This window comes from Dasypus novemcinctus, chromosome 1, assembly GCF_030445035.2.
Source record: "Dasypus novemcinctus isolate mDasNov1 chromosome 1, mDasNov1.1.hap2, whole genome shotgun sequence".
Lineage (NCBI taxonomy): Eukaryota > Metazoa > Chordata > Mammalia > Cingulata > Dasypodidae > Dasypus > Dasypus novemcinctus.
In genome coordinates this window covers 98,935,045-99,511,760 of record NC_080673.1, presented here as the reverse complement: position 1 = coordinate 99,511,760, position 576,716 = coordinate 98,935,045, and the positions used below count along the sequence as shown (strand labels likewise).

The 576,716-nt window shown below is 35.8% G+C and overlaps 1 protein-coding gene, 1 long non-coding RNA gene and 2 pseudogenes across 10 annotated transcripts; 3 read left to right on the top strand and 1 right to left on the bottom strand.

Annotated features, from left to right (window-relative positions):
• Nucleotides 1-91,510: 91,510 nt before the first annotated feature.
• LOC101428641 (uncharacterized) lies at nt 91,511-188,070 on the bottom strand. 8 transcript variants are annotated; one of them, XR_011648893.1, is made up of 8 exons: nt 187,667-188,070; nt 139,948-140,063; nt 132,250-132,363; nt 128,702-128,934; nt 126,639-128,499; nt 122,511-122,752; nt 105,548-105,616; nt 91,511-93,231 (listed from the first exon to the last, which is right to left on the bottom strand). It is a non-coding gene; the product is annotated as an uncharacterized lncRNA (long non-coding RNA). The 8 variants fall into 8 exon arrangements; XR_011648902.1 differs by having other exon boundaries at nt 126,639-126,893; XR_009185355.2 differs by having other exon boundaries at nt 126,639-128,934.
• A 10,703-nt stretch (nt 188,071-198,773) lies between these two features.
• Nucleotides 198,774-570,535, top strand: BANK1 (B cell scaffold protein with ankyrin repeats 1). Of its 2 annotated transcripts, XM_058294915.2 has the most exons (17): nt 198,774-199,002; nt 229,190-229,588; nt 288,786-288,940; nt 300,479-300,617; nt 317,214-317,353; nt 343,022-343,127; nt 372,767-372,963; nt 494,207-494,285; nt 497,857-498,165; nt 502,335-502,637; nt 527,435-527,503; nt 552,321-552,499; nt 554,430-554,493; nt 565,929-565,958; nt 567,001-567,056; nt 569,169-569,233; nt 569,490-569,620. In XM_058294915.2, the coding sequence occupies exons 1-16, from the start codon at nt 198,933-198,935 to the stop codon at nt 569,226-569,228; spliced, it is 2,355 nt and encodes a 784-aa protein (XP_058150898.1). In that variant the 5' UTR covers nt 198,774-198,932; the 3' UTR covers nt 569,229-569,233; nt 569,490-569,620. The 2 variants fall into 2 exon arrangements, with proteins under 2 accessions (XP_058150898.1, XP_058150897.1); XM_058294914.2 differs by lacking the exon at nt 569,169-569,233 and having other exon boundaries at nt 569,490-570,535.
• On the top strand, nt 280,785-281,318 carry LOC139436419 (mitochondrial import inner membrane translocase subunit Tim23 pseudogene; annotated as a pseudogene).
• LOC139436366 (fructose-bisphosphate aldolase B pseudogene) lies at nt 465,157-466,232 on the top strand (annotated as a pseudogene).
• Nucleotides 570,536-576,716: the final 6,181 nt, after the last annotated feature.

Genomic DNA, 576,716 nt, shown 5'->3' with positions numbered 1-576,716 from the left:
CAATCAAATTGTCCAATGGCAAGGACAAGGATAGGGTTTTGAAATTTGCAAAAGAAAAGCAACATATTATCTACAAGAGATTGCCAATAAGATTAAGTGCCTATTTCTCACTAGAAACCATGGAGGCAAGAAAGCAGTCATATAATATATTTAAAGTGCTGAAAGCAAACAATTGTGAGCCAAGAATTTTATATTCAGTAAGAATTTTTCAAAAATAATGGAGGATTTAAGACATTCTGAGACAAAAGCTGAGGGAGATCATTACCACTAAATGAGCTATAAAAGGAAAGCTAAAGGAAATTCTTCAACCTGAAAGAAAAGGACACTATACAGTGGACCAAATGTCATAAAAAGAGAAAGAATTCCAGGAAAGGTAGCAATGTGGGCAACTATAAAAGCCAGTACTGTTTTATTACATTTTTTGGTATATATAAATATACTTCTTACTTTTCGCAGGTGATAAAATGCAAATGCACAAAAAGTGATGATAAATCCATAGTTTAATATATAAAATGCACAAAGATATAATTTGTAACAAGTACCAAAACAAGGGGGGAAGTAGATGGGCATAGGAACAGTGTATGCTACTGAACATAACTTGGTATCAATTAAAATAGGAATGGTACAGATTTAGGATGTTAAATTTAACAAAAATATCTGGAAAAAATAGAAAGAAATGAGAAGAGACTAAAAAATGGTACAATACAAAAAAATCATGGAAGTAAGCATTTATGGATGAATTAAAGATCAAAAAATGTATAAGACTTACAGAAACAAAATAGCAAAATGGCAAAAGGAAGTTCTGCATTATAAAGTTACTTTTCATTTAAGTGGATTTTACTCTCCAGTCAAAAGACAGAGATTAACAATAGATTTTAAAAAATAAAATGTACCAGCCAGCTCTTTACAAGAGCTTAAATTCAATGACATAAGTAGGTTAAAAGCAAAAGGTTAGGGAAAATATAGTGTGTAAGTAGTAAACAAAAGAGAGCTAGGATAGCTATTCTAGAATTAGATAAAATAGGCTTTGTATCCAAAAATATTATGAAGGGGGAGCAGATGTTGCTTAAGAAGTTGAGCTCCTGCCTCCCACATGGGAGATCCCAGGTATGGTTCCCAGTGCCTCCTGAAAAAACAAAAAGACCCAAAGAAACAACAAGCAAGGCAAATGAAAAAAATAACAGAGAGAAGTCAATGTGGCTCACTGGTTGAGTGCCAGCTTACCAAATACGAGGTCCTATGGTCATTCCCTGGCCCACAATACCTAAAAAACAAACAAACAAACAAAAAAACATTAAGAGGAACAAAGAAGGTCATTATATACTGATAAAGAGATCAATTCAGTAAGAAGACATAACAATTATAAATATGTATGCACCTAACAACAGGGCTCAAAAATATATGAAGCAAATATTGACTGGTTTGAAGGAAGAAATATGGTTCTATATTAGTAGTTGGAGATTTCCATACACCACTTTTCAAAATGGATAGACCCTATAGGTAGATGATTAATAAGGAAATAGAAGGTTTGAATGATGCTCTAAACTAGCTCATACAACAGACATATGAAATATGTCACTCAACAGCAGTAAAATACACGTTATTCTCTAGTGCCAATGGGTCATTCTCCATGATAGACCACATATCAGGCCACAAAACAATTTTCAGTTAATTAAAAAAATTGAAACCATGTAACATATCTTATCCAAGCAAAATGGAATGAAGCTAAAAATCAATAACGGAGAAATGGAAAATTCATAAATATTTGGAAATTAAAAAACATACTCTTAAATAACAAATGGCTTAAAGAGGAAATCACATGAGAAATTAGGAAATATCTTGAGTCAGATGGAAATGAAAACACAACAAAACATGGAATGAAGCAAATGCTGTGCTGAGAGGGAAATTTATAGCTCTAAATGCTTACATCAAAAAAGAAGAAGATATCAAATCAGTGACATAACCTTAAAATTAAAGGATTTTAGAAAAAATAGAGCAAACTAGACCCAAAACTAACAGAAGGAAGGAAATAACAAAGATTAGAGTGGAGATAAATTAAAGAATTTAAAAAAATAGAATCAACAAAACCAAGTTGGTTCTTTGAAAAGATAAATAAAATAGACAAATCTTTAGCTAGACTGACAAAGGAAAAAAGATAGAGAATACAGATAACTAAAATCTGAAATGAACAGAAGTCATTACTACTGACACCACAGGAAAAAAAGGACAAGATGATACTATGCAGACCAGTCCCCCAACAAATTATATAACCTGGAAGAAAGGGACAAATTCCTAGAAACCTATATTGACTAAAGAAGAAATGGGAGATCTCAACAAAATAACAACTAGTGAAGAGATTGAATCAGTAATCAAATATCTTCCAACAGAGAGAAGTCCAAGAACAGATGGCTTCACAGGAGAATTTTGTCAAACATTCCAAGAAGAATTAACACAAATCCTGCTCAAACTCTTCCAGAAAATAGAAGAGGAGGAAATGCTTCTTCCTTACTCATTCTATGAGGCCAACATCACTATCATAGCAAAGCTGGATAAAGCTACCATGAGAAAATAAAATTACAGACCAATATCCCTTATGAATGTAGATGCTCAAATCCTCAAGACAAACAAAAACAAAACAAAACAAAACTAGCAAGCCAAATCCAGCAGTACATTAAAAAAAAACTATACACCATGATCAAGTGGGATTTATCTCACTTACACAAGTTGGCTGAACATAAGAAAATCAAATTAGTATAATATACCAACTTAACAGAACAAAAAGTAAAGACCACATGATGATGTCAAATGATTCATTTGATGAAAGCAGCACCCTGTCATGACAAAAAAACACTTAGAAAACTAGAAATAGAAGTAAATGTCCTCACCACGATTAAGGGAATATATGAAAAACCCACAGTTAATATCATAATCAATGGTAAAAGACTGAAAACTTTGCCTTATTGCAGGGGTGATCACTGTTACCACTTTTATTCACCATTGTAGTGGAGCTTCTAGCTATAACAATTAGGCAAGAAAAAGAAATCCAAATTGGAAAGGAAGAGGTGAAATTTTTCCTATATTCAGAAGACATGATCCTATATGCAGAAAATCCACAAAAAAATCTTGAAAAATCCACAACTAGAATTAATAAATGATTTCATCAAAGTGGTAGGGAATAATATCAACAAGCAAAAATCTATAGTGTTTCTATATACTAGTAATGAACAATCTAAAGAAGAAATCAAGAAAAAATTCTATTTATAATAGCAATTAAAAGTATCGAATATCTATGAAAAAAATAAGAATGTAAAGAACTTGTATGATAAAAACTATAAACATTGCTAAAAGAAATCTAAGAAAACCTAAATAAGTGGGAGGACATTCCATTTTCATGGATTGAAAGACCAAATATTATTAAGAAGTTAACTCTTTCTAAAGTGATTTACAGGGAGGGAGGGGGCAAGATGGCGGCTGAGTGAACATCCTTGTTAGGGTCTTCTGCAGGGAATCGGCTGGGCGGCGTTGGAGACTCTTTGGGACCGGATTGTTTCGGGATTTTTGCTGGTCCAGAGATGTCTGGACATCGATTTGGAGGGAAGGTAACAGAGAGGATCCGTCTGTGAAATATACACGGAGATTCCAGCTACCTGTAGAGGATTCCCTCCTTGGGTAGGCGGAGACGAGGCATCTAGCCCCACTCGGTGGGGCTGAGCCAGGCCGGGCGCGCCGGCGGCGAGCGGGGCCGGGCGGGGCCAAGCCGGGCCGAGCCAGGCCGCGGCTGCGTGCGGAGCTGGGCGGGGCCGGTTCAGGCCGCGGCGGCGGGCGGCGGACGCCCGAGCCGGGCCTGGGCCGCTGTAGTGAGCGGAGCCGGGCGTAGCCGGGCCGGGCCGCGGCGGCGTACGGAGCCGGGCGGGGCCGGTCCAGGACGCGGCGGTGAGAGGCGGACGCCGGAGCCGGGCCGGGCCGCTGTAGCGAGCGGAGCCGGGCGGAGCCGGGCCGGGCCGCGGCGGCGAATGGAGCCGGGCGGGGCCGGTGCAGGCCGCTGCGGCGAGAGGTGGACGCGGGAGCCGGCTGGGCCGCTGTAGCGAGCGGAGCCGGGCAGAGCCAGGCCAGGCCGCGGCGGCGTAAGGAGCTGGGCAGAGCCAGTCCAGGCCTCCGCGGCGGGCAGCGGCGGGCGGAGCCGGGCCTGCGGAGGCGGAGGGGTTTCTGTTCTTTGTTTTTTTTTTTTTTTTTTTTTTTGGAGCATCTGCAGTACTGGGGAGTTCGTGGGCCCTGGGCGGCCTATTGGGGGTTTGTGGGAAGGGAGGTGCTTGCAGACCCATTTGGGCAGACAGACGGGGGTTTTTAGGGCAAAGCGGGGGTAAGTTGTTGTTTTAGATAGTGTTGCAATTGTGACACGTGTATACCTGTATCTCTCTTCCCCCTATCAGTTCCCCACCGTTTGCCCATCCTCTTTTTCTTTCTTCCTTTCTTCTTGTCTTTCTTTTTTTCTTTATTATAATTAGTTTTTTTGTTTTTCGGTTTTCTCTTTCCCTCTTGTCCCTCATCTTCCACTTATTTTATTTTAATTCAAGTATACAATAGGTGCTACAGGGAACACCTCACATTTGCTGGGGTTTTCCCATCCTCCACTGTCTCATTTCTGTGTGAACTGATTTAGGCTACCTACACTATCCCCCTTCCCCTGCATCTTGATATCCACTATCATCTACTGTCTCTCCTATATTCCACCCCCCACCTCCCGTTCTTTGATCCACAAAGTGTCTAACTCTTAATTTCTAATACCTTTGTTCTGTTTCCTGTCTGTTATCCACTCTTGAAACTATTACCTTTCTTTTCTTTTTCCCTCTCTCATGAAAACAATAGCTTTGTAGTTCATACCATATTCCTCCCATATTCAGTCATCTACTTCATAAAAGGTACTCTACCTACAGCTATAACTCTATACAATCTACACGAATCTAACCTCCATCCTCCCAGATCTCATATTCTTGCTTTGTTAACATACATCACCAATACTACTTTACACTTTTCCCTTGCTTACACAATTGCCTTTCCCCAACACTAATACTTTCCTCTAAAGTGAGCTAACCAACAACAAGTAACTAGAATAAGAAGAAAAAAGTGACAAAGAGAAGATATAACACCTATGCAAAAATAACAACTAATTAACCTCCAAGAGCAGACAAAGAAGCTAAGGAACTGATTAAATTCGTCAAAATAAAGAGATGACCAGAAAGCAACAAAAATCTACAAACCAAACCAATAATCAGGAAAACATGGCTGAATCCAATCAACAAACCAATAATCACGAAGGGGAGCAAAACTTGGCACAAGCAATGAAAGATCTCAGAACATTTATCACCAACAAATTTGATGCAGTAATGAAAGAGGTTAACAACATGAAGACATCACTTGGAGGGGAAATTGCAGACATATGCAAAAACATAACAGATATGATGGGAATGAACACCACAGTTCAAGAAATCAAAAATACACTTGCAGCAAATATCAGCAGAATAGAAGAGACAGAGCAGAGAATTAGTGATGTGGAAGACAGTACATCAGAAATCAAACAGATAGTAGAAGGGGTTAATAAGAAGATAGAAAAAATCCAATTAGGATTTAGGGACCTGAATGACAATGCAAAATGCTCAAACATACGTATTATAGGCATTCCAGAACGTGAAGAGAAGGGAAAGGGGTCAGAAGGAGTGTTGCAGGAAATAATGGCTGAAAACTTCCCAAATCTACTGAAAGAGACAGATGTACATATCCAAGAAGCACAGCGCACTCCACAAGTCATAAACCCCAACAGGCCCACCCCAAGACATATACTTGTCAAATTATCCAATGCTCAAGACAAAGAGAAAATCCTAAAAGCAGCAAGAGAAAAGAAAACCATCACATACAAGGGAAGCTCAATTAGATTAAGTGCTGATTTCTCTTCTGAACCCATGGAGGCAAGAAGACAGTGGTATGATATAGTCAAGGTACTAAAGGAAAAAATTTTCCAACCAAGAATACTCTATCCAGCTAAACTAGCATTCAAACATGACGGAGAGTTCAAAATATTCGCAGACAAACAGAAACTGAAAGAGTATACCAACAAGAAACCTCCCCTTCAAGAAATTCTAAAGGGAGTTCTGCAGGAAGAAAGGAAAAAACAGGAAAGGCAAAGTTGGAGGAGAGTATAAGACCAACAACAACAAAAAAAAAGACAAAAAAATATATACAAACAAAATATGACAAACACAAATCCAATCAAAATATGGCTAACACAAATAATTCCTTGATAGTAATAACACTGAATGTCAATGGATTAAACTCACCTATCAAAAGATTCAGACTGGGACATTGGATAAGGAAATATGACCCATCCATATGCTGTCTACAAGAGACACATCTTAGACCCAGAGACAAAGAAATTGATGATCTTAACAAACCAATCACAAGCAGAGAGATAGAATCAGTTATTAAAAATCTCCCAACTAAGAAGAGCCCAGGGCCAGATGGCTTCACAGGTGAATTCTACAAAACATTCCGGAAAGAACTGACACCAATCCTGCTGAAACTATTCCAAAAAATCGAAACAGAAAGAACGTTACCCAACTCCTTCTATGATGCCAACATTACCCTAGTACCAAAGCCAAACAAAGACATCACAAGAAAGGAAAATTACAGACCAATTTCTCTAATGAACCTAGATGCAAAAATACTTAACAAAATACTTGCTAATCGTATTCAACAACACATTAAACGTATTATACACCACGACCAAGTGGGATTCATCCCAGGTATGCAAGGATGGTTCAACATAAGAAAATCAATCAACGTAATACACCATATAAACAGATTGAAAGAAAAAAATCACATGATTATATCTATTGATGCAGAAAAAGCATTTGACAAAATACAGCACCCTTTCTTGATAAAAACACTCCAAAAGATTGGAATACAAGGGAATTTTTGAACATGATAAAGAGTATATATGAAAAACCTAAAGCCAATATTGTTTACAATGGAGAAATCCTAGACTCCTTCCCTCTAAACTCAGGAACAAGACAAGGATGCCCACTGTCTCCACTCCTATTTAACATTGTCTTAGAAGTACTTGCTCGAGCACTGAGGCAAGAACCAGAAATAAAAGGCATTCAAATTGGAAAGGAAGAAGTCAAAATTTCATTATTTGCAGATGACATGATCCTATACATAGAAAACCCTGAGAGATCTACAACGAAGATTCTAGAACTCATAAATGAGTTTAGTAAAGTCGCAGGTTATAAGATCAATGCGCAAAAATCAGTAGCATTTCTGTACACCAATAATGAGCAAGATCAGGAGGAAATCAAGAAACAAATACCATTCACAATAGTAAATAAAAAAATCAAATACTTAGGAATAAATTTAACTAAAGAGGTAAAGAACTTATACACCGAGAACTATACAAGATTGTTCAAGGAAATCAAAGAAGACCTAAATAAATGGAAGACTATTCCTTGTTCATGGATAGGAAGACTGAACATTATTAAGATGTCTATCCTACCAAAACTGATCTACACATTCAATGCAATCCCAATAAAAATCAATGCAGCCTTCTTTAAGGAACTAGAAAAACTAACTATGAAATTTATTTGGAAAGGAAAGAGACCCCGAATAGCCAAAGACATACTGAAAAAGAAAAACGAAATTGGAGGAATCACACTACATGACTTCAAAACATACTATAAAGCTACGGTGGTGAAAACAGCATGGTATTGGCATAAGGAGAGACACATAGACCAATGGAATCGAATTGAAAGCTCTGATATAGAACCTCACATATACAACCACATAATATTCGATAAAGCCACCAAACCCTCTCAACTGGGAGAGAGTGGCCTATTCAACAAATGGTGTCTGGAGAACTGGATAGCCATATGTAGAAGAATGAAAGAGGATTACCATCTCACACCTCATACAAAGATCAACTCAAGATGGATCAAAGACCTAAATATAAGAGCCAAGACCATAAAAACCTTAGAAAGCAGTGTAGGGAAACATCTACAGGACCTTGTAATAGGAAATGGATTTATGAATATCTCACCAAAAGCACGAGCAGCAAAAGAACTAATAGATAAATGGGACTTCCTCAAAATTAAAGCCTTCTGCACCTCAAAGGAGTTTGTCAAGAAAGTAAAAAGGGAGCCCACACAGTGGGAGAAAATATTTGGCAATCATATATCTGATAAGAAACTTATAACTTGCATATATAAAGAACTCCTATGTCTTGAAAATAAAAAGATAAACAACCCATTTAAAAAATGGGAAAAAGACTTAAACAGACACTTCTCTGAAGAAGAAATACAAATGGCAAGAAAGCACATGAAAAAATGTTCCAAATCTCTAGCTATCAGGGAAATGCAAATCAAAACTACAATGAGATACCATCTTACACCCATAAGATTGGCAGCTATGAAAAAAACAGAAGAATACAAGTGCTGGAGAGGATGTGAAGGAAGGGGAACACTCATCCACTGCTGGTGGGAATGCAGAAGGATCCAACCATTCTGGAGGACAGTATGGTGGTTTCTCAAAAAACTAGCCATAGATTTGCCATATGACCCAGCAATACCACTGCTGGGTATATACCCAGCAGAACTGAAAACAAGGACACAAACCGATATATGTACACCAATGTTCATAGCAGCATTGTTCACTATTGCCGAAAGTTGGAATCAACCCAAATGCCCATCAACAGATGAGTGGATCAATAAAATGTGGTATATACACACAATGGAATACTACTCGGCTGTAAGAACAAACACACTACAAACACATGTGATAACATGGATGAATCTTGAGAACCTTATGTTGAGTGAAGCAACCCAGACATTGAAGGACAAATACTACATGACCTCAATGATATGAAATAAACAAGCTGCCCTAGATAGCAAGAGACTGAACGATAGGCTTACAGGAAATCAGAGGGTGGAGGAAGGATATGAGCCGATGTCTGCAGGGGTGGAATTTAAGACGAGATGGTGGTAAGTATGAACACAAAGAAGAGATAAAAGGGGGGCAAGGGGTTGCCTTTGGTTGGGGCTTTGCGGGTTTGAGGGTGGCTGGGGAGGGATGGATGGGTAACGTTGCCCAAAAGTGGGGGGAGGGAGGGGTAGCATACGAACACAGGAGAGGGTCAGGTGTTGGTGGAGAGTAAAATGCCGAGAAAATCATATCAAAATATAATAAAGAGGGTTACCTGTTTAGAATGCTCGGAGGGGAGGGTCTGATGCAGGACGGGCTCCTGGGGAATGTCTAAATGCTCATTCTGCCAGAGTGGGTGACACCATGGCGTAGAAACCCAAGTAGTGAGAGTGGGGGTGGACCCACATCCTGGGGAGGACTAATGCCATCCAATAGAGGGAACTGTATCCCTCGAGAGAAAGGGTGGCTCCCAGGGCATTGGGGCAGTTGAGCAAGTTAGGCCCTGAACACTATTCCATCTATCTCTGGAAGGGGCTCCTCAGGAAACGGAGGTTGGCTGTCACTGTGGGCACCAAGGTGGAAGGGAAAATGGACGTTAAATGTGTGGAACCAAGGTAAATGGGGGGTAAGAGAGGAGTTTCTTGAGAGTACACAAGGATGGATATAAAACATGTAATATTACACCATAACATATAGGAGATGACAGACTGATAATGTAAACCATAATGTAAAACATAGGCTAACTAAGAATGTAAAAAACTGTGTATCCTAAAGTATGCACCATAATGTAAGCACAGATGTCACCTTTTTAGAAAGCTAGTGTCTCAGACTCTGTACATCACGTTAAGTAAATATGATGTGAATAGGGTGTAAGAGTATCACTTGTGAAGGGAAAAGGTTTTGTGGTGGATGTATGGAAGTGCTGTATTTTATATATATGCATTGCTGTGGTCTAGGGCTCCTGTGAAGAGAAGCTGAATAATTAGGGGGGAAAAAAAAAAAAAAAAAGGAAAAGATAGGATGTAGAATTTTTTCCAAGTAAACACGTGTTCTTTATCTAACCTTTAAACTCGTCGCTATATGCCATTCCCTAGTAAGGGACCCTGACATTATATTGGGCTTCAAATTTCAGGTAGTTCTGGATCACAGTGTTTCAACAATGGCAATGGAGGGATACTGGTATGGGATACCAATGACAGGTGATATATGGCTGACAGGGAGCTGTACAGAACATATGTCCAGGGTGCATGGTAATGTTTGGATATACTCATAGTGGCAACAATTAAAAACCACAGCAGGGGGGGTACTGGGTTCCTGGCCAGTGGTGCTCTGTCGTGGTCCCTAGGGGAGCAGCGACAGTCTCCCAGGTACAGTGGCGGGGACCGGGAGGGAGTGAGGGTTCAACAGTGAGCCCCTGATGCTAATGACTATGCTTGTGAGCTGATAAACCTAAAATAAGAACAAGGCCTAGAGCAACATTGTGCCTGGGAATTTCCTCCTGTCAGCCTTCGTGTTACTCAAATGTGGCCAGTTTCGAAGCCAAACTCAGCATGTAAATGCAATGCCTTCCCCCCAGCGTGGGACATGACACCCGGGGATGAGCCTCCCTGGCAACAAGGGACCACTATCAACTACCAACTGATGATGCAACTGGAAAATGACCTTATATGGAAGGTTCAATGCGGATCAGCAGAATATCCATGTCTACATAAAATACCATGACTTTAAAATGCTGTTTGACCTAAAGTAAGGGGGAAATGGAAAGGAGAAATGAGTTTATATGGCTACGAGTTTCTAAAAAAGAGTCTGGAGGCTGGCAGAAGGATTGCCCTCATGCACAACTGAGCAGAGTCAGAGAGACAGATAAAGCAGATACAACCCCCAGATATTGGTTCCTTTGAGGGCTAAAGAGACCCATGGGAGTTATGGTCATGGCCGATGGGGTTAACTACCAGGGCAGATGGCCCCTCTTTGGAAATGGTGTTTATGTGTGATGAATCTGGACTCAAATGGGATCTCCCTTCATAAGACTTTCATGCTAATGTGCTGGAGGTGCAGTTAATGTTGGGGTTTAAGATATATTTAGGGGATTTGAATCTCTGGACTGACAATGTGATAGCCAGGTCCTGAGCCTCAACAGACTCCAGCACCTACAATCTGATCTATTGGACTTACCACACTCAGCTAAGATGGAGTTGAAGAAGGACAACCACCACACCATGGAGCCTAGAGTGATTACAACTGAAAATGGGAGGATTGCATCCAGCATCCATGTGGAATCTGAGCCTCCTCTTGACATAGAGGTGCAATGGACACAACCAATCCAATGTCCACATAGAAGAGGTGACATTGGATTGGGAAAAGTGGACATGGTGGACGATGGGTATGGGGAAAGGCAGGAAGAGATGAGTGGTGAAGGCGTCTTTGGGACATGGAGCTGCCCTGGATGGTGCTTCAGAGGTAATCACCAGACATTGTAAATCCTCACAGGGCCCACTGGATGGAATGGAGGAGAGTATGGGCCATGATGTGAACCATTGTCTATGAGGTGCAGAGGTGCCCAAAGATGTACTTACCAAATCCAATGGATGTGTCATGATGATGGGAACGAGTGTTGTTGGGGGGGGGAGAGGGGGGTGGGGGGGTGGGGTTGAATGGGACCTCACATATATATTTTTAATGTAATATTATTACAAAGTCAATAAAAAAAATAAAGTGATTTACATATTCAATGACATCCCAATCAAAATTCCAACAGCTTTATTTGTACAAGTGGAAAAGCCTATCATTAAATTTATATGCTATGGTAAAGGGCCCTATATTAGTCAGGGTCCTCTTGGGAAACAGAATCAACAGGAGATATCTGTGTAGTATGAGATTTTGTAAGATTCTCTCACATGACTGTGGAAATGCACATGTCCAGATTCCACAGGCAGGCTGCAAACCAGGTGCTCCAATGAAAGTCCAATGAAGGCCCCAGATGAGTTTCCAGGAGATGTTAGCTGTCCAAAGACAAGCTGGGAAATTCTCTCTGAATGCTGAAATCACTTCCCATTTTAAGGCTTTCAGCTGATTGGATAAAACATCACTCATTGCTTGATAAAAATCTCCCTGCAATATCCCCCTGTTGATCATAGATGTAATTAGCCATCTATGCGGTAAACTAACTGATGATTAAAGCCCATAAATGTCCTTGTATTAAAATTAGCCCAGTGTTTGCTTGATCAAACAACTGGGCACAATTACCTGGCCAAGTTGACACATTAGCCTGAACATCACAGTCCACCCCTTGTCAAATTGGCAGCCAAACACATTACCTTAAACCATACTTAATCTTTAAGTAAAAGCAATAATGACATGCATATATATTTTTGCCTAATCATGTTCAACTCTCCTTCATACAACCGGAAACACATTAATTCCCTACAGAATAGGGTCCAAGTCCTTGGGTAATAGTCATTCTTAAATGTGACGTCCTTAAATATTACGATATAAAACTAATATAACTTGTTATATGATAAGGACAAAGTTTCAGGAAGAAAAAAGAAATTCATTTTATGTACATATACAATAATATTCATAATGAAACAAGGAATAAAAATTCATTACTATTATAGTCCTCATTTCTGTAACTGGTCATGTGGCCGAATTTTATATTTATCAATACCTTCTTCCAATATTCATTCCATGCTCCCATTACCCTCAATAAGCACTTCAGCTGGCTGTGGTTCTTTGCCTGATGTGTGACCCAAACTTTCATTCCTGAAGATTCTGGGCCATTGTTAGTCCTGCTTGGATTTGGCTGTTGCAATTTTCCATTGACTTTAATCACAGGGCATGACAGTACTAGGAGACACCACAGAGGATATCCTATATTCCAGGCAAACTGTTCTTTAACCCCATTATGTAGATGCAGTTCTATTTCCCCTCAATAGTCAGGGTCAATCACCCCAGCCATTACAGTAATTCCCTTCTTGCCTGTTGGTTCAGAAGTAAGAGGAGCTCAAAGTGGCAGTCTTTACTTCCAGTTCAATGGAATCATTGTTGTGTACCCTGGTGGCAAAACTCCTGCTGTTGGGACTAAGACCTATAGACCTGCAGAGCTTAAGGTTGCCAGGACAGGGAGCAAAAATTTTCCTAGTGGATAGCTAGGGGTAATAATGAGTGGTGTCACTCCCATTTCCACACCTTGATTCCTGGACCCATAAATCCTGGTGTATTAGTCAGGGTTCTCTAGAGAAAAGGAATCAACAAGAGATATCTGTCAATAGTATGCAATTTTATAAGAGCCTCTTATGCAACCGTGGGGTTGCACAAGTCCAGGTTCTGCAAACAGGCCACAACCAGGGGCTGCAATGAAAGTCCAATGAAGGTTTTTGACCTTCTGGGAGATGTTGGCTTTCCAAAGACAAGCTGGGAAATTCTCTCTCAATGTTGGAATCACTTTGTCCTTTAAGGCATTCAACCGATTGGATTAAGCATCACTCACTGCTGATGGCAATCTCCCTGATTGACGTAATTATAACCAGCTATCTATGATTTACTACTGCAGTAAAGTCAATGATGACTGAAGTCCATAAATGCCCTTGTATTACAGTTAGCCCAGTGCTTGCTTGACCAAACAACTGGGCACAATTACCTGACAGAGTTGACACAATAGCCTAACCATATACATTACCTTAAACCATACTTAGCCTCTAAGTAAAACAATAACAGACATGCGTATATATATATATTTCTGCCTAACAATGTTCAACTCTCCTGCATACAACTGGAAACGCATTAATTCCATACAGAATAGGGTGCAAGTTCTTAGGTAATATTCAGTTTCAAACTTGACGTCCTCAAATATTATGACATGAAATGGATACAACTTGTTATATGATAAGGGGAAAGTTTGGGGAAGAAGACAAATTCATTTTGTGTACATATACAATCATCATCATAATGAAACAAAGAAGAAAGATTCATTATAGTCCTCATTTCTGTAAATGGTCACATGGTTGAAGTTCATCTTTATCACTACGTTCTTCCACTACCCATTTCATGTTTCCGTTACCTGCAGCAAGCATTTCAACTGGCCGTGGTTCTTTGCCTGGGGGGGTAACTCAAACTTTCATTCCTAAAGGTTCTGGGCCATTGTTAGTCCTGCTTGGATTGGGTTTAATCATAGGACATGGCAATACTAGGAAATGCCTGATTTGCCCTGGTACACAGTAGAAGAGGGAATTCAAGACTTAGGGAGATTGGAATGCTAGAATTGATTTACAATTTGAGAGCTGCCCACCCACCCAGGAATGTCCAGAGGACACACCTTTAACCAGAACTGTGAGGAATAAATTTGTAAGACTAATTCCATCTTCCCTGAAGAGCTCTGTGTTTGCTCTTCTCTGTAGTACAGATATTACTGTAGGGAGGGCTGTGATAGAATTAGAATCCTTAAACATTATGGGGATGATTGGATGTTGGTCTGGTAAAAGTCAAGTATCAGCAGGTAATCACCACAGTCAAGGTGGGCCTGGTTACTGCAATGAAAGGCAATTCAAAAAAGCACTCAAAATACTCTGAGTCATGTAGAGTTATGGCATTGGCTAATACATCATGGGGTACCTAGAAGTGAAATAGATGGGCAGTCTACTTAATTTCTTCGGGATCTGTATAAACAGAAGAGTCCTGGGTCAAGTGAACGAAACCCTAACTCAAATTACAGATGCAGCAAATCACGGCCCCTTAATCAATTCCCAGACTGGAGACAGTTTACAGACCAAGAGGCCCTTGAATGAGGAGGAGATCAGGTCTCCCCGGAGAAGAATCCTGTTAAACTGCCAAAAATTTGTACTGTTAATTTTCCTCCCACCTTTCCCCAAGGAGATCTATGGCCTTTTATCAGAGTAACAGCATTGGGGAAAAGGAATGATCAGACATTTTGGGGATTATTAGACACTGGCTCAGAAGTGACATTAACTCCAGGAGGCCCAAAATGTCACTGTGGTCCACCAGTTAGCATAGGGGCTTATGGAGGTCAGATGATTAATGGAGTTTTAGTTCAGCTCCATCTCACAGTTGGTACAGTGTGTCCCCAGACCCATTCTATGATTATTTTCCCAGTTCTAGAATGCATAATTGGAATAGACATTCTCAGTAGCTGCCAGAATCCCCACATTGGATCCCTGACTTGTGGAGTGAGGGCTATTATGGTTGGAAAGGCCAAGTGGAAGCCACTAGATCTGTCCCTACCTAGCAAAATAGTAAACCAAAAGCAATACTGGATTCCTGGAAGGATTGCAGAAATTAGTGCCACCATAAAATATTTGAAGGATGTAGAGGTGGTGATTCCCACCACATCCCCATTCAACTCTCCTATTTGTCCTGTACAGAAAACAGATGAATATTGGAGGATGACAGTAGATTATTGTAAACTTAACCAGGTGGTGACTCCAATTGCAACTGCTGTCCCAGATGTGGTATTATTGCTTGAGCAAACCAAAAAGTCCCCTGGTACCTGGTATGCAGCTGTTGATTTGGCAAATGCTTTTTTCTCAATTGCATTGTAAGGACCACCAGAAACAGCTGGCTTTCAGCTGGCAAGGCCAGCAGTATACCTTCACTGTCCTGCCTCAGGGGTATATTAACTTTCCAGCCCTGTGTCATAATATTGTCCACAGGGATCTTGATCATCTCTCTCTCCCACAAGACATCACATTGGTCATTATATTGATATCATGTTTATAGTACCTAGTGAGCAAGAAGTAGCAAAGATTCTAGACTTAATAGTAAAACATTTGCGTGAGAGATGATGGGAGATAAATTCAACAAAAATACAAGGCCCTTCCACCTCAGTGAAATTTCTAGGTGTCCAGTGGTGTGGGGCATGTCGAGATATTCCTTCTAAAGTGAAGGATAAGCTGTTGCATCTGGCTCCTCCTATGACCAATAAAGAGGCACAACACTTAGTTGGTCTCTGGATTTTGGAGACAATACATTCCTCATTTGGGTGTGCTACTCCAGCCCATTTACCAGGTGACCAGAAAAGCAGCTAATTTTGACTGGGGACCGGAATAAGGAGAAGCTCTGCGACAGGTTCAGGCTGCTATGCAAGCTGCACTACCACTTGGGCCATATCATCCAGCGGATCCAACAGTGCTGGAAGTTTCCGTGGCAAATAGAGATGTGTCTAGAGCTTTTGGCAGGCCCCTATAGGAAAATCATAACACAGACCCTTAGGATTTTGGAACAAAGCCTTACCATCCCCTGCAGATAACTACTCGCCTTTTGAGAAACAGGTCTTGGCATGCTACTGGGCCTTAGTACTGAACACTTGACCATAGGCCATCATGTTACCATGAGACCTGAGTTGCCTGTCATGAGCTGGGTATTGTCTCACCTACCAAACCAAAAGTTGGGCATGCACAGCAGCACTCCATAATAAAGTGGAAGTGGTATATACAAGATAGGGCTTGAGTGGGTCCTAAAGACACAAGTAAGTTACATGAGGAAGTAGCCCAAATGCCCATGGTCACCACCCTACCTTGTTTCCTTCTCTTTCCCAGCCCACAGATTTGGTCTCTTGGGGAGTTCCTTACAAACAGTTGACTGAGGAAGAGAAAATTTGGGCCTGGTTTATAGATGGTTCTGTAAACCATCATGATATGCACATACCACCTGAAAGTGGACAGCTGCAGCACTGTAGCCCTTTTCTGGGACATCCCTGAAAGAGAGTGGTGGGGGCAAATCCTTCCAGTGGGCAGAACTTTGAGTAGTGCACCTGGTTGTTCATTTTGTTTAGAAGAAGAAATGGCCAGACGTGCATTTATACACTGATTTATGGGCTGTTGCCAATGTTTTGGCTGGATGGTCAGGGACTTGGAAGGAACATGATAGGAAAATTGGTGACAAAGAGGCCTGGGGAAGAGGTATCTGGATTGACCTTTCTGAGTGGGCAGAAAACATGAAAATTTTTGTGTCCCATGTGAATGCTCACCAGAGAGTAACTTCAGCAGAGGAAGATTTTAACAATCAAGTGGATAAGATGACCTGCTCTGTGGCTAATGCTCAACCTCTTTCCCCAGCCACTCCTGTCATTGCCCAGTGGGCTTATGAACAAAGTGGCCATGAGGGCAGGGATGGAGGTTATCCATGGGATTAGCAACACGGACTTCCCCTTACCAAGGCTGACTTGGCTACAGCCACTGCTAAGGGCTCAATCTGCCAGCAGCAGAGACCTACACTCAGTCCCCAATATGGCACCATTCCTTGAGGTGATCAGCCTGCTACCTGGTGGCAGGTTGACTTCATTGGACCACTTCCACCATGAAGGGGCAGCACTTCGTTTTAACTGGAATAGACACATACTCTGGATATGGGTGTGCATTTCCTGCATGCAATGCTTCTTCCAAAACTACCATCTGTGGACTTGCCAATGTCTTATCTATAGCCATGGCATTCCACACAGCCTTGCTTCTGATCAAGGAACCCATTTCACAGCAAATAATGGGTGGGAATGGGCACATGCCCATGGAATTCACTGGTCTTACCATGTTCCCCATCTCCCTGAAGCATCTGGATTAATAGAACAGTGGAATGGCCTTTTGAAGAGTAAATTATAATGCTAACTATGTGGCAATACCTTGCAGTGCTGGGACAGTGTTCTCCAGGAGACTTCATTTTTGGTGGGAATGTAAAATGGTGTAGCTACAATGGAAGGTAATTTGGTGGTTCCTCAGAAAATGAAGTATAGAATTAACCTTATGACTTGGTGATCATACTTCTAGGTATATACCCCAAAGTATCAAAGGTGGGGACTCAATCAGATATTTACACCTTGATGTTCAAAGCTGCCATTAGTCATGTTAGCCGAATGATATAAGCTGCCCAAGAGTCCTTTGACCAATGAATCAATCAATAAAATGTGGTATATACATACAATGGAATAGTATTTAGACATAAAAAGAAATGAAGTTCTGATAATATGCAAAAACATAGATGACCCTTAAGATATCATATTATTGAAATAAGCCAGACACAGAAGGACAATTATTGTATGATCTCACTGGCAGGAAATAATTAGAATCAGCAAATTAATGGAGTCAGAAAGTTGAATACAGGTTACCACGGACCAGGTAACCTCTATTAATGGGAAATTCATACTTAAATTGCATAGAATTTCCATTTGGGATAATGGAAAAGTTTTGGTAATGGATGGTGGTTATGATAGCACAACACTGTCAATGTAATGAACAGCACTGAATTACATATTTGAACTTGATTAAAATGGGAAATTTCATATAAACAGATATGTTCCTGGAAAAAAATAAAATAAACAAAAAACCCACAAAGGACTGTAGAAAACAGTGAAACCTAATATAAACTACTTACTATAGTTAATAGTAAAATTAAAAAAAAGTTCTTTCATCAATTGTAACAAATGTGCAACATTAATGCAAGTGCTAATAATAGGGTAGAGTAAGGAACTATGTATTTTATGCATGAATTTTTTGTAAACCTGCATCTTCTCTAAAACAAAAAGACTCATTTATCAGTGTTCATGGTCAGGTTGAGTTAGGTTGAGACAGTAATATGATATTAGATATTATGTTGTAATGAAGGAATTAGTTGGGAACCTTGAAGTTATGTGTGATATAAGGCTTGTTGAAAAGGATACACAACAATTACAATGAATGTTTACTGTAGTATTTATTCTCATATTTTTGGGAACTTGCAATAGAAACAACTTGTAAAAACTAAGTCATCTTATTCTAGCTGTGTGACTCTGATTTTATCACCTCATTTATCTGAACACGTTTGTTCCTTAAGAGTAAAATTTATTGTCTAATACATGAAATGCAATATTTTTTAAAGTGCTAACATAGCGCCTGGTACATAATAAGACATTAGTATATGAATTGAGTAGAATAAATGATATGAAAATTTGAATGAAATAATGAATCTGTGGAATAGAGGTTTTGTAATGAAGGCTGATAAAGTGCCAGGCTCCCTTATTTCATGACTATGTTGCTGACACCACTTAAGCACCTCACAGTTAATTCAAAAGAGCACAGCCTTCAAATTGTGCTGACTGGCTGATTTAGGTTCCAGTCATTCACTACATATATAGAGCTTCGGCTCATTACTTGGTTTCACTGTGCTTCATTTTCCTTACCTGAAAAGTAATCTATATTCAGATTCATGTTGTAAGGATTAACTAACATAAAGCATGTAAAGAACATAGCACTATCTTTGGGTCATGGTATTCACTGAATAAACTTTAGCAGGTGATCACATGTGTGAACTAGGGCAATGGTTTTCAAATTGGGGTATACATATCTCTTGGGGCACATAATGACTTTTGAAGCATGCATGGAAACAGTGTCAAGTGAAGTGACCAGACATCTTCATTTGCCCAGCACAGTCTTGATTCACGCCTGTTAATTCTGGCATATTATTAATATTGTTCCCTTTTACTTTCAAAGTGTTCTGATTTGGCCAGTAGTATGGTCACCCTACTTTTAAAATTACCCATTTATATAATCCCAGCTTTCCTCTAAGCTCCTTCCTAAAATAATTTTTCTAAAAATGCTCCTGTGGTCAAAGCCATGACAATTGTTCTTTCCCATGTTCCCTTACACTTCCAATACTTCTCCCACTTTATAAAGAAAGGGATAACTTTCACTCATCCAAATCCTTGCCATGATACATTAATTGCTCCAGGTTGAAAACCCATCTGAGATTTCAAACATTAAAAATAGTTCTTTTAATCAACACACCAATAAGCCTTGGTAAGGCTTTGGTCTTTACTTACTCCATATAAATGTCTGTTAAAAAAGAGAGATGCATTTCAGATAAAATCTTTGGCCTCTGTTGAAATGTTTTGAACTGAGATGTAGTTTAGACTATGGCTGTGGGAGTGATGAAAATTTTCACCTAATTACCTCATGTTTTCTAGCCTCCAATTATTATCAGAGAAAGCATCACTCTGGGAGAAACCTGAGAGAGCAAAGGGGACATTGATGAGGATTTAACCCAAATATCTAACTTATTTCAAACTTCCAGATCTATTTTTCTTAGAGTTGGAATTCAGAAGTGATATTTTTGCCATGGGACTGTATATTATAACATGTATTTTAATTTGAAAATGAAGTCATAGTGTGTCTGATTGGAAATAAGTCTCATTGGTTTGATAATGAGGACACATGTATTTTAATTTGAAAATGAAGTCATAGTGTGTCTGATTGAAAATAAGTCTCATTGGTTTGATAATGAGGACCAGCTTTGCCAGTTGCAAACTTTTTACAGTTTTAATGAGCTAAATGTGCAGTTCCACACTTTGGAAATTTTCATATTTAAAACATGTGATAGGATAAATAATTTCTTTAAAAAGTAATGTATTGTAAGTGTGTAATAAAATTTAAAACATTTGGTATTATCAACCTTTTCTAAGCATAGCATGTTGGTAAGGTAATTCTAGTTAGAGTTAGAAATATAATTAATAGTTATTTGGTAAATCTTTCTGTATTTCTCACACCTTGTGTAAGTGAATGGTTCACAATAACTGGGTAAGAAACCTTCTGTAAGTCAGCTAGTTTGTACTTTGCTTTAAAAAAAAGACAAAAAATGAATTGAGCTGCTCTCTCAAACATAAAGAAGTCACAATCTGAGTAAAAATTGTTACCAAAAATAACATATAGTGTATTAGGGAGAAATAAGACCATAAATTCCAAAAGAGATTCATTGCTTACCTGAAAGTTTCATAGCAACTCTTTATTGTGTGGTATGAAATATTTTCTAAAAAAACTAGGATGATATATGTTGCTTATCCCCACAGAAAAATTAATGAATTAGATTCAAATTCACTTACTTTTAACAGAGCTTTGGTTTTCATTGGGTTATAGAGGCCCATGAGGTGCATACAAATTTGAAATTATAGAACTCACAAATTTACACAAACAGGAAAAAAAAGTTTTTAAATACTTGGGCAGTAGCTCAAGGAAGGAAAAAGAGAACTGCAAAATAATTACCTTGGCTTCTAGGTGTGATAGTTAGGCTAATGCATCAACTCGGCCAGGTAATAGTGTTTAGTTGTTCGGTCAAGCAAGCACTGGGCTAATTGCATTACACGGAGTTTTATAGATTTTAATCACCAGTGAGTTGATTGCATAGATGGCTGGTTCCATCTACAATAATTTGAGGAGATTGCCATCAGCAGTGAGTGACATGCTGTCCAATCAGTTGAAAGCCTTAAAAGCAGAAATGATTTCAGCATTCAGTGAGAGATTCCCCATCTCTACTTCAGATAGCTAGCATCTCCTGGCAACTCATCAAGGACCTTCATTCGAGCCCCTGGCTTGCAGTCTTCCCTTGGAATTTGGACTTGTACATCCCTATGGTCTTGTGAGACAATTTTGTAAAACCTCATACTATTTACAGATAGCTCTTGTGGCTTCTGTTTCCTAGAGAAACTTGGCTAATACACTAGGTTACAAGAAAAGAAGCATAGGAATGTGATTAAAACCAGAAAAATAGAAAAAAAACTAAGAACTTCAGGACTTCTAAAACTTTAGACAACTTAAAAACTCTATTTAGTACATAAATGTAGAAATTAATTAAGACAGTATTTCTTATCCTGGTAAAGCCTTGGAAAAATTATATTGGCTTAATAGCTTTTATTTAAAACAATGTATGTAGGAGGGGATGCAGCTGTACTGGTTGAGTGCCAGCTTCCCAAGTATGAGGTACCAGGTTCGGTCCCTGGTACTGCCTAAAAACAAACAAATGAAAAACTCCACTCTCACTGGGGAGCAGATGGAACTCAGTAGTTGAGTTCCTGCTTCCCATGTATGAGGTCTTGGGTTCATTCCCAGGACCTCTTAAAAAAAAAGAAAACAATTTATGACATCTCCCTTATTTTATTACAATGTGAAGATGTTAATATAATGTTTGTGTTTATGCAAGACTTGTCTTCATTTTCTCATAAAAAGCTTAATTTTTCTGAAATGTCTAATTTCTTAAACTGGTCAAGTGATTTGGATTCATTTCCATAAAATGTTTAGGTAAAATCTAAGTGAACAACTAAACTAAATTATAACAACAGCATATTCTAAAATGGTTTACTATTTAAACTTCAATGATTACTTATTCCAAATATACTATCTGGATAGAAATTGCATACAATAAAGAGTGGCTATCAGTTAATAAGTTGAAAAGGATATAAAATACCTTGCATTAGTATATATGTTAATTATTAACCTTAAAAAATTTAAAAGGGATGTATATTACTATACCATGATTCAGTTGGGTATTACTACAATAACACTGCCTACTATGCTGCATACTTAATCACCCAGAAACTCAATAAATTAAAGACATAAATATTTATTTTCATGCTCGAATATCTTCAGATAGACTTCATATTAGCTAGTCTGGGCTGGATTCCCAGCTCTGAGATTCAGGCTCCACGACACAAGTGTGTTTGTTCTGGGGAATAGACTGAAGGGGCACTGGCTACCTCAAGCATATTTGTCTGATTGCAGATCTCTGGAGTTCAAGAGAGCATACCCAACTGTGAAAGAACATTTCAAGACTCTGCTTACCTCATGTACAATAACATCTCAGTGGCCAAAGCCAGGCGAGTGATCAACCCCAAGTCAAAGGATGAAGAAGGATGTGGTCCACCACAAGGCTATGATGAGTGAGTGAAAGTAAAACACTACAACAGAGAAATGAAGAATTGGAACCAATAGGTCACATCAAACTCATGTAGATGTGTATAATGGTGTGTGGTTGTTTATGGGACTCTGCCACTCTGCTACTGTGCTTGTATATGACAGACAGCTCTGTTAGTTCTAGTACTTTTTGACCTGGTACACAAGTTAGTAAGTTCAGTTGAGTTGAAATTAATATTTGTGGTTGAGACTCTTAACAAATACAATATTGCAAAGAAATATGAATATGTATGGAGAATAATGGGTTGGCCTATTATTTATTAAGGAAAAAAGAAGGTAAGTAAAAAATTTATGGTTACAAAAGATGATAGATAGACTAAGAAAATTGAGACTCTACAGTAAAATTGAGAATGTCTAAAGTCAAGTAAACTATATTTGCCTTGATTTATAATACCTAAATAGGGAGTTTAAAAATCAACAATAAAATGTATTTAATTTTGACAGTTGCCTCAGTAATGATGAATTTATTTTTAATCTACTATTGCTCTCCCCCACAACTGGTATTATTGCTGTCTATACTTATCCTTCAGGCTTCCCTCTGTCACCAGCCCCTGGGCGACTTGTCATTCTCTACTGTTTGCTTAGCTCTGACTACAACTCCACACATGGTCTCCTCATTTAATTCATTAGTTTAAATGCTTTAGAAAAACCTCTGTGTTTCCTGCTGTGATTTTTACTGATACATATTTATTTATCTTTTGTTTTGTTTTGTTTTAATGTTGCCAAGTTGTCATGTTTAAACTTTTATTCCATCATTGTTAGGTGTTTAGAGTGGAGGGAGAACCTCAAAATATAATCTTATGATGCCATTTTGTAAATTTTAAAAAGATTGTTCTGGAACATGTACATCTATTTAACCCAAAGCTTCTTGAGGATTTGTTTTTCATTTTGTCATTCAAAAGACAGAAAAGTGTCTCTGAGGTTGGGATAAAAATAAACTCATTAATGATCCTCTTGCCTTTACCAGAGGGTAGAAACAAAAAGAAAGCACAACAATTTCCTGGCAATTTAGGATCCTTTAATCCATCTGTTATTTACCTTCCCCCTTTCTTTGACTCCCAACATAACCCTTTACTCTGGCACCATACTTTATCTGATGAGAGGTCCCATGGAAATCTTCTGAGTCCAGAAGAAAAGAAACATCACATTTGGATTTGTAGCTTTGGACATTTTCAGATGGGTCTCAGACAAAAAGGAAGCATGGCTTTAAATATTTCTGCTTTTCCTGGAAAATGTTTTGATAGTTCTTCACTTCTTTGTCTTGAAGAGAAGGAAATATTAAAGAAAAAAGGAGTATTTCTGGGGATCATTGTTATCTATCAAACAACAATGTGAAGGACTAATAAACAACCCATAACTTTGACAAATACAATGGGAACATGTAAATTCACTAGTTAAACAAAGCTGGGTTCAAATCCAACTTGAACAAGTTATTTAACTCTTATAAGAACCTTCTTTACAAAGACTCATATCTACATTTCCTCACTGTGTCACATAGGAAATGATTACCAAAGAATATTTTTTACTAAATCTTTCATCTACAGAAACATTTTATAAAACTAAACTGAATGATGCTTACAAATTGTCTGGATGTTGAGACTCTTCTTACCCATTTTGTTCTTTGCTACTTGCAAACTTGAACAAATGATTTATGTTTACATTACTTCAGTGTCTTCATCTTGTAATTGAGTTCACATGTGCCAGGCACTTAGAACACTGCCCGACACATACTTTTGAGAAATGTTGCTATTTTTTTTTCACTGTTTTTGTTATTAAAGAAAACACACAAAAAATGAGTAATAATTTTGAAACAGTGAGGATAGAGAAGAGGGACCCTAATTTATAATACTGAGAAATATCCAAAGTAGAATTATTTAGAGAAATAAGAACATATTACAGCCTGAGCTTAGTGTAATTATTTTTTTCTCCTTCAAACTTCCGTTGGCTACCATAAAATCAAGTTCAGAGCTCAGATGCAAAATGGCAGACTAGGAAGTTTGTACATCGCTCCCTCTACCAGAAAAATGAATGAGCAGAAAAAGAGACTGGAAATGACTACCTGATAACCTTGGAACAAGATTGGACATTGACAACAGTGGTGAGAGTGCCAGAGGAAGAATGAGGCTGCTGAGAGTTCACCTTTTAGAAGTGAAGTGAACTAGCAACCACCTCCCGTTCCTCAGTGGCCCTGCCTGTGGAAATACATCCCAGATTCTGCGAGTAGCTGTTTAGGACCAAGGTGGGCAAAGAAAACCTTACCTTTTGAAAGTTGAGGTTGGAGATTGAGGTCAGTCTTGGGGATCTCTGAGGGACCAGCAAAGATGCTAGCTTCAGTTTTTGCCCTCTGCAACTTATGGCCTTGTACTAGCATCCACTGGGATGTAAAGAGCGAGTGCACCTTCTTGGCTAATTTACTTACTTTTGTGCATGAGAGTTTCTTGGTCTGGGTGGATCCCCAAGGACTCAGTGTGGACACTAGCCTCAGTTTTTGCCCTCTTGGCAGCAATGACTCCTGGTTCATAACAGCATCTACTAAGATGTTAAGAGCCAGAGCACATTTTGGGGAATTGAGTTGATTTTATTTTCTTCTCATTATTGTGTATTTGGTCTGGCAGGTTCCTCAGGTTCAGGAGCAAATGTTGACCTCAGTTTGGGTTTCAACAACAGCATCTTCTGGTTTCCCATAGGGGTCTACTGAGAGATCTAGAGAGATAGGCCATGGTTTTTTTCTTTAGGTGTTTTTTCTGTTTGTTACTTTTTAATTTCTCTCTCTCTCTCCCTCCCTCCCTCACTCTCTCTGTCTCTAAGGCTAAGGAAAGGGAGAACTAGATTTCTAGAGTAATCATAAAAAGGTATTCAAAATAATTCTCCACAAAAATTGCAAAATATACAAGGTAGAAGAAACAAAATGATCCAATTACAAGGGAAAAAAAAGAATTCAACAGAAACTATCCTGAGGGAAGCAGTCCCTGGAATTACTAATCAAAAATCTTAGATCAAGTTTTTAAAATAGGATCAATTACCTAAAGGAAACAATAGACAAAGAACTAAAGGGAATCAGGAAAACAACATACAAACAAAATGAGAATTTCAGTAATGAGATAGAAATCATAAAGAGGAAACAATGGGAAATTTTGGTTCTAAAAGTACAATAACAAATGAAAAATTCAATACAGTGGTTCAGTGGCCCACTAGAGCAGATAGAAGAAAGGGTCAGCAAATATGAAGATAAAACAATTTAAATTGCTCAATCTAAGGAGCAGAAAGACAAAAGAATGAAAAACAAAATGAACAGAGGCTGAGGAATCAGTGGGAAAATATCCAATGTACCAATATACACATCACAGAAGTCCCAGAAGAAAAAGAGCAAAATGGGGCAGAAAAAAATAGTTGAAGAAATAATGGGAAATTTCTCAAATCTGATGAGAGATATTTATATACAAATATAAGAATCTCAAGAAACTCCAAGCAGGTTAAACTCAAAGAGATCCACACTGAAACACATTGCAGTTATATTGGCAAAATCCAAAGAAAAAGAAAATATTGAAAACAGTTACAGAGAAGTGACACAAATACCAACAAGATACCTTTAGTAAGATTAACCTTTGATATATCATTATAAACCATGGAGTTTAAAGGCAGTGAGATGACATATTTACTTAAAGTACTAAAAGAAAAAAATGTTAACCAAGAATAATATAGCTGACAAAACTTTCCTTCAAAATTAAGGGATAAATTAAGACATTTCTGAGTAAACAAAAGCTTAAAGAGTTCATTACTAGTATATCTGCCTTAAAAAAATGTTAAAAGGTATCCTTCATGCTGAAAGGAAAGGACACTAGACATTCACTTGAAGCTGTATGAAGAAATAAAGACCTCACCTATAGATAATTTTGAAGGTAAATTCCAGTATTATTGCATTTTTGCACTTGCAAAGCCATATCATACTTCTTATTAGTATAATTTTATGGTTAAAATTCAAATGCATAAAAAAGCACCCATTAACATTTGTTACTGGGAGGCAATGTATGAAGATGTAATTTGTTACAAGAGGAAGAATGGAAAGATATATGAACATAGTTTCTGTAGGCTATAGAAGTAAAGTTGATATCAATACAAACTAAATTATAATAGATTTAGGATGTTATCTTAATATCCTAGCTGTTAAAAAAATTAGCAAAGTGGGTTATCAGTAATTACCTTAAATATAAATGGATTAAACTCTCCAATATAAAGACAGAGACTGACAGAAGATAAAGAAGAATGATCCAACTATATGCTGTTTAACATAGACTCATCTTACATTCAAAGACAAAACTATGTTGAAAATTAAAGGATGGAAAAGATATTCACAAAAATAACTACCACAAGAAAGCTGAGGTGCTATGCTAATATATGAAAAAAAATACACTTTAAATTAAAAAAAAAGTCACAAGGACAAAAAGTGGCATTATATATTGATAAAAGGGTCAATCCAATAAGAAGATACAACAATTATGAACATATATACATGTAACAACAGAGTCCTAAAATATATGAAGCAAATATCAGCAGAATTTATGGGCGAAATAGACAGTTCTGCAACAGTAGTTGGAGATATCAATATGCCACTTACAAACATCTAGACAGAATATGACAAAGGAAATAGAGAACTTGAACAATAGTATAAATCAACTACATCCAATCTGGAACACTTCACCCAGCAGCAGAACACATGTTCTTTTCAAGTGGACATGGATCATTCTTCAGTATAGATCATATGTTAGGTCACAAAACAAGTCTCAATAAATTTGAAAAGATTAAATCATTAAAAGCAACTTCTCCAACTATAATGGAACAAACTTAGAAATCAATAACAGAATAAAAATTAGAAAATTTACAAATAAGTGGAAATTAAATAACACACCCTTAAACAACCAATGAATTAAAGAAGAAATTACAAGAGAAATTAGAAAATACTTGTAGATGAATGAATGGAATGGAGCAAAGGCAAGGCTTAGAGGGAAATTTATAGGTGTAAAAGTTAACATTAAAAAAGAAGTAAGATCTCAAATCAATAACCTAACTTGAGGGGACAGAGAAAGAAGAGCAAAATAAACTCAGAGATAAATGAAATAGAGAATAGAAAAAGAGTAGAGAGAACAAACAAAATTGAAATTTGGTTCTTTGAAAAAAATCAATTAAGTTGATAAATTCAACTACACTGACAAAGAAAAGAGAAAAGACAAAAATACTAAAACCCGAAACCAGCCCATTGCTATTGACCTTAAAGAAATACACAGGATTATAAAAGAATATTATAAATAATTGTATGTATACAAATTAGACAATCTAGATGAAAGGGGAAAATTCCTAGAACCACACAAATTGCTGAAAATGACTCAAGAAGAAATGGAAACTTACATACAGTGAGTAAAGAGATTGAATTAATATTCCAAAACCTTCCACCAAAGGAAAGTCCAGGAGCATATAGCTTCAGTAGTGAATAATACCAAAAATTCAAGGAAAAATTGATACTAGTACTCCTCAAACTTTTACAAGAATTCAAAAGGAAAGAACATTTCTACAGAGCTAGCATTACCACAATACCAAAACCTGATAAAGACATCATAAGGAAATAAATTTACAAACCAATTTACCTTATGAATATGGCTGTAAAACACCCTTAATAGAATATTACCAGACAAAATCTAACAGTATTTTTAAAGATTATGTACCATGACCAAGTAGGATTTATCCTGCAAAGTCAAGGGTGGTTCAACATTTGAAAATCAATCAATACACCACATAACAGAATGAAGGGAAAAAACATCTAATTACCTCAACAGATGCAAGAAAGGCACACGAGAAAATACTGCACCCTTGTTAATTAAAAAATGCCCAGAAAACTAAAATGGAATTTTCTCAACATGATAAAGGCCATTTATGAAAATCTCAGAGCTAACATCATATTCAATGGCCAAAGACTTTATACTTCCCCCTTAAATGCAGAAATAAGACAAGAATACCAGCTTTCAACATTAGATGTTCTATACTGAGATATTTAGCAATAAAAAGAAATAAAAGGTATCCAGATTGGAAAGGAAGAAACAAACCTATCTGAATCGGAAGATAGCATGATTTTATATATAGAAAATCTAAAGGATCCCATAAGAAAAATATGAGATCTAATTTTTAAAAATCAGCAAAGTGGCAAAAATAAGTTGCATTTCTATATACTAGCAATGAACATTCCAAAGAAGAAATTAAGAAAACAATTCCTTTTACAAAAACATCTCAAAGAATAAATTTGAATAAGGAGATAGTTTTACACTGAAAACTCCAAAACACTGTTGAAAGAAATTAAAGAAGGCCTAAATAAGTGGCAAGAGATCCCATGATTATGGGTTGGAAAACATAATATTTTGAATAAGTCAATATTCCCAAAGCAATCTACAGACCAATCCAATCCTTATAAAAATTATAGAAGCCTTTTGGCAGATGTGAAAAAGCCAGTCTTCAAATTCACAAACAATGGCAAAAGGCCCTGAAAACCAACAAATTTGAAAAAAAAGTACAAAGTTGGGGGACTCACATGTCCTGATTTCAAAATTTACTATAGTTACAGTAGTCAAAACTGTGTGAAACAAGGATGAACCTCAAGGATCTTATATTAAGTGAAGTAAGCCAGTCACTAAAAGACAAAAATTGCATGACCTCACTGATATGAACTAGAATATTTAGCAGACTAATGGAGGTAGAGTCTGCAAGGAAAGGTTACCAGGAGATAGAAAGGGACTTTGATAAACTGGTGCTTAATCTGATCTGGGCAGAATTTATAAAAAGGCTGCTGGTAACAGTTTGACAATGGACAGAGGTGATGATGATGCCCCAATACAAGTGTAATTAATGGTGCTGAAGTGTGAGTGTGATCAGGGATGAAAAAGAGGAAGTTTTGGAGAATCCATGGTGCTAGAAGGAAAGCTAGAAGATAAAACTGGTAACTGTACAATGCAGTGAATACTGGTGTGGCCAAAGAATGTAGTTAAGAATGCAATTATAAGAATGTTCTTTCAGGGCCTATAACAAAATGTTACTAGTACTGGCTGTTGATAGTGGTAGAATATATGGGGGAAAATGCACCTAAGCATACTTCTATAGGATATGAATGTATTTGTGTTTTCAGGTATGTTTTCTCAATAGATAAAGGCCCATAAGTAATAAAAAATAAAAATAAAAATTAAATTCCCATTCTGGGGAGTCCTGCTACTTTCTCAAATAATATGGGAAAAATTTCTGGTATATATATAAACAGTGCCTAATAAAAGGAAACAGGACAAAACACTAAGCCTTTGATCTTAATGCTTGTACTTATGAATCTCGTTCCTGTAAAAATGAAACTTAATCTAATAATAATTAATGCCTAAGAGTTACCTCCTGAAAACCTACTTTTTACTCAAATGCAGCCTCTCTCTAAGCTAAATTCAGCAGATAAACTCACTACCTTCCTGCTGATATGGAGCATGATTCCCAGGGACGAGCTTCCCTGGCACCAAGGGATTATTACTAAGTGCTCACCAGCAATGCATTTGGAGAAAGACCTTAACCAAAAGGGGAAAAATAAAATAAAAAAGAGGTTTTTTTACAGCTAAGAGATTTTAAAGTGATTTGGGAGGTCATTCTGGGGGTTATGTTTATGCGGGTCTCAGGCAGATTTCATTAACTGCTACAGTGAACAAAGCTTCAAACAAAAGTGCCTTCAAGGGCTCTAGGGACATCCAGACACTAGCTCAAGATACATAGCACATAGCTTCATGAAGTTAATAGTCCCTCAGCAGGCCCTATTTGGGAATATATGAAAATCTGTTTCCCCAGTATAACTGAGTTAGAATCATTTATAATTTTCCTACTCATGATTCTTCTACCCCTTTTATTTGACCCTATAAATATTACTATACCCAGTGAATATATGTCTCAGAGACTTGACTCTTCAGACTGTTTATGTACTGGTTGAGCCCTGAATCCCAGCAGAGTTGTGACCAATACCTACTGTCCAGTTCTTGCCCAGGACAACTAACAAAATGATGAGGATGGACAAGTCCCACCCCAAAAACCAAGAAATATCAATTATTGCAAGCAAAATACCTCCTTTCATTTACCCCACAATATCCAACCTCCCTCTCAATTTGAAGCAGTCAGAGCATACATCATCCCAAATTCTTCAAGATTGAGGAATGAGCAAACATAATGGGAGAGTGTAACCATGGACAAAAGTATATTTATTGTTATTGTAATTATAATATGTGATAATGGAAAAACTTGTAACATTAATATAAAGACAGTGGTTACCAGATATTCAGAAGGGAGCAGGAGGGATGAACAGATGGAATACAGGAAAAATTTAGGGCATTGAAATTGTTCTGTATGATACTGCAACAATGGGTATATGGCATCATATGTTTATCAAAGTCTATAAAACTGTGCCACACAGAGTGTAAAATGTAGACTTTGGTTAGAACTAATCCTTCAGTGTTGGTTAATTAATTGTAACAAATTTGCCCAACTAAGGCAAGATGCTAATAAGAGGGAAAATGTGTGTGTGTGTGGGGGGGGCAGTTTATACAGAAATCCTCTATACTTTTGATGTAACTTTTCAGTAATCTAAAATTACTCCAAAAATTAAGTTTGTTTTTTTAATTACAAAATATCCCCAAACACTGTGGTATTTTAATAAAGACAGACAAATAGAATAATGTAATTGGACTGAAGGTCCAGAAATAGAAATAAATCTATAGCCAGTTGATTTTCAACAAGGGTTTCAAATATATGCAATGGGAAAAGAATAGTCTCATCAACAAATGGTTTATGGAAAACTAGATATTCCACATGCAAAAGAATGAAGTTGGACCCATATCTCATGCCATATAAAAAAATTAACTCAAAATAGATCCATGACCTAAATATAAGAGCTAAAACCACAAAATCCTTAGAAGACTAAAAATAAGAAATAAAACCATAAAACTCTTAGAAGATGACATAGGGTCAAAATTGTACAACCTGGAATTCAGCAATTATTTCTTAGATAGGATACCAAAAGCAAGAGGAACAACAACAAAAAATTAGATGAATTTAATTTCATTAAAATTATAAAGTTTGTGCCTCAAAGGATACTGTCAAAAAGTGAAAAGAAAACCTACAGAATGCAAGAAAAGAATTGTACACCATATATCATAAGAGGGCTTAATATATAGAATATATGAACAGTTTTTACAACACAACACCAAAAAGAGAAAAAACTGAATTGAAAAGTGGGTAAAGGACTTGAAAAGATATTTCTCCAAAGAGAATATACAGGTCATCAGTAAGCACATGAAAAGATGCTCCACATCATTAGCACTTAGGGAAATGTAAATCAAAATGAAACTCAATGAAATGAATCACAATGAAACTCCACTTCACACCAAAAATGATGGCTAGTATTTTTTTTTTTAATCAGAAAATTTGGAGAAATTGTTGAGAAATTGGAACTCTGGTGCATTGTTGGGAATGTAAAATTGTGTAACCACTATGAAAAGCAATAAGGCAGTTCCTTAAATGTTAAATATAGAATTACCATATGACCCAGCAATTCTACCCCTAGGTATATTCCCCAAGGATGTCAAAGCAGTCTCAAACAGGTATTTGTATACCAATTTTCATAGCAGCCTTTTCACAGCAGTAAAAATGTGGAAATAACCCAATTGTCCATCAAAAAAATATATGGATAAACAAAATGTGGTACATACATACAATGGAATATTATTCAGTCATAAGAAAGAATGAATTTCTGATACATGCTGCAATGTGGATGAACCTTGAAAATGTCATGCTGAGTGAAATAAGCAAGACATGTAAGGACAAATATTGAATGATGCCAATATAGGAGATAGAGAAACAGAAAATTTTTAGTCAGAAATTAGATTATTAGGGGTGGGGGAAAGGAAAAAAAGGAGTTTTGTCTTGGTGAGTATGGTGGTTTGAAACTGTATGTACCTCCAAATATCATGTTCTTAAAGCTCATCCATTCCTGTGGGTGTAGACCCACTGTAAATGGGACCTTTTGCAGGGCTACTTCAGTTAAGGTGTGATCCACCTTATTCAGGATGGGTCTTAGATCTCTTCCTGGAGTCCTTTATAAATGCAATGAAGAGAGAGATGGGAGGTGGGAGAAGGGAGAAAGAGAGAGAGAGAGATAGAAGAGCAAGAGAGAGAAAGCGCCATCGAAGTATGAAGCTTAAAACAATGATTCAAGGAAGAAAAGAGAGAAACCAGTAGATGCCAACATGTGCCTTGCCATGTGACAGAGGTGCGAAGGGTTGTTGGCAGCTGATCTTCCAGAAGAAAGCATTTGGACATTTGGACATTTTCTCTACCTCAAAACTATAAGCTAATAAATTCCCATTGTTCAAGCCAAATCATTTCATTGTATCTGCTCTAAGCAGCCTAGGAAACTATAACATATGTATAGAGTGTGTGTAAGTAAAAATTAATGAACAAAGTAAATACAGAAAAACACTTGAGATTACCTAGGTAAAGTGCTATAAGGTGGCAATTTGTACTGTAGAGTCATTCAGAAATTGAAAAGAAATTTTTTACTTTGGTAAAATAATTATGTTCTTATATTATTTTCATGGAATTTTAATATTTACTTTAGGAGAATGCTGACAAAGTATATTAAACTTATTCTTCTTGGACACACATATTTAAACCATAAGTTCTTTATTTTATTTTATTTTATTTTATTTTATTTACTTTGTAATAATATTACATTAAAAATATATATATATGAGGTCCCATTGAACCCTACCTCCCCCACCCCACCTCTCCCCCCCCTCAGCAACACTCCCTCCCATCATCATGACACAGCCATTGCATTTGGCAAGTATATCTTTGGGCACCCCCGCACCCCATGGTCAACAGTTCACACCATGGCCCACACTCTCCCCCATTCCATCCAGTGGGCCCTGTGGGGATTTACAATGTCCGGTGATTGCCCCTGAAGCACCATCCAGGGCAGCTCCATGTCCCAAAGACGCCTCCACCTCTCATCTCTTCCTGCCTTTCCCCATACCCATCAGCCATCATGTCCACTTTTCTCAATCCAATGCCACCTTTTCTATGTGGACATTGGATTGGTTGTGTCCATTGCACCTCTATGTCAAGAGGAGGCTCAGATTCCACCTGGATGCTGGATGCAATCCTCCCACTTTCAGTTGTAATCACTCTAGGCTCCATGGTGTGGTGGTTGTCCTTCTTCAACTCCATCTTAGCTGAGTGTGGTGAGCCCAATAAGTCAGATTGTAGGTGCTGGAGTCTGTTGAGGCTCAGGACCTGGCTATCACATTGTCAGTCCAGAGATTCAAATCCCCTAAATATATCTTAAACCCCGACACTAACTGCACTCCAGCACATTAGCATGAAAGTCTTATGAAGAGAGATCCCATCTGAGTCCAGATTCGTCACACATAAACACCAGTTCCAAAGAGGGGCCATCTGACCTGGTAGTTAACCCCATCAGCCATGACCATAACTCCCATGGGTCTCTTTAGCCCTCGAAGGAAAACCATAAGTTCTTAACATTATTTGTTGTAAGAAAATCAATCTGTTCTACTGAAAACAGACAAAAAGATAGATTACACGTCTTCGCAATGAATTTGGGGTTTTCATGAATTTTTAAAGTTTATGAATAAAGAAAAGGATACAATCCCAGTAGTGAGTAGGAAGTTTATGATGAAGGATGACATATGGATGGATGTCAGCAAGTATCAGGAACATTCAGGCAGAGATAAGGGAAGAAATTGTGTAGGAGGACCTGCTTCAGCTGTCTGTGGGTGACAGAGATGATGGACCAACTTAAGTATCACCGAACTTCTGAATTCTGCCGTATTCTTTTTTATATTAAGTATGATAAAATGTCTCTTGGGAATTTTAATTGAAAAATATTTTTCAGTATAATAAAATGAATCTCCCCCTTCAGTTATAAAGATTTTAGTCTACCATGAATAATAACAAAGCAATAGCAACAAAAATAACAATATCAGTTTCCACTCATTTCCCTCTTGTGCCATGCTCTAGCATTCTCATTGCATGTCACAGCAAAGCTATAAGAAAGATATTATCACCCTTATTTTACATATGTGGAAAGAGAGGCTTATGGAAGTTACGAAAACTAAGGTCACATAGGCAGGAAATGGTAGATCAAGAATTCAACCTCAGATCTGTTCACTTCCAAAGCTGAATTTTTAACTCCTCTCTAATGCCATCTGTAACTGGTTTATATTTACTATTTATTAATGAAATATTTTTATAGTGTTTCTTATAGTTAGTGTTCTATATTGTCTATCAGCAATGAGAAGAACAGATATAAAACTTGTGAACTATATTGGCTTTAACTGCTACCCACTGCTTAGCCTCTTGAAAATGTTCCAAAACAATCCACCAAGAAAGTCAAGCTGCACAAAATATGATTTATATACTACAGAATATTGGCTGAATATGCCTATAAAATATTTCTATGATAAACAAGTGATCTTTCTCAAATGATAGAAACAATAAACTTATTTGAAAAGATATCATATTTTTAAAATATTTTCTGAAGTATACTTAATTTTTTATAATTCTGAATAAATCTCTGGATCAATAATTAGATGATAAAGTTGACATAATATAAACAGGTTAAATTAATGAATTACATTTTCTTTCTTTTATTCCTCCCATTCCCCAATACTTCCCCTTCTATACGTTTTATTTTTGGCCATTTCTGAAACATTTGACTGTCACTGTCCTTGATGTAGAGAGAGATGTCTTCACTTGCCAGGGCTACAATAACAAAGTACCTCAAGATATGTAGCATTAAACAATAGAAAATTACTGTCTCACAGCTCTGGAGGATTAAAATCTGAAATCAAGTTATTGGCAGAACTATGTTTCCTCTGAACTCTGTAGGATTCTGGTTGTGGCTTGCCAGCAATCCATGGCATTTTTTGGCTCATGGAATAATTCAGTCTTAGCTTCAGTCACATGAAAGTGTTCTCTCTGTCTGTGTCAGTTTGGCCTCATCTTAACCAATACATCTTCAAAAATCTTATTTCCAAATAAATGGGACCTGGGGTCAGAACTTGAATACACCTTTCTGGCAGGCCACAATTCAATCCATAATGAGAAACAAGGGCACAGTGGCAGGATGTTTAGTTTAGAGTAAAGCATATGCATGGTGAATGAGTTTTCCTAACTATTCGTGATGTCTTTATTATTGACTTCAGAAATCATTCTTAGCTGTAAGAATCATTAAGATGCAGAAAGAACCAAATGGATTAAATATATGCTTCACTTAATTGAATTCACAAAGTCCTGTGGACAAAGATTATGAACATTGATTCACACTCAGCTGAAATTTTAAGCCTGATAACAGATTTTACTAGTAAGGAATAGTCTTAAAATATTAAAATATTTGGCCTATGTCAGGTTTTCTGCTAATATCTCAGAAGACATATTCCTTTAGGATAGTTTTCTCTGAAAAATGTGGGTTTTTTTCAGTGAACACATTTATTTTTATTTGGAACCATTTAATGAAATTGCCTCAGAGTACAAGCAAAATAAAAACTTAAATAAGAAATTTGAACAGCAGTGTGAAAGGCTGCTCTTAAAATATCAGTCCTTAAAGTCACACGGTTGAATTATGTTTTTTATTCATCTTTGAGGCCAACGAAGTTTGTTGGGTGAAAAGAGGCAGGGAATTTTAAAGATAATAGAGCCCATGTTATATTAAATGTGAATCCACAGTCTTAAAGAAACTTAGTTACTTGAACATACTACCAACATCCGGTGCTTGAAAACCTTGATATTATTATGGACAAAAATGAACATAAATCCTTACTTCACACTGTACACAAAATTTAATCTGAAGTAGATGAGAGATCTAAATGTTAAACCTAAAACTATAAAAATTCTAGAGGAAAATCTTTGCAACCTTGGAATAGGCAAAGGTTTCTTAAAATACAGAGGGAAAAAAACAACAACCCCAAGCCCCAAAAAACACACACACAAAAAAACTTGTTAAATTGAAGTACATTAAAGGGAAAATTTTTGCTCTTCTAATGATCTGTAAGAAAATGAAAGACAAGCCACAAACTGAGAGAAACAGTCACACAATTTATATCAGGCAAAGTCTTGTATCCAGAATATATGAAGAAGCCTTAAACTTAATTATAGGAAGAAAAACAACCTAATTAAAATATCGGCAAAAGATTTGATGAAACATGTCATGAAAGTAGATTTATAAATAATCAATAAGCACAGGAAGAGATGCTCAATATCATTAGTCATTTGGGAAATGGAATTTGAAATCAAAGTAAATAACTATTAGTGTGGCTACATCCATTCAAAAGAATGGCTAAAATTAAAAAGACCGATAATAACAAATCTTAGCAAGGATGTGGAACAACTGGAAGTCCCATACTCTGAAAGTGGGAATATAAAATGCTACAACCACTTTGGAAAACAGTTCAGCATTTTCTTGAAAAGTTAAACTCATATCTACTATATAACCCAAGAGAAATGAAAATATCTGTCCCTATAAAGACATGGATATACTTGAATGCTAATGCTCATAGCAGTTTTATTTGTAATAGTCCCAAATAGAAAATGCAATTATCTCTCGACATGTGAATGGATAAACAAAATGTAGATCTAAGTAATTACGGATATTTAATAATGGAAAAACCGCTATTGATAGATGCAACAAAAATGGGGTAGCCAAAATGATTAAGATGAGTGAAAATAAGCTGGGCAAAAAAGTACATACTCTACATTTCCTCTTATATAAAATTCTAGAAAATGAAAAATAACCATATTGTCTGAAAGCAGATCAGGGTGACCAGAGAGATGGATAGCATGAGGAAGCTTTTGGGGCAGTAGAAATGTTTGAAATGATGATTATGGTGATGATTTCACAGTATAATATAAATGCAATAAACAAAATTCTTCCCAGTTTCGACCCTGGAGCAGAAAATTCTGAGGCACGTTCTACATATACAGGTGTGGAGGTCTACTTGACTACAACATTGACCATCTTGATATAATAACCCTATAATGGTTTTCATTCCTTTCCTGTCCCCTCCTCCTGTTCCCTGGGATTACTTCCCAAATAAACTACCTTCATGTAAGCCTTTTTTGTCAGGGTCTGCTTTCTGCTGGGTACCCAGTGAAAACAACTGTGTCTTTCCATCAAAGTCTCCCTATGCTGTAAATATGACTGATGCTGAAAATGCTGAAGGTCTAGTAAAACCTTTCTCTGCAGAAGATATATTTTAGTGATGCCTTCAAATAAGGAAAATATGTCTTCTGTCAATTTCTGAATAGGTTCAATTGAATTATTCATTTGAAGCTTCTCCATCTTTAAGTTATTCCTCAATTCATTTTATGTGTGTTAATGTAGCATGATGTTAAGAGAAATATTTGCAGCATATCTTAGTGAAAGTATTCACTTGAGTGCCTGTGTTTAATGAGAATTTGCAAACTTGCAACCTACTTTAGTGTGAAGTGAAACCAAAATGTGTTTTCTGCTTTTCATTTAAGGATATTACTTTGCACTTTTATTTCCCCAAGGCCAAAACAAATGGGTACTATGTATCTTTCCATCCAAATAAGAAAATGTTCCTCAGCAAAGCTCTGGGTTGGTTTGTTATTGAGACATCCTTTTAAAGTGGTAAAGGATGTTTGTTACATGTAGTTTGGAATTAAGCCTGAAATTAGGAGATATTGTCAGGGGTGTGCGGGAGTGGATTCATAGCAGTTCCTGAGAGCTGAGGGTTTGCATCTTTTCCAAACCTGGAGTTTAGTGGCATGACACAGTTGGCTTGATATTGGTTAAGGTGGGAAATTTATTCCATGGACATCGATAAACGCTACAAAGCAGGTCTTCCCTTCTCTGCCCAGCCAGTTGAACAACCCATCACTGGGTATATCAACTAGAAAGCAAGTTCTGTGCTGTGGCACCACCCTTAGCTTATTTATTCCAACTGGCTGATAACTGAACTACCTATACATAGAGTAACCAAATTTAGACGTGAAAGGGAACAGAGACCTCTTTTAAAATGTTCTTACATGCAAATTAAAAAAAGGAAGGCCAGAGAGATTAGATAATTTAGACAGCATCACACAAATAGTGGCAGAACTTGGGCTAGAATCAAGCACCTTGACCATTAGCTACACGCTGGGAAGTAGATTTTCTAACCATTGAAATTTGGAAGGTACTGCTACAGTTATGTGGATTCACTTGACTAGGATGCCAACCAAAGTTTTCAGCATATTTGGGCCCCAAACCTATATTCATGTAATTCATTATGGAAATCGTAAAGCCCACTGCAATTTTTTTTTGTTTCATTGGCAATTTAAGATTTTTGAGAGTTTAAGGCCTCCAGTTAACTCTCTGGAAGCACTAATGTAATTATACAGACTCCATTGAAAATTGCAGTGCTGCTCCCCATGTTTCTTTTTTTTTTTTTTTTTACTCTTTTTTTTAAATTAAAGTGAATGGATCACAAGAAATGTTACATTAAAAAAAAAAACATAGAGGTTCCCTATAACCCACTCCCCACCCCCCACCACATCATTTTTGTAAATTGTGTTTTTTTGAAGATATATACATCACAAAAAAAATGTTACATTAAGAAATGTAAGAGGTTCCTGTATGCTCCCCATCCCCCCACCCCACTCCTCCCACACCAGCAACCTCCCTCATCATTGCGGCACACTCATCGCACTCGGTGAACACATTTTGGGGCACTGGTACGCTATACAGATAATAGTTTGCCCTGTAGCTCACACTCTCCCCCCAGTACATTCAGTGGGTTATGCCAGGATATATAAAGTCCAGCATCTGACCCTCCAATATCATTAAGGACAACTCAAAATCCCAAAAATGCCCCCACATCTCATCTCTTCCCATGTTTCTTGAATTTAATTATTTATAACCTTGTGGTTTATTAGAGCTAATGATACAAGAAAGTCATAAAATAGATCTGACCTTAAACATCTTAATGCATAAACAAATGATAAAAACAGTAGACTGATATAAAATATCTAAGATCAGAAAGACACTTTTGTACATACATATGAAAATAAAGACAAATACAAACAAAATATCCTCAGAATCTTGGACTCATAGAGTTAAAAGAATTTTGAGAAAACCCTTTGTACAACTTTGTTAGCAATTTGGAAAATTGATGCTTGTTGAATTGAATTGAATTTTGGGGGATATTCTAAAACCTACCATAGCAACTTTGTTAGCACATTTTAGTGTTTCTAGGTATTTTGCATACTATAGAAAGAGGTTGCAAAATGAGAGTGTTAAATTTCAAATAACTTTATGGGAAGAAGAGCAGCTAGTTGGGGGAAGTCTTCCTGAAGGGAGTAATGTGTCCCTTCTCTTTATCTGTGGACTATGAAATTTTTCATCACTGTTGCTTGGATAGACTGTGGGAGCTCAGTCCTCTACACATCAATGGTAAACTTTTGGGATGCAAATACTTACAGGTATGTTCTGGATTCACAAAACCCTATGTGACCCCAAGAAAGATAAAAGCAAGAAAAAAATTAATGAGCTATTTTCTGGCAAGTTAATTGGTGGATCAATGAGCAGACAGTAAATAGTTGTTTTATTTATTTTACACAACTTTAATGTTCAGTTTGCTTCCCTGAGTTTATTGTTATTATCCAAAGTGTTCTATGGAATATTGGAATCATTTATGAGGAGCTCACTTGAGCCAAAACATATATTTAACTAAATATGGAAGCTTCTGTCTATATATAAAAATTCTGTAGACTTTTTAGCAACAAGTCTCTGAAATGAGCATGTAGAATTCTATTTTTAAGTGACCAGTTGGGTTTTTGTGTGTGTGTTTATGGGTGAAATATGTGATGTCAGTTTTCTAATATTCATTTGAAAACTTTCGTCTGGACACAAAAATCAGTAAAAACATATATTGTCATTTGACTTGAAGTTTTCATCAAGTGAGCTGATGAGAAAGCAGGTGGTTACAATGAGGCAAGGAAAGCCTTAGATTGATGCAGGCATGACTCACTGTGAAATACAAGTGAGCAATGAATGAAAGGAGCAAAGAATTGAAAGGATGGGATAATTTCATATTTTAACACAAAGTATTGCCTAGGATTTTTTCCCTATTCAAAACGGGAAATGTGACCTTTTGTACTGGCTCATAAACAAGTCTTTTCAACATTTCTCAGCATGCATACTCTTTCTTACCTTGCCATGGGGAAGCAAAGAGAGTTTAGGACAGACAAATACCCTAATCCCTCCCAGACTGTTTGAGAATAACCTAGGCTCTCAAAGTTCTGCTCTTGTTATGGAAGCATTTTTTTCCAAAAGAAATTGAAAGGAATTTTTTTTTAAGGAGGAAAATAGAGGGTGTACTGAATGAGATATGGGCACAGAGGGAGATTTTCATTCTGCAGGTATGCCTGATAAGCTTGGATGCAGATAGTGGGAATGTAAGTACCTTTGGGGAATTGAGTTTCATCTTGAACATCAAGCCACAGGATTCTTTCAGATTCTTTGGGGTAATTAATATTTTAATAACGAGTTCAATCAGGGGAGAAATATGCTATCTTAATAACCCTGATAATCTTAATGACCTTTAAAGACTTATTGGCACATCACAATTAGTATGAAGAAATCCTTACCCATGTGACACATCAAAGGACTGTGTTGGAGTTGGGAGTCAGAAAGACTACAGTTCAGATGTGGCTCTCCTACTTGCTACTTGTGTCATCTTGGGCATTTGGTTAATTTGTAACATGTATCTTTCCCAATTTCTTCCTGGATAAGATTAGAATAGCAACAATAATTGCCTTTTAGGGTTATTTGTCAAGATTATGTGAATTAATGGATGAAAGTGCTTAGCACAAGAATTAGCACATGGTAAGTAATCAGTGCCTGTTAGCTCTTGTTATTAGCTATCCTGTGAGTGGTGCAAAGAGGACAGTACTGGAAAGATTTCTGGAGTCCTGGTGCTGCCAGAAGCATTGGCAATTAGGCAATTAACCCCTCAGCTTTTCAGGTTAATCATCTGCATCATGGAGTGACTAATTGGTTATAGTTTATATGACCAGTAATAAGGAAGTGTTTAATAAATTGCAGCATAATAACTGACATTTATTGGGCACTGTTTTAAGCATTTTCTATGCATCGACTCATTTAATCCTGACAATTGTATAAGATAAGGACTATTTAAAATGTCCATGATAGACTTTAAGAAATTAAGACACAGCAATTAGGTAACTTGACATAGTTAGTAAATGGCAGACCTGGGGTTAAGTGGGCTAAATATATAATACGATCCCATTTCTTTCTTTTTTTTTGTAAAAGCAACTATTATTAAATATCTGTGTATATATCAGCATGTACATATATACATAATACATGCACACATATATATGTGTTTGGAGTGATTTTTCTCCAAAATGTTAAAAGGAAATATCTCAAAGCCCTGGAATTTCAGGTTTCCATTATCTTCTTATTTTTGTTGCTGACTTTATTAATCCTTCTACAGTATATATATATATATATATATATATATTGCTTGAATAATAAAAAATACAAAAATAGACAAGCGAATTGGACTAGATGAACTTTCAGGTCTTTCCTTACAATAATATTCTGTTATTCCACATACCAAATAAATATAGCAGTAGGTGATTTATTGCCATAGGAGGATGGACTCCCCATTATCTCTAAGAATGTCAAGGACTTGTCCAGGGAGTGTCATCCTTGCCCCTGCTGTTGACATCAGGAGAGATGCTGACATGGAAGGACTGCTACTCTGTTGTGACTCCAGTCCAGCCTGAGGTTGCCTCTCTTTGCCTCTGGGCTGGTTACCAAAGTAGCAGAGGAGTGGTTGGAAGAAGTTCTGGGGAGGCAGTTCCATGGTAGTTTTGGGAGGGTCATTATTCAGTGACTTACAATTCCTTTCCACATGAGGTGCAAAGTATGTTTTTGAAATAGGAGTCTAAGGAGGAAAATAATTCTTAGGTTAGAAGAAAAGAAGATGGACTCAGTTTTCCTAAGATATTTCCTTTTTCTTAAGTAAAATGGGCAGATCCAAAAAAAAAAAAAAAAAGGATGAAGTCCTAACAGTCAATATTTTTTAAAGGATGGAAGAAGTATGTGTTAGAAGAAATAAGCTTGCTTCAGAGAATCTAGACAATTGAGTAACTGATGAAGCATTTGAAAAATGTTTAAGGATTAATAGATAGTGACAGGAATGGAATCAATTAACTTTGTTTAAATTTGTACCATGGTTAATTATTTGCATGCATTTTGAAAGAACAGGTTCAGAGCTCAGACCTCCCCTGTGCTCCCTTTCAATTTCACTGCTGGGAAGAGCTGCAAACTGACCAAGCATGAGAGTCTTACTTCCTTAAGAGAGACAAGACATTATTATCATAGTATCCTAACCCCAATGAAATTTAGAAAGCATAAGTTTAATACTATTTAAATGGAGATTTAATGAGTTGACACAGAAAAGTCATCTAAGATAAAATGGGCTTGCTCTGTTGATGATTGTTTATTTAATAAAGGAACCAAGGCTTTGGCATGATGGTACTAGCACACCAGAGCCTAACCTTTTAGATAATGGCAATGAAGTCTCAATTCTTGGGCAATGCCCAAGGGAAACATGTCTTCTTAAAATTTTGATCAATTATCAGCATATCATTCAATCATTCAATAAATGTTTATAAGCGCTTACTATATGCCAGGCAAACCAATTTTCTCTGATGAAAGATCAAGAAAAAATAGATGGTTAATGTATATCCAAATATGAGGGCATTTGTTTTTTCCTCTCTCCAATTTTGAGCAACATCACTGTCGGGACTTATATGTCCCAATTGGTATCTGTCCAATTAACCAATAAAGCTAGGTCAAATTTTATTGATTCTTGAATCTAATATAACACAGGAATCTCATAAGCCTCTATTTTTCTCAAGTATCCAATATTGGTAGAATATGATTATTATTTCTTCTGAAAAACTCTAAGAAATTCACTGAATAAGTGCATGTCCCAGAAATAGTTGTTACGCATTTGGTTTACAAAGTAAGATTAATGAAACCATGTAGTTGGTGATGACAAGGTCATGCTGAGCATTCATTGGAGATTAGGTTGTTGCCATCTGTTTTTCATGTGATGTCTTAATAAACACCACCTCCTACATTGAGGTGTTATTACAGAGAACCTCCTGGATATTGTAGATCAAGGGCAGTAGGGCACAACTAAGGAATTGTTGCTGGCACATATTCCCTGAGTTACCATGTAGAATCTTTGTGGACTATACTCAAACAGTGGACCCATTTTAAGGTTCTTGCTTTCCTTCCTGCAAAGAATATTTGATGAAGGGACTCTAAGTATGAAAAGACTAGAATAAAGAGGATGTTGAACATAGAGATAAGAATTCAGACGTATGAAAATAAGAAGAAATGATATCTACAGTCTTTTACAAGAAGGAATTAAGCAGAGGAAATCCTGGTTATACATTACATTTGATATGAATATCATACTAAAGAATTCTTATGATTATATTCTAGTTAAAGCAGCCCATGACAAATATATGCATGTATGTATGTGTATATGAATATATATATAGATATATATATATATATATCATGCCTTCATTCAATATGTATCTATGGACATCTACTATATGACAGGAGAAGAGTTTTCTCTGATGAGAGATAAAGTATCAGAAAAAAATAAGTAATTATACACACACATACGCACACATACATAGCTGCTGAATGGCATACAAAATGCAATGAATTTATCAAATTCTGTTTCTTTTTTATAGAGATAGTAACAACACATGTATCTAAAAGTCAGTTTTCTGGAACATCACTTAACTAGTGAACACAGATGAAAAACATATTGAAATTAAAAATACATGTGTAGGATAAAAGAAATGTACTTGAATTTCGGCTCTTGTGCCTTATTACTCTTTTGCTTCATTCATAGCATATAACTTTTAATTGCAGACAACATGACAGGTTTGATTGGCTACAGATTATAAGGGACAAACTCAGGGAGAAGAAAAAATAAAGGGACTGTTAGAATGATAATAGTAAGTGAGTGCTAACAGGCTGACAAGAAGAGAGAAAATTATAAAAGTAGTCATAGTAAATAAATAAATCTTGACTCGTTAGTTCAGAGTTAATTCCTGTGCATGCTTCAGCAGTACCAAGATTCATATTGCTTTTCCAGCAATGTATTATAACTGCTGTTTTTAATAATGAGTTTGAGCCACTCAGAGAAAGTTATTAGGTAGATTTGTTTAGGAAGGCAGGAACTGTGTAATCATTCCATAAATATTTCCAACTAAAATTGTGAACAAAAATTAAAAGCTTCATTCAAAAACTATTAGTGAAATTTGCTTATTCAGAAAATCTTGTCTTTGACTATGCATGTAAATGGGTTTTTACTATGCAACACTCAATCATTAAGAAAAACAACTCAAAAATGGTTCTTTTTTATTTTTTTTATTCTTCCAAATTAAAGAACTTCCTAAGCACCACAAATTCAGACTAGGTCTCATTAGCACAGATCTTTCACATTGGATGAATGTAGATTCCCTCTAGGAGCTTATTTTTAAGAAGAGTCTGTGTTTTTGAGGTCCTGGATCTGGAGATGCTTCAGTTTTGAGGGCCTGGATTTGGAGATGCTGGCTTGAAGATGCTGAGTGGCCACTGACATTGACCATTTTCTCTTCTGAAAGTCCATCTCAAATGCAGGTGCAAAGCTAGGCAAGTGAGACAAATTTTGCTCTATCTTCATATTTATAGGTAGTAAATCTCTTAACCTATCTTGTGCTTTTAGCCAGTTCTCATTTATTTACCTCCTTGCAAATTTTCTGCTCAATTCTGTATTTTAGATCCTTTGTTCTAAGTTGATATAGTGTTCTTATATTGCTTTAAGTCCGTTATTTTAAAGGACAGATGAAAATGATTAATGTCCTAATAAGAAAGTGCAAAATCCTTTCCTGTGTTTCTGGGCCATGTCTTCCACACTTCTTTTCAGGCAAGAAAACAGAGCCTAAAGCATAAAAGTCACATTGAGAGGTTTGAGAGACTCAGGTCTTCATAATGAACAGTTGGCTAATTATAAGTTACTGTTACACACAGAGGGAAATGGCCATTGTTATAGCTTTTATAAACCCTGGAGTGTCTATGTACTTTTTTGAAAAATCTCAGTCAAATTCCAGTGACTTTCCTCCTCTATTAGCTACTGCCGAGACTAATCAAAGTGGAAAAAGGCAAAGGGAAAATCAAACCAATCAACTGGAAAAGTAGATTGGGGATTGTCTTGATGCTGTGAAATAAGCTAGCAACAGATCCATCACTGCTATGCCATGTGTATGTTACAAAAGAAAAAATTAGAAGTACAACTTCGGAATTTAGAAACTTTCCTTTTGCTATTCAATTTACATTCAAAGTTGATAAGGCAGACTGAATGCAGGGATGTTCTCTGTATGTGTGTGTTTTCTCTTTTTACATGCAGTGCCCTGCAGGGCTCTGGAACTAAACTAGCTTCCTTTGCTTTTTGTGTTCTGCTTTACTGTTTCCTTGGAAAGATAAGACACAAGTCCTTTAGAGAAATGGGTAGCAATGTGACTGCATTATAAGGTGGTTGCTGAAAGAACTTTGGTAATCTCAGCCGAAATTCTGACTTTGCTGAAGATTGTGCTGACTTTTGAGGCCTTCCTAAGATTTCAGTTTAAATTGTCGCAGTAAGATTATCTCACCATATTCTGCTCAACTACAATTCACCATACCTGTAGAACAGTAGACTATTAACCCTCTCTGAAAAAAAAGATAGAAAGGGAACTAAATTCCCTTTAAATTTAGTTCTTAAATTCAAAATGCCAGGAAAAGTTACTTATTGTTCTGATGAAGTTATTTCAATACGCAAAAATCATTGTGCTTTCCTGTAGATAATTCAAAGCAGCCTGGTTATGGTATTTTATTAAACCATGTTTAGGGGCATAATATGAAGTGAAAATATCAATGCACCCACAGTATTAGCATCTCTAAAATTTGAAATAATTTCAGTGTAAGGTTGAAAAATTCTACTTGTTTTTGTGTTATGTGGAGTAGCAAATAGTAGTTATAACTCCGATTTTATTATAGAACTACTAGAAATCTTTAGGAGTAAAGTGTGGAGTATTAACTATCCCAAAATATTAACACATCTTGATTATTTTTATTGGAACAATTCATAATGAAATGCATTGTTTTCTTTTCAAAGGACTTTATGTTTTAAGTTCTAAAGTTTCAGCAAGACATAATACATTTGAATAAACAATAACAATTAGTAAAAAAGGTTATTCATTAGCTCTTTCAGATAAATTATTTACTCTTAAAAATGATTGGCCCTAAAACATTCTCCCCCAAGTCCTAAAAACATAGATATATGTAGAACTTTTTTTTTTTTTTAAGATTTATATATTTATTTATTTAATTCCCCCCCCCTCCCCCGGTTGTCTGTTCTTGGTGTCTATTTGCTGCGTCTTGTTTCTTTGTCCGCTTCTGTTGTCGTCAGCGGCACGGGAAGCGTGGGCGGCGCCATTCCTGGGCAGGCTGCTCTTTCTTTTCACGCTGGGCGGCTTTCCTCACAGGCGCACTCCTTGCGTGTGGGGCTCCCCCATGCGGGGGACACTCCTGCGTGGAGCGGCACTCCTTGCGCGCATCAGCACTGCGCATGGCCAGCTCCACACGGGTCAAGGAGGCCTGGGGTTTGAACCGCGGACCTCCCATATGGTAGACGGACGCCCTAACCACTGGGCCAAAGTCCGTTTCCCTGTAGAACTTTTTTAAACCAACAATGATGAAACCATGAAAAATATTTAGGTTTTTTGTGTTGTTGCACATTTTAGAGGATTTCCTAAATTCTGAGTCAATTGCTTATTAAAACAGTCATAACTGTCAAGTATTTTTATGGTCTGCCTTATAATAGAAACTTTATATCTGTGCTTCTGAGCTAACAACATAACATAAATAAGAACATGTTCAAGATCATCATTTATTTTCCCCCAAATGGTGTTATATTGAAGCCAATCCTCTAAGCTATTAAAGGCTATTTATTTTATGCAACATTTTATGTAAGCTAAGTATCTTTTATAAATAAATAAAAAATATTTTTAAAAAATATTATTTATAAAAAGAATGTTGTGATCAAAGTAGTATTATAAATATTGTGTAAAGCTTCTCAGTTCAATTAACTGGGAATATGGGTCTACAACAGAATGATCATTTATCAAATTGAAACCCTTTTATCATAACACATCTCATGAGGTGCCATGATGGTCTTTGAAAGTTGCTTACATACACACAAAAAAATATGATGGAGTTAAAATTTGCCACTAAAATGATAGATGTATTTCAATTATGACATTTTTAGGGAGCTAAGTAAAATAATATAAAGTTCCCTCACTTCTTAATAGAATATTTATATTATACTTTATGTCATAATATGTCTTTTCCAAAAATTGTCTGTTGATCACCTATATGAACTTAGTGTTGACTTAGGTGCCAAAGTATATTTTTATATAAGTTAATAATATATATTTCAGACTCTTCTTGTATATTTATTTATTTATTTGAGAATTTGTGAGTTAACAAAACAATCCTGCATTCCATACAGGATTTCCATACATTGCCCCAACACCAATACCTTACATTGTTCTGACACATTTATTACGGATGATGAAAGAACAGTGAACACTTATTGACTCTTAATACCCACAAGACCAACAGGATAATTTGTTAAGCAAGCAAAGCTTGGTTTGTTAGACTGAGTGCATTTAGGGAGAATACCAATCTGGTAGAGTTTTAGTGAGAAATGAGACCACGTACATCAATGAGACTTACCTTTTGGGACTAAGAACTAAGATGATCTGGGTTCACATGACTTTGCCCTGGGAAATCTTTGCTCAGGAAAGATAAGACTGTAACCCAATAAATACCTTCATGTGTGCTTTAGGAATTCATGTAAATTATTTTTCCTGAGACAATAGTCTGCTCATCTTGGTAAACAGTTTGCTTGCAGACAACAATTTACTCATAAAGACTTACTCCAAGACTCTCACCCTGTGGTATAAATATAAATATTTTCCTCTAACTTTCCTCTTCTGAGACACTGCCAACATTGTATGTTGCCTAACTGCAATGAGTTCTAATAAATTTAGCTTCATACTAATTGTTTAGAGAAACTTGGAGAACTCAACAGTGTTGTCTGAATAGGCAATATTAAGGAAGAGTATTTTTATGGATTTAAGGCTGGGTGATCTTAGCATGAGGTTTACAAGGTAGGTAACTAACTAGTATTGGGCAGAATTTATGGATAATAGTTTTGGATTGGTGGGCACAGCAAAACAAGGGTCTTGAAAAAAGTCTTTATAAGCAAGCTATTAGTCTTAATAAATATGGTCCTTTCACTGGTGAATAGTTTTATATTTAATGAGCAAGTATATTTCATTGAGCAGGCAGATAATTTTTTAAAACTTAGTCCAGGTGCTATTTAACATAGGTATAGAAAAACTTTGGACTGTTTCCAACTTTGGTCTGTTTAACAAAAGGCAGGGAATTATGCTGGTTTTAGTTATCTCAAAAAATATAGAAGTAATATGTTTTCCTTCATTAGAATAATTAGTTATAAGAGTATTTAAGAAACAAAGTATTTGTAGGCATTTAAAGAAAGAATATTAAAAGAAGATTGCTAGGTTAGACAAAAGGTGGTTAATGTCCTACAGGAAAATAAAACCATTACCTTTGTGGTTATCATTTCTATGTGACAGATATTATGTAACTTCACAATGACTGATTCTTTACTTACATATCAACAGCAAGTTAAACCAAAGTACATTAACATAGATAATTAAATAATCTTTGGTTGGATCTTTAAAAAAAAAGTTCCAATGTGACATTAAAAGGGCATTATGTCTTCCATTTGCTTTATTTTAAGTTTTAGATAATTTTAAATATATCGATTTTGTGTCATTTGTAAAAGAAATAAACTGCCTCATTTGGGTATCTACACTACAAGGTCAAAACCACCATCTCATTAAAGGTCTTAGTATGCTGTGTATACTAAATGTCTAAGAAATTCATATTGAACTGACTTCCCTTCCAGTTATAAAACACTGTGGATTTCTTAATTTAAATATAGTCTTATTACTTCTGAGATTTATAATTCAAGGTATTTACTATTTACTGCCTTACTCCCTACTTTACTTTCCCTCTTCCCAGTGACTGCCATTATAGCTACTACAATCAGAATGCTTTAACATATACCTGAGTAAGAGGAAAGATGAATGACTGCTAATGGAGCTTAAATGAAATAATTCCCACAATTAAATATGAATAATTGAAAGAAAACTTAAATAGCAAAGATTTTATAAATTACACATGCAGTGAACTGAATATTTAAAGTTGAGAATATATATTTTCTTAGCTTCCTTGATGCTATGACAAATACCACACAATAGTTTGGCTGAAACAGTGGGAATTTATTGGCTCACAGTTTCAGACGCCAAAAGTGCAAATCAAAGACTTCTTCACAGTATCAGTAGCATTCTGGCTGGCTGGCAATCCTTGGGTTCCTTGGCTTTCCTATCATGTGGCAAAGTCTTTTCCTCTCTCTTATAGGTTCTGGCTGACTTCTAGCTTCTGGTTGCTCTCCACGGCTTTTTCTTCTGTTCCCAATTTCCTTTGCTTATTAGGACGTTAGCCATATTGGATTAAGATCCACCCTCATTCAGTTTGGGCATACCTTAATTAAAAATAACTTCTTCAAAGTCCTATTTATAAGTAGGTGCATACCCACACTAAAAGAGGTGCAGGATCTTAGCATGTCTTTTGTGCGGGACGTGATTCAAACCTCAACAATACTCATACTTTTATTTTCCAGGGATAATCACCCATGATGTGGGTTCTCAAGTATGTGGTATGGTTAACAAATGTCACACAAATTAGGAAGAGAGTGAAGCAATGGATGTCAAAATGATTTTAAGAAAGAAAGGTTTTGTATATACAATTTTAGTCAGAAGAACAGAATTGTCAAAATCTTGGACATAAGATTGAATCTGGAATATATGTGTATGATAGTGATGGAAGGGGGACATGAGCCAAAAATTGGGGGAAATGGTAAGAAAACTTATTGAGGGAAATATTTATGTTTTAAAGCAAAAGATGTTTGAAAATATAAGTGAAACCAGTTTTTCACATAAATTAATTTTATCTGAAAATAGCCAGAATAAGAAATCTGATTTGATTTCTTCAATGTTGAAAATATTGCTGTCATATATTAGAAAACTAAACTGAGCACAGTGTTCAGGATATAAAAGAGGAGAAACCAAAATTAGATTGACTGCTTCAAAAGCTGTTGCAATAACTCAGACAAGAAACTGTGAGAGTTTGGATTAAAATGAAAGGACACATCTTAGACATTTTGATGAATAGGTTTATAGGATTTGATGACTGATTGGATATATGAAATAAAAAGAAGATAAGAATCAAAGATAAAAATTTTAATGTTAATCTGATGTTGGGAATTTGGGTTGTGAAGGAGGAATAAAGGTAGAATTGTGAATTAAATTTGGACATACTGAGTTCATGGTTTGGATCATTCAAATTGTTAGGTGGATACTGGGAAAAAAGTTTCAAAGCACCAGAGCTTAAGATGTTGATTTGAAAATTAGGCATAACTTCATCATGAAAGTAGGTCATATTTCTTATGGAAATAGTACAGTAAATTAAGAGCAGATGGCAAAAGTCTAGACCATAAGAGAAGATGGATTCCTGGAGTTCCTTAAAGCAGAATGAAATTCAGACATATAGAGAGAAAGCCACAAGGAGTAGCTGGAGAGTGGCCGTTAGTCAGAACCTGGAAGAGAAAGGAAAGGTCATTTCCATATGATGGGAAAACCAAGGAACCCAACAATAGTTAGACAGCTAGAATGCTACGCTTTCAGGAGAAAGCATGGTCTGACTAATGCCTTAATTCAGACTTCTGGCCTCTGAAACCATAAGCCAATAAATTCCCATTATTTAAGCCAACCTACTGTGTGGTATGCACATAGCAGCTGGGAAGGAAAGATTGTTGAAGGACAGCATTAAGTTAGAGAAAGAGTGAGTTCTTTCAGTTTTCAGGAAAGAATAGAATTGTGATAGTAGAATTAATTTTAAAAAAAAAGATATTGTTTTTCAAACTGGTTGCAAAGATGAGAAGATAAAAATTAATTTCATATATTCGTAAGAAAGTATAGAGCAGTGAAAACTTACATAGAATCCATTTGAGTAAGGCAAGATGTCACTTATTTTGGAGTAAAGCAGTGGTTGGTTGGAAATAAAAGGAGATGGGAAAGAAAAAAGAGCTTTTATGTAATGAGAGTGTGTCTGGACATATTTAATAAATCAGTGTGGAGAGGTGACCTGATGCTGTTTCTTACTACTTGCTGCAATGGGGAGCTGGAATTCTTGGTGAAAGTCTTCAAAGATTTGTATTATGAGCACAGAAATCTTTGGGGCAGGAAGAGGTCAAAATGTGAATCACTTTTTTGTGAAGTAAACAGTAATTGAAAAGGTTTTGAATAGATCAGGATCATTTAACAAAGGCTGGGTGGTAAAGAAGGTAACATGACAGCTGAAACAGGAGAAAGAGAGGAACAATAGGCTGTTAGAGGTGGACAGTTGAAACTCTCTTATGTGTCTTCCACTGGAACTCAGAAGTCCTGCTGTCAACCTATGTCCTAAGGAGGAGCCATGCAAATGAATAAGTAAAAATCCAAGTTATAAAGGCTTATAATATTGGGGGCTTAGATCTTCTTTTATAGGCAGTACTTGTTGAGCATACAATGGAAAAAAGGTGTATCTTCTTTAGCATGCAAGAAAACACTATAAAACTGGCAATTGTGCTGAAAGTACCTTGCCCCAAACTGCTGGGCTCTCCTAATTTTAGTAATGACACCTGGAATTATTTCTTATGACAAGTATTAAAAATATGCTGGAAGAAACCGAGGCCATGAGGGGGTGCTGCACAGATGTCAGGTCCGAAAAGATTGGTCACAAGTGGCACATGTGATTTAGAGGGCAATTTTGAGCCTCTATTTTTTTTTAATATATTTTTTATTTTTTTTAGAAACACAAAATGTTACCCACAAAAATATAAGGGATTCCCATATACCCCACTCCCCCCCCCATACCTCCCACCCTTCCCCATATTAACAACTTTCATTAGTGTGGTACATTCATTACAATTGATGAACACATTTGGGAGCATTACCACTAAGCATGGATTATAGTTTACATTGTAGTTTATACTCTCTTTGACTCACTTCTGTAGATTATGGCAGGATATATAATGGCCTGTATTTGTTGTTGCATTGTCATTCAGGACAATTCCAAGTCCCAAAAATGCCCCCGTATTACACCTCTTTTTCCCTCTCCCTGCCTTGAGCACTTCCAGTGGTCACTGCTTCCACACCAATGATATAATTTCTTCCATTACTGGAACACCAATAAGTCTATAGTAGAATACTAGGAAGTCCACTCTAGCCCAGATTTTATTCCCCAATCCTGAGGATTCTGGGATGGTGATGCCCACTTCATCTCAAATTGAGAGGGGTCTTAATCCCATAAGGCTGATGGATGAAACTCTCTTGCTTGCAGTTGTAGACCTTCTGGGTTCTTTGGTATAGTGGTTGTCCATTTTCACCTCCTTGTTAGTTGTCCTGGGTGAGTACAACAAACTGGAGAGTATGTTTTGCAACTCTGCTGAGGCTCAGGGCCCAGCTGGCACATGGACAGCCCAAAGATTCAAGTCTCTTGGATGTACACCTACCAATTCCAGCACCAACTAGTCATTCAAATAGAATGGAGAGGAGAAGCTTGCGTAGAGAAGTCACATTTGAGTCCAACTCTGTCACACTCAGGAACGCAAACTCCAAAGTAGGGCCCACTGGCAAGGCACCAAACTCCAGAGCTATCTACCATGACTGTAGGACCTGGGTGTCTCTAGAGCCCTTAGGAGCCCCACTATTTGAGGTAGTAACTACTATGGCAGTCTATGAGATCCTGCTGAGACATGCATAAGCGTTACCTCTGGGATGACCTCTCAACTCACTTTGAAGTCTCTTAGCCATATAAACTCATTTGTGTTTACCTTTTCCGCTTTTTGGTCAAGGTCTTTTTCCATTTGCATCATTGAGACTCTATTTTTGCAGCACTTTAGAATTCATAAATTTGGCTAATAACAGATTACACCAAAACTAACCATATTTGTTTAAAATAGGCAAAATTGAGTTAGGGAAATTGATGTACTACTGCATTTTTTTAAAGATTTATTTTTATTTATTTCTCTCCCCTTCCCCCACCCCCCCTGCCCCAGTTATCTGTTCTCTGTGTCCATTTGCTGTGTGTTCTTCTGTGTCCACTTGTATTCTTGTCAGCGGCACCAGGAATCTGCCTCTCTTTTTACTGCGTCATCTTGTTGTGTCATCTCTCCATGTGTGCAGCGCCATTCCTTGGCAGGCTGCACTTTTTTCACGCTGGGCAGCTCTCCTTGCAGGGCACTCTCTTTGCACGTGGAGTCCCCCTATGTGGGGACACCCCTGCATGGCACGGCACTCCTTGTGCACATCAGCGTGTCGCCCACTGCACGAGGGCCAGCTCCACATGGGTCAAGGAGGCCCTGGGTTTGAACCCTGGACCTCCCATGTGGTAGGCAGATGCCCTATCCATTGGGCCAAGTCTACTTCCTGACTGCTGCATTTTATATACAATATCCGTAATGTCTATAACAATTCTGCAAATGGATAGCACTATTCCTATTTTACAGGCTCAGATACTAAGTCTTGGAAACTTAACAGAGTAGTAAGTTTTCAAATTAGGATTTTTAACTCAGACCAGTGTCCCAAAGCACATGTTCTTTCCATTATACCATACTTTTGCTTTAGAATAAATATATGATGAATCTAAGCCCTTTTCTACTCCATTTTCTTGTGTAAGATACTGAATTGATTTTCATATTAGTGATATTTGTTGGCTTAATCTGATAGTACCTACATAATTTTTAAAAATTCTAATTTTTTTTTTTATAAAAGAATAGAAACATAGGACACTCAAATGCCTTCATTTCTTCTGCTCGTAATACTGCTTTGCATAGTTCTTACAAAGAATAAACTAATGCATTCAAAATCTCTGGCATATTGTAATGACTCAAAGCATGTTGGATAGTATGATAATGTTTATTGGCTAGATTCTCAACCTTATGTTTAAAGCTATGATATGATTTATCCAGCTTTAAAAGAGAACTGGGAAAGTAGAATATGAAAGTAATTACCTTTTATCAGTTTATCATAATTGCCATTCTTATTTATAATCCTTGAGTAGAATTTACTTTAACTAGTCACATTATATGTCTGTATCTGAGTGTTCCTACCTAAAAGAAAATATTTTCATTTGAATTAATTCTACAGTTTTCTTCTTGCTTCTTCCTCAAGATTATAAGAAGCCTCATGGTGAAATAGAGTGATGCTACTAAAGGTTCTAGTTCCGTGGACTATTTTCCCTAGGGTGAGTTCACAGATTTTTTTTCCCTCCTTTACTTTTTTGGAATAGAAGTGAAAGGTCATACTGTATTCTCACTTTATCTTATTTAGCTGGGAATTTTCATACAATGGGGAAACTCACTGGATCTGGCTCATTTGTCCAAGTCTCTTCAATTTAGGGTTCAGAAATTTAAGATTAAGACTAAGAGACTTTTCCAAGGTTGCACAACCGGTAGTGGCAGAGCTGAGTTAAAACCCAATCCTGGTGACTCAATCTCTTGACATTCCCAATTCCCTGTTGCCTCTTGGCTGGTTTCCCAGCTGTCATTCAACTCATTGGCTTAGATACATACTCATTTCTGTTAAAATAAAAAAAGACAAAACAGAAACAAAATCTTTGTCCTAATCATAAAATATGTTTATTTTTTTAAACAATCAACAGTGAAACAAAATGCACATGGGTTCCAAATTTCTTTTAAAACTTTTTTTGTCCACCTCTCCTACTTCTTTTCCTATCATTTTTTTGACTGGTTGAGAACATACTTTGAGATATAGGTCTTGGGGGTAGAGGTAATAGCTGCCCTTCCAAAAAACCTACAGACTAGGGATTTTCAGGATGCAAATATAGGTGTTAGATATGACTGAGAAAAATGCTGGATATAGCAGGTTCATTTTTATCCCTGATAATTTCAATAAGAAACTCAATTTCTTCCTTCCCTTTCCTGGCTATAAAAATCTTTTGAATAATCGATCAGAATAAATTCTCTCAGCCTAGTTCAATTAATTAAGAGAAATCTTTTTCCCAAAGCAAGGGAAAGTTTGATATCCAAAATATATATATATATATTGAGGCTTTGGGTGAAAATATAAAGAGAAAATTATCTTATGAAAAGGACTTCTAGTCATCCCAATCTATTTTTTTTTCAATTTAGTCCTTTATAGTAGCTCTAAAAAATGAATTAAAAAATAGTCCAGAATGCTCAACATTAATAACATTTTAATAAAAATGTTAAAAATGTTGAACTTGACTTTGAAATATTGGTATGGATAGCTTAATTTCTTAAGCCAAGTTTCTGAGTCAAAGCTAAAGGGCAAGATTTTCCAGTTCTGGTTTATGAGGTCTTTTCCTCATAATGGCTTTTTTCAAGAAGGAAAGCTACCCAAAAGGGGAAGAGGGAGGATTATTGGGTGGAAATGATGATTCATTACCACAACTCGAAGCAATAGAGAAATCCATTCACACAGTTCAAAGTCATCTGTTTTCCTATGCCATTATAATAATGAATCACTGTTTATTTTTTGGGGAGTAGCACCTTTCAACACCTGTGAGAAAGAACTTCTGTTTGAAAACTGGCTTTTTGGATAGAATGCCAATACATTTTGTGACATGCTCTTGTTCCAAAAACCTAGTAGCAGAAAGGACTATATTCATATTCTAAACTTGCAGAGACTGTGATTCACTTAGGGAGGGACTGTGTTCCTTCTGGAAAGATCTCACTGGAATGAGATCTGAGCATGCTTGGATCACTGTCACTGTCAAGCAAAACAGAACTGACCTAGCATTTGCCCATGTTGATTCAGGCTTATTGAAAATAGACAAGTATAAATAAGGACATATAACATGAAAGTTTTAACATCTTAGAGAGAATTTATTATGTTTTGTATTCACTCTATTGACAATATTCAGCCTTTATACTTAGAATATTCCAAAAAGTTTTCCCCATTAATCTTGGTCCACAAACCCAGGCTTTAGAAATTAATTTTAAAAGCAGTAAATTTTTTTTAAAAGTTGGAAAATGTAATAATTTGAGCTTAGGAGATATCACATTTAACTGTAATTAACCTAGAATCTTTTGCCCAGAAGTATTGTTCAGTTCTTTTGTTTCTCACAATTATATGATAAGGGATAACAAACTCCATATTCTGGTCCTTTGGAGTTGGTGGGTGGGGTGTATCAGAATATGGTGATTTATTTTCATGATTCTCTAATAATGTACATAATTATTTGCCTCAATAGATCTTTCTGGTAAGATATTAGGTCATCATTTTTTGCATATTTGAGAATTCCATCTACATGAAAGTAACTTTAATAGAAGGGATTCTCTTTGAGCATAGGATGCAGGTTTCCCAAAAGAAATAAATGAACCTGGAATACAAATTGGGAGACCAGAATAAACACTCTATTTCTCTCATAATACTAGGGCAATGAGCAGCCTTAGTATCCTGGGTGGCAAGTCCCATAACCAGCAGAAATTGTTCTCTAGATAGAGGTAATATCTCCAGTTGCAAATGAAAAGAAGTAAGTATTTCTGAGAAATTGTTAGGGATTAAATAAATCACAGTTCAAATAATCTCTTTCTTTTTAAGTTGATTACATTTGTTTTCTGAGCAAATGGAAAATGTATCTTAGAATTATTATTTCTGCTACTCTGTGTGTGTGTGTATGTGTGTGTGTGTTTAAATCATTTTAAGCCTAGTCATAGTTCCAGGTGGCCAGCATGGAAATTGCTTAACTCACTGTAGAGGTAGAACAGAATTTACAACTGGGTATTTCATAAGATTGTGTTGTATTCTGGAAATACAGAATATTTTAGGACTTTAATATGTCTGAATATGGTACAGAGATATAGTATATAGACATAGGGTAGCTATATTATGACAAAAACAATTTTGTAGAACAGACATTACCAAATGCATGGGTGTAAAAGACATCCATCACATCAGCACTTGATTGCCCATAATTCAAGTGGATTCTATGGCAAAGTAATATATTTTTCACTCATGCCACCTGGGGTGGATTCATTCTTTCAGAGCATTGACAGCAGCAGTACAAAGGATTTAAATATTGACCATTTCCATGGGGATATTACTTCCTAATGTATTGGTATAGGCTATTGCTCCAAGGCAATGAAAATCTATGGATTTATGTGGCTCTTGTTTGCTGAAAAATCTGATAACACAGCAACACATCTCAAGTTACAATAGCTTACCTAAATCATTCTTTCTTGTATGTCTGTTTGGAAACATTATATTTCTAAATTTCCTATAATCACGTATCATTCCAATATATTGAAGCATCTGACCATTACTTTTGGGAATAAGTAAGTAAGTATAATGTCCCTGTAGAGTATGGAGTTCAATTCTTCATTCAATTTAGGAAATATTTATTTAGCACTAAATACATAGTAGGTATTTGCCAGAAGGTATGACCTAGGTCCACCAATCTATTTGAAGCTTCCAAAATTGTAGATCAAGTAAAGCCATGAGATTATACAAAGACCCTTTGTGTCTTCAGAATAGATGTCTTCATGGGAGTTGGAGGGGATCACAAAATCTCTGAAATATTTTTGGGCTTTATTAACTATGGACTATCCCTTCCCACCCCAGCCTCATGTTAATTTGTAAAATGGAGATAACATCTTTCTTTCACGGGAGTTCTGAGGACTATGTTTAATGTATATGAAGCACTCAGTGCAGTAACTGAAAGACATATTATTCTAATGCCCCTCGTTATGACCATGCTCAAGTAGAAAAGTGGGAGTTTAAAGTACAGTGTCATGGTTTTGATTTGCTTGGAAGTCATTGGGATTATGGAGTCAGATTATAAGAGATCTATGGGGCAGACATGGCCCTGTTCCAGCCAAATCCTTCACAAAAAGGAAGAGAGATGAATCTTTCCTGAATTCCTTTGGAGATGACCTTACTGAGCAGTGAGACCTCTCCTGAGACAGAGATTCAAAAGATGCTTCCTGTTTTGTTTTGTTTTTTTAAAGATGCTTCCTTTTGAATTCAGTGAAGAAGCTATGCTAACACCAAAGGAAAGAGTGCCACACTCTGCTTCTTGGTCCAGCTTCTGAGCAATTTTGCCTCATTCATTCATTGTACTAATATTTATTGTATGAGTACTAAGTACCAGTCATTTTCCTGGATGCTGAAAATCAAGCAGTGAAAAAACACTGGTAAAAATGTGGAACTTACATTGCAGTAGAGGAAGAAAGGCAATAAATACAGTAAATAATACATTATGTATGAGGTATGAAAAAAAAGGGATAAGTGCTAAGGAGAAAGGAGTTCTGGGAGTGGCATTTTAAGTAGAGTGGCCAGGGTAGGCTTTAGCGAGAATGTCTCCCCTTGGCAAATATTTGCAAGAAACGAGGGATAATTTGAGAAAAGAGTATACTAAGGAAAGGACGCAGACACTGCAAAGTCCCTGAGGTGGGAGCTGCTAGTGTATTCCAGCAATAAGATAGAACACAGACTACTGCAGAAGAAGCAGAAGGAAGAGTGTTGGGGAAGATACTAGGAAACCAGACCTCGTGGACCTGTATAAGGATTTGGCTTTTACTTTCAATCATGTGTGGAGTCATTGGAAGATCTTGAGCAGATGAGTGTCATGCTTTGACTTACTATTTTTTTAAGTTATGCATTAATTATTGTATGAGAAGAGTCTTCAGGGGAGGCACAATGGGATAAGGACAAAATCAGGGAGACCTCTAAGGAACGTGTGGTTTCTTCTGTAGAGGAAACTGTTCTAGCCATAAGAGCCAGGCTATCTTGAAAGACAGGATCTTACAGTTCTAGCCATTCAGTGTCAACTGAAAACCCATTCCACCTGAACAAGAAGAGATTGTGACTTGCAGCAACCACAGAGGGTTAAAATTAGATTCTCAACCACTGCGCTGACTGGACTCCTAGAAGGTAACAATGGACAGTGCCTCCAGCGCTAAATAGCCTTGTCGAGTTGAAGTTAGGAAGCAGGGTGACGATAGATGCAACAGAAGGAGCATGGTACAACCAGCTGCAGGAAAGCAAGTCCAGAAGTGTGACTGTGGACTTCTGCCTTTACACCCATGGTCCTAGTACCCGAGGTTAAGGACCAGATTAACATCATGGTTTGAAGTATCAATTTGGATGGTTTTACAGCAAATGAGAACAGACATTGTGGGGGATAATATTTTGTAATATTAACAAGTGATCCGGGCATTTGGAGAATTTGCAGTGTCAATTGCTTTAGGGAAAGAATGCTACAGGAGAAGCTCAGTGGAATTTCTAAAGCCCTAAATCCTGAGAGAACTCAGCGCAAAGAAAAAAAGTCTGATGAGTCACAACGAATCTTTTGTTTCCCCAAGGCTTCAGGTTTGATAGATGAGGAGAAGAGACAAGGACCAAGCACAGGGGATATTCATTGTGGCTATCTAAAAAAAGGGAGGCCTTTTTCCTGCTGCCCACCCCCAAACTGAGATTCAGCAGTGAAGAATAAAGTCCTACAGTTGTGAGGGTGTAATTGCAGAGAGTATTAATAGTTGTCTTCCAGGTAGTGCCCAAGGAGCTCATAGGACCTCTGAGAGGAAGGGCCTGAGTGATGTTTCAAGGCAGATGTGCCTGAGAGTCACAGAGTTCCCTGCATCACAGCATGGGCAGGAGCAGAGGGAATTTCAAAGAGCCAAAAGAGGCCAAAAGATACAAAAAGAGGGAGTGAGCAAGTGTACCCTGGTGAACCCTGATGGAGCATGAGGAGGGGTGTATCTGGGACCTGTGTGAGACAATCTCTGAGGTCCTCACAAGGTGGTAGACATCCCAGAACATGGTAACTCACAGTCTGGCTTCATCCACTTTCCAGGACGCAATCTTGCTAAAGAGGAATCACAGGCAACGCCTGTCCCCGGACTTGTTGAACTGACTGGGATTTTCCCTCCATTCTGAGGTAAAATGGCTTGAAACAGATGTTGACTTTCTTGTGCACTTCTATTTTTGAATTGAGACTTGTATTTGTAATACATTTGTATAGTCCTACTTCATTTTAATCTTCAGGGTAAATAAATAGATATGGGGCTAGGGGTTTCTTTTTTCCCAGATGCGCACATCTTCTACAAACCACCACAATTAAAAAAAATACTAGGAAAGTCTTTAAAAAAGGCTAACCAGGGACCCCATGTGCATGTCTCACCCTGTAGCATCCCCTCCCCCCACTCATGTCTTGGGTTGTGTACTATCTCATTTCTAGTTTTCTTGTTTCTAATAAACTCTTTACTCTTTTGCCTAAATAAATAAACAAATAAAACAAACAAACAAAAAATCCCCCAATGCAATTGGGTGGACACTTTAGGCAAATATTTCTTAGATTGGTAATTAGGCTTTTGAAATTTTCCCCTCAGAAGTGAGAAAAGAGGGTAGGGAGATGTGGGCAAGAAAATGTGACTCTATTAAAGGCAGGGAGGAAAGGAAGTAGTATATGGATAGGGAAAGATGGGCTTGCTAATGAAGAGGAGTAAATGAGGACACAGATTGTCCCAAATCTGGGAGGAGCAGGTTCAGAAGGAATTAAGAGTCTGCGTGAAAAAGGAAAATAAGTGAGGGAATTTATGCTGGTTGTCTGTCTCTCTTTGGGGAAGGTAGGAGTCAATTCATCTGCTGAGAGTTGGAATGGGGTGGAGAGAGGTGGACTGGGGAAAGCAGGTTAGAGACCTAAGGAAAACAAGGCCGGCTAGAACAGCTCTCTGGAAAATATGTTGTATAATCAACAAGGAAAGAAGAATTGTCAAACAGCTGTGAAAGTTCATTTGAGATTAGATAACATGAATTTATAATTTGCCAAGGTAGATATTTTTCTCTTTTTAAAATTTTTCCTTTATTTTAATGGAAGTTATTTAACCTGTTTTTGCCACAAGGAAAAAAAAAAACTATTGGTCATTTTTATTAGTAAATATACTTTTATTTTGCTCTAGAACTTGAAACCCAAATTATTTTAATCCATTGAAAGAACATAAAATACAGACTTAGGTACTTTTCATGCAGTTGTTTTTGTTTTTGTACATAATAAACATATATAGATCACATTTATGTTATATATATATATATATATATATATACACACACACACACATATAGGCATGCCATCTACATCAGTAACATCACTAGATCCTAGGAAAAAAATTTTTAAAAAAAGGAAAGGAAAGCAAATTCAAGACAAGAATTTAAGAAAAAGGAGCATGGTTCAGGTTTTGGGCATCATCCTCACAACTTTCCTCTTGGACATACAATAATATATAAGGTAGTTTAAATGTTTGAGGAGACCTTGAATAAAGAATCCTCTTAATCTTAATTTTTTAAAAAACTTATAACCTCTAAAAAAATATTGACCAAGAAGGGGATCTGTGCCTTGAAGGCAAGAGCAGACTTCTGGAGCTGGATAGACCTAAAGCTAGGCACATAACAGGCTCTCGATAAAGAACAATTGTCACTGATTTTTAACATACTGTCAAGCCCTCTCTTCTAAGGCCAGTTCTTGCATTGTAGGAGTGGAGGCCAAGAGGAGAACTAGAAAGTGGAGGCTCCACATTTAGTGGTTAGGGTACCTCTAGGTGACGGCTCATGACATGCCAGGGGTTGTCCTTCCTTATGATGAGAGGCAAAAGTATGTGCACTAACCAGATCTGTGGGAAGAGAATGGTGTGTGGATGCTCAGAGCAGCACAAGGCAAAATAATGGAGAAAGTGGATTTGATCATCAATAAGCTTCTACCTTTGTTTAAAAAAGCACCTTTGTCAAAAAAAAAAAAAAGAAAAGAAAAACAAAAGGAAGAAAAAATAGAAAAACCATTTGAACCCTTACTTTCTTTTCTATTTTTATCTTCACCCTATCAAACACATACAGTTCTTACACTTTTAGTTTTCTAATTTGTTAGTCCCTTGACAAGCTTATTTAACAGCTAAGCTTTTCTTATCTACCAATTCTTTAGTTTCTTGCCAAGTTTATTTAACAGCTAAGATTTTCGTGTAGTAACAGCGTATTTACAGGAAACTCTTGCCTCTGGGTTAGACTGTTTCCTTGCTCGCCGTGTCCCAGCACATCACTTTTGTCTTATTTCCAGGGCCTGTCTTATACAAGTTGGGCTTATCTTCACCGGCATTTTTAAGAATTGAGGAAAGGAGATAATGTCATTTTAAAACCTTCCTCCTTGAACTATAGTACTTATTTCAGGAAGACAACCTAGAAGCCTGACTCTTAAGAGTTCTTCTACATTCGCTCTTCAGTTTCATTTGTCCTACCCTCCTCCCTTCACAGTCCTGCCTAGTCCTGCCTATTCTCAACTCGCTTTCACTTGAAGGTAAAAGAGATATTGTAGCTCAGCCTTTAGAGACACATGATTGTATACAGAGGAGGCCTCTGGCCTGGCAAATCCATCACTTTCATTTGGTTTCTAATACTCACTGGAACCTTGACAGGGAAGACTGCAAGTTGTGAGAATCTTCACTAGAAGCAAAATGCAGTTTCTCAATATAACTGTTGCCATTTTATCAAAAGGAGACTGAAAACACCTTGTGAACACATACTCATATCTAGCACAAAAATAAATTATACCTAATAATTTCTCAGAGGGCTATTAGCTTTCCTACACTCCAATAAAAGCTGTCTCATTCTTGCACTGGGCACAAGTAATGATGTTCTTTGGAAATTGTCCAGATAAAACAGTTTAGAATTATGGAAGGGTTTTCATGGCATCAAGAATGCCTCTCATTAATTCCAGGAGAGGCACGTTTCTTACCTACCTCTAGCTTGGCTAATATAAAAAGAAAAAAGATTTTTCTTGAAAATGTCAGGTCTCTAACTTAATCTGAATTAATCAGATCTCTAATTAGCAGTGTATAAAAATGTTTAAAATACAGCAAATGAAAGAAAAAGAGTAAATTTCTATCCATGGTGCAATTACATGAAGAATTTAAAATTCTTCATGTGTAAGGATAACAAGGATTAGAAGGAAGCACAGCAAGTTTCCAGGCACATGGAAGGGTCTAGATAAACATTTTATGAGTGAACTCTTAACACACATGAAAACATAATCAATGGTTTATTAGGGTACTGGGATTGTCACTAAAACTGTCCCATTTCCTTTAAATGCTATATTTGTAAAGTAAGTTAGGTTCTTAAAAATTAATTGCTCAGATGAAATTATTATTAAAGCAATCTATCTTCTTAATAATGTCATTCTTTTCCCACCTGAACTCTTTCTAACCTTTTATAGACAGTCTCTGGTAGAAAATAAGATCCCAACACTGTAAATAGGACAGTTGTTCAGATGATGCAAGGTAGAATACTAGAGTTGTGGACATAGCTCTCAGATTTACAACTGACCAATTAGAGTGTAAATAGCTGGAGAAATATTATTTCAAGGATTCTTGGTCTTAGTACCTTAATGTAAATAAAGTTGTCATATACTTTATTAATTAGGTTTTGATAAGGAAGAGGAAAGAGCATGAGAATATGGGAGGGGGAAGTTGGGTGGAGAGAGGACATTTTGAAGGGAGAAAGGTCAAAGAAAGGAGAGATAAGAAGACCCAAGCTCTGTCTACAGTTTATCCTGTTGCCCAAAAGTTTGCATGACTCAACTGCAGCTGGAACCATTAAAGTTACTGCCAAAATGTTCAGTTATTGAGAAAGTGGTCTGGAAACTTAAGGTTTGGCTGCAACTATGACTTTGAGGTGAGTACATATAGGTCCAAGCTGCCTCTTGGTCAAAGAGATTCCTGAAGCAGCATTGAGTCTATTTAGGGAACAGGATTTTACATTTTCAGATGGGATTTAGTGGTCATAATGCACATCCAGGATCATGGCACATTTAACAGTTATTAACAGAATACAAGGAGAAAATTAAGACAAAATTTCAGGACCCTTCAGACAATTTTCTGCTTTACATTATGAATCTACACATTCCATCTCTTCACTCTCAATAACTAAAGAAATATCTTCAATGGCACTTATATGGTTTTTGTCTATGCATCAATACCCAGCCTCCAAATAATACAGTGGTTCCCTTCCAGTAATCTTTACTCTGTACTATCCTTTAAATGATTATCAGTTTTCTACAGAACTATAGACAGAAGAACTATATTGGTCTTACTTAGAAGTTCTTACTTCTCTATGTAATTAATTATGGAACCAGTCCCTGTTTGAGGCCATCAGAGAATGAAACACGAACTGAACCCACATATCAAGATCCCTATAATAGTTGTTTTACTTAGCTTAAAGAAAGTGTGTGTGTGTGTGTGTGTGTGTGTGAGCAAGCACATGCACACATGCTTAAGTGTGGATATTAGGGTGAGAAAAAAAGACAATATAATGTGCAGTAATATTTTTAAGTGTTAACTATGTGCTAAGCTTTTTTAGGTGCTACTCCTTAAATTTTCAAAATGACAGCATAAAGTAAGTACCATTCTCATTCTCATTTCATATATTTTAAAATGGACTAGTTAGATCATGTGACTGTGTTTTTACTATAGAGAAAGGAAAGACAAAAACAAGGGAGATTAGAAAGGAAAAAGAGAGGCAACTCTCATGTTCTTTCCTCTTTTCAGAGCTGTTTTTAAACTTGGCAGAATAAAAGCAGATAGATTTTCTGGGAACAATAGTTTTTCCCAAGGGCAATATTGCAAAACTAGGTGAGCTATACCTGGCTTCTTAGCTGCAAGTTGACTTCCTTACCTTTTAATTTAAATCCCATCAAATTAGGTCAGTAGTTGTTTACTTCCTTTGCAGAAGAGGGTGCTGCTTATGACATGACATTAAAATCCATACCAACTTAGAATGCTGCCCATAATCACAATGCTAATTTTGATAGAAATATTCCACAATGAGTCTGATATGTGACATGTTGCTTTCATAGGCATAAGAGAACCTGGTATCAATATAAAGCTACATCTAAGAAATTACATCCCCAAGATTTGGTTCCAGGTCCAAAAAAGGAACATTCTGTGAATATGTTTTCAGTCGGACAAAATAAATACATAGATTTTTATTCCATTTTGCACATACACATACACAAACCCCTATGTATAAATATATCTGCAAAAAAGACTACACCACCAAAATAGTGAATGGCTATTTCTGATGGTGAATTTACATTTCTTCCTCTCTTTGATTGAATTTTAAAAACCGTCCATGATAAAAAAAAATCCTCAATTTTGCAATAAGAAAACTTGTAGAAGTCAATTAACCAATATTTATCACATGGCTACCAAATAAATGATACTGTGCTAGGATCTTTGTAGAAGGTATAATGATATATTAGGAGGTAGGGTTCCTGCCCTCTAGAAATTGTTTATATATTATGGTGATAGGCATGAAAAATAAAGGCAATATATGAGCAGTGCAGATAGTGATTTCTTTAGCTAAAGAGTGTGAAATCTCTGAGAGTTGGGTTGTTCAGGGAAAATTTCAATGGGAAAAAAGGAAGCAGGCAAGAGCTAAAAGATAAATCCAAGCTTTGGGGACATGTGAATAGAAGAGTGGGAATTCCTGTTGTCTGTAATGGCTTTCATAAAAGCACAGAGACAAAGTAGCATTTATTTGTTTGAAGCTGAGAGATGGATTTAGTGGTGAGAAGAGAAACAGTATGATTGTTCCAACCTATGGAAGCTCCTGAATATCAGAATCATATCTGCTCTGGAGATATGTGCTTCTAAGATATCATTTTCAGGAGTGAGGAAATGAGATAAGGAAATCTCAAAATTTCAGAAGTGCTCCAGGCTCCATTCTCTCTATTCCTCTGGAATTTTCTCCTTTGCCTATCTCTTCGCCTAGGCCACTGCATAATAGCATCTTTTTAAAAAATTTATTCTTTTTACAATTTATAAAGAAGCTTTAAGTTACATAAATATTATCAAAAAACATAAGAAATTCCCATATGCCCTACCCCCTCCTCCTCCCATACTTTCCCACATCAACAACATCCCTCATTAGTGTCCTATGTTTGTTACAATTGCTGATCACATATTGAAGCATTGCATAATAGCTTCTTAGTTTCAAATTGTCTACTTTGTTCTGATCTGGAACTTTCTCAAGATACTGTTTCTTGAAATACCTTCCGGGTACCACAGGTTAACAATGTCATGCTCTCACACCCGAGCCAGGGCTATAAGACACCCTGCACACCAAAGCCTCATTTTGTACTAGCATCTACTCACCAAAGGAAGGAGATGAGAAAACATACCTGTTATTTATTACCAGGTAATAATTAGCAACTTAAAACAGCAAACAGTTATCCCACAAGTTTCTAAGGGTTAGGAATATAGGAGTGATTTACTGGGTTGTCTCTCATGAGGTGACAGTCAAGCCATTGCTGGGGCTGCACTAGGACTGGAGGATCTTCTTCCAAGCTTATTCAATGGTTATTGGCAGGAGGCTTCAGCTCTTGCCATGTGGGCCTTTCCATAGGGCTGCTCACAAAACATGACTTCCCCCAGAGATAGTGATCCAAGAGTGAGAGAAAAAGCACAAAAGAAAGCAATCAAGATGGAAGTTGAAGTTTATTTTGTATCCTAATATCAGAATTGACATGCTGTCATTTATGCCTTATTCTTTGGATCACGAAGACCAAACTTGGTATACTGTGGGAGTGTGACTATAGGAATTGAAGACCACTGGGGAAATTCATAGTGTCTGACTACATTTGACAGCTAGTCAAATTTTTTGAACCATACTGTGGTATTTAAAGTACATTTTAAAACACAAATCTGACAATTGCATGTGCTATATTTCTACGTTTAACATGATGAAACGGAGTCTGTACAAAAAGTCATATCTGGCCTATTTGGCACTATTTAGTCACACTAAGAAATACATGCTTCATTGAAATACCATTTTCTAGAAGAATGGCACAGTACTTTGTGCAGAAATGCCAACTGCGAAGCAAAACCTACACTCCAATGTAGCAGGGAGCTATGTCATCCTCCCTGATGTTGGAATATTTTATGCGGAACATGGAGCTGGAGAATGTGTAGGCATACCATATTTTTTGAGCTGCCATTCATCTGTTATTTTATTTTTTTGAAGTTGAAATCGTTTTTCTAAAAAATATTTTTAAAAAAGAAAGAGAAACTTCACAATAATTTCATACTTGTATACATGTATATGTAACAGAGTTCTGCCACCAGGTGAGTCCAGTCACCAGGTGAGTCCAACATTTTGAGGTTAGATTTTTCCTTAACATTTGTGAAAATGCAATTCACAGCCACATTCCACATGCCATGGAAAGGTCACTGTTTTTCCCATGATTTCTGGGAATTTTCAGGGATTTATACATCCAACTCTCAATTCTTACTGAACATTCAATCTGATTAGCATGTCCCATGAACTATCCACCCAAGAGCAGCACAAATATGGAGCACAGCTCTTTTCTGTGGTTATTGCAAAGCATAGCTCACAGAGGATACTGTCTGCAGCATGCATTTTATTGGAGGTTATTTGGGAAGGGAATCAGATGCTACTGAAGAGGTGACATAACATCACATAGCAGAGAATACTACACAAATTTTACTATTTTTATTATAAGTTTCTTCAGGGATTTCTAACACTAAAGGGATCCCTGTGTTTTCTTCTGATCTTGGCCTCCTACTGAATTGCTGGACCTATTTTCTTCCTATCTATTCCTTGCATCACCCTACTTCTGCCTTACCTGTTATTATTGTTATGCTCTCTTTGGATTTTCATCCTATCCTGACCCCATTTCTCACTCCATGCACATCCTTCTTTTGTTCCTTGTTCTCCTTCAAGACCATGTATGGAGGACTTCTTTCATATCTAAAGCAGCCAACACAGTGTTTTTCTAAATGAAAGGCCATTTCTCCTCACACTAATGTATTATCCCTTGGTATGCTGAAATCCATTTCAAGGCATTCTTGTATTAGATGTCAATCTATCATTTCCAAATGTAATAGAAAATAGTAAATCAGAAGGAAGAAATTAAGGTAAACATTTAATTAATGTGACATTATTTCAGCACATTAGCACTTAAATATTATTATTTTATTTTAGTAAAATAATGCATTTAAACTCCTGAAGTTCTTTAGAGGTACAATATTTTTAAACATTGTTGCTTGGTTTGTTTGATGAAATAAGCCTTTCTAACAGATGACAAATAAAGTAATTGCAAATATCTAACAACTTATTCTTATTTTCAGTAGTTATGCATTATTACTTTAAAGCCAGTATGTTACGTCATACAAAAGGAGATAATTGGCAGTGAAATGACACAACTTTTTATTATTTGTTACAATAATTCTTTTAAATATGCAGTCACCTACAAATGTACAGCATTTATTCCATATATTTCATCTTCAAAATACTATACTTCTATGAATTAATTCATTCCCACAAGCACCTCAGTGAAACATAATTATTACCCTCTTTTTCAGATGGTTGTATGAGACAGAAATAAACTGCCCAAAATCCCACAAAGAAAAAAATTGGGAATAAGATATAAGCAAGACTTTCTACTGTATTGTAACTTTAGTCTAGAGATTAGAATTTTTCTCAGAGACAGTGATGCTGGCTTCATTCTGTGGTTCTTCCTTGGATCTGTTTTATGATATCGCTTATACCTAACCTTCATTTTGCCTTTGCTTTATTAATTTTCAAGATAGCGACAGTTGTAGAGTTTCATGACAAGATATTTGTGATGATAAATACCAGAAAGCAAAAGTCAAATTCAGTTATATGTTAAAGCTTCCAAAAGCATCATGAGAAACTTCCAATACATTAAGAACTCAGTCAAATAGGAAGCTCTTATCTCTGATGATCCCCTAGTTGTGCTTTTATAGAATATGTTTTGTGCTACAGGAAACTTTCTTTTTATTTGAATATTGGTAATTCTCCAAATATCAAAATTTAATTTTTTAAATTAAATTTTTGTGTGTAAGTTATTGAAAGAGATGAAAGCTAATAATCTTTTTTACTCAGGTAGTTAATAATGGATGATTGTTTTCAACATTTGATATATTCTTAAAATTTTAAGTCACCTCACTCTTCTGCTCAAAATCCTCTGATGAGTTTTCATTCCTCTCAGGGTAAAAATTTTAAATTTAGTCACTTTTAAGTGCCTTTGCCTATCCCAGCCACACTGACTTTTCCTTTTCATTCCTCAAAACCAGAGGGTACAGGCCCCTCCACACTGTTCCCCTATGGCCTGTGCACCTATTTTTCCCTCTGCTTATGATTCTCCAGAGATTGTCTGACTTTGGTATACTCTGTACCCTCAAAAGTCAACCCATTCCAAATACATGTTGTCTTAATTTCCTAGAGCAGTCATAACAAATGACCACAAATTGGATGGCATAAATTTATTATCTCACAGTTCTGAAGGCTAGTAAGTATGAAAACAGGTTTTCAGCCAACTTATGTTCCATCTGATAACTGTAGAGGAGAATCCTTCCTTGCTTCTTCAAGCTTCTGCTCTTGTCAGCAAACTTTGGCATTCCTTGGCTTCACTTTGCCTCCTCTACCATCTCGTGGCCCTCTTCCCTGTGTGTCCATCTCTGTGTAAATGTAAACAACTGGAGAGCCTTCTCTACCTCTCCCCTGGTTTAGAAACCTACTATAGCGCAATGATTAAAAATGTCCTCATATTCTGAAAGACTGACTTTATCTCTGAGCACCTGTCAGGAATCAAATTTACCTCTGATTACCCTTCCAAGTGTTTGGGGCTGAAACTATTTGGAACAGATTTAACTCGAATGAAATTTATTTGTTCTGAACATTTATTTCCAGATATGTTGAATGTAGTCTCTCAATGTGCCTGCATGAATTTATGGTGTTTTGATATTGTGAACTCAACATGGTAAAAATAGGAATATCAATGACCACACTGTTTTAACTACACTACATGTGGTATATGGACAAATGACTAGCCCAAATACTTGCAAAATATGAATTTGCAATAATAATAGCTTCTTATTCTTTCCTACAACTCCCTAAGGAAACTTAACTGAAAACCATTTCAAGAAATGTAATGCTCTGCCCTTTCCTTAAAATGACTGCTCTAAAAGACCTATTAGTACTACAGGGATTTGTATTTTGCTTTTCAAGGTTAGGTTTAGGAGACATGTGCGGAGAGTTCATTGAATGAAATTCTACTGAGCTGCATCTTCCAGCATGTTTGAGAATGTCAGTTGCAATATGACAGATTTAATTGTTCAGCAAAGTAGAAATGTATGCTGGTTAATGGTGTTTCTTTAAAGCAGAGTCAGATTTAATGTGGAATTTTCCAGGAAATCCACCCTTAGAAACAAAAGTTATCAATTTCTTCTTTATTAATTAGTGTGAGGTAAAGTTATCTGCTTTAATATCTTCAGAAACTAATCTAGTACAGAATTAGATCCTTCAAAAACTTTTTCCCCCCTGTTGGGGCCATTAATCAGATGCAGAGTACATCAGTAAACTGGGATTAAGGAGATGGTTTCAGACAACCAGACTCAGTGATAACTCAGTTATGATACTCCCAGAAGAGCAGAAAAAATGGAAATATTATTATTTATTGGGTCATGCAAATAACAATGCTAGGAATCTGTTCTATAATTCATAGGTTAAAAATGAAATAAAATTGTGTCTGAGACATTAGAGAACTGTATTTGCAGAAATGGAAATGGTAACAAAAATCCTTTGCTCTGGGAGTTTGGAAATCTGGCTTCCTTAAGATTTTCTTTTAAACAAAATTCTGTTCTAAAACCAAAAGAAGAAAATTTTTCTAAAAAATAGTTGTAGTTGATTTTCATAATACTTCTTATTTATACTTTTTAAAGATATTTGCTTAATAAATCAAAATGAAATTGATTTAACAATGAGTTTAACATTGGAGACTTATGTCTGACAGGATTTCTGCTCTTTCAAAACAGACTTAGGCATCTATCTGTGATTTGATATTGGCCCTGGAATTCAAGAATATCACATAGGTTTTAAAGATGTTATGATTGTACCATTATGGAGTTTACTGAATGGCTATGGAGAAGACAAAAGATTAATGATCAATTGATATATCCAGTTAGAGGGATGTTGAATCAAGCACATAAAGATAATGACACAGATGGAAGAGTGGTACTAAGTTCTCAGGAAAAGTCCAGGAGATATTTCTGATGTTCCTGATGTCATGAACAGAGGTGGGGTTCTTAAAGAGATTGGCTGAGTCATTCTCAACCTCAAACACTGTGGAGGCATCCTATGATGTCCAGAATAGAATATACTTTCTTGGGATTTTTCTACTGGGTCATGTTGAGGTCTGCTTGTGGGGATTCTTAGAAGATTAACTGAGCATCAGCTCATGGATGCCTCTCAGACATTTAATCTGGATTATATAATCCCAATAAAATGAATATTAAATCATTCCAGCTTTCTTTCTTCAGTGGATAAAGCATGTCATAGGACATGTATTAGGATACTTTCAGCTTCAAGTAGAGGAAATCCATGTAACAAAAATTAGGGTATGGCATTTCCATTGCTGGTTAATTCAGCAAGTTAGTAACAATATCAAGGACCTTTATATTTTTCTACTCTGTCATTTTCAGTCTGTCATTAAACATCTCCCTTTTTAGAATAAGCAGAGGCCTTTCAGCATTTAAATATTCATATCTCATTTGACAGAATTGCACGTTTCCCCTAGTGCTAACCTAATCCGTGGCAAGAGAAACGAATGGGTATAACTGACTTAGACAAATCCAAGGGCTGAGTCCATTGAAGCTTGTCTGACACTGAAGAAAATGAAGTTTCATTTGGAAGAGGGTAAAATGGCTATTGAATAAGCAGATATAGGTGACAAACTATAAACTGAGTTCCGTTTGTGCCTGGAAAAGAATTAAACTATATGAAATTGTGAAAAATTTGAGGGAATCATTTTAGACAGAGAAAGCAGCCATGATATCCATGAAGGAACAAAAACAGGAGAAAATGAAGTGAGGTACAAAACAGAATATTCAGGAGGAGTGAGAAAAGAAATATGGACAGATATGCAGTCAAGTTCCAATGGTTTCATCCCATGAATAATTTATTTGGTTTAAATTCACAGATTTTTTAGGATATTTTTATTTATATTTTGCAAATGGTAAATCCACTACATGTTTTGTGCATTGACAGTTAAATTGATTGTTCTGTGATTTTCCCCCCCACATTCAATCTTGTATGGCACAGTGCATAAGAATGGGAATTGCAAAGCAGTATTGTCTGGTTGGGATCCCAGCTCCAATAACCATGTGACAAACGTGACATAAAAATTTTCTTCCCCAAGTGGTCATGGGTGATCACTGATCAAAGTTTTTGATTTTCAAATTTCGATTGCTGTGGGTCTGGCTTTGAGGGCAGCTATTGTTTGAACCCTCCCCAGACAAAGGTGATGGCAGCAATTTTTTTCAATCCTGCCCTGGAGAAAGGCAATAGTAGGCATTGTTTCAACCCTACCCAGATAGGGGTAGAGGTGGTAGGGATTTAAAGATGCTTTGTGTCCTCAAGAACTGAAGGGAACGGTTAGCTAAGGTGCTAAACTTGCTGGGCAAGCTAAGAAAGCTCAGCTTTGGGGAGTCACTGGAGAAAATTTTGGCCCTTCCTGATCTCCTCCACAGGGTACTTTGGGGCTGGTATGCATCCTCATTACGGGTTGCTGTCCCTGTTTTGGCTGGGAAAGACTGACTTGGGAAAGTCACCTCCCAGGTTACTCTCCTATAGGCAAAAGCAGAAAGAGACAATGAAAGGAGTGTAAAAAAGATGCAGATAGTCTGTGAAAAAGGCTTACCAGCTTCAAACACCAGAGAAAGGAAGGTGGTCTATCTTCTGGAAAATGGGTGGAAAAACCAACTTCTGTGAACAGGAGAACTCCCGAACAACTAACAAGCAAAAGGCCAGGAGAAGATAGGCACAGAAAGATAGGGAAAACCCTGCACACTCCATTTACCTTAGGATGACCTTCCTGATAGGAGGGCTGAAGCCCAAAAAATCTCTGACTTAGCACCAGCTGGTTACAAAACCAAGAAATAGACAATAGTCCTGTATTATCAGTAGTGACTTTAAATGTAATAAATGAAATTTCCAGTCAAAAGGCAGTCAAAACAACCCATATGTTGTTTTCAAGAGACTTACCTTAAATTCAAAGAAACAAGTAGGTTGAAAGGGAAAGAATGTAAAAGATATACATACCATGCAATTAGTAATCAAGAAAGAGCTGGGTGGCTATACTAATGTCAGATAAATTCATCTTTAAGTTAAAATAGTTATGAGGAACAGTCTGTCATTGTATATTGATAAAGGGGACAATTCAACAAGAAGATATAATAATTATAAATACATATGCACCCAATAGCAGATCTCCAAAATATATGAAACAAATACTAACAGATTTGAAGGGAGAAATTGAAGGTTCTACATGATAGTAGAAGACTTTAGCACACTGCTCTCAATAATGTATAAAACATATAGTAAAAAAAATCGATAAAGAGGTACAGGACTTGAATGATACACTAAACCAACTACACCTAACATATATATACATATGTATAGAACATTGCACCCAAAGTAAACAGAATACGCATTCTTCTTGAGTGCACATAGATCATTCTCCAGGGTAGACCAAATGATGGGTTGCAAAACAAATCTTTAAAAATTAAAAAGATAGTTGAAATCATGCAATATATGTTCTCCCACCACAAGAGGATGAAGCTATAAATCAATACCAGAGAGGAAATGGAAAATTCACTAGTATGTGGAAATTAAACAACATCTCATAAACAACCAATGAGTTAAAGGGAAAGTCAGAAGTGAAATTAGGAAATATCTTGAGGCAAATGAAAATGAAAATACCAAAATTTATGGGATACAGGTAATACAATGCTGAGGGAAATTTATAGCTCTAAATACTTTGCATTAAAAAAGGAAAATGACTTCAAATCAGAGACCTAACCTCAAAACTGGAAGAACTAGGAAAAGAATACCAAATAATACCCAAAACAAGCAGAAGGAAAGAAATAACAAAGAGTATAGTGGAGACAACAACAACAATTAAAAAATACAATAGAAGAAAAGCAAAAGTTGGTTCTTTGAAAACATCAATAAAATTGACAAAGTTTTAGCTAAACTGTCAAGAAAGAGAGGGTATACATATAATGAAAATCAGAAATGAAAAGGGTGAAATTATTACCAACCCACTAAAATAAGAAGACTATGAGAGGATACTGTGAGCAACTGTATGCCAATAAATTGGGTAACCTAGAGGAAATGGACACATTTTTAGAAATTCACTAACTACCTACATAGATTTAAGAAGAAATTGAAAATCCCAACACACCAATCACTACTAAAGATATTGAACCAGTAAATAAATCCTCCCAACAAAGAAAAGCCCAGATAGCCTCACAGTGGAATTCCACCAAACATTCCAAGAAGACTTAACTCCAATTTTGCTCAAACTCTTCTAAAACTTTAAAGAGGCAGGCATAGTCTCTGACTCATTCTATAAGGCCAACATGACCCTCATACCAATGCTAGATAAATATACCACAAGAAAAGAAAACTACAGACCAATATCTCTTATGAATATAGGTTCAAAAATCTCAACAAAATACTAGCAAATCAAATCCAACAGCATATTAAAAATTTATACATCACGACCAAGTGGTATTTAACCCTGGTATACAAGCTTGGTTCAATATGATTACTAGTTCAATCTCTTTACTAGTGATTGGTATGTTGGGATTTTCTATTTCTTCCTGAAACAATGTAGGTAGTTTGTGGGTTTCTAAAAACTCACAAGGTGGTTCAATATAACCAATTAATGTAATTAACCATATTAACAGAATGAAGGGGGAAAAAGCACATGAATATTTCAATTAGTGCAGAAAAGGCACTTAACAATATAGAGCACACTTTCTTGATAAAAACTCTTCAAAAAATTGGAATAGAAGGAAACACCCACAATATCATAAAGGGTATTTGAAAACCCCACAATAATGATGAAAAACTGAAAGCTTTCCTTCTAAGATCAGGAAAAAAGACAAGGATGCCCACTCTCACCACCATTATTCAACATTGTACTAGAAGTTCCTGCTACAGCAATTAGGCAAGAAAAAGAAATAAAATGCACCTAAACTGGAAAGGAAGAAATAAAACCTTCCACTATGCATATCATGTGATCTGTATTAATTAGCCAAAAGGATACTGATGCAAAATACCAGAAATCTGTTGGCTTTTATAAAGGGTATTTATTTGGGGTAGAAGCTTACAGTTACCAGACCATAAAGCATAAGTTACTTTTCTCACCAAAGTTTGTTGCCACATGTTAGAGCAAGATGATGGCCGATGGCTGCCAAGGTTCAGGCTTCTGGGTTCCTCTCTTCCCAGGCTCATTTCTTTCCAAGCTCAGCTCCTCTGTTTTTTCCACAAGGTCAGTTGTAGACTATGAGGCTTTCTAGGCTTTGCCTCTCTCCACAATGCCAGCTATTAGGTGACTGGCTCTGTCTCTCAATCCAGGGCTTGATTCCCTCTGGGCTCAGCTGCTCTGCTTCTCTGTGTGCTTACTTCCTGGACTCCAGCTCAAAACTCCAACATCAAAACTCCAACTAGCTCCTCTGCTCTGCCACATAGTTTTAACTTTCTGCATACATGGCCCAATCAAAGCCCTAATCATAATTTAATCACACCCAGGAACAGACTGGTTCACAAACATAATCCTGTATCTATTTTTGGAATTCATAAGCCATATCAAACTGCTATGTGATCCTATACACAGAAAGTCCTGAAAAATCCACAACAAAGCTCTTAGAGTTAAAAAATGAATTCAGCAAAATTACCATGTACAAATCAACACCCTTAAATCAGTAGTTTTTCTATATATATAAGCAATGAACAATCAGAAGAAGAAATCAAGATGACGAGTCCCATCACAATAGCAAATAAAAGAATCAAATAGCTGCTGGTAAATCTCACCAAGGATGCAAAAGGCCCGTGCACAGAAAACTACAAAACATTGCTAAAAGAAATTAAAGAAGATGTATCTAAATAGAGGGTCATTCTGTGTTCATGTTTTGGAAGGTGATATATTGTGGAGCTGTTAATACTATCCAATCAAAAATACAACAATCTTCTTTGCAGAAATGGAAAATCCAATTATCAAATTTATATGGGAGGTTAATGGGCCCAAAATAACAACAAAAAAAAAATCTTGAAAAGGTACAAAAGCACCAATTATCAAAACAGTATGACACTGGCACAAGGACTGACATAAAGACCAATGGAATAGAAGTGAGGGCTTAGAAATCACCCTTACTTTTCTGGCCAACTGATTTTTAACAAAGTGGCAAAGATTTCCCAACTGGGAAAAAATAGTCTTTTCAACAAATGTTATTGGGAAAAATTGAATCTCCATTTGCAAAGAAAAGGAGGACCCCTACTTCATATCATATACAAAAACCAACTCAATATGGATCAAAGACTTTAATATAGCAGCTAGAACTATCAAACTCCTAGAAGAAAATGTGGGGATGCATCTTTAGAACACTGTGTTATGAAACGGTTTCTTTAGTCTTTCTATCCAAAGCACAGCTACAAAAGAAAAAATAGATAAACAGGAGCTCATCAAAATTAAAAAGTTTTGTTCCTCAAAGGACTTTATCATGAAAGTAAAACATCAGCCTACACAATGGGAGAAAATATTTGAAAATCACATATCCAATGAAGGTTTAATATCAGAATATTTAAAGAAGTTCTTCAACTTAACAACCAAAAGACAACCAACCCAATTAACAAATGGGCAAAAGATTTGAACTGATATCTCTCCAAAGAGGATACCAATGGACAGAGAGCACGTAAAAAGATGCTCAACATCATTAGCTATAAAGAAAATGAAAATTAAAACCACAATAAGATACTGTTTCATACCCATTGGAATAGCTACTATGAAAAAAAAGAAATAAGTGTTGGAGATGATTTGAAGAAATAGCAACACTCGTTCATTGCTGGTGGCAACAAAAAAATGATGTAGCCACTGTGGTAGACATTTTGGTGGTTCCTCAGAAAGCTAGTTTTTTTTTTTTTTTCCCCTGACAAAATAGACTTTATTTTATTTTATTTTTTACAAAAGTTTTGTTATAATCCGTTTACTTTGTCTTATTTTTATTTTATTTTTGATTATCTTTTTCAAAATTAATAGATCACAAAAAATGTTACATTAAAAAATATATGAGGTTCCCATATATTCCCCCAACCCCTCTCACCCCACTCCTCCTACATCAACAACCTCTTTCATCATTGTGGTGCATTTATTGCATTTGGTGAATACATTTTGGAGCACTGCTGCACCACAAATGGATAATAGTTTACATTGTAGTTTACACTCTCCCCCAGCACATTCAGTAGGTTATGGCAGGGTTTATAACATCCAGCATCTGTCCCTGTAATACCTTTTAGGACAACTCCAAGTCCCAAAAAGGCCCCCACATCACACCTTTTCTTCCCTCTCCCTGCCCTCAGCAACTACCATGGCCATTTGCTCCACATTTATGCTACAATTTCTTCCATTACTATTCAAAATAGTTTCATAGTAGAATATCAGTAAGTCCACTCTAATCCATAATTTATTCCTCCATCCCGTGGACCCTGGGATAGTGATGTCCACTCCACCTCTATATCAAGTGGGGGGAAACCTAGGTATAGAACTACAGTAAGATCCAGCAATCCCACTACTAACTATAAACCAAAAGAACTGAATGTAGGGACTGGAACAGATATTTGCACACCAATGTTAATAGTGGCATTATTCACCACAGCCAAAAGATGAAAATAACTGAAGTGTCTATCAACCAATATATAGATAAATAAAATGTGGTATATACATATGATGGAATATTATTCCACTGAAGAAGGAATGAACTCCTGACACATGTGACAATATGGATGCACTTGGAAGATATCATGTTGAGTGAAATAAGCCATACACAAAAGGACAACTATTGTAAGATCTCACTAATTGGAAACAATTAGAATAAGCAAACTCACAGAGTTAGAATCTAGAATATAGGTTAACCAGGGCATAGGGCGGGGATAGGGAATGGGAAGTTAAGGCTTAAAATGTGCAGGGTTCCTGTTTGGAATGCTAGAAATGTTTTGGTGATGGATGGTGGTGATGGTAGCACAACATTGTGAATGGAATGCAATTAAAAGCACTGAAATATATATCTGAATATGATTAAAAGGGGGAAATGTTAGATTGTATATGTGGTGTAATAGTTTGAGACTTTTGTGGAACCCAGAGAAGATCATATCCTTAGAGCTGGTCCATTACTGTGGATGTGAATCCATTGTAGGTAGAACATTTTGACTAGATTATTTCACTTAAGGGTCTTTGATTAGATTACTTCAGTAGTGCCTGATCTGGGGTGGGTCTTATTCCTCCTACTAGAGTTCTTCTAAATGGGTTGGAAAAGAGAGACAGAAGCACAGAAAGGAATCCCAGAAGCTGAAAGAGATTGCAACAGGTGGAGCAGCCAGAAGCTGAAAGCAGTGGAGCCCAGAGGAGATTGCAGAGACTAGCAGACACCACCACACGCCTTCACATGTGACAGGAGTCTACCATCATCTGGACCTGGTCTTTGGGGAGAGAGCTTCACCTGATGATCTTTGGTTTGGACACTTTACTCAGCCTCAGAACTATAAGCTTGCAAGCTAATAAAACCCCATTATAAAAGCCAACCCATTTCTGGTATATTGATTTCACTAACTTTCAGCAAACTAAAACATATGGTAATAGAATGAAACTGTTTTGAAAAACCATGGAACTACACTACACAGTGAACCCTAAGTTCAAACATGATTGTTAATTAATGGTACAATTATAAAAATGCGCTGTCATCAATTGTAACAAATGTTCCACACCAATGTAATTTGTTGGGGAGGGTGTATGGGAATCTTATATTTTGTGCATGATTGTCCTGTAAGCTCACTACTTCCCTAATAAAGAAAAAAATATTTTGCTAACATCTGATAATTTGATTCAATTTGACTTTTTCAACTATAAAATAGTTCATAAGTATATATAACACAAATAATGTGCATATATAAACTAGAAATACTAATAAAATAATCACCTTCATATTGACAATGCAACTTAAAAACTAAAACATGAACATTGCTGTTGAAGAACCTTGTGTGCCTCTCACTGAATTTTTACTTTATCAGTCTGTTGCTTTTTTTATACACTTACCTTATATTTATAGCTCCTAAGTAACATAATCATTTAGTCATGAACTTTATGTAGTGGTATTTCCTCTCTATATTTTTCTAAGACTTGTTTTTTAATTAAAAACCAGTATTATGTTTTTGATATTTGCCCATGTTAATATGTGAGATACATATTTCAATCATTAACATTTCTGTAAATATTTATTATATGACTTTATCTCCTAAAATTTATCTCTTCACCTTTTTAAGGACATGTGGGCTATTTCCAATTGTTTGCTTCCAGAAAGATGCTTCAGTGTGCATGTCCTCTGGAGCACATGGGAACCAGAATTCTATTGGAAAAAGATGCCATCTTAAACTTTCATAGCTAGAGAGAAGTAAATGGTTGGCTTCAAAACTTCAAAAGACAGGCTGACTTTCTTGTTAGGGGGTAATGCAACTGGAGTTTTAATTTTAAGCCATTGCTCATTTACCATTCCAAAAATCCCAGGGCTTTTAAGAATTATGCTAAACCTACCCTACCTATACTCAATAAATGGAAAAACAAAGCCAAGATGACAGCACATCTGTATACAACATGGTTTACTGAATATTTTAAGCCCACTGTTGACATCTATTGCTCAGGATAAAGATTCCCTTTATAATATTATAATATTACTGCTTCTTGGCAATGTACCATGTCATCTAAGAGTTCTGATGGAGATGTAGGATGAGATCAATGCTGTTTTCATGCCTGCTAATGCAATATCCATCCTGCAGCCCATGGATCAAGGAACCATTTCAACTTTCAAATCCTGTTATTTAAGAGATACATTTTGTAAGGCTATAGCTGCCAGACATAGTAATTCCCCTGATGGATCTGGGCAAATAAATTGAAAACCTTCTGGAGAGAATTCACCACTCAAAATGCTATTAAAACCATTTGTGAATCTGGTAGGAGTTCAAAATATCAACATTAACAGGAGTTCTGAAGATAACTCCAAGTCTTTTGGATAACTTGGAGGATTCAAGTCTTCAGTGGAGGAATTTACTGCAGATGTGGTAGAAATAGCATGAGAACTAGAATTAAAAGTGGAGTCTGAAAATGTGACTGAATTGTTGCAATCACATGGTAAAATTTGAATGGATGAGCATTTCTTCGTATCGATGAGCAAAGAAAATGGTTTTGTGAGATGGAATCTCCTTATGGTGAAGGTGCTGTGAATATTATTGAATGAGAAAAGGATTTAGAAAATTACATCAACAGCAGCACGGTTTGAGAGGATTGACTCCAATTATGAAAGAACTTCTTCTGTGGGTAAAATGCTATCTGACAGTATCATGTTCTACAGAGAAATCTCTCATGAAAGGAAGAGTCAATCCATGCAGCAAATGACATTGTTGTCTTATTTTAAGAAATTGTCACAGCCACCCGAACCTTCAGTAAGCACCACCCTGACCAGTCGGCAGCCATCAACATTGGGGCAAGATGCTCTACCAGCAAAATGATTACAACTAGCTGATGGCTCAGATAATGGTTAGCCTATTTTAGCTGTAAAAGATTTTTATTACTGTATGTATGTTTTCTTTTTTGACATAATGCTATTGCACACTTAATCGACTGCAGTATAGTATAAACATAACTTTTATACGCATTGAGAAATATAAAAATTCATGACTCACTTTATTGTGATTTTGCTTTATTGTAGTGGACTGGAACCAAACCTGCAGTATTTCTGAGGTATGCCTGTAGATCTCAAATTTATTATTTATTTATTTAATAAATTTTGTTTTTTGACTTTTAGGTTTGCAAAAATATTTCATAGTGAATTCCCATACCCAGCACACAAAAATAGTTTCCCCTACACAATTTTATTTTATTTTTCCCTTTTGAATACCACAATTTTTTTAGCACAACTCTTCTGAGATTCAGGGTTCAACTGGCATATGATTCAATAGCAGAAGATTTCAGTCTCTGGGACATATATTTAATGGGTATAGTGCTAATTATAGGTTCAAATAAAATGGGCAGAAAAAATATGTGTAGAAAAATTATAAATGAGCCTAAATCTGATACACTGAGGAGATGGGTTATCATATATTTCAAAGTAAGGCCCACAGACAGGGTACCAGTTTTCTGAGGTTGTCTGCCCTGACTATAGTGTCTAGATGTTTCTAGAGCCCTCAGGTGTATGCCTGCTTGAGGCATTGTTTACTATGGCAGTCAGTGAGATCCTCCTGAGATGTGCATAAGTGTAACCTCTGGAATGACCTCGTGACTCACTTTGAAATCTCTTAGCCATAAAACTCATTTCTATTTAATATTTCCTTTGTCAAGGGTTTTTCCCTAATGCATTGCTAGCTGGTGCTTGGTAATAATCCCTCGGTGCCAGGGAGGCCCACCTGAAGAGTCATGTCCCACGCTGGGGGGAAGGTAGTGAGTTATATGCTGGGTTAGGCTTAGAGAGAGGCAATATTAGAGCAACAAGGAGCCTTTCAAGAGATAACTCTCAGGCAATATATATTACTACACTAAATTTCAACTTCACAAGAACAATGTTTATAAGTACATGCATCAATACCAAAGGCCTGACATATTTGTTTGTCCTCCTTTGTTAGGCACTGCCCATGTGCTTTAGGGATTCTTACTACTCTGTTAGAGAATGTACTAGGACTCCCCAGGATGGGAATTCAATATTCTTTTGGTTATTGTGTGGGTCTTCACCCACTGAGGCAATAGCCCATGACCCCTTGAACGTATTCATAATCCATAGAGGCATGCCTCAGGTGCACCCCTTCCAACACATCCCACTTTCCCCCACCACTGACACCTCATACCAGTTATCCTCTCCTGCCACAAATGCAGCTCTTCTGTAATCTAAACCTCCCCCAAAACATAGCCAATGAATCAATGAAAGTAATAAATATACCAAATAAAAATACATTTAAAATTGAAAAATAAATTTTTTTACATTGTGTCTTTATTCCTGTAAAATCTTTTATCTTTTATGTACAGTGACATTTCTTCAGTATGTTCCCCCAGTGTCTTCTTTTTTTCAGCTTATTTTCAAAGAAGTTTTAGGTTACAGATTAGCCACATAGAAAATGTAGGGTGCTCCCATACACCCAAACCCATCCCCTTCTCACATTTTCTCCTGTTAATAACATTTTACATGAGTATGGGACATTTATTACAATTGATGAACAATTATTGAAGCATTGTTACTATCCATGGTAAATGGTTTACATTATGGTTTACATTTTGCATCGACACTTTTATAGGTTTTGACTAGATGTATAATGGTCTGTATATGTCACTGTAAAATTATGGAGAACAATTCCAATGCCCTAAAAATGCCCTATGGCATTTTCAGGACTTCAAGTTGTCCTGAATGATATTGCAGGGACAGATGCAGGACATTATATATCCTGCCATAACTCATTGAAAGGACTGGGAGAGAGTGTAAACTACAATGTAAACTGTAATCCATCCTGTGTAGCAGTGCTCCAAAATGTATTCATCAAATGCAATGAATGTGCCACACTGGTGAAAGAGGTTGTTGATGTGGGAAGAATGGGTGGGGTGGGGTGGGGAGTGGGGGTATAAGGGAACCTCTTATATTTTTTAATGTAACATTTTATGTAATCTATATATCTTTAAAACAAAAGATAATAAATTTTAAAAAAAGAAAAATATTCTATGTTCCATCTATTCTTCCTTCCCCCTCCCCTTGGAACCTATGGTAACCACTAAGTTTAAATTTTTGAAGAATAAATTTCATAGTTACATGCATTAATGTGGGGGCCTTACATACTGGTTTGTTTTCTTTTTATTAGGCATGCTTATGTACTTGAGAGATTAATTTGATTTCTGTACTTAATGATTCTGAAAATACAAAATATTTATGTATATAATTATATTTATTTATTTTACATATCCTTGCTAACATACTGTTGTCATCTTACGGATTTTTAAAAAATTCTTATTGTAACCTATGTGTGTTAGAACTTTATGTCTGAGGATTTTTGAGGCTTTTCTGAAGAGATGACATCCCTTTACTTCTGTAAGCCACAGTGAATCCCTTCCTTATTTGGACCACTTTACTTTGCTTGTTTGTTTCTCTTTTTTATCCATAAAGATACTATATATTCATACATAGCAATTAGTATGTAATAGCTGAATTCTACTTATAAATTCTCAGGGAATGCTTCAACCACTCCACCTCCCACCTTACATGTATTAGGGGACAAGATTATTGTAGACTGGTTTCCTTGTTTAGCTTCCCTGTGAGGCAGCCTTTACCTAGTTCATTATTGTACAGAGGAGGTAGCACATATAGGGCTCCCAGTTTTATTGGTCAGTCTTCAATACAACAGACTTCCAAATGTCATGTCTTTTGTCTCCCGTATGGCTTTTGGAGTTACATATCTATGTTGCTGGAGATTGGCAGATGCCCCAAGGTGGCTGCTGGCTTTTGGGCCTGCTTTCCTCTCTTGATTCATAGTGCTACTTCATTTTTGGTCTTTGAGAATTTTCATTTTTTTCTAGTTCAGATATATATTAAAAATAATTTTTAAACATTTTTGTACAGCAATATTAGATCATTTGAAGTGAGTTTATTTTTCAGATACATAGTTAAATATTAAAGGAAAGGGTCTTGTCAATTTAATTTTGATCTTGCCTATTTCAGTTTGTTTTCCTTATATTAAAAAATAAATAACTTTATAAAGCCATTATTTAAACTGAGTCTTTCCCTTTGTACCAAACATTTTGAAATTATTTTTAATTTGCTTTTTCTTAATCCCCATGCATTTAAGAAACTGCTTCTTTACTTCAATACGTACTGCAGCAGTTTGTTATTATTTATTAATTCCAAAAAGAGATATTATGTCTGTAAACTGGTCTGTTCCTCTAGGCATGATACCCTTTGGTTGCATTCAATTAGAAGGTTTTACATTTACTTGACTATGTTAAGATTAAGGCTTTGATTTGATCATGTGATTGGGCATGCAGGGTTGAGTCTCTGCCCCCTTGGTGGGCTATACAAATGGACACTCACTCAAGGAGAACAGAGAAGATACACATAGGAACAGAGAGAGCTCCACAGATGCCAGAGGAGAGAACTTTGTCAGATTTGATCCTGTGGCCCTAGGAAGAGAGCTGAGTCATTTGCCTGATAGCGTGCAACTGAAGAGAACAGAGCAGCTGAGCCCTCTGCCAGCCTACAGATGAGATACACAGAAGCTGGGCCCACAGAACCTCAAGAGGAAAGAGGAAGGTTGAACCCTCACAGGCATTGCCTGCCATCTTGCAACACGTGGCAACTGATTTAATTGAGGAAGTACCTCTTATGGTTCCTTGAGTTGGGCTCTTTAGGTTCTTGTAACTGTAAGCTTCTACCCCAAACAAATACCCTTTATAAAAGCCAACAGATTTCTGGTGCTTTGCATCAGCACCCCTTTGGCTGACTAATATACACACACACACACATTCTTTTTTCTCAGAAGTTAAGGTACTACTGGAAATGTATAGAGTCAAGTTTTCAGCTTGTAGTTTTATTATACAGTATTATAGCTTTCACATTCTAAGGTCTCTAGTAAGAAATTAGACACACTGAAAAACATCATAGACCAAGTACATAGTAAAATTGTGTTAAACTAAAAACATTTAGTATGCTGAACACAGGAAAACCAATTGGTTTGAAATACAGTTATGTCCTTATCAGTCAAAGAAAGTATATTGCTTAAAATACAGCTATGTAACTTTTCTTTTGTTTTTGTTTTTGCCTTGATTAGTCAGGTATTTATAAGAATTTAATGTGTGTGGGAAGAACTCTGTGTATGTTTGTTATAGAAGCAACATTTAGGAAGGAAAGGGATAAGTTAACCTTGATTAACATAGAAGCAATCACTACAATTTTCATGGCAATATAATAGTGGGAGCTGAAAACTTCCTCTCCTTAAGATTCCTTAATAGTTTTTAAGTACATTTGATCAAGTACAATCCAGGAGTTTTTAAAAGAAACTATTTTTTTGGGAATTATTTTAATGTGGGCAAATTTAGCACTGTCTCATTTTCAAAATCTGCATTTTATACATTTTTTAAGGAAAAATCATTGCATTGATAGCTCCCTATTTGATGGTATGGTAGGCATTCACCAATGTCAATTTCTCTCTCATTTCTTTGCATAAGGAGGACTGTACTTCTCCATCCTATAAAATTTGGGGGAGGTAGAGTAATTTCCTTTGGCCAGTGAAATGTGAACAGGAGTGATATGAGTCATTTCCAGGCATGAACATTTACTTTCTAGGGCCTCAGTCTCTGGCTTTCTCTTTCCTGACATGATGATTTTAGAAGCTTAGGATTAAATGCTGCTTCCATCATACTGATGCAGCCCAAAATTCTGAACCTACACAATACAGTTTTCCTGGGACTTGCCCAGATCTGCATACTGTATGTGAAAAAATTTAAACTTCTGTTGTATTATGGCACTAAGATTTGAAGTTGTTTGTAATTGCAACATAACTTATTTTGACTGAAATGGGGGTAAAATATGAAATAACTTTATACAAATACAAAAGGAACAAATTAAAACAAATGCAAACTGTGAAGGTCAGGCTAATGTGTTATCTTGGCCAGGTGATGGTGCCTCATTTTTTGGTCAAGGAAGCAGTGGGCTAGTTGTACTACAAGGGCATTTCATGGGGTTTAATTATCAATGAGTTGAAATTCCCATCTCTACTTAGACAGCCAGTGTCTCCTAGAGAATTCAAGGAGGACCTTCATCTGAGACCCTGGCTTACAGCCTGCCCTATGGAATTTGGACTTGTGCATCCCCACAGTTGCATGAAGCAATTTTATAAAATCTCATACTATTTGCAGATATCTCCTGCTGGTTCTGTTTCCCCAGAGAACCCTGATTAACACAAGCAAAAAGAGAACAACTGAGGTTAAGTATTTTATGTTAAGAAGCATTATCCTGGTTTAAAATACAAGATTTTAGGTAAATTTTGTTTATTTTTATAGCACTTATTAAAGCAAGTTGAAATGCTAGCTGACCCCATTTTCTCAATGTATTAGTCAAAGGGGTGCTGATGCAAGTACCAGAAACACGTTGGGTTTTATAAAGGATATTTATTTAGGGTAGACACTTACACCTACCATGTCCTAAAGAGTCCAACTCAAGGTACCATAAGAGGTACTTTCTCACCCAAAGTCATTAGTCATGTGCTGAGCAAGATGGCTGCCAGTCTCTGCAAGGCTTCAGCCTTTCTCTTCCACCTAAGGCTCCGTGGTCCCAGTTTCTTCTGATGTCAGCTGTAGGCTGGAATCTCATCTCTCTACCCCGGGCTCGGTTCTCTCTGGGCTCAGCTGCTTTGCTATCTCCACAAGGTCAGCACTAGACTATCAGGAGAAGGGCTCATCTCTCTTCCTGGGGCCTCTGCATGTCTGTAGAGCCATCTCTATTTCTCTGTGTTCTTCTCCTGTGTGTTTACTTCCCAAGGCCCAACATCAAAACTCAAACTCTTTCCTCTGCCATGCCATTTTCTCTGTGAGTTCCTTTGCACCAAGAGAGTGGGGATTCAATGTCCAACTGACTTGGCCCAACCAAAACCCTAATCTTAATTTAATCAACTAAAAGTGAAACCTCTGAATCTAATACAATCTAATATGCCCAGAGAAATAGGCCAGTTTACAAACACAATCCAATATCTATTTTTGAAATTCATAAACAATCTCAAACTGCCGCATTCAATTTCAGGAGTTTAAATTTGCTCTGTGTATACTGTAAAATTTTATCCTGAGATTAGGCCTATAAGTATGTATTAAATAGTTTTTATATGTTAATATTCTTTGCTAAGCACAAGAATTACTTATTGAATTAAATTATTCTGGCCTGTTACTCTATTATATTCTTCCCAGCCTGGGGTTAGCTCTGGAACAGATCTCAGTTGAAATGCTAGAGGGGTTGAGATGGGGAACAAAATTATTTCATATTTGTAGGTGGAATAGACATTTTGTTTTGTTTTGTTTTTCTTTGTTTTCTTCTTTTGCTGTTGACATTTAAACTCCCTGTCTGTGCTGGGAGCTTCGCCACTTCACACATCTTGCTGGGAGAGATCTGTTTGCAAGTGGTGCACAATGCTGGCAGTTGGGCAGCAGGGTTCATTCCAGACCATTCCTGCTGGCTATTGTGCCCTGGGTCTTACTACTAACCTTGCTTTGCCATATATTTTTCACACCTGTGTTCTCTAGCATGCAAAGGGGTTTGAAAGGCTATCCTGAAAATAAACTCCTCGCCACCTTGAAATTAGTCACTTTCTGTCTCTTTTAACTAAGAATACTCATGATCAAACTCAGGATTTCTTTTAGTTTCTCTCATGAGAAAATACTGAGATTTTATTACCTAGGTTCAGAACAAATAGAACTTGGGCTCTTACAGGTATGCATTTGATTTCTTTTAATATTATGTTTCATACATTAATTATGCTTTCATCGGTTAAACACTTTATTTTGCCATACAAAGTGTTGCTCTGTTAGGACACAGGAGTGGCATTTTATATGACAGTGTGGATGAGTGAAGGATGCCTGATGACTTGGGAGAAAAATTGTGTGTGTGTTTGAGTGTATAGAGATGCATTACATGAAATACCTTCAATCTTAGCATGATATGGTGAGTTCCCTATTAAACGGATCTCTTGTTTCATGTAAGAAAATTATCCTTGACTTCTTACAAATGCCTAGAACAGTTTGTGTTAGGAGAGGCCTAAAGTCCTCATTGGGAGCAGAAGCTTTGGATTGGTTATCAGTTTTAGGAACTAATACGACAAATCAGTGGAAAAGATCATTCCTTGAGAGGTAAAATTGAAAGAATAATAAGCTTGGTGCTTCATATTAGTCTGAGTTTTCATATCATGCTATGATACCTGGGGCACCAGGGAGAGATGAGCCATTCACTTGATATTTTGCAGCTTACCTTGGGAAGGGAAGCTATAGAAGACCTAGAAAGAAATGAACCCTACACCAGGAGACAGAGGAATCCCTGAGAGACAGGCTTATGCCAGGCTGCTGTTGAGAGAGAGAAAGCCCAGAAGGTAAGGCTAATTTAGAGATTAGCAACAACCTTGCTTTAACACACGGCAACTGACTTTGGTGAGAAAGCAACCTTGAGTTAGATTCTTTAGGGCCTTTTATTTGTAAGCTTTTACCCCAAATATATACACTTTATGAGAACCAATAGATCTCTGGTTCTTTGCATTGGCACCCCTTTGGGAGACTAATACAGAATTTGGTACCAGGAGAGTGTGGTACTGTCTGTTGCAATTACCAAAAATGCTGGAATGGTTTTATTAATAGATAGGAGGTATTTTAAGGAGAAATTCTGAGATGCTTGATGTAAAAAAACAAGATTTCTCTGCAGAGATTGTTGGTAGGATTATGGAGCCTAAAGTTATTTCTGATAAGGCCTTAGAAGGAAATGATGTAACTATTATTGGAAACTGGAGGAAAGGTGTTCCATGTTTTAAAGTTGTAGAGAACTTAGCAAGATTGAATCCTGATGTTTCGTGTAATGCAGAATTTGAAAATTATAAGGTTGGACATTTAGCTGAAGAACTTTCCAAAGTAAACTTGGAGAATGCAGGCTGGCTTCTTCTTGAAGCTTATAGCAAAATGAGAGAGGACAGAGATAAGCTGAGAACTGAATTGTTGGGCACAAAGAAGCCAGACACCGATCCTGGAAATTCCTAGCATCTGGAAATCAAGTCCACTGAAGATAATGCCCAATTTGAGGAATGAACTAAACTTGGAACTTGCAAGTCAGGATTCAAAATGTAGTTACCCAGGAAAGGCTTGTGGAAAATCTTACTGTCTAATGCTTGGACCCCTTTTTCCCGCATGTTAAACCAACAAGCTTTTTGCGAGATCTGTATGAAAAAAACCACTGTCAGCTCTGGACTAAAACAGACTGAGAAGGGAGAGATGGAAGGTAAAATGGCTTTATGAGGAAAACCATGGAAGCTGAGGTCTGGAATTAAGTCATCTCCTTGGGCCAAGAAAGGGACCCCACCCATGTGTATGGAGAGGGTGCTTGTCCTGGTATTTAAAGAGGGTGGATGTTCCAGCCCATTGTTCAGGAAGAGTTTGGGCACCCCAGACTACAAAGAGGATGAATTGCATTCCATGATGGTTGGGGACAGTGAAGTTGCCACCCCAGTGTTCTGAGGGGGGTGAGCCTGTTCTCCATAGGCTGGGGAGAGTAAGGTCACCGCTGTACTTCTCTGAGAAAGATGGGCCTGTTCCTCATTGAATAGAGAAGGCCAGGTCACCAGTTCACTGGTGTTTGCGCAAATAATGAAGGAAATGGACAATCCAAATACGGTGTGAGGATTGTGGAAAGATGGCAACAAACTAACAGGCAGAGCTGAAAGCTCTCACAAAAACAACAGAGAAAGAGCCAAAAGCTGTCTGAGGGACCAGCTTTGGAGGTTAGCAGACCAGGATAGTGCTACACAGCTCCCAGGAGGGTAAGTGACAGAGAGATGAAAAAGCTGGAATGACAAACATGAGTTACCAAGACCTCAATGTGGCTGGGAAGGGCTCCTTTCTGCCACCCCCAAGATACTAAGCTGGGGTAAAACACCTGGATCACTGCAGCTCACTGAGGGGGGAACACACATCTTCCTCCCTGTCAGATATTTCAAGGGAAAAGGGAGGGGAGGTTGGAGTGTTTTTCTTCAGTGAGTCTCCGATCTGGAGATTCAACACAGACTGAAACACCTCTGTCAGAAAGAGTGCTGACCAGCACCATCTGCTGGCAGGTCTGGAAATTGCATGGACATGAACTGTTCATGCTCTCTATACCCAACACCTAGGTGAAAATGTGCCCCATTAGTGAGTCCCTGGTCCAATTTTGAAAATTTAAGCTAAGAAATTGTAAAGACTGAGAATAAGCTGACCAAATATCAAAGAAGACCTGTGACAAAAAACAATAGGCAAGAGAGAGAAACTGGCCATCAGAGTAAATTCACCAACATATTCAGATGCCAAGACATCAGCAAAAAATTACAAGCCATATTAGGAAATAGGAAGTAATGGCCCAGTCAAAAGAGCTAACCAAATATCCTGAAGAAATACAAGATTTAATACAATTAATCAGTGATAATCACACAACTCTACTAAATCACTTCAAAGAATTTAAAGAAAATATGACTAAAGAAATAAAGGATAAGAAGACGACACTGGGAGAGCATAAAGAACAATTTGAAAGCCTGCAAAGAAAAATAAAAGAACTTATGAGAATGAAAGTCACAATAATGAGATTAAAAATACCTTAGAGGCATATAAAAGCAGATTTGAATTGCTTGAAAACAGAATTAGTGATTTTAAAGGCAGAACATCTGAATTGGAAATGACAGGAGAACAGAAAGAGAAGAGAATGGAAAAAGTGGAACAGACTCTCGGGAATTGAATGGCAATGCAAGAGGCACACACATTTCCATTTTTCCCGAATGGAAAAACCAAGGGTGAGAGATTTGGAGAAGAGTTTAGAAATGAAGATTATTAGGAATGGTAAACAAAAGGATAAGAAAGTAGACCATAGAATCATATGGCAACAGAAAGCCAAAGAACAAAATGGATGAAGTAAGTAATGCCTTTACAGTAATAACACTTAATAGATTGAACTCCCCAATCAAAAGACATAGTCTGATAGAATGGATAAAATAATATCAGCCTCCCATATGTTGTCTACAAGAGATCCACCTCAGATGTAAGGACACAGCCAGGGTAAACAGACAAAGTTTGGTAAAAGGTATTCTGTGCAAATAGTAACCAAAAAAAAGCTGGAGTAGGCCAGATAAATGTAAAATAACAGCATTACAGTATATGAACAATAACTACTCAGTGCAACTAGCAAATTGTTCTTGTTATCAGTATTCTGTAATTTTTTTTGTACAGAACAAACACTTCCTTTTAATTGAGGAGGACTGGTGAAAAGATACATTTTTAGCTACTTCAGTTTTCTTTGACTCTTTCTTATTCACACTCTTTAATTAAAATAATCTATCTGGATCAATAATGATTCAGCATGACTAATATTGAACAATATTTTAAGTTTTTCTGTCTCATAAAATTATGACTTGGCAAATGGTTATCTGCTTATTTCATTCCAATAAAATGTGAAGAATTCCAAATAGGAATGTATATGCTAATAGAAAGAATTACGGCCTTAGTGGAAATTAAATAATTAAACCAATAATTTATTTCATTTTTAGAGACTATTATGTCTAGTAGAGCTGCAATATAAAAATTAGAATTATGCAATAATTAATTTCTATATTTGAATTATTTATATTTACAAATATTTGTTGCCATGCTATCTATTTTTCAATAATTTATTATGTTAAATCTAACCTGGCTATGCTCTCTCTTTAAAAATCTGTAATTTCTTTCAAATATATTTTTCTATTTACTTTATAATTTTAAAATAAAGAACTTCTTATTTTTTATTTTTTAACTTTTTTACGATTTATTTTTCATTTATTTCTCTCCCTTACCCCACCCCCTGGCCCCAGTTGTCTGCTCTCTGTGTCCATTTCGCTGTGTGTTCTTCTGTGTCTACTTGTATTCTAGTCAGTGGCATCGGGAATCTGTGCCTCTTTTAGTTGCGTCATCTTGCTGTGTCAGCTCTCCGTATGTGGGGCGCCACTCCTGGGCGGGCTGCATTTTTTTCGTGCTGGGTGGCTCTCCTTATGGGGTGCACTCCTCGAGCATGGGGCTCCCCTATGCAGGGGACACCCCTGCGTGGCATGGCATTCCTTGTGCACATCAGCACTGCGTATGGGCCAGCTCTTCACACAGGTCAGGAGTCCCGGGGTTTGAACCCTGGACCTCCTGTGTGGTAGGCGAACACTCTATTCATTGAGCCAAATCCGCTTCCCATAAAGGACTTTTTAACAGCTGAAAAAAAAGGGCATTGATTATACACTTTGGATAGATCATATAGTATGTGAATATATCTCAATAAAACTGCTTAATAAAGAAATAAATAATTTTGCAAGAATAGGCAGAAATAGCAGCTATGTACAGCAGGGGCAACAGATTGAAAGGTGAGAAATTTTCTAGTTCTTTTTTTTTTTTAACTATTATTATTACTGAAATAATGAAAATGCTTTAATAATGATTGAAGCGATGAATGCATGACTATGTGCTTATTCTAAATACCATCGATTGTATACTTTGGATAAGTTGTATGCTTTCTTAGTATGTATCAATAAAATTGATTTGTTAAAAAAAGTACATAGTATGAGGAGAGGGGACAAGATGGTTGCAGAGTAAGTAGGCCCAAGTCTGCTCATCCTACAGTACAGTTAGTAATCAGCCAGAGCTATCTAAATCACATATTTGGGGGACACAAGAGAGCAAAAAAACATTCTGCAACATTCTTGGAAGAACTGAAGTAGGAGACTACCCATCTGTAGTGAAGATTCATGAATAGAGCCCTCCATGCCACAGAGGCCATGTTCTAACCCCCTGGTGGCACAAGCTGCCTCAGGAGCTATTCCCTGGGTAGAGTTGGACGCTCCATTTCCCAAAAATGGGAGGAAGAGATGGGCAGGAACCAATTTCAGTCACAGATTAGTAAATTCAGCTCACTAAAGACTAAAGTGCAGTCCTAAGAACAGCTAAAGTTTGTGCCTGTCCAAGTTGGAAAGGGGCCGGTAGCCTCCATTTTAACTCTGCCCCTGGCATGAGGGGGAGTGGGGCTGATTGAAAATCACAGTGAAACTTGGGATCGGGTCTTTTCCACCCCAGTCAGATTGCAGCCATAGCCTAGGCTCCAGTCCCACATACCTCTGGTAGTGAGGAAGCTGGGGGTACTGCACCAGCATCTCTGGGCAACAGCAGGCTTGCATGGATTAGATAGGTGGGCCAATCTGTGGATACATCTCTGCCCCCGATAGGTGTGGAAGAGGGCATTGTTTCTTAAACATTTCCCGGCAGCTGGGAGTGCTTTTGGCCCACATGGACCAGAGCGCTGGGCACTCCAGTGATTCCATCCCTATCCCTGACAGGGTAGAAGAGACAGTGGACCCTCAGCCTTTCTGCACAGCTGAAGACACTTTCAGCCTGCATGGACTAGACTGTTGGGAAGATCTCTGACTCCATCCCTGCCTCTGACAGGGTAGGAGGATGGAAAGTGTGGCCTAAGACTCTCCAGGTAATTGCAGTCACTTTTGACACACACAAACTAGATTTTTGGACATATCTGTGGCTCCATCACTGCCCTGACAAAACAGGAGGGATAGTGCTCCTTCACCCTCTTCAGGCAACTGCAGTTACTTTCAGCCTGCATGAACTAGACTGCTGGGCACACCATAGTCTCCATCCCACCACTGGTAGGGAAGGAGGCGGGCAGGGGCTCCATCAGTTGAACTGAGAACTGCAGTCAGTTTTGATTCACATGACTTAGTTTTTTGCCCACACCTGTAGCTTCATCCCCTCCCCAGCCAGAAAAGAGGGGCATGGACCTTCATCAGTCCCTCTAGGAAACTACAGATGGTCTTGGCCTACACAGCTTGGATTACTGCATACAGCTGCAGCTCTCTCCCTACCCCTGGCAGGGGTGAAAGGTGACGGAAGATTCTTTGGTTCCTGGCGCAATGTGGGTAGCTTTAACCTCCACAGTTTATAGTACCAAATGCATCCTCAACTCCTATTCCACAACCAGCAAGGAGAAAGGGCAAGAAGCAGATGAAAAAGAGCTGAAAAATTCAGATTGTCTAAACATAAGCCACTATAAAGTTTCAATTAAGTTGAGACAAGTATCAAAACGGGGTGATAGCACAAAACAATCAAATAGAAAGTCTTAGGCTAAAGAGAGAAAGGGGACAAATAATATATACATCTAGTAAATCAGATGCTAAAACACCAACAAGCAATTACAGTCCATGCCAAGAAACAGGAAGATGTGGCCCAGTCAAAGGAATAAAGCCTCCAGATGACATAAAGGCATTGAGACAACTAATTCTAGATGTTCAAACAAATCTCCTTAATGAATTAAATAAGATGGCTAAAGAGATTAAGGACATCAAGAAGATACTGGGTAAGCACAAAGAAGAATTTGAAGTCATACATCGGAAAACAGCATATCCTATGGGTATGAAAGGCACAATAAATGAAATTAAAAATGTACTGGCTGATGATGTATCTAGAAAATGATCTTGAATAAAAGGGTCAACTCAGACCAGCAGAATATCTCAGCCTACATGTAATATCAGGTGTCAAATGCTTTTTGACCTTGAATAAAAGGGGGAAATGGAAAGGACAAATGAGTTTATATGGCTATGAGTCTCAAAAAAAGAGTTGGGAGGTCATCAGAGGAATTGCTCTTACACACGCCTCAGCAGGGTCCCAGAGACAGCCAAAGTAGATACAAGCCCAGGTATTGGTTCTTCTGAGGGCTACAGAGACCCATAGATTCTATGGTCATGACAAATAGTTCAGTGCCATGCCAGTTGACCCTACTTTGGAGTTTGTGTTCCTGAGTGTGATGGAGTTGAACCCAGATGTGATCTTTGTTCACAAGCCTCTCCTGTTACTTTTACTGGGGTTTGGTATAAGCTGCAGGGATCTGAATCTCTGGACTGTCCATGTGATAGCCAGACCCTGAGCCTCCACAGACCTGAACTCCTACCCTCTGGTTTATTGGACTTACTCCAGCCAGCTAACAGGGAAGTGAAGAAGGTCAACCACTACACCAGGTAGCCAAGAGTGCCTACAACTGCAAGCAGGAAAATTGCATCCACCATCCATGTGGAATCTAAGCCCCTCTCAATATAGAGGTAGAGTGGACATAACCATCTCAGGGTCCACAGGATGGAGGAATAGAATATGGATTAGAGTGGACTTACTGATATTCTATGCTGGAACTATTATGATTAGTAATGGAAGAAAACATAGCACTGATGTGGAGAAAGTGGCCATGGTAGCTGCTAAGAATAGGGAAAAGGAAGAAGAGATATGATGTGGGGGCATTTTCAGGATTTGGAGTTGTCCTGGGTGCTACTGCAGGGACAGTTGTTGGACATTGTATGTCCTGCCATAGCCCACTGGGTGGACTGAGGGAGAGTGTAAACTACAATGTAAACCACTATCCATGTGGTACAGCAGTACTCCAAAATGTATTCACCAAATACAATGAATGTGCCACAATGATGAAAGAGGTTGTTGTGGGAGGAGTGGGGTGAGGGGGTGGAGGCTATATGGGGACCTCATATTTTTTAATGTAACATTAAAAAAAATAAAGACAAAAAAAAATTTGGAAAAAAATATATACTACAGGAGAGTGGATACAGGAGAGTGGTTATGGAGTTGAGCACATGCCTTCCACATGGGAGATCCCAGGTTCATTTCCTGGTGCCTCCTCAAAAAATAAAAACAAACAAGCCAATCAAATAACAAAACCAAGTCAGGGAAGTTGATGGCTTAGTGGTTGAGTGCCAGCTTCCCACATATTAAGTCCCAGGTTCAATTCCAGTCCCCCAGTACCCCAAATATATATAACAAAACTGAAAGCTCACAATATTTGTATAAACTGTGGAAGAGTTTAAATGGGATTTTATTTTGTCAATGTTTTAAGTTTTAGTCACATTTTATCTTGGTCATGATTTTTATCAAGGTGTTAAAAAGAATGGTCAGTTTTGAATCAATAGATTACTCCTGGACTTTGTGTCTAAGTGTACTCCTGAAAAGTAGTAATCCAGAATATACGTGTTAAATGCCCGTCTGTCTAAACTGCTTAATTAGTGCTTAACTACATTTATACTACTCAAGTATTCCTAACTGGTTGCTGATTACTAATAAAAGTGTCTTCAGCAATGAAAAAAAAAATCAATTGAGCAGGGAAGCAGCTGCAGCTCAATTGATTGGGCTTCCATCTACCATATAGGGGGCCCTGGGTTTGCGTCCCAGGGCCTCCTTGTGAAGGCAAGCTGGCCTACCCCATGGGGAGCTGATGGCCTGCACCCACAGAGAGCTCACACAGCAAGATGATGCAACAAAGGGAGACAAGCAGACACAGAAGAAGGTGCAGCAAATACAGAGAGCAGAGAGCAAGCAAGCTGCAAGGGGGGGAGGGGCATATAAATAAATAATAAATCTCTCTGAAAAACATCGATTAATCATAGACATGTGTTTCTATATCTGAACTCAAAGTTCTATTTTTGTTCACCAATATATCTGTCCTTTTACTGGTACCATGCTATTTTGGTCACTGTAGCTTGGTAATATGCTTTAAAATCTTCAATTGTGAGACCTCCAGCTTTATTCTTTGCCAGGATGTTTTTGTCCATTTGGGACTCCTTATTCTTTCAAATAAATCTGATAATTGGACTTTCCATTTCTTCAAAGTAAGCTGTTAGAATTTTGATTGGAATTACATTGCATCTGTAAATCATTTTGGGTAGAACTAACATCAGAACAATATTTTGCCTTCCAATCCACAAACAAGATTAAGTGCTGATTTATCATCTGAAACCATGGAAGCAAGAAGGCAGTGATATGACATAGCTAAGGTGCTAAAAGAATAAAACTTCCAGCCAAGAATTCTCTAACCAGCAGAGCTGGCATTCAAAAATGAGGAAGAGTTCAAAATATTCACAAAAGAGCAGAAATTAAGAGAGTTTGTCAATCAAAAACCTGCCGTTCAAGAAATACTAAAAGGTGTTCTGCAGGTTGAAAGGAAAAAAACAGGAGAGAGAGTGAGAGTTGGATGACAGTGTATGAACAACTAAAAAGATAAAATTAGAATTAAAAACAACATATGGCATACATACCTAAAGAAAATATGAATAATGTAAGTAGTTCCTTGACAGTAATAACATTGAATGTTAATGATTTAAATTCTCCAGTTAAGAGACACAGATGTGCAGAATGGATAAGGAACTATGGACCATTTACATGCTGTCTACAAGAAACCCACCTTAGACTGAGAAGTGCAAGGAAGCTGAAAGTGAATGGTTGAAAAAAAATTTTACATACAAACAATGAACAAAAAAGGGTGGGATTAGCTGTACTAATATCATAAAAATAGATTCTAAATGTAAAATTATTGTAAGAGACTAAGAAGGCCACTATATATTAATAAAAGGGGTAATCTATCAAGAAGAAAGAACATTCATAAACATTTATACACATAAAGAGGGAACCTCAAAATACATGAGACAAACATTGAAAAAAGAAAGTGGAGAAAAAGATGCCTCTACAATTTTACTTGGGGACTTTAATACACCATTATCACCATTAGACAGACAATCTCAAAAGAAAATCAATAAAGAAACAAAGACCATGAATAATACATTAGAGGATCTGGACGTAATAGACATATACAGAACACTACACCCAAATTCAGAGGTATATACATTTTTCTCCAGTGCACATGGCTCATTATCCATGACAGTCCATATACTAGGCCACACAGAACAACTTTCAATGAATTCAAAATGATTGGAATTATGCAAAGTACTTTCTCTGACCACAATGGAATGAAGCTGGAAATCAGTAAGGGCCAGAGAACCAGATTAGGTACTAAGGTATGGAAGTTAAACAACACACTCTTATACAAACAGTGGGTCAAGTAGAAAATCAAAAAAGAAATAAATAATTACCTTGAAATTAATGAAAATGACAACACAACATATCAAAACCTATGGTACAGACCAAAAGCAGTACTGAGAGGGAAATTCATAGCTATAAATGCATATATCAGAAAAGAAGAAAGCTAAAATAAAAAACCTAACTGCACATCTGGAGAAATTAGAAAAAGAGCAGCAAACTAACCCCATAGGAAGAGGAAAAGAGATGATTAGAGAACTAAAAGAGATTGTAAGTAAGAAAACACTAGAAAAAAAAATAAACCAAATCTAAAGCTGGTGCTTTGAGGTCAATAAAATTGGCAAACCCTTAGCTAGACTAATAGAAAAAAAGAGAGAAGATGTAAATACATAAAATAAGAAAGGAGGAAGGGGATACCACCACTGACCCCACAGAAATATTAACAAAGAGTATCATAACAGGATACTTTGAAAAATTGTGTGCCAATAAGAAGGATACTTTAGAGGAAATGGACAAATTCCTAGAAACATACAAGCAGCCTACATTAATGTAAGAACAATCACGAGTAATGAGATTGAATTAGTAATCAATAACTTCCCAACTAAGAAGACCTCAGGACCAAATGGCTTCACAGTTGAATTCCATCCAACATTCTGGAAAGAACTAATACCATTCCTGCTTAAATTCTTCCAAAAAATATAAGTGGAGGAAACATTGCCTAACTCATTCTTTGAAGCTAACATAATCATAATACCAAAGCTAAACAGAGATGCTATGAGAAAGGAACTATAGACCAATCTCTCTAATGAACCTCGATGCTAAAATCCTCAACAAAATACTTGCTAATTGTATTTGACAGCACATCAAATGAATTATAAACCATGACCAAGTGGGTCTCATCCCTGGTATGCAAGGATGGTTTAACATAAGAAAATTAATCATGTAATACACCACATAAACAATTCAAAAGAAAGAAATCACATGATCATCTCTATAGATGTAGAAAAAGCATTCAACAAAATATAGCACCCTTTCCTGATACTTCAAATGATAGGAATAGTAGGAAACTTCCTTAACAAGATAAAAGATATATTTGAAAAACCCACAGCTAACTTTACATTCAATGGTGAAATCCTAAAAGCTTTCACTCTAAGATCCGGAACAAGACAAGGATGCGCACTTTCACCACTTTTAACATTGTGTTAGAAGTACTTGTGCAAGCACTTAGGCAAGAAAAAGATATAAAAGGCATCCAAATTGGAATGGAAAAAGTAAAAACTTCACTATTTACAGATAACATGATCCTATATCAGAAATCTACAACAAAGTTTTCATGCTTATAAATGAGTTCAATAAAGTGGCAAACTATAAGACCAATGTACAAAAGATCAGCATTTCTGTACACCAATAATGAGCAAACTGAGGAAGATATCAAGAAAAAAAAATCTCATTTACAATAGCTACAAAAAGAATCAAATACCCAGGAATAAATTTAACTACAGATGTAAATGACTTGTACACAGGAAACTACACAGCCCTGTTTAAGGAAATGAAAAATTCCCTGTTCATGAATTGGAAGGCTAAACATCATCAAGATGTCTATCCTACCCAAACTGATTTATAGATTTAATGCAATCCCAATAAAAATTACCACAGCAGTTTTTACTGAATTGGAAAGGCTAACTATGAAAGTTATTTGGAAGGGAAAGGGACCCTGAATAGCCAAAAACATATTGAAAAAATGAAATTGGAGAAATCACACTATTTGATTTTAAAATATACTACAAAGCTACAGTGATCAAACTGCATGGTATAAGCACAAGGAGAGACATACTGACCAATGGAACTAAACTGAGAGTTTTGATATAGATACTCTCATATACAGTCAACTGATATTTGACAAAACCACCAAGTCCACTCAAGAAAATGGCCTTTTCCACAAACGTTGCTTGAAGAACTGGATATCCGTATCCAAAAGAACAAATGAGGAACACCTTTTGACACCTTATGCAAAAACTCCACTCAAGATGGATCTTTATTTGACCATAAAGACCTTGGAAGATACTATAGGGAAGCATCTACAGGATCTTATATTAAGAAATGGTTTCATGTACTTTACACCCAAAGCATGAGCAACTAAAGGAAAAATAGATAAATGGGACCTCTTCAACATTAAAAACTTTTGTACCTCAAAGGAGTTTGTCAAGAAAGTGATAAGACAGCCTATTCAATGGGAGAAAATATTTGGTAACCATCTATTTGATAAAGGCCTAATATCCAGGGTCTATAAAAAAATCCCACACCTTGCAAATAAAAAGACAAACAACCCATTTTAAAAATGGGCAAGTGATTTGAATACACACTTGTCCAAAGAAGAAATACAAATGGCTAAATAGTCCACGACAAAATGTTCAACATCGCTAGCTATTAGAGAAATGTAAATCAAAAGTGCAATGAGGTATCATCTTCACCTATTAGACTGGAAGCTATTAAAAACAACAGAGGACTACAAGTGTTGGAGAGGATGTGGAGAAATGGGAACGCTAATCTACTCCTGGTGGAGATGTAGAATACAGCAGCCATTGTGGAGGGCAGTTTGGCAGTTCATCAGGAAGCTAAGTATAGAACTGCCATATGATCCAGCAATCTCACTGCTGGATATATACCCAGAAGATTTCAAAGCAGGGACAAGAACAGATATATGCACATCACTGTTCACAGCAACATTCACTATTGCCAAAAGTTGGAAGCAACCCAACTTTTATTGTATGTATATTGTGGTATATACATACAATGGAATATTACTCAGCTCTAAAAAGGAATGCAATATTAACACATGGGACAACATGGATGAATCATGAAGAACTTTTGTTGAGTGAAGCAAGCCAGACACTGAAGGACAAATATTACATGATTTTACTGATATGAATTAAGCAAATTGAGTAGACTCACAGAGCTAGAGTCTAGAAGATAGGTTTACAGGAAACAGAAAGGGTGAAGAGGGTTGTGAGTCAATGCAATGCCATATGGGCAAATCTGTGATAAGAGGAAAGGGTGTAGTTTTTCAGTGGATGGGCATTACAGTGATGCAGCAATGCTGTTGTGTTGAATGCTACTGATCTGTGAGGGGGCAGGATGGGGATGGTAGTTTGGACTCTCCATGAAACTGCAGGAAGGGTTGGGAGTTGGAACAGGTGAACTCCAGGGATTTTAGGGTGTATGGTTGAAACTAAAATGTTGGGAATGTTCTTCTGGCAAATATGGCAGGATAGGATTACTGGTTTAGGGTGATGGATATAGAGGGAATGCAGGACAGGGGTACCTGGGGCAGGCTTCTAAGGAGTATGTTTGTGTTGATCTTGTCATAGTGTGTTGTATCAGTGGGTGGAGACCCACATAACGAGTAGGAAGGTGTTGAAATCCCATGTTGGGGAGTCCTGCTTTGTTCTCAAATAGAGGGGTGGGAGTCTCTTGAGAGCATAGGCAGTGCCTAATAGGGGAGAACAGACCAGTATGTCAAACCCTCAATGTTGTTGCAAGGATCTTGTCCTTCATTTAGTTAAGCTTGATGGTAACTCTGCGTCCAAGGAGAGGATGAAGGAGGACTATAACAGATGAAACATTGGGCATTTTGGCAGCATTGGAATTGATCTTCATGACCTAGTAATTATCCATACAATTCATGTTAAATTTCATCAAAATTGATAACATTTATGGTCCAAAATGTAAACCATAATGTAAATCATTGACCATAGTTAGTAAGGATGTTTCAATATTTTTATATCAATTGTAACAAATGTACTGTCCACAATGTAAAATGTTATTAATAGGGGAAAGGAGGAATATGTTGGGTATATGGGAATCACCTATATTGTGTATGTGAATTTTCTGTAACCTAAAGCTTCTTCGAAGACAAAATTAAAAAATAAAAAAGACACTGGGTGAATAAATGGAAGAAAATGTCACTGGACATACAACAGATCTTTACAGTGATGAAAGGGATAATTTTAAACTTATAAATAATTTTATATTTTATTATTTTTATTATTTAAAGTTAAAATATATTTTATTTGTTATTTTTAAAATTATATTATTATTTCATTTTCTTATTAATTGTATTTGCTTATTTTGTTGGTTTTGTTTTCTAAGAAGTTTTGGATCAAAAGAAGGTTGCAACTCTGGCAGCAGAGGATCATTGTTGTGTGGTGTCAGAGATGGGGGATGTATGCGAGGAGGTTCACCTTGGCATACCTATAAGACATATGGATGTATTCAAGGGCTCATGGAGCTTTGTCACAGTAGGTGAAGATTAACACAATAACAACAAAAAAAAAAGATTGAATTCCCATCCTGGGGAGCTCTGCCACCTTCTCTAATGGTACAGCAAGAATCCCCCAAGTACAGGGGCAGTGACTAGTGAAAGAAGATTGACCATTGATGTGCCCTTGATAATGATAACTGTACTTGTGAACCTTTACTTTTGAAATTAAAACTCTGCCTAGTATTGTATACTGCCTAAGAGTTACCTCCTGAGTGCCTCCTTGTTGCTCAAATGTGGCCTCTCTAATCCAAACTCATATAACTGCATTATCTCCCCTCCTCCCCCCACATGGGACATGATTCCTGGGGATGAACCTCCCTGGCACCAAGGGATTACTACCAAGCACCAACTAGCAATGCAACTGGAAAAAGTCCTTGACCCAAAGGAGGAAAGGGTAAAGACAAATGTATGGCAAAGAGACTTCAAAGTGAGTTGGGAGGTGATTCCAGAGTTATGCTAATGCATGTCACAGCAGGATCTCATTGACTTCCAAAGTATATATTACCTCAAATCACAGGGCTTCTGAAGGGTCTGGAGACATTCAGACCCTATAAGCAAGGCAGTCAGCTCAGGAGTTTGGTTCTCTGCCAGTGGGCCCTACTTTAGAATTTATGCTGCCCAGTGTGACAAAGTTGGACTTAGTTGTAGTTTTCCTACACATGGCTCTTCTGCCCCTTCTATTTGTACTTATAGTTAGTGATAGAGTTAGTAGGTGTATGTTCAAGAAACTTAAATCTTTGGGCTTTCCATGTACCAGTTGGGCCTTGAATCTCAAATGCATAGCAACACCTACTTTCCAGGTCATTAGACTCACCCAGGAAACTAACAAGGAGATGGTGATGGAAAATGACCATCCCAAGGAACAGAAAGAGTCTACAACTGCAAGCATGATAGTCCCATCCATCTCTCCCATGGGATCTAAGCCCCCTCTCAATTAAAGTGGAGCTTGATTGGATCCCAGAATCCTCAGGATTGGACTAGATGGACTAGTGTAGACTTACTGGTATTCTACTATATACTTATTGTGATTCTAGCAATGGAAGAACTGTTATCATTGATTTGGAGGCAGTGGCCACAGGAGGTTCTGATGGAGGGAGGGGGGAAATAGGTGTAATATGGGGACATTTTCAGGACTCAGGAATTGCCTGAATGACATTGTAATGACAGATAGAGGCATCATATATCTTGTCATAATTGTCATATATACTACAAAATTGTGTAGGAGAGAGTGTAAACTACAATGTAAACTATAACCAAGCTTGGTGGCAAAGCTCCAAAATTTGCATATCAACTGTAACAAAAAGCACCATACTAATGAAAGATGTTTTATGTGAGGAAATGTGCAAGTGGTAGGGCATATGAGAATCTCCCACAGTTTTTATTTAACATTTATGGAATTATTTTTAAAAGTACATTGGAGGCATATAACAGCAGATTCCAAAGGCAGAAGAAAGGATCAATGAGCTTGAAAACAGGGTCTCCAAAAGTGAACATACGAAAGAACAGATAATGAAAAAATAAAAAAAGGAAAATATTGAACAGGGTTTCAGGGAGCTATAATAAATGATTGTAAGAGATGTGCAAATATATATTTCATGTGTATCCTAGAAAGAGAAGAGAAAGGAAAAAGGACAGAAGGAATATTTGAGGAAATAATGGTAGAAAATTTCCCAGCCTTATTGAAGGCCATTGATACCTGTGTCCAAGAAGCAAGACATACTCCCATCTGAATAAACTTGAATGACCTACTCTGAGACACATACTAATCATAATGTCAAAAGCAAAAGATAAAGAAAGAATCCTAAATGCAGCAAGAGAAAGAAGTTCCTCACTTACAAGGGATGCCCAATAAGATTAAGTGCTCATGTATTATCGGAAACCATGGAGGCAAGAAGGCAGTGGTATAATATATTTAAAATACTGAAAGAAAAACTGCCAGCCCAGAATCATACATCTGGGACAATTGACTTTCAAAAGTGAGGGGAGGTTAGAATATTTACAGATAAACAGAAACTGAGAGATTTTGTAATAAAGAGACTGGCTTTGCTGGAAATACTAAAGGGAGTGCTACAGCCTAATAGAATAAGACATGAGAGAAAGACTTGTAAGAGAGTATAGAAATGGTAATTATATCAGCAAAAGTACCTTATCATGTAAAAGAAAGAGTGGTGAAAACAGGATATGACAGATAAAATACAAAGATGAATATGGGTGAAGTAAGAACTATCTATAGAGTAATAACAGACTGTTAAAGTATTAAACACTGCAATCCAAAGAAAAAGACTGGCAGAATGGATAAGAAAATATAAGCCATTTATATCATGTCTACAAGAGACTCACCTTATACCCAAGGATACAAATAGATTGAAAGTGAACATCTGGAAAAAGACATTCCATGCATGTGGTAACCTAAAAAAAAAAAGCTGTAGTAACTATACTTACATTGGATGAGATAGACTTTAAAAGCAAAACTGGTATTAGAGAAAAGGAGGCTAATTATACACCAATTAAAAGGACAATTCAAAACAATCATAAATGTATATGCACCTAATGAGAATGCCCCAAATTACCTGAGGTAATCCCTGACAAAGGTGAAGGGAGAAGTAGATGCCCTACAATAATATTTGGAGACTTCAATACATCACTTTCATCTTTGGAAGATCATCTGGGCAGAGGATAAATAAAATAACAGAGAGCTTGAATAATGTGATAAATAAAGTAGACCCAACAGACATCTTTAGAGTATTGCATCCCAAAATAGCAGGATATATATTAATCTCCACTGCTCATGGATCTGTCTCCAGGATAGATCCTACGTTGGATCACAAAGCAGATCTCAAGAAATTTTAAAAGATCAAAATTATATGAGGCACTTTCTCTGATCATAATAAAATTAAGCTGGAAATCAAAACCAGGCAGATAAAGGAAAAATTAACAAATATATGGAGATAAAACTACACATTCTTAAATAATCAGTGGGTCAAAAAAGAAATTGCAAGAGAAATCAATAAATATCTCAAGACAAATGAAAATGAGAACACAACATATAAAAATCTATGGGATGCAGTGAAAATACTGCTGAGAGGGAAAAGTACATCCCTCAATGCTTACATTAAAAAAATATGAAAGATCTTACATCAATGACCTAACTACACAGCTGGAGGAACCAGGAAAAGAAGAGCAAACTATGCCCAAAGCAAGCAGAAGGAATGAAATAACAAAGATCAGAGGAGAAATAACTGAAATTGAGGACAAAAAAACGAGAGAATTAGCAAAACCAAAAATTTGAAAAAAGAAAATTACAGACCCATTTCCCTAATGGTATGAATGCAAAAATCTTCAACAAAATACTTGCTAATGCAAGCCAACAATACATTGAAAGAATTATTCAACATGATCAAGTGAGTTTTATCCCAGGCATTCAAGGGTGGTTCAACACTAGAAAATCAATCGTTGTTATATACCACATTAATAAATCAATGATGAAAACATCAGATGGTCATCTTGATTGATGCAGGAAAGGTATTTGACAAAATCCAGCATCCTTTCTTGATAAAATAAGATAGGAATTGAAGGAAAATTTCTCAACGTGATTAAAGGTATATATGAAAAAACACAGCTAACATTGTACTCAATGGTGAAAGATTGTAAGTTTTTCTGCTGAGATTGGAAACAAGATAAGGATGTCCACTGTCATGACTGTTGTTCAATATAGTGCTAATTATTCTAGCTAGAGCAATCAGGCAAGAAAAAGAAACAAAAGTCATCCAAATTGGAAAGGAAGCAGTAAAACTTTTGTGATTCACAGACGATATGATCCTATACCTAGAAAGTCCTGAAAAATCTGCAACACAGGTATTACAGCTAAGAAACTAATTCAGCAGAGCCACAGGATACAAGATTAATATGCATAAATAAGCAGTGTTTCTATACATTAGTAATGAGCAATCTGAGGGGGAAGTCAGAAAAAAATTCAATTTACAATAGTGACAAAAAGAATAAAATATTTAGGAGTAAACTTAACCAAGGACATAAAGCACTTGCATTCATAAAAACTACAGTACTTTACTAAAGGAAATCAAAGAAGACCTAAATAAATGGAAGAATATTCTGTGCTCATGGATGGAAAGACCAAATACCATTAAGATGTGAATTCTACTCAAATTGCTATACAGAGTCAATGCAATACTGATAAAAAATCCCAAAAGCTTTTTAAAAGAAAATCCAATTTTCAAATTTATTTGGAAAAGTAAGGGGCTCCAAATAGCCAAAAACATCTTAAAAAGGAAGAACAAAGTTGGAGGACTCTCACTTCTGGACTTTAGATCATATCACCTTGCTATAGTCGTAAAAACAGCAGGGTACTGGCATAAAGATAGACATATAGACCAATGGAACCAAATTGATGGTTCAGAAACAGACCCTCACGTCTCTGGTCAAGTGATTTTTGACAAGGCTGTCAAACTCACCAAAAAGGAGCAGAAGAGTCTGTTCAACAAATGGTGTTGGGAGAACTGGATATCCATATCCAAAAGAAAGAAAGGGTACCCTTACCTCACACTTACCTAAAAATTAACTAAAAATGAATCAAAGACCTAAATATATAAAGCAAGAACCATAAAACTCCTAGAGGAAATGTAAGGAAACATATTCAAGACCTGGTGGTAGGTGGTGGTATCTTAAACCTTACACCAAACGCATGAGCAATGAAAGAAAAAATAGAATGGGATCTCCGCAAACTTAAACGCTGCAGTGTTTCAAAAGATTTTGTCAAGAAGGTGAAAAGGAAACCCACTGAATGGGATAAAATATTTGGAAACCACATATCTGATAAGGGCTTGATTTCCATGCTATAAAAATAGATCATACAACTCAACAATAAAAGAGCAAGCAATCCAATTTTTAAAACTGACAAAAGACATGAGTAGACAAGAGGAAATACAAATGGTGAAAAAGCACATGAAAAAAAATGTTCTATATCTCTAGCTATTAGGGAAATTCAAATCAAAACTACAATGAGCTATCTCACATCTCATAGAAGGGCCATTATTTTAAAAAAGAAACAAAAAACAATAAGTGCTGGAGAGGATGTGGTGAAACAAGAATACTTCTTCATTGTTGGTGGGAATATAGAATGGTGCAGCCTCTTTGGAAGATAGTTTAGCAGTTCCTCAGGAAGTTAAATAAAGAGCTATCATGTGATCCAGCAATCCCTCTACTCGTTATACATTCAGAAGAACTGAAAACAGTGATGTGAATGGATATTTGCACACCAATGTTCATAGCAGCATATTCACAATTGCCAAAAAAAAAAGGAAACAACTCAAGTTTCCATCAACCAAAGAAAGGATAAACAAAATATGGTATAGACATATGATGGAATACTATGCTGCTGTAAGAAGAAATGAAATGAAATTGGGATACATATGATAACCTGGATGAATCTTGAGGGCATTATGCTAAGTGGAATAAGCCAGGCAGAAAAGGACAAATATTGCCTGGTTTCATTAATATGAACTAAATACAAAGAATAAACACATGGAGTTAAAACCTAGAGTATAAGTAATTAGGAGATAGAAAGCTGAGAAGGACTACAGGTGCCTGATGTATGTAGAGGGTATGGAAATATACCAAGTGCACACGCTAGACCATTGTTAGTGATAATAGCCTCATCATGTTCTTTCATAATCTGTGACAAATGTCCCACAACAATGTAGGGTGTTGATGGAGGGGTGGAGAGGTGATGGACTGGAATTCTGCACATTACACATGATTGTTTTGTAAGCTCTCAACTTCTCTAATTTATATATATAAATGCCGAATATATGAATATTAAAAATACGTTGTGTGATTGGGGTAACTATAAGGTGCTATGGGCTTACATAGGGTCTACTAACCCAGCCTTTTGGAATCAATAATGAAAATGAGAAATAAGTTATGAATCAGCCAGGGAAACTAGAGGTGGGTGGGGGTGAGATGAAAGTGTGTTCCAGGTAAAAGAAACAAGTAAAGGGCCAGGAAGTGAAATAACTGGAATTCCATGGAATGCCACAAAATACACAATATCCTGTAACCCCTGGGACAAGTACAACCTGGGCACATGCTCAGCTGGAGAGTTCAAGCGCGCGTGCCCAAGGCTGACCTAACATTCTGTCTTAGCACAATATGCAAACAAATGCTCTTCCCAGTGGGTCCAAGGAAAGTTGCTGTATCTTGTCCCTGCAACGGGTTTTCCCTTACCTTTTCCCTGGTCATCTCACCTTATCAGGAAGAGAAGAGACAAATATCTGCAGCTGTGAAATTCAGCTAGCAACTTTCCAAACTTGCTAGACCTTTGCCTGTGAGAGAGCCAGGAATTCCTGCTGCATTTCCCCAGAGTTACTTGAGGAAAGATTCTGCTCTTGAGCACTTCACTTGCTCTGAGACTGGCATAGACACTCACAACGCAGGCTACATCCCTAAAGGATGGCTGTTCTTGGGCTCCATCTCCTTCTCTTCTTTTGGAAGTTCTGAGAATTTCAGTTTAACTCATTTCATGACTCTATAGAGCATGTTACTTCAGCTGTGTACCAAAAATCTGTGGTCCATATAATAATAGTAGCTTTTCATTTTGGATTTTATTTGTAAATTGAGGTGTTGCATATATAGCATCTTACATCTTGCTGTCTACTTATGAAATGTAATAAATATCTACGCTACAAGTCACAAGAGTATAACTGATTCAGAGTGTGGAGACTGATTTTTCATGAAGATAAGGCAGCTGGATTTTCAATGTAGGTAGCAAAATTCCTTAATATTTTAACATACTTTTCCTATTGTTCTGAAGTTTACTACTGTTCTCCATAATGCATGTTGGATTTTTTATTTCATTTTCTACTCTGGAGGCAGTGTTGTATGGTAGAATGAATAATGAGAAGGTCACTTTTAAAGTTTTACTCGTGAAGTGATCTTTGCCGAAGATATTTGCTAGGATCTAGTAACCTTATCTGCAAGAAGGGACTAAGAGTCCTTATTTATGGTTGCTCAAAATGGTTAAATGAGATACTAATTTGTAATAAGGGTTTTAATACACAGTAGGTATGCAACTAATTTATCATCTTTATCTCAGTTGTTAATATACTGATTAATTTGTGTTTGTGATTTACCAATTTAACCATTCCTTTTTGTAAAAAGGCTTGATAAATTCGCCATAAGATACATTTATAGGCTTTTACATTGTTATTGTGAAGTTCCTTAAATAGGAAAGGGTCATTGTTTTTAAAAAGAGACTCAGTTCAATTTCTTTGCAATAAATGCTGGCTATCCAACTTTTGATATTATTAATTGTTTATCCTTTCAATTTATTTTTTCACTGTATTCTATGACTCATTTCCAAGGATTCAAAAACCAAATATTGCTGAGCTAATAATAATGCTGAGCTAATATTACAAGGAATACCTGTACCACTTTATCCTTAAATTTAAGCCTGACTCTGGTTGACAAACACATGTAGCAGTGAAAAGTCACATTCTCCCTGAGAAAGGAGACCTCAATTTAATCAGTTATTCTTTCACAATTAAAGCAAATGGGTAAGAGAACTGAGCCAGAAAACCTGTATTTTAGCCTCAGCTCCCTTCTTTGAGAACTCTCTGACTATGTGACTATAAGCATATTTCTCCCTTCTTTGAACTTCAGCTTTCTTTTCTTTACATATAGCACACAATGCAATTGTTTTATACAAAATATTGCATATCAGAACTTTATAACTTAGAAGTAATTTCAGAATGTTAGATTCTGTTATTAATAAAGTAAGATTTGCTCCTGTTGTTAGGATAAGATGAAAGTGGATAACCTAATTAGGGCTTTTGTCTGATTAGGATATCATTCTGATCAGAGTTGAAAAGCAAGCTCAATGAGCAATTTATTAAAAACTTTGCATTTTCTCCATTTTATTTGGCTTGTAAGAGAACCTTACATTGTATTTACTGGGAACATGGTCAGCCTCAAGTAACTTTATAAAGTTAATTATATTTTTGACCAGTGCCCTCAATCTGTTTCTTTTTACCCTGTATACATAAATACTAGTATTTTTAGGTGCAGTACTTTGGACCCTCAGATTTTTTCACTCTGACATTTGATCTGAAACATCATCCCTTCTTTCCTACTTATTTCAACCCAGAGTTGACTTTGGTATTGGAGTTTTTAGAGCTTGTGCAGTCTATAGTCCATTGAATATTCTTTGCTCAGCCTAGTGTGAAAATAGGAGAAATAGCATCAGGTGCAGAAGCCTAAGCTCTAGGTGAGAATGTATTTGGCATATTGGTAAAGATGATTGAGGCTCACAAGAGATGCACAGAGATCTAGAATTTATAAAGGTAGAATTGTGTTTGAAGATAATTTATAATCTTAAATATTTAATACTAACTTCCTTGTTGTCAAGAGGTAGGGAAGATTATTTATCAGTAGCTGGTATGAGAGAGTATTGTTGAGACCACCATATTCTTGAGAAGATGCTTTGCTAAGCCTATTTAACTTCCAGGGCTGTATAATATGGGCTGGACTTTTGGCCTCAGTCAAGGGGAATAATTTTCTTTTTACTTTGAAAGAAGGAAGAGAAAATCAGAATAAAAATGGGAATGGAGCTAATGATATCATAAAAGGGCAATCTTGACATGATATTTTTGGTCCTTCCCTCACATCATTGAGTAAAGTTACTAAATTCACAAAATACATGAGGTGAATTTTACGCTGATGAGGACAAGATATAGAAACTGGGCTTTGCATGCACTTAGTCTAATATGGACCGATCTGAGACATCATGTCCCAAGCAAAAATGTGGAGTCAGGGAAAGCCATGAGGTTACTGGTAACTCCATGATTTTCTCATGGAATGAAGGTCAGTTGGAGGGCAAGCAAAGTTTAACCAAATCTTAGAGTATCAAGGCTTACCTAGATAATGTCTAAGTTACAATAGTAAATTTAATTCTGCTCTGGTCACTTACAGGATGCTAAATCCTAGTTCTTTTCTTTGAAGGTAAGAAAAGGGAGACTTAAGTATCTAAATGAAATGGTTTAAATCACAAGGCTGCATCTCAGGTCTAGGAAAATAATGAGGAAACCAGAATCCATTCGTGCACTATTTCTTATAAACGTAGAGAGTCCTGCAGTTGAAGTGAGCAGATCGTTTGCTGAATGGTTCACCAGTTCAAGGACTCTCTCAGAAGCACAGAGGAACAAGAGTGGTGCTCCAAACCCATCACCACTTGGAACTATTTCTGATAACCCACAGTTATCTCCAAGCACCATATCTCATGTCTGTTGATTCTTGAAGCATCCTTATTTGTCCACCACTACTCTCTCTCTCAGTCACCTTCTGTTCTGCAGTTCCTTCTTCCTAATTCAACCCCAACGTGCTTTCCTCTCTACTTAAAGTTTATTTACTAACCCTTCAAGAATCCTCCTTTCTTGGTGAACTAGGGCTCCTGCATTCTCAAACTTCTACCTTCTGCCTTAACTGACTGCTCTCCTTCCTTAAACTTCTCAAGCCATTGCAACCTGGCTTCTGCCTGTAATCACTCTATTGAACATATTCATAGGAATAATATCATTTGTAATATAAACTCACAACAAAGATTCTATGATTTAAGTACTCTTATGAGAATATTGTATCATGGGATAATAATAGAACCTGCCTCATGGGATTCATATAGACTTCACATAAATAGCATGCAATAAGTATTAAAATGATGCCTCTTCTTATGTTGTTAATTTTTTCACCTTCAACTGAAGGCGAAAGGCTTTTAAGGGTTTCTGGGACAAGCTTCTTTCTGGATTTTCTTTCTTCCATAAACACTTTTTAACTTTTCTTTGATGCTCCTCTTCTTTTATCAGTCCATGAGAAGTTTTTGTTCACTGGGGCTCTTCTCAGACCATAGACCATAAACAATGCCTCCCCTCCCACCATTTCAATTATTTACTTGTTGTTATTCTCAAATCTTAACCTCCAGGCCATAACTCTCCTGAGCTCCAGATATGTGTGTATAACTAATATTTCTCCTCCTATTTTCCCCATTTCAGATAATAGTAACACCTGCCAGTTGTCCACACCAAAAACGGTATCAACAGTGACTCTCTGCCATTACAAATCAATTATTTGGCTTGTCAATTCTATCTTCTATATATTTCTAGAATCTGTGTACTTTGCTTCAATCTCTGGATTGCTGAAATTTCATGATTTCAGTAATCTCCTAATTGGTTGTGCTTTCTCTAATAAAGACCCTTTTGGTCTGTTTTCTATATCATAAACAGATTCTTACAATTTGACCCTGGATTCATCTCCTAAGAATTTCACTTTGAACACTGAAGTCCAGCCAAATTAAATTACTGTAAATTCCCTCAAAACAACCCATTCTTAATTTGGCTTCAGATTTCATACATTCTCTTCTCTCTGCCTGGAGAGCCACGTCTTTTTCCTGTATCCTTTGTTTGGTCGATTACTTTTCATCCCTTTTATCTTAGTTCAGATGTCATTTCCTCTGGAAGGCCTTCATTGATTTTCTCAAACTCTCAATGAGATAGTCCTTTTATATATATTTTAGAGCACCCATTGCAGTATGCATCTCACTGCATTGTAATTAACACAATACTTATCTAACTCTCCCATTAAAATAAGCACGTTAGTATAGAGATTGTATTTTGTTTATTATTTTATCTCGAGAAGCCAGTGCAGTGTCTACCACTTAGTAAATACTCATTGAACATTTTTTAAAAGAATAAGAATGGGCAGTGAGAACACATTTGAATTTTAAAAGTCCTTTCTAATAATGCACTCCAATAAAGGGAGCGCAATCCTAATTAACCCACCTTAGTACTAATATTGTATTATTTTCTGAAGATTCCACAGTGAGAAACTCCAAATTCTACAGTCAAAGGAACTGATTAAACAAGGATGCAGAAAGATGGTTGCCTCTTTTCTGGTCAAAAGCAATATTTTCCTATACATTGAATGTAAGAGAATAATTTCATATCAGATATTCTAGAGTATATGCAATTCGAGGATTATACAAGATCATTATAGAGATGGAGTCCAGGTCATTCTAGAATAATCAGTGCAATATTTTCTTTTAAATCCTGGTTTTATAACTAGTGTTAAGTTTAATGCTGAGCTAATATTACAGGTTTTGTGACTTCTGAGGGTACAACAAATCAAATATAGACTAAAGCAGCAACTCTTGGAGTCAGACTACTTGGATTCAAAGCACAACTCCTGCAATTTCTTGTGTGTGACTTTGGTCATCTCAATTTCCTCATCTGTAAATGGAAATAACAATAGTAACTAACATGAGTGTTTTGTAAATACTAATGCATTAGTACATGCAAAGACACTGTTAAGTGTCTGGTTTAGAGTAAGAAATCAATAAATATGATCTATTATTGGTGTTACTGTTATCTCTATTATCTTATTATTTTAACCACTTTCTTGTTTGCTTAGCTTTCAATTAAGGGAATTTTCAAAATGAGGGGTCTTTTACCATTTGTGATCTCTTCCACCTGCCTTCACAAAACAGCCCCCTTAGTGGACCACCAGATGTCACTGTTTCTGGTAGTTTCTAACTTCTTGACCATCATAACTTGCTTTTATTGGAAAGGAAAGAAATCTGTGGAATTCTGGGAAGGGTGCACATTTTAATGGTTCCATAAAACCATACATAACTATCTACCAAGGATATTATTTTATGTGTTGCTCAATGAGTTGATATTGTAGTGATGTTGATGATGATAAGGACCTCAAGACAGACTTATAAATTAATAATATGGGGTTTATTTGTTAGTTAAACCATGCAAAAAATATTTTCATCACTGACCATGTTTAACATACCTTATAGGAAACTAAATTAACTCAGATATGGATATTACCATTAAAGAGTCATAGGCATCTCTCAGAAACAAAAGAGTTCCCAAATAGCTTAAAATAGATTAAGATTTGGAAGTATTATTTAAATGAGGAGTAATATTATGCTATGAAAAAACAGCAAAGGAAAAGAGGTTGCGTGGTAGATGATTAGGGACAATAATATGGAGAAGAAATATTTGAGTTAGGCCTTAAAGAAAAATTAGGATTTGACATAGGGAAATGTGTACGGGAGACAAGTATACACAAAAAGATCAGTATGGGAAAGTATAGAAAATATGTGTATGACAATAAGGGGTTCATTTTATCTTACATGTGTAGTATATAATAAAGAGTAATCAGAGCAAAAAGATAAAAATGTGCACTGGGATCAGATTGTGAAAGACCTTGAACATCAGAAATAATGTTTGAAAGAGTAGCAAAAGAAAATAGAGCTGGAGATATACATAGGTGAGTATGAACCATCTTATTATTTAAGCTTAGACCGAACAAACAAACAGAAAAAGAGAATAACTTTCCTGAACTGCAATCAGGTTCCTGATTGGTAAAGCTAAGCAAATAGCACTGTTGAGAAGATTGAAGATAATGCACTGTAGGCACTTGAAATACACATGCTATTATTGTAATTTAAACTGTAGGTAATGATTACTCTGTATCAGAAATCTTAGTTCTGTATTTAATGGAAATAAGAGACCACTGAATTAAAAGAGCCTAAGAACAGTTTTTCTTCCTCTGTTGAGAGCAGACAGGACCTGCCTCAGGACCTTCTGGGTGTACAGTTTAATCCAGGCATTAGTTTAAATGGAGACCCTCTCATTTGAAGAAAGAGGCCCTATTACTCATTCTCAGAAACACTTGAAGATTTGTTAAAATGCTTAGCCTGTGATTATTATCCTTAAACTGTTTTGCCCAGCCATGTTTGCAAAGAGGGTGCTAGCATCCTGTTAGGCTCCGATAAGAGACACTGCCTTTGTAGGGATCAGGCTCTTCCCCATTCTTTTGAGTTTTCACAAGACTGTTCAACTTTTTTTTTAAGAACGAAGACCAACTCTTTATAATTTGCTTTTTCTTTAGGGAAGTTCTTCGGATTAGATTACCAGTGCGTTTTTTTTTTTTTTTTTTTTGCCTTTCTTGTAAAAATTAAAATTTATTACAGATCACGTAAGCCAAATAGTCAGAACAAGTTAGAGCTGGAAAAGGTTCTATGGGTATTAAATCTTCACACCTATTTTGGGATATATGTATGATTTGCTCTAATATTCTTGCCTTTAATATTTTGTAAGGACACACCTTTCCATTGTCCTGGAGGATGTAGTTTTGCCTGACTTCTTTTCAGAGTCTTTTCCAGAATACAGTAATGCAACTACTGACTCATTTTTTTTCTCTCTTTGGGGTGTTTCTCCTGACAGACTAAATTTTCTTTTCTGAATTTCATATCTGGCTTTATTCCCTTGAACCAAGCTAAATAATTCATTTCTTTCCTATTTTCAGCTTTTTATAACACCTAACCTGTTATTCTACTACCAGTTTGTTCTGCCTTAACCAAAGTGTCCAATTTAAAGTGAAATTTAGGGGTTTGAATCTTCCCTCATTCCCCTCATCATTTTACTCATAATTTTGTTATTTGTGTCAATCGAATATCTACAAGGAAAAAGTGCACAAAGAGTTTTACGAGTTTGAAAATTACTTTTATAGTTATTGTTGCCAAGGTAACCATTTCTGCTGTATCTCAGATTTTTTGTTTTTAGCACAGAGGGTTCATTATTGGATAGATTTTGAAGAATCACTGTCAAATTCCTTTCTATCTCTATATTTTTCTTTTTCTTTTTTTTTCTTCCCGTGGGTCAGATCACTGGGCTTCAGTTCCCGTAAAAAACTTGTGGAAAACATTAATTTCCCTGTGCACCAACTATATACACAGAGTTTATGAAACACAATGTGGTGGACAGAGACACTTGCTGGTGAGATATATGGAATAAGGGCTTGCAGATTCTTCTCTATCACTGAGTTACTGAGTAAGCCTACAAGGATTTTAGCCTCTGCAATGTTATTTAAGTTCTCTTTTTCATCAAGATCTATTTCACCAAAATATTCTCCATATGAGTAAACCATTCTTTGGAATGATATCAGAATAGTTTTCCCCATAAATTCATGTTTGTTTTTACTGTATTTTAGGAAGTGCTATATAGTTAGATATATGCTATGCAATTGCATACATATCTTACTTCACATGTTCATTAAAATTTACCATGTTCATTTTCAATTAATTCAATTAACTGACCATATGATAATGCTTTTTCTGTTAAATTCCTTGAAAGATTACTTGAGAAATCTAAGAAGTTGTATCAAACTCCTGAATAAATATTTGTTGACTGCAGTGCCTTCTTATGAAACAAATCACTATTTTCAGCCTTTAGCAGCCCAGATTTTTAATATATTTGCCTCAAATAGCCAGAAGCAGATGGGAAAGCAAATGAAATCAGCCTTCCTCAGTTATCATAAAATGAGTAGCTGTTCACAATGGGCAGGTGGCTACTTGCAAGGAGGAAGCTCCATTCTGGCATCTTCATCACACTTCCCACCCTCTATCATTCCTGTTAATAGGCTTACATGCACAGTCAGGCAGGAGGTGATATTTTTGCTCAAGGCATCTATTTGTTTTTGCAGTATTTAGATAAACCATCAGGCCCCTGTTAAAACTACAAAGGAATTCATATTTGCCTATTTTATCTCTGCTTTGACCCATCTGAGGCATACCCATTCATCCCCCTTTAGACCGCCTGCTGCCAGCCTACTTCCCCTAATAAAACAGTGGCATTTATACTTTGACTGTCACACATTCACACCACACAATACAATTACTTCAGGGCACTTGCTTTTTAAACTTTTAATTTTCAATTCTAGAAAAATTCCATTTCCCTATCTGCCTTGTAGTAGACTCGGTTATCAGATTCTTTCACATCCATTAACATATCAGTGAGATTATGAAAAACTAGTTTATCACCATTTTAAAAGGATATCATTTTGGAAAATCTTTATCAGAGAGGCTGGTAAACCACATGCACTCAAGTCTTTTTCCTTCCCCCTTCCTTCTCTCCTTTGTTCCTTCCTTCTTTCCATTCTTCCCTTTTTCCCTCCTTCTCCTCTGAAACTTGAACACGTAAATGTTCGAGTAGCTTGCTGAACATTGCAGTTTCTAATTGCCTTTGCTCTAGTTGCTTTGAAGCTGCAGAGGTGTGAGTAACGTTCTCTGAGCCCCTCCCCACTCCTGATCCCCACACTAACTACTTTCCAGGGGTTGCTAAACCCCTGATGTGATTGTTTTTGGCAGTTCCTCAGGAGCAATGAGATAAACAGGAATATGTCCTAGCATCTGGGCTTTGAGTAGGTGTTTGTAACTGACTGTTCTTGCCTTCGCTTCCCCAAACCCTGATATGCATCCCACCCCCTTCTTTCTCATCTTTCTGTGCTGGACATCTAGCTGAACTTCCTTACCCACCAGGATTTAATTAATACTTTAGGCACTGTGCTAGTCACTGGCAGCTATACAAAGGAAAAAAGACAACTTTGTCCAGGTCCCCAGAAATTTACATTTTAATACAGACACAGACATAAATAGGTGTTTACAATGTGTTATGCAATGCCAGGAAGAAATTCCAAGTGCTGTGGGAGCAGACTTGAAATGAATCACGGAGCATGAATTGGAGCTAGCTGGGAGAGGTGTCCAGGAGTGAATGAGTGGGTGGGTGGTCAGAAGGTCAGGAGGCTCCTAAGAAGGCGTGATCCATGAAGAGGGAAGAGCATATGTAAAAGCCTAAGGGTAGCCAGTGGGGAAACTGATACCAGCTGGAAGTATTTCACTATGGTCAGCCTTTTACTTTTTAACGTGAGAAAATGTCAATTGTCAATTTCAATCTCAATGATGATTATTGATTTTGACTATTGTAGATGCTGGAAACTAAACAATAAAGAGCAAAATTTAATTTAGAGTATTCACATAAAAGTAATACTAGTTACAGCTCTTTATAACAAATATTTATACCTTATATTTAATAACAGAATATATACATTGAAAATCACACTTACAGGTCTAGATGGGACCTTGCAGATCATTTAATCTTATTCCTCATTTTATCAATGAGGAAACTAATTCTCAATGTTATTAAGTGATAATTTCAAGATTGGCCTGCTAGTTAGAAGCAACACAAGAACATTAGAAATACACTCTATTAACTTAGTCATAGAGTAAATTTATTTTAAGTGCAAACTTTACAGTCACACTTGCTTTCAAGAAGTGGTATTCATGGAATATGGTTACTTGTTCACCCCCAATTACTTCTTTACTTCAAATAAAATTTTCAGTATTTCAGGAGGCGGACTTGGCCCAGTGGTTAGGGCATCCGTCTACCACATGGAAGGTCCATGGTTCAAACTCCTGTCCTCCTTGACCCATGTGGAGTTGGCCTATGCGCAGTGCTGATGCACGCAAGGAGTGCTGTGCCACACAGTGGTGTCCCCCTTGTAGGGGAGCCCCACGCGCAAGGAGTGCGTCCTATAAGGAGAGCTGCCCAGCGTGAAAGAAAGTGCAGCCTGCCCAAAAATGGTGCTGCACACACAGAGAACTGACACAACAAGATGATGCAACAAGAAGAAACACAGATTCCCGTGTCACTAACAACAACAGCAGCAGACAAAAAAGAACATGCAGCAAATGGACACAGAGAACAGACAACTGGGGGGGGAAGGGGGAAGGGGAGGGGGAGGGAGAGGTGCAGGGGGAGGGGGAGATGCAGGGGGAGGGGAGATGGGGAGGGGGAAGAGGGAAGGGAGAGAAATAAATAAAAATAAATCTTTAAAAAAAATTTTCAGTATTTCGGTTATAAAATAATGATCACCTATAGAGCCTATTTTGTCTGGTTGTTATTCCTATTCCAGTATTGAACATTTGAGTTTGGATGGCTGAAGTAATTCCACTAAGATTGCAGTATAAATGTGAACCAGGATAACTCATTCATTATCAAAATGAATCTGCACAAATGTACAAAGGCTAGGATCCTTAAAATGCAATTCTGAAATTAATTGGTCTATTGGAAGGTTTTGTGATGATAAAAGACCAGTATCTGCCATTACTTAAGCATTATTTTTGGCAGATGTACTACAATGTGCTTCAAACATAATTCATTTTAATAGAGCATGAGATTAACTACTTTTTGAAATAGTAAGGATAGCACTGTACTAGAGCAAGGCAAATGGGAATAAGTAGAGGTCTCAAGAGAAACCAAATGGATATTGTATGACCCAATATCACAAATTAATCCTTCCTTTTTACAATCCCCAATTTCAAATGGCAAGTTGTTTTAAGGCAGAATCTTTCACATCTGTTCCCTAAAGCCTTGTGTTAGACAGATATCTCGTGGCAGAGCTAGCATCCAAACAATTTCATGAAAATGCAAATTTAGCACTAGAATCAAACCAAAGATTTTTGAAAATTGATAATTTTTTCCATTTTTGCATTTGGGATTTCAAGTTCCTAAATTGAAGAAGCAGGAGAACACCCTTCTTCATAGAGAGCATCATATTATCATTAGTGTGCAATGTCATATATCCCCAGACTTCATTTGCTCAGTAAAATATGTTTGTAATCTAGAAAGAGAGAAACATATCCTGAGATACAGAAAACCTGAATATCAGGTCCCTATCCTTGAATAGGCACGTACCATATTGTGAATTTCTGTACAGTAGATAAATGAGGACCAGAGTAGCACTTAATGCTCTATTATTGTTGTAGAATTTGAGAGAGGTTCAATTATTTGCGTATAGAGAGGCCAGGACTCAGGAATGATTTTGAGAAGAAAAAATGGTTTATTGACGCCGGTCGGACTTGGGAGCTTTCTGTTTCAATCCAGAGCCTGGAACAAGATTTTTGAGTCCCTTTTATACAGAGAGGAAAGGCCAAATGGTCCTTTTGTTTCAGTTCTCAATAGGCTTGAATTAGCATATTTATCTTCCACATCTTAGGTAAGCTTTTAGCATGGACCTTAGGTATTCTAGGTAAGCTTTTAGCATATTTGGTTTGCATTTCCCCTGAATACTTAACGTTTATAGACCTTGCATTGTTAAACTGTTTCCTGGGACTGGAGTCCTTACCATGGGACTGAAGCCTTTGATCATCCCACACCCAAGTCACAGATAGTTTAGGTTATCTCTGAAGAGACAAAGAGCCTCCCACCCATAGCCCACATCATTATGAGATGGGACATTGCCCCAAACCTCAGTTCAGTTTCCTAAAAAGCTACAATGAACCATGTGAAAACTTCTTTTTGCTTTGATGGAGATGCCTCTCCCCAGAGCCAAAGTTACCCAAATGGACCCCTTTGAATCTATGTTTCCTAAGCTCACCCTTGTACCTAGCTCTTCACATACCATCTGTGAAGAAAAGCTCACCCTGGTTCATGGCTCTTCACATGCCGTCTATAAGCTAAAGCTGGCATAAGAAAAGGAAACTAGTAGCAAGAGGGAAGAAGCCAAAAAAAAGTGTAAAGGACCTTGGACAGAGCTGCTAGGACTTCTACCAAGTGACACTTTTTTTTTTAATGGTACCAGGGCCCTATGCTTCTGGAAGGAAGAGCATTCCAAGAGACTGAAAGAAACACATATTTAATAGAGACTTGTTTTTATCTATCATATTTTGATTGACAAAATCCCTTTATATCCTAACCATGATTCATCCTCAGGGCAAGAATGTGCAGAGATCACAGAATGCAGAAAAGAACCCCTGATTTCCCTCTTAAAGTTACTGGAGTGGAGATGTGATCTGCAAGATAGGAATGAGTGGTTATCAAGCTCTCCTCTATGAGATGTTCCCACTTTCAACTTTTCTTTTTATCATAAGCTAAGGATGCATAAAAACTATAGTACTGGCTCAGCATCTGATGTCAGTGTCTGTGGACCACTCCTTCCCATCTACTTAATTTTTAAATTTGAATTATAGGTCCACAAATGTTAGAGTTGAAAGGGTCCCTAGAAAGTAGTCTAACTTCATAAATGCTTGAATCCTTTTTACTCCATTCTTACAAGTTGATCAATATTCCTCTATGAATACTTGAAGAGTGAATGATGACAGGAAAGTTGGGAGACCTATGTAGACTGTCTTGTATAGCATGCTCTGTGCTGAGATGTGGTATATGTATTATCATTTAAAGCTCACATGATTTCTGTGAGTTACTAGTGAATACAATAAGAAGCAACAACAACAAAAATAAAAATAAAAATAAATAAATAATAAATAAATAAGCAACAGAAGAGTAAAATTCAATTTGCTAAGAAAATTGAAAGTATAAGGTGATGTTCTATTTTGCCAGGCTGCCAAAATATGTTGGCTTTAATAATGGAATTTATTAACTTAAAAGCTTACAGTTTTGAGACTGAGAAAAATGTCCAAATCAAGGCATCATCATGCAGTGCTTTCTTCCTGAAGACTGGCTGCCAGTGGTCCTGGACACCTCTGTCACATGGCAAGGTACGTGGTGGTGTCTGTTGGTCTCTCTTCTTTTCTGGGTTTCATTGCTTTCAGCTTCTTGCTTCTGTGGCCTTCTCTTTTATTGGTCTGAATTTTATTCTCTTATGAAGAACTCCAGTAAGAGGATTAAGATCTACCTTGAAGGAGGTATGGCACATCTTAAGATCCTACTCACTAAAACAATTTACTCAATGGGTCCCACCCACAGGAATGGATTAACTTTAAGAACATATTTTTCTGGGGTACATACAGCTTCAAACTATCATGGTAGCTGTGCTTGGATTTGATATTCAGTCTTTCTGGACCCTGATACCATCCTTTTTACAAGGTATCTTCTTAATTTTAATCCATGAAACACCAATTACTTGGTGTGTTCAAAGGTATTATGGAAAAAAGATGGTGAAACTAATTTGGGAAACAGCGAGGTGAACAAATTGAATAAATAAATTCTTTTGACTAAAGGAAATTAGTCTTTGAATAGGTTAACATCTTCTGTTTCTCCTAAATGATCTAAAACACTAAACATTTATTGATTGTTCTTTATGCACAAGGCACTTTCCTAAGAGCTTTATATATACTATTTCATTTAACATTCATAACAGCTATTAATTCATCTAAGGTCACTGTTTTAGTTTGCTAAAGGCTGCCAATGCAATATCCCAGAAATATGTTGGTTTTTACAACGGGAATTTATTAGGTTAAAATCTTACAAGTTAACAGTTCTGAGGCTGTAAAAGTGTAAAAAAATCAGGACATTGTCAGAGATGTTGCGCTGAAGTTTGGCAACTGGTAATGGACTCCTCCCACATAGCAAGGCACAACCGTGGTTCTGCCAGTCTCTTCCTTCTCTCCCAGGTTCACTTTCTCTCTGAGCTAAGCTGTGGGCAATCAGGTTGCATGGCCAGTCTCTTGCTTCAGCTTCTTGCTCTGTGTGGACCTCTTTCTCAGTCTCTCTGGGGCCTCTGTGACTCTGTGCTCCACTGATTCTAGCCTCTAGCCTCTGGGACCTCTGTTTCTGCCTCTCTGAGTTTCTCTATGTCCCTGTGGCTTCCCCGCCCCCCCTCCCCCCATGTCTGTTGTTTTTTAGTCCCCTGTTTATAAAGGACTCTAGTAAGAGGATTAAAGTTCCCACAATCAAATCAAAGACCCTTAGCTGAAAGGGTCTAATCAAAAGTGATGTAATCAAAAGGTCCCTGAAATGAGTCTGATCAAAAGATCGCATCTACAGCGGGTTTACAGGCCCAGGAATGGATTTGCTTAAAGAACAGGATTGTCCAGGATCCACAAAAGACTCAAACCAGAACAGCCACCCAGTTGGTGTGTGATAAAGCCATAAATTTTGACCTAAAGTGTGTAACTCAGGAGTCTGAAGTCAGCCAATACCTTTTACTGGTCCCTCTATATGCTATTCCATGGCTCCTAATTTTATTTTTCACAAACCACTATTCTCTCTGGTGCTCAATGCATTTCCAGAGGAATTCCAGAGGAAATCTTTAAGGATAGGAGATACCAAAATATTCAATAATATTCAAATGGATTAACAGACATTGTGTGACAGATATTCACTAACATTTTATCAAGTAGCTGACCGTTTTGCACATAAGTTGTGGTAATATTTTCAGAAGAGAATAAAAATTATTGCAATAAACATATAATTATTACTTAAGAAAATACATACAAGTAGCCTTTTTTTTCCTTCTGTGATTAAGAAGTTCTAATCTTAATAGAAGTAGAACACTTAATTAATTGAATTTGTAAAGATTATTTTAATTTTTACTGTAAAAGGAATATGAGTTCCTTTTACAAAGTTGAAAAATAAACCATTCTTACTTATAACCCAAAGACATTTGCTTCACATAATTTTTATTTGAATCCTAATTAATAATAATGATTATTATAGCAACTCTGTTTAGCTCTTACTAGACGTAAAACAATGTGAAAGTTGCTTTCAGAAAATCTCCATGAAGTTTATATTTTATCTCTTTTTTGCAGATAAGAACATAGGTCAAAGATTTCTTAGTTTTGTTTTTAAAAATAAGTAAGAGAGAGATGGAACCCAATCCAGATCTGTTTGAGAGTGCTTTTAAATTAGTCTGACTAATGACAGTTGATGGCCTAAGCTAAGTATAGTATTGTGCATGGAGAAAAGCATATATGCTTGACATCTTTCAGACTAAGATATACTAAGTGGCCTGGTGAAGTGGGAGAGAGAGTTTAACTCTATTGGGCATAAGGCTGGAGTAGCTTTATGAGGGGAAGGTGGTAAAATTAGTACTATATGAAATATATTTGTGATTTTTGTGAAACTAACTGGTCAAGATGCTTAATGAGCAATTGAAATGTGAATGTGGATTTAGGAGATTGTTTAAGGAGTGATCAGAATACAGATTGTGACTGAAACCATAAGCTCGATTGCAAGAATCATGAAAAGTATGAAAGAAGGAAGATCAGACTCTCACAAGAATGAACTCATTATATTTTATACCTTCATATAGAATTGTGCTGATGTATATAGATGATGTGGAACCCGAGAGAAACTTACCACATATGTAATTCATGATACATAAAAAAATTATATAATTCTTTTATTTGTAATAAAATTTGGTAAAAAAGGAAAACATGGGATTTTTATCCTCACACCCAAAATATCTTCAAAAAAACATGGGCAGATAAAACCTCAAAATCTCTAATTCCTTTTTAACAAAATAAATAAGTAAAGTTAAAAAATTAGGTCTAGTTACATCAACCATGAACAGGAAACATGACTTTTTCCCATCAACAAGAAAGTGAGATGAACCAAAAGAAAGAGGAACTCATCTTATAATATTTTTAGTTGCTAATGCAAATCATAAAATAGCAGCACCCTCGCTTGAGTCCACCCTCACCCTAGAAGCCAGAAAGTCACATTTTCTCACCCCTCTTCTCAAAACCTATAATGGATCCCTCTGGTTTTATCCAGTGTAAAAACCAAAGTCCTTACAAGTATCTGTAAGGTCCCACCTGACTGACCTCCCATTATTGATCTGCCTCCCTCTCTTTTGTGCCTCACTCTCTCTACTCCAGTACAAGGACCAGTTTGCTATTCTCAAAAACCCAGGCATGTTTCTGTTTTAGGGCCTCTCCTCAATCTGTTTGCTCTGGCTGAAATGCTTTTCTCCAGATAGTCTGCCTGACTATCTCCCTTATCTTCAACACTTTGCTTATATGTCATCTTTACAATAGTCAGGGTTTAAGTGTATCAGATCCCCCATTGAATCCTGCAATCTGCCCCCTCCCATCTATCCTTAGCCTCAGTCCTCCTTATATTACTAAACATTTTTTCATACTATTTGTATCTTCTAATAACACTATATCATTTTCTTCAGTTTTTCATCAAATCTAAGAATCAATAATTTTGTTGATTAAGATGCACCATTAAACCCAGGGAACATGTAAAGCTTCCAGACTCTGATGTGTCACCAATTGTTTTTATGTACCTAGATTTTATAGACTTTAAACTGTGAAGAAATACTTCCACCTGTGCTTAATGAAATACACATTTATTATGTTTAGTTTTTATTCCCTGTCTCCCTATGCCAGAATATAAACCCATAATGGCAAAGATCTTCATATGTTTTGTTCATGGATATACCTAAGAGTTTAGAACAATGTTTAGCAGGTAAAAGTTTCTCACTAGTGTTTGTTCAATGAATGTTAAGTTTGTCAGTTAGAAGTCACCCAGGACCAAGTATAGATCAAACCAGAGAAAGAATGGATGTCACACAGAGGTCATAAACTGGGAACACAGGAGCTCAAAGATATCTCTGGATGATAAATAAAGTAATTACTTTGGATGATCACGTCATTAGGTTGGAGATGAGTACAACTGCAGTTGTATATAGGATAGTTGGATCATGTCATACATATTAGTTTTCTATTACTGTGTGGCAAATTGTACCAAAACTTAGAGCTTAAAATAACACACATTTATTATCTCATTGTTTCTGTGAGGCCCAGCTTACCTGGGTTTAAGACACAGCTTACCTGGGTCTTCTGTATCAAGCTATAATCAAGGTGTCAGCCTGGCGGTAGCAACTCAAGGGTTGATTGGAGAAAGAACTCCACCAAGCTCATGTGATTGTTTGGAGGATTCAGTTTCTCATGGGCAATTGGACTGAGGGCCTCGGTTCCTCTCTGACTATTGGCCAGAAGTTCTCCTTAGTTTCCTGCACATGTGCTTCTCCAATAGGACAGTTTGCTTCATCAACGTGTGAAAATCATGAAGGCAACAGAGAGATTCTGATAGCAAGATAGAAATCGCAATCTTTTGCAATAATGGAAGCAACATCCCATCACCTTTGCCATATTCTCTTGATTAGAGGCACCATTGGGAACCATTTAGAAGTTCTCCTATAACATCATTTGAAGGAGACTTTGAAATTGTATTTAATAGGAAGGATAGGGTGCTTGCTTATGGAGGATCTAAAGAGCTTGCTTAAGTAGACAATCCCAGTCTATTGAATTCCCTAAATGACCCTTTTAAATCAGGCTCCTTTCCTCACTTTCAATCCATACTGGTGGTAATCTAAGAGTAATGCCTCCCTGATCATAATTGACTGAATGAGGGCTAGATATCTGACCCAAGCTAGTTCAATTAAGTTCTATACGCTAAGTCCTGATTTGAACTAGGAAACTCTAGTTAAGTATTGTTTGAAAGTTGTTATAATCTTTGGAACTATGGCTTCATCATCTCCTGTCCATGGAATGAGTAGCTGGAAAAGAGATCTACAGAGAGGAAAGAATGAAGAAGTTTAGAGAAACACAGAGTTAGAAAGTAGATAGTGTCTGATTCTAATAGATTTCCTGTTTATATTTACAGGCATTTCTGTGATATTAGAGTTCCACAAGACCTTTCTATATTGTTATAAATTTCTGCTAAAGAAACTCAAGTTGGTTTTATAACTTGCAACCAGATATCCTCTTAATTATTGCCTTACGAAGACCTTCAAGATACCTTTGTTACCCTGACTGTGAATATGTCACATTGCGATGACATTCTCTAAGACACACAGATAATTTGAAGAAAAGGGAAGAAGGCCTTAAGCCTTCAGTCTAAATTACTGCAAAATTTAAAGTGTCTCAGCAAAGTGACCATTGTTTTGCTAATTCAGTCTTCATAAGATTGGGAAAGAAAACAAGTCAAGAGGGAATAAGTCAGTAAGGTCCCTTGTGAAACCAAATAAGTAGGCGTCTGAATGGTGACAATTGTCTCAAGACATATTTAAAACATAATGACTTCTGTATAGTCACTTCGTATTCGTATTCATGCTAATAGCTTTGTTAATTCAAATATGTGAAACAAAAGAAAAATACCAAACTAACAAAAGTTTGTTTTTTTTTAAAGATTTGGCTTAAAGTAACAAAATGATATTACTATGATTCTATGCAGACTTCACTTGTAACTATGCTTTTGTAAATGTTTTTCAGTTTTTCTGCAATGCAGGAAAGAAAATCACTGAATGTTCAAGGAATCTGGAAATACTTAGACTATAAAAGAGTGAGTAATAGTTGAAGTGTTGTCTGTATTGTCATTTTCCTCCGTTTGAATTGCTTAAACAGTCTCTGATCTTATTCCAAATCACTGTTAGATACCAAATCACCTCTCAAGGCAATGCTGAGCCTGCTGAATGAGTTTGGTTGCTTTGTAGTAAAGTGTCAATTCTGTTTTCTTTCTCTTTTTCTCCTTGGTTTGAAGAGGATTCATATGGATAGCTCATATTTCATGTTCAGTTTCCCTTATGCACAGTAAGTACCTAGTGCACATGGGTATCTAGTCAGTGGCTTTTTAGCAAATGAAGGTTGCACAGTAGTGATTTGCTTTCATACTTGACTCAAAGGAGACCTCCTAAAAAAGGAGAGAGTACATGCCAAGATAAAGAGAAAAATACAAAAAAATGGGGAAAATGAAACAATTTTAGGACTCAGTGAGTTATATTAGAGAAATTTTCTCTTTGTTCATGTTCTCATTTAGGAGAAAGGGATTGTCCTTGTGTGGTGGGTCTATCGAGCAAAGAGATGAAGTTTCAGATAACAGATCTTGCACTTACTTTGTGTTCCTGAACAAGTCACTTTGGGACAAAGGTTTCACAAGAAAAAATCTTTAGGCTTAATTCACTGATGACTGACATAATCACATTTGTGGGGGAAATTGGCCATCTGTGAGTGGCATCCGCTGGGATATGTGGGTGGAAGTAGGTTGCATATGAGCCTCCTGGGCAAGTTTTTGCAGAGCTGTCCTCAGCTCAAGGGCTAAATAAAGATGAGAAACTGCCATACGATACTGAAATAGAGTCATACCAAGATGAGAAATATTATTAGTTTCATCATAAATCAGAACTGTTATGGAACATGGCAATATCACTCTAGTATAGTAATATTTTGAAGTATATGATGAGATTCTGTAAATTCACAATTTTCTCTCAATATCCAATGCTACAACCTTAGTTCAGTTTCTCATAATTTCACACATTCATCATTACAGATATCCTAGTAGTTGTGCCTAACTTCAGTACCAGTTAGCTCTAGCTCATATGGCAAGATGCTGCCAAATTATTTTATATTTATGAGAGCTGGTTCACAATTCAGGGGCACAATTTTCACCCAAAATAATGCCAGTGGCATCACACATGAGGGCTCCCACCTGTGTCAAGCTCCCTTTCCCCTCCTCCTTTCTTTTTCTTCTTAATTATTATTTTTTTAAAGATTTATTTATTTATTTATTTATTTATTTATTTATTTATTTCTCCCCCCTTCCTCCATCATCTGCTCTCTGTGTCCATTTGCTGTGTGCTCTTCTGTGTCTGCGTCTCCCAGAACCAATCCTGGGACCCTCCACCTTTCAGAGTGGGAGAGAGGTGATCATTGTGCCACCTCAGCTCCCTCATCTGCTGCATCTCTTATTATTTCTCCTCTGTATACCCTTTTTGTTGTTGCATCATCTTGCTGCACTAGCTCTCCACATGGCCCAGCTCTCCTGCACAGGGCAGCACTCCTGCATGTACTCCACACAGGCTAGCACTCCATGTGTGCCAGCTCTCCACACAGCCAGCTTGCCTTCACCAGGAGGCCCTGGGCATTGAACCAGATGGGAGCCCAATTGCTTGAGCCACATCTGTTTCCTTCTTTTCTATTATTGATTCCTCCTCTTTTTTCCTCCCCTCCTGTCTTCTCTTCTCCTCACCTTTTGTTCTTTCCTTTTCTTTTTTTCCTTATTTATTTCTTGTCTTCTTTCATTCTTTCTAGTTATAGGATCATGACATGTTCTCTTATATAAAAGCATTTTTATTCCCTTATTTACAATTGCAAAACTGAGAAAACTCTGCAAACAAAAATAATTTTCCAGAAAATAATTTTGGAGCAAAACTAAACTGATGTGAGTCTATTTTTCATCCTTGTCTCATTTTAATGTAAATGGGCATACATTTTACTGCAGACATGCAAATACATTTGACTTTGGGGTACTACCCCAAATCTCACTTAATGCCATTGAGGTAAACATATCCAATTACTTTTAAAAATCTGAAAAAATATCTGAATTCTAGAGGACATCTGGCCTGGAGTATTTGGGATGATAAATTTTAGATCTGTATAGCTTTCACTACTATTATTCCTACTACTTTTAAAGCTTTCACCACTTTATCTTTTTCCATTAGTATAATTAAATTTTTAGCCAAATGTCCCTCTCAAGAAACCTTTTGCAGTTTTCTTTTCAGAAAATGTTTGTATTTAAAAACCAGTAACACCTTTCTACTAGCATAAAGGAAAAACCACCCAGAATCCTACAACATTTTAACAAGAAATAAAAGACCAAACCTTCTTTGTTCCCCACTATTCACCACTACCCAAGCAAGGTAATTTCAATAAAGAGCTTGGTGTGTAGCTTTCCATTTTCCCCATATTTACATAAATATATCTCTATGAATTATATATTCTTTAATAATATTTGTGAAAATGAAAATGTATTGCTTTTACATGTACTTTCTTTATTAGATATTATATTATGATCATCTTTCCAGTTTAGCACCATTGGATCTATTCAATTCTTTTTAATAACTGCCCACCAGTCCAAAATTGTGGTTGCAGAATAATTTATTTTACTGTTCTCTGACAGATGGACACAATGTACTGTTAAGCACTCTTAACTATATATATATATGTCCCTCTAATGAGGATAGATATATAAAGGCAGAACAGATTAGTCAAAAGTTGCATCAATTTTAAATGTTAATTGTGTCAATTTAAACTTGCATTTAAAGAAGAAATTGTATCAGTTTGCACTCCCACAAATAGTATAATAGAGGGGCCACTACCTTGCCAGCACTTGATGTTATGAAAGTTTTTATTTCTTGCCATTCTGAGCAATAGAAAAGGCATCTCATCCTTTTTTTATATTTCCAAATTTCCTGATAATTACTCTGGCAGATTACATTTTATTTTGCTCTGCTCCTCCTGTTCCTCCTACACCTTCATCTTGTATTTCTGGTTTCTTCTTCAAAGATTTACTCCTTCTTTTATTTTTCTTATTAATTTGCAGAATTGCTTTGCTAAGGATAAACATTTACCCTTTGCTAAATTTAGCAAAATAAAACTACCACTGCCCTTTAACATTTTTTATGTTGTCCTTCATAGACACATTCTTGTTACTTACAATCAAATCTCTGTATTTTTCTGTTTTTATGTCTTTAAGTCTTATTTAAGTAGGAAATCTCTATTCAGAGATTATATAACTATTTCCCTATATTTTATTCAAATATTTTTATAGTTCTGTTTTTTAATTTAGAACTTTCATTTATTTGGAATTCTTTTTTTTTTCTCATATGGTATAAGGATTTAGTTTTTAAAACAGCATAAGGTGCAGATTTAACTTTAGTTATTACCCAGCTCTCCCAACAACATAAATGGAATAAACCAATTTTCCTCACTTATTTTACATGCCATATTTACAAAGGTAAATATGGAATTTTTTCAAAACCAGTATTAGACTGATAGATAAAGTTCTGAATCTTTTATATTTTCATGATTATAAGTCTCCTAATCTAGAGAATAGGTTTACTAAAGTCATGATTTATGCCTTCAATAATTTGCATAGTTTTCTTATCTTATACATTTCTTGATATTATGCCTGAAGAGACTTTAACATATTTAAGATCTTGTGGGTTTTGTACAAGGGACTCTCTTATTCTAAACCGGTTATTGAAAGAATAAAAGATAGCTCAATAAATTTATTTTATATCCAGTTGCATCACCAAATTATTTTGAGTTCTAAGTTTTTGTTATTTTGAGTCTTCTAGATATCCCAGCTATATAATCTATTGATGAGAACTAATAATGATTTTGCTTTTTCCTCTGAAATACGTTTATTCTTTGTGACTGAAAAAATAGGCTAGGATATTGTGCACTAGAAGTAACCCCCAAATTTCAGTGACTTAAAACAAAAATCAATATCTCATTTAAACTGCATGCCCTTTGTGGGTCATCTGAGGGTTTTACTCTGAATTATTCTCACGGAAGTCCAGGCTGAAGAGGTAGACATTATCTGCAACAGTGCTAATCTCTAAGTAGAGGGAAAGTGAAACATGCTGTATCAAGTACTTACTCTTTAAACTTCTACCTGGAGGTAACATATATCACTTCTGATCCCAATTCATTGACTAAAGCAAGTCATGTCCTCACTTAATTTCAAGAGCGCGGGAAACGTAATTCCATGTGCCTGGGAGAACCAGAAATGAGAGTTTAAATGTAAAATACCTGAGAGTGAACAACAATGACAGCATTATATATCATAGCATGTAGACTCCAACTAAGGAAGTATTTACAAGAAATATTTATTAAGCAACCAAAAAAATTGAAATTACTGAATTAAGCATTATATGAAAAAAACCTATAAACCCAAAAGAAATGAAAACATATGTTCACACTGAAACTTGTACATGAATGCTTATAGAAGCTGTTGTTCATAACAGTCCAAAGAAGAAACAACCCATATGTCCATCTACTGATGAGTGTATGTGTGGTGGGGATTGTTATATACATACAGTGTGAGATTATTTAGTAATAAAAAGATATGAAGAACTGTTACATGCTGCAACATGAATGAATCTTGAAAACCTTATGATAAATGAAAGAAGTCAATCTCAAAGGCAATGTATGGTGTGATTCCATTTACATGAAATGTACAGAATAGGTAAATCCAAACTTTTTGTAAAAGTTACATGCATCTTTGAAAACATAATTCGAATTATCTTATTGTGTGAAAATTCATTACATATTTATTAGATCAAACTCTTTCCTCCTCTATTGCTATTACTTTCTGTTTTCTTTCTACATAAAATGATGTTTTTAGAGATAAGTGTTAAATTATTATACTATGATCATAGATTTGTCCATTTCTTGTGCCTTCTGTTTATTTTTCCTATACATAAATCCAAAGGCTATGTTATTATGATTATGTAAATTCATGTTTACTATATACTCCTGATGGATTATCTCTTTCATTGGTATGAAATATCCCTCTCTCTTTTAAGACTATTAAACTTATTTTATATATACACTCATAGAAAAAAATACCAAACAATTTTAATTACATATCTTTATATGTCTACTTATACATTGATATCATATATTTATATATCTTTTCCTATCCCATGTTTGACAATCATTGTTTTATGTTTGCCTGTTGTAAGTAGCCACAGCTGGAATTTGTGTGTTCTTGTTTTATATTTAGCATAGATTTGCCATCTTTTAATTGTGGAAGCTAGCCCATATGTATTCAGTGTGATCACTGATATATTGAAGCTTATCTTTGCAATTTTATTTGTATTTTATTTTTGCCATGAATTCTCCTGTATCTCTCTTTTCTTTATTCCCTTCATTTCCCCTCTTTTGGGTGAGAAATTATTCATAATATTTTTATTATTTAGTACTTGTCCTTAACTTTTATTACATAAGCATTTAAATTCATAATTCCCTATCTAAATTTAATGTTCATAAATATCACTTTCTCTTCTTGAGTAAGACAATGACCTTACCATTAGTATTTTGAGGACATCTCTGAAGCATCATCTGAGCTTCAGAGGTCTATATAGCATTGATAAGTTGGCTCCTGTGAGTGCTTTTCAGCCCAGCTTCTCCCACTTCCCAGTCCTACTTCCATTCCTTCCTCACAGCACTCTACAATAAACTTTATGAACACAAATCTGAGAATTCTGCTTATGCTCCTAAAGAGACCAACCTGCAGCAGTCCTCAATCTGAGCAGATTTATCTATGCCAAACTGGTTTGAGCCTGTTTTAGCATTTGAGTGGAGTCCTTAAAATACATAATTGACAATTTCTCAGTTTCATGTGACATAAACTCTCCCTTTAGACTTGATGGTCTTACATCATGAACAAAAAGCAATAAACATCCAATTTAAAATCTGTCCACATTTGGAAGAGATTGTTTAAAGACTGAATTCATTTTTTACATTTAATATCATCTTCAAAGATTTGCTTTTCTATACAAAGCACACATAACTAGGGTGAACCAGCAAATATGCAAAATAAAATAATTTGATTTATAATAATAAGACTGTGGTACCTGTACTTTGTGTTAAATATGAATTATGTTCAATAGTGCCATCATTTATGGAACTAAGATTGTCCCTATTGTCTACTAATCTGCAGAATAGGCATAAATGTATAAAGATATAGCAGGTCTTGTAATTAAAAGAATGGCAAAGTTCCAAATTCACTGTATGAGTGAGTTCATTATGAATTGTTACTTTGTGGCTTAGTGATATGGGGAGAGTTGGTACCTATTAAACGTGGAAATTTTATAGTTACCACCTTTGTGATATATTGGCCACCTGATGAGATTACACCTGTTTTATTTTATTCAAGGAATTCTTATAAAAACATGGAAGAATAGATTAAATAAACATATATATGGTAATTGAGTAAAAGTTTTAAAAATACTTGGAACTGCACTAAACAAAACAATGAACCCCAACTTAAACCACGGACTATAGTTAATAGGATAATGATAAAAATGAGCTTTCATCAACTATAACAAGTGTACCACACAAATGCTAAATGTTAACATTAGAGTGGTATATGGGAATCCTGTATTTTGGGCATGATTGTTCTGTAAACCCACAACTTCTCTTATTGAAAACTAAAAAGTAGATTAGAAATTATTTTTACTGTGTTACTTGGCCAATGGGGGGATCATTGTCACTAAGATGCCAGAGTAGTGTATATCAATCCTTAATCTAAAAGATCTTCAAAATGTTGTGTAAGTTGTTCCTGTAATAATCTTGATTTTTATTATGGAGATATAAAATAAATCTGAAAGTACTTCCAAAGACAGCCTTGAATTTAATGAACATTACACCTTGAAATTCTTCCCACCAATTATAGAGACCTGTACCATAGCAAATTATTTAATATCTGACACTCAGTTTCTTCAATGTAAGATATATGTGATACTAAATTAGAGCATTATTAATAATAAGATATTGTATATCAAATTCAATGCTAACAAATATTTGTTTAAATAGCAGCATTATCAAAATAAGGGGCTATTACTTATTACCAACTTTCTTCCAAAAAAGGGATTATACTTTAGTGATACATAAAAAATGAAAAATGAATATAAATTAGAACTGAAATGAAAGAGATGAAAAAAAAAAACACATGTAAACAAAACAGGATAGAGGAATAGAGAAGCCAAGAAGCATGAAATGAAAATTATAAGGGCCAACACACAATCTAAATGTGGACCTCAAATGTTGTGTAACTTTCAGTTAGTTACACAACACAACATTTGCTCATGTGCAGTTCTGAATATTTGTTCTTGATATTAAGGGCAGACAAAAATCTCTTGAGATTCTTCATAAAGAGGACGTTTGTTGGAAGTAATAAACAGTATCCTCAATAGTATCCTTAAAATAGATGCAGTGACAACAACTTTATAGAACTGTTTCTAAAGAGGTTTCTTTCATTATTACAGGAGTAATTCAGGAAACATAATCTGTGGATGGAAAGATGGGGACAATGTAGTCAGGTCTTGCTTGTTTTTAATTAATTATACTTTGAGTCCAGTCAGGCATATCCATTCCTAAAAATTAATTCTAGTTTAACATAGATCAATATTCATAGATAACATTTAAGACAATCCTAACAGGCCTGGAGGTCAATCTTTTTCCTTGATTATTTATTCAAACTCTTTTTTTCTCTTTTATTAGAAGTATAATGTGAGGAACTGAATTAGTCAGCAAAAGGGGTGCTGATGCAAAATTCAAGAAATCCGTTGGTTTTTATACAGGTTATTTATTTTGGGTAGAAGCTTACAGTTGTCAGGCCTTAAAGCATAAGTTACTTCCCTCACCAGTCTTTTGCCATGTGTTGGAGCAAGATGTCTGCCGATGTCTGCCAGGATTCAGGCTTCCTATGTTCCTGCCTTCCTAGGGTTTATTTCTCTCCAGGCTCAGCTCCTCTGTTTTCTCTACAAGGTCAACTGTAGACTATCAGGCCAACAGCTTATTTCTCTTCCTGGGGTCTTCTCTCTTTCCTCATTACCAAGCTCCTCTGTGTATTTACTTCCTGGGGCTCCAGCTCAAGACTCCAGCATCAAAACTCCAACATCAAAACTCCAACTAACTTCTGTGCTCTGTCATGTAGATTTATCTGTGAGTCTCTGTCTACCAAGGGGATGGGAATTAATCCCAATTAAAGCCCTAATCATAATTTAGTCATGCCCAGGTACAGACGAGTTTACAAACATAATCCAATATCTATTTTTGGAATTCATGAGCTATATCAAACTGCAACAGGAACTATTACTGGAAAGCTGTTGGGAATTTACAAAATTTGGACTGGATTGCCTTGGTATGCATAGTCTATAGAGTGCTGAGCCTACCAGGTTCTAATGGATTCAACTCTACAATTTCACTACCAGATCCATGGTTTCTGTCCTTAAGACCCAAATGTGCTCTTATCAATCAATTGACTACAGTCTTATCTCCACACGATACGATTGTAGTTAAGTTTTTGCCTTTTCTCACTTTTGAGAGAGAATTTTTTAATAAACACTAACTTCCTTAAAGTCTTAGGTGACTCCTTTTGATTTTTGTTTCAAGTAAAATCATGCAGCAATTTTTATTTGTTTGTGTTTTTATTTTTAATCACACAAAAATCTTTTTCAAATAAGAACCTAGGCAAATGAAACTGGTTCAAATAAGGTCTCTGAACTACTGGGGACAGAGCGGAGAATTTTCCTTGAAAGCCAGAAGATTAGAAATAAAATCTCTAATATGGGAAGGTTAATAATATGAAACCCAGATTTCTTATGAGCTTGGATATAATATTATATTATATCAAAAAATTCAAACTTTAGATATTTTACTTTAGGGCCAAAATTGATCACATTCCAATCATTACGTAAGACCCTCCAGTGGATCTAAAATATGCATACATTTGTATTGTTGGGTTTCTTGTCATTCTCCAGTTCCTGAACTGAAGAGAATGTCATCTTAATTCTTTGGCAACATTTTTCTTGCACATCAAATGCCAGTTTTGTTGATATATTGGAGGACCATGTCTTTCAAGGGATGGAGGGACATAGACCAGTCCTCAGGATGTGGATCTACAGTAGTCGAAAAAATCACAGGAATTCCACAATAGTCCTTCTGTCCTTTCCAGTGACTGTTTGGGAGAAGGAAAGTGAATGGTAAAGGAGTAGGAAAGTAAATTCTGTAAGCTTACTGGGGACTTCTGGGAGGTTTCATATACTCTTAAAAGGGAGTTAAAGAAAGGTATGTCTTTTCTTCTGGCCCTGAGAAATTATTGTGAAAGGACTTGGTACTTTAAATTGTTGTAGCCTTTTTGCAACCACAAGGGATTTCAAGATGGCAGAGCAGAAAGATTAAGTGAGGGTATTATGGAGTCATTACATTGATAATCTTATAACTCATACCTCTGGACTTCTTGTTATGTGGAATAGTATGTTTTCCATAATATTTAAGTATTTTCTTGAATCTTTTGCATTTTAAAGCCAATTGTTCTCCAAATAACATAAAAATAACAAAGTAACTCTATGTCTCATACATTTTAGAGGGAAACATGAACTACAAGGCCCAAGAGAGTCAAATATATGATAGGTTTTGAAAATTAGATAAACCACTTACAACCATGTAAAATCTGACACAGGTATACTCACATTCATGGGTTACAAAAGCATTTTAATAAATATTCAATTAAAACATTTTATTCCTGAAAGACAATTTTGAACAAAAGAAAGCAAAAGGAGATTTTACTTTTTTAAAAAATGTTTTATCTTTAAATATTCATGACAGAAATATTGAGGGCATTCCAAAAAATTCCCAAACTTGAAGTGTTTGGGTCCTGCCAAGATACATTTAATTTAGAAACTTGAACTTTTCTCCATGAGCATTTCAGTGGAGATGGGCTTTTTCTGGGTCATATGAGTGTCCATGGGGTTTTCTTTAAGTCCTGAGGTTAAGAGCTGTGTCAGATGTTCAGAGTTGGATTGTGACACGTAGGCAAAATCAGTCGAGCAGATTTCACTTAAACACCTTTCTTAGTTTTATCTGAGGAAGACACACGGTAACACATAACTCCTCTGTTAGCCACTGTAAAAAATTGCTAATCATGTAGACTCAGTTTGCAGGAATGGTGGACTATCCTTTAGTTTACAGTGAATACAGGGACTTGAATACATCATTCTTTCCTCAAATATGACCAATGACACTCAACTGCACATAAATTCAGGTTAAGCTCTTTAGTCCAACTTTCAAAGTTTTCTAAGATTTGGACTGTACCCATCTATCCATCGTCATATATATCCTTCACCCTAAACTGTCTACCTAAGAAATGTAAGCCATTCATTAAACTTATTTTCAGGTAACACAGGTTATAACTTACTTTCCCTATCTAAAATAATATAAAAAGTTTAGGGGCATTAACAGAGAGAATCAATGCTAAGAGAATTGCCATTATTAGGCAGCCAAAGGAAAATTTTTTCACAATAGTAAAGCAAATTTTATTTTAAAATGCTTGACTATAAATATTTTTCTAATATAGTTTGTTGCTATTGTATTCTGAACTTATTCTGAATTAAAAAAAGAAGAAACCCTAGATGTCCAATCAATTATGCATCACACATTCACCAAGCACCACTAAGTGTCAGGCATGTACTAAACGGTCATAAAAGAATCTATTTTCTACCTGAGAACAGGTTAGACTTAATCACTTTACTTCTTCTTGAATAAACATATTTAAAATCCAGGAGAGTATAACTAAATGTTAAAGACATTTTAGAGTAAGCCTTGCCTTTCACTGCTATTCTTATTTCTAGTTTTTTCAGGATCTAGACACATACACAAAGTTTTCCTCATATACAGACTAATAGTAAAAATTAATACTTTTTAATTTGTAAAGTGGTAGGAATCAATGAAAACTTAAAACTTCCACTTCCATTTAGCTATAAATATATATATTTATATATATAATTATTTTCAATGAATGAGTTTAGCATTGAATTTCAGAAACCTATATGTGGAATTTTTATTTTAAAGTAGCTTGGGGAACAAATCTAAGAGGTATCCATAGCTAAAAATTGAAAAGATCAAATCCTTTGAGTGACTCTTTAATCCCAGATCAAACAAGTCCTGCTGATCCAAGGACTAAAATCAATTTCATTACACATATCAGAGCAGGCTCATGATGCCTTCTACACTTAGTTTACAGCAGATGGAATACGTAGAAGATAAATATCCTTTCTAAAGACAATTTTACAATGCCCAGATGGAATCAGTGTTTCCAACAACTTTTGTATTTCTCATTCACAATTCTAAATGCCCTTTGCCCACTGAGGATAGAGTTGCCCCCTGTGTAAACTGTAATCAAGGAAAGGATTCATACTTCTATAAAAAACATTTCTTTTCATAACAGTGTTATTGACCTATAACCTACCATGTTCTATGGAAAGTTTTATGACAGTTCAGTATTAAGAATGCATTACAACCACATACCCGGGCTGTGGGGAAAGCGTATAATCTAGGTTATAGACATCGAAGCATGTCTTTTAAATAATTGCTAGTTAAGCTGTTAAGCAAATTAGTAATGAATATGTGCTATGCTTAAGTTAGTGGTTAAGGGAGCACAGGTGCTCTTTAGCTCCACTCTTTCATTTTATAGACAGGGTGAATTGATTTACATATAGCCACATAATTACATGGGGAGAGGGGAGCAAGGGGTTATTGTTATTACACTTAGTAACATGTATATACTTACCCTCTACCAAGATCACGAAACAATCAAATAAAGCCGAACTCCAATGTATTAATTAATAAGGAGAGACATAATTGTCAAGTAGACCGGACAGAGTCATTGGTTGTTCAGACTATGATCTAAGGAAATTAATAATAATACTTATTATTAACTTATTTAAAATAATTAATATAATATTAGGTGCCAGCCCTACTTGATATGATAAAACAATGGCCATGTCCCCTCCATGACCCTCCCAAAGTTATTTGCAACTTTAATAAAAAAACTATTAAAATCAACTACAAATACTGAAATTGGCTACACATCCTATGTGATTGAAACTTCAGTTCTATTTGGTGTCAGGGAAAAATAACATTTAAAAAAATCAGGTTAAGAAAAATTCAACTTTGTATGCCATTTCATACAGTGATCTATACTGGTCTTTTCTTTTCCAGAATACAAATTCATATTGATTCATGTTTTCACCCACCCAGCTTTACATCATTGCGTGTTACACAGGTTTCTCTGCTTCAGCTATTTTATAGTGCAGTCATGCTCAGTTGTGGTTTCCTTCTTATTAAACACATTTTAAAATTAAGACATAAAGTCCCTGTTTTAATTTTTCACCAAATTTGATAGTTTTGCTTAAGAGATTATGCCAAATTGCTCTCCAAAAATATTCTATTTTTTTTTCACTTGAAGAGTATAAGAATTTATAATGAGACTTCAATATGCTAATGCACATTATTAATCTCTGAAAGAAGGCCATAGTAGAAAGATTTCTTCAGACTTATTTGATCATAGAACCATTTCACCATAGAATAACTTCTAACAGTCTTGCTGGGACAGTTTGTTCGACTGGACACAACTTGAAAAACATTAAATTTTGGTGAGAAGTGCAAAAATTCCTGGAATAGTCCCATTACTTTCAACCCCTGTACAATACTCTTCCATCTGTGAATCAGATGGAAAATTTCAAAACATTTGTAATCAAAGAAAAGATAAAACCTGAAGGAATATAAATAGATCATTTGAAAAAGAGACTAAATTATATATCATCATGTATTATTAAATGTGATTCAGGAAATAATTAAAGTTGTAGGAAATAGAAAGGTGACTAGTAAATTGAGTATTTTGCTGACAAATTTGAGTTTATCATTTATATAAAATTTCCTTATCAAGTGTTAAGCTTTAACAAAAAAATTAAGAGCATAAGCTATAGAAAGCATAGGTTTCTTTTGTCTTCAAAAGCTGAAGATAAGTTTTTTACCATCTGAGAAAAAATTTTACCATCTGAGAAAAAATTATCAGCTTAGCTGATAAGCTAAGGAGGAAGTAGAACAAAATTTATCTTTAAATACAGTGATTAAAACAAAAGTTCTTCCTTTGGAGCCTCATTTTCAGTGTTATAGTGAGTTAGTTTAAATACAAGTCTTTCCTACTATAAAACCACAACATCTCTTTTTTTTTTTAAGATTTATTTTGTATTTATTTCTCTCCCCTTCTCCCCCCCCCCCCCCCCCATTTTCTGCTCCCTGTGTCCATTTGCTGTGTGTTCTTCTGTGTCTGCTTTCATTCTTGTCAGCAGCACTGGGAATCTGTGTCTTTTTTTATTGTATCATCTTGCTGAGTCAGCACTTCATGTGTGCGGAGCCACTCCTGGGCAGGCTGTGCTTTTTTCACCCTGGGCGGCTCTCCTTATATAAGGGGTACATTCCTTGCACCTGGGGTTCCCTTATGCGGGGGATACCCCTGCATGGAAGTGCACTCCTTGCACACATCAGCACTGCGTGTGGGCCAGCTCACCACATGGGTCAGGAGGCCCTAGGTTTGAACCCTGGACCTCCCATGTGGTAGGTGGCTGCTCTATCAGTTAAGCCAAATCCACTTCCCCTACTACATCTTAAGCAACCCAAGTGAGCATCAACAGATGAAAGAATAAACAAATCGTGGTCTATATATACTATTGAGATGTAAAAAGAAATGAAGTTCTGATATATGCAACAACATGGATTAAACTTGAAGACATCAGGTTGAGCAAAATAAGCCAGGTACAAAAGAACAAATATTGTATGACCTGACTTATATAAAATAATTAGAATAGGAAAATTCATAGTCAGAAGCTAGAATACAAATTACCAGAGGCTAGGGAGTGGGAAGTTCATGCTTAAATGACACAGAGTTTGTTTGGGTGATGGGAAAGTTTTGGTAATAGATGGCGGTTTTAGTAGCACAATACTAATTATTAGTATTAACACTACTGAGTTGTGTATATGAAAGTGGTGAAAATGAGAAATTTTAGGTTGTATATATGTTACTAGAATAAAATTTTTTTAAACTATAGAAGTGTGCAACACAGTGAACCCTAATGTAAAATAGTATAATTATAGTCAATAGTATAATTATAATATCATTGCATTAATTGCAAAAAAATTACCACAGTAATGGAAAGTGTTAATAATAGGGAAAACTGTGCATTTGAGAAGGGGTATTTGGGAACTCAGTACTTTCTGCATTAAATACAATTTTGTGTCTAAGAGACTTCAAAATGAGTCAGGAGTGTACTCCAGAGGTTATGTTTATGCATGTCTCAGCAGGATCTCATTGATTGTCACCGTAAACAGTGCTTCAAACAGCAGGGCTCCTGAGGACTCTAGAGACATCTGGACTCTATAGGCAGGGGAGACAATCTCAGGAATTCATCACCCTGTCAATGGGCCTTACTTTGGAATATATGCTTCTCAATATATATTTATAATTTCCCTATACATGGCTTTTCTCTCCTTTTATTTGAATCTTTAAATAGCACTATACCCATTGAATACATGTCCCAGAGACAGATCTTCTGTTGGTTCATACGCTAGTTGAGCTTTGACTCTCAGCAGAGTTGTAACACCTACTCACCAGTTCATTGGACCCACCCAAGAAAACTCACAAAATGATGATGGACAATGCCCATCCCAGGAAGCGGAGAGTGTTTGCAAATGCAGGAAATAAAGTTCCATCCATCTGTCCAATGGGATCTAAGTCCCCTCTCAATTGGAGACAGGGTGGGCATCATCATCCCCAAAACCTCAAGATTGAGGAATGAACAAACATAAGGGGAGAAAGCAACTGTGGACTAAGGTAGACTTATTATTGTAGCAATGGAAGAACTTTTATCATTGATATAAAGGCAGTGGCCTCCAGAGGTTCTGAGGGCAAGGAGAGGGAAGAATAGGTGCAGCATGCAGGGACATTGGAATTGTCCTGCATGACATTGCAATGACTGATACAGGCCATTATACATTTTGTCAAAACCTATAAAATTGTGCAGTGCAAAGTATAAAGTATAATGTAAACTATAGTCCATGGTTAATAGCAACGCTTCAATATGTGTTCATCAATTGTAACAAATGTACCACACAAATGAAAGATGTTGTTAATGGGGGAAAGTGTGAGAGAGGAAGGGGATGAAGTATATGGAAATTCCCTATATTTTAAATACATTTATGTAATCTAAAGCTTTTTTAAAGATTAAAAAATATACAGAGAGAAGCCAAAGATTGAGGCAATATTTTTGGCAGATTAATCTCATTATAAAATTACATTTTATCTAAATAAAGTGTACTTCTTGGTACATTGCTCGGGTTGCAGGAAGAAAGGCCACTCCCACATATTTCTATGAGCTGAAAGCAGAGCTGTCTGACTAGTGAGCAAACAGAAGAAACAGGGTTGACCTTAGAGCAAATGTGGATATCCAACTAAGCATTCCAAAAGCAAACAGTAAGGCAAGGAGCTCAATCTTCTCTTGAGCCTAGAACATCAAGGAAAATAAGCGTCCCCGGCAGTGTCCTCTCCCCTGCATGTCTAAACTCAAATCTTCTTGGAAAAAAAAAAGTATCTCCAATTGCACAGATAATGAACAAATAATTCTAAGCTCAAAACAAAACAAAAGCATTAAAAAAAGTGAGCAACCATTTTTCTCTCTTTTGATTTTTCTCTAATGGTTACTGGGCAGAGACACCACTTAATACCAAACCCTTTTGTCCCCTCTCCTCCTCCGTCTTCATCTAGGCTAAATCTGCCAGCCCCTCTTGCAGTTAGGTATGGCAGCATGACTGAATTCTAGCCTCTATAAAGTGAGGGGAAGCGATATATCTATCTGATTTCTAGACCTGCCCATATTACCTTTCCATATTCCTTCATCCATCTATACTCTTTAATCCTTTTGGCTGACAATGGTGACAATAAGCAGGCATCCTTAAAAACCATCAAATGAAGATGACAGAGTCTTCAACTTAACTTTCCGCCAAATTATAATTTGGACCAAAGCCAGGAGTCTTCACAATACCTACTCAGCTGGAATCCCTCATTGCTATGGTGTGTGATTGATGTGTGTGGACTCTTTTCCCCTTTCTGAATGGGAAGTTTTACTGTGTTCTCCATCATCCATCACTATCAAACATAAGATCCACATCTGGACCTGATTGAGAGCAGTAAATATTCCACAGAGATGCTGAATATTTGGCTGGGTGGGACTTTTAAGTGGTCCCCACTTAATGACAAAGACTATTAAGCTGTCCACTAAAATCCTTTTCCCTCTCTTCTTGAGCATATAACTAGGTGACTCTTCCCAGACACCCCTGGCCATGTGGTCATGTGACTAACTTCCCATCTATGGGATGTGAGCAGAGGTAATGCACGCCACCTGCTGGCAGGGCCTAGAATAACATCACACGTGCCCTTGTCAATGTTCTGCCTCTTCTGATTAAGTGTGGTAGAGACAACCTCAGGGTGAATTTGAAAACCATTTGTTGAAAATAGAAGAGCCTTTCTCATGAAGATGAGCTGCTACTGACTGGGAACCTCTGCCACTGACTGGAACTGTGACATCAGGAAGAAATATTTGTTTCTTTCTTTTAGCCACTGAGTTATGGGTTCTATTGATTTAATCTGCTTAGCTTTCTCTAAAGAATACAAGCTTATTACCCAAGTTTATTTTATGTTATTTGACTTAAAGTTTCAAGAACTTTTGGCTTGTATTCGAGCTGGCAACATCAATGCCTTATATTTGCATATTATTTTTATGTTTCATTAATTCTATTTTATTTGATTTCTACCATAGTCCCTGGAGATAAGTTGAAATATCACTGATATTTTGTGAATATATAATTTTTTTGTTGATTCTGATTATAAGAAGAATATATGTTCAGTTTAAATGAAAGTTTAAAGACCTCAGAAGTCCCAGAAATGAAAACATCCCATCTACCAGAGAAAGCACTTTTGCAACTAGGTACATATAATGCAATACTTTAACTGCATTTTTAAGAAAAAGAAACCAAAATACATGCAATTAATTATAATATATGTATCTTTATTTAACCATATAATTTCTATGCTAATATTAATTTTCTCCTTAGCTTTCTGAATAGATAACCAGATGTGGAGATTTACCTGAATTTGCTTAACCAATCTTCCAATGAAGGACATTTGATGTTTTTCTAATTTTTCTTTTATTAAAGAAATATTATTATAAATAAGCATTTCATATTATAATATATATATTTATATATTTATGTGTTCATCCATTGTCTCTTCAGGTTGTCTCAAAATTGTTGAGTCAAATGATATGTTTAAAATTGTCATATAGATTGCCCTTTAAAAGGGCACTAATCAAAAGGGTATTCAAAAAGTGTTTGTGGGAGTGGGTAGAGCTCAGTGGTTGAGCACCTGTTTTGTGTATATGAAGTCTGTCTCATTCCTGGTACCTCCTTAAAAAAACAAAAACCAGTGTTTATGAAGCTACATTTCCTAATACTCTTAATAGTAGGAATTATTAATCATTTTAATATTTGTTACTGTAGAAGATCTATTGATTTTTATTAATAATGTTTAGCACTTTCTCTTTTATAGATAATCTATATTTATATTACATTAATTTCCTAATGATCCCCCAACTTTCTTTACCTCTTTTCCGTTTTCATTAATTCATTTTTAGATATTATGGGTATAAAAATCTTTGTTTTTCATATATATTGCTAATGGTGTCTATAATTTATAGAAGTAAAGAAAGCAGAGCTTAAAAGGGTTAATGACTATGTCCAAGATTCAAGTGGCAGAATCATGACCAGATACTAAGACTTCTGACTTGTTTTTTATTAATTCAACTTCATCATGTCTTTCTTGAGAGAGTCAACTAGAACTCCAATAAACATATGCAAAATTATTGCATTTTAAGGATGCATTCCTCTTGAAATATTTCTACAACACATACTCTAATAGACTGTTTCCTGAACCATGAGAAGCTAATCTTTGTTTTCTCCCAGAGAAAACAAGAGACCAAGTGCCTGATATAATTCCTGACATATAGTAGGTGTTTTATAAATATTTCTGAAGGGATGAATGAATGTGCCGTGTTCTGTGGTTAAAGAAATAAAAGACACATCTCTGCATCCAAAGAACTCTGAACCTTGTCAAGGTAACAAATGAAAGACAGAGAAAAAAACACAAAATGAGACAGATATTCTGATAGAAATAAACATAGAATGAGTATGATATCCAAGTACATGCCAGAAATAATTGACAACTCCCAAATTCCTTTCCTCATATACATTATCTGGGAGCACATCATCATATAATAGGGATATTTTCCTGTAGTGAGAAATACTGAAGTAATGAAAAGCTCACTGGCTTTGGAGTCAGATATACTACTTGGATTTAAGGTCCAGCTTTTCTACTTTAATTAATCCTCCATTCCACAACTGTTAGCAGTTAGGTCATAAATATTTAACTTCATACTACCCTATTCCATCAAATTTAAGATATTATCAAATGTAAGATACACTATTACTTTTTGTACCCCAAAGAAAGAAAACAAAAGTTATGTCAAAGTTATATGCCATGAGGTATTGATTTTAAGATTCAATTCCATTTCAAAGATGTTTAAATGTGAAGCATGCATGTTAAATTCAATGAAATACAATAGGAAATCCCACTTCGATGCCACACAGGTATCTTAAACTCATCAACTTAAAAGAGTTTGATAATTCCCCTACCTGCATTTCTAATTGATTACCTTTATTAATAATTGCCACCTCAGTCTACTGAAATCAAGAAATCAGTACTATTTTTGCTTTTCTCTGCCTCACTTCTCAAATTCAATTAATTTCTAATTTATCTGAATTATAAATATTAAATATTTTTTAATTGATCCACTGCCCTAAATTCCTCCTGCCACATTCTAGACCAAATCAATATCAACTCTCACCTGTCCCTTTTGTAATAAACTCCATCCTGGTGTCCTTGACTCTATTCCTTCTTATGGAATGTGAACATTTTTTATGAACCATAGGAGCAATGAAATTGAATGAGAATGATCATTAGTGGTCACAGGTCACTCTGTCATTAGAAATGAGGCACACTGGCTGTAAGAGGATCCAGAAATGTGTTATCCTTTGACACTTGTGAACTAAAGTTCATTTTCCTCCATCCATGGGTGTGGCTACAGATACTCTCTACACAAGGGTTTCCTCTGCCAGAAGTTTCATGGGCTATCTCCTAACACAAATTCATGTGTGACTTTTCAAAAAAATTTATTGAAGTTTATCTCATAAATAAATATACATAAACAATAAGTGTACAGTAATAGTTGTGAACTTACAAAACAAACATTTATAACATCATACAGGAGTCTTTTAACTCACCCTACCACTGATACCTTCTATTGTTGTTAAACCTTTTAAAATAATGATTAAAGAGCATTGCCAAAATACATGGGGTTCTTCTCTATGCTCCTCAGATAAATTATCTTAAAAGTCACCCCTATTAAAGAGTACCTCCCATTTTATGCCCATGATCATAGCTTTCTGAAATTATTAATAATTTAATTTCTTAATTGGAAATTCCTTATATACTTAGCTTAGGGAATTCTGCACATGTGCATGATTGTTTTATAAGTTTACAACCTCTGTCATAAAAAATATATTTAAAAAATAATAATAGTGTGGGTTGGGGGAAAATACACTAAATATAAAATAAAGACTATCATTATTAGTAAGATTTTGACAATATTCTTTATAATTTGTAACAAATGTCTCACAACAATGCAAGGTGTTGGTGAAGAGTTGATGTATGGGACCCCTGCATGATGTTATGCATGTTTGCTTTGTAAGTTCACAACTTTTACTCTACTCTTAATCATGTATATTTACATATAAATGGTATAAAAATAATATTAACAGGGTAGGTTCAGGGAAAAATACTTTGGTTAGTAGTAATACTTTGTTCTTCCCCTGTGTGTTCACTTCCTGGTTTCCAACTCCAACATCAAAACTCCACCATCAAAATCTGGAGCATCAAAAAGCTCCAACTCTGTCCTTTGCCATGCCTTTTGAGTCCCCACCCACCAAGGGACAGGGACTCAATGCCCTACTGATGTGGCCCAATCAAAACCCTAATCATAATTTAATCATGCCCAGGTACAGACCAGTTTACAAACAGAATCCAATTTCTATTTTTGGAGTTCATAACTATATCAAACTGGTAAACTAAATGAACACAAGATAGGTCTGACTTTCTATTGTAGGTAGTGCATATGAACATTTTAGAGGTGAGGAAAATTGATGCATATCTAACTTGTGGCCCTTGAGACCAAATACCCCTATCTTATACAGAAAAATTTAAAAGACAGAAACTAAGTAGTAATGGTTTAAATTCTTCAAAAATATATATGCTGCGTGACTTATAAATTCCCACAAGCAGAGAAATTGCTAAATAATAACATAAAATAGTTACATGCTATTCAATAGAAGTTACAGAAAAGCTGAACAGATTGGCTTTCAACAAAGATTACATGGTTACGTTGTCTACTCTTTATTTTTTTTTTAAGATTTATTTATTGCTCTCCCATTCCCCCCCCCCCCCGCCCCACCCCGGTTGTCTGTTCCCTGTGTCTATTTGCTGCGTTGTCTTCTTTGTCCGCTTCTGTTGTTGTCAGTGGCACGGGAATCTGTGTTTCTTTTTGTTGCATCATCTTGCTGTGTCAGTTCTCTGTGTGTGTGGCACCATTCCTGGCCAGGCTGCATTCTCTTTTTTACTGGGCGGCTCTCCTTACAGGGTGCACTCCTTGCCCATGGGGCTCCCCTACATGGGGGACACCACTGAGTGGCAGGGCACTCCTTTCGTGCATCAGCACTGCGCATGGGCCAGCTGTGTGGACAGGTCAGGGAGGCCCTGGGTTTGAACCATGGACCTCCCATGTGGTAGATGGATGCCCTAACCACTGGGCCAAGTCCGTTTCCCCACATTGTCTATTCTTAAACCATAATCTTATTTTCCAAGTGGGTGTTAAGCACATATTATTGATCAGGGACTACTATGCAAAATAAGTAACTTCTGGCAACCTCTGTGTGGAAATCTCATGTGCTTCTGTCTGTGGGAGTATATCAAGGACAGACCTTAGGCACCAATGTTCACATTTCCCAAGGTATAGTTATCTAACTGCCACAAAGAGCTGGCTTCCAGCCCTCCCATCCCCCCAAACCCCTGTCTTTTGGTACTGGATAGTAATCAAGATTTCCTATTTCTGTCACTTTTCTAAGAAAGTTGGATTTACCCTGATTTATGTTATATTCAATTACTTATGGTTTATGCTTTACAAAAAAGTGGTATTTTAACAACTTTATTTTTAAAGTATATTGATTAATTCTAACTTCCTAGAATCAATAATATCTTACTAATTTTGTAGCAGAAGATATAATAATTATTTTTTGAGCTGTATAATTCTTTATCTTAAGCTGAACTGGTATTATTAAATATTCTATATTTAATGCTACTTAAGCATCACAAGCCCTAATTTCAGATTATTTTGCTTCTTTACTAAAGAAATTTTGTTATGAACTTCTTTCTCTAATATGATATGGTTTAAGAATTACCCAAAAAGATATAAAGCTTAAGATCTATTTCAACAATTGTATTTGCAAATATAAAAATAAGACAAATATAAAAATAAAAATAAGACAGGCCATCTATTCATACTTTTGAAATATTATTCTTCAGGCAATTTCATACTTTGGTTTGAACTAACTTCATTGACTGTAGCCACAATGTCTCAGATTTGTGGAGATAATATAGATGTTTAGGAAACCAGATAAGATTAGGAAAATTCCTTCAAAAACAATCTAGAAACTTCTTATGATTTCTTTATTTCAAGACAGTAAAATATATCCTCTGATAACATAAAAATAAATAACTCAATTACTGAAGCAAATGACAAGCTTCTTGTATAATTCTAGTAAAGACAAAGTATCAAAAATAGAAATAGAATAAAACATTTATTTTTTCCACTATCACCAACAAACATGGTACCAATAATACAAATAAGAAATAACTCATAATGTGATCAGTAGAGCAGCACAGGGACCATTTGTCCCTATGTAAAATTTCCCCATTTATTAGAATAAAAACCCTGCTGTCAAATTTTCTTTGTAAAATAAGAATTATCTTTCTTCACTTTCTGTTTATCATTTCTATATCTAACCTTGAGCTCCCTGCCCCTTCTTTTTTTGTGAAGTTCTAAGGGGGAAGTACTGGAAAAGAGCCAAATCTCAATGTATAGCAGTTGTCATGTCCTGGCTGCAATTTATTTTGTATAGGGTTGCTAGATTTACCACATAAAATATAGCAGTCTCAGTAAAATTTGAACTTCAGCTAAATAGCAAATTACTTTTAGTATAAAAAGCTATACTAAAAATTTATTTGTTTATCTGAAATTAAAATTTAACTGAGCATTCTATATTTTATCTGTCAACTTTGGTAATGGGACTAACCCATCCTTAGAGCAATAGTTCTTGAAGCATCCTTTAAGAAGTCCCCAAGTTCTTTTCAGAGGGTCCACAAGTTTGTAATTAATTATTAATAGTAGAAACTTATTTGTATTTTTTCATTTTCTCTAGAGGCTACCTGATGTGTGATATCATAACTGATTGAATGGGTAAGCAAATATGAGAACACAGTTGACATCAATTAAGCTAGACATTGTGAAGATATGCAAGAAATGTAAAATAATGTCACTCCTCACAGCTTTGTTTTTGATTTTGAAAAGTGATATTTATGTTGTGTAAGCATGTAATATAAACAGATATAACTCAAACAAACAGAAGCTTTTTTGGGTCTGTAATAGTAGTAGTTTTTAAGAATATAATGTGACATAAGACATAAAATTTGAGAAACACTACCTTGAAGGAAAGTCTACTCTAGACTTGCCATAAAAAAGATTCAAAAAGATAAAACTGAACCACAGACAACTTAACTGTCTACCTGAAAAAGAAAACAAAACCTTCTAAAGGAATATCAGTATCCAGTCACTCAACAATATAAAAATCACAAGTTCTGCATTCAGGTCAAGTTAGTAATCATGCCATGAAGAAGGAAAATGTGACTTATATACAGGAGAAAAATAAATCAGTGGGAACAGTTTCCAAAAGGATATTAATTATGGTATTAACAGAGATAGAAGTTAAAAGAATTATGATAAACCTCTTTATCATTTTTTTGTATTTAAAGACAAACGTAAATATAATGAGACAAGACATGGAGTAATTTTAGAAGAACTGACTGTAAATTATAGAGAAGAAAAAATCAAAGTAAAAATAGTCACTGAATGGTATTAGCAACAGATCAGATGCTGCAGAAGAAGAAATTAGTGATCTTGAAAACTTTGCAACAGTACTAACACTACCCAAAATAAAACACAGAGAAAAATAGCAGACATATTAAGAAAAAAGTCTAACTAACTTGTGAGACAATACCATGTGATCTGTATATGGGTGGGGACAAGGAGTCATGAAATTTTTTATGTAGAAATAATGGACAGCTGAAAATTTTCCAAATGCAGTAAAAACTATAAACTCATAGATCCAAAAAGTACAGTGAACACTAAGAAGATTATAGAACAAAATGTATGCCCAAACATATTGCCACCAAATTCCTGAAACACAAAAAAGTTTATGCAAGGTAGTTCAACCTATATGAAATTCACAGAAAGGGAAAACTAGTCTCTAGTGGTGGAAAACATATCTATGGTTGCCTGAGTCCAAGAAGTGGGGCCACATGAAATATTTTGGGATGATTATGGTAGTAATTACATGGGTGTATACAATTGTCAAAACTCATCAAAGTTCACACTTGTATTGATTTAATTGTATATAAATTATCCTTCAAAAAATTGATCTAAAATGCAATCTAATAGTATTACTTATATCATAGATAGGCAAAAAACAAAAAGTTTACCTATAAACAGCAGTTAACTATATGTATGAGAAAACAGACGCTTCCATACACCATTTTTGTAGATTGGTACATCTTCTATGGAGGACTATTTAGCAATATTTAGCAAATTTTCTCAGCCTCCATTTTATTCTACAATTAAATATTGAAATTTTAAGATGCACTATGTATGTAAGGATGGAATTTGCAGTTCTAGCTCTAAAAGAGTTTTTTTCATTTTCTAAATAGTTTTTAATCTAAAAAAAGATTTTAAAAATTTGAGGCATAGTCTTAGATATAGGAATGTATTGGCTGAATAAAAATACAAGAGTCAGCATATGAAGCATTGACCTTGGATTTTGGAAAGCAAGGGCACTGCAGCTAATTAGAATGTGGACCATTGACCATGAGGTGCAGCGGTGCTCAGAGATGTATTCACCAAATGTAATGAATTTCTCATGATGATGGAGGAGGTTGTTGTTATGGGGGAAGGAGTGGGGTGAGGGGGTTGGGGGGTATATGGGGACCTCATTTTTTTTAATGTGACATTAAAAAATAAAGAAAAAAATAAAAGTAATAATCACTCAAAAAATAGTTTGTAAAAGCATCTTCTAAAAAAAAGAAATAAGATTGTTTCTATGGATATAGATATAGACACAAGGAAAATATTTTACCCTTTATTCTATGATCCTATTGATTCAACTGAGTGCTGATTTTCATAAATAATAGTTAACATGGATAGAGTGATAACTTGCTTCAGGCATTATGCTAAGTGATATATTAATAAATGCATTGTTATCTTATTTTTTTTCCCTCACAATTCTATGAGATACCCATTATATTATTAAACCTACTTTCTAAATAAGAAATTGGAAGCTTATTTGGTTCTGTAATTTGTGTAAGGAAGCACATTTATAAAAGTGGTAGAGCTGTCATTCAAGGCCAGGCTGACTGAGCCTAAGATGATGGCTCATTGCTACCATTCTTTTTCTTTAAATGGTCAAGCATGGTCACTTGAGATAAGAAGCAAAATGATGCAAATGGTGAGATCATGATTTTTGGTGTTAAGAAAAATAGTTGCCATAAATTGTGAACTTCTAAAGGGCAAAGCCATATTTTACATCTCTTGCATTTAAAATGGAAACTAATACACAATCATTTAATCATTTGGAAACTGTTAGATTTCTGAATTCTTAAAGTCCCTAACCTCACCTGCTTCTCTCCTCTCTATTGACTTCTGTTTAAGAAAAAATAAATGAGGTGAAACCTAAAACCATCATTTATTCAGAGCTTTCTTTTTCTTATCATTAGACGACCTCTTCCAGCCACTTGAAATCACTTATCTTTTCTTATTTCTCAACTCCTGTTTGTTAGCTCCTTGAAGGAAGTACATTACCTTAACTAAAACCTGACTAACACAATTTTTCCTTCTGTCTGCCTTAGTTCTGACATATGGTGAACTTTTCTTATGATTCACCAAGGCTGAACTTTCCTTATGATTCCTATCTCCTGCCTTTCTGTCTACAGTTTTGACTTTCCTCCTTATTTTTTTCTTTGGTGTCCTGTTCTCATAGTTATCAACTATAGGAGTGATTTTAACCTTCTTTATTACTCTTCCCTGTATTATCTGAATTTTCCCAAATTCTGGATCTTGGCTTCTGTTTTGATCAGTTTAATTGCTGAGGTTCCAGTCATAGACCTGGGTCTTTCTTGACAGTTTCCTTTCCTGGATGCTTCCCTTGCCATTATTCACTGGTCTCATTCCTTCTATCCTCACTCTTAAAAATTACTTTTTATTTTTTTTGGAAATTGTAGCAAAAGATTTAATGGGGAAAAGAAGTGTTGAAAACAAGAGTTATTATAAATAAACGGTCTAGTTTAAAAAAAAACTGGCTGGGATATTGGATGATAGTGATGCTGGTTGAAATTATACGTATTTCTACCCCAATAGAAGAAACTACCCCCTAGAAGGAAAACACATTGTTGAGAAATACAAGAATTTGGAGGGACAAAAACAGTAAGGAATCATGCATAAAAAGTGAAAGATTTTAGGTTTTAGAGTATTTAAGTATTATTTATTTTCATTTAAAAGATAGCACTCTAAACCAATATAACGTTGGTACCATTGTATTCATACAGTTGACTTACAAAGGAGAACTGCAAAATTATTTTCCATTTATCATCTCTTGCTTTCTAGAAAGTAATAGGATCCTGAAGTTTACATTTGCTTTTCATAAAACTCTATTATTATATTGTTTTCTTAGATATTGAGAGGATTCCATTTTTTTCCCTATAATGTTTCCTCTGTCCAAATATTCAGTGCTTCTACCAGCTCCAGTCTTCATCAGTAGGCTCTTAATGTGCCCTTATCAATAGTGCCAGGATTCAGTATTAAACCAGCTTTACTTTTCCTTTTAATGGTTTTATCCTCCAATTCAAACAATGCAGCTTCTACCTTAATTTTGTGATCATATTCTCAAATAATACCCCACTTTTATGGATTAGATTCTTGCCTTTTCCCATTTGTGCATGATTCTCAACATTGATAACCTACTTGTGTCCTATTATTTTCAAATTTTGTTCCCTTTTTTCCTGTTTAAACTCTTTTGTATATACATCTAGACATAGAATTGTCAGACCATGTAAATCTGTTTAACTTTTTGAGAAATCACCAAACTGTTTTCTACTGTGGCTGCATCCCCACCAACAATATATGTGACAGTTCCAATTTATTTGCATCCTTGCCAATGCTTGTTAATTCTGTTTGTTTTGTTTTGTTAGTAATAGCTATCCTAGTTAGTATTAAGTGGTATCTCACTGTGATTTTAATTTACACTCCCCTAATGACTAATGATGTTGAATATCTTTTCATGTGCTTATTGGTCATTTGTATATTCTCATTGGAGAAATTTCTACTAAATTATTTTGCCTATTTTTCAAGTTGGGTTTTCTTTTTATTGTTAGGTTTTAGGAGTTCTTTATATATTTTGGATATTAAACCCTTAACAGATAAATGACTTTGTAATATGTTATCCTATTCTGTAGATTCCCTTTTCACTTTCCTGACAATGTTCTTTTATGTACACAAGTTTTTGATTTTGAAGTCTAATTTATCTTTTCTTTTCTTGTTCATGTTTTTGAGTCATAACTAAGAATCCAATGCCAAACCCAAGGCCATGAAAATTTCCCCAATGTTCTCTTTCAAGAGTTTCATGGTTTTAGTTCTTTTATTTAGGTCTTTGATCTGTTTTAAGTTAAATGTGAGTTTGATATGAGCTACGGGTAAAATTTAGTCCTATTTTTCTTTCTCCAGGTATTCTGAGTTTTCTCTCTGCTGTCACATGTCCTGTAGGTCGCCACCCCCATGACTACTTAAGTTGTCACACATCATTTCCACCAGCATTACAGAAATGCCCTGTTCCTCATTGTTAGCTCTTGCCCTATTGCAGCTCTCTTTCAAACTGTTGCTAAAACACACACTAGAGCTTTATGAAAACTGGATTTAGACTGCAGCCATGAAAGAACACCAGGCCCCAAGCCAGGGGCAAATGGGATTCAAAATTACTTGTCTCAGTTTTCCAACATGCTCAGGATTCTAAGATGGCACTTATTCTGGCTTTTCATCATATTCTAATGAACTGGTAGTGAGGGTGAAAAAGAGGAAGGATTCAATTTCTATTTAGGAAACATTAAATTAACAACTTGCTGATTCTTTTAACAAGGGAGAGGAAGAAGTTGAGGATGAGTCAGGTTTCTGGTTTGGGGAACTAGGTGGATACCGGCTCACCATCTCTGGACTGTTGCAATGGCTTCCTAATTAGTCTTTGCCATTTCTAACCTTCTATTACTTCTAGAAATCACAAAATTTCTTATATTCCACTCCTGCATTGAAAGCCTTTTTGCTTTCATATTAATGTGGGATAAAGTCTAAATTTTCTATAGTTGCTGAATTTCTCCACAATCCAATGCTAAACTTAGTGTTCTGTCCCACATGCATCATTATATTCTGACCAAATCATCTGCTGAACATACACTTACATATCTCTTTACCTTTGAAGATGGCATTTCTTCGATCTGGAATATTCTTATCATGATCACTGCCTAGAAAACTCTTAATTATCTTTAAAGGCTTAGTTCTAGTATCACCTACTTTGAAAAAGTGGTGCCTTCACTATGCATCACTATGTGCAGGAATTCTTTATTGCAGGCCTGATATTGCATCATAATTATTTGCTCACATGTCTCTACCATTAAAATGCCATGTTATTCATATAATTAATTTTTAATCTTATTCTAAAAAGGAGATTTTAGACAGATTTGAGGTCAACTACTCAGGTACCATATTTTAATCACTATTTCAGGTGCATAGTGAAAAGATAAATTCACATTAAAAAAAATTTAGTGGACTTACTGTGAAAATAAAAATTAATAGATTTATTGTCCTAGTATATTTTAGTCATCGTTGTATACTAAAGGACATATGACAGAGGTGAGGCACTGATTTGAGGAGAAATGGTAAGCTCTGGTCACTTCAGAGCATAAACTTTATGTGGGAGTGGGTGGAGGAGGAGCAGTTACCCTTTTTTGTGTGGTTGATTTCTGAGAAGTAGTAGGTCTATCTTAATCTATAATAGGCTATAACTGCAATGGGATTCATCTGTATCTGCAGGATTCAGAAAAAAGGGGAGTGGAAGCAAAAATAAATCTCCAAGGAAAATAGGTAAAGAGTTAAGAAGAGAAATAAATGAAAAGCAGAGTTGCAACAGATGTGAGAGAATTGGGACAAGTAGCTTTAAAAAGTCACACATGACAGCCAGCAAGATAGTGGCAGAGAAAAGAGCTCCTAGAGTCAGCTCCTGCTCCAGGGCAATTAGTAATCACACAGAGCTATCTGGAGCCATCTGAAGCTCCTGTTTGGGGGCACCAGGAGACCAGAAGAACATCCTGCAACATACTTGAAGGAATGGAAGGAGGGGACTGCCCATTTGCAGAGAAGATTATTAAGTAGAGTGCTCCACGCCATAGAGGCTGGTGCTCATCCTCCATTGGAGGCACAAGTCGCCTCAGGAGCTGTTCCGCAGTTGGGATTGGAAGCACCACTTCTCAAAAACAGGGGAGGAAGAGATAGTTGGGTACCAACTTTAGCTACGGATGAGTAAATTCAGTAGAATAAAGTATAATCCTAAGAACAGCTAAAGTTTGGGCATGTCCAAGTCAGAAAGAGGCTGGTAGCTGCCATCTTAACTCTGCACCTGGTATGACAGGAAGCAGGTGGACAGAAAATCACAGTGCCTGTAGGGACCAGCTTCTTTCCATCCAGATCAGATGGCAGCTCTATCCTAAGGCCCAACCCCACCTCCAGCAGGGAGAAAGCTGGGGGAATCTGAGCCAGCATCTCTGGGAAATTATGGGCCAAGCCAAGGAGGGCAGTGATTATCCTACACTGGCTGTGCAAGTTGCCCCAGGAGCTATTCTGTGGCTGGAATTGGAAGTTTCATTCCCAAAAAACAGGGGAAGAGGAGAAGATTAGCTAATGATTTTGGCTACTGATTAGTAGACTTGGCTGGCTAAGGTATAACCCTAGGAACAGCTGGGGTGTGCAACTGTCCAAGTCAGGAAGAGGCCAGTGGCCACCATTTTGACTCCACCCCCAGCATGAGGGGAAGCCAAGACTGAAAATCACAGTGATGGCAGGAACTGGCTTCTATCGCCCAGATTGGCCTGCAGCCCTAGAATAGTCCTCAGCCCCACCTCTGGCAGGAAGGAGCTTAGCGCGCCCTGCACCAGCTTATCCAGGTAACTGCAGGTATTTTTGGCTGGTACAGACTTGATAATTGGAAGTTTACCAGAGAACAGCAGTCATCTTGGACCCGCATTGCATAGATTGCTGCCCATACCTGCAGCTCCATCCCTGCCCCAGGCAGGGGAGAAAGGGGTATGAAGCTTCATCAGTCTCTCTGGGCAACCAGAATCTAGGCCTGCACAACTTGGATTATTCCACACAGCTGTGATTCTGTCCCTACCCCTGACAAAGGAGAAAGTTGGGAGAAGCTTCATCAGTCCCTGGGACAATGAGGACAGCTTATAGCACCAACTACACCCTTGGCTCCTACTGCACAACCAGCAAGGGAGAAAGGGCAGGAACTAAACTAAAGAGAAAAACTGCACCCAGATTAAATACTCTAGAAAGCCAGAAGCCAAGATACCAACCAAAAATTACAATCCACACCAAGAAACAGGAAGCTATGGCCCAGTTAAAGGAACAAGATAAGCCTCCAGATGACATAAAGGAATTGAGACAACTAATCATAGAAGTTCAAACAAATCTCCATAATATATTCAATGAGATGGCTAAAGAGATTAAGCATATTAAGAGGACACTGGATGAGCACAAAAAAGAATATGAAAGCATACATAGAAAATTAGCAGATCTTATGGGAATGAAAGGTGCAATAAATGAAATTTTAAAAACATTGGAATCATATAATAGCAGATTTGAGGAGGCAGAAGAAAGCTTGAAGAAATGGCCTCTGAAAGTGAACATACAAAAGAACAGATGAAGACAAGAATGGAGAAAATTGAACAAGGTCTCAGGGAACTAAATGACAGCAAAAGACATGCAAACATATGTGTCATGGGTGTCCCAGAAGGAAAAGAGAAGGGAAAAGGGGCAGAAGGAATATTTGAAGAAATAATGGTGGAAAATTTCCCAACCCTATTGAAGGACATAGATATCCATGTCCAAGAAGCACAACATACTCCCATCCAAAAAATCCAAATAGACCAACTCCAAGACACATACTAATCAGAATTCCAAATGCCAAAAGACAGAGAGAGTTCTGAGAACAGCAAGAGAAACGCAATGCATAATGTTAAAAGGATACCCAATATGATTAAGTGCTGATTTCTCATCAGAAAATATGGAGGCAAGAAGACAGTGGTATGATATGTTTAAAGTACTACAAGAGAAAAACTTCCAGCCAAGAATCTTATATCCAGCAAGTCTGTCTTACAAAAATGAAGATAGGAGAGAGAAGCCTGGAAGAGAGTCTAGAAATGAAGATTATATTAATAAAAGTAACTAAAAGTGTCAAAAGAGTGATGAAAATGAAATACAATAGATAAAAGTCAAATAGGAGTAATCTTAACCAATGATGTAAAGCACTTGTATTCAGAAAACTGCAACTCAATGTTAAAAGAAATTTTAAAAGCCTAAATAACATTCCAAGTTCATGGATTGGAAGATTATATATCATTAAGATGTCAATTCTACTCAAATTTATATACAGATTCAATGCAATCTTGATAAAAATTCCACCAGCATTTTAAAAAAATTGAAAACACGATTATCAAATTTATTTGGAAGGGTAAGGAGTTTTGAATAGCCAGAAACATCACAAAAAGGAAAAGCAAACCCTCATCTCCAGACTTTAAATTATATTACCATGCTATAGTGGTAAAAACAGCACAGTACAGGCATAAAGACAGACATATATACCAATGGAACCAAATTGATTGTTCAGAAACAGACCCTCACATGTATGGTCAAGTGATTTTTGACTAGCCTTTCAAACCCACACAGCTCAGATGAACAGTACATTCAACAAATGGTGCTGAAAGAACTGGATATCCATAGCCAAAAGAAGGAAAGAGGACCCCTATCTCATACCTTATCCAAATATTAACTGAAAATGGATAAAAACCTAAAAATCAAAGCAAGAACCATAAAACATCTAGAAGAAATTGTAGGAAAATATCTTCAAGACCTGGTGGTAGGTGGTGGATTCTTAAAAGAGATAAGAGGAGGCCTGAGATGGACTACTAATGTTTAATGTATGTAGAAGTTTTAATTAGCTTTACTGTAAAAATGTGAAAATGTATGGAGTGGATAGTAACAAATAGTGATTAACAGCTATTTTATAAATGGGAATGTGGCTGAAAATGGTAGTCTAGGTATGTAAATGCCAACTGACAGAATACTAGAGAATAATCTAGTAACTGAATAGCACAGTAAACTAAGAGGTGGATGAGAATTGCGGTTGATGGTACAGATGCAAGTGTGTCCTTTGTGAGCTAGAGCAAATGTACATCACTATTGCAGGGTGGTGAGAATGTGGAGAAACATGGGAAAAATACAACTAGAGTGAACTATGAACTGTGGCTAGATGTACCGTGTTGATAATGGGGCAGTATGGAAAATGCGAGCCAAATGTACACCATGGACATGGTAGCAATCAGATATTATCTTATCTCTAATAATTGTTCCACCACATTGTGGTGTGTTGATAGAGGAATGTTTGGAAATTCTGCACATGTGCATGATTGTTTTATAAGTTTCAACCTCTGTCGTAAAAAATATATTTAAAAAATAATAATAGTGTGGGTCAGGGGAAACATACACCAAATATAAAATAAAGACTATAATTCTTAGTAAGATTTTGACAATATTCTTTATAATTTGTAGCAAATGTCTCATGACAATGCAACCTGTTGGTGAAGGGTTGATGTATGGGACGCCTGTGTGATATTATGCATGCTTGCTTTGTAAGTTCACAACTTTTACTCTACACTTATTGTTTATGTATATTCATATACAAATCATATAAAAATAATAATAACAGGGTGGGTTTGGGGAAAAATACTTTGGTTAGTAGTAGTATTTTGACAATGCTCTTTAAGCATTACTTTAAAAGGTTTAACAACAATGCAAGGTATGAGTGGTAGGGTGAGTTAGAGAGTCCTGTATGATGTTATATATGTTTGTTTTGTAAGTTCAAAACTATTACTGTACACATATGTTTATGTATGCTTATGTATGAGATATACTTCCATAAATTTTTTAAAAAGTCACACATGAATTTGTGTTAGGAGATAGCCCATGAAACTTCTGGCAGAGGAAACCCTTTTATAGGGTATTTGTAGCCACATCCATGGATGGAGGAGAATGAACTTTAGTTCACAAGAGGCAAAGGATAACACATTTCTGGATCTTCTTACAACCAGTGTGCCTCATTTCTAATGACAGAGTGACCTGTGACCACTAATTATCATTCTCATTCAATTTCATTGCTCCTATGGTTCATAAAAAAAAAGTGTTCACATTCCGTAGGAAAGCACAGAATCAAGGACACCAGGAATTTATTACAAAAGGGACAGGTGAGAGTTGATATTGATTTGGCCTAGAATGTGGCAGGAGGAATTTAGGGAAGTGGATCTTTTTAAAAATAATTATTATTTATAATTCAGATAAATTAGACATTAATTGAATTTGAGAAATGAGGTAAAGCAAAAATAGTACTGATTGTCTTGCTCAATCATTCAGTAGACAGAGGTGGCAACTATTAATAAAAGTAATCAATTAGAAACACAGGTAGGGGAATTATCAAACTCTTTTAAGTTGATGAGTTTAAGATACCTGTGTGGCATTGAAGTGGGACTTCCTATTGTATTTCATTGATTTTAACATGCATGCTTCACATTTAAACATCTTTGAAATGGAATTGAATCTTAAAATCAATACCTCATGGCATATAACTTTGACATAACTTTTGTTTTCTTTCTTTGGGGTACAAAAACAATAGTGTATCTTACATTTGATAATATCTTAAATTTGATGGAATAGGGTGGTATGAAGTTAAATATTTATGACCTACATGCTAAGAGTTTTGGAACAGAGAACTAGAAGTTAGAGACTTTAGCAATTGCTAATAATTGAAGATTGGAATTAAAGAAATTTTCCAAAAACATATAAAGAGGGCTTAAGAAAAAAAGACAAAGGTGGCCAACCTTTGATCCTTGGCATTGTGAAAGATAATTCGCTTAATTCTATTATTACCAATATTTAAATGTCAGGAAATTTCTAATAGAAATACAAATATCTTGAAAACCCAGGGTCTTCATTACTTGAAAAGATAATAAATTATCATGAACAGTTGATCCCCACCCCAAATTCAACCATGCAGTAACCATAGAAGAGAAAGAGATTCTTCACTCTGAATGGCTAACATAAAAACCATGCAAAGCAACAACAACACTGGAAAGGCAGATATCAAAGAGACCAAATGTATGGGGAACCTTATACCAGATCAGAGGGCAACTCAGGGAAGAGGAAGAGGGAATGGACAAGTTGGGAAAAGGTTTTCGAATTATTCTTTTTTCTCTCTCCCATTGCCTTGGGTGGATTATTTTCTGCCATAACACTTCTGTAAAACAGGAAAGCATAAGTAGCGGGCTCCACCAAGCTTCTCAGAGCAAAATCATCTCACTGTCACCATCAAACTATGGAAAGCAGAGGTGAAGATGAGTTATTCAAGGACCAAGAGCACTAGTGTCACATGTAAACTTATTTGAAATGCAAAATCTCAAGCTCTAACCCTGACCTCCTGAGTCAGAATTTTCACTTTAACAAATCTCCAGGTGGTTTTTATGATCATTAAGGTTTGGGAAGCAGTGGAATAAATAACCCTTGGATATGGAGGAACTCATTAAAAAAAAAATGTAGAATTAAATGACAGTCAGAACACTAAAAACAACATAGAATTAAATGACAGTCAAAACACTAATTTTCCAAATTGTCAGACATAGCTAAAATATTTAGAAAGAGATGTAATTTTAAACATATCTATAGAAAAAGAAACATTAAAAACTAACAAAGTAGTGTTAAGCTCAAGAAGCTGGACAAAGTAAACCAAAGAAACCAAGTAGAAAAATATTTTTAAACATAAATCAATTTAAAAATCAATATAGAGGATTAATAAAGCAAAATATGGTTATCTGAAAAGATATCTAATAAGAATGGTAAAGACAATAAGAAATAAGATTTAACATAAAAAATGGAAAAGAGAAAGTAATTATAGATGTGATACAAATGTCACAAAATTCATTATGTTGTTTTAAAATTAGTTGATATATTCATGCCTAATGCAGGATTGCCATTTTGAATATGAGGAAGAAAGGATTTAACTAATTGGCCTGTGATTCATTTCTCTTCCATTACTGGGGGTTCCTGCTGGAAAAGAATGAAGGTGGATAATACAGTTCAATTTCTTTGTAAATATGTTGAAAAAGAACTTGGTAAATAATCTAATGATATGTGTTAGGAGGAAATCTTTATCTATGGAATGCTTTTCACAGGACATCTATGACTTAGGATTGTTTGAGGTAAAACCTTCAATCTATATATTTATGGTGTATGGCTCCCTGGAAAATGTCATCTGAACTATGGGGTTACCTGCATGTAAACAGATGTTTCTGATGCTAAAACATTCCCTGCTGCATGACATGGCTACATATCTTACTCTGAGAACTCATCTTGGAACCTTGCTGGAGAGTATGCATATCTAATTCAGAAAGAAAGGACCAGGGGAGTTATTCTTGATGCCTCAGATCTCTCCCTGCTTTGCCTGTACCTTGTTTGCTTGTATTCTTGAAATTATTAGTGACACTTGATACTGGGTAAAAGCTCTGAATCATGTGAGTTTGATCTAACAATTCAATTCTTTGCATAAGTTCAAATATTAATCTTAACCTGTGGCCAAACAAATTGTTATTATTTTTTTGAATTAGGTAGACAGTAAGATATAAGAGTGGGAAGCAGATTTGGCCCAGTGGATAGGGTGTTCACCTACCCATGGGAGGTCCTCGGTTCAAACCTAGGGCCTCCTGACCTGTGTGATGAGCTGGCCCACAAGCAGTCCTGATGCACGCAAGGAGTGCCCTGCAACGCAGGGGTGTCCCCCACGTAGGGAAGCTCCACGCACAAGGAGTGTACCCCATAAGGAGAGCCACCCAGTGCGAAAAAAGTGCAGCCTGTCCAGGAGTGGCGCCGTGCACACGGAGAGCTGACACAGCAAAGTGTTACAACAAATGAGACACAGATTCCAGGTGCCACTGACAAGAATACAAGTAGACACAGAAGAACACACAGCAAATGGACACAGAGAGCAAACAACTGGGGGGAGGGGGACACAGGGAAAGGAAGATAAATAATTTTTTAAAAAATCTTTAAAAAAATAAATAAGTAAGACATAAGACTTTATCAGTTCGATATTTTTTTCTTTCCAGAGTAGTTTCCTCATTATATTAAGAGCTTGCAGTCAATTAAAATGTGCAGCAATAAATGGTAAGTCTAAACTCCAGGATTTAAGCAAAGCCCAGTCTCATGCTGCATGGCAAAGAAATAAATACACAATAACAACACTGAGGAAACAGAACAAGATAGGCTTGGTCTTGCAACATTCCACCAAGAAGTTAGGGATCAAGAGCCTTTCCAACCTCATATAGAATCAGAAAGGGCATGTGAGTCTTAAAAACACATTAATCTTGTTAGTATCTTGTAAGTCTGATTTCTATTGGTTGTGTTCATTTTCTTTTTGTAACCCCTTGGCATTTATAGAGTTAAATCAAATATTCCATAATTGTTCAAGAATGCACCATGTTAGAGGTGTTTCTTAATGCTTAGTTTCAAGATCTGTCAGAAGCATTGTACATGAAGGGAGCAGTAATCACAGTGAGAGATAAAGGTGAAACTCAAGGAGCCTGGAAACAGGAGTCTTCCTCCATTATGTATAATGTGAGGTTTCGTTTGACTAGGGTAACTTGATTTGATCTCTTCATAGAACACTGCCAAAGTTCAAAAACATAATGGAAATATATTATCGTCCTAGTAAGCACATAGTGATCAAATTTGGGTGAGCCATATTCTAGGAATGTTATCAAAAAAGTGAGTTTTGAGACCAATCTTTAAAGAGTTATGGGTATTTTTGAAGAGAAAAAGAATATTCAAAGTCCTTAAGGCAATGTGAATGTAATAAAAGGCCATGTCTTGCCCATAAAATTTAATCCTCACTGTTAAGACATTGTAGCCTAGATAGGATGATGTATTTTCCAATGTAGATCTGTTCTTTATTTTTTAATTAATAACACTTGGCAGCAATATCTGAGAGCTTATCTATTATTTATATATATTTTTCAAAGAATAATTCATGTATTATATATTCAGACAGAAAATTCCTCTTATTTTATTTAAAGTTCATTTTCAATAGATAATATATTAAGATGTTGTCTACACCCTGCAAGGGCATGTACGTACTGAAATTCCGAGTTCTCAGTTATGTGTATGCCATGCATGCTGATAATTGATGGTAGGTGAATGGTCCAGACTGAACTTTTACAGAGGCCTTTTCTTATTGTTAAAGTTTTAATTTAAAGCTTAGAAACTTTTCCATTTGCCAATTTAGAGCTAGAAACAATAATCAGATTAAAGAAGAATGAAGAAAGGTTTTTAAAAACACGTTTTTTTAAAAAGTGCTTACATTACACAAAATGTTACACACAAAAAAATAAGGGGTTCTCATATGCCCCACTCCTCACTCCTCTCACCCTTCCCCACATTAACAACTTCTTTCGTTAGTGGGATACATTCATTGCAATTGATGAACACATCTTGGATCATTGCCACTAAGCATGGATTATAGTTTACATTGTAGTTTATACTCTTTCCCACTCAATTCTGTAGGTTATGGCAGGATATATAATAGCCTGTATCTGTTGTTTCAATATCATTCAGGACAATTCCAAGTCCGAAAAATGCTCCCATATTACATCTTTTTCCCTCTCCCTGCTTTCAGCACATCCAGGGGCCACTGTCTCCATATCAGTGATATACTTTCTTCCATTGCTAGAATAAGTCTATAGTAGAATACCAGTAAATCCACTCTAGTCCATATTTTATTCCCCAATCCTGAGGATTCTGGGATGGTGATGCCCACTCCACTGCTATTTAGAGGAGGCCTCAATCCCATATGGCTGATGGATGAGACTCCTTGCTTGCAGTTGTAGACTCTCAGTTCCTTGGTATGATGGTTGTCCATCCTTGCCTCCTTGATAGTTTGAAGACAGATTTTTAAAAATTTATTTCCCTAACTTATTTATGTAACTCTTCCAGTGAAAACTAATATGATTCTCCAAGCTCTGTATGCTTAGAAAAAGTGTCTTAACAAGGCATTCTTTAAAAATTCAATTCAAATTGTGTTCATTAGCACTGCCAATGTAAACTACTTTACTCAATTTTGTTAATCCATAAAGCATCTGCTAGGCTCCTCAAGAACTTATAATATTCTTTAAAACAACAACCATGCAGCACTATTATTAATTTTTCATCAAAACTTCTCAGTAACATGAAAGAAGGTAAATTAAATTTGGAGCAAGCATAAAACTGAAAACTGGGGAGAAACTGGGGAAAGTATGCTGAAAGAGAAGAACATCTGAATAAACACTTATCTTTCTTTTTTTTTTTCCTGAAACTACTTCATTCATTCAACAAAATTTATTGAATCCAACCATGGGCAAGTGACTGTCCTAGGCACTGGTGATAAAACCTTGAACAAAAGAGCTGTCCTCCTGTCTTGGGCTTTCATTCTGTCTCCAAATATGATTGGAATTCTTAAATACAATAACAAGAACAACACAAACAAAAAAGAAATTAAAGAAATCTTTCATTCTATTTGGGGAAAAGGAAAATGTTGGGTGCCCTTTGCAATTATTGTAGTTACTCTTTAAAAGTTTATTATCACTGACTTTTTAGAAAGTGTTATAATAAGCATCTTGCATTTACCTTCCAAAATTATTTTGTTTGAGAAACTTGTAATGAGTAAGCTCTTATTTAACACTCCTTCAAGGACTAAATTCAAAATAAGAATCTTCAGTCAGTTGTTCTGATAGTTCTTACAGATTCAAATCAAATATGAGAAATATTTTTATTAATTATTTTATATTATAATAGAGAAAATTGTAAATTGCTCTTTGGATGTTGAAGAAGTCCCAGATGACATTTAAAAAACATAAGTTTTCCACAAATTGCATTTCTTTTTTTAAATATATTTTTCCATACAGATCAGAAAGTGAGTCTGCCCTCTGATGTTTAATAGGGAAAAAAAGTATCTTTTTTTGGAATGTACTATTATATTTCAAATTTGTGCAATTTACTTCTCCAAGTAGATCTTTAACAACTTGCATTTTACTATTCAATCAAATTAATAATTTCCTCAATTGAAATAATAAATGCTAAAACAGAAAATTTAGAAAACTGTAAAGAAAAAACCTGTATAATGCCTTTTCTTTTTCATAAAACACATATGATTTCAACTTGTTTCTAGCTTGCTTTTTTTTTTTTAATTGAGCCATTCTAAACATCTTCTTATATAAATAAGTGTCATAGTTTGCTAGGACTGCCATAACAAAGACCATAAACTTGTTGGTTGAAACAATAGGAATTTATTGGCTCACGTTTTGGAGACAAAAAATCCAAAATCAAGGTATCATCGGGCCATGTCTTCCCTGAAGTCTGTAGCACTGTGGAGGTCCTTGCTGTCCGTCAATCTCTGCCTCCATCACATGGCGATATGCCTCTTTCTGTCTCTTTCTATGGCTTCAAGGTCCATGCCCAAATTCCCTTTGCATATAAGAACTAGGTCATATAGAATTAAGACACACCCTGATTCAAATTGTCTCATCTTAATAGACTCTCCAAAGATGATATTTACAAATGAATTCATACCCACAGGACTAGGGGTTAAATATGAACACATCTTGGGGGAGACATGATTAATCCCCAATGACAAGAAGTCAACTATTTGTAGAATTTAGATTATTCTGTAAGTATACACATGCTTTGAAATGTCAAAAATATGTACACTTCTGTTTACTTCCTAAAAATAAATAATGGAAATTCGAGTTGTAGACAAAAAATATGCACAGTTTAAAGGTTTCTTCTGCATATATGAGTGGAAGCACATATAAATGCACATGTGTATTTTGCCGTATTATTCTCCAGAAAGTCAGTCAGGGCTTTTCCCCTTCTCCCAAGGTCTGTGCCCTTCCACTGCTTTTCTAAGCTTTCATAAATTACTTCAAAGTTTTTCTTGCTTACTTCACTCAACATTATCCTGCCTCTCTTCTCGGAGGAAAGAAAACATTAAGACGCAACTCCCTCAACCTCATTTCCTTATCCGCAAAGTTATTTCTGTATTTGCCTATTCTTATTCTTACTCTTTCTCTTCTCTCAGAAGTTTTCTCTAATCCTGTGGTGATCCTCTTTTATGTTCTGAGTCCTATCACTCTTTTACTATAATGAGGCCAAGACTCAATATTTATCAAGAGAGCTGTCTATTTTATCTACCTGGTTATTATTTCTTGCTACAAGTTTTTTCCATAATACATTTTCATTGTCATTTTAATATCTGTAAAATCTCTAATGATGTCCTCTTCTATTTCTGAAACTGATTATTTATGTTCCTTACTTTTTTCTTCCTCTCTTATGATGGGAATTTATCAACTTGACTAGTTCTCTGAAAGAATGAATTTTTTGGTGTTGCGAAGTATTTCTTTTGTAGTTTTGTTTTTTGTTTTAATTGATATTTCTTCTGATCATTATTATTCCCTGTCATATATTCTTTGGATTTAATTAGTTGTTCTTTATTCTCAAGACAGTTACTTGAATCTTTGATGTCCAGCCTTTTTTTCATTTCTAGTATTTGCATTAAATGGCATCAGTTTTCCTCTCATCAAAATTTTAGCTGTATCCCACAAGTTTTTATGTTATATTTTTATTTTCATTGTTTGAAATATTTTCTAATTATCTTTGTGATTTCTTCTTTTACTTATATGTTATTTATAGGTATTTTGCTAAATTTCAAAAACAAAGCAGTGTTTGCTCTATTTAACTTCCTCATTAATTTTTAGCTTAACTCCACTGTTGTCAGAGAACATACTCTGAATTATTTAAATACACTGATAATTTTTGAGACTTTCTTTATGACCAGCATATGCTCTATTTTGGTAAATTCTTCATGTACATTTTAAAGGTTGCTGTGTGTTCCGCAGTTTTTTGGTTCATATTGTATTTGAATAAATTAGGTCAAAATCGTGTTTCTCTTCACCGTGTTTTTCAAAAATTACATTCACTTAGTGACTTCTTTTTGCTTGTCCCAGCAGTAACTAAAGAGTGTACTAAAATCTCTTGTTATGTTTGTGGATTTGGCGATATCTCATTTGTGTCTGTTCTTTTTGCTTTCTGTATTTTGAAGTGAGAATATTGGATGCATGCAAATATAGGATGGTTATATCTTTCTGTTTAATTTGCCTATTATCATTATAAACCATCCTTCTTTTTCTCTGGAAATTCTTCTTCCCCTAAAGACAACTCTATTAGATATTAGTTCTATTGATTGTTTTTCTTTTGTTAGTATTTGCATGGTGTGTATATATACATATTTTTTTCTACTCTTTTATTGTTAATCTATCCAAGTCCTCATATATAAGGCTGTTTTAATCACCACTATGTTCTTTTTAAAATTCAGTATGACAATTTTAATTTCTTAGCATTGTGCAATTTACATTGAATTTAAACAATGTTGTATTTCTGTTTAAATCTAAATTTTTATTACTCATTTTCTTTTCATATCATCTGTTCTTCTTTTGAGTAATTTTAATCTTTTATTTTCTACCCTTATTTCATCTATAGTCATACTTGTTATACAATTTTTACTACCTTAATAGTAGGTGCTCTAAATAATGGAGAGGCAAACTATGGGCCGTGAATGAAGTCTAGTCCATTTCCTGTTTCTATGAATAAAGTTTTATTGGATCATAGCCATGCCCATTCATTTACCTACTGTCTATGGCTGCTGTCATATTACAAAAACAGAATTGAGTGTGACCAAGACTACAGAAAGCCTAAAACATTTCCTTTCAGGTACTTTACAGAAAATATTTATTGACCTCTTATCTACCTATCAACATGAATCCCTGAATTGTTACAGCATATCTTAAATCAGTACTTTCCATTCCCTGAACTATATAAGGAAATTAAAACATTTTAACCCCATTTACCTGTTCCTGCCTCTTTTATGATTTTATCTTTTATTTCTACACATACTTTAAACTACAAAGATAGTATAGTGACCATTTTAAATAATAAATATTCATTTAGATTTATGTAAATAATTACATCTTGGTAATCTTTTTTTACTGGGATACTTTTCCTTCTCTTTAATGAACTTCCTTTTGTATTCCTTTTATTGTGGGACTACTAGTGACAAATTCAGTTTTTCTTCACTTAATGTTTTTATTCATCCTTCTTATACATAATTGTTTTGCTAGTTATAATTTTCTGGATGGAAAACAAATTCCTATTAGCATTTGAAATTGACATTTCATTATCTCCCATGTCTCTATTTTCTACTGTATAATCAGCTTTCAGTAATATGTGATTCCTTATAATGTAATGGAATCTTTGTGTTTTGCTTTCTGTAATTTTCCTATGATGTGCCTCAGAGTGATTTCCTTCCTGTTTTTCATGTTTGGTTTTCCAGATGTTCTTGAATTTATGGCTTGATATCTTTTAATTGTTTTTAAAATTCTTAATCATCATTATCTTTTCAGATATTGCCTCTACTCTTTACTCTCTTTTGTTTCTTTCTGAGATTCCAATTACGAGTTTTTTCACTGTCTTCTTACCCTCCCCCCTTTTTTATCTGCTTCAATCTGCATATTTTCTATTTACCTATCATTCTTTAATTTTCTACAATATTTTTATTTAATTTTTTTAATTAGAGAAGTTGTAGGTATACAGAAAAAAGATATAAATAATACAGCATTCATATACATCCCCCTCATTTTATTAACAGTTGACATGAATGTGGTCCTTTGTTATAACTGCTGGAAGAATATTATAATTGTACTATTAACTATTAATGGTCTGTGGTTTACATTAGGATATATTGTTTTCTCATAAGCCACCCTCTTATTAACCCTTTGCATTTAGTGTGGGATATTTGTTATAATTCATGAAAGAATATTTTTATATTTTTTATTAACTATGGTCCATCATTTACAAAAAGGTTTACTGTGTAGTACAGCCTTATTTTTTAATTTTTATGCTAGTGATATATGCATGAACTAAAATTTCTCCCTTTAACCATATTCACATATGTAATTCAGTGTTGTTAATTACACTCACAATGTTGTGCTACCATCACCACCATCCATTTATAAAACTTTGCAATCAATCCAAACAGATATTCTGTACAAAATTAAGTGTTAACTCCCTGTGCCCTACCCTCAACCCAGTTCCTGGTAACCTACATCTAGATTCTAACTCTATAAGTTTGCTTATTCTAATTATTTGATATCACTGAGATCATACAATATCTGTCCATTTGTGTCAGGCTTATTTCATTCAACATCACGTCTTCAGGTTCATCATGTTGCTGCATGCATCAGGACTTCATTCCTTTTTATGACTGAATAACCTTCCATTTTACATGTATATCATATTTTATCTATTCATCAGTTGATGAACACTTAGGTTGCTTCCTTCTTTTGGAAATTGTGAATAATGCCAATATAAACATCAGTGTGCAAACATCTGATCAAGTTCTTGCTTTTAAATCTTTTGGGCATGTACCTAGTAGAGGAATTGCCAGGTCATGTGGTAATTTTATAGTTAGCTTTCTGAAAAACTGCCAAACTGTCTTCCATAGCAGCAGTATAATTTTCCATTCCCACCAGCAGAATGATTGCTCTTTTATTATTTCTCCACATCATCTCCAACACTTGTAATTTTCTGTGTTCTTTTTAATTGTAGCCATTCTAAGAAGTATGAAATGATAATTCATTGTGGTTTTGGTTTGCATTTCCCTAATAGCTAGTGATGCTGAACATCCTTTTATGTGCTTTTTAGGCATTTGTATCTACTCTTTGGAGAAATGTTTATTCAACCCATTTGCCCATATTTTAATTGGATTTTTTATTTGTCTAAATTGTAGGGTTTCTTTATATATTCTGGATATTAAAACCATATTAGGTATGTGGTTTCCAAATATTATTTCTTGTGGAGTAGGTTGTCTTTTCAGTTTCGTGACAAAGTCCATTGATGCATGAAAGTTTTTTATTTTGAGGACATCTTGTTTATGTGTATTTTCATTGCTTGTGCTTTGTGTGTAAAGTTTAAGAAACTATATCCTACCACAAGATCTTGAAGATGCTTCCCTACTTATTCTTCTAGGAGTTTCATAGTCCTGGCTCCTATATTTAGGTTTTTAAATCTATTTTGAGTTAATTTTAATATATGGTGTGAGATCAGGTCCTCTTTCATTCTTTAACTTATGGATACCCAGTTCTTCAGCACCATTTGTTGAAGAGATTATTCTTTCCCAGTTGAGTGGAATTGGCAGCATGTCAAAAATCAATTGTCCATTGATGTAGGGTCTATTTCTGAACTATCAATTTTATTCCATTGGTCTATATATCTATCCTTGTGCCAATACCATACTGTTTTGAGCACTGTAGCTTTGTAATAACTTTTAAAGTCAGGAAGTATGAATTCTCCACCTTTCATTCTTCTTTCTTAAAATGATTTTGGCTATTTAGGGCCCCTTACCCTTCCATATAAATTTGATGATAGGCTTTTCCATTTCTGCAATTAAGCTGTTGGAATTTTTATTAAGAGTAACGTTGAATCTGTAAATCATTTGGGGTAGAATTGACATTTTAATGACATATAGTTTTCCAGTCCATGAGCATGGAAAGTCCTTCCATTCATTTAGATATTCTTTTATTTCTTTAGTAAAGTTTGGTAGTTTTCTGCATACAAGACCTTTACATCCTTGGTTAAATTTATTCCTATATATGTTTCTTTTAGTTGCTATAGTAAATGAAATTATTTTTTTAATTTCTCTGTCAGAGTGCTCATTGCTAGTGTATAGAAAAACTACCCTGCCATCTTATTGAATACAATTTTTAACTTTAGTAGATTATACATTTCAGAACTTTCTATATATGGGATCATGTCGTCTGTAAATAGTGAAAGTTTTACTTTTCACTTCTAATTTGGATGGCTTTTAATTCTTTTCCTTGCTTAACTGCTCTTACTAAAACTTCCAGCACAATGTTTAATAACAGTAGTGACAATGGACATAACTTGTCTTGTAACAGAACTTAGAGGGAAAGCTTTCAGTCTTTCACCCTTGAGTATGGTTTATCTATGGATTTTTAATACAAGCCCTTTATCACGTTGAGGAAGTTTCCTTCTAATCCTATTTTCAAAAGTGTTTTTGTCAAGAAAGGATGCTAGATTTTGATAAATGCCTTTTCTGCATCAATTGAGGTGATCAGGTGTTTTTTTTTCCCTTCATTTTGTTAATGTGGTGTATTATGTTAGTTGATATTGTTATTCTTATGTTGAACAACCCTTGCATACTTCGGATATGACACACTTGCTTCTGGTGTATAATTCTCTTAATGTGCTGTTGGGTCCAATTTGCTGGTATTTTGTTGATGATTTTGCATCTATATTTTTAAGAGAAATTGGCCTGTAATTTTCTTTTCTTGTGGTATCTATGCCTGGCTTTAGTGTTAGTATAATATTGGTTTCATAGGACAAGTTAGGTAGTACTCCCTCCTCTTCAATTTTCTGGAAAAGTTTGAGCAGAATTGTATTAATTCTTCTTGGAATGTTTGGTTTAATTCACCTGTGAAATCATCGGTCCTGGGATTTTCATTGTTGGGAAGTTTTTGATGACTGATTGAAACTCTTCTAATTGTCTGCAGAAATCTTCTATTTCTTCTAGAGTCAATGTAGGTTCTTCCTGTGTTTCTAGGAATTTGCCCATTTCATTTAGATTGTCTGATTTGTTGACTTATAGTTTCTTATAATATCATCTTATGATACTTTATATTTCTGTGGTATCAGTAGTGATGCCCCCCCTTCCATTTCTGATTTTATTTAATTGTATCTTCCCTCATTTTTTGTCAGTCTAGCAGGGTTTGACAATTTAAAATACATATACTTTCAGAGAACCAACTGTTGGTTTTGTTAATGCTCTCTATTGCCTCTTTTATTCTCAAGTTCATTTATTCCTATTCTAATCTTTGTTATTTCTTTCATTCTGCTTGCTTTCAGTTTAGTTTGCTGGTCTTTTTTTTTCTTCCTGGTGTGCAGTCCAGTCTTTGTTTTTAGTACTTTCTTCTTTTTTAATGTAAGCATTTAGGCCTAAAACTATGCCTCTCAGCACACTGGCAGCTTTTATCTTTCAATACCTTAAATATATCATACCACTTCTTGCCTCTGTGGTTTCTGATGACTAATCGGCACTTAGTCTGAGGATCCCTTTTTGCAATAATGTTATTCTATAGTTAATTTCATTTATTTAATCATTAATTTCAGTTATTGCATTTTCAAGTTTTAGGATTTTCTTTTAATTCATTTTATAGTGATTCCATTATTGTAAGGAAATTTCCCATCTATTTTCTTAAACATGGTATGTATAAATTTTGATGCATGTCCATGTTAAATATTTCCTCAATTTTATAAGTTAATTATCTGATGATCTCAGCTTTTGGAAATTATAGTGGGGTTATGTTACTCTTGAACAGTAGAGTAGCTAGGGCATCACAAATGCCTGATTCTGTGCTCATGTTATCCATCTTTCTCAGGAGCCAGGTGACTAAAACAAATGCTGTAGTAACATACTTATCAGGCACTTTGCTTGAGATACCCATAAATTAATTCTGAGCATCTCAAGTACTTCATGTCTGAAGATATCTCTCTTATTCTCCCTAACCAAGTTTTAATTCATTAATTCAGTGATTTGCATGTGTACTAGATCTCTTCTAAGCACTGGGTTGGGCATAGTGATGAAAAAAAATAGACAAATCAATGCCTTCATAGAACTAACATTCTAGTGTGTGTGACAGAAAATAACAGAATTTGTAGAGAGAGAGTTTCTGATTAATGCTATAAAAATGAAATGAAACAGTGAATGAATGTGGCGCCCTCCTGTCCCTTCTTTTACCTTCATGTTTGAAGAGCTCTACAGGTCATAAGTGAACAGGTCTCAGGATCCCAGAACTGCAGGCTCACTGCCTTTATACTATTTCAGGTTAGAGGTGGGGAGGCATTTCAGAATTCAAGAGTCTCCCTTATTAGCATAATATAAACTTTTTCTTGCCCCATGGTTATATATTTTAAAATTTTATTTCATAATGTCTTGCTATTCCTTTGCATCCACTTGATGTTCCTGTGCCTTGCCATGAGAGACGGGGTTGGGAACAACATTAAAAAGAACCTTCTGAAAGAAGTGGCATTTGACTTGAAACTGAACTGATGAAAAAAAATGTAACCCCACAAAGACCTCAGTAATAGCCCAGGAATGGCAAGTGTAAAGGCTCTAAAGCTGCAACTTAATACGCAAAAACTTTGAGGCATAGAAAGGAGGATGGTATGGCTGGAATGTAATGAGGGAGGCAAAATGTATTGAAAGATAAGCTATAGGTGATGGGCAGGACTCAGATCTTAGAGGGTCTTCTATGCCAGGAAGGACTATGCATTTTACTCTTAGAATAATGGGAAGCTGTTGGTGGGTTTTTAGTAAAGCAGTGACAAGATTGGTTTAAGTTTAGCTGCTGTCTAGAGAATGAATTTTAAAGGATAAGGATGGGAGCAGAAAGACCAGTTGCAAGGTTTTGTAGTAATCCAGGTGTGTGCTAGTGTGACAGCAATGACTATGGAATAATATACAGTGGATACATACAGGGTATACATAGATTTCAAAATATCTAGAAAACAAGGTAAGTATTCAATTATTTTTATTTTACATTTTTTCAAATTAGTGGTTGTTCACATGATTTTAAATTAAGAAGTTCTTTACCTACAAGATTCTCTAGAAGTTGAAGGAAACACTATTAGACATATTTTTGGAAAATATAACTAATATGCTGTCAGTGTTAATCTTTCCCTATGCTTCCAGGTTCTTAAGACACCTTGGATTTTGACAAAGGCAACGGAGCTTGCTGATGAATTAGATATATAATGTGAGAGAAAGGATCAAAATGACTGTTTTCAATTTAAGCTACAATGTTCCTAATAATGAAATTATCTGAGATAGGAAAATCTGGATGACAAATAATGGTTTTCAGGGAAACATAAAAGGGTCTCTTTTAAACATGGTAACAGGATGACAAAAAAGGATAGGTCACTTTAAGTGGCTTTAAAATATTAGGAAGAGGAGGGATTGCGGGAAGATGGTGACAGACTAGCAGATGGAGCTTAATGCTCTCCCAAAAACAAGAGAAAGAACCAAAAGCTGTCTGAGGGACCTACATTGGACGTCAGCCAACAATGGCAGTGCTATACAAATCCCAGGAGGGTAAGGGACAGAGAGACAAAGATGCCAAAATGACAAATGTGAATTACCAGGTCCCCATGGTGGCAGGAAGGGCTTCCTTCCCTGCCCCCAAAGATATTAAGACAGAGTAAAACACCTGACTCACTGCAGCCTACTGAGACGGGGAACAGACATCTTCCTCCCTGTCAGCTGTTTCAAGGGAAAAGGGAGGGGAGGTCAGAGTGCTTTTCTTCAGTGAATTCCACCAGCAGAGCCTGCTTTGAATATTCAATGTGGAGATTTAACACAGGAACACAGGAAAGCAGAGACTGAAGCACCTCTGTGGAAAGGTGCATTGACTAGCACTATCTGCTGACAGGTCTGAATATTGCATGGACAAAAACTGTTCATGCTCTCTATATCCAACCCTTGTGAGAAAATCTGTGCCCTATTAGTGAGTCCCTGGCCCAATTTTGAAAACTAAAGTTGGGCAGTTTTAAAGACTGAGAATAAGTTGACCAAATATCAAAGAAGAGCTGTGGAGACAAAAACAGGCAAGAAAGAGAATTGACTGTCCGAGTAAATTCACCAATATATTCAGATGCCTAGATATTAGCAAAATTTACAAGCCATACTAGGAAACAGAAAGAGATGGCCCAGGCAAAAGAACTAACCAAATATCCTGAAGAGATACAGGATTTAAGACAATCACTGATAATTAAACAACTCTACTAAATCACTTCAAATAATTTAAAGGAAATATGACTAAAGAAATAAAGTATATTAAGAAGACAATGGGAGAGCATAAACAAAAATTTGAAAGCCTGCAAAGAAAAGTAACAAATCTTATGGGAATGAAAGACATGATGGATGAGATTAAAAATACATTAGAGGCTCATAAAAGCAGATTTGAATTGCTTAACGTCAGAATTAGTGATTTCAAAGACAGAACATCTGCAATGGAAAAGACAGGAGAAATATAAAGAGAAGAGAATGGAAAAAATGGGACAGAGTCTTAGGGAATTGAATGCCTATGTGAAACCCATTCTTATTATTGGTGTCCCAGAGGGAGAAAAGTTTGGAAAAGGAGCAAAAAAAATATTTGAGCAATAATGAACCCAACCCTGAAGGACATAAATATCAGTGTCCAAGAAGAACAACACACCCAAACAGAATAAATCCAAATAGACCTACTCTGAGACACTTGCTATTCAGAATAACAAATATCATAGAAAAAGAGAGGATTTTGAAAACAGCAAGAGAAAAGCAAAGCATCACATACAAGGGAAACTCAATAAGATTAAGTGCTGACCTCTCATCAGAAACCATGGAGGAGAGAAGAAGGTGGTATGATGTATTTAAGGTACTGAAAAACTGTCTGCCAAGAATTCTGTATGCAGCAAAGCTGTCCTTCAAAAATGAGGGTGAGTTCAAACCCTTCACAGACAAACAAAAACTCATAGGATATGTTACCAAAATACCAGATTCCAAGAGATACTAAAGGGGGTGTGGTGCTGTAGCCTGAAAAGAAAAAACAAAGGTGAGTGATTTGGAGAAGAGTTTGGAAATGAAGATTATTAGGCAGGGTAAATTGAAGGATAAGAAGACAGACAATATAATGATATGACACAGAGAGGAGCAGGACAAAATGGATGAAGTAAGCAATGCCTGTGCAATAATAACACCAAATGTTAATGGCTAGGACTTCCCAGTCAAAAGACACAGACTGATAGAATGGGTAAAAAAAATATGAGCCATCTATATGTTGTCTATAAGAGAGCCACCTTGTATGTAAGGACACAACCAGGTTAAAAGTGAAAGTTTGGAAAAAGGTATTCCATGAATGTAGTAACCAAAAAGGAGCTGGAGTAGACCAGTTAAATGTAAAATAACAACATTATGTTATAAGAACAATATTTACTCAGTGCAACTGGCCAATTGTTCCTGTAGTGAGTATTGTATAATTTTTTCATACAAAATAAACACTTGCTTTTAACTGAGGATTGGAAAGGAATTATATTTTGGGTACTTCATTTTTCTTTAACCTTTCTTATTCATAATATTTAATTAAAGCAATCTATCTGGATCAATAATAATTTAGCATGACTACTGTTGAACAAGATTTTGAATTTTTCTGCCTCATAAAATTATGAGTTGGCAAGTTGTTATCTGTTGTAATTCATTCCGATAAGATGGGAAGAATTCCCAAATAGGAATTTGATTATCTAGAAAGAATTATGACCCTAATGGAAATTAAATTATTAAAACAATAATTTATTTCATTCTTAGAGATTATGTCCAATAGTTAAAACCTGTAATATAAAAATTAGAATGTTATAATATCTATTATATTTGAATTATATTTACAATTATAAAGGTATGTTGCTATGCTATCTATTTTTTATAATTGATTATATTAAATGTAACTTAGGCCTGCACTCTAAAAATTTGCAATTTCTTTCAATCTGTTTTTCTATTTATTTTACAATTTTATATTAAAGACTTTTTAACAGCTAAGAAAAAAACCATTGAATATACACTTTGTATAGGTCATATGGTATGTGATAATATCTCAGTAAAACTGATTAATAAACAAATAAATAATTGTGCAAGAATAACCAGAAATAGCAACAATGTACAGCAGGAGAAACAGAAAGATTGAGAAGTAAAGAATTTTCCTGAGGGAAGTGGATGTGGCTCAACAGATAGAGTGTCTGCCTACCAGATAGGAGGTCCAAGTTTTCGATACCCAGGGCCTCCTGGCTCATGTGGTGACCTGGCCCACGTGCAGTGCTGCTGCGTGCAAGGAGTGCTGTGCCACACAGGGATGTCCCCGCATAAGGGTGCCCCCTGCTCAAGGAGTGACCCTGGCCCACACTGGGATGCCCCCATGTAAGAGTGCCCCCTGCTCAAGCAGTGATCCCTGCACAAGGAGAACCACCCTGCGTGAAACCACAGCCTGCCCAGGAGTGGTGCCACACACATGGAGAGCTGACACAGCAAGCTTACTCAACAAAAAGAGACTTAGATCTCCAATGTCGCCTGATGAGTATACAAGTGAACACAGAAGAACACACAATGAATGGGCACAGAGAACAGACAATGGGGGAGGGGGAGGGAATAAATAAATAAATCTTTAAAAAAAAAGAATTTTCCTGTTTGTCTCTTATTTGTTATTATTGTTGAAATAATGAAAATGCTTTAATAATGATGAAGTGATGAACACACATCTATGTGATTATGCCAAATACCATTGATTATACACTTTGATTAAATTGTATGTTTTATTAATATGCATCCATAAATCGATTTGTTTAAAAAAACTGGGGAGATTAAAAACACACATTCATACATATATACTTATATTGCAATTAAAGAACAGTGTAAAATATAAGAAAAGCAACATAAACTCTCTCACAGGTAGAAGTATTTAAATTCCAAATGTGCAGTTCCCAAAAATAAGGGAGAGAGATTTTATAAAAGGAAAAATGTTTCCATTCTTAACTGGTGAGGGGGAATTATCTTTCTTGGTATTGTAGTCCTTTCTGGCCCAAATTTACTTCTTATAATGGGAGATTTCCCATTTTATAGCCCAGTCCCTGGAAGTCTACCTTGTATTTTAAATATACACTACGTACTATGGTTAAATGTATCCAACCTGTCAGTAGTCAATTATGTTTTTTCCTGTTGTGTATTACCTGATTTTTAAGAAAGCATTTAACTTATATATTGCTACCATCTAGACTTTCCCAAATCTTAGCAGCATAAATTTATTATTATTTCTCACAATTCTACAATATGAGCCTGGTTCAGCCGGATGGTTCTTCTCTTCTATGCAGTATCTGCTAATGTTTAAACATCAAAAATGGCTTCTTCATTCACATGTCCCACTCCTCAGCTGTGATGGCTAGAATAGTTAGAGACTAGCTAGACATTTATGTTTTCTCCAAATGGTCCATCTATCAGGGTAGCTGGACTTCTTTAATTAGTGGCTCAGCGATCCATGATAGAACCTTACAAGACAAATGCCAGTGTGCAAGTGTTTCCCAAGCCTCTGATTGCATTGTTCTTGTTAATGTTCTATTGATCAAGTCACATGGTCAAGTGGTAAGTCAATGTGAGAATGAATGATATGAGGGCATGATTACCAGGATTGGTTCATTGGGGGACCACCAATATAATAGCTACCATAGACTTCTCTCTAACCCCTAATGATTCATGCCCCTCTAACTCGCAAAATATATTCCTCTCCTCCTAACACCCTAAATATCATTCCATTGTAGTCTCAGGCTTACACTTGAAGTCTGGAATAGCATCAATTATTCAAGTCCAACTGTGGCTGAGGCTCCTTGGGTGAACTTCTTAAGTGCATTTTTAAAAATTAGTACAGAGCACTGTGAACTGAAAATCAAGTTATATTCTCCCCACCTCAAATACAATGATGATAGGAGCAGGATAATTTCAAAGCAGGGAAAGAGCAGTCACTGGTTTGCAGCAATTCTGAAATTCAATTGGGCACAAGCTTCAGTTCTCCTTGCTCCAAGATTTAAATTAAAATCTACTCTCATGTCCAAAGAGGGAATCCCATTTAACTTCTGATGAACTTTGTAATGTTTAAATCAGGATTAATCTGCATTGTGAGTTCAACACAATAACAGTATTTTTCCGGATAAGAATACTTGATTAAATGGCTATGGGACTATGTGGGAAAGGACTAAGGGGATTATTGCCATAAACAAACTTGATATCGTGATGCAGGGTTCTTTCTCCTAGGGGTCTCCTTTAGTCAATGGGTTCTAAATGTGAGAACTGGGTCAGATCAGAAATCAATCAATTTTTATTTAATATATTTGAGCAATACTTTTGTTGACTGCTTAGCCAGCCTGTCCCTGGAAATTCCATGTCTATTAATCATCTCCATAGGTCTCTGCAGGTCATGTTCCCCTGGTTATCATTCAGACCTTGCTGTTAATTACAATAATTATGTCCATTTTGTTTCTGATAGCTAAAGCATTGAATGTTTTCTTTTGCTATCTTGGATCCTAGTTTTAAAATCTCTGGCCTGTACATGATGGCTGCCATCGAGCTTCTTAACAATTCTGATTTTCTTGTCACTAGGGCATCCCTTATTACTTTGATAAATGGAATGCCTTATGGGTCTTTGCATAGATGACAGTCATCCGATGAGTGTTCTATGTTATACATTCTCTGAAAACTTATCTGAGATTTTCTTGAAACCCTTACTCTACCATTTGCCATATCAGTTTTACTTCATGGAGTATGGATTATCCCTTTTTCCAAAGCTCCCAAGTTTCTACCAAGTGGTGTATTAGTATCTTCTCTAGGGGACCCTACAAGAATTTTAAATCCAGTATCACATATTGATAAACCCTTTATTATATAACTTTATGTTTCACTCATCTCAGCTCCTTCATGATCCAGTCTCATATATCTTGTCTTATAAGGTAGAAACTTGTGCTGTCTCTTTAAGCAGGAGAAAGTGTGAACTTTTAACATGGAGAAGTGAGGTACTTCCCCAAACCAGAGTGTTAAGAGGATTCTGGGGGCTCAAGATTTTCAAGTTCATCAGTACAGTTATCCTTGTTCCAAGTTTCATGGTCCGTTCATTCCTAAACAGGGCCCTGACCTTTGGCATAGTGAACTTGCTGGGGTTGAGAATTCAAATTTCTCTGGAGTTGTGCTTCTCTTAAAATTAAGTCTTTGCCCTAATCCTCACTTTTCTCTGCCCTCCAGCTGCAGAAATTGAGAATCTCTTTATTCTTTACATACTGTCAAGGAGATCCTCTGTCTCCCACAATTTGATTTATATGGGTGATTGATCATCCTCAGTCATTCATTTTCTTTTTCTAATATACTGGTGACCTTTACAACAGCCATCCATTTAAATAGTCTTTATAATTACTATTTTCCCCCAAACCTCTCATATGCTGCAATATAGCACCTGACAATTTCTTTCCTGATACAAACCATTGCTCTTTCTGGTATCAAGTTTAAAAATTCATGAGCCACAAATACTCATAGCAGCAATATTCATTATATCTTAAATGCAAAAACAAACCAAATGTCATCAACTGATGAGTGGATAAACAAAATGTGGTATATCCATAAAATGGAATATTATTTGGTAATAATAAATATGTTCATCAGAAACTAAAGGGGCATAGGATTGTATTCCACTTTAAATCTAAGATTATGTTACTTTAGTGGAGTCGAACTGACTACTTCTTGTGATCTCCCTGTACCCTGTACTTATTCTTATTTTTTATTATAGTACCACTAGCATATTTTATCATTATTTAAATATAGTCTACTCATAATTGAGGGTATATTAGTCATGGTTCTCTAGGGAAACAGAACCAACAGAAGATATCTGTAAATATTATGAGATTTTATGAAATTGTCTCACATGCTGTAAGCCAGGAACTCCAGTGAAGGTCCTCAATGAGTTCCCCTGGAAAAGGTATCTGTCTGCAGAAGAGATGAGGACTCTCTCACTGAATGCTGATATCACTTGCCTTTTAAGGCCTTCAACTAATTGGAGAAGGCATATCTCATTGTTGAAGGCAATCTCCTCAGCTGATTGTAGATGTAATCAGCCATAGATGCAATCAACTCACTGATGATTTAAGTCCATGAAATGTCATTGCAGTACAATTAAACCAGTGCTTGCTTGACCAAACAGCTGGGCACAATTACCTGCCCATTTGACGCATGAGTTTAACAATCACAGGAGGCAAGCACCTCAAGGGATTACATCCCAGTTAATCACTGGAAATTTTAGCAAGTACACTGAAATCATATGCCAGCAGCCAGCAGTGCCTGTGATGACGTCCTCAGCTGAAAAATCCATTAGAGTTGTCCCATTTGGGTCAGGGGCCCAGCAATTGTACTCCCACATTAATAACTCACCAGATGCAGGCTGTCTTACAGAAAGGGTGGGTAACCTTGAGAAAGGCAGCTTCTTGTAGGCAAGGGCAATTATTGGAGAGGACTCACTTGTAAGCTGTTTGTGGCCAATATTCCCAACAACTGTGCAGTGAGTGTCACAGACCTGAAGAGTTGCCTCTACTTGAGCCAATTGCTGTGGTCATCTGGACTTTGCAAACTATACTCTTATAATAGGCATCTATTGCTTAATCTGCCCACACCTCTTCATTCCTTCTTCTAGGAATAGTAATCACCTTCTTCAGGAAAATGACTTTCTCCCAATCCAACCATGTGTTCCAAATTTATTTGGGCATCTTCCCGCATATCCTAGCACCTCCTCCAGCCATTGTTGATTGTCCAAAGATGAAAGCTTGGCCATAGCCTGATAAATTAGATTGCCCCACACACCACCTTTCCCACTAGAAAGATTAGTCCTTCAATCAATCTAGGTCAATTAAAGCCTTTCCTAATGAATTTTTTATAAGAACTTTATTGAGATAAAATTCACATATAAAATTTTACCATAACACCAGTAATATTAGTAAAAAATTGTAAACAGAATGAGAAACACCAAGTGATCAAGAAACAACTAAATATAAAACAGCATAATGCAATAGCAATACCTATTAATACCTTCTTCTAGGTCCAACTTAAAGAGGAAAACTAATAACTAACAGGGTTGTGGGCTAAAGTTCCAATATCTGTAATCTGAGATGCCATATGCTGTTGGGCTTGGGTGACATTTTAACAGTTTTGGATGGATTCTTATTTTCCATGAACCTAAGGTTCTCAACCAGTAAGGCTGCACAGACCAGTGCCATGATCAAAATTACCTCATTTTTGCCCAGTTTGTATTGTTCGAGGCATAGGCAACAATAAATTATTATTACTTCTCCTTTTTGGGCTGTGGGGTGACTGGCACTTTAATTCATAATTTCAATGCCTGCACTGATGCTGCTGTTAACTTCTTAACACAGCCCACAGCCCACAGAGCTAAATTTAAACTTAGCCCATTGTTGTAAGGATCCAGTTACAATTGTCCAGTTGCAGTGTCTGCAACACTGAAAGCATACCATGCCCCTTCTAAGTGCAGGAGGGGACCAATGTCACAGTCATCAGAGTGAACATGAAGGACACTTGTGGATGATGTCCACAAGCTGTTGGCGAGTAATAGGCAGCTGGAAGTGTTGCCACAGGGTTTAGCAACCACAGTGTCTGTTTTCCTGTGGGGACACTCTGTTGTTTCTCAGGTCTCATTGGTATGGCTCTGGATCTTCGCAAGGGTACCTGCCTCAACAGTCCCGAGAGGGGGGTTAGAGAAGCAGGCAGGGACATGACAGACAGTTATTTGTTGCTGCTGTCAGGCGTTCCAGAACGTCCTTTCACAGATCTCTTCTTCACAGAGGGCAGCCCACAACAGTCCATCGTTCGTGTCTTATTTTTAGTATCTGCAATCACCCCTGGATAGGGATGGTGGTCTTCAGAATGAGTGGAGACTATTGGGTTAAGGCCTTTACTTGGCCAGGGTATGGTATGCTGCACAGAGTTGGTTTCCTAAGGGGCTATATTGTACTTTGGTCCCGCAATTGTGACTAAACCCAAGGAGTATTTGGTTAGAATGTTGTCTCTACCAGAAACCCCATCCAAAGACAATATTGGTGCTGGCTACAACCAATTCACAGGGTAAGTTAGGATCCATCCCCCTTTACCACTTGAGCCTGTGTTATTGTTTTAAAAGCAGCCTATCTGTGTGTTGCGGGGGGAGTCTTATTTCCATGCACATTACATAGGCAATGAATTTAACGCTTGAGGTAAATGAGGGATGAAGGGTTTTCAGTATTCCAACACTCCAGGAAGGTCATTAATTGTTTTGGAGTTTGTGGTGTGGGAAAATATTATGCTTTAACAACACTTAACAGTTTGACAGAGAAGCAAGCACCTAGCAGCTTGTCCCAATTATTTGCCCATTGCAGGCTCTTAAGATAAGATACCATTGTCTCCGATGCATTTTTTAATTCTTAAAAAAGCATTCCTGGTTAACATAATATCATCAATAGGGTTACAGTGACAGATTTCTTCCATGCAGCTAGATTCTTTTGCCACCAGGCCAGGACAGAGGTTGGGTTATGCACACAGCCTTGGAGAAGCACTGCAAAATCCACGACTGACCTCACATGAAGGTAAATGCAGGCTGGCTTGACCTACCTAAAGAGATACTAAAGAAAGCCTTAGTAAGTTTTAAAATGCAGTGATAGTGCCACAACTGAATATTAATTTCTTGCAACAAACTAGAAATATTTGGGGCTGCTGCATACAGCAGTGGTATTAATTTTAGTGGAGGTGGGGCAAATCAGATGAATACCAGCCAAAGCATTCACCTCTTGATTTTCAGGCAAAGAGTTTTTTCTATGACAAATACCATATTTAAAATAATTACAACTATGATTAGCAACATTATACTTTTATCTAATATTATGCTGAAACATTGTAAAATTTCCAGGAATTTTATACTCTTTATTCATACAGTTTACTCATACAACTTTAATTAACAGAAGGTTAAAGAATTCTTTTTTAATTGTATAACACTTTTAAACATTTTCCATTTAATTTATATCAAATGAACTCAACCATTTCATTACTTTACTTTTCACTTTTACTCCTTTACCATGATTGCATTAATTAACAGGTATTTTATTTTAGCAGTACAGAAGTAAACTACTTTTTCCATTATTTTATGAAAACCTAAGATTCCCAATGAAATCAAGGTTATATTTTCTTTCCCATCACTTTCAATATGCAGATTGAGGTGGTCTCTGACAAGTTTTCCTCTTACAAAGTTACTTTCGTTATTATCATCAATTCAGTTTCTGTTTAATAATGACTTTCTGGAATTAACCACTTAAATATTTCAATTTAAACAATGTTTCTACAAACTTCCTATAGCTATTCATAACCACGTAGAGTTGCTTCATCTCAAGACAAATTCTGCCTTCACAGGACACATTCCCTCACTTAATGCTACCACAATACCTTCTATAACTTGCCACATGCATTCAAGTTTTGTCCTACATACTTCCATTCTGATTTTCTGGAAGCCAGACATTTTATCTTAGGACAAAACATACTTCCTTGAACAAACTATCAAATTTTTGTCAACACTTCCATAAACCTTTTATTTCTTTTAATATCCATTTAAGTTTCACATTCCTCATCCCATTCTGTGAAGAAAAATATTCATTTCAATTTAGACAAAAACAATCTTTTTTGCCATTTTAGTAGAGCTATTTTAAAGAACATTACTTTATCAATTTAATATTACCATGCAGAGGTATCAAAATATACACCGACACAAAACAAAGAGACAAACACAAAAAGAGTTGAGCCACACTAACAGAAACATAAAGGTCATAATTTGACTCATATTTCTTACTCCTGTATTATGGCCATCTCCAAGCCCTCCATCATTTCACATCTCTGATTTATACTGCTTTTAAGATTTCTTCTGGAATCTGTGTTTCCTATAATATGCAAGCTTGTTCTTGGAATCACCTTTATCAGTAACCAGCAACAGTTAGGAATATTTGAGCAGTATTAATGCAGTTAAGCTCTAATTTAGCAGTTTATACAAACACATTTAACACATATATTTTGGATTGCTAACTACTTAGGAGGATACTTAGGCTCGAAGTTCAGGAATAAACTATTGACTCAAAACTGGAAGTTCTTTTTAATACCTTGGTAAAAATTCTGATCAAAATAAAAAGTTACTAAAACTTAAAACATTTCAAAGAAACATCCCATTCAAACTTTTTACAGTTTACACAAGCATTACAGGCTTTCAGTTTTGTGATCTATTTTTACTTGCAGGCTTACAAAAGCTGCTAATTTTTTTTTTCTTACTTTCATAGAGTTGCCCAGTTCAAACATTACTAAACTTTAACAGCACTAATTTTATCAAGTTGGCTATACATGCCCAATTAGAATTAGCATGGAAACAAAACAGAGAACATTAATGTTGCTAAGTTTTTCAACCCCTCTAGCAGTTTAATTCTATCAGCACATAGCCACATCATCGCTGCTCCTACCATTAACTGAGAGCATGAGAATCTACTAGCCAACAACCACATCATCTCTGCTCCCTCCATTACCTGAGAGAGTGAGAAAAGAGGCAATCTGATAATGTAATTGTACCCAAATCCTGCTGACTATGCCAACATTTTTTGCTAAGGAAGAGGCAGAAACTCTAAATGCTATGCAAAGGCAGCTTTATTTAATCAAGTGAGTTTCAGGTTATATCAAATGATTATAACAATTGGGCAATCACAGAATAGAAGAGTAATTAATTAAAGACATAGGAAAGAATGAACGTATATACAACCACTCACCAAATCAGGGGAAAACTCAACATCTGAGCTCTCACAAGGCTGGGAAATCCCCTTGCAGTCAATCATAGCCCCAGTTGGAAAAATGGTCCCAGGCAGAGTGTTCCTTCCTGGGTGAGATTTCAAATGGCATCTTGGGGACCATCCCATTTAAGGGGTTCCAAACCTCAGCATTGCAATAAGTCTTGCAACTTGTGAGGAATGACCTCATCAAAAGTAATAGAATCCCTCCAGTGGAGGGTGGCCAGTCCTCACAGGAGAAACACGGTGTCTCGAGGAGTCTTTGCTCTATTCTATTTATGGTACACTGAATAGGAGCATAAAGGTTTTCAGCTTTTAGTTTTATAGTGGATACAAACAGGACATGCAAATGCCATGTCTGGTATTTAGTTCTTCTTAAACATTTGTTTTTTGGGTAATGGATGATGGGTTGCCTGCATAGCAGCATTATAACATTCCAAAGGACAAAGGGCAAGTTAATCATTTACAATTCTAGGCTAAAACAGCAGATACTATTGATTAGAAACCTTATGAATTCACAATTTGTAATAATAATTTTCTTATACTATATCACACCCCAAAAGAAACCCCATACTCATTACTAGTCAATCCCTATCACCATCACCACTACCAACCACCTTGGGTAATTACTATTTCTGTCTCCATGGACTTGCCTATTCTGGACTTTTCGTATAAATGGAATCATACAATCTGTGGTCTTTTGTGACTGGCTTCTTTCTCTTAACATAGGGATCCATCTTCATGCCTTTTTATTGCCAAAACATATTCTATTGTGTGGTTATACCAAATGGTCTTTATCCATTTATCATTTGAAGGACATTTGGGTTTGTGAAAGACAAATTAGAGCCAAGATTTCAGACTGTGGCATTTTAGTCAGGAGAGCAAAGTTTTGCTGCAGCAAAGGAAGCCAGAATGGAAATAGTTTTGGGGTTCTAGGGATGGCAACGGATTTTTATAAGCATAGAAAGAAAATTAGCTTCTCTCCTATTTATTGACCAGCGTTTGTCCATTCTATAGTGTAAGGTTTAAGGCAGTTGGGTGTTATTTTATAATGGGTCAAAAGTAATGAACTAGGAAATTGATTGGTTATCTGGGTCAGCTGCTTTGGTGGAGCTTTCAAATTTCCAAAGATAAAGAGGAAAGTCTGGAGGGCATATTTGTTTGTTTTTTGCTTTGAGGAGTCCCCAGGGTTTTGTGCAATTTTATCAGGTTGTTTCCACTTTTTGACTATTATTAATAATGCTGTTATGAACACTCATGACTCAAAATTTTTTAAAACTTGATTCTGAAGGCAACAATAGTTTCCATCAGATGGGTACATCCTCAACTTGCCCAGAAGTAGAGGAAGAGAAAGTACATTCTTTGTATCAATATTCTCCAAACTTCCAAGTGCACTCCTACCCTTCCTGCAGTTTAATTACATGAACCATTAAAATACCTTTTTTTTTTTTAACCTAAGCTACTTTGAGCTGAATTTTTATCATGTGCACACAAGGATTCATGTTAATACATAACTTCTGATAAAACCTTAAACAATGCTACAACCATTATTGGAGTTATTTCAATAATAAAGACCCAAAGATTAGAAATAACTCACAGCTGCTCAGTCATTCCACTTCCTTCATCTCCTTGTGGAAATAACTTGCTTGTGGAAATAATCCCCAACCACAATGCACCAAACCCCAAAATCTACTTTGCTCAGAAGTCTCCTAATGGCATTTAATCATCCCATCCTTTTTAGGCTTAAATTGCTTGTTTTGCACCTTTATTTAGGATTTACTTCAATGTGAATTAAATTACCATTAGTTTACATATCTACCTTATAAATTAGATTGAAAGCTCTTTGAGTCCTATGTTTTTTCTCGTTAAATTTATTGTTTCTAATAGTCTTCACAGTAATTAATTCAACAAAAATTTACTAATTTTTAACATTAGTTACCCATTTTATTCTAGGAACCATGATAGGCCAAGTGCATAATGAGTTGCTCTTTGATGTGTAACGGGAACACAGGTTAAGACACAAAAGAAACTTTGAGCAAATGATCACTTTATTATTCACACAGCACAAAGGATCAGAAGAGCAGGGGAAGAGATCCTATAGTGGCTGGTCTCTCCAGCAGGTCAAAAGCCTGGGTCAGGGTCAGTGGGTGGCAGCAGAACATGCTTTGCAGGCCCCACTGTGCCTTGAAGAGGATAGACAAACCTGTGCTGCCTGAGGGAGGGATATTTACACAACCTAGGAGAAAAGGCCCCTGCCACTGAGAGTTCCTACCCTGATAAGCAGCCAGAACTGCTTTTTCCAGGTTACCCAGTTTAAGGTCTTGTCAGGCCTTTTCATTAGATCTAAAATCTCTTCCAGACTGTGGAATGGGGGAAGCTCTGGACACAATGGTGGGGGGGGCAGGGTTGGGTAGATGACCACCAGGTGTGTCCCTGATTTCCCCAGCACCTGTATGTAGATAGAGAGAGGAATTAGATTCCTTGAGGGGCTTACACTCTACTAGGAAAAGTCTATATTTAAACAAATAAGAATAAAGTATGTTATTGGTATTATGGTAAAAATAAGAATATGGTACAGAGAACAGAAACATTACAAGAAGATGTGGTTAATTCTACCAAGATCACACAATCTTAGATTTAATGGAGAATCCACTCCTATACCAAAGAAGGGGATACCATTTAAATTTTGATGAACAGTGTTAATTAACACTGTGAGTTCACTAACTTGCCCATTTCAGATTCACAAAGTGCCCAAAAGTCTCAAACTGACCCATACTGTAATTTCTAGTAAATTTTCACACATATCAGAGACAAAGTGTAGAATCTCTTCTCCCTGTTGTATATGAATGGAAATTAGGTAGCTTGGCCTACTCCTGAGAATAGAAAGGATACTCGAATACTCCTCTGCAAATCTCAGTAGTTGTGCTTGTATGGGAGGAAGCCATCCAGACCCTTGAGTAATATGTACTTCTGCAAAGGGTGAAAAAAAAATGACACCTCACATTTGACTTTTCTCTTCTTTATGGTGTTGCATCTGATAAAAGTGGCTACCACAATGGAAGTTGCAATCTCTCCATCACTGAAAGCAGATACTGTTAACTAAGTATGAAAGATATAAACGGGGAAAGTCTCAATATATTTAATATCTGTATATTATACTTCAATAGTAGTTTGAAAGGCAGAGGACTGAAAAAAATTACCACTCCCATAAGGCATATGGTAATGAATCAGTTAGAGTAAAGATTTAGAAAATAAAGTGACATATAAATGTACTATGCTACAGTAGTTTCACTAACCCATTATAATTTCTTTTTAGTGTAGGTTTGAATTCACTTCTGAAAATAATTTCAGTATACCAAAGGGTCTTTTGCCTTTTTCTGAATTGGGGCTAATTTGAGATTGTATTTTAGTTAGTATAAATTATTCAGGAGCAGGATATTTGACTCTCAGGGAAGACTTGCTTTCAGTCTAAGGCAGGGGTTCCTAAACTTTTTTGTTCCACAGATCCCTTTGCTAGTCAGGTGAAAACCATGGATCCCTTACTAAGTCTATACTAGATGGTATATTACTTAATAAATGTATCACAGCTGCACCAACACATCCCCACAAGAATGTTTTTTTTTTTAATATTTCAATTCAAGCTCATTGAATTGAAATATAAAATTGCTAAAAAACCCTGCTCTAAGGGTAGGCTAACCTCCTTATGTCCTTCCTTAAGCTGCCAAATATCCCATATAACCCAAAGCCTTCTCTATTTTAATATAAAATACTCTATTACTATTATCTTATTATAATTATTATTATTTGTCTTATGGAAAAGTCTCTAGGAAAACATGGTGTGTGTGCATATATATATTCACAAAGTGTCTGAAAGTTTCAAACTGACCCATACTATTTTATATGTATATATGTACACACACACACACATACACACACTTGCTGCAAAGTTAGAAAAAGCTATAACTGTCTTTCCTAAGTTTTTTGGATATTCTCTTTGTTCCCTTAATTTCTTAATGCAATTTCATGGCAAATTTTTTTTGTGCCTTTAAAAGAATTCTTTTATGTTTAAGTTGACTTTTTATTAAGCTTATCTGTTGATTATTATACTATTAATGTCTATTTTTAAATTACTAATTTTAGCACATGAAATTTTCCATCTTTTATTTACCACTATTAGAATATTATACACATAAGAGATGCTCAAGAAATATTCATGGAGTGAAAAGTAATAGCTCAAAATATCCCCTTCCTAGGTATATTTGACCTAGACTTGTATAGAAATTACCCCTGAATAAAATCTCCTTCCTTCAAAACCATACTTGATATCTTGATTGTAATAGTTCTTCATGAAAAAAAACCCATCTTTCCATTGTTTCCAGTGAGAGCCTGAGATTTGCTCCTGCATTCCTCAAAGGTCCAAAATCCATTAACTCTAAGAGTTCTTGCAACGGAGTAGAGTCAGTGCCATTGAGAGTCCTCTATCCTGTCATTTCGTAGGCAGCTCCTTAGGGAAGCAGGAATCCTCTAGAAAAGACTAATTATTACTGTGCAGCTGGTCCATTCAAGGGTGGAGAGTACGCTCTAAACTAGCCACAGGAAGGGAGCAAAAGGAACTGTCAGGAGATCTGCAGGGGACAGTTTTTATCTTGGCATTAAGTTCATGTTTCAAACATCTCTATTATTTGCTTTTGGAAAATGACAGCTCTTAATTTTTTAGGGAGAATTCCCACCATAAAACGCTCACTTTCTACTCTTTTTTTTTAGCTCTTTGGAGGAGCCCATTGTGTGAACCACTTTTTCTTCTGGTAGCAGATGTTTCAAACATTGACTGCAATGCCTTTTGCTCTTTGGTCATAGTCCAAGGTGATCTGGCCTACTATTAATAACTTTACTTTCCTCAAGTAAATGTCTACAGAATACTCATCACTCTATGAAACTGTGTGGTATATGTAAAAATAAATCTCCAGTATTCTCATCCAGTTTTCAAACCGTGTCAAAAGACACAATTCTTGGAACCTGCCCTAAGCTCAGTAATGCTAGTTACACCACTGGCTGAAACACATTATCTTTGCTTCTCTTCTGTTGAAATTTTTCTCCAACCACTTCCTGTTGTTGTCTTCTGGTTCCAAACACTCCCAATTGCACTCTGTCTCTTTACCATAAATAATTTACAATTGAACCTGCACCAACAACCATATTACTCTCAAGAGCATTCTTGATTCCTCCAGCAGCCTAAAGGTATTTTACGATTACCAACCTACCATTTATTATTATTTTACTCTTATACAATTCTCTACAAAAAACTGAAGCAGACAGTCTAGCAAGTAGATTTTTGGGAGAAAGAATTATATCTTTTCATCACTGTGTGCCCAGTGTCCAGCTCTGTGACTTGCAAATGGTAGGTACTTACCTCTTTTTGAATGAATTAATAAATAATGAAAACCTGTAGAGCAATGTTTCTTTTTATCAATTTTATTGAAGAGGGCACCTAATGGGTACAGATGTTTAGAGAACTATGGAGAATTAGTTGCTAAGGAAATTATCATTATATGTTAAGTAAGGGACAGGGTAGGAATCCTAAACAAATAATAATTATAGAGTAAAAATGGAAACAAATTACCACACTTAACAAAGAAAGTCAAACCAACCAAAAAGAAAAATGAAGAATTTAAGATTCCTTGACATTCCAGTGTTCTAGAATATTGGTTGTTAAAACACAGATCTGTTGAGCAAGCTCCCTTCCAGCAAACTAGCTTTCTGTGTGTTATCACCAAAAGAAGCATGAGTGGAGAGGGGTGGTTGTGGGTGGTGGTGTCAGATACAGTTTAATAAGCAGAACACTTGGTTACTCAATCTAATTGAAAAGAGAATATTCAGCACATCTACTTAATCACTAAAGAATAGAAGCAGGTATATTATGTAAGGAGCCTTGCACAAATGAACATTAAAGTTTTAGTGCAACCACCAATTAACAATGAAATATTGCTCCATGGAGAATTAGCAAGTTAATGGTGAGAGGAATTCAATATTCTTTAAAATATGTTTAATTAGCACAATGCAAAAAAGTCTGTTCTTATTAATGAATTGCCCCAAATAACCACTCAATTTGTCACAAGATGGAATATTAGTTTCTTTTTGCTGCTATAACAAATTACCCCAAACTTAGTTACTGAAAACAACATTAATTTATTTTCTTACAGATAGGGAGACCAGGAATCCAAATTCAGTCTCATTAAGATAAAAAGTTAAGGAGTCAACTGGGCTGGTTCCTTCTAGGGTTCCGGGGTGGGGGGTGGGGGTGGAGGGGAAGGGTGGGCGGCAGAATCTGTGTCTTTGCCTTTGCTAGAGGCTGCCTGCTTTCCTTGGCTTGTGGTCCCTTCCTCTATCTTCAAAATATATTTCTCTGCACTTAGCTTCTATCCACACATCTCTTTTCTAACTCTAACTCTCCGGCTTCTCTCTTATAAGGACACTTTGATTACATTGGCCTACCCAGATAATAGAGGATAATCTTCCTATTTTAAGATCCTTACCTTAATCACACCTGCACGTAAGGTAACATATTCACAAACTCTGGGCATTAGGATGTGCACATTTTGAGAGGAACACATCAGAGTTGGATTAGAATTAAAGAATTCAGTTAGATGTGAGGAAGGATAAGAAACTGAGGGACGGGGGTTGTGAAACCTTTGTGTCAAACATTATCCAAGACTTTCTCCAGCCTCTTAAGAGTATAGTTAATGTCTGCTGGTGAGGAATGGAGGAGGCAAAAAAAACCCAAAATCATGAAGAGAAAAGTATGTGTAATATGATCCTATTTTGTAAATTAAGCCATAATAAAACCATACATATATGCACATATTTGGGTTTATAGGTATGTTTATTTATATATGTATGGTTATATACAGTATATACAGTGTTTTATATTTGGGAATAATTCAAACCAGGTTATGGACAGGGGTTGGGTGCAGGTGGGAAATGTGGAGAATGGTGAAAGTGAGGAGGAGACAAAACAACAACAAAATATTCAGCCTCCATGAATCAATGACAAAGACTCAATTATGCAAATTGTAGAAAATATGCATGGTGGTTTGAGCTGTGTGTAGACCAGAAAAAAAAACATGCTACTTCAGATAAGGTGTGACCCAGGATAGGTGTTAATCCTACCACTGGGTTCTCAATAAACAGAATGAAACCCAGACAAGAGAAAGAGAAAGCCACAGGAAGCAAGAAGCTGACATCTGATCGAACCCGGAAAACAGAGAAGCTAGAAGAGGCATGTGCATTGCCATGTGACAGAGCATCCAATGACCAAGGATCAATGGCAGCCAGCCTTGCCTTGCCTTGGACTTTCTGTTAGCCTTAAAGTGGCGAGCCATTAAGGTCCCATTGTTTAAGCCATCCCTTCAGATGGCACTGTCTTGAGCAGCTAAGAAAACTAAATATGTTTACATGTGACTCAAGAACTTAGAAAATATTAAAAAATTAGATTTTTAACTACAGTTATCTAGGACTGCCTGTAGTCAAGTGAAAAAAAGTAAGTTGCTTGAGAATATCAGAGTATGATTCTATTCCAGATAAGAACAAATCAATAAAAGCTATATATATGCAAATGTGTGTGTGTAGATTGTAAAATCTGGACTGAGATGTAACAGGTTCCTGCTGAAGCAAAGACCTCAGGGCAATGCAGTCAGGTGGAGAGGGAAGAACTAGCTTGGCCTTTATGCATCTTTATATAATATTACATCAGTTTATGTGTTTAAAAATACTTATTCTACTTTTGTCATTTGAAAAACAGCAAGTAAAGAAGCTTTATTAAAGGGAAAAAAAGCATTTTTGGTAGGCAATCCCTTCAATACTTCCCCGGCATTTGGTCTAGCCTTGAGCTAGCAAATTAGAAGTATAATAACATAACATCCTTGGGAATAATAATTCAGTATTTAAAGATCAGAAGATGTTCTTCAAGAGGAAAGTTCTTCAACTAAGAAATAGCCATGAAAAAGTAACATACACTTTCACTTTTACAATAAGTTATGACTTTAGAAAGAACTTGTTTGGTTCTTTAAAGGGATCTAGAATCTAAATGCAGAAATAAAACCAATAGTGTTAACGAAAACATCCAGTTTGCAAAGGGCACCAAGGAATCAGCCATGGCAACTGCAGCACACCAACAGCGAAAGGCTTTAGCTGCCCATTTATTGGAGCATAGAGTCAGTGTGAGGCTTTTATAATCTCCAGAGTGGGGTAATTATATTGAGGCCATCAATATCCTGCTAGGAAAAAAAGAAAGCAAGGGAAGAGGTCAATGGATCCAAGAGTTTGATAGATTGAGAAATAAAAAACCAACTGTAGCTAGCATTTTTTGTCTTCCTGTAACAGAGGTAAAATCAGAAACCTGTGATTACACACTGCTGGTGGCATTCTGACTGGAAAAGCTTCTCTATGAGAATTACTAAGTGCCTCTTCCCTGAGAACAAATGTGAACCAGGAGATATCCCAGTATTTCAGATAGTATCATCTATTTAAGGGAGAAAGGGGCAAAATGAAATGAACTGTGACTAAAAATGAGCTTGAAAATGAAAACCAAGACCAAATTAGTGAAAATACTTCTAAAATGTCTTGTCATAAATGCATGGAGAAAGTTAGAATACATGTCAGACTTAGTCACTGCATCTGTGTGTGTTCATAACCACCACACATTTTCCTTTCTTTATGAAAACAGTGTCTACTTATCCTTAACCCAATAGTGCTAAGTTTTTAAATAATTATAAGTGCAGTTCAATTCTATTTTTATAGATATAGATATTCAGTTCTGTGGTATTACAGCTCTTTGGGAAAGTGGGTGGGAAAACAAATGCAAGTTTTCAGTATATGTTTATGTATATGTATATGTGTATGCATATATATATATATATGTGTGTGTATATATATATATTTGCCTGTGGTAATCTTTGACAGTGATCTCCTATGACCGTAAAAGGAAGGTGAGGAATATAATGAAGAGAGTAAGTTTTGGAGTTAGATCTGGGATTGAATTGCAGCTCTGTCATTTAAAAAAGTTTTAAACCCAGACTCCTCATTTGTAAAATATGGTTAAAGCCACATTGTTTTAAGAACTGAATGACATGAACGTTGTGCAATGCTTACATAGTGCTTGGCACATAGAATAACTTAACAAAAAAGAGTAGCAGTTAGCAGCAACAATAATAAAAACAAAAGTAAATACATAAATGGGCTTTAAGTTATTTTATAACTTTTGAACAAGAACTGTCATCTCATTGGAATCTGAAACAAAAATAAAGCTAGAATAAATTTTTAAACTTTAGTGAAGGATTTAAAAATATTTTCTAACAGAAGTTTTTTTTTTAAAAAATCATTAAAGAAAAGCCAGCCTATAATTTTAAACACATTTTTGCTTTCATTTTACCATTTACCAGGACCATACTGACGTAAATAGTGGAGATGAGCCTTTGAAAAAGTACTCAATTTTCCTATGTACCGTAACTCTTATTTGCTATGTGTCTCATAGGAGACAGCATCATAAAATTTTAAAGCTGGCAAAGACCTGAATATAATTAGTGCAATTTCTCATTTCGATGAGATATGCAAGGCTTGGGAATACTGAGAGTTGCCCAGTCATCCACATAGCAAGGTACAGAATCAGGATGGCAGATGGCACCCACAGCCCATTGACTTCCAGTCCAGGGTTCTTCACATAGGAAGGCTGCTCCAAATGCGTGAAAGGTATTAGTATCTGAAGATTGTCCTTATTTCTAAAATGTATGTGTGTGTAATTGATGAATATCATCTATTTCCATAGAACAAACCAGGTTGCCTTTGAAGATTTCTACATTTGTAGATCCTGCTTATCTGGGGAACAGAAGTTGGAGAGTTTATGTCCTTTCCTTCCTCCTCAAAATATTGATCAAAGTAGCTCTTGTCACGAATATATACTAGCAAGCACATCATTTAGGACACTTTTTTTGTTTAAAAAGACTTACGATTTCCTAAAAATTGAACTTTTGGAAGTATTGACTGAGAATTTATTTATACATGCTCAAAATCCACTCTTTATCTTATAATATATAATATTATAATATTAAGGTCTCCAAATAATCAGGTATTTATGGGTCAATATACTTAATATATTATTTCATAAATTACATAAAATATTTTGCTCCATTATTTCCAGTTCAGAAAATTTACTTAAACCAATAAGGTTAAAGGAACTATTGGAAAGCAGATAATATTTTTATAATAGTTTTCAAATTTACTGGCATTTCACATATTCTCCATGTTTTCTTCATTATGTTATAAAGCATGAAAAACAAGTTCAGTTATTTGATAAAGTTTACATTTTCTTTGATACTTGATATTTGTGGTATTATCTATAAAAGACTTCATTGTGAGATTAACTGCTGTCAAAAAAGTCTTTCTTTTAGGTTTCTTAAAAGAGGACGGAGGGGAGTATATAAACCATGAATTATTATCAAATCTTCAAATTGATCTTCAAAAATATTTTCGACTTCAAAAGTAAGTTAATAATTTAGAGATATTTGAGAAAAGAATGACACTTATTTTAAGGCCCTGTGACAACTCCTGTGATATTTCCCAGTCTTTAAAACAAACAAAATCCTCGTTTGGAGGGACTATTTGTACGCATAGTTAAGTTTTTACTGGACCTTGCTGAGTTAAAGCAGTAGTGGGAAATAAATTCTATATGGGATTTAAAATGACAATTTATGAACATAGCCTTGCAAATATGGACAAAATAAAACATTAAAAAATAACTATCTACAGTGGCATCTATATCTATATCCATATCCGCATCTACATATTATTTCACCTTTCCAACAAATGTCTACTTCTAGCATCTTGGATGATGTAGGCTGGGGCAAGAAAAGATACAGGAACAGGAACAGAGCCCTAAAGATAAACTGGGTGAAAAGGTGAGGGAAACAGGGCCAGAAAGTGTCAAGGCTCAGAAACCAAAGCAGCTGAAAAGGATGAAAGAACAAGCCCCCGAGCAGTTTCACTTCCTCAGGGCGCCCAGCAAAACCAAGCCCTGGCCTTGCGGCCTGAGCCCCGGGGCTGCGTTTCCGGAGACCTAGTCCCTGGGCTCCAGGGGTGGGGAGCTAGCTGGGGAGCGGCGGGACCCAGAGCAGAGCTCTCTGAGAATCTCTCTGGCCCGGAGTGGCCGGCTCTCCGCGCACACCTGTCCACAGGCCCCTTGGCTTCAGCCGCCGCAATGCTGCGAGCAGCGCCGGGAAAAGGGAACGGGAACCAGGACAGGCCTCCTTGCGGCCCGGCGCCCCCAGGTGGGTAGGCGCGCGGTGAGAGGAGCCGGAGGGGGAGGTCGACCCGCTCCAGAGCTTGGCGGAGACTAAGGCGACCCCTTAGGTAGTAACTGTGCTAACGCCAGGGAGGCCAGTGCGCCTCGGAGGACAGGGCTTCCCCGTCCAGCTGCTGTCTTGTTGGCCCCGGAGGGCGCCTCTGTTGCTGGCTTCTCCGACGGGCGTGCTGGTGGTAGTGCTCCTTGTACTCTGGCCAGCGTGCACTCACAAATGTCCTCAAACTTTTGATGAGCCGGAACTTTCAAGAGCACCCGGGGCGGGTCCTCCAGTGTCTAAAGTCATCTTGCAACGTCTTTCAGTGTTATATTCGTGTTTTAAAGATAAGCGTAATCCTAAAATATTTTGCAAAAATACAGTGAAACTGCCCAGTTCTAAACTTGCCCGTTTACCTGCCCAACCTTATCTAACTGGGTAAAATAGCTAGAATGGACAGTAACATGTTGAGCAGACAGGCTTCTTTATCTAGAACTTTTGTCACCACCTCCTCTCGCAACCGGCTTTGCTAACTTGTGAAAAGGAAAAAGTAAATTTACTTGAATACATAAATAGATTTTCAGTTCAAAGGGCTCTCAAGGCCGTTGTAGTACATTCTTTTAAAAGTATTTCGAATGCATTTGGGAATTTTACAATATTATAAGTGTTCAGTAATTTTTTAATTAAAAAAAAGGTTCCATTAGATAGTATCGTTACTGGACATGTTCAGGATGAGAAATGGAACATGCAAATATATTTGGAATGAAATTCTCTTAATTTGCTGACTACAATCAAAGTTTCGTGGCTTACTAGCATTTTTAAGTAATGTAATTTTGGCTTTAACTGCTTTTCTTGGCTAGTACTATGAGGCACTTGCTTTTGTGAATAATGCTAAAGTAGTGTGAGCCAACTTTTAGCTTATTCTGATTATCAGATTCCTTCCATACATCCCCCCACTCCACCCCACCCCACCCCAGTCTTCCTTGGTCCCTCTCAATATTACTTGCTTTAGTCACTTTCTATTTGGCTAAAGTAATTAGACTTTTCTAAGGAGCTGTCTTTTGATATTAACCCATGACCATTTTCTTGCTGTGAGTAGTCTTCTACCAGAACTAGTTCTGAGTAACCTGTGTGTTTCCTGAGTTGCTTTTTTGAGAGTCTTTTACCACTGCTTTGGGCTTTAACTTCAGTGTGGCATGTCCTTTAGTCCATCTGCCTCATTTTAGAGAAGAAAACTGAGAAGAGGTAGTGATTTGCAGCTGATCCCATAAGTAGTAACTACGTGAAAATAGTTCATTCATCAACTAGGGTACATACGACTTCTAACAACCTTTTATCCCCCCACAAGAGTGGCATCGTTGTATGAATCTGAAATGATAAACAATCTAAGATGGTAACCATAGTACCATGCCTTGGAAGATATTGTATTGCTAGCAGTAGGTGGTTGATTTGTAATGACAACATCTGTGTAGGCCATCATTAGGGAGAGCTAATACCTGCCGAGTGTCCAACTTGTCCCTTAATGGAAGCAGGGAAGATGTGGTATGATACCCAGTACTCAAAGAATATATAAATGATGCACAATGGAGGAAAACTCCATGTACTATGTATTTTCTGGTTTACGTTAAATAACTAGATGCTGTTTGCCAATGTCCAAAAAACAGATTCTATATGTTTTATTATCAAGCTAATGTCTTGTTTAAACTGTTACCTCCCTTAAGGACTGACTGCATGTTTATTGAAGCCCAGATTATTACCCACCCCATAGTTTTTGTATTGTTTTCTTGACAGTATTTGATGCCTCTGCTGAAAAGAGTTAAGTACATTATTAATTTAAAAACAGAAAGCTTGGAAAGGTGGAAATAGCTCTGTGTTCTACTACGTGCCTAGAGCTCGTAAATACCTTGTAAAGAACACGGTTTTTCTAGGTCTTTCTCCTCTGTCTTAATGCTTGATGATTTGAAGCTTTTTGCACCAACTACATCTTCCAACATAGTCAGCAACCAAAATGTGCCCTATCAAGGAAATACCCTAGTTCTACCCTGGTAACTGGCAAAAATTGCTTTTTTCAGATCAGTGTGGAAAGGTTCTGACACAGTTATTTTTATGAGATTTTAAAGAGATGTAGCTCTCCTAGGGAATTTTCATTTTAACATAGACTAATTCTATAAAATCTAATTGCTAAAGATTTCACATTTAAATAGCAGGAAATTGGGTGTTATATTTGGGAAAATAAAGGATGCTTTTCTGCCAACATCTATCCAAAAACATATCGTAGGTGACAATACCCAATTTATGGTGGCTTTTGGGTTCAGACAACCTAGGAACAAGTTCAAGCTGTTTTGCTTATCTGCTCTGTTATCTTAAATAAATAATAAATCTGTCATTATCTCAGTTTGATTATTAAAAAGGGGGAGAAAAATAGCATTTACTTTATAGATTTGTCTAGAGGATTGTTTTAGTTTCCTAGGCTGCTCAAAGCAGATACCATGAAATGGATTGTCTTTAAACAATGGGAATTTTTTAGCTTACAGTTTGAGGTTGTGAGAATGGTTTAAATCAAGGCATCATCAAGATTTTGCTTTCTTCCCAAAGACAGCTGCTGGCAATCCTTGGCTCCTCTGCCACATGGCAAGGCACATGCCAATATCTGTTGGTCTCTTCTTTCTCTTCTGGGTTTTGTTGTTTTAGCTTCTTGTTCTGTGGCTTTTTTCCCTCTCTCTATTCATTCCATTTTAAAAGACTTTAGTAAAAAGAGTCCTGAATGAGGTGGGTCATACTTTAACTGAAGTAGCTTTATCAAGTGATCCTACTTACAATGGATTTATACCTGCAGGAATGGATTAGATTTAAGAATGTTTTTCTGGGGTACATGCAACTTCAAACCATCACAAGGATTAAAAGAGAAAATGCACGTGAAGTGAATTTCAGGGTGCCGTTGTATATGGTAATTGCCCAATATATGTTAATTATTATTTTAATTCTTAGGTCATTGGTCAGCAGTGTCACAATTACATATAAAGAATAGAGTTCTTAATGAGAAACTGCCTCATGTTGATTTGGGGGAAAACTTAATGGATGAAGCAATCAACCTCCCAAGCCAAAAAAATTAAGAAATATCTTTGATTCCTATGGCTGCTTATACAAGATAACACAAACTGAGTGGCTTAAAACAAAAGAAGGTTTATTGTCTCACAGTTCAAGAGGTTAGAAGTCAAAATCAAGGTATTGGCAGGATCATGCTTTGACTGAGGTCATTCAGGTTCCGGTGGTGACTTGCCAGTAATCCATGGCATCTTCTACTTCTGTCTCATGGCTGTTTTCCCTCTCTTTGTCTGACCATGTCAAATTTCCTCTTCTTATACAGATGTCAATCATATTGGTTTAGGGCTCATCCCAACCCAGTTTGGCTTCCACTAAAAATATTTTCTAAGATCCTATTTACAAATAAGGTCATGTTTATGGGACGCAGGCTTTAGGACTTGAACATATCTTTTGAGGGGACACCACCCAATTCTTAACAGGGGTTATGGCTTCCTATAGAAAGATACTTCCAATAGAAATATCCTTGGGGAAATACTGTGGTTAATAGTTTTCAGAGGAAAAAAATTGAATATGCAATGAAAAGATGTTTATTAAAAGGATATTAGAATAGCAGTTACAGGAACAAATAAAACAGGAATTAATAGGACAAAATTGAGCATGCTTTATTTTCCCATATCTCAGAGTACCAGTTGTGACCCTATATATATATATATGTGAAAAATAATAAATATATAAAAAATAAACATTGAACAGAAAATTATGGATACTTCTTCAAATTAGAAGGACTCTATTTTACCAAAATAGTTACTGTTGCATTAATAAACAGAATATTTTACTGTAATTTTAGAAACAGCTATGAAATTAGAATAAGAAGGGAAAACATTCCAGAAATTATTTTAAAATAATTATTGTAGGACTTTTGGTTCTTTTCTGTTTTAAATATAAAGAATGGTATCTAAGTTTTATTGCAGACATTAAAACAGTGCACGTAAAAAGAATATCAGATCTTTTATGGTATTATACCGCTCCTGTATTTATTTTTCACTCAGAGAAAAATAATGACTGTTTTAGACATTTATCACTGGACAAAAATTTCTTTGCTGTTTCCAAGAGATTCCCATTGAAATAATCCAGAAAGATCACTTTCCTTTGTAATCATGAGGAGTAATTCATCAATGCCTTGTAGTCTTTTATAAGATTTTCTTTGTATCCAGTACATTGTTGTCATATTACGTGTCATATTTTCCTTTCTCCTAAACTCCTTTGTCACTTTTCTGTATTAGCAATTCCTACTACTACACTTTTTTTTTTTTTTTTAGTGTGGTACCGGGGTTGAACCCGTGAACTTGTACATGGGAAGCCTGCGCTCAAACCACTGAATTCCTCTTGCTCCCTGCCACACTTTTTTTTCTTTATTTTTTTATTATTATGTTTTGTGCTACACTTTTATATGCTTTCCCCATTTTAAAGTATGCATGCTGAAAAATATAAGAATAGTTTCTTACTTGGAATTCTATTTACTAGAAGTCTCAGTTTTTTATTATGATTAAAGCAGAGTGGAGGGCAAAGCCTAATTCTTTGTTTAGGATCAATACTGTCATTATTTTATCACTCCAATTTTTCTATAGGAACATGATTGACTTTTGGAGGAATAACAGGAATAACAGTTAAAATGTTGGCCTTCTTTTAATGGTTATTATCTGCTGTGTTCTTCCTTTGAATTCCTATTACCATGATAAGTAAGAGAATCAAAAGAGTAGCACCTACTCCAGACTAGAAGTTATACTTTTCAGTATAATTTGTAAGAAAATATTTAATGATCCATTATTTTCTCCCATGAAAAGTTTGGTAAACTGTTGGAATTTCTAAGTTATCTTTTTTTTTTTTTTTTTTTTTTTGGAGTGGGAAGGCACACAAAAGGTTCTGATTCTACAATATCACAGATATGATGAATTGTAGAGAACTTCCTGGTACTATCTGAAGAATTCCTAAGATTATCCATTTTCCACAATGTTCAAAATTTTTATTTAGTGTCTTTATTTAGTTTCCAACTTTCCAGTTTCAGTTCCAGGCAGAACCAACTGTACTTGTTTTCCTCATTTTGTCTATGAAATTGCCTGTGGTATCCTTACTATTATTATTTTCTCTTTACATGAGTTAGTTTGAACAAATTTCTCTTTCTTGAAGGAAAAAGAAAGAGCTTAGGTTAGAGTACCTTTACTTCTCAGAAACTACCATTTGTTCCCATAGCTTCTTCTCTTTTATAATGGTATTTAAAATTGTGACTGTAAATAACATAGAAAAAAGAATTTTGAGGAACAAAAAAAGATGATCCAGGTTAGAGATCTGCAGAAAGCAAACCTTTAAGAGCTTGTCGAGGAGGAGGAATTGACCGATTTGATTGAGGAGAAGTGAAAAGAAAAGAAACCAAGAATGTAATGGCAAGAATCTAAAAATAGAGTGTTTCAGGAAGGTGAAAGTAGGTAGTGAATTGGTCTTCTGATAAATCTAGGATTGAATTAGCCAATGGATTTGGTACAATGGAATTTAACAATTGACTTTAGAAGAGAAGTTAAGTAGCTCCAGTAGAGTGGATGAGATCCAGACTGGGATGGATTGAAGAGTGAAGCTAGATGGAGATGTGGGAACAATATAGACAAAGGCTTTGTGAGCATGGCTGCCAGAGTAAAGAAAGATAGCAGTAGTTAGGGGGATGTAGCATCAAAGCACGGGTTTTATTTTTATAGTCATATTAAGATTTGTACTACAATTGCAATTAATTGTACTAAAATACTGCTCACATCATGCCAAAGGGTATTTTCATCTGTGGAAACTTTCAGAGAAAGCTTCATAACTTTCATTAGGAAATCATTCTAATATATAGATTTTCTAATGTGTTTAACTATTTCTTTCTCATTCTTTTTCCTTTCTTCTCTCCTTTTTTCTTCTATGCTTCTGGAATGCCTCTTCGTCTCTATCCTTTTCCTACCCTCCACCTTCTTTACTTTTTTTTTTTTGCTATGGATCTCAGTGGAAAATAACTGATATTTCTTTTTGTAAAAACTTCGGTACAATGTTCAATGATATCTTAGCTTTACTTTCTGTGTGCTTCAGTTCCCCAATCCATCTCTTTTGCTGTCACACCCACTTAATAAAATCCCAAACCTGGATTAGTCCATCCAACTGCATTGTTCCTGCCTGAATCTAAGAAACCAAATGTTGCTGAACAAAACACAAATTCAAGCAGATTGAAAACAACATACCTTTAGGCAATTTTTGTTTCATTTAGTTATTTCATATGAGATTTTGATAAATGACAATTTCAAATTGTACTCCTTGAAATGAATGTAGAATGAATATTTTTTTTAGATGTCAGATTAGAGTAATCTTACATGCTTCCATCTGCTGATGGGCAAATGAACCCTAAACTGGACTGTCTAAAACTGCGACCACTAGTCATATGTGGTTTTTGAGCACTTGAAATATGGTTGGTGACTCCTGGGGATGAGCCTCCCTAGCACCCAGGGATTATCACCAAGCACGAACTAGCAAAGCATCTGGAAAAGACCTTGACCAAAAGGGGGAAATATTAAATACAAATGATTTTTTTGTGGCTAAGATATTTCAAAGTGAGTCCAGAGATCATTCCAGAAATTACGCTTATGCGCGTCTCAGCAGGATCTCATTGACTGCCACATTAAACAGTGCCTCAAAGATCAGGGGCTCCTGAGGGCTCTAGAGACATCTAGACACAATAAGCAGGGCAGACAAACTCAGAAATTCAACCCTCTCTCAAACAATGGACTTTACTTTGGAATTTTTGTGCCCCCACTGTAACAGAGTTAGACTTATTTATAGTTTCCTTATGCATGACTCTTCTGCCCCTATTATTTGAACCTATAATTAGCACTATACTTGTTAAATATATGTCCCAGAGACTTAAATCTTTGGTCTGTTCATGGGCTGGTTGAGCCCTGAATCTCAGAGTTGCAACACCTACTCTCCAGTTCACTGGACTCACCCAGGACAACTGACAAGGAGATGATGTTGGACAATGTCCATCCCAAAGAACAGAGTATCTGCAGCTGCAAGCAAGATGGCTCCATTCATCCACCCCATGGGATCTAAAGCCTTCTCAATTAGAAACAGAGCGGGCATCACCATCTCCAAATCTTCAAGATTGGGGAATGAACAATGAACTAAAGTAGACTTAGTATTATTCTGGTATATACTTATTATTTTAGCAATGGAAGAAATTGTATCATTGCTATAAAGGCAGTGGCCACCAGAGGTTCTGAGGGGAGGGAGAGGAAAGAATAGAGGTAACAAGGGGGCATTTTCAGGACATTGGAATTGTCCTGCATGACATTGCAGTAGTGGATACAGACTATTATATATTTTGTCATAATCTACAAAATTGTGTGAGGCAGAATATAAACTATAATGTAAAGAATAGACCATGATTAGTAGCAATGCTTCAATACGTGTTCATCAATTGTAACAAATGTACCACACTAATGAGGGATGTTCTTTATGTGGGAAAGTGTGGGAGGAGGGATTCGGGCATATGGGAACCCCCTATATTTTTCATGTAACATTTATGTGATCTAAAGCGTCTTTAAAAATAAAAAAAAAATTAAAAAATAAATGTGTTTGGTTCAAATGGAGATGTACTGTAAGTATAAAATGCACATTTGCTTTCAGAGTACCAAAAAAAATGTAAAATATTAATAATTTTATATTGATTACCTGTTGAAATGATATATTGAGTTTATTAGACTAAATAAAATATATTCTTATAATTAATTTTGCATTTCTTTTTCTTTGTTGTAATGTGACTGCTAAGAATTTAAAAGTATATATTTGGCTTGCATTTGTGGCTTGCTTTCTGTTTTCCCTTGGATAGTACTACTGTAAACTTTCAGAAAAAACTGCCAATGAAATCTATTAGAGGATTGATTTCCTTCTCCTGACATATTGTTGAATAGATATTACCATATTGCTTTCATAAAAGTACTAATAAAATTCACAATTCCTCTGGCAGTTCAGAAAGAACCTCTATCCCTTCATCCCCACCAGCAAGAGGTGTTTGTATAGTGGTATTTCACTATTTTCTGAATTTTCATTTTTCTGACTACTCTTGAAATTGAGCAATTTAAATATGTTTCTTTGGCATTTTTATTTGCTCTTCTGTGGGTTATATAGTCATATCACTTACTGTATTTTTACTGTGTCCTTGTCTTAATTGATAAGAACAAATTAGATATTGAAAATGTAAAACTTTTATATGCATCACAAATATTTTTTCTAATGTAAAAATTTTCGAATTACCTTGATTATGATATGTGTTACTGTTGAGTCAAATATGCCTATATTTTCTTTCATAGCTTCTTTTTATTGTCTTGGCTGAAAGAGTCTTACCAACCTCTATGTTACATATGTAATTTTCTGCTTTTTTTTCTGAGATTTTAATTTGGACAGTGGCATATATAAAGTGTTTGGAATTAGTTTTTGTGTATGGCATGGGGTAGGAATCCAACTTCAATTTTTTAGTCAATCAAGAGCACAACATTTTTAAAATAAACTGTATTCTCCCCCTTGCATAGAAATACTAGCTTTGCCATGGAGCAAATTTTCATATATACTGGAACTTCTATTTTGAATTTTCAATTCTTTATTTCATCTACTAATATATTTGCTTATTCTAAAGACAATATCTGCTAAGGAATATTCTCCTAAAAAATATTTTCTACAGTTTTCTTGGCTATGATTAGGTATTTATTCCTTCATTCTTTTATTTTCATTTAAACATTATTTTATCTAATTCTGTTCCTCCCTCCTATAAATCAGTTGGGATTTTCTATAACCCATGACTTAGATGCATATAATAGAAGCACCACAACAGTTTTATTGTCAGATAGCTTCTGTTTCTAGCCTAGGGTTTTATTTATTTTGTTTTATGTTAAGGGTCCTCTTTGACACTTGGTTCCACTTATTCTTTATCCTTATAGTTGTCCGTGTTCTCCTGAAAAAAAATTAAGTCCATAAAAAAGGAAAGAAAGAAGAGAAAAAGAATAACGTAACAAAAGGAAGGAAAAGAATCCAGAAAAGAACCACGAAAATAATAAGTAATAAGAGTGAAAAAAATCATAAAAAAGAAATAAGAATTAAAAAGGATGAAGAAAAAAAAATAAATAGGAAAATAAAATAATATAAAATAAAATGAAATACCAGAAAGATAAGAAAGGTAGAAAGAAAATGAAGACCAAACAAGAGAAGGTAGAAGGATAGAAAATAAAAGGAAGAGGGAAAAATGAAAGAAAGAAAAGAAAGAAAATAAGGAGGAAAAAAGGAAAAAAGAAAGGAAAAAAAACAATCCTCCCTCTCAGGCCACTAATAACTGTCTCAGGCTGCCAGTGCTCACCAATTAATCACCCCGTGCCCGCCTTCCACAGGTAAGTTACCCAGATGTAGAGGAAAAAGATAAACAGTAAAAATAAATATATAAAATAAAACCTAAAAAAATAATCTCAGTCTAAGTTCCTTGTCGTGAGGTTGCTTGTCCTGCAGCTCCCGCTTCCCCGTGGAGCTGGCTGGGTGCCTGACAATCCCATGGAGCCTTCTGTGGCTCCCTTTTATTCTGGTTGGTAGGTGCCTGACAGCTTACTTTCTGCCTTTCCCCTCACCCTTCTCCCTCAGGTAGGACATCGGACAGCTCACCCACTGGATGCCTTTCCTGGCTCCCCTCTCACCTAGGCAATTGGGCACCTATCAGCATACCTCCTCACTGACCCAGTTCCTCTCTCTCCCAGGGTGGGTGGGTGTGACAACCCACCTGATCAGCTCCCCTCTCTCTTCTCCCTGAAGCCTGCTTCAGCACCAGCTGGTATTTCTCCTTTTCCTGGGAACTGGCTGAGATCTGACCTGTCCACCCTATTTTCCCTCCCCCCTTTAATGTCTCCATGGGCCAGCTGGACCCTGGTCCCCATACCTGTTTTCCCTGCAGCTACCCCAACTTGAGAGCCTGGTGAGCACCACGATGCACCCCTGGTTGCCAGGTGGTTTTCCTGACATTTGAGCCAGATCACTTCCCTGCTTCCCTCTCCCTCTGAATCAGATGGGTGCTGCCCCATCTCTCACAGCTCACTCTCCCCCAGCCCCAAGTGGGTCCCCTCCTTTCTATCTGCCCTCTCTGATTGCCCACCCATCCTGCACTTCCCTTCTACCTACCTTTCCGTGGTTTCTGGAGGATGAGTTCATCCTGCCATTCCCTACTCCACTATCTTGGATCTCCACTCCAACGATTTTAAGCAGATAAACATTTTATATAGGGAATTAGGATTTTGCAAAATTTGTATAAGGACTTTGGGAGCAATATCTAGGCTGGGCCACCAGGAACAACTTTCCTAACTTGCCCATGGGGGGATCTGCTATCTCTGTCATCATCAGGAAGCTGTGGAATTGGAAAGCCACTGACTTAGCTGTTGGTATCTGCAGTACACTACCTAAAAGCAATCTGGAGTCAAGACTTCAAGAATTGCTGGCTCTTGAGCTATCTCATGCTTGATGGATCTGCACCAGTAAAAACAGATATCTTTCATTCCATTGGAATTGCATTGTATTTACATATTAATTTGAGGAAACTTAACTTTGGTGTGCTATTAAGTTGGCTAGTGAATTAATATAGGTAGAAGATTCTGGGTATAAAAGATCAAAGATATATATAGTAATTTGATTTATTTACGTCAAATAAATATATAGCAGTTTAAGTCAAGAGCTATCTCTAGCTCTTTCCCTATTTCTATCCTCTCAATCGCTATCTCTTTCTCTCTTCTCTGTCCTGTCTCTTTCCATATATTCTCATCTCTATCACCTATATATACTGATATCCATATTTACCTATCTATATTGACTCAGATATGGGATCAGTCTCTACAAATCATGTGATTTTGAGCAAGTTACTCAGCTATTCTAAGATCTGATTTCTTTATACCTGAAATGGGATAACATACCTATTTTATGGGAATATAATAATAACCAAATCTAATTCTGCATATAAAGTGCCTGGAGTTTAAAAAGTACTCAGCAAATGGCAAATATTATTACTTTCAGCATGAAGTAGTGTTCAACCCTCACTTTTATTAGAAGGAATATAAGTGGTTCATTATCATGTTATCCATTTGAATATCAGGACTGAAATCTCATATAAATGTTCTTTCATATTTTTCTGATTAATATTTCTCTTTACTTTTTTGAATGCTATAATTTCTCAAACATGTATCTTTGGGTATTCACTACAAATTGAACTTGATGAAACATATTCGCTACGAAAACAAATTAGTGTTATTTTTGGAAGAATAGTATTTCAATATGACCGCATTAAATGATCTTCCTGGGTATAAGTTATTGAAAAGATAGGATGCCTTGACTTTTTCAGTATACAAATATGCATAGGAGAATATTATACATAATAACATCCTCAAATGCATATGTGTATATGCAGTTGATATTTAAATAATGTGTGCATCTGAACTGATCAAATTATTTTACAGGCAGTTTCATGCATAAGCACTGTAAGTTACATCTCATTGTTTAAATATTGGGATATTAATTCATCAGAGTATTTAAAAAATTGAGAAACATTTGTCTATAATGACTATAAATGGAATATTTTCATTTTAGAAATGTTTGTCACTGAAACATATTTGAAGTGAACATATGGGCTTTTAAGAGTCACCCAAATAAATTATTGCTATAATATTTGTCTACTTAAAATAATAGTAACTGATAAAAATGCAAGTAATTTAGACAGAAATAACAATTTATGTCTTGGAGATTGACTAACTCAACAGTTCATATAGAAAATAATATCAATATGATAATAACTTTTACTACTCAAATATGTTGAATGCTTTTAAGATCTCTGGCATTCATTCAGCAGAGTTAAGCACATTAAATAAATACTTGCTGATTAGCTAGCAGAAAGAATGACAGTAGAGTGAATAACTAATGAAAAAGGGTAAAGAAATTTGTAGCCATTTCTGAATGCCTTATTCCTGGAGATTCTGAATGCCACATTTCTGAATATCCTCACAGTCCTTTTTTCTGTCTTCAAATTACGACACCGACTTCAGCAATCTTTTTCAAAGTGTTTGGTTTGAAAAGGGGCTTTCTTTGATTATGAAAAATCTAAAAACTCATGGAGCCTTTTACACAAAGATAACTTTAAGACATTTCCCAATATTAAATTAAATTTTAATCTGATAACAAATAAGCATGGTTATTTTTACTAAGCTCTCTATAACCTTTTAATATAACTTCGACAACTTAGTTAAAATGTCTTCTGAAGCAAATAGAGAGAAAAACTAAACTTTAAGTCTAAAAACAAAAGGAATTTAATATCCTCTAGATATGTCTAACAGAGTAATACATTTTATTTTTCCTTCTTTTCTAAGATAATATATGGATATAATCAAATATATATATAAATATACATAGTAAAAACTCATGGAACAGGTACTTCTAGATTTTAATTTCCTATATTTACTTCCAGTGGCTTCCTTTGTTCAGCTTTGTAGCTTTAAAATTTAATGTTTGTATATGCATTATATTTGTATGGATTTTTACTGAAATGTCATTTGTAAATATTTCAATTTTGCTCTCTCTCGAGTCCATATAAAACAATTATACAATGTTTAAAAAGCAAGAAAAAAGAATAAATCATCTTCAGTATTATTAACATAAAGACTGTGACTAGTTTTCAGTAACATAGGAAATACTGTTTCTTAGGTTTGGATCAAGTCCTGGCTTTGGCAAAAGTGACCTTAGCCTTTTATAAGCCATGCAACCTCTTTCATGCCCAAAGGATATTTTTTATATATATAACAAAATTAATTTTTCAAGAGACTACTTGGCTCATAATAGTAATTAAATTAATATCTTATCTTAAAAGAAAAAACTGAAGAAATAAAAATAAGTTTCACTGGGCATTCAGGATTGAGCATATTTATAGAGGAAAAGTAGACTAAAATTTCTGTAATCTTATGCAGAAGTAATCATCATTCATTCATTTCTCAAATATTTATTCTTGATCTCCTGTGCTAGGTTCAAGGGATACAAAAAAAAGGTGGCTCAAAGTCCTTAGAGACTGAATTTGAGTGAAATAAGGATGGAGCATGCTGAATGGTTCTATTTCTTTTTATCTTTACCCTAACCCAGCGTCAGATGACTCAAGACCATAAGCCCATGGAGTACTTTATAATTCAGTCATGAGAACTAGTGAGACTTGGCGAGCAACAGCTAAGAATGTTTTCTCTAAATACTGGGGGTGACTCCTGGTGCGTATCTGGTGTTCCAGAAAGTCATCAGTTTTTTCAGAATGCAGTCATGAGTACAGTCCCCTGGGACAGTGCTTTGCAAGTCATTTTCATAAGACCCTCACTAATATTTGGTTATACTGCCTGTCTTCTCATTTATGAAACATTTTTTCTTTAGACTGATTGCTTTTTCAACTTACATATAATGTGTTTTAAAGGATATTTTTCATCATATCATGATCATAAATGAAAAACCATTATCACTTGCCGTACATAAGTGATCATAAAAATAAACAGATTGAAAACAAGATAGTGTTGAAATAATTCTAGAGAAGGACAGCATCTGGACATATAGCTCACTCTGTTTTTGATGGTGTTGGAGTTCATGAAGTCACAAGAGCCCCAAACTGGGGCTTTGTCCTGGAAATCATCAGGATTAGAGAAGTCTTCTGAAGGGAATAACGTTCTCACTTTATGACCCCTCACCACATATTGCCCTGCTCATGTGTCTCCAAGAGCTGGTATCCCACCTATTGACCAACTGTCCTCCAAGAACAGGTTTCACTTTCCAGAAGGTTGAAAGGAAGTTTTATTTATGCTTACTCAGTGTCAGCCACTATGATAAGTATCCTATACACATTATTTCTTTTAATACTTAAAACAACCAATTTCATAAGAGGTGTTATCCATATGTTACAAGTTGGAAAGCCTGGCTCAGAGAAGTTAATTATTGGAGTCAGGACAGCTTGACTCCAAAGTCTCATTTTTACTACTGTCTGCCACTCTGAAATAAATTCATTTTAATCTTACACAAATACGTATATACACACATATCAGAAAGATATGCTTATCATATGGACATTTCCATTTTTGTAGTAAATTAAAAAGTAGTAATTTTAAAAGAAAAATCCGCAAAATATATTATTGATACCTATTAAGAGATCAACTGAGAAACATTGTTTATGAGGTATACAGTAGATAAGCAGAGATTCTGACTGATAATGGTCAAAATTTAGAAAGTTTTGCTACTTTCCAGGCCCTTGGAATTGAATGAAATATCAAGAAGTAAAATATCTTTGATGTTAGGAAAGCAATGTTTTTTATGACAGGAACTATTAGGATATTTAAAATCATTGAAACTGTAACACAAATATGATTAAAATATATTGTAAAATGCCAGATAGAAAGAGTACTTTTAGAATACAGGGTTAATATTTTGCACATCCTAATGTTTTACATCCTCAAAGGAATTTTCACACTCCAGTAATTGACTCTTAGAAAATTCTTCTAGTGTATCATTTGCTTTGACTTGAAAAGAAATCTAACCAATCATCATTTAAGCTATTTAATCAGTTATCCCACAAACATTGAGAAAGGAGAAGGAGAAGCAGAAAGTTAATTTATGCATATATCCATTTTACCTCAGAAGGCTTTAGAGAAGGGACAGATGGAACTAGAGCTGTAGATAATGTCCAGATGTTATGGTAGGCAGAAGAATACCCACCTTTTCCCAAGGACGTCTATGCCCAAGGCCTGGAAACCTGTGACTATATTAGTTTAAGGACAAAGGGGAATTAAGTTTGCTAATCACCTGACTTTGAGATGGGGAGATTATCCTGGATTATCCAGGTGGACTCAATATCATCTCAAAGTCTTTGTAAGTGGGAAAATGAGGCAAAAGTGAGGGAATCAGAGAGCTGGCAGGATGAAAAGGACTTGACCTGAGGTGGCTTGAAGATGGAGGAATGGGACCATAATCCAAGAAATGGGGACCCTGTTAGAAGCTGATAAAGACAAGGAAGTGGATTCTATCCTAGAGCTTCCAGGGGAGCACAGCCCTGCCGACACCTTGATTTAGCCCAGCGAGCTCCACTTTAGACTTCCAACCTCCAGAACTGTAAGATAGTACATTTTGTGTTGTTTTAAGTCACTGAGTTTGTGGTATTTGTCACAGCAGCAGATTTCTAAACACATATGGAGTCAGTAAGGGCAATGAGTAGCAGGAATACCACAGACAGGACTCCAGCAATCAGGCGTTCATGTACCATCCTTCCAGTTAAAACAACTCGATGTAACCACAAAGCAGTAGGCTTTTATAAAATATGAAGCCCATCAATGTCACCCTTAAGTAGTCATCTTCGGCAAGATGTGTACTTACTGATTTTTCTGGATTTCACAGTTGTTTTAGTAGACAATCAGAAGAGGAGGTCCCGTTTTTGTTTGTTCTCATTTACTGATTTTTCCAGTTTAATAATCCTTATTTTTAATGCTGCTGGCTACTTCTGCTACTACAATTCTCACTTGTACAAGTGTGTGAACTTCGGCAATGTATTTACTTTCTCTGTGTTTCATTAACCACAATTGCAAACTGAGATAAGAAGAATACCTTTTCACAGGATTGTTATGATGTTAAAGTAAGTTGATGCTTGTAAAACTCCATGGCAGTCTTTAGCATATATTAGCTACTAACTAGATTTTGATAGATTTTATTATTATCATCATCACTGTACATATCAGTGGCTGCTGAGTAACAGACCTTAACCCAGGCATGCAGGCTTCTTGTTTTATCTCTAAGAATGAGAGATTAGCTTCTCCATTTTTCTGGGTATAAAAACTGCAGTGCAGTATAAAGGAAGTCCCTTAGCCAAGGTTGAAGAGCTTTTCAATGATGGAGTCAGGACTACTCATGTTATGTTTAACTAAACTTTTACTAGGCTTTAGTGCTAGTCACTGTCTGTCAGCTCCATCAATTAAAGTCCTACTACATCCCAATGCCTCAAAGAATAAAGGTATTGAGAGAGACTGCTGATTTAGATGTACAAGTATTATTTATTTATTTTATGGTCCCATTTTGTTTTAATAAAACTTGGTAGGGGATTGTTTTGAAACTATTTTCTTCTAACAATAAAAATACAGTGAGTCAGGGTGGCTTGCTATACATGGAGCTATATGTGATAATTTTAAAAATTATTTTTTATGATTATAAAGTAATCTGTTATGTTATAGAATATTTGAAAACAGATAATATAAGAGTAACATTAAACTTTACCATAGTCCTCCTCCCAGAAATAAGTATTGATGTTATTTGTCTTGAATTATATGAGTTTGTGTGTGCATATATAAAAGATCTTCATTTATATGGTATACAATTTTCTTTGTATTTATGCAGTTATTAGTTTTGAGATACTTAAGGAATTTTTGACATTTATTTCCAACATAGTTTCATGTTAATTCTGTTTTATTTTATTTTTTTGTTTTTGTTTGTTTTTCACATAAATTCTAGGAAAAATAAAGTTAGAAGATTATTCAACCACAGGTCTAAATGAGATAGTTAAAATAAATGACTTTGTAGTAAATAATTTGTAGGAATCCATTTTCTGTTAGTAATATATATCGCTTTAAGGGCAGGAACTTTGCTTTATAACTTTTAAGTATTTTAAAGACTGAACATTGTTTTTTTTTTTTTACAATAATCATTAAATGATTATGATTATAAATAAACACATAGAAGAATAAATTGTTAAGAAATTGATATTGAGGTATTTTATGAATATTATGATACTTATGGATGATTATGTAAAATTATCCTGTTGACTTTCAAAGGCTCTTATCTTAAATTCAAGTGATGAGTGAGGAGCCTAAAATGTTAGCATAGTGAGATCAGGCTCATTGAAGGGAAAGGAAGGTTATTCTGTTAAATATGACTGGAAGCATTAAGAATTTCTAATGAGGGAAACGGACTTTGGCCCAGTGGTTAGGGCGTCCGTCTACCACATGGGAGGCCCGCGGTTCAAGCCCCGGGCCTCCTTGACCCGTGTGGAGCTGGCCCATGCGCAGTGCTGATGCGCGCAAGGAGTGCCGCGCCACGCAGGGGTGTCCCCCGCATAGGGGAGCCCCACGCGCAAGGAGTGCACCCATAAGGAGAGCCGCCCAGCGCGAAGGAGGGAGCAGCCTGCCCAGGAATGGCGCCGCCCACACTTCCCGTGCCGCTGCCGACAACAGAAGCGGACAAAGAAACAAGAAACAAGACGCAGCAAAAAGACACAGAAAACAGACAACCGGGGGAGGGGAGGGGAAATAAATAAATAAAAATAAATCTTTAAAAAAAAAAAAAAGAATTTCTAATGAATGACCTATATAATTTATATGTCACTTATTATCTATCGGTATTTTAAAGTATATGTTGCTGATTTCCAACTCCTATTACAATTGTACACTGCTTTAAATGTTTCTTTTTTTTAAAGGAGGTATCAGGGATCAAACCTGGGACCTCATACATGGGAAGCAGGCACTCAACCACTGAGCTACACCCACTCCCCCATAAACTACTTTAAGATATAGTAATATCCTCAGATTTAAGTGATAATATTTTTAATGCTAATTGTGCCTAATTGGTATATGGGGTAAATATTTGAATGGCTATTTGTCTACACTGTTTAAATGAAAATAATTAAGCAAGCAGACTCAATAAATAAAATGGAATACTAAAATTATTTAAGAATATATTTTAAACAGTTATTTTCAAATTTTCTTGACAGAGTTCCATCTTTAAAACTTATATAAAGTATAGAACTTCAGTTTTTGATGGATAATATCCTTATACATTTTAATAGGAGAGAAGGAATATATAAACAATTGCAATACATTTCTTGGCTCTTTTATTCTAAAATCTTATTCCTTGTCTGGGAATTCAGAGTTTTATAAAAATTTTGCATAGATCTTATTATATTATACACTTCAAATGTCAAATATTAATGAAACCAACCCTATGAGGAATTTCCAATGCTTTGTTATTTCGGTTCAAAGGAGAGTTTAGCATTCAATTTTGTACAAAATATGAACCATGGGTAAAGTAATTGAAGATTAATTTTTTTAACTTAGCTATTGTAACCAGGTTAGTGCCTGAATTTTAGGCTGTTAATTTTTATAATATGACATCTGGAGCATGGGAATTGATAATAATGAAAAATGACCTTTATAAAAGCTAGTTTGAAATGAGATAGTCTTAAAATTGCTTTCACTTACCCACATATTGTATTCCAAAAAAAATCACAGTCTATCCTACTTTTTAAAGTTTTGGATAAACATCATAGACACAATATTTACTTCAGAATTGCAATCAAATTTTAGATACCTAATTTCAGTTACATGTCCTTTGTCAGGAGAAAGGTGATTGGGCCCTGATATGGTAAACAAAATCACTTTGGTGAAATAAAGTAGATCTTGAGCAAGTTCATGATTTTAGTGCATTGAATCAATCACAAGCATTTAGTTCCTTAATTAATAACATTGTAAGCCATCTGGATGTTTTCTTCCATTGGTTGGACAGAAGTCGTTTTTTTGCTTACACCTTAAGAGTTGAGAGAAAAGAATTGTGGCTTTAATCAGCAAATGTGGTACTAGACATACTAACAGTATTAAAAATGACAATATACAGATATTCTCAACCTTGAGCAGACCTAAGAATTACCTAGGTGCTTAGTTACATGCTGATTCTTTCTGAGGCTCAATCCCAGGAAAATCTGGGTTGGTTGCATGGATGTGCATCTCTATTAAGCTCCCACAGTTGGTTCTCATGCAAGTAGGCACATGACCACATTATGAAAAGAGGAGTCACAATAGGACTGTATAGTCTCAAGGGCAGTAACAGAGTTGAGGATTTTTCTAAAGGCACCCAATGTTTTGATCACTGTCTTGTCATCTCTACTCAGAAGTCATGTTTACTGTAATGAGAGGCCCCAGGAGACCTCCAGCAGCTACTGGGAGTGATAGGAGACACACTTTGCTAGGTCTGTTATTTCCCTTCAGGTCAAGAATGTCTGCAGAAGATGAAGCTCTCAGGAAGGGGAGGTCCCTTGCTTACTGTCATTGTCTGCAACCAATGAGTACAAATTCATCCTCTTCTTTGAATTAGTATGTACATATTTTATAGTGCATAATCATTGCTAATGCATTTTATAATCCACCCAGTAGGATATAAATTTTGAGATGAACTTCCAGCAGAGCATTTTGCAAACGTTGTGTTCTTACTCAACTATGTTCTTATACTGTAACATATGTAATTCTGCACATAACAAAACTGTTGAAAGACATTAGTATCTCAAGTGATAATGAGATGCTTGCTAATGTGTAATTAAATTGCAAGGACATGGAGTATATTTATTGTGTCCTTGATTTATGAACTTCAGTAATAGAGGCTGAAAAAAACATTCATTTGCACAGTTAGATCTGCCTATAAACCACGAAAGGAATTCAGGAGGAAAAACACGAACTATTTCTGTCTTTACTCTCAAGCCATGAGAAGCCATAATCTCTGCCTTATCACTACCACTACCACAATCCTTTGCTTTGGAAAGAAGAGGTAGAAAGGGGAAATGAGGTAAAACTAATAGACAAAGGATTGCCAACATAGTTTATTCTTGTTCAGAACGAGGACAGCAAAATTAGATTTGCCAGTGGAATTGAAGTCATTCTCTTTTTAATCTGATCATCTGATCACATGCTTTTCTCCATTGGGAATCATGAGGAAAGTACTGCAGTTTTCATTTTCTCCATAGTATTGCTTGTGGTATGGTTTTATACCCGCACCAGAGTTGGCATTAAATGATGTGTATTTAAGCCCAGCTCAGTGGCTTAGCATTGGTGTGAACTTGGGCAAGTTTTTCAAATTTCTAGCTTATGTTTTCTCAAGTTTAAATTTTTGTTTTTGCGCTGACTTAGAATACTTTCCCTAAGAATGTAACACTATGAATAGTATAAAAACACATCCTGTGTTCATTTGAACACTATTGGATGGAATTTCAGTATCTGTTACTTAGAAATGTGAAATATTTACTATCAGGTTTAAGGCTTCTTTTCAGTAAAAGAAAACTCAGGTAGTTTTAATCAGGATTGGGATAAGGGGAGTAATAAATATCCCTCTCCATGTTTGAGTTGTTCAGCAATTGAGAAATAAGATAAAAAATAAAGCAGAGAGGAAGTAAAATATTGCCTTTATTTCTGATAAAGTTGATATGGACTAACATGGCTTATAGCTATGAGAAAGTGGTGTTTGTAATGTGAAATTCAGAACTAGACAGATTCACCCACCCAGCCACACGAGACCTCAGGTCACATGCCAAAACCAACCCAGAACATATGTGCTCATTTGCTACAGGAGCTTAATGGAACAGCTTTGGGTATGAATTTGGAGATCGGTTTCATACTTATTCTAAATCCTGATTCCTAGGATATTCTCCATATTTTATATTGATGTAATAAAACTAGAAATACAAAAAGTAGAGGAGAAAGCAGGATCTGTGTAATCAAAATAAAATTGTAAGAATGCTTCCCAGGATCTTTAACAATATCCTCATTTTGCAATCTGAATCTAGAACTTATATATATCATTGTTGAAAATGTCAGTTGTGATTTCTTCCGGAAATTTTTAATTTTAATTTTTGACTTACACTAATACCTACTAAGCAGTTAAAGAAGATTTAGCTTTTGGAATAGACATGCACTAAAATTATTAGTGACTAATTGACATGATAGATTTGCATCAAATTCTGACATTCTAAAGAGATAATTCTGGATAGCAATGGGAGAAATTAGGAGTGGATACACCAGTTAAGAGATTGTGTGATAATGTAATTATAAAGGTAACCATGAATAAAATAATTTAAAAATATACAGAAAAGGAAAGAAGAAGGGAATAAAATGGTATGCTACAAAAAAGCAACCATATACAAAAAAGATAGTAATGGAGTAATTACAATGGACTTTTAGATTTTGCACGAAAACCACAAGCCACAAAAGAAAAAATATATAAAAATTAAAAACTTCAGTGCTCAATGACATTATTAGGAAAATGAAAGACAACCTAGAGAGTGGAAGTCAATATTTGGGAACCATTCTATCTGATAAGGGTTTATGATCCAGAATATATAAAGAGCTTCTATACCTCTACTATAACAACAAAAGCAATACAATTAAAAAAAAAATGGATCAAAGGTTTGAATAGATAGATATTTCTCCAAAGAAGGTATTCAAATGGCCAGTAAGTATACGAAAAGATATTTAATATTATTAGCCATTGAAGAAATGCTAAAATACAAGATACCATTTTACAACCACTAAGTTAGTTATTGTTAAAAATAAATCCATGAAAATTTGGAAAAATAAGAAATCTCACTCATTGTTTCTGGGAATATAAACTGGTGCAACCACTGAAAATAGTTTGGCAGTTCATCAGAAAGTTAAGCATAAAATTACCATATGACCTGGCAATCCCATTCCTAGGTATATACCCAAGAGAATTGAAAGCAGAGACTCAGATATTTGTACACCAATGCTCTTTGCAACTTTATTTACAATAGCCAAAAGGTGGACCAAAGTATCCATTGGCAGATGAATAACAAAATGTGGTATATCCGTACAATGAAATAATATTCAGCCATAAAGAGGAATGAATTTCTGAAGAATGCTACAACATGGATGAATCTTGGAGACATGTTGAATGAAATGAGTTAGAAACAAAAGGACAAATATTATATGAAATCTTATATATGAAATACTAAGAATAAGAAAATTCATAGAAAGCAGAAAAGCAGTTACCAGTGTTAGAGAGGGGGGAATGGGGATTATTGCTAAATGGGTATCACATTTGGTTTGAGATAATGAAAATAGTCTGGAAGTAGTTTTGCAAGTTACACAAAATTGTCAATGTACTTAATATCAAAATTGTCCACTTAAAATGATTAAAATGATTTTTACATACATTTTATTATAATAAAAAATAAATGATTTTTTAAAAAAGACTGTGTGAGATGGTAGTAATACCATATTTCATTGATTCTGACATTCTTTTTGGTAATAAAAGTGATTTTTGTTGATCGTTATTCTCCATAGCTGAAAGACATAATTCTAAAATGCGTTGGTATCCTCTTTTATTTGAAATACAGAACTAAGGTAAATGACATGTTTATTGAGATTTCCCCTATTTCTGGGAAATGGTCTTGACTTCAGGTGAATTTATTTAGTGGATGAGCCAAGGAAGCACGACTGATAAAATGGGGAATGTGAGACTAGAAAAGGAGAAAAGTCAGTAGAATGTGTATTATTAAACTTAATAATGACTTGGGCAATTACAAGTCAATATCACTGGAGACCCTCTGATTTCCCTGTAGAACAAACTTCAGAGTTGCCCCTGAAGGATGGGAAAATTGAGTTATTTACACATTTACTTGCATCATCATTGGCTGAGTGTTGCCCCCAACTCTCAATGCACTAAACCCCCAGCACTTCCGAGCTGCCTGGTCAACAGGCTGGGCTTGCTTCCAATCACCTGAGAAAGTTCTCAGGCAGGAAAACAGAGGCAGAAGTGGCCACTGAAGTTAGTAAGTGACCACCTAGCTCTAAGTGGAGGCCTAGGGAGGTGCAAGATGTACAACAGAGGCATTTGCTGCACAGATATTTATGAAATCTATAGGAAACACTCAGTACTTTTTGCCAATACAAATTAATGAAATTAACCAACTTTCCTAGAGGAGAACTGTGGCTTACTGTGTGATTTCACTACCTGAATACTTTTGGAAAAATGCCAGTTTTGTTCCCCTGTTGTACAAAAATAACAGTCCAAAGTATAAAGTCAATTCAGTTACACTAACTATATAATTTCAATAATGTTATATTTGTGTGTATGTGATTGTATCAAGATTGAGGTTCATGTTATCATTGCTCAATCCATTATGGCTATAACTCATTTCTTTGTCATTTTCCATTTTCCTTTATTCTGCTCTTTGGTTATCAGAGACCTGCACTATTGAAAGATGCATCATGCAGTCCTTCTCTATTATGCACAATCAAAACATGGTTAAGAGATTGGATCTTATTCAAAAATAAGAAAATCTCCATTTGATGCTGTGCATATGTAATAGGAAGAATTTTGACCTATGATTAGTGGCATTCTTTTGGCAATATATATTATAGTATAATCTGTTTTCTGTGTAAAAGCAATTATTGATATAAATTATTTAGATAAATTTCCTTCAAGTTTAAAGCATTTATTTTACTATTTTGTGAGATAAATAATTAGTACAATTTTACTGAATATGAAATACCTTACAGTAAACATATAAATATTAACATGACTCTATTTTGTTCCTATAAAACCATTACCTAATGCTGTCATTAACTTTATGTTGCTAGACTGGAGATTTACATTTTAAATAATTTATTTGCAGACTTTAATTACACCTTCAATAGTAATTTCCTTTTATTATGATGGCATTTTCCAGTAATCAAAATTTTGTATTTCTATATTTCAGGTTATTGTTTCATTTCTCAGTCTATAAAGAGTTCGCTAATTTTAATGACAATGACCCTCTTTCAATGAGAATAATGTGAACATTCTTGATTTAGGATTGATTAAATTCAAGTGTATAAAATATGAAGTGCATTGCAAGGGCATTAGCCTCCTATTGAGACTTCATACAGAACTATTGTTGGGTCAAAAGCCTAGATAGTACTCAAGTATAAGCTTCTATTTTCTAAGAAAAATCAACCTTGGCTGTTAAAAAAAAAATCCTTTATTTTTTTATAAATAGTTTTATTTAGACTCAATATGGTTTCATAGGGAAAGAATGGATGATAGCATAAAGATCAAATTACTATCTTTGTGGCCCTGGTAAGTTATTTAGTTTCTCCTAGTCTCAGAGTGATCATTGGTACAAAAAGAATAGAGGTGTAGAAGGATTTTGTGAGGATTAAATGAGGTAACGCACGTTAAGTTTGTAGGAACATGCCTAGCACATGACAAGTCTCGGTAAATAATAACTGAGACTTTTTAAACAATTTAAAAGACCAAAATGATTGCATCCATAGAGAAGAATGGAGTTGCATGTAATGCTAATCGTCAGGTTAGGAAATTATCTTACAGAGGTTTTATTGACTTACTAGAATTCTACTACAAATTTAAAATGAAGACTCAATTTTCAACTTAAGACAAAATGGCCACAGAGTACTGAGAAAGACTGATTGTACAATTTTCTTGCAAAGTTTTGAAAGGCAGGCTATTGTTGTCTCTAGAAGTGATGCCATATAATTGTCTGTCTGGTATGATATCCAACCAATATTATTTGGCCATATTCATTCTGTCCTGCAATATATCTTCATAGCTTATTCTATAATTCCATAGACTTTAATTTTACAGTCAGGAAGTAAGTTTGTTAAATTCTTCATAGATAAACCATAATCTTGGAATGTGTCTTATATTCAACTTTTTTTTTTCCTTAGAGAGGAAACTGGTCTTTCAGTAAGCCCTCACAAAGTTCTATAATTGAGTTGATCTCACGTTCTGCTTAGTATTGACAAATCTAGCCCATGGCACTACAGAAAAATCTATTTTCATCTCTCAAATAATGTTATTGTGTCCTCTGCTGTTAAGAGTTTAAAAGTACAGGTTCTAGAGACAGACTGCCTGCACAGAAAGACTGCCTAGAATCTTGTCTCTAATACCACTTCAGTGTTCCCATCTGTAAAATGGGAATAACATTAGTACCTACTTAACAAGATATTTTTAAGAAGTGGGATAACATAAGTGAAAGTCTTGGAGATCCAGTTTTATTTAAGCACTTGATAATTTTAATTATTATTAATTTAATTTACTCCAATTGCTTTTTTTACTACATAGCAGCTAACTTTGGCTAGCTTTAATATGAATAAAACCTGCCATCTATGGTGCCTTAAACATAAAAGTACTGAATTTATGGCACCATGTTTGTGTTGATTAACAGTATTTATCTGGCATCCAGGCTGGGTGATACACTACACAGAGAATAGCAGAAACATACTGATGATTCATACATAACTTGTGTATGATTGCCATATTTTTTCTACCAGATGTTTTTTCTAATTCTGTATATATAAATATAAAAAAATGTGTTGAGTATCTGTTTAAGTAATTGTGCTAGGCATTGTAAAGGAATCAAAGACTTAAATGCTAAAACATCTGTCCTTGGAGATATTGTATCATGAGAAAAGACAAATGCATAAATTTGACAATACAATAAATATGCAAATGCTCTCAAAATAATTATGGTATTAATTGCCACACCAGTGATATATGTAATACATGTTCTGTATCTAGAGGAGAAGAAAGATAGTTATTTATGAAGAAAGTTTGGGTGTTTTGTTCTTCGTGCTCATGATAATGTCTTTCAAATATTTTTTTTTTAAGGATGGTGTGTCAGGGTTCTCCAGAGAAACAGAACCAACATGATATATGTATGCATGTGTGTATATATTATAGTAAGGAATTGGCTCGTGCAGTTCTGGTGGGGAGAGGAGGACTGGAAGGTGTGAATTTGTAGTGGAGGCTGAAGGCTGGAAATTCCATTGTGAGTGATGTTGAATTCTTGAGTTGGAATTCCTTAAACTGGAAACTTAGGAAGAAGTAGAGAATATAGTCTTGGAGCAGAATTCCTTATGATCTCTGGAATCCTCAGTTCTTGTTAAGACTGCCAACAAATTGGATCAGTTCTACCAACATTTTGGAGCGTGAACTCCTTTTCTTGTGGCCAACTGATTGCAGATGCTAATCTCATCTATGAAATACCTTCACAATAACCTAACAACTTGACATCATAACCTAGCCAAATTGACACATAACAAAACATTATGGTTATTTTGTTTTTAAAAATAATACAAGATTACTGTAAAATTATAAGCAATATGAAAGCATGATAAAAGATCACATATTTCTCAAAGTACTATCTGCTATTAACAACTGGTATTACCAATGATGGAATTATTTTGAGGGTGATCATTTAATTATTCTATGTGCTGTCTTTACATAAAAGCAATACTGAAGGATATACTAATCTTCAGATAAAAATGTTTTCACCCCAAGCACTTTCTAAATTGTTTATGATTGTTTAGGGAAAACTGATACAAAAATATTGAGAGAATGAGGTACTTTCTAAAAATTCATATTTCAAACTTAGGCAGATTGATAGACTCAATTCTGTGAAAGAAGAGGTTAATAATTTATTTTTTCTTCTCCCCATCACTCAATTTTTCAGTTTATAATTTCTTTAAGGTTTTAATGTTTGCATTCTGTAGCGCAATGATAATCCCTCAGTATTCAGTCTTTGTCCTATAGATACATGTATTCAAATGCCACCAATTCTTTTCCCACAGCTTTTTACATTTCCTTTCCTTTCTTTTGGTTATTCTATTTGTTGGCTGAATTTTTAAAATCTAAATTTTGATCAAAGTTATACCTACCTACAGAACAATGGTAAAATATCTATAATAGAAACCAACAGTCCTCTGCTCTTCTCTTCCCACACACCATTTCACTCCTAATAAGAACCACTTTTCTTGAATGCTTTTTTTGTTTTATTCCATATTTTATAAAATATATTTATACTTCTACTTCTTGATTTACTAATTTTAGCCACTACCTATTGGTTCCCTAATATGTTAGATAAGTATCTTGATCCACCTGACATTTCCCTCGTTCTCCAGTATATTAGTTGCAACTTGTAGTTAAATCATTAATTGGTTTTTACATTATTACTCGTATATATACATTTTCACTTCTGATCCACATGGTCTACTTTTTAACTTGCTTTTTTCCCCTGGAATTAATATTTACTTCATGCTTATTTTACTTGACAAAAATTATAATGTATTGATCTTTACTTTTTTTCAAAGTGTCCTAATAATTGTCAAACTTCTATTATTAGCATTTCTCAAATTTTTAAATGTATAAGATAATCTTACAGTTGCTTTATTTATTTCCAGTGGATTTCCCTCCCAAAATGCTGTAACTCCCTATTGGTCTCTAGGTCCCTTGAGCAGCTGTTATCCTAGAACTTTTCTGTGATGTTTTCATTTTTTAGAAATTGAAGTGTAACTTATACAGTCTAAGATATACAGATCAATTAATTCTTTATGTATGTACAATTAATTTTTTATGTGTGTACATTTACATAACCACCCAGATCAACAAATAAAAATTTCCAGGATGCCAGTAGGACCACTCATGTTGGCTTTCATTGAATAATCCTATTCTCACATATAACCACTATTCTGATTTGTATCACATGGATCAGTTTTGGGTTTTTTTTTTCTGTTTCTAAACTTTTTATAAATACAATCATACAGTATACACTTTTTTGTGTGTCTGGTTTCTTTCACTATCCATGTAGTTGCTTGAAGCAGTAGTTCTTTTTCATTGCTATGCAGTATTCTATAGGATGAATATACCTTAAAAATTATCATTGTAAGAATGTTCTCATAATTTTTCGTTAATATCTGACCTTGAAATTGCTCTGAAGGACTCTAAGACTAAACTTATATTTTTCTTCTGTAGGTGACCTTGTTTTCCTTTCTAGATATATTAAGAAATTTCGTAATTACCATTAAACAAGATAAATTTAATCAAGATATGCTCTTTTGGGAAGTGGACTTGGCCCAGCGGTTAGGGCGTTTGTCTACCACATGGGAGGTCCGCGGTTCAAACCCCGGGCCTCCTTGACCCGTGTGGAGCTGGCCCATGCGCAGGGCTGATGTGCGCAAGGAGTGCCGTGCCACGCAGGGGTGTCCCCGCTTAGGGGAGCCCCATGTGCAAGGAATGTGCCCCCTAAGGAGAGCCGCCCAGCGTGAAAGAAAGTGCAGCCTGCTCAGGAATGGTGCCGCACACACGGAGAGCTGACACAACAAGATGACACAACAGGAAGAAACACAGATTCCCATGCCGTTAACAACAACAGAAGCGGACAAAAAGAACACAGAGCGAATGAACACAGAGAACAGACAATGGGGACAGGGAAGGGGAAAGAAATAAAATAAATAAATCTTAAAAAAAAGAAAAAAGATATGCTCTTTCAAAATTTTCCTGGAACACAATTTGCTCCATTGATGCATAGAAGTATATAGTTCCTTTTGCTTTTATTTCAGAGGTTTAAAAAATTATATTTTAAGATATTTCAATGTATCTTTTATTTTCTTCTACTTCAGGTTTTTGAATCTTTTTAAAATTTCTTTTCTCTATATATTTTTTTCTTACCAATTGCTTTAACCTCTTTCCCTTTTTTCTTTTATTTATTGTGAAAATATCAAATTTTTCCGTTAGGTTGGAAATTAAATATTATCAATCTCTAATTCAGTTATTGCTTTCTCTTATTTATTACCTTAGTAATGGTATTGTTTGGGTTCTCAGTTTGTCTCATTGCATTATTCTCTTTAATATTAATTATTTTTTTTAATGAAAACAGCTTATGTTTTAATTCTGATTTTATTTAATTTATGGTCTTTTTGATAATATGAAGGACTTTCATGGAGAGATTTTCTTCCTTTCTAATGGATTCCCACTAGATTCTTGCATGCCATGTTACTTTCTCTATTATTATCATATTAGTGTTATAATAATATTATTTGCCATAGTTTTTCCCCTCATAATTACCAATTGTTTATCTTTTCTTCTTGCTCATCTTTCTCTTTTATTTGCTTAACACAGTGTGGGTAAATTAACCTTTAAATTCTCTTCCCTATTTTATTTAAGACTTTTTATATTTTCCTCCAAATTAAAGTTTGAGACACAGAATCTATATTCCAGTCAATTTTCCATGACTTTAGAGGAAAGGGGAGGAGAAGGAAAATTCATCTGTGTGAAGCTCCAGTTGGAGTTCCTGGCTTGTAGTCTCTAATGTAGGGGTCCTTGACCTTTTTTGTTCCACAGACCCCTTTGCCAGTCAGGTGAAAACCATGTCCACATTATACTGTATATTACATAATAAATGCATCACACCTCCACCAACACATCCCCACAGGAATAGTGTTTTGTTTTGAATTTCCAGTCAAGCTCATGCACCCCTTGTTAAGAACCCTGGCTCTAATGAAACCCTATTGAATGGCCTCTCCTCTAGCACAGATGTGGTTGATGTCTATGGGATGTGGCTGGTTTTCCTAACTCCGTTTTGAACACTGCTGTGTGGACGTCCTGACAGACTGTCCTGCTTCTGAAGGTTCCTGTGATCAGTTCCTGAAGGGAAAAAAATCCATGCACACACTGAGGGTTTTCGGGACAGCATGTTTCTTTGTCAATTCTAGTTCTGGAGTAGGATATGGATTTAGGATTAGTACTGTTCCACCAAATTTTCTATTTCTTCCCCTGGCTTCAAATTTTCAGTTGATAACATGAGATAGTGTCCTATTATTTTGGTTTCAGCGACTATTTTTTCTTTCCTTTAAAAAGGAACATTATTTTTGTTCATTTTGTTGTATAACATGGGATGGAAATTTTGTGACATAACCTTATTTCTCTATTCCTGGAAATAATATTTTAAAGTCCTTCCATGTACATTCTCTTAGTCTCAAAATAATTACATTTATTAGGACTTTTTAAAAAAGTCCAACCTTCATTTAGCAGAAGAAGAAACAATGGCTTAAAGGAATTAATATCATAATCTAAGTAAAATTTTTAGTTGCTGGCAGATTGGTGCCTGGAAGCCCAGTGTCCTGATTCCATTAAAATATTCTTTCCATTCTGCTAGGAGACCTTTCATTTATTCCTGTTGAACATCTTTGATTCACATTTATATAAGATGAGTATAGTGTAGACTTGTAGACAACACAAACGATGTTACAAATTAAGGATTATTTTAAATCCTTTACTATTATAATTGGGTAATATGAATTAGACTGTTAATCTCTGGTATAAGCAAGTTAATATATTTCCTAAAGAATTTATTAAAATTTCAAGAAATAATAATATAACCAGAGAATTTCAAATATAGGAATATTTAATACATTATTTTCTTCTTTTACAGAAAATACAAGAGACATCCTAGTGGTATATGAAGAAGATGCTGAGGAATGGGCTCTGTACTTGAGGGAAGTTTTTTTGCATGTTGTAAAATGGGAAGCAATCCTGTTGCATCGCTTGGAGAATTCCTCTCTTCAGCATTTGGAATTACTGAGTTTAAACTCTTACAAATGTAAACTTGTGATATTATCAGATAGCTTGCTACAAGACCTAACTACAAAGAAGTGTCAGTTTCTGGAAAATGTACTTTATTCTCCAGAAAGTGTGATTACTTTGCTTTGTGGGGTGAAGAGTTCAGATCAACTCTATCAATTATTAAATATATCTGGAGGCAAATGGGAGATCTCAACCGAACAGGACCCGGAAGACTACATCTCTGTAATCAAGAGTGTCCTATTCAGAGGTAGTATTGCCAAATCTTCTTTACTTATTTGTTTTCATTTTCATTTAATTTTCATAATTAAAAATAAAATAATTTTTTTGTTTTTCAACCAATGAATAATACTCTGATGTTAGGATAGAAAGAAGAAAAATGAAAGCCAAATTTATTTCACATTGTATTATACTTTCCACAAAATTCATAAAGGTTCTTAACTTTTAGCTATATTCCAGTCAAGGCTTATCAGTTGTTCTAAAAATGTTTTATAAAATTATTCCTTAGTCAACATTTGTATGTAGAAATTTTAATAAGGTTTAAAGTGGAAATGAATAGAGTTGATGATAACACAGTATAGTAAGTATAACTAAAAAAAAAAAATTATTCCCGAGGACAGCCTATATGAGGCCATAGTGGATTGAGTAGGCAAGCTATGCTACCATATGCCAGTTTGGTCTGGGAAGCTTGTTTGTTACATAGCTAGTGAGTGTTGAGTTAATATTATATACCTTAGTATTGTCAGACAGTACTTGTCCCAAGGTTTGAAGATTTGGGTTGTTACGGAATTTGTTTTATTGATAATTATTCTGTTAGTTACTATGGTATGAAATATTGTAGTTATTTTTATTCTGTTTGAATAGCAAATTTAGTTTTGGGCATATAATCATATTTTAAATGACAGAACCCAAGATTGATAATTTAAATACCCAGGCCTGTGTAAAAGTAAAACTCTGAAGTTTATTAATGAGGAGGCTTCTCCCTCCCCCACCTCTATTTTGCTTCAACCTTGGCATGGAAAGGGGCCGTGGTCAGCTTCTTCCCTAGTTTTCTCAATCTGCATTTCACCTACAACCTCCTGTGTTCCTGCTATGGTTTCATCATCTACAGGGAGGGGTGATGCTATTTTTTTTTAGTGTATTTTTGGGTTCTTCGGAGACTCTCACTCACTTGTAATTCCTTAATGGAGTGAATCCATCCTCTCCTCTTAGCTCCTATTTTTGTTGGCCAATCAGATAAAAATGCTTACTGTTGGATTCTATGGGCCCCTCAAGTGTCTCTTTTGGTCAAAATCATGCCAAGATATCTTTCAGCTGGCCCTGTCTCCCATTGGGCTGACATTTGTCTATAAAAATTTTCATTCATCTTTTTACCTGACAAACTCTGGGCAAGAAAGCCATGTTCAGGAGAGCCACCTCCACCCTGCCCTCAGAGCAACAGTGCCACCACTATCTCTTGTCTTTAGACATTTCCAAATGTTGATGTTTTATAAATCTAGGAAACACATATAAATACCAAATGGTTCACTGGAAGCCAGTCTCACTGTACTTGAAGAAAAGATAATGGTCCCTACTCTTCCTTATGGGGAAGGCAGAGGAAATGTGAGGAGCACAGCACATCAACACCTCTTGTAGAAGAAATCCTCTCCTTTTATTCTAGTATTCCAACCTATTCCAAGTCAACACTTATATAAGACTTGTTTTAGTTATCTACTGTTGCACAAAAATGTACCCCCAAATTTAGCAACCCCAAAGAACAAGCAATTAGTATATTACAGCTTCTGTGGTTCAGGAATGCAGGACATTTAGCTGGGTGTTGGGGCTTCATGAGTTTGAATTCAAGCTGTCCTGGGCTACACTAATCTGAAGGCCTCCCTGGTGCACTCCCATTCTTGGCAAGTTTGATCATTGTTGGTTTTTAAATCATATATTGTTTGGCAGAAGATCTCCTCTAATACATTCCTAAGAAAGGTCTGTCTCTTGGGAACAATGTTTCTGAATTATGGTATCTTCAAAAGTGTTTGTCTCTTGCTTTGGCAGGACAGTGTTAACTCTTGTTCTTAATAGCATTGAGTGAGTGCTACTGAGAAGAATTTGGAGAATTGTGAAGCCAGTCTGCATTTTTTTTTCCCTAGGAAGTGACTTGATCTATTTGCTGCTGACTAAAAGATTCTCAATTTATAGTTGATGTCTAGTGACTTTACTAAGATGCTATGCCACCTGTGATTACTGTGGATTGTTTTCCCCAGGGGCATATATTTTCCCAAAAAAATGTACATTCAAGTCTTCTTTAATTTCAGGAACAATTTCTTGAATTATATCTTTAAATATTTGCTTTGTATGATTATTGTGTCCCTTTCTCTAGTGATTACTTTACATTTATGTTGGATTTCTTTTGTCTGTGATGCATTTGGTAATTTTTCTCTAATCCTTTTCTATTCTTTATTAATTTCCAACTTGTTTTGTTAGTATTGATCACTTCAATTCTTACTTCCTAACTATGCTTCCACTGGTCTCTCTTCCCTTGTATTACTTCCAATCTCTCCATTTTTACAGTGCTTTAATTTTTCCCCTCATGCCGTTTTGTTGAGCACTTGAAATTTACAATTCATTTCTTGTTCTTGTCTTGGTACCTCTCCCTGACACCTTGTATTTTTGCACTGTCCAATTGCTTCAAATAGGGGGCTGCTAATTACATTTTTCTAAATTCATGGTGAATTGTTTGATCACCATTTTCAACTTCTTTTATGGCAGCATGATTTTGGTTGTGCTACTCATATGCCATTGGACTTCTCTTTCTCCCCCTCTCTCTCTCCTTGGATCTTTGTACAGATCCCGCACTGGTTCAATCTGTTAATCCAGCCAATGAAGAGAGGCAACTGTGGGCCCTGTTGTTCGTTCTGTTCTGTGTTTCTCTCCCCAAAATTGGAATACTTTTTTTCTTTGCTTTTAAAGATATATATTGCTTCCTGTGAGCTTTTTCACAGATGCTTATCCCTCAAATTGTTGCATTGTGTCTGTAATTAAAACAAGGGGTATGTCTATAGCCTTAGAGCAGGGGTTCTTAACAAGTGGTCCATGACTTTGAATTTTCAAAAAAACATTCTTGTGGGGATGTGTTGGTGCAGGTGCGATATATTTTTTAAAAAATACATAGTATAGTGTGGACTTAGTAAGGGGTCTGTGGTTTTAACCTGTCTGGCAAAGGGGTCCATGGAAAAAAAAGGTTAAGAATCCCTTCCTTAGAAGAATGTATGTTTGTTAGTTCTTTTCAAAATTTGCTACTTCTGCATTAGTTCTTCAGGGTTTCATTTCTCTTCTTTCTCCGGCACATCCATCTGCTCAATCAACACTGCTTTGGCAACCAATCTATTGATATAAGGGTCTAGGATTCTCTGTTTCCTATTTTTACTAAGTAGTGCTTTTGCATAATAATTTCTCATTCTCTGGATTATGGAGTGATTTCCAGGAATAAAAAGGAGAAATTTTGACTCTGCAACAATTTTCAAACTAGAAATCCTCAAATTTCTCATAATTTCTTTTTTCTTTAATATTCCCAAGTACATTGTGCTTGTTTGTGTTAAAGGAAAAAAAGTTGCAATTGAAAAATTCTGGAAAAAAATCACAAGAAAATGTATATAAAGCACAAGTAATTCTATGTTTATTTTTTTCCCACAAGACACAGGACCACTAAAACTTGGAGGCAAAATTTTGATTTGTTCTCCCCTACCTATCATTGTTTTTTTCCTGAAGAATTCAGGTAGTATTAGCCCCTTACATTGTGGTGTCCTATAATGTTAAAAGAACTGGAGAAGTATCTCTTGGTTACTTTAGCTGTTTTTGTCTTGTGAAGTTTACCTGAAGGTAACTTCATATGGGTCTTGTACATATTCAAATTATATTCCTGTAAAGTTTACAGTTTACAGATAAAATGGTACTATTAGCTTTCATCTTTCCCCATTCAAATTGTGGACTCTGATAATTTAGAGTAATTCAAATGTGCTAAAATGAAAAATATAGCAATGTTGCATGGAAAAAGTTTTCAAAGATGATAAATATGTCTCAATTATCAGAATACAACCAGATTGTTGATCTATAAGCAATTTGTAAATCACGCATAAAATAATTTTATTTATGGACTGGGTGCCTTAACATAATTCATACTAGTTTCTGTGGGCCAGCATGAATCTGCATTAATACATTTGTTTTAATAAACAAATTAGGTGATCTTCAAAACCATTTTATGTTTCATATTGCCATTCATGTTGAACACAGAAAGCATTATCCAAAATTGAAAACAGTGTAAAAATTTGTGACAGAGGAGGAAAGATATGAAATTCAACTTTTGCCAGCCCTTTTCTACTTTTCCCCATTCCATAGACAAATTATACCAAGAATAAAGGAAACTTGTTGAGAAACATATGGTAAAGAGAAAAATGAAAATACCAGAAAAGTAATAGAAATAATTAAATATTCCAGTATATTCATAAGACAAAGGAAAATAATAGGAAATGTCATACAACTTAATGAAAAAGTATTTTATAATTAACCTAGTCTCCTGAGAAAAGTTTTTAATATTAAAAAAGATGAAACAATATAGTAGTATATGTTTAAGCTGATATTTTATTTCCTTTTCAGAAATAAAAAATTAAATTTCCCTATTCCTTTATTTCTAAAATTAAAAATAATACAAACCCATCTGTGTTTTTCATCTTTCTGTACATCATATAACCACTTAGACCACATTTTTTCTTCTCTATATCTTCAATTTCTTTATTTTTGGTTCTTTACCTAATTGCTCCCTTCTAAATTTTCTATCATATTTATGTCTCCTACTCTGTATTTATATGGAATATATATTATATAAATAATCTGATCTCAAATTTATGTAAAATCACCTAACATTTCTGAGTATCACCTTTGTGTACTTTAGCCCTCTCCTTTGTTAAAAAAAAAAAAAAAAGTTTACCAGTTTCTGTGATTGTGGTATATCTAATCTTCTCTTTCTCTCTCAGTCTTAGTTCTTTGCTCTTCCCACCTTTGGCTCTGGACCCTAACAGATATCCTGGTTTTCTTTCAACAGTTAAATCACCATTTTCTTAACAGCTCCCTCCTTGGTTTATTTTCTCATATTTTCTTCATTGTCAAATGGTAGATAATGGTGGTGGGTTTTCAATTGCCAAATATTTATCTTCATTAAACCTAAAAGAAGAGACCTTAAATTCAAAGTAATAATGTAATAGTTGAGTTTTTGGAAAAAGAAAACAGAACAAAACAAAGAACATCATCATAAACAAAACAACTAAAATAAACTATGTAGAAGCATTTGTGTTTCTTTTCTTCCTTCTGAGCTGTGTATTGCTATAGGAGCACAGATCTGTTTTGGTGGCCTGTTCACAACTCGTCAGTGATTCTTCATGGCCATTCAAATGAAGTCCATCCTCTGTGGTTTGTTTTTACAGCTCCTTCACAGCATCGCTTTAGCATAGGAGTCCAGGTATCACTTTTAATTGAACAAACGCAGTCTTCCCATTTCTGCCCTCATACTTCCATGCTTCCCTATTTATTTATCTTCTCTGTAGTATCCTTCCCCATATTTTTAGTCATTCCTCAAGATCGGCTGAAAAGTCGTGTTTCAATGAAGTCATCTAGGATCTTTCTGTTTGAAAAATTTCTTCCTTATCTCTGTAAAGCTAATATATTTTGATTATTATTTGCAACTCTGATTGCATTCTATATTCTTTACAATTATTTTCTTTCCATTTCTATTCTTATTATCCTGGGTTAAAAAACATGTAATGCTGTTTTAATTTTTTTGAAAAATATTTCACCGTTCTAAACATCAAAAAAAAAAATAACAGAAAAATGCAAAGTGTGTTTTTACGAGAAGCTTTATGAAAGCTTATTGATACAGTTGGGCTCTTCACTTTGTTAATGATGAGAAGGTTTACTGTGGCATTCTTGCCAAACCTCAATCTAATCATTAGGAAATATTAAACAGACCCAAATTGAAGGCAATTTCACAAAATTATTGCTCTGTACTCTTCAAAAATATCAAGGTCAAGTAACTAGAAGAAAGACTTATTTTTCTAGATTAAAGGAGTCTAAAGTTACATTCAATGGAAGACTGATCTTGAATTAGATGTGGAGAATATGGCTATGTAGGAAATTAATGTGACAATAGATAAAATTTTAATGCATCAATGTATTGGATAATAGTGTTCTATCCATGTTAAATTCCCAGATTTAGAAATTGCGCTGTGGCTATAAGAGAATGTCCCTATTTTTAGGAAATACAGATTGAAACGTTTATGGGTAATAGTTTTATGTGTATGTCTATATATTCACAGAGAGAGAGAGACAAATATATTTATATATGTAAACATATATATGGTGTATAGAGATATTTTTTTTGTTAGATTATTGGCTAAATATTCTGAGTTATTTATTGTCCATATTTACAGTTTCTAAGAAATAGTCAAAAAACAAAGTAAGGTGGAAGCGGATGTGGCTCAAGCAGTTGAGAGCCTGCCTTCTACATGGAAAGTACTGCTTTTGGTTCCCAGTGCCTCCTGGAAAAAACAAACAATAAGCAAAACAAACTATAAAATGAACTCAGGGAAGCTGATGTGGCTCAGTGGTTGAGTGCCAGCTTCCCAATACAAGGTCCTAGGTTCAGTGCCTGGTTCCTGGTATATCAAAAAACAAAACAAAATAAACAAACAAAACAAAGTAAAGCACATACTAGTATTATGTGCTGATGGCTGTGCAGCTTTTGGAGGTGATGCATTTTGAACAGTGACATAGTTCAGTACAGGCATTGTGAAGTTAGCCCTAATTACACTGTGGTGAACATCCAGGAAACTTCCAGTTGTCTATTTTGTATGTAATGATTTAGCATTATATTATTGTTTTTTCTGTATGAAAAGGGGAGAGTGTTGGTCATCTGGCCTGAGAAATCATTTTCACTTTGTATTGTTTGCAAGTGTTTATCCTATATAATATTTTAGCTGTGTTAAATAGCATGACTTATTTACCTTCTCAACAATTCTCCATTGTGCCTAGTATAGTGCTTTAAATATGGAAATTATTTAATATACATTTGTTGAATGAAAGTATGAATGAGTAAATGAGTTAATATACTTTCACAGATGACTTTAAGCATGAAGTAGATCAACTTTTGTTCACACTGAGTAAAAATTCCAGCTAGATCTATTATATTTTGCTTACTTGTATTCTTGTTTGTTGTATATCATGTTCCTTTCTTAGACAATTTTAATGCTTCAAAAGTATTAGGAATAACCCATTCATGATTTTAAAAAAACTCAACAAACTTAAGAGTAGAAGGGAACTGCCTCAACTTGATAAAGAACCTACATAAAAAAATGTACAACCAACATCATATGTAACAGTGAGAAACTAGATTCTTTCCCCCTAAGTTTGGGAATAAGGCAAGGATGCCCTATTAACTACTCCTATTCAACATCATACTGGAAGTTCTAGCTAATGTATTAAATCAAGAAAAGAAAAGATATAAAGATTGGGAAAGAATAACTAACACTGTCTTTGTTCTTAGATGATATGAATGTCTATGTGGAAAATCTGAAATAATTAATAAACAAAATTCCTGGAAATAATAAGTAATAATAGTAAGGTCTCAGGATACAAAGTTAAGATACAAAAGCCAATTGCTTTCCTATATTTTGACAATTAACAACTAGTATTTGCAATTAAAAACACAGCACCTTTTACATTAGCACCAAAAAAGAGAAAGAAATACTTACGAACAAATATAGCAAAATATGTACAAGACCCATACGAGGAACATTATAAAACTGTGATGCAATAAAGCAAAGATCTAAATAAATGGAGTGCTATTCCATGTTAATGGTAAGAATGCAAATAAAAATTATTGGAGTGCAGAATGGTACAGCCACTGTGGAAAAACAATCTGGAAGTTTTTTATGAAGCTAATCATAGACTTACCATATAATTCAGAAATTACGTTTCTAAGTATTGACACAAACGACTTGAAACCTTATGTCCGCACAAAAACCTGCACACAAATTTTATAGAATATTTATTCATTATTGACAAAAATTGGAAGTATCCAAGATGTCCTTCAATAGGTGAATGGATAACCAAATTGGTTCATCCATACAATGGGCTATTTTTCAGAGATAAAAAGATGAGCTGTCAATATATGAAAAGACACAAAGGAAGCTTATTTGCATATTACTCAGCATAAGAAGCCAATTTGAAAAAGCTGCTTACTGTATGATTCCAGCTATATTACCTTCTGGAAAAGGCAAAACTATGTAGAGAAAAAAATCAATGGTTGCAAGGAGCTTGGTGTGGGGGGAGGAGTGTGTGCATGGGAATATGAATAAACAGATGAAAGGGCATTTTTAGAGCGCTGAAACTATTCTGTATCATACTGCAATGACAGGTACATAACATTATGCATTTGTTAAAACCCATAGAACTCTACACAAAGAATAAACACTAATATAAACTATGGATTTTAGTTAATGGTAATGTATCAATGAGTTTTCATCAATTGTAAAAAATGTATCAAATTAATGCAAGACGTTAATAGGAGAAACTATGGGGATGGGGTATGGAGACCAGAGGAGTTATGGGAACATTGTATTTCCTGCATAATTTTATTATATACCTAAAACTGTTCAAAAAATAAAATCTATTAAAAATTAGGAGTGATCAACTTAAATTGAGTTATTCCCTAAAATTTCCTTTATATGCTGAATATTTGTAGGAGAAACTTATTTTTTTCCTCCATTAAGAAATGGTATATATAGTACTCCAGGTATATATTTACCATTCAGAGCTCAGGACAGCAGGTGTGGCAGAGAGCTGGTAGATAATATTTCCCACCTGATTTTATTTTTGTGGTGCTTAGTTAAATCATATAGACAGTACTTAGAAGAGTTCCAGGCAGAGAATAAATGTTCAATAGATATAAGTTGGTGGTATTACTTTTCTTTTTATACATATAAAGAAAATAAGGAAGGAAGGATAGAAGGAAGGAAGGTAGGAATGGGGGAGAGAAGAAGGGAGGGAGGCAGAGAAAGGAAAGAAGGAAAGAGGGAAGATGGAAGGCAAGAAAGAAGTCATAAAAGGAAGGAAGGAAGGAAGGAAAGGGGAAATGGAAAAGGAAAGAGAAAGGGAAAGGGGGAAGAGAGAGAAAGACTCTAGGATTGGAACTGCAGTTCAGGATGCTATTGATTGAGCAAGAAACAGAGATAGATCTGAAAATGGAAATTTGAGATTAGGGATTGAATCATGTCTACTGCAAGAAACACGTTCAGATCTTAATCTTCATTCCTGTGGGTGTGAACACATTTGTAGTTTCTTAAAGTATGTCAAGCTGAGTCTAGTTATGGATATGAACCTATGTGAGTAGAATATTCAGTGATCCTGTTTAGATGAGGCCAAATTGAACTCATGTTGGGCCTATATCCATACAACTGTAGTCCTTATAAACAAAGGAAATTTGGTTGCAGTCAGTGGTAGAAGCCAGAAGTTGGTAGAAATCAGAAGGCAGAAGTCTGAAGAAGCCAGATAATGAGGCAGATCACCATGTGATGGAGGTAGAGATGCAAGCCAAGAAACCCCAAAGATTGTTGGCAGGATGCCACTGGACCAGTGCAGATCACAGGAGAAAGCAAGTCTTGCCCATACCTTGATGTCTAACACTGTGAGACAATAAATTCCTATTGTTTAAGCCAATCAGTATATGGTATTTGTCAGAGCAACCCTGGAAAATTAAGACACCCAAGGTTGAAAAGAGTATCAGTGAAAGAAGTGAGTCAAATACCAGAAAGATAATTTAAATATCCAGGGGTTAGAGTTAGGAAACCCTATTCAGGAAAATTGAGAAAGTAGGATAAAACAAAAAAAGAAGAATTGAGGTACGTCACCAATGCCTCATATTTCACATTTCAGGACCTTCCACTTTTTCTTTGGCAGGCCTAGGGGATCCAGGTCATTCAGAATACGTGCTGGGAGCAGGAAGGAAGGCCCTAGAGAGAAATGAGGTTTCTGTTAATATATTGATTAGAAAAATCCCTCCCCCGCCCCCCACTAGCTAGATATGAAAAATAAGGGCAAATGGGTATATATGCTAAAGGTAAATAGGAATTTCACCTTTTGGTGGTTCTAGTTGTTCATTTTCACATTTTCATAATTTGATGTTTTGGGACATTCTCTAATCAGGTATATGAATTAGAATGATTCTTTCTAGTTTTTTAAAGGTTTATAGGTTTTTCCAAATTTTAAAGATTTTTTTTTCTGAGAGTAGAAGAAAATTACAAATGGTGAAGAAAATTTACTTTTTTTTTTAAGTAAAGAAGTCTGCCTGCATTATTCCAATTCAGCAAAATAGCAAGAGGAACAACTACAGATCATCAGGTTTCACTGTGTAGACCTCATCTTTTTCAGACTCTTTTGGGTAGTAATGTGAGGATGACTTGCCAAAACTTCAAATTTCTGACTCCATCCCAGTCCTACTGAATCAGAGTCTCTGGGTATAAGTTGTGAAAGAGTGGAATGTAAGCAGTCACTGGGGATAGCATTTGAGCCTTCCCCCAGCCTGTGGCATATGTTCACTAAAATTGAAGAATCCCTGATCTGGATCAATTGTCCCATGAATAGAATTTTTATTAATGGATAATTTAGAATTGCTCTAAGAACTAGAAATAGTATTACGCATTTTAAATATGTTCCTTCTCTTCATTTGAGAAACTCTCAATTTTCTTCAAAAAAGGAACTTGTTTATGTTGATTTCATAAATGTGTATGCAATTATAATTCAGCTGATTGTTTTAGAAAATGATAATTACCCAGAAACATAATTACAGATCCTTTTTACTGTTCTTGAAACGGTATTTTGAAACACTAATCTTGTTTTACTTTAATTGTAAAATACAGGATGCTTATCTAGTAGAGTGTGTACATATATTTTGTAGAATAATTAAATAATCAACTGGTGAATTCACCTCTGCTTTAAGATATAGACATCACTAATTTTCTTGCAGTCCTTTAGGGACTTTCCCTTTTTGTATCACCTTTCAACTTTCTTGTAAATAACCATCATTCTGAACTTTCTTTTATTCATTTTTTCATTTGATTATAATTTTACTGCAAATGTATTTATCCCTAAAAATACATTGTCTTGTTACTGCCTCATTTTTTATTTACAATAATGGAATCATATTGTATTTGTTGTTTTCTGACTTGTTTTTGCTCAACATTGTGTTTATGAGATTTATCAATGTTGACGTGTATAGATAGAGTTCATTTATTTTCATTGTCACATAGTGGGAAAAGACTACAATTTATCCATTTTATTATCCGCATAAGTTTGGTTATTTACAGAGCCTTTGTTTTGTTTTATTTTATTTGTTGCATTTACAAACAATGTTCCTATGAGCATTCTTTGCACAAGTCCCTTGGTGTACAAGTGTTAGCATTTTGGGAGCTGATGCCTAAGAGGCGAATTGCTGGGTCATGGATTTGTGCATATAATCATTAATGAAAATTGTTTTCCAAATATAGTTGTACCAGTTTACTTGAGAAGTGTGTAAGAGAATCCACAGTGTTTCACATAATTTCCAATAGTCAGTGCCCCCAGAATTTTTAGTTTTTGCAATTTAGTGGGTGTAAAAATTTATTTCATTGTAGATTTAATTTGATTACTAAAAAGCGTTTTCTCTTATATAGTTATCCCTTTCACATCATGAGGGTTAGGGGAATGGCACCCCTGTAATCTGGAAAATCCAAGTAAAAAATTTTGTACCTCTCTTCATACCAGAGAAAAAGTCTGAATTTTTTCTTTCATTTATGGGGTGTTTACAGTACATCATTGTAAAATTTGGGCTAAGTATTTGGTCATAGGCTATATGTAGGTCAATGTCAAATAAAAATACCATGTGAAAGAGAAAAAGTACAAAATAAATATGAAAATTTAATGAAACAAATTTGAGGACAATAAAACTGAACATACTGCGTGTATAACAAAAGACATTAAAAAAAAAAAACCTTTGAAATACCCTACTGGTGCTCACCATTCACCAATCTAACCTGAAAAGAAGTTGAATACTGGTTGATGATGGTTACGATGAAAGCTCATGTTCACATACATACACATATCAGACATACAATTCTTGCCATACAGTTAAGACATACACATATCATACATACATAACACATAGCGAAATTATTTATTATATTGTACATTGTATATTGCACTTTATTACATATTATCACTAACCTATTAACTATCACTAAATTAATGTTTATGAAGTGTATGACAATCTCATCATTGACATAAGTGGAGGTGGATCATACAGCTCTTTGTCACCATCATCTTCTGTAGGCTGAATTGAAGGAAATGGGGAGGGTGGTTGGGGTGGATAGAGAGGCTGAGTGGCACCAGAGGTAGAAGGGGTGGGTTCCATAGGGATATTGGGTTTTAACTTTGGGGAATACATTGTGATTTCCCTTTGGGTTTTTTTTTTTTTTTTTTTTTTTTTGCCTTTTCATTTCTTTAAAGATATTAGTGTAGGTAGATAGTGACTCTTCACACAATTGCTTGACCTTCAAGGCAGATATCACTGATGGGTCAATTTCATAGGAACAGTCCAACACATCCTTGTATCTACATAAACCCTCTGCAATGTTATCCAATGTAAATCTATCCTCTGTAACTGTTTCTTCTTCCTTCTCTTCACCTGGCATTGAAGCCTGATTCATCTAGGTTCTTGACTATGTTCCACAAGAGAATTTAAGAACTTGCTGGTTTAGTTAGGCCAGTAGTTTATTGAGAAAAAGGGAGAAGAGTAGAGAAATGGGAGAAAATAACAGATTATGAAATCCTAGATGTAGATGCAGGCTGCTCCAGGCAGAGAAAGATATTTTGCTTGTTCAGTTATCTTTTAAGCTATTAATTATGCCTCCCTTGCTAATGTTCTGGGAAGGGGACCCCAGCTATTTGCTGTTTTGATTGATTACTCCACCTGTCAGTTCCTCAGGGGGCCCAGTGGTGAGGCCTCTTGAAGATATCTGGGGCCTTCCCTTGATCCTGGTTGAAATCTAGTCAAATGGGCTTCTCATGTCCAGTTCTCATGGAGTCCTTCTGACAGCCTCCTTGGTGGTGGTCTTTTCCTCAGGGGGCTTCCAGGTGGGGCTCCATGGTCACATTTTTCACAGCTATGTTTTTCTGCCAGGTCTTAGAGTTGTCCTCCTTTTCCCTAAATTAGCTTGCCTCAACTCCCCTCTCAAGAGTGTTTACACCCTTAATTATAAGGGGGGCACTGAGGGATGATGGTCACTCTTCTGTAACTACTTCCTGATGGTTATAGGCAGTAGACCCTACCTGACAAGGTATAAAACCCTCTTGGTACTCTATCATGGTTGGGGGAAGACAAGTCTGGAACCATTGGTGGGGCTGGAGCAAAACCCCTCATGGCTAATAGGTGTTGATTCTGGAAGAAATAAACATAGTTAGAATTTAAGATAGACAGTTTTACTACAAGGATATCAAAGATGGTGGTAGGCAGGCCCAAAAAGGGGCCAGCCGTGATATACTGGACAATGAGAGTGAGGAAGGCCAGGTGCCTTCAGGGGCTGCATCCTCCCAAAGTTGATGGGAAACAGCATTCTTCCTTGAGTTCTTTTATATTGTTGGTTAACTAGGGAAAGACTGTGGCAGACCTGTTGGGTTTGGATATAAACTGCCAACACCAGTGCCCACAGCAGTGATTATGCTTAGGACAGCTAGGAGAGGTATGAGGAAAGGCACTGCTCTGGACATAAACTCACAAAGACAGTACAGGCAACAACAAGGCAAGCATATGGCAAGTAAAATAAAGACAGTACTTAAGATAGCCATTCCTTTATCTTATAGGCACTTTCATTACCTACTTATAAAATGAATTAAATTTACTAAGACTTCTAATATGTTCAGTATCCATCTGCATATTATCTAGAATAGAAGAGATATCATATTCATCAGGTAAATGGGGACAGTACTTAATACTAGTTAATGCACAAGTTCCTCTTTGAGCTGCAGTTAATAGATCTAAGCTCCAGGTTTGCAATGCCATATGTGTTATCTCTCCATGGGAGCAGACCATAATGCCAATTGTGTTTAAATTCTACTCACATCATCCTGGTAATCATTGCTCCACATGGTATGCCCTTCACACAGTCATCAAGCTGCAGCTCTGTTGATCTTAGAGAGAGATTAGGAAGGTACATCTCCACTGTTTCACCAGCCTGGTGCATAGTACCTTTCAGCACTATGAAACAAAGACAGTCTGGAGCCAATGACTATTGTACATCCGGTGATGTTGAGCCATCACTGGCTGCTGCAGGAATCTGAAACTGCAACATACTCTCCATCCACTTCAGGAGCATAACCAGAGATGTGGTAGATATTTTTATTGTTTTGGGGGTTAGTGACCAACCTAGCCAATAACTCAAATGGAGAGGAGTCATGCAGGGTATTTGAGCCTGGCTTGAGTGCACAAAAGAGTTTGACAGTATTAAAGTCTATTTCTTTTAATCTTTATACACTTTCTAAACACTTTTAATGCAATGTATATCAAAAGAACTTAACTATTTCAATACTTTCTACTTTACTTCTATTCCTTTGATTATGTTAATAGGTATTTTACTTTAGCAGCACAGGAAAACCTACTTTCGCCAATATCTTTTTTTTTTAAGATTTATTTCTCTCCCCTTCCCTGCCCCACCCCCATTGTCTGCGCTTTCTGTCCCTTTGCTGTGTTCTTCTGTGTCCGCTTGTATTCTTGTCAGTGGCACCAGGAATCTGTGTTTCTTTTTGTTATGTCATCTTGCTGCATTAGCTCTGCACGTGTGCGGCACCACTCCTGGTTAGGCTGCACTTTTTTCTCCCTGGGCAGCTGTCCTTATGGGGCGCAATCCTTGCACGTGGGGCTCCCCTGCACAGGGGACACCCCTGAGTGGCATGGCACTCCTTGTACATATCAGCACTGTGCATGGACCAGCTCATTTTATGGGTCAGGAGGCCCTGGGTTTGAACCCTGGACCTCCTATGTGGTAGGCAGATGCTTTATCCGTTGAGCCAAATCCACTTCCCTCCATTATCTTATGATAACTGAAGATTCCCAGTGGAATCAAGATTATCGTTCCTTGCCACCCCTGTAATATACAGATTGAGATGGCCTCTGACAGTTTCCCTGTTATGAAGTTACTTTTTGTTATTAATATCAATTTAGGTTTCTAATCAATAATGGTTTCTTGGAATTAGGCCTTTAAATGCTTTAGTTTAAAAGATGCTCTTACCAACTCCTTATAATTAACCATAACCACATAGACTGGTTACTTTACTTTAAAATAAGCTTATTAAATTACAATTAGCAACCAATGAAATTGAGCATCCACTTAAGAGAGGGCAGATCTACATTTCTTTCTTTAACTTAATTTCATTAGACATGAACTTACAACCTTCATCATCTTAAAGATTTAATACATATAATGTTGATTTATTTTACTATTATCCTATAAAGTTAGGATGATTACATCCAAGCTAAATAAAATTGTAACTGTGAATAGTCATAAAAGCATACTGACTGCTAGGTTTTGGAATAATTGTAATTGTTTAATTTGTTTTAAAAGATCTTTCCATAGTTTTCAATGACTTTTCCTTTACTTATTGAAATTTGGTAATAGGATTATATACCACCCTTATTTTTAGGGTGCTAAAAGGTTTAAATTGAGGAATTATAGGGCAAACTATGATTCTTAATTTTGCAGCCTTGAAGATAGAGTTTTAATCTGTCTCATCTCATTCTTCCCCCCATAACTCTTGCAAAGAGAAGGCTCTGGGGGCTGGGTAGGTTAAAGAGTTTAAGAAAACCTTTTGCCCTCTCCCAGTAGTTTCTTTATCCAGATTTCTACATGACCTTTCCATCCTGCTTAGCTTAATTTGGGCTCCAGAAATATTTATTACATATATAAGAGCATATTTAATTTTACAATATGAATAGTGCTCATATAAGAATTTTCATTTGTTATTTTGATATTACCATTCCAATGTATGAAGATATATACTGAACAAATAGGCAGACACAAATAGTTAGACTCAGAAACACACAACTTACTAATGTTGTTTATAATTTTCATTTTCTTATAAAATAAGTTTAATTGTAAGATAACATTTAAAAGATCCCTTTGAAGGCTATTTCTAATTTATCTGCGCTGTGACTATGCAGTTTTGCTCAGGAATTTCATTCTTTAATTATTGGCTTATAACCAAAATGTCCCCAATGCTTTAAAACACAATTTTCCTTTACTTCAGAACTTTGCTTATTTTCCGTTTTGACTTTGGCAGACCTTGAATGAAAAACACTAATTCCAGTATATACTCACTGAAGTCTTTGAAGCCTCAGGGAAACTGTTTTCTCTCATGAATTGCTGCTTTTAGGAACCTCAATACTTGAGGTAGGAACCCCCACCCCAGTCCTTGAAGATATAATAACAGGACTCTGGTGGCCACTGGACTAGAAGAGTGGACATTCTAGCCCAAGGGTCAAGAATTCCACCTGGCAGCAATTTAGTCCATGCTTGGAGTCGCAAGAGAAAGTAGGGCTATTGGCATCAGTGACACAGTTGTGTCTCCAGTTTGCCTTACTCGGAGCCATAGGGGGCAGAAGCTGCTAGGCTACAAACTGGAGAATAGAGTGGTTAACATCACAAAGGTGAAGCTAGCCCTGAAATAACCATAAGCCAAGGCAAACTCAGTTTAGAATTACTTGACTATAGTAGGTTCTAGGCTAAATTCACTTAGTTACAGCAATTCAAGTATTATATTATCCTTCTGCTGTTTTATAATATAAAGGCATCTATACAGTAATCTTAATTCTTAGTCTCTAGTAAATTTTTACTTTAAAGCAAATTGGGCACTTTTGTTTATTCACTAAGCAACTAAAATGATTTTATTAGTAACAGCATTGCTAAATTTTCCTGCTTTTCCAGCAGTGGACCAATTTCATGTGATTTTTCTTATACATCAAATCCAATTGCAAGATAGTATTGACATTTAAAGGCTCATTTTTAAGTTACCCTTCACCATTATCCCATTTGTAACAAGTGAACCCCACATCTGATTTCCTAGGCATGAGCAGACCAACAAAGTTAAACACAGATTTAAAAGTTAAACACAAAGTTAAGCACAGATTAGAACAGAAGAGAGAATTTTATATCCTTAACATAGAGAAAGACTGGATAGAAGCCATTTTCTAGGAACTTTTTAGTCTTAATTGATGGCATATGAGGAGTTTCCTTGTTTTACAGGAGAGGTCTAGTAAACGGCCTATATCTTGATCTCCATTCACCCCCCTTATTAGGCACAACTGAGTTCAGAAAAGTCCAGAGTGCAGGCTAGGACTAAGTAATTGGCCCTTTGTTAACAGGTGAGCCTGTTTCTGGCCCTATGCCTGCCGCTCTTACCCTCTCCATCTTGGTGGCATGGTCTCAAGTTTTGAAAACTGAGAAGGCTGTTTCAAAATAGGAATTAATGGAAGTTTGAGGGCCCAGGGAAAGTTTCTGCAACGTTCTATGAATATGTGAGTCAGACTGGCTAGATTTCTAGGTTCTCCCTCTAAGTAATTTCTCTGAGCTTGTTTTAAATTGACCAGTTTTGGTAGTGCATTTCCTCATCCCCTTTAAGAAGACATGACCACGTGGTCTCTGGCTCTCAAATCTGCCTGTCTTCTCCTTTTCTCTTATACAGGTTTAACTAGAATTCAGGCTTCCACGCAGAGGCCACTCTTGGCTATACTGTGGCCATGAAGACCATCAGTAGGCAGGTTGTCCTGATTCCTGACAAGACACCTTTATGGAGAGTCTGCTGGAATGCTGGAGACCATGGTCATTATTCCGGGAAGAAAGAAGTGTGTCAGTCGATCTAACATCCCAGAATCTGAGTCTGACTAAACTTTTACCCTCCAAACTGAAGACCCCAAGTACTTGTCCCCCTAAAAGGTTAGGAGATGCCAACTGCTTGGGAGGTCACATAGGCTTTGGAGAGTTCGATCTAGTCTCGGTGTCCTGAAAATTCAGAGCCATACCATTGGGCCTCTGCATGGCAGAACTGTGTCTTGGGAGATGCCTGAACCCAAGTTTTGGATCAAAGCCACCAAGCCGGGTAGTGGGAGACATTGGGAGCTGGTACCCTCCAATTGAAGCCCCCAAAATATATGATTCTACCCAGGAAAGGGGCTGGCTTTTCTATTAAGCCAGCTTAGGAGTTTTGCAGTTAAACTAGACATTAAAGGTTCATTAAGACATTAAAGATCAGTTGTTCCAGCCAACAACCTTGGGAACCCTGAGGCAACAGCAGGGCCTTCTGGGGTAGGGAAGTAACAGAACCCTCCCGCACTATAGTGGGATCAAAGCTTCACTAGCAAATTTGTTTTCAGTTTCTAAGACATTCCAAAGCATTTTATAACCCGAAAGAGGAATTCAGTAGCAGGAAGACTAAAAGCAGACTGGAGCGGAAATACAGACACCCCCTCCCGGGAAAGGAAATGCAGGCTGCCCCACAGCGCCCACCTTGGCCCTGTTGACAGCCGCTCTTCCACCCTGTCCCAGACCAGGGAGCCAGGTGAGTTGGTAGGAAGGTAAGCTGGAAAGGTACAAGCGTACGGGGAAGCATGTGCATGAGACTGGGCTCCCCAGGAGGAGCACAAACCCCCAGATCTCTGCCATTGCCACTGCTGCCGCATTTTGCCTAAATGAAGCAATTCTACTTTTTTCTTCAAGTTCATCACTTTCCTCTGTTTCTTGGGAACACTACGGTTGAAACTCATGATTTTATAGAGTCTATGGTTTTTAAATGGCACTCAAGATATATAGATAACTGTGAGATATCAAGTGAGCCATTGCTGTAAACATGCTTGGCATCCCAAACCATTGTGTAGAACCACAATTCTTTTACTACAAGTTTAATTTTAAGGAAAAAAAAGTGTAGCTTTTTATTTATGTTCTCAAACAGTAAAATACATTTAGTACAAGTAATAGTACACATATCAGTACATTTTGTGAATTACTAAACTTTTTAACATGTCTCTACGTTTCTAGCCTTTGTGTGTCATCTGCTGACTTTCATGTTCTTTTTGCAAACTTTAACTTTTTTACTTATTTTAACTTTAAAAAAGAAATTGTGTATATAGTATTAAAAGATAAAATATGTTGTATAATAAAATACTATACATATATTTTATGCATTTCTGATTTTCTAATTTTTTTCTGTGTCATCTGCTGGCCTTTGCGTGTTATCTGTAGCCTCCAGTAAACTCCGAAAAAACCCCACTTAATTTCTTATGCCAATTTTGTTCACAGTATATCAAAACCATGATGGGGGAAGACCTGATATAGAAAGTCATGATGTGGAAGGAGTAACTGCATTTATATATTCACATATTTCATATATTCATTTTCCAATTTTGTTCTTCTCTGAAATGCCTCCATGCCAATCCCATTTTCATTTGGTTGGTTTGTCTTTTTATAAATGATTTACAGGATACTTTAAAAATATTTGGTTTTGTTTCATAAATACCTTCTCAGAGCTTGTGTTTGGGGCTTGAATTTTTACTTATTTTTTAATAGTTTTGAAGAACAGAAGCACTTAATACAGTGAAAGTTATCAATATTTTTTCTTTAGTTTGATATTTGGTATATCCCATTTTAGAAATCCTTGCCTATTTGCTAGATCATCTAGATATCTTGTAAATGTTTGAAATTCTTTTCTCACTGAAGTATGAAATGAATCTTATAGTGTAATGTGAGGTTGGACTTAAATTATTTTTTTCCATTCTCAATTACCTGTTCCTTGAATGTTTCTATTCAATATATTTTAAAATTTTGGAACTATTCAGATTTTCATTTTGAGTCATTTTTTGATATATTTTCCCAGGAATTTTTCAGTTTCACTTATTTCCAAATTTATTGGCATAAAATTATTTATGACATTCTTTTTAAATAACTGCTCTATCTAATATGAAATTTTGTCTATTTATTTATTTATTTAATTTCCCCCCCGCCCCTGGTTGTCTGTTCTTGGTGTCTATTTGCTGCGTCTTGTTTCTTTGTCCGCTTCTGTTGTCATCAGTGGCACGGGAAGTGTGGGTGGTGCCATTCCTGGGCGGGCTGCTCTTTCTTTTCACGCTGGGCGGCCCTCCTCACGGGCACACTCCTTGCGTGTGGGGCTCCCCCACGCGGGGGACACCCTTGCGTGGCACGGCACTCCTTGCGCGCATCAGCGCCGCACATGGCCAGCTCCACACGGGTCAAGGAGGCCCGGGACTTGAACCACGGACCTCCCATATGGTAGACGGACGCCCTAACCACTGGGCCAAAGTCCGTTTCCCCAAATTTTGTCTATTAAAATTTCTAAGGTCATTTAATTGTGCTCCTCTTTTTATACTCTATCTTCCCAGAAGTTTGCCAATTGCATTAGTCCTTTCAAAGAACAACCATTTGAATTTTAAAAAATACTTTCTATTATATTTTTCTATTTTATCATTTTTGCTATTATATTTAATATTTCTTTAATCCTACTTCCTTTGAATTTTTAAAGTGCCTAGCTTTTGGGTATGAAACTTTTTTCTTATTCCTTTTTATAATAAGCATTTAAGGCTATAATCTCTAAGTGCTTTATTATATTCTATGTGTCCTTTTAAAAATTATTTATTTTATTTATTTATTTTTAATTTATTCCCTGCTCTCTGGTGTCCATTTGCTGTGTGTTCTTCTGTGTCCACTTGCATTTTTGGTGGCACCAGAAATCTGTGTCTCTTTTTGTTGCATCATCTTGCTGTGTAAGCTCTCCATGTTTGTGGTGCCACTCCTGGGCAGACTGTACTTTTTTCATGTGGGGCAGGGCTCTCCTTGCGGGGCGCACTCCTTGCATGTGGGGCTCCCCTATGTGGGGGACACCCCTTGTGGCATGGCACGCCTTGCGCTCAGCAGCACTGTGCATGGACCAGCTCACCACATGGGTCAGGAGGCCCTGGGTTTGAACCTTGGACCTCTTATATGGTAGGCGGATGCTCTGTCAGTTGAGCCACATCTGCTTCCCTCTATCTATTCTTATGACTTCATATATTATTACTCAGTTCCACATATTTTCTAGTTTTATTTTAATTTATTCTTTTTAAATCTTTTTCATTTGCAGAAATCTGGCTTTTAATTTATCTTTTTGGCATTGATTTTTAAAGTTCATTTTATGGGCAGAATATAATCTATATGTTTCAGAGAGTTTGAATTTGTTGACTTTTACTTATGGATTGGTATGTGATCAGTTTTTTTCTGTTCGAGGTATGCTTATAAAGAATACTTATTCTCCTCATTTGGTATGTACTATTCCTTATGGCCATTGGATCAACCTTTGTAGAGTTAAAAATATCTATATCCATACTTATTTTTGTACTTTATCAATTATTAATATGTGTGTTGAAATACGTCTCTTTGATGGATTTATCAATTGTTCCATGTTATTTTATAAAGATTTGCCTTATATAATTCTGAAGATATGCTGCAAGTATACATAGCTTTGAAAGAGTTCTGTCTTTTGATGAATTTGTTTTTATTAGTTTAGAATGAACCAATTTATCTCTAGAATTGTTTTGGTCTTTAAGTTTACTTTAGTATTCATGTTAATATAATTCCATCAGCTTTTGTTTTATCATTTATATGGTTCATCTTTTTATATCCTTTTACTTTGAGCTGTTGTTATATATTAGGTGCATTCTTTTATACTATGCACATAGTTTAATTAAAAAATCAGTTTTGCAATCTTTTAAAAATTTTCATTTTGAAGTAAATTAATAGCACTTTCGCAAAAATAATGCAAAACCTATGTATAGCACTCCAACACATCCCGTACCCAAATACCCAGATCTACCAACTTTTAACATTTTGCCACATTTGCTGATCATTCTGTCTATCCATCTATTTATCCATCCATCATCCATGTACCCACCCACCCACATGTCCATGTGTCTGACTATCTGTATGTCTATATATCTATGTATTTTCTAAACATTCAAGAATAGGTTGTATACATAATGCTGCTTGAATGTTTAATACTTCCACGTACATTTACAAAGAACAAGGATATTCACTTCTGTAACCACCATAAGTATAATTATAAATTTCAAGAAATTTAACATTGATATTATATAAAGCCTACAGTCTAATTTCCAACTTTTTCATATGTCCCAATAATGTCCTGTTGGACATGTTTTTCTTCATTATTAGATCTAGCTCTTGCATTTACTTGTCATTGTCTCTTCAGTCTCATTTTTTTAAATTGTAGAAACATATATACAACATATGCCTTCCCATTTCACCCACCCAAATTATACACTTCAGTAAGATTAATCACATTCACATGTCATATTACTATTACTACCATCTATTACCAGAACTTTTCCATCTCTCCAAGTAGAAATCCTCTACCTATTAGACAATGTCTCCATTCCCCCTCCCCCTGTCTCTGGTAATGTGTACTCTACTTTTTTCTATATGAATTTTTTTTCTCCATGAATTTTTATATTCTTGCTATTTCATGTGTATGGTAAGTGAATAATTTCATTCCACATGATATCTTCAAAATTCATCCATGTAGTAGCATGTATCAGAACTACATTCCTTTTTATAGCTTAATAATATTACATTGTATATATATATTTATATCAAATTTTGTTTATTTATCTGCTGATCTATTGAAGTCCCTGTATTCAGTTCTTTTGAGAATACACCTAGAATTAGAATTGACATGTCATATGGTAGTTCTATGTTTAACTTTTTTGAGGAACCACCAAATTCTTTTCCACAGTAGCTTTACTATTTTACATTCCCACCAACCATGAGAAGTGGTTCCTATTTCTCCACATCCTCACCAGGACTTATTTTCTCTTCTTTTAATGATAGCCATTCTATTGGATATGCGGTAGTATCTCATTGTGGTTTTTATTTACATCCCCCTAATAGCTAATGATGTTAAGCATCTTTCCATGTGCTTATTGGCCATTAGTATAACTTCTTTGAAGAAATGTCTATTCAAGTTCTTTGTTAATTTTTAAAATTGTGTTCTTTGTCTTATTCGTGTTAAGTTTTAGGAGTTTTTTATATATTCTGTATATTAAACCTTTATCAGGTATATGGTTTCCAAATATTTTCTCCAATTATTTTGTTTGTCTTTTCACTTTCTTGGTAACGCTCTAATGCACAGAAGTTTTAAATTTTGATGAAGTAAAATTTATTTATTTTTCTTTTGTTGAAATGCTTTTGGTATAAAGTCTATGAATCCATTGCCTAATACAAGGTCCTGAAGATATTTCCCTATGTTTTCTTCTAAAAGTTTTTTTTAGTTTTAGCTCTTATATTTAGGTTTTGATTCATTTTGAGTTAATTAATATATTGGTGTGATGAATAGGTCCACTTTCATTCTTTGGCATGTGGATAGCCAGTTTTCCCAGCACCATTTGCTGAAGATATTCTTCTTTCTCCATTTTGTAAACTTGACACTCTTGTAAAAAAAATTGAGCTGGCCATCAAGGGTTTATCTCTGATCTTTCAATTCTATTCCATTTGCCTATGTGTCTGTCCATGTCAGTAACACACTGTGCTGATCATTGCAGCTCTGTAATAAGTTTTGAAATCAGGAGGTATGAGTCCTCCAACTTTGTTCATCTTTATGGTTCTGGTTACTCAGTGCCCTTTGCCCTTCTATATGAATTTGATGATTAGCTTTTACATTTCTGTGAAGAGGGTTTTTTAATTTTCATTGGGATCACATAAAAATCTGTAAATCACTTTGGGCAGTATTGATAGCTTAATGATATTGATCTTCCAATCAATGGGCAGGGAATATCTTTTCATTTATTTAGGTCTTCTCTAATTTCAGTAATGATTTGTGATTTTCTGCATACAAATCCTTTATATCCTTGGTTAAATTTGTTCCTAGATATTGTATTATTTTATTTGTGATTGTAAATGGAATTGTTTTCTAGGTATCCATTTATTTAATATTTTAGATAACATAAATGGTACATAAAAAATATAGGGAATTCCCATATGCCCCACTCCCTCCCCATCCCACACTTTCCCATATTAACAACATCCTTCATTAGTGTGGTCATTTTTTAAAATTGATGAACACGAATTGGAGCATTGCCACTAAGTTGGATTATATTACATTATAGTTTACATTCTGTCCCACATAATTTTGTAAGTTATAACAAAACATATAATGGCCTGTATCCATCATTGCAATGTCATTCAGGTAGATGTCTCTATTGAATTATTCATTACTGGTATATAGAAACACCACTGATTGTTGTATATTGATCTTGTACCCCACCTCTTTGCTGAATTCATTTAACAACTCTAATAGGTTTTTGTATATTACTCAGGAATTTCTATTGGATCATGTTATTTGTAAATAAGGACTATTTTACTTCTTCCTTTCATATTTGGGTGACTTTTATTTCTTTACTAGACTAATTGCTCTGGCTAAAACTTCTATTATAATGTTGAATATCCATGGTGGCATTGAGCATCCTTGTCTTGATCTTCGTCTTAGGGGATAAGCATGCAGTCTTTCACCATTGAGTATGATGTTGTTTTTGTGTTTTTCATATATGAATTTCATCATATTGTACAAGTTCCCTTCTATTTATATTTTTTCTGCCTGTTTTTATTCCTTGTTCAATTTTTTCCATCCTTTTCATCTGTTCTTTTTTTAAATTTTTTAAGTTTTATTTTATTTTTTCTCTCTTATTTATTTTAAATGTTACGTTCAAAAAATATAAGAGGTTCCCATAAACCCTTCCATCCCCCTCACCCCACTCCTCCCACATCAACAACATCTTTCATCATCATGGCCCTTTCATTGTATTTGGTGGATACATTTTGGAGCACTGCTGCACCACATGGATAGTGGTTTACATTGTGGTTTACACTCTCCCCCAGTCCACCCAGTGGGCCATGGCAGGACATACAATGTCCAGCATCTGTCCCGGCAGTACCCAGGACAACTCCAAGTCCACCCAGGAAACTCCAAGTCCTGAAAATACCCCTACATCATATCTCTTTTTCCCTCTCCCTACCCTCAGCAGCTACCGTGGCCACTTTCTCCACATCAATGCTACAGTTTCTTCCATTACTAATCACAGTAGTTCCATAGCAGAATATCAGTAAGTCCACACTAATCCATAACTATTCCTCCATCCTGTGGACTCTGGGATGGTTATGCACACTCCGCCTCTATATCGAGAGGGAGCTTAGATTCCACATGGATGATGGATGCAATTCTGCTTGCAGTTGTAGGCACTCTCGGCTCTCTAGTGTGGTGGCTGACCTTCACCTCCCTGTTAGCTGGTGTTTTTAATCAGTACAGGATACTAGATTTTGTCAATTGAGATGATCTTTTCTGCATCAATTGAGATTATCATGTGTTTTTTTTTCCTTTCATTCCATTAATGGGGCTTATTACATTGATTTGTTTTCTTATTTTGAACCATCCTTGCATTTCTGAGATAAATCCCACTTTATCATGATGTATAATACTTTTAATGTGCAATTGAATTGGCATGCTAGTATTTTGTTGAGAAATTTTGCATCTATATCTATAATGAATATTGGCTCTAATTTATTTTTTGATGTCTTTCTTTGACTTTGATGTTAGGGTGATGGTGACCTTGCAGATTTAATTAGGAAGTCTTTTCTCCTCTTCATTTTTTGGAAGAGTGTGAGAAGGATTGGTGTTAATTTTCTTGAATGTTTAATAAAATTCAATAATGAAGTCATCTTGTCCTGGATTTTTCTTTGTTGGGAGTTTTTTCATGACTGATTCAATCTTTTTACTTGTTATTTGTCTCCAGTTTTATTTCTTCTTGATTAAATTTAGGTAATTTGTGTATTTCTAGAAATTTGTACATTTTATCTAGGTTGTAATGTTGACAAACTTAACTTTTCAAATGCATGATTTAATCATCTTATATTGATTGTTATTCCTGATACATATGGATTCAATTCTTCCATCTTATTTAGTGCTTTCTAATTTTCTCATTTTTCATGTTTCTTTTGTCTTTAATCTTTTCTTTGCCTCCTTTTGTATTGAGTTTGTCTCCCATCCACAATTCCATTCACATTCTACTTTTATTGTTTCAGTAGTATCTTAGAAATTTTAAGGTATATATTTAACTTAGTAAACTAAAAATGATCATTACCTTTATTACTTCCAAAAAATACAAAGACTTTATAATGCTTTAACTCCAATTATCTCTCCTCCAACTTTACAGGATAATTTTCCATCTTATTTTCTTACATACTTTTGATATTTGTAGAATCAATATTTGTTTACTTTAAACATATATTTACAATTCCTTTTCATGTTACTCATTCTTACATCTGAAACACCTCTCCTGGAGTCATATCCTTTTCCCATGAAATGTATCTTTAAAGACTCCCTTAGGTGAATTCTATTGGTAATTAACTATCTTGGAGCAAAAATGTTATATTCTTCATTCTAAAAAGATAGCCTCACTTGATGTAAGAGTCCAGTTATTTTCTCTCATTATTTTGTAAATATCATTCTCTTCTCTCCTGCTTCATTATTGTTGTTGAGAAGTCTGTTATCTGACAACCTTTCCTTTATAGGTAAATTATTTTTCTCATTAGCTACTTTTAAGATCTTTTTGACTTTGGGTTTATTTTGAATTATAATGAAGTGTCTAGTTATCTAAATCTTTTTACTTATACTGAATGTAATTGTTTGGGCTTCTTAGATTTGAGATTTCATGTCTTTCCATAATCTTAAAAATACAGACATTATTCCTTCCAATAACTTGCCTTTTCTCCATCTCCCCAGTTATTTTTTGGAACTCTGAGTAGACTAGGACTTTCTCATGCTCTGTCCCATCTCTTAACCACACTTTGTCCCATTTTTTTCATTCTACTAAATTTCTTCAGTTCATTCTTTTGTATTATATTTCAGCTCTTTCTCATTTGCCATTTTCAACTCTTCATTGAGTTTCTAATTTCAATTATTATATGCTATTACATTTTTCATTTCTAAGAATTCCATTCGGATATTTTATAAAAAAGTCTGACCCATTTTAATATCTTGTATTCTGTCACAGACTCCATTTCCTTTTTTATTTTTTTCATTATATTAACACATTTATATTTTTTTTCTGAAAATTGAAATATATGGATTGCAGGTCTGACTTTTTAAAGATTTATGTTTTTAAGTAACTTTTTATATTGTAATTGATGTTAAATGAAACTTTATCTATGGAAACTTTTTTAGGCCTGATTTTAAAGTGTTTCCTAAAAAGAAGACTTAGTTCTGTTTCTCCCAGGAACTTGAATTTCATCCCAGTACCACTTTAAATTAAATGTTGGACTTGCAGTTTTAGGGCCATTTAGTGTCTATCCAGGCCCTAAAACTAGGAGAATGTAAGCTCTTAGTTGGGAAATCTCAAGAAGCAATCTTTCTATTTTTCTGTTCTGCCTAGACCAAGATTGAGAAAGAAACTTTCATTTTGCAGGTTTGGGTGCCCCAAATTTACAATAAGATCATTGGTATGACCTCTCGTTTTGCTCATGTCTTACTTACCTTTGTCTCCCATTTTTCACATCTGTTCCATCAATGACAGGATGATTAACTCAGGGCCAATGTGAATTCTAATATAATTCCTTAACACTATGAATTTATTTCTATTTATCATTTTGGCCTCCAGGAAATTTTCTTACTTTGACTCATCCATGCATGAAATATTGTTATCATTGATATTTATAGCATTTCAGTTTTGGTATAAAGCCAAATCTCTGCTCTTTTGTATTTCTATAAATATAATATTAGAAACCATTTTTAATACTGAAAAAATTATCATTTAGGACTGTAGCATAAACTTTGAGTAATTAGAAACCACTAATTAAGACCTTGAACGTGCATGTTGAGACATGGTGTTTGTGAGCCTTTGAAATAACTAACTAAAACTGTCTTTTCACCTTAACTCCATATGTTTGATTTTTATTGTCACAATCCACCCCTGAAATAAAACATCCATAATGATTCAATGGATTGATAGTGTGAAATTGGTAGACATTTCAATTTAAGAGGAAAAAAATTATTTAAGTGATTCTCAAATGCTTTAATAAAAACTCTTTGAAAAATTCCCATAAACAGAAAGTTACAGTTAAATTTATATGAGTAAAGGTTTCCTTAGAAACATTTGAGAGTAAATCACCTTTCCAAAATGAATCTTCCAGGGCTCTTTAATTGAAAAAGGAAAAAACAAGTCTAATATATTATGACCATGGCCCATTTTTCCATCAGCTATGAGAAAACTAAGAAAACAAGTAGGCTCATTTTATTGTAAGAAATATATAATTTATTTATTTTTCATACTTTTTAACATGCATGATACTGCATTAGGAAGTTGAATTCAGAGCTACGTCAAAGTAAAGGATAATGTTTCCAAAATGCACATTATAAGGTAAGAAAACTTACTGATTCAGTTTATAGTAACAACAAATTAGACATGTGTAGTATGGCACATTAATTAAATTGCAATTTTTGGACTATGGGTCTTCTTCAAAGTACCATCCTGAGGATACCTTCCAGGGAACATATTGTATGTGTTACTGTGATGGTCTGCATTCCCCAATAATAAACCAACTTGAAAAGGATGCCAGGTAACTATACTTTCACTGTGTGCTGGCCTTTGGTTGGGGATGTGTTGGGGAGAGAATATGGCGTAAAATCTAATTTTAAAACATACCTTTGGCTTTAGTGAGTGTTCTTTCTAATGCCCTCTCCTTCAACTTTGTGAGTTGGGGCAGAAGGAGCAAGATTACAGAATAAAAATATAGCTTAAAAGAATGTTGTAGATGTGTTCATAAACTTAGATTATGAGTAGATTACATAAACAGAAACATTGAAGATAGAAGCAAATATGCACAGCACAGCTCATTACCACTGGCTTTAAAGATTCAGCCAATTGCTGAAGGGTGGGTTTTTTTTTTTCTTCAGTCATTTTAAATATCCTGCTCACATCATTTTTTGTCAGCTCTATTGCTAAAAAATTGTTTATCAGATTAGAAAGAAAATATTTGTGGAATTATTCCTTAGTCACCTATTCCTAGTAATGTCTGTTACTTATAAATATGTGATGAAAAAAATCACTCCACGAAGACTCAATTACTGTTTTTACTTCTTTAAGCTATTCCAGTTTTGGAATAGTGTGGACAATAAACAGTGAGAATCTATCTTACTGAGAAAGCAAGTGTTGTTTGAATGTCAACAATGTAGGATTCATGTGGCGCTGTCCTTTTATAAAAAGGATGGAGAGAAAGCCTGAGCTAGATGCAATCTGAAAGACCTTTTCATGCTACTAAGGAGTTTGGGTTTTAACCCCAAGGCATTGGTTTCCAGACTTTTAAAAAAATGAATAATATGTAACCAGATAAGTGTTTTGGAAGGATGAATCTGACAATTACTCTGACTCTGGTATACAGATAATGATTATAATACTATGGACTGGGCTAGGAAGATATTGCAATGATACAGGAAAGAAATGATGAGGGCCTGGTTTAAAGAATTAGCAGGGAGATGGAGTATAAGGGACAAATTAGAAATATGCTTCAAGGAAAAATTAAACAGGTCATTAGGAAAAATTGGATATGTAGAGGTGGAGCAATAGGAGAAGTAAGGATGTTTTAGAGTTTTTTCCTTGGCCTACTTCCAACTAGCTCTCCCTAAATGTGGATTAAATATTTTCTCTAAACAAAATATTTCTTCTATATTTAAAGGCTAATTCTCAAATTTTTGGTCTCAAGTCAATTTTATAGTATTAAAATGTTGAGAACCCCAAAAAACTTTTGTTTGTGTGGTTTTAATCTACTCATTTTTTATATCAATGTTACAAGTTACTCTGTTAACACAAGATGATAACTACAATAAATCTTCTTTGGTCCATGGTTACACTCCCTCCTTACTTTTGTTCATTCTTCAATCTTGAGGGGTTTGGGACAATGCCCACTCTGTTTCAGACTGAGAAGGGATGTAGATATTTTGGGGCAGTATCTTGTAGTTGAAGATACTCCTTGTCTTTGGGATGGGACTGGTACATCATCATCATTTTGTTAGTTGTCCAGAGCAAGTGTGAAGATATGAGAGTAGGTGTTGACCACAACTCTCCTGGGTTTCAGGACTCAGCTGGCATATGAACAATCTGAAGATATTTAGTCTCTGAGAAATATACTCAACAGGTACATTGAAAATGATAGGTTCAATTAGAAGGATTAGAAGAATCATGATAATGGAAATTACAATTGAGTATAGCTATATAATATAAGGGAAATAGATTTTCATATATTCCCGGATAGGGCCTATGGAAGGGGTGTTGATTTCATGAGGCCATGTGGAATGATTGTTTTGTCCAGATGTCCTAAGAGCCCTCAAGAGCACTTTCATTTGAAGATTTGTTTACTATGGCAGTTTGTGAAATCTGAGAACTGAATAAGCATAGCCACCAGAATGACCTCACAACTCACTTTGAAATCACTTAGCCATAAAAACTCTGTTTTATTTAATATTTCTCCCTTTTTGTCAAGGTCTTTCTCCAAATGCACCCTTGATTAATACTTGGTAATAATCTCTCTGTGCCAGGGAGGCTTATCCCTGGGAGCCATGTCCTATGACGGGGTGGATGGAATGAGTTTATTTGCAGAGTTTGGCTTAAAGAGAGGCCACATTTGAGTAACAAGGTGGTTTTCAGTAGGTAACTCTTAGGTATTAATTATGATTAGGCTTAGGTTCATTATTACAAAAATAAGGTTCTTAAGTGCAAGCAGTAAGATCAAGGGCTTGGCTTATTAGCATGTTTTCTTATCTGCAAGGCTTATATATCCAGAGGGGTTTTTTTTCTTGGCCATCTTACTTCCCCAAGACTTCTGTAGGACTTCTCCAGGAGGGAAGTATAATATTTTGCTAGATACTAAGTGGGCCTTTATCTATATACACAACATGCCTATGGCAACAAAGATATATTTATATTCCATGGAAGTATGGTTTAGTTGTATTTTTTCTAGATACCGCCCCACATCAATACCCTGTACTAGCGATGTATCTTTGTTATATATCCTGAAGGAACATTCTTATATTTGTATTATTAACCACAATCTTTGGTCACCACAGAGTTCAATGTATGATACAGTCCCATATTTTATCCTCTAGCTTTCCTTCTAGCAACATATACCACCCAAAACCTCCCATTTCAAATACATTTACATACATATTTCAGCACTATTAATTATACTCACATTGCTGTACCACCATTACATCCATCCATTTTGAAGCCATTACAATCAACCTAATTATAACTTATGCACAGATTAAGCCTCAGCACACCATTCTCTACTCCCTTTCTATCTCCTGATAACCTATCTTCCAGACTATACTTCCATCTGTGTGCTCACTATACTTATATCAGTGAGATCATACAATATTTGTCCTTTTGTGTTTGGCTTATTTCACTAACATAAGGTTCTTGAGGTTCATCCATGTTGTTTTGTGTGTGAATACTTCATTCCTTCTTACAGCTGAATAATATTCCATTGTATGTATATACCACATTTTGTGTATCTGTTCATCTGTTCATAGACACTTGGTTTGCTTCCTTTTTTTAGCAATTGTGAATAATGCCCCTGTGAACATTGGTGCACATGTATCTGTTTGTGTCCCTGCTTTCAATTCTTTTGGGTATATACCCATTTTGCATACCTGGGATAAAACCCACTTGATCATTGTATATAATGTGTTTAATGTATTAGTGGACTATATTTGCAAGTATTTTGCTGAGGATTTTTGCATCTAAGTTCAATAGAGTGTGGTCTATAATTTTCTTTTCCTGTAACAACTTTATCTGGCTTTGGTTTTAGTGTGATGTTGAATTTATGAATGATTTAGGTAATGTTACCTCATCCTCAATTTTTTTTGAAGAGTTTGAATATTACTGGTATTAGTTCTTTTCAGAATGATTGGTAGCATTCATCTGGGTAGCTGTATTAGTCAGTCAAAGCAGTGCTGATGTAAAGTACCAGAAATCTGTTGGCATTTATAAAGGACATTTCTTTGGGGTAGAGCTTATAGTGTAAGTTACTTCCCTCACCAAGTCTGTTGCCACATGTTGGAACCAGATGGCTGTTAATCTCTGCCAGGTTTCAGCCTTCCTTTTACTCTGAAGGCTCCCTGGTTCCAGTCCTTCCATTCTCAGCTATTGGCTAGCATAAGGCTTGTCTCTTTTCCTGAGGCTCTTTTCTTCCTGGGCTTTCTCAGCTCTTCAGGACTCAGGTATCTTTACCTGCAAACTATCAGGTAAATGGCTTGGCTTTCTCCCCAGGGCTCCAGCATCCAAAACTGGATGCTTCTCCTCTGTGTGCTTACTTACATCTGAGAGTCTATTTTATATCCACCAAGGTGGTGGGAACTTAACCCTGCATGCTCTAATGATGTGGTCAAATAAAAGCCCTGTATTAGTCAGCCAAAGGGGTGCTGATGCAAAATACCAGAAATCTGTTGACTTTTATAAAAGGGTATTTATTTGGGATAGAAGGTTACAGTTACCAGGCCATAAAGCATAAGTTACTTACCTCACCAAAATCTGTTGCAACCTGTTGGAGCAAGATGGTGCTGTTAAACCTTCATCTTTCTCTTAAGGCTCTATGGTCCTAGCTTCTTCCAATATCAGCTGTAGGCCATCAGGCTCTCTAGACTTTGTCTCTCTCCCTGGGGCTCAGTTCTCTCCAGGCTCAGGCTTACTTTCTCCACAAGGTCAGCTGTAGATTATCAGGCAAATGGCTATCTCTCTTCCTGAGACCTCTGCCACATCTGCTTCTCTGTGTTTACTTCCCCAGGCTCCAACTCAAAACTTAACTAACTCTTCTGCCATGTTATTTTCTCTGTGAGTCCCTGCCCACCACATCCTACTGACATAGCCCAATCAAAGCCTTAATCATTATTTAATCAAGTAAAAGTGAAACCTCTAAATCCAATATAATCTAATATGCCTGGAGGGACAGACCAGTTTACAAACATAATCCAATATCTATTTTTGGAATTCATAAAAAATATCCAACTGATACAAGCCTGAATCTTGATTTAATAAAGTAAAAGGGAAACCTCTGAATCTAATACAATCTAATATGACCAGAGAAGAGACCAGTTTACAAACACAATCCAATATCGTTTTGAATTCATAAACAATACCAAACTGCCTCAGAAGCCATCTGGTCCTGGGATTTTCTGTATTGGAAAGTTTTGACAATTGATTCATTCTCATTACTTGTGATTAGTCTTTTGAGGTCTTTTTCTTTCATCAGTTCATGTGTTTCTAGAAATTCATCCATTTCATCTAAGTTGTCCAGCTTGCTGGCATACCATTTTTCATAGTATCCTCTTATGATCCTTTTTATTTCTGTTGGGTCAGTGGGGATACTCCCTCTTTTCTGATTTAATTTATTTGCATCTGCTCTCTTTGTTTTTTCTTTTTTAGTCTAGCCAAAGGTTTGTCAATTTTATTAATCTTCTCAAACCCCAAAAAACAAAAAACCCAGCATTTGATTTTGTTAATTCTCTATTGTTTTTTAAATTCTAAATGTCATTTAATTCTGCTCTAATCTGTTATTTCTTTCCTTCTGCTTGCTTTGGGATTCATTTGCTCTTTATTTTCTAGTTCCTCCAGGTGTGCATTACATCCCTTTTGCTATTTTTTCTTTTTTAATGTAGGTATTTAGGGTTATAAATTTCCATCTCAGCACTGCCTTTGCTGCATCCCATAGTTTGTTTTTTTTTTACTTCTTCTGAAGAGGCAGCCATTTTATTTTTAAGTTTTGATACGTTGTCTTCTCATTTTCATTTACCTTGAGATATTGGCTCATAGCTCTTGAATTTCCCCCTTGGCAAACCAATCATTTAAGAGTGTGGTGTTTAGCTTTCATATATTTGTGAATTTTCCAGTTCTCCACCCATTATTGATTTCCAGGTTCATTCCATTGTGGTCAGGGAAAGGGCTTTGTATAATTTAAATATTTATAAATTCATTGAGAATTGTTCTGTGACCTAATAATGGTCTCTCCTGGAGAATGATCCATGGGGGCCTGAGAAGATTGTTTATCCTGCTGTTTTGGGGTATAGTTGTCTGTACATGTCTTTAGGTCTAATTCCTACATCATATTATTCAGGATCTCTGTTTCTTTTTTAATCCTCTGTCAACATATTCTTTCTATTGCTGAGAGTGGTGTATCAAAGGCCACCACTATTATTGCAGAGGTATTTTTTTCTCCCTTCAGTTTGCCAGTATTTGCCTCATGTATTTTGGGACACCCTGATTATGTGCATAAATATTCTGATTGTTTATTCTTCTTGGTAAATTGCCCTTTTTCTTAATATATAGTGTCTTTCTTTGTCTCTTACAATAGCTTTGCATTTACATCTATTTTGTCTGATATTTGTATAGCTACCTCAGCTCTTTTTTGGTCACTATTTACTGGAAAATCATTTTCCAATGTTTTACTTGCAACCTGTTTGTATCCTTGCGTCTAATGTTTGTCTCTTTTACATAGCATATAGATGGATGATATTTTATTATCCATTCTGCCAATCTTTGTCTCTTAATTGGAGAGTTTAGTCCCTTAATATTCAAATTTATTACTGTAAAAGCAGGACTTAACTTCAACCATTTTAAGTTTAGGCTTTTTAATGTCATATCTTGTGGTTTCTCTTTTTACCTTTTTAGTTACCCTTACTTATAAGCTTCCTTTCCATACTCTCCTCAAATTTATCTCCTGCTTTTCCCTTTTAGCCTGCAAATCACCCTATAGTATTTCTTGTAGGGCAGGATTTTGTTGACAGATTCTCTTAATTTCTGTTTATTTGTGAATATTTTTTAATCTCCCTCTCATTTTCAATGGACAACTTTCAGTACCTTAAATATGTTATACCATTGCTTTCTCACCTCCATGGTTTCAGATGAGAAATCAGTATTTAATCTTATTGAGCATCACTTGTATGTGATGGATCTCTATTCTCTTGCTGCGTTCAGGATTCCCTCTTTATCTTTGGCATTTGACAATCTGATTAGTATGTGTCTCAGAGTAGATCTGTTGTTATTTGTTCTGTTTGGAGTATGCTGTCCTCTACTGGACAGGTACATCTATGCCCCTCCTGAGAGTTGGGAAATTATGGGCCATTATTTCCTCAAAATTTCCTTCTGCCCCCTTTTCCCTTCTCTCCTCTCTGTTTGTATGTTTCATACTGTCATTCAATTCTCAGAGTCCTTGCTTAAGTTTTTCCATTTTTTTCTCTGTGCAATTTTGAATGCCTTATCTTGTTATTCGCTAATTGTTTCTTCTGCTTGCTCAAATATGCAGTGTGTAAATCTGGTGTATTTTTAATTTCTTCTGTAGTGACTTTCATTTCCATAAGATCTTTATTTTTTACGTATGTTTACCAATTTCTTCTGTATGCTTACCCAGTGTTTTCTTAATATCCTTTATTCCTTCATCCCCTTGTATTGATTAGGAGATTTGTTTGGACTTCTTTGATTATTCATTCCAAATTCTGTGACTCCTATGGCTTTTTAACTTGTTCCTTTGACTGGAACATATCTTCCTGTTTTTTTGTGTATGGCTTGTAAGTTTTGTTGATGTCCAGGCATCTGTTTATCTTGATGTGTTTACTCTGTTGATTAGTTTCTCTCTTTTGCCTTGGGTTTTATTGTTGTTTGGCTTTCTCTTAAGGCTCTTCTTTTTCAGTTATTCTAAATCATTAGAATTACCTGTGTTTAACTGATAATGAAAAATAAAGAGAAAAAGTAAAAGAAAGGAAAGGAAAAGGAAAAGGGAAAAGAAAAAAATAGGAAAAGAAAAATAAAAAGGCCTTCCTCTCAGCCACTTGTCCAGCAAGTCCACCTCACAAGCTGCCCATGGTACATGCTCCTCAGCCCTGCCCCTTCACTGGCAACCAGTTAAGCCTCACTTTTCTAGCCACCCTTGGTAATCACCCCACTGCCCTGCCACTCTTCATTCAAGGATGGATGTACCCTGTCTTTACCTACTCCACCATCTTGGATATCCCCCCTAATCTATTTTTATTATGTTAGAAATTAAAACAGAATTTTAGAATGTATATATGAATGCAATTAAAAATAATTAGAAATCTTTTATATGCAAACCTGAGTAATGTATTTCTATGTACAATAACTTTATTTTCTAAAAATATACAATTTCTGAGAAGAGGGGCATTTTTTACATATTTTTGCAAATTTCTTATGTCTAGCATAAAGTCAGCTAGATTATCTTATTAGCTTCTGCAATATACTATTTTGAACATGAATGAAATCCTGTCTCACCCTGATAGGTAAGTGAGAAGTATTTCTTCATAATAGAACACTCAAAAGTGATGAATGGTAGTTTCTTAAAGCTTAGTTCCAATATGAAATCTAAAAACCATATCCATGAATATTTCAGACTGAATTATATTAAAATTCATTGGTCCTTATTTCACTTTGAAAGATTCTTTTACCATGCATGATCTTTCAACACCATACATTGGTCTTTGGAAAATACCAGTTGACTGAGTTTTACAAATCTTCTAAATATTTCATTATAAAACATCCTAAATCATGTGTTAATATCACCATTGATCTCATCAGATATGTATTGAGTATTCTGAAGTTCTCAAACTCGTGGTTCTAATTTTGACTTGAAAGTTCAGATTTTTCTCATTGGCAACAAATATTTTCACTTTTCCTTGAAGTGACAATTCCATTCATTCACTTTTAAGAAAATGTTTGTCAAGTAGCCAAGTCCTAATGACCATAGTTTTTCTGTTATTTGTTCTTTCAAATCAAAATGGTTCATGAAAAACAAAAGAAAACAACATTAAAGTAACATTTTTGTCATCTATGTATCCTTAAAAAAAAGATGGAAGGAAGGAAGGGAAGGAGGGAGGGAGGGAGGAAGGAAGGAAGGACGGAAGGAAGGAAGGAGGGAAGGACCATAGGTGTTTTTCCTTGAGACAACTATTGAACATGAATATGTAGCAGAAATATATTATACATTTTGCCACATAGAATACTAAAAAGAAATATTGGACTTTCTCTTTGCCAAAAGAGAGTAATTAAGACCCAATACAGCTAACAAAAAAATGGAGGAAATATATGGGTTTTAGTTTCCCAAACTGTTCAAGCAAATACCGTGAAAGGAGTTGGCATGAACAATAGCAATTTATTTGCTTAAGGTTTTGAAGATAATAGAAAGTCCAAATCAAGGCAATGCTTTCTCCCTGAAGATTGTTGCATTCTGGGACTGTCTGACAGCAATCCTTGGCTCCTCTGTCACACAGTGTCTTAGTTTGCCACAGGGCTGGGAATGCAAAATAACAGAATTGTATTGGCTTTTAAAATGGGGGCTTAATTTATGGTAAAAGATTATAGTTCCAAGGCCATGAAATGTCCAGATCAAAGCACCATCAGACATGCTGTTTCACCAGTCAGCAACTGTGATCCTGATGTTCTGCTATGTGCAAAGGTGGTAGCCAATCTGATGAGGTCCTTCCCTTCCTCTCCAGAATCTATCATCTCCTGCAGCTCAAATTTGGACAACCAGTCATACGCCTTGTCTCTTTCCAGGTCTTTTCTCTCAGTTTCAGTTTCTCTGCCCTCTTCTTGAGTTCAGCTGTGGACTATCAGGCACATGCCTCATCTCTTCAACCTTGAGCTGCTCAGTGAGTTCTGACTCTTGGGTGCTTCATGCTTAAGCTTTAGCTGGTAGCAATCCTTAAGTCCTCTCTTTCTTGCCAGGGTCAAAAATGGCAGCTTCCTTTCTGTGTGTCTCTCTGTGTGGCACTGTTTATATAAAGCTTAGTAAAAGGGTGGAGATTCAACCTTAGGCATGTCTCACTGACGTAGTCTGATCAAAAGGGACCCAACCCCACAGGAATGGATTAGTTGAAAACATAATATTTCCTCTTTGGGATTTATAAAAGCACTTCAGACTGTTATACTTGGCAAGACACATGGCCATGCCTCTTGGTCTTTCCTTTCTCTTCTGGATACCATTCATGTCCAGCATCTTTATTCCTGTGACTTTTTCTCTCTGTCTAAATTTCATTCTACCTGTAAAGGACTCCTCTAATAGGATTAATACACATCCTGACTGATGTGGGCAACGCTTCTTAACTGAAGTAACCCCGTCAAAGTTCCTAGTTACATTGCGTTCATACCCACATGGATGAAAATTAGATTTACAAATGTCTTACATACAACTTCAAACCACCACAATAATGAAACGACAGTTTTCAGATAAGGGACATCAGACAGTTTAGGAGCGTGTTTTCAGAGAGAGGGAAAACAGCAAGATTAGCCCAATAGTTGCCTCATCTTACTACCTGGAGAGAGTTTTTAGACCATGAAACATAGACAGGGAACCCAAGTGGAGTCAGCAGTTTCCCAGAATTCAGGAAATGGAGTTGTCCTGGAATGCCAAAGGAGGTTAAGTTCCCAGGCAGAGTGCCAGAGAGAGAAAGTTGTGTATAAAGGGATCTTTGGAGCTATGCAGAGAATTCCCCTTGAATCTTCAGATGAGTACTAATCAAGGCATGCATGTGAGGAAACTACTTGAAGCTGATGAAAGAAATGTCCTAAAAACAGGAGGGATCAATATCTGGAGCTGATTTAGGATGGGGATAGTTTGTATTCCCACCAGCCTGAGTGGAAAAAAGTAAGTTTGCCCTGTTCATGTATTTCCTATCTTAGTTAAAGGCATCACTCTTACGTCCCATAGTCCAGGTATAAACTTCAGAGTCCTCATGGAGTTCTCTATCCTCCCCCGCCCCCCCCCCCCCCCCATTCAATTGGTTTCTCTGCCTTGGAAATTCTATAAAATACATTTTCATTCTTTCTCACCATCTTCCTTCTTACAGTCTCCTGCTAGTCTCCCAGCTGGTGACTTGTCTTTTTCCTCTCTACCACTTTTAAATGACCCACCCAATTATGGTGGTCTAAACTGTCTACTGAATTAAGTAAAAAGGCCTTAGAGCAGCAGATGAAACTTACCATAAACAAATATATGTATTTGTTTTAAATCAGCAGCATGATTTAAAACGCGTGCATTGATTGTTCACTAATTTGGACAATAATCAATTATAGCAATAAACATGTAATGTTAACTTAATATATTTTAGGGAAAAGGCCAGTAGAACTGTTTTTGTACTTCTAGAATTTATTATGGCTTGAAAAATTATTAGCTGCCAACTTTTAGATTCAGGGATTGAATATCTGCTCTTTTCCTTTCACTAAGAAAATAATAGTTCATTATAACTTCAGAATTCCAATTAAAATGATGGATTGTTTGAAAAGCATATTACTCAAAAAGTCTGAATAATAAATGTGAGTTCAGGTGTCTGATAGTTTACATGAGGAGTTTATTTTGTCCCAAGGAGCCTTTATGCTTTAGCAGAATATCTGAAATTCTTTCTGAGCTAAGGTTATGTGGTGTTTTCCTCAACTTATGATACATATTTAACTTGTCCTTTTAATCAGTTTATACTATCGAATTCAATTTTTCATTCTCTTATTTCTTCTAAATATCATTATTTCATCATTCTTTTATATATCGAAGACTGAAACTTAACCTCCACAGTTTTTAGTAGAATTACTCCTAGATAATAAGATAAAGGCCTTTGGTCAGGATGTTTTTAATTGTGTCTCATAACAAATAAAATATCTAGCTCTGAAACCTATGCCCAAACAATCCCTAGCCTGAAGTTTATGGAACTATTCTGAAGTCCCTAGAAATCTACCCTCAAGTGCTAATTTTTTCATTTGAAGTAGAGTTCACATATGGGCAGTGTTGACTCAAATGCCCTGCTCCAGCTGGTGACTACCATGTGCAGGTCTTGATAATTATTTTCATAGACAAATTTATTAAACTTTATATTCTTAACATCAGTAAGTTTTTCTCATCCATTCTTAGGTTAGAGTTGGAAAATAAGACAAAGGATCATATGAGATGAACTACAACATGATACTATCTAACATAGGTTGATTGTGTTTTTTTTGTATTTCACATAGTGAACAGAATGAGAGGGCAGTATAATTTAACTTTATTCATCACTGAAAAACTCAATAGACAGTTTAAATTATATTAAGAAATAAATGAGGATTTAAAAAGTCATAATTTTTATGATACCACCAAATGGGAACTAATACTCATATATCAAGAATGTGTATTTTTATCCTTAAATTTCCATAATATATTTCAAATTAATTTTACTAGTGTTTCCTAGTATATTAAAAGGCTGAATTTTTTAAATTCCCATTTAAAGACTGCGCAGTAGCAGAGTTGGAATTATATATGTTCCCAGGAACTACATTTATCCATTAAGTTTTTTTTTCTGTTGTTGTTGTTGTTATTGTTTTAATTAATTTCTTTTATTTATTTCTCTCCCATTCCCCCTCATTGTCTGGTCTCTGTGTCCATTTGCTCTCTGTTCTGTGCCCTCTTGCACCCTCGGTGGCACCAGGAAACTGCATCTCTTGTTTTTATTGCATCATCTTGCTGTGTCAGCTTTTCATGTGTGCAGCGCCACTCCTGAGTGGGCTGCGCTTTTTCCGTGTGGGGCAACTCTCTTGCAGGGCATACTCCTTGTGCGTGGAGCACCCCCACACAGGGGCACCCCTGCATGGCACAGCACTCCTTGCATGCAGCAGCTCTGCACAAGAGCCAGTTCACCGCACAGGTCAGGAGGCCTTGGGTCTCGAACCCTGGACCCTCCCAAATGGTAGGCAGACACTACCAGTTGAGCCATGTCTGCTTCCCTATCCATTAAGGTTTTTATGGTTGTACTCTTTACTAGACAATTATGATTTCCTTTTGAATTGTTATAGCAACGTTGGAGCACATGGAAATCAACACAAGGCCTCCCCTTAGGCTCATCACATCTATTTTTTATTGATAGCACCATGATGCTTTTAAATGTATTTGTAGGGATATAAGTTATATAGTTATGTTCATCATTCTCTTTAATAGCTTCCCATATAGGAAGCTTAGCTCTTTTTTTTAGCTCTTCTTTAGAATTTCTTTTTCTCAAGTACCTGAACAGGAATTCCAATTTGATAAACTTTATGGTGATGGAGGTCATATATTTTTCAGCCCAACTTGAATGGTACCTGATCTTCTAACCAATGCTCTATCATCCCTTCTCTATTCTATAAGGTCCTAAAGGAAGGGAGACTTGTCTCAGTCATTATTCCAATATTTATAATGACTAGCACTATATTTTATATATATATATATATATAATTCAAATGACTACGTTCTATACAACTCATTTCAATTCCTTTAGAATTTGAGAGAGTGTTTGTATTAGTTTGCCAAAGGGCTGTTGATGTAAAGTGTCAGAAACCGGTTGGCTTTTATAAAGGGTGTTTATCTGGGGTAAAAGCTTATATTTACAAGTCCATAAAAAGTCCAACTCAAGGTTGCTTTCTCACCAAAGTTGGTTGCCATGTGTTGAAGTAAGATGGTTGCAGTTCTCTGACTGGGCTGTACCTTCGCCTCTGGGCTTCCTCTTCCTCCTGAGGCTCTGTTGGCCCAGTCTCTTCAGGCTGTGTGTTTAAGTGAAGTCCCTCTCTCCTAGCATAGGGCTTGCTTCTTTCTGGAGCAACTTTATCAATCTTGGTGTTCTCCCCAAGGTCAGCTGTAAGCTATTGCAAAATGGTTCATCTCTGCCCAGAGCTTTATAGCTCTTTGAGCTGTCTCCTTTCTGTCACGTGGCAGAAAAAAACTGATAGAGCTCTGTCTTTCCCGTGTCTTCTGAGTGAATGTCCGTTTATATCAGACCCAGCGAGGAGGCGGGGACTCAATCTGAGTCATGTCTTCTGATGTAGTCAAAAAATGCCCTAAAAACAATCTTACAGGTAATCTAATATAAGGTACCTCAACTGAATTTAATACAATTAAAGGGTATCACTCCCAGAGGAATAATTTACAAACATTACCTTTCTTTTTGGGAATTCATAAAATAATCTCAAACTGCCACACTGTGGTTTATTTCTAATCCGTAATTGATTTTAATCTTTTAAGTAGTTTAGAAGTTAGGAGAACAAAAGAGTCACACAATTAGGAGGACAAAAAAGTTATACAACTGCTTTTATCTACTTTCCTTGTTGAGAAAGAGAGTGTATTTTCAAATATTTAATTTTATTGTTTATTTGATTTCATGAAACACTGACTTGAATTATGGACAAGGTTGAAAAATACAAAGAAAAATACATGAAAGTTTTTTTATTTATTTGTCCTAATTAAGAAAATAATAAATGTACATTGTAAAAAATCTATATTGTACAGAAAATATAAAAGCAGAAAAAAATGTCACCTAGAATGACAATTATGGGAGGCAATCACTGTTAAAATTTTGTCTTATTTCATTCCAAAGATAAAATTCTTACAGTATAGAATATAAGCTGTTTAAAAGTTGAGAGAGTACTTGCCAAATATATCTACATGAATCATTTTAAGAAAACATCATGATTTATATTATAGGTAAAGGCAAAGCATAAATGGCAAGTATGGGGTATTTAGTTTAGGAATTTTTTTTTTCTTTTCAAAGTTTTAAAAAGTTTAATATGGTAGACCAAAATGTCAAATTTTTCCTTAGGGTAAGGAATGATAATACTAACAACTGTTCAATGAGAAAGTGAAAATCCTACTAAAATCAATAAGAGATTTGTTTGAAATAAAAAATTCAACATAATGACACAAAGTTATTATATGGAATGATTGGTTTAAATAGAAATGATAATCTTTACATAGAATTGTGCAAAATATTGATACAGGGAAAGGCAACATAATCTGAATAAGTGTTTCAGAGATAAGCTACAAACAGATGAACTACTAGGGAAAAATAGAAGAAATTATAAATGAATACGAAGATTTTATCAAACCTCATATGGAGAATTAATTTTTGAAAAGTTCTTCTTATAAATGAATCATAGAGTATTTCAAGGGTTAAAAAAGGATCTTGAATAATATCTTCCCCAACATCATTATCTTCCAGATGGTGAAAGTGAGACCCTGAGACATTATGTTATTTGTCCAGGACCCATAGTATCAGAGGTGGGGAGGAGTCTGGAAAAATCTATGTTGAATCAGAGCACTGGCTTCTACTTCCAAAATCTAATTCTGAAATGGCAATAGTGCTTGAACAAGGCAGTATACTACTTCTTTTCCATTATTTATTCATCATTGATCTATTCCTCCATTCCTTATTTTTTAAAATAAATATTTTCTAACATTCATTGATCAATTTCATGAGCTATGTACTATTATATGAACTTTATACACATTTTTAGTTCAATCCTCACAAGAACCCTGAGGTGCAGGTATTAGTACAATTCTGATTTTTAAGTAAAAATGCAAATATAAGAGGGTAGGCAACTGGAAAATAGAGATGGGATGTGGACCAGACACTTGAAGCACCCACATTTCAAGTAATTACCCTACTCAACAAATGTTGTTTTGATTTTGAAAAAATATTTTTAGGGTACTTTAAGAGTACCTGACTATTTTTTATTTCTTAAATATACACATATTCTGGGAAGAAAACCTGAGGTGGCAGTAAATCGAAGCAGCTCTGCTCAGACTAGATGCTGGCAGAGGCAGTGAATTCTCCTTTCCCCAACCCCTATATTTTCAGTTGTTGAGTGATTCTAAGCTTTCACATGGCATCTCCACATTCTAGATTTTCCAGGAATGTCACAATTTAAAATATTTCATGTCTTAGACTCTGTGTCCTTATATTGAAATATATTTTATTTGAATGCAATGTTATACAGTTCTTCAATTTCAGTTATCTTTCTCATGCTAGATGATCTTTAGAAAGGTTTTCTGTCTGGAATAGCTGGATAATACTAACTTTTTAAACTTTTTAAAATAAATGATTTCCGGAATTTTCCATAGGAAACATTTTAATCTAAAATAATTATTTTTCATTTTGGAGATCATACTTCAAAATTATAAACAAAAATATCTACTTTTTCTGATTTTCCTTGTTACTGTACCCACCTTTTGTGTCTCATTTCATTATACTAAGATTTATCTTCATATTATATTGTCAATATTATCTCCCTACTTTGTATAAATCTTCCTTCTTATTAACCCTGATTTAGTGCATGAAATGGTATGCCATAGTGCCCTCTTCAACATATTAATCATACTAAATTATTCTGATCATTATGCATTTAGACACTATCTTCAATTTAACTTTTTGATCTCTGGGGTCTGAGATGTATTTTTACATTGTTAATTGAAATATTAACATCTAGCATTTTATCATTGTCCCCTTTATTGCTACATTTAGATTAGAAATGCTTTTTTCATAACCCAGTAAATTCAAATTTTCTATGTCTAACATGTTTCCCTACTTATCATGCTAGATGGGACCATATCTATATAATTCATTTTTCCTAATTACTCCAACTTGCACAATTATCTTTCAAAACATATACACTGGCTATAGGAAAAAATTATCTTCCTTTGGACTTTGGCTTGGATGATTTACTACCAAATAATGATTTTAGCCAAATCAATTGACATTTATTGAACTTTGATAGTCGCTTGGAGTTGAGGTGAACACAAATATTGGTTACTGCCATCAAGAGCTCACTATCTCATGAGAGAGACAGGAAAGTAAATAATATGTAAGTAATATGACTCCTTGGGACAGTTGTTTAATGAAATACGATATATCCAAAGAGCTATGATTGTGGAAGCACAGAAAAGAGGGAAGCTCACCTGGCCTGTGGAAGTTGGGGAAAGTGTCCCACAGGAATAAACACTGATCTAATAAAGTTAACTAGAGGGAAAATGGGAATAGGCAAAATAGGCAAAGCACATATAAGAAAGAACAAGATTTTGGTATATTCAGGGAATGGTAAGTAGTTTGGAATGGCTAGAATGGGAGTGGAGCACTATCATAGGTGAAGCAGGGAAAGCAAGCCAACAGGTCCTTTCGTAGCTATTAACATGCACAAGATGCTGGAGAGGTCAACTTGGTAGAACAGCTGTGTGAGACTGGAAACTGGTAAGATGTGTGTGTATCAGCCCCCAGTGGGAAGCATGAGTCTACGACCGAGAGTGGAGTTTGGAATCCAACATTCCTGGATTCAAGTCCAGCTCTGTGACCTATGACAAATTATTTAACTTAAAAACAAATGAGAGTTCCTACAACTCCAAGCAGGAGAATTGCATCCACCAACCATGAGGGATCTAAGTCCCCTCTCAATATAGAGGTGAACTGGACATCACCAACCAACCCAGGGTCCGCAGGATGGAGGAATAAAGTATGAATTAGAGTGAACTTACTGGTATTCTACTAAAGAAGTATTGTGACTAGTAATGGAAGAAACTGTAGCATTGATCTGGAGAAAGTGGCCACAGTAGTTGCTGAGGGCAGGAAGAGGAAAGAGGAGATGAGATGTGGGGGCATTTTTGGGATTTGGACTTGTCCTAAATGATATTGCAGGGACAGATGCTGGACATTATATATCCTGCCTTAATCCACTGAATGTACTGGGGAAGAGTGTAAACTACTATGTAAACTATAATCCATGCAGTGCTGCACAGTGCTCCAAAATGTATTCACCAAATGCAATCATTGTGCCGCAATGATGAAAGAGGTGGTTGATATGGGGGGGGGCAGGTATGTGGGGACCTCTTATATTTTTTAATGTAACATTTTTGTGATCTATGTACCTTTAAAAAAAAGACAATTTAATTTAAAAAAACATCAAAACACAGAAATGATAGTATATATCTCAGGATAATTGTGAGGAATAAATAAGATTATGTATAAAAATCTCCACACATAGTATTTGAGACAATAACAGTTCAATTCAAGTTATCTCTTACTTTTACCACAACACAAACATTCTTTACCTTTTCTAGACTCACAACAACATGAGTCTCAAGGAAAATTTTCCTAGGCCTAACCCTAAAGGACCCTTTCTTTCATTAATATGTCTCACTGAATAACTGAAGAAAAAACAAAACTCGTTTCCATCCAAATATGGGTGGTGATAAGTTTCTACAATTTTTATTCAAGTTGAGAAAAGGCCATGCTGATATATAATATTTCTGAAAATGTGAAAGAAATAAATAGTATAATTAAAAGCCTGCTTTTTATAAGGAAGTAGGCAATTTCAATGTCATTTTGTATAGCCACATCAAAACATGAACCTAAGAATTCTAGCACTTCCTAAAATTATTTACATATATAAATTACTGAAATTTGTGATTTGATTTGAATGTTAGAGTAACATAACATTTTCGTGTGCAGAGTCTCGGATATTTTATGGAAATATCCCTAGATATATCAGGTTAAGATGTTGATTAATATTTAAAATGTACAAAATACTGGTGGACATTTTAAAAAACGTATCAAAGAAAGCCTGATGTTAAATTCTGTCAAAGTCAAAGTTCTGTCTTTTAGATAATTGTAAAAATTTGAAGATACTTGAAGGAAATAATCAGAAATATATCTTTCTCCTTTAAATGCATTTTAGAGACAGAAAATTTTCATTACCTGTTGATAACAGAGAAAAGCCCTATTTTCTTTGGCAGTGAGAGTCAGCCCCATATAAAACATGCTGAGGAATTTTTTGTTAAAAAAATGGTGAGATAATTCAGTGAGCAGAAAGCACTGATAAACATACATACTGCACATAAACTTCCATTTCTATGCAAACTCCATTTCTAACTAGAACTTCAATTTAATATCAATTGGGGTATATAATCTTGTGTTACAGTAGGAATTAATGCCTTAGATATTTTAGCTGGAAGTTTGGGTCATATGTTTTTTTTAACACCTTTGAAAATTCTGTCTTTGATTATATCAGATCATTCCTAAACTAACTAGCTGGTCATATGCAGGGATTGACTGTGGGTGGAAATGGTGAAGTGCTGTGCTTCTTGTCTCTACAATATGACTAGCCAGTTATTCCCCTGACTTCAGCTGTGTGGCTTTGGAAGAGTTGGTTTACTGCTCAGTGCTTTATTTTTCTCATTTGAAGCAGCAACCGCACCCGGCCCACCCCCACCACATATATTCCCTATCTGCCTTCCTGGCTTTATTTTTCTTTGCAGCACCCATTCATATCTGATACACTCTGTATTTTACTCATGTATTCTTTGTTGTTCCATCATTAGATTGTAAACCCTGGGAAGAAAAGCTCACATCTGCATCCTCAGCATCCTACATAGCATCTGGTACATAGTGTTCGATAAATATTCAAAGAATAAATTAATTAATCTATATAATAAGGATACTCTGCCCTACCTCATGGAGTTGGTAGGGTATTAAAGGAGTTAATATATTCAAAACATTTAGAACAGTACTTGGCACATTGTAAATGCTGAAAAATTATTAGCTCCTATTAATATTCCTGAGAAAGTTTGTTTATAAAACCATGAGCATTCATTTCAGATAAAATACCTACTTAAAATTCCTTTCCTTTTAGGCAATGAATTGATTTTAGTGCTATTTCACTTGCTAAGTTAGAAGATGTCCTCGCTAAAAACATTCCAGCTTACTGACAGTAAGTTACGGCTAACTGTGCTTCATTGGAAAGGAAAAAGTCAGGAGTTAGATCCACTTGCTAAGATAAGGTAGTCATTGAGGATATAAGAAAAACTCAACAACTCCAGTGGCAAGGGCATGGAATTTTAAGTACAGAGTAACATTCTTTTATTAATTTATTCATATTATTATTTAATTTGATCATTAATTCATGGGAGCTTTTTAAAAAAGCAATTCTATTGTTATTTAAACTTAATTCAAATGTGTAGCTTCTTCTTCCTACTCTTTCCAAGGGCAGGAGCCTCTCCAACATTTAGGTATTATAGTAGGATCTGCCGTTCTCCAAGAGTCCACCTTTCCAGGATCCCATTCCGGTCCTTCTAGCATCTTCCTATTAATCCCGTATAGCCACTAAGTCACCCCCAAGTTCTAGCTGCATTATCGGTGATGCTTTTCTCTGCTGAACCATTGAGGCAATAAAGTTAGACATATGTTCCTTCCTTTTACTTCCCTAGACCTGCTCCCAAAGCCTATCAATGTAAGGATCCATAGTGATGTATAAATACCTGTACTGAAGGCAATAATAGAAATGGAAACAATAAGGTTATCATTAATATGAATGGTTCTCAGAGGGAAGGTAGTTAAGGACAAGCCCTTCCCAAAGAAAGGGTTGACACTTTTCCACTTACTCCACTTCTCTAGCCTCATCTTCATGCCTTTCCATTTGAAATACATTAATTCATTCACTTTGCAAATTATTATTGAACACCCATCATGTGTTTAACAATGAACAAGAGAGTCAATTCTCCAGTCTCGTGGAAATAGGAGAGAGGAGTGAAGGGAGCTTGTTTCCAATGAATGGAATGCCCTCTACTCTTCACTGTTTTAAGTTTAAGACCCACTTCTAAGAATGTCAGTCTGAATGCCTTGTCCTCACGAGAGTTTCTGTCTTAACAACTGACATGTGGTATTGGTGTTCTTAGAATATATATTTTAAAAATTTAAATATATCTGTATAATTATCTAATTTGAATAAACTATTTCTCTCATTCATAATTTATAAATATAATTTATTTAATTTTAATGTTATATAAATATATAATTTATAAATATTTGTACAAATCAGTTTCTCCCTAATTGCTCTATAAACTACATTAAACCTTTAGCTTATTAGGAGGAAAATAAACTCAAACCAATTTCTAAACATTAGTGAAATTTTATTTTCTGCCCCAGAAGACCCTCATCATTTAGTTTGTAAAATTTAAGTTTTTGTCTGTAGGATTTACCATTTATAGTTCTATTACCTTATTCCTAGGCTAATTGTATCTGCTCTTATTTTTATTAATGCTGTTTGATAGAAAGTACAGTATTGTCTTTACAGTTTTGTAAAAGGTTAGAAATGGTAAAAGATTCTACTTGGCTGAACAATTTTTGTGAGAGTACTAGTTTCTGGCATACAGAATTTAAAAACAATCTACACAGAGTTTTAAATGGTCAACAGGAATTCAGTAAACCAGCATTGAACAAGAATAATAGATTTATGTTTGTATTCAAAATAAGTATTCACCTAGTTTTGACAATTATCAGAAAATATGTCCTTATAAATGCGAGGATACTGTAAAGTGTGAATTTAGTTAATTGACAAGGAATTAAAAACAAAATATAAAATTCTAAACCAATTTGAAAAAATAAGTAGCCTTCAGAAGTTTTTATTTTGAAAGGTGTAATGAAAGCTTGAAAAATAAATATGTACCAATTTTTTGCAACTTAATTCATAAATGAAATTTTATTTTTTACTACTATTTCACAAGACGTTTACAATGTAATTGTATTGGGTGTTGAGAAAATTATGAAAAATTATCTTGCCTCCAGCCATCTATTTTCATTTTCCCCTAATATTATATAATGGGTTTATTTCATGTAATATGTGTAGATCTTTATTTTCTAACATTTTTATGTCATGACACAATATGAAAATGACAATATTTCTAATGCAAACTGGAAGGAAGTGGAAGAGCCTGCTGAGGGAACGATAGCCTCACAATCTTTAAACACTAGCTGCATAAAAATAAGCGTATGAACCTGTCAGTTTCTCTCTTCCCTACTTCCTCCTCTCTTTTTACTCTTCTCTTAATTTATCATAGCAACCTATTTCTTTGTAGGTTTACAGTCTCCCAAGTTTTTTTCGGAGAAAGTTGACTCTACATAATAGAATTTTATTTTTGATGTTAAGTTTTTCTACTTGCTTAACCTTTCATGTAATGGATTATTTTTTATATATTTTTTCTTTGTTAGAGAAGTAAAATTACAAAACAATCATGCATAAAGTATAGAATTCCTATATACCACCCTATCATTAATACCTTGCATTGGTATGGAATATTTGTTACAATTGATGATAGCACATTTTTATAATTGTACTATTAATTATACTCAGTGATTTAACTTAGAGTTCACTACATGCCATAGATTTAAAAAAAAATGTTATTCTGCTACGTTACATAAGTCTAACGTTTCCTCTTTTAATCATATTCAGATATATATTTCAGTGCTGTTAATTTATTCATAATGTGCTACCATCACCACCATCCATTACCAAAACATTCCCATCATTCCACATAGGAACTCTGTACATTTTAAACCTTAACTTCCCATTCCCTATCCCCACCCTGTCCCCTGGTAACCTATATTCTAGATCAAATCAGTTAGATCATACAAAATTTGTCCTTTCGTGTCTGGTTTATTTCACTCAACACGATGTCTTCAAGGTTGATCCATATTGCCACATGTATCAGGACTTCATACCTTTTTATGGCTGAATAATAATCCATTATATGTATATACATTTTATTTATCCATTCTTGGATTGATGGACACTTGGGTTGTTTCCATCTTTCTCAATTGTGAATAATGCCAGTATGGACATTGGTGTGTAACTATCTGTTTGAGCCCCTGCTTTCAATTTTTTTGGGTATATACCTAATTGTGGGATTGCAAAGTCATATGGCAATTCCATACTTAATATCCTGAGGAACCACCAAACTGTCTTCCACAGTGGTTGCATCATTTTACATTGCCACCATCAATGAATGAATGTTCCTGTTTCTCTGTAACCTCTTAAAAGTTTATTTTCATTTTTTTAAATAGTAGCCATTTTAATAGGTGTGAAATGGTATCTCATTATGGTTTTGATTTGCATTTTCCTGATGGCTAATGATGTTGAGCTTCTTTTCATGTGCTTTCTGACCATTTGTTTATCTTGTTGGGAGAGATGTCTTTTTTAGTCTTGCCCATTTTTTAATTGGCTCAATTTGTTATTTTGCTGTTAAGTTGAAGGATTTCTTTATATATTCTGGATATTCAACTTTTATCTCTAATGTGGTTTCCAAATATGTTCTCCCATATTCTTTGAGGCACAAAAGTTGTTAATTTTGGTGTGAAGGAGGCGTTGGGAACAGAGTTTCCCCACCATTACTGAGGTGCATCAAGCAAGCAGAAGACCCGCCCTGAGGCAGGAGTGGGAAGCATAAGGGCAGACACACCATGGAGAGCAGGAGGAGAACAAAACCACAGGTGGCCCATGGCTTTTCCCCAGCCAGAGGAGCAGGTTGCTGGCAGGCACACAGATTTGGTCCACCTGCCGTCCCTCGGTGCAGGACTCTCGTAGTTTTTGCTTGTTTTTTTAAAAAGGTGATTCCTGCTTTTGTGGAGCTTACACCAAGTAACTGGTTAACCCTCTGTTTCCTTATTTAAATGTGGATCTTTGCTATCATGTGCAGGATACAGATGAGTTTATTTTACTTACTGGCACTGTAAAACCCCGGGGCAAATTTGAATTTGCCTTCTTTACCGTTGCAGGGTGTTGCATGACTGGGCAGCATTTGGGGCAATGAACAGTCTGTGACTGGGATTGAAAGAAATCCAAACTATGGCCTGGTCAAAACAAAGAAACATACAGATTTTGAGTATGGTGACCAGATAAGGGGCACTTTGGGCTAACTATCTGGGTTCTCTGACTTTGCTCTATAATGCATTTGATGTCATCATTGAGAAGATATAAGGTGCAGAAGGTGATTTGAGCATAGTAGCAGCTGGCTTCATGGCAGGCATGTTGTACAAATGTACAGGTGGTCTTCAGCGGTTAGCATGAGGTGGTCTATGCACTATATGCCCTATATAACTGGGAACACATGAAAGGCTTCTTGCACCAAGTCACCTTGATGAGGTTGCAGAGTGGTGAATGGAGGACACTTCAATAGTCATCAAAATCAATTTATGAGTCAGTCTAGACTTATTTGTTTATTTTTTCTTCTACCTACAATTAGTTTAATTTTTTTTTTTTTTTTTTTTATGTTCTGGTTTGCTGTGATTAAGATCATTAATGGTTTACCAGGACAGGCACTCCTTCTAGCCACTAAAGGATCGTGACTCACTGAGTATGTGCTTCCTATTGTCTCCTTGGGAGAAGATCCTGCACATGTTCACCCTCCAACCCCCTAACCTGGAAAACCACGTACTCCCAGAATTCAGGCCCTGTTTGTTTTCAGCACTCACCAAGTTCGTCATTTCATGATCCTAAACTGTAATGTTGCCCTATATGCCCAATAAAGGGTAAAATTAGAACCAAAAAAAAAAAAAGGTTTTAATTTTGATGAGGTCCCATTTATCTATTTTTTTCATTTGTTGCTTGTGCTTTGGGTATAAAACCTAAGAAACCATTGCCTAACACAACACAAGGTCCTGAAAATGCTTCTGTATGCTTTCTTCTAGGAGTTTGATATTTCTAGCTGTTCTACTTATGTCCATATCAAGCTGATTTTTGTATAAGGTGTGAGGTAGGGGTTCTCCACTTTTTGTTTTTGTTTTTGCAAGTGGAGATCCAGTTTTCCCAGGACCATTTGTTGAAGATACTATTCTTTCTCAATTGAGTGGTCTTTGCCCACTGTCAAAAATCAGTTGGCCATAAATGTGAGGGTTGATTTCTTAGTTCTCAATTCACTTCCATTGTGATGGATTATTTTTCAAGAGTGAGATAATCTTGGATGTCAGCTTATATTTTTATTTGGAAATTATTGTCAGTTAAATAGTTGCTGCTCTTTCTGAAAGTTTCCTGATCAAAACACCAACACACTGGAGAAACATGATCACAAATTTAGCACATAGAAAAATGCTGAATTCAGCTATTTTCTTATAATTTTTCCCTTCTGTCTTTGGAAAGGATAAGAAGTATGTCAGTCACCACTCTACTGCTTTATTCAGTCCCACTACTAGCTTGTTTTGTTTAGAAAGAGTATAGAGCTTTATGATTAGGGCAAAAGTCTCCACTCCCTTTTGATCAGTAAAAGTAGCAGCTAGGAAAGTCCCAGTTTTTTCGGTTGTTCTAAATGAGGTGGGATTGTTTTTTGTTGTTGTTGTTTGTTTTTAGCTTTTTTCCTTTTGAAATAATAGAGTATACATTATAGTGGATACTTTTACTGATACTCTATTCTGGAAGTAATGTGACTAGTAATGGAAGTAAATGTAGCACTGAGGTAGAGAAAGTGGCCATAGTAGCTGATGAGGGTGGGAATGGGAAGAAGAGATGTGATGTGGGGGCATTTTCAGGACTTGGAGGTGTCCTGGGTGGTACTGCAGGGTCAGTTACTGGACATTGTATGTCCTCTCATGGCCCACTGGGTGGACTGGGGGAGAGGGTAAACTGTAATGTGGACCACTGACCATGTGGTACAGCAGTGTTCAGAGATGTATTCACCAAGTGCAATGAATGTCCCATGATGATGGAGGAGGTTGTGGTTATGGAAGGAGTGGGGTGAGGGGAGTGGGGGGTATATGGGGACCTCACATTTTTTCAATGTAATATTAAAAATTAATTAATTAATTTTTAAAAAATACTTTCAAACTCACTGGCCAGTTACAAAAATAATATAAAACCAATACAGAGACTCCTACATACTCCTCCTCTACTCCCAGATACCAATATCCACCAATTTTAACATTGCCACCTTTGCTGTATCGTTCTATCTACCCACCCAATTATCTATCTATGTATCTATCTGTCTATCTATCTATCATCTGCCTATTAATCCAATTTTTCTACACGAGTATGCATTCTATATATCATGCTATTTGAACACTTCATACTGATATACACATTTCTTAAAAACAAGGATATTCACTTATATAACCATCTTAAGGGCAGTAATCAAGTTTAAGAAATTTAACTTCAATATAAAATATACAGTTTATATTCCAATTTTTTCATATGTCCTAATAATGTCCCTTTGAGACTTGTCACTTTAGTTGCTCTTTTTTAAAAAAAATTGTGGGAACATTATATAACATAAACTTTCCCATCTTAACCACTCCCAAACATATTGTTTACTGGGATTAATCACATTCACAATATTATGGTACCCTCACCCGCTTCCCATTGCTAAACTTTCCAATCTCCCTGTAGAGATACCCTATCCACATTATGCATTAATTCTCCATTATTCCTGCCCCCTGCCCCTGGAAAATTGTACTCTACTTCAATATTTTCTTGAGCTTGCATATTTTCTGATAATTTCTTTGTAGCTGCTTACCACGGGGCTTAAATTTAACCTCCTAAATCTGTGACAATCCTTCTGTTGATAGAAACAATTTCAATAGTATATACAAACTGTACTCCTCTGTCGCCCCACCTCTATATAGATTTTCTCATAAATTGTATGTTTATACTCTGAGTCCAAAATCACTAGTTTGCTGTTATATTTTATGCCTTTGCTATTTAGGTCCTGTAGGAAGTAAAATGAGTTACAAACCAAAAGTAACATAGTACTGGCATTTATATTTACCCATGCCATTTTCTTTAACAAAGATTTTTATTTTTTTCATGGAGCTTCAATCTATTGTCTAGTACCCATTCCTTTTATCCAGCAGAACTGTCTTTATAATCTCTTGAAGGGCCAGGCTAGGGTGATGACCTCCCTCAAGTTTGGTTTATCTAAGAATGTTTTAATTATTTTCTCATTTTTGAAAGACAATTTTGCTAGATAGAGAATTCTTGGTAGGCAATTTTTTTTTTCTTTCAGCATTTAAAGTATGGTTTCATGGTCTCCAATAAGAAACCAGCGCTTAAATCATATTGAGTCTCCCTTGTGTGACACATTGATTTACTTGTGTGGCTTTTAGAATTCTCTTTATTTTTGTCATTCAACAGTTTGATTATAATATGTTGCAGCTATTATTTGGGTGTATCCTGCTTGGAATTCATTGAGTGTCTTAGATATGCATATTTATGTCTTTTGCTAAATTTGAAAAGTTTTTGGCCACTATTTCTTTGCATATTTTCTCTGCCCCTTTCTTTCTTCTTCTTCTGGGACTCCCAAAATGTGTATATTGCTTAGCTTAATGATGTCCCACAGGTTTCTCAGGCTCTGATTACTTTTCTTTCCTTTTCCTGATCCTCAGACTGAATGATTTCAATAGCCTTTACCTTTAAGTTCTCTGATTCCTTCTTTGACAGCTCTTATCTGCTGTTGAACCCCTTGAGGGAATTTTTAATTTCTATTACTGTGTTCTTCAGCTCTGTTTGGTTCCTTTACCTAATTTCCATCTCTTTATTGCTCTTCTCTTTGTGTTTATCTATCATTTTCCTGAATTATTTTAGTTCTTTGTCCATGTTTTCCTTTCACTCTTTGAACATATTTAAGACCATTTTTTAAAGTCTTTGTCTGTTATGTCCTAGGTCCAAGCCACCTAAATGATGGTTTTTTTTTTTTTAACACTGCAATCTTCTCTTGTCCCTGAGCTAAACCATCCTATTTCTTTCTATGTTTTGTAACCTTTCATTGAAACCTTGACATTTTGATATTTTAGTGTGTTATAGCAGGAATTTAGATTCTAGGGCATCTGTTCCTTAAGACTTTCCTCCTAATGTTATGACAGAGCTATCCTTGTGGCCAGGAGCTAACCCCCCAAAAAAAGTGAAAAAGAAAACACTTTTCTAAGTCTTTGCAGATTGGTCTGTGCAAGTACTGTCTTTCAGGGTTTATCTATACAATAAGTTTAGAGAATAGCTCCAGGCCAAAGCATAGGGGACTGTGGCCCTTTTTTCATGTGTTGTTTTGGGCATGCATGTACAGCCTTAGGAGTTTCTCCATTTGCATAGTGTAAATGTTCCCTCGGAAATAGTTGCCTTATGGTCCTAGGTACTGCACTCTTTGTCCTACAGCCAGCAATCCCTTACCCCAGGCAGCCACTTACTAGTCTTCTACAGATTTCTGCAGGAGAGCTCTGTGATCTATCTCTATAGGCAGGTCATGTTTTAGGACAAGTTCCTCAGTCCAGCACCAGACAGACTGGGTCAGATATTCGTGCTCCCAATATATAAACGAGTTACTTTTCTCCTTTGGAACTGGGACCAAGATCCACACTGGGGGCACCAGCTGACTGCACAAAATCAGTGAGGAGTGGGTGAGGAACCAGTCAGAGCACCATGAGATCCTACTACATTTAAGCACCCTTTTTCTTGGTTTGGCACTTACACTTTACTGAAATTCTTTAACTATTTTCTGGAGCTTTGAGAAAGATGTTTCTGCCAGTTCTTGCTCGTTGTTCAAGAACTTGCTTCTGGGTTGAGGTGGGGGAGTGCTGGAGCCCTGAAGTATCTCATTTTGCCATCTTGATCAGTGCGGGGCCCCCACCAAATGAGGTTTTAATTTATTATCATTAGTGTTATTCCAAGGCCTCCGACTGCTTATTGAATTTTTGAATTTGTGGTTTCTTGGGGCCTTTTTTTAAAAAACTTATCTCATATTTGATTTGTCTTTGCCAAACATGTTTGGTGCTGTGTTTGCTCTGCTCGTTTCTCTGTTCATCTATCTCCACATTAACCTGTATCTCCCAGTAACTCCTCAAATTTGTTCTTATATAAATGTAGCACTGATCAATTCTAGTGCTCTAATACAATTATTATTTTTAAATAATCTTTTCTGTTATTTCCTTTACATGTTGCAGAGAAGAGGAATAGCTACATGTGCTCATCTGCAATCTTGATTTAATTATTTCCCCTACTTGAAATAAATGTATATAATGCCATCCTTAAAATAAATACATTTTCACTGCAGAAAAATCAGGATATATATTGTATTGTTAGGTATTTTACTGGAATATATAATATAAGAATGTGTAATAATACATTATATGTATATACAAATAACCTAACAAGCCAGAGATAACCACTTTTGCTATTTTTGGTATATATATTCCTAGCCTTATTCATTTAAGAATATTTCTTGAAATTCTACCACGTAATTCTGTATATGAATGCTTTTTATTTTACCAAAATGAAAACCTACTAAATTGGCTATTTTATACCTGATTTTTTTCAGTTATGTCATAAACCTGTTCCTTTTTGTTAAATGTTCTTTGATGGAATTTTTATTAGTGCCAAAATCATTTTTCATATAACATACTTTTCATCTAATTCCTTATTGCTTAGATTCTTTCAATTTTCTGCTTTACAAATAATGGTTCTGTGAACATTCATGAAGATAAATCTTTTTTATATACATTGTTGCATCCTGAGGGTAAATAAAGCAGCTCTTCTTAACCTAATATCACAAAGGAATTATTAGAAAATCCTAGATACTGCCTTTGAACAACTAGCACCTCCTTCTTTTAATGTGTATTAAATAAAATCAGTTTCATTGTTCTTTCATCAGTTCACAAAATGACTGAACCAGTTCTGTACAACCTTTCTCTACTTTGATGTGTGTGTGTGTCTAAGTGGGTGAGTGTGTATGAAAAAGAGAGAGAGAAAAGAGAGAACAAGAAAGAGAAAGAGAAAGGGTGAGAGAAAAGGAGGGAGGGAGGGACTGATTATGAAAGTATTTTAAATGATCAGGGTAATGAAAACTGTCTTTTCATTTCAAGCAAGACTAGTACTACTGGGAGGAAAGAAATTTGCAAACCCCAGGTGTTTTTGTGGCTTAGTTCTGTAAATTTCATAAGACAGAAAAAATATTCTCCTTCTTAGATGCCACAGAGACAGCTCCTCTCTAAGGCCATCTTTTGTTGCTCAAGTTTTCAGATAGAGGCACCCGTCTGAAACTAGTGACCACACTCTCTTGGATACAACGAGACCAAAATTCATGCTTCTGCCAACTGTATTGCCTTTGACTCTTCTTTTTATTCTGCCAGTGCACTTCAGCCACAGATCACCAGGAACACATCTGTAGTTGAACTAGTTGGATTTATTGCTTGTTGCAATGATGAGAAGGCTACCCATGAGAACTATGGGATGTCTCAGTAAGAGGATATTAGGAAGGACTTCCATGATTTAGGCTTCTGCTAAGTGATTTGAGGGAAGGTTCAAGGGAACCAGGGCTTTGCTATAGTTTGCTTGCTGTCAAGAAGCAGTGATAATTTTATGATTTAATATATTGACTATTATCTAAAAGCAGCATGAACAAACGTCCCAGTTTGCTTCATGCTAACATCATAGGACTTTCAGTTCCCAAACAAGAAAAATCCCAGGCAACCCAGGATAGAAAATTGGAGAAATGAAAAGAGCCTAATGCTGTAATTAGTGAAGAAGGAACTATCACTCATATGGGATATTTGGTATTTTTGTTGTTTGGGCAGTTTCAGGCTTTTTTTTTTTTGGATTCAGACATGATCATGAAGGGTCTTACTATTTTTTTTACCAATCATGGTCACAGAATGGCCTTGTCTGATTTTGATATTCTGTGAAATTGTTCTTACTCAGTAAGAACATTGAACAATTGTTCATTTAGTTCTAGTGGTGAATGCCCAGAACTGGCTCTGGGCAATCCCAAAGCCATCTCATATTGTCAGACCAGTTTCTAGGTTTCCGAGGCTGCTTCCCCTGCCCTCTCATCCCCTTAATTGAGGACTTGAGAGATGCATTTTGAGTGCTAAAGAATAAGGCCTAAAAGTTTACAAATTTGGTCTTGATTTAAGAGCTTTGGTTTTAGCCACATTGTTTCTGAGCCTAATGAAACACTTTGAGATTTGAGATATTCAGTAATAAAAAATTATCCATTATTCATCTCTCTCAATAAAACTTTTTCTTTTATTCAATACAGAAACATGTAAAACTACTACTTAGAAAATCAGATATTCTCTCCCTTTCTCTAAATTTAAAATTCATATTAGCATATTTAAATGTTCTTAGTAATACTGCCAAAAAGAAATTCAAATTTTTTTACCTACCACATTTTTTTGCCAGACCCATTCACATTTTGAGAAATACCAATATTTCATAGAATAAAGTTTAGTGATGGTAGTTATGCTTTTTGTTTTAAAATTTAGAAATAGATATAAAAAGTAAATTATTCTGGTTTAAATCATCTGTTTAAAGTAAAATTTTCCCTAATAGCAATATTGAAAAGATATTGTTTCATGTTTTTCAGATTTAATGTTTTAATATTTAGAGAAAATATAAGTGGTGGTGATTGTTTTTTTGGAAAGCATTAACTGGTGGATAGACATATTATTATAAATTGATTTTGTTTAGTAATAAATGTAATAATTCCATGTAAATTATAGAGTATCATTTTAATTATTAACATTAGTTCAATTATTTCAGCTATCATAACAAGCTCAGTTTATTGTCCAAGATATTAACTAAATTGATTGCCAGTAATTTTTCTTTATAACAATGGAAAAATTAATGGGTTTAGCTGTGTTATGATCTATGATCATGAAATTTTCTCTAGATTCTGAAGACTATTTTGAGGTTAACATTCCAACAGAACTAAGAAGAGAACATTCTGTGGAAATAAGTGAGAGGAGGGAAGTTGAAGAATTATCTGAAACTTCAAGAAGCAGCATACCTCTGGCAATGGTGCTTCCCACTGAAATTCCATGTGAGGTCAGTAAAGATGCCTTGTTATTTAAGTGGTCCCATTGTCTTAGTAGATAATTGCATTTCACTGGAATGCAAGCTTGATAATAGCTGGCATTTTGTGTATTTTGTTCGCTACAGTATCTCCAAAATCTAGGAAAATGCCTGGGGATTAATAGGAAATTAATATATATTTATTGAGTAATTGAATATTGGAGAATAAATGAGAGATTCATTTTATCCAATAATGCTTGACACTCTGCAAATAGCTATGTTACTGCTGTATATGTCAATTTACATAAAGGAAAGTTAGATTATTCATATTAAGTGGATCAAGGATTTTATTTTCATAAAGGGAAACATACCCTTGAACAGAATTTGGAAATAATTTTAGGGTCACCAATTTTTCGATTATAAAACATGTACTAAGGGCCTATATTATTAAGTGGAAATATCATAAGAGCTAGAAGAACTGGTCCTTTAGGAAGTAAAAGTATACTGGGGTGGGGGAATTTCTGAAAAGATGGCTATATGCATACATGTTCCTAACAGTTCCTCCTCCTAACTGGAATATATGATATATAAATTTTATTTTATTTATCTATTTTTTTAAAGATTTACTTATTTATTTCTCTCCCTTCCCCCCCCCACACCCCCAGTTGTCTGTTCTCTGTGTTTATTTGCTGTGTCTTATTTGTCCGCCTTTGTTGTTGTCAGCGGCACGGGAATCTGTGTTTCTTTTTGTTGCGTCATCTTGTTGTGTCAGCTCTCCCTCTCCGTGTGTGCAACGCCACCCCTGGGCAGGCCGCACCCTCCCTTACCCTGGACGGCTCTCCCCACAGGGTGCTCTCCCTGCGCAAGGGGCTCCCCTACATGGGGGACACCTCTGTGTGGTACAGCACTCCTTGCACACATCAGCACTGCGCATGAGCCAGCTCCACACAGGTCAAGGAGGCCCCGGGTTTGAACCGCGGACCTCCCATGTGGTAGACGGACGCCCTAACCACTGGGCCAAGTCCGCTTCCCGATATATAAACTTTAGGCACTAGAAAGATGCTGGATCTCAATATTTGTGGTGCCCTTGGGTGAAGAGAATAAAAGGTAGAAGGTATCCTGATGAAAGTTGCACAAAAAGTCCCTTCTGGTCTAGGTCAGTGGATTTATGCATCTTGGCAACAGAGCTGCCCTTACACTCTTGATGTACAATGTCCTAGGGGAGTTCCTTGATTCTGCTTGTACCAGCAATCTGGGAGGAAGCTAAACATTCTATGCATACCTCTCTCACCTCCACACCCCATGCCTGCTCAAAAGAACTGAAATTTTAAAGTATTTTGCTGTCAGTTATAGAGGAACAATAACAGCTCTGTCACTCTTTGCAGATCCCAGGAGCCTGAATGATAGAGGGCTGAGGGAACTGACAAACATGGTCAGGCAAAGAAGTATTATAACCCATTTAATGGACTCAAGAACTTCAGGGAAGGAGATTAGGAAAAATAAAATCAGTGGCTCCTATTGAGGCAGAAGCAATGGAAGAGATAAGAAAGAATTATAGTAAAGGAGAAATGGGAACGCCTCTCAAGTAAATGAAATAAAAGAAAAGGAAAAAAAAACAAACACTCTGGAACTAAACATGCCCAGGTGGTTGATTTAAGGTAGGGGTTCTTTCAATAGCAGAATCATGGGCTGACTTTTATTGACATGGATATAATCTTTTCAGAACATCTGAAGTTAAATTATTTCATTATCAAATCTCTCCTAGGATCCCACATTAAAAAAAAATCCAAAGATTTGAAAGGTCATAATTATTTTAGAACCAGCTTTACACCTTAAAAATTCAAAATGAGCAAATCCCTACAAACTCCAATAGTTATCCCAGACAAAATCCTGTGTTCTCAGACCCTAAAACTTAATACAATCTGAATCATGTTGCTATTGCCAAACACCATAGAGAAGACCATTTGTACCCAAGGGAAGATCAGGCAGTGAGAGAAAGTCATGGTTCAGATTTGCCAGGATACTGTTGTCTGTGCCAATTGTCTGAAAGCCCCACCATTGAATCTAAACTCATTTCTGAGAAATCTTCCAATCAGTGGTAACAGGGGAGAGGAAAGACCACTTAAGAATATTGCCTCCTCTGCCCAAAAGTTTCCCTGTCATCTTAAGAAATCTAGAAGTATACTGTATTATTATTTCCAGTCACTAGGCCATGTGTGAGATGTGCTGCTTTCAAATCCAGCATCTTTAAAACCTCATAATTTCCATTTCCCTTGTAGTTTTGTGTTTCTAGCATGCCAGTGCTGAAGTGACTACAAGTTCCTTATAGTGGAATAATCTTTTTTTCTCTCTAATAAAGAGGGAGTTGGTTTAAATCCCTACTGCTGCTGCTGCCTTTTGTGTGGATTTGCGTGGTCCTCTGGGCCTGCCTTCTAGAGAAATGTTCTTTCATATTCCCTCATCTGGTCATCTAGAGTATCAGCCTTGGTAGATTGCTTATCTGAGACAGCCAGCTTTACTGCTGATGACTGTGACATTTGGGGCCAAGAATGATCAATCAGTCTTTCCTAGCACTGTACGTTTCCAAATACTGTAGATTTTCTGGACCTTAAAAATCTTGTGCTGTTTTCAAAAAAGCAGGAAATATTTTTTCTCCTCCCTATATTTTGATGCATTAGTTAGGTTATACCTCTAGTGTTCTGTTTCTAAAAGTTATCCCCTATCTCTTTGAGAAACACCTAGATGAATTCTAACAGTTTAAATCTGGCTTTTAGTTTGGCCTCTTCTTTTAACTTTTGTAGGATTAGCATTCTGCATGATTTTTAGTAATTTCTTAAAAAAATCTTTTCTTTGTTTATGAGCCACATCTCTTTTTTTTTTTTTTTTTTTTGGCCAGGGCACTTTTCTATGTCTTTTTTCTAGTGGGATAACTTATCATGAGGGCTATGAAGTCCATGAGTTCAAGGTCTGCCAAAAGATCTGTTTTATTTGCTAAGATGCTCAAATCAGATACCATGAAATGTACTGGCTTTTAACAATGGGAATTTATTAGCTTACAAGTTTATAGTTTTGAGGCCATGAAAATGTCTAAATCATTATCAAGATAGTTTTTCTTCCCAAGGCAATGTATGGCTCCACTGCCACAAGGTAAGGAATAGGGTGGCATCTGCTGGTTTCTTATTTCTCTTTCAGGATTCATTCTTTTAGCTTCCTGCTTCCTTAGCTTTCTTTCTCTCTCTCCATATTGATGCAATTCATAAAGGACTCCAGTAAAGAGCCATGACTTAACTGAAGTAACTGCATCAAAAGCAAAAGGCCTTACTTAAAATAGATTTACTTGCACAGGAATGGATTAGCTTTAAGAACATGATTTTCTGGGGTCCATAGAGTTATAAACCACCACAAACCATCCTATGGATCCGACGAAGACATGTTCTTTTCATATGCAAAATGCATTCATTTCATCACAGTTTCCCAAAAGGCTTAAATCATTTCAGTAGCAATGCTAAGTACAAAGTCTCATCAAAATCAGTTTTAGGTGTGGTCTATCCTGAGGAAAAATTCCCCTCTGACTGTGGACCTGTGAAACCTAGAGAGCAAGTTATCTGCTGCCAATATATCAAGCGGGAATAAACATAGGCTAAGCATCCTCATTCCCATAAGGAGAAAATGGAAGGAAGACAAGGGTCATGGGTCCCTCCCAAACAATTCCAAAACCCTGCAGGGCATACTCCATTAGATTTCAAGGTCTAAGAGTCATCTATGGAACCATGCTTTGTCCTCCAGGTCTCATGGAGCGGCAGCCCCCACCCTTCCAAATGCTTGTACAGGGGCCGTGCTGTCCCTGAACACGGGGTGAAGGCTTCAACCTCTTCACACATTGGGGTGACCGCCAGGCTCTCCACCCTCATCAAGCATTGCGGTGGCGGACATTCATGGTTCAAATGAATGTCATCCAATTTTGTGTTCCTGATGAAAATTTCACCTGGGAGGCCTTCTGCCTTTGGAAACACATCTAAACCATAGCTGGACATAGTCTATAGTCCTCTTTCCTGTGTATTCCTCTAGAATCCCAGTACTGTAAGTTTCTCTGGCAAGTTGCTTCAGAGCATGGTTTTCAGAAGGACGGGGGAATTTGTCTCCCAGAGGACATGTGGCAGTGTCTACAGACATTTTTGCTTGTAGTAACAGGGGAGGTGGGAGGATACCAGCACCTAATGGGTAGAAGCCAGAGATGCTGCTAAACATCCTCCAATGCACAGGACAGTCCCCACCACAAAGATGATCTCATCCAAAATGTCAGTAATGCTGAGGTTAAATCCTGCCTCAGAGTATTGCAAATATATATGCCTCTTACAATAAATTAGTTACCTTGAAACCTGCCTAATAGTGGTATCAAGAATTCAATCTTCCCCCTCAGAGCTTCTCTGAAATCTGCCCAGTGTTCACTTACTGGAGCCACCTAATCTTTAAGGGGTGATTCCCAGTCACTGTTTTTATAGACTTTATCTGCTTTAAGAGGGAGCCTCTAAATGTTTCCCTCCATGGGCTCTGTCTTAGAAGGACTAGTTTGCTTTCTGATAAATTGTCTCTCCTGTTATTTCCACGCACCAGTTGTGTATTGCTTCTTTATTTTCTCTTAAGCAGCCCCATTCTGAAGAGCAGTTAAGAGTGAGCTTATTTCCTTGATCTTGTTATATATGTGTAGCCTGGCCTTCAATATATCATTTCCTCCCTTCTTTTTGATAGAATCTGCCCACTACAATACCAGCTTTTCTCCCAAGAAAATCGCTAACTTCTTTTGTATAACCAACCCATATTCCTTTATTTTTATTTTATTCCCCCACTGCTCCTATTTTGATGATAAGACTGAAACAAAATTTTTAAACCCAGTCTGGCTACCCTTATTCAGCAAATTTAATTCTTAAGTATAGTGCAACAGGAAAAGGTCTTTTAATGTGTTCAGAATCTGGGTATATATTAATTGAATTGTTTTATTATCTGAATCCTAACATGGCATATTTCCTAATAGAAGCTTCTATTTCATTTGGTGTGTTCATTGACACACCTCTGTGGCTGAAAGCATAATATGAATCTCCAAATCCATAGTATTTATCACAGGTTAAATTGTCCACAAATGCACAGATACCTTGAAGCTATATGAAGAATGTGACTCTTAGAAACCCATGTGCAAGTCACAAGAATATCAGAGATTACTTCCTTATCAATTCATTCCTAACCCCTGAATAGAGTTCAGTAGCCGACATACCACTGCCAACTTAAACTTTTGATACTAAATCACACAAGAGTTCTGGTAAACAACTTTAACTTAATGTCTGATCCTGGGGTTTAATTGAAAAAACACAGTATAAACAGTAAAATATTATGGTATGCCTCACTGCCTAAAATGTATTTTTGAGGTGCTGCCTCATTTGATATGAGGCTTTTAAATAACTGAAAGATGTCTCCTACCTTTAACCAAGTGGTTCTCAAAGTTAGCTGCTTATAGAGCTGACTGGGGGAGTTTGAAAAAATAATGATGTCCATAACTCATCCCCAGAGATACTGATTTAATTGGTGTGATTATGCCTTGGGCACTGGAAGATTTAAAAGCTTCCCAGGTGATTCTGAAAATGAGAATTAGCAGCCAAAGTTGAAAACCATTGTCATAGCCTAATCTTTGCTCCACTGTCATGGGGCAGCTGTTGGAACCTGCAGAGTACTGGCTTACTAAGGTCCTTGCTACTGTGTTTATAAATCAGTGCCAGTTAAAGTAGTAATGAATACATGAAAAGACCCACCGGTTTGTGTGCAAAAACCATGGTAAGCTGATATGATCCCCTCTGATCAAAATCCACTGTCACCTGGGCTTACTAAATCATTAAATCCTAAACGCACCCACTCTGACAGAACCAGGAACCTCAATATCTGCATGTTATATTGTAGACCAAATTCTAGTCCTTGTGTTCAGGTCTCAAGACTTTTAAATGATACAGCAAAACGTTAGAGTTTAGAAGTAAAAATGCTCACATCCCTCTTGTTTCCTGAATGCTCACAGCTGAATAATAGATAAACAGAAGGGTCTAGAAGGGTTGAGAGCAAACAGCTTCGTCACTGATAGAACTAAAGGTATGGACATTTGAGTGTCTTAATATTTTCTCCACTGAGTAAAATTTACCTGTAAATTTAAGGATATGGCTGGGTACCTGCAGGTTCTCCCTTTTGGAGCAGGCTACTTACTGCATAGTGATGCAAGGAGCAGATGAATCTGTGAGTCCTGAAATCCGAGGAAAATTAGCATCTGAGCTGGGTATGCTCAGTTAAATAATAGTCATATTTTCAGAGACTTATTTCATCTTCATTGAAAATTTATTATACATAATGTATACAAAGAATGCAGTATATGCAGTATAGAATGCTTCTTATGTGCTTAGCTCTTGCAAGGTGCTGTAATTATATGAGAAAATAAAAACATTGTCAGGATGTTTAAAATCTAACTGGGAAGCCAAGGCATAGACATGAAAACCTAACAAGAATTGAGGGCATGACTTAGTAAGGCTAATGAGTAGGATGGATGTAAAATGCTCTAGGATTTCTTTGGGTGTGGTGAAACTCCTTGTGAGCTGAAGCTGTAGGGAAGATTTTGTGAAGCTGGTGAAATCTGAATTGGACTTTGATGGAAAGGATAAAACTGGGGAGAGGGAGGGAGAAAAGGAACTAAATGGCCTTATATACATTATGTACAAACCAGTCCAGCTAAATAATTTGCAGGACCCAGTGCAAAAATGAAAATGCAAGGCCCGTGTTCAAAATTTGCTAGGAATTTCAAGATGACTACACCAAAGTATTAAACAAAACACTGATACCTTCTGTATTAGTCAGCCAAAGGGGTGCTGATGCAAAATACCAGAAATCGGTTGGTTTTTATAGAAGGTATTTATTTGGGGTAGGAGCTTACAGATACCGGGCCATAAAGCATAAGTTACTTCTCTCACCAAAGTCTATTTTCACATGTTGGGGCAAGATGACTGCTGACGTCTACAAAGGTTCAGGTTTTCTGGGTTTCTCCCTTCCAGGGTCTTGCTTCTCTCTGGGTTCAAGGTTCCTTTCTTCCTGGGACTTGCTTCTCTTTCCTGTGTGTGCTTACTTCCCAGGGCACCAGCTTAACACTTCAGCATCAAACTCCAACATCAAAACTCCAATATTAAGAACCCTCATCTCTTTACTTTGCCATGCCTTTTATCTGTGAGTCCCCACCTACCAAGGGGTGGAGATTCAGTGCCCTAATGACATGGCCCAATCAAAGCCCCAATCATAACTCAATCACACCCAGATGCAGACCAGGTCACAAACATAATCCAATATCTATTTTTGGAATTCATAACCATATCAAACTGCTACACCTTCTAAGCACAGACAGGGCTCTGCACAACTCTATATGTCATATGCCCTTGAATCTTACCCTGTGAACAAATGAAGATGCCTTATTTGGGGTGGATAGTATGCTGTCTTTTATTTTGAACTTTTCTCTGGAAATTCCCTCTATTAAGGAGGGAATCAGGTACATAAAAAGCAGCCTGAGTGAACACTCATGAGTGAGAATGAGTTAGTTGGCTGAGTGAATAAAACATTGAGAGAGTAACTTCACTAAGTTTTAGTTTCTTAGGCTGCTTAAAGCTGATATCATAAAATGATTCAACTTGAGCAATTGAAATTTGTTAGCTTACAGTTTTGAGGCCAAGAAAAATGTTCAAATCAAGGCATCACAAGGGAAGACCAGCTGCTGGTGATCCTTGGCTCCTCTGCCACATGGCAAGGCACATGGTATCTGCTGATTTCTCCCTTCTCTTCTGGGCTTCATTGCTTTCAGCTTCCTGCTTCTGTGGCTTTCTCTCTGTATTCATTCATTTATAAAGGACTCCAGTGAGGGTCTAAATGCCATCCTGAATGAATTGGGTCTCACCTTCACTGACGTAGCCTCAGCAAAAGATCCTACTTACAATTGTTTTTATATCCACAGGAATGTGTTAGACTTAAGAACATCTTTTTCTGTAGTACCTATAACTACAAACACCACACTCCACCTTCTGGACCCCAAAAGGACATGTTCCTTCCATATACAAACTGTATTATTCCAACACAATATGCCCAAAGTCTTAAAGTCTGATTTCAATAACAATACACAGTACAAAGTCTCATCAGAGTTATCAGTATGGTCTGCCCTGGGGCACAATTCTCCTATGGGTATAGACCCGTGAAACCTAGAGAACAAGTTATCTGCTTCCAATAAACAAAGGAGGGGCAGTCACAGGATAAACATTCCTATTCCCATAGGGAGAAATTAGAAGGAAAACAGGGGTCATGAGACCCAAACAACAACAAAATGCTGCCAGGTATACTCTATTAGATTTCAAGGTCTGATAGCCATCTATGGAGCCTTGTTTTGTTCTCCAGGCCTCATAGAGTGGCAGTCCCACCCTTCCACAGGGGCCATACCTTCCCTGAAAACTATGGTACAGGTCCCACCCTCATCAAGCATCTGGGTAATGGCCAGGGTCTCAGCAATCCCCAAGGCATCTGAGAAAACTGGAGTTGTAACACTCTTCCTGAACAATGGGATGGAATGCCACCCTCTCCAATCACCAGGGCAGACTCAACCTTTCAACACACATAGGTGGGCCCTCTATCTTGGCCTGAGAAGAAGTCTTTGGTTCAGACCTCAGCTTTCACAGTCCTTGACTTGAAGTGATTTTTCCTTCAATCTGTCCATTTTCTGTCCCTTTTAGTCCAAGCTGACAGTGGCTCTATACATATTTCACAAAAAACTTGCCAGTATTTTATGTAGTACACAGGGTCCAAACCATCAGATAGTAGTAGGACTTTCCACAGATCCTTCCTGGATGACAGCACCTCCAATACTGCCTTGCACAGAAATGCCTGCTGTATCCATGTGTAAGTCACTTTAGTCAGCCAAAGTGGTGCTGATGTAAAATACCAGAAGCCTGTTGAGTTTTATAAAGGTTATTTATTTGGGGTAGAAGCTTACAGTCACAAGGCCTTATAGAGTAATTTACTTCCCTCACCAAAGTCTGTTGCCATGTTTCGGAGCAAGATGGCTGCCAGTCTCTGCAGGGGTTCAGACTTCCTCTTCCTCCTAAGGCTCTGTATCCCAGCTTTTTCCAATCTTAGCTGCTGGCTAGGATAAGGCTTGTCTCTCTTCCTGGAGCTTGTTTCTTTCCAGGCTTTCTCAGCTGTTCAGGGCTCTAGTCACTTCAGCTGCAAACTATCAGGTAAACAGCTCAGCTTTCTACCCCAGGCTCCGGTGTCCAAAACGAAACCCTCTGTGTTCTCCTTCTCCGTGTATTTACTTCCCTGTCTTTGATTGAGCATCCATTTATATAGCCCACAAACGGTAGGGGGGCGGGGACTCAAACCAAGTTGCCCTAATTTAAATTTAATAAAGTAAAAGTGAAATCTCTGAATCTAATACAATCTAATATGACCAGAGGAACAGATCAGTACAAACAAAATCCAGTATCTATTTTTGTAATTCATAAACAATACTGAACTGCCATACCACATGGCATACCAAGCCCTCACATGGAGTACTCTTCTCTGGGGACTTACCTTTTGTTTGGAAGCCTAGAATTTTCAAAGTCATCAATTTCTGGTTTCTTTGTGTCTAGGAGTTTAGTTCTCAGTTTATACCTTTCCTCTCACATTTTACTAATAGCTGCAAGGAGAAGCCAGACCTCACTTTCCATATTTAGCTTGGAAATCTCCTCAGTTAAATCTGCAAGTCATCACTTTCAAATTCTACCTTCCATCTGACATCAGAACTCAATTTCACCACTTTCTCTGTCACTTTAAATCAGGGATCATCTTTCTTCCAATTTTCAACAACACTTTCATCATTTTCATCTACACCTCATTGGAAGTACCTTTCACATGCATAGTTCTACCAACTGTCTCTTCAAAGCAGTCTAAGCCTTTTCTATCAAACAGCTCACTGTTTCTCCAGCCTCTAACCACTACCCAATTCTAAAGCTGTTTCCATATTTTTGGTATTTACAAAGCAGCACCTCACTCCTGTTCCCAAAATCCGGTTTAGTTTCCTAGGCTGCTTAAAGCAGATACCATGCAATGGGTCTGCTTAAACAATGGGAAATTATTTGTTTACAGTTTGGAGACTGAGAACTGTTCAAATAAAGGCATCAACTAGACAATGTTTTTTTCTCAAAGACTGGCTGCCAGTGATCCTTGGCTCCTCTGTCACCTGACAAGGCACATAGTAGTGCCTGCTGGCTCTCCCTTCTCTTCTGAGTTTTGTTGCTTTTAGCTTCTTGTTTCCCTGGCTTTCCCCCTGTTATTCATCCTGTTTATAAATGACTTCAACAATAGGATTAAGTCCCATCCTGAATGTGGGTTGTACCTTAACTGAAGTAGCCTTTCAAAAGATCCTACTTAAAATGGGTTCACAACCATAGGAATGGATTAGACTTAAGAAAATGTTTTTCCGGGGTATATAGAGCTTCAAACCATCGCACCAAGTTTGTAAGGGGTACACCAGAGTTAAATAAGGAGTGACATAGGCAGGGAAAAGGACTGAAGAACTTTGAAGCAGATAATCTTCAAAATGATTATCTGAGCCAAAGTGAAATGTGAAATCACATTTCCCACTCCTGAAGGTCGGAAATAAGGTGACAGATAAGAGAACCTCCTGTGAGAGGAGTTTGCAGAAGCCAAAGTGAAATGGGCTCCCATCTCTCATCTTCAAGAATGAGATGAAGCAGTGCATTCAGGAGGTATAGGACTTGGAAAAGGGAAAGTGTTTCTAACCTGTTATATGTTTAGAGCAAGAGCAATGGGTGGAATAGTGGTAGTTTCCTCGAGTTAAGATAACTTCTCTGCGTATAATTTAACTGGTGAGGTAAAATTGAATCCAGGGAAATGCCAGCATGTACTGCTGCCTGTGTGGGCAATTGGAATTCCCCGCCACCTCAGTTTACTTATTAGGATGCCCTGTCTGGACTTTTCAGTTCTGTTTCAACAGTCTGGAGTCAGTATTTTCACCAGAAAACCCCCGAAACATCTGAAAGTGTAGTCCTTCAACTTTACTGAGAGAAATGTCATTTCGATTCTACTGAAAACGTCCTGTTTATCTTTAATTTCTTTAGGACTCTGAAAAATATTATCCTGCCTGCTGATGAACTGTGTTTTCCCCAGAAAGTATTATATTTATTTCTAATGAAATAACATGAGATTTACTATAAAATGAGATTACCATTATATTCTTAAGTTATAAAACAGTGTCATAGCATGGATATAGGGTGCAGTTGCACAATATGGTATTGCAAAGAAATTAGATATTCATATTTATTAAATTGATAAATTTCAAATATAGCAAGAATCATATTTGCACATTTCATATTTTAATGCAGTTGAAAAACTGATATGGTAGAAGATTTAGTCAATGAGTATGTAATCCTTATTATTAATAATGTAATGGGTTTTTTGGTTAATTTAAACTTTTTTCTAATGCTTAATTATATTATATTTTTAAACTTATAGAATCCTGGTGAAATATTCATTATTTTGAGAGATGAAGTCATTGGTGATGCTGTGGAGATTGAATTTACATCAAATAATAAATGCATTAGAACACGGCCAGCACTTTGGAATAAGACAGTCTGGTGTATGAAAGCTCTTGGTAAGCATTTTTTATGCCTTAATTAATGTAAAACATCATCCTCAGTTCTTTTCAATAAATTTATGGTACATGGTTTCACTTCCTTATAGAAACTAATATTGTTCTGCAGGTGCTTCCTGTATTTAGTTTTCACATACAGAAGATTTTTATTATTCATTTGGATTTACAAAAGTAAGAATGTGTGAATTATTTGAGAAACTAAGTTGTATACCATGAGGTGAAATGATAGCCAGTAACTTAATTACGTGTTTTTAAATATGTCAGCAAAAAGCACTTTAATATATATCAGCTATTAAATATGGATCTAAAATTATTTGTTTTATTATAACATTAGATTTTGTAGATATTTGGAGTTGTACTAATGAACTTTCTCTTCTTTTTTTTTTTCTCCCTTTTTCTTCTCTTTGCCATGCCTCTGAATATATTTTTGGTTATTCTGGAAATCATAATTCTTTTTCACTATTTTATCACCTTGGTACCATTTCTATATACAACCTTTCCCTCTTTTCCTTATTTCATTTATGAAATTAATCATTTTGTTGCCCAACTTTGCTTGTAGCATGATGAATTATATCAGATTTAAAATTCCACATCTGCCACAATAATCGGACTGAAAATAACAATCTAAAATATTAGTTTCTGAATATTTTAATATAAATGGGGGCTACTTGCTTTTTAAATTATGGTGTGCTTTTACAATCAGAAAATAAAATTACTTTTAGAAATTTTATAAATGTGTACCACATAAAGTATTTTAAAGATACCCAATCTTATTATGAATTTGAACATTTAATAACAATGCTTAAAATTACAGAGTGTGTCACATGCATCCTGAGTTTTTTGTTCCCCCTTTAAGAATGTAGCTTTTATGTAGTATGCTTACAGAGAGCTTTTACAAACACTTACTACTATTATGCAGAGCATGTGTCCCCTCTATGGATTTTCTTGCATAGTTTATGTCAGAGTTGGATTATAGGAAGGAAACACTCTACATTAAGGATTTATAAATATTTCAGACCCTGCTTCTTGTCATGGACAAGGACATTCAAGAGGGAGATGAGAGATAGCTTGCTCTGCCTCTTTTCTTTCTCTTCCAAGGTCCCTACTTTCTGATGGCATGATTTAAAATAACTTAATGAAACAATTATTCTAATTACTTTCAGACTTTAAGTCTAGTTAGACTAAAATCACTACACAATAAACAATAATGGAAATGAAGAAGTATTTAGGTAGTATTTCCCAAATTGCAGATGATTCGCATTTTAAGACTATATGCTCAGTTTACCTAGCAGCAAAGAGCAGTGATCTGGGTTCAGATCACTCCCTCACTTACCAATTGTGGAACTGGTAAGCTGTGAGAAAGTTCTTTACCTTGCTTTCCTTCTCTGTAAAATGGAAATCATGGTAGGGTTTACCTCACTGGGTTATTTTTAGTATTAAATGAGATGATTTTTTGCAAGTGCTTACAAGGATTTCTAACACTAAGCATTCAATAAATATTAGTTATGATTTTATTATTCTGATTATTCCTTGCTAAGTCTTGGAGTGATAAACACACACACACATATTAAACAGTGTAAAGAGTAAAGCATGTTAAAGTTCAAGCTGTTTATCAGAAAACTAATATTCCATTTTCTTTGATATATCAGAATGAAGTTGTACTATGACAAAGAGAAACCTTTTCTAGTGGATTTAAAAGACAATGCATAACATTGTCCATGTGGTTACATCCAATTTGTAGTTAAAAAACACTGTTTGCAAGTTATGCAAATTAAACATTTCCAAGTCTTTCTCTCAACCTGTGTTTTCTGTAAATTAATAAGGAATTTTCTTCCAAAATGTTGGCTGTTATGTAGCAATACACAGGATATTTCCATGTTAATATGTGGGAAAATGCGTGGGAAATGCCTCGGCAGATATAATCCCTGTGTCTTATTTTCCTTGCTTCATGGCAATGTTTCTTGAACTGTTTTGAACCATATTTAAGAGCTACATTTTATATCATGATTGAGTACATACACAAAAGTACATAATTAAAACAAAGATTTTAAAAGCAATGCAACATGTAGAGAGCTTTGTTGTCATTCCTGTTTTTACAGCAAGAAAAATGTGAACAAACTGAAAAATCATTGATGTTTCTTATACCTGTGAGAGAACTTAGTTGCATGGAAACCATTCCAAAATCCACAGGCATAGGTGAATCCAGAGAGTGATTACTGAGATCTGCTTACCCGGAACAGAGGCCACTGCAACACTTAACTGATAGGAACACTTAAATGTAAATTTTTACAAACTGCTGGAGGCTGAGTGTGGACTAGCTTGTGAGAGATGGGCTTCAGTCTTGGAGATGTCCCTCACTTTTGTAGGTTTTACCTCCAGCAGCTCCACCAATTTCTCTCAGTAAAGATCCAAGCAAGATCCTTTTGTGGCTCTGGTAGTGGGGGGCAGGAGGGAATGATATTTCAAGAGCAACTTCCATAACAAAATCTTACTCTAAGGAGAAAAATCTTTGAATCTTATGCCATATGAGGAAGGACATTCCTTTACCAGAGGCCCTTCTGGCCTTCCTATCTTGCATGGGAGAAAAAAAGCTATACCACTCCACTTGTGAATGTCACAGCCCAGAGGCACAGACCCATAAAAAGACTGAGATTTAATCATAAAATTGCAGAATGCTTCTCCTTCCCAACACCTGACCACCATATCCAGTGAGTTCATGAATAATGACAATGTATTACAATTGAAATAGCTGCAGTATGCAGACTTTCTGAAGTGGAGTACTTAGGGAGGATCAAAGTGAAGACCAGAGACCAAAACAAGGACAACAGAGGAATCTGAAGTCTCTGGTACTTCCAACTACAATAAACATTATATACAGCCCAACTCCTAGCTAGATTAATATAATTTCTCTCTTCACAGACCTATTTATTTCAATTCTTATTACTTGATTCAACATGACTGGTTTCCACCAAAAATTTACAAAGCATGTCAAAAGGCAGAGAAAAGTACAATCAGAAGAGACGAAGCAAGTATCAAACCAATCTCAGATCTTACACAGATGTTGAAATTATCAGAAAATTTATCATAAGTAGTTAAGGATTCTAATAGAAAAAGTAGACAACATGGAAGAAAAGATGGATAATACAAGCAGAGAGATAGAAATCCTGTGAAAGTACCAAAGGAAATGCTAGAAATAAAAAACCTGGAGCAGATATGAAGAACTACTTTGATAGACTTATCAGTTGATTAGTCACAATTGAGAAAAGAATCACTCACCTTCAAAAGAAGTCCATGGAACTTCCCCAAACTGAAAGCAGAAAGTAAAAGGAAAAAAAATAGAAAAGGAACAGAACACCCAAGAAATGTAGGGCAATTTCAAAATGTGTAACATATGCATAATTGAATTCCCAGGAAAAGAAGAAAGAGAAAATGAAGCACAAGAAAGATTTGAAATAATAATGAATAAAAACTTTACAAATTTAATGACAGACACCAAATCACAGATCTAGGAAGTTCAGAGAATGTCAAGCAAGACAAATACCAAAAATACCTACACCTAGGCATGTCATATTCAAACTGAAAAAACAAACAAACAAAACACACACACACAAACAAACAACAAAAAAAGAGAAAAACATTATTTTAAGTCAGAAAAAACAAACCCCTTACTGACAGAAGAACATAGATTGAAATTACAGTGAACTTCTGGTCGTGAACCATGCAAGCAAAGAGAAAGCAATTATTTTTTAGAAGGTACAAGGGATTGAACCCAGAACTTCATACATGGGAAGCAGGCATTCGACCACTGAGCCATATCCACTCCCCAAAAAGTAAAATATTTAAAATATTAAAAGAAAAAATCCACCAAACTAGAATTCTATTATCTAGAGAAACACTCCTTCAAAAGCAAAGGAGGGAATTTGTTGCCAATAAGACAAGAAATGTTAAAATCTTTGAGGAGAAGGAATATTATGTAGAAATTTAGGTATACATAAAGAAGAGAAGAGAATTGGGAAAGGGATGAGTGAAGGTAAAATAAAATATTTTATTTTTATTTTTGTATTCTTAACTTATCTAAGAGATAACTTTTTGGAGGAATAGTAATAATATATATATGGGGTGATTACAACAGATGGATTAGTGAAATGAATGACAGCAATGTCATAAGGAATGAGAGGGAAAGATTGGGAATATTTTATTATAAGGTACCTGTACTGCACAAGAAGTGGTATAGTATTATTTCAAAGTAGACTTAGGTTATTTAAAAATTAAGCAATAGGTTAAAGATTTTTAAAAAGGAAATATAATTGATATGCTAAGAGAGAGACAGTGGAATCTGGAAAGCAAGAAAAAAGGGGGGCAAAGACAGAAACAAAGAACAAATGTAATGAATAAAATACAGTTACAAACATGGTCGATAATAATGCAACTATATCAACAGTCATTTAAATTTGAATAGCCTAAGTATACCAATTAAAATACATAGATTGTCAGTATCAATTTTTTAAAAAGTTCTAGCAATATGTTGTCCACAAGAAATATAAAGTCTTGGATAGGTTAAAAGCAAAGTGAAAGAGAAAGCTAAATCATGTTAACACTAATAAAAAGAATGCAGGATAGCTACATTAATTTCAGACAAGGAAAAATTATTGGGGAAAAAGAGAGAGCATCACATAATGATAAATGGGAAATTCTCCAAGAAAAAAATATTCTTAAATATGCATTCATCTAACAACAGAGTGTCAAAATAGAGTGAGGTAAAAACTGATAGAACTGCAAAGAGAAATAAATAAATCCACTACTCTAGATGGATGTTTCAAAACCCCTCTTTCAGTAACTTATAGATCAAACAGGCAGAAAACAAGTAAGAATATAATTGATTTGAACAGTGCTATGTATTAATTAAACTTGATTTAATTGGCATTTATAGGAACTCTATCCAGCAACAACACAGTATGCATTCTTCTCATGCTTATATGGAACAATCACCAAGATAGACCACATTCTGGGCCATAAAATACATTTTAACCATGAAAAAGGGTATAAATCACACAAAATAATTTCTCAGATCACAATGGAATTAAATGGAAAATCAATAATATACAGATAGCCAGAAATCCCCAATTATTTGGAAATTAAACAATACACTTCTAAATAACACAAAGAGTTTTTAAAAAATTATCAAGAGAAATTAGAGTTGGTTTGAACTAAAGAAAATGAAAATATGAATTATCATACTTTGTGGAATGCAGCAAAAGCAGTGCTTATGAGCAAATTTTAGCGTAAAGCACATATAATGGAAAAGAAGAAATATCTAAATTTATTAACCTGAACTTCTGCTTTAGGAAACTAAACAAAGAAAAGCAATTTAAACTTATATCAAGTGGAAGAAAAGAAATAATATAAATTACAACAGAACGTAAGGAAAATGAAAATGGTAAAATAATAGATAAAATCAAGGAAACTAAAAGCTGTTTCTTTGAATAGATCAATAAAATTGATATACTCTTGCCAAACTAATCCAGAAAAAAAGAGAGAATACATACATTATCAATATCTGAAATGAAGTAAGGGACATTACTAATGATCCCATGGACATTAAAAGGATAATAAAACAATAGTACGAACAACTGGAGGTCTACAAATTTGTTCACTTAGACAAAGTAGACCACTTCTTTAAAAGTTACAAATTATAAAAGCTCATATAGGAGAAATGGACTATCTGAATAGGTCTATATTTACTAAACAAATTGAATCAACAATTAATAACCTTCCAAAGAAGAAAGTGCCAGGCCCACATAGTTTCACTGGAGATTTCTACTAAACATTTTAAAAAGAAATTACACCAATTTCCCACAATTTCTTCCACAAAATAGAAGCAGGGAGAACACATGTGAATTCATTTGAGGCCAATATTTCCCTAATACCAAAATCAATTAAAGATGTTGTAAGAAAAGAAAACTACAGACCAATATCTATAATGAACAAAGATGCAAAAATTGTCAACTAAATATTAGCAAATTGAATTGAACATTATGTGAAAATAGTTATGCACCACAACCAAGTGAGATTTAACACAGGTATGAAAATCTTGTTCAACAGTTAAAAGAGAGTAATGTAATCTACGACATCAGCAGGCTAAAGAAGAAAAATCATGTGATTATATCTTTTGATACAAAAAAAGCATTTAACAAACTCCAACAGCTATTCATGATAAAAACTCTCCGTAAACTGAGAATAGAGGGGAACTTCCTCAACTTGATAAAGAATATCTACAAACAAACAAACAAACAAACAAAAAAACTACAGCTGACACCACACGGAATGGTGAGAAACTGAAAGCTTTTCCTTAGAATTAGGAATAAGACATGGATATCCTCTCTCACCAGTTCTATTCAACATCTACTGGTGTTGGCTAGTACAATAAGACAAGGAATAGAAATAAAGGTACATAGCTTGATATGAAATTCAGTGCTATTCTTTGCAGATAACATGCTTTGTCCATCTAGAATTCCCAAAGAATTGACAGAAAAATGAAACAAAATAAATAAGCCTAAGAAACAAGTCAGAGAAGTCTCAGGGTACAAGACAAGGACATTCCCTCTCACCACCCCTACTCAGCACCTACTGGAAGTCTTAGTCAATAAGAAAAGACAAAGAAATAAAATGTATACATATTGGGAAGGAAGAATTAAAACTCTCTTTGTTTGCAGATGTTATGGTTGTATATGCAGAAAATCCTAAAGAATATACAAAAAGAAACAAAAACTGAAACTAATAAGCAATTATAGCAAGGATACCAGGTTAATGTACAAAGGTCAATTGTTTTTCTGTATACCAACTGGAATCTGAAAATTAAACTTCAATGTCATTTACCTTAGCACCAAAAACTATGACGTACCTAGAAGTAAATCTAGCAAAATGTAAGTTTTATATGAGCAAAACTACAAACTCTGATAAAAGAAATCAAAGAAGATCTAAATAAATGGAGGCGGCAGACCTGGCCTAGTGGTTAGGGCATCCGTCTACCACATGGGAGGTCCGTGGTTCAAACCCCGGGTCTCCTTGACCCGTGTGGAGCTGGCCCACACGCAGTGCTGATGCATGCAAAGAGTGCCGTGCCACACGGGGGACTCCGCGTAGGGGAGCCCCACGCGCAAGGTGTGCACCCCTTAAGGAGAGCTGCCCAGCGCAAAAGAAAGTGCAGCCTGCCCAGGAATGGTGCCACACACACGGAGAGCTGACACAACAAAGATGAAGCAACGAAAAGAAACACAGATTCTCATGCTGTTTATGACAACAGAAGTGGACAAAGAAGAGGCAGCAAATAGACACAATAGACACAGAGAACAGACAATCGGGGTGGGGGGGGAGGGGAGATAAAGAAATAAATCTTTAATAAATAAAATCTTTAATAAATAAATAAATGGAGAAATATTCTATGTTCATGAATTGGAAGGCTCCACATTGTTAAAATGTCAGTTCTTCCCAAATTGACCTATAGATTCTCAAGCAACAAAATAAAACAGAAAACAAACAAAACATGAGTTTTAACAAGGAGTTTTGTAGATATTGATGAACTGATTCCCAGTTTGGAAAGATTCAGCATAGCCAACACTCAGAAGAAACAGTCCTAAGAGTAACACCACCCCAAATCAAGGTTTACTATACAGTGGTCAAGACAATGTGGAATTGGACAAGAATAGACATCGATTGCCATTGCTGAATGGAAGTCCAGGAAATTTAGTCTTACCTGGGTTAACAATGTGGCCAGCAAAAATTCAGGATTATGTTTCTAAAAGGAAGAAGAGAATAGACATTGTGGTAGGCAAGCAGCATCCTCTGTGAGAAAAGAGTACCTGTAAGACCAATTATACTTCTTTTCTTTCTTCAGATACCTCCTCTCGACTATTACAACTAAGTGTGTGCATATGCATATGGTCTGTTACATATAGTTTGAGTGATTAAGTGTGTTCTTTGAAGTCGTGGGACTGACCACTGGTAGTAAATAGAAAGGAAAATGGAAAAATAAACATAAAAACATTTACTCTTAGGTGTGATAATGGAAAAGGCAGTTTTCATCTCAGAGAGAGTAATCTTTGCCATTACTTTCTATGTTTAAGGTTTGCTCAAAAATATATACTAATTCCTCTATCTTATCAGTGTTTTAGTGAAATTATGTCACTGTTTTCCTGTAGGAGTTCAGTCTTGTTTATAATTTGTCTGTGTGGCTTAACAACCAGGTTTCCCATATCCTTTCAACCAAGGCAAATAATGTAGAAAATATTTTTTAATTTAACTTTCCACTTCATCAAAATAATACTTTCTACAGTAAAGTAACTGATTTAATTTAAGTATAACAATTTAATTATACATTAAACTCATATTTATTAAGCATCTGTTGCATGCAAGTAATTTTACCAAAGCTTTTCTAGAGCTACCTAGTAGAAAGAATCAAGCTAGTTTCTCTCTTCAAGCAGTTCTTAGTCTCTTGGGCATAAAAATGGGTGAGCAGGTATGTCCATTTATATCAGACCCAGCAAGAGGGCAGAGGCTCAACCTGAGTCATGCTTCACGGACAGAGTCCAATCAAAAGATCTCAAGGGGAGGGAACCAGCAAGATGGCGGTAGAATAAGGAGCTCCTAGAGTCAGCTCCTGCTACAGGACAGTTAGCAAACACCCAGAGCTCTCTGGAGCTAGCTAAAGCACCAGTTTGGGGGCTCCAGGAGGCCAGAAGAGCATCCTACAACGTCCTTGGGGGAGTGGAGGGAGGAGACTGCCTGTCAGCAGGAGCTGTTCCCCGGCTGGAATAGAAAGTTCCACTTCCCCAAAACAGGGGAGGAAGAGATGGCTGGGCACCAGTTTCAGCTATGATGAGGAAATTCAGTGGGCTACAGTATGATCTGAGAACAGCTAAGGTTTGAGCCCGTCCAGGTCAGAAAGAGGCTGGGAGATGCCATCTTAGCTCCGCGCCTGGCATGAGGGGAAGTGGGGTGGACTGAGAATCCCAGTGCTGATGGGGATTGGCTTCTTCCCATCCATATCATATTGCAGGTATAGCCTAGGCCCCAGTGCCACCTCCAGCAGGAAGGAAGCTGCGGGGACCTGTGCCAACCTCTCTGGGAATTTACCAGCCAAGCTGCAGAGAGCAGTGATTGTCCTACTCTGGCGGCACAAGCCACTCCAGGACCTTTTCTGTGCTGGGAATTGGAAGCTCCATTTCCCAGAAACAGGGGAGGAGGAGACAGATGGCTGTGAATTTCAGCTGCTGATTGGGAGACTTGGCTGGCTAAGAGATCACCCTGGGAACAGCTGGGGTGAGAACCAGTCCAAGTCAGAAAGAGGCCAGTAGCCACCATTCTGACTCAAATAATGGGAAAGAAAAGAATGGCTTTATTAACAATATTTTAAAATGGTTAAACCCCCAAAATTGAGAATTATTAAAAGGGTAGCATACAATTTACAGCATACATAAAGAATTTACATACACAAAGAATTATAAATAACAGTGTATAATAAGGTACTCCTCATTAATTTCTTATTTGTAATAGTATGTCCATCTGGCCCTCTATTACAATATTTAGACTTAGTCATCCCCAAGCCTTGGGACCTATTTTTTTCTTATGCTGGGGATATTTATTCACTAATTGAAATAATTTGGCATCAATTCACAACTTTAATTCAAGTCCTATTCTATATATGTGCTCAATTCTATAATTAGGTTCTTGCCTCATTTCTGTGACAAATACAGGCCCAGCTATTCCAGGATCCAAGTTGTATTTGATAGTAATTCTAGTCCTATCTTAAAATTCCGCCTATTTCTCAAGTTTTAATAAGACTGAGACTACTACATACTTTCTCCAGTATCTCAAGGGATCAGATTTTTACTCTTTAGCCATCAGGAGAGGTGTCCCTCTGTGCTATCTGAGTTTTCCTCATAAGTCAACCAGTTGCCTCCCTATATCTCTGCATAATTTTTCTCTCGTGTTCCTTATTACCATCTTCCACTTGCCTGCTCAGACACCACATATTACTACCTCGCTCAACATCCCTAACACAAATAACATATCTGGACTCTCACCTCCAGCTCTCTGGAAGATATTTTCTGCTCTACACCTGACCTCACTTCATTATCTGATCTGAGAGGATGGGTCTGGATCTGGGAACCGCACTGAGGCATAACAAACATTCTGAGATCTTACAGTTCTCAGAACTCTCAGTTTTCTCCCCACCCAACCAAACATTTTGCCATGTCAATGTTCATTTTTAATTATGGTCCTTTCAAACTTGGTGACAATGCAAAGAAAAACAAAAATTATATTAAAGTACAATTATGCTGACCAGTGAAAATAACCTAAGACGCTATTTTTTAGGTAGCATTTTTCCCTTCAGAGAAACCTCCACATCTTAACCTGATTCTTTAATTTGAGAAAATATCCTCTAGTTTTATCACCTCTCCTTTCCTTTCAGTTCAATAACTTGATATAATTACTTCATTTTCTAGAGCCACACCTACCTAATAGCGTGCATAAGTTTGTTTCTGAAAGGGACTGCTTTGTACTAAAAGAATTTGAAGTTACTATGGTACAAGCTTATAGCAAAACCCATAAAAACACATGTGAAGGTTTTAAACTAGAAGTATTAACTAATAACTAATTTTAACACAGAATGAAAAGGGTATTCCTTGGGCACTTGCAGTTCAGCTGGAAATAAATTAATACAGCAGGGGGGCAACCAATTAAAAGTTGAAAGGAATGCATAATAAATCCACAAAGACATAGATTCTCTGCATTAATTAAGAAACTGTGCTCTGGATAATATAAAATAACTTTATATTACTTTAAAAGTCCATGAAAAATATTTTAAGATGCATCAAAGATTAAGCTGAACCTCCATAGGAAAAAAAAATAGCAATTGATAATAACTTCTAAAAGTCATAATTCAGGGAAATAATTTTAACATATACTAAATTGATATTAATTTTGAGACATGACCAATTTCTTGAAGCCACCTATATTTATTTAATAATATTCTAATCAAAACAGTCGTGTTGGTTTCAGTTCCCTTGGAAACACTAGGTGGGTTCATTAATGTTTGCCATATGGGAAAAGGCTAAAATTGGTTCATAAAGGAACACAGCTTTTCAGACAAAACAAAAGAGCTCTTAAATTAATGGATCTGTGAAATATAATATTTTATGGGATTAGTGAATATATTGCTGACCATACAGAAATATCTCAAGAGTATAGTCTCCATAAATTACTTCAGCATGTACTCTCATCTAGAAGGACAGACCACTTAAATCATGGAGACAGGAAATGCCAACAAAGACTTTTGAATAGCCTGGAACTTGAGGTTTCAGATCTGAACAGAATTCCTTTTTCATTATTGTTCCTTTGTGAGTGTACTTTATTGGTTATTTGTGTCTGATGGGGACTAGAAGTTCCATTTGTCCCTACCTTTATACTCAGTTTTTGTCTTCACAGCTCAGTCTTAATGATACCATTGCATGTTTTGGTGATCTGACCTAGCTTTATGCATACTTACAGGGTTAGCTGTTAGTGCTCTACTTTAGTCAGTAAATAGTACAATTTACCTTCCCTCCCTTCGATTTGAGTCCTTAAAAGAGCTGGTTTTTATTTTTATTGAAAAGGTTTATTGCGGTCACCCCTCGGGCTGAAGTGTGGTTTGCTGGCCTGGCGGGGGAGCAGCCGCGGCAGGCCAAGCCGCTGCCCCCATAATAGGGTGGCTGGTCGGACTCACCGCCACCCCTGAAGGGAGCTCGGCATGGGCGCAGAGTGCCCTCGGGTCTCCCCTTCTCGGCAGCCATGCTTCCGCCCCTCCTCCCGGATGGCGCCACACGATGCCTGTGGGGCGGCACCCTTCTTCTTCTTTCTCCCTGCGCAGGCGCAGGGCGGAAAATTCCAGTCTGCCCTTCCCCCCCCCCCACAGCAGCAACAACAGCCAGGCGTGGGCGGGAAACTCAAGTCTGCCCTCCACCCCAGCAACAGCAGCCACCAATCACTAAACCCTGCCACTTCCCCCAGCAACAGCAACAGCCAATCCCTAACCACCACCCCTCCCCCGTCCAGTACCGCCCACTGACCTTTCGCCGGCAACCAATCAGAACAGGGCGTGGCGTCGACCAATCAGCCTTCCCCAGCCCCTATAAAACTGTTACCTCTCCCTCAATAAAGTGGACTTGCGTGTTTACCTTGTCTCCGCGGTAGTTCTTCTGCCGTGCGCCCTCCAGTCCTGAGAGCCCCGACAAGGGCCTGGCCTCCCTTGTCCCCAGTTCGTCGCCTGCTTCTCCGGGCGACCCCTTCGTCGCCGGCTTCTCCGGGCGACCCCTTCATCGCCGGCTTTGCCGGGCGACCCCATCAGCCCAACCGCGCAACCCCTGTGAGACCGATCCCTCGTCTGCTGCCGGACCGACCCCTCGTCCCAAGCGGGACTGACCCCTCGTCCCAAGCGGGACCGACCCCTCGTCCACAGCCAGACCCCACCTCTGCTGACCGAGCAAGCCGCCGCAGTTTATAATGTATTCATCATAATGAATCACAGTTAAAGTAGTCCAGGGTACTCTTCATGAATAGGCCAAGTCTGTAATATATTACTAAGGACGACATCCCAATTAATCTATATACTCCCTGGTATATAGGGGAAACAGTATTTAGGTCTTAATTTAATAACTGCCATTCAGTGGATATGAAAATGTAAATAGCAAAGACCATACTGCAGACTTCCAAATCTCTGATTAATTCCAAACCCATGATATATTGCCTAACTTTCTTTTATAAACCAAATGCCCTGTGGTAAAACTCTGAGCCTCTTTTCTGAAAAATGAAATCAATATTTTCTTTCAAAAGTGTCTTTATGAAATCTACTGAAACAAATTTCATTTGATTCCAGTAACTCCAGAATGCCCTTAACAATATGCTCATTACTATAGCTAGTGAGATGTGCTTGCAACTTTCAGTGTTTTCTTGTGATGGGTCTTACATTCTCTATTGGATGGGTACTTCTTTGGGAACAGAGAACTTCTGTTTTCTACTATTTACTTCATGATACAGATTAGGGTCTAATCAAGCAATAATGGAGTAAGAAATATTATCTCCTTGATCAAGTCAAGTTCAAATTGGTATTGTTTTCTTTAAATTTCCCTGAGCAATATTATAAGAGGATCTTAAACCACCATTTTAGTTTCCTAGGCTGCTCAATGCAAATATCTTGAATTGGGTCAGGTCAAACAATGGGAATTTATTCGCTCATGGTTTTGAGGCTGGGAAAATGTCTAAATCAAAGCATATGAAGGCGATGCTTTCCTCCTGAAGACCTGCTGCCAGCAGTGATCTTTGGCTCCTTTGTCATATGGCAAGTTATATAGTGGTATCTGCTGATCTCTCCCCTCTCTTCTGGGTTTGGTTGATTTCAGCTTCTGGTTTCAGTGGTGTTCTCTCTCTCTCTCTCTCTCTCTCTCTCTCTCTCTCTCTCTCTCTCCATTCCATTTATAAAGGACTCCAGTAATAGGATTAAGTCTCATTCTGAATGAGATGGGTCACACTTTATTTGAAGTAGCTTCACTGAAAGGTCCTACTTACAATGGTTTCACACCCACAGAGATGGATTAAATTTAAGAACATGTTTTCCTGAGATAAGGTAAAATTAATACTTAAATCTTAACAACCTTTAAATAAATCGGGGTAAATGTGAGAAGGGAAGAGGATGGGATATATGGAAGTTTCCTATATTTCTGTGACTTTTCTGTTACCTAAACCTTCTTTGAACAAAAGTGAAAAATAAAAGACACTGGGGAAACAGACTGAAGAAATTGTCACTGTACATTAAAGATAATAGATATTATGGGAATGAAAGAAAGAATGCAAAAAAATTTTAAAATATTTTATATACTTTTTATTGCTTATTTATTTTATTTTTATTTTTTATTTATTTCGGGGGATTGGATTGTAGAAGAATCGCACCTGTGACGGGAGGATCGCTGATGCAGAGTATCAGTGGTCAGGGGATGTGTGGGGAGGTGCACCTGCAGCATGCCTCTATGGAATATGAATGTGCTCAAGTGGTCATGAAGTGTTATCTCGGTGGATGGAGAGCCACACAATAACCAAAAGAATAATGAATGCCTATCCTGGGGAGTCCTGCTACATTCTCTAATAGAGTGGCAAGAATTTCTAAAGTACATGGTCAGTGTCTAACAAGGGAGGAAAGACCAGTACACCAGGTCCTTGATATTGATGCTTGTACTTATGAACCTTGTTCTTGCCCAAGAATTACCTCCTGAAAGCCTCCTTGTTGCTATAATGTGGCCTCTCTCTGAGCCAAACTCAGCATATAAGCTCACTGCATTCCCCAGAGCATGGGGCATGACTCCCAAGGATGAGCCTCCTGACATCAAGGGATTATTACCAAGTGATAATTAGCAATGCATTTGGCAAAAGACCTTGACCAAAAGGGGGAAATATTAAAAACAAATAAGTTTTTATGGCTAAGAGATTTCAAAATGAGCTGGGATATCATTCTAGATGTCACCCTTATGCATGTTTTAGGAAGATCTCACTGACTGCCACAGTAAACAGTGCTTCAAGCAGGAGTAGCCCTGAGGGCTTTACAGTCATCTGAACACTACAGGCAGGGCAGACAACCCCAGGAATTTGGCACCCTATCAGTGGACCTTACCTTAGAATATATAATAACCTATTTCCCACAGTGTATCAGAGTTGAACTCATCTATAATTTTCCAAAAGAGGGTTTTTATGCCCCTTTTATTTGAACCTATAATTAGCACTATACCCATTAAATATGTGTCCCAGAAACTTAAATCATCCACCTGTTTATACATCAGATGAGCCCTGAATTTCATCAGAATTGCAGCCAACGGCTACCCTCCACTTCATTGACCTCACCAAGGACCAAGGACAGCTAACAAATGGATGATGATGGACAATGCCCACCTCCCAAAACATAGAGTATCTATAACTGCAAGCAAGACAGTTCCATCCATCTACCCCCATGGGTTCTAAGCCCCCTCTCAATCAGAAACAAAGTGGGCATCACCATCCCAAAATCCTCAAGACTGAGGAATAAACAAACATAAATGGGAATGCAAGTATGGACTAAAGTAGACCTGTTATTCTAGTAATGGAAGAACCGATAACATTGACATAAAGGCAGTAGTTATCAGAGGTTCTGAGGGGGAGGTGAGGGAAGAATAGGTGTAACATGGCGCATTTTTGGGAGATTGGAATTATTCTGCACGACATTGCAATGATGGATACAGACCATTATACATTTTGTCAAAAACCTATAAAATTGTGCAGTGCAAAGTGTAAACCATAAGGTAAACTATGACCGTGGTTAGCAGCAATGTTTCAATATGTGTTCACCAATTATAACAAATGTACCACACTAATGAAAGTTGTTGTTAATGGGGAAAAGTGTAAGAGGGGGAGAGAGTGAGGCATATGGGAATTCCCCGTATTTTTGATGTAACATTCATTTAACCTTAAGCTTCTTTAAAAATAATGTAATAGTTTTTAAAAGAACCTTTTAATATTCAAATCTTCATCACATGGCTAAGGCCAGAACTGGCTTTTGGTCTTCTATTTAGTGGCTTATTTTGAACTTTGGATGTTTGCTTGACAGTTTCCCAGGAGAATTTGAGAAATACCCTGTGATGAAGGAGCAAAAGTTTTAAAAAATATATTATTATTGTATCTATTTTTCTCATTCTTTTACTTTTTTTATTTGAGAAGTTGTGAGTTAACAAAATATTCATATATATTGTACGGGATTCCCATACAGTGCCATCACCAACACCTTATATTGGTGTGATACATTTGTTACTTTTAAGGTTTGTCATTTAAAGAATTAATTGTGTTTACTTTTTTTATAATAACACAATAAATTTTCTTTTGAAATGATTGTTTATTGTTTTTCTTTCACAGAGAGACCAACATAGGTAACTTTAACTCTGTTGTTATATTACAGCAGAATTCACAATGCAATGTATCAGTAACATTGAAAAAATTGTTCACAAAAGACTTTGGATGAATGTATTGTGCAAATAGTACTTATGAAGTAGAGCATTGAAACTTCCCTTCCCAAGGGTTTTGCATCATAGTGTATTGAATAAAAGTCATATAATTTCATTCAACTCTACTTTTTCCAAACACAATTTTGAGAAACGTGTCTATAATTAACAGGAATTTTCTTCAGATTAATAGCAAACTTCTCAGTTTTAATGATTAATTGTACTTTTCTAAATTCTAATGTTATATAAGATCATTATATATCATTCCAAAAGAAAGGCATTAGTAGGAAGAAAAGATTCAGAGCTTTGCTTTTATTACAATTCTATTATGTGTTCTTAACTTTTAAAGAATTTTAAAACATTAATTTATATTATATATTCTATTTTATGGTTTCTAACCTTAAGATTAAAAAAAAACACTTTAAGTGCTATACTTTAGCAAAATATGAATTCTTAAAGCTTTCTTTTCTATTCTCTATGAGATATACTAATAAGACTTAAGCATTGTGTATTCTGCTCCTAACATTTGTTTGTATTTCATAAGATTTTCCTGCTGGTTCTGTCAACGTGAAAGTCTACAGTGATGGAATCCTAAAGGCCACAACGGAGATTAAATACTACGCAACAGCAAAGAAAATGGGATGCCTTTTCCAAGTGACAGATCCAGGAGATATTGTACATCAGGTAACTTGATCTTTTCGTGAAGATAATGATAATCTAAGCTAAAGAATGAATATAGGATAAGAGAATACTTGCTTTGTTATAAAGTCTAAATGTTGATAGAATAAGAATGAGTTACTAATCAATAGGAAGGGGAAAAGCCAATCTCTGTGGTGCATAGATGCAGATAAATTAGTTTGCTTAAATCAAGACATTCCAGATAATGTCTGTTGAAGACAGCCAATCTATTACAAAATAGATATTGTAATGGGTTCATTTTAAAGCTGTTATAGAGCAGATAAAGAAAGTACAAATAAAGAGAACACTTAACAATTGAATTTCTTCTTTATCCAGATAGGATTACATAAAATAAAATGAAAATCAGATTATTTATCTAATGCTTTGTGGTTAAGGAATTAGGCAAACCAAGAATTCCATCAAAAAAGAGAGCAAGTCATGTTAACCTTGAAATTGTTATTTTCATGGACAAATTTTCAAGTTCAGTTTGTTTTCCTTTCACTTGCCATCATTACTTAATAGGGAAAACTATTGCTTTATACTAACAATGTTTATTAGGAATTCCAGGAAAACTAAAATTTTGGGGGAGGCATGCAAAGAGGCATTTTCAAACCCAAGCTTGTTTCATCTAAGTGGGTCAAACTATTTTTAACAAAGATGACTTGGTGAGGAATTTCTAATCTTCTAGAAGGCCCTTGTTTGAGACTTTTTCTAGTAAACATACATGCTATGAATTACCTGCCCTCATGATTATAGAATATAAATATACATTTTGATTACTTTTAAGCCATTAGTTTAATTTCTGCATTTTATTTTATTTTTTGTCCCAGGTTCAATAGAGAGGAAGTTTGCTTGAAGTGAGACTTTATTTTTTGTATGTTTATTCCATCAAATTTTCAGAACGAAATAGATATCTTTTCTTTTCACAACTACCAAATAATCAGGATTATAACCCCGCTTAATTGCCTTGTTTTTGTTTGTTTATTCATTTGTTTGAAAAGTCTATATTATTTTCTACATTAAAAATTACTATTCATAACAAAAAGATGAATAAAAGCAATATATTGCATTATCAATATCCAGTGAGCATAGAGGTAAGGTGGTCCCCAAATACATTTTTGCATTGGTTTAGCTGTTGAGTTAAAAAAAAAAAAAACGTTTGTATAATATGAAAATGAAATGTAATTTATGGCCCCCAGACAGTTGTGGTCAGAATGCCATAAATGTGCAAATCATGATTTCTTTTACAATTTAAGTGAATAAAAAAGGAAACTTTTTGAATAGGTTTTATATAACTAGAAAATACTGTTTCATTTTACCCTCAGTGAAAAGGAGAGTGAAAAGGGAGAGGTCAGAAAGGCTTATCATCATTGCTTCTCAGGATTTCTCCCCTGGTGATCTGCAAAGGAAATACTGGATAGTCACAGCTGGATTCAGGCTTTTACTGTCAGGAAAAAGCCATTTTAAACTTGAGGTCTGAGGACTGACAGGGAGAATTATTGTTAACTCTGTGACAGCAGACCACAGCGTGGTAAGAAGAGACATTAAGAGATTAGGTTTCATTTATGTAATTTAAACTAGGTCATGAGGTTTGACTATTTTCAGCAGGGGACCCAAAAGGGTTAATATTCAGAACCTGGGGTCTTAGACCTGAAAGAAGGAAAAGATTGCAATTCAGCCTGTCGCCATAGAATCTTAGATTAGTTGTGATTTGGGATTGGCCTAGATTAGCTGGAATCTGGCCCATGTGGGTTATCCACGTGGATTCTCTGAAATGATGAAAGGCACATCCACTGTGAAGAGGAAGGAGCAAAAGGGGCATTCCGCTGGTGTGATTTAGTGTAGGTTGGCTTCAAAAGTTGCCTGCCAGCCCACTGTGTGCTTTCCTTACCAGCACCCTTGTTTTTCCTTTTGACATTTGGTTTTGCTCCCATATAGGTTTTATTTAAAGAATTGTGTAAAACAATGATCTTTTCATTTACCAGTGTAGAACATTACAGTAATTGTTCTTTATTGTGCTATGCTCCCCCTTAATTGGGAAATTTGGATATTTTGCATATAGTCTGCTGAACATCTGTAGTTTAAAGTACAACATATCTTGTACTTTAGGCACACAATTATTGAATATTTATCAAAACATATACCAGCAGATTTGAATGAATCTTTTCTAACATCCTGACTACTTAGCTAAAAAGGCATCTTGTGAGGACTACCCTGAATTTTCCTATAAATTTTTATGCTAGATGTGATTTCAGTATTACTAAAAATGAGTAATAGGATACTTCCTATAAACACTTAAAAGCTATTAGGCATACAAAAATATGTACCTTCTTTAAATTTGAGAAAAGAAATAATAATGAAAAATGTGTATGTGTGTGTGTGTGTGTTTCCAGTAATCCTGGGTTTGCAAAAGGAGACTGTTGTCATTTAAAAGCTATTGGGCATATAGCAACATGGCCATTCTGTAGATTTGAGAAAAAAATGATAATCAAAAAGCCAGTTTTATTATTTTATTTTTAACGATGACCATTAGATCTTAAACATTTTACCTGAATTGAATTAATTGTGCAACTGCTTCCTATTTAATTTAATCTTTTTAGAATAGATAATACCAACATGTACCATCATAAAGGTGCAGTTTCAAGAACATCACCTAAAAAAATGGATTTAAGAGACATTCAAATGAAAATAGTCCAACCCCAGTTTTTGAAATAATTAGAATTCAGGTTACTAGTAATTAGAATACTAGTCACCACTACTTAACTGAGATAATTAAAACCTTTGAGACTTTCATCTTATTTACAGAAATATCTTGGAGCAAGAATATTCATTTTGTATAGGAACAACTAGATACAATATAAAAACAAAATAAGGGCAAAATTCTAAAATAACATAGCAATTATTGATCAAAGTGTTAGGATCCAATCCATTAAAAGACTTTTGAAATGCTTATAATACCAAATAATTCTTCTTAGTTACATTTCTTATTAACTTAAAAAGATATAATTTTGTTGCATCAATTTGCATTTTTACACAGTATAGACTGAAATCTTATTTTCATCTTAATTTCAGGTACACTTTATTTCCAGGTTTTAAAATTGTATATGTTATTCAATCTTTTGTTTACTCACTGCAAATATTTAATATAGAGTATGAAGCCAAATGAGGATTGGGTTACAGAATGTACCAACCTAGAGAGCTCTGTCTTCATAAGGAATGTCCTAGCATGCTTCTTTCTGTTGTTAATAATTCCTATAAGATTAGTTTATTCATTTAGTTAAAGCTTAGACTCAGCAAGTGCCTTTCTTAAATAATTCATGAGGTGATTGCTCCCTTTAGGAGATAAAGAAACTCCCCTAACCTAGGTTGACCAGCCTTTGGGTAAATTTCTTCAAGTCCTCTGTCTCCTTCAGAAGGTTATTGGAAATCTTCCTACCTTTTTCATCAACTGCTATTGATAAAAGGTACAAAGGTATCTGTCCCTAAACCATGTTTCACCACAAAACCAGAGTTATCTAGATACTCCTTTGCTACAAACTTTCAGTGTCCCACTGGATACATTTCAGACTCCTCTGAATAACACCCAAAGCTGTAGGATCCCAAATATTTCCCAGAATCACCTTCTACCACAGCATCACACCAAGTCTTCTTGATTATTTCCATGATTCCAAGTTCCTGGGATTACTTCCTCCTTTGAAATATATTATGTTATTTCAATCCCTTGCCTTTGTTTAGGATATGGAAACTTTGTGTTTCATCTTTGTATCTTTCACACAGTTAGGTGCTGGCACATGAGATAGAACTGGCAATTATTGTTTAAATAATAATGGATAAAACACATGTGCTTCTTTTTCCCTAATGCTATTTGAATAAATATATGAAAAACTATACTATATGTATATAAATGATAAGATGGAAACAAAAAGGAAAACTGTCCTCTTAAAATATGCTGTTATTTATTTGTAAAATTAAATAAATGAATCTGATGTTTATGAAAGAGAGGAACTCTTGGAAGTACATGATCTTAGAAAACATAAAGAAACTTGTGCTCTGAACTTTTTTCGATGTTGTAAATCAGTAATGAACTGTATGTCAATATACTTCATTACTGACTGATAACATCCATAAGTTTTCAGCCTTCCTTTCTTTTGAAATAGTAAGGAAATGTTTACTATTCAGAAATGCCTATCAGATGTCACTTACTTTCAAAAGACTGCATGTTTTATTTTCCTTTTCCTTTACTAGAAAGTGACAGTATGGCTTGGGACTACTTGTGGATGAGATGGTAGCAGGAGTAAGATTTTTCTCTTTTACTAAATCATCAGTGACTTATTTCATGGGAGCTCTTTCCCTAGTGTTCAAGGAATTTCCTCATATGTACAATTAAGTGGGACTATATGATGTCCAAGGTCACTAACATCTCAAATATACCATAATCTTATGACAAGAAAAAATATTCCTTATATTGGGAATTGCAACCACTCTCCATCAAAGAGGATTAGTTTGCAAATATATGGGCTCTCCACATACCCTTTATTTCACTGTTTATTAGCACTTCTTCCTAAATCTCCCTCCAGAGAAGAAGAAATTGATATGAGTTTTATGTCTCTTCCATCAGTTTTATTACTTGTTTCATATTTCTGATGAAAGAGGAGTTGTGTAGAGAAAGAACACAAATCAAATGCAATTTGGAGATTTCTTTCTTCTAGGTTCACTTATTCATATTGTGTTCCTTATTAAAATGGATCAACAAGAATAAAGCTTTTCGACTGAAGCTTGTATTTTACTAATAAAACAAGTGACGTTTCCTATATCTGTGTCTCTACCTATGGTAGTGGTCAAGAGATGTTTTATTATGCCTGATTAAGGTAGTTCAGACTTAATGGTTACACTCAACTCAGTTACAAATCACTGCACGAAATTGGAATGTAACACTTAGTACTCTCATCCATTTATTTACAGAAAAACAAATAAATTGGTTAATTTTAATAGCATATATAACAGCTGTTACGAGGGGAAAATATTTCTGAGTGCAGTTACCTAGCCATTAAAACAACCGTGCTGTTGGTTCTCACCAATTCTTCACCTTATAAGCCAATTTAGTTCATTTTCATAGTCACTGGCCCCACATGGTTTAGTTTACATTTAGCTACTGTTTAGAATATATTTTATCAGTTTTCTGCTCATTCAGTGGAAATAAATACTACTCCCATCCCCGTATTTTATTTATACCAAACTAATACACCTCTCTTGCTTCTTATATGTCCCCTTTTACTCTAATTTGCTGAGATTGGCCTTGATCACTCTTTACAAAGGATACATGTGTGCTGATACAAGTGCCACCAATAACTCAGCCCATTACAGTGAAGGCTTCTCCTTTTACCACTTAATATTTTAGAGAGATCAGATCCTTAATTTTAAAGAACAATTTAAAACAATCCAGATAAAGAAAGCACATGTTGACACAGTTAACCATATGCCTTCATAGCTATTATTCATAACAAGGAGATTAGTGAAAATTAGAGAATCTCCTCCTGAAAGGATCACACCACAAGTCATCACTAACCTTTCGGAAATTAGAAGACTGAAAAAACCCTTTGGCAAAAAAATGCCTATTTGCAATTTCTGAAGTCAATATGCTCTCTTCTGTGTCTCTTTACTAATAATAGTTATAGTTCCAATAATAATATAATGAAATTAAAAGTTCATATGATGTGGAAACTCTGTGTTTATAATTTATGAATTACTCTTGTACAGTGAACTTCCTACAAACAATGGAAATGAAGTAAAAGAAATCTTGAGCAAGAAAGATTCAGTTTCTAAGACTTTTTTTAAGTAGGGTGGTTTGCCATTTACTCTCATTAACCTTGTTACCTTAGGCAGAAACAAATAAACAAATATGTACCAGTTATACTGAAGTTTTTCCCAGGCAATTCAGTGGGCTTTTTTCTTGTTCAATTTCACCTGAATTTTCAGCAGTATTTAATATCGTTGACCACTCTCACTTTCTTGATTCAGATATTTTACTTAGCCTCCAGGAAACCACGTCCTCCTGCTTTTCTCCTTGCTCCTTTAGCCTTTCTTTTTCTGTATACTTTGCAAGTTTGAATTTATAAGGTTTTAGTTTTTAGATGTTCTTTATTTCTTGAGTTAAGGTATAAGATATACTCCAAATGTGGTTTCCTGTTAAGCACCAGACTTTCACTGCTCTCTAATTCAGGAAAGGCATCATAAATACAACTTAAAAGCCAGAAATTTGAGAATCTCCTTAATGCCTTCTATTCCCTCACCCTATAAATCCAGTCCATCACCAGCCATATCACTTATATTTACTAAATATTGCTCACATCTCTATATCTCTCCAATTCATTTCGGGCCTCATGTAATAACAGACATACTTATATTCTCACTATTTTAGAGGATATGTGTTATTAGCCTTAATTTTGGAATTTAGAAAGCAAATACAACCAATGGATTTGGGCAATCACTGGAAAAGCCAGTTCCAGGAGTCAGATCTCCTCACTGATAAATTTGTGTACTTCTCTCTAAATCACTATGTATTACATTTAATGAGTTGTTTTATAGCTGTAAACTCACATCATAGTGTTTACAGAAGAGAGAATTATTACTTACTAAAGATTTTACAAATATTTACTCATTGAAAATTCTGAATAATTCTGTCAGGTAAGTATTATTAAGGTCATATAGCTATTGAGTACTGGAGCAGGCATTTGAACACAGGTTTCCCAGATTATCAAAAACTCATTTTCTTCAACTTATAATATAATTTTCAATTTACTTAAAGCAGTTCTATAACTATATGAATACCTAATATATAATATATTTAAAACATTTGAAAGAAGTCATAATTACACTGAATTTTATAGTCTTACACTTATTTTGAATATATAGTTACAGATATGTTACAATTTAAGTAATATCTCACTCAAAACTTAGAAAACTGAGTATAGCAAGAAAATTGCTCTTTTTTAAAAAATCATAGGCCTATTCACCTATATATTATTTTTCTTAATTAACTGCATGGAATTTAGTACTAGCTCATAAAATAAAAATGAGAAAACACTGCATAACACTAGAAAATACTTGCTTTTCTCTTGTACCTGTCATTTTCTTTACAAGCTACAGTAGGAAACTTTAAGATATGTTAAGTAAACTATTTATCAAATTCCTCTTTAAATGGCTATTTTGGCTCTCTTTCACGGCATGCATTATGAACAATGGAACAAATGAGAGGACTTTTTTCCCTTTACTAGTGAAACTTAAACAAGTAAAACGATTTGTTATAATAAGAAGAACCAGGCTGTTTTTAGCTCAATATTTGACTTTCCTTTTAGATACATAAAGGTAACGAGTAAAATGCCACAAATATTTCGTGGATGTTATCTCCTAATGTGAACATTGCACATAGTCTTTCATTGAAATGAGTCTTTCATTCTCTCTTTAACTGCTATCTTTCTTTGCCTGATTTTTTTTTTCTCTTCTTACTTTAGTATCTGTGGTAGATCTTATAGGTTTATTCACACAACTTCAAGGTCAAACTCTTTGCCCTTGCCTACCATTTACTATTGGGGCTGGGAAGAGTTTCACAGATTCAACTGCCTTGCACCTAGAGGAAGCCATGTGAGATATGGAGGGGGGCATCTTTCAAGCCTTTGTTTTTATGATTAATAAAAGAAAAATAATAGATTTGGTTGGCACTATCTCCCTTTTCCCCTCCCACTTATGCATGCCCCTTTCCTCCTTTTTGGATAAACATGAATATGATGCTTGGAAGTACTGTGGCCACCTTGAAAACATAGGACCAAAATTTCTTCTTCACTTTACTCAAACACTAATTCAGATTTTATTCTTCCCTCCAAGGTATGGTATGATATACAGTGTACTTAAAGAGTGAAGGTATAAGTTAGGATCCCTATTCTACCACTTATTTTCAGGCATTTCAGAATATTTTTTGTACTCTGATTATTGAATCTATAAAAAATAGGCATTAAAAAAATCTACCTCACAGGATATTGCAAAAATTAGATAAAGCCTAGCATATTATTCATGCTCAACCTGTGGTCATGATTATTCCAACTTAAACTCTTTGAGTCTGTTTCATTGTAGAGACTTATGTTACACTTACATCATATGTACTTGCATAGCACTCCAAGTATATGAAGTATTTACCAATTTTATTCTTAGTTTTTAAAATAATTTCCTTTGCTTATTCATGTAAATTTTAAAAGAAAACTTGTTTATATCCTTCTGAGATTTTGATAGGAATTGTGTTAAGGCTTGTACACCTGTTTTGGGCATATTGATATTTTTGCTTTATGTTTTGGTAGTTTATGATTAATGAATTGAGCAGCATTCAAATATCTTGTGTAAAGGAACTCCACCATGGAAACCAAATAGGGGGAGTTTTGGCGGGGCAAGACGGCATCTGAGTGAGTGCATCTCATAATCTCTCCTTCAGAGAAACGGCTGGGTGAGGTTGGTGTCCTGCTGGAGTGGTCTGTTTCAGGGGCTTGCAGAGCAGGAGGTGTCTGGACATTGATTTGGAGAGACAGTGACAGAAGTGGTGTTTGCTAGAGGTAGAATTTTGGGTTTCTGACACGGAGGTCAGAAGTTGTGGGTGGGACCCTTCCCCCTAGGGCTGGCGGCCACGGAGTTCCCTGAAAACTATTGGTTGTGCAACGGCGTTTCCAAGTCCCGTGTTTCCCAGATGCGGGGTTCCTGGGTCTGTGTCCCCTAAGCCCCAGTAACCCATGCTCCACAGACCCACATACCTTGAGACCGCAATATCCTGGATTTCCTATTCCTGAATCCAGTGCTCCCTGAGGTCCATGATTGCCCTAGCCCTCTGGTTTTGGACTGACTCTGTGAATGCAAGAGATTTGGTGGGAGACGTAGAGGGGTTAGGTGAGTGGGCTCAATTTTCTGCCCCCCCCCCCCTTTTTTGAGCTTGGAGGAGCATACTAGCTGGCTTGGGGAGAGGCTGGGAAGAAAGAAGAGGTGAATCTGCTGAGAAAGCCCAATTTACTTAAACTTCCTTGGATAGGAAACTTGGTCTGGGAGAAGGAGGAGTCAGAATATCAATTAGCCCTCCCCCAGCACACCTAAGGGAGAGGGACTGTAGGACATGCTTTCCAAGCTTCCAATAGTATATTAGGGGTTCCTGGTGAGGTGTAGGTGCTCTCTCACTGGAAATAAAGAGTCATTGTCTTCTGTTTTGAGTTGGTTCATGAAGGACCCACTTGAATCTCCTACTGGACCCCACACGCAGCTTTCCTGCTGCCCTGGGAGAGAGGGAAGTGAGGACGGGAGAAAGGGGGAATGTCAAATTTCTAAGCATTTTATTTAACTGCAGAGAGGATTCCTAGCTTGAAACTTTGGTTTTTTGTTGTTGTTGTCATCGGCTTGTCTTCTGGTTTTTCCTTCCTCTTTACCCTCAAAGGCCCTTTTTTTCTTTTCTTTTCTTTCTTTTCTTTTCTTTCTTTTCTTTTCTTTTTTTTCTTTTTTCTTTTCTTCTCTTTTTCTTGCTTGATTCCCCCCCTTTTATGTCCCACCCTTTTTTCTTTTTCTGCCTTTCTCTTCTTTTTTATATTAGGTGCTGCGGGGAGCGCTTCACATCTGCTGTGTTTCCTCATCCTCCATTTCCTCTTTTCTGTATGTATTGATTTTGGCCACCAACACTATCCCCTTTCCTCTACATCTTTCTATCCTCCATCATTTATTGTTTCTCTTACGTTCCACCTCTCTTTGTTTGGCCCCCCAATTTTCTGACTTTTCATTTCTAATACCTTTGTTCTGTTTTCTGTCTTTTATTCACTCTTTCTGTTATTGTCTTTCTTTTCTCTTTCTCTCTGTCCTGAAAACACTGGCCTTTTAATTCATATTCAGTTGGCTATCACATTATAGGTACTCTACTTACTGTTATAACTCTACACGGCTTACATGAGTCTAATATCCATTCTCCTAGATCTCACATGGTTCCCCTGTTAACATTTACTATCAGTACTACTATTATACATTTTCTTTTCTTACTTATTTTGCTTTCCCTGGCCCTAATATTTTCCTTCAAGTGAACCTAGCCAGCAACAAGAAAATAGAATAAGAACAAAGTGACAATGAGAAGACATAACACATACACAAAAACAGCAACTAATTAAACCTCAAGACTAGACAAAGAATCTAAGGAACTGATTAACCCTGACAAGATTAAATGATGACCAGACAGCAACAAAAACCTACAAACCAAACCAATAATCAGGAAATCATGGCCCAATCCAATGAACAAACTAAAAACCAGGAAGAGGAGAAGAACATCTAACAAGTAATTAAAGCTCTCAAAACATATATTAGCGACCAATTTGATGAAGTGAAGGAAGAGATTAAGAATATGAAGAAAACACTTGGAGAGAAGCAGAAGAAATTGCAATCATACTCAAAAGGATCACTGATATGATGGTGAACAGCACAATTCAAGAAATCAAAAATACACTCTCAGCAAATAACAGCAGATCAGAAGAGGCAGAAGAGAGAATTAGTGATGTACAAGACAGTACATATGAAATCAAACAGATAGAAGAACTGATGGATAAAAAGATAGGGGGAAAAATACAGCTGGGATTTAGGGACCTGAATGACAATGCAAAATGCACAAACACACACATTATAGGCATCCCAGAATGAGAAGAGAAGGGAAAGGGGACAGGAAATAATGGCTGAAAACTTTCCAAATCTACTGAGGGAGATGGATGTATATGTCCAGGAAGCACAACACACCCCAAACAGCATAAATCCCAACAGTCCTGCCCCAAGACGTATACTTGTCAAATTATGCAGTGCTCAAGACAAAGAGAAAATTCTAAAAGCAGCAAGAGAAAAGAGAACAATCACATACAAAGGAGGCTCCATAAGATTAACTGTTGATTTCTCATCTGAAACCATGGAGGCAAGAAGGAAGTGGTATGAAATAGTCAAGGTACTAAAAGAAAAAAATTTCCTACCAAGAATATTCTATCCAGTTAAGCTAGCATTCAAAAATGATGGAGAGTTCAAAATATTCACAGATAAACAGAAACTAAGAGAGTATGACAAGAATCCTGCCCTTCAAGAAATACTAAAGGGAGTGCTTTGGTAAGAAAGAAAAAAACAGGAGAGGCAGAGTTGGAGGAAAGTGTAAGTCAACTAAAAAGACAAAGAAAGAAAAAAATCAAAATACGACAAACTCAAATCCAAAGGAAATATGGCTAATATAAATAATTCCTTGAAAGTAATAACACTGAATGTGAATGGATTAAATTCACCTGTCAAAAGACTCAGACTGGAAGATTGGATAAGAAAATATGACAGATATGCTGTCCACAAAAAACATATCTTAGACCCAAGGATTCAAAGATGTTGAAAGTGAATGGCTGGAAAACAATCTCACAAGCAAACAATAAACAAAAAAAAGGGCAGGAATAGCTATATTAATATCAGACAAAATAGACTTTAAATGCAAAACAATTGGGAGAGACAAAGACAGATACTACATATTAGTGAAAGGGATAATCTTTCAAGAAAAACAAACAATCATAAACATTTATGCACCTAACAAGGGTGTCTCCAAATATGTGAGGCAAACACCAGAAAAACTAAGTAAAGAATAGGTGTCTCTACAATTATAGTGTATAGTGTATAGTGTATAGGGGACTTTAATACACCACTACCAACTTTGGGCAAAACATCTCAAAAGAGAATCAATAAGGAAACAAAAACTTTGAACAGTATATTAGAGGAGCTGGACCTAAAAGACATATACAGAACATTACACCCAAATAGAGTGGGATATACATTCTTCTTAAGCACATGTGGATTATTCTCCAAGGTAGACCACATGCTAGGCCACAGAGAAAGTCTCAATGAATTCAGAAAGATCAAAAATCGTACAAAATAATTTCTCTGACCACAGTGGAATGAAACTGGAAATTTCCAAGGGCCAGAGGCCCAGATTTTGCACTAAGATATGGAAATTAAACAGCATACTCTTAAAAAAACAGTGGGTCAAAGAGGAAATCTTGAAATTAATAACAACCTTGAAACTAATGAAAATGATAAGACAACATACCAAAACTTATGGGATGCAGCAAAAGCAGCCCTGAGAGGGAAATTTATAGCCATAAATTCATACATCAAAAAGAAGAAAGAGCTAAAATTGAAGAATTAACTGCACACTTGGAGGAATTAGTAAAAAAACAACAAAGTAACCCCAGAGAAAGAAGAAAGAAAGAAATAACAAAGATCAGAGCAGAAATAAGTGAAATAGAATATAAGAAAGTGCTCAAAAAAATAAAACCAAGAGCTGGTTCTTTGAGAAGATCAATAAAATTGACAACCCTTGGCTACACTAACAAAGAAAAAAAGAGAGAAGATGCAAATACACAAAATAAGAAAGGAGAAAGGAGACATCACCACTGACCCCACAGAAATAAAGACTATCATAAGAGGATACTTAGAAAAACTATATTCCAACCAGAAGGACAATTTAGAGGAAATGGAAAAATTACTAGAAACACATAAGCAGCCTACATTGATGAAAGAAGAAACTGACGATCTCACCAAACCAATCACAAGTAAAGAGATAGTATCAGTCATTAAAAACCTCCCAACTAAGAAGAGCCCTGGGCCACATGGCTTCACAGGTGAATTCTACAAAATATTCTGGAAAGAACTAACACCAGCAAGACTTGCTGAACTCTTCAAAAAAATTGAAACAAAAGCAACATTGCCTAACTCATTCTATGATACCAACATTACCCTAGTACCACAGCCAAACAAAGACTCCACAAGAAAAGAAAACTACCAATCTCTCTAATGAACCTAGATGCAAAAATCCTCAACAAAATACTGGTTAATCATATTCAACAGCACATTTAATGAATTATACACCATGACCAAGTGGGATTCATTCTGGGTGTGCAAGGATGGTTCAATATAAGAAAATCTACCTATGTAATAGACCATATAAACAAATTGAAGGAAAAAAACCACATGATATCTATAGATGCAGAAAAAATTTGACAAAATACAGCACCCTTTCTTGATAAAAACACAGCAAAAGATCAAAATAGAAGGAAACTTTCTGAACATGATATAGGGTATATATGAAAAACCCACAGCTAACATTGTTACAATGGTGAAATCCTAAAATCTTTCCCATTAAGATCAGGAACAAGACAAGGATACCCAGTATCACCCCTTCTATTTAACATTGTCTTAGAAGTACTTGCTTGAGCACTGAAGCAAGAAACAGATATAAAAGGCATCAAAATTGGAAAGGAAGAAGTAAAAATTTCACTATTTGTAGATGCATGATCCTATACAGAGAAAACCCTGAGAAGTCTACAAGAAAGCTTCTAGAACTCATAAATGAGTTCAGTAAATTCGCAGGTTATAAGATCAATGTGCAAAAATTGGCAGCATTTCTGTACACCAATAAGAAGCAATCTCAGGAGGAAATCAAGAAACAAATACCATTTACAATAGTAAATGAAAAAATCAAATACCTAGGAATAAATTTAACTAAAGATGTAAATAACTTGTACACAGAAAACTACACAGCACTGTTCAAGGAAATCAAAGAAGACCTAAATAAATGGAAGAATATTCCCTGTTCATGGATAGGAAGACTAAATATTATTAAGATGTCTATCCTAACAAAACTGATCTACACATTTAATGCAATCCCAATAAAAATCAACACAGCATTCTTTAATAAACTAGAAAAACTAAGTATGAAATTTATTTGGAAAGGAAAGAGGCCCCAAATAGCCAAAGACATATTGAAAAAGAAAAATGAAATTGGAGGAATCACACTACCTGACTTCAAAACATACTACAAAGCTACAGTAGTGAAAACACCATGGTATTGGCATAAGGAAAGACACACAGACTAATGGAACTGAATTGTGAGTTCTGATATAGATCCTCATATATACAGTTGTATAATATTCAACAAGGCCACCAAACCCACTCAACAGGGAGAGAATGGCCTCTTCAACAGATGGTGCCTAGAGAACTGGATATCCATATGTAAAAGAATGAAAGAGGATTACCAACTCACACCTTATACAAAAAACAACTCAAGATGGATCAAAGACCTAAATATAAGAGCCAAGACCATAAGGACTTTGGAAATACAGGAAAGCATCTATAGGACCTTGTAATAGGAAATGGCTTCATGAACTTCACACCCAAAGCATGAGCAGCAAAAGAACAAATAGATAAATGGGACTTCCTCAAAATTAAAGCCTTCTGCACCTCAAAGGAGTTTGTCAAGAAAATGAAAAGAGAGCCTACCCAATGGGAGAAAATATTTGGTAATCATATATCTGATAGGAGACTTATATCCTGCATATATAAAGAACTCCTATATCTTGAAAATAAAAAGACAAACAACCCATTTGAAAAATGGGGAAAAGATTTGAACAGACACTTCTCCAAAGAAGAAATACAACTGGTGATAAAAGCACATGAAAAATGCTCAAAATCACTAGCTATTAGGGAAATGCAAATCAAAATTACAATGAGATACCATCTTACTCCTGTAAGTTGGCAGCTATGAAAAAATAGAAGACTACAAGTGCTGGAGATGATGTGGAGGAATGGGAACAATTTCCCACTGCTGGTGGGAATGCAGAAGGATATAGTCATTCTGGAGGACAGTTTGGCAGTTTCTCAAAAAACAGCTATAGATTTGCCATATGACCCAGCAATTCCACTGCTGGGCATATACCCAGTAGAACTGAAAACAAGGACACAAACTGATATATGCACACCAATGTTCATAGCAGCACTATTCACTATTGCTGAAAGTTGGAATCAACCCAAATGCCCAACAACAGATGAGTGGATAAATAAAATGTGGTATATACATACAATGGAATACTACTCAGCTATAAGAAGGAATACAGTACAAACACATGTAATAACATGGGTGAATCTTGAACACCTTATGTTGAGTGAAGCAACACAGGCATTGTAGGACAAATACTATATGACCTCACTGATATGAAATAAGTAAACCAAGCTGTCTTAGAGAGCTGGAGACTGGATGATAGGCTTAAAGGAATTTGGGGGTTAGAGGAAGGTTGTGAGCTGACACCTACCTGGGTGAAATCTATGATAAGCTAGAGGTAATTATTTTTACAGGGAAGCAATAAAATGGGGTCATAGGGATACCTTTGGGTAGGGCTTTGCAGGTTTGAGGGGTGCTAGGGATGGGAGGATGGGTAAGGTGGCCCAAGAAATAGGGGGGAAGGTGGGGGGAACATCTGAACATAGGAGATTGTTAGGTATGTGGTTGAAAGTATAATATTGAGAAAACTTTTTTGAAAACATAATAAGGAAGGTTACCTGTTTAAGATACTTAAAGGGGAGAATTTGACACAGGGCAGGCTTCTAGGGAGTGTGTGAGTGCTCATTTTGTCATAGTGGGTTGTATCACTGGATGAAGACCCATACAATGAGAGTGAAGGTATACCCACATTCTGCAAAGGACTGATGTTCTTAAATAGAGGGAATTATATCTCGAGAGAATTGGTGGCTCCCAATGGGTTAGGGCAGTTGAGCATGTCAAGCCCTCAACATTGTTGCAAGTATCTCTGAATATGGTCCTTCAAGTAATGAAGATTATCATTGTGGGCCCTGAGTTGCGGGGGGAGAGGTATTGAATAGATGGAATCAGTCTAACTGTGGGGCAATGGAAGTGTTCCACAAGATTATGCAAAGATGGATATAAGACACATTAAATTACACCAAAAATGTATAAAAGCCTATAGACTAAAATGTAAACCATAATGTAAACCCAAGTGTAACCATATTTGAAAGCTATTGTCTCAATATCTGTACATCAGTTGCAGCAAATATAATATGAACGTGTAAAAAGATCATTGCTGGGGCAGGGACAAAATGTTTGATGCTGGATATGTGGGAGTACCTTATATTGTATAGACAAATTACTGTGATCTAAAACTTTGTAAAGACAAACTTAATAATTAGAGGAAAAAAGAAAAAAGAAAAAGAAAGGATGTAGACACTGACGAAGAAATGGAAGAAATTGCCTTGCCACTGTACATATAGGGCAACACTTATAGCAGTGATAAAAGACAAAACATCAAAAACAAAGCTTTTTCATGTTTTAATTTTTTTGATACCCAATTTATTTTTACTTTAATTTTTCTAAATTAGTGTGTATTCTATATCTAACCTTTAAACCCATCACTATATTCCTTTTTACTATTAATGGAACCTGGCAATATATTAGGTTTCATTTTCGAAGAAGTTTTCGATCACAGAGAAGTGAAACTATGGCAGGGGAGGAATACTGGTGTGAAATGTTATTGATAGGGGGCACATGATTGGAAGTGAGTTCTCCAGGGCATGTATACAAGGCACATAAAAATGTTTGGATATTTTCATCATGGTTACAGTTAAAAATGACAGTGGAGGGAGTGCTGAGTTCCTAGCCAGCGGAGCTCTATCACATTCCCCAATGGAACAGCAACAATCCCCTAAGGGCAATGGCTAAGACCAATAAAGAAGGATGGACCAACAATGAGCCCTTGATACTAATGACTATGCTTATGAGCCTATGCACCTGAAATAAGAACTAGGCCTCATGCTGCAGGGTACCTAAGTATTATACTCCTGAGAGCCTCCATGTTGCTCAAATGTGGTCGCTCTCTAAGCCAAACTCAGCATGTAAATGCATTACCGTCCCCCCAGCATGGGACAGCATGGGACTCCAGGGGATGAGCCTTCCTGGTGCTGAGGGATTTCTACCAAGTACCAGTTGATGTAACTAGAAAATGACCTTGAATAAAAGGATCAACTGAGACCAGCAGAATATCTCAGTCTACAAGTAATATCAGGTGTCAAAAATGCTTTTTGACCTTAAATAAAAGGGGGAAATGGAAAGGACAAATGAGTTTATATGGCTATGAGTCTCCAAAAAAGAGTTGGGTGGTCATCAGAGGGGTCGCTCTTACACACACCTCAGCAGGGTCCCAGAGACAGCCAAAGTAGATACAAGCCCAGGTATTAGTTCTTCTGAGGGTTACAGAGCTCCACAGATTCTATGGTCATGGCAGATAGTTCAGTGCCATGTCAGTTGGCCTTACTTTGGAGTTTGTGTTCCTGAGTGTGATGGAGTTGAACTCAGACATGATCTTTGTTCACAAGCCTCTCCTGTTACTTTAACTGGGGTTTGGTGTAAGCTGTGGGGACCTGAATCTCTGGACTGTCCATGTAATAGCCAGACCCTGAACTTCAACAGACCTGCAACTCCTACCCTCTGGTTTATTGGACTTACTCCAGCCAGCTAACAGGGAGGTGAAGAAGGTCAACCACCACACCAGGGAGCCAAGAGTGTCTACAACTGCAAGCAGGAGAATTGCATCCATCATCCATATGGAATCTAAGCCCCCTCTTGATATAGAGGTGGAGTGGACTTAACCATCCCAGGGTCCACAGGATGGAGGAATAGAGTATAGATTAGAGTGGGCTTACTAATATTCTATTCTGGAACTATTGTGATTATTAATGGAAGAAAATGTAGCACTGATGTGGAGAAAGTGGCCATGGTAGCTGCTGAGGGTAGGGAGAGGGAAGAAGAGATACGATGTAGGGGCATTTTCAGGACTTGGAGTTGTCCTGGGTGGTACTGCAGGGACAGTTGTTGGACATTGTATGTCCTGCCATGGCCCACTGGGTGGACTGGGGGAGAGTGTAAACTGCAATGTAAACTACTATCCATGTGGTACAGCAGTGCTCCAAAATGTATTCACCAAATGTAATGAATGTGCCACAATGATGAAAGAAATTGTTGATGTGGGAGGAGTAGGGTAAGGGAGTTGGGGGCTATATGGGGAACTCATATTTTTTTAATGTAACATTAAAAAAATAAATAAAGACAAAAAAGCATGTAGAAAAAAGAACAAATAGGGGGAGTTTATTTAAGGCCAACACATAAGCAATTGAGGAAATGTCTGATTAGCTGATGCTAAGCTTACATTGCACATGAGGAAAGGGCCTTACAAAGGAGGCAGCAGACATACATTGATTATTATGGTAATCCTGTCCATTCTGATAAGCCATCTCTACCAGACAGAAACTGGTTTATCACTAGATGTTGCTTACCTACCACTCTGTAGGGTACATTTCATTGTTCCATTTCCTTGGAAAGTCCCTGTAGGTCAATTGTTTTTGTCATCTGGAAAATCTTTTCTTGGAAAGGGTCTCTCCCAGCTACCCCCAATGCACGTGGCCATTTTATTTTACTTCAACATACAAGACCTGTGCATGTTTTGTTAGATTTACAACTACTTTATTAATTTAGCAATTATAAATTGTACTGTATTTTTCATTTTCATTTCTGTATTCATGTGTTTATTGCTAAAATACAGAAGTACAACTGATTTTAATATATTTATCCAGGATTCTGTGACCTAGCTGAACTCAGTTATTAGGTCTAGGCGTTTGTGGGTTTTTTTGTAGACCTTGGGGTTTTGTACATAGACAACAGTGCCATATACAAGTAGGGACAATTTTATTTACCTCTTTTCAATACGTATGCCTTTAAGTTCCTTCTCTTTCCTTATTGCACTACACCCTAATCTTGAGGGAAAACATTTAGTCTTTTACCATTAGGTATAATGGTAGCAGTGGGTTTTTTTTTTAGATGTGCTTTATCAAGTTTAGGAATTAACCCTCCATTCCCACATTTTGGCAGTTTTTGTTTTTGTTTTTTGGGTTTTTTTTTTTTTAATCATTACTTCATGTTGAATTTTGTCAAATGCACTTTCTGCATCAATTGATATGGTCATATTTTTCTTCCATAGCCTCTTAAACATTTTTGCATCAATATTCATAAGGGATATTCATCTGCAGTGTTTTATTTTGTTGTCTTCATAATTTCTTATTTGAATTTTGCTATTAGAGCAACATAAAATGAATCGGCAAGTGTTCCCTCTGCTTCTATTAATTGTAAGAAATTGTGTATAATTAGTATTAATTCTTCTTTAAATACTTGGTAGAAATCTGCAATGAAACCATCTGAACCTAAAGATTTCTTTTTTGGGGGAGTTTTTAAATTATGAACTCAATTTCCTTAATTTTCATTGGACTATTCAAATTATCTATTTCTTGTTATACGAGCTGTTGTTGCTTATGTTTTTCAAGGAATTGGTCCATTTCATTTGAGTGTTCAAATTTGTTTGTAGAGTTGTTTGTAGTATTCCAATATTATCTTTTAGAGGTCTGTTTGGCTTAGAGTGGTATCTCCTGTTTCATTCTCAATATTGGTAATTTGTGACTTCCCTCTTTTTTCTTTGTCAGTCTTCCTAGAGATTTGTCAATTTTATTGGTCTTTTCAAAGAATCATCTCTTTGCTACATTGGCATTCTTTGTTGTTTTTTTCCCCCAGTTTCTTTGATTTCTGCTGTTATTTTTATTATTTCCTTCATCCTGTGTACTTTGGGTTTGGTATGCTCCTTTTTTTCCTTGTATCCTGAAGTGGGAGTTTAGATGATTAATTTGAGACTGTTCTCTAGTGTATGCTTTTATTGCTATAAATTTTCCTCTCAGCCCTGCTGTAACTCTGTACCACAAATATTGATATGTTGTACTTTCATTTTCACCTAGTTCCATGTATTTTTTTTTCATTTCCCTTGAGACCCCCTCTTTTACCCTTGGAAAATTTAGGAATATGTTGCTTAGTTCCTCACTGTTTCAAGATTTTCTTGTTTTCTATCTCTTCTTTTAGTTTGTTTTCATTGTGGTTGGAGAACATGCTCTTTATGATAAAATTATTTTAGATTTGCTGAGGTTTATTTATCACCCAGGCTATGATCTATGTCAGTATATGTTCCATGGGCAGTTGAAAAGAATGCCTCTTCTTCTGTTGGGGTAGAGTGTTCTATACATGGTGATTAAATCATAGTTGATTCTAGATTCTTGTTTTATGATATAGTTGAATTTTACTGTATCCTTGCTGATTTTCTGTCTCCTTGTTCCATCAATTATTGAAACAAGGGTATTGAAATTTCCTATTATAGTAGGTATTTGTCTATTTCTCCTCCCAGTTATGTCAAATTTTCCTTCACATATTTTGCAGCTCTGTTTTTTGTGCATATACCTTTAGGATTGCCAGTATTATTGGTAGATTAACCCCTTTATCATTATATAATCTTCTTCCCTGTTTCTGGTATTTTCTTTTCTCTGATGTCTACTTTAACATTAATATAGCCATTTTTGTTTTCATTGGTTAATGTTTGCAAGATATATCTTTTTATCCTTTTACTTTCAACCTATCTATATTATTTCATTGAAATGAGTGTCTTGTAAATAGCATTTAATTGGGTCATGTTTATTTAAATTTACTTTGCCAATTTTTGTCATTTAATCGGTGCACTTTGACTATTTACATTTAATGTAATTATTGCTATGTTAAGGCTTAAGTCTGCCATTTTACATTTCTTTTTCAGTTTGTTCTTTTGTTAATTTCTCTGTTTTCCTTTCCTTGCGTTCTTGTGGGTTCTGTAAATCTTTTTTAGAATTCCATTTTGTTTCATTGCAGGTATTTTTTAGTGTATCTCTTTGTGTGGTTTTTTTAGTGGTTGCTGAAATAATTACATATACCTTACTCTCACAGTGTGTTGTTGTCCTAATAGTATACCAGTGAATGATGTATAGAAAACGTACCCACTTTCATTTCCCTTTATTCTCCCCTAATTTTAATATAATTGCACTAAATATTTCTCTGTATACATTTAGAACCATAGCAGACAGTGTTATAATTTTTACTTCAACTGTCAGACATTAATTTAGAAAACCCAAAAGAAGAAAGTCTATTGAATTTATCTCTTTTTTTGCATACTGTGTTCCTTCTTCCTTCCTGATGTTCCAAAGTTCATTCTTCTATAATTTCCCTACTGTTCAGGGACTTTCTTATCCATTATTTTATGGTATGCCTGATGGTAGCAAATTTCCTTTGTTTCCCTAATCTGAGAATGTCTTGATTTCCCCTTCGTTTTCTTGATGGACTTTTTTTTGCTAGACATTGAATTCTGGGTTCACAGTTATTTTCTTTCAGCCCTTGACAAATATTTTGCCACTCCCTTCTCACTTCCATGGTTCCTGATGAGAAATCTGCTGTCTTTCTAATTTTTAATGCCATAAGTAAGGATTTTTCTCTCTCATTTCTTTTGATTTTTTGTCTTCAGTTTTAAACACTAGAGGATTAATTATATGTTTTGACATGGATTTGGGGCATTTGGAGGGGTTTCCCTGCTTGGACTTCATTTAGCTACTTGAATATATAAATTTATTTCTTTTGTCAGATGGGAAATTTTCGTCCATTATTTCTTTGCATACTTTTTCAGACCTTTTCTGATTTTTCTTTCCTAGTACTTCAATCATATGAATGTTCAGTTTTCTTATAGTCTCACATGTGGCTGACCCCCTGTTCATTCTTACGCAATCTATTTTCTCTCTGTTGTGATTAGGCAATTTCTATCCTTCTATCTTCAAGTTCACTGATTCTTTCCACTCTCCTCTCTCCTCTGCTGTTGAACTCATCCACTAAGGAATTCATTTTGGTTATTATAATCTTCGGTTCTAAAGTTTCCATTTAGTTATCCTTTATACCTTCTATTTCTTTGGTGAGACTTTCTGTTTACTTGCTGAGGATTCTTATATTTTAATTTGTTCAAGCATGGTCATAATTGCTCATGAAACATTTTTTTATCACAATTGTCTTAAAACCTATGTCAGATAATTCTGACATTTCTGTCACCTTGGGGTTGACATCAACTTATTTTCCTTTTTTCTTCAGTTTGTTTGTATGATTGTGATGTTTATTTTAAACCTGGCACTTGGTTATTATGCTATGAAGATCTTATTTAAATCTTCTGTTTTAGCTGGCTTTCCTTGACATTGTTCTGGTAAGGGAGGGGAGTGACACAGCCTCATTATTTTCAGTTGGATGTAGAGACCTAGGGTCCCCACTTGGTCTCTATTGAATATCTGATGTGAGATTAGCTCCTCATTAATCCTGGGCAAGGATGGGAATTTTGGCTCCCTATGTATTCTCCGCTGATATCTCAGTGGTGGTAGCCTTGTTACCTCTGCATGATGGAGTGTCTTGTTTCTCCATGAGGACTCCTCTGACACAACTAGTGGGGATGGAAACAGATACCTCCTTAATGTCAGGTGGGGGCCAGGCTCCACACATGGTCTTCACTGACACTGCAAGTTTGGGGGTAGAGTGGGGTTGTTATTGACTCCTGGGCATGAATGTCCCCATGCCCTACTTGATCTTGTTTTGTTACCACTGCTGCAGGAGAAGTTGGAGTACCTCATTACAGCCTCTAATTGTGGAATTCTAAACTCACCACTCAAAACTTCACAGGGACAAGTGTGTGTGTATGTGGGGTGAAGATGCAGATTTTTGTTCTGTGTTTTTTAATTGGACAAAGCAGTTATTGTCTAAATGTTTTTTCTCTTGTTAATCATCTGCTCATTTCATGGTCCTTTGCCAAGAGAGTATAGGTTTTTATTGGAGCCTCTTTTTTTTGGTCTGTGCCTGTTAGAGTTTCCTGGTTACTGGCATTTGGCATTTTTAATTCCACATCTTGGATATGTGAGGCAAAAGAAAACCCAGGGAACTCACTACTATATGTTCTTCAGGTTCTGAGGACCCCAGCTGTTGTGCTTTCTTCTCTCCATTTTTCATAGTCTTGTTTTGTTTATTATATATATAATGTTCAAGGTTTTAAGCTGTATTTAGTGGGAAAAATAGGGAAATATATGTCTACTCCATCTTCCTAGAAGCAAAAGTTCATAATTCTAAAAATCTTTTTAAATAGTATTCTAAGATTCTAAGTATTTTGTTCTTTTCAAAAGAAATACTCATTATAATAAAGTTCTTTACTAGGAATAAGTATATATTTATATAATGCCTTCAAGTTTAAATATAGTTGCAAGCTATAACTATGTATGTGATGACATTTTATAAGTTATGTTCATCAATCTCACATTCCTTTCTATGGCACTGAAAGAAATCTCCTGGAAGAATTATATATTTTTCCATATATATAGAAATACTATTTTATAACCACCCAACTTTCTATTTCATATTTTAATCTTTTTTTGCTTTTTCCAATATTCTATTTATCTACAGAAGGATAGAATACAAATATATAAATATTTGCATACATATATGTATATACATATGTATTATGGATATAAATATATTTAAGTTACCTTTAGACATATTAATAATGCCAATATAATTTCATCACTTTATTCTCTTAATTTCACATGAATTTACTAATTTATAACTAAAGTCTTAGAATAGTTGTGAATATTTTGAACAAATGTATACTAGTCTATTTTAATCTTTCTATTCAAGCAGCAATTTTATCAAACTCAACAGGTGCTTTTTGTGTTATACAATTTATTTTAAGGAGAGGAAAATTCTAACTTATGACATGTTAAAATTTTAATATCAGTGTTTTGAGGGATGCTTATTTGTGCCTTTGCATCATAATTGAAAAAAAATCCTATTCAATTCAGATATTTCTAATTAGGCTATTTCTGAGGAGAAATCATTTCAGGGTTATTTTCAGTAGCCATTTATCCAAATTGTCATATCTTTGTTTTATGTTCTGTGCAATATAGTTATATGGAAACATAACAATAGAAATATAATTATGAAATTAGACATAGAAATAATTTAACTAGTTATAGCAGCCTGGAATATTAAATGGTATGTGTATTCTTTCCTGATTAATTAAATGTGTGTGTTCATATGGTGAGTTGTTTTATTTTCTGATTATAAAAATACTACTTCATTTTTTAAAGGGAGGGGTACATAGACATGAATTGCAGCATTTTTTCACATTAAAGCATAGGGCACCTCTGTGTGAGAAACGGTCCTTTTTAGATTACTAGTGGGAATTCTTGCTCTTTTGAATTCTCATCTGAGTCTCAGAATCTCTCACTTGAAAAGCATCCCAAAGATTATCTTATGCTTAACTTATACATGAGTGCATTAACTCTGTGTCATTACATGTTTTACCTACCAAATCTTGTAAATTTTTGGAAGTAAACAGTTAATTTATATCCTTGTGTGAAAATACCAATGATTAGAGAATAGGCAAATCAGAACTCTCATGGCCATTGGAAAAAATAGTTTTTAAAAGTTTACAATCTAATGTTATGATTTTCATGATTTTTGACGTTCATGTTTTCATGTTTCATTAGCTCCTATAATTAAAACAATTTTTTCTGAGGTGTCGTATAAAGGCTTGCAAATATCTTGCCAATAATATGAGAAGTTTTGTCCTACAGCTTCTATCAAGGGCTTTCCTGGGAATGATTCTTCTTGAAAATATTAAAAGTAATGATGACTAATATAAAACTGTCACATCTTAATTTATATTGTAGATTCCAGTCAATGTCAATATTCAACCACATAAGCAACCATAGTAATCAAATTGGAACCTAAATAAGACTAATATAATCCACATAATGAATGTTTTCGCATTAAGTCTTCTCATTTCTTTTCTTTTCTTTGTTCCAAAGTTAAGGATTAACATAGTCCATAGCATTTAGAAGAATCACATTCATGTTAGATTTTGCTCTGCATTAGGTAACTATTGGTGGGGAAAAGGAGTTTTCTCTCCACATCTCAGCAGGACTTTCTGAAAATCAAGAGAGGCCTGAACTACTTTGTGATTGAAAGACCCAAATTACTGAAAAATAGAGTTATAAAAATTTCTTCCTTTTTCAATCCATCCAGTCATTTTATTTCTGTGACTGCACTACATGTCTCACTTTACTTGGAAATCATTTCAAAAGTCTTAATTAAGAAATTAATGAATGTGAGACCAAGGCCCAGTGGCTACCTAGTCTCCACAATCTGCCCCCTAGCTTACCTGGTATTTAGGATGGGTCCCCCTACTCAGTTATAGTCATCTCTGTGTCTAAGTCAATATGGTCTCAGTCAGAACTTGACATGACACAATTTTGAAAGAATGCTGTTTTTTTAAAAACTTCATGTCATGGATAGTAGAACAATTGGGTTTCAAAAGACTTCCCCAAAATATTAAGATTAGAGAAATAGAAAAGACTGAGTTACTGTGTATCCGCAAGAAACAAAATGGTCAATATGAACATTTTTCCTCACTTAGGTACAGAAATAAAATAATTTATATCAGGTTATCCACTTCTGACCTTCGATTGAAGACCCAGACTTAACATTTTATTATTTCATTTATTAAAATCCAACATATATTTTATCAAATTTATTATTGAAACAAATTTCAGTGTTATTATCATTGACCTGGCTATATTCTATTTTAATATTAATATAAGTAAATATAAGTAAAGTTACTCATCCAAAAGCAAAGGCTTTTATTTATCATATTTATTTTTCTATTATTTTAATAACTGTTTTTTAGGCATGGCTCTGCTTTGTAGAATTCTTTAAAAACAAAATATCACTATTACTAAGGATTATATAGTCTTACTCCAGCTAATACATTTTTTGATGCTGTGCTAAAATCAGTTTCTATTTAAATAATTGATCTAATGAAACATTTCCTTTTTATTTGCAAACAGAATGACATTAAAGTACTTGATGATGTCCTCGCATCCATATTCAAACATGAAATACCATATTATGAGTTCAAATTTCCACAAACTGAAATCTATCCTCAAAAAGAAGGTGAGTATTTTCTAAGTGCATCAATTATTTTTTAGATCACATCCCACTGTAACTCTTTAATAAATATGACAGCCATGACTATATCTAGCTGTGCTGTTTTAGATGCTCCCATTCTGTGCTGAGAGAGTAAACTGGAACAACCAGCTGAAGGTTCATATGGCAATTTTTTAATCATAGGCACAAAAATGTGCATATGTTTTGAAATCAGCAAACCTACTTCTTGATTTTGTTTTCTATGGAAATATTTGGATATTTACATTTGTAATGGTGAATGTTCATCAAAGCATTGTTTATAATTACCAAAAATGTAATCTTCCAAAGACAGGTAATTGATTAAATAGATTTTGGCACATCCATAAATGGAACATTTAGAAATAAATTTTATTATACATGTATTTGCTGGCTAGAGCGATGCTTTGATATACAGTTATCTGAACAAAAGCATGGCTTCTAGCAGTATATATACTGTAGCCTAGGTTTGTTTAAACATAGGATTTCATTATAAACATAAGATTACTATATTTAACAGCATATATGTTTTTATATATATATACACAAATTGGTGGTCTGGACAGATGTGTACTTCATGTTAGTAGCAGTTATGTTTGGGTAATTTTAGAGATTACACCTTTTTTCATTTTACTTAATTAGTGTTTTCTACAATGACTATATATTTGTGTGAAAAACAAAAAATATATACATATTAAAATATATTTATGGGAGAGGCTACATGAAAAATTGTACTGCCAAATGTTGCCATGAGCGCAGTAGTATATGTCTGTGATGTTTGTACCTGCATAGTTTGTTGACATACTCTTTAAAATTCACTCCAAAAATTATGTAAAAATTTCACATATTGCCAAACACTCTGATAAGATGTAATGGTGAATATATCAGTTTTATATTAAGGACCTGAGTATATTAAGGACCTGAGGAGCAGTGTTTTTTCCTAATGGGTTTCTGGTTATTTGAATCAGCTATCTTCAGGCTGCCAGGTCCCAGAGGAGTAGTGAGAAAAGAGTGGGAGATTCTTGGGCAGAGCCTATTGAGATTAACCTAGAAGTGGGAGAAACTATATTATGGAGAGGTTAATTATTGGGAAAGATCAGGATAGCTAGTTTTAAATAAATTATTTAAGCTAGCGAGATGAGTGCATTTTTTTTTGTTTCCCATGTACATTTAATGATATATACTTCACATATAAAAGTTAGATATTAGATTATTATATAAAAGGAACATGGCATGATTCAGCACTTAAGATGCTTACAGTTTTTTGGGTAAACATGATGTTATGTATATGATAAGAGAAAGAAACAATGTGCCAAGTTTTATAGAATTGATTGTCTTAACAGCAGAAATTTAGAGAAAAGATACATTAATTTTCAGGGTGAACTTCAAAAAAGAGATAAGACTTTTACCTAGACTTAAATGACAGATGGGGTCCCAATGAGGAGGGACAGAAGGAAAAGGAATTCTGGGCAAGCAAAAGTACATGCAAAGGTATTAAGATGGAATTATGACTTCATTTTTAAAAATTCCTTCAGCATTGTATTTGTTTAGGTTTGTAGAACCAGAATAGTGGAATTCAAGATAATTTAAGTTTTGGAGTCATTTTTATAAGAACCCTAGATAAATTTAAAAAGTACCTCTCAGATTGTTGTATATGTTGTTTAAGAATTTTAAAGTTGGGAAGGATGAAATAACTTTGGTTTTATTTTTATAGATAAAGATTCTGGATGGGTTAAATGAGAATTTCTGAAAATGTAGGTCTGATCCAGTAGTTCTAGGATATATTCTAAAATACTGCATTTCTATGTGTCCCCAGGCGATGCTGATTTTGTTAGTCTTCAGACCTCTTTTTGAGTATTAAGGGTTTAGAGCAGTTGTTCTCAAACTTTGCTGCACATTATGCTCAGCTTGGGAGTTTTCAAAAATTCCCAGTGCCTAAGCCGAACGTCACACCAGTTAATTCAGAATCTCACAGTGAAACCTAGCTTCAGTACTTTTTAAAGTTCCCCGGGTGATTCCAATATGCACCAAAGTTTATCAGCTCATTTTAACAACCCCTAATTGCTTCAATGTGTTACAAACCAGCACGTAACTCATCCCCATAATGATCCTTGACATCTAGAAAATATCTTTCTCTTTTCAAAGTTTAAAAAGGTGATAGCGTATGTGAGTCTTGAACCATTACTATAATTTATTAATCATTCTGTATTTGACAAAGAACTTCATAGAACAGTTAATTTTTTAAAAGAAGCTAACAGTGGAAAGTCCAATATAAACTGGATAATTTATTCAGAAATCTTATAGCTGAGTACTGCTACATAACAAATGCTATTAAATCTATAACAGCACCAAACTAACATCATGAAATTAGGCTCTAATCCCTAGTTGAAGAACAAAAATACATAATATGTTACATAATACAAAAAAATGTAAGATAGACATGAATATGATTGACCTTGTGTTTTGCTTTATCCTTGATCCTAAGGTTTTCAAAATCTAGTGTCTAGTCCAGAATAGCTGGTCTTTAAGAACATGCAACAGCATGCTTGTACTGTTTATACTGAACTGATGAATAAGTTTGAGATGCCTTTATACATAAACTGGAATTGGTTAAGTGCGGCGGCTTGCTCGGTTGGTAGAGGTGGGGTCTGGCTGCGGACGAGGGGTCGGTCCAGCTCTGGACGAGGGGTCGGTCCCGCTTGGGACGAGGGGTCGGTCCCAGTTGGGACGAGGGGTCGGTCCGGCAGCAGACGAGGGATCGGTCTCACAAGGGGTTGCGCGGGTTCGGCTGACGGGGTTGCCCGGCGAAGCCAGCGACGAAGGGGTCGCCCGGAGAAGCCGGCGACGAAGGGGTCGCCCAGAGAAGCAGGCGACGAACTGGGGACAAGGGAGGCCAGGCCCTTGTCGGGGGCTCTCAGGACTGGAGGGCGCAAGGCAGAAGAACTACCGCGGAGACAAGGTAAACACGCAAGTCCACTTTACTGAGGGAGAGGCAACAGTTTTATAGGGGCTGGGGAAGGCTGATTGGTCGAAGCCACGCCCTGTTCTGATTGGTTGCCGGCGAAAGGTCAGTGGGCGGTAACGGACGGGGGAGGGGTGGTGGTTAGGGATTGGCTGTCGCTGTTGCTGGGGGAAGGGGCAGGGTTTAGGGATTGGTGGCTGCTGTTGCTGGGGTGGAGGGCAGACTTGAGTTTCCCGCCCACGCCTGGCTGTTGCTGCTGTCGGGGGAGGGGAAAAGGGCAGACTGGAATTTTCCGCCCTGCGCCTGCGCAGGGAGAAAGAAGAAGAAGGGTGCCGCCCCACAAGGCATCGGGTGGCGCCATCTGGGAGGAGGGGCGGCTGCGGAAGCATGGCTGCCGAGAAGGGGAGACCCGAGGGCACTCTGCGCCCATGCCGAGCTTCCTTCAGGGGTGGCGGTGAGTCCAACCAGCCACCCTATTATGGGGGCAGCGGCTTGGCCTGCCGCGGCTGCTCCCCCGCCAGGCCAGCAAACCACACTTCAGCCCGAGGGGTGACCGCAGTTAAGAGAGAGAATTTGGGGAAGAAATGATATGTTGTTGAGGAAGGTATATAGGAAATGCCACTAGAGGAGTTATTCAAAGTGGTAAATCCAGGTATAATTCCAGATGTCTATCCCAGAGGACAGTTCTCCAATTATTTGGTGAAAATGTTTTAGTTATTAAGTTACTTTTATTTCTCTATGTTTTAACCAAAATAAAATGGAGGCTAGAGTATTGTGAAGAGAAGGTAGTTAATAGGGTAGTAACAGAGATTTTACCTTGATAGTTGACCTACCCTGAGAATAAGTTACGGAATTACCCATAGACACCTATGGTTATTTAAAAGTATGGCTCTAAATGCTATTTCAATCAAAATCATCTTATCTTAATGTTTCCCCATCTTCTTTTCTTTTCAAAGTTGATTTAGATGAATTTCAGATTTGGATTCCTGCCATTTCATTTATATGTAAAATGATATTAAATGCAAATATGCCTTGGTCATTTTTCCTTATTCTCTATCCAATTAAGTTCCCTATTTGCCATATATATATATTTTTTTCTGGGCAGGCAAAGTTGTAGGTATGTGGAGATATTATAGAAAGTAGAAAAGACAACAAACTCTGCCTTTTTGTTTTTTAAAGATTTATTTTATTTCTCTCCCCTTCCACACCCCCCGCCCCCCATTGTCTGCTCTCTTGTCCATTCACTGTGTGTGTTCTTCTGTGCCTGCTTGGATTCTTGTCAACAGCACTGGGAATCTGTGTCTCTTTTTTTTTTGTTGTGTCATCTTGCTGTGTCAGCTTTCCATGTGTGCAGCGCCACTCCTGGGTGGGCTGCGCTTTTTTTTCACACAGAGCGGCTCTCCTAACAGGGCACGCTCCTTGTGCATGGGGCTCCCCTATGTGGGGGACACCCCTGCATGGCAGGGGCACTCCTTGCATGCATCAGCACTGCACTTGGGCCAGTTCACCACATGGGTCAGGAGGCCCTGGGTTTGAACCCTGGACCTCCCATGTGGTAGGCAGACGCTCTGTCCGTTGAGCCAAATCCACTTCCCACAAACTCTGCCTTAATGTTGTTATCATATGTACCTTATAATGTCTCATTGTTGATTTAAAAATAACATTTTCTACTGATAAGAATTTTCCTTTGGAAAAAAGCTCTCTCTGCAATTAGAATAATCTAAGATTTCTAAATAACTTGATTGTATTGATGTAATGTAGGGCTTTTTAAATTTGCTTTTTTCCCCAGTATTTATTTATTTACTTATTTTAAAGAAACTTTAGATTACATAAATGTTACATGAAAAATATAGGAGATTCCCATATGCCCCACTCCCACTCCCTTCCCCTCCCACACTTTCCCTCTTTAACATCCTTCATTGGTATGATGCATTTCTTAAAATTGATGAACACATATTGAAGCCGTGTCTCTAAACATGAATTATAGTTAATATTATACACACACAATTTATAAGTTATGACAAAATATATACTGGCTTGTATCCATCATTGCAATGTTATGTAGGACAATTTCAGTGTCCCAAAAATGCCCTCTTGTTACACCTATTTTCCCCTCAGAACCTTCAGTGGCCACTGCCTCCATGTCAATGATAAAAGTTCTTCTATTGCTACAATAACATAAGTCTATAGTAGAACCATAGTAAGTCTGCTTTAGTCCATTGTTCATTCACTAGTCTGGAGGATTAGGAAATGGTGATGCCCACTGTTTCTGATTGAGAGGGGGCTTAGATCCCATGGGGCAGATGGATGGAACTATCTTGCTTGTGGTTACAGACTCGCTCTGTTCCTTGGGATGGGCATTGTCCATCATCATCACCTTCTTAGTTGTCCTGGGTAAGTGCAATGAACTGGAGAGTAGGTGCTGCAACCATGCTGAGTTTCAGAGCCCAACTGCTATATGGATGGACCAAAGATTTAAGTCTCTTGGACATGCTCCTATCAAGTATAGTACTAAGTATAGGTTCAAATAGAAGGGACAGAAGAACCATGTAAAGGGAAACCACAGATGAGTCCAACTCTGTCACACTGGGGAACATAATTTCCAAGGTAAGGTCCATTGGCAGGTGCCAAATTGCTGAGCTCTCTGCCCTGCCTATAGTGTCTGGATGTCTCTAGAGGCCTCAGGAGGCCTGCTATTTGAGGCAATATTTATTGTGGCAGTCAGTGAGATCATGCTGAGATGTGCATAAGCATAACCTCTGGAATGAACTCCCAAATCACTTTGAAGTCTCTTAGCCATATAAACTCATCTGTATTTACTTTTCACCCTTATGGTCAAGGTCTTTTTCCAGGTGCATGGCTAGTTGGTGCTTCATAATAATCCCTAGGTGCCAGGGAGGCTAATTGCTGGGAGTCATGTCTCATGCTTGAGGGAAGGTAGTGTGTTTATATGCTCAGTTTGACTCAGAGAGAGGCCACATTTGAACAACAAGGAGGCCCTCAGGAGGTAACACTTAGGCAATGTACAATACTAGGCTAAGCTTCAATTTCAAAAGAAAAGGTTCATAAGTACAATCATCAACATCAAGGGCCTGGAGCAAAGGTCTGTCCTCCTTCACCAGGTGCTACCCCTGTGCTCGGGGGATTCTTGCTGTCCCATTAGAGAATGTATCAGAACTCATCAGGATGGGAATTCAATATTCTTTCAGTTATTGTGTGGATCTCCACTCACCATGACAATTCCCCATGAACACTAAAACACATTCATATGCCTTAGAGGCATGCCCCAGATTAAACCCCCTCCAATGCATCCCCCATCACTGATGACTCTCACCAGTATTCTTCCCCTGCCACAGTTGTAACGTTTCTGTGATCCAAATCTTCTTCAAAGATGAAACCAAGAAAGTAACCAAATAAAAATAATAAGAAAATGAAATAATATTAGTTTTTAAAATAACATATAAATTTTTTCTTTTATTTGTTAAAGCTTCTTTCTTTTTTTAATTAATTTTTATTATCTTTTTTAAAGATTCATAGATAACACAAAATGTTACACTAAAAAATATAAGAGGTTCCCATATAACCCATTCCCCACCCACCCCCACTCCTCCCATATCAACAATCTCTTTCCTCAGTTTGGCTCATTCATTGCATTTGATGAATACATTTTGGAACACAGCTGCACAGCATAGTTTACACTCTCCCAGTCCATTCAGTGGGTTATGGCAGGATATATAATGTCCTGCATCTGTCCCTGCAATATCATTCAGGACAACTCCAAGTCCCGAAAATGCCCCCATATCACACCTCTTTTTCCCTCTCCCTGCCTTCTGCAACTCCCATGGCCACTGTCTCTACTTCAGTGATATAATTTCTTTCATTGCTAGGGTCACAATAATTCTATAGTAGAATACCAGTAAGTCCGCTCCGATCCACACTTTATTCCCCCGTTCTGAGGGATGGTGATGTCCACTCCACTTCTAAATCAAGAGGGGACTTAGATCCCACATGGCTGATGGATGGAATTCCCCTGCTTGCAGCTGTAGACTCTCTTGGTTCCCTGGTGTGGTGGTTGACCATCGTCACCTCCCTGTTAGCTGACTTAGATAAGTCCAATGAACCGGAGAGAAGGTGTTGCAACTCTGCTGAGGCTCAGGGCCCACCTGGCACATAGACACTCCAGAGATTCAAGTCTCCAGAGCATACGTCAACCCCAGCACCAATTACAGCTCAGTAAAAGTGACAGAAGAGGCATGTGTAGAAAGGTCACATCTGAGTCCAACTCCATCACACTCAGCAGCACTAATTCCAAAGTAGGGACTACTGACAAGGCACTGAAACCCAGAGCCATCTGTCATGACCATAGGACCTGGGTATCTCTGTATCCCTCAGGATCACCCCTACCTGGGGGTGTATCTACTTTGGCTCTCTGAGATCCTGGTGAGAAGTGCAGAAGTGGGACCCATCTGATGACCTCTTGACTCATTTTGAAGTCTCTTAGCCATTTAAACTCATTTGTCTTTACCATTTCCCTCTTTTATTCAAGGTCTTTTTCTAGTTGCATCACCACCTGGTGCTCAGCAGTAATCCCTCGACACCAGAGATTCTCATCCCCAGGAGTTAGGTCCCACGCTGCGGGGAAGGTAATGCATTTACATATTGAGTTGGGCAAATGCATTTACATACTGATTTGGGCTTAGAGAGTGGCCATATGTGAGCAACATCAAGGCTCTCAGGAGGTAACTCTTAGCCATTCTGATGCTCTAGGCCTAGTTGTAATTTCAAGCACACAGGCTCATAAGCATATTCATCAGTATCAAGGGCCCATCATTGGACCATTCTTCTTCACTGGTTTTTGCCCTTGCACTTTGGGGATTGTTGTTGCTCCGTTGGGGAGTGTGACAGAGTTTCTTGGAATGGGAACTCAGCACTCCCTCACTTGTTGTGTGAAACTCTACCCCCTATGTCAATACCCAATGAACATACGAACAGATATATATACCATATATGCATGTCCTGGAGAACTCCCTCCCACCCATGCATCCCCCATCAATGACACCCCAGACCAGTGCCCCTCCCCTGCCATAGGTGAACCCCTCTGTGATCCAAAACTTCTTAAAAAATGAAGTCTAATATATTGCCAAATTCAATTAATAGGAAAATGAAATAGCAATGATAGGTTTAAAGATTAGAAATAGAATACATAAAAATTTAGAAAAACTAAAATAAAGTAAAAAATAAATTTGGGTATTAAAAAATGAAAAATATCCTAAAAATTTTTTTTGATGTTTTGCTTTCCATCACTGTAATAGGTATTGCCCTGTATGTACAATGGCAAGGCAATCTCTTCCATTACTTGCTCAGTGTCTACGTCATTTTTTTTTTTTTCCAAAAAAGTTTTAGGTCACAGTAAAGTCACATATAGAACATAGGGAACTTCCATATATCCAACATCAAGCTCTTTTCCCCTTTCCCAGCAATGATCTTTTTACACGTGGATGTTACATTTGCTGCAACTGATGTACAGATATTGAAACATAGCTACTAACCATGGTTCCATTATGGTTTACATTATGGTTTACATTTTAGACTATACACCTTTATAAATTTTTGGTGATATTTAACATGGCCTGTATCCCACCATTGCAGGATCATGCAGAACACGTCCATTGTCCCCCCAGTTACCCCCTCTTCCAACTATTCTATTCCTCTCTCCCCCTCCCTTTGGGGCCCATAGTGACAACCAAGCTTCACTGCTTGAAGGACAAGATTCATAGATACTTGCAACAATGCTGAGGGCTTGACATGCTAATCTGTCCTCCCCAAGTGGAAGCCACCCATGTTCTCAAGAGACACTCTACCCTCTGTTTGAGAACATCCCCAGGATGGGAGTAAAACAATTTCCTGCACATTGTATGTGTCTTCACCCACTGATAAAACACTATGACAAGATGAACACTCACACACTTCCTAGAAGCCTGCCCCAGGTGCACCCTGTGCCAGATGCCTCCTGTCAAACTCCTTATACAAACAACCCTTCCTTATTATATTTTCTAAAGAATTTTCTCAGCATTATACTTGGAACCACATACCTGACAAACTCCAATGTTCACCTGCTCCCCGCAAACCCTCCCTCCAATTCCATGGGTTATCTGATCCATTCTCCCAACCCTATCCCCCCTTAAGCCTGGAAAGCCCCACCCAATAGTATCTCTATGCCCCCTTCTTGTCCCTTCACTACACAACTACTTACCTCCACTTTATCATAGATTTTGCTCATGTGGGCATTGGCTCACAATATCCACACAGGCAAAAATTTTAAATAAAAATTGAAAAATAAAAATTTTAAATAAAAAATTTAATAAATAATTAGAGAAGTTGTAAGTGTACAAAACAATCATGCATAAAATATAGGATTCCCATATACCACCCCAACATCAAACACCTTGCATTTGTGTGAAACATTTGCTACAGTTGATGATAGCACTTTTTAATAATCATACTATTTTTTAACAGTAATTACCTTTGTTACAATTTATGAAAAATTTTAAAATAATTCTTTCTCTGATCTATTATTTGCATTCATGGTTTTTTCCTATAAACTTCCTAATTATTATCACCTCGTATTAATATCGTACATTTCTTATATTCATGAAGGAACATTCTTATACTTGTACTGTTAGCAATAGTCTGTTGTCTGTGATAGTGTTTGCTGTGTTGTACAGTCCCATGTTTTGTTTTAAAATTTTTATGCGAGTAATATATATCCCTAAAGTTTCCTCTTTTAACCACATCTACCTATATAGTTCAGTCCTGTTGATTACATTCACAATAATATAATTTAGGACTTTCGAACACAACAGTCAAGGATAATTCATGAATAACTTTCTGGTAATGCAAATCATTAGGGGTTGCGAAATCAATATAGTGGATTGTGACAGGCAATTTTTTACTTATATGTAAGTTGAGTAGACTAAAACAGGATTGTCATACAACAGTTTGAATGCTGCTGACATAGTAAAATGGTGAGACAGACCAGCCCCCTTAGTCAAATACTAGGGTTAGCCCTTTTTGTTGCTCCCTCCAATTTTAAGTTTCAAGGCTCCTTTGACATCTAATAAGTCTTCCCACAGCAGGTCCATCAATTTCCTTCACTTCTCTTCAGAGCCCTCACAAAGCCTGGATAATGCAGAGAGTCTCCTGTCATGGATAGGGAGAAATAAATGGTTCAGCTTGTTTATAAAGAAGCTACAGATGTTGTTTCGATCAGTTATTTTAGGAAGAGGGAAACAAAGTTACTTTGCAGCAGATTATGTACCTTTACCGGGAAGAACTGACTCAGTAAATCCCATGCCAGTTTCAAGAGAAGCATGTCAAAGCATCTATCCTATTTACAGGAAATAGTATCTATCCTATTTACAGGAAGTAGTAACATCTTAATCTAAAAGAGGACAGCATGGGAAGTGGACTTGGCCCAATGGATAGGGTGTCTGCCTACCACATGGGAGGTCTGCGGTTCAAACCCCAGTCCTCCTTGACCCATGTGGAGCTGGCCCATGCGCAGTGCTGATGCATGCAAGGAGTGCCGTGCCACACAGGGGTGTTCCCCACGTAGGGGAGCCCCACACGCAAGGAGTGCAGCCCGTAAGGAGAGCCGCCCAGCGCGCGAGAAAGTGCAGCCTGCCCAACAATGGCACTGCACACATGGAGAGCTGACATAGCAAGATGATGCAACAAAAAGAAACACAGATTCCTGGTCCTGCTGCTAAGGATAGAAGCGGTCACAGGGGAATATACAGAGAATGGACACAGGGGGCTGACAACAGAAGGGGGGCAGGAAAGAGGAGAGAAATAAATTAAAAAAATAAAATTTAAAAAAACAACAAAACTGCAAAAAATAAAGAAGACAGCATATGATCATGTAACATGCAAGAGTTTTTAACACAAATATTATCTCCTAATAAGTCTATGAAATGTAGACATGTAACTAGACATTCAGTACATATTTAGTTGTCTCTGCCTTTCTAAGATATGACTTGGCCTTTTATCTTTATGTTCATACAGAACAGAGCATTTGCTGTCTGAATAGAGGAGAACTAAATGTCCATTGGGATGTCCCTTTTTATATCATGGAATAATTTACAACGTTCAGAAAAGTATAGAGAGTAATATAACAAACATACTTGTACCTACCACTTCACTTTATCTTATCATTTTGCCATATTTGCTTCAGATAATTTTTTGTAAGAACTAAAACATTACAGATTCAGTTGAATTACTTTGTTTCCCCTGTGATTTATACACACTTCAAAAGTAACTGTTACTTTAATTAAATTTCTTGATGAGCATTCCCATGCATTTCCTTATCCTCTCATTATGTATTTTTCCTAATCCATATATACTCTTGTTCAGTTTTTAAAATTTTGTGTAAATGGTGTCATATTTTGCATTCCTGCCATTTAATATTTTCAGAAATAATTTGATATTTATACATGTTTATATGTATATATAGGTCATTAATGTAAATATTCTATACATTATTTAGTTGATTATAATACATTGTTAATCTGTCCTCCTATTAGTACATATTAACATTGTTTTCAAATTTTTTATCATTAATGCACAATGAACATCATTGCCTATGACATCCCATTGTCATTGGTTTGGAGAGCATTTGTCCTCTCAGTACATCTTTTCCATGTAAATGTTTGTCAGCTTTATCCATTGCAAGTAGCTACTCAATTTGTGACTTGTGTATTAACTTAAATGGTTTCATTCGTAAGAAGATAAAATTCATATTAAACCTTGATATCTATTGACATAGTCTCCTACCTCTTTCTTTAAATAAGTTTTACTCTTCTTGTTCCTTTGTCCTATGATATTTAGGATAAACTTATAGAATTTCATGAAAAATCCTAAAAAGATTGTAATAAAGTTATAGTTTTGTTTGAAAGAACTGCCATTTGTATTAAACTTAGTCTTTCTGTCATAAACATAATTATTTAGGTTTTTCTATGTCTTTCAACAAAATGTTTTATTTTATAAAGTTCTCGAAAACTTGTTTTAGATTTATTCCCAGTTATGTTTTTAATAATATCAATATTGTATTTAATAATATTTTCTGATTATTTATGGCTGCTACCTTCCTTAATACTTATTGAGATCGAGTCTTGTACACTATTATATATCATAGTTCTTCAGAGAACAAGAACTGTCAGCATATGAGAAATTACTAATGTTACTCTCTGAAAAGAAAATTAGGAACAGAGACAATCAGCATCAAGGAGACTGTATAATAATTCTTGAATGTATTTTTAAAAATATGAGGCCTGCAAAATGAAGCCGAATGGACCTATATACTTTGAATTTATGCTATTATCAGAGCGGGCTGAGAGAGAGAGAGCTGCCTTGAGATGCCAGAGGAGTCGGTTAAAACCACAGGCCAAAATGGAAGTAGACATGGACTTTACTCTCTTACTGTGATAGCTCCTGCACTGTTCCATTTCCTCACTGGGAAAGGGTCAGATGGCAGAACACCAGACAAAAGGCTCCTGCCATTTTATGGACCCAGGACAGGAGGTGTGTGGGAGAGAGAGTATAGATGGGATCAGAGTAGAGAAAAGGGTCTTCCAGCCTCCCCCACTCTACCCAACAAAGAGTGAGCAGAGGTCTGAGGAAGGCCTAGGCCTCAGGAAGTAGGTACGCCTGAAGCACTGAGCAGCCAGGGGCCTGCGACCTGAGGGCGGCACCCTTCAGAGACTGCAGGGCACTGGAGGTGTCTGGGGTGGGGAGGGCAGTTTTCTCCTTTGTCACCTACCAGGTGAAGCCTTTGTAGTTGCCTGTGATAGAGACTGAAAGATCACACACTGCTTCTGGACCAGGAGACACTCTTCAAGCCCCACAAAAAAATCAGAAGTTACAAAGAAATCAATGTGAAAGAAAAAATGAGCAAGTTTATCCTTCTTCTGGGATAGACAGTAGGGAGACATGTAGTCACATAAATTCACTTCAAATTAGTGATGAAGATATCAGTGTTGAGTAAATATACTGCGTTAGGGACAGATTTACACATAACACATTATCAAAGCTTGTAGTGATTGAGAAAATTTGGCCTGTACTTTGTAATTTATAATTGTAAAATTATAGATAGATTTGTTTCCCCTTCAGTTTTTTTTCTATTAAAACAATCTACAAGTGTGAATTTTCATATCTCCTACCAAGATATTTTTAATACATATTCTCAAGCTAATTTCATTAATTGATGATTTGATTTGGATCAAGTAATAACAAAATAAAACAGTCATTTTGAATCCTTAAAATTTCCCCTGGAATAAAAAAATAAGGTGTTCCCTTAATAGTATACTACTGTGTTTACTTTTACCATGTTTTTTCAAAATTCTGTATTTCTCCAGCTTGAAACTTGATGTTTATAACCATCATAACTATTCCAGAAGTCAAAAGTGATTGGAGGATGTAAGTATTAAATTGGCAAAAGAATTAAAAGACATGAAGGGTAACTGGGTCAGAATTGGTCTTCCTCACAACTAGAATCATTCTCCAGATAAGGAATCACCTCTTACCTTAATTCAATAGGAGTGTGGGGAAGACAGAACAATATGTCATGGAGATTCAAAGTTTTTCTGGTCTCAGGATGAATCCTCACACTGTGGAGAACAGACAATATGCTATCCTAAGTCCAGCTTTAAGGAACAAGCATTTATGAATGATTGTTCTCCACTTTTCAACATCATTCCTAATTTTTCCTCATTCAGCCCATTCCCATTGTCATGACAACACATATTCTATAATAACTGCAGATACTCTAAATATAGATGAAAAAGGTGAGCCTGCAAATGTAATATTTCATTCCAATTATGAGATCTTTGTTCTAAAAGATTCTATTAAGCAATCTTATTTGTTCATTCATGTAATGAGTATGAACTTAGTGCCAGATCCTCAGAGACAGATGACCACTGTGGAGAAGTCTGTATGCTTGTAACTTTTATTTTAGTTAAGGGTGGCAGAGTAAATAATTTTAAAAAGTATATTATTTTAAATAAGGATATGTTATGAGAAAAATAAAACAAGGTGAGAAGAGAGAATTAGAGGCATGTGCTGCTTTGAATTGAATTGTCCAGGAAGCCCACCTGAAGAACTGATATTATAGTAATAACCTGTATATGTGAATGAATGAGTTCAGCAAAAATCTAGGACAAAGTAATTAAGAAAAAGGTTGCAAATAATCCAAGGTCCCTGAGGAGAAAGAAAAAAAATCAATAACTACAACAGAAAAATGAGTTTGTCATTTCTGAAGAAAAGAGAGTCATTGTGTCTGGAATACAAAGAATCAAGGAGAAAGAGGCAGGAGACCATGTCAGAAGTAGACAGGAACCAGAAAAGGTAGAATCTTGTAGACCAGTGCCTCTATAGCGTTAATGAAATGCAGACATCTTGAGATCTTGTTAAATGTATAATAGATTGTCTAATTCAGGAAGTCTAGAGTAGAATATAAAATTCTAACAATCTTCTGGTGATGTCAATACTACTGCTCTGTAGAGCACATCTTGAATAACAATACTGTACATCAGGGTAAAGACTTTGGATTTTAAATGTGATGAGTTATTCACATCTTTTAAACATGGATTGATAAAATCAAATTTTCATTTTTTAAATGACTGCTCTTACTGCTTTGAGGAGAATAGATTATAGGTCATATGAGCAGAAGCAGGACACTACATAGGAAGTCATTTCAGCAGTCTCTGGGGAGGCATAACGGTGGCTTGGACCTGGGTGGTAGCAATGGAGATGACAAGACTTGCCCTGACTTGGGTAGATATTTAAGGGTAAAGTTGGTTAAACTTGCTGTTTGATTGCATGCGAGGGAAAGAGATGCCACAATAAAGCCTTTGATATGAGCAGCAAAATACATATTGTGCCATATGTCAAAAGAAAGGACATTTAATGATAGTATTAGATGTAAGTCAAAAGCCCAGGAGGGAGACCATGGTACTCACAGCCATGGCTGGATGAGATCATTTTGCAGAAAATATAGATCAAAACAAAGGTCTGAGTCCTGAGCAGTGCAATATTTACATGTCTGGAAGAAATTTTCCAAAAAAGGAGATGGAGAAGGAGCAGCCACTAAAGTAGGAGTGTGGTGTCTTGGAAGCCAAATGAAAACAAAAATGTGTTTGGGAGAAGGAAATGATAAATCATGTGAAATCCTACTGCAGAAGGAAAGAATGGAAAATGCCACAAAATAATTTGTGATTTACAACACCAGTTACTGATGCCAAAAATATCCCCCAGTGGATGCAGGTGCTCCCCAGATCTTTGCACCAATAACATTATATAAGTCTATCGGTTTCTCCTGAATCTCAGTATCAATAACTAGTGTCTACAGAGCAAAAACTGGGAAGATAAAGAATTATTTTTCTGACTAACTACAGCCCAAAGTCCCCAAAAGACTGCAGAATCTGTGAAAGTACATCGAAATGCAAAAAATTTCAGAGGATGTAAGATGTTGAAAAATGGAAGAAGGCACTAACCAAAGGACATAGAGAAGAAGACTAGGAAAAGTTTCAGTTAACTGACCCTTGGGCCCATTTGCCAATGCAATGAACCTCAGTTTCATTTGGTATATACCTTTTCCCCATTTTAAGAAACCCAAAGTCAGTATTAGATAAATGAGACTGAGTTGAGATACACAGATATTGGGATAAGGCATGAACAGAAGCCTACAGGGAAAACTATGAAGAGGGCAGTATGAGATATGAGGGACAGGATAGCAGATGAATCAAAAGGTGTGGTACAGTGGACTCGAGTGGAATCCAAAGTATACAGGGAGAAGGGGTCAACAGCATGTCACACAGAACTAGTGAAGCTTGAAAGCTGAAGCAGATTCTTGCAATGTTTCCAGCTGCTTTCATACCATTACTATCCAGGTGAGACTCAGTATTTGGCTGATTTTCTGGAAGTTCTCAGAAAATGCCATTTGGAACTAGCTGGAAAAGTGACAGTTGCATCCTTACAGAAGAAATCCTTGACATTAATGGACATCTAGGAAATAGACATGACCACTACCCCTAGCACCTAACTGACTATAAGAAATTATATTCTCTATGATTATTATATATAGATTCTGAATGGAGATTACTTCTGTAAGAATATATTGCACAATGCTTGGTTTATATACATTTGTGAGAGCACTGTATTTATTAAAGTGCTGTAACATGTATCTCTTTAAGAAATAGAGATAAATATGCTTTGGCATGTCATTTTCACTTTTATTATAGTATTTTTCATTAAATAGTCATAAACATGTATTTTTAAATATGTAAACCACAGAGAAAAGGAAAGAGCAGAGGAGACTGGGAATAGAATGGAGAGAGAGTCCACCCCAGACATACTGGATACTTTGCAATTTTCATTAGATCTGTGAGGTTGACCTCAGTTTTCTTCTCTATCTGTTCTTGTTTAATTTTAGAACTAAGCCCCATTCTTTCTTTTAATTAATACACTGGTCCTCAAGCTTTATTGTGTTCATCAGAATCATCTGGAAGGCTTGTTAAAGTTCAGATTTCTGAACCCCACCTCCAAGAATTTCTGATAGAGTTGGTCTGGGTAGAGCCCTGAAATTTGCATTTCTCACAAATTACCAGATGTTGCTGATCATGCCGCTCTGAGAAACACACCCTGTTGACTTGATACAGCTACAAGGGTGCTACCATTATTATGTTAGATCCCTGAATTGATTTTCTATGAATAAAGTTGAAGTCAAAATAGTATAGTCTTTTCTTTTTTTTAAACCCACTACTCCATGTCTCAGGATTAAAATCATGGGTGCAGAATGAAATAGTCTTACAGTGACTACTTCCTTCAAAATATTTTTCTGTATCACTAGTAATATAAAATCTCAAAAATTCTAAAAAAAGTTTTAATTATTCTGGTTTTTACTAGGCACTGTTCCTAGATTCTAAGGAAGGTGGAGGAACATGGGATAAATAGGACACAACCCATATCTTCAGAGGACACCCAAGCTAAGGGAAGAGAAAACAAAAGCACACACACACACAATGCCATTAATATAGAATGTATAGTATAGTATGTGCGCTAATAAATAGGAACTAACATTTGCATTTTGCTTACACTGTCCTAGACATAGTTCTAAGTACTTTATATACTTTACTCAATTACAACAGTCCTGAGATAGGTGCTAATTTAGTCTCTGCTTTATATAACTTGCCCAAATAATAAGTGGTATAGCTATGACAGAGGCCACATTACTAACCACTGGATATTTCTGCTTCCCTATATGCTGCGGTGAAGGGCACCTCCAGGGAGTCATGGGAGATGATGATATTAAATTTGGAGGAAAGGTTATGAATTGTTGCTAAGCTATTTAAAGTTACTATTTCAACAGATAATTTATAAAGGAAAGGTGAAATTATCTTTGATGGGCTTTATGCTATTTTTTGTAATCCTAGAAAAGATGGGTTTTTCTTTCAGAGTGCATGAGTCCTTCAGCTAACCCACTTTCCCTCCATGGGCTGATACTGTGCAGCCCTGTCAGTTTTGTTCACAGAGGTATTCACAGTCTCTAGATGGGTTTCTAGTACTTGAAAAATATTTATTACATTAATTAAGTGATGAAAAACAAAGTTAACCATTGTTTTTGTTTCCTAGGCTGCTCAAACAAATGGCACGAAATGGGTCCAGTTAAATAATGGAAATTTATTTGCTTATGGGTTTGTGACTAAAAGTTCAAATCAAGGCATCATCAAGACCTTGCTTTCTCCCTGAAGACTGTGACCGTCTGAGACTGGCTGTCTCCTTAGTTTGTCACATGGCAATGCACTTGGCCTCTCCTTTTCCTTCCATTTTCCTTGATTTCAGCTCTAGCTCCTGTGGCTTTCTGTCTGTGTGATTTTCACTCCACTTATAAAGGACTTCAGTAATAGAGTTAAGATCCATGATAATTGAGGTGGGCAACACCTTCTTAAGGAAGTAACCTCATCTTAGGGTCCTACTTACAATGGGTCCACACCCACAGGAATGGATTAAATTTAAGAATATGTTTTTCTAGGATACATAAAGCTTCAAACCACCACAATCATAGACTAAAATCAATAAAACCCTGGTCAGCAATATATATAAACTGGTAATATTTGAGGCATCTATTATGGTTGTCTTTATGTTGCCTTTCATTTTATTTTCTGCATCTTATCAGTGGCATCTGCCATTAGCAGAATGAAAAATTGGCGCATCAGCCTTCTGAATGTGCTGCATTGAGCTGCCTGTGCTCAAGTAACCAAGACACATATGTTTATCCTCTCTGGGCCAACACAAAAAATATGTTTTTCAGGGTCAACAGAAAAAGCATCTCTAATTAAATCATAGGGTTAGGGAAACAAACATACTGTCCATTTATAAATATAACTGATAACAGGAATAGGCTCTCTAATATACATTTATTTTAATAAGGGAAGTGCACGCATGGGATGCAAGGGTTGGCTTCAATTTCACATACACAAAATGGAAATGGGCTTTTTCATGTCTTGAATGAGTTACTTAAGTACTATCTCTTACTTTTTCAGATTTTGTACAAGAATGATTCTCAAACTGAAGTTTCTATCTTCTGAATCATTTGACAGATAAAGAAACTCCCCTATACCACCCAACACTAACTTGCCTGCAAATATCTACCTCGACTTCTCAAAGGGACCAAGAGGCTCTCTGAATTCTGCCATTATCAAATATGTGTAGAAGAATTTCATAGTGTCATTGCAGATTTAAAGACTCATATCACAATCTGAGAAGGGTAGATTCAAAGTTATAGGAGAATTTACTTTACATCTTGATCCTATAGACTCCAGTTGACCAAAACCAGCCTGTCACCTGCCCCACCATCACCCTATTATTCAGAGGTCTGTAGCTCTAAATAACTGTAACTTGCCCGCATACCCCTAGGGATTGTCGACAGTTTTTAAAATACTGAAATATAGATTTTAAAATCCGCTATAACCTAAAGGGTGGGAAAAACTCCAAAAATATCTTATCCTGGTTTACAGAGCAGAGGATGTATTGATTGTGTGATATAATTTGGGCCACATTCATAATGTAAACTCTGGGTCAATGAAAAAAATATTGTTAAGTCTTGCTAAATTTTAGAGCCTTGACCACATTCAGGTTTCATGAGAATGCCTTTTCACTTACTATCTTTTGCTCAATATCATAAGCTAAATAAGGCTCCTGAAAGATATTCACATCCAAATCCCCATAAGCTATATTATATCATATGGCAAAAAATACTTGGCAGATGTAATTAAATTTTGAGATGGCAAGATTATTCTGGATTATCTGAGTGGGCCCAATGTACTCTCAAGGGTACATTGTGGGTTGCGGGAGGGTCAGAGAGAGATGTGATGACAGATGCAGAAATTAGAGTGATGTGGGGACACAAGCCAAGGATAGTGGGCAGAGTCTAGGGAGCAGGGAAAGGCAAGAAAACGAATTCTTCTCTGTAACTTCCATAAAAAACACATCTTTGTCAACCTATTTTAATATCTTACCTCAGGTCTATAAGGTAATTTTTTGTTGTTTTAAGTCACTGAATTTGTGGTAATTTTGTACAGCAGCAATAGGAAACTAATACATGTAGTATAGGCACAGCAATCTAATCAATTCCTGGGGGAAAAAGTAGGTTTTATGAAGTGAAATAACTACCAAGTGGTGTTAGCAATCTTGGACCCAATTTCAGAAGACTTCTTTTTCCATGAACCAAGCATTCTGTGGTGATTATCAGTGTTTGGTGACACAGGAGCTAAGTTTTAAACCAATCTCCTGTACTCAAAGACATTTCTAATTTGAGATACTTTCATATAATTGTGATACAAGAAGCTACCCCACCAATGCCCATACCTGTACTTCTCCATGGCAATAATATTTGTCACCTTAACTAGTGAATATTATCCCTCTCTATTTTGTAATTTTGTAACCTTGCAGTAGAAAGTTACCTTAAATCCAACTCTTTCTTTCAGAGCCTATACACAGTCAATCATGAAATTCCATTAATATTTCTTTTGAAATGCCCTACATATCTACCCTTTCTTGCCCATTATTATGGCCACCACTCTAATTCATACCATCCATTTTTTCTCCTTCTTCCTTAAAAAGTCTCCCAGTATGCTTCCTAACAAGTGTCATAATTTCTTCTTACCTATTCTGTATTTAGATACTTTCCTAATCTTTCTCATATTTCATTGCATTTTGTTCCTGCATTACACAACTTAGTGCTCCCCAAAGGTATCTTAAGATCTATCCAGTCCATTTACTGCCCTGAGCACTGCTTCAATTTTCCTCTTTGTCCTTGTTCATGTTTATTATTAAAATCTTTAATATTTTTTAAAGAATAGATCTGTGCTTAAGACTATAGGAAGTCCTAAGAAATCCTGAATATTTCTTAATAATGAAATAAAGCATCCCTGCCCAATATTTTGATTTACGGTTTGGTGCACCATTCCTTGAATTTCCATATAAACCCATATAAACGCCAAAAGGTAGCTTTCTACCTGTAAGCCATGACCCTACAGTTGAATGACTGACCATTGATTCCAGCTCCATCCAGTTTCCACAATTTTGTTTTTCCAGTTTTCCTTGATCTTCCTAGGTAACTGAGAGACTTTTGTGTCAAGATTCATTTTCAAAAGGAATTTTATTATGAACATAGAGGAAAAGAATACAAACATATATGTATAGAACTACAGTTATAGAATTTTCTTATGTTAATCAAAGTTTACCTACAAATTTGTGACCTGCTTAAAAATGGAGCGGCTCCAAGTCTTTCTTTTGCCTTATCACTGTCTGGATTTGATGGCAGAAAATGGATTATCAAGAAAAATATTCAAGTTCTGTGATGTTTTAATTGATATCCATTCTGAGAACTGCTAATAAGATCTTCATATTCTCTCTTGCTTCCTAGCATTATTTCCAGATGTAGACTCCAAGCTCCCAGTCTGTTCATTTTGGTCTCAGGCTTGCTTCAATCTTGTTCTCCACATTGCCTTAGTTCTCTCTGGCTATTCATAGCCTATAGCCCTCAATATTAAGGTGCTTCACAGTGTACACCAAAGACACGTTCTTTCAGGTACATGCCAGTTACATGTATTGCCATTCTGTTTGTTTTTCTGGCTCTTGGTGCCTAAAATCCCTACCCTACAACCTTCATTCATTAGTCATCATACTTCACTTTCTATTCCCTAATCCCCCTTTCTTTTTTTTCTCCTCTTATCACTACCACTGCTAATTTAATTTAATAGTAGCTCCTATCCATTATAGTATTTAATAAGCAATGACCCTTTTCTGTATTCAAGGTTACTCACTCCCTTCACATATCGTGTTTCTTGTCAACTCATCATTCAGATACAGAACATCAGTCTTCCAGAATTCTAACTTTATAGTTTTACAAAATTCCCATATATACTAAAATATAGTTGTAGCAAAATATAAAATTTTCACCAAAATTAAAAAGATGTACAGTTCTTCAAATGAATTTATATATCTTGGAACAATATAGTAGGGATTCACTTTTCTCCTGGATTTATCCTATTTTTTTTCCCTAAGCCTGACAAGTGGGAGAATAAACAAGAGAGAATCATAGCCCTGGACCATTTTTCCTACTTGCAGAGTGGTTGTTGAATGGGACTCTAGCCATCCCCAGTGGGAATTTTACCTTAGTAAGACCTAAACAAAGTGGCAGCCAGGGAGATCTCCTTAGAAATAATGGATTTGGATGCTCATAGGTTCCTCTTTTTCAGCCCCATGTCTTTTCTGGTCTTATGCTTAAAGAGTGCACAGGAGCTGAAGCTATGCTCAGAGCCTCCTTGACTGGGTGGAGGAAGAAAAAGAAGGTGCCATACTTTTTAAAATGCCTGGCCATGTGGTAATGAAAGACCAATTCTGGACTCCTTCTCCAAAAGGAAAAGGGGTCTCCATATTGCTTTGAAAATAATTATTTATTGGAAAATTTAGACAAGGCTTTAATATCTAATTGCGTAAATGTTATTATCCACTTAATGTTTGAGAAATCGAGACACAAAATGCTCAAGTAGGTTGTCCAAAGTTACACTATCGGTAAGTTGGGCTTAACCCATGCATTAAGTCCAGATTCATAATGTTTAAGCACTACATTATACTGCCTCTCATTATAAATATGTACTAAGACTTATAATTTTGGGTTTTAAAATAATTAAAGCATTATTTATATTTTATTTATTAAGAAGAAAATGGGATAATTTGAATATAATGCAGATTAGAAATTTAACCCTTTTTAACCAAAACATTTGAAAGATTATATTTGGAGTTTCTGGAGACAGTTAAAAAGGGAGACCCAAGGTGGATATAACTTTTAAAAGGATATTTTAACAACAAGAATTCAATAACAAAAATGTTCCAACCCGACCTCCTGAAGGGCATAAGTTCAGTGCAGCCATGAGAACAAAGAACACACCTGGCATTTAGTCAGGTATAAACTTTATTGGTACTTATGGATAGGAAAGAATCTCTGAGAGTGGTGGTTTAGAGAATGAAGATAGCGCTTCTCAAAGAGATGGGAAGATATGGGGTACATATACACAGCATATATGCTGCGCTGCCACAGAGCAGATTCATATCTCTAGCAATGCTATGTGTTTATGGACCCATAGAAAGACTAATATTTCATCAGATTCCAAATCCTTACAATGAAAGTTATGAAAGTCTCTACTTTTCTTCAACCTTCATAATATCTTTCTTATTCCTTTAATGATACTAATTAGCAACCAGAGAAAATTTCCCTCCAAAGAGTGATTAGCTTAAACTTTCTGTGCCATGGCAAATGATAGAAACCTTCTAGCTCAAAAGAACATTCAAAATCCTATAATTCTAACCCCTGTCTTTTCATTTTATAATTGGGAAGATTGTGGTCCAGTGAGATGAAAGAACTATCTCAGGAACACAGATTTAGAGGCTGAGGGCACTAGAATCCAGAAACCCTGACCTTTGATCATTTCTTTGTTGTGTGATTCATTGTTTTGTCCTAAAGTGGCCACCTGTTCATCCTACTCTGAGCAAATAAATATTTACTCCTCCAGACAGTGTTTTATGAGAACGAATGGATTACATGGTTATGCACTTCCAATTGCCTTACTCATCTTACTGTTAAATTTTTATATAATGCTTTTATATTCTACACTTGGCTATAATCCCTTTTTATCATTCTGGTAAGGTAGGTTAATCTTTTGAAAGTTTTGGTTTGATTATTTTGATCTATTTATTGGTAATAGTCTTTTATAGGGATTATCTTGAACAGTTTAGAAATGGTTTTGCACAGACAAATATATGACTCAATTTCTTTACTAAGTGACAACTCATTACTTTGTCTTTATTTGTAAAAGTAGTGAAATTGGACATTCTTGGAAATATTCCTCCCAGACATTTTATTCTGCTCTTCTGAAACTACAATTTGACAGACATTGGCTGAAACAACTGAAAATTGAAAATTTATATCATCCTGGAAAAAATTCAAAGCAAATAGGCCAAACCTTAGTATGAATTATGGCTTCTCTATTTACACCTTCATAGTTCAAACAGATGCAATAAATCTTGATTAATTAAATGAAAATTGCCTTGAAATGAAGCAGATGCATACTGCAGATTCAGCATACCCTAACAGGTTCTTATATCTTCTTAAAGAATCTGTTTTATTCTAACAAGACTGTAAATTATAAAAATAAATTATGTGAGTTTAAGAAAAAGTATTCCAATGGTGTAAGAGCAAAGCCAAATAGAAGTTCTATTCCTGATTAAAATTTACAAAGTCACAAGAGGATGTTGTTGCCCCATAACAAAAAGAACAAGAAAGATGATCTTTGAAATCATAGTTGTTTTTTTTTAATCCAGAAGAAAAGTGATACCAAAGAAATCTAAATGAACTAAATTCCAGAGGCAATTCTTTCATAAGAGTGAAGGTATTTATGACTACTTTCATCCCTGATAGAGCAACAGATATTCCCATTGATGAAACCTGCTGAATATTAAGCAAATGTTATATTTAACCTAGTGTAAGGAATAAGAATCTCTAGGAACCTCAGCTACAAAGTGAGTCTGTACTACCCAAAAACTCATTTGCAGACTGCCACGAATGCAGAAAGCTGGAATGCCAGGAGCTGGAAAAAGTTAGAACTAAGAGCCTGACAAATACTCTGAGCCTTCTCTAGACGCCGGCCAGTGGCTACTGAAGAAAGAGTGTGACAGAACTGACTAGTCAAATCCCTTCAAAGCACTCTGAGCTTTCACCACATGGAATGCAACAGCAGTCAACTTCTAAATGCTATAAGGCAGAAAAGATGAGAGAAGTATCTCCAAGCTCTCTGGCTGATAAGCAGTTTGTCCTAAGACTATTGCAGAGCCTACTCCTCCCCAAAATCTGAGAGAGAAATTTTGAAATGAGGAAATCTAGAGGCATGACTGGAAAGCAAAAAGAACAACTCAGTAACCCAAAAAGTTGGTAGTCAACCTTTTAAGCAGACAGAGATCTCTAGTGTCTCACCAAGACTTAGGTCAAAATTAGCTGAAGAGAAATTTTTGATCCTGCCCTAAAAATATTTGAGGCCAGCAGTGAATTAGATCTAAGTAAAGCCACAAAAAGACCAAGTTCAGCTCATCTACAGATTTATTTGGCTCATTCCTCTACCATAGTTGTATGATTGAATAAAGAATATGCCCTATTTTGGGGGCAAATAATATTTGCTTTGGTTATTTAATACAATTTCCAGCATAAAATAAAAAATTACAAGAAACATGAAGAAGCAAGAAAAGGGAAAAGCATGGTCAAGAAAAGAATTAGTCAATAGGAGCTGATGCAGAAGTATTCTAGATAGGAATTTTAGAATAACCATAATAAATATTGTACAGAATCTATTATAAAAGGTGGGCAGCATGTGTGAAAAGAGAGAAGTTTCACCAGAGAAATGGAAAGTATAATAGGAAATTCTAGAAATAAAACTTTATATCAGATTTTTTTAAAAGTCAATAGATGTGCTTAACAGCAGACTCAACACAAAAGTGCAAAGAGCCAGTGAACCAGTGAAGACAAGTCAAAAGAAATTATTTAAGTTAGACAAGAGATGGAAAAAAATCGAGAGTCTAAATAAAGCCACAAAAAAGATCAAGTTCAGCTCATCTATAGATTACTTTAAGTTCTAATGTATTCTCTGTAGAACTATATCAAATGATCTAACGAAAGTATAATTGAATTCCCTGAAGGAAGGCAGAGAAAGAATGAGGCAGAAGAAATATTTGAAGATATTATGTTGGAAAATAATCCAAAATTGATGAAAGACATCAGGAATCATTACACAGATCTAATAATTCCTGAAAACCCTCATTTTATTAGAATAAATGAAAACCATACCTAGACACATTAGAGTTAAACTGCTGAAAACTAAATATTTTAAAAATCTTAAAACATAGCCCAATGGGAGTGTGGGAAGAAACACATTAAATTACATAGAGGAAAACTATGCTGAACATGACATAGGACTTTCTCCTTTTCATTAGCAATAAAGATTCCAGGTGACAATGAAACACAGAAGAGTACATACTATAAGCTTCCACTTATATGAAATCTAAGAGGAAACAAAACTAATCTATGTTGATAAACATTAGAAAGCACTTGCCTCTGAAATGGGCAATTGACTGCAAAAGAGCATGAGAAAACTCTTTGGTAATATAAGTTTTGCTTAATTTGTTTTGGGTGGTGATACACAGGTGTATAAAATTGCCAAAACTCCTTAAACTCATGATTAGACTTGAACTAGTTTAGTTTTCAAAATCATAATAATAGGAAAGTGGATTTGGCTCAGTGGCTAGAGCATCCTCCTACCACATGGGAGGTCCAAGGTTCAAAACCAGGGCCTCCTGACCCATGTGGTGAGCTGGTCCACACGCAGTGCTGATGAGTGCAAGGAGTGCTGTGCCACACAGGGGTGCCCTCCATTTGGGGAGCCCCACGTGCAAAGAGTGCATCCAGTAAGGAGAGCTGCCCAGCACGAAAAAAGTGCAGCCTGTCCAGGGTTGCACCACACACACAGAGAGCTGACACAGCAAGATGACACAACAAAAAGAGACACAGATTCCAAGTACCACTGACAAGAATATAAGCGGACACAGAAGAACACACAGCGAATGGACACAGAGAGCAGACAACTGGGCGGGGAGGGGGTGGAGAAGGGGAGAGAAATAAATAATCTTTTTAAAAATGTTATAATAATACCTTTATTTTCATGAATTCCTTTAATTATATACAAATATCATATATATTAATGTAATGTCTTATGCATACACTGAGTGTGGTTAATTTGGTGTTCTGTATAAAGCTACAGTCATGATTTAATTGACATTAAAAGAACTAATATAGCTTCTGTGAATCATGCCAAATTCTTGGAAAGGTTAACTCTATCATTCTTATCATTTAATTTTTAAAAATTAAATGAGAAACTGTCTAGTTGTGGATCACATACATTAGCAGACTAAAGCTTTTCCTGCTCAGTGAAAGTAAGCAGGAAAAATAACCCTGTCAAAGGCAATTAAAATGATTGATGTACATATCATTTTGGCAGATTTGAAATTAATTCAACATTTTATATAGGATTCTATTCTAGAATCACGCTTTTAGGATGTAAAGGACTCTAGAATAATGAACAGAACTAACGATTATAAAACTGGGGTAGAGAAGACTTGGGTCTGACTAATTCAGAAGAGAGAGGTGAAAGAAAGTTAATATGCATTGAATGCCTGTTCTGTTTCAGTCACCTTGTTAAGTATTTTATATATTCCAAGGCATTTAATTATCTCAATATCCCTGCAAATTTGGATGAGGAGACTGAGGTTCAGAGAAACTAAAACTTGCTGAAGTTCACATAGTGAATATATGACAGAGACAACTGGCTCTAAGCCTGTGCTTTTGTAACTACAGCATTCTATATTGCCCAAGGGATATGTAGAGATAAAAATTTCAAGGAAACGAATTTCACCTTAACAGAAGTAATTGTTTTCTGGTATTTAGTGTTATCTAACCAAGAAACAGGCTGCCTTAGGAAGTAAAGAACACTATCATTAGGGATTTGCCAGCACTAACTAGATCAGCTCTAACAGACATTACCAAAGCAATTCCATTAGTGGGTAGAAACTGGGAAGATGTCCTCCACCAAAGCTCTTTACACATCTATAACTACAAAAAAATAATAATAATCTAATGGATTTAAGGTCTTTAAGTTGCCACTAAAATCAAACTAAAGAAATGGAAAATTAAAAAGCCAGCCTTCAAACTTCCAGTTCCCTTTAGTATCAGCAGTGTCATCTTAAATGGGCAGAAATTCTTTTTGTCTGTCAGAAAATGTGGTTGCAGATCAAAAATACTGTTAAGAAATGTGCCCTGAATAACCATAATCACTTGTCACAGTGTTTATTCCTCTTTTTGGTGTACAAAAGTAGAGATTCTTAATGAATTTTGTTGTATTTTAAAAATATTAAATCACTTTAAACGTGAAGACTTTACTGACAGGGAGGCTGCTGAAATTAAAAGGTAAATGTAGGGAAACGGACATGGCCCAGTGGTTAGGGCATCTGTCTACCACATGGGAGGTCCGAGGTTCAAACACCAGGCCTCCTTGACCTGTGTGGAGCTGGCCCATGCACAGTGCTGATGCACGCAAGGAGTGCCCTACCACGCAGGGGTGTCCCCACGTAGGGGAGCCCCAAGCTCAAGGAGTGCACCCCGTAAGGAGAGCCGCCAAGTGCGAAAGAAAGTGCAGCCTGCCCAGGAATGGCGCCACATGCACGGAGAGCTGACACAACAAGATGATGCAACAAAAAGAAACACAGATTCCCATGCCGCTGACAACAATATAAGTGGACAAAGAAGGACACGCAGCAAATAGACACAGAGAACAGACAATGGCAGGGGGGTGGGGGGGGAGGGGAGAGAAATAAATAAATAAATCTTAAAAAAGAAAGGTGAATGTATTTCTAAATTGATTAAAAATTTATTTTGTGAAAGAGGTATCAAGCTACATTGACAGTGATCTAAAAATTCACCAAAATAATAGTGGACAGTGCAAAAGGCATAGATTGGCAGATGATGTGTTGCTCATAATTTGTAGAATAGCAAAGAAAGAGATAATCGAGATATTATAAAAATCTGACCTTATCACTTAGATATTTCTCTTTATTATCTTTGGCTTGGTTTAGTTATAGCAAAATATTGTATTTTTATAATGTATTCCAATGCAAATAAATAGAACATTATATCTTAATTTTTTTTAAGCAAGTACTTTGTTTTTACTTGGAAAACTTGGTTCTTACCTTAGACACAGTTCAAATCTATGTTGTAAAGTTCCAGCTTTCATAGGCCCATCTTCATCCATCTTCATTAAGTATTTGTTGACTTTATACCATATAAAAAGAGACAAGTACATTTATTGTTGAAATAGGACCATAGATCTATCTATAGCTTTTTAAAAAGAAGAAAGTTATCCTTTTACTGAGTACATAAACCAGTTTTGATTTCTGTTAAAACATACAAATCAGAAAACTAAAAAATACATTTGGCCCTGAGTCATGGCACATAAGTACATTGAATACTCAAGGTTTAATTCCCTCTCTTTTTCTCCTATTTTTAAAAAAAGTCTTTTGGGACTACAGAATAGCAAAGAGGTAAAGAGGTCCATGAAGATTCACAATTTTTAAAATGTCATGAGGTGGCTGTTTCCCATTACTTTAGAAGTTTTCTGAAGGAATAGAATTGCCTTTTGGTTTGATTCCATTGTTGCTGTAACTGTCATCTTCATGTTGTTTGTCCCTGATAATGAAGTAAGCTTGTGTATAATTTCTATGAGATATTTTTTTCAGCTGGGTGTAAAGGTATAGAATAATAACAAGCATCACTCATCAGGTTTTTCTATTTTTGTCATTGGGATAGCAATTTACATTCATTATTTTATAGTTATGCAAAATTAATACATCTTTAAATTGATACTTAATAAGTAATTATGAAATTCCAACTCTAAACATGAAAGACATAAAATTCCGATGGAAATTTCCATACTGAAATTTATGATCGGTTTATTATGGTCACTTGCATTTTCTGTTGCAATTACTTTTCAAAAGAAAATTTTCATATGGAAATCTGATATCACCTGAGAATTTCATGTTTATTTCAACTTCAGAAGGGTGCAAACTAGGCATGGCAGGTTTTATAGATGAACTTACAGACTTTGTTATTTAAAGTTTGAATAATATCTAAGTATACTTAGAAGGAGTTATTACAATATAATGTTATATTTTGTTTGTTTTGTATTTAAGAGTTGGTATTTATTTCAAAATTAAACTTGACCCACAAGTAAGAGTGGCACATTAATGTTACTGAAAATATTAATTTATATTTATTTTAAGAAATAGGGAAAAAGGTTCTACATTTTTAAAACAAATGATGGTTTATTATATTAAGATCACACTAAAGGTTTGCTCTGTTTTGTGGGAATTACTTTGCTGAGTAGAGTACGTTTGTTCTTTTTTTACATGATTGCAGATGCAAGAAAACATTAATTGTTATTACTTCTTGAACTTACAGATACTCATTTCAAAGAATTCCCAACTCTTCTACACTGTGCAGCAAAATTTGGCTTAAAGAACTTGGCTAGTCATTTGCTTCAATGTTCAGGAGCAACTTGGGCATCTCAGATGAAAAATTTGGAGGGGTCTGACCCAGCACATATTGCTGAAAGGCATGGCCACAAAGAACTCAAGGAAATCTTTGAAGACTTTTCAGTAAGCTTCTTCCATTTTGCTCTAAACTATTTTTTATAAATTATTTGTAGGGGGGGTGGGGTATGTGAGCACACATAGGTTGCTCATGAAAATGATATCACCGCACATCTGGTTTGTAGGTCTGTCAGTCCAGAGGCATCCATTGCCTTGAAGAACATTTTGTAAGACAATTCAACTTGTTTCTGATTGCAGTCAACAATGGAGCATGACTATATACACCCATCCCTAAGCATCCCTTTTTGAATTCTACCTGGTCTTTCTGGCTTCTCTATTGCTTTTGTTTGCAAAAGAGCCAGTGAGAAAGGAATAATAGGAAATTATTTTTACTATTTTGTCCAAAGTCTAAATATGGCAATGTGAGGCACATGAAACAAATTATTAATTATCAGGCTAAAGAAATACATTTTGCTATTTGTGGTAACTTAAATAAGGGCCCTTCAAAAGATATTCATGCTTTAATCCCTGGAACCTGTGGGTGTTACCTTATATGGGTGTATTAGTCAGCCAAAGGGGTGCCAATGCAGAATATCAGAAATCTATTGGCTTTTATAAAGGGTATTTATTTGGGGTAGAAGCTTACAGTTACCAGGCCATAAAGCATAAGTTACTTCCCTCACCAAAATCTGTTGCCATGTGTTGGAGCAAGATGGCTGCCAATGTCTACCCAGAGTTCTGGCTTCCTGGGTTCCTCATTTCCTGTGGCTTGTTTCTCCCTGGGCCCAGCTGCCCTGCTCTCTCCACTAGGCCAGCTGTGGACTCTAAGTTGACTGGCTGTTTCTCCCCGGGGCTCCATTCTCTCCAGGATCAGCTGCTCTGCTCCTCTGTGTGTTTACTTTTTGGGGCTCCAGCATTAAAACTCCAACCTCACTTCTCTGAGGGGCTGTTTCTCTGTGAGTCCCCAACCACCAAAGGGGTGGGGATATAATATCCTATTGATGTGGCCCAATCAAAGCCTTAATCATTATTTAATCAAGTAAAAGTGAAACTTCTAAATCCAATATAATCTAATATGCCCAGAGGGACAGACCAGTTTATAAACATAATCCAATATCTACTTTTGGAATTCATAAACGATATCAAACTGCCACAATGGGGAAAAAAAGAAAAGGCTTTTCAGATGTGATTAAATAAAGACTTTGCAGATATGATTAAACCAAAGATCTGCAGATGGGGAGATTATTTTGGGTGATACAGGTGAGCTCTAAATGCCGTAAATAAGGTGAGTCCTTGTAGGAGAGAGGCTGAGGGAGATTTGGCAATTTGACACAAACAGAGGAGAAGAAGGTAATATGATGACGGAGACTGGAGTGATATGGCCACAAGCCAGAGAATGCCAACAGCCACAACACGATGGGAGAAGCGAGGAACGTGTTCTTCACTGTAGCCTCTGGAGTTAGCAAAGCTTTGCCAACATCTTGATTTCAGCTCAATGATACTCATTTCAGACTTCTGGCTTCCATAATTGTGAAGGATATACTTCTGGGTATTTAAGCTAACAAATTTGTGGTTAATTTTTTACGGCAACCGTGGGAAGTAATACCCTAAATCATTCAAAGAATCTATTCAATAAGTGAATTCATGTTGTTTACATTTGCTTGTTTTATATGATTCCTTTTCTATACATGTTAAGGACCAATTTCTTATTATGCAGTTTGAGGTCCCCAAGTTTAGAGCCCCTTAGTATGTTAATTTTGTAATAATGCAATCAAGGTAACACCTTACAAAGAACAGATAGTATCATAGTACATAAAACACACTTTGTGTTTATAATCAAGTTTAGAAAAAGGTATCTACATTTTACTCTATAAAATGAATTATACTCATGGTGGCTCTTAGAAAAATGTAAAAGAACTATGATTATACAGGTCAAAGGTCAAAATTTTTCTTTGGGTTCTAAGAACAGAAATAACTTTATTTCCAATCAACATTTAATAAAGGATATTGGGATACTATAAATAGCTTCTGGTCATTTTAGTAATTTTTCTATTATTAGATTGTCAATCTAATTAATATTGAACTTATAAAAAGTAATTGCTATTTGTGCTTTCAGGAGAGTAAAATGGCAACTACTGTAAATTTTTCCTTTTTTATGAAATGGCAAAATCATTATCAGAACAGCATAAATATTATATATTATCTGCAGTTATAAGCAGATATCATTTACGTGCATCTCTAAATAAATATAGAACTTGCAGATTTTTAATAAAATTAAAAATTAAGCTATATACTGCAAATTAGAAATACACATTATTTTTATTCATGGAAGGATTTTAGATAGTGATTCTCATGTATGCTAATGCTTAAATAGTCCTTCTTATCTAGTAAGTGCATTAATTTTATAAATTGCCCATTATATAAAGCCATTGACAAGTACAACACGGTACCTATCTCAGGTAAGTAAATAAGTCAACTCAGCCTTGGATATTTTCCCATAATACTATTATTTAATACAATCTGGCTGCTTTCCTCTAGCTCTCCACAACCCTATTGAATTTCTGACCATTGGTAGACTTAAGTTAAACATTTCCTTACAAGGCTCAGCATCCATTTTAAGATAAACCCTGATTTTTAAAGAGTGATGATTCTACTCTTTTCTGTGGGGCTGAGTTTTTGACAGGTACAATTTCATACAAGTTGTATGAGCAGTGGGTATGAAAGGTAGTATGATGGTTCATGCACATGGGAAATATTTCTTCTCTCCCATACCCTGGGTATTTATACCTCTGTTCCTGTACTAATAGCTGTAAGAAAAGTCAATTGCTATCATTGTCTTTACTGACTATTCCCTCTTTTATAGTGGTTGCATTCTAATTTTACAGTCTTATACTTGAAGCCAATTCTGTGAAACTTGCTAAATGATTTTTAATATACTGTCTTTTCACAAGCCGTTGCATTTTGACAGAATGTCTATAGTAGAAATTGCCATTAAAGGTAGGAGAGGTTAATTATTTGTTAAGTTCTACTGTCAGCAAGTAAGTAACTGTTGTGAGGGACAATAGCTTTATAAGTGCATTTTATGGCCATGGATGGTTTCAGGTACAATAATTTTGCAAGCTACCAAAAGATTTTTTGCAAAAGTATGGTTATGGAATTGAAAATGTGTATTTGGATAGGCTATAACACACATGGAAAATTGTATTTCCTTGTTGATTTATCTCAAACATAGATCATTCTTCTAATTGTCTATTTTATTTTAACCAAATCTAGAAGTCATGCCTTTTCCAGTGTAAGTATATCAGATAACCACATGGTGACATTATATATTCTAAATTGTTGTAACTTGTCTTTTTAAGTGTATATCCAAACCTGATAAAGAAAGATTGTGCCATCTCACCATGCTGCTAAGTTTCTTTAAAACTTTAATAGTATTCATGTAGCTTTAGTTTTGTAATCACACTATGATAAACTCTAAGAATAGCCCATGTTTTAGTTTGTCAAAGGCTGCCAAGGCAATATACCAGAAATGGGAATTTATTACCTTATAAGCTTACAGTTCTGAGGCTATTTGAATGTCCAAATCAAGACCTCATCAGGTGATGCTTTTCTCCCTGAGGACTGGCTGCTGGTGGTCCTGGATTTCTTTCTCATATGGCAAGACACTGTGAGGCACATGGTGGTGTCCACTTGTCTGTCCCCTCTCCTTCAGGCTTTGTTGCTTTCAGCTTCTGGCTTCAGTGTCTTCCTCTAAGTTTCTGTGTTCTGTTGATTTCAGCTTCTGGGCCAGGGCCTTTTATCTCAGTCTCTGGGGGTTTCTCTCTGTTTCTGTGGCCTTTTTCTCTATATGTTCATCCCATTTATAAAGGCGTCCAGTAAGAGGTTTCAGACCCACCCTGGGCTATGCCTTACTGAAGTAACCTAACAAAATGGCGCCTTAACTGAATCTAATCTAGTCACAGGTTTACAATACGGTCATACCCACAGGAACAGAGCAGTTTAAGTAGATATAATTTTCTTGTGTCCACAAGAGCCTCAAACTATGACACTTCATCTGTGCTTAAATTTTCCATAAACTATTGTTTCAGAAGAGTAAAAATTAGAAGTTTATGATCCACCAATGAATCATACTCTGTACTGAAGAAATATATAATTCTCAATTCAAACATATTTTGCTCTCAACTAAATAAATGATTAGTTCACTTCTTCCTAATGTTCTACCTGTGAAACTGTTCATTTTGGGATCTTACAGGAGTTTCAACACAATGAGTTTGGGCATATCTAAAGTGGATAGAAAGAAAAGTCAATTGTATTTTTTTTTAATTCAGAAGAAAATGTTAGCAATTGTTTAGAAACTAAATGCCATCCATACCTTAATTTTAGCTAGGCCAAAAACAAGAGAAGGAGAAGTCTTAAATCACATTCCATACATTTCTTCATGACAGTTTTTCCTTTGAGAGGGTAACAAATTAAACAAATTGTGAATAGGGTCTCTTCATTATGAATGAGTAGCTTTCAGATTTTGATATAATTATCTAATTGACATCTATGAATTTCTTTTATGTTTTCAGTACAGTTATTGGATATCATATATTTCTATAACCTGTTAAGTCTTTCAGATAGCAACTCATTTTTCATTTTCTTTTAATATCACCTGTGACAATTAATATGAAAGGTGGGGGCAAAGAGAAAGGAGTTGGTATTTAAATACTCAGTTAAGTATGAATCATAATTTGCTTAACAGAATTCTAGACTCAGACTATTAAAAGTAGCAAATAACAATGTTGATGGTTAATTCAGTCCTCTAAAATTATCTTTTAAATTAAAAAATACAAGAAAAACCGAAAATACACTGGTACTCAGATTAAGCAATTTTTTCATGAACCAAGATAAAGTATACAGCAAACATTAGAATGTGTTTTTAAGCAAAATAATAAAAAGCAATATTTTCTTGCGTTGTCTCTAGGATCTTACCCTATCCTGCCTCCTCAGTGTAAAACACTTAACAAAATGATTGAAGCAATATGTAAATAGAGGGAGACATTACATCTTCCTGTTTTGGCTGACTGTGGGGTTGAGAACCAACAGATGTTTACTTATCTGAGGTATAATATCCAAAAAGTACCTTTGTTATTCCACCACAGTGCTCATTCATGTAGTTTGGTACATATGTTCATAAGATCTTACTCATAAAGATTCATCAAGAAATTGTAAGAAATAAGAAAATCCATTTTTTATGCACTTTCTTCAGCTGGCTTTCCATGAGGATTCCTGACTGGGAATCTTTCCATTGTTCACTGTCTCTGATGGGATTTCTGTGGCATTGTGCTGTCACTAACTTCTCTGGGCAATGCTCTATTTGCCTATGTGGATAATAGACGTGTGTGTGTGTGTGTGTGTGTGTGTGTGTGTCTATGGCCCTCTAATAACTGACTGACAGAAAATGATCCAGATTTTTTTCAAATGGTCAGGAGTTTGTAATGAAAATAAAGAGGGTAGGTGTTGAAGCCCTTAGAGCATCCCTAGTAGAAAACAATGACTGATTGATTAACATAGGGAATGTATGGCTCAGATGATGGGTTTTGTGTGTAGGCCAGTGAACACTGACTTTTTCTAACTCTGGATTTCTCCAGAAATACTGAGGTATTTCTCATACATACATAGTCTTGTTATCAAGCACATTTTTCCATGTAATTTAGTAGAATATAATTCAGTTCAATATGTAACATACTCTGCTTTGTCTATTTGGTTTTTCTTTCAGGTAAGTCTAGAAACTCCTGATGGGTTATGTATTTCCCTCCATTAACTCACACTTCCCTGTCAGTTGCTATGAAAGGTGCTCAGCATAAATTTACTCATCGATGGCACAGAAGAAATGTGCCAAATTTAAGGCCATTGCTTACTCAATAATATCTGAACTAAGCTCCATGTTTTAAATAAGATAATTGGTCATCTTCTGTGTATATTCAGGATTTATTTTTAAGTTTAGTTTCAGAGAATTCATGTACAAACAGTCCAACTTCCATATCCAGCATGTATTTTTAATAGGCTAACTTACAATGAATTTTAGAATTCTGGCCTTTGTTCAATATTGATATTCTCTTAGAACTGAGGAAACTGGAACAAGTCACATAACTGCATTTGACTGCATACATTACAAATTCATGTCTCAGTTGAGTTTTTGGAGCTACTTAGCAATCTCTTTTTAAAATCCCATTAAATGCACCATAGCAGCTGTTACAGACTTTTTCCCTTCCCCAAGTCCTCAAATCCAGTTCCGATGCCCAAACTCTGCAGCTCTGAAGAGCCTATGAAAATTCCCTTAACTTTCCTCTCTCCTTCATCAAATTTTCCATCTTTCTCTACTCACAGGGTCTTGGGAGTTAGCCAGTTCTGCATTTTAATCCTAACTGCATCAAATACCAAGTGTGCATCCTTGGGCAACCTCTTACTCTCCCTCAGTGTCAGTTTCTTTATCTACAAATGGGGAAAAATAATGCCTTACAGGGTTGTTTTTAAGATTTGATTAAATAAATGTGAAACCTTATATTGTAGATCCACAACAAATGATATTATATCCACCTTATTTTCTTTTGATTTATTATTATTCATATCAATTTTAGACCTCACCATCAATCATACCCTCTCTTCCTCTTGCACCATTAATCTCTCCCATTATACTGACTCTTCCCAGAACAGATATATTTCAATCTTAGACTTCCTTTGGCTTAAGTTTCTGCACTCATTTCCCTGACCCTACCCTCTTCCTGAACCTCCACTGACCCCTTGTGATTTCTTTCTCTTATCCTAGCTAAGGTAGGGTAAGACTTTTTTTTTGTGATTGATCCTATATCATTGTCTCTAACCTGCAACTTTTTCCTGACTTAAGACTCCACTTTCAATCTGCAAGCTAAATATGTCCTTATGGATATATTACAGGCATCTAGATCTCAACATATCCAAATGATCCCTTGTCCTACATTCCAGTTATGTTGTAATTATCTCCTTATTGACTTGGCCTTAAACCTGAAAGTCATTTTCAACTCCTCAATATTGATTGCAAAACTACTATGTATGTAAGCTAACTATGTATCCAATCCTGTGTGGAACACTCTAATTCCATTATTTCATTTAAACTTCGAAAGCAGCATATGGCTACACTGCTTGCTGTTTTTGAAATGAGGAAATAGACTTACAGAGATGATGTATCTTGTCCATCATCTTCCACCACGGTCTTTGGGATGAAACCCCCTTAGAAAACACTGCTTCTTACTCCCAAAGGCTTGTGACCCAGTGTCCTAACATTTCATGGAGTGTTTCTAGAAAAGGAATCTGAAGGTGCTTCTCACAAATATCTGTCAAAACCTCAACAAATATTCACATGAATGTGCACATTCATATTTTTCATGTTTTAAAATGGGATGGAAATGCTAACACAAAAGTGCCCGTTCAGAGATTGTCAGGAACCAATGGTTTAGTCTGGGACTAAAAGGCTTAATCATCATTTTAAACAAGAATGAACCTGAGTAGTATATCAAAAAGGTCACTCAGCTAACAATATCAGGTTTGACTAAACCCAGAGACCATTCTCACTGCCTCCCTACATGACCTCTCTGTAGCTTCCTCTCGCTTACACAAGCCCCATCCAGACCATCAGTTTCATTACCATAACTTGATGGTATATCATTTATTTTCTCTGTGGCTCTCTGGGTTTGTACGTTCATCATTTGTTTTGTCTCCTACCTGGTCTTCCTTCTCAGTATGTTGTGGCTTCAAATCATCCCATATCCAGCTGTCTCCTATGGATACACTATGGTGCAGCCCAACCCATCATTTCACTTCATCTTTTATTTCATGCCTCCGCTGCCAAAGTCCGCTTGTCCTTCCTTCATGTCAGTATTTTAAATCATTACCTCTACCTAGAACTCCTTTTCTCCTTTGTAAAATATCCTGATACCTAAAACATGGCCAAATCCCAGTTCAAACAACTCCTCCCAGAAACTTTCACAGAAGAAGGCTGTACATGTACTCTAACCTCGACTTTATACTTAATCTTCATCACAAATTTTAGCATGGTCTTGGAATACTATGTGATATTGCATAAGAGCAGCTACTCTAGATCTACCTGCCTAGATCTAAATATTGGCTCTGCTACTCTTTAGCCATGTAAATCACTTAATCTCTCTGTGATTCAGTTTCCTTACATGTAAAGTGGGGATAAAAATAACACCTTCCTTCTTAGCATTTGTATGAGAATTAAATCTAAATACATATAAAACTTGTAGAGTCATAACTGGCAAATAAGAAGCACCCAATAAAAGTGAGCTATTATGTATTGTTCTCCTATTGTTCTATCATGGATGATCCTGTTCCTTTTTTCTTTTTTTTCATGAGATTTTAAAGTAAATACTGGGGAAAGGTTTTGGTTTTTTCCCCCATGTCTGTCTGTCCAAATAGATTATGAATGCCATGAGGGCAAGGACAGTTTAATCTTGTTTGTCAAAATTTCCTCATTACCCAACACAGTTTTTGGCAAGTATTATGAGATCACTAAATATCTGTTGAATGAATGAATCAATCAATCGTTGCTGGTTTTGTTAACTTCTCAGTTCCTAGAGCAATTACCATGCTCTGTTTATTCTGTATTTCCCATTGCACCTAACATAAGGTCTCCCCAATTATAGATAATAAGTGTTCATTGAATAATAATATTAAAATAATTTCTTGAGGAAAGTTTGTAAACTGTTATTTGGATAAATTCAGCCACAATCAGAAATAAATGTTATTGTCCTTTAGTTCTCTCGGGGAAATGACTACAGGAAAGTAAAATTCTGATAGAAGAAATATTAAACCAAAGAAAAAACAGCTCTGGTAGCTTCCAGACATTTACCATTAGTGAAAAAGCTGTTCAATATCAAAGTACAAGTGGTTTTGATTTTGGCAAATATTCCAGTGTTTTAGTGTCAATACCCACACTTAATCTTCTTGATACTTTCTCCAAATCCTCCACAAGCAACTTTTCTCTTATCCTTCAAGAACTAGATTCAGGCCAACACAATTCATTATAACATTTTCTACCATATTTACCCATCATTTAATGAAATATCTATATCTATTTGCGATTTTATTTTCATAGTGCTCTCTCTAAAATGTATTTTATTAGAGAAAGAATATCTAGGTTTGCCAGTTTTCTAATTTGTAAAAATACCTGTCCTAGGATCACTGGGCACTTATATCATGAGAAACATTTGCTAAAATATGTGCTTGCTATTTTATGACAAATGACAGGGGAAGAAAGAGTCATATACTTCTCTTGTGAAAATCAGAGAGGCAATTTAATTTCAAACTTGTTATTGTCCATTTAATAGATATTGTAGTCAGTGTCCAATTACTGAACATAAGGATAATATTTATTGTATTTGCTGACTAGTAGCACAATTATTGAGAATTACTTAAGTGAATGATTGTGAATAGTAGAATTATAAATACTTTAATTTGTGGCAAGTCTTAAAGCACTTTCCCATGGAAATACACAGATGACAAAATATCTAGGATCAGAATGAAGGTTAAGAGCAATGAACACATGCTTTTCCTGATTTTAAACATTCACCATGCAATTATGAATTGGCTGCTCACATTAAATCTACAGATTCAAGATCCTTGAAATTAGTGGCTTTTTTCCACTATAACATCATTTGAAAGGCATTTTAGAGTTCATCTAGTGTAATGTCATTTTTTTTCATCCCATATAGATCTTACAACAATAAAGGAAAGGAAAGAAGAGAAGATAAACTGGTCTTTATTGAGTGCTTCTGTGTCAGACATATGCTGAATGATTTCACACTCAATCAATTTTAACTCCATTTTACAGATCAGAAAATTAAACTTCAAACAGAATGTCATTTCCCTGGGGTAATCTGGCAGAGCAGATTTCTCAACTAAGCCCAACTCTTTTCCACTTAATATTTTTTTAAACTACCACATATCTGTTTTCCTTACAATTGAATACCCTTAAACTTCATTATTCATCCTTTTTAATATTCTGGTAACACACAAAATATATCAATAATGCTATTTATTGAATCTTATAATATAGGAAAGAATATAATTGTAAGTATTAGAGCAGAGGAGCCAAAGGGGAGAAAACGCTGTCCCTGCCTGAATGAAAAAGCTTAAATTAAATTGGGAAACATATTTAAATTTTGATTTTAAATATTTCTATCTAACTCCCTTTATTTTTAAAAATGTCTTATAGTAACAAATATATGACCTTTTTCTCAAAACAATTATGTCAGAAGTAAACTAATATTTTGTTCTGGATTATAGTATATTGTATTCAAATGAAGCAATGTCTAATGGAGTAGCAGATAGCCATAGCTGTCTCTGATGAGAGTTAGAAGATTTGTCTGGGAAAAAGTTGCTATGGTATTTTGTGGGAAAGTGCAAAGATTCAATTCCTGGCCATAATTGCATTTTCTGTTAATGGAAAAAGGATATTTCTATATAAAAAGAGAAAATGTGCAATAAGTTCTCTCCCAAAAACATGAATGCTTAAGGCTAAAACCCCTTGATGGCAGTGTACTTTCTGAGCAAAATATCTCAGGCAAAAGAAAGTCTCACTGGTGCTGAACTACAAAGTGATAGCTGGTGCCCCAGTAGGTGATAAAATAGATGAACTAAAAAATGCCAAAACATCTGCATAAGTATGAAAAGCCCTAAATTTGGAAGACAGTGTCATGACTGAAGCAATTGGAATCATATGGAATTTGTTTTAATAAGGTAAATCATAAATAGGACTTTAAAGGGAGCAACTGCATGGAGAAAAATGAAGGATGCATCTTGCATGTGGGAAAGGAATGGGCATTTGTGGGAAGAAGGCAGATATAAGCTCTGACTTCCTGGAGCAGAAAATATAATCATTCTTTGTGATTTTTTTCATAGAATACATATGATCCTTTGACTTGTCTATAATAAGGACCTTGGAAGGACCATATATCTATTTTTTTAGCTTTAGCATTTTATATGGGATGTTTAAAAAAATTCTTAGAGAAGTTGAGGGTTTACAGAACAATCACGCATAAAATACAGGATTCCCACACCCCACCCCACCACCAACACCTTGCATTGGTGTGAAACATTTGTTATAATTGAAGACTGCACTTTTTAATAATTACATTATATTTAACAGCATATAAAAATATATATAAAGGCATTTTGTTTTTAGAGTCATCTATCAGTAGTAGGTATTTTAAAACTCAGGGATTGGAGTTTTATAAAAATATAAGTTAATAGTACAATGAAATAAAATGACAATTTCATTCCTTTAGTCCTTTCTTTTTGTGAAATGTCTCTTTTCTAAATATTTTAAAATATTCATCATTTCAAGGAAGAAACAAAACAATAGGATGAAAAAAGCAACAGATTACATGTATTGGTGTCTGATTTGGTGCAGAATTCTATAAAGTACTTGTGTGTGTGTGTGTGTGTGTGTAGAAGAGGGAGGAGTAGGGAAACACAGAACAAGTTACAATTTAAATGAATATTATTATTATTGATAAAAATAAAGGGAAATTTTGTGAAAATACTTTTGTTGGCTTTTTTTTTTTTGAGGTACCAGGGCTGGGGATTGAACCCAGGACCTTGTATGTGGGAAACCAGCACTCAATCACTGAGCTATATCAGCTTTCCCATGGTGGTATTTTTGTTTGTTTCTTAGGAGGTACCAGAGCTCAAACCTGGGTCCTCATATGTAGGAAGTAGGTGCTCAACTTCTTGAGCAATATCTGCTTCCTGATTTGTTGAATTTTAGTAACTTGTATCCAGAAATAATCAAGGCAACTGGAATCTGCTAAATATGTATTTTTCTTTACTTATCATATTACTTAAATATATACTTTCCTAAGAATTTGGTGTGGTCCTTAACCTTTCTCCAGTGAAGTATATCAAAGTTAATATTTTAAGAACAAATACATATATATATTTAATCATACATACATTTTAATTTCTGAGAAATGACAGATATTTCATTATTCTTTCTTCAAATATTGGGATATAAATGTCACTTACAAATTAACATCTACATTTTAAAGTGCTCACTAGACTAGAAAATACTTATTGAAATCACTGGACTATGCTGAGCTGAGATTTTGCCTTTATGGTCTGATTTCACAAGGTCTTGACTATGTTTTTATTGATCTAAGTTTGGACATTCAAGCTGAATAAAAGAAATAAGACAAAAGTCTAGGAAAAACGTAAAACTAAATACTTGCTTTCTTCTATGTTGCGATGATATATATCAAGCCAACAGTGGCACAGAAATTTTTAAAGGTCTAATCTTTGGTGCATTTCAAAGAGAAAATGCATTCACTTGAATTTTCCTTTTAATTTAAAGTGAATACATGATTATTTTAGAATATTTGGAAAACATACAGAAAAATAAAAGTTATTTATAATCCTATCGTCTAGAAATAACCACTTTAGACATTTTGATGTGTTTTTTCCATTCATTTTCCTAAGCACATGTAATTCAGATGTCAATATGTGGCATGCTGTGCTTTGGAAATTTAGATAAATGCAAATAATTCAAACCCATCTTTTATCAAAGTAAGTCGTGTTCTAATTATCTCTAGTAATTTTTATAGTAATGGATTGGATTGCTTATATCTTAATGATACATGGCTCTATGCTATGGCTTCTTTATTATTCTTTCAGTTTCTGGAGAGTCTCCCACTTTTGTGCAGTGTTGACCTGTCCTCTAGATTCACACACAAACACCATTCACATAATGCCTGTATGTGATTAGCAATGACCTTGGCTAATTTTCCCTTTTTTTGCCCATCTACTCCCCCTAAACAGGCCTTGGTTCTCTGTTCTTGCAAACCCTCAGAGAGTTTGACCATTTCATTTCTTTTTTGTCAGTTTATGTCCTTAAAACTTCAGTTTCCATTTTCAAACATTTTATCAAGGATTTCTCAAAAAATTCTCTTTATCCCTAAGAAGAACTCTGGTGTCAGATGTTAAGGTATATATTACTCATTATTTTACAAACTTTTTGCATTTTATTTTATTTTTTTTAAAGATTTATTTATTTATTTATTTCTCTTCCCTCCCCCCCCCCCACCCCGATTGTTTGTTCTCTGTGTCTGTTTGCTGCGTCTTCTTTTTCTGCTTCTGTTGTTGTCAGTGGCACAGGAATCTGTGTTTCTTTTTGTTGCATCATCTTGTTGTGTCAGCTCTCTGTGTGGCACCATTCCTGGGCAGGCTGCACTTTTTTCCCCGCTGGGTGGCTCCCCTTATGGGGCGCACTCCTTGCGCAAGGGGCTCCCCTATGTGGGGGACACCCCTGCGTGGCAGGGCACTCCTTGTGCGCATCAGCACTGCGCATGGGCCAGCTGCACACCGGTCAAGGAGGTCCAGGGTTTGAACCGCGGACCTCCCATGTGGTAGACGAATGCCCTAACCACTGGGCCAAGTCCACCACCTACATGCATTTTATATTGTATTTTAACTTAAAATTTAATTAAAATTTTAGTAGAAAAATAATATTAGATGAAACCTTTCAGAGATAAATCCAAAAGTTCACTTCTTGAAATTGTTTACCTCCACTTCATCAAAATGATCACCAGAGAGGACTCGCTGAAAACTCCCAACACCTGGGCTAAAAAGCATAAACAGCCCTACCTGAAAAGTCTATGAGGATTTGACTTAGAAATCCCCAAAGATGCTTGTAACAGACTAGATCATAGATTTTGTTCAACCAGGACCACAGCGCCAAGCATGGCCCAAGACTAAGTGCTGCTGAACCCACAAAAGCAGGAAGTGACTGATTTTCCCTCCCTGAGGACAGCATTGCATCTACGTCCAAGTAGAGCAGTTCTGTCTTGGACTTAAAATTCTCTGACTTTAAGATTAGAAGAAATTTCCTTGAGTAAAATTTGATACCCTGGTTTGGATGTAATATCCTGCTTACAAGACTGATATTTACTCTTAGGGAGTAACCTATGTTGTGGGTAAGAGGCACACTTAAAAGAAGGGAAAGGCAAACCATAGTATTTAAGAGCACAAAGAAACATTTTTTTAATCCCACAGCATACTGCTATGATAATGTTTGAGGCTAGTCATGCATTACCACAAAGAGGAGAGATTTTGTTTCAAAATAATTATTTAAAAGATGGAAAATCCAAATAATTGATTAGTTGCTTTTTACACATGATACCAAACAATCAGTTTATTATTTGCTCATTTAAATTTTTGCACTTATCACTCTAAGTTTTAGAAATTGTGATTACAGCAAAATAAAAATTTTTATTGTTGGGAAACAGACTTTGGCCCAGTGGTTAGGGCGTCCGTCTACCATATGGGAGGTCCGCGGTTCAAACCCCGGGCCTCCTTGACCCGTGTGGAGCTGGCCATGCGCAGTGCTGATGCGCGCAAGGAGTGCCCTGCCACGCAAGGGTGTCCCCCGCGTGGGGGAGCCCCATGCGCAAGGAGTGCGCCCGTGAGGAAAGCCGCCCAGCGTGAAAAAGAAAGTGCAGCCTGCCCAGGAATGGCGCCGCCCACACTTCCTGTGCCGCTGACGACAACAGAAGCGGACAAAGAAACAAAAGCAGACAAAGAAACAAGACGCAGCAAATAGACACCAAGAACAGACAACCAGGGGAGGGGGGGAAATTAAATAAATAAATAAATCTTTTTTAAAAAAAAATTTTTATTGCTTTGGTTTTAGAACTTATCTAAAGCATAACTATTCAGCTTTAAAACCCGATAAAATGCATGCTGGAATAAAGAGAAAGAAGAAAAATAGAAGGACAAGGTGAGAGAAAGTAACAGACATTAAACAACCAAAGAAATGGATAAGGCAGGTGTCTGTGGTATTTTTCTTCCTACTCTGTTCTTGTGAGACAATACTTGAATTTTAAGTAAGTCTTTACACATCTTTCACAGGCTGTATGCTTAATGCAGCATATATGAGGCAGCCTAATTCAAACTGGAGAAAATGTAATGATGATTTTCCAAATGTATTTTATCAAGTATAATATATTAATTTGGAAAACTACCTTTAGGCTGTATATCAATAGAATGACCATTAGGAAAATCTTTATCTCGAGGGCACTAAGACCAGTCTATAACACTGCTTAAAATAATCTCTTTCTCCCTGAAATGGTTTTAGTTGTGTTTAACAGAGTCAAGTAAAAACTCCATTAATTATTCTCAGTAAGAACTATTCACAGATGTCACAGCTGCTGTTTTCTCAGTGTGTTGCTACATAATAAATGATTCATATTTTCATAAAATTCCTAGGATAGCAAATGGTATCTATATATCTGCCCTTTACATACACATAAGCACAGGATATGACCCTAAAAAAGTTTTCCTGGGTTCTTATCCATTATTGTGCCTTCACATAGTACAAAGAGTAGCAAGAGAGGGAAGGACAATACACAGATTGTCTCCAAAGTCATAAAACCTTTCTGGGGGAAAAAAGGAGGCAAGTATCACTGTGGAAAACATAATAAATTAACTATCTGAATTGCTTTTGAGAGTTTTTACCAACTCAAACATTTCTAAGTTAAACTCATTATATTATCAACATATTATCTCGTGAAACTAACTGTAGTTAAATTCCAACAAAGGGATGATTTTGCATTACAACTATAGTGCATTTGTTTTGGCTTGTTGGATAGCAACAGTGTACTATCTCCCTGATTCAGGTTTTTAACATCAGAAATTTCAGCATCTTAAAGGAAAGTCTTGGTCTTCTGAGAGCTCTTGCTTTCATTCCTAAATGAGATTTATCTTGTAATTCTTATTTGCCATATCTATTTATCCTTGCTTTGAGGAAAATATTCTTTATACCTGTGATAAACCCCTCAGTCTGCAATTTAAGCCTGGTTTCCACTATCCTGATCTCAGGGTAAGTAGAATACAGCTGGGGTGGGAAATTCAGCCATAGGAAATGTACATTTCAGAAGAATTCATACTATCTCTGCTCTGACTTTTTTTAAAAATAATAAACTTTATTTGTAGAGAAGTTTTAGACTTACAGAAAAATTACACAGAAATTATAGGGAGATCTCATATAACCCCCTCACCTCACACATTGATTCCCCTATTATTAACAGCTAACATTAGTGTGGTGCATTGGTTAGAACTGATGAACTAATATTTAAGCATTGCTGCTCACTGAAGTCTATCTGGTCTTCATTGTTCCTAATACCATAGCCACTTGGAAAGTAGCTGTGTTATATGAGGACAAGCAACAATATGATTTTGATTTTGTTCAATAGATATTGATTTTTATGCTCATTGGGTAAACATTAATTAAATACCCACAGGTAACAAGGCAAATCATGAAATTAAGAAAAGAGCAGCAACATGTATATACTTACAGTTCTCTCCGATACAGATCATTAATACAACATTAAAGATTGCTTTTTTAGTATCAAAACAATCTCATTCTATACAGATAATTCATTATTTTGTATATATTTGTTTCAGACACTGGAAGTCTCCAGAATCCTATTAAGGGTCATATTCTTGCACATCCTGGTTAAATGGTCCTTAAAGTTCCTTGGAGCTCTTATTTTTATAATCCCAAGTTTTCTAATTTCTCAGAAATCTTCTAAACTTAAGTTCTTTGCTTTCTAGCTTCTTTCAAACCAATTAGCTGTGTAGAACAGCACAGTCTAGAGCTGTCACTTACATGCCTGCTGGTCAAAATGAAATGCAATTTCAGTGAATACAAAATTAATCACAAATGTTAATTGAATAATCAGTATTGACATTATGGTTTTATAGAGGACTTCAAAAAATAAACACAATAGCATTATGCTTTCAGGAATAAAGAATACAAAGGCAAATGAATTAAACTTCATGGGGAAAATATGGGTCTTGCAAATTGTCCTCTTACATGGCATTGAATCAGGCATTCTAGAGGTGGTCAAAAGGGTATGTATTTTCCTACTGGTATCATGATATGGTTTCTCTTTTAAATTTAAATAAATGCCATTCTAAGATTTGATTACATTCTAAAAAAAGAAGAACTGTATATTTAAAAACAACACCTGATATCATAGCTCTGAGCCTGAAGAATTCTATTTCATTTCCATTTCTTCTTACACAGCACATTTTTCTTATGATATATATGGCTGTGAGAAATTACACACTATGTATGACTTACTTTGTTTCTAAAATATATACTATAAAAGGAAAATAGTACCAGTTCAAGACTAAATATTAGGTTTGTTTTAAATAAATGAACTAGTTCTTGCTCAAACCAGAAAATCAATAGTCTTTCCAATTTTGGTTTAGCAAATCAACTTATTTATTAATTCAATAAATATTTATTGAGTGTCTATTAAGTGTCAGGCATTGTTCTAAGCACTGAGAATTCAAAAAGACAAAAACCCCTGACCTCATTAAGTTCAAATTCTAATGGAAAAAAGACAGACCGTAAACAGTAACTACTAGAGACATATAATGTGTCATCTGGATATTCATGTTTAAGGCCAGGAAGAAATAAGGACTGTATAAATTGGTTAGTGGGGGATTTTGTAAACACTAATCAAGGAAATCCTCAGTGAGAAGGGGGCTTTTCTGCAACATTCTGAAAGCTATGGTGAAGCAAGTAGTGTAGATATGTTGGGGAAAGCATTCCAGTGAGAGAAACCAGCACAGCAACTACAAAGACCCTGGGCATGTTCAAAGAACAGTAAGTTGACTAGTGCAGCAGAGTAAATGAGAGAGAACGCAGTAGATGGGTTCAGAAAAGTCACAAAGGCCGGAATCTAGAGCATTATCAGTAACTGTGAAAATTTTGGATGTGGGAGAAAGAAAGCCAGTAGAGAATTCTGATAGGCATGATATATTCTGATTTAAATTTAATAGCATTTGTCTGGCTACTGTATGGAAAACAGACTGTATAGGACAAGAGAAGAAGGGACGAGACCTAATAGGAAACTGTTAAGAATCCAAATGATAGATGATAAAGTGACAGTAGTTTAGACTAGGATGACAACAGATAAGCCAGTGAAAAGTGGTCATATTCAAAATATGCCCATATTTTATAGTAGCATCAACAGGATTTAATGCTTCTTTGGCTATGGGTTATAAAAGAAGATGAACATTTACTGATGTCCCCAAGGATTTTGGTAGAAGCAGTGGAAGGAAGGAATTGCCAGTTTTTGAGAGGAGGAAGAACCAATCTGTTGAGGAAGATCAGTAATTTGGTTTTGGATAATTAAATTTGAAATGCCTATTGCTATCCCAAAGACTAGAAGCCAAGGTGATAGGGGTAGCAGCAGAAAAACCAGGAAGGAGCAGCTTCTGAGGTAGGAAGAGAATCAAGAAAGATTTTCACAGGGGATGAAGGAGTCAGTTGTGCTAAATGCTGCTAAGAGATCAACTAAAATAAGGACAAATAATTGACCTTTGGATTTAGCAGTTTGGAGGTCAAAAGTAGTTTGTGCACGTGTATGTGGAGTGGGAAGGTGGTGGAGAGATAATAGTGAGTATATAGCAATTCTTTTGGATGTTTTACCATAAAATTAATTGTATTAGTCAGTCAAAGGGATCCTGATGCAAAATACCAGAAATCTGTTGGTTTTTGTAAAAGGTATTTATTTGGGGTAGAAGCTTATAGTCACACAGCCATAAAGCATAAGTTACTTTCCTCACCAAAGTCTGTTGCCATGTGTTGGAGCAAGATGGCTGCCAATGTCTGCAAGGGTTCAGGCTTGCTCTTCTTCTTAAGACTCTGGGGTCTCAGCTTCTTCCAATATCAGCTGTAGCCTGGGGTAAATCTCGTCTCTTTCCTGGGGCTCCATTCTCTCTGGGCTTGGCTGCTTTGTTCTCTCTAGGTCAGCTGTAGACTTATCAGGCTCTCTCTCTTCCCCAGGTTCTCAGCCATGTCTATGGAGCTGTCTCTATTCCTCTGTGTTCTTCTCCTGTGTATTTACTTCCCAGAGACCCAGTGTACAAAATTCCAACTCTATGCTCTGCCCTGTCATTTTCTCTGAGTCCCAACATCCTACTGATGTGGCCCAATCAAAGCCTTAATCATTATTTAATCAAGTAAAAGTGAAACCTCTGAATCCAATACGCCCAGACCAGTTCACAAACATAATCCAATATCTATTTTTGGAATTCATAAACAATATCAAACTGCTACAGTAATCACAGAAAAGATACTGTAGATAATGAAAAATATGCAGTCAATATAAGTGGTTTTTGTTTTGCAAAGATGAAGAAATTACACTTTTTGTAAATCAATGAGGATATATATACACACATATTTATTTACATATTTCTCCTTTAAATTAATCACAATAAAATGCCTTTCCAAGTATTAGAAAGATGGAACAGTAATTTCTTCGGAGAAGTGAGAGATTAAGACAAAATTTTCTCATGAAGCATGAGCTTCACAATCCTTTGAGGATAATTCTGACAAATATTTTACTGTTATTTAGTCCTAAATATGTCATATTACTTGTTTGTGGAACCAAGAGTGAAGCATAGATCTACTTCAGATGCACATTTCCTGATATGTGGTTAGGAATCCCTGACGAAAATCTTCTAGGGGAAGAGAAACTCATCCAACCTGGTATTGGTGTGTCTGAGAGTAAGTGAACTGACAGGAAAAAAAATCAAAGCATTTTCATCTGTTGGACATTAATGTCCACTCACACTGACAAATCTTAAACCCAGAGACTTGATTTGAGCCTGTGGCTGAGACGTCAATCTGAACGAGAACATTTCTCCCTTTATTAGTGTTTAATTTGCTTTTCTCAGTACTGCCGAGTCCACTTATTCAAATTTGGCTCTCAGTAAAACATCAGTAAGCCAATTAATCCATTTCCTTAATGAGAACTCTCTATTACAAGAATGGGCAACTGCATAGACTTTATATTGAATCTATCAATCTTGCGTTTGGTAGGGAGAATGCCAATTACCGAAGCAATCTGGTTCATTATCGCAGTATTGGACTGCGTTGCTGAGCAAGCCTCCAGTGTGAGGCCAGCTGGTTACATTAGAACTATAGCAGTGAATGAGGCTTGGAGTTGAATATTTGCTGAGGGCCTGCTACATGCTAGGTTGGACCAGAACCTTTTTGCACATCCTTATTTCATGTTTTCTACTACCCTCTGAGGAACTTTCAACTTATAATATTTGGTGAAACTGAGGCTCAGAACTTAAGAGTTAGTGAACTGTAGAGCCAGAATCTTCATTAAAAGGCTGCCAAGAAATTGTTATCCAGAAAAAAATTTCCCAGGAACCTACTAATTTTAGGGTCTCTCCCCATGAATTCTGTAAATGTTAGAGTGATTCCCATTTTAACATAGTCTGTAAGTATAAAAGAGAAAGGGGATAGATTTTGGATCAGGATCAAAGGAGCCAGATGGATGTAAATGTAATAATAAATACTACATGAGCCAAATTCTCACCTTTAATCTTCTCATTTGTTTCTTTTCTTGACATTTCCAGCCTTATGTCCATACAATGCTTCTAAATAGAATGTGAGTCTCATCATTATATTATACTAGTCTCAAATATTTATTGATCCCTCATTCTGTATCTGACATGAAAAGAATCATTAGAGAGGGAGGGAGAAAAGAGAAAACCCTGTGTTTTTATTCCACTATGAAATCTACTTCATTAAATATCAGAATGTTGTGAGGTTCAAATATAATTATGTAAAAGAAAAGCTTTTAGATTAGTAAATCTTTAGTGATGCTTAGTATTATTATCATTTTTAAACAACTTCCCCCACAAATATATATTAATATTTTAATGACTGTGTGAGTGAATTATTTGAACACTAGGCCTTTCCTAAAGACAGATGTACATTACATATTATGGATTTTTAAATTTCCTTTTTAGGCTATGCCTCCTGAACTGAATATAGGAAATAAGATTCATAATGTTTCGCCTTAAACAAGTTATACTGTAACATCTCCCCAGACAGTGAATAAATATGTTTAATATGTTTTATTTTAGTCTTTCACTTAAGTCAGAAGAATTTAAGTGACCATCATCCAAGTGGTCACAGATTGGCATTTAGCAACATTTATCTAATGTTGGTAGCCCTTCCTGGTGCTTATGTTCTACATAGTTGTAAACAAACAAGGTAATTTCAGAATGTGGTAAATCCTGTAGCTATTTAATTTTAAAAAAGCAAAATTGTGGTTGAAACCTAGAAATAAGAAAGAAGTGGTCATATGACACACCATGCTGAATATTTCATGCTCTAAATATAAGCCACCATTTAAAATCAGAATCCCCTTCTTATACGGTATGCTTCCTAACATAACCACATTAGAATCATGTGTTAATATAATTAATGTATTAAGGACTTTAAGCTAGGATCCATTTCTCTTATCAGACTATAAATTTCATGAAAGAAATTCAGAGTGTATGGTTATATATTAATATATGTGGATATTTACTTACTATGCCCTTTTCGTACAGAACTGTAAATTCCTTGAGCAGATATGTTAGTTTACATTGTCTCTGGCATGCCTATCCCAGTGACTGTCTTAGAGCAGTGGGAGATACACACACACACACACACACACACACACACAGATTATGTCATAAAAGAATGAAGTATTTCTACAAATATGGGCATGTAGTGTCTGTTGGATATTGTCATAGTTACTGTAATAGTACAAAACAGGAAATTACCTCATGGAGCTACCACTTCAATAGAGGGAGAGATAATAAAGGAACATGGGTGCTTTATTGTCTATCCTTCTTCTATATTCTACTCTAAACTTTACCTCTCACACACAATCTCCAGTAAAAGATCACCAAGCAGTTTAGTACTTTAGGATATAGAACAGGTTAGTGAGAGTCAGAAATATTATAATAAAATTAGCGAAAAGTTATACAGCACTTGCTATGTACCAGTAGCTGATCTTACTGCTTTATTATTACAACAGCCCTGTCTTATTACCTCCATTTTACATATGAGGGAGCAGAGACACAGAGTGGTTAAGTGATTACTCATCATCACATAGCTAGTAAGAGATAGAGCTGGGAATTGAACACAGGAGTACAGCTCTGGTTTGGGTGCTTTAACACTATACTAGACGGTGTCTTAATACATAGGAAAGACACACAATCTTTTTTTTAGAGTGTTCTCTTACAGCTTAGCCCACCATAGGTCTCACAGAGATCTTTTAGCATAAAGTTATTGCTGAAAGTAACATAGGATTCAGTTCAGAATGGAAATCTGGGTCCAAGTTCAGTTTCATCTCTGTTCGTGCAGATGGATTCAAGTGATTTAGAATACCAGAGAAAAAAGCTTAATTCTCTGTTTCATAGGTCAAATTAAGATTGGCTAATGTTATTTTATGCCTAACTTTTAACACAACCCTTTGTTCATTTCTTAAATTTCTTTTATTGTTATAACTTTATAGACTCTTGAGGCTGTTCATTTGATTTTTAATCTCTTGCTACCACTTTAAAATGAATCTCTCTGGTTTAAATCAATATGAGGAAATAATCTGAATGCTACATTAGTCATATCGTGATACAATTTGCTGTTGGTTTGGTAACCAGGTGTTAAATAGGTTACATGGTGAGAGAGGACTGGAATGCTAAAGATAAGGCCAGAGATATGTAGAGCCCCAGAAGGCAGAAGAAAGAGAGAAGACAGATGGGACACAGGAGAGGCAATAAAAATCTGTAACAATTCAGAAGTAACTGTAATTGTTCTAGGGAAAATAGCATGAAAAACACTTCAGATGGTCCTTTACAAGAAAACACAATTGAAGATCATGTGCAGTGGTTTTCAGGTATCTCCTAGGAGATCTGTGGGAAGTATGGGAATCATTAATAGTTGAAGAATTCTACTGATTGTCAGTAGGTGACTATTAAAAGTTTTGTAATGTACTGACCTTCTTCCCAGTGAAGAGCTGTACTGTCCCAAATGCCAGGGGAACCTCCCTTTAAAAACACTAACCAGAGATTTTCAGCTAATAACACTCCCATATTTTCTTTTATTTATTTAACCCTTTGGCAAATAGGTTGATTAAATAGAATAGATACAATAGCCATATCATGTATGTTTTTATACATTTATGAATGTCTTATATGTGTTGGTGTGTGTTCATAAAATTTCTCTAAGTTCCACTAACTGTGAGATTAGAATTAGGAATTTTCTAAGGGGACTTTAAGATTTGTTGTCCTATTACAATTCCATTTCCATAAATATTTATACATAAAATATTTTAATGCTTTATAGTATTTCAGAAAGTGGAAGGCTGCCATTTTTGAAACACAACTATCATCATGATTACCAGAAAGCTCAGCTTGAAAGTTTCTAAGGTAAAATTGAAGATAAAATTGCCGCTGATGTCATATTATATGTAATTCAGCTAATGGTTACGTTCTACTTTAATGAGATGTCTCTCCGTGTGAGTAACATTTTTGTATTTCTGAAAGAAGTATGGTGAGAACACCTATTCTTCTGAGAAAATATATACCTGTTCTGGAGGAAACAGAACATTGAGGAAACAGGTGTTTCCTTGCAAAGAGAGTTAATTCCATCCCTCAAAGGTAGATAAGAAGCAACACAATAGATTTTGTGGTCACGCAACAATGACAAAGTAAGACTCCCTATAAAGTCATGTGATGAGAATAGCCATTAAAATAGATCTGGAAATGATGTTTATACAGGGCTTTCTGATATTACTTTCTTTCTTTGTGAACGGCCTATATTGTGGCAACATAATATCATCTGGATAATGTACATTCAAAACTATCTCTGCCTCCACATTTTATGGTGTGAATTGGTTGCATTGCAAATTCTGCTCCCTTTCAAATGTGAGTATGAATGTTATGCATACTGATGTCATGACTAACTGGTAAGTGGCTACTGTGAAGTTTGTCATAAACAATGGCCCATGATGGAGTTAGGGTTAGAGAAATGGAACTTATCTGAAAAAACATTTGGAAACAAGATTTAGTGATTTATTTAAGTTGCAGTAACAGGTAGTACTTTCAATGACCAGAGGAGATTTAGATAACATAAAAAGAGTTAAGCTAGACAGTGCCTATTGGGCATAATTTCTTTTTCGGAGAAAACAGGTCAGTGGAAGAGAAATCTATTAAAGAGGTACAAGGCTTTACATGGCTGCAGTGTGGGCATCTTCTGCCTAATACAAAGGGACTGTGATATCTTAGCCTAATAAGAAAGATAAGTCTTTCCCAGGGCAACTGTTCTCAGCTGTTGTGCTACAACACCTTCACAAGCATATCATCACACTTTGATCCATATTTATTTTTTAAAATAATTTAGCTTATATAAACCTCCAGTCATGACTGTGAAAGAGCATGTTGAGCACAGGTAGTATAAAGCAATAATAGAGACTGGAACAACTTACTGCAAAAATAAGAAATAAGGAAATAACATCAAGCTCATAGCAACAGAAAGTCCAAAATGTATGGAGAGTGAGAATTCTTCCTGCTAAGTTGAGGGAGGTCAGGGTAGAAAACAATTCTACTCAGACTTCATAACAGTGCTGAAAGGCTACTGTGGACACTATTATAAACTCTGTGAGACAGTGTCATTCCGCTTGTTCAGAGTCATTTGAGTCTTTTTCAACCTTCCCAGTTTGTTACCACAAAAAGCTGGTGTCTGAAAACATATCTTACTGCAGGCACATAAATATTGTGAACTGCTTCTTAGGGCACACCACCCAGCGTAAACATAGAGCCAAGGGGCAAGGGCAGTTTTCAGGGAATAGAGGTCTCATTTTGCTTGCAAGAAGACCAACCAGCCGTGTATTAGCATTAACTAGGATAAAGCTTCCAGAGCAAATTCTGAAAACCTTCATTAGTGGTTACAAGAGCATACTGAGCCTTTTGATGCAGTTTTATATTAAGCAAATAAGACAGGGCTTCTCCAACTTACTTGTTTAAAGTGGGCACTGCAATATATCTCTCTATCTAGAAATGAACTAGATGTATAGACTGAGTTGTGCACATGATATTCCAAATGAATTCTAGCATTCAGAGCCACTCTTTTGTCTTAGGTTTGTAAAAAGATTTTTTAGTGACAAGGCAATCACAGGTTAATAAGCCTTCCTGGATTGCCATAACTAGTGGCCTTATGGCCATACCTTTAAAAAAAAATGAAACTAAAGAAAACAAAAACCACTAACCTACAAATCATTAAGACAATTCATAAGTAAGGTAAATATTCCCCATATAGCACCATAATAAGCACTATTGTGACTACATGGATAATGTTACAATTCCATTTTAAAACAACTTTGAGAGGCAATTCTCTTCTGAATTCATATATGCTCACCAATGCAAGAGTTCTTCATTGCACACTTACTTTGTGTACATAATCAGGACCATGGCTAACTCCCTCGCTTTCTTCAGGAACCATCATCTTCTCAATGAGACTGACTCTAACCACCCTATTTAAAATTGTCAACCCCATCTCCATCACCTGGCATACCAAATCCCCTTTATGCTGTGCCTCTTTTTCGTTTTGCCACAGCGCTTATCACTTTCTGAACTACTACATGTATGCATTATTTGCCTTTCCCTGCCCCCCATGTAGAATATAAGTACCCTGAGGGAAGGGATCATTGTTTTGATTTGATGGATTAAATTTTTTTCTAAAGTTGAAGGAAACAGATTATCTAAATTAACCTGGCAAAATAGAACACCCACACTGCAATTGTAAAAGCAAAGCAATAAAAAAGCTATAAGAAAATTTGTTAATGAGCCAATCAGGAAAACAGCTCTGTCAGAAAACTGCATGGTTGATATAAATTGAAATATATACTTTTCTCAGGGCTGTTAATTTTCTGAAAAATACATCTGACTCATTAGTGGGGCACTGGGACTACCCATTAGCAGATGGAGAGAAATATACTATTAATGCCTTAATTCACAGTCTGTAATCTACTTTTTCAGAAGGTACCTTTTTAATTTTTGAAGTCACTTGCCAAGATAAAAAGAAGGGAAGGAACCTTACATGAATTCAACATATTTATTTTTCAGCTTATCATCAAATACCATTACAAATCTCCCATATGTATAAGATTATAATTGATACAATGTCATATTGCCCTCAAGTAATTAGTTTAAGGAGGGCTCATGGGAATATATGAAACATGGAATAAGCCCTCTCACTACAATCATATTAAAAAGTTTAATTACCGAAATAAAACAGTATTCATATATCAGTCATGATTAAGTGAATGACAGAAAGCTCTTGGGAAGCCTCAATCCTTAAGACCCATTCACTTCATAGAAAAATGCCTAATGACACTGTATTTCAAAACAGGTCTGTAAGACCATGGAGAGGGTAATAAACATGTTCTGTGTTCATACCCCCATAGTTTATGAAAATTATAATATACACAACATCTTATAGTCACTCCCCAAAATACTTTAAACTACATTTAGCGAAAATCTATCTCTCCCCATAATCAACAATCATAACCTGGCTATATTTAAAAAGCTGTGGTTTTGCCATTCCATTTTTCTGAAAGTCACAGGCTGAAAGTAGCTGTTACCTACCCATCCTGTCTATGTGAGATATACCCTTTCCCAAATATTCTCTAATATAATAAAATGTTCATCTTTTACTGCAATACTCAATCTTCCAATATTTTGAATTTACGTCACTTTTCCTCTCTGGACAAGAGTCTTTTCTTTCTAAAATGCAATCTACAAGAACCTCAGTCCTTCTACATCTGCCTACCTTTAAATTAGATATATGTACTATAATATTTTGCAATATAAGGCACTGTGATCTGGGGTCTGCCAACAACAAACTTCATAGTAATCTCAAAAACTACTTCTGACTCTTAACAGAAAAATCTGAAATGTATTATTGCTTTCTCAAAATAGATAAATAGATGCAATTTTGCTTGCTAGTTATAGGAAAGTAAGTAATACTAAACATAGTAGTGACAAATTCCATTGTCTTATGCATAATACAGTATATAGTATACATTACATGTTCAACATAGCAGGGTTTTGGAAGGTGGATCTGCCCTACATAATGCCTCAGAAATCTGGGCTAGTGGATGCTCCAGCTATTATCTGGAAACATGGCTTCTGAGTTTGCAATGGTAGTGGAAGAGATTAATGGAGATTCTTGCTACCTGGGTTTTAACTGCCTCTGCCCCAGTGAATCACATCACAAATCATTGACCTAAACAAGTCACATGGCCCCAACCTAACCACAAGGGATTCTGGGAAATATAGGAGAGCACTTGGAATTTTTTATGAGTACTAACTATCCCTGCCACACATTTCGCACAGTGATGGACATAATCATGATATATCAGTCTTCAAACCTGACATAATTTTAATAAAAATATATCTTAGTAGGTCCAGATATTCTGAAGGCATTAGCAAAGACGATAAAACAGAGACATACATTCTCATGAAATCAACACCCTCTTGGTGGGCTCTATTTAGGAATACATGATAATCTATTTCTCCAATATAACATAGTTATATTCATTTATAATGTCCCTACATGCAATTCTTCTGCACCTTTTACTTGAACCTGTAATTATCAATATACCTGTTAAATATATGTCTCAGAGACATTAATCTTTGCACTATTCATATACCTGTTGAGCCATGAATCCCAGCAGAGTTGCAGACTTGCCCTGGACAACTAACAAAATGATGATGATGGACAAGTCTCATACCAAGAAACAAGGAGTATTCTATAACTGCAAGCAGAACAGTCCCTTAATATCTAAGCCCTCTCTCAATCTGAAGCAGTCAGAGCAGACATCATTCCAAATTTTCAAGGCTGAGGAATGAACAAGCATAAAGGGGCAGTGTAACCACAAACCAAATTAGATTAATTTTTATTGTCATTATTATCATGTGGTAATGGAAGAATTTGTAAAATTGATATAATGATAGTGGTTACCAGGGATTCAACAGGGATGGGAAGGGAAGAACAGGTGGAACACAGGGCATTTTAGGGTACTGGAATTGTTTTGTATGATAGTGCAATGATGGATACATGCCATTATATGTTTGTCAAAGCCTATAAAACTGTACAGCATAAAGTGTAAACCATGTAAACTATAGACTTTGGTTAGTAGCAATGCTTCAATATTGGTTCACCAATTGTAGTATCTTACCACAATAATGTAAGATGTTAATAATAGGGTAAAATGTGTGTGTGGGTGGATGGTTATATGGGAATTACTTAGTCTTTTGATGTAACCTTTCTGTAATCTAAAACTTCTCTAAAAATAAAATTTATTATTACAAAAAAAAACAACCCAGAACATATCTATAAGAATTTTCAAAATAATTTTCAGAAATAATGCTAAATTCACTGAAACAAGTTAGCTTTTTGATAATACTCACTTGATAACTTGAGGGCACTCCAATATCCTCTAACACCATTAACTTTAACAAGAGAATATTGAAATCCTAGGTTCCCTCTTGAACATTTGGTGTATCCATAAACCAAACTACATAGAGCTCTCTTATTTATGTCAACGCACACTAATTTATTTCTTTGTTATTGCTCTTATGAGATGTGTTCTTTCAGGTGTCCTTCCCCTGAACATGATTATATAGCATTTATTTATTTCTCTAGATATATGAATGTAATTATGAGTAACATGTTTTATATTAAGTGTTGTAATGGCAGAGACTTTTCCCTTCACCTTTTCAAGTAGGAAAAAAGGTGACTTGTAGTCACTTCATTCGTTGTTTAAATAAACATCTTATTTTAGAATAATTTTAGATTTACAGAAAACTTTTGAAGAGAATAGAGAGTTCCCATATACCTTACACCCAGTTTTCTCTATTATTAACATTTTATTTTATTAGTATGGTATATTTGCCACAATTAATGAACCAATATTGATATTGGTTATGCAGATTTCCTTAGTTTTTACCTAGTATCCATTTTCTGCTCCAGAATATAGTACATTTATTTGTCATGTCTAGGTTCCTGTTGTATTGACTGGTTCTCAGATTTTCCTGGTTTTTCATGACTTTGAGAGTTTTGAGGAGCACTTGTCAGGTATTTTGTAGAGTGCTCTTAATGGGGACTTGTCTAAAGTTTTTCTCATGATTAAACCAAGGTAATAGAAGGAAGACCACAGAGATAAAATATTATTCTCATAACATGATATCAAGGTTACAAACTATCAGCATAAGTTTATAACTACTAATGTTAATTAGTTACTTAGTGAGGTAGTGTTTTTGAGGCTTCTCCATATAAAATTGCTCTTTCCTCCTCTTTTCATACTGTGCTCTTTGGAAGGAAGTCACTATGGGCAGCACACACTTAAGGAGCCAGAAGTTATGCTCTACCTCCTTGAGGGGCAAGGGTCTACGTAAAGCATATGGGAGTCCTCTGCAAGGGAAAATTGCCTACCCCCCACCCCCACCATTTAATTTTATTCAACCACTTATTTATATCAGTATGTACTCATGGATGTTTAGTTTGTACTTTCGGTTATAATCCAATTCTACTTTAGTTTGTTGCTCAACTTTTTTTCTAGTTTTGGCCATGGGAGCTCTTCAGTTGGTTCCTGTGTTTCTTTGCATGATCCATTATTGTGAGGCATTTTTGAGGATTTTTTTACTTTCTGGCCTCTTACGACTGCATACACATCTTGCATATTTTCTGCCCAAATCCTATATTCAGCATTTCTAAAAAAAGCTCTAGTTCTTAATATGAGAGAATTATATAAAAACCATGATCTGGGGCATCCTGTTACTGGGGTATCATTGCTTTTAGGCCCTCTCAGCTGATAAAGCAAACAAAGGTATGTGTTTTTCATTCAGCTTTCACTGAAATCATCTCCATGTTTACCGTGATTCCCAACATTCTTAATCTAGGGTAAAAGGCTTTTCTGTCTCATCTGAGTTGCTTTGATAATTGTGGAAACCTGCCAGATAATGAAGAAGAACATCCAGTTCTAAAGGTGAATGAGGGAATCATGTCTGGAGGACTGCATCCTTCATTCATCAGAAGTACAAGATGAACTATCAAAGTCAGCATATATACTAAGTGTGGAAAGAGAGGTGATCTATGATGATAATACATATACATGATAAAGATAATGGAAGTGTGCTATCTAAGGAAAGTTGGAAGGTTTGAATTTTATTCCAATCTTTTTAAATTTTGACAATTGTAATGGTACTGCTGTTACTTCTCCAGTGTTTCTTTGACATGGTTTTTATTCTTCATTTTTTGTTATTTCTTCTAAACCCAATGATGATCTACATTTTTGGGGTGGTTAAGACTCCTCAGCCATGAAAATGGAACAATAAAATTTGTTGTTGTTGTTGTTTTTACTGTAGTATTTTGAGCCCCTCCAACAGTTGGACTTCATAGAGCAGAGCAAGAGCAATAGTTATTTATATCAGTAGGTAAGCCCAAGAACCAAAGGGTTTAGAAAGAATGAACACTGATGTGCCAGTCAGCAGGGCTGGAACATCTGGGTGACTACCAGCCTCAGCATTTTCATTTTTCTGCCATTACTAAAATTGGCAACCAGAGACTCTATTCAGCCTTAATTGATTCTGCAGCTGCATCACCCAAAGTCATTCCATAAAAGTTTTCTCACTCTCCAGTCTAAGAGCCTGCTTTTCATGCATACTGAAATTTCTGAACCATCAAGCAGGCTTCTTACATCACCAAAGTGGGAAACACCTCTAATAAATCACTGAAGAGGACACAGCCTATGGTGGGCATTTTCAGTCTGTTCTTTCTCAGAGGGCATTTGAGAGGCCCATATTTTTCTTGAAACTGTTATAGGGTAAGGGTTGAGCTAGGAAGTTGGAAATGAGAAAATAACATAAATAAGTTAAACAGCCATGCATGCATCTCAGCATTGCTCTCTTATGGAAAATGAATATGTAACTTGGAAGAAATTCAGAAATTGTTTTATACTTTAAATATTTATTCAATAAAAATTAGGGTATCAGTACTGTGGTATGCCTTGAGGATATACATTTTAATGTACTGGACTCTGCCTTACAGGATATGACAATCTGGTGTGATTACCTTAGTATGATAATGCATAGCTTGGTAAGGATATCATCAGGAAACCCAGAAGTACCATTAAGCCTCTAAGCTGTTCCATCAAACCAAAAGAAGTTAACCAAGAGAAGAAGTAAAGAAAGGGCTTTATAAACATAAGGAATAGGATGAGCAAAGGCTAAAAGTGAGCAAAAATATGGTTTATTTGAAAAACCACAAGTATCTTCAATAGCTTGAAAGAAAATGAGACATATAATAGGTGAATTGGCAAGAAATAAGGCTAGAGGGGTAAGCTAGAATTCATATTCACAAATAAATAATCCTCAGGGCAAGAGTTTGTGCAGAAGAGTGGTGTAGTAATAATTAAGACTTAGAACATTCTGGTTTCAGGATGGAGGAAGTGTTTTGTAAGTGAACCAATGGGACCGTTTTGATGGCTGATGATGGGGAGCCAAATTTGATAACCAAAAAATGGGTGGAGAGAAATAGTCCTAATAGGGTGGCACCAGAACAAGGCATAGTGGATGACTTGATATAGAGATTCAGGAAGCAGAAGGTCTCTGGCTGAAATGTCTGGGTAAATGGTGGGACTATAAATTGGTACAGGAAATCAAGATGAAGGAGGAGATCTGAAGGGGAACTATGAGCTCAGTTTGGAACTTGTGGGTTGAAGTGCTTGTTTTACATCTAAATTGGGATGACTAGTAGGCAGTTTGTTATCTAGATCTAGATTTCAGGAACAATATCTGGGCTGCGGATAATTTGGGGATTATCCATGTGCCTAGCAGAAGATGGTATGCGATCATGGTAGTACATGAAAGTCACTAGGGATTTTTTGTGTAGCATGACCAGACAAGATGGTCTAAGAAAGGTCCCTGAAGCATATCACATCATATTTAAATGATGTGAGGTGAAAGAGGAAGAAGCAGTCAAAGAGGTCAAGGAAGTCAAATAAAAATCACCAACACAGAGGGAAAGAGAATTTCAAGAAAGAAATGGTCAACAGTGGCAAATGCTGGGGAGAGATAAGAAATGGACTGAAGAGTAGCATAAATTTGTAACCCTGATAAGAGTTATTTGACCAAGTGGGGGCAGAGTCCAAATGACAGAGAGTTGAGAAATTTGGTTTCATTGACAAGGTAATATTAGAGATAGGATGGTATCTGGAAAAGAATGTGAAAGCAAAGGAACTTTTTTCTTGCTGAGGATTGGAAAGAGTGTTTCATACTTTGTGGGAGTTCTTGCAATGAGATTTCTATATTTTTAGAATCTTAAGAAAATGTGGATCAGGCTCCATTGTACCTGAATCAAGACTCGATTCACCCTTACGTTAAATCCCTTAGCTGTTGAGTAAAATTTGGCATTGTCCTAGCCTACTTTATTAAGTGCTGGGGTGGTGCCTACAGATACCTTTTCATTGTGTGTGTGGCTCTCATTGTGGAACGCATTAGTGCACTCATACCAGGACACAGGGGGAAGCCTGCTCATTCTTTCTTACACCATATTTTTCCTTTGACCTTTTTGTTAGTTTTAATAGCAAAATAAAGTGGGAGACATTTCTTTGAGGCATCCCCACTTCTCTCTGCTTTCTTTTATTTTGTAGTGCCTGCTCAAGGTGGGGCGTCCCCTTACCAGTCGGCTGCTGGGGCCCTGCTGCTCCTGCCCCTCCTCCGCCCTGTGCTCCTGAGGTCACAGGGGTCACTCAGTTTAAACCAGTAGCGCTTTAAACTGCACAGCGCTTTAATTATCAAGATTGCTCAAAACACTATGAAGCCTGCAACAATTGTAAGGAAGGAATGAGACAAGTGGCTTCAGTAGAGCACAATGGAAAGGACTAAGTGGAAACAGTAAAAATGTTCCATAGCATAGTGCTTAAATGATCAAGCATTGAAGCCATGTTCCCTGGTTTTCTGGTGTTGAATGCTACTTAGTAGCTTTCTATTCTTGGGAAAGCTACTCAACTTCTTTGGGCTTTCCATTCCCTTGTAAAACAAAGATAATAGGTCGAAAGGATTAACTTAATCAACACATATTATTTGCTTTAAATAGTGTGTGGTGCTTGTAGACCACCAACAAATGTGGGTGTGGCAGAGAGAGTTGAGACTTCTCAATAAACCAATTTTCCCTATAGTCAATGTGTCAATCAACAAATTTTAGTGTATGGCATATTGGTAAAAACTATGTAAGGAGAAAAAGTTGTTTTACTTTCCAGGAAACTTGTTATTGACAGGGGTTGCAAAAAGAGTGTGTAAAACAAGAACGGCTCATAAGCTATTCTCCCCTCCTTACCTCAGCTTCAGCTGTATCTGACTTCCCTTGGCTCCTTTAATGTCAGCTCCCTTGCCTTAGCACCTTTTACTCTTTTCACTTGGTCCAACTTCCTTGATTCATATCTCATCTTATGTGTCACTTTCTCTGATCCCAGGCTATATTGGATCCTAGTATGTTTTTCTTAGCACCTTGCATTAGTCAGCCAAAGGGGTGCTAATGCAAAATACCAGAATTCTGTTGGCTTTTATAAAGGATATTTATTTGGAGTAGAAGCTTACATTTACCAGGCCATAAAGAGTAAGTTACTTCCCTCACTAAAGTCTGTTGCCACGTCTTGGAGAATGGCTGCCAACATTCAGCCTTCCTCTTTCTCTTAAGGCTCTGTGGTTCCGGCTTTTTCCAGTATCATCTGTAGGCTGGGATAAGTCTTGTCTCTCTCCTGGGGTTTATTTCTCTCCAGGCTCAGTTGCTCTTCATTCTCCCGTGTGTTTACTTCCCTTGCTCCAGCTCAAAACTCCAACCTCCCCTCTCTGTTGTGTGGTTTCTCTGTGAGTCCTGACCCACGAAGGGGGCGGGGATTCAATAGCCTATTGATATGGCCTAATCAAAGCCCTACTCATAATTTAATCGTGCCCGGAGGAACAGATCAGTTTATAAACATAATCCAATATCTATTTTTGGAATTTGTAAACAATGCAAAACTGCCATACATCCCATCCTTTATTCATAATTATTGAAGAACCATCTTTCCTTGTAGTCTATAAGCTCCAGGAGCTGAAGGATTGTTTTCTGTTTCTCTCTACACTAGCCCCTCTCTAGAGGAGGAGAAGACACCTGTGGTAGGAGGGGAGATCAGGAAAAACCTTCAAGATTGGAGACTTGAGTTGTATAGATGAGATTAGTAGGTAGATAGATAGGTAGATAGATAGATGGATGGATAGATAGATAGATAGATAGATAGATAGATAGATAGATAGATAATAGATAAAGTCAGGAGGTTTTCCAGAGATTGGAAAGATGGAAAAGAAGTTTTGCTGAGCCAGAATTCTGAAGGTTAGCAGCCTTTCTAATACTGAACGATGTGCTGAAGATCTGAAACACCATCATGGGACCAGGGAGAACCAAGGTCACAAAGGACCCCACCAATAATCAGGGTGTCACAAATGGGGTAGGTATTTGCATTCCAGAAGCCTTGGTGCTAGTGATTTTCTTCTTTATAAGCCAACAGAAGTGAGTGTGGGGCAGAAAACCAAAGCATTTTCAAATGATAGCAATACTGGTTTTCCCTTCAGGTTCCAGATGTCTTCAAAGAAAGGGGCTTTAGTTTTTTAAAGGGTGTGGTAAACATAGATGGAAAGAAGCTTATCCTAGTGCTCAGGGGGCTACTTTATTATACTTCCCTAATTTGGGGGTTAAGGCACTGTGCTGTTGATATATATTCACACACATACATGCAGGTCTTTTCTCATTTGCAATAAATCAAAAGGTGGGGGTGGTAGGGTTGAATGAGTCCTCATATATTTTTTTTAATGTAATATTTTTACAGAATCAATAATAAAAAAAATTATTAATGAAAAAAAAAGATGTTCCTTTTGGAAAGTCTAAATAAGTGTAATATAATACTATGATGGATCATGACTGGGTTTGCTTCATTCATGGTTAAAATGCTTTTTATTAGGGCCAAATGGATTTAATTTGAAATGACACTGGGAAGACCATTTCTGCCACTGATTGTCTTCATTTTATTCATCTATCATTGTTCAGATTGTTATTACAAACTTGCATTTGCTTTTGAGGGCAAGGAGGGCAAATATTTATTGTATCCTTACTATGCCCCAGGTGCTGTGCCATGCACAATGCATATGCCATTTTATTTACTGTTTGAAACAACTTGATGAGATGTTATTTCAATTTTATACCTAAAACTCCTATCTTAGCTACTTGAATACCCTAAATGGTAGGGTATTCAAAAGGGAAAGATTTATTCTTTCCAGCCAAAAATGGTCAAGTGGACCATGACTGAATCCACAGAAGAAAACTCTAAAGGTAGTATCAAATGAATAATTGGACCAAATGTCCTTACTTAAGGCAAAAGAAGACTTTGTGTTAACTTTAATTCCTTATCTGCCCTAGTATTGTAACAGGATTTTGAGGAATAAGAGAACTAATGTAAGGATGATTTTTGTATTTTTATATAACCTCATACTTTTACAACTTTTTTCTCATTTGATAGTGCCTCACAATGTATTTAGGAAGTGAGCAGAACAACATTTTATTATCTTCATGTTAGTCTGTATTCTAACTAGGAAACAGAAGCATTTGGGAATCCATGTGTTATTTTTATCTCCTCCCCTAGTTGAAGTTTGTGACTTTGGTAAAAGAATAAGGGATATATGAGAAGTGAGGAGATAAATACACTAAAGCCTTCAAAGAACAGACTTTAGTTTTCTTGGCTTGCTACATGATAACATGAGGCTACTTTCTTGGGGAGGGATGAGATATCTCATGGAGACTAAGAAAAAAACATTTACCAGCAAACACACCACGTAGATCAAAACTACTTTAATCTGATATGTGGGAGGCATGAGGAAAAATAGGAAGAGAAAACTGTAAAACTGAGAGTTTAGGAGTTTTAGAGGTCAGCAATTTTGAATGTTTCAAAACAAAAATGTTCTGGGCAACAATGTAGCAATTCATTTAAATTAGTGGCTACTTCCCTGTTTATTGACTCCTTTGCTTTCCTTGTCCTCATAGCTCCCATCCTTCCCTGGGACTCTCTATTTGGTACCTACCATGACCTGTGAAACTCTGCCTATCCAGATATGATGTGTAGGATGTTAGATGTGAAGTTTATTTCTCGTAAGAGATATTTCCCATCAGGGATAAAGGAGGCCCGTAGGGATTCTTAAGAGAAAATAAGGAAGACTCTCATAGTCATATAAGAGAATTAATATAATAATGCAAAATCAAACCATATGTAAAATTCTACTACATTACAGTAAAAAAAACAGGAAATATTTTATTGGATAGGATACCAGAGTGGAACATAGTGGTGGAAAATGGTAGATAATAAGAAAGGTATAAATGGGATATACCTAATTGAAATATTTAAAATTACATTTTCCTCTCCACTGCACTTGTACTCCTGAATATACCTCTTACTGTACTTCATATTTTCTCCCTCCTGCATGCTTATCAACTTTTAACATGTTAGACAATTTGCTTATTTATTGTGTTGATTGTTTGCTTTCCTCCATTATGTTTTAATGTCCTTAAAAACAGAAAAACTGCTCTATTTTGTTCAATCTTATGTGCAAAGCATTTGAAACAGTGCCCGCCGTGATTAGACTCTCAGTATATATTTGTTGAAAGAAAGAACAACAATGAAGCCTATTGGACAATGATAAAAAAGGATAGAAATGGAATTAATGACATGAGGTCATTTACTATGTGCCTATGTGCCACCCAACCAGAAGAAGAATGTGGACTATTTTCTTCAAAAGAATTTTTTAAAATTGGAAATATTATAAGATATGTTAATGGTAGGGGGCTTCATTTATCCAGACATAGCTGGAAGACCTCATTCCTTAAAAAGTAACATAGAATACATTCATGCCTTACCTGGCAGAAAAATTCATCTCTCAGAATAATAGGCAAATTTAATTTGGGGTCATTAAATACTAACAATAATCACAAATAAGCAACATACATAATCCAATAATAAACACAAACCAGTGCACTTCTAATATTCATAACAAAATTATGAATGAATAACATTCATAATAATGAACATAGAAAAATTTATAAAGAAATAGAGAAGTTTTATATTAAGTTCTCTGATGAACTAATATTTAAAAAGAATGATCAGAGGAGAGTCTATAAAAGTCTATGGATGTGCCACCTGATGCTTGGCACCTAATAGATGTTCTGAAGGATTTGTTAAATTGCAGTAATTGAGCCTAAGCTCATGGGACCCTAAGAAAAATTGTTTTCCACATTGCTAGGATTGCTGGACTCCTGGCCTCTGGATGCACTGACTGATGAAAGTGATGAAGGTTGTGACAGGTTGAGCCTTCTGGCGGAAATTTTTCAGTCATTATGCTGCTCCTAGTTTCTGGAAGTATTGACTCTAGGTATATAGCCACACAAGAAGCAACTACTATGAAACTTAATGGAGATGATTGTTAGATAATGTTCACTTTGTGTATATGTTTGAAGAGAACAGTAAGAACTCCTGGATGCACATAAAAACTCCATGGGAACTCCTGGGTTTCTGCTGATTTCAAGAGAAACTGGGACCTAAACCTGTAAAGTTCTTGATAATGGAGATTGTCCAATAAGAGTCCTATCACCATTTGGAACATCACCCCCAGCTGAGTGCTATAGAAAGGAAGGAGATCATTGTCCAGTGCATAAATTTTCTAAGGTTCTTTATTTGAAAACCGAATATTTCCAAATGTACTCAATGACAGCTTCATATTAGGGAAAAGTCTTGTCAAATATAAAATCTAAGAGAAACTTTTAAATCTCAACCCCTTCAGTATAGGCTGCACATGACTTCCTTCAGTATGGAAAAGAGGAAACAAAGAATAACCTTGTAGAGGAGACTGACAAACACTGTCTGATCAAGGTCCATATCATTGGTGAGATATGTCATGTACCCTAGTGTACCCTTGGTATGGTATGATGAAAAGGGTACTTTATCTCCATGATCTTCCTCCCCAAACCTCATAGATTCTGTCTCATCATGAAAAAAAACATCACGCACACACTAATTGAAGGATGTTCTACAAAACACTGAGCAGTACTTCTCAAAACTGTCAAGGACGTTATAAGCCACCCAAGTCTGAGAAATGGACACAGCTAACAGGAGCTAAGGAGATAGGATGAGGAAATAGAATGTGGTATCTTGGATGGGATCTTAAGATAGGAAAAGACATTATGTAAAAACTAAGTAAGTCTGAATAAAGTATGGATTTTATCCAAATGCAAAGTACCATTATTGGTTCATTAATTGTGACAAATGGGTCATGCTAATATAAGTTGTTAGTAATAGGAGAAACTCGGGATGGGTATATAGGGACTCTGTATTATCTTCACAACTTTTTGTAAATCTAAAACCCTTCCAAAATAAAAATCTTATTTTAAAAAACTGCTTATAACAATTTGGTTAAGAACCAGAGCTTCAAAAAAGAGAACTGACATGTTTTTATAAAAACATGAGTAATTTTTATTTGATATCATGTTATTCTTCTATTCATCAAGGATTATTTTTATAAACTTTAGCCCAAACACCAGTTATAGGGAAACATTAAAGTTGCTTTAACAGTTAACTCCTCATATCAAAGTATTTTACAATTGCTTTATTATTTTATAATTTCTTGAACAAAAGCTAAAGCATTTTTATTTTTACCATTTGAAATTTAAAAGATGCTCTAAAAACTTAAATATATCTTTGTAAGAAAAGCTAATGCTTAGATGTACCCAGTTATATAATGCAGGGATTTATGAACTTTAAGAAGGACTCAAAATACTAGTTTTGGCCTTTTTAAAAAACATTTGTTTTACTCTGATAAGCTCAAGTACATGAAGATACCTATAATTATTACTCTTACTGTTTAGATGGAAACTGAAGGTAATTATTAAATTGCATATTAAGCAGTAAAAACAAACATAAATATTTTCTGGGATTTCCCTTCAGCACATCTAGCCAAAACTAAATAACTCCCAACATAGATATTTTATTTAAGATTTTTTAGTTGTTACACTTAGAACCCACTCATATTTATTTTAAAAACCACAATTGCATATGCACAAATTAAAAAATGTAAAATTTCTATTTTTATTTCAGAGCTCAGCTATAGCAAGTGAATGGCCAGGTGCTGTTTTAATATCTTTCCCTCAAGAATGAAGTGGGTACCCAATGGATGTTTTGTGTAACTATTGATTGCAAGTCCAAATACTTGTGGCTTGTATCTATTACAAAAATGAATAAATCCCCAAAGTACTTTATTACATTATGTCTTTGCATGTACATATACAAGTACTGTTCTAATAACTGTAACTACCTGTGTTATCCTCAGAGTGATATTTCTGAGGGTAAGAATCATCTCATGCACACAAGAGATTCTCAGAAACTCCTCTCAGTAGAAGATAAACTTAATTAAAGGGATGCAGGTTTAGTAATTCTGTAGTAGTTATAAAAATAGAAATAACTATTTATTGAGTATTTAGTAGGTGCTTATAATTTGGTAAAACACCATCAGACTGTTGCCTCCATGGAGATTAGAATTTTTCTGTGTACTGCTGAGTCCACAACCCTTACAACATTGGCACATAATAGGTGCTCAATAAATGTTGGTCAGATTACTGAATGCCGGTTATTGATTATAGCACATCTGTTGGGCAGATGTTATGTGTGGGACAGATACCAAAAGTAGGTTGAGAGTTATTAATAAACTTTTTCACAATTAAGAAGTGACAAAGTCAGGGAGTGGATATGGCTCAAGCTGTTGAGTGTCTGCTTCCCACATGAGAGGTCCCAGGTTTGGTACCCAGTGCCTCCTAAAAAAAAAAAAAAACAGACAAAAGAAAAACCAACTCAGGGAAGCCAATGTGGCTAAGTGATTGGATGTCGGCTTTCCACATACAAGGTCCTGGTTCAATCCCAGGCATCAGCACCTCAAAATAAAAGAGAAAAGAAAAAGAAAAAAAGGTGAAAAGAGAATTTTCAAATACAGGACTTGATGTCTCCAAAGGCTGTATTCTTTCTATACTCTTACAGTGCCATGTGCTATTCATGACAGAAGACTTTTGCATATAAATAGTAAGATCAATGGTTTTAATGTTACTGCTTTTTTAAAATTTAAGATGAAATAAACCAGCAAAGGAAAAGAACAAAAATCTTTTCATTAATGATTAATGATCAATGAAGATAACTAGGCAAGGTCTTTCAAACTCATCTATACCAAAAAAGAACACACCAAACCTATTAACCAAGTGAAATAGAGATTGGAGGTGAGTGAAGGTTAATTCTTATAAGGCTCAGGTGATGAAAATGAAATAAGAAATTGTTACCCAAAGCTTTACTCTGCATAAGAATCCCGAGGGTAATAAAATAGTCCTCTTTCATCCACAAAGTTGATGTTATTAATCTGAGAACAAAGGTAGCATAAATAATAGGTAAGTAGGGATTGAAATGTTCCCATCTGTTTTTTACCACCTCTTGTCATGTTTGTGGAATATGTCTTGAACAGAAAACTTAATCTTGAAAGAGTGAACCATGAACAGCCTGCCCACAATTGAGGCATCTCTGTTCCTTGCTCAGAAAATATCGAGAGCTAAATATCAAGAGCTAAATATGGCAGCATTGCATGGAGAGAATGAACTGATTAGAAAAGATTTGCAGAACAATTGACCTTAGCACTTTGAAAGTTTGCAGCAAACTGCCCTCCCACATAGCTTGTTTCCTAGTTCCAGTTAGCAAAGAATTCCTGTGTTCTAAACTAGAGTTAATGAAGTAAGTCAAAGGCCTTTGTCCTACAACAATTACTTCCCTCCCTGTCTGTTGGTGAACTATCTCATTGTTTGATTTTCATATGGATTTAGAAGTCTACACAGACTGCCTCCTGGCAATCTCAAATTCCTAATGATCTTTTAAATAAACCCCACTAGCTCATGAGGTTAGGTATTTTTATTAGATATATTTTGTAAATGATGAGATGGTATGTATATATTGAGCCTAATGCTTCTGTGCTATCTTGTACCTCTTGCTCACCCATGAAACTTCATTTTGGAGAAATAATCAATGGGATTTTTACATTCTGCCAAACTTGGCCTTCATTTCTGAGATCTTGCTCTTTAGACTTCTACAGAGTGAGGAGTTCCAGAAGAAGCCCTTGTGTCTGGAAAAGGTGGCAGGAAACCCTTCGGTACAAGAAATTTCTTTTGTCAAGCAGCTAACCAGTGAAGAATCAATTTGAGAGTGGCCTTGGGAAGAAACCATGCAAGGGTTTGGAGGGCTGGCTTGTTGTCAAAGGGAGTATCAAGATAATAGAGAAAAAGAGATACCCATGAAGAGTCTGCTGAATTAGTTCGCATTATTTAAGATGCCTTCTTTGAACCATTGCCTCCACAGTGTTGATCAAAAATAAGATCCATTTTCCAAGCAGAATTTTGAAAAATGACATGCAATTACTTGAAATATTATAGAAGCATTTTTTAAAGACATACACACATTAAAAACAGAAAAGGAAGGGATTCTGTGCTTTGTCTTTCTTATCAGATAAGAAAGGCAGTTTTGATCACCAGAAGGCACATTTTTTAAAGTTTTGTTTTTCACAGAGAGCATAATACCATTTGTTGAGCAAAGCCATTGGGAATGTGTTGGTCAGTGATGTGTGAGCATGGGTTGAATTAATAAATGAAAGAAAATAAAAGCTTTCTTAATGAGGGATTGTGTTAAAATGTTAGCTCTTTGGGCATCAGCTGTGCAGTGCTCATTTACTGCTCATAAATGCTACATTGGCAGGTGCTATAGAAAGGGAGATGACAGATTAACCACTGCACGTGCGAGCAATGTTGCAGCCAGGGAGAGTACATTAGACCAACCAAACAGCCAGAAAGAGTTATAAAATCATTATTAAGAAGGACCACATACTTAACACAGAAATATACATCTTTCAAGCACAGCCAATGTATTTACTGGTGTAACACACATTCAAACTGATTGTTCAGAAGATTAATTAGAGATTTGGATCAGAAAAATGAAATTTATCAGGACCAGGACTAGATCGCCTCCTGTTGCTCAGTGTTGCTGACATAAACTTGATTTTCATACCCTAGTGTAGTTTGAATGTCCTTCTTTCTGTCTGTACTGTGCGACACAGCTAGAGTCATTGTTTCTTTCCTTTTCATATCATGCATTTACCACCTAAGTTGTTATTCAATTAAATCAAACAAGACAATGGGTGCCCTGTATATTATTCATACATGAGTCTCTTGAAAGATAATGCAGTATGGTTATGAAACAGCAATCTGATGCTCCGGTTTCTTGTTGAGGAAAAAAATTGTCTCTTCACCGGACCTTTCCTTGATTAAATTATATAAGCTCATTGTACATTTTGGGATTATAAAGTATCCATTCCTGAAAGTGATAAGAATTTGTACTTAAGTAAAAAGAAGCTAGAAAACAATTTTATAATAGCAGTTTCATTACAAGCTTATGTTTATATTCTAGTTCCATGAATTAACCATGTACGTGTTCCTGGCAAAGTACCTGAGTATCTAAATCTGTAAAATGGACATAATGTGTGTATTTCTTATCTTAGTATGGGGATTAAATAAAATAACTAATGGAAAATGTCTAGCACAGTGTTTGGCATATAATCAGTGCTCAATAACTATTAAATCAAAAAATAAAATAAAATATTTCCAAAATAAGTCTTTTCAAAATAATTCTGGAGCGATTTAAATGCTACTTCTCATTTCATTAAAAATAAGATGAAAGATTTTTAAATAGTTTCTATATAACATTTTGGGAATATATTAAAATATAATTTGGGGCTCTAGCAATTAAACCATTAAAGCCAGAAATGGGTTTCTTGGTAAGAAATGTGTACTTGTCACCGGAATGTTTAAGCATTAGAAGGGCCACCCCTTGGGCCCCTGAGTTGGTGGAAGATGGGACTTAATCATCTAAGCCTCACCTTCACAACTTTAAAATGTATTTCCATGGAAACTGGGCCTAGCATCTTACTTCTTATCACCATCTTTGCTCTCAGAATATTCTAAATACCCAGACTATTGTAGTACTCTAGTTTCCTATTTTGTTTTTATTCTTTTTAATTATAGTTTGAAAACCCAGAGTAGAGTGTTAAAACAAATGACCCTTACCCACTTGAAAGCTCTAGACATCAGCCAGTTTGGGCAATCCCCTTGGTAATAACATAATTACTAATCAAGTCCGTAACAGACCTAGAATGTAGCACTTGAAGATAATGTCCAGACCTGGAGAAGTGTGAGGCTCACTTGGAAAATTAAAACTCTGCTTATCTGCCGAGTGAAACAGAAAACATGACAGTGGTCATTGTTCCTACTCAATCCCCACCCTTGCTCTGCCTTGCTGCCCCTGTATTAATGAAAAGAACAAAGAAATCTGCCCATTTGAAATTTGCTGAGAAACTATTCTGTCTTTTCTTTTTTTTCCTCTTGGGAGCAAAATTATGTAGAAAGAGGAAATCTCAGTGTTCTTACTGTACAAATGGAAATTTTGCATATATGGGGGATGCAAGAGACTTACTCAAGATCAGATAAGTTAGTGGTTCCGTCCTTGTGAGAACCCAGTTCTCTTTCCTAGACCCCATTGTTGATCAATACAGAAAGAGCATTGCCCATCCTCTCCTACCAGAAATCATATTTACTAACAAGAAGATGAATGCAGTATCTCTGTTGGGTGGTATTCAATTGCTCAAACCAAAAAGTGCCTTCGATGATTTGACCTGTTGAAGTTGTATCTCTGAGATTTGCTTTTCTTTATTCTATTTTGGGGTTGCATTGACAGTGTTGACTTTAGTTCTATTCCTGCAGTGCCTGGGTCCTGTTAACCAATGAAGCCGGTTTTGTTCTTCTAGTAAGAAGTAAGTTTCACTTACATAATCATACAGGATGTAATAGACACTGACTGTCTTCTCTCACAAGAAGCCACTGTTTGGACAAAACACATCCCTTTCTCAATTGAGTTGTGAACTGTAAGTCTACCATGACTCATTTACTGGCTTAGGGACAATTTACACATCGTGAGGAAAACACTGGTGAACTCACCCTGGAAACTTAGAAGGAAAAACTATTGCAATGTTGTCCCTCCATTTTCTGAACATTTCAAGATTATGTGGAAAATTAGAAAGTGTTTCAATTTTCCATTTAAAGTGGGAATCATCTTTCGCATTTTATTTATCAGCCCCTGTATTTGAAAATCCTGGTGCTATAAATATAACTGGAAACAAACTTCAGGGCTAAAATGTCTTTTTCTACTTTGTGCACATATAAACTACCTTTAGGTTTGTTATATAAGAATTATTATTTATTAATACTTACACTTATTTATTATCTGGTATGTTATGGATAGCACTAGGCTGAATATTTGATTTACTAATTTCTCAAAATAACTCTGCAAGAAAAATACTACCATCCCCATTTTATAGATTAAAAAAAAGGTCTCAAAGTTGCTAAGTAGTTTCCTTATTTTAGGCTACCAAGTTAACAGCTGGGATTTAAAAAAACAAGCCTGAGTTTTAAACCCATGTCCTTTTCACTAAGTCATTCTAAACATCCTTAATGTCTTTTCCTTTTTGCCTTGCAGACTGCCCCAATGCCTTTTTTTAATTTCTTCCTGTTTCTGATAGTTGTATGCCAGCTTGGACCATCTGGTGCTTTTTTTCCAGAATTTCACAGCACTGTCATTTGATTCAAGGATACACTTTAACATTTCCTTAAGACATTGCTTGTGCTCACCTTGCAGTGACCATGCTGCCATGGTCACCTTGTTCCAGCTGGATTCTGATGAGCTGGAGCATGTGTGCATGAGGATGTCAGCAGGATTCCAAGCAATTGTGTAGATAATGGATACTGACATCCATCCGCTACCCATGCTCAGCCTGGCAGAGTTCTGATGTGGCAAGTGCTGCTTCACTGGTAGCACAATGGCTCTATTCCAGTACTTTAGTCGTAGACTGGATAGCAATGCAGGTATTTTGGGAAAATCTTACACCTCAACTAGCTGAGACTATATATGATCAAAAGTCCTTGAGAAGATTTTGTGGAAGCTTTTAATATGTTGATAATTTCACTTTGGTGTCTAAAAAAGTCATAGTTTATCTCACAAAAATCAACTTTTCCCTATGGATTTAGGAATAGGACAGAGGAATTTAAGGCAGAAACTATACAGCAAGAAAACCTTAGGTCCAACTAGGACTGTTTATTTTCAGTACTAATGTTCTTAATATTCTGCTTCCTAGAAAGTAGATGTCTGATGTTCTGATTTATATAGACATGGGAAATTGAGATAGGATATCTTTTTGGAATTTGAAAAATTGACTATGGCCTGAAAATAACCCAAATACCAAGGCAAGGTGTTTAGTTTCCTAGCTAATAAAGCAAATACCATGCCATGGATTGACTTTAACAACAGTAATTTTTGGCTCACAGTTTTGAGATGAGAAGTCCAAATTTGAGGTGTCAACATGGTGATGCTTTCTTCCAGAAGACTTTGGCATCCTGGGTCTGCTGCCAGCGACCCTCACTTCTTGTCTTTTGTGTCAGATGGCAATGCACATGGTAGTGTCTTCTTTCTCTTTTCCAGTTCTACTGACTTCAGTCTTCTGACTGTTCCCCAAGGCTTCCTTCTGTCTGACTTTACTCAGTTTGTAAAGGACTCTATTCCAGATTAAATCCCAACCTGATCAATTTGACCACACCTTAATTTATATAACATCTTGAAGAGATCCTATTTACAAAGGGTCCACATTTATTAAAGAATGAGAATGCAGATCAAAACTAAGAACATGTCCAAAATTGGGTACATATTTCAGTCCATCACACAAGGCCACAAGTATGGTGACAATACCCATCAAAACATCATAAAAGCATCGTAAGACGTTTCTCCAATATATTCACCGGTGTTAGCTGCAAGCACCCTAAGCATTAACTGTGAAAGGCAGTCTTGTTAGCTAGTGGGTCAAATGTGGCCAGTCAGTCCACCAGAATGGAAGAGATGCTTGCTCTAGACTGCTGCTTTAGTCAAGGCTGGGGGATTAGGAATCCATCCTCATGAACTACATTGAGAAGAAAAATCTTAGGTGGCTAAACGTATGTCCAATTTTAAAAACATGTACTTTAAGTAGTCAGAAACGTTAAAGTCCAGTAGCATCTTTCATAGTAGGACTCAATATCATATTTATTTATTTATTTATTTTAAAGATTTATTTTATCTATTTCTCACTCCTTCCCTTCCCCTCGCCCTCGTTGTCTGTACTCTGTGTCCATTTGCTGCGTGTTCCTCTTTTTGTCTGCTTCTGTTGTTGTCAACGGCATGGGAATCTGTGTTTCCTTTTGTTGCGTCATCTTGCTGCATCAGCTCTGTGTGTGTGTGGTGCCATTCCTGGGCAGGCTGCACTTTCTTTGGTGCTGGGCAGCTCTCCTTACGGGGCGCACTCCTTGCACGTGGGGCTCCCCTACACGCGGGGCACCCCTGCGTGGCAGGGCACTCCTTGTGGGCATCAGCACTGCACGTGGGCCAGCTCCACATGGGTCAAGGAGGCCCAGGGTTTGAACCATGGACCTCCCATGTGGTGGACAGATGCCCTATCCACTGGGCCAAGTCCGCTTCCCTCAATATCATATTTAGAAAATGTGTTCATTACCTTTCCTGGTCTCATCTTTAAATATCATGATTCTGACATTGTCACATTATGTGCTACAATAGGAAAGGGTATTAGAAATCGGCAAACCCATCCCTCTCACTTTATAGAAGAAAAGACTAAAGTCCAGATAAACAATTACAGGCAGAGATAGCAATAAAACCTCCAATTCTCATTCATTGTTTATAAAAGTAGGAGGACATTTTTACTGGAAGTTACCGAGTCACCACAGTCTAAAACTGCAAACAATATTTATTAAATGGTCTTTGAGTCCCCAGGACTGTAAGGAAATGGATGAAAAAGTTGGGTCACTATGTTCCTGCCCCAAATGTAAATTATTTTAAAAGCCAGGCACAAGACAGTACAAATTGCTAATGGTAAAAAGGAAGACCAAAAGCAGTGAGAACTCTTGGATGCTGAGAATTTTTTGTCACTTGGTTAATAATGCTAACGATCACTTTGAATCCCACATCCATGCATGGTTCCAACCCACAAGTATGATATGTGACAATCTGTAGGGGCAATTTTGTAGTAAACTGTAGAGAACCCGGCAGAGGTCTGAGGAGGCAACAGGCTGAGACAGCATGCAATGGAGCAGTTAATAGGGGTCAAGCAAAGAAAAAGAGAAATGATTTCAACCTGTGGCAAATAAAAAGGAGGTGGTTAATAGAATTTCTCTTCTTTCTCTGATTCTAAGCTTGCTCTTTATTGCTCTGTCCAGTTTTACTCAAACATATCAAAACATCATGAATAATTAATCAATAGGTAATTTTTAAAGCATAACTATGTGCCATTAAGCCTACAACAAGTTAAGTAACTGTTCAATTTATTGTGTATGTAAGGCACAAGTGGCAGGATTTTTAGCTCTGTCTCTTTCACTAAAAATCCATGTAACTCCAGCAAGTCACCTCTCTGGGCCTCAGTTTCTTCATCTATAAGATGAACAGATTGAACTAAATGTCCACTAAAGCCTTTTTACCCATCTTATCCCTGTAGATCTGATATGAAAAAGAATAGAAAAGAAAGCAGATTGGTCTGATAGTGAATATGTGGAAGGGAAATAATGATGCTCTTTCTAAAAACCTGTACCACAGTTGATATCACTCACTCAGTAATATTTTTAAAAATTGCCGGTAAATGTAGAAATGTAAATGAAAGAATTGAGTGTTGGTATCCAGAGATGAGGTTAAAATCTTTCATTATTAACAACAGCCTATTGAATGTGCAACAATCAGTACATGATATTTAATCAAGTTTTTGTAAGCAATTTATTGCTATATAATCATTTTTTTTTAATGGCTGGTTTTGTTTTGTTTTTTTATTTAATTCCCCTCCCCTCCCCCGGTTGTCTGTTTTCTGTTTCTTTTTGCTGCGTCTTGTTTCTTTGTCCGCTTCTGTTGTCGTCAGCGGCGCGGGAAGTGTGGGCGGTGCCATTCCTCGGCAGGCTGCTCCCTCCTTCGCGCTGGGCGGCTCTCCTTATGGGTGCACTCCTTGCGCGTGGGGCTCCCCTACGCGGGGGACACCCCTGTGTAGCACGGCACTCCTTGCGCGCATCAGCACTGCGCATGGACCAGCTCCACACGGGTCAAGGAGGCCCGGGGCTTGAACCGCGGACCTCCCATGTGGTAGACGGATGCCCTAACCACTGGGGCAAAGTCCGTTTCCCCATATAATCATATGCCATACAATCCATCCAAAGTGTATATTCAGTGGGATTTGGTATAGTCACAGAGTTGTGTATTCATCGCTATAATCAATATTAGAGCATTTTCATTAATCTAAAAAGAAAAAAATCCCACCCCTTATCCATTACCTTTCAATCCCTCCATCCTTCCCATGCCATACATATCCACTAAACTAATTACATCTCTATACATTTTTTTATATTTAATTTTATAGAAATGGAGTAAAACAATATATAGTGCTTTGTGTCTGGTTTCTGTCACATACAATAAGTCTTTTTTTACAATTGAGAAAAACATATTAATATGTTACTATTCACTACAGTCCATAGTTTGCTTTAGGTGCATTCTAGTTTGGATACCACCCTATTATTAACATCTTGTAACATTAATATACACTTGTTCTGCTTCATTGAAGAACATTCTTAAATTGGCACTATTAAGCACACTCATGATCTGCAGCAGAGTTCACTATGCTATACAGTCCCATGTTTCTTCCTTAGTTTTTCTCCGAGTGACCCAAACATTCCCTTTCAACCACATTCGTACTCCTGCATTGGTGCTGTAAATTATATACATTCCAATGTGTTATCACCATCTCTATCCAGTTCCAAGTATTTACAATTAACCTTATTACCAATTATGCACAAAATAAACCATTGCTTTCCATTCTCTATCCTCATTCTATCTTCCGGTGAGCAGTCTTCCTGCTATTAACTCCATGACTTTGTTCATTGTATTTAGCTCATATTAGTGAGATCATACAGTATCTGTCTTTTCGGTCTGGCTCGTTTCACTCAATGTAATTACCCTCAAGTTCCATCCATGTTGTCATGTGCATCACGACTTCATTTGTTCTTATAGTTAAATAAAATATCGTCATATGCAACACCACATTTTGTTTGTCCATTCTTCTGTTGAAGGACACTTGGGTTGCTTCCATCTTTTGGCAATTGTAAGTAATGCTGCTGTTAACATTGGTATACTAATCTTGTGTCCCTATTTTCAGTTCTTTTCAGTAATAACCTAGGAGTGAAATTGCCAAATCATATGTAAACTCTATATTTAATTTCTTGAAGAAATGCCAAGCAGTCCTCCACAGTGGCTACACTCCCACCAACAGTGAATAAGTGTTCCTATCTCTCCTTATCCTTTCCAACACTTGTAATTTTCTATTTTCTTTTATAGTGGCCATTCTAAAGGTGTGAAATGATATCTCATTATATATTTTATTTACGTTTTCCTAATAGCTAGTGATGTTGACATCATTTTCATGTGTTTTGTTTTTTTTTTTTCCATTTGTATTTCCTCTTTGGAAAAATGTCTATTCATGTCTTTTGCCCATTTAATTAGGTTGTTTATCTTTTCATCATTAAGTTGTAGAATCTCTAATGAATATTAAACCCTGTTCTGATATGTGATTTCCAAATATTTTCTCCCATTGAATATGCTGCCTTTTCATGTTTGTGGCAGTTTGAGATTATTTTTGAATCTCAAAAAAAAAAAGAGAAAGATTATGTTTGTAAACTAATCTGTTCCTCTGTATGTGATACCCCATGAATGCATTAGATTTAGCTGACATGTCTTGATTAAAATTACCTGTTAAGATGAGGGCTTTGGTTTGACCACATCAGATGGGTGTGACTTGAATTGAGTCCCTGCCCCTTGATGGGCTGATAAAAGTGGACACTCAATCAAGAAGACACAAGAAGAGAGAGAGCTCTGTTACATTTGATCCTGGGGTGCTGAGGAGAGATGAGCCATTTGCCTGATAGTTTTGCAGCTGAAGAGAACAGAGCATCTAAGAAGGCCTGGAAAGTAGCAAGCCAAATGCCAAAGACTGATATAGGAACCCCTGAGAGAGGAGGCATAGACGAATTCCCAAACAAAAACCCTTCACCAACACACACACCACTATTGAACATTTGTTACAGATTATGAGATAATATTATCAGACTATTATTACTAACTATGGCCAATAACATACATTTGGCATATTTTTTCCTATGCTCCCATATTATTGACACAATAAGTCTTTGTCACTGATGCAAGAGTATTCCAGTATTGCTGTTAACTTTAGTCCATAGGGCGGCAGACTTGGCCCAGTGGTTAGGGCGTCCATCTACCACATAGGAGGTCTGCGGTTCAAACCCCAGGCCTCTTTGACCCGTGTGGAGCTAGCCCATGTGCAGTGCTAATGCGTGCAAGGAGTGCCGTACCATGCAGGGGTGTCCCCCCCATGCCACCAAGGGTGTCCCCCGCATAGGGGAGCTCCATGCACAAGGAGTGCGCCCCGGAAGGAGAGCCGCCCAGCGCAAAAGAAAGTGCAGCCCGCCCAGGAATGGTGCTGCACACACAGAGAGCTGACACAACAAGATGACACAACAACAACAACAACAAAATAATGATTAGTAATCAAAGAAAATGTGGCATTGGTGTGGAGAAAGTGGCCATGGTGTCTGCTGGGTGTGGGGAATGGTAGGAAGAGATGAGATGTGGAGGCATTTTCGGGACTTAGAGTTGTCCTGAGTGATGCTGCAGGGACAGTTACCGGACATTTTGTGTCCTCCCATGGCCCACTGGGTGGAACGTGGGAGAGTGTGGGCTATGATGTGGACCACTGACCATGAGGTGCAGCAGTGCTCAGAGATGTATTCACCAAATGCAATGAATGTCTCATGATGGACGAGATTGCTGCTTTGGGGGAGTAAGGGGTATATGGGGACCTCATATTTTTTAGTGTAATATTAAAAAAATAAATAAAGAAAAAAAACTTTAGTCCATAGGTTTCTTTAATTGTATTTTTCCAATGAAAAAGCATTTAGTTTTGAGACAGTCCCATTAACCTACTTTTACTTTTGATGCTCATACTTTGAGTATAAAGTCTGAGAAACCACCTTCTACCACAAGATCTTAAAGATGTTCCCCCACATTTCCTTCTAGGAGTGTTATGGTCCTGACTTTCATATATAGTTCTTTGATCCATTTTGAGTTCATTTTTGTTTAAGGTGTGAGGTAAAGGTCCTCTTTCATTCTTTTTTATATGGATATCCAGTTCTCCCAATACCAATTGTTGAAAAGACTGTTCTGTTTCAGTTGAGTGGTTTTGGTAGCCTTCTCAAAAATCAATTGACCATAAAGGTCTATTTCTGGATGCTCAATACACACACACACACATACACACACACACACATCTATCTTTATCCCAATACTATGCGTTTTTATCCTCTGTGATTTTGTAGTAGGCGTTAAAGTCAAGAAGTATGAATCCTCCAACTTTGTTATTGTTTTCTAAATATATTTTTGGCTATTCAGTGTCCTTTTCCCTTCCAAATAAATTTGATAATTGAGTATTCCATTTCTGCCATGTAAGCTGTTGGAATTTTGATTGGGATTGTTTTGAATCTGTAAGTCAGTTTGGATAGAATTGACATTGTAGCACTATCTAGTCTTCCAATCCATGAACAAGGACTGTCCTTCCATTGACTTAGATCTTCTTTAATTTCTTTTAGCAATGTTTTATATTTTCTGAGTACAGATCCTTTACATCCATGGTTAAATTTATTCTTAGATATTTGGTTCTTTTCATTGCTATTGTGATGCATTTCCTGAATTCCTCCTCAGTAGTTCATTTCTAGTGTATAGAAACTACTGATTTTGCTTGCTGATCTTGCATCCTGCCACTTTGCTGAATTTGTTTATTAGCTCTAGTAGTTTCATTGTTAATTGTTAGGTGTATTCTGTGAATAGTGAAAATTTACTTTGTGCTTTCCAATTTGGATTCCTTTTATTTCTTTTTCCTGCCTAATTGCTCTAGCTAGAACTTCTAGTACAATGTTGACAGTGTCAACAGTAGACATGCTTGTCTTGTTCCAGATCTTAGAGGGAAAGTTTCAGCCTTTAACCTCTGAGTTTGATGTTGACCGAGGTTTTTTCATATGCCCTGTATCTTGTTGAGGACATTTACTTCTATTCCTATCTTTTGAAGTGTTTTTATCAAGAAAGGATGATGGGTTTGTCAAATGCCTTTTCTGCATCAATTGAGATGATCATATGATTTTGCTCCTTTTGTTAATTTGGTATATTATGTGAATTGATTTTCTTTTGTTAATCCACCCTTTCAAACTTGGGAAAAATCCACTCGATGTATAATTAATAATGGTGTATAATTGTTTTAATGTGTTATCAGATTCATTTGCAAGTATGGTTGAGGATTTTTGCATCTATATTCATTAAAGATGAATATCTGTAATTATCTTTTCTTGTAGTATCTTTAGCTGTCTTTGGTATTAGGGTGATGTTGGCTTTATAGAATGAGTTAGGTAGTATTCCCTCCTCTTCAATTTTTTGGAATATTTGACAAATATTGGTATTAATTCTTCTTGGAATGATTGGTAGCATTCACCTGAGAAGCCATCTGGTCCTGGGCCTTCTTTCTTTTTTTAGCAAAGAATTTTCTTTGCTAATCCCAAGAAAGGAAAATTAAGAAAATAGTCACCCATTGATAGAACAGTTCTCCAATAAAGCATCATCCTTTCTTCTCTGTCCAAGTTGTGCTCTTTTATGTACATTACATTTTAAAGACAACTGATGCACAGAAATACTCTGTGTGAAGGGCACATGGCACTTGTCATACATGCTCCCACTTTCTCATACTTTCCTGACATGCAAAGGCAGCCTTCTAGGGTTTTCTTTGTTGGTAGTTTTTTGATGAGTGGTTCAGTATCTTTACTTGCTGTTTTATTTCTTCTTACAGTAGTGTGGGTAGTTTATATGTTTCTAGGAAGTTGTCCATTTTGTCTAATTAGTAGCATATAGTCATTCATAGTATCTTCTTATGATCTTTCTTATTTCTTTAGGGTCAGTAGTAATGTCCCCCTTCTCATTTCTGATTTTATTTGCATCTTCTCTCTTTCTTTTTCTGTCAGTCTAGGTAAGAGTTTGTTGATTTTGGTGATCTTCTCAAATAACCAACTTTTGATTTTATTGATTCTATGGTTTTATTATTCCCAATTTAATTTACTTCTATTCTAATTTTTATTACTTTCCTTCTGCTTACCTTGGGTTTAGTTTCCTTTTCTTTTTCTTTTTCCTTCAGGTGTGATAGGTCTTTGATTTTAGCTCTTTCTTCCATTTTAATGCTAGCATTTAGGACTATACATTTCCCTCTCAGCACTGCCTTCACTGCATCCCATAGGTTTTGATATGTTGTGTAATAATTTTCATTATTCTCAAGATATTTACTGATTTCTATTGCAATTTCTTCTTTGCCCACTGATTAAGCATGTGTTGCTTAACATCCATATATTTGTGAATTTTTCCTTTCATTGCCTGTTAATTGATTTCCAACTTTATATTATTATGACCAGATAATACTTTGTATAATTTTAATCTTTCTAAATTTATTAAAACCTGTATTTTGATCCAACATATGGTTTCCCTTTAGAAAGGTCCATGAGCATTTTAAAGGAAGGTATATACTGCTGTCTTGGGGTTCAATGTTTTACATATATATTTTAGATCTAGTTCATTTATCATGTTATTCAAGTTCTCTCTTTCCTTAATGATCCTTTGTCCAGATGTTCCATCCATTGATGACAGTGGTGTATTGAATTTTCTGACTATTATTGAGAGATGTCCATTTCTCCCTTTAGTTTCACCATTGTTTGCCTCATATATTTTGAGGCACCCTGGTTAGGTGTATAAATATTTATTATTGTTATTTCTACTTGGTGAATTGCTCACCTTTTAGTATATAATGACCTTCTTCATCTCTTATAACAATTTTGCATTTAAAATCAAAATTTTCTGATATTAGTGTAGCTAGTCTATCTCTTGGTACTCTTTGTGTGGAATATTTTTTTCCAACCTTCCACTTCCAGTATTTTTGTCCTTGCATCTAAGGTAAGTGTCTTGAAGACAGCATATATATAGTTCATATTTTTTAATCCACTCTGCTAGTCTGTATCTTTATTTTTGGGAGTTCAATCCATTAACATTCAATTTTATTACTGTAAAGGCATTACTGACTTTGACCATTTTATCCTTTGGCTTTCCTATATTATATCCTACTATTCTCTGTCTTTTTATCCCTTACTTGCCCTTACTAATAATCTTCATTTCTGCATTTTTGCCCAAGCCTCTCTCTCCTTTCTTTTCCTCTCTGACTGCAGCATTCCCAGTAATATTTTTTGTAAATCTGGTCTCTTGGTCACACTCTCTCTGTTTCTGTTTATCTTTGAAAACTTCAAACTCACCCTCATTTTAAGGATAGTTTTGCCAATTAAAGTATTCTTGGCTGACAGTTTTTCTCCTTCAGTGCCTTAATTTAATCCTACCACTGCCTTCTCATCTCCATAGTTTCTGATGAGAAATTAACTCTTAATCTTATTGAGTGTCCCTTTTATGTGATGAATTGCTTTTCCATTGATGATTTCAGATTTCTCTTTATATGGGGCATTTACCTTTCTGAATTGTATGTATCTCAGAGGAAGTTCTATTCAGATTATTCAGTTTGGAGTACATTGTCCTTCTTATATTTTAATATCTTAGTCTTTCATAAGAGTTGGGAAATTTGGGGTCATTATTTCCTCAAGTAGTCTTCTGCCCCTTTTCTGTTTTCTTCTCCCTCAGTATACTCATAACATGTATATTTATCCATTTCCCATTATCATTCAATTCCATAAGACCCTTTTCAATTTTTTTTCCATTCTTTTCTCAGTTCTTCTGTCTTTTCAAGTTAACATTCTCTGTCTTCTAATTTGCTTATTCATTCTTCTGCCATTTAAAATCTGATGTTGTATGCCTCTAATGTATTTTTATTCTCATCTACTGTGTCTTTCATTCCCATAAGATCTGTTACTTTTCTTTGCAAGTTTTAAATTTTTTCTTTATACTTACCCTGTGTCTTCTTAATATCCTTTATCTCTTTAGTCATGTTTTCCTTCAAGTTCTTGAATTAATTTAGGAAATATGTGGGAACATCATTGATTAGTTGCTTTAAATCCTGTGTCTCATCAGGATTTTTAATTTTTTCTTTTGGCTGGGCCATATCTTCCTGTTTCTTAGTGTGGCTTGTAGATTTTTGCTGATGTCTAAGGATCTGATTATGTTGGTGAGTTTACTCTGGGAGTCAGTTTCTCTCTCTTGCCTGGGATCATACTGTTCAATGATTTTTTTTTCACTGCTCTTGTTTGATTTTCAGTTCAGCTGATTATAACCAAGTCTTTAAAATTGCCCTGTTTACATTATCAAAGCAGGGGCAAATATCACTAATGGGGTACAACCAGATCCAAGGAGGCCTGGGTAATGGGACAGGAGAGACTCAAAAAAGCCTCTTTTTTCCCTTCACTTTCATGCCCTACCAGCAGATGGAAAACTTCATTAAACCTTTCCATGGAGGTTTCTCTTCCAAACTCCACTGGCTAGTGTTTCCTTCCCAGTTACTCACTCTTCAAAGTCAGGCCCTTCTGTTTAAACTTGCTGAAGAGGAACCACATTCCTTCTTACAAGTTGGAAAATGTCCACTCCCTTCTCAGCCACAGCTTTGATTGAGGCTGTTCACCTTGAGGTTGGGGAATGGATAACATTCTCTACCACAGAAGTAGTATCATGGTTTTCATTTTGGCTTCTTCAACTCTCTGTCGTACTCTCTCCTGGACAATGCATGCTCTTCCCCTGGTCTGAAGATACCCAAAGCAGCTAATTCAGACAGCTTCTGCCCGTCCTCTGCTGTTTTATAAGAAGAATGAGCCCTGCTGACCTACTCCAATGCCATCTTCCCAGAACTCTTTTAATCAGGTTTTGACTAGATGGAAATATATGTCATGTAAAATGGTGACAGCCATGCCTGGGTTCTTATATAACTGTTACACCCATCTATGATGAGTACATTCCTGCTATTCAGCTACCCACAGGAATGTCCCACATGTGAAGGGGCACTGGCATTAAGCTACAAACTCAGAAAGGTTGAATTATTCATTTCACTCATAAATGAAACCATGTTTATTGTGGTCAGTCTCTTTCATTCAATTAAGAAAACTTCCCTTCCTCTTAGAATCTCCTTAATCTTTTTTCAATGTCACAACTTCCCTGGTTTTCTAGTGATCACATTAGTTTCACTGTCAAACTCTTATTTTAAAATGGTTCAGTCTGAGGAAAATCTAAAGCAGATAAATGGTTTCTTAAAAGTCAGTTTGCTTTAGGTGAAGGAAAAAACCTAAGGTTTCAGATGGATTAGAGAAATGTGTCTCATTTCATTTGTGTTCTTTACTAGAGAGAGAAAATAAATATAGTCCCTGCAGTGCTATTTAAAATTTTGCCATCCTTACCTTACCCTCTACCTCTCAGCTCCATCCAACTGGGTCCCTTAAGAGTGGGAAGCAATTTATCCTGCTAATATGTATATTGAAGTGTCTAGTAAGCAAACTTGAAAATTTTGTAGGTAGGCCTACAGGTGCCTGTTTATGTGAGTTCAGTCATCAGGATAATTTTACTGTCTTTGCTGTTTCTTTCTTTTATTTCCAATTCATTTCCTGGTGCCCAGCTGATTGAAATAATTAGAAAGGTTAGAAAACAAGTAGAGATATAATTCAAATATATAATTGGGGTGCTTTACTACTCTCTCCCTTGAAATCTGTCTTCTCTTTTCTCTCATTCCCCCAGATTGTTCTCTTAAAATGTATTGATATAAAAAAATGAATTGATAACTCCATTGTCTGTCAACTTTACTTAGATTTCCATCTGGTAGACTTCTTTATACAGAATGTGACATGGTTCATCTCTTCAGGCTCTCTTATCTCTGCCCCCATGACATTGCCTGGACCAAATTTTCTTCCCTTGTCCCTAGTTCTCTTTCTCTGTATTCTTTTCTTCCCTTCTCTTCCTGCATAACAAGTATTACCCAAGATTTTGCCTCTGGACAATAGTTGTTTCCTGTGCTCCCTACTACAGGGAGTTCATCTCTCTGATATAGCTTTCAATTTTATGTAAATAACTCAAAATATTTGCCTCTTCCTAATTCTCCACTTACCATCAAACCTTCTCCCCCAATTGCCTGTTTAACTCATTTATCAGTTGACATTTTAAACATCATTTCTGCTGCACCAAACCAACTCCTTTTTCCTGTTTCCCTCTTTCTTTAATGACTCCACCATTTTCCCAGTCTTCTGACCCTGAGTGAATAATTTTGAACTGACTTGGAGCTTTGTTTCTCTCTTCTCCAGGCTCAACCACATATAGTCATGTTGTAAATAGTATTTTGCAATTTGCTCTTTAAATTTGTCTATTTTTAACATTTTCCATGCCAGTATTTTCTATTTAATAGATGTATAGCAGTCCAGAATCTGAATACATAGTAATTTCTTTAATATTCTCTAATGTATATTTAGATTGTTCCCAAACATTTCCTATTGTAAGTAATGCCACATTAAATCATGTATATATCTATGTGTAATTGTGGCATATGGAAAGGAGGGGAGGAAAGGGGAGGGGAGGGGAAGGGAGGGGAGGGGAGGGCAGGGGAGGGGAGGAGAGGAGACCTTTTCCAGGTTTTCCAGATTGACCTGTGTGAGCGCCCTCTTTCAGAGCTTAACCATACATTGAGTTTAGGAAATAGCTCAAGAACAAACCATGGTGGCCTCCCTGGTCCTTTCTGCATGTGTCTTGTTTTGGGCATATATGTGCAGCCCTATGAGTTCCTCCTTTACATGATACAAATGTGCCCTCTTCCTTATGAACATATTTCCTCATACTCCTAGACACTGCACTTTAAGTCCTACAGCCAACAACCCCCAGGCAGCCATGAGTTGATAACCTCCTTGCTCTCTCACAGAGTGCTGTAGAAGAGTTCTGTGATTTAGCTGCCTTCTATATAAAGAGCAAGTTCTGGAATAGTGAGCCTATAATGAATTTCCTGGTTCAGTCCCTCAGGCTGCCACCAGACAAATTGGACCAGACATACATTTTCCCAATATGTGCATAAGAGTTATTTTGATCCTCCAGAACTGGGACCAGGGACCTGCATTGAGAGGGTGGGCCAACTGCATGTCAAGCCATTTAAGAAGTGAGGGTGGTGTAGCAGTTTGATATGGTTATGAATTCTAAAAATAGATATTGGATTATGTTTGTAATCTGATCTGTAGCTGGGCATGATTGAGTTATGATTAGAGCATTGAGTCCCCACCCCTTGGTGGATGGGGACTCACAGACAAAACACAAGGCAAAAGACAGAGTTGGGGGTTTCTGATATTGGAGTATTGATGTTGGAGTTTGATTCTGAAGACTTAAGCTGGAGCCCTGGGAAGTAAGGTCACAGAGGAAAGAGAAGCCAGCCTGAGGAAGAAAGGAAACTTGAAACCAGAGAGAGGCAAGACTCTGGCAGGGAGGAATCCAGGAAGCCTGACTCCTTGCAGCCATCAGCAGCCATCTTGCTCCAACAAGTGAAAATAGACTTTGATGAGGAAAGTAAATTATGCTTTATGGCCTGGATTCTGTAGGCTCCTACCCCACATAAATACCCTTTATAAGAACCAGCTGATTTCTGGTATTTTTGCATCAGCAAATAACCCCTTTAGCTGACTAATACAGGTGGTATCAGACACAGAACTAGAAGATCCTATGCTTTTAAGTTGCCTTTTCTTGATTGGCACTTGCCCTTTTAATGCAATTTCTTAGCTGTTTTCCGGAGCTTTGAGAAAGCTGTTTCTGCCAGTTCTTGCTGGTTGTTCAAAGCTTCTGTGGTTAGCATAAAGCCCTCTAGTTTCTCACTCTGCTATTTTGATAGGAGCAGGATTTCTTGATACTCAACATATTTTAGTTTTTCCATCTCTGAAAAACTCACAGTACATTAATAGCTCTCTTAGCACTTACTTTAAGTACAAGTAACTTGACATCAAGTGTTACACTGTATGGGTGGAAGCTACCATTTTGTCAACTTTGTATATTCTACAGCATCCAGTGCTATTGTGTATTGTATGTTGTTAGAGAACCTAATGTATGTGTATTTAGTTCAGTTGAATACATCAAGTGTCTCAAGCCTAGAATCTTAGCTGTGGGGTTCCGTTTTCTATTCACCCCATTACTGCAATATTAATCATGGATGGGTTAAAGTTTGGTTGGCCATCCGTCACTGATAGGGTAAGTAGATGATGAGGTCAGTGGGACACAAGAAAGTGGCTACTTATGTGCTCATAAAAATGTTGTTCAATTTCTTCCTGATAAATAATATTTCTACTTTTCTTTAAAAATGCCCCATCACACAGCCCCATAGAAACAACAAAATTCCAAAAACTCTCTTTTTTGACCTGTAGAACTAGAGCTGTAATTGCTCTCTTTTCTGACAGTTAGGATGTTCTACTCTAGGAAATATACTCATTTTATTTTTATAATTTAATTATACATTTTATATAATGTTATTTTATATCATAATTTTAGCCAGTATGTACTGTAGAGTTCAGTTAGGAAACTTACAAAATCCATTTATATTGACAGCGATAACCAGGTATCATTTTTCACAAAGGCTCTGCATTAAATGCCTTCTTTACTGAAACAGTTTTTTCCTTTCCCTTAGGAATGGATAACACCCACTATTTTTTTTATTAGAGATGAGATTAAGTTTCAATAAATGAAAGATAAATATTCTAAAGAAGGAATAGACAAAGTACTGACCTTTTTCTACTTACATTTGAAGGCTATCTCCTTTTTAATCTGCACTGTTACTCAACAACAGTAAGTGTTTTCTGCAGTCTCAAATGACAGGCACTTTGAAATCCAAAGGGAACTAAATAGCTTTTGCCACTCTCTGTTGCAATGTTTCTACATTGCGTAAACACCTAAATAAAAAGCAGTACCACAAAGTATACAAACAACTAGGTCTGGATTCAAACATATGTGACAAGAAGTGTTATAATCCCTGGATGATGGTAGAGCCTGTTTCTTCCTAATTAAAGGATAAAATATACTAGAAAAAAGTTTGAGTTCCAAGACAATGACAGGATGATTTTAATTATGTCAACCTATTCTCCATTTAAAACAGCTTCCTGGCTAAGACATCTTTTATGAAGCCACATATAGCAAACTATAAAGCAATAGCCTTTATGGTGTATGAAACTCAAGCCTCAGCAAGTGAGTCCTACAATACTGTAGCATTGTGGAACTTCTCGGTAAAAACCTCAGCTCCCTGGTATTATGTATATTGGTTAGGCCACTACTGAGATAGACCTAGAAGGTTGGGCACTCACTGAGTTTTCTGATTATCTGCCAATGTTGTCATATAAGTTCCATAACTTCAGTTGATGTACTCATATGATCTTTCTTCCAAAATTTTTATTTTGTAAGAGTGTAAAGCATGCTGAAGAAGGTACTTGTAACTAATTTATTGCCTTATGGTATTTGGAAAGGTCTGGTAACCCTCTTGCCCCAAAGGTCAATGTTCATTTACTTTGTAGCTTGCTTCTTTAATGAAACCTGAATGAAATTATCAAAACAAAACACCACATGAAAAGCTGTTTTCCAGGAAGGCTTTCTCTAACATAAGGTCATTTTTCCTGCACATTTGTTCTTCTGTTTTTCTATTAGAATGGCAATAAGATTAAAATTCATACTTGTAAGTATATAGACATATAAGATACCAATCAAGAAGAAATTTTATTTTCAGTCAGAACCTGTAACCATTCACTGAATGGTTTACCCTCCTTTCCCTTTCTCTAGTAATCATTTTATCCTTCTTTTCCTTCTCCTTCTCCTTTTCCTTTTTCTTTATGGAATGGGATCAAGATTTAAGGAAAATTTTTAAAATGAACATTTGATTATGTATTTAGCAAATTTTTATTAGGCTTCCTTTCACTGCCAGGAGGCAAGGTGAGACTTCAGAAAGTAATAGTAAGACCACAAGTCTGTAATTTAAATAATAATAATAAATGATTAAGTCTGGCCATGATAGACATCATGGAAAGTAATGTCATAGAATTCTTTGAATATTCCTAAACTTCTTAAAGGGTGGAGAGGAGGAAAAGCAAGTTTGCTATTCTATGTAGCAGGGGCTTGTTTATTTTTATTCAAAGATATTCAAGTAATGTTTGATTTGGAAATAGATTGGAACCTCAAGTGATCTTTGGTTATTGCTGTTCTCAGATATATTCCAAACCGTCACCTATGGCCCACCTCATGTCATTGCTCACAAAGCCAGAAAACATTGCATGAAAATGCCTTCAAGGGTAAGATGTATTAACCATTGACCAGAAAGCCAAGCTTGGAAACTGTGAGCCCCATACATAGGGTCAGGTCCTGAAGCAGTGTTTCCTAATCTGACCTTAAGAACAGCTGGGTTTCAGTCCACCCGAATTCCAGTTAATGGGTATTGAATTCACACACAGCTTTTATGTGGCAAACTTTCTCCAAATCAAGATAACAGTAAAACGTGTTCCAAGAAAAGCAAACATTTTTCAAATGCCTTGCATGAGCCAGAAAATGTGCTCTAGATACTTTACTCTAGTTCATTTCAGTAAACATTATTTGAGCACCCATTGCTTTCTAGATAATGTTCTTGCTGCTAAGGAGAAATAAATGAGTGGGACATGGCTGTTGCCATCGCAGAGATGGTATTTGAATGGGAGTCATCAGATCATAAAAATAATACCTAACAGTTAGTGAGCAGTTATTATGCACCAGGCACTAGTTTAAGTCCTTTATTCTTCGTTTATTCTGCACAACCATTGTATGATGTAGGTACTATCATGATCTTCATTTTATAAAGAAGAAAACAGAGCACAGAGAAGCCAAGGCAATTTAGAGCCAGGTTTCTGAGTCCAGAAGTCACACTAACAGTCATGCCATTGTGCTGTCTCTAGAGAAAAAATTATAATACTATAGGGTTAGTGTGTTAAAAGAAAACTTGAGAATCACAGAGCAGCACAGATGAGGGAGTGAGAGATTTAATGAAATTTGGAAGAGAGTGTACAGTAAGTATTCAAATAAAATAAATGAGTGAGAAATTCAGAGAAAATAAGATTAAATTCAGTAAGCCCACAAAGTCTCTATAATTATCCTAATTTTATTGTTTTACTGAAAAAAAGTATTTTAATAACTTGCTGGAAATCACCCACCTCAAATATAGCAGAACTTCAAATATATGAACCAGGTTTCATATACCACACTGTCTGAGTTCCACTTGTAAATCATACTTCTTTTGGTTTAAACCTTAACTCAATTGTTACTCATGAGGAAAGGGCCAAGCTGAGGGAGTAGATATGAAAGGTAACTGGGGAAATAAAGGGAAGAGGGGTGTTGGGATAAATGGACTAAAAATTTAAAAGAGTAGGGAAAAAAAGGACTTTTAGAATAATTCAGGATAAGGATCAACAGCATAAAACTTAACTGTTTTCAAGCAACCAATTGCAGAGAAATAGAATTGGAGAAAGCAAGACATGGGAAAAACCTAGCTATAGCTTGACCTAGAGGGAAGGAAAATATGCGTTAAGCAAACAAAATCATATGAATCGTTGAAGCAGGTCAGTGGCAGGGGCAGGGGGCGGAAGGGCAGGAGAGAAGTTCACACAAACCTTTGAAACAATTTCTTACCAGAGTAAAATACATAGATGATAGAAGAAATGTCCATGCAAAAGGCTATAGGGGGTGGTGGTGGTGGAAGGAGTCATCAATAATCCATTGAGAAATATGCCAAAATATACATTTACTGTAACTCAAATTATGTGCAAGATATATGCAAGAAATCATTTGATTTAATCTTTTGGGATGGAATGATACAAAAGAAATGTTAACACGACTTTACAGAGAAGCCATAAAAGTGCTGGAAGGCATTTGCAGAGAAACTGTTAAACAGCCACAGGATGAAAACAGCATATTCAATTTAGGCACAAAATGTAAAGAACATTGAGATGTGACTGCTGAAATGGCACTCTGATATTACAGACTTTCCAAAAGAGGTTTTGGATAGATTTGGGAATACGTAGAACACTTCAAATTGAAATGGAATTGTACAGAAAAGTATTTTTGTTTTTTTTTTACTGGCCAAAATGTGGCCTCAAAGATAGGCTGAAGAGTCTACCAGGAGACAGAAATGAGCTTTCAGGCTCCCAGCCAGCTGTGCTGGGATTAGTACAGAGAAGAGAGTGGAAAAAGTGCACCTTCCCAGGAATAACTGACTGCAGTGAGAGAACCAGAGTAGTAGCAAGGCCATTGGTGGGATCTGTACTACCAGAGAACAGAAGTACAAGGACACTTGTCAAGAAGAAATTGAGTACAATTTGACTGTGAAATGGAAAGTTTTTAAATTGTAAGGGGATTATCAAGAAACCAAATAAAAATCAATAGAATTCTTCTTTTACGTGTCATGCAAGAGCTAGAACATTTCTTATACAGGAAGCAGAAAATGGGAAATCCAAAGAGAGAAAAATCTTTCTCACGAGAGAGTAAGAAAAGTTGACTGCAAAAAGAATAAAAGGTATTTTGGAAATATTGTGATAAAATTTTATTGAGAACTGGAACACCCAAAGGTGATAGTGGTAATTCAGAGTAGATGAGAAGCCATCCTCCTTTTCCAGACATTAGTGAGTATTGAAGGTTCCTGAAAGCAGACGGAGAAAGCTGTTGTGAGATAATGTCTGAGATTTGAGCTCATCAGAAGGAGAGCTGTCTGTACCTTATTGAGTAGGTTTCATTATCATCTTCATTTTACAGCTTTCAGTATGCTTAGGTGTGACTTAGGTCTTGTATTTGACCAAGAAGGACTGGATGCTCTGCCTTTTCTATAGATTGCAGAACAGAACAGAGTCAGGCTAGGGTCCTGAACTTCCCTATACTTGACCTTGAAGAAGTGGAGGTGCAAAGAGCTTAAAAAATCAAATTGGAAAGTTGAATCATCTGAAATACATAATGAATATGAAATTTGAATAAGAAACAGCTCCTTCACTACGTTTGGAGTCCAAATTTATTTGGGCAACTAACATAAATGTCGGTAGAGTCTAGGGAATTATATTCCAGAATAAAATAGATACCTACTTGTTACTGTAGATGAACTAGAAACAAATCCTCCTTTGCAGATAGAGTAAGGAGAGAAAATAGTGTTGCTCCCACCATTACACAACAGCCAAACTACAGGTAGTATATGATTTCAGGCTTTTTCCTATCAAGCTAATTTTCAAAGTCCATTTAATCAGAGATCAACATAATTTGTCACAATTCTCCTCTAACTAAGCCTTTATGTAAAAAGTACATGTTAAGGTTCAACTATGTGCATAGTGTGATTTTAGATAAAATTAAATATAAAATCCCTTCCTTGCCCTTTCATTCTTCTGGGGGAAGAAAAGATATATAGATGATTTTAAATAAGGTTGCACAGAAATATATTGTTGAGTTAGAGAGGCAGAGTAGTCCTTTAAGTCAGACAACTGAGTTTTAAGGGATTTTACTAGTTATGTGACCTTGGGAAAACGTTATCTCCTCCACTTCCCCCTCCAAGTTCCTATCATTCCCCCTAATTGAAGACTGCATCTTTCATGGAATTCCTGCTGCTTGTCAGGCACTGTTATCCCACAGGACTGTTGTGAGAATGGATGAGCTGCCACACATTAGGAATTCATTAAATAACTTCTCTTGTCATGATGGTTGTTGGAGTGAACTAATTGAGTCTGGAGTTTTAAGGTTATGTAGTTGTAGGAATAGTTGAGGAAAGAGTTTGGGAATTGTGCAGTAAAATATTTTACTGCACAGAAATTACCTATAAAATTTCCTGAGTGGGAAAGTTAAAATAAAAGAGCTGTGGAAAAGTTTCAGAAATGAGCAATCCACAATCTTTTTCATATTATTTTATATCCTTGTCCTATTACCTTCACTGTCCCTGAGGGAGATAAAAAACAGCAACAAACAAACATGGAAATAAAACACTGTTAGCCTCATTTTAGATGATGCATTCACTCTGAAAAAAATTCATCTTGGCCTCTACAGCCTCTACATTTAATTAATTAGAAAATGGGAAAGACCAGGGCAGATTTCAATTCACTCATTGTATTTAATTTCTATCTAAAATATTCATATAGCCTTCCAGCCAGTCTCCACAATCCCCACGTGGGAAATATCTCATGACCACACCATATTCCCCAGATAGATAATGTTTGCTGAGAGAAAACCAAACAGCTAGTAGGGAAAATCAGTAAAATATTCCTTAGGTTCAACCCAGAATGAGATAAGAGAAGGAAATAGGTTTTTCTTAAGCCTTTGTCTATGATCACTTAAAAATATTATGTAGTAGGATTCTGCATGTACAAACTTATGGATTGAATTGTGTCTCTAAAAGATATGCCCAAGTCCTACCCCTCCCATGAATGTGATCCTATTTGGAAAAAAGATCTTTGAGGACCTTTTTGATTAAGATGAGGTGAAACTGGATTAGGGTGGGTCCTAATCCAATTTTACTGGTGTCATCATAAGGAGAGGAAATTTGAGCATAGCCAAGAGAAGACAGAGAGAAGACATATGAAGAATCAGAGATTCCATGGATTACCAGCAAGCCATGACCAGAACCCTGCAAACCTCCACCGGGAGCCTGGTCCTGCCACCACTTTGATTACAGACATCTTGTCTCCCAAACTCTGAGACAATAAATTGCTGTTTTTTAATCCATCCAGTTTGTGGTTCTTTGTTATGGCAGAGTCAGCAAACTAAGGCACAGCCTTAAGTATATCACGTTTGTCACAAGTTTACCACAGCACACAGGTGTGCGGTGGACCTTCCCAGGTGTGCTGCCAAATGATGAGCAGCCAGATGTATGTTGACTTGAATTGCGAATGCCATGTGTAGACTGTGTTATAAATCATGAAAACTAAGTGGCAGGACCTATAGCATGGCAAAGTTATTATGCAAGAAAGCTTGAGCTTTCTCAGTACACAGGAGAGCACTGTCTGGACAATAAGCAATGCTGAAGGACAATCATAAATTAGAGTGAAAATTCCATTATTATAGACTCCCATGGGACACTGAAATAGATATTTTATGTCTTTTCATCCTCAAGTCTGCCTCCAAATATTTTGTTAACCAAAATATGTCAAAAACAGAATAAAATGAAAAATTACTGATCTATTTGGATGCATCAATATTAGACATATGATAAAACTTAGGAATCAGCCATAAAACATCCTCTTTTTATTAAAAACAGTAAGACCAACCCAGTAGTATCTTTTCATCTGAAACTCCTTAGATTTTTATTTTAATTATTTATAGATGTACTTAACCTCCAAAAAAAAAAAAAACTTGCAGGGTAGGTTTCATTAGGATCTCCATTTTACAGAACAGGAAACTTCAGTTTAGATTAAGTAATTGCCCAGAGTCACACTGTTAATAAGTGCTGTAGTAATTTAAACATGACTGACTGAGTTCAGAGCTTGCTTACTTAACCACTGAAATCTACTGCCTTACTCACTGAACTTGGCCCTCTCTGATATTTTTCATGAGGATGATCACTTAATAGACTTTCATGATGTGGAAATTCTTCTCTAGATTGTGTATTACTTTCATAAGTTCTTCCCATCATTTGCTCTTTTTCATATTATGTGAAAAATTCCCTTGGACACATATGTCCTAGCTCATTTTTTGGTGGTTAATGTTATGCAATATTATTGACTTTTACAAATAGAAATGAAAGTAATATTACCTTATGCATCTGAAATACTTTCCTATAGTCTGTGGGTTGAAAAAGACAATATTATTATTTCAGATCCATTTTAAAGATGGCAAAACTGAGTCAAAGGAAAGTTAATTGACTTCCCTAATTCTATCTAGTTATTCGGTTTAAACCCACTGTTCTGTTAAAGAGATATAATCCCATTTTTATGAATTATTTAACAATGAAGGGTTTCAACAACATAGCTCTTTACTTTTCCCATTGAATGAAAAGAATGTTGCTTTATTAATTAAACCCAGTGCCTGATATAGGGAGGTGCTCAATTATTGTTTAGTGTCTTAATGAGAATAAGAATGTGCTTTAGTTTCCCTGCACTGCTCAAAGCAAATTCCATGAAATGGTTTGGTTTAAACAATGGGAACTTATACACTCATGGTTCTGAGGCCAGGAAAATGCACAAATCAAGGTATCATCAAGGCAATACTTTGTTCCTGAAGTCCAGCTGCCAAAGATCAGTGACTCTTCTGCCACGTGGCAAGACACATGGTGGCATCTGCTGGCTTCTCCCCTCTCTTCTAGGTTTCATTGATTTCAGCTTCTGGCTTTCACAGCTTTCTTTCTCTCTATCTGAATTTCATTCCATTTATAAAGAACTCCAGTAATAGGATTAAGACCCATACTGATGGAGGAGGGTCACAGCTAACTGAAGTAGACTCATCAGAAGGTTTTACTTACAATGGGTTCACACCCACAGGAATGGATTAACTTTAAGGACGGGTTTTTCTGGGGTACATACAGTTTCAAGCCACCACAGAAGATATACATTAAATGAATTTAAATAATAAGTATTCCCATTTAGAAATATTAAAATGCTTTCTCTGTTGCCTTTCCATGTAATAATCCTGGTGTATGTCAAAATACCTTACTGAATTGGGGTTATTTTACTGTGTCAAGCTACAGGTTTACTGTTCTATTTTTCTGTGTTGGGGCAGAATTGATTGTTATCACTTTTCTTTCCTCTTTGCTTTAAACATTCCCCTTGTAAAAGTGCAAATATGTTTCTAAACATCCTGTCTAATCAACACAAAGTTTCTAACATATTAGATAATGAGCAAGAGGATGAATTAGAATATTCATAATGCCTCCTGCACTAGAGATAATGTTTATCTCATTTCATCACCTGCTTCTGAGCTTGAAAGTGAGATTGCTAGCAATGGACTCATCATAGCAAAATTCCACTATGACAGATAATTCTGTGGTCTTAGATAGTACTGCAATGGATTTGCTTGGACTATTATATAACCTTAAATCTGATTTACTTTAAACCTTGGTTCTTGTGTCATACCTTATCTTGATTCTAGGTTACATGTGGCATAACCTATTAGATGGCCTCATTTTGAGAATGTAGCTATTTAAAATCTGAAACCTTCTGGTGCAGTGTCCTCATGATAGCCAGGAAGCCTGAAAGAATGAACATGTTTCCCTAGTGATATAACATAAGAGAAAGACATAGGGAAGAGGGGATGACACTCTGCTTTATTATAGACATGTTTCAGGAATGCTTATAAGAAAGTGCTGACCTCACAAACAGTTATTCCTGGAATGATCAGAAAGTCCATCTAAGATTGTTTGTAGTAAATCATATAAATAGTTTTAGAGGTACATAGAAGTACATATAGATTGCCATTAAACATGTTTAACTATATTTTCCTTATATTCAGCCTGGGAGCAAGTGACTCCATCAGAGTCAAGTTTAAAAATGATGTCTTCGTGAAAGTGTGGTCTCCCCTTTTCACTATACATATATGTCATGTCCATCATAAGGGTGTCCAGCCCCTTACATTTCCTCCAAGATTGCAGTCATTACAGTATATTAGAGAGACAGTTGAACATAGAGGTTTGAGCGTGGGACCACACAACCTGCTTCACAAGATTTTTGCAAGGATCTAATGAGTTAATTCATGAAAAGTGCTTTTACTAATGGCTGGCAATAATACTCAAATGTTAGTTGTAATTGTTAGTGTTTGTTTTATTACTTGGCTTCTCTGACAGGCTGTAAACTCACAAAACTCCATTTCTGTTTCTGCCCTGCGCATTTGGTACTGAGTACAGGTCTAGTACATAGCAAATGATCGATTACTATTTATTTAGTGTATACCTGCATGAATAAATACATATGCAAGCATTACTATAATGAATGGAATCTGTGCTAATTATATCCACTAATGGCATTTGATAATTTCTATTCCTTTGCACTGCCTATTTCCTTGTGTACGTATGTTATTCCTTCTCTCAGACCTTTTACCATAAGATCCTCCCAAAGACTTTTTTCCACTGTACACACTTCCCAACCAAGGGGAAGAATCTGGTTAGACATTAATTCATTCAGTAAATAATTTTGAATACCTGGTATGTGTATAAACCAGCATTGCAGGGCATTTAAAGAAACATCTCAGGTTCTCAGTTTGTCTAAAGATTAAACAGAACTGTGGTCATGAAGAGTGAATTAGAGGTATTGCTCTTTGCTGCCTCTTTTCAGTATTCTAAATACAGCTTGACTGTCTCGGGATCTATACTTCCATGCCACAGGGAAAATCGATAGTAATAACACAAGTTGTGAGAACAAGGGTTAGATATGTCCATTTTCTAAACTAATCTTCTAAGTGTGAGACTTTCCTGTGAACTGGGAAAAAATTGAACTATTCAGGATTTGGATTAATGCTGGCAAAGAATATACAAAATTAGTATAAAATAAGATGGCTTAAGAAATTTTATTTTAGTCATGTTAATGGAATATTTAATTGAGCGGATACATGTTGATTTCGACTCCTCATATTTCTTTAATTATCTAACCAGAGTAAGATGTTGATTTAGTAATTTTCTACTTTGAGTATTAATGGGATGACTAAATTATAAAGTTCATGTAAGGAAGAGTCCAGGTTTCCTCTCTTCACATGCCAAATGAATATCATGTTTTAATTGTCAATTATAAATTTCATTTGATTCTCATTGTCATATGCTTCATATGAATACCATAAAATTTTATGTCTGAGTTTTCATCAATTTTATAATTAATGCTTTGAAAAGCTTATTCTTTAAAGTATTGATGTTAATAAAATAAACTATCAACAAGTTTAGTTAAAGTTGGCCTTTTTCATGGGTGGCAATTATTTTCAAGATTAGTAATATCAAAGTTTTATATGCAGCCTGAATATTGTACATTGGAATATTTAGGGTAGGCTTATTTTCAGTGATTTCTATTATAACAATAAAACCAATCATATTAACAAAAAGAAAATATTATGAATCAGAAAGTAAAATTACTATAGTATTGTAAAAATCTTCAGGATTTTGTACATTTAATCAAGATTGAAACATGTAGTTGAGATGGAAAGAGTCCCTGAATTCTGACAAATTCTTCAGTCCAGATGGACTAGACAAGGCTGCATCAAGAAACACCACCAAACTTTCAATAGCTTAATGTCCCACTTATGCACGTGCTCAATGACTTCAGTTCAGGGGGGAGGAGAGGGTTGTGCTCATCTGAGTCACTAAGGGACCCAAGTTGATGGGGACTGCTTATATTTCCACACTTCCTGCGCTAGGAAGCAGCAAATGTGGTGAATTACACACTGACTCTTAGAGTTTCCTCGCAAACCGAGCCACATGGCCAAACCTATTGCAGAGAAGGCAGAGACTTGCAGCCCCATCCTATACTGCAGCCAAATGGAGGAGCATCAGGATATTTTGAACCCCCCTAATGATACAAATTAGCCCTGAAATTGTTGTTGTCATTGTGGTCATTAGATGCTACTTTTTATATCCCTTTATCTTTTACTTTTATACTTAGTTGTTACTTATAGAATTATGATATTCCTATGATGTGGTACCTTCTTCTACCTTATTGGTTATTAAATTAATTTGAGGAGCAAGATGGCAATTCTCAAGAATTTGATGATTTCCAGACTAATGAACTAGCTGGGCTCCTCTCTTTCTTTCTTTCATGTTTTTCTGACCTTATATCAATATCACATGAATCACTATACTGAGTCAGACCCATGGTCACTCTAGCCAAGGACCTTATCCTTGGCTCAAAATGAGTCACTTCTATTCTTTTCCATTGTTCTTAAAGAAAAAATTGATGGAACTATTATAAGATGTGCAATTTTAAAAATAGATGAATCTATTTAATGTGCATAAAGATGAATATATATGCAACCAAAAATCAAATACTTCCTTTTGAATTTCAACAAACTCCAGTGAAAAAATATTATGTATCAAAATACCATTTTAAAGAATCATTTCTAAAACATTTTTGAAAATTGTATTAAAAAATTAAGTAGGCATCTTGAACAAAAAAAAACTCTGAAACTCTGGAGATTCCATTTTACCCAGTTTTGTAATTCCAGATCAAGTAACAATGGACTTTATTTTTAGAATTATAACATTTTAAAGGAGAGTTCTTCAAAGATAATATTTACAAATGAGGTACCTGAAAAGGTAATGTGATGCCCAATTTCACATGGCTTATTTATGGTTCAGTAAGAACTAGACAGTAGGCCTCTTAAACATGTGTTAGGGTGATAATTGATTCAGAATAATAAAATCCATTCATTGATTTTGAACTTCTTCATTCTTATAATCTTTATAAATCATTAGAGAAAAGAATACATTGAACCTAAATGTACTCTATGTCTTACCAGTTTAGGATCATAACTTGATAAAGTATTTTGAAAGGTTTGTTACCAGATTCACTTGATCAGCATTTCCTACCTGCTAGGGGCAGGGTCTCAGCCTTCCAGATTTTCTTAAATCACATTTTGGAAAGAAAAGCTGGTCACAAAGCTGAAGCCATGCTCTGGAACCTGCTGCCCTTTTGTTCAAACCACTGCTTCCTTTGTGCTTTCCTCTGGGGCGCAGAGTTCAGGGACAGGACAGCTCTACTCCCTCAACCATTCAACCACCCAAACTTGCCCTCTGCTTGGGTGGGTGGGGTGCTTTAACCTGTACTTTTTCTATTGCAGTTGTCTGGAATTTCTCAGTATTCTGTTTGCTCAACTCTAGGACTTACCTTTCTCAAGAGTTAGAGCGGTGAAATAAATTTATGTTTCAGTTATCAGCTCTTTGGGTATTAGTTGGTGGTATGGTGGTAAACAGATATCTCACACAGTAGAAACACTTTTCTTCATAACAAATTTCTGTGTTCAGTGTTCAAGAAATATTCAACTGTTAAATATTTATTCATTTGTAGTAAGATTTCTCTTTGAAGTCCTCATCATTCCCTGCAATTTGACTTCTATAGGATTCTCACCTCTGCATCACATCACATTCTTCAATCTTAGATTGAACCCCAATTATGAATCTAGTTCTGGTACTTGTCTTGTGTAAGTCAGGCATGTGACTATAGACCTATGATTGTCTGTGTATCACAACTGTTTACATTGAGCAGAAGTAGGACATGCGGGAGAGTATCACCCGTTTCAAATGTGATTCATCTCATTCATTGATATAATTGTTAATATGTTGTGAGACTTGAAAACAGACAACTCTTTTACTCACACAGAAATCTTCACTTCATGATACCTATAGAATAATACCCTCTTTCTTGCATTTGAGTTCCTCCAGCTTCTGGTCCCAACATTATTTCTCATCTTACTCTTCTGCAATCCAGCCAATCTGAACTACTAAATGTCCCTTCTTAAATGTCAGCTCTGACAATCTATGAGCTTTATAATCGCAAATTATAAGAGGTTCTTAGAATCATGGAAAGACAGGAGAGTACAGTAGTTCAGAGTAAGACAGAAATACATTCAAACACCAGTTCAGTCATGCACAAGTTAAGAAATGGTTTAATACCCTGAGCCTCAGTTTTTCATCTATAAAAATGATAGCAGCAACTACTACCTTGTGGGATGTTTTTTCTTTGTTTTACTTTTTGATTTTTGTTTTTGTTATTTTCATGCATGTACAACAGAAGTTTGACAAGCATGAAGCACTTGTTTCATGTCAGGTGCTATCTTAGACCTAAGAAATATACTGATGAATGGGACAGACCCAACCCCTGTCCTCATAATATTAAATTCTATGAACTCTACATTTGATTATTTAATTATATTAATACATATGAAATGCCAGGGATAGAGCATGTACCCAACAAACAGTATTCCAACTCCCCCCCCCCCAATATTTTAATTCCCAAGTTTTTCTAACATACAATCATTTATCCCGCATTCAGATAATTCTAAATCTATAGAGCTTTTCAAGGCAACTATTTCAATTTTAGGAAGCTTTCTTAGTTACATTTCTTTGGTATCTGCTGGGAGAAACTGTGTATTAGTGACCATAGTTCATCATATTTTATTCTATTTTTTCCCAATTAAAAAAAAAGTATAATGACTTAACTGCAATAATAATGTTGTTATGTTTGTTACGTTTCTTATTTAATGACACAGAACTCTGCTTAAAACATTTTCCCATTGAAATGCAAATTTTGATAAACTGTATTTCTAGGAAACATTAAAGTTTATATCCATTTAACTAACATCACCAAATTTCAGAAATCAAAATAGCACAGCATTTGTTCTTATCTTAAGAAATCAAGATACTACTGCATTTGTTTTTGTCAATGTAATGATGCATTGTTCTTTCAAGTTTTAGCTTTCCTATGAAGGAAACCAAAAATTATATGAATATAATCTAGAGAGAGGAAGAACCATAAACATAATTTTATTCCTCTGTATAGGAAAATTACCTGACTTTCATTGAAATATTTCAGATGACTCACTGCTATTAAATTGTCTCCTTTTCATAATATCAATTATCAGCATTTTAAAGGAATACTTTGTTTTCAGAAAGATATGTATAGGTTGAGAAAAAAATCATAAAGAAAGGCTCAAAAACTATAGGAAATTTGCTATTTCACTTAGGTCATAAAAACAAAATCTCTGTGCATTTATGATATATAAGCTTATCAAATATAAAATAAATGTATAATAAATATATTTATGTGAATATATAAATAAATACATGTATTTTAATAGAAACAGCCAAATTGCCCTCCATACTTGTCAAATCAATGTATACCTTTACAATCAACAAAGAAGAACGTCTGATTTCTGTGCTATGAATTATCAAACTTTTAGAATTTTGCAGTTTCACTGTGATAAAGTGGTGCATTACTTCTCTATTGTGAATAAGTTCAAAGGTCTTTTTATGTTTTCGGACCATTTGTATGACATTTTCTGTGATTGCTTTGTTAATATTGTTTGTTACTTTTTGTTTGTTTGTTTAATTTTTGGATATTGAGAAGGAAATCTCAATTTCAAAGTGTCCCCTAGAGTTTGGGGAGATTAGTTAGCCCTTTGTCTATAATAAATGTTCTGAAAGGTTTTGTTATTTTTCCCCCCAGTTTCTCATTTATCTTTGCTTACTTTTTTTTTTTTTTTGCTATGGTGTAAATTATCATTTTTATTGCCAAGTTCATCAGTTGTTTCTTTTTACAGTTTATGGATTTTTGTGTCAATGTTAGAAAGACTATTAAAGAAATTATAAAGCAAGTCTGCCATGTTTTAGTTTTTACACTTAAATCATTTATCCATATTGAATTTTATCCTGTTTTAATGAGTGAGATTTTAAGCTATTTTTTTCCAAATGGTTATCTAATTGCCCAAAAATTGTCTAATTCATTTTTCTCTCCCTGACTGTCATGCCACCATTTTCACATAATAGAATCTCACATGTATTTAGGCCAACTTCCATACTTTCTGTTGTTCTGTTTTATTACTCTCTCTTTCTATTCATATGTGAATCAATATATTATGTTTTAATCTGTCAGGCTGGCCCCTCTCTTTCCATTGCTCTTTTTTTCAGAATTTTCCTGGTTATTTTTATTTATATTTTCTTCCAAACTTTAGAAAAACCTTATGTCATTGTGAAAAAAATATTATTGAAATTGCTTTTATTTATAGAACAACCTAGGAGAAAACGGATACCCTTATTGATCTTAAGACTTCCTATACAAGAGCACAGTATGCCAATTCCATTTCTCCTCAGGACTTCTTTTATGTCCTTAAGGATAATTTCACATTCAGCTTTGTTTGGTTCATTCTTGTTAAGTTTATAACTCAGTATTTGATAGTTTGCTGCTGTTATAAATGGTGTCTTTCTTCCAGTGCATCTCCTAAGAGGTTATTTTTTTCGTTAAAAGGGGGCTGTTAATTTATTGTATTGATATTGGTACCTTATTAAATTATTTTGATGTTTGTATTATATTTTACTTAGTTTTAAGTGTTTTTTAAGCACACAATATATCATCTGCAAATGATGATGCTTTTCCCCCTTCCTTCTAATTTCAGTACCCCTAATTTCCTTCTCTGGCTAATTGAGGCTATTAGCTCAGTACAGTATTACTTAATAGTTATTGTAGTAGGCTTCTTTGCCTTGTTTCAAGTTAGTAAAATGCCTGTCATTTCCCATTGAACCTGATACTGTTTTGGGGACTGAAATTGATATCTTTATCAGGTTACATAAACATTCATTGATTCCTATTTTGGGTTGTTTGGATTTTTTTAAAATTTTAATCAAGAATGCATGTTGAATTTTGTCAAGTACCTTGTCAGCACCAATGGAGAGAGGCATATTCTTTTACAATAATAGATTTAATAACATTGAACTACTTTTGCATTCCTAGGGGAAAAAATCACCCTTGGTTATAATATTTTTTCTTATAACTTGCCAGTGGATTGTGACTAGTAAGTTGTATTTTTGCATGATGCATAAGTTAGTGTATTTTTTGCATAATCATTTTTAGTTTTGGTATTTGTGGTTTAAAATAGAATTTGTGATTATTTCCTTTTTCCATATACTTTGGCGCATTTTAATAACATTGGAATTAAACATTTAAATATTTATTCTCATCTATGGCAGGGGGTTTCTGGTGAAAATTCTTTCATCTATTATAATGTTCTGCTTTTTCTCCATCATCTTTTATTATATTTCTTAGCTACCAAATTAGTTCTTTTTAATATTCAACATTCAATGTGTTAAGTTTTCTTTAAGTCATTCCTCTAGTTGAAAACCACAGTTGGTTTTCAGGCTAGGCAAATTTCAGCTGCCACAAAATACAATGGCTTCTGAAAACATTGCTGTTGTGGACCCTTCTTTGTGTAAACATGCCCTCTCTGCTTTTCTGAGTTAACTGTGTATGGTGGGACAGGATAGGGGGACTGAATGTGGCTCACCTTCCTCTACTTTGGACTTTCTAGGTGGGCTTCTCACCTTGAAGAAGTATATGATTGCCTTTCCCACTGAGATTTGCCATAGCTTATTAGCTGTCTCCACCAGAACTTTTCTATGCTTTCCTCACCTTCCTTCTTATGTCTCCTATAGAAATTCCATACCTTTTGCTAGATTTTATACTTTTTGGTGTCTTTTTCTTAGTTTCCCTAACACTGACACTTATTACTTTTGCTTTTCCTTCTTCTTGTTGCTTTTGAATGACTTCCAGGAAGAAACAGGGAAAATGAAAAGTTAAATCGGCATGAATCAGAGACCTAAAAATATTTCTTAAAGATAGAGATTTACTAACAAGTGAATAAAATTAAAGTTCTATGACTCTTACATTGGCCAATCCTCTTCTAGAAATAAAATTAGTAGTTACCTTAAGTTCCTATTATGAATTCTAGAAAGAATTATTTTTTTATTTGTTGTGTTATCACATCAAAGAATACTTCAGCCAAATAGGTGCATATTTACTTTGTGATAAGCAAATCTGATTTATTTAAAAACTAGACTCTCCAAAATTCAAATTGTGAGTGATCAATAACTTTGTAGAGCAAGCCTTCATTCATCAAATATACTTAATATAGTGCTAATAAAATATAGAGCTCTTATACATTTGTATTTTCATGAATTTTAATATACCAAATTTACTTCTAATAGTTCAAGAACACATCATTACTGTGTAAAGTGAGGAGCACTTGTAGTACATTGCATTCACTTGACAAATCTGATGAATAAAATCATGAGGTATGATTAAAAACACTGCCGAACCAATGTAACAAATTATATGGCAGCATTCCCTAAAATTTAATCTCCTTACTTAATTAAAAATTGTGATTGGATAATTTTTTGTAACAAGCAGTGATTTGGTTAAGCTCCAAGTTTTATGATGTATTTTTCTTCTTTTCCTAACTAATAATGTGAAATATCATAAATTTATCCTTAGCAATTTCTGCACATCAAGTTAAAGGTAATCTGAAGTTAAAATTGATTTTTGATTTTAAAATACTTACCATTCATTCTCAAATACGGTATTGACATTTAGTCATCTTATATAGTAGAGAAAACTAGGTAAAATTCATGGGGAATCTTTTAGAAGCTACTGGCAGTATTTTTGTAGTGTTTAAAAGACCAGACTCTGGAGACCTACTATCTGGATTTGAATTTTATCTCTTTTGGTAACTTAAATACATTATACCACTGTCTCCTCACTTCCATGGTTTCTGATGAGTGGTCAACTTTTAACTTTATTGTGGTTTCCTTGTGTGGATACCTTACTTTTCTCTTACTCTTTCAGAATCCTCTCCTCATCTCTGATATTTGTAATTCTGAATAGCAGGTGTCTCAGGGTAGGTCTATTTGGATTTATTCTGTTTGGGTGTTTTGTTCTATGGATATTGATATTTATATCTTTCATTAGGGTTGGGATATTCTCAGTCATTATTTTCTCAAACATTCTTTTTGTCCCCTTTCCATTCACTTCTTCTCTAAGACACCAATAATGAGCATCTTTGTGTGTTTTGTGTTATCATTCAATTTTGTAACCTAATAAACATCAATTTCAGTCCCCAAAACAGTATCAGGTTCAATGGGAAATGGCAGGCATTTTACTAACATTTGAAACAAAGCAAAGAAGCCTACTACAATAACTATTAAGTAATACTGTACTTAGCTAATAGCCTCAATTAGCCAGAGAAGGAAATTAGGGGTACTGAAATTAGAAGGAAGGGGGAAAAGCATCATCATTTGCATCATTTGTGCGCTTAAAAAACACTTAAAAACTAAGTAAAATATAATACAAACATCAAAATAATTTAATAAGGTAACAATATCAATACAATAAATTAACAGCCCCCTTTTAACAAAAAAAATAACCTCTTAGGAGATGCACTGGAAGAAAGACACCATTTATAACAGCAGCAAACTATCAAATCTCTGTACCTTAATTTCCTCATCCATGAATTAACACCTTCCCAAATTTGTTCAAGATAAACTGTTGTGAAGACAAAATCAGTTAATATACATAAAGTGCTTACAACAATACCTTGGACAGAGTTGGCTATGACAATTTCACTTCACCCTCTTCAGATAATTGGAGTCTTCCTATTGTTGCAATACAAATTATGGATTACTGATCTCTTTGAAGCATAACATGGTCTTTACAAATATTTGAAAAGCTAACCATGAAGCTAAAGGAAATAAGTTAACCTGAATAAGACTTTCTACGACAAAGGAATTTTTGAAGGGGAAAAAAGCCTCCAGATATTTAACACAGATATTTAGCTAGAAGCACTAGCACTTAGATTTGTTAGTGTTCTAAAGCCTCCCCAAATTAACTTATTCTTTTTCAATATTAATTTAATACTCAAATGTAATTATAAAGATTTGAAATGCTTGAGAAATAAAATTCTTGATCCAATAATAATGTTTCTTGTCTATCAAATCACAATTAAATTTATAGTATATAACTGAGGGGAATATACAGATACTTCAAAACTATCTGATATCAGATATGATATACATCCAGCCTGGGTGACCAGAGAATTTCATTTACATTACAAGAAACCTAAATAGTTAATAGCCATGATTTTACTAAAATACTTTGCCACACATCCAAAAAGGACTTAAAAAATTAATCAATCTTGAAAAACAAAGGGAGAAAATATAAGAAATGTTTAGAAAAGAAGTCCTGGGAAGAAAGTTTAGGATTATGATGGTTAGCCTGGAGAGTGGAAGCCAAAGTCAGTATCATCTTCCAAATAAGAAGCTTATAGAATTTTATGAAGTTGATACTAAACAATTGTTCTCTGTGTATAAAAGACTCCTAATCCCAGTTTCATAACCACTAGTTTAGTGATCTCAGGAAAGGCTCTTCACTTTGATGGTTTTCCTGTCCAGAAAATGAGGATAGTTCTTTGTTACCACTGACCTCTCAGAATTATTGTACAAATAATATGAAATAATAATTTGGAAGGTACACTTGAAGTAGTATAAAATTAAGATGCTTTTATTACTTTCATTGATAATTTTATAAAATTAAAATAATCTTAAGAAACCAACTCAATTAAAAGCAGAATTCCAATTAGCTATAAGAACAAACTCACTGATTAACACAATGATACACATTAAAATGAGATTCTGGAGGAGGAAAAAATGCCATCTTAATATCCAGAGACCTTTACAAACAGAAAGAAAACTATCTTTCAAGGTTATTTTAAACATTTATCTGCATAAGAAAAGTGGAATGGAACAAGATCCTTTGAGTATCTCAACAGTTCCAGGGTCATATGATCATCACTGTTACCTAAAGTAATAAAACTATGAAGAAAAGTAACAAACCTATATCAAGTATCGATCCTACAAAGAATGAAATACCACATTTAATCACATACACAATTCAACATTTTCTTTAGTTTTAAAAAGTTATTATTACTTAATACTTTTTAAAATACCCATAGCAGGGTTTCAGAATATTGGAGAAAAAGGTAACTTTAACATCTTCTGAAAATGACTGCTACTTGCTAATGTAATTGTTTTCATTACAATGGTGTTAGCTGACTTGGCTTTCTACCTCAGATACATTTTTGAAACTGTTAAATTATATGTTTCCACTGGTGACTATTATCATTGCAAAATATTTTCCAATGTAAAAAATTAAATGAAATCAATTTAAAAAGTAAAAATATCCCCACTGTATTCAACTTGTCATAGATAATTTCAGGATCCCAATATTAAATATGAAACATTTTAACTCTAACAAATAAGTCTTTATATATTTTATGCATTTATTGAAGATTCATATCTTTCCAGAGTCAAAAAACTTAAGACAGCTTACTAAAAGTCAAGGAAACATTTAAGCATAGAAAAGTATGTCTAAAGGCTTATTCCTTCATTTACTTACTCATTCAACTAATATTAATTCAAAGTCTGCCAATCATTATGACGGTAGTTAGGGACCTGAAGGTAAGACATGGTCCTTCCCTTCAAGAAAAGTTCTGTTTTATAAATAATTCCCTGTTTATACAAATAGTTTAAAAAAATAGTCAAAAATGATGCAGAAAATATATATGTAAAGACCAAGCTATGTGAGAAAGCCTCCAAATGTGCGTGCAAAGTGCCATAGGCTCCCAAAAGCAGATGTTTCAGACATTCAGGTTGTACATGTTCTTATACTTGGACTTAAGTTTTAGAAAACAGAAACAGTGTTTTAATAAATGGAATAGACCTTTCTAATTGCATTCCTGTTAATTCTTTACATATAACATATGGTCCAAGCAAACCAGGTTGCTGATGTTGTCAAGGTGTCACCTTTGTACTGGAATTCCCTATTACCAATACCATCTGAGATGCCATCACTACCTAATACCATCACTACCTAAGTGATTTGTGTGTGTGTTTGTGTGTGTACTTATTGAATCTTCATAAAAATCTATCAGATGGGCATTAATATTATCCCCCCATTTATAGATGAGGAAACAGAATCACATAGAAGTTTGTTAACTTACCCAGAGCCACGCTATTAGTGAGTGGTAGAGTCGTATTCAAATCCAGCCTTCATGGTCCTAAGCGCTCAGAACACTGCCTCTCATGTTTCACATCACCTTACATACTCATTTAAATATGAACAAATACTCAAATATTTCATAATAGTAAAGGTAAGCTCATTGGGAATCGTTCTCACTCAATGACCTTGGAGTCTTTGTGTGGTCGATCCATGCTACTTTTCTAGGTAATTCTCAGAACTTCCTTAGTGCAAAGAAACCATTCTGTTGACTTCAAATATATAAAGCAAACAAAAAATCATGTTTTACCCCTGTTGTTCTTAATTTAATTTGGATCTGATACAGGTTTGTGGTAGCCATTAGTGCTCTTTTCCAAAAATTTCCAATTCTCCTGGGTATCCGTAACTATTACACTATTTGCCCCTTTGAGTTCAGGTGTGGTTACTCGCCTTGGTTTGGTCAATGAAATATGAGTAGCAGTCATGTGCGTTGCCTCTGGAAGAAAGTAGGAAGAGCCAGTACAAGACTTTTCCACATTCCCTTCCCCCTATGGAGCTGATCATGGCAGAAGAGGTTGAGATATAGCCTGAGTCCCAGAATAACTAGGTAGAGCAAAGTGTTCCTGATAACTTACAATGGACATGTAGAGTGGGCAAGCAATAAACACTTCTTGAGTTAAGCTCCTGAGATATTTTAGTTATATCCAAAACCTAGCTTATCCTTACTCTTTCAAAGTTTGCCATTAAAAATTCTAGTTCAATTTTAGAATAGTTAACAAATTACATGGCATCTTTTGACTTAAATTTTATGCTTTGTGAATTTTCACAAATTGGGTAAATGATTTCAAGAGACATATTTCAAAAAAAGATATACAGATGATCCATAAGCATATGAAAAGATGCTTATCAGCAGCCATTAGGCAAATGCAAATCAAAACCACAATGAGATACCACTTCACATTCACAAGGATAGCTATTTTTTTTAATGGAGAAAAACAAATGTTGGAGAGAATGAAGAGAAATTGGAACCCTCATATATTGTTGACTGGAATATAAAATGGTGCAGCCTCTATAGTCAACAATATGGCATTTCTTCCAAAAGTTAAATAGAGAATTACCATATGACCCAGCAAGTATCCTAGGTATATGCCAACAAAAAAAAAAAATTGGAAATATTGACTCAGATACTTGTACACCAAGGTTCATAGCAGCATTATACACCATAGAGAAAGGTGGAAACAACCCGAGTGTCCATCAATAGATGAATGGTTAAACAAAATGTGGTACATACACAAAATGAAAGATTATTCAATTATAAGAACAAATGAAGATTGGAGACTGGCTACAACATGGGTGAACCTTGAAACCGTTATACCTAGTGAAATAAGTAAGTCACATAAGGACAAATCTCACTTATTTGAAATAACTAGAGGTACAAATTGCCAGAGACAGTAGATGAGAGGTTACCCAGGGAAGGAGGGAGGGGCCAAGGGAAAGTCGTGTTTTGGTGGGCATAAAGTGTTTATTATTTTGGAAATTTTTTAAAAAGAAAGAAAACAGTTTATTGTGTTTCAGTTGAATTTATTCTGAGTCAGATAACTTCTTAAATGTTTGCTTTATACCAAAGTCCCACAATAGATGTTTTTTAAACAGATAGCTAAATGAATGGAGTCAACGTTCAATAAACATTACAGTAGACTGTTATGTGTACACTCTAAAGCAATGCATCCCAATGCTAGCTACAATTTGAATCATGCAGGGGGACTTATTAAACATTCCCGGCCCCATATCCTGAGACTTAATTAAGTTAGTCTTAGATATTCCCTGGGCAATCAGTATTTTTTAAAGAATGTTAGATAATTTTTATGTGTAGACAAGGTTGAAAGCCATTGCTTATGCCAGCTGTAGGACATATTTGCACTTCATCCCCATGCTTGTAAATTGTGTTGGATATTTCTTGTGATCCTCAGAGTTCCCAATCTTGGAGATTTTTATTCTATTTCTTGAGTAACATAAATGCTATTTTTCCTCTTTTTTGTTTGCTTAACTCTTTTCTGAGGGTACAAAGTGGTTCCTAAAACAACAGAGTGAAAAATTGTACTCATTAAGATTGCTCTCTAAAATAACATTTGCCAATGTCCATCAGCCAAAATCTTTCAGAAGGCATTTGCAAATACCAATCTTGTTTATTATTTGCAGCAACAAGGGAAACTACATACCTTGATAATAGTGGGGCAGACATCTCAAAAAGGAGATGTTAAGAAAAGAATCCTGTGGTAGGTTAGATTATGTACCACAGTTTAAATGTGTTTTTAATCTTAGTCCGTGTCCTTGTGGGTGTAAATCCATTATAAGTAGGTCTTCTTGACGCTGTTACTTTTGGTTAAGATGTGACCTAACTAAGTAAGTGTAGTTCTTAATCCAGCTTATTAGAGGCATTGTAAAGAGAAAACAAAAACGTAGGAAGCAAAGGACAAAACACAGGAAAGCAGATATTGAAAGAATCAACTCCATGAAAAAGTGCATCAACATGCATCCACCTCCTTGCTGGACTGGTAATTGCGTGGAGAAAAGCTGCTTTAGTTGCACTTAACCCAAACTCTAGGGAGAAAATCAGAGCCCCATTAGCGAGTTCCTGGGCAATTTTTATAACTTAATCTGGTCAAATTTAAAAACTTAGAATAAGTTGAACCAAATATCAAAGAAGAACTGTGAAAAACAAACAATAGGCAAGAGAGAGAAAACGGCCATCAGAATAAATTCACCAACATAATAAGATGCCTGGAAATCAGCAAAAAATTATAAACCATACTACAAAACAGGAAGAGATGGTCCAGCCAAAGGAACAAACCAAATATCTGGAAGAGACACAGGATTTAAGACAGGTAATCAATGATAACCACACAACTCTCCTAAATCAATTCAAATAATTGAAATAAAATATAACTAAAGAAATAAAGGATATTAAGAAGATACTGGGTGAGCACAAAGAACAATTTGAAAGCCTAAAAAAAAAAGTAACAGATCTTATAGAAATAAAAGACATAATGAATCATTTAAAACTATGTTAGAGGCACATAATAGGAAATTTGAATTGCTTGAAGACAGAACCTCTGAACTAGAAAAGATTGGAGAACAGAAAGAGAAAAAAATGGAAAAATGGAAGAGTCTCATAAAATTGAATGATAACACAAAACACACAAAGATGCTCATTATTGGTGTCTCAAAGAAGAAGTGAATGGAAAGGGGACAGAAAGAATGTTTGAGAAAATAATGACTGAGAATATCCCAACCCTAATGAAAGACATAAATATCAATATCCATAGAACAAAACACCCAAACAGAATAAATCCAAATAGACCTACGCTGAGACACCTGCTATTCAGAATTACAAATATCAGAGATGAGGAGAGGATTCTGAAAGCAGTAAAAGTAAGGCATCCACACAAGGAAACCACAATAAAATTAAAAGTTGACCACTCATCAGAAACCATGGAAGTGAGGAGACAGTGGTATAATGTATTTAAGGTACCAAAAGAGAAAAGCATGCTGCCAAGAATTCTGTGTCCATCAAAACTGTCCTTCAAAAATGAGGGTGAGTTAAAAGTCTTCACAGAGTAAAAAAAAAGATAGAGTATGTTACCAAAGGATCAGATTTGTAAGAGATACTAAAGGGAGTGCTGCAGCTTGAAAGGAAGAAACAAGGGCAAGATACTTGCAGCAGAGTATAGAAATGAAGATTATTAAGAAGGGTAAATAAAAAGGGGTAAAAACAGACAATAGTAAGACATGGCAACAGAAAGAAAAAGTGGATGGAGTAGGTATTACCTTTACAGTAATAACACTGGATGTTAATGGCTTGAACTCCCCAATCAAAAGACATAGACTGGATAGAATGAACAAAAAAATTTTTGAACTATCTATATGTATTGTACGTGACACCCACCTCAGACATAAGGACACAACCAAGTTAAAAGCGAAAGGCTGGAAAAAAGATATTCCATTAAAATAGTAACCAAAAAAGAGTGGAGTACCAATACAAATATTGGACAAAGGATATTTTGAATGCAAAACTGTTATAAGGGATGAATAGGGTCATTATTTATTTACAGAAGGGACAATTCACCAAGAAAAAAATAACTATACTAAATATTTATGCACCTAACCTGAGTGCCCCAAATACATGAGGCACACACTGGCAAAAGTGAAGCAAGAAATAGATTTCTCTGGAATAATAGATTGAGACTTAAATACACCATTCTCAGTTTTGCATAGAACATCTTTATGCAATATATCTTTATTTATCAGAGGATAAATAAAGACACAGTATAGTGTGTAAATGATCTACACCTAACAGGCATCTCTAGAGCATTGCACCCCCACACAGCAGGATATGCATTGTTTTCAAGTGCTCACTGATCCTTTCCAGTATAGAACATATGTTGAGACACAAGACAAGACTCAATAAATTTTAAAAGATTAAAATTATACAGAACACTTTCTCGATCATAACAAAATGAAGGAGGAAATCAATGGACAGCCAAAAGGAAAGTCATAAATATAGGGAGATTAAACACTACTGTCAAATAATCAGTGGGTTAAAGAAGAAATTGAAAGAAAATTCAGCAAATATCTTGAGATGAATCGTAATGAGAACACAACAAATCAAAACCTATGGGACACCACAAGGACAGTGCTGAGAGTGAATTTATGGCCCTCAATGCTGACATGAATAAAGAAGAAAGAGCTAAAATTTGAGTATCTAAACTGCACACCTGAAGGAACTAGAAAAAGAACAGCAAACTAATACAAAACCAAGCCAAAGATAAGAAATAGTAAAGATCAGACAGAAATAAATGAAATCAAGAACAACAACACCAACAAAACCAATAAAATCAACAAAACCAAAATTTGGTTCTTCAAGAAGACCAACAAAACCAACAAACCCTTAGTAAGACTAACAAAGAAAAGAAAAGAGAAAACACAAATAAATGAAATTAGAAATGGAAGGGAGGATATTACCACTGTCCTCACAGAAATAAGAGAGATCATAAGAGGACACTATGAACAGTTGTATGCCAAAAAACTAGACAATGTAGACAAGATGGACATTTTCTTAGAAACACAAGAACCACCTACCACCTACACTGACTATAGAAGAATGGAAGACCTCAACAAACCAATCACAAGTGAAGAGATTGAAACCATCATCAAAATCCTCCCAAAGATGAAAAGCCCAGGAAAAGATGGCTTCACAAGTGAATTCTACCAGTCATTCAAAGGCAATATAATACCAATCTTGCTCTAGCCCTTCCAAAAAAATTGAAAGGAAAGAATGCTACCAAACTCATTCTATGCAATGGACATCACCCTAATATCAAAATTAAATAAAGATGCTATGAAAAAAGAAAATTACAGACCAATATGCCTAATGAATGTAGAGGCAAAAATCCTCAACAGAATACTTGCAAAGTGAATCCAAAAGCACATTAAAAGAATTATACATCACTGTCAAGTGTATCTTATCCCAGGTATGCTAGGGTTGTTCAACACAAGACAACCAGTTAGTGTAATCAACCACATTGATAAATTGAAGAAAAATCACCTGATCCACTCATTTGATGAAGAAAAAGCATTTGACAAAATACAGCACTATTTCTTGATAAGGGCACTTTCTTCATATGGTAAAGTGCATGTATGATAAACCTACGGTTAGTATTGTACTCAATGGTGTAAGATTGAAAGCTTTCCTGCTGAGATTAGGAACAAGACTAGGATACCCACTGTCACCACTTATTCAGTAGTGTGCAAGAAGTTCTAGCTTGAACAATTAGGATAGATAAATAAAAGCACCCAAATGGGAAAAAAAGAAATAAAACTTTCACTGTTCACTGATGATATGATCCTATATCTAGAATCCTGAAAAGTTCACAACAAAGCTATTAGAAATAACAGATGAATTCAGCAAAGTTACAGGTTACAAGATATATAAGCAAAAATCAATAACATTTCTATACACTGCTGATATGCAATCTGAAGGGGAAATCAGAAAAAAATTTCATTTGTAATAGCAAATGAAAGAATCAGATATTTAGGAATAAAGTTAACCAAGGGCAAAAAGGACTTGTACTCAGAAAATTATAAAATATTACTAAAAGAAACTGAAGAAAACGTAAATAAGTGGAAGGACATTCCATGTTCATGGATTGGAAGACTAAATATTGTTAAGATGTCAATTCTACCCAAACTGGTTTACAGGTTTAATGAACTCTCAATAAAAATCCCAAGAACTTTTTTGCAGAAATGGAAAAGCCTTTTTTGCAGAAATGGAAATTTATTTGGAAGGGGCCCTGAATAGCCAAAAAATGCATGAAGTTGGAGGACACTTACTTCCTAACTTTAAAGGATATTACTTAGTACCTGTGGTAAAAACAGCATTGTACTGACATAAAGACAGATTGACCAATAGAACCAAATCTAGAACTCAAATACAGACCTTCAAATCTACAGTCAAGTGATTTTTGACAAGGCTGTCAAGCACTCCCAATTGAGTCAAAAACAGTCTATTAAACAATTGGTGCTGGGAGAACTGGATAGCCATATCCAAAGGGAAAAAAGAGTACCCCCTATATCACACATTATACGAAAATTAACTCATAATGGATCAAGCACCTAAATAAAAATAAGTGGAAACAATAAAACTCCTAGAAGAAAATGTGGGAAAACATCTTCAAGGTCTTGTGGTAAAAGGAGGAAAGGGTAAAGACAAAAGAGTTTTTTTGCTAAGAGACTTCAAAGTGAGTTGGGAGGTCATCCCAGAGATTGTACTTAGGCATGTCTCAGCAGGATCTCATTGACAAATGAGGCAAAGTAAATATTGCCTCATTTATGTGGTAGCAGTGGCTATTGTAGGTTCTGGAGAGAGGGAGGGAAGAATAGGTGTAATATGGGGCCATTTTTGGGACTTGGGAGTCATCCTGTATGACACTGCAAAGACAGAAGTAAGCATTATGCATTATTAATATGTATCAATGAAATTGATTTGTTTAAAAAAGAGAAAGAGAGAAGGCCATGGGGAAGAGCCAGAATTCACAAATCAGTGGAATCTCGAGAAAGAAGAGAATGTCTCCGTGTGAGGTGATATAGATATGTGAGCCAAGAAACCTCAACGATTGTCAGCAAACAAGCACCTGAATGTCACAGATTTGGGGAAGAGAGGATTGCCTTGCTGACATCTTGACTTTTTTCTTCTTATAACCTCAAAACCATGATAAATTCCTATTGTTTTAGAGAACCATCTCGTAGTATTTATCATAGCAGCCTGGGAAGCTAAGACAGCAACTTGGGGAAAATCTTGGCAAAGACTGGTTTAGGGAGTTGCTCTAACAGTCAGTGGTCTTATCTTCAGGCCCATGAACCTGTAAGGAGTGATTCTTTGTCTGTAGTTTTATCTCAGGACATACACATTTGGATGAACTGATTTGAACAGAATCTGAGCTTCAAGAACATCATGGTTTTGATTTGATACAGTTTATCCTTTTTTTTGAAAATTGTAGTTTTGTTGCAATGCTCAGTTCTTCCTTCACAGTACAGGTGGCCTTCCACAAGACCATTTTCCGCATTATCAAATTCATGGAAAAGAAATGGTTTTCCATCTTCAATAAAGTAATTAATGATTAGCAATTGATAACAATGAATCAATATATGTTATAGTCTAGATCGAAATAGAAATATATATAAGTCATTCCAAAGGAATCATACAAAATCTGCTAAGTAGAATTTTTATATTAAGCAAAATATTTTCCTTATTTGTTCAAAAATATAAAACTCAGAACGGTAAGTCACCTTACTATTTTATTATTCCTAACTTAAACGTGCTAATGTAAATCAATTTGGGGACCATCAATGTTGGGAATTACAATCCTCAGGAAGGTCACAGGAAAATGTTAAGAGGATTGTGCCTTGTTGGGGAGTCATTTTCTTCCTGATTTAACACATATCACAAAGAAATGCTTTAGTTTTAAAAGGAGTAATGTAATAAATAATTTTAATTTGTGAGATTATTTAATTATTTTTTTGGGAATTTCAGGACGAATTATTCTAGCGATATTCCCACACATAAAATGACTGGGGATTTAGAAAGTAACCAGTTAGTAATAATATCTTATAGAATATTGATGTATTTTCCATAAAATATTCACCTGGTGTTCATGTGTAGCAATAGAATATAAAATTTTAAGGTCAAGACACAATGCTGTTGCTTTATTCTGTGTTCTTAGCACATGACTTTGGAATGAAAAGACCTATGGTGGAAGCCTGTATGGGCCACCATTTACAGCCGTGGGATCCAGGGCCTGTCGCATTACCTGTTGTTTTAAATTTGTATTTTTTCTTTTTAAAAACTTCATTTTGAGATCATTTCAGACTTATAAAAATGTTGCAAAAATATCCCAAAGAAATTCCCATATATTCCTTATCCAGCTTCCCAAAATGTTAACATCTTACATAGTGATATTAGAATTATCAAAACTAGGAAAGTAATACTGATAAAATACTGTGGAATTACTTTAAAGAATGTATTCAAATTTTATCAATTCCTACTAATAGACTTTTTCTGGGTCAGTATCCAACCCAGAACCACACACTGCATTTAGTTGTTATGTCTCCTGAGTCTCATTTACTCTGGAACAATTTTTCTTTTTCATACTTTTGAAAGGTAGTTATTTTGTAAAAAGTCTCACAGATTGTCCCTGAATCTTCCTCATGATTGAATTCAGGTTGAGTGTTTTGGGTAAGAATTCCAGAGAAAATATTTTACATCCTTCTCAACACATCACATCAAGAGACATGAGCTTGTTGTATTTCATTATTGTTGATATGAACTTTGATCAGTTGAACAAGGTGGTGTCTGGCAGGCTTCTCCACTGCAAAGTTGCTGTATTTCCAGCAAGGAATATTTTTAAATGATTACACGTGCTCCCTCCTCCTCCTTTCATTCTTCTCCTCTCCCCTAATATGATGTGAAGTGTTGATCAAGGAAAAGTTTGAGAGCTACTAATCCAACAGATAAATTCCCAGTATTATTTTTTCTACTTATTCTATATTGTTCAGATAGCAATTTATTCTAAACAAAAGACTCACTTTAATAGGAAAAAATTATATGAATATATAATTTAAGTTGTGTAATTTGGCCAGAGAACATGTATGTAATTTCTTAAAATGTTGGTCCTAAATATACCCCCACCCTCACCCCCAGCAGCAGCCATATGGTAAAAGGAAAAGGAAAAAATAACTGTATACTTCTCTACTCTAGGGTTTAAATCTTGTGGTATAAAACTGGAATAGTATCTCTTTCTACTTGCTTCATTAACAAAAAAGAATTTAATAAAAAAAAAACTGCATGCCATGCAACCTAGAACTTTATTATTAATTCTTTGTATCTACTTAAATATCTCTTTCCCTAAATTTCTTTTTCTATTGGCACAGCACTTGCTTGGTCTCAACCCATTTCACAATTCTTGAATAATTTAAAGAAAGTACCTTGAAAGCTGAATCTCTTAGAATCCAATATACATTTGGCAGTGCAAGATGAAGGATTCAAATTTTGTACTTGGATAACTTGAATATGACTGAATTCAATCCAAGGTTCACAGAGGCTAGAGCAGTGATCTAACAGTTCTCTGAAATGGGCAATTAATGACACTTACCATGACTGCAACCAAAATAGAGCCTGACAAGAGGTAAAGCCAGTGCTTTGTAGCTAAGAAGCTGTTGGAGAACTCCTGCAGGGGCCAAAAGAGGCTGAAACATTCTCTTGTTGCATCAACATAGGAAAGGAGTGGGGGGTGGATATAGGAATTACAAACTGACTCTGTCATCACATGCAATGAATGCTGTGTTATGAGCTCATTCTGCCTAATTGAAAAGGGGAAAAAATCGTGGAGTTGCTTTTTGAGCATGATACTAAATGTTGCCTACCTATGTCCTATAAATAATTCCATTTGAGTAGGCTATATCTTGATATCTTATTAATATTTGGGGATTAAAAAAGTATTAAAACATAAGAGTTTCAACTTAATTTTAAACAATATACTATTTTCATTTCATGCTTTAGGTTTTACATAGTACTTTCATACTTAATATCTTGCTTAATTCTTCCAATATACCTGTGAGTTAATTTTCTCCCATTCTAAAGATGAGAAAAATGAGTATTGGAAAGAATATCAGTGGCTTTTTTCTGGTTACATAACCAAGAGAATGATGTCAAGAGAAACTAAAATTATCATGAATTTTGATGGTATGTTTTAGCAGAGCAGACATTTTTTTAAATTCAATAAAGGTTGGAAATGTTAAATTCCATAGACTGGTATTGACATTATATATTTTGGGTTCATTCAAAAGTTTAAATTATGATTCAAGACACCCCCATCCATGAAAAAAGAGAAAATCAATAATCGTATTCATATGAGAAACCATTCTGTGGCTACCAAAATTTGGCTAACTTCATTTTCTAGAAATTAAATTGTCCATGCAATTAATAAGCCAAACTTGTATTAAATCATAAAGCATCAGCACTTTTAATAAAGCTGCCATTGACAAAATATTTGAAATGTGTAAGAACAGTTCAAGTATGTATAACCTGCCATCCCTTAATGATGGCTTTCAACACTTGTTCAGAGAAAGGAGCAATAATGGAAAGCAAATGAGGTGAGTGACCAGGATATGGTGTTTTGACTGGGAAAGGAAATTGGGGAACAGGAAAAGATGCAGCAAAAATAGCATTTCTTTGAGTATGAGCAAGTTAGAATATTAGTTGATCTAGAACTACTCTAATTTTGCAAATAAGGAAGCAGAGGCACAGGCAGTTTAATTGGAGGCTACACAGTCATGAACTGGGACTGGAAGTCAATCCCCTTATTCCAAGTTCAGTGCTTCAAATGGCAAAGCAGCATAGATATAAAGATGCATGTCTGTCTAAAAATATTGAACAGTGGTATTAAAATAAGATCTAATAGAACATTAACCAATTTTTAAACATTTAATTTACCTCTAGGCACTGAGTAAGGTAAGGTCTTTATTTTGAGAAATTCACCTTCTAATATAATAGGCATATAAACAAATAATACCAATATAATATAATAATAAATGCAAATTAGAGTTATCCAGACTATTACTGAGTTAGGGGACACTAGTAAGCTCATGGAAGTAGTAATGTAAGAAAGAGCCAACAGGAGATGAACAAAAGCATTCTGAAGTTCTGTGTTTCTGAGTTTAGAAAACAAATATACTGTGTATGCTTGACACAAAGAGCATAGTAATGTGATGGTCAGAGAGATAACAGGAGACACAATGAAAAGCTACCTAATTTGTTTTATTAAAAAGGATATGAGCTAATATTTGGCAGCTGCTGCCTCACCCATGGCTTCTTACATCTACGATGATTCTCTGCTCCCAAACTACCTGTCACCATGGCCTACTGATTCCCAGCTCTCACCCCAAAATAGAAAAAGGAGCTCTCCAAAATTGCCCAGCACATTGTTGCAAGTAGAAATGGGATCCTGACTGCAGATGAGTCTGTAGGCACCATTGGAAACCGCTGCAGAGGATCAAGGTGAAGAACAGAGAAGAGAACTGTCAGCAGTTCTGAAAAATGCTCTTCACCATGGACAATTCCATCAACCAGAGAGTCAAAGGCATGATCCTTTTCCACCAGACCCTCTCCCAGAAGGACAGCCAGAGAAAGCTGTTCAGAAACATCCTCAAGGAAAAAGGGATTGTAGTGGGAATCAAGTTAGGCCGAAGAACTGTCAAGTTAGACAAATAAACCACCCTTCAAGGGCTTGATGGCCTCTCTGAGTGCTGTGTTCAGTACAAAAAGAATGGCACTGACTTTGGGAAGTGGTGCGCTGTGCTGAGGATTGCCAACCAGTGTCCATCCAGCCTTGCTATCCAGGAGAACTTCTACACCCTGACATGCTATGGCAGCACCTGCCAGCAGAATGGATTGGTACCCATTGTTGATTGTCATTCCCGATGGAGACCATGACATGGAACAGTGCCAATATTTATGGAGAAAGTCCTGGCTGCTGTCTACAAGGCCCTGAATGACCATCATGTTTACCTTGAGGGCAGCCTTCTAAAGTCCAATATGGTGACTGCTGGCCATGCCTGCACCAAAAAGTATACTCCAGAGCAAGTGGCTATGGCCACCATCACAGCTCTCCACCACACCATTCCTGGCATCTGCTTTTTGTTTGGTGGCATGAGTGAAGAGGATACCACTCTGAGCCTCAATGCTATCAAATTCTGCCCTCTACCAAGACCCTGGAAACCAAGTTTCTCTTATGGACAGGCCCTGCGGGCCAGTGCACTTGCTACCTGGACTGTTAAGGCTGCAAACAAGAAGGCAACCCAGGAGTGGGTTGTGGCTAATTGTCAGGTAGTCAAAAGACAGTATGTTCACATGAGCTCTTCTGCTGCGGTCTCCACTCAGTCACTCTTCACAAGATATGCGATTCCAGGACCTCGCGCCAGCCAGACTTAGCTCTAGCTCTACCAGGTGTCTTAGCAGGAACCGAAAAGGAGCAACATTTTGATGGACCTTGGAAATTAGACAAAATTAGGTGGAACAAACACATTACCTGTTAAATTCTTAAACGCAAGGAAAACAATTTAGTACTTGAAGCATACAAGTACAAATATCAAGGATCTGACAAATTTCAAAAATAATGTTATCTTTGCAATACTTGCAGACATCCAGCTGCCCACTCCCTTGAGTAATCAATCACCTAAAGAAAAGAGCAGATTTTAAAATGAAATCTCCTCTCCATCCAAATCACAACCACTGAACAAAACTCCTCGAAAGTAAAGTGCAGAGAAGTGCATCTTATTAAACAATCTTAGCAGCAGTAGGTTATAAAGAAGACAGCTGCAACTGAACAAAAAATATTACTCTATAAACTAGCAAATAAAAGGATATGAACATTTAAAATACAAAATTTACACAGACTAGGAGACAATGAGATGGTAGCCAATACCCACATTCCCCTAAGGACAAAAACTACTGATAATGCTATCTACGTAGACTGAGGAGTTCACCAGTTACAAGAAATTCATTTACATATTTATCAGGGATTTCTAATTACCTCTTGCTCTTGCTCAGCCTTCCCCCTAATTGCAATTGACATTTGGAAGACTGGCTATTTCCCTGCCTATCCTGTAGGTGAGAGTAATTGAAACAAACATTTCTCAGTTTTATTCTGAGACGTGAGTCAAGGTCAATTTCCTTGGCACAATACACCTTGGCAAACTGAGGCTTCAGACCTGCCTGGAGTCTGTCTCACATATTTAGCACTCATTTCTCAGAATTATATGATTTGCCTTTGAGTGCTGACCATTGCTTGGATTTACAAGAGAAATTTATTTTTTATTATTGTTCAGCTCATAAAAAAAAAAGAATCACAAAACAACAAAAGCAGTACCCTTTGACACTAACTGTGAAAATATAGGACTTTATGATTATATCATTTATCTCACCTAAAGAATTTCTATATTAGTGTATTTCAATGCTACAAAATATATTGCATCCTGTGTGAATACTGTTCAAATGTCTAATCTTTCCCCCATGGGTTCCAAGACACATCCCTTCACTTTCACCATTGTTTATGTTGGAACCTTGTCATTTGCAGATGTTACAGAACAAGAATTGTCATTTGCTAACTTGTTTGACATGTAAAAATTGGAATATACATTTCCATACAAATCATTTTTATTTTTAGGAGAATCACAGGTGCTCCAAAAATAGTACACGTAGTGGTTAAGCAAGGATCATTTAAACCCCAGAATTCTATGTTTGACTCCTAGCCTGATTACTTACAAATGATGTTTACACCTCCGTAAGCTTTCACAAAGTTGTCCACAAAACCCAGTGTATTTTGAAACAGTTAAGAACATCAGACATAAATTTGTTATGCAAGAAAATTTTCTTGCCCTATAAAGTTGGTTTGATAAGGGTATTTAATTCATAAGTTTCTGGCAAGGATAATGAGCTAATTCATGTAACTTATTAATTAATTAACTCACTCCTTGACATGTAATAAATATTCAAGAAAATTAAGTAAAAGTGATTTCTTTAATAACAGGTTCCATATATTGAACACTAAATGCAAGTTAATATGTTCTAGGACCTTTCATATCTTAGACCATTAATTTTTATTATAATCAGTAAGTAAACAATATTATCTCTATTTTGTATCTGATAAAACATGAAATCAAGGCTTAGGATGGTTATATAATTCACCAAAGCCTACACAGCTATTGAGGAACTAACCTAGCATTTGAATCCTCTTCTGTCAGACTCCAAAGCCCATAAACCTGACCCTTTTGTGATCTTGTTTTCCTTAGGCTGACTACCTGCGAGAACCTGTCTCATTTATCTCTTGAAAGAAAACTAATTTAGTGTGAGTTGATTAGCCAAGTTTCGCAACTATGGCGCCATACAATTTAAAATATGAATGACTCAAAAGACATACTGCTAGCAGGCATGCCTACAAAATCCCAAATTAGCTCTTTATTTTCTTGGGTGGGTAAATTGTTCTTTTTTTTTTTTTTCCACTTTGTATATTTGTTGATCTAATTGTACAGAAAATTAGAAAGAGAGGAAAGCTGAAAATGTCTCTGCTATATCCTGCAGGAAAAATAATCTTGTTGACACTCATCTTCAAAAATGAGTACAGGAAATGACTTGTGGGCCCACAGACAAGTGAGCATGTAGAACTCTGATTAATACAAGCTTCAACCACACTATAAGGCCCTGGAAACCTTTCCAGTCATTCAATATGTGCTTTATACAGACCATTTCCACGTGTATCTGAAAAGAAAACATCCACAAAGTAGGACTTTCAAGTATGAAGAAAGACTATGTATTTGTGTGTGAGTATGTGTATGTGTAGTCAGGTCCATTGCTTTCTTGTTACCAGACCCAGTTTTTAAGGCATATACAAAAAATAGGTACCACAAAATACTCACCACAGCCTACAAATGTGCAAAATTCTTTCTGAAATATGAGAAAAAATGAGTGAGGCTCTTTTCTGCTGTTTCTCGGTTCATGTAGACATGTAGGATGTAACCAGTGCTTTTAATCCATAGAGTTGAAACCTTTCAATTTACAGATGAAACCATGAAAGCCAGAGATAGTAAGAGACTTTTTAACCATTATATAGTTGTAGATGGCCCAGCTAGGAAGTGAGCTTATGATTCCAGTCATGCGCTTTCCTTACTGAATCATATGGCCATTTAATTCAAACAATAATGACTAAAAGAACTACAAGGCAACAGGACAGTTTTTGGAATCATGTATTGATGACAATATGGGGGGGTTACATCAAATCAAATCAATTACAGCTGAAGAAGAAGGGCTACAAATAATGTAGGTATGTGTTGGTAAAGCCCCCTCCCAAGAATAGCAACAAAAAAACACACAAAATCCTGGCCTGCAAAATATGGGAAACAGCATTTCTTTTCATTTAGTTAAGAACATCTTAGATTCCATGATTTTAAATGCTAACTTTTTACAATTATGTGATCAGTCTTTTCAGTGGAGCTTGTATTTAAAGACATAAGAATGACGGGCACAGTTTCATAGAAACTATATTAGAATAGAACATAGCAGCATTATTCAGGTTTTGTTTTTCTTTTTACATATCTCTTTTGAGGATGACTCATTCTGCACATCACTCCTCCTCACCTGGCTGGTGAAACATTTAAATTGCAAATAAATGAAGGACAAGATGGTACATTTCCCCAAGTTCATAACATATGCAAAATGACCTGCCAGACCTCCAAAGGTTATGGAAGTAAATCCCCTTTACTTAATTTTCAGGTATGCACTTTTATTTTTATGACAACATGTAATTTTCCCCTAAATACTCCAAGATCTAATGATGACATCTAAGAAGACAACAATATCACTTTGTATAATGGGTGATTAATCATTCTGGTTAACCTGGGACAGAGGGGTCTCAGGTATTTAGGACTTCCTAAAATTGAGAGTCTCAGGCAAACCACGATGGTTGGTCACCCCACAGAATGTGAATGGAGATGTGGGTCCACAATCCCCTTAGGAACTGTTGGTGCCCCAGACTCTGGAGCACTCTCAAAGACACAATCAAGTTATCATGAAGTCTGCAGGTTATTTTCCATGTTTCTACAGTACAATTTTTTTTGTGGAATCTGTCCACTGTAAATCCAGTCATAAGTAGTTGTAACTAGGCATGTCTTTATATCTGAGTTTGAAAGAATATGGCAATAACTCTGAAGCAGGACAGACAGTAGTCCTAAAATAAATGGAAAAAGTTCTGTATGGTCTTCTAATCTTTTTTGGTTATTCTTTCACTAACAGTAGCAGTCACAGTTTCTTTCAGGCAATGTATTCCATTTTCTCTTGAATTACTACTCTAGCAAATCCCTTAAAAACTCTTCCAAATTATCTTCTAAATATAAAAATAAAACCTTTCAGTTTGGATTCTAGAATTCTCTATTACAGAAAACAATAAGAAGAGAGAAGTCCAGCTGAGGGAGTGTGGTAAATTGGTACATGAGGATGTAGAGACTTTCAGAGCCTGAGGTTTTTAAATGTATTGACAAAGCTGATCCAGCATATTTCCTTTCCAGCATTAATAATTATTTGGCACAAAAGACATGCTTGCTGATAGAGCATTTTCTGCTATGGTGTTTTATTGACTCTGTCTTGGAAAATGGTAGCCACTGATAATCTAATAGAGAGGAGAGACTCACTTCATTAATTTATTATGACCCAGAATCCTAGACAGGGTGTTGGGTACAGGGAATAATCTTTGTTTCTGTCAAATTACAAAGCTGGCACAATATGGGAGATGATGTAAAGCTTTTGGTTAAAAGCCTTCTAGATTCTCTTCTCTGTAATATCTACTAAGAACTTGAAGATTAAGTTTTCCCTACCATTTTTATATTTTCTTGGTTTTCCCAATTTATTTTTATTTTACCTTTAATAATGAGCTCATGTTGACTGTGTTAGATAGTTTCATCTTTACCAACATGGTGTTATGGAGTCAGAGACCTGGGTCCTGACCTGGCAGTGCTACTAATCACGGTGTTGTGAGACCTTGGGCATAGCACTTCAACACCCTAGACCCTTTGAGAAGAACAGGTAGTCCAAGGTCTCTTCCAGGCTTACTAGTTTAGTATACATGTTTGGACTAATAGTTGAAGTTTTAAAAGGCTTAGTATTAATATGAAAGAAAATTTCTTTCATTTTTCAAAAAAAAGAGTGGGTTCTGTTAAATTCCAAGTAAAGAATGGGTTATTTTATTTAGCTATTTTTTGCATCTAGAATATGAGAAGTGTAGGGGCAATTGTGATAAATGCCCTAGTTTGCATACTGTTCCTGCCAGAAAGGAAACAGCTGGAGAATTTCTGTAAAAGCTGGGATTCACTCCTAAAAGACACTTTTACTTTGGGACAGTATTGTACATTATCCAAAAGTTCTACTTTGTGAGAATTTAACCATCTGTCTAATGTTAGCAATGATTTGTTTTCCTAATTATTTGGTAGACTCTATGATATTTCATTTTTTTAAAAAATGTTTCATAGCAATAAAAAATCAAACGGATGCAATCTACATACTATTTTATATGAGGCATAACAATGGATTGAGAAAAACAGAATGTTAGAGCTGAAAGGGGCCTTAGAGATCAATTAATCCAATTCCCTCATTTTACTGATGAGGAAAAACACTCAGCTCATTATTGGCAAAGTAAAGAATCTGTACTGCCTGATTCCTATGCTTTTATTTTTTCCCACTATATCACAGCAAATTATATCACTTTCATTTTTAGGAATAAATTTCTTCTGAATAAATTTTTAAATTCCTTTTAATGAGAGTAAAGCTAGAAAAACAAAATTTTTAAAATTAATTTATTTTATGCAAGTTTCATATGTACAGTTGAAAGCCAAATAATTCTACAATGTTTATATAAAAAAAATAGATGTCTACTCCACCACTTCTCCTGCCATTGTGAAGCTCCAGAAACACCCAAATTTATTTCTTTAAGCTACTCTTTCTTATATTTACATTCATATTTCTAAATGAATATTTTATACTTTTAGGTCTTCAGTATTTCCTTTAGAGATCATCTATTGATTTACTACTACAAAATATAAGAATTTAATCTCTTTCATATACATCTCCAACCAAACATACTTTTTCCCCATTCCTACCTCCCTATCTTTAGCATTCATTTAGGTTAGGTCAGTCCCAGTGTTTACATTTTGAAAGTAAGTAAATAGTATTTAAAGCTGACCTAGACAGAGAAAAATTATTACATCTGTTCTCTTACTCAACTTTTTTGTTTTCCCTGTAGTTGGCATGATTTATTTTTACTGTTACTTGCTTAATACCCTATATCTCTATCAGTAATTCACTCCCAAAGCCTCTGACACAGGTTTAAATCTCAACTCAATACATTCAGACTCATCAGATGACTGATTAAATTCATCTTTCCTGGAGCAGCCCTACTCTATTATATACACTGATAACTTTTAGGGCCCCCTAGCATGTGGTCACTATCTCTCTCACATGTAAATTCCCTGGTTCCTGGATCCCTTATCTTCCTGGTTCCTGTTTTACTCCATCAGTTTAGAGGAGCATATTCTTCAGGAATATCCTGAGCAATGGATGCATGGAACATAAAATATTTTAAGGATCATAGGGCTGAAAATAAGTTTTCTGAAACCACCCTTACTTAAGAGTGTAAAAGTCTAGTTTGGATATCATTTTCTCCTAAAAATGTTAGGACATTGTGCCAGTGTCTTCTAGCTTCAGTGCTGTTCCTCATTTCATCAAGATATGCCATGATTTGGATTTTTTCATCAGTTTTTCTGGATACTCCAGTGGAGCTCTCTCAGTATAAATCTGAATTTATCCTTCAGTTCAGGGATATTTTGATATTTTGATAATTTTAAAACAACTTCCTTTCTTTTATTTTTTCTCTTCTCTCATCTCAGAACTTTCATTATTTGGGTAATGTCTCTCATTGAATAATCCTCTACTAGTCTCATCTCTTTCATTTCTTTATTTTGTTTCTGGGAGACTCTTTAAAACTTTATCAATATTCTACTGTGTTTTTCCTTATTGCCATCATATTTTTAATTTTCAAGAGACTTCTTTACTTTTCTTAATGATCCAGTTTTAAAGTTTGTGTTCTAATTTCATAAATACCATATTCTCTCTTAACTATTTGTGTATGAATTCCTGCTGTTGAAGATTTCTTTGGTTCTCCTCATGGTCCTGTTTCTTTTGCATTTCTTTTACCCGGCTGTGAGCTGAGTAACCAGAGTAACCTTGACCTCTTGGTGGTGGCAGAGAAGCAAGAACGTAACTAGAAATATGCAAGCATTTTTTTCATGCCTTTACAAGTGCGGGTCTTCTTACACCCTGTATTAGTTTCCTATGACTGCTATAACAAATTACCACCTGGTGGCTTAAAACAACACAAATTTATTCTTTTATAGTTCTGGAGGGCAGAAGTTCAAAATCAGTTTCATTTGGCTAAAGTCAGGGTATCCCCAAGACTAGTTCCTTCTGAAGACTCTAAGGGAGATGGCTTTTTCTATCTTCTAAAGGCTGCCTGCATTGCTTTCCTTCCTTCACTCCTCGCCCCTTTCTCCATCTTCACAGCCAGCAGGGTAACATCTTCAAATCTCTTTCAGCTTCTGTCTTCATATTGCCTTCTCTCTTATAAGGAACTTTATAATTACATTGGGCCCATCAGTATAATCCAAAACAACCTCCCTACCTAAAGATGTTTAACTTAATCACATCTGCAAATTCCATTTTTCCATGTCAGGTAAAATATTCACAAGGTCTGTTGAGTATATATGGAACTTTATGGGAGGCCACTAATCAGTCCACTACACTGGCCAAAACAAATTGTATCCCCGTACTCATCAATGTGGTGAAATAGAGTCCAAAAGGAACTGCAGAGTAAAATGTCAAAAGGCATGGTTCATAATAGTGAGAAGAACTGGGGCCAGTGGTGTAATTAATCAATGACAAATGTGGACCATGTCTACATTGATTTATATCTTTTATGATACCTTTCAATAAAGGTTTATATTTTTCACCATAAAATTCTTGCATTCTGTACCTATTTGGTCACATTTATTCCTAAAACACACAATATTTTGATACTATTTAAATGGTATATTTACTTTTTTTTTTATTTTCTAGTTTTTTATCAATAGCATTTATGAATGCAGTTGTTTTTTATATGGGTTTGTATCCAGTCACATTCCTAAACATTCTTTTTAATCCTGATGATTATTTACTTTCCTTGCTTTATTTTGCTAAGATGACCAGAATAGTCTCAAATAGAAGCAGTGAGAGCAAGAAGCTTTCTTTTATGCCACTGTGTTTCAACATTATGTATGATGTTTACTACAGGGTTTTTGCTGGTTTTTATATCTTTTATGAGTTTATGATCACCCTCTTCTACTCCTACTTTGCTTAAGCTAAATAATTACCTTTTTTATCTTTTATTATCTTTTTTTAAAGATTCATAGATCACACAAAATATTACATTAAAAAATACAAGAGGTTTCCATATACCCCACTCCTCACCCACCCACCTCCACTCCTCCTCCCACATCAACAACCTCTTTCATCAGTATGGCACATTCATTCAGTTCCCTGGTGTGGTGGTTAACCATCCTCACCTCCCTCTTAGCTGAGCTGGGTAAGTCCAATGAACCGGAGAATAGGAGTTGCAATTCTGCTGAGGTTCAGGGCCCAGCTGGCACATGGACAGTACAGAGATTCAAGTCTCCTGAGCATATACCAACCCCTGCATGAACCGCAGATTCAGTAAAAGTGATAGGAGAGGCATGCATAGAGAGGTTACATCTTAGTCCAACTCCATTACACTCAGGAGCACAAATTCCAAAGTAGGACCCACTGACAGACACTGAACTCCAGAGCCATCTGTCATGACTGTAGGACCTGGGTATCTCTGTAGCCCTCAGGATCACCTCTACCTGGGGTTGTATCTAATTTGGCAGTTTCTGAGATCCTGCTGAGAAATGCATAAGCACAACCCCTCTGATGACCTCCTGACTCATTTTTGAAGTCTCTTAGCTATATAAACTCCTTTGTCTTTACCATTTACCCCTTTTATTCAAGATCTTTTTCTAGTTGCATCACCAGCTGGTGCTTGGTAGTGATCCCTCTGCACCAAGGAGGCTCATACCTGGGAGTCATATCCCATGCTGGGGGAAGGTAATGCATTTACTGCTGAGTTTGGCTTAGAGAGTGGCCACATTTGAGCAACATGAAGGCTCTCAGGAGGTAACTCTTAGGCACCCTGCAGCTCTAGGCCTAGTTGAAATTTCAAGCACATAGGTTCATAAGCATAGGCTTTAGTGTCAAGGCCCATTATTGGACCATCCTTCTTCACTGGTCTTTGCCCTTGCACTTGGGGAATTGAATTGTTGCTGCTCCATTGGAGAGTACAACAGAGTTCCCCAGAATGGGCACTCGGTACTCCCTCAGTTGTTGTGTGAAACTCTACCCGCTATGTCAATATCCAATGAACATCCAAACATATCTATATACCCTATGTGCATGCCCTGGAGAACTCCCTCCCATCCATGCATCCCCCATCAGTAACACCCCACATCAGTGCTCCTTGCCTGCCATAGTTGAACCCCTCTGTGATCCAAAATATCTCCAAAAATGAAGACTAATATATTGCCAAATTTAATTAATAGGAGAATGAAATAGTAATGATAGGTTTAAAGATTAAGATGAGGTTCATTTAAGATACAGAAAAAAATGTTTATTTTCAATAAGTAAATTTGTCCAATGGCAAAAATATCTTTCTATAAAATACATAGCCTCTTGATATCTTTCTGAAACATTTCTCTTTTGAAGTTTATATAATTTTGTTTTAGATCACAGTCTTCCAAAAATTTAAATGAATCACTCACAACATGTTCTCCCTAACCAAAGTGAAACTCAAAATGAATTGGTGACCATTTCTATCATTGGCATGTAATAACTACTTCTAATAATATTATTTCATTTACCAAATAAAAAGAACTACATCATGAAAGAATCTTGGAATTCTGTGGCTCCTACATAGGATATTCACAGCAGGGCCCTGTAATGGCTGAAGTTTCCTAAGTTAATGAATCTAATGCAAAAAAGTATGAATATGTCATATTCCAGATTCAGAAAGGAACAGAAATCTTTTCTAATTCAGGTGAATTTTCCCTCTCCGTGTCAGTGTGCGTGTCAATAAAGCATGATCCTTCAGCAAACAATTTTTAACAGCCCCCCCAAGGATATTTATCTACTCTTCCAAAATACCTCTTTTCTGCTAGAGTTCAGATTTGTTCACTTATTCACCAATCGGTCACTTAAAAATATTTTCAAAAACCTATTATGATTTAGGGACTGTGCAATGCACCAGAATACAAAAGTGAGCACAACATTATGTTAACTTCAAGGAAACAGGTAAATAAATAATTACCATATTGAGCAAGTACTAGCATAGAGCTGCATGTGGATAACTAAGGGAAGCCAATATCTCTTGGAAAAGAAGAAAAGGATTTCTAAGTTTCTTGGGAAATCTGAAGAATATGGAGGAGTCACACAGACAAAGAGTGGGGAAAATAATCTCTATAGACAGAATAATATCTGCAGAGACCCAGAAGTGAAAAAAAGGAATAGTATTTTCAGGGAAATTACTCATATAAAATGAGGCTTAGACAAGTAGAAATAGAGAGAAAGCTGGAGAGGGAGAATAATGAATGGCCTTATCAATTAGGTGACCAAAAATGAATCATTCAAACTTGGACCTTTGAAAGTAAAAGAGACATCTTCAATAATTATGCCTAAAATAAATAAATTGGGAATTGAAATAAATTGGGACTGTCTCAGGTATGCCAAAACATATGATCACCCTAATTATAAACTAAATATAAATATTCTCTTCATTATTATGACTCCATTGAAGAACCATTGAAGTGCTTAAGGAAGAGAGTAGGAGGGTGACATTTAAATTTTCATTTTAGAAAGATTATTCTTGTTCTAGTATGGATTCCTTGTGAATTAGGAAAGTAGAAGTGTGCAAAGCATGAGAAAGGAAAGATACTTGCTGTTGGAGCAATTCACTTAAGCAATGAGGTTGTTCCTAGACAGGGATGGAATAATAGGGATGATAAAATGTTGATGAATTCTCTAGATATTTGGGAAGTAAACTTGACAGGATCCCTGATAGCTTAAGTGTTTAAGGGATTTAGTGGTGAGGGAGAGAGTTGAAAGCCCTGAGCATAGTGTGCAGGTTTCTGCCTTTGGTAATTGATGAGACAAGGATCAAATGCACAAAAGAGCAGCCACTGAATAGGTTTCTTAAAATGTTTTGCCTTGTGTTTTTTCTATGGATTTTTCAAGGGCCAGGATACCTTAAAATGTTAGACTAAGCCCTAAATGATCTTCAAGGTGGTCATGGTAAATAGTCGAGGTCAATGCTGAAACAGAGAAAAGATAAAGGCAAACGGTGGACCATGTAGAACACCAAAGCTAAGGCATGCAACAGGAGCAAAGGCAGCGTGTATGCTCACAGGCTGGTTTCTAGAAAATCAAAGGGGCAATGCTGAAGTCTCTGTGAATAAAGGCAGCACATACATTCCCAGGCTCAGACAAAGGAGAGCTGGGATAGTCTAAATAAAATCTTGGGCAATGTGTACTGAAGTTCCTTAAGAAATTCAGTATGTTTTCTTTTGACACCTCTTCCTCTCTTAAAGGCAACTCATAATGGGAAGGTGCCAGAAGAGAGAACAGGCTTAAGAGAGCATAACAAAAAGAAAGAAGTAAAGGTCAGAGTGAGGATGGCAATCACAGATTGATTCTGAGTCCCCAGTGAGTTGGAACAGACTATAATGAGTTAAACATGATATAAAGAAGAATAGTGGCCAGAATGGCTCTGAAACCAAGGAGGAGTCACAGGATCTGAGAGGATAAAATATTCAGCAGAGAAGAAAATTGGGCAGCATTGATCATGAAATCAGACCAGGTGCCACTGACTGAGCCACTTGAGCACAAAGCCCTGGAAACAAAACTCAGAACCTCAAGAATGTTATCTGGGTGATCAATACAGGGCTCCAAAAACAAGGGGATCCCCTTGCTTGACACCTTTGTATTTGTTCTCCAACCCATTTCTCTGAAGCCCTACATTTCAGACAAGAAGATGGCATTTGGACTGCCACTCTCCCAAATCCTCCATTTTTTTGGCTTCATAACATTTAAAGGCAGTGCCAGCAGCATTCAGCCTTTCTAAAATTCTCTCTCACTTCGTGTCCTGTAGCCCTTCTGTTACAATCCTATCCAGCTTCTTTGTTCATTTAAATATTTTCAGCATTTTACACCCTTTCATTTATATGGTCTCACTTGATATACCACACAGTGATTAAGAGAACTGAATCTGTTGTCAGAGAGACTTGGTTTTATAATCCCACTCCAATAACTGCATTTGATATTGGAAAAATTACTTGATCCCTTTGTAACTTAGTTTCTTCTTCTGTAAAAATGTAGATTACAGTAGTACCTAAAAAATGTGAGTAGTTTTGAATAATAAATGTGATAATGTGTGAAAAGCACATGGCATGATGCCTCCCCCAGAGTATGCACTCAAAAATATTAGCAGTCATTATTATTATTGTTGTTAAGCCTCACAATCAATGTGGTAGAAAATAATGTTAATACAAATATATTTATATATATATATCATTACAAATTAGCTAACTGAAGTTAAATGACTTGTTCAAGTTTATGTATCTCAAATATGCACAGCTTCAACCCATAGCTTTTGACTCCAATATCAGTGCCACACTGACAAAACTAGGCACAGCACCCAAAGCAATCCCAGGGAAAATGTGTAGACTTTCCCTCAAGATTCAATGTGACAGAGTCATCTAAGGCTATAACTCTACTGAAATGGGCCATGCTAGTGCTCTTGGCAGCAAAGAAATGCAACACAGTGGAACCACTCCCAAGTCACCCAACTCAGCTTCTAGTTGTTTTATTTAGTATCTAATTCTTAAAATTGAAAGGAACACAGACAACAGAGCTTTAACTGAAATAGTTATGCATATATGGGTCCACTATACTAAATATATATTTCTGTGTAACCAATTACCCCAAAATTTAGTGGATTAAACCATGACATTGATTTATTTTATTCCTAAATCTGCAATTTGCATCAGTTAAAAGTGGAGATTGCTTATCTTTACTCCACATGATGTCAGATGGGACAGATCCAAAGAAGGTTATAGATTACATATTGAAAGATGGAACACTCACATGTCTGGAAATTTAAAGTCTGGCTGAAAGCTCAGCTGGGCCTAAGAGCTGAAGGTCTCTGTGGGTGAAGCTCTCCATGTTTTTTGGATTTCCTCACAACATGGTGGTTGTGTTCCAAGGGTGAACATCTCCAGAGAGAGACATGTGACAGCTGTATCACTTTTATGACCTAGCCTCAGAAGTCACATAGAGGCACTTCTGCCCTATGATATATGTATATAGTTATGCATATGTATTTCATAGTCATATATATATGAACTATTTGAACTATGTAAAATACCAATCCCATTCCGATACTTCATATCTCCCTTTACTTTTCTCTGTAGTAAATATAATCACCCAGCATATCATCTATTTCTTTATTACATGCCTACCCTCACTAGAATGAAGCTCTATAAAGAAAGGCACTTTTACTTATTTTATTTACTGTTGTATCCTTATTATCCAGAATATTGCCTGGCACATAGTAGGTGCTCAATTAATTTTTTTAAATACATTCATATATTCATATATCCATACATTATATATATATAAGACGAATACATAGGCCATAATTTCACCAGCATAGATGCACTCTTAGGCTGAACTCTGAAAGAGTCAAAGAAAAAGTTATTAACATTCTCTTCCATATATAACAACATTGGCACATAACAGAAAAGAATGTTATTGAAGTTTTCAAGATGTGCATTTCCAATCCCATGGAAAATATGACTACTATAGCCACTTTTCCTCTGCATTTCATTTCTTTTTCATCACCCAGCCCATGCTAGAAGCATTATCAGAGGGCATTTTTGGATGGCAGCTATGAAGTATTAAGAAAAAGGCAGTGCCTGCTATGAAGATTGTATTTGCTTCCACAAGCTACAACTTGTGAAGCCTAATAAAGTTATAGTTAATAAGTTGCCTGCTTTGCCTTCAGGTAGTTTCAGTAGCTAATAATAATATTTATTTCAGAAAGTACAGGAGCTGCTACTCACACAAATACCTTTTGGAACATTAAGGGTCAAGCAAAAACCATGTGAAAAGACCTTGTTTGTCTTTAGAAAAATTAAAACTTTCAAATCATAGTTAATAAGTTGCCTGTTTTGCCCTGAGATGTTTTTAGTAGCTCATAATAGTATTTATTTCAGAAAGTATAGGAGCTAGTACTCACACAAATACCTTTTGGCACATTAAGGGGCAAGCAAAAATCATGTGAACATACTTTGCTTGTCTTTAGAAAAATTAAAACCATCAAAGCATAGGAAGCAATAAAAGATTATGATATGCCCTTTGTCAGATATGAGATACATTATAATAAATCTCTTATGACAAGTACTTCCACAGTGTAGACACTGTATGTCAGTTACTAATTGTGATATCCCTTGACACTATGATGTAACAGATGCTTTAGTTATGCTGAAACACTAGTAGCTATAGTGGTGACCAAAATTAGTAAATTACACAGTATTTCTGTGATACGAAATTTCTTAAATCTTAAATGTTGATTAAAGATGCCAAAAGAATAATATTAAGTGTTCAAATATGATACTCAACACTATTGGGGGAATTCAAACGTCTTTTTACTCAAGGTTTCTAATCAAACACATTTTGATTAAAACCCACCAAAGTAGCTTTCATATAAGAACTTCAAACGTAGAGATAGTTTATGAATTCTCTTAATTTTTCCTTTATAACCAACATAAATCTGCAATCACATATAACCATATGATAAATGATCAAGAAATATTTATTAAACAAATGCATGTAAAAAGAAGATGCTGCTTGTTAGCTATCAGTAGGTCATGATCTTTCAGGCGATTTTCAAGAAGTGGTTGTGGATTTGAATCATAACTTCTATTAATGATATGAACAAGCAGAGAAATAGGATAGACATAAACTTTGTCTTTGAAAATTTTATTCTCTACATTTGGTTCTAGTGGACATGGTATGGGCAAACAGCCAAGAAGAATAGAAAGATGTTCAGCACAGTGTTAAACTTTTCCACTAGTGGAAAAGAAACCTATGGATGTCTCCTTTAATAAAGGAGCACACCACAACCATTGTATTAGTCAGGATTCTCTAGGGAAACAGAATCAACAAGAGATATCTGTCAATAGTATGCGATTATATAAGAGTCTCTCATGCACCCATGGGGATGCACAAGTCCAGGTTCTGCAGACAGACAATGAAAGTCCAATGAAGATTCTTGATGAGTTCTGGGAGATGTTAGCTGTCCAAAAACGAGCTGGGAAAATACTCTCTCAATGCTGGAATCACTTTCCCCTTTTAAGGCATTCAACTGATTTCATTAAGCATCACTCTTGCTGATGGCAATCTCCCTGACTGATGTAATTATAATCAGCTATCTATGATTTACCACTGCAGCAAAGTCAATAGTGACTAAAGTCCATAAATGGCCTTGTATTACAGTTAGCCCAGTGTGTGCTTGACCAAACAACTGGGCACAATTACCTGGCCAAGTTGACACAATAGCCTAACCATCACAACCATCTTCATGATTGACACTATTACTATCATGATGTTTCACATTTACTGAGCACTTACAATGTGCAGGGAGCACACTAAATGCTTTATTTATGTTAAGTCACTTAGGCATCACAACATTCCTCTGAGGTAGGTATTAGTAGCCCATTTTTGAGATGAGCAAATTGCAGGACAGAAAAGTTAAGTGTTTGGTCAATTTCTTAGGACAAATAGGTTTAAACTTGGCTATTGGCTCCAGAATCCATACTTACAACCCTGCTGCTCTATTGCTTCAAGAGAACACCACATTGCCTATAAAGAAAAATGTTAAGTTCTAGTCCAGGAAGTGATATGACAGTGGAAATCTGGAATGCCATCAGGTATTAGGGAACCAGAATGAAAGCACAGTCTCAGGTCTTGGCATAAACTGTCATACTTCACCTCACATGATGTGACTTTTCCTCCATTGCCTAGTAATAATAAGTATTTAAGATATGCCAAGAGTTAGCTCGCCTAATCCTTGAAACAACTCAGAGAAGTAGGTACTTGATTTACAGAGGAAAGCTAATGGTGAGAAAGATTATATAACTTGTTCATCACCAATAGTTGGGAGCCAGTTTGCATTTAGGTCATCTGTTCCATATCTGTGCTTGAAATCACTATCATAGTGGTTTTCCATCCTGGATACACATTAGAATCCCCATCAGAGCTATTAATAAAGACCAATGGCTGAAGCCCATGCCTAGTGATTCTAATTTAATTGGTCTTGGGTGGGTTCTGGGAATAGGTAGTTTATAAAAGTTCCCCGGGTGATCTAACATGCCTCCAGGGCAAAGAACCACTACACTAGCTGGTACTGATCCTCATCTTAAAGTTATGTTTGGTGCTCATCCCCTAAAACACAGTAAAAAGAATTATTCTTTCCAGGACAGAGGAAGGTTAAACAAGATACTTAAATGGAAGCCTCCAGCAATTTCTTATATAAATTTAACATACAAGACACAGACATTAGATGTGAAATTTATTTTTTCACCTAGTCACAAATTACCAGGTCTTTAGGTAGGATGTCATAATTTAAAATTCATTTATTCCAATCATCATGACAGATAATCTTTCCATAATATATGATAGATTTAATTTTCCCTTTTACTCTATTTTTATCTTTAGTATACCTGGCCCATGCTTTTCAGCTAGCACAGCTCTGATTCACAAAAGGGGAACATAGGGTCACCTGAATCATACCTATTTGATTTAGCTAAAAAAAAAAAAAAAAAGCCTCACCAAGCTACAGTGGTAGAGTACAATAAAAATTTGTAAACTCATTATATAAATGCCCATATTTCAGTGATTTGTATTTATTTATTTTTAAAAAGTGAAAAATATAAAGGAAACATTGAACTAATGGACAAGTCTGGGAAAAAGAATCAGTAACTTATCATAAGTGTGAAAAAATAATGCCCAAGACTTGAAGTTTCTGGATCACCATGTGTTAGGGCTTTGATAAGGTGGTAATGCATGTCTGGGCAGTTATTCTTTGACCAGATAAAGCTAATAGAAAGAACAAGCATTATCTGACACCTCTGTTTTAGCATCAGTAGGTTTGCACTAGAATTGATCATTATTACAAAGGCTGTGAAACAGCAATGAGTTTTGTATTCCGAAGACATATCAGTGATAAAAGGCTAAGTGCTTTGGCTATCTTTGAAAGGTTATCTAAAGACTCAGGAATTAAGAAATAAAGGATAGATATAAAATTTGCTGTGGTGCTGGGTGCCATGGAAACAAGGTACTCTAAAACACAATTTAAAGGTAATTTTAAACTTCTTGCCACAAAACCTAGTCAAATGTAACTATAATGTGTGCTTTTACTTTATTTCACTTGTTACATCTATGATATATAGGTTAATTTTATCTGTTAGAAAAATGTTTTTCCTCTGGAAAGGATTACACTTTCTGGAAGTTGAATTGCTGATAAATAGACAATTAAATTCAGGCTTTTCTAATATCATCAAACATGTGCAGAGGCATCTTTTATTATCTTTAAAATCATAATGGTCACCCTTTATCCTGAACTGTGTCTCATGACTTTCATTAATTACAAGATTTTATTGAATTAACACCATAATTTTCTCTCTAATTCTTCTGAATTTCACAATATTTTTCAGTCATAGGGGATATGAATTTCAAATTCATTTTTATTACCAACATAATTTTTTAAACCTTTGTTTCTCATTTATATAATAGAAGAACTTCAAGATGTAGCCAAACATGATTTCTTCATGGGATAAAAGTTTCATTTCCAAAATAGATTATCTTTTACTATATCTACTTAATTTCATCTGTACATTTATATATGGTTTTCACAGGGGAAGAAAGCACCATGTTATCTTGTAAACAGCACTGGACTTGGGTCCTCAAGATATAAACCCCAAAGCCCTGGGTTATCCTGGATTTGAATCTGCAGCTTTTTTGCTGTGAGCCATGGCCAAGCCAACATTTTATCTTAGTACCTTCATCTGTAGGATACCCCTACCTGTCTTGCTGAGTTGATATGAGGAAATATGTGAAACTGCTTTGAAAACCATTAATTGCTTTACAAATGTAGAGAACGTATAATTAAGATTTTAAATCATGCAAACTGCATTTCTCATTTGTTTCACATTAAGACAGAGGTAGGGCTTCCAGACATACAGCACATATATCTGAGAAAGGTGCAGTGGATAAAAACTCTGGTTTAGAAGAAACTCACTTCATCTAGTGGCCTTTCTTTTCCCATCTGGGATATGAATACAGTCATAGGAAATTGAATGATTTGTTTGAGGTAGATTTAGAAGGACTAGCCAGACTCGCTTTCCTTCTGTGCTACCAAGGAGACACAGCCCATTAAGTTATCAAACTATGTTACTGTAAAACCCATATGTTCTTACTTGTAACATTTCCATCATACAACACTTTTTTTTTAACAGACTGGGCCTAAAGCAACATTCTCTGATTATAACATATATCCCTTCATCTCATTTTTCATTTATCAGAACACAAGAAACATTTATAAGATACTTTCACTGTATTTGTATCCAAGCCAAATGTAAAAATGTAGCTGTCTCCTGCTTCTCGAAAAATACCGAGCTCTTTTGCAAGCAGGGCAGAAGAGAAAAATGAGTAGGAATACCTTGAGCCATCTTTGCTCAAATTTACTTGTTTCTATCCCTGTACCTCCACTAGCGCCCCTCTAGTGTCATCCATATTGCCATGATATGGTCTTATGATTTTGACTTACTCTTTCAAATGCCATTATTGCTCTTTTACTCATCCCTTCTTTGAGAACTAGAGTGGGCCTTCTGTTTCCTAGTAACTCAGGCCGTAGATATAGTACTTACCTCAGCGTGTGCTGAGTAGGCAGTATTGACAGACTGCTGGCTTCCAGGCTGCCTAACCTGAATGCTGGAAGGTGGTGAGGAGACAAGAGCTGCACCAATGCGACTTTCTTGGCCCCATAGGCACATGCCCATCGTCCTATTCTCAAATCAATCTGGACCATTCATGGCTTCCAAACATGACCAATATTTTCCCAATTCCACCCTTTGATTGTGCTGCTTTGACTGCCCAAGATGCCCTGCCCCTGCGTCTATCCCTGCTTTGACATTTTTAACATCTTTCAGAAATCTCTCAAATGCCACCATCCTAAGGCTTTTGTGTTTCTTGCAAAAATTTGTCAACTCTCTCATATGAATCTCTGACTCTAGGGTTTTATAGCAGTCCTAGGCAAATTATGTACAATTCTTCCTTGTATATGCTTATTTACTTATTTTCCCTATTGTTTTGGATATGTAATAAGACATACTAGCTGTGTAACCTAGGGTGAGTTATTTAACCCCTCTGAGCCTTTTTCTTCATTCATTAAATTAGGATTACAATATTATACCTACTAAAAATTGATCTGATGATGAAATAAGTCAATGTATGCACAGAACTTAGAACTGGTCTGGTATATAATAAACATTATGCAAGTTATTATTATTAATAACATTATTACTGGTACTGTTATTATTACCCCCAACATCTGCATCATAACTATGTATCTATATGTGTGTGCATTTCTGTGTTATCCAAGAGAAATTTGTATTTCTTATATTCCTTATATTCCCATTGCCTAACCTGGTTTCTGATATGTCACAGTTTCTCAATAAATGTTTTACAATAAGTGAATGAAAAAAATAAAGACCGTCTGCCATTGTTGTAATTCTGTAAAAATTAAACTTTACATGAGTTGACATTGCTTTAGTTTGCCAATTTTTGGTAAAGAATATGTCTTTACAAAAGTTCAAAATTTGTTCAAACACAGGGCAGAGTATTTAATTTTACATTCATGCACTTATCTAATCTGTGCTTATAAGTTCAAATCCCAGATAAACTATCTCAATTCTTACCTTGGTGTTTTAATTACATTGTCCCTACCATATGGTTCAAATATTAAGGCAAAACATTAAAATGTAATCCTATCAATCTGTAAGTCCCACCAATTTAATAATTGTATTTATATGTGCTAAACCATTGGTGGTCTCTATAAAATTTTACCCTAAACAGTTTCAGAGGTACTTTCAGACCAAAATGAATAACGTTATATCCACTGCCTATTGGCATAAGAACTTTCTTTTAATTTTTAAATGACTGTCTTAAACGTACTCATATCCTACTGTGAAACCATTCTTCAGTCAAATGATATGGTCTAACTCTTAGAAATGATTGACTGTCTCTTTAGAACCAGAAAAAATCTCTCTCCAAAGATACATAAAGGTAAAAGTAAAGTTAAAATGCATTGGGCAAATTTATTTAAACTTCATGCAAGGCTACACATTCATGTTAGGTACTTCCAGGTTAAAATGGATTTTAGATATAATCTGATTTCCATTAGACTGCTCCTGACTTCTTTTAGGTCATAGAAATTAAATTAAAGATTATTTTCACAATTGACTGAAATCTGCCTAATAAATCACTCAAAGTTAAAAAACAAGCAGTCTTGCATTTCTCAGTGGCAGAATGAGATGAGGCCTGGTATACAGTAATTCTAGAATATAAATAGCAATACCTGGGTACTTTTGTTGGGGGTCCCACAAATTAAAATTTATTTCATTATAACAAGCTAAAAGCTTTCAGATTTCTGGGCTGAGGAAAATTATGTTTTTCTTCTAAAATGAGATTCTTGGTTTTATTGATTCTCTTCTATTTTGATTTTTCATGTGGGTGTGGGAGGGAATATATTTCTTAAATAAATAACAATGATGTTTCTTCTACCAGAAAAATTTTCCATCTCATTTAACCTTAAATGCACTGCAAATTTACTTACAACAGATTCATTCTATTATCAACTTATCACATTTATTCTATTGCCATTTCCTGTTATTTTGGCATATAAAAATGCATTTCTTGTCTAGAAATAATGTTCCTTGACTAGACCTGTATTTAGGTAAGATCTAATAACATTCATCCTGCTAAAGTACTCATAACATTTAAGTGGAATGTAAAAGGTCTTCTGATTGTATATGATTTGAGTGAATTTGGTGAACTGGAATTCAGTGAAAATAGTGTCTTTTAATAGGAAAAGTATTCATTGAGAATACGTGTGTATGTATGTGTGTCTGAAGTTTCTCTGATTATTGGATACTAATCTGCTACTCAATGATGGTGACATCATTACTAGCTAAATTCCAGAATTTAAATGTAAAATTGTAAAGGCATGAAAAAAATACTTAGGGTACAACATATGTTGCACATCATAAAAAAATACTGCATTTACATATATCAAATCAGTACATTTCATATACTTAAATCTGAAATGACTTTCTCTCATTGGAACAGACTGAAGTTGAGGATTTGAGGCCAGGACTTTTATTTAATATCCCTTCACATCTTCATTGAATTTGTGGTTCACTGTTTATGCCAGGTGATCTTTCCTGTTTTAAATGCTTCTCTGATCAATAAGAACTGACACTTCAAATTCTGTATTTGGAAGTGAGGGATTATTCTACCCGTAGAAACATTTATTGGGACTCAATTCCAACCACATAAGCTTCAATAATCGTTTACTTTGTCAAATAACACTTGTTTTCTGAAAGATTAGTAATAATTTAAACTAAACGATCTTTTGTTTCATTTGTCAAATAACAGTTATCTAGATGTGAAGAGCATACTTTTGTGGGAAATTGCTGGGTCTCTAAATGGTATTTTATGTTTGTCTCTGGCTTAGAAATCACTTGTGCCTCTGTTTTTAGCTTTAAAAAAAGCTTTGTCCAACAATTGTAATGATGGTAATGCTAGCCATTTATTACTTTACTTGTTTTTTCTATTTGGTTCTTTTTGACCTTCACTTGGATATCAAAGGCTCAGGAAAAGGAGAAAAAAAAAAAGAATTGGCTCTTAATAATAGTGAACATAAATGTAAATCTGACTACCTACATTAACTCCAATCTGGCAACCTGGAAATACGTAAATTCATCCATTATTTAGTTTCTACTTAGTTTTCCACCAAATTAAAGCATGACATATTTGATTTGATTAAAATATTTAAAACAGCATAGCAATTTATACTTTTGATATTCTGATACTTTGTATTTCCTCTACAGGCCTTTTAAAAAAACATACTATTTTGAAACTAAAACTAATTTCAAGATTGTAGAATGCTCAGTAGCAAAGCTATATGCTAATTTCTGGTACATGCCTTGTTATAGGAAAAGAAAACTAGAGCTAAACTTATAAATGAAGTAACCATAGGTTCATGTCTTGAGCCAAGCTCTTTAATCAATTCTTGGTTATTCACATGTCACTTTGTACCTCATCCATATCCAACTTATCCTGCCCTATTCCTGACTTTTCTGGAAGTGAGACACCCTCACTCAGTACTTGCCCTCACTCATACCATTTTATGAATAATTTAATTTAGCTAAATAAATTTTAAAAACTTGCCTATTATTATGCACATATAAAAACTTAAAAATTGTTATTGACTGATTGACAATGTTGGTAACTGTCATGCTTGAATACATTAGACGGCATGTCTGGAGTATATACTAAAAATTTCATGGGGGTCAAATTTTGCATGTTCTGGTAAGGCTGAAGCAGAAATTCATCCTTTTCTAAGATGCTTTAGCTAAGTTCCTTATATACCATTCTGGGATCAAGGAAGCTTAATTAAGAATGTTTACATTTTTAGTGTGACACATTGTTTTAGTATTGTGTCTGTGGATGGCAATGAGAGGAAACTCGTTATTGTTCACAGGTTCCTTTCAGGCTTGGGGTTCCATAATTTTAAACAAGGATAGCTAGCTTTCACATTTATAATCATCAGCCTAACCAAGGAATGGATTTCTATGTTGTTATTCCAATTTTAGAGTCAGAGATGACTGAAGCCAAACCAAAGCTATGACCCAATAAAAGTGCTAGTAACCTTACAGAATTAGCCACACTATTGTTGATTCAAAATAAGCATTACCCTAATAGGGTTAGAATGGATTTTTTTTCTTTCATTTTTTCTTTTTCTTTTTTAATAAGTCTTTTTTTCTCTCTTTTTTTAAAATGTTACATTACAAAATATGAGGTCCCCATATATCCCCCACCCCCCTCACCCCACTCCTCTCATATCACAACCTCTTTCATCATCATGGGACATTCATTGCATTTGGTGAATACATTTTGGAGCACAGCTGCGCCACATAGCAGGCCTGCTATTTTCTATGTAAGCTTTCAAATTCTTCTTTGTGCTCACCTAGTGTCTTCTTTTGTTTTTTGTTTTTTGTTTTTGTGTGTGTATGTATCAGCACATTTTTTATGAGATGAAATTCACATAACATAAAATTAATCATTTTAGGGAGGAACTACTGTGATTAATAAGGGAAGAAATTGTAATATAGAATGGATTTAAAGGAGGCAGATATCTAAGCCTGCAGTCTACAACTGTAATTCGAGCTGCATCATGGGCAAGGTTAAGGCAAAGAGCAGTCAGGACCAGGACTGAGGCCATTACCTGAGGTACCACTTCAGGAGGTCAACTGTAGGTGCCTAGCTGAGGTCAAAACAAGAGATGTGCCAGCCACGAAAGAAAAAAAAAAAATCAATAAAATTTTTGGAGGCAAATTTTTTTCATATCTATTTCCCTTAGTTTGAAGAGATAGATCACAATATGCCTGCTGCTTCTTTCTTCCTTAATACCAGCTAACTGATACAACCATCATTTATCCTCATGCTACCTCTTCCATCCACCACACCATATTGTCCCTTTTTTGTCACAATTAAAAATTGAATTTCTCATTGTGTAGATTGAGACTAAGACTTTCAGCCTTCATTCATCTGGTGAAAATATCTTTTCACTACTTTAATTTTCTATAGTAAAATTCTGTTAAAAAAAAAACAAACACCATATATCCTGGCAGTATTCAATTAAAATTTTATTCTTATCAAGGAAAATGTTTGCTTTTTCCCTCCTATATGAGTTTAACAACACCATATCTCTTTCATTCTTCTTTAATTATCTCCCAATCATAGATGGAGTTCCTATTTAATTTGTGCACTAAGGATTCTAATTCCTGTAAAGTAAAGAGAAATTTTCATGGGAAATTATATGAATCTAACTCCAGACTGTATTCCTAGGTGGCTTAAGAAAAAGTAAACTCTCTTAAAAGATGTTATTAGATTCTAGATGTTAAATTTTTACCATATTCCCTTGGGGGAAAAAAAATGTTTCAAGACCCTATGTTTGCTATGATTCATGGCTGTACTGTAGTATGACGTTCATTATTCTTAACATTCAGTAGGAATTATATTTATTAATCTCTATTGGAATATCATCTCAGATTCTATAGCCTTGTGCACTCTTTTGGGGATAATATATAAAATATTACATTTGTTATAGTTCTTGAGAGAATGCTCTCATATTAGTACTGTTAACCATAGTTAATCATCCACCATGAGGTTCTGTGTGTTATACAATCCCTTGCTTTGTACAGTCCATCCAAAGTGTAAGCTTAGTGGCTTGCAGTTTCACCAAAGTTGTCCTGTTATTTCCAGAATGCTTTCACCACTCCAAAAGGAAAAAATCCCATATTTCCCTATACTACCCTATTGCTGACCTTTAGCATTGAAATAGTACCTTCTTTGCCAATGATGCAAGAATATGACAATGTTAATTCACGGTGGTAAAAATAGGGTAGTTTTTAGAAAAAATACATCAAATGTAAACTATAGGCTATAGATAGTAGTAATAAATGCTCCGCAACAATGCAAGGTGCTGTGGTAGGGTGATATATGGGACTCCTGTCTCTTATGCATGATTGTTTTGTAAGTTCACAACTTTTCTAATTAAAATAATAAAAATAAAATATTATATGGTCATTTTCTTACTCTTGAAACATATTCATCTCCTTATTCCTGTTATAGAGAATGTCATGTGCATTAAGAGCTGATTAAAGTAATTTATAATCAACATTGTTGAAAATTGGGCAAGAGTTGAGTCAATTATAATATCTTCAGAATCTCATAAAAAGATTGGAAACTACCATGAGAAGAGTGTTTTTATTCACTCCTTCAAAATAAAATTATTGTGATCAATTTGTACAGGACCAGATGGCAAAGCCATGTGGTACTTTAGATACCTCAGTCACCAAGAAGTTCTCATTTTAATTTATATTAGATCATGAATGATTTTAACTTCATTAAACACTGTGTGCTGCAGAAACTATCTATGGGTTTGAATATTACATTCAGCATCTTCAAATAATAGATTTTGTGGTTTAAGCTGGATCTTTTATTCAGAAAGTGGAAGGAAAGGCAATTATAGAGACAATTTTTTCATCCAACCTCTCCATCCCCACCAAAGTGCCTTGATTTATCTATTTCTTAATTCTCCATGTCACTGGTAAGGATTGAGTTTGCTGTGGTAAAATAAACCTAGTAACTACTCTGCTTTCAGCTCTTACTATATTATATTCTTTTTTTTTTTTTTGATGAACACATGCTGAAGCATTGCCATTAAGTATATATTGTAGTTTACATTATAGTTTACACTCTGTCCTGCACAGTTTTGAAAGTTATGACAAAATATTTAATGGTCTATATCCATCATTGCAAGGGCATTCAGGACAATTGTAATGTCCCAAAAATGCCCCATATTAAACCTGTTTTTCCCGCTCCCTCCCCTCAGAACCTCCACATCAATAATAAAAGTTCTTCCATTGCTAGAACAACAATGTCTATAGTAGTCCATCATTCATTCCCTAATTCTTTCACCCTTTCTCATGATTTTTGAAAGTGGGAACTTTGTTTCTTTTTTGAATTGTTTTACTTATTTTCCTTAGTTAACAGTGTATTTAGCTTATGGTAGGCTTGCATAACTATTTGGCAAATGAATGAAAAAAGTCAGATTCTAGCCTCAGAAAAATAAATGTATCAAGTAATTAAATCTACTTTTGCTATTTCTAATACCTCTATTAGCTTTTAAATTTTAGTGGTGTTTTTAATGAAATAATGACTACCACACATAAGATGGATAGAAAGTTCTTTTTCTGTTGCAGCAGAATATCTGAAAGCATACTGTTGAGAATAAATAAATTCAGTAATTATTGTTTCTTTATTGATTGATTCCCCAATCAAACCAATGAGGTCACCATACTTGTTTAAAAATATATGTATAGGTTATATTAATTGAACATTTATTATATGGCCGATGTGATATATGTTTTGCTTACATTATTCATATTTAATTCTCCCAACAATCAAAAGATATGGATATTGCTATTCACATTTTTCAAGACAGAAAATTGAAGTTCAGGATTTAATATCTTGCCCAATGTCATGAATTACAGAGTTCTAACTTGTTCATGGCTTGTGTGACTCCAAAGTCTATGCTCTGTCCACCATACTATATAGCTGAATACTAGGTGATTAGTATCAGAATGCCATCATACTTTTCTTTAGGCCATCATTAATTTTAATTGGAGAGTTATTATATCTAACATGTTCTTCAAAATAAATATGATTTTAGGAGTAAGGAATCCAAGTAGAAAACATTTGATTTTAGTGTTAATTTTCCTAAAGCTCCTTTACTGAGAAAACAATTACTCTCAGATAGGCTGATTAAACAAAATATAAATTGTACATAAAATTCATGAAAGTTCTCAACTGAGTCAAAATGGGCTGTTCTTAAAATTTGGAAGCACTTTCTTTGAGACATTTTTGAGTTTAGGAGTGTTTGTACAAAGGTCACATGACTTACATATGATGGAATATATTAATGCATTAGGTTTCACCCTCAGTACTCACACATACATACACCTACATACTTTTCCAATGTCTCTTTTATACATTCACAGTGATTTTGAGCTCATAATGCCCAGGCTCATGACCAGTATATAGGGTTTTTCACATAATTCCTGAAATCTTTGAAAATGATTCCTGTTATTCAACTACTACAGAATTCTTTGATATGAGTTTGAGAGTATTATGGATTATTTTTAATATTCTAGATCTATCTTATCAAACATACAGATCAGCCTAATTGGAAAAAAAGAATTAGGCTAATTAGAAACAATGAATTGCTATAATAAAACAATACTTTGAATACCCAAACATGTAAATATCTATCATGCCAATTCACCTAGTAAAACTACATGATTTTTCATAAAAGTATTTGGTTGAGTCCACCAAAGGGAAAAATGATTTAAATAAAAAATGAATTATTGCATCAGACTCACTGAAAAAGATTAGAGTGATTTTTCTTTTCAAGATACTACCAAACCAAAGGATGTTTTTCTTCAGTAAAGAAGACGTTAGTTTTAAAAAAAATTCCATTGGTCTCCCTTTGGTCAAATTAGTTACAAATCAAACTGATAAAGTTAATATGCAGGTCAAATACCTTTGCATACCAAACTCCTATAAATTTAATAATCCTTTAATAAGTTTATAATTTTCAAAGGGGTTTTCCAAATGCAGAGTAAATGGCCTAATCATTTCCATCAATTTTATCTAAGAACAAAAGCATTTGTCATTTGAGTAATCCCTTAGACTTCACTGTAACAAAATGTGACCTATGTTCAATGCAACTGAGTTCCATCCCTTTCCTTAGATGCTTTTGTATAAAGAGAACTGTTACTGGCATTACTTAGATTTCTCTGTGGGAATAAAAAGTGAAAATATACCATTTTATAAATTCATTGTCCTTTACTGTATTATAATACTTAATGTAATTTTTAAAATATCTTTTGTACTGCTAATATGGAAAATTAAAGGTAACAAAAAGCTCATGGTTATCAAGGAAAATAATTGTCTTCAATTTTATTCTGAAGTTCTTCACTGCACTTAAATTTCATTAATTTATGAAATGTCTTTGAATCTTAGAATGATTTAAATCTAACATACTTGCAATGTCTTTTTAAAATCAATTTATTGTTTATTACAAATGTTCTTTTGCCAGTTATACTTGCAGTACTGTGTCAATGAGCAATTGTATATGACACAAATTTATATGTACAATAATCAGGTTAAAGTATCTAAATGAAAACTTTAAAACTATTTCTTATCTCCACAAGAATCAGCTTTCTATAAAAAACATAAAAATTCAAGTGTATTAAGATTAATGCATATTATTGAAAATTGCATTTAATTTTTTTCAGATCCAACAAATTAGCAGAAACAATGAGCAAGAAAATGATTATGAAGATGATATTATCTCATTTTCTACATATCCTCCCAGTAAGTTTTCCTGTATGTTATACATAACTAGAAAATTAAAATTAAAAGATAATGTGGGAAGGTATTTAAGTAACTATTATAATTTACAATATAGTACAGATAATACATAATCTTGCTTATTTAAATTCTTCTAAAGTTTTAAGTTTAACTTTCAAACAAGCAGCAGTTTTCCTACCCAGAAAGAGTACAAAAATCAGGCTAATGTCAATATTCTAACAACTTGACAACTGTGGTTTTCAGGGTTATTATTTTTATTTTTTTCTTTTAAACAAAATCACATTCTTTTGAGGCCTTAGTTTTCTCAGTTGTGAATTGAAGTTTGGACTAGGAGACTCTAAGGAATTCACTGACTCTAATAGACTGTAATTCTATATTCTAAGGTCTGAAGACTAATTCACACTGTTCCTGCATGTAAATAAACTCCACCCATTCTGCCAGATTTCATACAACAGCTTGCTCAACAACTTCACCAGCAGGTCTGATAGGCATCTCATAACTAATATTTCCAAATCTAAAAATCTCTGATTGCTGTCACTTCCTAACCTGCTCCACCTGCCGACTTCCACCTCAATAAGTGAAAACTCACTTCTTCCTTTGCTCAGTTCAATCCAAAATCTTGTAGTCACCCTTCCTTTTACTTTCTCTCATATGCGGTACTCAGTCTGTCAGCGCAATGCTGTTGACTCCATCTTCAAAACACAGCCAGCTTTCAACCATCTTGAACACCTTTCATTGTCCTTTCTCTTAGTCCAGCCATCATCAGCACTCCCCAGGATTATGGCAATAGCACAGTGGTTCTCAACTGGGGACTATTTTGCCTGCGCCCACTCCCCAGCCCAGGGGATACTTGGCAATGAATGGAGACATTGTTGACTATCACTACTCAGAGAGGGGGGTGCTTTTATTGGAATGCTCCTAAATAGCTTATAATGCCAGGGCAGCACCCACTACCACCACCAACAAAGGATTATCTAATAGTGTTTCAATAGTAGTGCTGTTAAGCAACTCAGCAATAACAGCTTCCACACTTGCCACCTTTTATACCCTATAAGCAATGAAAGTAACATGTCATTCTTTTGCTCCAAATCTTCTCCAACCTTCCCCTCATTTCCATGGTAAAATTTGTAGTCCTTACCAATACCTACAAAGCCCTAGATAATCCCTTTGCCAGCATTTCCTACCATTCTCTTATTCATCCACAGCCACAGAGGCCTCTCACACACTCTGTTTGCCCTGCCTCAAAGCATTTGCACTTTCTGTCCCTCCTCCATGTGTCCACGCAGCTTGTCTCCTCACTTCTTGCTCCAGATTGCACCCCCTCCTCTACCACTGTTCTGAATTTCTCTTTACCTATTCCCTTTCTTCATTGCACTCATCATCATCAATCATTAACATTTCATTTATCTGGCTGTGAGTTTATTGACTGTTCTGCCTTCTAGAATATATGTTGAAAGGATCAGGACTTGTTTTGTACAGTTATGTCTAGTCTCAGTACTTATACCAGCACATAGTAAGTGCCCAATTAAATATTATTGTTCGCTACTTTTTCAAGTGACAGGGTAACCTGTGAATCATACAGAAGGTACATTTAAATGCAATGCCTTAACTTGTACACTTTGGCAAAGTCACTAAAACTCCTTCAAACATTGTTATAGAATACAGGAAAATGTGAAATGTTAAGCAGCTGAATTAATGTGCCACATTTTGTAATTGTGTATTTTATCACTTTTATGACAGTAAAAGTGATGATAAAAGCCATCATTGATAATGATCCTGTATCCATTTTGACATTTAAGCCTCTGAAGAACAGCCTGTAATTTTAAAAAAAAAGCATTATTTCAGTTCTTTGTACAGAACAACCACATTGGTGCAGACAGTTTGGAACTGGGAACTTTCCTGACTAGGAAACTCTGTATGACTCAGCCCTCAGCTCTTTCATGGGAGAGGGGGTTAGAACCCCTGAAGTTAGTAGTTTTCAACCATGTCTTGGCATCATCATTACTATGAAGCTTGCTAAAGTCCCACTGACCCACTAAATTTGACTCTCTAGAGCTGTATCCAGGCCTTGGCATATGTGACAAGCACCAAAGAGACTCTATCGCTTAGTTAGTGTTAGATACAGCAACCTAAGTAAGCATAAGGGTGGCTATAATAACTTCCTTTGCCATGAATGTAATTCCAAGTTAATGATTGATTTGCCCAGACACAATAGTCAAGTCCCTTTGTCAGCCTGAGCAATGATTTGTTTTTAGTCATTCCATCATGTACTCCATCAATATCCCTAAAGACCACTTTATTTTAGGGTCAGTGATTGGTGTCAGGGGTAGAAAGATGAATGAGATACCTGTGCAGAGCTATTCATGCTGCAATGAACAGCAAGAATGAAAATCTGTCTGCTTGGCCAGGCTATTGATGAAAGAATTTTGGTTTGCAATTCTAACCCTGGAAGCTGTGTCTTTTTCCTTACTCACATGAAAGAAACGAAAAAAAAAAGAAAAGAAAAATCAATGTAGAAATAGGGGGCATCATCGTGGGCATGGTTTTTCCACATGGCTAATTTTTCTCCTATTGCTGAAAAGTTTATAAGTTTTCTTCCTATTTAAAGAAAAAACAATCCTCCTTCACACTCTGCTATTGGTTTCCTTAGTATATTTCAGTTTAGTTCCATTTTAAAACAATTAGTTGTTTTTCTATTGCACTGACAATGACAATTCACATATTCTCTCCAATCTAGAAGTTCCAAAGTCTGTTGAAAATGTTTTGAATCCTTTATTTAGAGCAGATATTTTATAAAGAAAATTTAATCAAAGATTTTTTAAGATTTAAAGTTATTGCTTTATAATACATCCTTTTTGTTCCTATTTTCTTCCTGAGTGGTTAAGAGCATTTATTGTGTACAATATGAAAACTAATGGTAGAATCTTGGTTCTTCGAATGCAGGGTATTTGATGGGATAATTTGGTTAAGATTCAGAAGTGAAGCCATTTTATAGGTGAAAACTGAGTCTCAGAAAGATCTTACTACTAACAGTGATTTGGATAGTTTCCTCATAAAAAAATATTAACATTTTTCACAAGTAATATTTTCAAAAATTAACATAGTGCACAATGATATATATATATGTTAAAATCATAACTATGTAAGAGTTCACCAATTCATTTCTATTTACATAAAAGTCAACATTTACTTTTTTTCTCTTTGCCTTTGCCTTTTCTATCACTATTACTTATTTATTACGTCAGTTATCCTGCTTTCTAATGAAAATGCAACTGCTGCCAAATATATGAATCTGCTCAAACAATAACTCTAGACAATCAGAATATTATAATATGCATGAACCTGCCTTGTACTGAGGTACCAAGATATAATGGAAGCTTTGGCTATTCATTTGGTAAATATTTTAAATGCCCAAAAATGACTGTTCAGCAAAGTATGCATTTGACAGCTTTCCACTGTATCAGTTCATAAAAGTTTTATTAGCAGCACTACTACTTCTGTATGAAGTTACAAAACATGAAAGGCTTCCAGATTGTGTGTTTAAATGAAATAATATAATCCTCTTCATAAACAGCCACACGGGAAACAGCATTTCATTATGAAAGTGGACAGACATACAGGGTGAGTACAGAAGCAGCCCAGGTGAATGAAATGGCAAAGGAAGAAAAAGACAGTGAATCAGGTGTGGAGGCTGAGCATAGCCGACTAGAGGTTGGCAGTGGGAGTTCCGAGGACCAGTACGATGACTTGTATGTGTTCATTCCTGGAAACGATCCAGAAGATAATTCAAGAGAGCCACCTCTGAGCAGCAGACCACCTCTTCCTCCTCCACGACCAGTAGCTGCTGCCCCCCAACTGGAAAAACCACACTTCACATTACAAGGTAATTTTAAAGTAATATTAAATAAATAAATAAATAAATAAATAGAAAGCCCACAAGAACATTTCACGGGCTTGTACAGCATCTAGTGCCATGGCAAATTATCTCAGAAATCGGCTTTGGAAACCAAGAACAACTCTCCTCCTGTTCTTTAATAACCAGGGCATAGGAAATGAAGCAATACTTAACTGCCACTATCTCTTTTCTTCCTTTTTTTTCTTTAGGAATAGAATCTCATTACAAATTTTAAGTCAAGAAATGAAGCTTGGATGGCGCCTGTAGTTCTTCATATAGAATGGACCTCAGGCATTCTGTGGAAAAAGTAAAGGGCTTTGCATTTAAATAATGCTCTTAGTCTTCTGGCAAGAGGGAAAGGCTAATGTGTAACAGACATTAGAAAATGACCTTGGGTACTTTACTCAGTTGGTAGCTATAGGGGAATCAACTGATAAAGGGTTTATTGCACACTGCATTTATAGCTAGCTCTTGAGACCAAAGTCTGAGAACATTCTATATACTGCTAAATTGGAAGAACAGTTAGCATGGCTGTGATCACATTTTTCCAGATGCAAGAATTAAAGAGTGTATTGGGGAAATATGTAGCATATAAAGAGAAGCCTGGCTTGTTCTTTCACTATCTGAGAACTTCCAGCCCCAGGTTCATTTTCATAGTCACTACTTATCCCCACTTTATTGATCACTATATTATATTTACTTTCCAAATTTAAAAATGTCCCTACAGAAGAAATTTAAAATATGAAAGGAAATAAATGCCTGTTATTAAAATCCTGTATATGAATATCCTTTAATTGTCAGAGCCAAGAAATCTATAAAAAAAGCACATAAACACTGTTTCAAAAGTGAATTTCAAATCGATTAAACATAGCGTTTGTGTCCTTGAAGGTTTTAGCTCAGTGAATGCTCATATTTATCACTATAAACATTTAGTAGGGTTTTGCACTAGATTTAGAGAGTGAAAGTATGGTGTAATGGAAAGTAAGTATAAGCTCATGGAAACGCCTCTGAGTTAGCCCCTCATTTGATGATTTATTGAGCATCTACTATGTGCTAAGCTCATATAGATCCTAGAGATATATCAATGAGGTAGATATATTAATATGTGGGGGATGGGTATAGGCTGGTTGTACATTCACAACAAAATTCTGGTATAGTTTTTCTCATTTTTGCAGATGTGAATAATGTTATATAATTATAAAAATCAGTTGTTAAGAAGACAAGGTACAGATTAATTTTCTTAAAAGAGCTAATATTAAATCACATTTCTCCTAATGTAAATTTCTAATATGTTGGTTAGATCTACTCTACAGAGAGTATTCACCAAATATCTAAGACCAGAAGTATACTATTGGTTAATATATCTTTTGTAAAGTACCAAATATAAAAATAAAATAAAAACAAAACCCACTCTTTTTGTTTAAAATCTGGTATTCCGTTTTTGCATTTTACATGCAGTGCTATATCCTCATCTTTTCTTAGGGCTGATATTGGAACTAAATGGAAAATGAAATGCCAATATTTGTCTTTAAAATTCTTTGGTTAAGGTCTTTAAAAGTAAGGCTATTAGCTAACACTTATTTTTTGCCAGAGCCTTTGTAGGCTCTTTGACTCGAGATATTAGTACCTTCAGAAATTGTCCATTAAGAGTAGTGTCCATCTGTCCTCAAGGTCATAAAAGAGACCACCTCACCAAAGCCCTAAATATAAAATTCCCATGATCACTTTTTGACCTATTCATTAGAGAAAATAATAATACACAGCACTATGCAGCACTTTTCAATTTATAAAGAACCCAATGTCTTCATTCACCTTCACAACAACCCCTTAAAGCAGGTATTGCAATTATCCCTTTTTGGCTCAGACCCTAGACCATGGAGCCTGTAATTGAAATATATAAACTACTTACCCACATGAACAGTTTTCCTAGGTTTGAGCATTCTTCTCTTTGTTATCCACTCTCAGCCCAATTATTTCAAAAGTTAGAATTCTAGGAGTGATTTATTTTCATCTTTATTTGCTAATGTACAACCTAAATTGAGAAAGCTCAGATCCCTCTCTGAAATAAAAAGTATAATTTGAGGCATTGGAAAATGAAAAGTAAAATATATTATTTCTAATACAAGCTCAACTTTGGAAATAGTTGGGAAGGGAAGTGGGTGGGAAAAAAAGAGAGTTAACAGCTCAGGAAATAGGTTCATAAAATTAATATAGTTGACACATTCCGCTAAAAATGAAACACTGTAAAATTGTTTCCCACACACTTAATCTGGTTTCACCTGTGATACTGACAGTGAACCATGAAGTGAAACAAGTCATGAAGTAAAAATTTCAAAACCATATTATTTATAAGGAAAAAGGTAGGTCATGGTGATTTTAAAGTTAGTGATAAGCACATAGACAATTGATCTTAGGTTAAACCAACTGAAATAATCAGATCTAAGATTTGGTTGGGAGGTTATTTTAGTCTCTCATAAACCAACCCAAAGCAATTGCTTAATTTTCCTATAATAATATTCATTTATTCTGCTTCAAAACTAGTCTTTCTTTTTAGCTTCCAAGGCATTTAACCAAAATACCTATAAGTAAACTAAAAGCTTTTGGTCAGATGCTCACTCACTAAACAAGGAGAAAGGAGGGGCATTCTCCCTTAGCACATGTGCATGATCTCTCGAGATGGCGTAGGAAAGCAGTGATTTTTCAGTCAATAATTTAAATGTTTTCCATTCTTGTCATTAATACCTTAAGTAAAACATTTGTCAAAGAGCAAATTTTAATAATGCGTGCATTTTCATTGGCCTGATAGAGTCCTCAAAATTCTCTTCAACCCCTTCATTAACCAAAGTATATGATGAAAAGTGTTCTAAATAATTTCTACTGAAATATTTAACACATGGTTATACAAATATAAAAATATTTTCCCAAGTATGAAATGTATCAAAGAGTATAAACGTATAATTTTATCCTTTCCACATGAATTAATCCAAGCCATTGATCATCCATGCCATCTTTTATGTCTTGAATATTACTAACTCTGCTTACAGTGTCCTTTAGATAAAAATGTAGTTTATGTTATAGAAATCAGGAGCTGCATTTTTGAAGGTCAGTTTCTCATAGCCAGAGTGAGATTATTAGGAAACCAGATGTATTAGTTAGGGTTCTCTAGGGAAATAGAACAGGCAAGATATATACACATGTGTTTGTATATATGTATATATATTATGTATATATTATGAGATTTTTATAAGAATTGTCTCACATGACAGTGGGGTGGGCAAATCCAAATTCCATAAGGCAGGCCACAAGCTGGGACCTCCTATAAAGATTTACCATGAATTCCCCAGAAGAAGCTGACTGGCTGAAGTAGAGATGAAATTCTTTCTTCTGCCTGCTGAATTCATCTCTTCTCTTTGGGAGCCTTCATCTGATTGGATGAGCCTGCTCTCATTGTTGAAGGCAGTCTACTGCGTTGATTGCAGATGTAATCAGCCATAGAAGCAATCAAGTTACTGATGATTTAAGTTCAAAAAAAAATATCCTCAGATTAATAATCAGGCTAGTGCTTCCCTGGCCAAACAACTGGACACTATAATCTGGCCAAGTTGGCACATGAACTTAACCATCACAACATATAAAATGCCTTTGGCTATAACTCCTGCCATTTCCAGAGAAACTGAATTTTACATAAATATCCAGTGCAAGTCCTGTGAAGGAAAGGTGAAATGACTTTGAATGGAAAAATATATAGAAGAATATTAAGCTTGAAAAATAAAAGCTTTTGAAGCATTTGGAATGTAAGGCTTTGTTTCACAACTCAATTTTCTGATATTAAATCATTGATTTAATGACTCCACAAAACGATAAGAAAGATACTTCTATGTTTTCAAATAAATCTATAACTCAAGTAACCAAATTTTTCCTTAACAAAATTACAAATTGCAGGAGGATATTATTGGTAAAGTGCACTGCTCACTTTTCTCTTTTTGGAATCTATGTGGTAATGTAGAAATTTTTTCAGGAGGCAGGAACTCTTCTCATAAATTGTTTCCTATGGCAGTTGATTTGACCATTTTGAGAAGTCATGCAAGTGACAGATGGACATCAATTATGTTGCATATAACAAAAGAATTAACACAATCCAAATATTTCTTATGCAGGGAAAATGCTGGAAGGCCAAATGGAAAGAAGTCAGAACCTGTGTGATTCTGGTGTAAGACAAGAAGTAGCCTGTGAACTCCAAGGAAAGGAAGAAAAAGAAGTTGAAAAGGAGAAGGAGGAAGATGAAGACCCCTACACTTTTCCTGAGAATGATGACAGTGAATATGACACAATACTAGCCAATATGAGTACAAAGAAAAAAACTGGAAGTCGGTCTTTCATTATAAACAGACCTCCTGCTCCCACACCTCGGCCCACAAATATCCCTCCTAAAGAGGAAACTACACCTTATATAGCTCAAGGTAATGTTGTTTGCTTATTTGTGGGTTTTGGTGGGGTTTTTTTTGGTTTTTTTGGTACCTTTTTTTTGGTGGGGTATAAGATAATCTGATTAGTGCTTGGATCTAGAAAGTCAAAGATGAAAATTATTTTTTTCAAGTCACAGGTGAGTTGTATAGGCCCATTTTTCAAAGTTGGGAACACAATGAAGGAAGATGATAAGAATGATGGGTTGGGTTTAGGTTTCCAATTTTTCATTAAAAAGGAAAGTTTTGATAAATCATCCAAGAAACAGGAAACCATAGAAAATAAGGAGAAATTCCATATGATACTATCTCCATAATTCTATAAGAGGGAAGCTCAGTGCCTATGACTAATCTGAAACACAAGAAAAGGTAGGCAGGAGACCTTGAGGGTACTCTAACTTTACTTTTTTCCCTGAATTCCATTTAAGTTAACTTTTAAAACTTAAGCAGTTCCACATAACCTCAGTCTAAGCATGAGAAAAACATCAGAGAAATTCCAATTGAGGGACAGTCACAAAATAACTCACTTTTATAACTAAAAACTTTTAAATCCATCAAAAACAAGGAACACTTGAGAAAAGGTCACAGTCAAGGGAAGCCTAAGGAGACATGACAACTAAATGTAATGAAGCATCCCAAAATGATCCTGGAACAGAAAAAGGATGTTTGGTGAAAACCAAGGAGATCTAGATAAACAATAAACTGTAGTGAATAATAATGTATCAAGATTGACTCAATTGTAACAAATGTACCATACTAATGTAACATGGTAATGATATGGGAATCTGGATGTAGATTATATGGGAACTGTGTATACTGTCATCACAATTCTTTTCTAAATCTAAAACTGTCCTAATATAAAAAATTTATCAAAACTTAAAAAAAAAATACCTAAGAAGTTTCAATGCTAGAATCTCAGGCATTCATCTGATAATTTCACTTCATCTGAGTGATTAAGATTCATGTCCTTAGTCTTAGAATGTCTATTTCATTTTAGAATTCATTTCTTTCTCATTCTCTGCTCTGTTGGATGTAAAGAGAAAGGCAAGTTTTTATAGTAGAATTTTAAATAGCTATAGCCCCAGCAGCATGGATTGACTTACCTGTTTTTCCTGGTGCTCATGTGTATCCTGTTTAGTTTGGATTTTAGAATCATGAGTCCATGATTCTAAAGCATGGCCTTTACTCATCAGTGCATTGCACACACTTGTATTGAGTGCCTTTTATGGGCTAGATACTATGTAGAGGGTTTGAACACAGAATAAAACAAGTGCCTATCCTTGAGGAGTTCCTAGACAATTGTAGGAGGCAGACGTGCAAACAAATAGAGAGTACAATGTGACACTTGTTAGAGATTTTTAAACAAGATGTTTGATAACTAAGGTTGAGGGGATGAGATTATGAATTCAAATAATCCAAACCAAGTGCTCAAATATAACATTCAAATATATACTCCAAATCCACCAAAGAATAACACATTTACTCATCTACACTTGATACATTCAAAAGAAACCATTCTATTCCTTCAACAGTATGTTATGAGAGATTTGCCTATAATTTAGCAAGTATATATAAAGTTATTTACCAGTGCACAATAAACATACTTAAAAATGACCTCCTACACAAAATGATCAAGAAAATTTAACAAACTAGGAAACTTAACAGATTAATAAATGCCAGATAAAATAAGATGTGAATTGGAACAATCACCTAGATTATTTAGGCAGGGATTAAGCTTTAATTAGAAATTCTCAGATTGTCCATCATAGTGAGCTCTAAGATATTATCATTTAGTTGACAAGTTAGCTAATCACCAATAAATATTTTATGCAACCTTACCAATAAATATAAAGAAAGAAAATAGATATAGCTCAATATGAGAATTTAGTTATATTCTAGAGATTTTTGAAGAGGTCCATCGTGTGCTAAACTAAAATCCTTAGGGAGTTTCTCAGGACTACAAATATCTATTCCCATGTCATGTTGTTCTATTTTATGGACTTTTTCTTCCCATCCTTCTATTGAATATCATATTCATGTTTTCTAAGAGCTCTTTCTTGTTCTCTATTTGTACTTTTTTTCTAGCATTCCTTTATTTTTTCCTTAGGGAGAGATGTAATTCAATTAATTCAGTATCTTCTCTTACTCTATGTATATCCATTATAATTTGTTTTATATTGCTTCTATTATTTTTGCTTATTCTTTGATTTATATTCTATCTGTAATGTTTGATATTTCCATTAAGTATCTGATTATTCTTAACTGTGCTTTCATACTTAAGAACGAAGCATCAAAAACTTGAATGGAAACGCTACCTGTTAACTTGTAGACTGTATTATAAGATAATGGGGAGGTAACCAGCTTTTTCATTGAATGACCCCAAATGTTAGTTTATGTCATCTATTTTCTCATGTTTTTCTAATAATCTAGTGGAAAATCCAATTAACTCCAGCCTGTAGTTATATATCTGGTTGCCAGTACTCTGAGAGCAGAATATGGAAAGGAGATTCAGAAACTTCAAAATTCAGAATGCACAATTTAACTTATTCATCCTGTGTTCAGTCTAGTACGTAAGTCCTGCCACCAACTGTGCCTCAATTCTCATATCCAGAACTACTTCTACAAAGTAGAATAAATCTCTCATCATTATGGTTGACTCCTTGCATAGAATTGGAGAAGGTATTTGGGGCTTTAGACTTTCAACTAATTCCCATGTTGAATAAAATAACTGGGATTTCTTCATTCTCATTCATTTGTTTATTTATTATGCAAAAATGTTTCAAGTGCCAGGCAGTAGATAAAGGCTTTTTTTTTTGTATTGATTACATAAATTCCCTCCTTAACATTAGTACCATTTGTCTTACACAGAGAGAGAGAGAGAGAGAGAGAGAGAGACTTTAAAGAATCTTGAGTTTCTGAGAATTTTAAAGGTTATTTATCTCATCTACTCATGCCAAGCCTGGTATTCCTCAACATTTATAAGACATCTTTATAATTCAATTGTATAATTTAATTTTTTCTCATGGTAATTAGAGGGGAACCAGTGTTATAATGTGGTGGGGATTTTTTGCATGTAAGTATATAAAAACAATATACTTGCTAACATATTCCCTTTATGCCATTGATCATTGACCATTCTGTTCCCATACTAAGGTAAAGATTGCCTCATAACTAATTCTTCCTTGATGTTCTTTGAATTTCTCAGGGTAAAAGTCCTTCATCACATCTTTTGTTTTTTCTAGTTCAGGCATATATATTAAACAAATTTGACTCTGTTTCCCAGAAAGGCATCCATTCAATTAGAAGAACATTAATTTGATCCAATTTTTGCCAGAAATGGTAACAGAATATTAGCATATCCAGGGTGTATTAACACAACAAAAAGAGAAGGATGTTGTGTAGGGTGTGGGGAAAGAATACAGAATGGAAAGTCCAAACTTGCTATTATAGAAACTCAAAATATGGCAAAGAGACAAGGCAAAGGAAAGCCAAGAAGTATAAAATGTGTATATATATTTACTTTGTAGAAAAACCTGCATTCAAATTTAACCTAAACAAATGACTTAACATACTTGAGTTCCATTTCCTCATTGTAAATTAGGGATAGAAATGATATCTTTTCAGTTATTATTATATTTAAATAAGATAATATTAGCAAATACCCAGCATAATACTTGGTGTGTGGTGTACACTCAGTAAATTATAGTTAAAAGCCCTTTTCCTTTATCTTTACTCAACTTTTGTGCAAGGAACAAATTTGATAAAAATAACTTTAAATTATAGAAATAATATTTGTGTGCTCTATGGATTCTGGTGGAGTCAGAAAAAAAAAAAAAAAGAAGATAATAGAGATGGAATGGGAGGACAAGGGGAAAACCTGTACTCTTCTACTGAAAGGTTTGCTTGGTCCACTCCTTCTAATAATTATTATTAGACAATATTCATAACAATTGCTAATTCATGAAACAGTCCTGCATGATGGGCATTTAATAGCTTCATTTTAAAATGAGAAAACTGATGCTCAGTAACTTTCAGTGTCTTGCCTGTGGCAAGAAGACTAGGGGGAAGAAGACATGATATTTGGACCCAGATCAATCTGGCTTCCATGCCTCTACACATGGCACCACACATTTCCTTCATTAATATGTTTAGTTCTGGAATATTTCTATAATACTTATTTCTTTCTACTAAACCATAAATCCCTTAAGGTAGAGACTGATCTCATCTGTTTTTGCCCATCATTGTACCTCTGGTGCCAAGCTCAGTGATGAATTCATAGCAGAAACATAATATTTAATGAATGTTAACTGAATGGATAAAATAATGGATGAATGATAGAAGTGACAAGAACCATGTCAACGTGGCTAGAATAAGAGACTTCATTAATGCCATGGAGGATAGTCAGAAGACTCTATCAATCTACTAATTCCAAAATTGCTCATGATTTAAACATCCTATGTTCAAAGCACTACTAATTTGAAGAGGGGAACCCACACAGAATGGGACAATGCTCCAGGATATCCATACCCAGTTATTGCTAAGCATTCTAGGGAGAAATTCCATTTATACGATCACATGCACCCTGAAATGTAACTTGTTAATGCAAAGCTCAACCCATGTTATTTTTATTGATAGGTGTTTCTTATTTGTTATCCTGGTATTGTTATTCTAAACCCAATCTTGTGTAACCACCACAAAAAGAATAACATTTTGCTTAAATAAAGTTTCAGGTCTGCTAGCTTTCACATATTTTATTCTCTCTACCTTTTTGTCCCTGTAATATTTGAAATGGGCAGGTTCATTAAGCTTCAAGAAAATAGAAAAATTGACATGGATTTACAGCACTCTTTAGTGACAGAATTCTTGATGTAATATAAATGAGCACTTTACATGTGTAGACAGATTGGTAGTAAAACTATCCATAAATCCATGAATGTCTATTGGGGAAAATTTTTCAATATCAATGGACAATTTCCCATTCTCTCCTCATAGAATTAATGGGAGAAAGATCCTTCAGAGTCCATGTGACTGACTTGGGGTAGAAAATAATTTCCCTTTCAGTTTTCAATTGCTACTAAGTTGCCCCTGGCATTTTACAGTGCAACAAAGTTGTATATGACCTTTCTGAGAGCCACTAAGTAACCAGGACCCCCAAATGTCAAATATAACTCACTTGCTCTCAGAAATTTTCCACTTGAAATTTGCTTGTACTTGAAATTGATCACATAGAATGCAATTGAAATGCAAAATGAGAAAAAAAAAGACCTTGTAGAAACCCTAAGGAAAATTAATCCATATCATTTTAAATGTGATAGAGTGGGATGTTCTCTGTCCTCATTAGTGAAGAAACATAGTGAGAGAAAAGCAGGCCTCAAAGCAAGAAGAGCCTTGGGCCCTACTCTCTGACTGGGTGACTTTGTCCAAACCGTTTAGCTTTGTGACCTGGTATAAAACATCTCAGGAGCTCTCAGATCAAAAGGACATATTTATCATAATCTTAGTAAGACAAATGTTACTCTTTTCCCCTGTCGTTCTCCTTTCCAAGATATGTTACTGGTATAGCTTTACAAAGAGGCACTCATTCTAACCTATGCTTATACTGTCCATTAGAAGGATCAAACCTTTATGTGTAAACCAGGTGTTTTGATTTCCTTTTTTAGTTCTCATAGCAGAACATCATTGTCCCCTGATTAGTTCATAGAGATATTAATTGAGATCTGTGAAGGGCTTTGCAGACCATTTGCAATAGTTTTTGTCTGTTGGTGGTTGTTTTTTGTTTTGTTTTGTTTTGTTTCATTCAGTAAGTTTTTGGGCTATAGAGAAATCATGCAGTAAATACAGCTCCCATATTACCCCATACATCCAGTTTTACCTATTATAACATTTTGTATTGGTGTGATAACTTTGTTACAATTGATAAAACAACATTACTGTAATTATCCTATTAGCCATAATCCATAGTTTACAGCAGTGTTCAGTTTGTGTTGTACAATCCTGTGTGGCTTTTTAAAAAATTTTATTCTAGTAACATATATGCAAACTAAATTTTCCTACATTCATTTTCCTACATTTAAATATGTAATTCAGTTGTGTTAATTATATTCATAAGGTTGTGCTACCGTAACTATCATCCATTCCAAAACTTTTCTATCACCCCAAACAAAAACTGTGCCCCAATTAAGCATTAACTCTTCATTACCCAGCCCCTGGTAACCTGTTTTTTAGTTTCAGACTCTATGAGTTTCCTTATTCTAATTATTTCATTTCAGTGAGATCATATAATATTTGTCCTTTTGTGTCTGGTTTGTTTCACTCAACATGATGTCCTCAAGTTCATTTATGTTGTCCAAGGTATCAGAACTTGATTCCTTTTCACAACTGTATTATATTTATTTGAATGTATATCCGTACATCTGTTGATGGATACTGGGGTTGTTTCAATCTTTTGGAAATTTTAAGTAATGCCTCTGTGAACATCAGTGTGCAAATATCTATTCAAGTCCTGGCTTTCAATTCTTTTGGGTATATATGTAGAAGTAGAATTGTAGGGTCGTATATTAATTCTATGCTCAACTTCTGAGGAAATACCAATCTGTTTTCCACAGTGGCTGCACCATTTTACATCCTTACCAACAATGAATAAATGCTCATATTACTCCACATCCTCTCCAATACTTGCAATTTTCTGTTTCTCTAATAGTAGCCATTCTAGAGGAGGTAAAATGGTATCTCTTTATGGTTTTGATCTACATTTCCTTAATGGCCAAAGATGTCAAGCATTTTTTCATTTATTTCTTGGTCTTTTGTAAATTATCTTTAAAATAATGCCTGGTCAGATTTTTTCCCCATTTTTAAATTAGGTTGTGTTTTGTTGTTAAGTAGTAGGAGTTCTTTATATTTTTTGTATTTTAAACCCTTACCAGATATAAGTTTTCCAAATATTTTCTCCCATTCTTTAAGTTTTTTTTTCACTTTCCAGAGAAGTCCTTTGATGAACAAAAGTTTTTAATTTGAATTAAGTCTCATTTATCTATTTTATCTTTTGTTGCTTGTGCTTCTGATGTAAAGTCTAAAAAAACATTGCCTAATGCAGGTCCTGAATATGTTTCCCTATGCTTTCTTCTAGGAGTTTTATAGTTGTGATTCTTATATTTAGGTCTTTGATCCATTTTAGTTAATTTTTACATAGAGTGTGAGGTGGAGATCCTTTTCATTTACATATGGATATATGGTTTTCCCTGCACAAGTTAAGAGACTATTATTTCCCCATTAAAGTGGATTACATTATTTCTTTCTTTCTTTTTTTTTTTTGGTCAGTTAAGGGCCTTTAACTAGATGATGTGATTGTATGATCCTGCATGGGTTTTTTTTTAAATATATTTTTTAAATTTCTTTTTAAAAGATTCTTAGATTACATAAAATGTTACATTAAAAAAAAAATAAGGAATTCCCATATGCCCCACTCCCCACACCTCCCACATTTCCCCACATTAACAACTTTTTTCATTAGTGTGGTAAATTCATTGCAATCGATGAACACACTTTGGAGCATGGCCATACGGCATGGATTATAGTTTACACTTTCTCCCACTCCATTCTGTAGGTTGTGACAGGATATATAATAGCCTATATCTGTCTTTGCAATGTCATTCAGGACAATTCTGAGTCCCCAAAATGCCCCCATATCATACTTCTTTTTCCCTCTCCCTGCCTTCAGCAACTCCAGTGGGCAATGTCTCCACATCAGTGATATAATTTCTTCCATTGCTATAATAAGTCTATAGTAGAATACCAGTAAAGTCCACTCTAGTCCATATTTTATTCCCCAGTCTTGAGGATTCTGAGATGGTGATGCCCACTCCACTGCTAATTAAGAGGGGGTTTTAATCCCATATGGCTGATGGATTTGACTCTCTTGCTTGCAGTTGTAGACTTTCTTGGTTCTTTGGTGTGGTTGTTGTCCATCCTAACCTCCTAGTTAGTTGTCCTGGGTGAGTCCAATGAACTGGAAAGTAGGTGTTACAACTCTGCAGATGCTCAGGGCCCAAATGGCACATGGACAGATTCAAGTCTCGTGGACATACCCCTACCAACTCCAGCACTAACTTTAGGGTCAATAAAAGGGTTAAAAGAAGCATGTGTAGAGAAGTCACATCTGAATGAAACTCTGTCACACTCAGGAGCACAAACTCCAAAGTAGGGCCCACTTGCAAGACACCAAACCCCAGAGCTATCTGCCATGACCATGGGACCTGTGTTTCTCTGGAACCCTCAGGAGCCCCACTATTTGGGATAATATCTACTTTTGCTATCTATGAGATCCTGCTGAGGTCGTGCATTAACATTACCTCTCTGATGACCTCCTGACTCACTTTGAAGTCTCTTAGCCATATAAACTCATTTGTCTTTACCATTTCCCCTTTTTCTTCAAGGTCTTTTTCCAGTTGCATCACCACTGGTGCTTGGTAGTAATCCTTCGATGCTAGGGAAGTTCATCCCTGGGAGTCATTTCCCATGCTGGGGGGAGGGTAATTCATTTTTATATGCTAGTTTGACTTAGAGAGAGGCCACATTTGAGCAACAGGGAGGCTCTCAGGAATAACTCCTAAGCACCCTACAACACAAGACTAAGTTACAATTTCAAGAGCAAAAGACTCATAAGCAGAGACATCAATATCAAGGGCTCAACAATGAACTATCCTTCTTCATTAGTCATTGCCCCTGTAGTTGGGGGATTGTTGCTGTTCCATTAGTGCATGTAGCAGACCTTCCCTGAATGGGAATTCAGTATTCTTTCAGTTGTTGTGTGAATCTCTACACACTATAGCAATGCCCCATGAATATTTGGACAAATTTACATACCTTATATTTATGCCCAGGTGAACTCCCTCCCACATATCTTCCATAACTGACACCCCACAACAATGATCTTCCCTTGCCATAGTTTTAACCCTTCTGTGATCCAAAATGTCTTAAAAAACGAAGCCATGAATAATGCCAAATTCAATTAATAGCAAAATGAGATAGTAATGATAGGTTTAAACATAAGAAATAAAATACATTGTAATTGGAAAAACTAAAACTAAAAGTTTTAAAAACAGGGTTTTAAAAAAATGAAAAACATTATTATTACTACTAACCACAGTCCATAGGTCACTCCAGTTGCTTTTTTCCCATGCTTCTCCACATAAAAAAAATATATTTAAAAGATAAGAATAGGGTGGGTTGGGGGGAAAACACACCAAATATAAGATAAGAACTATGATTAGTAGTAACATTTTGACAGTGTTCTTTCATAGTTTGCAACAAATGTGTCATGACAATACAAGGTTTTGGTGGGGGGTTGATGTATGGGACCCCTGTATGATGTTATGCATGTTTGCTTTGTAAGTTCACAACTTTTACTATACACTTAATTGTTTATGTATGTTCATATATAAATGATGTAAAGATAATAATCAGATTGGTTAGGGGAAAAATACTTCAGTAGTAATATTCTGACAATGTTCTTTAATCATTAGTTAAAAAGGTTTAAAAACAATGCAAGTTATTAGTGGTAGGATGAGAGGTTATATATGTTTATTTGATGTTACATGTTTTTTTTTAAGTTCACAACTATTATACATTTATTGTGTATATATGTTTATGTGTGAGTGATATATTTCAATTTTAAAAAGTTAAAAAAAAGAAAAATATTTTTAAATTTTTTTTTGATGTTTTGCCTTTCATTACTGTAATAATTATTATCCTGTATATACAGAGGCACTTTCTTCCATTTCTTCCCCAGTTTCTTACTTTTTTTTTCATTACATCTTCAAAGAACTTTTAGGTCACAGTAAAGGCACATATAGAATATAGGGGATTCCCATATGCCCAACATCCTCCCCCTTTTTCTCCTTCCCTATTAATAACTCTTTTACATGTGGATGGTACCTTTGTACCTTTGTAATAATGCACAAATATTGAAACATAGGTACTAACCATGGTCGGTAGTTTACATTATGGTTTATATTTTAGACCATACATTTTTATAAATTTTTTATGAAATTTAAAATGGCCTATACCCGTCATTACAAGATCATGCAGCACACTTCCTTCCATTGCCACTAACTACCCCCTTTCCATCTATTTTCTTCCTCCCTCCTCCTTCCCTCAGGGCCCACAGTGACCATCAGGTTTCACTCCTTGAAGGACGAGATTCATAGATACTTGCAACAATGCTGAGGGCTTGACACACTAGTCTGTCCTCCCTTATTAGGAACCACTCATGCTCTCAAGAGGAGAGCATGACATCTTCCCCTTTGTTTGAGAACATACTGGGCCTCCCCAATATGGGAGTCCAACCTCTTCCCACTCATTATGTGGGTCTTCTCCCACTGATACAACACACTGTGACAAAATGATCAATTGCACATTCTCTGGAAGACCCAGGTGAGCCCTGTCCCAAATTTTCCCCCATGTAAACTAAACTAGTAACCCTCCATGTCATATTGCCAAAAGAACCTCTCAAGATTGTAGTTTCAACCATGTACCTGCCAATCCCCAGTGTTCATCTGCTCCCTCCCCCAACCCTCCTCCCAGTTCCATGGACCATCCAACTCATCCTTCCCACCCTAGACCCTTGTCAATTTTTCACTGCCCAACCCAATAGTATCCCTACACCCCTGTCATATCCCTTCACTGCACAACTACTTACTTCCACCTTATAATAGATTTTGTCCATGTGGGCATTGGCTCACAACCTTCTCCCTTTCTATTTCCTGTAAACCTATCTTCCATACTCTAGCTCTCTGAGTCAGCTTGATTTGCTTACTTCATTTCAGAAAGATAAATGTAATATTTGGCCTTCAATGCCTGGCTTGCTTCACTCAACATAAGGTGCTCAAGATTCATCCATGTTGTCCCATGTGTTAGTACTGTAGTCCTTCTTAAGGCTGAGTAATATTCCATTGTATGTATATACCACATTTTGTTTATGCATTCATCTCTTGATGGGCATTTGGGTTGATTCCAACTTTTGGCAATAGTGAATAATGCACTATGAACATTGGTCTGCATATATGTGTTTGTGCCCTTGCTTTCAATTCTTCTGGGTATATACCCAGCAGTGGAATTGCTGGGTCATATGGCAGATCTATAGTTAGTTTTTTGAGGAACTGCCAAACTGTCCTTCACAATGGCTGGATCATTCTTCATTTCCACCAGGAGTAGATGAGTGTTCCTATTCCTCCACATCCTCTCCAACACTTGTAGTCCTCTGTTTTTTTAATGGGTGCCAGTCTAATGGGTGTAAAATGGTATCTTCTTCTTAAAGAGAGATTTGGGTTTGTTTATTTTTTCTAGTGCTTTCTTATTTTCTATTTCACTTATTTCTGCTCTAATCTTTGTTACTTCCTTCATCTAATTACTTTAGGGCTAGTTTGTTTTGTTTTTCTTTTTTTAATTCCTCCAGGTGTGTGGTTATGTCTTCAATTTTAACTCTTCTTTCTTTTTTCATATATGCATTTATGGCTATGAATTTCCCTCTCAACACAGCTTTGGCTGCATCCCATAGGTTTTGAAATTTTTTTTTTTGTCATTTTCATTCATTTCAAGGTAGTTACTGGTTTCTTTTGAAATTTCCTCCTGACCCACTGTTTCTCTAAGACTATGTTGTTTAACTTCCATATCTTTGTGCCTAATCAGGTTCTCTGACCCTTACTGATTTCCAGTTTCATTCCACTGTGGTGAGAGAAATTACTTTGTATCATTTCAAACTTTATGAGTTCATTGAGAATTTTTCTGTGGTCTAGAATGTGGTCTATCTTGGAGAATGATCCATGTCCACTCAAGAAGAAAGTATATCCCGCTGAATTTGAGTGTAATGTTCTGTATATGTCTATTTGGTCCAGATTCTCTAATGTGTTATTCAAAATATTTGTTTCTTTAGTGATTCTCTGTTGAGATGTTCTGTCTAATGGTGACAATGGTATATTAAATTCCCCCACTATAATTGTAGAGGCATCTATTTCTCCACTTAGTTTTTCAAGTGTTTGCCTCATGTATTCTGAGGCACCTTGATTAGGTGCATAAATGTTTGTGATTGTTCTTTCTTCTTGAATGATTACCCATTTACTAATATATACTGTCCCTCTTTGTTTCTTAAAATAGTTTTGCATTTAAAGTCTATTTTGTCCAATATTAGTACCAATATTAGTATAGTTACTCCTGTCCTTTTTTTTTTTTTTTTTTTGATTGTTATTTGCTTGTAAGATTGTTTTCCAGCTGTTCACTTTCAGCCTCCTTTAATCCTGGATCTAAGGTGATTTTCTTGTAGACAGCATATAGGTGTATCTTATTTCCATATCGATTCTGCCAATCTGTGTCTCTTGACTGGTGTGTTTAACCCATTAATATTCAGTATTATTGCTCCCAAGGAATTACTTACATTGGCCATATTTTCTTTGGGTTTATTTATGTCATTTGTTGTTTTTATTTCTCTTTTTCTTTTTTAGCTGTTCTTACACCCTCCTTCAACTTTGTATCTCCTGTTTTTTCCATTCAACCTGCAGAACTCCCTTTAGTGTTTCTTGAAGGGCAGGTTTCTTATTGGCATACACTCAGTTTCTATTTACCTGTGAATATTTTGAAGTCTTCATCATTTTTAGTATGCCAACTTTGCTGGATAGAGAATTCTTGGTTGCAAGTTTTTTTCTTTAATACCTTAACTCTGTCATACCACTGCCTTCTTGCTTCCATGGTTTCAGATGAGAAATCAGCACTTAATATTATTGAGCTTCCCTTATATATGATGGTTCTCTTTTTTCATGCTGGCTTTAGTATTTTCTCTTTGTCCTGAGCTTTGGACAGTTTGACAAGTATAGGTCTTGGAGTAGGCCTGTTAGGATTTATACTGTTTGGGGTGCGTTGTACTTCCTGGATATGTATATCCATCTTCCTTAGTAAGTTTGGGAAGTTTTCAACAATTATTTCATCCAACAATCCTTCTGTCCCGTCTCCCTTCTCTTCTTCCTCTGGGATGCCTATAATGCATATGTTTGTGTGTTTTGTGTTGTCATTTAAATCCTTAAGTCCCTGCTGGATTTTTTATATCTTTTCATCTATGTGTTCTATTATCTGTTTGATTTCAGATGTACTGTCTTCCACATCATTAATTCTTTCCTCTGCCTATTCAAATCTGCTGTTATGTGCTTCCAGTGTATTTTTGATTTCTTAAATTGTGCCATTCATCACTATCTTATCCGTTATCTTTTTCCTATGTTTACAGTTTCTTCAGTATGTTCTCCCAGTGTCTTCTTAATATCCTTAATCTCTTTCTTCACTTCATTAAGTTGGTCCATGGTATTTATTTGGAGAGCTTTGATTAGTTTTTCAATGTTCTGCATCTCTTCCTGGTTTTCAGTTTGTTCATTTAGTTTGTTCTTCCTGTTTCTTGGTATGGTTTTTAGCTTTTTGTTGCTGTCTGGTCATCTTTTTATCTTGATGGGATTATTCAGTTGATTAGCATCTCTTTCTATTCTAGGGTTTTATTTAGCTGTTGCTTTTTGTGTGTGTGTTAAGTTTTATCTTTGATGCGTTTTTTTTTTTTTTATTCTATTTCCTTGCTGTTTTCTTTGTTACCTTGAAGGAAAAAGATTGAGCCAGAGAAAGAAAAAGAGATAAGAAAAGAAAAATGATAATGGTAGTAATAATAGTAAAAGTTAGAAGAAGAACCATATAAGATTTAGGAAAATGAATATTTACTCATGTAAGCAGTGTAAAGTAATAGGAATAAAAAAGTGGTGTACCTACAATGAAAAGGGAAATCCAGTATAGAAAAGTATATAGAATAGGCCAAAATGATGAGGAGAGAGGGAAAGAGAAAAGAAAGGGCAAAAAGAAAAAAAAATGTTAATAAAGAAAGAAAACAGAATAGAAGAGTTAGAAATAAAAACCAGAAAAATTGAGAGGTGGAATATAAGAACCACAATAGAAAGATGAAGATAGAAAGGTGTAGGATGGAAAAGAGATAGCATTGGTAGACAAAATCGATATACAAAGAAAAGGGGAAATCAAGGAAGTGGAAACACAGCAAACAAGAAACAAGCCAGGAACACTTAATTTAGAAAAGGGAGGTGGTGAAAAAGACTAAAGAAAAACAAGAAAACAAAAAAAGAAGTAAACCCACAAGAAAGCAGTCAAACAAAAACTGAAGAAAACCAGCCTTCCTTCTTAGGCTCCTGTGGAACTTCTCAGGCTGCGGTGTTCATCAGTCAATTGCCCTGAAGCCTTCCCTCTGCAGGTTTTGAAGTGGGTTTTAGTGAGTAAACTAAGTTAAATATTAAAACAAAATAACCATTTTTTAGGAAAAATAAGAGACCCAAGAGAAATAATACCAGAATAAAGTCTATGTTTTCCCTGTCCTAAAGTATCAGCTGGGGAAACGGACTTGGCCCAGTGGTTAGGGCGTCCGTCTACCACATGGGAGGTCCGCGGTTCAAACCCCAACCCCGGGCCTCCCTGACCCGTGTGGGGCTGGCCCACGCGCAGCGCTGATGCGCCCAAGGAGTGCCGTGCCACGCAGGGGTGTCCCCTGTGTAGGGGAGCCCCACGTGCAAGGAGTGCGCCAGTAAGGAGAGCCGCCCAGCGCCAAAGAAAGTGCAGCCTGCCCAGGAATGGCGCTGCCCACACTTCCCCTGCTGCTGACGACAACAGAAACGGACAAAGAAACAAGACGCAGCAAATAGACACAGAGAACAGACAACCGGGGGAGGGGGGAATTAAATAAATAAATAAATCTTTAAAAAAAAAAAAGTATCAGCTGGATGTTTGATACCTTGGTGGAACTCTAAGAGGGACTTGGAATTGAACTAGAAACCTTGTATATTCAAGGCAGAGACTCCTCCACTAAGTTAAACTTTCTCTTTGGTATTAGTTAGCTCTCCAGAAAGCTATCTAGTCACTTTTCCTTGGGCTGGTTTGACTCTTCCCAGTTGGATAAATTCCTGCTGATTAGGAGTCTGTCCCTGCCCCCTTTCTATTCTTGTTGCTTTCTCTCCCAGGGTGCAGGATGCAATAGTCTGAGTGAGGGGATTCCCCCACACCTCCCCCAGTCAGCTTGAGTTGCCCTTTCAAATTCAAATGGGACCCTGGTGAATTAACTCATTGCAGAAAAAAATGACTCTGAACCCCCTTCCACACTACCCCTTCCTCCCAGGGGACCCTAAATAGGCTCTTGGAGACTTAGTGTTTCCTGCTGCCTGCCTGCCTTAGGGGAGTTGAAATTTTCATAGTTTTCAGCACCAGTCTAGTCAACTGCCTGACTCTGCCTCCTCCCATGCCAAGTTTCTCTATCCCAGGGCAGTTAGGTTATTCAGGCTGCCTCAGGAGATTCACTGCTGTCCTCTTCCTGGTGCCACCTTGAGCCAGCTGGTATGCTCCTCAAAGGTCAAAAGGAGGTCAAGGTAACCAAACCCACAGAAAGGAAACCCCTCTCCATCCTTTGCCAGGATCCTCCCACTCTCAGAGAATGTTTTCTCCTATTGTGTGACTGGTGAGAGTCGGGGATTGCCGTGGCTTTTTATCTTGAGGTTGGGGCTTAGGTGTCCCAGTTTCTAGCCTCAAGGGCAAGAAACTACCATTTTACCTTGAGCAATTTTTCTGTTTGTCAAGCTCTCTCCAGACTGATTCCCTGAAGCCACCTGCTTTGTGGGCTCCCAGAACAGCTCACTCAGGCAGGATTTTGCCCCCACTCAGCCATTTTTTTCAAGAGAGATTGTGAGTGTGCACTTAAACTGACACCATCTTGTCCCTCCCCTCCTTAACTGTCTCTTAAACTACTTTAGCTGTCCACTGCTGATTTTGTCTACAGGGCATTTTCTGGGAAAGTAAGCCAGAGTCAAGTTTCCTGGTTCAGGCTTCCAAGCTGTCACGAGATGGATTGACACAGATATACAAGCACCACTATTTGCACGTAAGGGTTATTCTGTTCCCTCTGGAATAGGGTTGGGGACCCACAATGCAAGTACAACCTGGTCCCAAAATATGCCTGGAATGGGGAGGAAGATAGCAAGGATGCCATGAGCTTCTCCTATATTTTTTTAAACCTGTGTTTTCTTGATTTAGCATTCACCCATTCACTATAGCCCTTTTTTTTCTGGAATTCTAAGAAAAATGGCTTTGCTCGTTTTTGCTAGTTGCTCAAAGATCTGTGGAGACACAGTGTTCTGGAGTGTTTTCCACCACCATCTTGGCCACCAGAAGCCTAGTTAATTCCATCAGCTAAGTTTTGGCATAATAGCATGAATTTTCCCAGTCTCCTTTTCCAGAGATTTAATTACACAGAATGAATGCCTATATCTTCAAGCACTTAGATTTTCATTTAACAGCTGAATGATTTCTAATCCCCCTGCCACTCCCCAGTTTATGATGCATCTATCTGTCAAATATGCATGTAGTAAGATATTGAATTGGCCCACAGAAGTGGTTCACAACAATGCCCCAGTGGATATGTGGCACCGTCTGGAGACATTTTTGATCATCACAACTAAAGACATGCTACTGGCTTCTAATGGGCAGAGGCTAGAGATGTTTCTAAACAGCCTACCATGCACAGAACAGCCCCATAACAAAGAATTTTGAGGTCCAAAATGTCACTCGGGCCACTGTTGAGAAATCTTGACCTCAATTATTTCCAAGTTTTAGTCATAAAGTAATCATTTAAATAATTTAGAAAAAACTCATTTAAGGATGAAATCATAGCTGTTTAAACCAAGTATCCAGAAATGTTGTCTCTTTTCTCACTTTAGATATTTTGAATTCACAATATTTTTAACTAGGACTTTTAATGCTTGCTTCACTTTGATTCCAAATATGTAGCCATTAAAGGCAAGTTAGGAATGGTAATACCTATTTAATAGGGTTTTTGTGAGAACTTAAACAATATATGTTCACAGAGCAAGTACCCAAGAATGGTAATATTATGATGACAGGTATTCTGTAGACACAGGGGTGAGAAAGACCTGCCATATCTCCCAGTTAGTACACCTTCTACTTCTCCCCTTGGACTTTGTGTGCTAATACATTATCTTGCATGATTTTTCCAAAGTGTTTATATGATTTTATTAACTACCAATAATGAACAGTATGTAGAACAAATGAACACAACTCTTTTGGAGGCCTTAATTTGCATTTTTATAGTTAGAGTCTTATTAATAGAGTTTGTATTTAATGTTTGTTCAAGGTGAGCTCTTAAGTTCAGGGGAAAAAACTAGTGTGCCAAGTTTATCGCCCTGTGAAATGTAACAAAATCCAAACCATGATCATAGCTTAGCAACATTTTCCAGTATAGGAAAAGAAAAAGAAAAGAGAGTAGAGAGTTAGGGAGGAAGAAAAGGAAGGAGGAAGGAAAGAAGCAAGGAATGAAGAAAAGCCAGAGAATTTACTATTTTGGTCATCACCAAGCAAAAGGTGATCTTACATAGTTTTCAGTATATTCTATTGACTTCCTTATTTCCCAAAGCCACTTTTCCTTAATACAAGAAGAAAATTAGTTGGGATATCTTAGTTTGCCAGGACTGATGCAACAAAGTACCTCAAACTGGTTAGCTTAACCAGCTGGAATTTATTGTCTCACAGTTTTGGAGGCTAGAAGTCCAAAATTAAGGTGTCAGTAAGGCCTTGCCTTCTCTGAAGTCTAGTATTCTGGTAGTGACTTTCCAGCAATCCTTAACTCAATCTCTGCCTCTGTTACATGGCTCTCTCTCTCCCTGTCTGTCTCTCCTGACCATGTCCAAATTTCCTCTACTTAAAAGAACCTCTGTCATATTGGGTTAAGTCCCACCCTGTTTTAGTTTGGCACACCTTAACTAACAACATCTTCAAAGATCCTACGTGCAAATGGATTCTTATCCAGAGGACTGGGGCTTAGGATTTGAAGATGTCTTTGTGGGGGACATGATTCAATCCTTCATAGATTGTTACTGGAGTAATGTCAACACTTACATGATTTTCTTATTGAATACAAATGGGCAAAAAGAGAAAGTCAAACAATAACAGAGAATGAGGCCTTATGGGAAGAGATACATACCCTGTCGAGTGCCATGCAAGAATCCAGTGTCCAATACCTATTCCTTGCCTTGTAACAAGAAGGAGAGGGACCTGCCATCTAGCTGTGGAGTGGAGGTTTGCTAATAAACTTAATGTAATGGCTTTGAGCTAAGAATTATACAGAATTCTACAAACCAGCTGCTCTCTCTCAGACATCCCTACTTTTTGGATGAGAAATTTTTCTAGACTAGAAATATTCTTACTTGCATTAAGGAGATTTAATATGCAAATAAAAACAGTTTGTGTTACACCTTAGTAAAAATTAAATTCTTTAGAAGAAAAAAAGTAATTTATAGTGAGATTTCCTGGTTTGGGAGAGAATTTTTATGGGAACAATTTTATCCGACCAAATTTCTGTGAAAAGTTGAGAAGAAAATCATTATGTTCTCCTTAGGAAACTGAAGAATTCATTGACATTGAAATTGAAAGAGAACTTCTATATCATCTTCCTTTATGCAGATATGTGCTTCCCAACTTTCCATCTCTGCCAATCTCAAAAGTAAGCTTAACCACATCAGTGACACATGTGCTGCTGACCATTTGCTGATTCCCCCTAACTAAAATTAATGCCACAACTCTTAACTCCATATGTTGCTTAATTCCAGGTGAAAACAACTTCATATTATGTGACTGAAATTACTGTCTATTTGTGGCCATGCCACCCTGAATGTGCCTGCTCAAATATAATGACCTGTATTTTGATAAGTTTATTCAAATTAGTAACCTGTAACTAGAGCTGGCATAATGAAGCGGTGATTGTAAACTGAGTGGAATGCTTGATCTAGCTTGGTCAATTTGCAAAGTGGTTATATCTCTCCACTGAGCTTCAGTTTGATTAGTCAGTATGGATATTTGTAGGATTACAACACTCCAATTCCTAGTCTTTGCTGGCTAGACAAAGGAGCTGTTCCCACTGTTTTCTTTCACCTCATTCTGCTATCTTATGATTAGCTTTCACAAGACGCAAATTAGGGGAGGGGGAGCAGTAGAAAGAGTCAGACTGTAGGGGCTGAATTATGTCCATTGTCCTTAATGATTGTTTCTCATCTCTTTCCTCAGTCATCTGTAGAACACTAATGACATAATTGACCTTTGCTTAAATGAATACACCAAACAGGAAGGCAGTATGAGACTGACTATGCCGTTTACGTTTGCATCCTCAGAACCTATCACAGCACTTAGCCACATAGTGAACAGCCTAATAAAATATCTAATAAAATGTCTATGAAATAAAACTAATATAGCCTATTCATGAATTAAAACATCTAATTCTGTATCCAAGTTTGCCTAGTTTCTAGGAAGCCAGTTAAGTAATATAGACCCTGTATAGGCTTTGAATATTCAGAAAGGATGTAGATTTAATGTGTATTCAAGCTTATATCCAGACGGAATGTGGGCAATATGTTAATTCAAGTTTACCTGGAATGTAGGCAATATGTTAATTCAAGCTTAGCTGGTATTCAAACAAACCCTAAACCCTAAAAAACTAAGAAAGTCTTTTTATACTCCTAAACCTCTCCTGGCCCCACCCCATGTGTCTCTTGTATAAAAATAACCTAAAACCCCTACTCTGGGCTCGGCTTTTTGGACAGGAGTCCACCCGACCCCGCCAGTCATAATAAATCATCCTTGTCAGAGAATTCCAGCATCTTAGCCTTCAATATGCGATCAATCACTGAATCCTCTCTGCTTCTTCTACAAAACCTAATAAGCATACTGCTGTTTCCCTGTACAGCACCTTTCCCTGAGACTGCAGAACACAATCCAAATCCATCTATGTTATTTCATATCAATTCTTCAGTTTCAAGAATAATTCATCAGTGACAGGTATATGGCTCTAAGCAACATTTCATTCTATACTTCTGATGAGCATGAGACATCAAGGGTTTTGTGGTCATAATTTGTATCTTTATGAATGCTTTTGGTTATTGCACAGTTTTTCATCACCTTAGCCACTTATAAAATAATATAAAATAAACTTTATTCAGATTTTCTAAGAAGGCCAGCTCTAGAAGACTCTCTTTGCTTGAATAGGTCACAGATAAGGTTGACACAAAGAATGTTTTTGTGGAAGCAGCCTGGAAAGACAAATACTGCAAGTTGATTTGTTATATTTCCCCTTCTCCTCCTCCTCTTCCTCCTCCTCTGCTTTTCTGCTAGTTCTGCTTTGCTTAACATTTTGAATATTTAATACTATACTAATTTTCTTATATATATATATATATTTAACCTTTTTGAAACAGGGAGTAATGTTGGATGTTTTTTATTTATTTATTTATTTTTTAGATTTATTTATTTATTTATTTATTTAATTCCCCCCCCCCGGTTGTCTGTTCTCTGTGTCTGTTTGCTGCGTCTTGTTTCTTTGTCCTCTTCTGTTGTCAGTCAGCAGCACGGGAAGTGTGGGCGGCGCCATTCCTGGGCAGGCTGCACTTTCTTTCGCTCTGGGCGGCTCTCCTTACAGGTGCACTCCTTGCACGTGGGGCTCCCCTACGCGGGGGTGGACACCCCTATGTGGCAGGGCACTCCTTGCGTGCATCAGCACTGCACATGGGCCAGCTGCACACTGGTCAAGGAGGCCCGGGGTTTGAATCGCGGACCTCCCATGTGGTAGACGGACGCCCTAACCACTGGGCCAAGTCCGTTTCCCAATGCTAATTTTCTTATTCAATGTCATTTCTAGTCTAGAAAAAAATTTACTGAACTCATTCCACCAATATTTAAATGGGGGGTGGTATTTGGGACATGTGCAATGTTTGGGAATATTTTGAACCTCAAAAATAGTTTTTCTTTCCTTATGGACTTTTTTAATGTTTAAAGGCAATGACTACTAATAATGCATTCATTTTTCTTCTCAAACTCAAATTTTATGTAGAGAGTCATCAAAGTTGACATATGTCATAATTGCCTTGAAGCTTTCTTTGATCATTAATGCACTAAAAATGTAGTAAAAAATAATATCCTCCAAGAATTCAAGCACATATGGACAGGATGTTTCAATATATTATAAAAATTAACTTTGGTCTGTGATTTAACGTTCTCATTTTTCTATTAATCTAAAACCCCAGATAACAAATAATCTCTTCTTCAAACCATATAAATCCATATTAAGAATTCATCCACACGTGATTGACCCTGGAATAACTTGGGAAGTGAAAATTGGTAGCATCTTGCAGTTTTCCCAGGTCATGCTTACTGTTTTAGAAAAAGACAAAAATATACTCCTTCCTCCATTCCAAATTGGTTAGCACTCTGGTACATAGATGTTTCTTTCAAATACAGTGTGTATAATTAAAACAGTCTCTCATCTAACTCTTCCCAAATCTTATAGTATAAAAATACATACTTTTGTATATGAATTTGAACAACCTATAAACCAGAGTTCAGTTCTTACTATAGTATCGGTTTTATACTTACATCTTGAGAATGGGTTTATACTCAACCTCTTGTGAAGGTTGTGTGGCTGAACAGAATAAATTAAAAGTGTATAAAAACTTTTAGAACAAAAGTTTGGTTGGTGGAAGCAATTTTAAATGTTTCAGGTAATGGTAACTATAAAAACGAAAGAAGAACAAATTCTGTAATTTTATATTTATCTGTTCTTTACCAAAGGCTAATCCTGGGGTTTCTTTCCATGATATGCATGTTTGCTTATGTGATAATTTTGATGAGCTAGCTCTTTCTTCAGGAAACAAGTTGAAATATGTCTTCTCTCAAGCTTACCTTAAATTCAAAAACACCTTCTCACTTTCATAGTGAAATGTACATGTTGTGTCTGGCAATGTGCTCGTTGCTAATTGGATCTTTGTAACAAAGTGAGGTTGTCCTGGAGGTGGGAGGAGGGGAGGAGTTGTGACTGGTATAGCTGGAGGTGAATTAGGGAAGGAATTCCAAGGGGTGTTTTATAGGTAGAGAGGACTTTTATACTATGGATGTGACTTTATTTTACGTCCACTTTCATGATTACCCCACTCAGAGCATACCAGTTTCCCATCCTAATCACCTTCTCCCATCTCAGGCTCTTTATTCTAAGTATAAAATTGGGGAAATTGCAATCTCAATAAATAAATATGGTACAACTTTTTAATCTAGAAACAGTAAGGAAATGTTTATTTGTTTAACATTTACCATATTTCACATATACTGGCATTTGTTGTCAGCAGAAAGTATTTCAGTTAAATATGGGGTTTAAAGTAAATTTTTAACAAATCATCTCCTAAGAGCTGGAAAAATAATTCAATTTCTAAATATGTTGTAGCTGTAACACTCAGAAGAACTCTTAATACTTATTGAGTAATGTACTTTTTATTTGGAGAATTTCTTGCCTGGATTCATTTTGTATTCAAGTTATTTCCCTTATTAATGATATCAGACTAGAGCTTTTTAGTCTTAGGCATTCTCAGCTATTATCTTCACAATCTTGGCAAAAAAGTTTGAAAAGTCTGATTTATTAAAGTTTCAAAGGCATTTCATTTTTGAAAGAATTTTAGAACCTGGCTAATGAAAAACATCAAACATCATTTGTAAAAATTCTTCTAATATCTTTGAATACATTCTCACACTATATATCCCTCAATCTAGTTAATTTTTTAAGCCAAAAACCCAGTAAGATATGTATCATTTTTTCCAAATATTACCTTGAAGCAAAAAACTGATTTTCAACCAGAAATTTTATCCCTATTTATAGTTCTTTAATATCATATTTTGAAAATATATGTGCCTATCCTGTTTGAAAGAGGATGACCACAGCTGACAAATAATATATGTTGATTAAATAATTATTGATTTGATATCATTTGAGCCACTTTTTAAATTCAAAAACTGTCTCCTGGATTCATCACAGACATGACCTTGATATTGGATTATTTTAAAGAATATTTACTCCAAAGATAGAGATCGAAGATAACTCTTTCAGTGCTTCTCCCAATAAAAGTGGCCAAATACCATTCAACTGGAGTTCTCCCACGAGTCCATTTTGCTTATCCCAGGAAATCTTGGTTGAGCTGTTAAGAGGAATAGACACAATCAAGTTGGATATGCACTAAGGTTTCCATGTAATCCCCTCCTGTTGTCACCTCCTTTATCTTTAAAAAGGGAATATTTACAAAGAGGAAGAGGCTGTGTTACTCTAAAGAACCACGGAATAGATGGAAGTTCAAGGCTTTAGGGCATAAATCCCATCTCTACTAACAGTAACTCTAGGCAATGGACTTGGCCCAATGGTTAGGGCATCTGTCTACCACATGGGAGGTCCACGGTTCAAACCCTGGGCCTTCTTGACCCGTGTGGAGCTGGCCCACGCACAGTGCTGATGCACGCAAGGAGTGCCGTGCCATGCAGGAGTGTCCCCGGCATAGGGGAGCCCCACGCGCAAGGAATGCACCCCATAAGGAGAGCCACCCAACGTGAAAGAAAGTGCAGCCTGCCCAGGAATGGCACCGCACACACGGAGAACTGACGCAACAAAGAGAGATGATGCAGCAAAGAGAGATGATGCAACAAAGAGAGACACAGATTTCCATGTCACTGACAACAAGAGTGGACAAAGAAAACACAGCAAATAGACACAGAGAACAGACAACCGGGGAGGGGGGGGAAGGGAGAGAAATAAAGAAAAAATAAATCTTTAAAAACAAAAACAGTAACTCTAGGATCATTGCAAAATTACTTAGCCGTTTAAGAAGTTACTTCTACCTCCCTCATCTGTAAACACATGGGGATGGATTAAATCTCCAAGGCCTCTTTAGACCCCAAGTACCATCATTCAGACTACCCATAAAAAATACATGTAATTCTAATGTTTCACAACAATGAAAGTTGTTGGTGGAGGGGTGATGTATAAAACCCCTGTATGATGTTATGCATGTTTATTTTATAAGTTCACAATATTTACTATATACTTATTGTTTATGCTTGTTCATGTATGAATTGTATACTTCAATAAAAAACGTATTTTAAAAAAATACATGTAACTCTGGAACATTCATTTTCTAAAGTAAAGTTCCAAAGAGTATAGACTTTTTCATTAGCAAATGCCAGAAGCTATACAGATTTTGGGGATGCTCAATAAAAATTAACAGTCAATTTTATCATTCATCTGCAAAATGGGGTGAGTAATGCTGACTGGTCTTACAAAATTTCATGTGAGAAATAATAAATGAGAACAAAGCACTTTTCAGATCATGAAGTGATTCAAATAAGTTGCTTTAATAAGTCTGAGGTCTGGCTAGATGATGCAAGAATAAAGTCTTTTTATTATTACATCTGTGAAATACAACAGTCTTTTCAGTCTTTTTAAATGTTTAAGAAGAAACAGCCATTATCCTTGCTTATCACCAAAATTCAGCATGAGTAATTTCTGTGCAAATGGACTTATTCATGATTTTAACTTTTATCACTTTTAACAAAATGCAACTTTTATCTTAACCTGATATCAAAATGGAATCATATCTTGATTTAAATAGTTTAATGAAGCATTCCATCATCATTATACTACTCTGCCCAAAGAAAATGCTTTTTGAAATGACTGATAAGCTGCACAAATGAGGAAATTGTAAACTTAATAATCCTCCTAGCCAAAAATAATACAATTCAAGAACTGTTACTAAGGAAGATGATTTATTGCATTCCAGCTTCCTAGAGACTTCCACAGTATGTTCTATTTAATGCTTATGTTCAATAAATAACATGGTCTGTATTTTTTACAGTGTTCCAACAAAAGACAGCTAGAAGACAATCTGATGGTGACAAGTTCCACTGTCTTCCTAAGAAACAAGGTACTAACACTAACTTCAGTTTATTTAGTAGACTCTAAAAGGTTCAAAGAAGTCTTAGGAATACTAAATAAAATGTTCTGGGAGAGAAGTCAACAGTTGAGTACTCGATTAATTTTAGTATTCAGTTTGTATCTTACCCAAAAATAATATTTTCCATAAGATTAATGCAAAATATTTATTTTTTTTTATTTTTTCATTTATTTAATCTCTCCCCCACCCCCACCCCCCCCCCCCCGGTTGTCTGTTCTCTGTGTCTATTTGCTGCATCTTGTTTCTTTGTCCGCTTCTGTTGTTGTCAGCGGGTCAGCCGCGCGGGAAGTGTGGGCGGCGCCATTCCTGGGCAGGCTGCACTTTTCTTTCGCGCTGGGCGGCTCTCCTTACTGGCACACTCCTTGCGCGTGGGGCTCCCCTGCGTGGGGCGGCACTTCTTGCACGCAGCAGCACTGCGCATGGGCCAGCTCCACACGGGGCAAGGAGGCCCGGGGTTTGAACCGCGGACCTCCCATGTGGTAGATGGACGCCCTAATCACTGGGCCAAGTCCGTTTCCCCAAAATATTTATTTTAATTAACAACGACAGGAAGTGACTTTATCAGATGTTTATGGTGGTGGACCAGCATTGATTTTCTGTGCTGTACATTGAGCTCCAAGAAAAGATTGTACCTTTTCCCACTTTTTCTTGACTTCAGCCCTGATCCAACATTTTTATTAGCTATTATTTGTTATGCAGAGCAGAGCTGAAAACTGTAGCTGCAAATATATTTCACACAAGGGGAATATTTTTCTCTTGTTCTATAAGGGCAGCTGCTTCCAATTTTCCTTGGAATACTTGTCTTTTTGAAAAGAGAGATTCTAGCAGGTTATTTATATGATTTTTCTGACAATAAAACCTTGGTTAAAGTTCAAAATGAAAACTTTTAAAGGTGGCAGAGGTTGGGGGCTGGATCTGTGAACATATACAAACCTTTTTACCCTCAACCCACCTTGAAAACAGCTTCAGTCCAAAATAATATTACTTTCAAGTTATTACCAGCAAATTGTTGAGAAAGACACTAAAATGAAACCATGAAATTATTTCAGAGCAGCCACCAAAACACTCTCACAGTCAATCCCCTTTTGTGCCATTGTGGAGATGGCTAAGTATAAATTGAGCCAACTTCTAACACCCAGTAATCATTAAATTCAGAACCTCAATGGACACTTGCTCCTAGGACACCATAAATTGTCCTACAAGCAAAGGTGTGTCCTTAAGAGTGAGTCTTTACCTATCACTTCAAGTAACATTTCCATGGCAGCATAGTTGTATTTAGAAGAGTTTTCCAATGTAGCTAATGTTTGTTTTAGTTCTTCAGAGCTGCCATTACAAAAAACCACAAACTGGTTGAAGTATATAATTCATGCATGAACCTACATAAAAAGTAAGTGTATAGTAAAAGTTATGAAATTACAAAGCAAACAAGCATATCATCATACAGGGCTCTTATATGTCACCCCACTACCAACACCTTGCATTATTGTGAAGCATTTGTTATAAACTATGAAAGAGCATCATCAAAATATTACTACTAACTACAGCCCATATCTTAAATTTGGTGTATTTTCCCCCAACCCACCCAGTTATTATCACCCTGTATTAGTATTATATATTTGTTATAGTTCATGAAAGAACATTCATATTTCTTCGTTAACTACAGTACATTTTCCACCACTGGATTCTCTGTGTTTTAAGTCCCATGATTTGAACAATCCATTCAACATGAGCACTCAGTGGCTCTCTTTTTCATCACAAAGTTGGGCTGTCATCACCTTAGCCAATTTTAGAACGTTTTCATTATCCCACAAGGAAAAATCCCATTCCCTCTTATATCCCCTTTATTGTTGTTCCTTAGAATTGATTCATCTTCTTGGCATTGCTGCAAAAATATTACAATGTTACTATTAACTATGGTCCATAAATTACTCAGTTGTAATTTTCCCATGTATCACCATAAACTTAACACTTTGTATAAGAAGAATATTCTTATATTTATACAGTTAACTACAACTTTTGTGGTTAACTGTAATCATTGTTATATATTCCCCAGATTATTCTCTAGCTTCCTTTTAGTTGAAATATTACATCCACAGACTACCCCGTTCAGTCACAATAATATTTATAAATAAGCAGTGTTATACTCATGATAATGTTTTACCATCAACTCTATTTATTTCCCCTCATTTTCAATAAACCTTATTAAAAATACTACATACATTAAGCATCAGCTCCCATTTTCAACCCACATTCATTTTCCTTGTAACCTGTACTCTAGAGTTCACATCGACGACTTTACTCATCATTTTAATTCATATTAGCGAGACCATACAATATTTGTCATTGTGTCTGACTTATTTTACTCAACGTTCTCAAGAGTCATCCTTCATTTCATATCTTCTTACAGCTGAATAGTATTCCATTGTGTGTATATATCACATTTTGTTTATTCATTCATCAATTGATCGACACTTGGGCTGTTTCATATTTTAGCAATTGTGAACAATGCTGTTACGAACATTGGTGTGCAAATGTCAGTTCATGTCCTTGCTTTTAGTTCTTCTGAATATATTCCAAGTAACAGGATTGCTGGATCATATGGCAGTTCTCTATTTTCTTGAGGAACCACCAATCTGTCTTCCACAGAGGCTGCACCATTCTACATTTCCACCAACAGTGAAGGAGTTTTTCTATTTCTCCATATCCTCCCCAGCGTTTTTAATTTTCTGGGGTTTTAAAAATAATGACCATTCTGTAAGGTGTGAAGTGGTATCTCATTGTAGCTTGGATCTGGATTTCCCTAAAAACTACTGATGTTGAACATGTTTTCATGTTCTTTTTGGCCATTTGTATTTCCTCTTTGGAAAAATTTCTGTTCAAGTCTTTTGTCTGTTTTTTAACTGGGTTTCTTATCTTTTGATCATTGAGTTGTATGATCTCTTTATATAACATGGATATCAAACTCTTATCAGATATGTGCTTTTCAAATATTTTCTCCCATTGAGTAAGCTGCATTTTTACTTACTTGATAAAGCCTTTTGAAAAACAAAAATGTTTAGTTTTAAGGAGGTCTCATTTATCTATTTTTTTTCTTTCATTGCTCATGCCTTGGATGTAAGGTTTTAAGACACTACACCTACCACCAAGGTCATGACGATGTTTCCCTACATTGTCTTCTTGGAGTTTTATCATTGTAGCTTTTATATTTAGATCCTCAATCCATTTTGAATAACTTTTGTAAAAGGTGTGAGATAGGGGTTCTCTTCCTTTTCTTTGTATAGGGATATCCAGTTCTCCCAATACCATTTGTTGAATATAGTATTCTAGCCCAGCTATGTCAACTTGACAGCCTTTTCAAAAATCTCTTCACCATAAATTTGAGAATCTATTTCTGAACACAGAATTCTATTCCATTGGTCAACATACCTATCTTTATCCCAGTACCATGCTGTTTTTACCACTGTAGCTACCCAATATGCTTTAAATTCAGATAGTGAGAATCCCCCAACTTTGTTCTTCAAGATGTTTTGGCTACTTGGGGCCTTTAACTTTCCAAATAAATTTGATATTTGGCTTTTCCATTACTGCAAAAAGGCTGTTGGGATTTTTATAGGTATTGCATTGAATCTGTAAATTATTTTAGGTAGAATTAACATCTTGACAATGTTTAAACTTCCAATCCACACACATGGAATGTCCTTTCATTTATTTAGGTCTTCTTTGGTTTCTTTTAGCAATGTTTTATAGTTTCTGAATACAGGTCCTTTATGTCCTTGGTTAAGTTTATTCCTAAATATTTGATTATTTTAGTCTTTATTGTAAATGGGATTTTTTTCTGATTTCCTCCTCAGATTGCTCATCAATAGTGTATGGAAATGCTACGGATTTTTGCATATTAATCTTGCATCCAACCAATTTCCTGAATTCATCTATTAGTTCTAATAGTTTTATTGTGGATTTTTCAGGATTTTCTAGATATAGGATCATAGCAGCAAATAGGAATAATTTTTCTTTTTTCTTTCCTATTTAGATGCCTTTTATTTCTTTATCTGGATTAATTACTCTAGCTAGAACTTCTAGCATAATATTGAATAAAACGGATGACTGTGGACATCCTTGCCTTTTTCCCAATCTCAGCAGGAAACTTTCAGTCATTCTCCATTTAGTACAATGCTAGCTGTAGATTTTTCACATATGCATTTTATCTCATTGAGAATGTTTCCTTCTATTCTTATCATTTGGAGTTTTTTTAATCAAGAAAAGACCCTTTGTTAATTGCCTTTTCTGCATCAATAGAGAGGATCATGTGATTTTTACTCTTCAATTTACTAATGTGGTTTATTACACTAATTGATTTTCTTTTTTTAAAAAGATTTATTTTCATTTATTTCTCTCCCCTTCCCCCGCCTCCAGTTTGTTCTCTGTGTCTATTTGCTGTGTGTTCTTCTTTGTCCACTTCTGTTGTTGTCAGCAGCACAGGAATCTGTGTTTGTTTTTGTTGCGTCATCTTGCTGTGTCAGCTCTCCATGTATGTGGCACCATTCTTGGGCAGGCTGCACTTTGTTTCACGCTGGGCAGCTCTCTTTGCAGGGTGCACTCCTTGCGCATAGGGCTCCCCTATGCAAGGGGACACCCCTGCATGGCAGGGCACTCCTTGCATGCATCAGCACTGCGCATGGACCTGCTCCACATGGGTCAGTGAGGCCCGGGGTTTGAACCATGGACCTCCCATGTGGTAGATGGATGCCCTATCCATTGGGCCAAGTCTGCTTCCCTAATTGATTTTCTTGTGTTGAAAAACCCTGTATACCTGGGATGAAACCCAGTTGATCATAGTATATGATTCTTGTAAGGCGATTTTGGATTTGGTTTTCGAGGATTTTTTTTTTCAGTATTTTTGTATCTATATTCATTAGAGAAATTGGCCATAATATTTTTTTGAAGTGTCTTTATCTGGTTGCGCTATCAGGATGATGTAGGCATCATAGAATCAGTTTGGTAGTGTTCCTTCCTGTTCAATTTTTTGGAAGAGCTTCAGCAAGATTTGTATTAGATAATCTTTGAATGGTTGGTAGAATTCACCTGTGACCCCATCTGGTCCTGGGCTTTACATTTTTGGGAAGTTTTTAATGACTGCTTTAATCTCTTGACTCATGATTTGCTTGTTGAGGTCTTTTATTAATATTTCTTCTATAGTACGTATAGGTTGTTTATGTGTTTCTAAGAATTTGTCCATTTCATCTACAATTGTCTAATTTGTTGGCATACAATTGTTCACTCTAATGATCTCTCTTATTTCTGCAGAGCCAGTGGTAATCACCCCTTCATTTCTGATTTTATTTATTTGCATCTTTTATTTTATTCTTTGTCAATCTAGTTAAGGGTTTATTGATTTTGTTAATCTTCTCAAAGGACCAACTTTTGTTTGTTGATTCATTTTTTTTAATCTCAATTTCATTTTTTTTGGCTCTAATCTTTATTATTTCTTTCCTTTTGTTTGGCTTGCTATTCTTTTTCTAGTTCTTGCAGGTGCTCAGTTAGATGTTGGATTTTGGCTCTTCTTTTATAATGTAAGAATTGAGGGCTTTAAATTTAACTCTCAGTACTGCATTCACTGTATCCCATAATTTTTCATATGTTATTTTCTCATTTTCATTCATCTTGAAGTATTTACTGATTTCTCTTGCAATTTTTATCTTTGACCCACCCTGATTATTTGAGTGTATTATTTAATCTCCATATATTTATAAACTTTCCCTTTCTTTGCCCATTTTTACTTTCCAAATTTATTCCATTATGATCAGAGAAAATGTTGCTTATAATTTCAATCTTTTTCAATTTATTGAGCTCTAACTTATGACCCAACAGATAATCTATTCTGAAGAAAGATCAATGAACACTTGAGTAGAATGTATATCCTGCTGTTTGGGGGTGTAAAGTTCTAAAAATGTCTTTTAGGTCTAGTTCATTTATTATATTTTTCAAGCTCTCTGTTTCCTTATTTGTTCAGTCCAGATGATCTATCCAATGATGAGATTGGTGTAATGAAGTCTCCAACTATTATTATAGAGATGTCTGTTTCTCTCTTCAGTTTTGCCAGTGTGTTTCTCAAGTACTTTGGGGCACCTAAGTTAGTTGCATAAATAGTTATTTTTGTTATTTCTTCTTGGATAATTGTCCCTTTTATTAACATATAGTGATATTCTTTATGTCTTATAAGAGTTTTGCATTTAAAACCTAATTTTCCAGTATAGGTATCACTACTTCAGATCTTTTTAGGTTGCTATGTGAGTGGGATATTTTTTTCCAACCTTTCACTTTCAGCCTGATTTTACTCTTGCATATAAGGTAATTTTCTTGTAGACAACAAATATATTTTTTAAAATTCATTTTATCTCTGTCTTTTGATTGGGGAGTTTAATCCATCAACATTCACTGTTACTACAGTAAAGGCAGTACTTACTTCATCCTTTTTATCCCTTGGCTCTCAATTGTCATATCTTACTATTGTCTATCTTTAACCCTTGAAGTTTCTCTTACTTAAAATCTTCATTTCTACCTTCTTCTCCAAACCTTTTACCTTTCTCTTTTCTTTTTAAGCTATAACACACCCTTTAATATCTCTTATAGACCTGATCTCTTGGCAACAAACTCTCTCACTTTTAGTTCATCTGAGAAGACTTTAAATTCACCTTCATTTGTGAAGGATGGTTTTTCCAGATTAAAAAAATCTTGGCTGGCAGATCTTTCTGTATATTAAATATATCATACCACTGCCTTCTCACCTTTGTGGTGTCTAATGAGAGATCAGCACTTCTTATTGAGACTCCCTTGTAAATGATACATTGCTTTTCTCTTGCTGCTTTCAGAATCCTCTATCTCTGGCATTTGACATTCTTTATTGTAGGTGCCCTTGAATAAGTTTTTTTTTTTTAAGGATTTATTCTGTTTGGGGTACATTGCCCTTATTGAATATTCATATTCATGTCTTTCATAAGGGTTGGAAAATTTTGGGTCAGTATTTCCTCAAATATTCTTTCTGCCACTTTTCCATTCTCTTCTCCTCTGGGACACCTATAATTCATATGCTTGTGCATTTCATTTATCATTCAATTCCCTGTTCTATGTTTTCCATTCTTCTCCTTTCAAATTTAAATGCTCTGTCTTCCAATTCATTAATTCTGTCATCAATTCAAATCTGCTATTAAATGCCTGTAATGGTTTTTACTCTCATCCATTGTCTTTCATTCCCATAAGCAGTTATTTTTTTTTGCAGTCTTTCAAGTTACTCTTTATGCTCACCCAGTGTCATCTTAATATTCTTTACCTCTTTATCATATTTTGCTTCAAATCCTTTAATTAAGGAGATTTGTGTTAACATCATTGATTAGGTGTCTTAAATCCTTTGTCTCATCTGGATTCTTGGTATGTTTCTTTGGTTGTGCCATATCTTCCTGTTTCTTTATATTACCTGTTGCGTTTTGTTGATATCTAGGCATCTGATTGTGTTGATGATTTTTCTCTGTTGACCAGTTTTTCTCTTGCCTAGTGGTTTTATTTCATAGTTCTTCTTTGAGTTTTGATTCAATTTTTTTAAAACTTTAAGATTTCCATGTTTAAGTTATCAAAACAGGGGCATAGACCAGCAGATCTACAGTGTCTGGGAATGAAACAGGAAAGACAGCCTGGCTTTCCTTCACTTTCTCAGCTGGCCAGCAAATGGCATTCTTCAGCAAACCTTTCCACAGAGAGTAATCTTTCAATTTCCACTGACGGGCTCCTTTTTTTTTTTTTTTAAAGATTTATTTTTTATTTATTCTTTCTCCCCACCCCCTTCCCCAGTTGTCTGCTTTCTGTGTCCATTCACTGTGTTATTCTGTGTCTGCTTGTATTCTTGTCAGTGGCACCAGGAAACTGTGTCTCTTTTTTGTTGCATCATCTTGCTATGCCAGCTCTCCATGTGTGCGGCGCCACTCCTGGGCAGACTGCACTTTTTTCACATGGGTCGGCTCTCCTTACGGGGTGCACTCCTTGTGTGTGGGGCTCCCCTATGCAGGGGACACCCTTGTGTGGCATGGCACTCCTTGTGCATTAGCACTGCATGTGGGCCAGCTCACCACATGGTCAGGAGGCCCTGGGTTTGAACCCTGGACCTCCCATGTGGTAGGCAGACTCTCTATCAGTTGAGCCAAATTGGTTCTTCTTAATTAGCAATTTAAAACCAGCTTATGTTGACTAAACTCACTGAAAATAAACCATACTTAGCCCTCAGCCACACTTCTTCTATCCAGGGAGGAATGTGTCCTTTCCCCACTCTGTTGGCCACTCAGCCACAGATTTTACCAAAGCTGTTCACTTCAGAGGTGGGGGATGAGCAGCATTCCCAGCTGCAAGGCCATCTCACAGTTTCCCTCTTGACCTCTTTGTCTCTCCATTTCCAGTCCTTCCTGAAAGATGTGTGCAGCACTCTCTTGATCTTCAGGTCCCCAAAGCAGTTCCCTAGGACAACTTCTACACTTCTCCCCTATTTTGTAAGATAGTTGTATACTACCTGAGCTACTCCAACACAAGCTTCTCACTGCCTGTAAATTTATATGCAAGAAACTCCCTTTGTCAGTTTTCCATTGTTAGTGATTTCAAATTTACTGAAGAAAAATATACCTACAGTCTACTATTATTCCCTCCCCTGTGCCTTCCGTTCTGTCAAGAAATGCAAAGCTCTGCATGAGACCATTGTTTATTTAGGTCAGAATTAAACAAAATAAATAAAATTATTCCTATCTGTCTTCCTCCACATACCTCACTGAGATTTGGAATTAATAAAAGGAGAATGTAGAAAATGCTTCAGTTCTTAAGAAAAAAATTTCCCTGAGACATCTTTCTTATAAATTGCTCTCCCATCATATTTTTAATTAAACTCTATTAAGAATTAGGTAAAAAAAATATGAACAGAACCACAAGAGATGAAGAAAGATGACAAGCAGCAAGTGTAATGAAGAGATCCTTGGAATGCTCGATCTTACCAATTTATCCTTTGGGCTGTCTCACAGAGAGCAATATAGGGAATGGCTGAAAGCATCCATTAAACCTAGAAAAGCCCAATTATTAGCCTACCCTATGTATAGAAAAATGATACCCACCTGTACTCAGAAAAAAGGGGAGGAGAGAATGGTGAAAGGGAAGCAGGACTTGATCAGAAATATTTTCTTGGATTAATATCTGTCTATATCTTTATGCCTAATTTATTCCTTCAAAGTAAACTATCATTAGATTTTTTAAACTCTTTGGAGCCTGGGATACTGAAATTTTTAATCAAACTTTATATGAATATTTTCTCTGTAGATACTTAAATCCAGCTTACTGAAGGTTTTGATTAGTCACCTTAATGCAGTTTCCTTGGGTCTCCTAACCCTGGACATTGGTGACCCAGTGGAATGAAAGAGAATTTGTTCCATTTGAAAGGACTAAGGTTCCATCAAACCTTATGAAATGTTTTTTTATAAATCCTGATAACTACCATCTATAGGGGGGAAAGTCTAGCATGAAAAAAAGATACGAATAATTGAGAAGATTTTAAAATAAAATACTTACGTACTTAAATGATTTCTTCCATCCAACCATTTTTCTCTGTTTTAAAATTATTTATGACTTTAGTTAATGGTATGTACTAGGCAATTGCAAGTGCTTATTATTGAATGAGTACTTTTCAAACATCTTATAATTTCGTGGTATAATAGGAAAAGAAGCACAGACTTCACCAATGAAAATCTATTTGGTAGAGAACAAAAAAAGTTCCTTTCATTAAATGCTTATCAGAATCCGTATTCTCTAAGGACGCTATTAAGTTCTCTAAAGAAAGTAAAAGAAATTACTTAATTCTCCCACTAGATGCTGGGAGGAAAAGGGATTATGAAAGCCAATTATTTTCCCACTGGAAGTGTGTTTCAAATGGTGTAGGTTCAATACTGCCAAGGGATTGCCAGGAAGTTATATTATTGCTAAGTCAAGGAATTTTCCTGAGGAACAACAAAAAAAATCTAATTGGCACTCTCATCATGGAAACTTAATGTATTGCTTCAACTCAATTTTCTCATCTTGAAATAAACAAGTAAAAGTGAGGAGGGCATTGGATCACAGATAAAATTTTCCATCAAAATACAATTGTCAAATCAATTTTCCCAAGTTGTTTTAGAAATTAGAAGGTGCCAGAGAAAACTGTTAGAAAATTCTGCCACCCACACTTCTACCCCACTGCCCAAAATTGAGCCTTACAGGGAAGTCAAGGAATTGGTTTGTTATTTTGTTTTGTTTTGTTTTAACCTCTAAAACTGAACGCTATTACAGTGATTGGAGTAGTCAGGTTTTTGAAGTCTGAGTCATTTTAACCAAGCTCACAGAAGATTGATTCATAACTCTCAATTCCAATCTAGCAAAATAGAGAAATATTCCTTTTTAGTGATTATAATGCTTGCATCTCCTAGGACTCTGGTGAATAATAAAGTTTCTATAAAAGATACTGTAATTAGAAAATCACTAGGTCTATATGGATCAATTCAAGGGGTGCTGGAGGAATTTAAAGGCTCTTTCTTCAAGGGCTTATGATATCTGGTTAACTTTCTCTGCCTCACAAAATTGTATAATAGTCCAGGGTCAAAACTGTACATGACTCCCATATCTGTTTTTCTGTTTTCTTAGACTGTGTTAAGTTTTTTCTGTCTTTACTGAGTTCATCCCCATTTTACTGACATGGTCTTAACTCAGATAGGATGGATAGCAACTGATGAAGTTTAATCATTCTTAGCAAACTGCCTCCCTGTCGTCAGCGGTCAGCCAACTTGACTCAGCTGTTCATCCACAAACCTCCTTAGCCATACAGTTAAATAAGGAATCTCCTCAAGATATGTTGTTGCTGTCACTCTTACAGGGCATTTCCTTGAGGGTTGGGGGTAGAGTGTATGAGGAACACATCCACCCTAACCATACCTTATTCCAGTAATTTGAATATTTGTTTGCCTAAGCCCTACCTTAGATTTGGATTAAAAGTACAATAGATGAGAATAATAATCAGTAAATAATCTCAAAACTCACATACAAAAAAAATTCCCACCAAAAGAAACAGTATGTTTCAGAGGTCACATTGTGCCCAAATAAGGGCTGTAAATATATTGTATTTCAAAAATAACCTTCAAAATATACTTTTACATTTTTGCAAACATTAAAACCATGTTTCATGTAAAAATTCAGATTTACAACTGTTTCCTATTATATATCATTTGCTACAAATGACTTTTGCAATTATCATTTGTTATCATGCTTTCTGTGTTGTTTTTCTTATATTTGAGACATTTTTCTCAACTCATCATTCTATCAAAAGTGGGAAAATAAAAGGTATACTGAAAGAATCATGTTATCAGGAATAAAAAGAAAGAGAACATATTTATTGGTGATAATGAAGACTAGTGTATTTAATGAGTAGGCACTAAATCTTCTTTGTTAGGTAATTTTATCTGCCTGACTCCTGTAGGCTTATGAGTTTGCAATCCCTGGTTTAGTCACTGCCCACCAATTCTTCACTCAGACTGCAAAATTGTTATTGGCTGGTCTTTTGGGAGGGATGCATGCTCACGAGGAAAATATACTCAGGGAACATATCTTTTATGTTTTCTCATAAGTCCAGTGCTACAGCAGTTTGATAAATGTTAGATAATAAAATTTCCTATAAGCAGGAGACTTGGGGAAACGTGGATGATATTACCCTCATGTAGGGAAAAGGGATTGCTAGTGTCTGAGGTATTTTCATCATGCTGTTTTTGCCAGTGTTGGATATATTAAAAAAGGAAAGAGGAAAAATTGTCAAAATGTGGTCATTTGTACTCCATAAAAGAATAATGTCCTTAGTTCCATTTTCCAGTATAACTTATATTTCCATTTGTTGTATCACTCACAAAAGTTTTTGTTATTATTGTTGTTAAAGTCATACCTGGAAAAAAGTTGTATAACAACTGAATTCAGGTCCAGTGTTCTCATTCGTTAGAATGAGTGCATATTCAGGTGATGTGCTCACGGCCCACATTGTGGTCGGTCCCTCAGGTTTTACTTATAAAGGGAAGGCATCAACAATGATAACATTCTTAGTAATATTAAGACCTAACACAGGAAGATAAGCTAATGCTAGAATCTGGAACCAATTCTAATTAATTCTAAAGGTGAAAAAAGGGTACTGAGGCAAATAAAATCAGTAGTCTACCCCTGCTGTCAGTGAAACCAAGTCCTTTGCTCATCAAAAAATGTGGGGAGATATTTAATACCCTCATCCCCTGACCCTCAGCTATCCCTCTTTTACACAGAAGCTAATTTTTCAAAGTGCTACCACCCCCAAGTTCTTGTGTTTCACATATACATTTAGAAAATAGTCTTACCAGTAGGGACTGAAGAGAAGGGACTTAATATTATATACTGCACCCTGGTATTCTCAAATACAGTTCTGTAATAAGGGGATGGGATGGTCTCTTAGTAATTTAGCTGGTGGTTAGTTGCTTACAGATCTCAGTCCACAGTGACAGAGAATCATGGCTCACCTCTATATGCAGGGCTGCACTAAATGGACAAAAGCCTGATAGACCTTGGGATCTTGGGTTGTAAACTGCCCCGATCAAACTCCTCCTTAGTCCTAAGACTGAAAACAAAATTTGGAGTGAACAGAGAGAAATAGAAGAAAAGGAAAAATAAACCCCAAAGCTCTTGCTTAATAATGATTATATAAATGTGCTCTGGCAAAAGAAACTCAATCACCAATAACAAATCAATATAATAGTTTTATTGAAAGAGAAACTGTTGGAGCAGAGAGAACTCAACCTCAAGAGTCTCAAAATAGTTAGCAAGTTACACTGGCTTACAAATGCAATTAGAGGATTTCCAAAGGGGAAATTAAAATAATTGGTTGAAAAATAAATTGGTTGACATTTAGTTCCTTATTATAAAGGAGGGTCTCTCAAAGCAGAGAATGATCATAGATTGGTTATTCAGTATATTTGTCTATTTCTGATAGGCTATTTCTATTGGACTGAAACCAGCTTACTTCCAATTGTTGCTTAAACTGCCAATTCTGTAGAGTACATTCCTATTTTTTCCTTCACAAAGTCCCATCTCTATTTTTAACTCTTTATAAAGTCCCTATTACTTCTTAGAGAAAGTTTGCTCCCAGCCACACCAAGATAGGCAGCCAATTTATTGTACTTAATATTCCCCCCTTTTGATCATTTTTCCAATGATTTCGTCGTGAACTTGGCTAAAACACTCAAGTCACTGCCATTTCTCTCTCCTCTAGTCAGAGGTCACAGTAATCAGAGTTTCAGGCAGTCACAGCAGACTCACTTTTGCTTTCTTCCTTTTAATTTCCACACTGGTTTTCCATTTTTTATTGTAGTGGGATGTATTAGGTGGCTGTTTAATTACACTTAAGACTATTGCAGTGTAGTCACAAACTCATGAATGGAGATTATGGTTATGACTCCTTTTTCAAGTCAGGGAGACTGCTGTTAAATTTATATTTAATTTTAGTCTCAGTCCACCAAAAACAGTCCCATTTCCATTTAATTTCCTTTTGACTGACTTTTGTAAGAGCAATCATTTGTCCCATGAGTGACAAAGAATTTGAAAAAATTCTCAAAACACAATTTGTATAAGATCTAAAAATGTATATTCCAATAATTTTTATAAAGTGCATGAATCCAAAGTGTGTTATTGGTCCCCAAATTCCAATGAACCAGCAGCCAAGGTCAGAAAATAAATCTGCCCATTGAAATGTTTGTATAACCAATATCATGGAATATTCTCATTGATATTTATAAATATGTAATTGTTTACTACAGAGCCAGATTTATTAACATAAAGGCAACACTGTTCATGTATCAGGGCATTAATGCCCCACTGCTGGGCAGTCAGAATGTTTAGGTCCCATCTATTCTGTAAAACCACTAATACTAGGCTATTTACTTCATCTTGGGAGCCTGGAGAATTTTTAGAGTAGTCTTAAAGCTCAGTTCCATAAACTTTGATATGTTTATAATCGCTTACTCCAGATCATATGTCCCCAAGGACTCCAGGAATGTAAGAATGAAACCTATACTAAGCAGTTGGGAGTATTATTCCTTATTTGTCAGGTTGAGACTTGATGTACAAAGAAGCTTAAATTAACTCTTTGGCCAGCATTTTGTGTAGATGATTTAATCACAGTCAGAGCAAGCTATCTTAGTCTACATTTTCCCAACCAATTATGGGGAAGTGCTTTATATATTCTTTTTCCATGAGAAATAAACATTGGTTTGGGTAACTTTATGCGTAAAATGGAACTACCTCAAATAATCGTTTCTTTGCAAGACCAATAAAGTGGGAATTTAGTTAAATTATAAGAACAGTCAGTATGTCTGGAAGTAGCCACAAAAGGCCAGAGTCAAATCTAATCATTGTATGCATAGAATTTCCTCTCTGAATTCATCTGGAGTATTTATCACCCCAGAGAACATCAAACTTATTGGTATTATATAAAGGGGAAAATAGACATATTACAGTGGCCAAATGAATTATAAGTATATTTTGAAAGTTTTGAAATTCTATATATGAAGATTGAATTAATGATGGCTAATACAGTAGCATTTATTTTAAGGCCAGTATCATTATAAGCAGGAAGCCATTTAAGATATTTATGATGAAACAATAAAATTTGATTATATAAGTCAGAGGGAGTTTCTCTGATGTGGTGTCTTCCATTGAGGTATTCCAGACAAATGGGGAAATTTTAGTGGCATTAGAAATTGTTATTGACATGGCAGAGAGTGTAATGTGTGGATATTTTGGCAACAATAGTTATTTGTATTTCCTGTCCCCTTCTGGTGCTAAAATAGTTCTAAATGCAATTACAGGAACAGGACTTATATACATTTCTGGCATTTTATCATAGAGCAGTTTTGTGCAAAGCCAGCAATAGGTTAGGCAGCCTGTATCAGAGATCTTTTGTATTGCTGGAGCTAAAGGGTGGTCTTAATTTAAAATACTTAGGATAAAGAAGAGTAGCATTATTATATCTAAAGATTTCATTTGGTACTAGGAAACATTGGCAAATAGATCAATAAGAAAACCAAAGGTGGTAACAATATTACAAGATATCAGGACCAAATGGGGAAAGGTCAAATCTTTAGTGCCTTGTTCCATGATCTTGACTAAAGCTGTCCTTTGAAGTCATCCTCTTCTAGGACCAGCTGCTCCTGATCCTTAGTTTCAATTTATTTTCTTTTATTGGGATGAAGGTTCAATTTAGCCCCTGAAAGAGGCCTGCTTAACCTAAGAGATATGATTCCAATGGTTAATTTTCTGTTATTTAGTAACAATAAAATATTTTTTGTAAGCCTGATCAGATCCTTTTTAGTAAGGTTTAAAATACATCCTCTAAATGTGAAGTCTCAAAGAGAATGCAAAGGAGAAATCAAAATATTATCTAGGATTTTATTTTGGAGGAAGAAAAATGGTAAAAGTCATCAAAGGTTTGTACACTTAGTAAAGTAAGATCACAAGTTACTATGAGACAACACTTGGTTTGCTATTTAACAAAAGTATTAATAAAAATTAGAGAAAGTATTATGGGAGGTAACATGATTACATTCAATAAACTATTTTTAATGTCTTACTAAAAGCAGACCAATAATACAAGGACATTTTGTTTGTCTAACAAAAGAAAATCGAGGTCAGTACATTATTTGATGTAATTGCTCTTAAAAAACCTTATAAATAAACCCATCAACTCTGACCAACTTTGACCACATGAAATGAACAAGTTCTTTTATTTTAGGACAAAGCTACTCTCTTATTTCCCTTAATAAAGACACATTCTATATATCTTACAAATTTAGTTAGCAAAAAGATAATTAAAAACTGTCTTTAAGCTAGCATCCTATAAAGCATAATTTTTGTCAAAATAATGAATCAATCTGGGCAACAAAAACCTCAAATTTTCTTCTTAAACATTTAGTAAACATAAATGTTTCAGTTTATTTAATCAGTAACCTTGTATAATTTTAGGAAAAACATACCAAAGTAGAGTAAAAACTTGGCTTGTATTGTATCTATCTCTCAAAACAAATAGCTATTTATATTTAGGCAACAATGTTGTCTCATTTGCTAAAGAGCTACCTAGATTATGTGAACTTGGATTTTAAAACATTTCAATTAGCTTCTAAAAACGTTTGAAGCATTAAAGTTTGATTTCTTTAATTCCAAGGCATCAGGAGTATTTAACTCATATAAATGTTTATTTATCCTGAACACCTGAATACTTGGTAATACCATCTGGAGGAAAAAAGTACCACACACATTATATATATATATATATGCAAGCATTCAGACACATACAATAAAGACATAATTCAAAATTTTTAGCCATGAGTCAAACAAATTGACTATAAAAACACAAAAAGACTAAACACAGATAAACAAAACTCACTATATTATATAAAATTGCTGGCTTCTCTTTGCCTTGGCAAATTGTGGGTTTCTATTGGTCTCTATGTTTTTGAGTGAAAACTCCCCAATTGTAAATTTTACTTAGATATGCCTAAGGTCAAGGGCTGTTGTAGAGCTCTTTTGATAGGGTATAGGCCAATTCGCATTTTCCTCTCAATGTAATCACTCAGGAGTTAAGGTTTTAATTAAGTTATGACAGGGAATAGTCATTTAAGAGGGAATCACTGGTGACAGTAGCCAGCATGATCCAAAAAGTTTTGATTAAGGATAAATTAGGTAACAGCATGGAAGGATGAATTTGGATTTTTGTAAGGTTGATATTTTGATGTGTCCCTAGAAGGGAAGTCTAATTGGACTTGTGCCATACATTGTAGGCACTGGATGATCTAGAATGTAGTTTTGTTTTGTGAAAGGATCTCTTACTTTGAAGACATTTCACAAATTAAAGGAATACTCATCATTTAGTGGCCCTATTATTGTGGTAAGAGGTTTGGATAGTGGGAAAAAGGACATATGAACTAGCTGATGTAATTTCTTCTACAATTTGGAATGACTTTTCTTGGTGCCTGGGAAATCCTTTATAACCAGACAAAACACTCAGGTCAGGTGGAAAGGGTAATGGTGACATGGGTTCGTGTAACTATGAAAGTCGTTTTGCCTTTTAAAAGCTTTTGACCACTAATTTTTAAATGTCCCCAACTCCTTTTGTGTAGTCCAGCAGGTTTTCTTTAAGTATACCTCTCAAGTGTACTATTATAACTAGCTCAATATTTTCCCCAATGTGACCAATGCAAATTCAAGTCATCCCTGGTGAGATTTACCCATTTATTAAAAAATAAACATGAACTTGGCCCAATGTGAGAAAACATATAAGTAACAAGCATATTTGCTAAAGAAGAACAGAGATTTAAGTTTAAATTGAGAAAAGCCTCTGTTCAAAGATTCTGAAATTGAACTTACATAGGGGTCATCATGAAAATAGAAAAGTGGCTGTCTTAAGGTGTACAGAACTTCTGTAAAACCTCCACACACACACAGAACAAGGTACTCACCAAGAAGATACTGGATCAAACCAAAAACAAGTCTAGCAATAATCCAAAGAACTCAATGCAAAGGAAGTGGAACACAGATGTGGGAGAAAATTACCTCTCAAGTTTCATGGGCAGAAAAAGAGCAGTGGATTAAGAGTCCCATGGATATTAAAACCTGGTCACTCACCAATTGCAGAGATGGTTGGGGGGGCGGGGTGGTTGTGTCTTCTATTTCTGTTAGGCTATCCCCATTAGACCCAAACCAGTTTTTTCCAATTGTTGCTTAAACTGCTAATTTTGCAGGGTATGTTCCTTTTATTTTCTTTCAGAAAGCCCCACTTTTATTTTTAGTTCTTTATAAGTTCCCTGTTATTTCTGAGAAGGGCAGTCACTCCTGGCAATACCAATAGAGACATCCAATTATTCACCTTAATAAATCTCTTTCAAGAATTATTAGTGTTTGTTCTTCTCATTTTAAAATAAGTACTTTATTATCATTATGAGCATATAATATTTACTCAGTAAATAATTCATATTTTAGAATCCCTATTTTTGGGCAATCAGTTGCTTTCTTAAATTTTTTTTCAAATGTTCTTTTAGCCAGTCATCTAAAAATAGCAAGAAATTTAATTAAAAGCCCGATTTACTTTTTTACCCAATCTATAGGTTCATATCCTCACAGAAATTATCAAATCTATTTGGAGGGGTAACAGGTCCTGAATAGCCAAAAATATCTTTAAAAAGAATGAAGTTGGAGAACTCTCACTTCCTGATTTTAAAGCATATTATTTAGCTACATTGATAAACCAGCATGATCTGGCATAAAGATAAATATGTTGACCAATGGAATAAATATCAATGTTCAGAAATAGATACTCAAATTTATGGAAAAGTGATTTTTGAAAAGACTGTCAAGCAAACCTAGCTGAGTCAGATCAGTCTATTCAACAAATGGTGCTGGGAGAACTGGATATCCATATCCAAAAGAAAGAAGGAGGACCCCTGTATCACATATACAAAAGTTATTTCAATGTGGATCCAAGACCTAAATATAAAAGCAACAACTGTAAAACTTCTAGAAGTAAATGTAAGGAAACATCTTCAAGATCTTGTGGTAGGCTATGGTTTCTTAAACCTTACACCCAAAGCATGAGCAATGAAGAAAAAATAGATAAATGGAACCTCTTCAAACTTAAACACTTTTGTACTTCAAAGAACTTTGTCAAGAAAGTGAAAAGGTAGCCTACTCAATGGGAGAAAATATTTGGAAACCACGTATCTGATAAGAGTTTGATATCCATGTTTTATAAAGTGATCATATAACCCAATGATAAAAGACAAGCACCCCAATTTAAAAATAGGCCAAAGACTTGAATAGATGTTTGTACAAAGAGGAAATACAAAAAGCACATGAAAAAATGTTCAACATTATTAGTTATTAGGGAAATGCAGATCGAAACTACACTGAGATATCATTTCACATATAATATAAGGGCCTTTATCACAAAAACAGAAAAATATAGGTGCTGGAGAGGATGTAGAGAAATAGGAACACTCCTTCACTGTTGATGGGAATGTAGAATGGTGCACCTTTGTGGAAGACAGTTTGGCGGTTCCTCAAGAAACTAAATATAGAATGGCTGTATCATCCAGCAAATCCCATTACTAGGAATTACTAGGAATTCAGAAGAACTGAAAGCAAGGAGGTATACTGACATTTGCGGACCAATGTTCATAGCAGAATTATTCACAATTGGTAAAATATGGAACCAGTCCTACTGTTCACCAGTTGATGAGTGGATAAACAATATGTAGTGTATACATACAATGGAATATTATTCAGCTGTTAAGAAGAAATGAAATTAGGATGCATATGACAAAATGGATGAAACTTGAGGACATGTTGAGAGGAATAAGTCAGACAGAAAAGGACAAATATTGTGTGGTCTCACTAATATGAATTCAAATGAAGCTTAAACTCATGAAGGTAAACTCTAGAGCATAGGTTCCTAGGAAATTGAATGTGGATTAAAAATCGAGCTGATGCTTAATGTGTGTAGAATTTTTAATAAAGTTTATTGTAGATGTTTGGAAATGAATAGAGTTGATGGTAATACATTATAGTGAGTACAACTAACACTACTGCTTTATAAATGTGACTGTGACTGAAAGGAGTAGTCTGTGAATGTACTATAACAATTGAAAGGAATCTAGAGAATAATGTGGGAACTGTATAGCATAGTGATTCTGGTGGTGGATGAAGATTGTGGCTAATAGTATAAGAATGTTCTTTCTTTACAAATTGTTAAGTATATGGTGATACATGGGAAAATTACAACTAATCTAATTTATGGATTATAGTTAACTGTAATATTGTAATATTTTTGCAGCAATGGCAAAGAAGATGTATCAATTCTGAGGGATAATAGCACGGTATAAAGAGGTATCTGATTTTTCCTTTTGGAGTAATGAAAACCTTCTAAAACTGGCTGAGGTGATGACAATGATTCTGTGGTGAATATGAGAGTCACTGAGTGTACAATTTGAATGGCTTGTACAAAGCATGGGACTGTATAACACAATGAATCCTGTGATGGAAGATGGACTGTGGTTAACAGAAAAAATATGAGTACATTTGCTCATGAACTATAACAAGTATATAATACTAATACAGGTGGGTTGGTGGAAAAATACACCAAATATAAGATATTGTTTATAGTTAGTAGTAATGTTTTCACAATGCTATTTCACAGTTTGTAACAATTGTTTCACAACAATGCAAGGTGTTGGTGGTGGGGTAACGTATGGGAGCTCTGTATGATGATGTGCATGTTTGTTTTGTAAGTTCACAACTTACTCTATACACTTATTGTTTATGGATGTTCATATATGAATGAAAAACTGTAATTAAAAAAGTTAAAAAAATATACAACTTTAGAAGAACGGAAAATAGCCTCCCATCCTCCAGTGAATAGTAATCTAAATGCAATAAAGCAGTCTTGCAAACCCTACCAAGTGATTACAGGTCACATGTTTTGATTTGACAAGTCTGCCCTTAGGAGGAAAGTTATTAAAATGCCTGAGTCATTTTTCCAATTTGTCATGCCTAACAGTAATTTCTCAAGACAAAATGCTTTGTTTCAGTGTGACATAAAAAGAAGTAAAATCATACACATATTAAATTATTCCAGTTTTAAGTTACTCACTTTCAGGACTTGATATCTAGGACTGCTGCTGATGCCCTAGCTTGTGTTTTTCACCTTTGAACATCTCTGTGGACCAAAAAGGGTCACCTTACATATGATTATTTTTCATTAAAAAATTATTTAAGTATAGAATTCATAAATGAGTGTATTAGTCAGCCAAAGGGGTGCTGATACAAAGTACAAGAACTCTGTTGGCTTTTATAAAGGGTATTTATTTGGAGTAGAAGCTTACAGTCACAAGACCCTAAAGAGTCCAACTCAAGGAAACATAAGAGCTACTGTCTCCCGAGGTCATTGGCCACATTTTAGAGCAAGAGTGTGGGCAACGTCTGCAAGGGTTCAGACTTCCTCTTTCCTCTTAAGGCTCCAAGGACCCAGCTAACTTCTTCCTGTCTCAGCTGTAGGCTGGCATAAGGCTTGTCTTTCTCCCCAGGGCTCGCTTCTTTCCAGGCTCAGCTGCTCAGGTCTCTTCACAAGGACAGCTGTATCAGGCTTATCTCTCGTCCTGGGGCCTCTGCCTCTCTTCCTCTGTGTTCTTCTCTGTGTGTTTACTTCCATGTGAGCATCTGTTTTATCCCAAGGGGGCCTGGGCTTTGATGCTGAGTTACACTCTAATGACATAGTTGGATCAGAGCCCTATTCTTAATATAATTTAATCAGACATCTCAGCTGAATCTAATACAATCAAAGGGTTATAATGCCTGAAAAACCAACCAGTTTACAAGCATAATCTATATTTCTTTTTGGAATTCATAAATAATATCAAACTCCTATATGAGCCTACATAAAAAATAAGTATACAGTAAAAGTTGTGAACTTACAAAACAAACATACATGACATCATACATCACCCCACCATCAACAGCTTGCATTGTAGTAAAACATTTGATACAAATTATGAAAGAACACCATCAAAATATTACTACTAATTATGACCCATATTTTATATTTGGTGTATTTTCCTCCCACCCACCCCGTTGCTAATATCCTGTTAGCATTATATGAAACTGAATATAAAACTGCCATATGATCCAGCAATCCCATTACTAGGAATATATTCAGAAGAACTGAAAGCAAAGACATGAACATATATTTGCACACCAATATTCATAGTGGGATTATGCAAAATTTCTAAAATATAGAAACAACCCAAGATCCTATCAATCAATGAATGGATAAAAAATGTGGTATATACATACAATGGAATACTATTCAGCTAATTCGTGATGTATATGACAACATGGATGAACCTTCATGACATTATGTTAGGTGAAATAACCCAGACACAAAAGCACAGATATTATGTGGTCTCACTAACATGAACCAAAAACGATGAGTAAACTCATGGAGGTAAACTTTAGATTATAGGTTATTGGGATATAAAATATGTATTGCAAATGGGAGCAGATGCTTAATGCACCTCACTTACATTTTAATAGCTAGAATTTGAAAGGTGAAGGGGTAATTGAAATGAATATTATTAAAAGGATACACTATTTTCTGAATCCAGCTAAACCTGGGTATTTAGCACAACTTAAACTGGTCCAGTTTTCTGGGGACACTTTCCTAAAGTAGAAAATCCAACTACATGGCATAGAAATTAAGATAAAAATGAATTCACACTTGGGCAAAGTGATGTTGGAAGTGAAATGATGCATAGATGGCATGGCTGTTAAATGATGATGCTAACCCTGTACACCCAGCCAGGAATGGCACATAGACTTCTACTCTAATTAAATTTGAGTGGGGAGGCCTATAAAAAGCAAATGGTATGTGATCTCAATTGTTATCTGTGTTTTTGTCACTGAACCAGTTATCCCTCTGGTTGACTTGTACTTCTCCAATTCCCCTGGGATTTCATGCTCTATCATCCTTAAAGGAAAAAATTTACAGTGTAAAATCTGTTGATGCCTTGTTAGTTCAGGAGACTAGAACATCTGGAAAGAAAAGACAAGGCAAGAAAGTCCCTGTGGGAATGAGAATGATGGACCATTGAGCAATTCTTCTTACATGGGAATCTTGTGATGAGGGAAACCTCCAGAGTCCCTGTTCCAATATTCATCCCCAGAGTCCTTTTTGAAACTGAGAGGGACATTAGGTCATTCCAGGGCAGCCCCTGTCTGAGGCTCAAGTCCCCTTCATATACTTAAACCCTAGCATCAAATACTTGAAAACTCTTTCCAGACCAACCAATCCTAACTCTAGCAACAAATTCTTTGGGAGAGGGGGCAGGCCAGGGACTGAACCCAAGACCTCGTATGTTGGCTGGCACTCAACCACTGACCCACATCAGCTCCCTGAGTTGTTTTTTTTCATTTGTTTACTTGTTTGTTTTTCTGTTTTTAAGAGGCACCGGGAACTGAGCCTGGGACCTCCCATGTGGGAAGCAGGTGCTCAACTGCTTAAGCCACATCTCTTCTCCAAGCAACAAATTCTTACTACTGTAGAATTTGAATGCCCCCACCACCACCACCCCCACATATCCCAAGCGTCTTTTGCTCTGGTCTAGACAATATAATTTAACTATTTCTTGAAAAAGGGATCCCAGAAATGAGAAGGTTTCTCTAGGGAGGGCTCACTAACATGTGGTTGAACAGGTCTACCTAGACTCTGGTGGCATATTAAGGTTTAACAGTGCGTTAAGACATGTGCTCTTCCGTCCTAAGAGAGTATAATATAGGTATTTGGACTTAAGGGAAATAGCTGAATGAAAAGGTGCAAAGGCAAATGAGTTCTGTGGTCTGGCAGGTAGAACAAGTATGTTAAAGTCATCTGGTAACTAAAAGAGCAGCATTGGAGTAACCTGGACAATGCATACCATCCCTAAAGGCACGTAGGTTCATTTATATAAACCTTGTTGGACAAACAAAGTACTGAATCACCTCAGACCATCTCTGGTGTAGCATCAAGTACACAGCCTGGGAAATCAGACAATCTAATGTTCTTATTATGCTTGGTAAACAGTAAATGATATTGCTCCCAAACAAATTCTTTTGAAAAGAAAGCATTTTGCTGCTGAATAACCAGCAATTATTTATTCTAAATCTCTTGGGAATAAATTTTAAAGTGATCCTAAACCTCCGGTGATGTTTAGATGTTGGTTGAGAACTCTTTTCCCAAAGCTGGAGATTTTCTGTTCTTTACACAGATATTTATTATTTTTTCTTTTTTTGTTTCTTATTTTTAAAAAATATTTATTATTAATAACAATATTAATATTTATCTAGCTTTTATGAAGCAGGCACTATGCTGCATATTGTGTGCACATGATCTGTTTTTTTTATTTTTTTTGTTTTTAAGATTTATTTATTTTATTTATTTCTACCCCCTGCCTTCCCCGGCAGTTGTCTGTTCTCTGTGTCTATTTGCTGCGTGCATGTTCTTCTTTGTCCACTTCTGTTGTCAGCAGCACGGGAATCTGTGTTTCTTTTTGTTGCGTCATCTTGTTGTGTCAGCTCTCCGTGTGTGTGGTGCCATTCCTGGGTAGGCTGCACGTTCTTTCATGCTGGGTGGCTCTCCTTATGGGGCGCACTCCTTGTGTGTGGGGCTCCCCTACGCGGGGGCACCCCTGTGTGGCCCGGCACTCCTTGCGCGCATCAGCATTGCGCATGGGCCAGCTCCACACGGGTCAAGAAGGCCCGGGGCTTGAACCGTGGACCTCCCATGTGGTAGACGGATGCCCTAATCACTGGGCCAAGTCCGCTTCCCCTACATGATCTGTTTTAATCCCCACAAAAAGAACATGAAACTGGCATTGCCCAGAATAATTTAGGCAAACTTGTACAGTCCAGAAGGATTTTTTGCTACTGTCCTTTCTACCTCATTCCTTTATGTTTTTCTGTGATAAGCGGCATTCTTTTCACCCATTTTATAGGTGCCAGGAACTACCATCCCTAAGAAGAATGTGTGCTGATTTACTTTGTAATTGCTCACAGACAATTAGGACCAAGAAACTCAGGCTGCTTAATTTTTTAGAATGTTTTCCCAGCTGGCCATGTGTTGACTTCCTGTTAAAACACCTTCCCTTTATATTAGACAGAGTTTGGAGGCAGAGTCAAGCTTTCTCTACTCTAAAGGACTGCCTGGCCACTGGGCAGGAAGAACTCATTCTTCTGCAAGAGAAAGTAAAACATGGGAAACTCTCTGTGGATGAAGCATTGGAGAAATTTAAACACTGGCAGATGGGAAAGAGCGGCCTGGAAATGATTCAGCAGGTAATACTAACTCGGATCCCTTCTGTCACTCACTTGTAGAGCTCTGGTCTCTGTAGATGTTTAGTCTTCACAAGAAATACAGAAGTTGTAGGTTTACAGAAAATCCTGCATAAAATATAGAGTTTCCATATACTACCCTATTATTAACACCTTTCCTTAATGTGGTAACTGTGCTATTATTCATGAAAGAACATCTTTATACTTATACTATTAACTCTAGCCCATTATTTACGGTAGGGTTCACTATATTGTACAGTCCTGTGCTTGTTTTTTTTTATTTTATTCTAGTAACATATACACAACTGAAAATTGCTTCTTTTAACCACTTTCAAATATATAATTCAGTGTTAATTACATGCACAATGTTGTGCAACTATCATCACCATCTATTGCCATAATTTCATAATCAATCCAATAAAAACTCTGTATAATTTAAATAATAACTTCTCATTCCTACCCCTACCTCATCCCCTGGTAACCTATATTCTAGATTCCTACTATATGAGTTTGCTTATTCTTATTATTTCATAAGCAAGATTTTTTAAACCACCAACTAATAGTTTAAAAATACCCAGGGTTCATGTTTACAAACCATTGGTGAACTTAGTCTGGGAACCCAGTATCAAAACTAACACGTAATTGGTTTATAAGGCTGTCCTTACTTTAGTAAATGTTTTATGAATCTCTTGGATGAAATTAAGGCGATGCATTCTTACCCTAGCATGTGCTTAGCATTCAGAAGAGTGTAATATGTAGACTGGGCTGAAAAGGGATAAGAAAATGATTTTCTTAAGAACTCAAAAATTTAGGAACTCTGGCTGAATACTGTTAGGGAATCAGTATATTCTTAACATATGTTAAGAATGTCAGACAAAAGTCTGACTGAGGAAAAAAATGAATGTTCTCCCCAATTCCCACTTCCCAAGACACACACATACACTCCAATACATGTTTTCAATAATACTCTTGCAGTTGGCAAAATTATCCACTTGTACCTGGTGATAAGTCTATCATAGGTAACTGTGAAGTTTTATTAAAATTGATGGAAATATTATCCTAGGAAACTAAGAAGAAAAACAACAAACACAGAACTAATTGTAGAAGGGTTTCTAGAGTAACAAAGACCCATGTAAAATCTCTGGGGTTGAAGGTGGGATGGTTGAGAGGTGAAAACTTTCCTTGCTCCTCACTTGCCTCATAATCACTAAAGGGCCTAAAGAAGGATGTGTGTTCCCATCATAGAAGAGGTTCTTTAAAACAATGAAAACAACTGTCTTTGTAGGAATAGTGGTTTATAGGTTTCAGGGGAAAGCCTGAGGAAAAAAGTACTATTCCTGTGTTTCATTCTGAAAGGGGATTTATTGAATATTTGCTTTACTTTTTGATTTAAAAGATAGTAGGTATTCAACGCAAAATATTTAGGGAAAGACCGCAAATGAACTTAGAAAAGGAATCTAGGTATGTATCATTTGCTCCTGAACCCTTCATCCTTAGAATTAGGTCAGGAAGTAACGTGCCCTGCAGATGCTGGAGATGGGCTCAGGCTGCAACAAACCTGTTTTATAGCCCTCCTGCTTTGAGACACCAAACAGCCAGTGAGTACCCCACAATTGTTATTTTGGTAAAACAACTCCCAAAAGAATGGGCCTTGACTTCCAACCCTGACTCTACCACATAAAACTGTATGATTTGGGTACATTACTTAATCTCTTTGTGCCTCAGTTTCCATGTCTGCCTAATGGGGATGAGGAAATACACTTTATGAAGTTGTGAGAATAAGTAAGATAATGCATGGAAGGTATCAAGCATGGCAACTGGCACATCATAAGAGCTCAATAAATACTAAGCAGAAATAATAGTAAGAGCTGATGTTTGCATCTTGGTCTATGATAAACCCTGGCATCTGCTTTCTGTTCTTTCCCTCATTAAGGAAAAATTACGCCAACTACGAGATTGCATTATTGGGAATAGGCCAGAAGAAGAAATTGCCTGTGGTAAGTAAAATTTGCCTCCTATTCAGAAATGATAAGAGTGATGTAGTGGAAAACGCATGGGCTATGGAATAAGAAGGACCTGAGTTTAAATTCAAACCACGTCACTTCCCAGCAGACTGACCTAGAAACTGTCTTATTCTCTGCTATTCAGCTTCCTTTTTTGCCAAACAGGAGTAATTATACATATTTCTGGGAGTTGTGTAAATTAGCATATAAAATGCTCATCACATTCTGTGGTCCATAATGGACCCTCAATAAAGAATAGTTACTTTCATTCCTTTGATTTCTATGTAAATTGCAATATAATTTTGCTACAGTTTTTTTATGTGAACCATTATAAAGGGAATTAAATTATTAAGGAGTCATACTTTTTTAATAAGGTATAATATTCTCAATATAGTCAGTTCTCACAATTGTCCACATGTGGGTTGTTTTACATTTTTAAATCTCAGGTTGGCTTCCCCTACAGCGAGCATGAGTCTTGGCAATGCAGATTCCCCCTGATGATAATTAACAGTTGCTCTCAAGAAAAAAATATTCCATTTAATGTTAACACAAACCAAACATTATTAAAATGGTAAATCTTTTCTAAAGATAAACAGTACATTCCAAAATTTGAAATAAATTATGTTGTCACTATGTGACCACTCTTTCCCCAAGTCTCTAACCCTGCATAGATCATTAAAGACTGACAACTACTAGAAAAGCTGAAAAGATTTCATTTTTTCCATTTTCAATAATATTTCATAGCTTTTAACTAGTACTTAATGTGGAAATTCACTGTATTGAAATTCATTTTCTTTTCATATTATTGAGCTGCTATCTACTTTTCCATAGAGAATTATTTAAGCTGTCTTACAAATGTTTCCTAAAGCAGAAATATACTTTCTAAAATAATTAAGGACATAAACATGGAGCTAATTTACAGAAGGGGTAGTTCTATAGACCTCCATTCTAATGTATAATAAGAATAAAATTTTAACTGTTTATAAAATTACAAAATACTTCAGTACTTTTACTAAGAAACATTCAAATAGTAGAACTGACTAATATTTATCTGTTTTCTGATCTTTCCCTCATTAAGGAAAAACTACACCAACTACAATTTTGCATACCTACTATGTATTTATATTATTAATTTCTTATAAAACTGTATTAGATAGGCATTATTCACTATTTATAACCAAGAAGCTAAGAACACACAAATTAGAAATTACAACCACTTTCTATTTGAATCAAAAGTCAGTGCTCGTAATCACTGGTAATTTTAATTATGAATCAACTAGTTTCTCTTCCAGCCACAATGGAATAACAGATATCAGGAAATCTTCCCACTGTATATTACTTTAACACTGGCAAAGATGAGGCAACTGTTTCCAGGTAGAACCCTAAAAACAAGTGAAACTCATAAGGGGAGCTTCATGATTGCCTGGCTCTATGCCAGGGAAATATTTCCTGATTAGAGTCTGAGCAAAGCAGGAAATCCTATTAAACTGAAGAGGCAGACATCATTGTGCCAGGCAGCTGAAGCTGCTAGATTCTGTGTGGTAAGTCACTGAAGAAGGAGAAGTACAGAGTGGTAGCCTCAGAAATTCATGTGAGGCACTCTGCAAGTCTATGTTTGAGACAGAAGCTGTTCATGTGTAGAGCAAAATCACTCAAGGCAACAAGATAGCAGCTGATTAAAAGAAAAAAGAAAGCAGAGCAGAGATACTACAGCTTGAGCAGTGTGAGGGGAAGAGCAGTTCTGGGGATGTTTGAGTTCCTGCCCTACCAAAGTGGAGAGATCTCCTTAATACCTCATTAAAACTCTTGTAATTCTTCTGTGACACAAAGAGATGTCAAGAGGAAAGACAAGGACCTCGAGTATGACCTACACTAGATTTGCCCTAAGAAAGCCTAAAACCAAGCTCTTACAAGATCCACAGGGAGGCAGTATTTATAGGTTAAGGCCTACAAAGTCATAAGGACTTAGAAAACATCTTGGGATTGCTAAACATCTTGGGTTTTCTAAAACATCAGAAAACCAAGCCAACACAAATTTTTTCAAGTCAGTAATTGAACTTCCTGCTAAAGTAAGAATTGACACTCATCAGAGTAAGATTTCAGAACCTAGATTATACAACAGATTTTCTGCAATGTCTAATACTCAGTTTAAAAAAATAAACACAAACAAACAAACAGGAAAATGTAGTTCATAGTCAAGAAGAAAAAGTTGGCAATAAAAACTGAACCTGAGATTGTCTAGTCATTGACCTTAGCAAAGACATTAAAGCAACTCTTATATACATGACAGAAGTAAAGAAAAATATAGTTTTGATGAATGAATAAATAGGGAATCTCAGGAAAAAAATGAAAACTATATAAAAAAGCCAAATGGAATTTATAAAAATTAAAATCACAATAAAATAAATGAAAAATTTATCAGATGAGCTTATCACAGTTTATATAGCAAAAGAGTCAGTGAAGTGGAGACAGAACAAAAATTATCCAATCCAATGAACTGAGAGATAAAAAGATTTTAAAAATTAATAGAGCCTGAGACATAAAGGGGAGTATAAAACTGTCTAGCATACTTGTAATTTCCTTCTTAGTCTCAGAAGGAAAAAAAAGAGTGAGATTGGGGCAAAAATTTTTAAAGAAATAATGACCAAAACCTACCAAATTTGATGCAAGCAATCTATGTGCAGTTCTAAGAATTTCATATATCCTAAGAACATAAAATAGTGTAACCATTATTAGAATTTCATCTAGGCAACTTGTTGTCAAGCTACTTCAAGCCAAAGTAAAGAGAAATTATTGAAAGCAGTCAAAAGAAAGAAAGAAAGAAAAAAAAAAAAAGATACACATTACATACAGGAACAAGGGAAAGAAAATAAGTTAACTTTTCATCAGAAACAATGGAGCAATAAAGATTATGAAATGACACCTTTTTTTGACACTTTTGAGGTGTCAAAAGAAAAATAAATGACTGTCTAGAATTCTACATCCAGAGAATATATTCTTCAAAAATTTGGTGAAATAAAGACAGTTTCAGATTTATGAAATCTGAGAATTCATAGACAATGAAACTACAATTCAAAAAATTGTAAGAATATCATATCAGAGGAAATGGATGTTAAATAGAAACTAAGATCCACGCTAAGGAATAAAATGTACTGAAAAATGAAACAATGTGGTTAGAATATAGCTTATTTTATTTTCTTTCATCTAGTAAATTGTTTCAAATACAACTATAGCAAAAGAAATAATACTTCAGGTGGAGTTTATGACATATGAAGATGGAAAAATGAAAACAATCACACAAAGGACAGTATTCAAATAAGTAGAATTTTATAGTTGTAAGTTTTGTGTATTTTGAAATGTAAGGTGTGGAAGTGAAGAATCAGGTACAAGATAAGAAGAGGAAAAAGTAAAGTAGGAAGTATTAAATGTCAAGTATAAGTCATGAAGCAAGAAGTGTATCTTTTTTTTTTTTTGCTAAATAGACTCTGATAGGTTAAGAATGCATATTTTAGCCATAAAGCAGCCAATAAAAACATTAAGCAAATAAAAAGAAGCATGCCTAGGAATCCAATAGAGGAACTAAAAAGGAGCATTTAAAAACTATTTGAGGGAAGCTGGTATAGCTCAGTGGTTGAGTGACTGCTTCACACATAAAATGTATGGGGTTAAATCCCCAGTACCTCCTAAAACAAAACAAGCCAGCAAACAAAAACTATTTGATTTACCAAAAATAAAGCATTAAAGAAGCAAAAAAGGAACAAAAACAAATTAGATAAGTGAAAAACCAAGAGCAACATAGAAGAATTTAACTGAACCCTATCAATAATTATGTTACATGTAAATGGATTAAATACTTCATTCAAAAGGCAGAGATTTTTATACTGGATCAAAACATAATCAACTTTATGCTGTCTAAAAGACATGCATTTTACAAGGTTTTGGTAGTAGAGTGGTGCATGGGAACTCTGTATTTTATATATTTTATGCATAATATTTTTGTAAACCTACAACTTCTCTAAAAATATTAATAATAGACATGCATTTTAAATATAAGACATGGACAGGTGGAAAGCAAAATATGGTTAGAAGATCTACATTGCAAACAATAAGCATAAGAAAGCTGATGTGTTTATATCAAGATTAGACGACATAAACTTCAAGACAAAAAGCATTATAAGAAATAAAAAGGTGTATTGCATAATGATAAAAAGGGTAAATCACCAGAAAATTATAATAATCCAAAATATTTGTGTGCATTATAAATATTGAAACCCTGAAAGCAAAATCCAACAGAACTCAGGGATGTTAACACCTCTTTCTTAATAATTGATAGAACAAATAGAAAAAAATCAGTAAGGTGATGAAGATCTAAACAACACTTTCAACTAACTTGACTTACATGACATTTATAAAACAATATATCCAAAAAATTTATAATACACATTTTTTAAAGTACACAAGGAAGATTCACCAAGATAAAATAAGTGCTCTGCCATAAAAGAAGTCTCAATAAATTTCAGGATTGAAATCTTACAGAGTATGTTCTCTGAAAGATTCTAATATTTTGAAATCTTATGTTTTCTGCCACAACAGAAATAAATTATAAATGAAATAAAGATGAGACATCTAGAAAGTCTCTCAAATATTTAGGAATTAAGTAAATCATTTCAAAATAACCCAAGAGTCAAATAAGAAACCACAAGAAAATATTACTACATGAATAATAATAAAAACACAGCGTATCAAAATTTGTGTAGTGCAATTAAAGCAGTACTTAGAAGAAATTTATAGAGGAGGAGAGGGGCAGAGCCCTTCCAGCAAAACAACTATTAAACGGGTAGGAACTGTCTGTAACAATTATCTTAAAAATCCAGAGGCCAGAACACTGTATAGCATCCAGGGAAGAACACATCAAAGAGGCTAATGAATTATGGTAAGTAAGTCTAAATTGCTATCTCAACATTACAGTTACTAGTGCCAATCCCCCATTTTTGCTACAGGTGACCTTGGGGTCCAGACCCTGCTAGGTACTGGTGACAGGGATGCAAAACTCTTCTTCCCAAGAACAGGGGTGAGCATGGCCAACCACTGATCATGGCTTCTGATTAGCAAATTAGGATTGCTGGTTCTGGCTCAGAGGGTAGCTGTTGTTTCAACCTTCCCTGGATAGGAATGAAAGCAGTGGAGATTTAAAAGTGCAGCACTTCCTCAGGGGTGCAAGAGATAGTTAGTGGAAGGGCTGCATTTGCTAGGCAGACCAAGAAATCTTAGCTTTGGGGAGACATCAGAGAAGCTTTAGACCCACTGCCTGATGCCCTTCATAGAGCACTTTGGCGACAGTCTGTGCCACCTTCATGGGCTCCTGGTCCTGTTTTGGCTAGGAGAGACTGACTTGTGAAAGTCTCTCCAGGGTGACCCTACTCCCAGTTTTTGCCTTCCAGATATAAGTAGCATGAGACAATAAAAGGATTATAAAAACTATAGAAGCAGAAAGGCTATAACAAAGACCCACAGGCTTCAAATACCTAGTCTCCTAGGAAACAGAGGGGACAACCAAATGCCTGAAAACAGGAGAATTCTAAAACAACTAACCAACAGAAAGTACGGGATAAGACAGAGACCCAGAAAGTCAGGGAACACTCTACACATTGCATTTGCCTTGCACACATCTTCCTGATAGGAGGGCTGAAGCTCAAGAAAATCTCTGTCTTATCACCAGCTCATTAGAAAATCAGGAAACAGACATTCCAAGGATTAAATCCCAGAGCTAACATTTTAAAATATTGAAATGCACACTGTGCAACAAAAAATACAAGACAAAGAAACAGAAAATAATGCCCATCAAAAGGAAGAAAACAAAAATATAGAAAATGCCGGTGAAGAGAATGAGGACATATTGAACAAAGCCTTTGAAAAGATGGTATTGAACATGCTCTAAGAGGTAAATGGAAGTACAGATAAAGAACTAAAGGATATCAGGAAAACAATGAAACAATGTGAAGAGGTAGAAATTTTAAGAAGGAACCAAACAGAATTACTGGATTTGAAAACCACAGTGACTGAATTGAAAAATGTCCAGGAAGATTTCAAGAGCATATTGTAGCTAACAGAGAAAAGAATCAATGAACTTGAATACAAGATACTTGAAATGAGTCAGGGTGAGGAACAGAAAGAATAAAGAAATATTAAAAGCAAAAATAGCCTAAGAAATCTCTGAGACACCATCCAGCACACAATATATGCATTATGGAAGTCCCAGAAGAAGAGGAAAGATAGAAAGAGGCAGAAGGAATAGTCAAAGAAATGATGACAGAGAACTTCCCAAACTTTGCAAAAATGTGAATATCCATATCCAAGAAGCTCAAAGAACACTAAATAGCATAAATATGAAAAAATATATACCCTGTCTTATATTGAGTATACTGTTGAATGCAAAAGACTAAGGAGAGGATTCTGAAAGCTGCAAGAGAAAAGCAATGTGTTACTTACAAGGGAGTCCTAATTAGACTAAGTGCAAATTTCTCATCAGAAACCATGGAGGCAAGAAGGCAATTGGTTGAAATATGTAAAGTGTTGAAGGAAAACAGCTGCCAGCCAAGAATTTTATCTGGCGAGACTTCCTTTCAAAAATTAGGGAGAGATTAAGACATTCTCAGATAAACAACATCTGAAGGAGTTCAGCACCACTAGACAGCCTTATAAGCATATCTAATGGTAGTTGTTCAGGCTGAAAGGAAAGGACACTAGATAGTGGTTCAAAGGAGCATAAAGAAATACAGACCTGCAGTAAAGGTAATGCAATTCATGTAATGCCAGTATTACTGTGTTGTATTGTTTGGTATGTAACTCCATTCCTTACTTCCTACAGGTGCTACAATACAACTGCATAAAAAGTAATGATAAATCTAGGTTTTTGGACGTACAGCATACAAAGCTATAACGGGGGGGGGGGGCGGTGAGAGGTTTATATGGAAAGTATATGTGCATGCTATTAAATTTAAGTTGGTGTAAAACCAAATATGATTGTTATATATATATAGGATGTTGAATTTTAACCCTATGGTAACCACAGGGAAAATAGATGAAAAATATATCCAGATAGAAAGAAGGCGGCACTCAATATGGTACAACAGAAAAAAAGCAAATTTAAAAGTAGGCATTAATAGAATTGAGGAACAAAAAGGTATATGACTTACAAAGGCTAAATATAAGTAGCAAAAAGGTAGAGGAAAGTCCTATATTATCAGTAGCAACTTTAAATGTAAATGGATGAAACTTTCCAGGCAGAAGGCAGAGATTGGAAGAATGGATTTTAAAAAGCATGACCCAAATAAGCTGTCTGCAAGAGACTCACCTTAAAGCCAAACATACAAGTAGGTTGAGGATGAAAAGGGTGGGAAAAATATACCATGCCATAATAGCCAAAAGAAAGCTGGAGTGGCTCTACTATTACCGGATAAAATAGACTCTAAGTCAAAAGCATTTTAAAAGAGACAAAAATGGCCATTACATACTGATAAAGGGGACAATTCAATAGAAGATGTAACAATTATAAATATATGTGTACCTAACAGCAGAGGCCCAAAATATATGAAGCAAATACCAACAGATTTGATAAGAGAATTTGATGGTTCTACATTAATAGTAGGAGAATTTAACATATCACTCCTATAATGGATAGACCATCCAGTCAGAAGATTGTAAGGAAGTACAGGACTTGAATGATGTACTAAACCAACTAGACCTAACAGACAGATACAGAACTCTACACCCAATAAAAACAGAATACACATTTTTCTTAAGTGCACATGGATCATTCTATAGGCTAGAGCACAGGTCACAAAACAAGTCTCAATAAATTCAAAAATATTGAAATTATAAAATGTATATTCTCTGACCACAATGGAATGAAGCTACAGAATACACATTTTTCTTAAGTGCACATGGATCATTCTATAGGCTAGAGCACAGGTCACAAAACAAGTCTCAATAAATTCAAAAATATTGAAATTATAAAATGTATATTCTCTGACCACAATGGAATGAAGCTAGAAATCAACAACTGAGGAATAAATGCAAAATTCATAGATATTATCATGAAAGTAAAATGACAATTTATACAATTGGAGAAAATATTTGGAAACTACATATATGATACAGGATTAATATCCAGGATATATAAAGAAATCCTACAACTTATCAACAAAAAGACAAGCAAACCATTTAAGATATGGGCAAAATACTTAATAAACATCTTTCCAAATGACATCTAGAAATGGCCCAGAAAGCACATGAAAGGATGTTCAACATCATTAGTCATCAGGGAAATGCAGATCGAAATCATAAGGAGATACCATTTCACACCCATTAGAGGCTGCTCTTAAAAAAAAAATAAGAAAGAAAGAATATAACAAGTGTTGGAGAGATGCAGAGAATAGGATTGCTGGTGGCAATATGAAAAAATACAACTGCTATGGAAGACAGTTTGGTGGTTCCTCAGAAAGCTAAGTATAGAACTGCCATATGACCTAGAAATCCCACTACTAGGTATATATACCCAAAAGAACTCAAAGCAGGGACAGGAACAGATATTTGCACACTGATGTTCATAGCAGCATTTATTCACAATTGCCAAAAGAGTGAAGCAACCCAAGTGCCCATATCTGATGAGTGGATAAATACAATGTGGTATATACGTACAATGGAATATTATTCAGCTGTTAAGAGGAATGAAGTCCTAATGCATGTGACAACATGGATAACCCTTGAAAACATCATGTTGAATGAAATAAGTTAAACACAAATGGACACTGATTTGAAACAATTAAAATAAGCAAACTCACAGAGTCAGAATCTAGAATATAGGTTACCAGGGGATGGAGTGAAGATGGGGAATGGGAAGTTAAGACTTAAAATGTACAGGATTTCTATTTGGAATAATGGAAATGTTTTGGTAATTGTTGCTGTAATGATAGCACAACATTGTGAATGCAGTTAACAGGACTGAAATACATAAATCTGAATGTGATTAAAAAGGGAAATGTTAGATTATATGTATTACCATAGAACAAAATTTTTTTTAAAATTCCATCGAACTGCATTACACAAACAGTGCTCTCTAAGTTAAACCATAGGTATTTATTAGGTAACCATATACATAATTATATTAATTAATATGATTTTAAAATATACTGTCATCAATTGTAACAAATGTACCACACCAATGCACAATGTTGGTGGTGGGGTGGCATATGGGAATCCTTTATTTTATACATAATTGTCCCGTAAGCCCACAACTTCTCTAATAATAAAAAAAAGGGGGGAGGGAATGCTTAAAATCAACTATCTAAGTTTCCACCTAAGAAAACTAGAAAAAGAAGAGCAAATAAATTTTTTTTAAAAAGTAAAAGGAAAGAAAAACTAAAGATCAGATCAGAAATCAATATAAAGAAAATAGATGAAGAGAGAAAATCAACAAAGCCAAAAATGAGTTACTTGAAAATATATATAAAATTCAGAAGCCCCTGGCAAGAAAGATCAAGAAAAAAAATAAAAACAGAAAAAACAATAGTTGTCCACATCACAAATTAAACTAGGGATAACACAACAGAGCCTATGGCCATTAAAAGAATACTAAGGAAATGTAATTAAGTTTTGGCTAACTTTGACAACTTATATAAAAAAGAACAAATTACTTGAAAAATAAAACTTACCAAAATGGACTCAAAAATAAATAAAAAACTACACTTCTTTGAATATACTTTTTTCTATAGTTCAGACATTTAGAACCGTATTAATGAATGAACAATGGCAAGGAAGGCAAAATAGAGCACAAGCAGAAGCAAATGAACTTAACTGTTTTATAAATAAATAACATAAACCGACGAAGGGAGATAGCTAAAGCTGACATAAATAATTTTAGAAAGCAGTATATGCCAAGACTGAAGATTAAAAAGAACAGTGCATTAAAATTGTACTCTCTCCTTCAGATACTAGGGTTTATTTTCCCACCTGGGTATAGCGTAGCAATTCAAAAACTTCTTTATATGTGTTCTAGATTAAGCAAATAAGTAAATGTTCTATGGATAATGAAAGCAAGGTTTCGTATTGCCAGAGAAAAGAGTTAAAAAGAAGGAAAGAGAAAAGGTTAGAATGAATCGGATGTATTACTATAAAAACTCATTGTTTTTATTATATATTACAGATAATAAATAAAGGAATAGAGATGTGCATATACATACATACTTTTCCTTAACTCTGTCTGCTGAGAGGACCTACAAACAATGATAACCAGTACCAATCAGCATACCAAGAATCAAGATTTTGGTTTACAAAGTAAATGGACAAAAAGCACATGAAAAGTTGCTCAACATTAATCATCAAGAAACACAAATTAAACTATGATGAAATATTACAGCTATAATGGCTAAAATTTAAAAGGCCTTCAAAACAAAGTATTGGTTAGCATGTAGAATGACTGGAACTCTGGTGCACTGCTGATAAGGGTATAAAGTAGCACAGTGACTTTGAAAAATAAAGTAGCTGCTAACTGAATATTAACTTACACTATAGCCTAGATACTACACTCCTAGGTATTTTTCCAAGAGAAACAAAAGCTTATATCCACCCAAAGGCTTGTTTACAAAAATTCATAGCAGTTTCATTCATAATAGACAAATTGGAAACAACCCAAATATCCAACAGGAGAAAAGATAGTTGTATTGTGGTAGGTGCATACAATGGAATATGGCTCAGCAATAAAAAGGAATAACTGTTACACAAAGCAACATGAAAGAATCACCAAGACGTAACGCTGGGTGAAAGACACCAAGGAGAAGATTCTATACATGCTGTATGATTACATTTATCTGGAATTTTAGATAATATTAATCAAAACAAAACTAATATCTAGACATAGACATCAGATCAGTAGTTGCTGGGGACAGTGGCAAGATGAGGATTGACTTAAAGGGGCAAAGGGGATTTCTGCAGAAATTAAATGTTCTCTGTCTTAATTGGGTACATAATTGTATAAATTTGCCAAAAGTCACCAACCTGTATGTTTAGTCCATGTGATTTGTACTATATGTAATTATTTCTGCAAGTGTTAATTTTTAAAAATCAAATAATTCAAGTTAAGGAATATCAAAGCAGTGTAGCCAGCTTTTAATAAGTTTAAAGTTTATCTTAAACCACAATAATAAGTGTCTTAGACAAGGGTCAAGAAGAAAAATAACAAAAAGTAATAAAGGACATGGCTTTATACTTTGTAGCTGGGAATAGATAAATTGGGGGTTAACATTTTTAAATCAGATGGTGAGATTTTGTAGTCCACCTACAAGACAAGAATTACCCAATAAATAAGAAGAGAGCTTGGAATACACACTGAGGAAGGCTCAGTATAATATATTTTTTTCTTTGTCTTCTAGATAAACTCACCATTGTGCACCATCCAAGTGGTAAGTGCTTAGTATTTAGTGAAGGATTTAGTAATAAAGCAAAGTACATAGTAAACCACTTTCAATAGTAGCCTAAACCTAATATGAGTAAGGAGATCGTATAAAAACTCACATAGATTTTATAATTACATGCAAACCCTCTGGACAACTGAAATAAACCTGAGTTGATTTTAGAATAACAGTGCTAGAAGCATTGTAATATAGTAAAGAATCAAGTACTTTAAATTCTGACTGGCCTGGTGCTTCACAACTTACTAGTGGTGACTTTTGACAAGTCATTTCTCAGTTTCCTCATACATGAACTGTGGATAAGAATTCCTACCATGGGGAATGGTAAAATTGGATGAAGGCATATGTCAAATGAAGCTGATGTTTGATAAGTGGGAGTTCTTGATAGAGAAAATGAAATGACGTTTGAATAACACTTGAGAAAGAAATCCATGCCAATATGTGGGAGATGATTGAGGAGGAATGTGTGCAGGATACTGGGAAGGTAGAGAGGAACTAGAAGCCAGCTAGTGGCTGTCCAATAATAACGAAGTACCTGTTTACACCTTGGACCAAAGCACTGCATGTGGAAATGGTGAAGCCACAGAACTAGCCTATGTTGCTTGGATGGAAAACGAGAAGGTGAAAGGAGCAAAAGTATAGACCAATGGAGAGTAATGGGAATACATTTTAATAGAAGGGTGTATGTCGTAATGGGCCAGTACTGGTGAATGGGGGAAGAGAAAAGAAGCAGAAGAAGGGGGAGTAAGAAGGAGAGAACAAAAGGAGAAATCAAGTGGAACTTATTCAAAGATGTTGGAAAGACTGTTACTGAGCTAGAGTGATTCTTCAGTACCCTACCCAAGTCAATTCATTTCGTTAGGAGAAATTAATCACATACCTACCAAGAGTGTCTTTTCAAGATGTCCTTTTTATCTCTTTAGTAATTGTTCACTTTATATCTGACTCTTTGCAATATATTATAAAAAGTGTTAAATAAATGAATCATAAAATGTGTGAATGACTGAAGAGATAACAGAGCTTTTATTTCTAGGTAACGAGACTGCTCATAATGAGAATATTTTGTACAACATATCTTTTGGCAATAAGGTATGTTACTTTTATCTTAATTTTTATAAAATGCAAAGAAGGAACTTCTCCATGGGAAAAAACCATGAGAGCCTTTCATCCTTCCTGTGCTTTAAACATCCTAACAAATATGGACAAAGTAAGTAGCATAACAATTTGTGTCAAAACTCCGTGAGCAATAATTTAAGGAAATTAACTATTCAGAAGAACACAAAGAAGGAACTCGAGAAAAAGTCACCAAGACCAAATGTGTCTAAATTCAACCTGTACAGACCAAGAAAATCTTAGAGGAATGATGAAAGCATCTGCTTTAGCAATAGAAATGTGATAAGTCTATTTGAATCACAATGTGTACAGTCCTTAAAATCTACTTATATCAAAGTATAACCCCAAAATACTGTTAATGCAGATGTTCACCACTGCACATTGAAGAGTTAATTGAAAATAAATTGCTAACAGGAAGCTAAAAATAACACTATGCAAGAACAGCAGCAATCGAAAACCAAGACCAATTCAAGACAACACTGATAATGGCCTGACCATAAATTTTCCTTCATAAAAATCATGGTATTTGAATTATCTTGAATATACCTTTATGATGTAAGAAATTTGCAGTTACCAAGGGTTGTGTGGCCACCAGATTTCTTGCTAAAATACTGAAATAGAGACCTTGGTAAGTTCTTTTTCTAAAATTTTTAAAAAAGAATCTATAGTTTATATAAATGATACTTCAAAAACAGGGGGATTCCCATATACCCAACCCACTCTCCCGCCCATACTTTTCCCCATTAGCAACATATTTGATTAGTGTGGAACATTTGTTACACTTGATGAACACATATTGAAGCATTGCTACTAACCATGGTCTATAGTTTACATTATAGTTTATACTTTGCACCACGCATTTTTATCAGTTTTGACAAACTGTATAATGGCCTGTATTCGTAATTGCAATGTCATTAAGAGCAATTCCAACATCCCAAAAATGCCCCATGGCTTCTGAGTGCTCTAGAGACATCTAGACACCTTGTCAGTGGACTTTACCATATGGTCCCCTGTGTAACAGAGATTCATTAATAATTTCCCTACACATGGCTCTTCTCCCCCTTTTATTTGAACCTATAATTAATACTATATACATTAAATATATGTACCAGAGACTTAAATCTTCTGGCTGTTCATAGGCCAGTTGAGCCCTGGTTCTCAGCAGAGTTGTAGCCAACATGCACTATCCAGTTCATCAGACTTACCCAGGACAACTAGCAAAAGAATGATGATGGATAACACCTATCCCCCCCCCCCATCCCCCAAAAAAAGAAAGTATCTTCAACTGCAGCAAGACAGTTCCATCCATCTGCTCCAGTTCATATATGAATGATATACTTCAACAAAAAATTAAAAGTAAAAAAAAAAAAAAATACAGAGTGGGCATCACCAACATAAAATCCTCAAGACTGAGGAATGAACAAACATAAGGTGGGAATGTAATTATGGTTTAAGTAGACTTATTATTATTCTAACAATGGAAGAACTTGTAACATTGATATAAAGGCATTGGCCACCAGAGGGTAAGTTCTTATAATGAGCTAATTTTAGTTTACCAAAATATAGTAACCCGTTAATCCTACTTATGTTTTTAATGAATCTTAAATCATCATGAAAGTCATACACCCTTAAGAAATTATTGATATTTGCATTTTGGATCATTCAGTGGCCCACCAATGAGCTGTAAACAGAATTCTCAGACTCACTGAAATGTTACAGAATTTTGGGGTGTCATCCAGGCCCAGGGGTTTATGAAAATATCTTTGCCAAGGATCTTTCTACAAGATAAGAAATACTATACAACCATGGCGTATTTTTTGAGAGCAAGAGTTTGGATAACAGGAAAAGAATAAATTTCCAAAACTTGCACTGCTCTCCCTCAAAATGGAAATAAAATTTGAATTCAAAGACTTAGATGTAGTTGAACTTTACAATGATTCTATTTCCATTTAAGGTGGAAGATTCCCTTGCCTGTTGTCTCCACAAAGCTATTTTTTTCATGACTGCGAAAGGCAACTGTGCCTTTGTCACATTTCTTTGTTCAGCATTGAAATGGAGAAATGCTAACTCTGTATCTTTCTTTTTTAGCTTCCTACTCGATTCCAAGCTGAAAAGGAATCTGGTTTCTCTTGCAGGAAAGATCATTAAAGAGGGTAAAATATTAGTTCTATTTTTTTTTGAAAACCTAAAGCAGGCTAGTTAAGGACTTAAAGGAATCATTTATCTAGAAAACATACTACTTTAAACATTTTATTGTCTTTTCCTGAAAGGATAAACATGTATATTTTTCAAGCTAACATGGTCATTCCTTAGAAAGACATATGTATAGGGGATGATTTTATGCTGGCTAATCAATTCCTACTGATGACCCAGTATTCATTAATACATTTCCTGTGATCTCATTTCCAGGTTATTCTAATGAAACTCAAGAATGTGCAGGTATTATACTTTTTGGGTAAAGGAAGCTTGCATTCGGATTGCCTGTTCTCTCCAGAACAAATTAATACTATGGAAGCAGAAGCAGATCCTCTGGATTTCTGGATTTTGGACTTTGTTATTGTCACAGCTTAATTGGCATTATCCCTCTCCAGATGGGTATATCACAATTAAAGTTGAATGCCATAGAGCAATTGAAGTCTTTGAAAATTCTTGCATTTTACAATGCACTTTTGCACTGAAGCAACTATTTTCCATTTTGGAATTTAAAGGAAGATGAGCAGAGACGTTAAATACTGCAGTACAAAATTAATAGTTTAAAGAATGGTCATGAAAATACAAATTCAGTAAGTACATATTTGCCTTTTAAATGACTGGCCCATTTTCTAGCTTTCTCACGTCCAAAACTCTACTTATTGTCACGTCATGTTTGCAGGTACCTTCCCTAATTTAGTGCCTATTTGCCTACCAGCCTGAGAATATTGTAAAACTTTTGATATCACAAATTAATATATATTTCCACAACCTATATTCTTCATTGAAAGACTCACAATTTAACCAACTGATTTCTTAGAAACAATTCACTAGATTTAGAATAGAATGCAGTTTTGTCATTCTATGTTCTCCACATATAATTGCTACAAACACAACTGGACAGTTTAAAGCAATGTCTGGCTTTTCAAAATAAATGTATGAGAATTAACCCCTAAATTTTTCACTTACGAGTTTATTTTAAAATTTTAAGATAAATAAGCCCAGTTAATTTCACCACCTAGTGCCCATAAATAGAGTAAATACCGAGGATTTCCCCCCTAGCATCTGCAGTGTGTTTCCAGGCTAGGCTTCAGGGCAATCTTTCCCCCGATACCTGAGCCGAGACCCCATCTGGAAATCTTCTGGGGCTTGGTTTTACTTCCAGAACAGCCATAACCTTCCTCCTGCAGACAGAAAACACACCGGCCGACGCCCCACACTCACCCTGTGAGACACTGCAGGTGGGAGCCATCGTTCTGCCAGTCACACACTGGACCAGGAGTCCTTACCTGAGTAACCAGCCTAATCTTTCTGAGTTTTGCTTTTCTCATGTGTAACATGGTGATAATAGTCATGCCTACCTCATCAAGTTGGTATTAATAAAATATGGCAATAAATGGGAAAAACCTACTACCTTGCCTAACACTTCAGAAATGCTCAATATAGATTAACTATTCCTATTCCTATGTGTGTCAGATTTATGCTTCACATAAGTCAGGATGAGAGTCAAGAGTTGGGGCCACAATAAAGTTTAGGGTTTGATGAGGATAAGGGAGTGGGTTAAATTCAGAGACTTTTTATTTTGTCTTTATTTATTTTTTTAATATTACATTAAAAAAAATGAGGTCCCCAGATACCCCCCACCCCCCTCACCCCACTTCTCCCCCCATAGCAACAGTCTTCTCCATCATCATGAGACATTCATTGCATTTGGTGAATACATCTCTGAGCACCGCTGCACCTCATGGTCAATGGTCCACATCATAGCCCACAATTTTGAATATGCTGAGACTGATAAGGATTGGTATTGAGAATGAGTTTGGGGATAGAGTGACATTGGGGGTGGAATCTGATGAACAAATTAAGAGTCAGGAGGATTTGCCTTTAAGACAGTTCTGTTAGGAATGAGATGACCACACCCTCTCACAGGATCTGCAGGTATTCCAGAGGGAAGAGACTGGTTGGGTCTCAGAAAGGCTGCCTAAGCCTGAGCTTTTCCCATAATGACCCCATGTGCTCTGTCTGGTGGGGCTCAGACACCACCCAGAGAGCAGTACACAAGGTTAGCCTCCCTTGAACAGGGAGTAGACATTTCGCAGAGAACCTTAAGAAAGTCCAAGACAGGTGAGAATGCTGGGAACTCACTGTGACTGCCCAGGATGTTTAGATTCTGCTTTTGATCTAGTCCCATCCTTCATACACCTAACCCTTCCTCTTCCCACCTTCAGTTCCCCCTCTTCCCCATTCCTCACCATTCTCACTGGACTGGTCTCTGATTCTGGAACCTTCTGCACCCAACTCCCTTCCATGTCTCAGAGGAGCAGCACGCAGAAACTTCAGACTGGCCTGGGAGGCCCCCAGCCCCATCACATTCCTCCAGTCTCTATCTCTTGAGGAGGGCAGATCACAAAAAAAGGATCTTTCTCCCAGCTGCATTTTCCTCCCTCCGGTTCCTCTCTCTCTCTTTGAGTTACCTCCAGAGGCTGGAGGAGGCCAAAGAAATCAGAGCACTTCCCCAGCTGGCGCTCACTCTCTGGCTCACTTCCTGCTACAGGAAGCTGGTTTAGTTCCTCCCAAGCCTGGCTCCAACCTGGCCTTGTTGTCAAGTTTCTCTAGAGCTTCCAAAATCAGGGGCCCTGCCTGGGCCTAATTGGATCCCTCGCCTTCCTCTCATTCACCTCTTTTTTCCTTTTCTTCCTCAACCCAAAGCCTTGTAACACAATCTCCCCTCCCTCAAGTAAAATTTTGTTCTTCAGATAGTGGAAAAATGAAAGGGAAGACTGGCTTCCTGGAAAAGGGAGAGGGGGTGGGTAATACAGGATGAGGGTGGGGCAGAAGAGGACTGCTAGCTGCTGTGAATATGGTGACTCCTTGGGATGGCTATGAGTCCTGTGGATACCAGTACCAAATATACTCCTTTTCAAGTCTGCTGTCCATGCGGAAAAAAGCTTCTTACAGGAGAACAAGAAGTTGCCTCTGGAGCTGTGCAATTCTGTGGCCCTGACCCATGAGGGCCCTTGACAGACCCTAGCCAAGCCACCAGGTCTATTTGTTGCCAACAGGAGACTTGTGGCCATCAGGAACTTCTTGAGCTCAGATGCCCACTCAATCCAGTTCCAAGCACAGCTACCCTCTCCAAATCCCTTAAGGAGATTCTCAGCCTCACTTCCTCTGCTGTGATAGAGCTTAGTTGAAAAGCCCCTGAATCCCTGAGGGGACTTCCCCCAGTAATATGTATGGCTAGCTCTCCTCTTCTTTATCTTTATTGAATTGCTACTGTCCCAGTTAGACTTTCCCTGACCATCTTATTTTACATTGCTACCTGCCCCACCTTTCACAACCTTAGTCTAAAATCCTTCATCTTGCTTTATGTTTCTCCATAGCACTTATTGCCAACTAACATTCCATATATTTTATTTTATTTTTTGTTTTCCATTAGTCTCCATGAGCTCCATGAAAACGGATTTTTTTTTCTGTTTCTTTCACTACTATATCCCTAGGGTCTAAACATATCAAGCAGGTACTCATTCCTTGATATATGCAGGAAACCTGTTTTGACCATCTTTAAAATGGCCAGGTATGGTGCTGGTGAGCTATAGCCAATGGTCCCCAAATGCTTATCCATAGACAAACTGCATCCGAATAATTTTAGGGTACTTATTGAACATACAGATTCTGTGTCTCATTTAAAACCCAAGGAATTAGAATCTCTATAGAGGGACCCCTTACTTAGGCATGCCTCATGTGGCAGTTTGATATTATTAAGGAATTACAAAAAGAAATATTGATTGTGTTTGTAAACTGGTCTATTCCTCTGGGCTAGTGACACCCTTAGATTGTACTGGATTCAGAGGTTTCACCTTCACTTGATTAAATTATGATTAAGGCTTTTTTTTTCTTCCTAATCTTTTAATTTTTTTAATTTTTTTTTTTAATTTCTCTCCCCTTACCCCTGCCCCCCAGTTGTCTGCTCTCTCTGTCCATTCACTATGTGTTCAGTGTCCACTTGTATTCCTATCAGAGGCACCGGGAATTTGTGTCTCTTTTGTTTTTTTTCTCTTTATTTTTTTTTTCAGATATTACATTTGAAAAATATAAGAGGTCCCCATATATCCTCCATCCCCCTCACCCCACCTCTCCCACATCAACGACCTCTTTCATCATCGTGAGACATTGATTGCATTTGGTAAATACATTTTGGAGCACTGCTGGACCACATGGATAATGGTTTACATTGTAGTTTACACTCTCCCCCAGTCCATCCAGTGGGCCATGGCAGGACATACAATGTTCTGCATCTGTCCCTGCAGTACCACCCAGGACAATTCCAAGTCCTGAAAATGCCCCCACATCATATCTCTTTTCTCTCCCTACCCTCAGCAGCTACTGTGACTACTTTCTCCACATCAATGCTACAATTTCTTCCATTACTAATCACAATAGTTCATAGTAGAATATCAGTAAGTTCACTCTAAAACATACTCTATTCCTGTGGACACTGGGATGGTGATGTCCACTCTGCCTTTATATCGAGAGGGGGCTTAGGTTCCACATGGATGATGGATGCAGATCTCCTGCTTACAGTGGTAGACACTCTTGGCTCCTGGTGTGGTGGTTGACCTTCTTCACCTCCCTGTTAGTTGGCCAGGGTAAGTCCAATAAACCAGAGAGTAGGAGTTGCAAGTCTACTGAGACTCAGGGCCTGGCTGCCACATGGACAGTCTAGAGATTCAGGTCTCCTGAGTAGAGACCAACCCCAGCACCAACCACAGGTCCAATAAAAGTGACAAAAGAGGCATTGTAGAAAGGTCACATCTGAGTCCAACTCCATCACACTCAGGAACACAAACTCCAAAGTAGGGCCAACTGACATGGCACTGAACTCCAGAGCCATCTGCCATGACCATAGCACCTGTGGGTCTCTGTGGCCCTCAGGAGAACCAATACCTGGGGTTGTATCTACTTTGGCTGTCTCTGGGACCTTGCTGAGGTGTGCGTAAGCGCAACCCCTCTGATGACCTCCTGACTCTTTTCTGGAGACTCATAGCCATATAAACTCATTTGTCCTTTCCATTTCCCCCTTTATTCAAGGTCAAAAAAGCAGTTTTAAATACCTGATATTACATGTAGACTGAGATATTCTGCTGGCTTAAGTTGACCCTTTTATTCAAGGTCTTTTTCTAGTTACATCATCACCTGGTGCTTGGTAGTAATCCCTTGGCATCAGGGAGGCTCATCACCGGGAGTCATGTCCCACCCTGGGGAAAAAGTAATGCATTTACATGGTGAGTTTGGCTTAGAGAGTGGCCACATTTAAGCAACATGGAGGCTCTTAGGAGGTAACTCTTAGGCACCCTGCAGTTCTAGGCCTAGTTCATATTTCAGGCGCACAGGCTCATAAGCATAGTCATCAGTATCAAGGGCTCATTTTTGGACCATCTTTCTTTATTGGTCTTTGCCATTTGCACTTGACAGATTGTTGCTGTTCCATTGGGAAATGTGATAGAACTCCCCTGGCTAGGAACTCAGCATTCCTTCAGTTGTCATTTTTAACTGTAACCACTATGAAAATATCTCAACTTTTTTATGCACCCTGTATACATTCCCTGGAGAACTCCCTCCCAACCATGTGCCCCCCATCAATAACACCCCATAACAGTATTCCTCCCCTGCCATAGCTGAACCCCTCTGTGGTCCAAAACTTCTTCAAAAATGAAGCCTAATATATTAACTTCCATTAATAGTAAAGTGGATATAGTGATGGGTTTAAAGGTTAGATATAGAATACATACCAATTTAGAAAAATTAAATTAAGTAAAAATACACTGGGGTATCAAAAAATGAAAAAGCTTTGTTTTTGACATTTTGCCTTTCATTACTACAATAAGTGTTGTTGCATCATCTTGCTGTGTCAGCTCTCCATGTGTGTGGCACCACTCCTGGGCAGGATGCACTTTTTTCACATGGGGCAGCTCTCCTTATGGGGCATGCACATCAGCACTGTGCATGGGCCAGCTCACCACATGGGTCAGGAGGCCCTGGGTTTGAACCCTGGACCTCCCATGTTGTAGGTGGAGACTCTATCAGTTGAGCCAAATCCAATTCCCATGATTAAGGCTTTGACTGGGTCATGTCAGTGGGAATCAAGGGAGCAGGGACTCACAGAGAAAACTACATGGCAGAGGAGTTCGAGTTTCGATGCTGGAGTTTTAATGCTGGAGCCCCAGGAAGTAAATACAAAGAGAAGCAGATACATGAAGATAAAGAGAAGGCTCCGTTAGACACAGCAGAGGCTCTGGGAAGAGAGACGAGCTGTTTGCCTGATAGTTTCCAGCTGGCCTTGTGGAGAGAGCAGAGCAGCAGCTGAGCCCTGAGAGAAATGAGCCCTGGAGGGAGAGTTATCCCAGCCTACTGCTGATATTAGAAGAAGCTGGCACCACAGAGCCTTAAAGGTGAGAAATCCTGAACCCTTGCAGACGTCAGCAGCCATTTTGCTCCAGCACAAGGCAACAGAAGTTGATGAGGGAAGTAATTTACTCTTTATGGCCTTGTGACTGTAAACTTCTACCCAAAATAAATATCCGTTATAAACACCAACAGATTTCTGATACTTTGCATCAGCACTCCTTTGGCTGACTAATACACTTGGTGATTTGATGTGCAACAAAGTTTAGAAGCATAGGTAGAAAACCTAGAAAATGGAACATGTACCCTTAATTGATCATCGTCAATAAGAGAATGGAGCACTAGGGGGCAAGAAGAAACACTGGAAGACCAGTCAGGAGGATGTTGTTATAGTCTAACTCAGAAACAAAGGTGGCTTAGACAATGATTGAGCATGGTGGGAAGTGAAGTGGATTCAGGAGATGGTCAGGAGCCACAATCTTAGAGATGGAATACATATGGTAGACAAAGAAGAGGAGGCATTTTTTATGTAACATTTATGTAATCTAAAGTTTCATTAAAATAGATAAATAATAATTTTAAAAAAGAATGACCTCTAGGTTCCAGGCTTGTCCAGATGCTGGATGGAGGTACCTATCCTCAAGTGAGGAGCCCTGGAAGAAGACTTATTTTGGAGAGTAAGGTTATGAATTTGGTCTTAGACATACTGAATGTAAATTCCATTTCCAATTTTTGAAATCAGAGGGGAAATATCAAGTCAGAAATTACATGCCAAGGCCAGGGATTTTTCCAAAACCCATCATCCAAAAACACCATGCCCAGAAAGGAAATAGTCTTCAGCTAAGAAGAAAACTGAGATCAAAAGAGTTAACATGGGATACCTTAGCACATTTATTTGTCAAGCTAGAAAACACGCAAACATATATAGAGACTATTATAAGAAGTAAATAAAGTAATGAACCTAAAAAATTGGCAAGAAGAGTTACTTAGAATCATTTTGCAAAATAATTCATGTAGACTTCTCATAACTATTGATAATTT

Coding starts and splice junctions, on each gene's coding strand:
- BANK1 (XM_058294914.2), top strand. CDS start 198,933: ATGCTGCGAGCAGCGCCGGGAAAAGGGAACGGGAACCAGGACAGGCCT. Junction 552,500..554,429: donor GCCTGGAAATGATTCAGCAG/GTAATACTAACT, acceptor TCCCTCATTAAG/GAAAAATTACGCCAACTACG. Junction 554,494..565,928: donor AGAAGAAGAAATTGCCTGTG/GTAAGTAAAATT, acceptor TTTGTCTTCTAG/ATAAACTCACCATTGTGCAC.